The sequence below is a fragment of the Schistocerca gregaria genome, chromosome 9, assembly GCF_023897955.1.
Source record: "Schistocerca gregaria isolate iqSchGreg1 chromosome 9, iqSchGreg1.2, whole genome shotgun sequence".
NCBI classification, from domain to species: Eukaryota; Metazoa; Arthropoda; class Insecta; order Orthoptera; family Acrididae; genus Schistocerca; species Schistocerca gregaria.
The window spans coordinates 121,875,652-122,452,367 of NC_064928.1; the positions used below are offsets into that span (position 1 = coordinate 121,875,652).

The 576,716-nt window shown below is 42.8% G+C and overlaps 3 protein-coding genes across 8 annotated transcripts; 1 reads left to right on the forward strand and 2 right to left on the reverse strand.

Annotated features, from left to right (window-relative positions):
• Positions 1-32,173: 32,173 nt before the first annotated feature.
• Positions 32,174-132,596, forward strand: LOC126291460 (galactoside alpha-(1,2)-fucosyltransferase 2-like). Its single transcript, XM_049984972.1, has 5 exons — positions 32,174-32,317; positions 73,283-73,632; positions 110,528-110,681; positions 114,472-114,696; positions 132,360-132,596. The coding sequence occupies exons 1-5, from the start codon at positions 32,174-32,176 to the stop codon at positions 132,594-132,596; spliced, it is 1,110 nt and encodes a 369-aa protein (XP_049840929.1).
• A 101,249-nt stretch (positions 132,597-233,845) lies between these two features.
• On the reverse strand, positions 233,846-468,019 carry LOC126291873 (uncharacterized). Of its 6 annotated transcripts, none has more exons than XM_049985594.1 (11): positions 467,891-468,019; positions 356,256-356,367; positions 339,273-339,409; positions 326,927-327,134; positions 316,300-316,686; positions 304,888-305,051; positions 271,524-271,698; positions 263,066-263,238; positions 248,133-248,288; positions 242,638-242,814; positions 233,846-234,139 (listed from the first exon to the last, which is right to left on the reverse strand). In XM_049985594.1, exons 2-11 carry the CDS (start codon positions 356,353-356,355, stop codon positions 234,032-234,034), a joined length of 1,785 nt encoding a protein of 594 aa, XP_049841551.1. In that variant the 5' UTR covers positions 356,356-356,367; positions 467,891-468,019; the 3' UTR covers positions 233,846-234,031. The 6 variants fall into 6 exon arrangements, with proteins under 6 accessions (XP_049841551.1, XP_049841553.1, XP_049841550.1 ...); XM_049985596.1 differs by having other exon boundaries at positions 356,274-356,367; positions 467,891-468,016; XM_049985593.1 differs by lacking the exon at positions 467,891-468,019 and adding an exon at positions 398,326-398,493.
• Positions 468,020-535,887: 67,868 nt separating this feature from the next.
• LOC126292028 (NPC intracellular cholesterol transporter 2 homolog a-like) lies at positions 535,888-564,159 on the reverse strand. The gene is made up of 4 exons (XM_049985823.1): positions 563,881-564,159; positions 559,031-559,144; positions 542,178-542,353; positions 535,888-536,467 (listed from the first exon to the last, which is right to left on the reverse strand). The coding sequence occupies exons 1-4, from the start codon at positions 563,957-563,959 to the stop codon at positions 536,384-536,386; spliced, it is 453 nt and encodes a 150-aa protein (XP_049841780.1). The 5' UTR covers positions 563,960-564,159; the 3' UTR covers positions 535,888-536,383.
• Positions 564,160-576,716: the final 12,557 nt, after the last annotated feature.

Below are 576,716 nucleotides of genomic sequence, written 5' to 3' on the forward strand. Positions count from 1 at the left end.
CACCTTTCGTGTTTCTGGAGAGTACGGTAACCAGCTCTCAGTAAGTACAGAGTGTTTTTGACCTTGATACACCCGCTAGACTCGCTGGGCAGAACAGGTGATTAGGATTGGGGAAAGGGCCAAATAAGGTTGGGGCCAGTTTCACCTTAAAATTGAAATTTAGTGTAATTTAATAACACATTTACAACCAAAGCGGCACATAGCCGAACTTTTACTACCACGATTTTCAAAATGCAATTCTTTCACGGCTGAAGGCCCGCAAACAAGAACTCTTTAAAAAAGAAATCAACAAGGTAATTTCAAGTGACTAAAGACATGAAGTTACAATTACAAACAAAATAATTAATTCAAATGTTCAACTGTGTGAGAAATCTTACAGGACTTAACTGCTAAGGTCATCAGTCCCTAAGCTTACACACTACTTAACCTAAATTATCCTAATGACAAACACACACACCCATCCCAGAGGGAGGAGTCGAATCTCCGCTGGGAGCAGCCGCAAAATCCATGACTGCAGCGCCGTAGCCAACTCGGCTAGTCCCGCTCGGCCAAATTAATATATATATAAACTAATATATATATAAATTAATTTGGTCACGCGGGACTAGCCGAGTGGTCTACGGCGCTGCAATCATGGATTATATAAGATGCAATACAATCGGCTGAAGGCCCACAATTTAATTTTTAAGATATTTAAACAGATTACCATTATCTTTCAAAGGCAGAAGGCGGCAATGTTTAAGCTTGAAAGCCCACAATAATTTTACCAAAAATTTTTAATAAATACAATTAAGTCTTTAGTAGATGAAACTGGACAGCAATAATCTACAACAAATATCCACTTGCCGGAATTCAAACTTACTTACATAAAACACAGTAAAACCAAGATTTTTTCTTTTAGCATTGGCTCTGATAGATTATAAACAGACAATTAAACACCGGTGATAAAGTAGAGACAACAGCACTCAGGAGCCTCCAGGGGTCGCTCTGTCCTCGTTCACTTAGGTGAGACAGATGGTGAGCCCAACCAACAGACAGCCACGGACCAACCGACAAACGACTTGCTTGCCACCAATTGGTACATGAGAATTCAAACACAATATGTTGCGGGCGTGATTATCCGCAATCAAATATGTATATGTATTAAGCTGTCAAAATTACACACCGTGTTGGACAGCGACAACAGGTGAGGGAAGGACACTGCCGTAAATTACGTTAATGGCCAGGGCAGGCAACCGGAGCAGTAGCGGCCAGAAGGCAGGAAATTCCGCTGGTGCACTTGAATTGTAGGCAACCAATACAGTTAATTCCACAGCATACCGGCTAAATTTCAGCAATATAAACATTCGGTGTTGCTTACAGGAGAACCTTCCCAACAGTTAATCACCAAAACGAACCACACCACATGAATAGACATGGCTTGGATACTTGAAACCACTACTCAGCTTTGACGTCCTGGGTCGGTGAACCACGAAGCTCGTAGCGATCGGACAGCCCACACACGCTCCGACACTGCGCAGGGACCGCCAGCGGACGCAGCCGACAGCACCGCGTGGAGATATCCTCCCTGGTCCGCAGCAACCGACCGACTGGCTCAGAATGCTGACATCTAAAATAGTCGTCAGTGGAAATAATGGCAACTACACACACAACCTGACAAACACTTGCACGAAGACCTGAGCGATACCCAACAGTAACTAAGCACACACGATGACAAATCGGGAGTCTATGCACACACAGACACACACACAGCCGACTCATGAACGATCGGCGAGCCAAAACGCATTGTCTGGTAGGACGGCCGACCAACGATCCACCAAGACCGTGGCCCGGCTCAAGTGATGCGTGGGGGCAATGGTCGGACGAGCAATGTCGACGCAGACCTCACTGCTCCGACCCGACTGCACTAGAGCCACACTGCAACAGGCGTTCCTGCCTGCAACAGACCTGGCCACCGGTGCTTGTTCGTGACGTCACGTCATCTAGGCACAGCGAACGCCAGGTCTGTTGCAGTCATACTCATAATGGTGGTGTCTCCCTCTCTGACACAGGAAAATGTGAAACTATTGGCGGTAGTTGCCCAACACACATTGGTCTGAGAGATTTCTGCAATCAATTAATTGTGCACTTCATTACACTTCTTAACCAATAATGTACTCCTGAACTTAAATTTCCACCTGTTTTAAAGACTGACATACAAAAACAACTTCATGGTCCAGCAGCAACAGACTTTGTGCTCCTTTACTTTATTTGTAAATCTGAGGAAGTTACGCTTGTACTGGGTTGTTTTTACAAGAAACTGTTAACATATTGGAGCTCTTCTTTAGGTATCTTGGTTGACTATGGGGTGAGGAACAGTGAATGTTAATGAAATGTCTTGCCTTGGTACACGTTGGGAGAGGGGGTGGGGAAAGAAGAAGAAGCAAAAGAGAGATACTTGTTTTATCAAATAAAATTTTTTTATCTTATAAAGTTTCTCCTGTCAGTTGCAAGAGGGGATAATTTATCTTTTCTAATGTGCATGTTTAAAAAAGTTTAAGCTGAGCAGTATTTTCAATGTATGAAGCTATTTTGTTTCCTGTTTAGAGTTCCTTTCGTTGAAAAGGACTGTAATCTAATGACTGGCAACAGTTGGACATTTACACCTGTAAATTAGTTCACTTTTCCAGTGACGATGTCAAACGAAAATAAATAAATAGAAAAATAAAAGGGACAAGTTAATTGTAAGGGGATTGGGGTAAGTTTCGATCACAAAATGGATCAAGTAAATATAGTTCCTTGAATGCAAAATTTCCGATGCTTGCAATGGGGCAAAGCATCTTCTCATAATTATCTACGTTTGTTTCGATAGGATTCAGTGATACAGAACTATAATCTTCATTTGTAGCTTTACGATAGTAAGAAAATCTTTCATCTAAATAAAATTGAAGCATCCAAAACAATACCAAACAGTTTGTCCAAAAATAAGAGATTTATAGTGATAAGCACGCCCTGGCGTTTCTGCCTGCAACAGACTTGGCGACCGCCGTGCCTAGCTGACGTGACGTCACCAACAAGCGCCGAGGCCTTCCTTTGAGTCGGCGTTTCTGCAACTCCCCAACTGGAAGTTCCGGACTGCGCTCCAGACGTGTTCCAACTGACTGGCAGCCCGAACTCGTTCTCCGAACTGCCTTACGACTGTCAACGACCGGGAAGTAATAGCAGTCGAGCAAAGATATTACGAGGGAGGACATATCGATACGCGCTGCTAGCGTCGGTCACGGTCAGGCAAAGCAACAGCTCAGTGACAGTAGTAATTTAAATTAACGTAGTGAGGTGGAAGCACTTTAAAAACAGGATGTAAAATACAGGGCTATGACAAATGATTGAAGCGATTTCATAAATTCACTGTAGCTCCATTCATTGACATATGGTCACGACACACTACAGATACGCAGAAAACCTCATAAAGTTTTGTTCAGCTGAAGCCGCACTTCAGGTTTCTGCCGCCAGAGCGCTCGAGAGCGCAGTGAGACAAAATGGCGACAGGAGCCGAGAAAGCGTATGTCGTGTTTGAAATGCACTCACATCAGTCAGTCATAACAGTGCAACGACACTTCAGGACGAAGATCAACAAATATCCACCAACTGCTAACTCCATTCGGCGATGGTATGCGCAGTTTAAAGCTTCTGGATACCTCTGTAAGGGGAAATCAACGGGTCGGCCTGCAGTGAGCGAAGAAAGTTTCACGCGCAGCCCGCGGAAGTCGACGAATAAAGCGAGCAGGGACCTAAACGTACCACAGCCGACGGTTTGGAAAATCTTACGGAAAAGGCTAAAGCAGAAGCCTTACCGTTTACAATTGCTACAAGCCCTGACACCCGATGACAAAGTCAAACGCTTTGAATTTTCGGCGCGGTTGCAACAGCTCATGGAAGATGATGCGTTCAATGCGAAACTTGTTTTCAGTGATGAAGCAACATTTTTTCTTAATGGTGAAGTGAACAGACACAATGTGCGAATCTGGGCGGTAGAGAATCCTCACGCATTCATGCAGCAAATTCTCAATTCACCAAAAGTTAACGCAATCTCACGGTTTAAAATTTACGGCCCCTTTTTCTTCTGCGAAAAAAACGTTACAGGACACGTGTATCTGGAAATGATGGAAAATTGGCTCATGCCACAACTGGAGACCGACAGCGCCGACTTCATCTTTCAACAGGATGGTGCTCCACATCACTTCCATCATGATGTTGGGCATTTCTTAAACGGGAGACTGGAAAACCGATGGATCGGTCGTGGTGGAGATCATGATTAGCAATTCATATCATGGCCTCCACGCTCTCCCGACTTAACCCCATGCGATTTCTTTCTGTGGGGTTATGTGAAAGATTCAGTGTTTAAACCTCCTCTACCAAGAAACGTGCCAGAACTGCGAGCTCACATCAACGCTGCTTTCGAAGTCATTGGTGGGGACATGCAGCACCGAGTGTGGGAGGAACTTGATTATCTGCTTAATGTCTGCTGAATCACTAAAGGGGCACATATCGAACATTTGTGAATGCCTAAAAAAACTTTTTGAGTTTTTGTATGTGTGATCAAAGCATTGTGAAAATATCTCAAATAATAAAGTTATTGTAGAGCTGTGAAATCGCTTCAATCATTTGTAATAACCCTGTACATGATGGCGGGAACACGAGCCACGCACGGCTCAGACCTGCTCCGTTGCCGTTCTTGTGTGGTGCTTTGTTTCTTCAGGATAATGCTCGCCAGCACACTGTCCGTAAAGCTCAACGTGCTCTGCAAGACGTGCAGCAGCGTCCCTGGCCAGCACCACATGCAGACTAGTCTCCAGCCGAGCGCATGTAGAACATGATTGGGCAAGAAGTGACCTGTGCGACTCGTCAACCAACAGCTCTTACAGAACTACGTGCTCAGGTCGAGCAGGTGGGGAGTATTCTCCCTCTGTAGGACCGACTGGATGCCAGATGCAGTGCTCGCATTGCCACCTGTGGAGGCTACACTACACAGTAATATTGGGTTTTCAGCGTGGGTCAATACCTGGTGCATCAGAACTGCTTGTGCTATTAATCTGTAAATGTAATCATCTCACGTGGTCCATGTGCACTGTTGCAACAATACCAGGGGCGTTGGAAAAGTCTGTGCAAAAATAAAAACTACTCACGTGTTTGGAGTAAACCTTTTTCATTTGTCGACATTGTCTCGTTTTAGACTTATACACTTCGTCCAACGCTGTTCCAAGTTGTTGATCCCTTCCGAATAATAGGAAATGTCCATGTCTGTAAAATAGCTATTAGTTGCTGCAATCACCTCCTTGTTTGAATAAAATCTTTGTTCCGCCAGCCATTTCTGAAAACTGGGGAACAAATAATAGTTCGAGGGAGCCAAGTCTGGAAAATAATGTGAAACGAGTTGGAATCCTATTTCCAATAATTTTGCGACCACAATTGCTCAGATCTGTGCTGGTGCATTGTCATTATGGAAAAGTACTTTTTTGTGGTCCAATTGCTGGCGTTTTTCTTGCAGCTCGCTTTTCAGACGGTTCAATAACGGCGAATGATATTCACCTGTAATAGTTTTACACTTTTCCAGATAGTCGATGAGGATTATCCCTTGCGAATCCCAAAAGACAGTCGCCATAACCTTCCGGCCAAAGGAATGGTCTTCACCTTTTTTGGTGGAGAGAATCCATTGTTTAGATTGTTAGTTGGTCTCGGGAATATAGTAATGTATCCATGTTTCACCCACAGTGACGAAACGACGCTTAAAGGCCTGCAGATTTTTCCTGAACGGCTGCAAACGATCCTTGCAACACTTCACACGATTCCGTTTTTGGCCATCTTGCAGATAGCTTTCTCATGTCCAAAAGTTCATGCAAAATGTTATGTACCGGTTCATTCGAGGTGCCTATAGCACTAGCAATCTTCCACACCTTCACTCTTCCATCATACATCACCATATCATGGATTTTATCAATGATTCCTGGAGTCATAACCTCCACAGGGGGTCCAGAACTTTCAGCATCACTTATAAGCTGTTCTAATGGAAGGTGTGAAGTCAGCGTAATGTTTATCAAGCTTCTATTTAGTCTCCTGAGGCGTTTTGTCTTTCATAAAGTAATGTTTATTCACCACACGAAATTCTTTTCATCCATATTTTGACAATCACTCGACTTCCTTGATTCACACGAATGCCAACTCAAATAAATAGACCAATATGGCTGAAACTTAGTGTGCGTTCTTTCCAAAGACGCTACTAACTAAACATGATCTCGATACGCTCAGGTGGTGCCATCTCTCGGCCTTTGCACGGACTTTTCAAATGCCCCTCATAAATCTTGAGTAACTGGAAACATCTAAAAAGTGTAAGGAGTGCGTCGAAACTCTCCATTACATAACACAATACACCAACTTAGCGCTATTCTTTGCACTGTGTAAGCACTCAGATATCGATAGTAACAATCTGAGGGCGAAACATGGGAGCGCGGTTTTAAGCATTGTTGTGATACAAGGTCTGTCTGCGAGAGTGGAAGTAGTGTTGTCGGTCTAGAGCTCGGAGACAGAAGACGTGTCACGCTGCCCCCACGTCGTTGAAGGCAGACCTTACCACATTCAAGGCCTGATTTCATTTATACGGCCGGGAGAGATTTAAATGCCTTAACTACGCCTGAAGATGGGATTCGAGGTAAATTCGCAAACATAGCGCAAAAGCAATTGTAGGGTTAGGCTCATGATTGTTAGTCTGAGCACGCAACAATCCCATGTTTTGCTTGTCAGTTAACGAAGCATCCTTATCCTGCAAATAATAATAACTATTCTCCAAATCTAATTAATATATAATTTCTGTGGTTACTAAATGTTAATGTAACTTAGAAATTGAAATATTTTTTTAATCTGGCAGTCAGCCATTGTTGACATATATGTTATTGTCATTGTCGTTATTAATACTCATTCATGATGGTTCTGAAGAGTCTATTAACGAAATCCCTTCTCAAAAGTTATTCAGTAGTTAACAGTACCCCAGCAAACTCCTTTTTATTAAATTCATCCTTAGTGAAGATAAGCTGCTGCTGCATGCTGCCGCTAACTGCTGTAAAGCACATGGAAAAAGACACTCATCTAAAGAGGTGAGTGCAAAACTTAGGGCCAAAACGGAGACACTGACACACCACAAAATGTCATGTACTGTAGTCCAGTAAATTCTGTTGCACAAATCAGATTCTGTATCACTTGTAAATTTGTGTTCAAATACGCACTCAGATAATTTATCCAAATGTTAGTTTTAAGTTTCTCATGTAACGATCTGTTGAGGGCTTATGGTTCAAATGGCTCTGAACACTATGGGACTTAACTTCTGAGGTCATCAGTCCCCTAGAACTTAGAACTACTTATACCTAACTAACCTATGGACATCACACACATCCATGCCCGAGGCAGGATTCGAACCTGCAACCGTAGCGCTGCCGCGGTTCCAGACTGTAGCACCTAGAACCGCTCGGCCACTTCAGCCGGCTGTTGAGGGCTTAAGTGACAGTGAAACTGGCACTCATACAACACGCACACGGTGTTATACGGATTAGATTTCGATTACTAATAACTCACGTTGCTTATCGAGCCCATTTTCACTGAGGAATATAGGCAGATATTGCCTGTAGCTACGTTACACATGGTGTACTATTCTTTTCCCGGAAGTGTACTACCGGATTTAAAAATTCTTGAAGTAGCTGGTGTGACGTTGCTGACGCCCCGGATAGGAATCAGTGAGGGCGACGTGCATTTGTAAGAGGAGCTCGGACGAGTGGCGAATGTCAGTTCCATATTTATGATGTAATAAGCATAACAGGCTTTGTTTCTCCTCATATTAGGTCAACAATGGCTAATTGAGTAGAGTCTTGAAGCAAGTGAATTTTTTGAAACTTCCTGACAGATTAAAACTGTGTGCCCGACCGCGACTCGAACTCGGGACCTTTGCCTTTAGCGGGCAAGTGCTCTACCATCTGAGCTACCGAAGCACGACTCGCGCCCGGTACTCACAGCTTTACTTCTGCCAGTACCTCGTCTCCTACCTTCCAAACTTTACAGAAGCTCTCCTGCGAAACTTGCATAACTAGCACTCCTGAAAGAAAGGATATTGCGGAGACATGACTTAGCCACAGCCTGGGGTATGTTTCCAGAATGAGATTTTCACTCTGCAGCGGAGTGTGCGCTGATATGAAACTTCCTGGCAGATTAAAACTGTGTGCCCGACCGAGATCCTTTCTTTCAGAAGTGCTAGTTGTGCAAGTTTCGCAGGAGAGCTTCTGTAAAGTTTGGAAGGTAGGAGACAAATTACTGGTAGAAGTAAAGCTGTGAGTACCGGGCGCGAGTCGTGCTTCGGTAGCTCAGATGGTAGAGCACTTGCCCGCGGAAGGCAAAGGTCCCGAGTTCGAGTCTCGGTCGGGCACACAGTTTCAATCTGCCAGGAAGTTTCATATCACCGCACACTCCGCCGCAGAGTGAAAATCTCATTCTGAAGTGAATTTTTTAGTTGTTGATAAAGTATATTTTGATTCGTGACAACTTATGTAAAGTTACACGATGATTCATAAAAGCTGGCTTACGCCAGGCAAGACGTGGTCACTCCAATCCATGTCGGTAGTTAGGATGTCTCGTCTACTCCACCGTTCACTGTCTCAGGGTTGTGATTTTATCGTGGTTGATGACCACCCGGTTTCGACAGTGGCGTTACTTTATTTTTGTATGTTGGAGAATATCGGATTATTAATTTGCAGCATTTCCCAAAGTATCCTGACGTTGTAGTTCGAAGTCCCGTGTGGGAAGAGCAGAATCATATGCCGCACAGAATATCAGATCTGTGGCAGCTAAGAAGTTTAATTTCATCCTCGAGTACCTTTTCCGTTCGTATCGGTAGTGTCGTGTAGAGAGGAAGGAGTTACGGTCTCAGGAGCTCCGGGGATCCCGATAAATGAAATTCGTAAATTGGTGCAGTTGATGTAACTACTGTACAGCTATAAAACTGGAGATGCACGGCGTGTACGCCTGTAATATATCTCGGCATGCGAAGACATATGTGTATTAAAATCAATTGAAAATATAAAATTTGATGTGTATGGTATCTTAGACGATGTGTAACACCAATTTTCTACATGCGCGGTACGCGCCTGATGCTTCAAATGGCTCTGAGCACTATGGGACTTAACATCTGTCATCGCACGTTTAATGCACGTTGTAACCTCGAAGCGACCGCTGGCCACTGCAGAAGTCAGCAATGCTACGGTAGCGATAGGAAGCAGTAGGCCGCGACTAGAGTTTACCGAAGGCTCCTGGCGATAATGCACCAGCTGTCAAAAGTCGAGATGACTACGCGTTTGTTCATTTTTAATGAGCACGAGACAAGTTCAGTAGCTCGCACTTGTCTCGTGCTCGAGAATGTTGACGTGACACAAAGTATCTAATGTCTTTATGTGAATGACGCAGCAACGCCTTTGAAAATGACGGAAAGTCGAAACGCGTAAGGTTAATGAAAAAAAAGTGTGGTCAAGACATGAGTAAAGTTATTAAATGTACATCCAGATGGCCGCATCGTCTCACTGTATTTCCATGCAAAATGCAGCTGTTAGTAATTGAATTTTGTTGTAATATCGGATGTATCTGATCTTTTGACGGACTGTTAGTGGCCTACAGCTCGCTCGGGGGTATTTGAGTTGTTTGCTGATCTGTCAGTGGTGCATTAAGTTCTTTGAAGTGTATCGAGCGAGGTAACAACTCGAGTGCGTTTTGGTGCAATTTTCGGCCCTAATATGTAAGGCCAATATCATTTGGCTCGTTAGTTTGAATTGGCCCACGAACTGTTTAATAGATCGTACCCTTAGCCGATTAGAGAGCGCAGCACAGTAAAGTGAACCACTAAGGAACCGCACGTAACTAAACTGAGATTTGCAAAGTTAGAAGTCACTTCAAATAGGAAATTATAGCGCCAGTGTGCGAAGAGACAGACTTTTGCTTTGATTGTTAATTGCCAGGATGAAACAGGCGGTGTCATTCAGTATTTTTGTTTTATTTTTATTGATTCTATTGTCGCCCGTTTGGGGAGTACTACTTTGTTACTGGCACTCGATCACTTATGTCTAGAATACTGTATTGAAATACATTAAAAGCTTCCAATTAAATGATGCTACGTGATTGAAGTATAAAAGAGGGAACGTACTCTGAATTATAGTTATTGTAGATAGATGTAGTAGTTCGTAATGTACTATCATAGAACTTTCATTAAATGCGCTGGGTTGATGTAGGTAAAGTCAGCTTGAAAGGGAGGGAATATTTGCAGCATTTACCTAAATCGGGTATAGCAATCAGAATCAGTAAATGAATCTGCTTAAGGAAAATAAGAAATACTGTACTCTCGAAGCAGTAAAGAAAGAAGAGTTCCTCTTTCAACGTAAAATGGTAATTGCTAGTTGGTCGTAAATGCGCCATTTAGTGAAATTAAATACGTAACTGGGAATCTTCCTGGCAGATTAAAACTGTGTGCCCGACCGAGACTCGAACTCGGGACCTTTGCCTTTCGCGGGCAAGTGCTCTACCAACTGAGCTACCGAAGCACGACTCACGACCGGTACTCACAGCTTTACTTCTGCCAGTATCCGTCTCCTACCTTCCAAACTTTACAGAAGCTCTTCTGCGAAACTTGCAGAACTAGCACTCCTGAAAGAAAGGATACTGCGGAGACATGGCTTAGCCACAGCCTGGGGGATGTTTCCAGAATGAGATTTTCACTCTGCAGCGGAGTGTGCGCTGATATGAAACTTCCTGGCAGATTAAAACTGTGTGCCCGACCGAGACTCGAACTCAGGACCTTTGCCTTTCGCGGGCAAGTGCTCTACCAACTGAGCTACCGAAGCACGACTCACGACCGGTACTCACAGCTTTACTTCTGCCAGTATCCGTCTCCTACCTTCCAAACTTTACAGAAGCTCTTCTGCGAAACTTGCAGAACTAGCACTCCTGAAAGAAAGGATACTGCGGAGACATGGCTTAGCCACAGCCTGGGGGATGTTTCCAGAATGAGATTTTCACTCTGCAGCGGAGTGTGCGCTGATATGAAACTTCCTGGCAGATTAAAACTGTGTGCCCGACCGAGACTCGAACTCGGGACCTTTGCCTTTCGCGGGCAAGTGCTCTACCAACTGAGCTACCGAAGCACGACTCACGACCGGTACTCACAGCTTTACTTCTGCCAGTATCCGTCTCCTACCTTCCAAACTTTACAGAAGCTCTTCTGCGAAACTTGCAGAACTAGCACTCCTGAAAGAAAGGATACTGCGGAGACATGGCTTAGCCACAGCCTGGGGGATGTTTCCAGAATGAGATTTTCACTCTGCAGCGGAGTGTGCGCTGATATGAAACTTCCTGGCAGATTAAAACTGTGTGCCCGACCGAGACTCGAACTCGGGACCTTCGCCTTTCGCGGGCAAGTGCTCTACCAACTGAGCTACCGAAGCACGACTCACGACCGGTACTCACAGCTTTACTTCTGCCAGTATCCGTCTCCTACCTTCCAAACTTTACAGAAGCTCTTCTGCGAAACTTGCAGAACTAGCACTCCTGAAAGAAAGGATACTGCGGAGACATGGCTTAGCCACAGCCTGGGGGATGTTTCCAGAATGAGATTTCCACTCTGCAGCGGAGTGTGCGCTGATATGAAACTTCCTGGCAGATTAAAACTGTGTGCCCGACCGAGACTCGAACTCGGGACCTTTGCCTTTCGCGGGCAAGTGCTCTACCAACTGAGCTACCGAAGCACGACTCACGACCGGTACTCACAGCTTTACTTCTGCCAGTATCCGTCTCCTACCTTCCAAACTTTACAGAAGCTCTTCTGCGAAACTTGCAGAACTAGCACTCCTGAAAGAAAGGATACTGCGGAGACATGGCTTAGCCACAGCCTGGGGGATGTTTCCAGAATGAGATTTTCACTCTGCAGCGGAGTGTGCGCTGATATGAAACTTCCTGGCAGATTAAAACTGTGTGCCCGACCGAGACTCGAACTCGGGACCTTTGCCTTTCGCGGGCAAGTGCTCTACCAACTGAGCTACCGAAGCACGACTCACGACCGGTACTCACAGCTTTACTTCTGCCAGTATCCGTCTCCTACCTTCCAAACTTTACAGAAGCTCTTCTGCGAAACTTGCAGAACTAGCACTCCTGAAAGAAAGGATACTGCGGAGACATGGCTTAGCCACAGCCTGGGGGATGTTTCCAGAATGAGATTTTCACTCTGCAGCGGAGTGTGCGCTGATATGAAACTTCCTGGCAGATTAAAACTGTGTGCCCGACCGAGACTCGAACTCGGGACCTTTGCCTTTCGCGGGCAAGTGCTCTACCAACTGAGCTACCGAAGCACGACTCACGACCGGTACTCACAGCTTTACTTCTGCCAGTATCCGTCTCCTACCTTCCAAACTTTACAGAAGCTCTTCTGCGAAACGGATACTGGCAGAAGTAAAGCTGTGAGTACCGGTCGTGAGTCGTGCTTCGGTAGCTCAGTTGGTAGAGCACTTGCCCGCGAAAGGCAAAGGTCCCGAGTTCGAGTCTCGGTCGGGCACACAGTTTTAATCTGCCAGGAAGTTTCATATCAGCGCACACTCCGCTGCAGAGTGGAAATCTCATTCTGGAAACATCCCCCAGGCTGTGGCTAAGCCATGTCTCCGCAGTATCCTTTCTTTCAGGAGTGCTAGTTCTGCAAGTTTCGCAGAAGAGCTTCTGTAAAGTTTGGAAGGTAGGAGACGGATACTGGCAGAAGTAAAGCTGTGAGTACCGGTCGTGAGTCGTGCTTCGGTAGCTCAGTTGGTAGAGCACTTGCCCGCGAAAGGCAAAGGTCCCGAGTTCGAGTCTCGGTCGGGCACACAGTTTTAATCTGGCAGGAAGTTTCATATCAGCGCACACTCCGCTGCAGAGTGAAAATCTCATTCTGGAAACATCCCCCAGGCTGTGGCTAAGCCATGTCTCCGCAGTATCCTTTCTTTCAGGAGTGCTAGTTCTGCAAGTTTCGCAGAAGAGCTTCTGTAAAGTTTGGAAGGTAGGAGACGGATACTGGCAGAAGTAAAGCTGTGAGTACCGGTCGTGAGTCGTGCTTCGGTAGCTCAGTTGGTAGAGCACTTGCCCGCGAAAGGCAAAGGTCCCGAGTTCGAGTCTCGGTCGGGCACACAGTTTTAATCTGCCAGGAAGTTTCATATCAGCGCACACTCCGCTGCAGAGTGAAAATCTCATTCTGGAAACATCCCCCAGGCTGTGGCTAAGCCATGTCTCCGCAGTATCCTTTCTTTCAGGAGTGCTAGTTCTGCAAGTTTCGCAGAAGAGCTTCTGTAAAGTTTGGAAGGTAGGAGACGGATACTGGCAGAAGTAAAGCTGTGAGTACCGGTCGTGAGTCGTGCTTCGGTAGCTCAGTTGGTAGAGCACTTGCCCGCGAAAGGCAAAGGTCCCGAGTTCGAGTCTCGGTCGGGCACACAGTTTTAATCTGCCAGGAAGTTTCATATCAGCGCACACTCCGCTGCAGAGTGAAAATCTCATTCTGGAAACATCCCCCAGGCTGTGGCTAAGCCATGTCTCCGCAGTATCCTTTCTTTCAGGAGTGCTAGTTCTGCAAGTTTCGCAGAAGAGCTTCTGTAAAGTTTGGAAGGTAGGAGACGGATACTGGCAGAAGTAAAGCTGTGAGTACCGGTCGTGAGTCGTGCTTCGGTAGCTCAGTTGGTAGAGCACTTGCCCGCGAAAGGCAAAGGTCCCGAGTTCGAGTCTCGGTCGGGCACACAGTTTTAATCTGCCAGGAAGTTTCATATCAGCGCACACTCCGCTGCAGAGTGAAAATCTCATTCTGGAAACATCCCCCAGGCTGTGGCTAAGCCATGTCTCCGCAGTATCCTTTCTTTCAGGAGTGGTAGTTCTGCAAGTTTCGCAGAAGAGCTTCTGTAAAGTTTTGAAGGTAGGAGACGGATACTGGCAGAAGTAAAGCTGTGAGTACCGGTCGTGAGTCGTGCTTCGGTAGCTCAGTTGGTAGAGCACTTGCCCGCGAAAGGCAAAGGTCCCGAGTTCGAGTCTCGGTCGGGCACACAGTTTTAATCTGCCAGGAAGTTTCATATCAGCGCACACTCCGCTGCAGAGTGAAAATCTCATTCCGTAACTGGGAATGTTTGATATTTTCGGGTAGTTAACGTAAAAGATAGAAAAAAGGACACAGAAAGAAAACCAGATTGACATTTTGAAAGATTCTTTAGAGGAAATAACAGTTGGTAACGAAGTTTAGTAGTACTTAGGCACTGTCGTTGACATTCAAAGATCTTATTATTTTTGCTAAACATTACGACCAACTGACAACCTGTCTCAGCTCTGATTACGACATAGTGTTTAACAAGAAAAGAAGTAGAAAGCGAAAGAAATTCATATAGGCCTATATCGATTACGTTTAATAATTTTTCAGAAAAGAAAGAGAGAAGGAGAGATATTTATTGATAAGTTATAACTATTGCCATGCTTAATTAGAACGAGTAATATATCTCAGTAGCATCATTTGCATATATTGCTATTTGACGCGAAGAAGTTTATGGCAGTGAACAAACGATAGCGAGTTATTACTATACATCAAAAGAATTCTTAAAGGTATCGTTTCAGAGTTAATTACAGACTAAACTACCGAGAGGCTAAGATTTTTACGAGTTAATTAAATTTTTTTATGACTCATGTTCGCTGCGAGTGGGATTTTTATGTCAGTTGAGATTCAAATAGGAGGCAGCAAGCTGTAATATGTGTCGCTGAGTGACGTGGGATGCACAGCTGGACATCGAACATGCAGAGCTAACAGGTAGGTCTGCTATTCAATAGAGCTACACGCATCTCATAGATTTCTGCATCTTAATACAGGCAGTTTGTTTATGGCACTTTGTTTTAGTTATCTTCTCTCGCTGTTAACTGGTGTCTTTCGTTTTGATTGGCGCCACAGAGTCCCAAACCAGATTAACGTAAAAACCAGAGGAAGTAGCGGAGAATGTTTCAGCTTTTTCTTAACATAAATTCTCTTACTCATTATCGGTGTGCGGTAGAGTAATAATGTAACACATATACTGTTAGGAACTGTAGTGTCACCACCGGACACCACACTTGCTAGGTGGTAGCGTTTAAATCGGCCGCGGTCTGTTAGTATACGTCGGACCCACATGTCGACACTATCAGTGATTGCAGACCGAGCGCCGTCACACGGCAGGTCTAGTCTAGAGAGACTCCCTAGCACTCGCCCCAGTTGTACAGCTGACTTTGCTAGCGATGTTTCACTGTCTACATACGTTCTCATTTGCAGAGACGACAGTTTAGCATAGCCTTCAGCTAAGTCATTTGCTACGACCTAGCATATTCAGTTACTATGTCTTCTGAACAGATAATATTGTGAATCATGTACCGTGAAGAGCGACGTTCATCATTAATGGATTAAAGTATCAAACTAATTCCGTCCGCTTTCTGAATTCTAATTCCTTGTCATGTCCCAGACCTCACGTCAGTAGAGTCCTTCCCTCCTCAAGCCAGCCTGCATGAGCTAAAACGCGCGCATTTCGGCCTCCTCTGGTAACACGGTGTTGGCTCTTTAGCCAACAAAACAGGAACAATATTGGCAGGAACTCGCCAGTTCAAACAGTTTTAAATTTGAATACAATTTGGTCCAAGGTACATGACCATGTAGTGACTCAGAACAGTTTTTCATATATGGAAAAAACTTTCTCTCTGCGGAAATATTTGTATTTGTGGAAAAACTGCAGCATGTGTTCAGTGAATGCTATAATTGTAAAACTATAATCTGGGGAGAGCTTCTGTTTTGCAACACAAATATTTTTGTAGCCTGTCTCTGAGAATGCAAAACGGGAATGCCTTTAGACAGCATATGCCGTGTGAACTGCCTGAGCCACTGCTCCTAACACCCTTACAGTTCGTCAGAGTGCAAGCAGGGCAGCATATACTGAGGTGACGAAGCTCGTAGGATACCTCCTAATATCGTGTCGGGCTCCTTTTGTCCGACGCACAGCAGCATCTCGACGCAACCTGGACTCGGCAAGTCATTGGAAGTACCCTGCACAAATGTAGGGCAACCCTGCCTCTACAGCCGTCTATAACAGCGAAGGTGTTGCAGGATTTTGTGCTCGAACTTACTTCTCGATTAAGTCCCATAAATTTGCGATAATATTCGTGTTCGGCAATCTGGGTGGCTACATCCTTCGCTCGAACTGTCCAAAGTGTTATTCACACGAATTGTGAACAATTCTGGGCCCTGTGACATGGCACATTGTCATCCACAAAAATGCCACCGTTGTTTGGGAACATGAATTCGATGAATCGCTGCAAATGGTCTCCAGGTAGCCGAACATAACCAGAGGATCCGGTCCGTCCCATGTAAACACAGCCGATACCGTTATGGACGCACCACCAGCTCGCACAGTGCCTTGTTAACAGCTGTGGTCCATGACCACGTGACGCCTGTGCCACATTCTGCATCTACATCTATATTTATACTCCGCAAGCCGCCCAACGGTGTGTGGTGTAGGGCACTTTACGTGCCACTGTCATTACCCCCCTTTCCTGCTCCAGTCGCGTATGGTTCGCGGGAAGAGCGACTGCCGGAAAGCCGCCATGGCGCTCGAATCTCTCTAATTTTACATTCGTGATCTCCTCGGGAGGTATAAGTAGGGGGAAGCAATATATTCGATACCTCATCCAGAATCGCACCTTCTCGAAACCTGGACAGCAAGCTACACCGCGATGCAGAGCGCCTCTCTTGCAGAATCTGCCACTTGAGTTTGCTAAACATCTCCGTAACGTTTGTAAGTAGGCTGTTTAGGTTTTCTTATTGGTAACGCCACATAGCGCTCTGTATGAAAAATCACTGGCAGTGCTGTGCGCAGTCTGTGGCTAGGTTGCATTGCTGTCTGCCATTGTAGTGTCGGGCAGCGGCAGCTGGATGCTAACAGCGTGTAGCGTTGCGCATTGGAGGTGAGCCGCCAGCAGTGCTGGACGTGGGGAGAGAGATGGCGGAGTTTTGAAATTTGTAAGAATTGGTGTCATGAACTGATATATGTATTATGACTACTAAGGTAAATACATTTTTTGTTCTCTATTAAAATCTTTCATTTGTTAACTATGCCTATCGTTAGTTAGTGCCTTCAGTAGTTTGAATCATTTATTTATCTGCCAGTAGTGGCACTCGCTGTATTGCAGTAGTTCGAGTAACCAAGATTTTTGTGAGGTAAGCGATTTGTGAAACATATAGGTTAATGTTAGTCATGGCCATTCTCTTGTAGGGATTACTGAAAGTCAGATTGCGTTGCGCTAAAAAATATTGTGTCAGTTTAAGCACAGTCTTGTATAATTTTTCTAAGCCGAGGATACCTCACTGGAATCTTCTGATTTTTTCTTGTAGTTTGTGTAATTAGTGTAGATTTTCTTTATTGCTAGCGCGTAACTGTAGAAGGAATCTCCTTTGTAGTTGTAGTCTCTCATTGTTGTACAGTACAACAGTTGTGGCATGCATGTAGAGTTGCACCAAGTATTTCGCAGCTGCGCTTGCAATAAACTAGATATTATTTTCAGTGCTACGTTAATGTGTTCTCTTATTTTTGCTCTTCAAATTGTGCTTTCCTGTGTTATCGTGTGAAATATTGTGACAATAATGGCGTGTGAAAAACGTAATACTAGGCTTCAAAGTAAACTGAGAAATGACAGTGAAGACGAAAGCAGTGTGTTAGCGCCACCGAGTAATGAATTAACTAATGTTCAAAGTAGTAATTTGGTAATTGTGTATAGGGAAATGGAGCGGGCTGCAAATAATGGTGTAGACAGTGAAACAGTTAGTGAACAGGGAAGCATTATCGATCGATCGGTCGGCAACAGCTCGCGTCAGGAATCCGAAATGATAGGACACAATCTTGCAAATACTGTACATTCAGGTTTTGCGTCCTCACCGTTTTCTCAAATAAGTCAAGACACATTTTTTGCTTGTCAAAATGTGAATGTTGCCGGTGCAAATGCACTGCCGAAAAGCATAGAGGAACAGATTCCAGACACTAATTCGTTATTATTGTAATTAATGCAACAAATGAAACAAAATCAGAGACAAACACAGCAACAGTTAGACACAATGGTACAAAATCAAAGACAAACACAGCAAAATCTTCAAAAATTAGACACAATGGAACAAAATCTTCGAAAGTTAGACACAATGGAACAACACCAGAGACTAACACAGCAACAGTTGGACACAATGGAACATAATCTTCAAAAGTTAGACACAATGGAACAAAATCTTCGGAAGTTAGACACCACACTTGAACAAACACGTGAAGATTTAACTACTGAGTTACATAACATTGAATCGAAATGTCAAAAAATCTGTAATGACGTAAAAACACAAATTTGTGAGCATTTTCAACCTATTTTTTCGCGGCATGAAAACGCATTACAGAATCACGAAGCAGCCATAAAAGAAATGCAAACTATTGTTCGTGAAAATCACGACACCTTGCAAGCTAAAATGGACTCAGTTGCATCCACCGATTCGGTTACGCAACTTGCAAGAACTCAGGAAAACTTAAAGGACACAGTAGATTCGATTTCAACACAAATGGACACTCAAACTTGGTTCAGAAAAACACACTGAGGAAATGTGTTCACTATCGGAGAAAGTAGCCGAACTTTCGGATCAGTTCACTAATTTATCTGCAAAGGTAGATGATGATCTGAATGACACAAGGCCTGTAGCCATCACTGACACAGAAGAGTATGAACAAATTAAGAAATTCAAATAAAATCAGAATCAAAGTAATACGCAATACAAAAGAGAAATCCAGAAAGTACAAGATCAGTTGACGCAGGTAATACAAAAATTACATATTTCAGAGGACACTCGCGCTCCAACACGGGAAGAGGAACGTAGAAATACGGAAAAGCCACAAAATAATAACACAGGGCATTTCGAAAATCATGAAAGAAATTGGCAGGGTGCACCGAATTTTGAGACCGATATGCTACTCGCCGACACGATGATTTTGACTATAAGCTGTTCATTACTGCACGTAAATTCAAAACATTTAAGAATTCTGGCAACGACATTCATCCACAAGCGTGGCTCCATCAATTCTCTCATTGTTTTCCTCCCAACTGGTCATTAGAGCACAGATTAGAATTTATGTATGGCTACTTGGAGAATGAACCAGCGGTAAGAATGCGATCGGTCATTCACGATTGTCACAGTGAAGGAGAATTTTATCACGCCTTCCTCTCAGCATATTGGTCTCAAGCTACACAAGACCGAGTAAAACATAGCATCATGATGATGAAACACTTTAAACAATCTGAATTTTCCAGTCTCGTCAAATATTTTGAAGACATGTTGCATAAGAATCAATATTTTTCAAACCCGTATAGCCCTTCAGAACTCATCCGCATTTGCATAATAAAATTGCCTGAACATTTAAGGAATATTATTTTGGCAGGGCGTTGCAAAGACGACATTGAAGCTTTTCAGGGACTCTTACAAGAATTAGAAATTGACACAGACAGTCGCGGGATGCGAAAACAGGAAAACAATCACTACAGTTCACATCCGACACAATTCCGTAACGACAGAAACAATAACTGGACACGACAAGTCTATTCTTATAACGCAAATCGTGACCAAAACAGACACCACCCATATGACAACCACTGGTGGAGTAATAATAGTTACAGAGAAAGATCGCATTTCAGTAGTAATGAATATTAAATAGACAATCATAGAAACAGACAAAATGGCAACCAGAACTATTATTATCACGGGAGACAGAATAATTTCAGACGCAAGGGTCCAACGCGCAGTGATAATTCAGGGAGAAATTCTCCACCATTTAACCGACAAGAAAGAAACTACAGGAGCTACCGACATGACGACAGACGATATAATCATAACGACAGACCGGAATTTCATCAGAACTGGCGGGATTCAAACAGAGCTGGGCCCTCTCGGCAAGGTGAATTTGTAAAAGTTAGGTCTCCTAATCCCAATAACGACGCACGCCAACAAAGAGATAGCAGACAATTAATCGCACCGCAGGCAGCCACGTGCGCCGGCTGGCTCAGAGAAAAATAACATAGGCGCTAATCTTGAGAGAAACTCCACTATTGTTTACCGCTTGATAATTGCGTTCAAGTTGAAACTCTGAGTACTATGAAGAGTAAAGGATTGCACCATATTTCACATGTAAAACCGTTTATTGAGAGATAATCTGCTTTTTAACTTAGTCTTTGCCATAAAATTTTTCACTTCACGCTACTAGTACAATTTGTCACACTGAGAAACTGTTAACATGCAACAATGTTTTGAAGTTAACTATCCAGTCGAGAACCTAGGGAACATTTTTAAACAGAAATTACGAATGCATTGTTATAGTGAACAGACGACACGGCGTTGTAATTTGTACATTCTTGCTTGTTAGTTGCACAATTACGTAACGACTATCAGGCTTACATACTTAGAACATTTACCAGTACTGCCAATGAGATTTTAATGCAACATTTTGGTTTACTTGAAAATACATTCTTTATTTGAAGTACATTCGGTTAGATTAAAGATGACTTAGCATTTGGTTTCTCTGATAACTACACGATTATATCACGACGCTACTAATATGTGACATGATTTACATTGTTGCTTTTTCGGTGTATCTGTTTTATATCTGCACAGTTTTTCTGTACTATTCTGGAAAGTAAAACATGTTTTAGTAGTAACTTTTGTGGTATAGCTACACTGAGACAACCTTTATCTTAGCACAACAATACGTTACAGTACAGTACTTACTTCATCACGGCAATAAGCGTAGTAACTACGATATCTATACGCACAGCATTTCACTTTTGTTGATCATAAGGTAAGTACATTGACTTCTGCAGAAGTTAGCTTTCGGAGGACGATAACTACGACACTTCCACAGATATTATCTTACAACAAGATGCACAGTTTAGCGCTACAGTACACATATTTCAGTGGTTAATTTTGTACTGAAAGCATTTATTTTTAAAGATATTTGGAGTACAATGATACAAAGGTTTTCCGTGATACATTTCATTCCATTGCTGTAACCTGTAACATCTGAGGATATAATTACATTAATCCTCAGGGGGGTACACACTTACTTTGTGTACCATGTGTTTGGCAAGCACAAGGAGCCCTAGCTAATATGGTATTTACTTATACAACTTTATTTATTTTATTTTTATTTATTTAGGCATTTATTTTACCTGGCAAGATTAGGGCCTTCAGGCCCTCTCTTACACCTAACCAGGCATACTCAGATTGAACGAGTTACAGTTTCTAAATAACATTAAGGACATTTAACGTATTATGCAGTATTGATGTTAAACAAAAAATTGAGATTATAGCAGTAGTACAATGATAATTATAACAATAAAAATAATTACAACAATCAAGAATAATAATAATAATAATAATAATAATAATGATAGTGACTATGTATATGAAAGTAAACATACTTTTATTTTGTGAATGTCAGTCCCATTGTTAGTTGGGAATTTTCTCGTTATATTCTTGCAGCTTGTGAGATATTCTCATCGAGCAGAGACATAAGACGATAGAATGGGGTGAAAGAGATATATAAGAGGTAGATAGGTTAGAGGAAGAGAAAAAGAATGGTAAAATTCGAAGCTGTGATGGAGAGGAGAAAGAAAGAGATGGGAGGGGCACAACAATGGTGGCTATACCGCCACTAATATGTAAGTTTTGAGTTCCCTCTTGAATGTTGAGTAGTTCTGGATAAGGCGCAGATCAGAGGGAGTGCGTTCCATAGTCGTATGGCTGAGATGGAGAATGACACGGAGAAAGATTTTGTGTTATGTAAAGGTACAGCCAAGATGATAGACGTATCCGATCTGGTATTGCGATTGTGGAATGATGATAGGTGTTTAATGTGAGAAGATAAATATTGGGGGCACCAGTGGCTAAGAAATCGATGAAGTAAGCACATCATGTGGAGATCGCGTGCCTTATGTGGGCGTATCCAACCTAGCTGGGAGTATGAAGGACTGATATGGTCATACAACCGAATATTACACACATATCTAACGCAAGCATTCATCACTAGCTCGAGGCATCTAGAATTTTCACTATTTGTGCCGTGTTGAACTATATCACAGTAGTAAAGATTAGGCAAGACTAGGGTTTGGACTAATTTTTGTTTAACATGGGTTGGAAATATTTTTCTAAATTTTTGAATTGCATGTAGGGAGGAGAGCGATTTCCGGCAAGCTGTGACTGTTTGTTCTTCCCAGTTTAGGTGTTCATCCAAGATTATTCCAAGGTCTTTTACTGTTTTTTGGTATGGTAGTTGGGTACCATTGAGGAGTATTTTAGGGACCGTTTCGCGAAAGTACCGGCTGATTAACTTTGGATGAGATATAAGTGTGCCCTGGGATTTCTTGGGGTTTAGTTTCAGACCTAGGTTCTGTGCCCATCGGCACCATATTTCTCTAAAACATAAATTACACAGCTATCTGATCATTTAACTGAGAGAGACAAATATTTATTTTATTACGTCAGTGACAGATGTTTACGTAATTACACAGTTCGATAACTTCACACTTACGAAATTGTATTTTGTCTGTACTTTGTGAACTGTTCATATTTTTTCGGAACCATTGTGATATTATGAGAGCTTCGAATGATGTATTTGGTATGGGATCATGATTTTTAAAGTACGTTTGAGGTAGATGACACTTTTGACATGAGCAGAGAATTTTTTTAGGTTTTGAAATTAGTGGAGGAAGCTACGACGATTTTGAGAATTTTACTGAGGTGATATGATGTTGTTATTACGATGACTATGTGTATTATGCTGTTGCGGTAATTTATGATCAATAAGCTGATGCTATATGAGTTATCTGATTATACAACGTATCTTATGATGAAATATTGAAGAAGTGTCGACGAATAAGGTAAGGAATAATGAGTAGTGGTTTTTGAAAACCAAGAATCGTACTTTAAGAGTTATAAAATGTATGTAAATGCTTGAATGTATTACAATGCCGACGAAAACTTTTTGGACACTGTTATATTAATAGAATTTTGTTTCTACAGATATGTAACGCAAATTCTTTACCTGTGAAATTTTTTATATGAGACTGCCACTGTAGCGTAAACTGGTGTCGTAAATATTTCGATAAGACAGTTAAGTGACTACCAGCACGTAATGCGTCATGGGCACCCAGCTGCACGACAACCATCTGACAAAAGAAAGCCATTAGTGTGTACCTCTCAGAGGCACAGGTGGGAGGGAAAAAAAAGAGGCCATTATCCTCGCTATTGACATTCCTTTGTAGAAAGCATCATAAATACAATACCCTCAAACTTGAAAACATGATTACACTGTAGAGTTCTTAATTTATGATATTTACTGAAATGAAATGATGAGAAACATTTTATATCTATTGTCTTTCTAGCTGAGAGATTGCTCATTTTGTTTAATATCCAGTTTCTATCGGCACTGCAGCATTGGTTAAAATAAAATTTAATAGATGTACTAATATCACTATTTTCTGTCTACAGACCCAGTAAAGAATCATTTTATGATGTACTTTCTTGGAAAAGAGAGCACAAATAGACATTTCCCTTCACAGGAATCGCAAAAATAATTTTTTTACGATTTGGTAACTTATCTGCTAGCGTATGTTCTCGTGATGCATCACTCTAGTGTTAAGATGTGACATAGGTATTAAACATTTTTACTATAATATTTTTTCTGCTTCAGCTTTGTCACGTTTAGATATAAATTATTACATTTATTGCTGCTCGCTATGCTTACTTGCATTTTTTTGTCATTACTGTTTGTATTAATTGTTTTTTTGCTGCTGCATTGTCTCGTCCCTTAGTTTAGCATCTGAGCTCAGTACGTTTCAGTTAGCTTAAGAGGGGGTAGACTATATAAGAAACTAACTATGATGAATTGGAAGAAAAGCATTGAGAGCAATGGTTTGGCGAAAAAAGGAGTGTACAGTGGACGAAAACTATTTTTGAAAGAGGATGAGAACAGAATGCAGAAAGCATGCTAGGATAGGATTTTTTTTGGCTGGAGCAAATGTTGAAATAAGAGGGGCGATCTATGGAATGAAGTTTTGGGTTGGACTCCAGTACCAAATGTTACCCTGAAAACAAACCCTGTCCTTTCCTTTTGTGTTATCCCACTATGTGTTTGTGTACCCTTGTGTATTTATTTTCTTCCTGTCTGTGTGTACTGTTTCATAGAATTTTTTCTCTTCTAATACTAAGCTACATTCACTATGATGAGGAATACTGTTACCCTCAAATATAATTTCCATTAATAATATGTTATTTACTTTGTAAAGATGTTTAGCCATTATTGATTCTGTTTTGTTCTAATGCTCGTGTGTGAATTTGATGTTTCAAAAGTTATTCTGATCTTTTATGTATGTACTTATGTCGTAATTTTTGTAACACTGATGTATTTGTTATTTCGATTCTTTTGTAAAGCCTGTATTACTGCAAATGTTATCTGTACTATTATGTTCTTTAATGATATATTTTGTACCTTTGTTATTGTATTCTCATGTTATAAAATTGTAATTGATACCAGTTCATCAAATTAAGTAACTTGTAAGTTACATTTCACTGCACACATTTCTGTTGGTCATAGTATATGCACAATATGTGACAAGTAGGGACTGATAGTGTTTGCAAGTGTGTTGATAATTCAGCAAGGGACTGGTTAACAGCATTGCTGGTTCTAAGGACAATTCCAAGAGCTTTGTGAGTGGACAAGTGGTGGGTTATGGACTTGCTATATTATCCGCAAGACTCTTCAATGGTGATTCCGCGCCTGCACAGTCAAACAGATGGCTGCTGGCCATCTCTACAAGGACTATAGTGGGTCTACACCTTTGATGACCCACCAATACCATTATTTCTACAAGGACTGCAGTGGGTCTGCATCTCTGGTGGCCCACCAATAGCAATCTCTACCAGGACTACAGTGGGTCTGCTCTGTGATGACCTACCTACTGATAGTCTTCAACGTCAACTGACTCTGCTGTGGCCCATTACCTGTCTGCATGTCAAGAGTCAGCACTGTCTTTCGATGGAAGGACAACACTATTTCTTCAAGACTGCTTAGAAATCCACTACTTCCAAGTGCAATTTCTTTTATTGCTCAGACTTTGAAAAAAACACTGCAATTTTACTGTGATTAACGATCAGGACTGTCTTCATGGACTGTGAGAAAATTTTAGCTTCTGACCAACATTGTATCAATAAGTGTGTGCATTTGATATCTTTGTTATAGTAATTATGAAATTTTTTATCAAATAATTATTGGCCACTGCCCAAAACAATTTGTAAAAATTTTTTGTGGGGAGCATGGGGGTTATGTAAGTAGGCTGTTTAGGTTTTCTTATTGGTAACCCCACATAGCGCTCTGTATGAAAAATCACTGGCTGTGCTGTGTGCAGTCTGTGGCTAGTTTGCATTGTTGTTTGCCTTTGTAGTGTCGGGCAGCGGCAGCTGGATGCTAACAGCGTGTAGCGTTGCGCAGTTGGAGGTGAGCCGCCAGCAGTGGTGGACGTGGGGAGAGAGATGACAGAGTTTTGAAATTTGTAAGAATTGGTGTCATGAACTGATATTATGACTACTAAGGTAAATACATTGTTTGTTCTCTATTAAAATCTTTCATTTGATAACTATGCTTATCAGTAGTTAGTGCCTTCCGTAGTTTGAATATTTTATTTAGCTGCCAGTAGTGGCGATCGCTGTATTGTAGTAGTTCGAGTAACCAAGATTTTTGTGAGGTAAGCGATTTGTGAAACATATAGGTTAATGTTAGTCAGGGCCATTCTCTTGTAGGGATTACTGAAAGTCAGATTGCGTTGCGCTAAAAAATATTGTGTGTCAGTTTAAGCACAGTTGTGTATAAATTTTTCTAAGGGGACGTTTCACGCTGTCACGCTTACCAAATAACACTGTGATGAAACGCGCCATTCTTCTTTGGATCTTCTCTATCTCCTGCGTCAACGCGATCTGGCACGAATCCCACACTGATGAGCAATACTCAAGTATAGGTCGAACGAGTGGTTTGTAAGCCACCTCCTTTGTTGATGGACTACATTTTCTAAGGACTCTCCCAATGAATCTCAACCTGGTACTCAACTTACTAACAATTAATATTATATGATCATTCCACTTCAAATCGTTCCGCACGCATACTCCCAGATATTTTACAGAAGTAACTGCCACCAGTGTTTGTTCCGCTATCATATAATCATACAATAAAGGCTCCTTCTTTCTATGTACTTCGCAATACATTACATTTGCCTATGTTAAGGGCCCGTTGCCACTCCCTTCACCAATTGCCTATCCGCTGCAGATCTTCCAGCATTTGGCTACAATTTTCTAATGCTGCAACTTCTCTGTATACTACAGCATCATCCGCGAAAAGCCGCATGGAACTTCCAACACTCGATCCCTAACAGTAGATTTTACATCTACATCTACATCTACATCCATACTCCTCAAGCCACCTGACGGTGTGTGGCGGAGGGTACCCTGAGTACCTCTATCGGTTCTCCCTTCTATTCCAGTCTCGTATTGTAAGGTGTCAGGAATATCCAACATCTTCCATGAAAACCCTGACATGATAAGCAAATCCAGTAGTATGTCACATAGCTCCGAATAAATCGTGACATGAAATTAACCAAAGTAATACGAGTAACGAGTGAGCAAATGGAATACCACAGCCTAACACAAGAATGCCTAAATGCATATTGTACCTTCCCACCGTGAGACCGACGCAGTTCCGAGGGGAGAAACGAGAACAGAAGTCGAAAGCAGAACTGTGTTAAGCTAGAAGGCCCTACGATAAGGGACGGACTGGACACCCACGTCGGCAGCCTACCTCTAAGACTACCACCCGCACGTTTTAGCGTGAGACTTTTTCGCATTCCTGTTACGTCAAGGTCCACCACCTAGCCCATGTTAAAAGCTATAGCCCTCCAGAAGAACAGTATAGATCTTACGATAACGCTAAAAGGACCACACCAGCTCCAGGTTTTAGCGTGAGACTTTTTAGCGTCTGTTACGTTGCAAACTTTAAAAACATTTCCCCACCACGAAAAGTATAACGTTTCTCATTGGATAGACAGATTCTTTGTAGGCGGAGCTTAAGGTTAACAATGAGACCCTGATTGGTCAGATGAAAACACAGCCAGATAGTGTTTTTTTAAACCAACTTCGGTAAATTGTAGTAAGGAGAAGTTAGAGAAGAGTTGTTTCCGAGATGACGAGGTAAGCGGAGCTGTGCTGCCCGCCGCTGCCCTAACGCTGCTGAAATACCGACAAGGAAATGAACGCACGCGATGCCGTATTTTTGAGCCAATAAGGCTTCACTCAGAACTGCAAAAGTCTCATCTGTTACACCCCCTTTTTTGCGTAATACTAGTGTCAATCGTTAGTTAAAACTCATGGTGTTCACATTTGTCACTTGAAGAACAGATATGAAACGCAATGATTTTTCTTTTATATAGTTATTGAGAAGCCACATCAGCCACTGTAATTTACGACAAGTTAGATAAATAATTAAAGATAATTGAGGGTCACTGTGGAGCATTTTGATAGTTTTCTCTTTTGTGAAACTTAAAATTTAACCTAGATTAAAGATGTGATATGGCATTGGTCATCCTTCGATCGACTGTAGAACTTGGAAACCCATTCAGGGAATATTCGTTCACATTTTTGTTGAACACAGTTAGTTTTTACCATCCTGTATTAAAACATTTCCTTTTATCAATAGTGCAATTTATAAATGATGTTTTGTGAGTAGAATAAAATTCCCAATGCTAAACTTAACTTCTTTTTCGACGTTATTTTATCAGCTACCTAAAAGTTGGAAAGCCTTGAACCCTTTCCACTAAATTTAGTTAGTATTAAGATTCTTTTACAGGGAGTGCAGTGGAGCTGACGTTGAGATCATTAAGTATTTGGTTATATCATCGCTAGTCTCACTGAACTCTTCTGAATTCTACATGTCATGTGTGGTCTGGCGTCTCCTTACCAGCAACAGGTCCCAGGTTCAAACTAGTTAATTCCCTAAAAAAACACGCTCAGAGCTCGTTGCGCGAAAGTGGTAGGGAGACACGATATAGAACAAACAGACACCACCATGAATGTTTAGCGTATTGTTCGTGGATTGTCGGTATGCTTCTGTGTGGGCTCTAATCTGATTTTAACTTCTTTGAGAGATATACGTAGGAGGGAGCAATATACTGCTTGACTCCTCAGTGAAGGTGTGTTCTCGAAACTTTAACAAAAGCCCGTACCGTGCTACTGAGCGTCTCTCCTGCAGAGTCTTCCACTAGAGTTTATCTATCATCTCCGAAAAGCATTCGCGATTACTAAATGATCCTGTAACGAAGCGCGCTGCTCTCCATTGGATCTTCTCTATCTCTTCTATCAACCCTATATGGTACGGATCCCACAATGCTGAGCAGTATTCAAGCAGTGGGCGAACAAGCGTACTGTAACCTACTTCCTTTGTTTTCGGATTGCATTTCCTTAGGATTCTTTCAATGAATCTCAGTCTGGCAACTGCTTTACCGATGATCAACTTTATATGATCATTCCGTTTTAAATCACTCCTAATGCGTACTCCCAGATAATTTATGGAATTAACTGCTTCCAGTTGCTGACCTGCTATTTTGTAGCTAAATGATAAGGGAACTATCTTTCTGTGTATTCGCAGCACATTACACTTGTCTACATTGAGATTCAATTGCCATTCCCTTCACCATGAGTCAATTCGCTGCAGATCCTCCTGCATTTCAGTACAATTTTCCATTGTTACAACCTCTCAGTACACCACAGCATTATCTGCAAAAAGCCTCAGTGCACTTCCGATGTCATCCACAAGGTCATTGATGTATATTGTGAATAGCAACGGTCCTACGACAATCCCCTGCGGCACACCTGAAATCACTCTTACTTCGGAAGACTTCTCTCCACTGAGAATATGCTGCGTTCTGCTATCTAGGAACTGTTGAATCCAATCACACAATTGGTCTGATAGTCCATATGCTCTTACTTTGTTCATTAAACGACTGTGGAGAACTGTATCGAACGCCTTGCGGAAGTCAAGAAACACGGCACCCACCTGTGAACCCGTGTCTATGGAACTCTGAGTCTCGTGGACGAATAGCGCAAGCTGAGTTTCACACGACCGTCTTTTTCGAAACCCATGCTGATTCCTACAGAGTAGATTTCTAGTCTTGAGGAAAGTCACTATACTCGAACATAACACGTATTCCAAAATTCTTCAACTGATCGACGTTATAGATACAGATCTATAGTTCCGCACATCTGTTCTACGTCCCTTCTTGAAAACGGAGATGACCCGTGCCCCTTTCCAATCCTTCGGAACGTTACGCTTTTCTAGGAGCGGTTATTTTACGAACTGAAAGCGGGACTCTTCTGATGAGGCCACGTTTATACAGTGGTGTTGGGTCCGACCGATATGGTCACGACCCTCGTAGATACGCAGCAGCCGACGCCGTCCTGTTAGCAAAGGCACTTACGTCGGTAGTCTTCTGCCACACTGCATTAACGGCACATTTCACCGCACTGTTCTAACAGAGACGTTCGTCGTACTTCCCACATAGATTTCTGCGGTTATTTCACGCACAGTTGCTAGTCTCATAGCACTGACAACTGTATGCAGAAACAGCTGTTCGCAATCCACCATTGCGTTGTCCATGGCGAGAAGAATTCGTCAAATTTTGTATTCTCGGGACGCTCTTGACAATGTTGATCTCTGAATTCCCTAACGATTTTCCAAATGGAATGTCTCATAAGTCTAGCTTGTAATGGCTTAACCGACGTATTGAGTTAACATGTATCTTTGCCTCATGTAGATCGCATTAGGTACTGTCGACAGTCGAGCGGCGAGGGCGCCACAAGGTAGTCAGTGTTGAGAGTCCGAGCAAGTGAGTTGTTGGCTCATTTATAGATTCTTCGTCGCTTATTGATAGAACAATTCCACATTGGCGGTTAAATCTTAGGCTGTTTTTTGTTCTACTGATATTTATTTGTATGAACTAGTTTTCGGCTTATTAGGCCATCTTCAGATAGCTGCAGCTTATTGTTTACAAGACGCTTGTGTTCATACAAACCAAACATTCTGGACTAAGATATAACCCGCTTAGATACGATCTTTAGTTGTGGTACTGACTTTGGAATTGTAAAACGGGTCTTTTGACATTTTGTTATGTAAAACTATTTTTTAACTTAATAACTGGCCAGCAATATCTCCGGATCTGTCCCCCATTGAGCATGTTTGGGACTGGATGAAGCGTCGTCTCACGCGGTCTGCACGTCCAGAACGAACGCTGGTCCAACTGAGGCGCCAGGTGGAAATGGCATGGCAAGCCGTTCCACAGGACTACATCCAGCATCTCTACGATCGTCTCCATGGGAGAATAGCAGCCTGCATTGCTGCGAAAGGTGGATATACACTGTGCTAGTGCCAACATTGTGCATGCTCTGTTGCCTGTGTCTATGTGCCTGTGGTTCTGTCAGTGTGATCATGTGATGTATCTGACCCCAGGAATGTGTCAATAAAGTTTCCCCTTCCTGGGACAATGAATTCACGGTGTTCTTATTTCAATTTCCAGGAGTGTATCTAACACACACAGAAGGCAGAAAACTCAGCCTACTAGAAGCACTTGAAATTAACAAACATTTTGCCTAAATCCCCAGCTGATTCTAAATGACCAATTGCAATCGAGCACATCACCACTCTTAAACTTTACACAATAAAGTAAACCTGCTACTAACCACAAAGTGTCCCAATAGTAAACAAATTCGAACCCCAACGTTGTGTAATATCCCTTGTGTGTTTACATTCCGAACTGTAACTCAGCTGTAATAATGTAATATTTGGTATGTATTAATGGACAATTTTTCTAATAACAAAATGTAACCCCCAAAGAAAACATCGCTGTTGTACAACCAACTATTAGAGTCTAGTGCAACTGTTCACAACAAATACCAAAAAAATTGTAATTTTGTAATAATGTTTATTCTAAATAATTCTAATTGGGTGTCATACATGGTACTGACAAACCATAAAATGTGATTTACTAGGTTAAAGAACAGTTTTACAGAATAAAAAGTCAAAAGACCCGTTTTACAATTCCAAAGACCACAATTAAGATTGTATGTAAGTGCGTTATGTCTTAGTCCAGAATGTTTGGTTCGTATGAACACAAGCTTCTTGTAAATAATAGCCAGTGGTTATCTGAAGATGGCCTAATAAGCCGAAAACTAGATCACACAAATAAAAATCAGAAGAACAAAAAACAGCCTAAGTGTTATTCAACCCTCAATAAGTTGGGTGCTAAGCGAGCAGGGCGGATTTCGGCAGGACTTTCGGCCGTTCTTGTAATTGTTTAACTGCTGTGTGTGTCACCCAACGCCGTGGGCCTAGCCCCTAGTAAGTGCGGAAGTGGCATTAACTGAGTGATTTGTCGATGTGTTTAAGCGTTCATTTGTGCACCGTGATTACTCGACAACCGTACCGGGCACCCGCGATTTGGATTGGAGTGTGGATTGTATATTCAGAGCCCCATGAAGAATACTCGCGTGTGACGATATTAACAGGCGACATGTGATGAGCTAACTATTATTATTTTGTCAAATGAAAGGAGTAACTACCTAATCTGTGATGTTTAGACAATAGATATTGAACGGTTAGGCTAAAATCAACTAGTCAATAACGGCGGTTAACTAAGGGAGTGTTTCAAGCTCCACCTACCTGTCCACTTTTATGGTATGTTAATTCCCATCGTGCGGCCGTAATCACGTCTGAAACCTTTTACGTGAATTACCTCAGTACAAGTCACAGCTCCGCCAATGCACTGCCCTTTTATACCTTGTGTACACGATACTACCGCCATCTACAGATGTACATATCGCTTTCCCAGGACTTTTGCCACTCCAGTGTATGCTAGTCTCTTTACATGTGTGATATTGCTTTCCATACATTAACTCGTGATGTGGTTTCAGAGTTGACAATCTGTCTCGTTTTACAGTTTTCCATCCATGGTGGCCACACTGGTGACGGCACGACGCGCAGCAGTTGTCTGGGCACTGGTGACGTCAGTGTCGTTGCTGCTGGCATACAGGTGGTACCAGGAGGAGTTGTCCCTGCTCCGTACTGTCATTGTGGGCACGCAACAGGCACAGGTTAGACAAACATGCCCACACACTCACACACACACACACACACACACACACACACACACACACACACACACATACACACACACACACACACATATATATATATATATATATATATATATATATATATATATATATACTGAAGACCCACAGAAACTGGTACACCTGTCTAACATCGTGTAGGGCCGCTGCCGCTGCGAGTACGCAGAAGTGCTGCAACACGACTTGGCATGGACTCGGCTGATGTCCGAAGTAGCACTGGATGGAACTGACACCGTGGAACCTGCAGGACTGTCCATAAATCCGTAAGAATACGAGGGGTTGGAGATCTCTTCTGAGCAGCAGGTTGCAAGGCATCCCAGTTACCTTCAACAATATTCATGCCTGGCGAGTTTGATGGCGAGCGGAAGTGTTTAAACTCTGAAGAGTGTTCCTGGAGAACTGTGTAGCCATTCTGGTGTGGGATGTCGCCTTGTCCTGCTGGAATTGCCCAAGTCTGTCGGAATGCACAATGGACATGAATGGATGCTGGTGATCAGACAGGATGCTTACGTACGTTTCATCTGTCAGAGTCCTATCTAGACCTAGCAGGGATCCCATATCACTCCAACTGTACATACCCCACACCATTACTGAGCCTCCATCATCTTGAACAGTCCCCTGCTGACGTCCATGGTCCATGGATTCATGAGGATGTCTCCATACCCATTAGCTTCCATCCCCTCGATACAATTTGAAACAAGATTCGTCGGACCAGGCAACATGTTTCCAGTTATTAACAGTCCAATACCGGTATTGACAGGCCCAAGCGCGGTGTAAAGCTTTATGTCATACTGTCATCAAGGGTAGAAGAGTGGGCCTTCCGCCCCAAAAGCCCATATCGATGACGTTTCGTTGCTTCAAATGGCTCTGACCACTATGCGACTTAACTTCTGAGGTCATCAGTCGCCTAGAACTTAGAATTAATCAAACCTAACTAACCTAAGGACATCACACACATCCATTCCCAAGGCAGGATTTGAACCCGCGTCCGTAGCGGTCGCTCGGTTCCAGACTGTAGCGCCTAGAACCGCACGGCCACTCCGGCCGGCTAACGTTCCGTTCAATGCTTCGCACGCTGACACTTGTTGATGGCCCATTATTGAAATCTGTAGCAATTTATGGAACGGTTGCGCTTCAGTCACTTTGAACGATTCTCTTCAGCCGTCGTCCCGTTCCTGCAGCATCTTTTCCAGCTGCAGCGATGTCGGAGATCTGATGCTTTCCGAATTCCTGATATTCACAGTACACTCGCGAAATGGCCACTCGCGAAAATCCCCAATATATCGCTACCTCGGAAATATTGCGTCCCAATGCACTTGCGTCCACAGTAACAACGCGTTCAAACTCACTCAAATCTTGATAACCTGGCATTGTACCAGAAGTAACTGATCTAACAACTGCGCCAGACACTTGTTTGTCTTATATAGGCGTTGTCGATGGCACAGCCGTATTCTACCTGTTTACATATATCTGTATTTGAATATGCATGCCTACACCAGAGAATCGCGCCTACATCTTTTGTGGAGTTTCTGGTGGGGAAGAGTTCCCGATGTTTACTTTATTTATACGAAGCCAACAAGTTGCATAATTACACTACTGACCATTAAAATTGCTACACCAAGAAGAAATGCAGATGATAAACGGGTATTCATTGGACAAATATATTATACTACAACTGAAATCTGATTACATACTCACGCAATTTGGGTGCATAGATCCTGAGAAATCAGTACCAAGAACAACCACCTCTGGCCGTAATATCGGCCTTGATACGCCTGGGCATTAAGTCAAACAGAGCTTGGATGACGTGTACAGGTACAGCTGCCCATGCAGCTTCAACACGATACCACAATTCATCAACAGTAGTGACTGGCGTATTGTGACGAGCCAGTTGCTCGGCCACCATTGAACAGATGTTTTCAATTGGTGAGAGATCTGAAGAATGTGCTGGCCAGGGCGGCAGTCGAACATTTAATGTATCCAGAAAGGCCCGTGCAGAACCTGCAACATGCGGTCGTGTATTATCCTGCTGAAATGTAGGGTTTCGCAGGGATCGAATGAAGGGTAGAGCCACAGGTCGTAACACATCTGTCGTCAATGCGAACAAGAGGTGATCGAGACGCGTAAACAATGGCACCCCATACCATCACGCAGGGTGATACGCTAGTATGGCGACGACAGATACACGCTTCCGATGTGCGTTCAGCACGATGTCGCCAAACGCGGATGCGACCATCATGATGCTGTAAACAGAACCTGGATTCATCCGAAAAAATGACATTTTGCTATTGTGCAACCAGGTTCGTCGTAGAGTACACCATCGCAGGCGCTCCTGTCTGTGATGCAGCGTCAAGGGTAACCGCAGCCATGGCCTTCGAGCTGATAGTCCATGCTGCTGCAAACGTCGTCGAACTGTTCGTGCAGATGGTTGAGATGGTTGTTGTCTTGCGAACGTCCCCATCTGTTGACTCAGGGATCGAGACGTGGCTGCACGATCCGTTACAGCCATGCGGATAAGATGCCTGTCATCTCGATTGCTAGTGACACAAAGCCGTTGGGATCTAGCACGGCGTTCCGTATTACCCTCCTGAACCGACCGATTCCGTAATCTGCTGACCGTCATTGGATCTCGATCAACGCGAGCAGCAGTGTCGCGATACGGTAAACCGCAATCGCGATAGGCTACAATCCGACCTTTATCGAACTCGGAAACGTGATGTTACTCATTTCTCCTCCTTACACGAGGTATCACAACAACGTTTCATTAGTCAACGCCGGTCAACTGCTGTTTGTGTATGAGAAATCGGTTGGAAACTTCCCTCACGTCAGCACGTCATAGGTGTCGCCACCGGCGCCAACCTTGTGTGAGTGCTCTGAAAAGTTGATCATTTGCATATCACAGCATCTTCTTACTGTCGGTTAAATTTCGAGTCTGTAGCCCGCCATCTTCGTGGTGTAGCAAAATTTAATGGCCAGTTGTGTACAATTGTCCTAGATTTCTATTGAAGTTGTATTGTGCTTATGAGTTTCTATAGCCTCTCTGTGCATCTCAGCACACACTGTCTCTTCAGAGTTATCTGGGCACAACTGGGCACCGTGGACTAGACCACTACATGGTTTGGGTGTCGGATTCGCCAGTGTTGTGTTGTCAGTAACTTAACGGCCCGAGAGCTCAGTGACTTCCAACGTGCACTGGTCATTGGGCGTGACCCGAGCCTTTTGAGGCTGCCCAAGTCGACTGTTGGCAATTGTGAGGTGGAAAAGTGAAGGAAGAAGCACAGCTAGACTAAGACCAAGCAGACCAGATGTAAAGGACAGGGATCGTCCAGCGCTGTGGAGGATGGTTGCAAAAAAAGGCGCAAAACAAGCGGAAACAAACACTCGTGAGTGCTACCACCAGTGCGACTATCACAGTAGTGGTTTATACAGGTTTAAAAACAATGGAATATAATGGTCGGTGAACATGAGCCAAACATTATTGTAGTCAGTACTAAACGAAGGTTGAGATGGTGTAAAGAAGAACGCCACTGGGGAGTGGATGACTATAAATGATTTTGGAGTAATTTATCACGATATACCCTGAAGCAGTCTTGGTCTTGGAGAATGCCTGGAGATCGTTACCTGGCATCGTGTGTCGTGCCGACAGTACAAAGGATGTGGTGTTACGGTACGGAGGGTTTTTTCGCGGTTACTGTGTGGTCCCCTTATTGCACTTAAAAAAAAGTTATGCGAAAAGATGTGAACACATTTGGCTGCATTCAGTACAGCATACAGTAGGGGAACATTTTGGAGACAACAGTTGTTTGTACCACCATGATGGAGCACACTGTCATAAAGCCGCATCTGTTAGACGGCGATTTGCGGACAATAACAATCCCACACTGGACTGGCCCGCGCAGGGTCCCTACTTGAATCCAATGGAGCACCTGTAGGGTGAGTCACAACGTTACCTATGCTTCAGACCACAGAGCCCAACATCGCTGCCCAACATGGTTTGCATTCCCCATCCGCACGTCCATCTACACTGAAGCGCGAAAGAAACTGGTACAGGCACGTACCGGGTGATCAAAACGTCAGTATAAATTTGAAAACTGAATAAATCACGGAATAATGTAGATAGAGAGGTACAAATTGACACACATGCTTGGAATGACACAAGGTTTCATTAGAACGAAAAAAATAGAAAAGTTCAAAAAATGTCCGACAGATTGCGCTTCATCTGATCAGAATAGCAATAATTAGCATAACAAAGTAAGACAAAGTAAAGATGATGTTATTTACAGGAAATGCTCAATATGTCCACCATCATTCCTCAACAATAGCTGTAGTCGAGGAATAATGTTGTGAACAGCACTGTAAAGCATGTCCAGTGTGACGGTGAGACACCGGCGTCGGATGTTGTCTTTCAGCATCCCTAGAGATGTCAGTCGATCACGATACACTTGCGACTTCAGGTAACCCCAAAGCCAATAATCGCACGGACTGAGGTCTGGGGACATGGGAGGCCAAGAATGACGAAAGTGGCGGCTGAGTACACGATCATCACCAAACGACGCGAGCAAGACATCTTTCACGCGTCTAGCAATATGGGGTGGAGCGCCATCCTCCATAAACATTGTACGTTCCAGCAGGTGTTTATCAGGCAGGCTGGGGATGTTGCGATTCTGTAACATATCGGCGTACCTCTCACCCGTCACGGTAGCAGTTTTGCTGTCCAACACCATCTGTCTGACATTTTGTGAACTTTTTTTTGGTTCTAATAAAACCCCATGTCATTCCAAGCATGTGTGTTAATTTTTATCTGTCTAACTACATTATTCCGTGGTTTATTAAGTTTTCAAATTTATACTGACTTTTTGATCAGCCGGTATATTCAAATATCGAGATGTGTAAACAGGCAGAATACGGCGCTGCGGTCGCCAACCCTATATAAGACAAGTGTCTGGCGCAGTTAGATCGGTTACTGCAGCTACAATGTCAGGTTATCAAGATTTAAGTGAGTTTGAACGTGGCGTTATAGTCGACTCATGTGAGCCGTGCAGCGGCTCTCGTTGGTGCTGTTTGTAGGTTTCCGCCCTCAGTTGGAGGCCAGACGGTATCGTTTAATTGGCATCGTTGCAGTTGTTTGTGTTCTTCTCATGTTGACTGGCGCCAACGCTTTCTCAAGCCTTGCCTGTTCGTTAGTGGCAGCAGCGGCGGCTATCGATATACAAGGTGTTACAAAAAGGTACTGCCAAACTTTCAGGAAACATTCCTCGCTCACAAAGAAAGAAAATATGTTATGTGGACATGTGTTCAGAAACGCTTACTTTCAATGTTAGAGCTCATTTTATTGCTTCTCTTCAAATCACATTAATCATGGAATGGAAACACACAGCAACAGAACGTACACAGCGTGGCTTCAAACACTTTGTTACAGATAATGTTCAAAATTTCCGTTAGTGAGGATACATGCATCTACCCTCCGTCGCATGGAATCCCTAATGCGCTGATGCAGCTCTGAAGAATGGCGTATTGTATCACAGCCGTCCACAATACGAGCACGAAGAGTCTCTACATTTGGTACCGAGGTTGCGTAGACAAGAGCTTTCAAATGCCCCCATAAATGAAAGTCAAGAGGGTTGAGGTCAGGAGAGCGTGGAAACCAGGGAATTGTTCCGCCTCTATCAATCCATCGGTCACCGAATCTGTGGTTGAGAAGCGTACGAACACTTCGGGTGATTTGTGCAGGAGCTCCATCTTGCATGAACCACATGTTGTGTCGTACTTGTAAAAGCACATATTGTAGCAGCACAGGTAGAGTATGAAATCATGATAACTGGCGGTGAAACGGGGAAGTACAGTAAATACTGACGAAACTAAAATGAGCTCTAACATGGGAATTAAGCGTTTCCGGACACATGTCCATAGAATATCTTTCCTTTATTTGTGTGTGAGGAATGTTTCCTGAAAGTTTGGCCGTACCTTTTTGTAATACTCTGTATAGTAACAGTTGCCGTATCTTTGGGGTGACGTCGTTGTTTTCCCGTATCGTGTGAGTGGGCCAGTTCGGTCGGGGCCTCAGGAGGAGACAGGTCCGTGCAGTGCGAGAACACTCCGGGACCGTTGGCGGCGCGCTTAGACTGCCTGATGGAAGGGCTGTGGTCGCGAGGGTGCACGACCTCGTCGTAAACCGGATCCAGCAAGCTTTAAGATGAGTGCATTCCAATCCAAGTAGAGAAGCCTCCACCATTGCGATATTAGGCAATTCTCCAGTGGCTTTGGTTCGTGTTGCTGCTCGTAGTGTCGCCGAGGCGAAAAGCAGCGAGTGCTTGGGGAAGGCAGATCTGATTAGGTTTCCTCGACTTCTTATTGCTACTTACTGCGTTCAACGTGTCAGAACTTGTTAAGTTCAACCAGCAGTAATTTTTGTTGCCTGGTGGCCGCTAAAGCCCCAATTACCTGCCCTGGCGGTTGGGTTGGTTTTGAGGGAGTAGACCAGACAACGAGGTCGTCGGTCTCATCGGATTATGGAAGGAAGAGGAAGGAAGTCGGCCGTGCCCTTTCAAAAGAACGCGGGATTGAACCGTCGTCCTCCCAAGTGCCAGTCCAGTGCGCTAGCCACTGCGCCACCTCGCTCGGTACCTGCCCTGGGCGTAAGTCTATGTAACGGTAGTGTATGTTTCCTCGCCTTGCCGCTGCTGTCTGGCAAGGCGTGTAGTTTTGACAGCTTTCTTGATTGTAGGCCAGTTGGTGATTCTTCTACTGTGGAGGTGGTGATTCCTTTCTCGTTCCGGGCGCTCTAATCACAGTATTCTCGGGGCGTAGTGCAGCGTGCCGGTACCGGCTTTGGCGTGTAGTTCCATTCTTGCATTTGGTTTATTGGACGTCAGACAGCCTCAACAAGATTACCATTAGTCATTCGTTAGACTGCCACTAGTCTGAGTGACCATCTTGTGAAGTGAATGCAACTCTTGGCTGCCCATCTCGTCGCTCGCGAAAGTGTTTGTTGCCAGACCTTCTCAGAGGTCGATTCCCGGAGCGCCATCTGTGGCTTCTTGGTTCTTGTAAGACATGTGTGTTCTAAAAGGAGCTCTTATGGCCTGTAGTTCAGTGTAATGCTCATTCAGTCCGCGCCTTCTGCCTCTGTACCCTTTAAGAAACTTAGATGCTGGTACTTCTGTTTTATTATTGTATTATTTATTACAATACCTCGTAATACCTACATTGAAGGTTATATATGTCTAGTTAATAGTTCTGGTCCCTTCTGGAATAAATCTAGCAGTGTAGTGTTCAGTGGATGTTAAGAGTCGCGCTTGGAAGGACAGACAGCGTTTGTCGTATTTTTTTGTTTTATTAACCGCATAATCGATTTTCGGTCACTTAGTGATCATCCTCAGTGCAGTAATAAACAATTTAAATTGGTAGGCACAGGTGTCAACAAGCTTAGAGCGAAGTTTATGTGATTTCTCTAAGCTTGTTGACAGCAGTGCCTACCAATTTAAATTGTTTATTACGGCACTGAGGATGGTCACTAAGTGACCGAAAATCGATTTTGCGGTTAATAAAACAAAACAAAAAAAATACAACCAACGCTGTCTGTCCTTCCAAGTATATCCATTATCTGGTCATGGTGCACAGGATACTCCATGGAGTCGCCAATCAGTTAAGTGTCGTGTTACAAAGTTTACCATCATCTTATTTCACCCATTTGGTGATCAGTTGCTTATTTTTTTTAACAACCCTTTGCTATTGTGTTTGCTGTTTCACAGCAGGTTTCTATAATTTTTTGTATTACACTCCTGGAAATTGAAATAAGAACACCGTGAATTCATTGTCCCAGGAAGGGGAAACTTTATTGATACATTCCTGGGGTCAGATACATCACATGATCACACTGACAGAACCACAAGCACATAGACACAGGCAACAGAGCATGCACAATGTCGGCACTAGTACAGTGTATATCCACCTTTCGCAGCAATGCAGGCTGCTATTCTCCCATGGAGACGATCGTAGAGATGCTGGATGTAGTCCTGTGGAACGGCTTGCCATGCCATTTCCACCTGGCGCCTCAGTTGGACCAGCGTTCGTGCTGGACGTGCAGACCGCGTTAGACGACGCTTCATCCAGTCCCAAACATGCTCAATGGGGGACAGATCCGGAGATCTTGCTGGCCAGGGTAGTTGACTTACACCTTCTAGAGCACGTAGGGTGGCACGGGATACATGCGGACGTGCATTGTCCTGTTGGAACAGCAAGTTCCCTTGCCGGTCTAGGAATGGTAGAATGATGGGTTCGATGACGGTTTGGATGTACTGTGCACTATTCAGTGTCCCCTCGACGATCACCAGAGGTGTACTGCCAGTGTAGGAGATCGCTCCCCACACCATGATGCCGGGTGTTGGCCCTGTGTGCCTCGGTCGTATGCAGTCCTGATTGTGGCGCTCACCTGCACGGCGCCAAACACGCATACGACCATCATTGGCACCAAGGCAGAAGCGACTCTCATCGCTGAAGACGACACGTCTCCATTCGTCCCTCCATTCACACATGTCGCGACACCACTGGAGGCGGGCTGCACGATGTTGGGGCGTGAGCGGAAGACGGCCTAACGGTGTGCGGGACCGTAGCCCAGATTCATGGAGACGGTTGCGAGTGGTCCTCGCCGATACCCCAGGAGCACAGTGTCCCTAATTTGCTGGGAAGTGGCGGTGCGGTCCCCTACGGCACTGCACAGGATCCTACGGTCTTGGCGTGCGGTCTGGTCCCAGGTCGACGGGCACGTGCACCTTCCGCCGACCACTGGCGACAACATCGATGTACTGTGGAGACCTCACGCCCCACGTGTTGAGCAATTCGGCGGTACGTCCACCCGGCCTCCCGCATGCCCACTATACGCCCTCGCTCAAAGTCCGTCAACTGCACATACGGTTCACGTCCACGCTGTCGCGGCATGCTACCAGTGTTAAAGACTGCGATGGAGCTCCGTATGCCACGGCAAACTGGCTGACACTGACGACGGCGGTGCACAAATGCTGCGCAGCTAGCGCCATTCGACGGCCAACACCTCGGTTCCTGGTGTGTCCGCTGTGCCGTGCGTGTGATCATTGCTTGTACAGCACTCTCGCAGTGTCCGGAGCAAGTATGGTGGGTCTGACACACCGGTGTCAATGTGTTCTTTTTTCCATTTCCAGGAGTGTATTTCCGTTCCTGGAGTGTAAGGCTTTCAGCTGTGATTGTGGTCATTTGCCTTAAAATTCTAATTCGGTATTTGTATTTTAGTAGTAAGCCTTAAAATCTTATTTACTGCCATTCCTGGCATCTGATGCCTTCTGCTGTGGCGACTTACCTTTAGTATTTCAATACCTGTAAGTTGTAAATTGCAGCGAGTTCTTAAATAATTCTCAATTTATTGCCATTCTTGTCTTGTAAAGCCTTCAGCCGAGATTGTGGGCACTTGCCTTAAAATTCTAATTTGGTATTTGTATTTGTGCAGTAACCCTTTAGAACCTTATTTACTGTCATTATTGGCGTCTGATGCCTTCTGATGTTTTTGCGGCGACTTGTCTTTAATATTTCATGACCTAATTTGTAAGTTGCAGCGAGTTTTAAGCAATTTTTTATTTATTGCCATTCCTGGCGTGTAAGGCCTTCTGCCAAGATCACAGTGGCTTGCTTTTAAAACATTATCTGTATATGTATTTAATGATGATTTGCTAAATTTAAGTCACTGAAAATACTATTATTTACAATGTTTATTCCTTCATTAGTAACGTGTGGTATTTTTTATTTATTGTTGAGTCTGGAATTACTGGTTTAAAATAAATTTTGTGTAACTGTAAAAGGCAACCAATAGTAACTGATTGCGGAACCGCTCACAATCGCAACCGAATCCTGCCTTCCCTTGACTACCAGGGTCAGCACGAGTGATAGCACACTGCATTTCCAGGATAGAGATGGAGATTTTCCCTACGATCATTTCACGAGTGTACCGTAAATATCAGCAGTCCGGAAAAACATCAAATCTCCGACATCGCTGCTGCCGGAAACACATCCAACAACAACGGGACCAACGACTGAAGAGAGTCGTTCAACATGACAGAAGTGCAACCCTTCCGCAAATTGCTGCAGATTTTAATGCTGAGCCATCAAAAAATGTCAGCGTTCGAAAAATTCAACGAAACATCATCGATATGGGCTTTCGGAGCCGAAGGCCACTCGTGTACCCTTGATGACTGCATGACACAAAGCGTTACGCCTTGCCTGGGCCCGTCAACACTGACGTTGAACTGTTGATGATTGGAAATATTTTACCTGATCGGAGAAGTCTCGTTCCAAATTGTATCGAGCGGATGGACGCGAACGGATATGGAGTCAACCTCGTGAATCCATAGACACTGCATGTCAGCAGGTGACTGTTCAAGAGGGTGGAGGCTCTCTAATGGTGTGGGGTGTGTACAAAAAAATGGTTCAAATGGCTCTGAGCACTATGGGACTAAACATCTATGGTCATCAGTCCTCTAGTACTTACAACTACTTAAACCTAACTAACGTAAGGACACCACACAACACCCAGCCATCACGAGGCAGAGAAAATCCGTGACGCCGCCGGGAATCGAACCCGGGAACCCGGGCGTGGGAAGCGAGAACGCTACCGCACGACCACGAGATGCGCGCTGGGGTGTGTACAGTTGGAACTATATGGAACCCCTGATTCGGCTAGATACTACTCTGAGGGGTGACATGTACGTAAGCAACGTGTCTGGCCACCTGCATCTACTCATGTCCATTGTGCATTCCGAAGGACTTGGAAAATTACAGCAGGAGAATCCGACACCCCATACGTCCACAACTGCTACAGAGTCGTTCCAGAACACTCTTCTGAGTTTAAACACTTCCGCCGGCTACCAAACTACGCATACATGAACATTATTGAGCTTACCATGTTCAGAAGAGATCTCCACCCCCTTGTACTCTTACGGATGTATGGACAGCACTGCACAATTCATGGTGTCAGTTCCCTCCAGCACTACTTCAGACATTAGTCGAGTCCATTCCATGTCGTGTTGCGGCACTTGTGCGTGCTCCTGGTGGCCCTACACGATATTAGACACGTGTACCAGTTTCATTGGCTGCTCAGCGTATATGATTACTCTGCATTTCACAGTTATGGGTTTAGCAGAGGGTTTAGTGAACGACTTTCAAGCTATTTCGCTACCATTCCACCACTGAAAACAGGGCACTGATAAAACAGACACCCAAATCTTTCCATGCGAGCTCTGGTTTTGCTTATTTTATAATGATCATCGTTTCTTCATATGTAGGTGGTCGCCAAATAAATATTTTTTTCTCCCTTTGTAGATGGGTGCCAATAAAATATTTTCACATTCGTGGCAGAAAGATGGCGATTGAAATTTTATGGGAAGGTTCTGCCTCAATGAAAGAAGCCATTGTTTTATCGATTTACAAACCAATTCGCTTATCATATCCGTGGCACTCCCTCCCCTACTTTGTACTCGCACAAAACGAGCGGTTCTTCTGGGAACTTGATCGCTGTCCTCCGTCAGTCCTATATGATGCGGCTACCTCACCTTCAGAAGAACAAGTGTAATGTAAGCACTCTCTTTAGTAGAACTATTTGTTCTGCCAGTAAATCGCAGTCTTTGGCTTGCTTTCCAATTTAAGTTATTCGTAATTGTACTCCATAGGTATTTTGTCGCATCTAAAGCTTTTAGATTTGCGTTATTTATCGTGTAATCGAAATTTAGCACATTCTGTTTAGCAATCACGTGGATGACCTGTCACTTTTCGTTATTTAGAGTCAACTGTCACTTTTCGCACCATACATGTATCCTGTCTGAATCATTTTGCAATTGTTTTTGATCATTTTTGGACTTTACAAGACGGTAAGCCGGCCGGTGTGGGCGAGCGGTTGTAGGCGCTACAGTCGGGAATCGCGCGACAACTACGGTCGCAGGTTCGAATACTGCCTTGGGCATGGGTGTGTGTGATGTCCTTAGGTTAGTTAGGTTTAAGTAGTTCTAAGTTCTAGGGGACTGATGACATCAGAAGTTGACTCCCATAGTGCTCAGAGCCATTTGAACCATTTGAACCAAGACGGTAAATATTTGTAACGTCTCCAAGCAATCTAAGAGGGCTGCTCACAATGTCTCAGGAACAGGAACATCAGAAGACCTGTAACACTTCTTGGGGAACGCCAGATATTACTCTTGCTTTATGTGATAAAATTCGGTCAATTACTGCTAACTGTGATCTTTCTGACAGAAATCTCGTATCCAGTCGCACAACTGAATCGATGCTCCATACGCACGTAATTTGGTTAGAAGTCGCTTGTGAGGAACTGTGTCAAAGGCCCTCTGGAAATCTAAAAACATTAGAATAAGTTTGACATTTTCTGGATGGGACTCATTGCTCCGTGTAAATAAAGAGCTAGTTTTATTTCACAAGAACGATGTTTCCTGAATCCATGTGGGCTCTTTGTAATAAATTATTGTTTTCGAGGTAATTCATGACGTTGGAACACAGTGTACGTTCCGACCATGTTCTTTCTCTCAAGCATTATGTTTTGATAAGAATATGTAATGTGACACAGTATACGTGTATGTACATTGTTCCATAGTATTTATAGTGTCATACGTCAAATTTATAAAAAGGTCTTCGTAAATTTAACACATAGCCTGATACTTCTGTAGTACCATGATAAATGTGTTACATCAAGCTATGTTACTGCCTGATGTTCTGCAAGGCCTACCCAGTTTCTAACTATCCTACGCAATTTTTGTTGATGCTGTCTTCTTTACTGCTACTAATGCTATGTTAATTCAAATTCATCTACTTTTAAGTTTTTAGGCGCTGTTGCGCTGATGTCTTTATTGGCCTGTTGCCTTTTGTCTGTTGCCTGTTGCCTTTTGTCTAGGAACTGAGCTACCTAAGCACGACTCACGCAACGTCCTCACAGCTTTGCTTCTGCCAGTACCTCGTCTCCTACCTTCCAAACTTTACAGAAGCTCTCTTGCGAGCATTTGCCCGCAAAAGGCAAAGGTCCCGAGTTCGAGTCTCGGTCCGGCACACAGTTTTAATGTTCCAGGAAGTTTCAGCCACACATACGTTTATTAACTAACCAGATGAATTTTGAGCAATGTATTCAAAATTGAGAAATAATTTTGCCGAATAGTAGCTGATCTTTCTCACAGACTCTGAATCTGCTATAGGGGTATCGGTCTCCTCAGAAGTAAGTTCTTTTGCATATAACGCCATTAAAGGTTTTAATGGTTATATTAATCCAATTCCTAAAGTAAAGTTAGCTATTGTTATGTATCCATATTTCCACGAGCGCATGCGCATGACTTTCAGCAGTGCTCGGTACATACAGGGTGTTTCAAAAATGACCGGTATATTTGAAATGGCAATAAAAACTAAACGAGCAGCGGTAGAAATACACCGTTTGTTGCAATATGCTTGGGACAACAGTACATTTTCAGGCGGACAAACTTTCGAAATTACAGTAGTTACAATTTTCAACAACAGATGGCGCTGCAAGTGATGTGAAAGATATAGAAGACAACGCAGTCTGTGGGTGCGCCATTATGTACGTCGTCTTTCTGCTGTAAGCGTGTGCTGTTCACAACGTGCAAGTGTGACGGACTTGGAACGTGACGGATGAACGTGCTGGAAACGTAGGGCGACCGCGTACGGCAACCACAGAGAGCAACGCACAGCTAGTGCAGCAGGTGATCCAACAGCGGCCTCGGGTTTCCATTCGCCGTGTTGCAGCTGCGGTCCAAATGATGCCAACATCCACGTATCGTCTCATGCGCCAGAGTTAACACCTCTATCCATACAAAATTCAAATGCGGCAACCCCTCAGCGCCGCTACCATTGCTGCACGAGAGACATTCGCTAACGATATAGTGCACAGGATTGATGATGGCGATATGCATGCGGGCAGCATGTGGTTTACTGACGAAGCTTATTTTTACCTGGACGGCTTCGTCAATAAGCAGAACTGGCGTATATGGGGAACCAAAAAGCCCCATGTTGCACCCCCATCGTCCCTGCATCCTCAAAAAGTACTGGTCTGGGCCGCCATTTCTTCCAAAGGAATCATTGGCCCATTTTTCAGATCCGAAACGATTACTGCATCACGCTATCTGGACATTCTTCGTGAATTTGTGGCGGTACAAACTTCCTTAGACGACACAGCGAACACCTCGTGGTTTATGCAAGATGGTGCGCGGCCACATCGCACGGCCGACGTCTTTAATTTCCTGAATATATATTTCGATAATCGTGTGATTGCATTGGGCTATCCGAAACATACAGGAGGCGGCGTGGATTGGCCTCCCTATTCGCCAGACATGAACCCCTGTGACTTCTTTCTGTGGGGACACTTGAAAGACCAGGTGTACCGGCAGAATCCAGAAACAATTGAACAGCTGAAGCAGTACTTCTCATCTATATGTGAAGCCATTCCGCCAGACACGTTGTCAAAGGTTTCGGGTAATTTCATTCAGAGACTACGCGATATTATTGCTACGCATGGTGGATATGTGGAAAATATCGTACTATAGAGTTTCCCAGACTTCAGCTCCTTCTGTTGTTGACAATTGTAACTACTGTAATTTCGAAAGTTTGTCTGCCTGAAAATGTACTGTTGTCCCAAGCATATTGCAACAAACAGTGTATTTCTATCGCTGCTTGTTTTGTTTGTATTGCCGTTTCAAATAAACCGGTCATTTTTGAAACACCCTGTAGCTACTCGCCGCGTTCAGTTCCGGCGCAGCTCTCACAGCCTACGACAGTCTTCATCCGCGCAGTGGGGCCTGCTGTTTCTCTATAGCCCAAGTAATGCAGATTATGACTATTTACTACGGTGTTACAGTTTTATACTTAACACGGCCAAACTTTGGCATGCAGTAGCTTAGTGTCCCTCGCTTCTGAAGGCCAAATTATTTTGGCTGAAACCTGGGTAAAGTTTGGTTTTCTATTTGCAACTGAGGCTGACGTGTTACATGTTCAATTATCACAGTTGCTGACAGGGCTGCACAGTGTTAAAAATTCGTTCTGTTTAAAAATTCTTGACAGTCGTTCTGATACTACTGACTATGGAATAAGGAAACGTGTACCGGTACTGTTGTTGCTGAGATTCTAGGGTAGGCGACTTTCGGAGGGACTAATATGGACCAAAAGAAAAAACAAGAAAACAAAAAACAGCTCGTAAACGTGGTCTCTAAAATCTATACTTTATGAGCGATGAGCACTTGTTCATCTTAGATACTGTGAAACACATCTCTTCTACTTCAATCTCGTTGCTATCCCCATTTGTGGAAGTGGTGGTATGGACCAAAATGGGAATGAAAGTACAGGAATTATGGGTTCTAAAACGCATACCTTAAGTGTTATAGGCAATTGTTCAGCAGAAGAGATGTGTTTCACAATAGTGAAGATGAATAAGTGCTCGTAGCTCTTAAGGTGTGAATTTAGAGCCCAATGTCTACTACATATTTTTTTTCTTGTTTCGGTCCATACTACTATTTAGAAAAGTTGCTTGCCCTACCTTTTAGCAATAATACTAACGGCACATGTTTTCCACTGTGAGAATCATTTTTGCTTGTACCTTTCGACTAAGTCATTTGTGGACGAGAGTTCTTTACATCAGATTGATACATTTACCCTTCTCCATCATCCCTGAAAGTATGTACTATTGTCACGGAACCAACCTGCATAAGTGAACTGGTGGTAAATGTATGTGGTGTGCGTACTGTAAGACCTTTGCTACACACACCATCAGATTATTTGACTTGTTGCTCTAACGAAGTAGGCGAGTGTCAGCAGTATGTCTCGTGGTCTTATTGTGGCGTGTTTATCTTCTGCCGTTAGGTCAGACGATAAAAATGCCACTTGCACGCTTAGAGTAGCAGATTCTCGGTGACCAGCTTTAAACAGAACTTGATTAATTTTCACACACATTTATTACAATAAGAAAAAGCATAGATATTACGTAACTTGATTCTAATTGCTGTTCGCAATTGACAATCTGAAGTTCCTTTGGTCTTGGTACATTAATCTTATTCTCACATATCTCTGATACTTGACAAAGTGTCTATACATTAATCTTCATGGCTACATACAGGAATATGGTAATCTTATTAGGCGCAGACTGAAACTTAAGAACAGACTAATGCAGACTAATGCAAATTGTCAGAAGTCTGTACACTCGTTATAATGTCTCGCGCGTTCAGGTATCACTGCGTGAGTGTGATCCACGAGGAGAAAAGGTTCTACGTTAGCAGCAATCTCATTGGCTGCGTTACATATTAATACGTGGATCGGCGGAAGCAGAATTTGGTCCGTCTCTAAGATGGCGCCATCTCGTAGTGCGGAGACGTACGAACGCCGCGCCTGCACTGTTGTGCTTAGAGGGGCGCGCTCTAGTGGGAAAGTTGTGTACGCACTGACCACGTGCAAATGTACACAACAATGTAGAAAGTTCCATAGGATTGTTCGTAGATGATGCTGTGGTTTTATATTTATTTGTATGTCTTACATGGCCATTTTACATTGTTTTGTGAGGTATTTATTTATATAAACTATCTGTACCCAGCCACGCTTTGCTGTGGCTCAGTCTGCTTAAATGGAAGAGAAAGAAAAGAGGAGGTAAACCTTTCTTCATATGTATGGGAACTGAATATAAATACTAATCCCACTTTCTCCCCTGTCTCTGCCATCTTCCCCTCCCTCCTTTTTTTGTCCATCTCCTGGTCCTTGCCCTTCTCTCCATCCATCACCCCTCCCCCTCTCTCAATGTCCCCTTGTCCCTCTCTCTGCCCATGACCTCTTCTACCCTTTCTCTTTTATCTTCTCCTCTCTCTCTCTCTCTTCCTTCTACCACATCTCTCTATCCATCTCATCCTTCCATTTTCTGTGTCCATTTCGTACCGCCACTCTGTCTCTCTCACCTTGAGCCTTGTTTATTGTTATTGAAGTTCCAGATTGCATACAAGAATTCTAATCATAAACCAGTCATGTATTAAAAAGTGTACAGGGTGAGTCATCACCTAACATTAGCTCTGGAAACATCTCCAAAACCACAACAAACACTGAATCACCAGTTACACAGACCGAAAGTGAGGAGGGGGTTTGGTGTAATTGATCAACATAAAACATTGAGAAATGCACCGAAGTATGATTTTCAGCACGTACTTACTTTTCTTTAAATGAAAACCTGTTATTATTTTTAGCACAACTGAAAATAAAAAATGCTTAATCAATGCCGTTTCTTATATTGTAAAATGTTAATTACATCCAGTTTAATTTGTAACTTAAAGTCGACGCGCAAGTAACTCCTCAGCAGTTCAATCGAGTGTTTCGCAGAGAACCGAATTAATAAGGGATACAAAAAGAACAGTGATGTAACGTAGGTACAGAAGAGACTTCTGTAATTTCGAAAGTTTGTCCGCCTGAAAATGTACTGTTGTCCCAAGCATATTGCAACAAACGGTGTATTTCTATCGCTGCTCTTTTAGTTTTTATTGCCGTTTCAAATATACCGGTCATTTTTGAAACACCCTGTAGCATCCCCGTTAGGTATATATTGTCCTCCTGTGAGAACTCTGTAACTACGCAGTCGGTTCATCAAAAAATTTGTCGTTTTGGTGCTCCCACACAGTGTAGCGGAATTCGCTTTTAATTCGAACACGGGGGTTGTTATCCCTTCGCTCTGGCAAAAGCTGTCCTCTCTCTGGCTCGTCGTTCTGTCCGAAGTAGGTGCGTGTTCACTCACCCCTCTGAGGGGATGGGCCTCCCAGCGGGCTGGTTGCCTCTTTAGAACGAAAATTCCTGTGGCCGTCATGTTGTGTATGCCAGCCTCGACTTTTTCAACCTCAGTGTGCACTTGTGATTTACTTATTAGATTTGCATATCGCTTACACGAATTCATACAAAATGGACTCTACCTTATCGAGTTTGGGTTCGAATGAAGCGTCTTGATGTGCAGAATACGATTGTGAAGACGGAATATGTAAGAAATGAACGTCAGGAGACCACCCCACCTTACAAGGGAAACAGTGGTTGAGACGGGAGTGAGGTAGGTTTGTAGCCTATCCCCGATGTTATTCAATCTGTACATCGAGCAAGCAGTAAAGGAAACCAAAGAAAAGTTTGGAGTAAGAATTAAAGTTCAGGGAAAAGTAGTAAAAACTTTGAGGTTTGTCGATGAGATTATAATTCCGTCAGAGACAGCAAAGGACCTGGAAAAGCAGTAGCACGGAATGGACGTTTCCTTGAAAAGAGGATGTACGACGAACATCAACAAAATGAAAACAAGAATAATGGAATGCAGTAGAATTAAATCAGGTGATGCTGGGAGAATAGATTAGAAAACAAAGTGCTTAAAGCAAAGATTGTGTTTTGTTATTTGGACAGTACTACAACTGATGATGGCCGACGTAGAGTGGATATAAAATGTAAACTGGCAGTGGCAAGAAAAGTGTTTCTGAAGAAGATCAGTTATGTTAACATCGAATATAGGTTTAAGTGTTAGGAAGGCTTTTCTGAGGATATTTGTCTGGAGTGTAGCGATGTATGTAAGTGAAACACGGACGATAAACAGTATAGGCAAAAAGAGAACAGGAGCATTTGAAACGTACTGCTGCCAAAGAATGTTGAAGATTAGACGGGTATATCACGTAACTAATGAAGAGGTACTGAATAAAATGGAGAAGACAAGAAATTTGTGGCACAACCTAACCAGAAGGAGGTTGATAGGACACATCGGTTGATAGGACACATTCTGGGGAATCAAGGGATTACCAATTTAGTATTTAAGGGAAGTGTGGAGGGTAAAAATCGTAGAGGGAGACCAAAGGATGCATACATTGAGCAGATTCAGAAGGATGTAAGTTGCAGTAGTTATTCGGTGATGAAAAGGCTCATGCACGATAGAATAGCATAGTGTTGCATCAAAACAGTGTTTGGACTGAAGACCACAACATGTGTCTGTCCGATAGAGGAAGCCAAACAATCTTACGACTGTGCCATCGTGAACCGCCCACGCTCACCCGTCCCTTGTCCATCTCGTCATCGCTTATTCTGCAGTCGTTGCCCCATTTCCATCTGTCTGTGGCACCTGTCGACGTGGTGGTTCCATGCCCCTCATGCCAATGATTCAACCTTTCTGAAAGTCGGAAAGATAGCAACAAGCTGCACATGAATATCTTCTGAGCACGCTATGCTGCGATATCCGTCTGAAAAGACTCATCCAATAGCCGTCTTGTATTCATACCATTCTTCAACTCGAAGAATGTCTTCCTCCTGTATCGAAAATAAGCTCACAGTAGGAGAAAATTTTAATCAACATGTCCCACCAGTGCGGATGCACTGGAGTATAGGTTTTGATCGTGTGATGTTATTTCTTGCAATCCTTTTTCAATATTGTTTCCTACAGAAATTAAGTATTGCCACGACAGTGATTAAGACCTGAAGCGTGAATTCTCCGTTCCACATGGATCCATACTTGAACCATTCCCTTTCATTTTCTATACAAATCACCTCCCAAACGTTGCTAATTATGGTCACATATTTAGGTGCATCGAAGATACAACTCTACTCATCAAGGAAAATGACACAGAAAATCTTGAAATAAAAGCCAGCTTGGTAGTAAATAAATTTGCACAATAATGCTGCTACAACACTTTGGTTAAATTTAAAACTAATAACAAACATAATGAAGATATTAACATTAGCACTGATTAGTGAACAGTAGAAAAATTTGCATGTATAAAATTCAAGGAAAGCTTTTCTGAAGAAGAGAAATTTGTTAACATCGAGTATAGATTTAAGTGTCAGGAAGTCGTTTCTGAAAGTATATGTATGGAGTGTAGCCATGTATGGAAGTGAAACATGAACGATAAATAGTTTGGACAAGAAGAGAATAGAAGCTTTCGAAATGTGGTGCTACAGAAGAATGCTGAAGATTAGATGGATACATCACATAACTAATGAGGAGGTATTGAATAGGATTGGAAAGAAGAGAAGTTTGTGGCACAACTTGACTAGAAGAAACGATCGGCTGGTAGGACATGTCCTGAGGCATCAAGGGATCACAAATTTAGCATTGGAGGGCAGTGTGGAGAGTAAAAATCGTAGAGGGAGACCAAGAGATGAATACACTGCGCAGATTCAGAAGGATGTAGGTTGCAGTAGGTATTGGGAGATGAAGAAGCTGGCACAGGATAGAGTAGCATGGAGAGCGGCAACAAACCAGTCTCAGGACTGAAGACAACAACAACAACAACAACAAAATTCCTTGGTATAATAATAGCTAAAAATGTATACTGGAATAAGCACATAGAACGCATAAGAGAAAAACTCAGTTTCAAGCCAACATGCCCTATAAACACTGCTATCTAAAATATACAAACACGTAGAAATCGCTATAATTGATTCTATGTCATGATACCTCCAGGAGAGATACTGCTATACAGGGGAAAACAATAAGAATGATAGCCAAACTTAAATGGAGTGAATCATTTAGGCCAGCATTTAAAGTACTTAATATACTATCACTATCAAGCATATACCTACAGGAATTCCTGTGCTGGACAAAATTCTGACTCTCAAGATAGCGAGACACGACACACCTTTGATGCAAAGAAACAAAATCTATTTACTGGGCCCAGAGACAACACAGAGAAATTCTAATAAAATCCATCCTATGGAGAATGGAAGGCTGTAGCAAAACTCCCTCCAGACTTGGGAAATATAAACAATACAAAGATCTTCGAAAGATCTCTCAAAACATTTTTGATACAAAACTGTTCATATAGTATAAAAATAAACTCTCCCACTCTCTTCCATACAAAATAAAATACAATTAAAGCGCCATGCCATATGTTGGTCAGACTAGACCAAGCTTGCGAATTCGATTCAAAGAACACACAAACGCATTTAGATTCATAACCCAAAAAATATGCCATAGCTAAATACATGCAGAACGTGGGATATTCCTTTGATAACATAGAGGACAATTGAACAGTATTTTCTAAAAGAAACAAAAAACACAATTCAGTGTTTCTGAAGAACTGGGAATTTTCAGTCACAATAGAAAACATGGACGGAACACACTAATTGCGAAAGCTGAGTGGCAATGAGCTTCTTTCATAGTTCTGCAGATACGCTAGATGATGCAATATAACTCTTTGCACTTCCTACTTCCTGAGTGACATTAATAAAAAAAACAACTCAAAACACTGTACAGAAACACTAAGAATTAGAGTATGTGGCTACTACAGGGTGTCCAGAAAAGGACTCCCTGATTTCAAAATTAAATATCTCGAAAACAAAGAACGATAGAGGAATGCAGTAAACGGTATGTTTATTGTGAAAGCTGTAAGAAGTTTATACAGCAGTTTGAAATGATAGTTACAAAAGCTGCTAACAGATGGCGCTGTAATCGCCATACATAATGCCTAGTATAAATAGTGATCCGAAGCCCAGAGCGATGAGTTCGACTACTGAAACGTGAAAGGAGGTTAGCGTTCCGAAGGAAGAGATTAAAACCATGTACTCCATTGAACAACGCGTCTTTCTGGTGCTAGAGTACCATAGGTTAGAACAGAGTCCTACTGCAACAAGGTGTAGTTTTCAAGCACGATTTAATGTTCCAAAAGGACTCAATGCGAAAACAATTCGTACTCTCTTCGCAAAATTTCAACGAACAGGCAGCGTAACTGATGATCTAATGGGGCATGTTGGCCGTAAGCAAACCGTAGTTACGCCTGAAAATTATTCAGCGAAATCCAATGTTATCCGTCCGTAGAATTGCATCTGAGACTGGTTTGAAGCGTTCCAGCACGTAGAAAATACTGAGAAACAGACTACACATGTTTCCATTCAAAATTCAAACGCAACAGGCCATACCCGTACGAGCTGTGCAACAAAGGGTTGCCTTTGCTAATCAGATGCTCACAATGACTGATAGAGAAGGATTTGATGTTGGCTGCATCTGGTTTACAGATGAAGCACACTTCCACCTGAATGGATACGTGAATAAGCAGAAATGTCGATTTTGGGGTTCCGAAAAGCCATATTGGTGTGAAGTGAAACCTCTGCATTCTCCTAAAGTTACTGTGTGGGCTGCAGTATGCAGCAGAGGCATTATTGGCCCTTTTTTCATTCGAGAAACTGTCACTGGTGCACGTGACGTTGCAATTTCGGAACAATTTGTCGCCACACAGCAAGCGTTAGAAGATCGACCAGGTACTGAATGGTTTATGCAAGATGGATCCCGACCACATCGGACCGAGCAAGTGTTTCGCTTTCTTGAGGAATACTTCGGGAATCGAGTCATTGCTTTGGAATATCCCATATTTACTGATGCAGGCATAGATTGGCCTCCATATTCGCCGGATTTGACTCCCTGTTTTTTGTGGGGCACAGTGAAAGACATGGACTACCCGAAACGTCCCGCCACGCTGGACGAGCTTCAATCGGCGATCTCTGTGGCATGTGAATCCATTTCGGTTGAGACACTACGAAATGTGATGGCGAATTTCATTCTTCGTTCGCGCCACCTCTATAGTGACAATAGTGAACATTTTGAAAACATTGTGATGTGATTGTTTGCAAAGATTGTTTTCATATAATTATTTCACTTATGTATGCTGATATGCGCTGTACAGCGTACAGAGCCATCTGTTAGCAGCTTTTGTAACTATTATTCCAAACTGCAGTATAAACTTCTTGCACAATAAACATATCGTTTACTGCATTCCTCTATCGATCTTTATTTTCGAGATATTTAATTTTGAAATCAGGGAGCCCTTTTCTGGACCCCCTGTATGTCTGGAACTTTTATTTTCTTATTTTTATTTTTGTCTTCACTGCCATGTATTTGCAACAGAAATATCTGTAACAAGGTACTGTAAATAATGAAACAATGTTATAACTGTTGTATGTGTCTATGGTCTACAATGTAAGTAATGAATGATCAGTGAGGCAAGGTACTATATATTTACACTATTATTATCTCACTGGGGGAAAGATAGATAGAGCCTACAGGAAAATTAAAGAGACATTTGGAGAAAAGAGAGCCACTTGTATGAATATCAAGAGCTCAGATGGAAACCCAGTTCTAAGCAAAGAGGGAAAAGCAGAAAGATGGAAGGAGTATATAGAGGGTCTATAAAAGAGCGATGTACTTGAGGACAATATTATGGAAATGGAAGAGGATGTGGAGATACGATATTGCGTGAAGAATTTGACAGAGCACTGAAAGACCTGAGTCGAAACAAGGCCCCGGGAGTAGACAACATTCCATTAGAACTACTGACGGCCTTGGGAGAACGAGTCCTGACAAAACTCTTCCATGTGGTGAGCAAGATGTACGAGGCAAGCGAAATACCCTCAGACTTCAAGAAGAATGTAATAATTCCAATCCCAAAGAAAGCAGCTGTTGACAGATGTGAAAATTACCGAACTATCAGTTTAATAAGTCACAGCTGCAAAATACTAACACGAATTCTTTACAGACGAATGGAAAAACTGGTAGAAGCCGATCTCGGGGGAGATCAGTTTGGATTCCGTAGAAATGTTGGAACACGTGAGGCAATACTGACCTTACGACTTATCTTAGAAGAAAGATTAAGAAAAGGCAAACCTACGTTTCTAGCATTTGTAGACTTAGAGAAACTTTTGTCAATGTTGACTGCAATACTCTCTTTCAAATGCTAAATGTGGCAGGGGTAAAATATAGGGAGCGAAAGGATATTTACAATTTGTACAGAAATCAGATGGCAGTTATAAGAGTTGAGGGGCATGAAAGGGAAGCAGTGGTTGGCAAGGGAGTGAGACAGGGTTGTAGCCTCTCCCCGATGTTATTCAATCTGTATATTGAGCAAGCAGTAAAGGAAACGAAAGAAAAATTCGGAGTAGGTATTAAAATCCAGGGAGAAGAAATAAAAACTTTGAGGTTCGCCGATGATATTGTAATTCTGTCAGAGACAGCAAAGGACTTCGAAGAGAAGTTGAATGGAATGGACAGTGTCTTGGAAGGAGGGTATAAGATGAACATCAACAAAAGCAAAACAAGGATAATGTAATGTAGTCGAATTAAGTCGGGTGATGCTGAGGGAATTAGATTAGGAAATGAGACACTTAAAGTAGTAAAGGAGTTTTGCTATTTGGGGAGCAAAATAACTGATGATGGTCAAACTAGAGAGGATATAAAATGTAGACTGGCAATGGCAAGGAAATCGTTTCTGAAGAAGAAAAATTTGTTAACATCGAGTATAGATTTAAGTGTCAGGAAGTCGTTTCTGAAAGTATTTCTATGGAGTGTAGCCATGTATGGAAGTGAAACATGGACAATAAATAGTTTGGACAAGAGGAGAATAGAAGCTTTCAAAATGTGGTGCTACGGAAGAATGTTGAAGATTAGGTCGGTAGATCACGTAACTAATGAGGAGGTATTGAATAGGATTGGAAAGAAGAGAAGTTTGTGGCACAACTTGACTAGAAGAAGGGATCGGCTGATAGGACAAGTCCTGAGGCATCAAGGGATCACGAATTTAGCATTGGAGGGCAGCGTGGAGGGTAAAAATCGTAGAGGGAGACCAAGAGATGAATACACTAAGCAGATTCAGAAGGATGTAGGTTACAGTAGGTACTGGGAAATGAAGGAGTTTGCACAGGATAGATTAGCATGGAGAGCTGCATCGAACCAGTCTCAGGGCTGAAGACCACAGCAACAACAACAATCTTTGGTTTGTTTGTGTTACGGGGCTTGTTCTGTGAGAGAAATTAAGTTAAAAACGTATAGTTATGACGAACCGCAGGGTTCTGTGCTCTGGAAAATATTCCGAGTAACACTGTCACCATATAAAATTTATAGTCTTATTTCCATATTACGGTAATAAGTGCCTGTTACGTGTTTTTGTAGGAAAATGTAACAACAAGTAACTGGCTGCATCCAGTTAGAAAAAATGCAACATAATATCGCTGTTCCAGCTGAAGATGGTAGTGCTAACGCTATAAACGTGTCTTGGGATGAAATAAGAAAAGTGACTCACACAGATAATTGTTTTATTTGAACTTTTATTGTCATAAATAGTGTCAGGTCGATACATCAGTCCAATATAGACGACATAAGATAATAAACGATTTTATGCACAGTACAGTATGAGACAAACAGAATTATAACACTACACACAAAAGGAGATGTAGATGACAGAAACACAAAATATATTCTTAGAAGAGAGGCATCAAGTCTAGGGACCGTGGTGGCCACTCGAGTAGAGTGACATCAGAGGCCAAGGCACCGCCTGGTCAACGACGTGGCAGCGTCTCATTCAGGTAACATCGTACACAATTGTAGAAATGTGGATGGGCGCCATCACGTTGAAAGATGAAATCTTAGCTGTCAGTTTCAGCAGGTTACCTTCCATTAGGAAAGTGACTGCACACAGCGATTATGATGTGATTTATGAATTATACACTCCTGGAAATGTAAAAAAGAACACATTGACACCGGTGTGTCAGACCCACCATACTTGCTCCGGACACTGCGAGAGGGCTGTACAAGCAATGATCACACGCACGGCACAGCGGACACACCAGGAACCGCGGTGTTGGCCGTCGAATGGCGCTAGCTGCGCAGCATTTGTGCACCGCCGCCGCCAGTGTCAGCCAGTTTGCCGTGGCATACGGAGCTCCATCGCAGTCTAAAAACTGGTAGCAGGCCGCGACAGCGTGGACGTGAACCGTATGTGCAGTTGACGACTTTGAGCGAGGGCATATAGTGGGCATGCGGGAGGCCGGGTGGACGTACCGCCGAATTGCTCAACACGTGGGGCGTGAGGTCTCCACAGTACATCGATGTTGTCGCCAGTGGTCGGCGGAAGGTGCACGTGCCCGTCGACCTGGGACCGGACCGCAGCGACGCACGGATGCACGCCAAGACCGTAGGATCCTACGCAGTGCCGTAGGGGACCGCACCGCCACTTCCCAGCAAATTAGGGACACTGTTGCTCCTGGGGTATCGGCGAGGACCATTCGCAACCGTCTCCATGAAGCTGGGCTACGGTCCCCCAAACCGTCGTCGAACCCATCCTTCTACCATTCCTAGACCGGCAAGGGAACTTGCTGTTCCAACAGGACAATGCACGTCAGCATGTATCCCGTGCCACCCAACGTGCTCTAGAAGGTGTAAGTCAACTACCCTGGCCAGCAAGATCTCCGGATCTGTCCCCCATTGAGCATGTTTGGGACTGGATGAAGCGTTGTCTCATGCGGTCTGCACGTCCAGCACGAACGCTGGTCCAACTGAGGCGCCAGGTGGAAATGGCAAGGCAAGCCGTTCCACAAGACTACATCCAGCATCTCTACGATCGTCTCCATGGGAGAATAGCAGCCTGCATTGCTGCGAAAGGTGGATATACACTGTACTAGTGGCGACATTGTGCATGCTCTGTTGCCTGTGTCTATGTGCCTGTGGTTCGGTCAGTGTGATCATGTGATGTATCTGACCCGAGGAATGTGTCAATAAAGTTTCCCCTTACTGGGACAATGAATTCACGGTGTTCTTATTTCAATTTCCAGGAGTGTATTATTGGGTTGGTGCACAAGCTCGTAGCGTTTTCCCATAAGTTTAATTAACGCAGCAGATAGACATAAAACAGACCTTAATCATCAATAACATACTCTTGTCCACTACTTACAACAGTCAGCCAACGATGGGGTAACTTTTCGACTCACACATCTGTAGAAATCACGTGGCGTTGAGTAGAAGAACCCGTCGAGCCACGTTCGGAGCACATCCACTTCCTGAAAGGAATATCGTTGGAGATTGTCCGATAGAGAGCGGAAAAGGTGAAAATCACAAACAACAAAATCAGGTGAGTAAAGTGGGTGCCGAGTGACTCCCTAACCCAGCTCCTGCACAGTGTTTTTTGCCAGTCCAGCAGAATGTGGACGGGTGTTATAACGGTGTAGCATGACTTTACGCAGTCCTCCAGGTCTCTGTTGTTGGACTGGGTCTGCAAGACGTTTCAGTTGGCAATAAATATCAACAGTGATGGTTACGCCTTGGGGAGGCAATTCATAGTACACCACACCGCCACTGTTCCACCAGATGCATAACATTATCAACTGTGCATGCGCGCATGTCTTTGTACAGGGATTTGCTGCTTTGTTTCGACTCAACCATTCCTTTCTTTTCCTTACGTCAACGTAAAGACACCAGAGCCAATTGATGACGAGCAAACAGAGATGCACACATTGCCATCCACTGATTATTGTGATTTTGGCATACAGTGCACAGTAACCACACACCCGATTTTTCATCGTTCACTACTGCCTGCAAATGTCGTATGGTGATGGAATGATCACATTTGCAAGTTCTCGAATACATTGACGTGGATCATTCTGGACAAATGCGTTTGAAACATCAAACACCAAAGACCTTCCTAAACGTAGAGAGCCACTAATGTAATAGCGATTCTCCTTAACTCGAGAAAACCATTTTCTTGCCGTGCTGTACCCAATGCCATTAGCCGTCCGGAGCGGCCGTGCTGTTCTAGGCCCTGTAGTCTGGAGCCGATAGACCGCTACCGTCGCAGGTTCGAATCCTGCCTCGGGCATGGATGTATGTGATGTCCTTAGGTTAGTTAGGTTTAATTAGTTCTAAGTTCTAGGCGACTGATGACCTCAGAAGTTAAGTCACACAGTGCTCAGAGCCATTTGAACCAACCCAATGCCATTATGCCCATACACGACGCAAATGTTTCTGGCTGCCCCCGCTGGCGTCTCGTCTCTGCTTAACTCAAACAGAAGAATATGTCAGAATTGTTCCAATTTCTCCACCTGGCACTCTATTGTTTAGCATCCACAGCTGTGCTCACTATCTCTAAATGACAAAATGATAATATGTAAACTCAAATAGCAGCAGTGAACTACAAATAAAACACGACAACCGATGAATAAACCCACAGCAACTGGAATACCATCTGGCAAACCAAAAACACTACGAACATGAATGACTACATCATAAGTTTCTTATTTCAGTTCTAGCCCATATGGGCTTTCCATCTGACTTCCTCAGCGTAATTTTGCACCTCTTACATACAGCTTCATCCCATTTAGTTGTAACTGGATGCATGGTGCATCCCTTGCCACCCTAGCGTTCAGGTCTAAGAGGGTCTGAAACACAGACATTCTGGGATTAGTTGTTTGAGGCTTTCCCGACAGACATGTTGTATATATGGTTCTCGGGCGAGACGTCGCATGTCATAGTGAAAACTCCACAATATCTCGTCAGCGCAACTGGCCTACATCTTCAGGTGCGACGAACACACTGCTAAGGCAGGTTTTTTTTTTTTTCAATTCCCCCCAAAGGGGGCGGGCTGGCAGCAGCTTAGTACGCTGCTCTACAGCCTACAGACATTTTTTTAAAAAAAAAGGAAGAAGAAAGAAACAAGAAAAACAGACGATAAAACGGTGACTTAAAGTGTAAAATGGTGGAAAAATACAGAAAGTTAAAACAGAAAGCAAAAGGGGTTGGCAATGTTGATAAAATGCACAGGAATCAGACAAGTAACATAGTAGACACACAATTAAAAACCATGGCGACAGTCTGGTTTCCGTTCGCGAGAGATAAAAAACCACACCCAGCGACAGTATGATGGCTGTCCGCTACACTTACCAAAACACACAACACGGAACACTCACTGTAAAAACACCCACTGTAAAACACTACGCGAAAATGGCGGCACAAGTATGACTCCCGAGCCAAAGGAGGGAGGTGAGGAAAAAACGAAAAGGGTGGGGGAACCAAGGTGGGAGAGGACTCATAAGTGGGGAGAGGGGAAGGGTAGATGCGAGAGGGAATAAGAAGAGGCAGAGGAGAGAAATGCAAAAGGACTCGGGGGAGAGAAGAGGGCAGAGAGAGGGGAGGTGGGGAAAAAAGGAAGGAAGGGGGGAGAGGGAGCCCAGGAAAAGGGCAGAGGAAAGGAGGGGGAATGAGGATCAGAGTTGACAGGAGGGATAAATGGAGGAAGAGAGGGTATCATCTGGGAGGGGGAGTTGATGAAAGCCACCTTGGGAAAGGAGATGTAGGGTGTAGAGATGGAGAGTAAGGGGGATACAACAGTGAAGACTTGGTAGGGGGCAGGGATGGGAGAGGAGAGAAGCAACCAGGGGGTGAGGGGGTTCAAGGCGGCGGGAGGTGTAGAGGATGCAGATATGTTCGAGGAATAGGAGCAGATGGTGGAAAGGAATGAGATCATAGAGGATCCGCGTGGGGGACGGGAGGCGTATACGGAAGGCGAGGCAGAGTGCATGACGCTCAAGGATCTGGATGGACTTATAGATTTTTGGGGGGGGGGGGGGGCAGATATCCATGCAGGACTGGCATAGCAGAGGATGGGACGGATTAAGGATTTGTAGGTGTGGAGGATTGTAGAGGGGTGCAACCCCCATGTCCGGCCAGAGAGGAGTTTGAGGAGTCGGAGGCAGTGGTGGACTTTGGATTGGATGGAGCGGAGATGAGGGATCCAGGTGAGGTGACGGTCAATGGTGAGGCCGAGGTAGGTGAGGGAAGGGGTGAGGCTGACAGGACGGGCACAGACAGTAAGGGAGAAATCCAGGAGCCAGAAGGAGCGAGTGGTACGACCTACGATGATTGCCTGGGTCTTGGAAGGATTGATTTTCAGGAGCCACTGGTTACAACATGCAGCAAAAAGGTCAAAGTAATTCTGGAGCTAAGGCAGGAACAGGGCCCCCTATTTATGGCTGTCTTAAGCAGGAAGTGCGCATGCGTGGAGGCGCCAAATTCGATGGCCAATAGCGACGATATCAACTGATAATTGGAAGGACAGTAACGCCACCTACAGGATGAAGAACCAAATACTTTGGCGCACGCGCGGAGGCTGCCGCCGCTGCTCTGCGCTTCCATCGGCCGCCCCAGAGACTTTTGTCGGAAGCCGCAAGCAAAAATGCGCGTCCACGTAGTCGCCTTGATTATCCTCCCGTTGTCAACACAATATTTATGTTGGTGGCGAATCGTCGTCCGTCTTATGACCAACAGTACTCCTCTCTGCTCTAAGCGACTTCAATATGGCCAGTGCTGGATCCCAAGCTGTACTAAGCTGAAAGCCCGTGTCTCTGTTTACAAGATTCGTCGAGCTACGTACTTCCACTGCTTCCTTAATAAGACTGTCCCAGTACGAACTCGTCGATGCGAGAATTTTTGTATGTTGATAATTCATAGAATGGCCTGTACTGAGACAATGCTCGGCCACTGCAGACTTTTCTGGTTGCTCCAGACAAGTGTAGCGTCGGTGTTCAGTACATCTCTCTTCTACAGTGCGACAATTTTGTCTGATGTACGACATGCCGCAGCTACAAGGAATCTCGTAAACACCGGGTCTTCTTAGGCCAATGCTGTCCTTAGATGAGCCCGAGAGAGTTCTGAGTTTTTCCGGCGGACGAAACACACATTTAACTTTACGCCTCTTCAATAATTTCCCTATTTTGAAGAGACACCGCCGATGTATGGCAAGATGACCATTCCACTTTGTTCTTCGCCTTCTTCCACTTCCTCATGTTGGGTAACCCGCTTTGGTTGTAAGGCACGGCGAATCTCCCGTTCGGAGTATCCATTTTGTTGGAATGTGGTACGCAGATGGAGTAGCTCATTGGATAAGCTGTCTGAGTCTCATATGGATCGTGCTCTGTGGACCAACGCCCTCGGTACGCCACTTCGTTGCGATGGATGGTGACAGCTGGTGGCCTGAAAGCATAAGTCTGTGTGCGTTGGTTTACGGTACACTGTGTGACCTAATGTGCCATCTTCTTTTCTCCGTACCAAAACGTCCAGGAATGGAAGTTCGCGTTTTTCTCCATCTCCATCGTGAACTTGATGTTGGCATGAAGCGAGTTAAGATGCTCAAGAAAAGCATTCAGCGATGCAATGCCGTGAGGCCAGATAACAAAGGTGTCGTCCACATATCGCCAAAAACACCTAGGTTTCAAATCCGTCGTCTGGAGTGCTCTCTCCTCGAAGTGTTCCATGAAAAGATTAGCCGCAATGGGTGACAGGGGACTACCCGTTGCGACGCCGTCAGTCTGTTCAAAGTATTGTATATTAAATAAAAAGTATGTCGAAGTGAGCACATGTTGAAATAAGTCTAAAAGTTCCCCATCCAGCTTCACGCTAATGAGCAACAACGATTCCTGCTCACGAGTATATCTGATGGTGCGAGTCGTAAGTTCTTGAGCCGACGAATAAAGTCTTGTGAGTTACAGATGTGATGCTCAGATGGGTTGCCAGATCTTTCGATGGATTAATTTGAGGAGCCACATCTTCCCCTGCATAGCGTATGGTGGTGGTATTTTCCTATCGGACCTAACTTTAGAGGTCATCAGTCCCTAGGCTTACCCACTACTTAAGGGAGGTCTAGAACCTCCTACGGGAGGAGCCGTGCAAACCGTGACAAGGCGCCTTGGACCACGCGACTAGCCGTACCCCGCGCAACAGAGTGTACGCTGACGGCCTTCTACTTCTGGCCCGATGAAGTGCGCTACATTAAGCGATATGCATTGGAGTTGAGAAGCCACACGAACGTAGCCAAGTCGGCAGCGATGCATATTGGAAGGAGTCTCCAGGAGGGCTGCACAGCGCCCCTCCCTCAGATCGACGTCATAAGATGTCTGGGCATTACATTTACATGAAATGTGCATCATATGGCTGCCATGAAGTATGGACGCACAGAAGGCTGCCAGAACCTACATCGGCGCATGGACTTCCTACAGCGTGACCAATATCTTAACATTCACGTGGGAGCCAAGTTGATACACAGTGCTCAGGTTCTCCGACTACCGACAGCGATAGCACGCAGAATACAGGCGACGTCTGGAGATTACCTATTTGAAGTCTGCTGCGACACCTTCACCCTCCTACACGTGAAGATGGAGTGCGGGCTGCAACCTTGTATTTGAGCACCATGGCCAAAATGAGAAATTCGCTATTGGAGGAAAATGATACCGACGTCCATCCTGCCACCTGTTATGGTTCTGCATGTCGCTTCATTTCTTTTACGCATCTCAGCATTCCTACTCGAATATACACTACTGGCCATCAAAATTGCTACACCAAGAAGAAATGCAGATGAGAAACGGGTATTCATTGGACAAATATATTATACTAGAACTGACATTTTATTACATTTTCACGCAATTTGGGTGCATAGATCCTGAGAAATCAGTACCCCGAACAACCACCTCTGGCCATAATAACGGTCTTGATACGCCTGGGCATTGAGTCAGAGCTTGGATGGCGTGTGCAGGTACAGCTGCCCATGTAACTTCAACACGATACCACAGTTCATCAAGAGTAGTGACTGGCGTATTGCGAGGAGCCAGTTGCTCGGCCACTATTGACCAGACATTTTCAATTGGTGAGAGATCTGGAGAATGTGCTGGCCAGGGCAGCAGGCGAACATTTTCTGTATCCAGAAAGGCCCGTACAGGACCTGCAACATGCGGTCGTGCAATATCCTGCTGAAATGTAGGGTTTTGGAGGGATCGAATGAAGGGTAGAGCCACGGGTCATAACACATATGAAATGTAACGTCCACTGTTCAAAGTGCTGTCAATGCGAAGAAGAGGTGATCGAAACGCGTAACCAATGGCACCCCATACGATCACGCCTGGTGATACACCATTATGGCGATGACGAATACGCGCTTCCAATGTGCGTTCATCGCGATGTCGTCAAACACGCATGCGACCATCATGATGCTGTAAACAGAACCTGGATTCATCCGAAGAAATGACGTTTTGCCATTCGTGCACCCAAATTCGCCGTTGAGTACTTCATCGCAGGCGCAGGCGTCTGTGATGCAGCGTCAAGGGTAATCGCAGCCATGGTCTCCGAGCTGATAGTCCATGCTGCTGCAAACGTCGTCGAACCGTTCGTGCAAATGGTTGTTGTCTTGCAAACGTCCCCATCTGTTGACTCAGGGATCAAGACGTGGCTGCACGATCCGTTACAGCCATGCGGATAAGATGCCAGTCATCTCGACTGCTAGTGACACGAGGCCGTTGGGATCCAGCACGGCGTTCCGTATTACCCTCCTGAACCCACTGATTCCATATTCTGCTAACAGTTATTGGATCTTAACCAACCCGAGTAGCAATGTCGCGATACGATAAACCGCAGTCGCGATAGGTTACAATCCGACCTTTAACAAAGTCGGAAACGTGATAGTACGCATTTCTCCTCCTTACACGAGGCATCACAACAACGTTCCACCAGGCAACGCCAGTCAACTGTTTGTGTATGAGAAATCAGTCGGAAACTTTCCTCATGTCAGCACGTTGTAGGTGTCGCCACCGGCGCCTACCTTGTGTGAATGCTTGTGTAGATGCTCGAGAGGCATCTATCAGTTGCTGCTGAGATTCATCTTTTGCTATGTGACTGAGGGTAAAAGCCTGACCACTCTACGATCTGCGATGTGGAGAGCAGTCCAAAAGCCCTTCCTCCCTTCATGGGTATGAGCAACGTGGCACTATGTAGTTAACCAGAAATTCGTGACATCACACAGGTTGCACGCTATTCAGCTGACGGATTTTCCCCGCTGCCCACAATGCCGGACACTGACAAACACAGTTTACGTGTGGGACAGCTTTTGATGTAGGGACTCTGGAACAGAACGTCCTCTCCTGTTACCTTCGTGGCCTGCCTGATACAATTGACCCCTGGCTTCGCTTATGCTCGGTGGATGCCCCTAATGCTCCCTCTGAAACTTTCTACAACCCCTTGTCATTTCAGTTTATCCAGGTCCCATGTTCTTAAATAGCTATCTTTCTTAAGTTTCGTCAGTTCTAAACTACAGTTCATAACCAATAAATTTTGTTCAGAGTCCACATCTCCCTCTGGAAACGTCTTACAATTTAAAACCAAAATCTCTGTCTAACCATAATATAATCAATCTGAAACCTCCCAGTGTCTCCACGTCTCCTCCACGTATACAGACTTCTTTCATGAATCTTAAACCAAGTGTTAGCTACGATTAAATTATGCTCTGCTCAAAATTCTACCAGCCAGCTTCCTCTTTCTCTTTATTCTCTTCCTTTTCCTACTGTCGTATTGCATTCCCCCGTGACAATTAAATTTTCATCCTTGTAACTATCTGAATAATTTCTTTTATCTCATCATACATTTCTTCATTCACTTCATCATCTGTGGTGCTAGTTGGCATATAAACTTGTAGTACTGTGGTTGGTGTGGGTGTTGGCTACAATTATGTGGACATTATTCTGTTCACAGTAGCTTATCCACTTACCTATTTTTCAATCATTATTAGACCTACTCTGGTTTTAACCCTTACCTGATTTTCTATTTATAACCCTAAATTCCCATCACCAGCAGTCCTGTTCTTCCTGCCACCGAACTTCGGTAACTCCCCTTTAATTTTCTAAACTACTGGCCTGATTAAGGGATCTCACATTCCATGCTCCGACCCTTAGAACGACAGTCTTGTTTCTCCTGAAAACAACGTTCTCCTGAGCAGTCCCGCCAGGAGATCCAAATGGAGGACTGTTTTACCCCCGGAATATTTTACCGAAGAGGATAGCATCATCACTTAACCATTCACTAGAGCTGCAGGCCTTCGGGGAAAATTATGGCTATAGTTTCCTGTTGCTTTTAGCTGTTTACAGTACCTGCAGAGCGAAGCTGTGTTGGTTAATGTTACGATATCAGATCAGTCAATCATCCAGAAATCGAAATATGTAATATTGTCTTTCTATAACGACCAAAAAGTTTGACGAAAAGACTACACATCCCACAGCAATCACACACATTTCACACGGTGCACGAAAAAATTTGTCTTGTTCAGTGGTGAGTTATTCAGCCAGAGTAAAGTTATGTCTTCGAGTAACACATAAAAGTTCATTTTAAACGTTTTGATTGTTATTTGCTCTTAAAAGGATGCGTAATAAATAGATAGATATTAGTGTCATTGGCATTGCGAAACGGTTGAAATTGTTGAAAGTGAACAAGTCTCCAGCGCCTGCTGGAATCTCTGTCAGATTCTTTACCCAATCTGCGGCTGAGATAGCCCCACTGTTAACTGCCTCTATGGTAGACACCTCAAACAAAGAACCATGCCCAGCACTTGGAACAAACCACAGCCCACACCTGTCGACAAGAATGGTAGCAGAACTCATAACTAACGTCCAATAACCTGGACTTCCATTTGTTGTAGAATCTTAGATCACATTCCGAGCTCAAACATAATGAGGTATCTCGAACAAATCGATCTCTCCCATACCAACCTCCATGAACTTGGGTAGCATGTTGCTGTTGTTGTTGTCTGGTCTTCAAACCAGAGACTGGTTTGATGCAGCTCTCCATGCTATTCTGCCCTGTTCAAGCTTCTTCAGAAATGGTTCAAATAGTTCTAAGCACTGTGCGACATAATGGCTGATGTCACCAGTCCCCTAGACCTAGACCTACTTAAACGTAACTAACCTGAGGACATCACACACGTCCATGCCTGAGGCAGGATTCGAGCCTATGACTTTAGCAGCAGCGCGGCTCCAGACTGAAGAGCCTAAAGCTGCTCGAACACAGCGGCCGGCAAGCTTCTTCATCTCAAAGTGAGAGGTTCTATGCCCTCTTTTGCATTTATCCTCTCATTTTCATCAATTTTATTAATGTTCCATGTTATTGTACGGTAGTAACAGACCGGATAAGGTAATTGTAATGAGAGTATTTGTACTGAGAACTCAAAAACGACTTTTCACTTGATTCCCATGCATGTTGGTATAGTTCCATGAGTGGCCTGTGCGAAGCAAGCATCGGAGAACGCGGTATACAGCATTTCCGGTTGGGGGCTGCACTTCCCTGAATTCTGTGGGATTCGTACAATAGGCTGAAGCGCCTGGGGGGACGACGGACGACGTTCGAGTTTCGCCTGTTGTATGCAGGGCGAAATGACCTGTGAGACGTCTGAGTTTCGCCGCAGTTTGTATGTTAACTGTTCCGGCGCTTCCGGAACGAAGATTCCTGGCACCAACTGACTGCATTGTCCTCTTGATTCAGAGAGCCGGCCGGTGTGGCCGTGCGGTTCTAGGCGCGTCAGTCTGGAACCACGAGACCGCTAAGGTTGCAGGTTCGAATCCTGCCTCGGGCATGGATGTGTGTGATGTCCTCAGGTTAGTTAGGTTTAAGTAGTTATAAGTTCTAGGGGACTTAAGACCACAGATGTTGAGTCCCATAGTGCTCAGAGCCATTTGAACCATATGATTCAGAGAAAACTTGTGGACTGTGCCCTGCTGAGTGTGAGCGTCTGGCACCAGTTGGCCGGTGGTCTAGGCAGGTTGTTTTCGTAGCCGATCAAATGGCAAGTTCAGTGCCCTTAGCTGAATAGCAGAGGCATGACTGGTCAATTTAAACTGAGGCTACTTGACACCATGAAGCCCTACTCGAAATTGGAGGGAGCGGTCGCTATTGGCGCGAATGATGTTCTGAGACAGTGTGGGGGAATTTTTGAATCAGTACTGAATGCTGATTCGCGGTTTTCGAGAAGAGTAGGGAGTTGAGCAATGCTGGCTTCGCTGCTTGCATCGCATCACAGAGGGGGATTCGGGATCTGACCTTGGTCGGAGTCAGTCTTGTGACTTGGTCGCTCCTTTTCGGAAGAACTTAAAATTCTCAGACGGGCTTCCCGGCCAGGGGTTGACACAGAGTTGCTGCACGGCAGAAGTCGGCGCCTACATCATCCGGACGCTGCCTACCGATGACGTGCTGCAGATTTCAGTACTGGTACAGCATTTTGCGGCTCTGGCATTGTAGGACCTTATCAAGTTTATACTGAACCCCTCAGCAGCACGCGAGCTCGTTTTGCTACAAATCCACCTTGCTTGTTTCTCCATGTGATCCCATTTGAGCTCTCACTACTAATTGCGATGCTATATAGTCGGGAGATTAATATTCGATTCATTAGGACCTCCAGTCACTATCGTCAATCTATTGTATCACAGAGAGTAGAAGCCCCTTGTCAAGCCAACTCTTATTCTCATAATACACTCCTGGAAATTGAAATAAGAACACCGTGAATTCATTGTCCCAGGAAGGGGAAACTTTATTGACACATTCCTGGGGTCAGATACACCACATGATCACACTGACAGAACCACAGGCACATAGACACAGGCAACAGAGCATGCACAATGTCGGCACTAGTACAGTGTATATCCACCTTTCGCAGCAATGCAGGCTGCTATTCTCCCATGGAGACGATCGTAGAGATGCTGGATGTAGTCCTGTGGAACGGCTTGCCACGCCATTTCCACCTGGCACCTTAGTTGGACCAGCGTTCGTGCTGGACGTGCAGACCGCGTGAGACGACGCTTCATCCAGTCTCAAACATGCTCAATGGGGGACAGATCCGGAGATCTTGCTGTCCAGGGTAGTTGACTTACACCTTCTAGAGCACGTTGGGTGGCATGGGATACATGCGGACGTGCATTCTCCTGTTGGAACAGCAAGATCCCTTGCCGGTCTAGGCATGGTAGAACGATGGGTTCTATGACGGTTTGGATGTACCGTGCACTATTCAGTGTCCCCTCGACAATCACCAGAGGTGTACGGCCAGTGTAGGAGATCGCTCCCCACACCATGATGGCGGGTGTTGGCCCTGTGTGCCTCGGTCGTATGCAGTCCTGATTGTGGCGCTCACCTGCACGGCGCCAAACACGCATACGACCATCATTGGCACCAAGGCAGAAGCGACTCTCATCGCTGAAGACGACACGTCTCTATTCGTCCCTCCATTCACGCCTGTCGCGACACTACTGGAGGCGGGCTGCACGATGTTGGGGCGTGAGAGGAAGACGGCCTAACGGTGTGCGGGACCGTAGCCCAGCTTCATGCAGACGGTTGCGAATGGTCCTCGCCGACACCCCAGGAGCAACAGTGTCCCTAATTTGCTGGGAAGTGGCGGTGCGGTCCCCTACGGCACTGCGTAGGATCCTACGGTCTTGGCGTGCATCCGTGCGTCGCTGCGGTCCGGTCCCAGGTCGACGGGCACGTGCACCTTCTGCCGACCACTGGCGACAACATCGATGTACTGTGGACACCTCACGCCCCACGTGTTGAGCGATTCGGCGGTACGTCCACCCGGCCTCCCGCATGCCCACTATACGTCCTCGCTCTAAGCCCGTCAACTGCACATACGGTTCACGTCCACGCTGTCGCGGCATGATACCAGTGTTAAAGACTGCGATGGAGCTCCGTATGCCACGGCAAACTGGCTGACACTGACGGAGGCGGTGCACAAATGCTGCGCAGCTAGCGCCATTCGACGGCCAACACCGCGGTTCCTGGTGTGTCCGCTGTGCCGTGCGTGTGATCATTGCTTGTACAGCCCTCTCGCAGTGTCCGGAGCAAGTATGTTGGGTCTAACACACCGGTGTCAATGTGTTCTTTTTTGCATTTCCAGGAGTGTATTTCAGTATACCCTATCCTTTAACCTACTGTGAGTGTCGACAATCAGGTGCATTTGTGTTCTGATATATAATAAATCTCATTGTAATATTTAATCCTCGTATCATTTCGTAGATATACGCAGAATCCCATTTCCTTTTGTTTATTATGATAAAGTTCTCTTTTTTACTGAGTAGATTACGATTTTCTATAAAATTATAGTGAGTGTGCGCTCCTTATTTTACCAGCTAGCAGGATCCACCATCAATTTCTTCCGTTGCCATTGTGCGTATAGTTAAATAGGTGGTAGATAAGGAGGGAGTCGAGTGCATGTCTTGTTCTCATGCAAAATTCGTCTGAATTAAAGAAGTACAAACACTTCTGCACCCCCGGCACCTCGCAAAAGTACCTACAGCAACCTACATCCTTCAGAATCTGCATAGTGTATTCATTCCCTGGTCTCCCTCTACGATTTATATCTCCCACGTTACCCTCCAGTACTAAATTGGTGATCCCTTGATACCCCAGAACATGTCCTAGCAACCGATTCCTTCTTGTAGTCAAGTTTTGCCACAACTTTCTCTTCTCCCCAATTCTATTTAATACCTACTCATTAGTTATGTGATCTACCCATCTAACCATCAGCATTCTTCTGTAGCACCACATTGCGAAGCATAGATCAGTAAAACCCAAATCATACTTTTCTCATATGACTTCCTGAAAGTCACGTTTCAAGGAAAAAAAGTTAAAATATTTTGAAACAGAAGCTATTAGCAACTAACATGAATTCCCAATTTCCACACAAGGAAAACTGTGGAAACATTAAAGAAACTCAGGTCATTTTCAAGTGGCAGTAGATCCTGTTTCTGTTGCAAACTACAGGATGGTGGTCAACTTTCGAGGTATAGCTTAAATGCTCACACGTCATGTAACCTACTTTAAAAATATATAGAATTTTACTCACCATAAAACTCTGTAACTCAAGAATTAACAGTGTTGTCCAAATAGCTTTGACATGTATTGCGCAGTCCTTAAATATTTAGACCTTGCAATGTTTACAAACGCTGCAAAAAACACAACCTCATGTCTCAGGACAACAAAAACAGTAGAAAATGCTTGAAACTGGTTATGGTGGTCTCAAGTATGCATTCCTCTATGCGGTTATAAAATCTCTCACTAGACTAAAACACTGTCCAGGAAAGACCCTGTGCTCCTAGGTACACAGTCCTCCAGGTATTTTCCATGTTAGTAGTAGACAAACTATTTTTTATTGCTGTCTTAAACACATTCAAATACAGTAAAACAGACACAGGTCATTTATTTTGTTTTGAAAGTAGCTATGACGTCAACTATTTTTTTATTGGTAACAGTTAAAACAGAAAATAAAGCTACCATCATCTGCTTGTGCACCCCACAACATCAACATGCATGCTTAAACACATACTACACACAAGATTTATATAGAAAACAGGAAATCTAGAAAAATAAGCCAATATGCCCTCTAAAACCACTTATAGTATAACGTTTCATAATTTTAGGCGTGCAGAAAATGAACTGATCTTTGGGAATGACATGGATATGTGTGATGTCATGCAGATGAGAAGCAATGGCAAACAACTTGGGACTAGAATGATGTTATTTCTCCCAACCTCCCACCTCCACCCCCCCCCTTCCCACACACACAAACACACTTGTCATAGGAAGCCCTCTGATTTGACTATTGCCAAGAAAGAGATGTGGTTTAAGGAGCAGTTGAAAATGTAGTTGGACAATAAAATACTGAGCTGCAAGTGGAAGAGCTAAATACGTGTATTTGCTTAATACCTTTCTGACTGGCCTCTTTGCAAAACATGGCTGTGGCTTAGGAATGGGGGTGTGGCTTAGGAAGGTGGGAGGGGAGAGTATTGGATGGAGAGAAGTAAGGGGAAAGAAGAGGGAGGAGAGAAGGAATGGGGGGAGCTGCTGAGTCCTACTGGGTGCTAGTCACATCGATATGATAAAATGAGTAATTTGCTCTCCTACACATGTGTTCAATTATTGGATGTATTCTTTTCAAAGACTGTAGTTTTATGAGTAGTAATTACTTGGATGTTTTGGTAAAGCAATGAATTATCACTGATTTAAACAAATTATTATTATTATTATTTGTTATTTTTATTGTAACATATTTGATACACTTTAAGATAATGAAATAATTTATTATTGTTATATTAAAATTTTTATGTACTGTTTCATTACTGTTACTATTAGAACTGTACACATCTGTGGCATTTTAAAACTGATGGTGCCATCGAGTTATTTTTTCAAGATGTAACAAACTCTCCACCCCCACTTCCACTCGCTACAGCCTTTTGACAATCAACAGGTTGTGTACATGGAGAGAGTGGCCTGCAAACAAAGACGAGTCTTGAGAAGCTGTTGTGAATTGTGTGCAGGCAGCTGCAGAACCGGGATCAGCTGCACTCTGCCTGGAGGGCGTAGTGACAGTGCAACCTGGTGGCAGACTGGGGAACCTCGTGCTAGAGTACGCTTCTGCAGCTGCCGTGGCGCGGCGCCACCACCTTCGACTAGCTGTCCCGTTCGTCATGTGCAAGTTACTGTCCACAGTCTTCGCCAACCTCACTGCAGACCCTTTGTCTGTTCTTCTGCAGCAGCCTCTGTGCCATGGGGATAATCTTACTGAGTTGAATGTGCTGGAAGACCTTCAGAGACAGCCTCCACATCCACTCACTGTAGAGCAAACGGTGAGGTGGGCACGGAGTAGGCACATGCCTGTCATTCTCAGGTAGGTAAAGAAATGTAACATAATGAACATAAATAGCCAATAAGATCCATTTGAATTATGTAAGTACCAACAAAAAAACACTATGAAGAGTAAAAATCATGAAATTATTGAGAATAACAGCTTACAGCGAATGTTAGCAGAAGATTGATATACACTACTTGCCATTAAAACAGAAGCACCATGAAAGTGGCTCATAACAAATAAATAATTGGCTTGGATATGCAGGTGATTTAGCATTTTAGGCATCATCACAAAGTGTAACGAAGTAACACCACCATCTACAATACATTCAAGGTGTTTGGAAATTCCCACTCAAACTTCTAGAACTAGTATAGGAGAGTGAGTAGTTAATATTTTGAGCAGAAACTCTTTTTCCAAAATCGTACCATTCCTACGACGGTTTCAGTTCAGATGTGTAATGTGTCCACATCTGCTGAAAGAAAGAGGAACGTCTGAGAATTGATTGTCCTGGTGTGCAATAGGGTAGACAGTATGACATGTACTACATGAGACGATCACCTGATGTTACTTAATATATGCCTTGCTGCGGAACCTGTTCAATACCTGTCCATCTCCAATACAGTAAACACTGTTCGGTACACGTTTCTGGAGCACAGAGATGTGTTCCTTGAATATGGCAAAACTCGAGGTAACGGAAGAGCTGCTAGTTGGCTATATCAAGAACGTTTTCCACAATGTAGCGTGCCACCACAAAAACATTTAACCAAGATACCCAGTGGCTCTGATTAATAGTGATAGCTGTTTCAATCTTGATAAATCATGGAATCCAGCACTTGCTGTAAAAGACTCACAAAGACGTAGTCACAGTGCAGCTCACAATGATATATTGAAATGCCAACACAGATCGACTGCGGAGTAATACACTCCTGGAAATGGAAAAAAGAACACATTGACACCGGTGTGTCAGACCCACCATACTTGCTCCGGACACTGCGAGAGGGCTGTACAAGCAATGATCACACGCACGGCACAGCGGACACACCAGGAACCACGGTGTTGGCCGTCGAATGGCGTTAGCTGCGCAGCGTATGTGTTAACCGCAGCCGTCAGTGGCAGCCAGTTTGCCGTGGCATACGGAGCTCCATAACAGTCTTTAACACTGGTATCATGCCGCGACAGCGTGGACGTGAACCGTATGTGCAGTTGACGGGCTTAGAGCGAGGACGTATAGTGGGCATGCGGGAGGCCGGGTGGACGTACCGCCGAATCGCTCAACACGTGGGGCGTGAGGTCTCCACAGTACATCGATGTTGTCGCCAGTGGTCGGCGGAAGGTGCACGTGCCTGTCGACCTGGGACCGGACCGCAGCGACGCACGGATGCACGCCAAGACCGTAGGATCCTACGCAGTGCCGTAGGGGACCGCACCGCCACTTCCCAGCAAATTAGGGACACTGTTGATCCTGGGGTATCGGCGAGGACCATTCGCAACCGTCTCCATGAAGCTGGGCTACTGTCCCGCACACCGTTAGGCCGTCTTCCGCTCACGCCCCAACATCGTGCAGCCCGCCTCCAGTGGTGTCGCGACAGGCGTGAATGGAGGGACGAATAGAGACGTGTCGTCTTCAGCGATGAGAGTCGCTTCTGCCTTGGTGCCAATGATGGTCGTATGCGTGTTTGGCGCCGTGCAGGTGAGCGCCACAATCAGGACTGCATATGACCGAGGCACACAGGGCCAACACCCGGCATCATGGTGTGGGGAGCGATCTCCTACACTGGCTGTACATCTCTGGTGATCGTCGAGGGGACACTGAATAGTGCATGGTACATCCAAACCGTCATCGAACCCATCGTTCTACCATTCCTAGACCGGCAAGGGAACTTGCTGTTCCAATAGGAGAATGCACGTCCGCATGTATCCCGTGCCACCCAACGTGCTCTAGAAGGTGTAAGTCAACTACCCTGGCCAGCAAGATCTCCGGATCTGTCCCCCATTGAGAATGTTTGGGACTGGATGAAGCGTCGTCTAACGCGGTCTGCACGTCCAGCACGAACGCTGGTCCAACTGAGGCGCCAGGTGGAAATGGCATGGCAAGCCGTTCCACAGGACTACATCCAGCATCTCTACGATCGTCTCCATGGGAGAATAGCAGCCTGCATTGCTGCGAAAGGTGGATATTCACTGTACTAGTGCCGACATTGTGCATGCTCTGTTGCCTGTGTCTATGTGCCTGTGGTTCTGTCATTGTGATCATGTGATGTATCTGACCCCAGGAATGTGTCAATAAAGTTTCCCCTTCCTGGGACAATGAATTCACGGTGTTCTTATTTCAATTTCCAGGAGTGTAGATACAACTTATGCATTATGCACTTTACTGCCACCGACCAATGTCTCTGGTGCATTTGCATCTGTGGCCACATGCGCAGTCGCGTGGTACACGAGTATAAAGGGATGAAGCGAGGACTGGAGCGGTCATCTCTGATCCTCACTCCCCCTCCTTTAATCTGGCCTTTACCTGGGCTCCCTCTCCCCCCTACCCCCCGTTCCACCGTTCCAACCTCTTTTTTCCCCACCTCCTCTCTCTCTGCCCCCTTCTCTCGCCCGAGTCCTTTTGCATTTCCCTCCTCTGTCTTTTCTCATTCCCTCTCGCATCTGCCTTGCTCCTCTCCCCCCTTATGAGTCCTCTCCCTCCTTTGTTCCCCCCCCCCTTTTTTCGTTTTTTCCTCTCCACCCTCCTTGTTTTGCTCCCTCCTCCAGGTCCCCCTCCCTCTGTCTGCGTCATCTTTGTGCCGCCATCTTCTTGCAGTGTTTTACAGTGAGTGTTTTACAGTGAGTGTTCCGTGTTGTGTGTCTTTTGGGGCTTGTTGCGAACGGCCATCATACTGTCGCTGAGTGTGATTTTTTATCTCTTGCGAATAGAAACCAGACTGTCGCCATGGTTTGTTTTGGTAATTGGGTGTCTACTACGTTACGTCTGATTCCTGTGTATTTTATTAACATTGCCAACCCCTTTGCTTTCTTTTTTAACTTTCCGCATATTTCCGCTATTTTACACTTTAAGTCACCGTTTTATCGCTTGTTTTTCTAGTTTCTTTTCTTCTTCCATTTTAAAAAAAAGTCTGTAGGCTGTAGAGCAGCGTACTAAGCTGCTGCCAGCCCACCCTCTTCGGGGGGAATTGAAACTCAATAAAGGAAAAAAAATTTAAAACATAAGACTGGAACGGAAGTCTTGCGACTCACTCTGACGATGGCTGAACGGTATACAGCCGAAATATTAGAAGAAGAGGGAGATTTCTTGGGGCTGCACACCCGAAACTTAATGGAACAACTAATACTTGGCATGTAGCGAGTGAGGGAAGTGTGGTATTTGATGGCACCGTAAATTGCACATAACCGTTCAGCTGTGGCAGTTGAACCACACTGGATATTGTACCGGCACAGTTTAAAATAATGTTCACTGCATTTATTGTGCCAATCGCCTTGCCGCAAAGGTAACAACAGTGCCCATCAGGTAGCAGAAGTTAAGTGGTGGCGGGCTCAGCTAGCTCTCGGATGGGTGGCCGTCTGTCTGCCGAGCGCTGTTGCCAAGTGGGGTGAGCTTGGCCGTTGTGAGGCCTACTTGACTTGTTTTAGTAATTAATATGGTGTTCTAATTGATCTAACAGTTGTACTACATGTGTTATTTGCCTCCAGTCAGGAAAACTGAAATGACTGTGACAGCAGTGTGCTGACCACATATCCCTCCATATCCACATCAAGTAGCACCTACCAGCTGAGATAGATATGGCGATCAGTCAGTACCATTGGGCCTTATGAGACCTGTCTGGACAGTGTAACAAAATAAAAGACTTGTTTCAGTAATTAATATGGTGTTCTAATTGATCTAACAGTTGTACTACATGTGTTATTTGCTTTGACTTTAGCTATAGATGATGGTATAATCGTGATTTGCCTACCTCCACAAACCACTCACAGGGCGCAGACACTAGCTATTTAAATCACTTTCCAGCTCAGTACAACCGAGTAGCTGAGAAAAACCTCTGAACAAACCTGATATCAATGTTAGTCACACAAAGATTGCTCTCGTGTTAGTTGAAACATATCTACACCTACATCTACATCCATACTCCGCAAGCCACCTGATGGTGTGTGGCGGAGGGTACCTTCAGTACCTCTATCGCTTCTCCCATCTATTCCAGTCTCGTATTGTTCGTGAAAAGAAGGATTGTCGGTATGCCTCTGAGTGGGCTCTAATCTCTCTGATTTTATCCTCATGGTCTCTTCGCGAGATGTACATAGGAGGGAGCAATATACTGCTTGACTCTTCGGCGAAGGTATGTTCTCGAAGCTTCAACAAAAGTCTGTACCGAGCTACTGAGCGTCTCTCCTGCAGAGTCTCCCACTGGAGTTTATCTATCATCTCCGTAATGGTTTCGCGATTACTAAATGATCCTGTAACGAAGCGCGCTGCTCTCCGTTGGATCTTCTCTATCTCTTCTATCAACCCTATGTGGTATACGGATCCCACACTGCTGAGCAGTATTCAAGCAATGGGCGAACAAGCGTACTGTAACATACTTACTTTGTTTTCGGATTGCATTTCCTTAGGGTTGCAGAACGGAAACGCCATCTGGGGGATAGAGATGTGCTGATAATGGTTTCAACATCATTCCCAAACAGGTAGCGCAGTGGGATAGCTACCAGAGCGCCACTTGTGTTCATCCTTTTGAGAGATTTCAGGGCACTCTCTGTTGTGTTGGCAGAAGAGCCAACACCGTGTTACTAGAAGATGCCGAAATGCACGCGTTTTAGCTCACGCAGGCTGGCGTGAGGAGGGAAGAACTATACTGACGTGAGGTCTGGAACATGACAAGGAATTAGAATTCAGAAAGCGGACGTAATTAGTTTCATACTTAACTGTAATCCATTAATGATGAACGTTGCTCTTGACGGTACATGATTCACAATATTATCTGTTCAGAATACATGCGTAGTAACTGAATATGGCGCCTTGCTAGGTCGTAGCAAATGACGTTGGTGAAGGCTGTGCTAAACTGTCGTCTCTGCAACTGGAGCGTATGTAGACAGTGAACCATTGCTAGCAAAGTTGGCTGTACAACTGGGGCGAGTGCTAGGGAGTCTCTCTAGAGTAGACCTGCCGTGTGGCGGCGCTCGGTCTGCAATCACTGATAGTGGCGACACGCGGGTCCGACGTATACTAACGGACCGCGGCCGATTTAAAGGCTGGCGGTGACACCATACTCTCACTTCTGATTCGGTGTAATGCCGCTTCATGTTCTTAGGGAATATGATCTTTATTGCAGTTGACTTCATGCATCACGATGAAATGCTCTTGCTTGCGTGCTCTAGGGAAGGAGTAACCGTCAGCTTTACCTGCGTTCAAACGAATAGTGTGCCGATCTAAACGGCTGCAGTATGGCGACGGTGCGCCTAGGGAACAGCGTTTTTTCTGCGGAATCTGGGTGGAAACGTTTCCACACTGCCGAGTTCCGTGGGCTCATTGTGCAGGCACATTGGTAGGCCCCGATCGGGAGGCAGTCGCATCCAGATGGATTGACTAGCGCCGAGAAGTCGCCACTGCAATTGCCAGCGCATTGTAGACTGGCGATAAAGCAAGAGGATGGACCCTTGTTAGGCAGGAAGCCGACAGAACAACTGTGAGCAGTCTGCGAATTTCCGTGGCACAGGACACTGGCGCCCACACGTCAAGACTCTCTGACAAAACATATTTGTGAAAGCGCGAGGCTTTAGGCGAGTTTATGGCCGTTGTTTGGAGACTTTGGAATGGAATGGATGCAACAAAGGAGATAACAAGCTTTTTATGCAGGGGTGTGGTTCCATCCTGCTCATGTTGTTAGCAAAAGACACGTCGTAAACGCGTGGGAAAGAGGCCATGAAGCTGAATCTTTTTCCTTCTCTTCTACTTAACTTGAAAGTCTCCGATTGGTCAAATCGATGTATGCAGAGCAAAGGGCGCTCCCCCAGTTTCAAATGCCGCGCTCCAGCTCGTGATTGGCTTGTGCTAAAGTGGGGGAAGTCTAAGATGTAAATGGGCTTTTGCTACCGAGCTGAAGAGGAAGCGGACAGAAAGAGAAGAGATCACTCTTGTACTGACCCTTCGCCAGTACAGAACTGCAGGTCTCTACCTAAGCGGTGAGACTTGTGTACTTTGTTATAGTGCCTGTAGCAGTCACTTTCTGAACTGTCAGAGGTTCTGATTTTAGCATCACACACACAATGAGTGTAGTTATTTGTCTTGAGATGGCCATCTAAACATTTGACATATTTAGTCACACATAGTTGTGGCACATAGTCAAATTGGTTTGGCAGACCAGCAAACGGGTCCATGCGCACACTGGAATCCACCGGGGTTTCAGAAACGCATAGGAAAGTACCTACGTTCCGAATTAACGGAACGCGAGACCGCGTACTTGAAGTTTTCGGGCACGCGCTATTAATAATAGATTGTGGCCGTCCATGACTTCAGTCGCTGAACGCTTCATGGTGTGCCACCTTGACCAGCAGGAGGATAAGGTATTCGTTGCTATGGCGTAGGGCTCCAGAACACTGTTTTTTCGAACCAAATTTTTCTTTTTGGAGTGGTAGAATATAGATGCTTGATGGTGGCGTAGTTTTTGTGCCATAACCTGGATTCACATGTATGAAGTCAGATAAAGCGATTAGTGTTCCGGTTTGTGTCGTGTGTCGATCCTCAGCTGATCACTTTGTTCACCATAAACGCCATATTAGCAACAGCATTTGTCAAATAACAATGTTTGTGTGACGTTTCTTTAATCATATTTGTTGTCTTGTGATGTTGAGCATGAATAAATTTATTGTCAAATGGTTCAAATGGCTCTGAGCACTATGAGACTAAACGTCTGAGGTCATCAGTACCCTAGAACTTAGAACTACTTAAACCTAACTAACCTGAGGACTACATCCATACCCGAGGCAGGATTCGAACCTGCGACCGTAGCAGTCGTGCGGTCCCAGACTGTAGCGCCTAGAACCGCTCGGCCACTCCGGCCGGCAAATCTATTGTCATTTAGATCACAACTTCTCCCTGAGTTCTGATTAACAGTACCTTCCCATTTTATTATTAAAGTCTAGATTTGAAACGTAAGTAGAAGGCTCTCACTTTAACAGGAAATACTCACAGTCAAAAGGCTCAGTATGATGCAGGCGTGTGAAACAATCAGGCAGCCTTGCCTTGTAGGCGCATTCCTGCTTCCTGTAGCCAACTGAGCGAGTTTGGAAGAGGTCAAATTGTGGCCTTACGAGTGACAGGATGATCCTTTCGGAGAATTTCCACACAAGTTGGACGTGGCGTGTCAGTTGCGCAACGGTGCTGGTAGCAATGGTCACGTGAACATTCTCACACCCGTAAACGAGGTTCTGGACGTCCACACAGCACAGACGCCCACCAGAATCGTTCTACTTAAAGGCAGAAGGGTCACTCCATGTCAAATCTACCAATTGTACTACATGATTTGAACCATAACCCCTCAGATTTGGATGAATTTCTTATTAGGTAATGTTCCCACTAACACTAGTTTAAACTTGAGATTTCAAATTTTTCTGATCTTTGGTTTTTGAGTTTCAAGGGTTTAAAAATTAAAAAAAATTCTGTTTTTGATCAATCGATGATTGTTTTAAAATGCTGTAGCTCAAAAATTATACAATCTAGAGAGCTCAAACTTGCACCATTGCTTTCTTCTAAAAATTCCCTTCAATTTGATATGTAACATGACTATGCTACCTAAATCTGAAAACTGCAAACTATTCCAAAAAAACCTTTTTTGAAATTTCTGTTATACGTACCCTCGGATTTCTTTAAAAAAAGTTGTATGTGTTGTCCAGTCTAACTGACTACATGCATGCAAAATTTTAAGATGGGGTCTCAATGGGTTCTTGTATAAAATAATACACTCCTGGAAATGGAAAAAAGAACACATTGACACCGGTGTGTCAGACCCACCATACTTGCTCCGGACACTGCGAGAGGGCTGTACAAGCAATGATCACACGCACGGCACAGCGGACACACCAGGAACCGTATGTGCAGTTGACGGACTTTGAGCGAGGGCGTATAGTGGGCATGCGGGAGGCCGGGTGGACGTACCGCCGAATTGCTCAACACGTGGGGCGTGAAGTCTCCACAGTACATCGATATTGTCGCCAGTGGTCGGCGGAAGGTGCACGTGCCCGTCGACCTGGGACCGGACCGCAGCGACGCACGGATGCACACCAAGACCGTAGGATCCTACGCAGTGCCGTAGGGGCCGCACCGCCACTTCCCAGCAAATTAGGGACACTGTTGCTCCTGGGGTATCGGCGAGGACCATTCGCAACCGTCTCCATGAAGCTGGGCTACGGTCCCGCACACCGTTAGGCCGTCTTCCGCTCACGCCCCAACATCGTGCAGCCCACCTCCAGTGGTGTCGCGACAGGCGTGAATGGAAGGACGAATGGAGATGTGTCGTCTTCAGCGATGAGAGTCGCTTCTGCCTTGGTGCCAATGATGGTCGTATGCGTGTTTGGCGCCGTGCAGGTGAGCGCCACAATCAGGACTGCATACGACCGAGGCACACAGGGCCAACACCCGGCATCATGGTGTGGGGAGCGATCTCCTACACTGGCCATACACCTCTGGTGATCGTCGAGGGGACACTGAATAGTGCACGGTACATCCAAACCGTCATCGAACCCATCATTCTACCATTCCTAGGCCGGCAAGGGAACTTGCTGTTCCAACAGGACAATGCACGTCCGCATGTATCCCATGCCACCCAACGTGCTCTAGAAGGTGTAAGTCAACTACCCTGGCCAGCAAGATCTCCGGATCTGTCCGCCATTGAGCATGTTTGGCACTGGATGAAGCGTCGTCTCACGCGGTCTGCACGTCCAGCACGAACGCTGGTCCAACTGAGGCGCCAGGTGGAAATGGCATGGCAAGCCGTTCCACAGGACTACATCCAACATCTCTACGATCGTCTCCATGGGAGAATAGCAGCCTGCATTGCTGTGAAAGGTGGATATACACTGTACTAGTGCCGACATAGTGCATGCTCTGTTGCCTGTGTCTATGTGCCTGTGGTTCTGTCAGTGTGATCATGTGATGTATCTGACCCCAGGAATGTGTCAATAAAGTTTCCCCTTCCTGGGACAATGAATTCACGGTGTTCTTATTTCAATTTTCCAGGAGTGTATTTTACTACTGCAGTACACACTAGTGAGGTGAAAAGCAATTGCTAGGCTATGAATACTAAGGTAGGCCTCAGTAATTCCAACAAACTTAAATTATTATATTTGACTTTTTATGCAACATTGCCCTCTTATTGTTTGTTAATTCATTAAATGATATTTTAATGCTAGAAGAAAATATATAAAAAGATAATAACTTAAGAATCTTACAATTCTGTACGACATTCACTTTTTATTATAAAAAAACGTGAGATTTTCATATAGAGTCAAGGCTCTAGAATGTAAAGGATCTGAACGTGACAGAATAACAGTTCGTATTAATCGACGAGACCACTGGGGGAGAGTAAACTAAAAAAAAAAAAAAAAAAAAAAAAAAAATTGGACTATAGTAGATGCAGTGATTTGAAACAATTCGCATCCCTGCTGTGCAAAATGTTTCTTTAAAAACGATCGTATTTACATTCCTATGTTCGCAGTACGCAACTGCAATCCAATACAACGCCAGACGCCATAAAACCCAGACTACTTTCGGTAAATAAAGAAAAATAAGCCTCGACCTAGAACCGAACCCACGACCTCCTCCATGCTAACTTTTTTCCTCCTGCTTACATGACAGACACTATCCGACTGAGCTATTTTCTATGTTTTATTACTGTTTTTTTCTTTTTTTTTAGAATTAGCACACCCTCGGAAAGTGCGACATATCTGGAGACAAACAGCCAAATATTTGTGACAAACAAGCATATGAATATTTGAACTGTCCTCTTAGCATTATGCATAACCACATCCGGGAAAAATGACCAGATAACAAGCAAGAATATAAATACGATGCTGATCACAGAATCTCTTACAAACACAGAGATTAAAAAGAAAATATAACTGCATATAGCTGGATGTGAACATCCCTCCTACAACTTGACGTCTTCAAACATAAGACCACTCTTTTTTTTATTTTTTTCCGACTGAGTCCTCTTTTGTGTGCGCTGATTACTGCTCCGACATTTTTTTTTTTTTTTAAGTACACTGTCAGCACCCTGCATGCGGAGGCAAAGAGGGAAGGGGTCGAAGATCCGACGCCTGGGCACGATGCCTCCCCCACACCTGTCACTGAGTAGCTCCATTATTCCCACGTATTCCCAAACATGCCTCAAATGGTAGAACAAAATTGAAGGAGTAATAATGGTAAAATAAATAACAGATTGCCACTTTCAATTGCTTGAGCATCTTGTAGGACATAACACATAACTGGCAGAAAGGTGACGGAAAAATCCATAACTAACATTCATTCAAAAACATTTCACAATTTAAGTTATTCTGCACTGGAGACATATGATGTCTGTAAGGAAGCCATAGAATTTTCAGCAAATGAAAGTAAATTCAGAGTCGGAGTGGTTTTGCCAAATTAGAACAGTCTCATTTTAGAACCAACATAAAAAAGATTCCAGGAATAATAGAAAAGAAAGAATAAATATTCTGCTTCTGATCACTAAAACTGTCCCCCTCTTTGTAGTGCACATAAAGAAATAGATAAAATTTTTGAAACCAGTCCTTATTTTTGTTATTCTTCTTCAAATGTTCTTTTGCAATATAAAACATGTATGCTTCTAAGTTCGAAGTTCTGTTTGTTAACACACAAAACACGAACTGTCCCAGAAGCGATGAATAACTGTAATTCTTTATGGATGGGTAACATTTTCAGTCGGGTTGAAAAGCTTCAGTTATCGGTATGTGACTTTCTGTGGTTATGTTGATAAGTGTTAATTTCTTCCTAGTCCAGGTCCAAATTCTGATTTTATTTCCACATAAGAATACGTGAGCTACAGTTTCTACAAGCTGACATTTGTTGCAATATGGAGATTGTCTCAGTTTGATATACCATAATCGTTCCAATGTGGGTACCGTTTAGTTTATGACGTCATACCATATGGCACTGACTCTGGTTGGTGAAATTTTACAACACTGATATTTTTCCAAATGTTCACACAGTTTTCAGCAGGATATTGTACCTGAATTGGACTGTGAAGACGATTTCTGGTAATATAGTCATACACGGTTCTAGTGTTGGTTTGTGGCGGTGGAAGTCTTATATACCTCTGATCGACATAGGACTTTCGGACATAATCTAGGCTGGCACCTATATGTTCTACATTAAGGATACAGGGTACTTTTCTGGCTCAGTATTATTTAAAAATCAACACCTATTTCTTTCAGGCAGTGTTTATGATGTATATGTTTTAGAGATTTTTTGTTGATATCAGGTAATGCAGCACACTTTCTAAACACAACTGAAGTATTTTCAATATTTTTGAACCTGCTCAAGGTTATTTAAAAAATTACAAAGAAATTAATGCAATATTTTTTTCCAAAATGCTTCCTCAAATTGAGGTATCATTTCATCCAATTTTATAACCTTGAAGGAGACCAAATTTTTACTTGATATGCATGACATGATAGCTGAGGTACTAGACCTATTTAATTCTACCTATCATGTATATTACAAGGATAAAAAAAATATCACATCTTACATTTTAAAATTTATAATTTTTTCTAGAAAAATGACATTTTTCTATAATTTAGTTGAGTCTGCAATAAAGCGTAGGTCTCCTACACAAATATGGACTATTGCAAGTTACAGAAAAAATTAGAGCAATTCTTTAAAAACTAAAGGAAATATTTGTACCTGATTTCTGAAAAATACGTCTTGCGCGAAATTACGAGTGAAGATATGAGTCCAATTAAACTGTGCCTCAGAATATTCCAGAAGCACAGTCTTCATCCTGCAGCAATTCTTCGTCTTCAAGTTTACTCTGGGCATTCCTTTTAGCACTTCTTGCTTCTTTGGTAACTTGAAGAGCTAATCTTTAAGCGTCATGTACCCGTTGTCTGTCACACACAAGCAATTGATCTTCCATATTAGAGCCACATTTTATGCCTAAATTTCTCAGGATTTCCAATCAGTCCATCACTGAAACATATCACTGCATCTAGTTCACCAACTTTTAATGTATATAATCTTACAAAAACATTCTTGGTTTATCTTTCCCATATGGAATAGTTGAAACCTTAATTTGTATTCTGAGTGCCCCCATGAAGACATTCACTAGGCGAAACAGGATCACTAAGATGTCTAAAAATTGGTTTTATTTCATTCAGGAAGAGAATGCTTATGATTATTTATGTGACCACTTTCTTTTGCTTTATGGTAAGCACACCAAGAATCTGCTCCTTTACGCCATAGTCCGTGAGCAGGGTGGTCATCTGTGGACAACTTATGATAGTAGGTGGCCCATACAGCTTTTCTCATTGCTGTAACATCATTCGGATGTTCGTCTGATGGTCAGTCCATAATAAATCTGGAGAAGGTCTATTTCAGTTTCTGTCAGTGTGCCTCGGCCAGTCTGATATTTTCCACCAGATAGCAACTTTCCTTTCATTTCTCTTTTGTAGCTTCCTCAATCTAGCACCCGCCCTCTTTTACACATATCCGAAACACTCCAGTTTTGTTGCTAAGGTATTACCATAATCATTGAACTCATTAATTTTGTTGACTGGTCTAGAGTCCCCATCGCCTGGGTACTTCGCATATCTAACGTTATAAACGGGCACCGATCTCTGAAGTATTGGTAGAGCTCCGTCACACTCCATACCTCCACTTAAGGATATCTCTTATGAGTGTTCTTTACGTTGCTAATTCCTGCGTCTCTTCCTGACTTTGTAGTCTAGGGGTTCGTTTCGTTTGTTTAGACATTTTTTTTTGAATTGTCCTTACTTGATTCTGGGTGATCAGATCGGTCGCTGAATGTTGGGTTGTTTGGGTTTATTTACGCGTCCACTAGCAAGTCACTGCCTCCTGGTGACATTGGAACATCATCGGGATTGGAACATAGTGGTACCTCGGGATGTATAACAGGCATGGTAATTTATTTTCCAGGTGTCTTGCTACCGTCTAAGGTCCGGTTATTAGACTGTCCTAGAGAGGCCTGATTCGGACATTTTGGCAGGGTAACCGCTGAACTCTGTTAGTCAGTACGCTTCGTGCAGTTGAATCCTGATTTCCCTCATTTTCTCCCTGACGTGATATGTAAGAGTCCTGCCCATTCCCATTTTCCTGTGGTGGGGCTGGTAAGGTCTCCGAATATGACAGTTTCTGTTGATGTCGCACATCGCCCGCGGAGGTGAGAGCCTGGATTTCCCTCCGTAAGGATTTGACACGAGGACAGGCTGCCATAAGATGATCCGTGGATCCACAAACTACGCAGGTCCTTGGTTGGCCACCATAAACAACTAAGGCTTTGAAGCCTTGAACCATAATACACGACGGGATATACTTACGAAGATCAGTTCTCACATTTGGCACACCATTGTCAACAAAGAAATGTTTGCGGCCCGTCAGTTTGTCAGCAGTAGCCTGCGAAACCGTTCCATAAGGCGTTAACGCTTGTTTAATGAGTTCGAACTTAGTTCAAATGGTAGGTTGAATATGAGCGCAGATCGTAACTGATAGCAATTTAACTAGATTCACCATTGTAATGAAGAAAGTTCGGCACACCACCTGTTTTTGTCATAATCCGGGTACATGTTTCAACGTCTCGCACTTAAACATATACTGCATTACCGAGGAAATTATGTGCCAAACCGTAAACGTCATGATCTTGTAAAACTATCTTTTCGAACAACCAATGGTCGGTTTCACAAACTTTCGACCTTTCATATCCAAACGGGAACAAAAATTTCAACGTAGACTTCAGAATCAGAGCTTCCATAACAGGATTGCTATGTCGTACTCACAAGCCACGGCGACACGGCTCACGACGCACCCCCACTCGCGGCGAGGTCCGCTGCGCCGAGCGCCACCATTGATGATGTTTCCTGACGGAGATACGTACCGCACACTTGATAACACGTTATTGAGTATTGCCTATCTCTAACGCCAATTTACTGCCCGAAATATGCACAGGACGAAATTTTGTTACATACATTTTTCTATTGTTAGTATGTGAGGAATCGCGCCGCGAAGTCCGAATGTGCGAATTTTTCTTCACCATATATACGGCTATGTACCTGATGTATATAGTCCGAGTATAGTCCGAGTTGTATATGTAAGGTGAAGAAAAATTCACACACTGGGATTATATATATATATATATATATATATATATATATATATATATATATAATCCAAGTCTATGAATTTTATATATATATATATATATATATATATATATATATATAGTGTGTTTCAAAAATGACCGGCAATACAAACTAAACAAGCAGCGATAGAAATACACCGTTTGTTGCAATATGCTTGGGACAACAGTACATTTTCAGGCAGACAAACTTTCGAAATTACAGTAGTTACAATTGTCAACAACAGAAGGAGCTGCAGTCTGGGAAACTCTATAGTACGATATTTTCCACATATCCACCATGCGTAGCAATAATATGGCGTAGTCTCTGAATGGAATTACCCGAAACCTTTGACAACGTGTCTGGCGGAATGGCTTCACATGCAGATGAGATGTACTTCTTCAGCTGTTCAATTGTTTCTGGATTCTGGCGGTACACCTGGTCGTTCAAGTGTCCCCACAGAAAGAAGTCACAGGGGTTCATGTCTGGCGAATAGGGAGGCCAATCCAAGCCGCCTCCTGTATGTTTCGGATAGCCCAGAGCAATCACACGATCATCAAAATATTAATTCAGGAAATTAAAGACGTCGGCCGTGCGATGTGGCCGGGCACCATCTTGCATAAACCACGAGGTGTTCGCAGTGTCGTCTAAGGCAGTTTGTACCGCCACAAATTCACGAAGAATGTCCAGATAGCGTGATGCAGTAATCGTTTCGGATCTGAAAAATGCGCCAATGATTCCTTTGGAAGAAATGGCCGCCCAGACCAGTACTTTTTGAGGATTCAGGGACGATGGGACTGCAATATGGGGCTTTTCGGTTCCCCATATGCGCCAGTACTGTTTATTGACGAAGCCGTCCAGGTAAAAATAAGCTTCGTCAGTAAACCAAATGCTGCCCACATGCATATCGCCGTCATCAATCCTGTGCACTATATCGTTAGCGAATGTCTCTCGTTCAGCAATGGTAGCAGCGCTGAGGGGTTGCCGCGTTTGAATTTTGTATGAATAGAGGTGTAAACTCTGGCGCATGAGACGATACGTGGACGTTGGCGTCATTTGGACCGCAGCTGCAACACGGCGAACGGAACCCCGAGGCCGCTGTTGGATCACCTGCTGCACTAGCTGCACGTTGCCCTCTGTGGTTGCCGTACGCGGTCGCCCTACCTTTCCAGCACGTTCATCCGTCACGTTCCCAGTCCGTTGAAATTTTTCAAACAGATCCTTTATTGTATCGCTTTTCGATCCTTTGGTTACATTAAACCTCCGTTGAAAACTTCGTCTTGTTGCAACAACACTGTGTTCTAGGCGGTGGAATTCCAACACCAGAAAAATCCTCTGATCTAAGGAATAAATCATGTTGTCCACAGCACACTTGCACGTTGTGAACAGAACACGCTTACAGCAGAAAGACGACGTACAGAATGTTGCACCCACAGACTGCGTTGTCTTCTATATCTTTCACATCACTTGCAGCGCCATCTGTTGTTGAAAATTGTAACTACTGTAATTTCGAAAGTTTGTCCGCCTGAAAACGCACTGTTGTCCCAAGCATATTGCAACAAACGGTGTCTTTCTATCGCTGCTCGTTTAGTTTTATTGCCGTTTCAAATATACCGGTCATTTTTGAAACACCCTGCATATAGTCAGAAGGTGAAAATTTTTGTTCACGATATATGCAGGGTGAGTCACCTAACGTTACCGCTGGATATATTTCGTAAACCACATCAAATACTGGCGAATCGATTCCACAGACCGAACGTGAGGAGAGGGGCTAGTGTAATTGTTTAATACAAACCATACAAAAATGCACGGAAGTATGTTTTTTAACACAAACCTACGTTTTTTTAAATGGAACCCTGTTAGTTTTGTTAGCACATCTGAACATATAAACAAATACGTAATTAGTGCCGTTTGTTGCACTGTAAAATGTTAATTACATCCGGAGATATTGTAACCTAAAGTTGACACTTGAGTACCAGTCCTCTGCTCTCCCATCGTGTGTATCGGAGAGCACCGAATTACGTACGGATCCAAAGGGAACGGTGATGGACCTTAGGTACAGAACAGACTGGAACAGTACATTACTTCTACATGCTAACACCTTTTTATAGGTCTTTTTCACTGACGCACATGTACATTACCATGAGGGGTGAGGTACACGTACACACGTGGTTTCCGTTTTCAATTACGGAGTGGAATAGTGTGTCCCTACATGTCAGGCCAATAGATGTTCAATGTGCTGGCCATCATTTGCTGCACATAATTGCAATCTCTGGCGTAATGAATGTGCAGATTGAAAATCTCATTCTGGAAACATCCCCCAGACTGTGGCTAAGCCATGTCTCCGCAATATCCTTTCTTTCAGGAGTGCTAGTTCTGCAATGTTCGCAGGAGAGCTTCTGCAAAGTTTGGAAGGTAGAAGACGAGGTACTGGCAGAAGTAAAGCTGTGAGGACAGAGCGTGAGTCGTGCTTAGGTAGCTCTGTTGGTAGAGCACTTGCCCGCGAAAGGAAAAGATCCTGAGTTGAGTCTCGATCCGGCACACAGTTTTAATCTGCTATGAAGTTTCAAGTATGCACAAGTTTCCTGGAGAAGTATTGAGCCCCGCTGCCTCTATAGCTGTCCTTAATTGCAAAATTGTTGCCGGTGCAGGATTTTGTGCAAAAACTGACCTCTCGATTATCTCCCATTAATGATCCATGCGATTCAAGACGGGTGACGTGGGTGGCTAAATCATTCGCTCGAATTAATCACCTGAGTAAATTCACTGCAGTTTCGAAATTGCACTGCAGTTTTGTACCTTCTGTACCCGATACTACCGCCATCTGTATATGTGTATACCGCTAGCTTAAGACTTTTACCACCTCTGTATATATTACACAGTGGAAATGGTCGACTTGGTTTTAAATCGTGCTAATGACCGAAAATCAAGTGGAGGCCTAATGAGGTTATGTTACATTGCACTAACATTGCTGTGTTAGTCAGGAACCATTTGTTTAACTTGTGGGATTCTGAGATGCAACCAATTAAATTAAATTTACTGTTCAATTCAATTCTCAGGTATTGTTGAAAGGAAAGTGCGAGTATTAGTTGAGGACCAACTGGATGAAAATCAGTGTGGGTTTAGGACTCTTAGAGGTTGTCAGGACCAGATCTTTAGCTTACGGCAAATAATAGAGAAGTGTTATGAGTGGAACAGGGAATTGTATCTATGCTTTATAGATCTGGAACAGGCTTATGACCGGATTCCTAGGAGGAAGTTAGTGTCTGTTCTACGAGATTATGGAATAGGAGGCAAACTTTTGCAAGCAATTAAAGGTCTTTACATGGATAGTCAGGCAGCAGTTAGAGTTGACGGTAATTTGAGTTCATGGTTCAGAGTAGTTTCAGGGGTAAGACAAGGCTGCAACCTATCTCCACTGTTGTTCATATTATATGTGGATCATATGTTGAAAACAGTAGACTGGCTGGGCGAGATTAAGATGTGTGAACACAAAATAAGCAGTCTTGCATATGCGGATGACTTAGTTGTGATGGCAGATTCGATTGAAAGTTTGCAAAGTAAAATTTCAGAGCTAGATCAGAAATCTAAGGACTATGGTATGAAGATTAGCATCTCCAAAACGAAAGTAATGTCAGTGGGAAAGAAATATAAACGGATTGAGTGCCAAATAGGAGGAACAAAATTAGAACAGGTGGACGGTTTCAAGTATCTAGGATGCATATTCTCACAGGGTGGCAACATAGTGAAAGAACTGGAAGCAAAGCTAATGCGGTGAGCGCTCAGCTACGAACTACTATCTTCTGCAAGAAGGAAGTCAGTACCAAGATTAAGTTATCTGTGCACCGCTCAATTTTTCGACCAACTTTGTTGTATGGGAGTGAAAGCTGGGTGGTTTGAGGTTACCTTATCAACAAGGTTGAGGTTACGGATATGAAAGTAGCTAGGATGATTGCAGGTACTAGTAGATGGGAACGATGGCAGGAGGGTGTCCACAATGAGGAAATCAAAAAAAAAAAAAAAAAACTGGGAATGAACTCTATAGATGTAGCAGTCAGAGCGAACAGGCTTAGACGGTGGCGTCATGTTACACGCATGGGAGAGGCAAGGTTACCCAAAAGACTCGTGGGTTCAGCAGTAGAGGGTAGGAGGAGTCGGGGCAGACCAAGGAGAAGGTACCTGGATTCGGTTAGGAATGATTTTGAAGTAATAGGTTTAACATCAGAAGAGGCACCAATGTTAGCACTGAATAGGGGATCGTGGAGGATTTTGTAAGGAGGACTGTGCTCCAGACTGAACGATGCAAGGCATAATCAGTCTTAAATGATGATGATGATGTTCAATTTAAAATCAGTAAAGCTGCACTTATATGCTCGCTATGAACTTCTACTTGCATACCAAAAGTAACACCCCTGGCCTGAAATACAGTTCCGACGAGTACACACTTACTCGAAACACATTGATGAGCCTAACCCTCGCAACAGGCGTAATATAGTAAACAGACCAGCCCCACACACGTGCACATCAGCTGCCAATTCACAAATACCGCAAGGGCTGCGTTTCTCGACCGTTCAGGAGAAATCACATTTATGATAGGTTCACGCGCACATCGTACCAGTTAATGGCGAGTTACAAATCCGATCACTTCGGAAAATTATGTGTTTATTACGTGAGGAATCTGAATCTGCGAAACTTGATTAACATACTGAATGAATGGCAACATATACAGGGTGTTACAAAAAGGTACGGCCAAACTTTTAGGAAACATTCCTCACACACAAATAAAGAAAAGATGTTATGTGGACATGTGTCCGGACACGCTTCATTTCCATGTTAGAGCTCATTTTAGTTTCGTCAGTATGTACTGTACCTCCTCGATTCACCGCCAGTAAATTTTCACATTCAACATGTGTGGGCTTACGAGAATCCGCACGCAATTGTGCAATCACGCCATCAACACAGATTTTCTGTGAACGTTTGGGCAGCCGTTGTTCGTGATGTCTTGATTGGACCCCATGTTCATCCACCTACGCTCAATGGAGCATGTTATCATGACTTCATACGGGATACTCTACCTGTGCTGCTAGAACATGTGCCTTTACAAGTACGACACAACATGTGGTTCATGCACGATGGAGCTCCTGCACATATCAGTAGAAGAGTTCGTACGCTTCTCAACAACAGATTCGGCGACCGATGGATTGGTAAAGGCGGACCAACTCCATGGCCTCTACGCTCTCCTGACCTCAACGCTCTTGACTTTCATTTATGGGGGCATTTGAAAGCTCTTGTCTACGCAACCCCGGTAGCAAATATAGAGACTCTCCGTGCTCGTATTGTGGACGACTGTGATACAATACGCCATTCTCCAGGGCTGCATCAGCGCATCAGGGATTCCATGCGACGGAGGGTGGATGCATGTATCCTCGCTAACGGAGGACATTTTGAACATTTCCTGTAACAAAGTGTTTGAAGTCACGCTGGTACGTTCTGTTGCTTTGTGTTTCCATTCCATGATTAGTGTGATTTGAAGAGCAGTAATAAAATGAGCTCTAATATGGAAAGTAAGCGTTTCCGGACACATGTCCATGTAACATTTTTTCTTTCTTTGTGTGTGAGGAATGTTTCCTGAAAGTTTGGCCGTACCTTTTTGTAACACCCTGTATAAGTACTTTTACAAATATTAGGCCTGCTGAAAAGAAATGCCTCCAAAACGTTTGTGGGAAACTCTGAGATTTTCTAATAAAACAAACTTTATTAACGTTCTGCATCTTTATTCTTCAGGTCCACATATTTATTTATCAACATAGTTTCTCTTTCGACAAATACATTTGTCCCAACAAAAGACCAGTTTGTTGATATCGTCACTGTAGAGTGTTTGACTTTCTTGACGGAGCCAAACCTTACCTGTGCTTTCACCGCTTCATCACTGTCAAAGTGAAGCCCTCGAAGGTGTTCTTTAAGTTTTGGAGACAGATGAAAATCGGATGAGGCCAAGTCGGGACTGATCGATGACAGTGAATCGGACTGCTGCAAATGTCACAGCACTCGTGTGTGGTATGGCTTTGTCATGCTGAAGGACAGAGTGCCTCACGTATGGAGCAACTTTCTGAATTCGAAACTCGATTACAGCAAGTTGTTTCTCACGCACTGACGTAGTTACTTTACACACCACCATGTTACACAATACAATACGGAGCTCTCTAGCAGAAGAATACTGCAAATATGCAGAAATGAAGAATAAAGATGTAGAATGGCAATAATTGATTGTCTCCCCTCTTTGAACATTTTAAACCACCTTCTAGCGGTGCTGTAGGGAAGAACAGACTCTCCATAGGCCTCCTGTAACATTGTATAGGTCTCAGCTGAAAATTGTTGAGACGAAAGCAGAATTTCAAAACAGGCACATTGTTCCTCGCGCGTTACCTCCATTGCAGCGGTAGGCGACACTGAACATGTCTGACCTTGCCTGCCTCTCACCGGCGGAAACCAGGAGTCCCAACAATGAAACTACTACGGCGCGTTTGTTGCTAATTAAGCTAACAGAATATCATAAGATTAAATTTCAGCGCGATAAATTATAGTCATTAAAAATTATGATCATTCTTTATTGAACAGCCCTCGAACATTCACCTCATTTGCAGATGTTTTCATTTATTTATGTATCGTGAACATTATTTCTTTACCTACAACAGTTTACAATATCCGTCTCAAAAATGTCCTCTGCAAAATTTTGCAACGCCGTTAGTAAAGAAACAATGTTTACGACACATAAACAAATGTAAACATCTGAAGATAGGCATCTTGCATTGCCATCATGGAAAAACAGATTCCTATAAAAGTACCATGCTGCAGCTGATTCATCATAAATGAACTTCGTTTTCAACAGTTTCAATGTCCTAATACGTCCAGTATGTTAAAGGGTGCAACGGGAATTAAAGACTGTTAAACACAGAGGAGAGAACGGATAGGTGGAAAGAGTACACTGAAGGCCTCTGTCATGGCGGGGCGGGGGGGGGTGGGGAGGGGGAGGGGGGGGGACCTGTCTGATGACGTGATAGAAGAAGAAACAGGAGTCGATAGGGAAGAGTTAGGGGATCAAGTATTAGGATCAGAATTTAGAAGAGCTTTGAAAGACTTAAAATCAAAGAAGGCAAAAGGGATATATAATATTCAATTGGAATTTCTAAGATAATTGAGGGAAGTGGCAACAAACAACTATTCAAGTTGGTGGGTAGAATGTATAGCGTTATACCATCAGGCTCACAGAAAAACATCATCCACACAATTCCGAAGATAGCAAGAGCCGACGAGTGGGAGAATTATCGCACAATCAGCTTAACAGCTCATGCATCCACGTTGCTGACAATAATAACATACAGAACAGCGGAAAAGAAAATTGATGTTCTTTTACACGACGATCAGTTTGGCTTTAGAAAAGGTAAAGGCGCCAGAGACACGCAGGGAGGCAATTCTGACGTTTAGGTTGGTAATGGAAGCAAGACTGAAAAAAAATCATGACGCGTTTATAAGACTTATCGACATGGGTAAAAAGCGTTCGACAATATAAAAATCGTGCAAAATGTTCTAAAACCTGTGGAAAAATAGGACAGATCAATTGGGAAGACGAGTGACATATGTACAAGAACCAAGAGAGAGTAATAAGAATGGAAGAGCGAGAACGAAGTGGTCGGATTAAAAAAAGGGTAAGACAGGGGTATAGTCTTTCACACCCAATATTCAATCTATATGTCGAAGAAGCAATGACTGAAATAAAACAAAATGTCAAGAGTGGGATTAAAATTCAGTGTGAAAGGATATCAATATTAATATTAATGACATTGGTAACCTCAGTGAAAAACATGGTTCAAATGGCTCTGAACACTATGGGACTTCACAGCTGAGAACATCAGTCTCCTAGAACTTAGAACTACTTAAACCTAACTAACCTAAGGACATCGCACACACCCATGCCCGAGGCAGGATTCGAACCTGCGACCGTAGAGGTCGCGCGGTTCCAGACTGAAGCGCCTAGAACCGCTCGGCCACACTGGCCGGCTAACCTCAGTGAAAGCGAAGAACTACAGCATCTGCTGAATCGAATCAACAGTCTAATGAATACAGAATATGGATTGAGAGTAGTCGAAGAAAAATAAAAGTAATGAAGGGTATCAGAAATGAGAACAGCAAGAAACTTAAAATCAGAATTGGTGATCACGAAGTAGATGACGTTAAGGAATTCTGCTACTTAGGCAGCCAGAAATCCATGACAGACGGGGGAAGGAGAACATAAAAAGCAGACTGATAAAAAGGGCATTCCTGGACAAGAGGAGTCTACTTGTATCTAACACGGTCTTCGAGGAAGAGATTTCTGAGGATGTACGTCTGCAGCCAGCATTGGCCCATAATGAAAAATGAAGTGTCGGAAAACAGGAACAGAAGAGAGTAGACGCATTTGATACGTGGTGCCACAGAAGAATATTGAAAATAAGGCGGACTTACAAGATAAAGAATGAGGAGGGTCTGCGCAGAAACGGAGAGGAAAGGAATGCGTGGAAAACACTGATAAGAAGAAGTGACATGATGGCAGTACACCTGTTGAGACTTCAGGGTACTAGAGGGAATGGTAGAAGGTAAAAAGGGTAGAGAAGACAGAGATTGGGATACATCCAGTAAATAACTGCGGATGTAGGCTCCAAGAAATACACTCTTGGAAATGGAAAAAAGAACACATTGACACCGGTGTGTCAGACCCACCATACTTGCTCCGGACACTGCGAGAGGGCTGTACAAGCAATAATCACACGCACGGCACAGCGGACACACCAGGAACCGCGGTGTTGGCCGTCGAATGGCGCTAGCTGCGCAGCATTTGTGCACCGCCGCCGTCAGTGTCAGCCAGTTTGCCGTGGCGTACGGAGCTCCATCGCAGTCTTTAACACTGGTAGTATGCCGCGACAGCGTGGACGTGAACCGTATGTGCAGTTGACGGACTTTGAGCGAGGGCGTATAGTGGGCATGCGGGAGGCCGGGTGGACGCACCGCCGAATTGCTCAACACGTGGGGCGTGAGGTCTCCACAGTACATCGATGTTGTCGCCAGGGGTCGGCGGAAGGTGAACGTGCCCGTCGACCTGGCACCGGACCGCAGCGACGCACGGATGCACGCCAAGACCGTAGGATCCTACGCAGTGCCGTAGGGGACCGCACCGCCACTTCCCAGCAAATTAGGGACACTGTTGCTCCTGGGGTATCGGCGAGGACCATTCGCAACCGTCTCCATGAAGCTGGGCTACGGTCCCGCACACCGTTAGGCCGTCTTCCGCTCACGCCCCAACATCGTGCAGCCCGCCTCCAGTGGTGTCGCGACAGGCGTGAATGGAGGGACGAATGGAGACGTGTCGTCTTCAGCGATGAGAGTCGCTTCTGCCTTGGTGCCAATGTTGGTCGTATGCGTGTTTGGCGCCGTGCAGGTGAGCGCCACAATCAGGACTGCATACGACCGAGGCACACAGGGCCAACACCCGGCATCATGGTGTGGGGAGCGATCTCCTACACTGGCCGTACACCTCTGGTGATCGTCGAGGGGACACTGAATAGAGCACGGTACATCCAAACCGTCATAGAACCCATCGTTCTACCATTCCTAGACCGGCAAGGGAACTTGCTATTCCAACAGGACAATGCACGTCCGCATGTATCCCGTGCCACCCAACGTGCTCTAGAAGGTTTAAGTCAACTACCCTGGCCAGCAAGATCTCCCGATCTGTCCCCCATTGAGCATGTTTGGGACTGGATGAAGCGTCGTCTCACGCGGTCTGCACGTCCAGCACGAACGCTGGTCCAACTGAGGCGCCAGGTGGAAATGGCATGGCAAGTCGTTCCACAGGACTACATCCAGCATCTCTACGATCGTCTCCATGGGAGAATAGCAGCCTGCATTGCTGCGAAAGGTGGATATACACAGTACTAGTGCCGACATTGTGTATGCTCTGTTGCCTGTGTCTATGTGCCTGTGGTTCTGTCAGTGTGATCATGTGATGTATCTGACCCCAGGAATGTGTCAATAAAGTTTCCCCTTCCTGGGACAATGAATTCACGGTGTTCTTATTTCAATTTCCAGGAGTGTACTTCAGTTGATTGATGAAAGGAGGAAGTACTAACATGTTCCGGGAAAATCTGGAATACAGAAATACAAGTCGCTGAGGAATGAAATAAATAGGAACTGCAGGGAAGCTAAGACGAAATGGCTGCAGGAAAAATGTGAAGACATCGAAAAAGATATGGTTGTCGGAAGGACAGACTCAGCATACAGGAAAGTCAAAACAACCTTTGGTGACATTAAAAGCAACGGTGGTAACATTAAGAGTGCAACGGGAATTCCACTGTTAAATGCAGAGGAGAGAGCAGATAGGTGGAAAGAATACATTGAAAGCCTCTATGAGGGTGAAGATTTGTCTGATGTGATAGAAGAAGAAACAGGAGTCCATTTAGAAGAGATTGGGGATCCAGTATTAGAATCGGAATTTAAAAGAGCTTTGGAGGACTTAACGGTCAAATAAGGCAGAAGGGATAGATGACATTCCATCAGAATTTCTAAAATCATTAGGGGAAGTGGCAACAAAACGACTATTCACATTGGTGTGTAGAATATATGAGTCTGGCGACATACTATCTTACTTTCGGAAAAGCATCATCCACACAATTCCGAAGACGGCAAGAGCTGACAAGTGTGAGAATTATCGCACAATCAGCTTAACAGCTCATGCATCGAAGCTGCTTACAAGAATAATATACATAATAATGGAAAAGAAAATTGATAATGCGCTAGGTGACGATCAGTTTGGGTTTAGGAAAAGTAAAGGCACGAGAGAGGCAATTCTGACGTTACGGCTAATAATGGAAGCAAGGCTAAAGAAAAATCAAGACACGTTCATAGGATTTGTCGACCTGGAAAAAGCGTTCGACAATATAAAATGGTGCAACTTGTTCGAGATTCTGAAAAAAAGTAGGGGTAAGCTCTAGGGAGAGACGGGTCATATACAATATGTACAACAACCAAGAGGGAATAATAAGAGTGGACGATCAAGAACGAAGTGCTCGTATTAAAAAGGGAGTAAGACAAGGCTGTAGCCTTTCGCCCCTACTCTTCAGTCTGTACATCGAGGAAGCAATGATGGAAATAAAAGAAAGGTTCAGGAGTGGAATTAAAATACAAGATGAAAGAATATCAATGATACGATTCGCTGATGACATTGCTATCCTGAGTGAAAGTGAAGAAGAATTAAATGATCTGCTGAACGGAATGAACAGTCTAATGAGTACACAGTATGGTTTGAGAGTAAATCGGAGAAAGACGAAGGTAATGAGAAGTAGTAGAAATGAGAACAGAGAGACTTAAGATCAGGATTGATGGTCACGAAGTCAATGAAGTTAAGGAATTCTGTTACCTTGGCAGTAAAATAACCAATGACGGACGGAGCAAGGAAGACATCAAAAGCAGACTCGCTATGACAAAAAAGGCATTTCTGGCCAAGAGAAGTCTACTAATTTCAAATACCGGCCTTAATTTGAGGAAGAAATTTCTGAGGATGTACGTCTGGAGTACAGCATTGTATGGTAGTGAAACATGGACTGTGGGAAAACCGGAACAGAAGAGAATCGAAGCATTTGAGATGTGGTCCTATAGACGAATGTTGAAAATTAGGTGGACTGATAAGGTAAGGAATGAGGAGGTTCTACGCAGAATCGGAGAGGAAAGGAATATGTGGAAAACACTGATAAGGAGAAGGGACAGGATGATAGGACATCTGCTAAGACATTAGGGAATGTCTTCCATGGTACTAGAGGGAGCTGTAGAGGGCAAAATCTGTAGAGGGAGACAGAGATTGGAATACGTCAAGCAAATAATTGAGGACGTAGGTTGCAAGTGCTACTCTGAGATGAAGAGGTTAGCACAGGAAAGGAATTCGTGGCGGGCCGCATCAAACCAGTCAGTAGACTGATGACCGAAAAAAAAAAAGGCTGCAGGTGCTGTTCTGGGAGGAAAAGGTTTGCACAGGAGAGGAATTCTTGGCAGGGTGCATCAAACCTGTCAGAAGACTCATGAATTAAAAAGGAATACAGCCACAATTGACAAGAAATATTTACTGTTGTTAATACAAGATTGAATAGAAAAACTAAATACGGCTATCACAGTCGACGAGCAGTTCTGAGTAACTATGCGATTTGTGGCCAGATGACACACCATTTAAAAAAGGTTCAAATGGCTCTAAGCACTATTGGACTTAACATATGAGGCTGTCAGTCCCCTAGACTCAGAACTACTTAAACCTAACTAACCTAAGGATTCGAACCTGCGTCTGTAGCAGCAGCGCGGTTCCGGACTGAAGCGCCTAGAACCACTCGGCCACAGCAGCCGGCTACATATCATCTAGCCTAGGTTTCTGTACAACTGGCCCGCTTACTTTCATAACGCTAAGTAGATACATGACTCATTCTGGAATCACGTTCGTGTGGTATACACACTTTAAAATTCTAAAATCTGCCGGATGCTGAGATACCATCGAAACTATTTGTTCAGCAGCAACGGTTTTAGCTGCTTTGTGGTGGTTATACACAGAAAAGTCATTATAATAATGCATTTACATTAGTACTTGGTAGATCGCTTTAGCACATCTTTGAAGAAACTGCAGCCCAGAGAAATTCGCCATTTGAAAAGGACTTGATAGAAAATTTGATACGTAAATGTGTCATGCAAATAATTTAATATCTGTAATACACTGGTCTACAAAATATAAGGGCGCGATGATTAAGTGATAGAAATAACTACTCGGTGGAAGTAATCGAAAGTGCGGTAGCGTGTTGCAAGAGGCCTCCCAGTCGTGCACAGAAAGCTAGACATCACACGACTTCGCGTCAGTGCGGCTTTAGCGCCAAATGGGCCTGACCTCGCAAAGCGAAGCAGTGGAAGAAGCAGGAAAAAGACAGTGTGCGTAAATCAGCAAGTAGATACGGTGAACTGTGTTTGTGTTTGTTGTGGTTGGCAGGAGAGCCACCGTGTTCCTAATGGAGGCCATCTGATTATTTGACTTGTAGCTCTAACGAAGTAGGCGAGTGTCAGCAATATGTCTCGTGGTCTTATCGTGGCGTGTTTATCTTCTGCCGTTAGGTCAGACGATAGAAATGCCAGTTGCACGCTTAGAGTAGTAGATTGACGGTGACCAACTTTAAACAGAACTCGATTAATTTTCACACACATTTATTAAAATAATAAAAAGTGTAGACAGTACATACCTTGATTCTGGATTCTGTTTACAATTGACAATCTGAAGTTCCTTTGGTCTTGGCACATTAAACTTATTCTCACATATCTCTGATACTTGAGAAAGTGTCTATTCATTTATCTTCATAGCTATGTATAGGAATATGGTAATCGTATTAGGCGCAGACTGAAACTTGACTATAGACTGGTACAGACTAATGCAGACTGGCACAGACTAGTGCAGATAAATGCAGACTGACTAATTGGAGGTCTGTACACTCGTTATAATACCTCGAGCATTCAGGTATCACTGCACAAGTGTGATCCGCGAGGAGATAAGGTTCTACATTAGCAGCAATCTCATTGGCTGCATTACATATTAATACGCATATTGGCAGAAGCAGGATTTGGTCCGTCTCTAAGGCAGCGCCATCTCGTAGTGCGGAGACGGACGAGCGCCGCGCCTGTGCTGTTGTGCTTAGCGGGGCGTGCTCTAGTGGGAAAGTTGTGTACACGCTGACTACGCGGTACTATGTACACAACGCAACGGCTGACGGCTTGGCCGCAGTGCGTCCGACCTCTCTCGTCAGTTTTTGGCGGGGTCAAGAAGGTATGAAATGGGTTTGGTTTTCATCTCCAGGTGTGTGGGCGACACCACTACACCTCTGTGCTTGGAGACGAATGGTGCAATGCGGTTTTCGTAAAATGTAAACTTTCACGGCCGGGATTGTCACAATTAATAAAATATTCCGAGCTATTATGCCGTGATCTAAGGGATTTCAACACGTAACACGTCAGCCTCAGTTGCAAATAGAAACCAAACTTTACCCAGGTTTCAGCCAAAATAATTTGGCATTCTTCAGAAGTGAGTGACACTAAGCTACTGGATGCCAAAGTTTGGCCATGTCAAGTATAAAACTCACATGGCCAAACTTTGGCATCCAGTAGTTTAGTTTCACTCGTTTCTGAAGAATGTCAAATTATTTTTGCTGATACCTGCGTAAAGTTTGGTTTGTATTTGCAACTCAGGCTGACGTGTTACATGTTGAATTATCACAGTTGCTGACAGGGCTACACAAAAATTCTTAAGCGATTTCACTTCAAAACCCGATGTTTCGTCCCCATCTGCGGAGGACATTTTCAAGGTGGATCGTAGCTTTGTCGAATGTCTGATTCACATCCTGGCTCTCTACTCACTACAGCAGAACCCCACTTCTGCTGGCATCCGCGCACTGGCGTGACGTCACATTTATTGAATACCCGAGCGTAACTGGCCATCGTCGACTGCCTTCGTCCGCTGTCACTATCACCCGACGATGGAAGACTGGTACACATTTTCTTCAGCACCGGAATCGATATTTCATTCAGTTTCACACCCTCCTCCCTCCTACTGAAATGCCTGGGGTGTTTCACAATCTCTATGGCCTCTGTTTATCCTTTGGTGGTACCCGTTTGTGGCTGCCAGTACTTGAGACCGGTCAAAATATATGTGGTGGTCTCCTGGATGTAAAGCACGTTCCGCAACAGCTCGTATGTAACTCTCCACTCTTCTGCAATTGCCCACGTTTTTTTTTACAGTTCTTTTTGTAGTACCCACGTACAACACACCACACCTATACGGAAACCTACAAATTCCTGCTTTTTCCATCGGTTGGCGGGCATCCGAGGACGATTTTAGATGATCTTGTATCTTCCGTGTGGGTGTGTAAATTGCTGCGATGTTCCGCTTTCTCAAGACTTTTTTTCCTCGGAAGCAGAATTTTGCTGTAGTCAATAGCGAGCCAGGCTGTGACTCGGACGTTCAACATAGCTACGATCCCCCTTGAAAATGTCCTCCGCAGATGGGGACGAAGCGTCGGGTATTAAAGTGAAATCCCTTGGACCACGGCACAATACTCAGGAATATTTCATTAATCGTGATGCGGCTTTTGCTATTAAAAAGACACCGAACGCACTTGAATGAGCTGTATCTGTCTCGAAAAGAACGCTGTGGGTACTGTATGTCCTCAGTTATCGGAATTACGCATACCAGACAAGTCTTACGAATGTATGAGACGAAGGGAGAAACGTTCTGTTACTTTCTTACCAAGCTTGCAAAGCAAGATTACGGACACTGTTTTGCTCAGTTTATCTGAAGTTGTGCAGACATACGTCAGTTAATCTTCAATGACCATTATTCAAAATACGTGTGGAAGACAAAATGGTTCAAACGACTCTGGGTGCTATGGTACTTAACTTCTGAGGTCATCAGTCCCCTAAAATTTAGAACTACTTAAACCTAACTAACCTCAGGACTTCACACAAATCCATGCCAGAGGCAGGATTCGAACCTGCGACTGTAGCGGTCACTTTAGCGCCTAGAATCGCACGGCCACCCCGGCCGGTTGTGGAAGACAAACATAAGGTATAGAATAAGGTACTATGAACACCTAAAGCACTGAAAAATGTAAAAATAAAAAGACACCTTATGTGCAAACAACTTCGTGTAAGAGTCACCAACCTACTGCCATAACGAAGCCAGCACGCAGTAAAAAATATATGTACACAGCTAATGTCAGTCTAACACAACCCAAGAAAGATCCACTACAGTAGCTTTAAGCACAAAATACACCATCCTTGTCAGAGGAAAAAATTTTTTGAGGTTATAATTTACATCTAAAATTTCCGGTATATGTTTTCCCTACTTGTGGTTTGGAATAAACCTGCGATTAGAATTCATAGATTATGAACCATATCCTGATTATATTTCACCGACTGTCGTCCGAAGTCTGTACGTTTGGGCGATGAGATCTTCTATATTAACATCGTGCACGTTGTGGCATGCAGATTTGAAAAGATCGGAAGTCGTCGGCCGAGGTCGGTAGTCTGCGGAAGCCAACAAGATGGGTCCCACTGTGACCGCAGCCTAAGAGGAAGTGCATCACGCAGAATCATGCGTCTTCACTTACAGTGAAATTGTTCAGATGCCTAACTGTTGTGTACATAGTTCCGCGTAGTCATCGCGTGCACAACTTTCCCACTAGAGCGCGCCCCACTAAGCACAACAATGCAGGCGCAGCGCTCGTCCGTCCCCGCACTACGAGATGGCGCTGTCTTAGAGACGGTCCAAATTCTGCTTTCTCTGATCCGTGTATTAATATGTAACGCAGCCAATGAGATTTCTGCTAACGTAGAACCTTTTCTCCTCGCGGATCACACTCGCACAGTGATACCTAAATGCGCGAGGTATTATAATGAGTGTACAGACCTCCGATTAGTCAGTCTGCATTTATCTGCACCTGTGTGTACCACTCTGCATTAGTCGGCATCAGTCTGCATCAGTCTGCATTAGTCTATAGTCAAGTTTCAGTCTGCGCCTAATAAGATTATCATGTTCCTGTACATAGCCATGAAGAGAAATGTATAGACACTTTGTCAAGTATCAGAGATATGTGAGAATAAGATTAAAGTACCAAGTCGAAAGGAACTTCAGATTGTCAATTGTAAATAGCATCCAGAATCAAGTTAAGTAAGGTTTATGATTTTTATTATTTTAATAATTGTGTGTGAAAATTATTCAAGTTCTGTTTAAAGTTGGTCACCGTGAATCTGCTACTCTAAACGTGCAAGTGGCATTTCTATCGTCTGACCTAACGGCAGAAGATAAACATGCCACGATAAGACCACGAGACATATTGCTGACACTCGCCTACTTCCTTAGAGCAACAAGTCAAATAATCTGATGGTGTGTGTACCGAAGGTCTATAGTATGCACACCACACTAACATTTGCAGGAGAGCAGATGATACCAGTATTCTGGTATACGAAAGTTGCACCACTGATGCACTGCACTCCTAACGGTCGAACATTGAATGGTGTTAGCTACTGCGAGATGTGAACGAAAAAATCTAAATTCTAAGCAGAGAGAAGCATTGAAAAGATGTGATTTTGGTTCAGAAAAATACCTACCCTCACTCACCTGGGAAAACAAGCCAGTGCATTAGAATCTTGGTTCTGAATTGCTGGAATACCAACGGTACAGTTCTAACCCAGCTCCAAGTGATTTTCACCTTTGATGGAGCTTCGAAGGTGCACTTACGTGGGTACAAGTTTTCCTGGGATAACGTAGTTGTGAATGCACCGTAGCAGGGAGGTTAAGGGAAATTATGCGGTGAAATGATGTCACTTGCCGTGAAAATTTTCCATCAAAAACAACTGTATAGCACATTCAACATTGCTACCTTACCTTTCCATTGCGTAGGTGAACTGTCAATTTTTAATTGTTAAATTTAAAGAATAATTAGATTGTTTTCAGTTGTTAAATTTAAAGAATAATTAGACTTCTTATATACAAGGGTGGACCATTTTAATCCATAATGGGGAATAATTCGGACTAGATATGAGATACGACAAAATATTTTAGGTAAAAGTTGTAAGCGCCAAGGTGCGTCACACATTGCTACTAATGGCTGTGACTTTGAAAGTGATTTTGAAGGTGGATAGGAGGTTAAAGTGATATTTTTTTAAATGACAACCATAGTTATTTGATTTAAGATTTGAAAAGAGCGGCAAATTTTAATATAAACTGATACATCATTCAAAGTCATGGAAAGGCCAAATAAGCAAATATGATTTTAGTTATATTACGAACGAACTCGAAATAGAGGTGAGATACAGCTAACAACAATGTTAGATTCAAGTTGGAAGGGGAGGAATGAGAGGCGAGGGGACACACTCAGCGACTTATAATTCAATAATCTAAGCTCTGTTTGTAAGTAGACTGTTTAGGTTTTTATGTTGGCAACGCCGCGTAGCGCTCTATATGAAAATCACTGACTGTGCTGTGTGCAGTCTGTGGCTGGTTGGCATTGTTGGAATAGTCGCTATTGTAGTGTTGGGCAGTTGGATGTGAAGACCGCGTAGCGTTGCGCAGTTGGAGGTGAGCCGCAAGCAGTGGTGGATGTGGGAAGAGGTGACGGAATTTTGAGAGCGGATGATCTGGACGTGTGTCCATCAGAGAGAGTAAATTTGTAAGACTGGGTGTCATGAACTGATATATATAAATAATGACTTTTGAACACTATTAAGGTAACTACATTGTTCTCTGTCAAAATTGTTCATTTGCTAACTGTGCCTACCTGTAGTTAGTGCCTTAAGTAGTTAGAATCTTTTATTTAAGTGGCAGAATTGGCGCTCGCTGTATTGCAGTAGTTCGAGTAACGAAGATTTTTGTGAGGTAAGTGATTCTTGAAAGGTATAAGTATTGTCAGTCAGGGCCATTCTTTTGCAGGGATTATTGAAAGTAAGATTGCGTTGCGCTAAAAATATTGTGTGTCAGTTTAGCGTTGATCAGAATAAGTAAAGAGAGAAATGTGTGAGTACATTCAGTTCTGCTCAGCTGTTTGAAAATCAAATAGCGTAAGAGGTTTATCAGCACAGTAATTCATTAATTTTTCTAAGGGGATGTTTCATGTTTATGTTTGTTCTTGCTTGATAATGTCGAAATAACATTTATACATTACAATGTATTTATTTTTGCCAGTAAACACGTTAATTGAAACTTTAAATTTAATTCTCGTTTTACTCTTTCCAAATCCGACTTCACAAATAGGAGATTCCATGACACAAAACTCAATCTTCGAATGAGCTTCAATAATTATCTTCAAGATCATGGTTACTGGCAATGATACCTGATTCCTTATACCCCCGCGAATTTGTGTCTAACATTGTATTTTGCTGTGTCCCTTTTCTATTCCCACTTAATCTGTACCATAACCAAAAAGATATTTGCTTATTTGACCTTCAATAAGCTTTCCCATGTCCTTGAGTAATGTGCTGCTATTTTCAGATCTATAATCAAATATCCCATTTAAAAACATTTTAGCCTCCAAATCACCTTGAAAATCACATTCAAGGTCGCGGACATTAGAAGCAACACGTGACCCTCTTTGCCATCTATAACTTTTATCTAGAACATTTTATTGTATCTCGTCTCCATCCCGAGTTATTCCCATTATAGATTAAACCGGTGCATCCTATTTATGTTAGCATCGGTACTAGTGTTATCAGCGTTGCCAAAAACTTGAAAAAACTCTCCTCCGGAAGAAGTTTACATTTTCTGAGGAAGAATTCAAGTGCAAACAAAAAAACTCCGCACGTGCATTTTTATTTCATATTTTATGACAAAAATGATACATTTGGTATAGCAGTCTTCAAAATGTCGTCTTACACGAAAACCGAGATTAGAGTCTTTGGACCATCACCTGCTTTCTTACCTTACTCGCTTGCCAGTTTCTTTCTTTCCTTTGTCAGGGCAAACTTTGCAATAGCACGTGGAGTCCACTTTATTGGGAGTGGGTCGTACATTTTCTGGAAAATGGCGATAAAAATTTCTTGGTTCCAACGATCGAATGTCCCGTTCTGCACCTGTCATGTACAGGCCAACATTTTTTAAAATAAATTCGATTAGAGATTTTTTTGCTTGATGACATCACTGTACAAAATAAAACCATTCGCGTTAGCCATTAGAGAAACGTGAAAGAAAAGTTTTTTACACTACTTCATTGTTTTGCTTGTGAATGGGTAGTAGCTGTAGAGCTAATTGACATAATCTACACCAGTCATGTTCCTGTCTGACTTTACAGTTCTTGAAAAAGCACCTTTTGGACTTACAGAAACCTGTTTCGTGGTTGCCTGATGTTTTGTGGAGACGCGATACATACCACGATCCCAGTCTCGAAAAAGATGTTCCCTTACTAAAAAAAATGCATTTTGCTTTAGCTTCTTTGCTTATTGGCAGGCACCTTGTGTTCTTTAGCACACTTTCGATAGTTAGTGTCTGACGTTCCTAAAACTTGTTCAGTAAAGGCACCGTTACACCCTGACGTGACAAAAGCGATATACAAATATACAAATGGCGGTAGTTGTCGTCTGTACTCAGGTGGTCAATGTGGAAAGGTTTCCGACGTCATAATGGCCACACGATAGGAATTAAAAGACTTTGAACGCGAGTGGTAGTTGCATCTAGTCGCATGGGACATTCCATTTCGGAAATCGTTAGGGAATTCAATATTCCGAGTTCCAGTGTCAAGAGTGTGCTGAGAATACCAAATTTCACGCATTACGTCTCACGGACAACGCAATGGCCGGCTGCCTTAACGCCCGAGAGCAGCAGTGTTTGTATAGAGTTGTCAGTGCTAACAGACAAGTAGCACTGAGAGAAATAACCGCAGAAATCAATGTGGGATATAGGACCAACGTATCCGTTTGGACAGTGTGGTGAAATTTTGGTGTTGATGTGGTGTGGCAGGAGGCGACCGATGTGAGTGCCTTTGCTGTTAATATGTAGCTGCTCTCCTGGGCTCGTAATCATATCAGTCGGACGCTGGTCGACTGGAAAACCGCGGCCTGGTCAACTGAATCCCGGTTTCAGTTGGTAAGAGTTGATGGCAGGCTTTGATTGTGGCACAGACCGCACGAAACCATGGACCCAAGTTGTCAGTAAGGCTCTGTGCAAGCTGGTAATGGCTCCTTAATGGAATGGACTGGCTCCTGGTTATGTTCAGGGCTACTTGGAGACCATTTGCAGCCATTCTTGGACTTCATATTCCCAAACCACAATTGGATTTTTATGGATGACAACGCGCCGTGTCACAGGGCCACAGCTATTTGTGACAGGTTTGAAGAAAACTCTGGACAATTCGAGCAAATGATTTGGCCACCTAGATCGCCCAACATGATTCCCACCAAACGTTTGCGGAACATAATAGAGAGGTCAGTTCGTGCCTAAAATCCTGCAGCGGCAACACATTCTGCAATGATTTGGCCTGTGGAAGGCTGCAGAGGACGTAACGTTAGCGTCAGCCCCGGACGGTGCACAAGTCCCACCCAATCACCCCCCTCCACACCAATCCATAACCTAAGCTCCGCCCACTGTGTGCCGTATGTCCCAACGTCAAAGTTGTTCGTATCACAGATATGCCAGTCATAACAAGGGAGAAAATCAGTAGTTAGTACGAAATACAGTTTTTCTGGTACCATTGTGAAAAGAATTAGAAAAAGTTCATTGAATATGTGAGTTGAAAAATCATCAGTAAGAAAGAAAAATAAAAATGGTATCCACACTGTCTTTTTTATTTCATGGGCTTTCGTCTGCACTATATCAAAAAACCTGATATTTGTTAACTGCAGTGAACACAAATTTCCGTCGCCTTGCGCAGTGTAAGAAATTCTGTTGGGAAATATTAATTGGTAGTATCGCCAAGGATGCTGTCCATTATCTCGATTGTCTAAAGTCAATCTTGTGCATAAACAAGGCAAAGTCGATGTCTTGGTTTGTTTCTGAGTACCTCATTAAGACTAAAGAATATAAGAGTGGGATAATGTAGAAATGCATAATGCAAGCAGTCAGATTTTTATACAGTGACATTCTTCATTAATATTTACCTGTGTAATGGGTAAATTTTTATATGTGAACTCTTATGACTGCTTGCTTATACCTGACACGAAATTACGTTGAATGCTTCTTCAGTGTTTGAGAGCTTTAGAGCTGACTATTGTTAAACATATGTAAATAATTTCGTCAGTGTCATTCCATCACATCTTATCGTACTTTAATGTATCTTATCAGTTTTGACAGCAGTTGGCCACAACAGTCAAGATTAGGTACCTTGTGTATGATGACTTTATTGAGAGTGCATATCTACGTTTCATTTTGACAGTATTACACAAACTGCTAAGAAGTACTAACAGCACAACACTGCTAGTATGAACAACCGAGGTAAAGCAAAAAACGACGAACAAAAACACGACAGCGACGAGGAGTACCAAAGATAATATTGATGCACTCTTGGTTGGTGTGGCGGAGGATAGGTGTGGAGGGGGGTAAATGGGCGGGGCTTGTGCCAATGTCCGGGGCTGTCGCTTACGTTTCCACTGCAGAGGCAGCATGGCTCAATATTTCTGCAAGAGTCTTCCAACGACATGACAAGTCCATGGGACATCGTGTTGCTGCACTACTCTGGAAACAAAGGGGATCTGATACGACATTACAAGGCACCTCATGACTTTAGTCACCTCAGTGTAAAGCATCTCCCACTGCATCTAATGGACAAAATATAAACTACTTCGACGTGTATCAGGCGGGAAGACATTTCATTGAATGGGGAATCTGCACCCGTACTGGACATGGCCAGTGTACGAGCACCCCTACTGGCATAATGACCATAGTGCTGAAGGTGTTAAAAAATTGCCTCTACTTTTTGACTTTTCCTCGTGTACCTGAAAAAAACTTTTCATTGTTATTAAGCTGGCCTTTTGCTCTCCGTATACTTTTCAGTCGCTGGATCATTCTGATAGACTACATCGCTTCCTCCTTGGAGTTCCTCCGTCAGGAACTCCGTTTCCGGGCGAAAATACAGGACGCAGCCAACAAAAAGCTGGATAATATCACAAGTGAAACTGCCCACAAAACTGGTTTCAACAAGACTCAGGTAACAGCAGCACGTGACTTTCTGAAAATGTATATTATTTATATATGTATTAGCATTTAATGTACTGGTACGTAGTGTACAGCCAGAAACACAGCTGACAGCTGAAACAAAGTTTGGTAAGTACATACAAAACACACACCTGTCGATGACAGTATATTATAGCCCATAGCAGCACGCAAAAAAATACATTTTTCTTATATTATTGGGAAAAATAAGGTACAGAACAGCAAAAATTCATTAATTTATTCTAAAATTTTATTAACATATAACTTTTGGTTAACGGATCACTTCTATGGGCCAAAGATTAACCTATACATAGTTGTCAGAGTATCACTGTGGAATTGTCAAGAACATCTTGATGAGAATGGACAGTCATTTTCATGTGCAAGTTGCAATTTCTTATAAAATCAATGCTGTTGCTGTAAGTTGCTGTGTCTTGTGATATGAGAATAGTGATGATACTAGGGGCAAATTGGCGTTTTAGTTTAATCCGCCTCTTGCACAAAGCTAGTTTACAATCATGATACAACTCACATAAAGAATTTGTGATTTTAATCACCTCCTGATATGAGATCACCCGTTTGTCTTAATAAAAAGTGTTTTGTGAGCGAATGTCTTTCTCTGAAAGACATGCTTGTAATAATGCATTGCAATAATAACATATCACAAAACATACAATTATTGTCAAGACCAATACTTTTATTTTGCTTACAAATGTTGGCATTTATTGATTATGTTTGTATTTATTTTTATACCCATGGCGCCTTGTTCAAATATAGGACACTCGATGTATACCCCCTTGTGTTCTAAAAAGATCATCTGTCTCAAATAAAGGCTTAAAAATACGTAACAAAGTCATAAACACCTTACAGTACTGTTAGTATCGATACCTTTGTTCCACTATTATTGAGTATCGTCGACCAAGGTGTTCATCAATAATAGTTGGTAAATAAACGAATAAACAAAATTAAGCAAAAGGACAGGGTGGCTACTCAAGCTTGGAAAAAAAAATCACTGAGAATCGGAGGTGCGAGGAAGAAGGTGGTGCCAAGAAACTCTCGATAAATTAACTCACGCGAGATTTCCACAATCCTAAACATCCCTAAGCGCGCTATTTCCGATGTCATACTGAAGGGACACGTACAGCACAAAGGGTACAGGTCGACCTCGCCTGTTGACTGACAGACGCAGCTCACAGATGAAGGGGGTCGTAATGTGTAATATGCAAACATCTATCCAGACCATCACACAGGAATTCCAAACTGCATCAGGATCCACTGCAAGTACTATGACTCTGAGGTCACGCTGGTAAATGCCAAACGACGCCTCACTTGGTGTAATGAGCGTAAACGTTGGACGATTGAACAGAGGAAAAACGTTGTGTGGAGTGACGAATCACAATACGCAATGTGGCGATCCGCTGGCAGGTTGTGTGTATGGCGAATGCCCGGTGAACATCATCTGCCAGCATGTGTAGTACCAACAGTAAAATTCGGAGGCGTTGGTGTTATGGTGTGGTCGTGTTTTTCATGTAGGAGGCTCACACCCCTTGTTATTTTGCGTGGCACTATCGCAGCAGAGTCCTACATTGATGTCCTAAGCGCCTTCTTACTTCCCATTGTTGAAAAATATTTCGGAGATGGCGATTGCATGTTTCAACACGATCGAGCACCTGTTCATAATGAACGGCCTGTACTAGGGTGGTCGCACCACAATAACATCCCTGTAATGGACTGGCCTGCACAGAGTCTTGACCTCAACCCTATAGTACACCTTTGGGATGTTTTGGAACGCCGACTTCCTGCTGGGCCTCACTGATCTACATCGATACCTCTCCTCAGTGCAGCGCTCAGTGAATATTGGGCTGTCATTCCCCAAGTAACCTTCCAGCACCTTACTCATCATGTGCCTCCGAGAATGGAAGCTGTCATCAAGGCTGAGGGTGGGCCAACACTGTATTGAATTCCAGCATTAACGATGGAGGCCGCCAAGAAACTTGTAAGTTATTTTCAGCCAGATGTCCGGATACTTTTGATCACATAGTGTATATTCCATCAAGTTTGGTAACAACACTAAACACAAGCAACACTGATGCACTGTAATGGCCGTTCTACGTCTCACAGAGAATTTCATCTGATCATTTATGTACTCGCTGGTAGTATGTACTTGTACAAAGTTACATTTACATCTGGTGGTGTCTTCTGAGTGCTTCACTATTTTTGTCAGCGAATGTACACTCCTGGAAATGGAAAAAAGAACACATTGACACCGGTGTGTCAGACCCACCATACTTCTCCGGACACTGCGAGAGGGCTGTGCAAGCAATGATCACACGCACGGCACAGCGGACACACCAGGAACCGCGGTGTTGGCCGTCGAATGGCGCTAGCTGCGCAGCATTTGTGCACCGCCGCCGTCAGTGTCAGCCAGTTTGCCGTGGCATACGGAGCTCCATCGCAGTCTTTAACACTGGTAGCATGCCACGACAGCGTGGACGTGAACCGTATGTGCAGTTGACGGACTTTGAGCGAGGGCGTATAGTGGGCATGCGGGAAGCCGGGTGGACGTACCGCCGAATTGCTCAACACGTGGGGCGTGAGGTCTCCACAGTACATCGATGTTGTCGCCAGTGGTCGGCGGAAGGTGCACGTGCCCGTCGACCTGGGACCGGACCGCAGCGACGCACGGATGCACGCCAAGACCGTAGGATCCTACGCAGTGCCGTAGGGGACCGCACCGTCACTTCCCGGCAAATTAGGAACACTGTTGCTCCTGGGGTATCGGCGAGGACCATTCGCAACCGTCTCCATGAAGCTGAGCTACGGTCCCGCACACCGTTAGGCCGTCTTCCGCTCACGCCCCAACATCGTGCAGCCCGCCTCCAGTGGTGTCGCGACAGGCGTGAATGGAGGGACGAATGGAGACGTGTCGTCTTCAGCGATGAGAGTCGCTTCTGCCTTGGTGCCAATGATGGTCGTATGCGTGTTTGGCGCCGTGCAGGTGAGCGCCACAATCAGGACTGCATACGACCGAGGCACACAGGGCCAACACCTGGCATCATGGTGTGGGGAGCGATCACCTACAGAGGCCGTACACCTCTGGTGATCGTCGAAGGGACTCTGAATAGTGCACGGTACATCCAAACCGTCATCGAACCCATCGTTCTACCATTCCTAGATCGGCAAGGGAACTTGCTGTTCCAACAGGACAATGCACGTCCGCATGTATCCCGTGCCACCCAACGTGCTCTAGAAGGTGTAAGTCAACTACCCTGGCCAGCAAGATCTCCGGATCTGTCCCCCATTGAGCATGTTTGGGACTGGATGAAGCGTCGTCTCACGCGGTCTGCACGTCCAGCACGAACGCTGGTCCAGCTGAGGCGCCAGGTGGAAATGGCATGGCAAGCCGTTCCACAGGACTACATCCAGCATCTCTACGATCGTCTCCATGGGAGAATAGCAGCCTGAATTGCTGCGAAAGGTGGATATACACTGTACTATTGCCGACATTGTGCATGCTCTGTTGCCTGTGTCTATGTGCCTGTGGTTCTGTCAGTGTGATCATGTGATGTATCTGACCCCAGGAATGTGTCAATAAAGTTTCCCCTTCCTGGGACAATGAATTCACGGTGTTCTTATTTCAATTTCCAGGAGTGTATTTTGTCCACACTCAGCCTAAGCTAGTGAGCAAGTTATTTCCTCCTACAGCCTAGACTACGATACGCTTTGACGAGTGCCTGAGTGCCTTTACTTAGACCTTCTCTCTTCTGAGATGGAGTTGTTGCCCACAGGTGTGCACAGTCGGGGTTCACGTACGCAGAACGGACTACGGGCCGTACATGAGGGAGCGGTTCCACCTGCAGGAGGAGGCCGGCCCCGCCTACTACGAGGCCGCAGCAGCAGCCATGTTGGCAGACCTGCACAGCGAGTGCGCCGCTGTCGCCTTCGCCGTCACCAGCGATGACAGCCAGTGGTGCCAACAGCACCTGCTGCCTGCCCTCACCAGGAAGGCCTCAGTAAGTTACAGAGTGGTGGTGCAACAAGGAGCACCTACTGAGACCTTTATAAAATTTTATTAGTTTATTCATTGACTACGCAGTTGTTAGGACTGTAGAGAGTTAACATAAAACTTCGAGTTAAAGGAAACTGACAGAATACATTCAACATCAGTGTCCAGTGGGTAACTCAGCCAGGCAAGTACTAAAGATGTTTTAAAAGTTAAAAAAAAAACGGTTCAAATTGCTCTGAGCACTATGGGACTTAACATCTCAGGTCATTAGTCCCCTAGAACTTAGAACTACTTAAACCTAACTAACCTAAGGACATCACACACATCAATGCCCGAGGCAGGATTCGAACCTGCGACCGTAGTGGTTAAAAGTTCAAGATACTCACAAAAGTAAAGTGAAAAATACTGTTAGTATATTTCATCAAAATACTTGGAGATTTAAGAATAAAATTGATGACCTTCTGCTTTGTTTAGAAGATATAGAAACTGAGAATGTAATAGATGTACTATGCCTGTCTGAGCATCACATTGTCACTGATATGCAAAAGGTTAGCATCAATAGGTACAAATTACTGCATATGTAAGTAGAGATAATATGATGAGAGGAGGAGTTGCCATATATGTCAAAAGCTTCCACAGTTTAAAAATTTAGAAACTAAAAAAATTTCTGTAGGGCAACATATGGAAGCATGTGCCACTGAAACTAAACGATGGAACTTTCATAATTGTAACAGTGTATAGGTCCCCCTGAGGGAATTTCCAGCTACTTCTAGAAAACTTGGATGCTTTGTTGTGCTATCTGTCAGACAGGGGGAAGCAAATAATCGTTTGTGGGGATTTCAATGTTGATTCCCTGGAAGAGTGTAATAGGAAGAATGATCTTGTAGTATTACTCGTTTCTTTCAATTTGAGCTCTGTCATTGATTTTCCTACTCGGATAACAAAGAACAGCAGGACATTGATAGATAACTTTTTTATAGAGCAAGATAAGTTGTTAATAATCCAATCCAGTTTAAAAGTAATAGCAGTGTGCATAGCTATAACACCAGGAGAAAGGATGATCTTCACCATGCAGGGTTAAATCTGACTTTGGCACAGAAAGGGGTAAATTATGCTGCCACAAAACTCTTTGGTCATCTACCAAATAGCATAAAAAGCCTGACGGATAGCCAACTAACATTTAACAATAAATTAAAAGAATTTCTAGATGACAACTCCTTCTACACATTGGCTGAATTTTTAGATATAAATTAAGGGTAAAAAACTTAAACATTAGTGTCATGGCATATTTTGTGTAATGTAATATCTTGTACAGACATCTTTCATTAACCTGATACGTTCCACATCATTACGAAGTGTCGTATTCATGATCCATGGAACAAGTATTAATCTAATCTAATCTAATAATAGGGGAATAGTGAAATATATGAAAGGTTTTCTTAACGTTTGCGTGTGGAGTATCCTATTTAAGACAATGGAAACATATAGAGGAGGCCTAACTTCAGTAGGGGATGGATACACACTCAAGGGCCAAATAAACTGCTATAGGCATGCGTATTATAATACAGAGATATCTAAACAGGTAGGATACGACGCTGCGGTCGGCAACGTGTGTGTAAGACAAGTGTCTGGCGTAGTAGTTAGGTCGGTTACTGCTGCTACAATGGCAGGTTAGCGAGATTTAAGTGAGTTTGAACGTGGTGCTATAGTAGGCACACGAGTGATGGAACACAGCATCTCCGAGGTAGCGATGAAGTGGGGATTTTCCCGTACACATTTCAGGAGTGTACCGTGAATATCAGGAATCCGGCAAAACATCAAATCTCCGGCATCGCTGCGGCCGGAAAAAGATCCTGCAAGAATGGGACCAACGATGACTGAACAGAATTGTTCAACGCGACAGAACTGCAAACCTTCCGCATGTTGCTGCAAATTTCAATGCTGCCCCATCAACAAGTGTCAGCATGCGAACCATTCAACGAAACATCATCGATATGGGTTTCCAGAACCGAAGGCTCGCTCGTGTACCCTTTACGCCTCGCCTGGGCCTGTCAACGCCGACATTGGACTGTTGATGACTGGAAACATGTTGCCTGGTCGAACGAGTCTCTTTTCAAATTGTATCGTGCGGATGGACACGCACGGCACAGGAGACAACCTCATTAATCCATGCTCCCTGCATGTCAGCAGGGGACTGTTCAAGCTGTTGGAGGCCTTGTATTGGTGTGAGGCGTAAGCAGTTGGAGTGATATGGAACCCCTGATACGTCTAGATACGACTCTGACAAGTGACATGTACGTAAGCGTCCTGACTTATCACCTGGCCCATTCATGTTAATTGTGCAGTCCGACGGACTTCGCCAATTCCAGCAGAACAATGATACACCCCACACGTCCAGGATTGCTACAGAGTGGATCCAATAACACTCTTTTGAGTCCGCTAGCCACCAAACTCCCCAGACATGATCGTTATTGAGCATATCTGGAATATCTGGGACGCCTTGCAACTTGCTTTTCAGAACAGATCTCCACCCCGTCATGCTCTTTAGGATTTATGGACACGCCTGCACGATTAGTGGTATCAGTTCCTCCAGCACTACTTCAGACATTAGTCGAGTCCATGCCACGAGGTGTTGGGTCAGTTGTGCTTGCTCGCTGTGGCCCTGCACGATGTTAGGCAGGTGTACCACTTTCTTTGGCCTTTCAGTGTGTATTAGGGTGGTCCTTAAACGGGTATTACACAACAATGTAAAGTGATTTGAGAGCGCATCTCCTACCTTTTTAACTCTTGACATTTTTTGATAATAAGTCCAATTTCATTACAATTAATTAATGATACAACAGACTTAAAGATCTGAAAAAGACTTAAATACTGAAGAAAGTGTGTGTACTGTTTTGCTGGCGCAAACAATTGAAATAAAGCTATATATGTTTCACAAATATGCTTAAATATATTTAAGTTGGAGAAACTGAAGTATTAGTAAGTAACAAAAAGTACAATATGTGTGAATGCAACAGGATCAGGGTATTATCTCCGATGATTTTGCACACATCACAAAATGCATGCTTTTTGTTCTTCATCATCCTCACTCCTCTGCCTGTCATATCAAATCTAAATCAACGCTTAATTTCTTCACCATGTGAAAACTCTTAACTGAAATGAACTCATCAGTTTCCTTCTCTGTGATAATAAATGGATTCAAAGCACTACGAGTTAGTAAATATTTTGCTAGATTCTGAATAACCGTTGTAAAACTACTAGATTTGTATTTATACAATTATATTACATCAAAAAGCAAACTTGTTGAAAAGATTTGTAACTGCAATTGGTATAACAATGTGTCTCCTTTTGGTCCCCAAAGTTGCCCCAGTGCAGATTTCTAGCCGGAACGTTTTAGTGTCATTGTTAACGTTGTCATCAAAAAGTGATAACAGAGAAGTACCTTCATTTAAATACTATAAGTGCTGAGAAAAATTCTTTGGATCGCTTGAAGAAACCCTTGCTATTTACTTTTTCGTACAGTTTCATTTCTTTTACAAAGCAGAAGAAATTATAAGGTTCCCCATTTGATGGTCAACTCAGAAAATACCATTCTGCTTATAACTTTTAGCATAAAGAAAGAAGTGTTCTTCAGGCCATCCAGTTCACTTACACTGAGGGATAGCCGAGAAAGATAGAGGAACATCTTCAATTAATAAAGTCCTTTGATTGTCTACCTTGCATGATACAATGCTCCAGGCAGGATTACTTATGAATTCAAGTCCATAGTTGTTCGCAGAATTCAAGGAGTACACAGTAATCATCTTTCATATGTTCTTGTTTTAGAAGTTTTCGGGATATGTTAAGTGCTTCATCAATTTCTACATCGTTGAAATCCTCAAGTAAGTGTTCATGTCTGTTTTATAATTTGCTTTTTCCATCCTATTGCATTTTTTCCTAAGTTTGTTTTAAACATATCATACGGACTAACTGCTATTTGGAATAACTCATTTTCGAACGCACTCCTTAACACTAGCTCCTCCATATGATGGCATCAACGGAAAAACAAGTAGCTCTCTTCTTGCAAACTGTTTCAGGAAAGTTATGGCCACTCCACTGAAACAGTCTGTGTTGAATGCGATGGTGTCACAACAAAGAATCTGAACTTTCTCTGTCAGTCCTCAAACTCTTATGGCATTCCAGACTTTCCATTTCTTTTCTTACCAGTTATAATGCGATAATACAGGCATACGAATTAATTGTTCCCGATTTCCACAAATTATGATGATTGATGATCTTTCAGTTCTTGAATCCTTCATGTCTGATGCTGGCACCAGCTTTCTGTTCCAATTAACCGTGACAAAACTAGGATTCCTCTCTTTAAACGAATACTTAATGCTTTCTGCCTTCTTCTTTCTGAATTGCTTTCTATATCTTCGAACCGAACTCGTGGAGGGTTCTGAAAAAACCCATCAGCATAAGAATCACTCATTTCAACAGTTTCTTCGGACGTATCAGCAATAGTTTCCAAAAATTCTGAGCTGTTGTAACCCTTCATATTCCTTGAATAAAAAGTTCTCGGATTTACAGCTGCGTCAAGCAAGTAAATTTGCACGAGCTTTTGGCCAAGTACACTTTCGCCATTGCCATATCACTTAACAATGGCCAACAACTACTGGGACAAAAGCTCGTGCAGTTTTACTTGCTAGACGCAGCTATAAATCCGAGAACTTATTATTCAATTAACGTTGAATAAAGAGTTCTCGAGTACTGCTTTGGGACCCTGCTTTCTTGTACTTCATGTTCTTTCATTCCTCTTTCATAAACCTAATCCTCTCCCTTTCCTCTTTTGCCACCAACTTCCAGTCTTGGAATCAACATCCCCAAGATTACCTCTTTTGCCGGGCTATCCTTGATATAATGAAAAGAGTTTATCTTCTTCTGATCATGGTCAAAGCATTAGCATGCACAACGCAGAAGTGATTATTTAGATTTGCAGAAAACATAGGCTTTCGTTCTTCGTGAATTTTTGTCTTTCTATGAGCACTTTGTTGCAGATTGCGCCACTCTGAATGCAAGTATGTAAGTTTCTTTGTATAATGAGGTAGAGCCTTGTAGGGAGACTAGCCGTTTCCAAAAATATTGCACATTCACTAGAGATTAAATTAACATTTTCAGTGACAGACAGTTTCAATTCACCTATGTTATAAAACAAGACGGACAAAACTTGTCCATTAGATGATAATTTATGTCCACTGACCTGGTGCTTAACTTCACCAACTAAATAAATAACAATGTCGCTATTTTGAATCTACTCGCCATGATGTAAAAAAACATTCACAACGTCAACATAGGAAAACCGACGCTCAACTGAAGATACATAACGCAACATGATGCAAATTCTTGGCCACTGCAGTATGGGTTCCTCATCATGCATTTCAACAAAAAAAGGTCTTAAAATTCTTCTTAAAACAACGGGAAGAAATTAGAGTGTGCTCACGAAGAAATATAAAATTGGGAAAATAAGGACCACTGTAATACACAGGGTGATTCAGCTGCCTCCAGCAATGTGTTTTATGCAACCCACAACACATTCGGAAACCACACACTTGATTTTCATGTTCACTCGATTGCTACGTTCAAAACAGCAAGCGAGAGGACCCTCATCGCATTTTCCAGAAACTAGAACTTTTACTCGATGTAAATGTGCAGGGTTTTATGAACGTCCCAGGCTCTTATGAATGAAGTGCATTACATGACGTTTTCTTAACTTCACATAGCAGAAGCACAGCAGAGGAGGTATAGCCACTAAGTGTCTGGCCTTCTGTTTCTGAGATACATGCCATTCAGGATTCCATTTATGGTAAGCAGCTTTCTTGATGGTAGGTTTTAAATCATTATGAGCGAGTGCTGTTAGACGAAACTGTCATTCACTAGCTCTCCTTTTTGCTAGGAGCTCGACTACTTCATTCCATGGTGTCCTTTCATCCACAGCAAATGAAAGCCTGTGTCATTTCTCATTGCTTCTGTGATGGCCTCCAATACATCCAAAATACGCGTCTGCTTGTCGAATCTGTGATTTTACACTACTGGCCATTGAAATTGCTACACCACGAAGATGACGTGCTACAGACGCGAAATTTAACCGACAGGAAGAAGATGCTGTGATATGCAAATGATCATCTTTTCAGAGCATAGGTTGGCGCCGGTGGTGACACCTACAACGTGCTGACATGAGGGAAGTTTCCAACCGATTTCTCATACACAAACAGCAGTTGACCGGCGTTGCCTGGTGAAACGTTGTTGTGATGCCTCTTGTACGGAGGAGAAATGCGTACCATCAAGTTTCCGAGTTTGATAAAGATCGGATTGTAGCCTATCGCGATTGCGGTTTATCGTATCGCGACTTTGCAGCTCGCGCTGGTCGAGATCCAATGACTGTTAGCAGAATATGGAATCGATAGGTTCAGGAAGGTAATAGGAACGCCGTGCTGGATTCCAAGGGCCTCGTATCACTAGCAGTCGAGATGACAGGCATCTTATCTGCATGGCTGTAACGGATCGTGGAGCCACGTCTCGATCCCTGAGTCAACAGATGTGGACGTTTGCAAGACAACAACCATCTGCACGAACAGTTCGACGACGTTTGCAGCAGCATGGACTATCAGCTCGGAGACCATGACTGTGGTTACCCTTGACGCTGCATCACAAACAGGAACGCCTGCGATGGTGTACTCAACGACGAATCTGGGTGCAAGAATGGCAAAACGTCATTTTTTTCGGATGAATCCAGGTTCTGTTAACAGCATCATGATGGTCGCATCCGTGTTTGGCGACATCGCGGTGAACGCACATTGTAAGCGTGTATTCGTCAGCGCCATACTGGCGTATCATCCGACGTGATGGTATGGGGTGCCACTGGTGACGCGTCTCGGTCACCTCTTGTTCGCATTGACATCACTTTCAACAGTGGACGTTACATTTCAGATGTGTTACGACCCGTGGCCCTGCCCTTCATTCGATCCCTGCGAAACCCTACATTTCAGCAGGATAATGCACGACCGCATGTTGCAGGTGCTGTACGGGCCTTTCTGTATACAGAAAACGCCCTGACCAGCACATTCTAGAGATCTTTCACCAATTGAAAACGTCTGGTCAATGGTGGCCGAGCAACTGGCTCGTCACAATACGCCAGTCACTACTCTTGATGAACTGTACTATCGTGTTGAAGCTGCATGGGCAGCTGTACCTGTACACGCCATCCAAACTCTGTTTGACCCAAATCCAAGGCGTATCAATGCCGTTATTATGTCCACAGATGGTTGTACTGGATACTGATTTCTCAGGATCTATGCATCCAAATTGCGTGAAAATGTAATCACATGTCAGTTCTAGTACAATATATTTGTCCAATGAATACCCGTTTATCATCTGCATTTCTTCTTGGTATAGCAATTTTAATGGCCTGTAGTGTATAATTTGTGCAAAAAGTTCATTAGTATCAATATTAACTTAAATATCAGTGTTGCATAACAAACACCCTCTTTTATGGCCAGTAGTTGTGCTATATAAGCAGAGGATTCAGGTGGAAGCACAATCATACGTGTCATTAGAGGGGATGAAGAAGCCGCATTCCACTCGCTCTTCTATTTTAGAGTCGTATGTGTACATAGCTGCTACAAGCGTACTGTGGGCAATGTCGTTCAATAAAACGCTGTAGTTCATCATTGATGCTCTTCATGTTTCTTATATCACGTAACAAGTATGACACTGGGGTATATTAAGTCTGATTTATAAAAGTCTCTTTCCCAAAATTTTCGCTGCAATTTTTTCTTTGTGATTGTTATTTTCCAGTGGTCTAACCTGCTTGTATAGCTTAATATGTAGAGTGCTAGATTGTTACATGGGGAGCTGTTCCATGGCTGTTTGGGGCCATGTGTTAGGTTAAGTACTATTGATCTGGTTCAGTGGATGCTCTAATGTAGTTTTAGGCGGTTTTCCATGGTCGTTTACGTAAATGTTGGGGTGTACACCAATCTCTGCCCAAGAAAATATCATCTACTAACAGCGAAAAATACTATGACATGCAGAACATAATTTACACAATTCACGTACAGATGACGCACACTGGTTCCACCTACACCCTACAAGCTTACTCTGCAAAAGCACTGGACGTACATAGCACAGGGCGCTTCAGTCCGGAACCGCGCTACTGCTACGGTAGCAGGTTCGAATCCTGCCTCGGGCATGAATGTACACTCCTGGAAATTGAAATAAGAACACCGTGAATTCATTGTCCCAGGAAGGGGAAACTTTATTGACACATTCCTGGGGTCAGATACATCACATGATCACACTGACAAAACCACAGGCACATAGACACAGGCAACAGAGAATGCACAATGTCGGCACTAGTACAGTGTATATCCACCTTTCGCAGCAATGCAGGCTGCTATTCTCCCATGGAGACGATCGTAGAGATGCTGGATGTAGTCCTGTGGAACGACTTGCCATGCCATTTCCACCTGGCGCCTCAGTTGGACCAGCGTTCGTGCTGGACGTGCAGACCGCGTGAAACGACGCTTCATCCAGTCCCAAACATGCTCAATGGGGGACAGATCCGGAGATCTTGCTGGCCAGGGTAGTTGACTTACACCTTCTAGAGCACGTTGGGTGGCACGGGATAGATGCGGACGTGCATTGTCCTGTTGGAACAGCAAGTTCCCTTGCCGGTCTAGGAATGGTAGAACGATGGGTTCGATGACGGTTTGGATGTACCGTGCACTATTCAGTGTCCCCTCGACGATCACCAGAGGTGTACGGCCAGTGTAGGAGATCGCTCCCCACACCATGATGCCGGGTGTTGACCCTGTGTGCCTCGGTCGTATGCAGTCCTGATTGTGGCGCTCACCTGCACGGCGCCAAACACGCATACGACCATCATTGGCACCAAGGCAGAAGCGACTCTCATCGCTGAAGACGACACATCTCCATTCGTCCCTCCATTCACGCCTGTCGCGACACCACTGGAGGCGGGTTGCACGATGTTGGGGCGTGAGCGGAAGACGGCCTAACGGTGTGTGGGACCGTAGCCCAGCTTCATGGAGTCGGTTGCGAATGGTCCTCGCCGATACCCCAGGAGCAACAGTGTCCCTAATTTGCTGGGAAGTGGCGGTGCGGTCCCCTACGGCACTGCGTAGGATCCTACGGTCTTGGCGTGCATCCGTGCGTCGCTGCAGTCCGGTCCCAGGTCGACGGGCACGTGCACCTTCCGCCGACCACTGGCGACAACATCGATGTACTGTGGAGACGTCACGCCCCACGTGTTGAGCAATTCGACGGTACGTCCACCTGGCCTCCCGCATGCCCACTATACGCCCTCGCTCAAAGTCCGTCAACTGCTCATATCGTTCATGTCCATACTGTCGCGGCATGCTACCAGACTGCGATGGAGCTCCGTATGCCACGGCAAACTGGCTGACACTGACGGCGGCGGTGCACAAATGCTGCGCAGCTAGCGCCATTCGACGGCCAACACCGCGGTTCCTGGTGTGTCGGCTGTGCCGTGCGTGTGATCATTGCTTGTACAGCCCTCTCGCAGTGTCCGGAGCAAGTATGGTGGGTCTGACACACCGGTGTCAATGTGTTCATTTTTCCATTTCCAGGAGTGTATGTGATGTCCTTAGTTAGGTTTAAGTAGTTCTAAGTTCTAGGGGACTGATGACCTCAGATGTTAAATTTCCCAAAGCTCTTTTAAATTCTGATTCTAATACTGGATCTCCTATTTCTTCTATATCTTCTCCTGTTTCTTCTTTTATCACATCGGAAAAGTCTTCCCCCTCATACAGGCCTTCAATGTACTCTTTACACCCCTCCGCACTCTCCTCTGCATTTAAAAGTGGAATTCCCGTTTCACTCTTAATGTTACCACCCTTGCTTTTCTATATGCTGTCCTTCCAACATTCATCCCTTCACACATTTCATGCTTCCGCTTTGTCTTACATTCCCTGCACTTCCTATTGACTTCACTCGTAACCAAGTTGTATTTCTGCATTCCTGACTTTCGCTGAACATTTTTATATTTCATTCTGTCATCGACCAGCTGAAGTATTTCTTCCGTTACACATGGTTTCTTCACAGTTACCGTCTTTGTACTTACACGTTTCTCTTCCCAACTTCAGAGATTGCCCTTTTTAGATATGTCCATTCCTCTTCAATTGAATTGCCTGCTGAGCTGTTCTGTATCACAGTATCTATATCTGTAGACAACTTACTATTTCTGTGTCTCACTTTTTTGTATATTGATACTATCTGTCTAGTCTTTTAAACTTCAGGCAATCATTATTAAACTGTGATCTGTGTCTATATCTGTTCCTGGGAACGTCTTTCACATCTGTATCTTATTTTGGAATCTCTGCTTGATCATGATGTAACTGAAATCTTCCCGTATCTCTCAGCCTTTTCCAAGTATACCTACTCCTCTTGCGATTGCTGAACAAAGTATTTGCTGTTAGTAAATTTATTGCAGAACTCAATTAGCCTGTATCCTAGTACCAAGCCCTAATTCTTCCGTAACCCTTCCTTCTACCACTTTCTGTACAACAGCCTTCCAGTCCCCCATGCCCATTAGATTTTCGTCTCCCGTCACGTACTGAAGTAGTCTTTCAGCGTCCTCATAAACTTTCTCTATCTCTTGATCTTCAGCTTGCGACGTCAGCATGCATACCTGTACTATCGTTGTCTACGTTGATTTCCTGCCGATTCTAATGAGAACTACCCTATCACTGTAGAGAGCACATTAACTCACACTCTGCACTACATTCCTATTCATAGCGAATGTACCCCTGCCATACCATTTTCTGTTGCTGTTGATATTACCCTATACATACCTGACCATAAATCCTTGTCTTCTTTCCGTTTCACTTCACTGACCTTCACTATATCTAGATTGAGACGTAGCATTTCCCTTTTCAGGTTTTCTACCTTCCCTACCATGTTCAAACTTCTGGCTTTCTACACCCAACCCATAGAACGTTATCCCTTCGTTGGTTATTCCCCCATTCCCCTTCGCAGTCTCCTCCCGGAGATCCGAATGGGGGACTATACCAGAATCTTTTGTCAATGGGGCGATCGTCATTACACTTTGCCAGTTACAGGTTACACGTCCTGTGGATACACATTATGTATCTTTAATGCAGTGGTTTCCATTACCTTCTGAAGTTCGCAGTTCATGGTCTGGTGGCTAGCGTTGCTATCTCTGGATCACAAGGTCTCGGGTTCGATTCCCGGCCGGGTTGGGGATTTTTCCCTGCCCAGGGACTGCGTGTTTGTGTTGTCTTCATCATCATCATCATCATCATACGTGACGGTAGCTAGATTGGACGGTGCAAAAAAAAAAAAACTGGACTGTGTAAAAATTGCGACTTCGTACAGGCGCTGATGACCGCACGCTTGAGCGCCCCAAAATCAGACATCATCATCATCGCCTTTTGAAGCATCATGCCGTTAATCATTGATGATTCTTCTGTCTCTAGGGGCAGTTTCGAAACCCAAGGGCAAGAGAGTGTCCTGAACCTCTGTTCGCTCCTCTGCCCTCTTTGACAAGGCCGTTGGCAGAATGAGGGTCTCTTTTTATGCTGGAAGTCTTTGATTTTTATTCAAAATTTGAGCGGTGGTAGGGTTCTAATCTGGGACCGATGACAGTTTGATTTTACGCTGCCCCTTTTTTTATCTCATTTTGTTCGTTAATGGTCGCTGTATTCGTTTGGAGCGGACGTCCCTTGACGCTTGTTCGTTGCTCCATCAACCCAGTTTTTTTATTGCAGAGGGTAGCTAATCCTCTGACCGAACACGCTGAGCTACCGTGCCGGCACCCCTTGGCCACGCGTCATAGCTGTGGAATACCGTTTTAAAACGGTTCTCCCCGTTGACCTTTATGTCGTATGTGCTATTTTGTTCCCAAGCCCTGTCCAGTTCCCCAGTGTAGATCTTCAAAACAGTTGGAGACATATCACATACTTTCATGATTCACTGCGTTGTACTTCATTATTTACACTTGTCATCTCCATTTCCGATTAATTTTTTTTTTTAATTTGATGTGGCCTGTCTGTTTGTAAAGAGTTTTTGCGAGCCCCGTAGACACCTTAAATTACTGAGAAGTCGATTACGAAAATGCGGATGGAGCAAAAAATGAACCACTGAGTTTATGTCCCGATATTGTTGCCTCTCTTCGATGTCATTCAATATGTATATTGAGCAAACAGTGAAGGAAACAAAAGAAAAATTCGGAGTAGGTATTAAAATCCATGGAGAAGAAATAAAATCTTTGAGGTTCGCCGATGACATTGTAATTCTTTCAGAGACAGCAAACGATTTGGAAGAGCAGTTGAACGGAATGGACAGTGTCTTGAAAGGAGGATATAAGATGAACATCAACAAAAGCAAAACGAGGATAATGGAATGTAGTCGAATTAAGTCAGGTGATGCTGAGGGAGTTAGATTAGGAAATGAGACACTTAAAGTAGTAAAGGAGTTTTACTATTTGGGGAGCAAAATAACTGATGATGGTCGAAGTAGAGAGGATATAAATTGCAGACTGGCAATGGCAAGGAAAGCGTTTCTGAAGAAGAGAAAATTGGTTAACATCGAGTATAGATTTAAGTGTCAGGAAGTCGTTTCTGAAAGTATTTCTATGGAGTGTAGCCATGTATGGAAGTGAAACATGGACGATAAATATTTAGGACAAGAAGAGAATAGAAGCTTTCGACATGTGGTGCTTCAGAAGAATGCTGAAGATTAGATGGGTAGATCACATCACCAATGAGGAGGTATTGATTAGAATTGGGGAGCAGAGGAGTTTGTGGCACAACGTGAGTAGAAGAAGGGAAGGGTTAGTAGGACATATTCTGAGGCATCAAGGATCACCAATTTAGTATTGGAGGGCAGCAAGGAGGGTAAAAATCGTAGAGCGGGACCAAGAGATGAATACACTAAGCAGATTCAGAAGGATGTAGGTTGCAGTAGGTACTGGGAGATGAAGAATCTTGCACAGGATACTGTAGCATGGAGAGCTGCATCAAACCAGTCTCAGGACTGAAGACCACAACAACAACAACAACATTGTTGCCCCTGTCTGGAAAGATTAATTGATGTGACTGTGCATCATTTTGTGTGTTTCATTTTTTAAATAACCCCAAGTTATTTTTATTTTATGTAGTGGGAATACATAATCCTTATCTGGCACACTGAGCTAAAGAACAGACGCATCACCACAATTAGTAGGTGTGGATTAACTTCAATCAAACTTGGTATAGATATAAGACTTACTGGCTGACAAAAATAGTGTGCACGTAGCACACTTCTTACAAAGGCCAGATGAGTAGAGCACACAGACGAGTACTGGTACAATGCGATTAGAGACGAAATATCGTGGAAAGAAATCGACAGTGCGACAGACTCGATCTGAAAGGCCCTGCACCACCAGTAAAAAAAAAAACAGACAATCAACGTAATAGACACTTCAGAGGCTCAAACGACAGAACAGACGATGATGATGGGGAAGTCCTTGTCCAAATCACGTAGTACTTAACCAGTGATAGGTAAAACCTGGACATTGTATATAGTCAAAGAGAATAGTAACACCAACACCAGTAATCGCTGCATGGCTTGATCTCTTTCCGAGATGTCCCCCAATACTCCACTAGCCTTTGGTGGTGGTAATCTACAGCTTATCTTTGTATTTCCTGTCATCTTCACAGCAAGTTCCAGGCACTGTGAGCTTTCCTTAGAAAGGCCTTGTAGAACATCATCGCATCAACAAACATCCTCCGTTACTCTTAACAGATTGAAATTTTCTTTGTAACCTATTATTCGACTTTTTTATTTCTGAAACCAAATTTATTTGGCACAAGGAATAATTGCAAAATGTACAACCTTTTTTTAATGCTAAGCAAAAGGCACCTAAATATGGAATAAACGAAACAAATTTGAAAAGAAAATTAAATAACTTCAGAGAAACTGCTTTCCATACAATTCTACATCTACATTTACATCTACTTCTACACCCATACTCCGCAAGCCACCAGACGGTGTGTGGCGGAGGGTACCCTGAGTACCTCTATCGGTTCTTCCTTCTATTCGTGTATTGTTCGTGGAAAGAAGGATTGTCGGTATGCTTCTGTGTGGGCTCTAATCTCTCTGATTTTATCCTCATGGTCTCTTCGCGAGATATACGTAAGAGGGAGCAATATACTGCTTGACTCTTCGGTGAAGGTATGTTCTCGAAACTTTAACAAAAGCCCGTACCGAGCTACTGAGCGTCCCTCCTGCAGAGTCTTCCACTGGAGTTTATCTGTCATCTCCGTCACGCTTTCGCGATTACTAAAAGATCCTGTAACGAAGCGCGCTGCTCTCCGTTGGATCTTCTCTATCTCTTCTATCAACCCTATCTGGTACGGATCCCACACCGCTGAGCAGTATTCAAGCAGTGGGCGAACAAGGGTACTGTAACCTACTTCCTTTGTTTTCGGATTGCATTTCCTTAGGATTCTTCCAATGAATCTCAGTCTGGCACCTGCTTTACCGACGATCAACTTTATATGATCATTCCATTTTAAATCACTCCTAATGCGTACTCCCAGATAATTTATGGAATTAACTGCTTCCAGTTGCTGACCTGCTATTTTGTAGCTAAATGATAAGGGACCTATCTTTCTATGTATTCGCAACATATTACACTTGTCTACATTGAGATCCAATTGACATTCCCAGCACCATGCGTCAATTCGCTGCAGATCCTCCTGCATTTCAGCACAATTTTCCATTGTTACAACTTCTCGATAGCCCACAGCATCATATGCAAAAAGCCTCAGTGAAATTCCAGTGTCATCCACAAAGTCATTAATGTATATTGCGATTAGCAACGGCCCCATGACACTCCCCTGCGGCACACCCGTAATCACTCTTACTTCGGAAGACTTCTCTCCATTGAGAATGACATGCTGCGTTTTGTTATCTAGGAACTCCTCAATCCAATCACACAATTGGTCTGATAGTCCATATGCTCTTACTTTATTCATTAAACGACTGTGTGGAACTGTATAGAACGCCTTGCGGAATTGGTGCCATAGACTCGCTCCTTCCGCAGTTTCACCAGAAGAACTTGTCTCTGTTAAGTTTCCTGGCAAGACCGGTTTCACACGAGGCATGGGACTGATAATAACTCTTTCAACTTTTAACCTAATGGCCTAGATGTTATTTTCTCTCCCAAGAAGCCGCTATTGTACAAAATTCCTTTCCATATGGGATCATGAGTCACGTGACGCCAAATATTCGCTTGTCCTTTCCTCTGGCAACATGTTTTAACAAAGAGCTATATTAATTCTTCAACATGACGCATGCAGCTTTCTGGTGGTGAACCGAAATGTTCGAACCACTACAGGTTGCCACATACATTGAGGTGATAAAGGCCGCGGGATACCTCCTAATGTCGTGTCGGACCTCCTTTTGCACAGATTGGTGCAGTACCTCGACATGGGGTGGACTCAACAACTCGTTGGAAGTTCCTAGAAAAAATACTGAACCTTGTTGCCTCTATAACCGTCCATAGTTCCCAAAGAGTTGGCAGTACATGATTTTGTACACGAACTGACCTCTCGATTGTGTGCCATAAAACTTCGATGGGATTCATATCGAGAAATCTTGGTGGCCTAATCAATCTCTCGAACTGTCCAGAATATTCTTCAAACCAATCGCGATCAATTGTGGCCCAGTATCACGGTACAATGTACACTCATAAAAATTTCGTCGTTGAATGGTTGAAAATAGTCTCAAAATAGCCGAACATAACCATTTCCAGTCAATTATCGGTTCAGTTGCACCAGAGAACCCAGTCCATTCAAATATAAACACAGTGCACACCACTGTGGATCCAGCACAGCTTGTACAGTGCCTAGTTGACAACTCAGGTCCCTGGCTTCGTGGGGTCTGCGTCACACTCGAACTCTACCATCATCTCTAACCAACAGAAATTGAGACTCATCTGATGAGGCTACTGCTTTCCAGTCCTCTAGGGCCCAGGTGATATGGTCACAAGTTGAGGAGATGTGCTGCAGGCGATGCCATGTTTCACGCAGTTCTACTTGTCTGTTAGCAGTAACAACTCTACGCAAACACTGCTGCTCTCGGTCGTTAAGCAAAGCCCATGGTGAGATGTAATGACTGAAATTTGGTATTCTCGGCAACGTAACGTTAGCGACAGCCCCGGACGGTGCACAAGTCCGGCCCAATCACGCCCCTCCCCAACACCAATCCATATCCTAAGCTCCGCACACGGTCTGCTGCATGATCCAACATCAAAGTTTTTCGTATCACAGATTTGCCAGTCATAAGAAGGGATAAAATCAGTAGTTAGTACGAAATACAGTTTTTCCGGTGCCAGTGTGAAAAGAATTAGAAATATGTTCATTGAATATGCGAGTTGAAAAATCATCAGTAAGATTGAAAAATGAAAATGGTATCCACACTGTCTTTTTTATATCAGGAGCTTTCATCTGCACTATATCAAAGGATCTGATATTTTTTAACTGCAGTGAGCGCAAATTTCCGTCACCTCGCGTAGTGTAAGAAATTCTGTTGGGAAATATTAATTGGTAGTATCGCCAAGGATGCTGTCCATTATCTCGATTGTCTAAAGTCAATCTTGTGCATAAACAAGGCAAAGTCGATGTCTTGGTTTGTTTCTGATTACCTCATTAAGACTAAAGAATATAAGAGTGGGATAATGTAGAAGTGCGTAATGCAAGCAGTCAGATATTTATACTGTGCCATTCGTCATTAATATTTGCCTGTGTAAAGGGTGAATTTTTACTTGTGAACTCTTATGACTGCTTGCTTATAGCAGACACGAGATTACTTTGAGTTCTTCTTCAGTGTTTGAGAGCTTTAGATCTGCCTATTGTTAAACATATGTACATAATTTCGTCAGTGTCATTCCAACACATCTTATCGTACTTTAATGTCTGTTAGATATCAGTTTTGACACCAGTTGGCCACAAAAGTCAAGATTAGGTACCTTGTGTATGATAACTTTATTGAGAGTGCATATCTACGTTTCATTTTGACAGTACTACACAAACTGCTAAGAAGTACTAACAGCACAAGACTGCTAGTATGAACAACCGAGGTAAAACAAAAAACGACAAACAAAAACACGACAGCGACGAGGAGTACCAAAGATAATATTGAGGCGCTCCTGATTGGTGTGGCGGGCGATAGGTGTGGAGGGGGGTAAATGGGCGGGGCTTGAGCAAATGTCCGGGGCTGTCGCTAACGTTTCCATTCTCGACACACTCTTGACACTGTGGATCTTGGAATATTGAATTCCCTAACTGATAATGCTGGGAACTTTTTCACATGAATCACCTGTACAAACGACAGCTCCGCCAATGCACTGCCCTCTTGTACTCGATACTACCGCCATTTGTATATGTCCGTACAACTATCCCATGACGTTTGTCACCTCATTGCACAAATATCGAACAACAAACTGTAGACAGATATCAGTATGCTTCTTGTAAAGTTAGAGATGGAGTTAAATAAGTTATTAGGTTAAGGTTGGTAATCAGCAACTGAAGTTCTACTTCGTCTAAGTTGCTGTTGTGATTTATGCAGTCGGGTACTGTTCTGTCCCAGGCACATGCGGCCGCCAGTGTGGGGTTCTTGATGTCATCGAAGAGCCCTGCGGACGACTTGTGCCTCCTGTCCTCGTGCCAGCACCTCATCATGGCCTACGGCACCTTCGGGATGACCGCGGCCATCCTGTCCGGTGGCCGGACCATCATGTACGACACAGCCCACCACGGCGCTCACCCACAGCCTGCCCCTCAGATGATGACATCACTGGTCCCTCACTGGCGTCTCATTCCATAGAGTCAGCTACTCGCTCCATCCAAAAGGATGACATCACTGCTCTCACGCTGGTACGTCGTCCCATAGCAGCTCCTGTTTGTCTCATCCCAAAGGGTGACATCACTAATAGTACGAGGCGCATTCAAGTGCTAAGGCCTCCAATTTTTTTTTCTAGTTAACTACTCACCCGAAACAGATGAAACTGGCGTTACTTCTCGACGTAATCGCCCTGCAGACGTACACATTTTTCACAATGCTGACGCCATGATTCCATGGCAGTGGCGAAGGCTTCTTTACGAGTCTGTTTTGACCACTGGAAAATCGCTGAGGCAATAGCACCATGGCTGGTGAATGTGCGGCCACGGAGAGTGTCTTTCATTGTTGGAAAAAGCCAAAAGTCACTAGAATCCAGATCAGGTAAGTAGAGAGCATGAGGAATCACTTCAAAGTAGTTACCACGAAGAAACTGTTGCGTAACGTTAGCTCAATGTGCGGGTGCGTTGTCTTGGTGAAACAGCACACGCGCAGCCCTTCCCGGACGTTTTTGTTGCAGTGCAGGAATTTGTTCTTCAAAACATTTTCGTAGGATGCACCTGTTACCGTAGAGCCCTTTGGAACGCAATGGGTAAGGATTACGCCCTCGCTGTCCCAGAACATGGACACCATCATTTTTTCAGCGGTTACCCGAAATTTTTTTGGTGGCGGTGAATCTGTGTGCTTCCATTGAGCTGACTGGCGCTTTGTTTCTGGATTGAAAAATGGCATTCACGTCTCATCCATTGTCACAACTGACGAAAAGAAAGTCCCATTCGTGCTGTCTTTGCGCGTCAACATTGCTTGGCAACACGCCACACGGTCAGCCGTGTGATCACCCGTCAGCATTAGTGGCACCCACCTGGATGACACTTTTCGCATTTTCAGGTCGTCTTGCATGATTGTGTGCACACAACCTACAGAAATGCCAACTCTGGAGGCGATCTGTTCAACAGTCATTCAACGATCCCCCAAAACAATTCTCTCCACTTTCCCGATCATGTCGTCAGACCGGCTTGTGCGAGCCCGAGGTTGTTTCGGTTTGTTGTCACACGATGTTCTGCCTTCATTTAACTGTCGCACCCACGAGCGCACCTTCGACACATCCATAACTCCATCACCACATGTCTCCTTCAACTGTCGATGAATTTCAATTGGTTTCACACCACGCAAATTCAGAAAACGAATGATTGCACGCTGTTCAAGTAAGGAAAACGTCGCCATTTTAAGTATTTAAAACAGTTCTCTTTCTTGCCGCTGGCGGTAAAATTGCATCTGCCGTACGGTGCTGCCATCCCTGGGACGTACTGACAATGAATGCGGCCTCATTTTAAAACAATGCGCATGTTTCTATCTCTTTCCAGCCCAGAGGCCTTAGAAGTTGAATGCACCTCGTATACTGGTGCCTCGTCTCCCAGTGACCACTGTTCACATTATCCCAGAAGGTGACATCACTAGTGCAGCACTAATGAATTCGTCTTACGGCGCCTCCACCCACATCATCCCGGAGGATGACGTTGTTCCCACAATGGCGTGTCACCTGTTAGGGCCCCCTGTCTGTGGCATGCATAGCACTGTGAAAACTTCTATTTGTTCCCCAATTTGCTGAAGTAAGTGGACTTCTAATCTGTTATCAAACATAAAAAATCTTCAGAGTGTTAGACCGCGCTGTACTCGTCTTCCATTTCTTCTCCAGACTTTAAAAAACGATGGGAACAATAAAAGAACACAGTGAAAAACAGAAAAGCCACTCAAGTTTCAAACAGAGAGTGAAATCGTCACTAGTGGATTACAAGGAGCATTGTGGCCAGGATGTACATTTTGATAATGTAAGAGTTCTAATAAAATAATGTACTATTTGTAATTGGAGTGTCCGAAAGTTGAGATCTGCAAGAATAAGTGAATTTCAAAAGAGATGATAGCAATACATGCTTCCCACCATTAAGAAATTAACTATCCAGCCATTGTGAATGAGGAATAGAGGTGACAAAGGCACTCGTTCCCCACTATTCGATTTGCACACAGTGTGGGTCCAGAAGCTCGCTCACTAACCTTGATGCTTGTGTAAAGCTGCCAGGTGCACAAACAGAACAGTGATACTCGGCATTATATCTAGCCATAAATTTTGCTCTGCAATTCATACTACCTATTTTAATTGTTCTACATCTCCGCCTAAACCACTGAACCGATTTCAGCCGAACTTGGTACACGTATCACTTACTATCAGGCAATAGTTGCTGTGTGGTAAGAACGGTCTACCTATCAAAGATATCACTTCTTAAACAATGAGATGCCTAAAAATCTGCCACATCAAACACGATGTTTAAATTTACTATTTCTGTGCTTCTCACATTATTCGTAATAAATTTCGCTGAAGGTATCCACATATGCCGTTAAATGAACCTACAATTTATATCATGGTACCACACATAGTTCAGAAGATATGACATCACAACCGTGAAAAGCTGGAGCGTCAATCATGACGTTTAAATTTATTGCTTCTTTGCTATAAACACCATTCGGAACATATTTCACAAGAAGTATCCTTATATGCCACTGAATACATCTACACAAATTTATCACTGTACGAGATGTGTTTTAAGAGATACGGCGTCATAAACACTGAGATGTGTGAAAAAATGCCACGTCAATGCAAGACGTTTTACTGCATTTCATCTTTACTGATAAGACACATCTCGAGTCGAGTCAAGTTTAGGAAATCCCTGACTTCTTGCAAGGCTTTTGACAGCTTTCAACTGCAAAGCGCGAACGGTTGTAAGCGAAACAAGAGTCGCCTATAGAGCTATGAAGAGACAGTGCCATAGAGACTTTCACGAAATCATGTTGTAGACGCGCGAAGCAGCTGCAACCAGGTTACAGAAAATGTTTCAGAATTTTCACGAAAATACGATAATGAATTTTTTTTAATATTATGCAACAAACACAGTTCACAGTTTGTTTTCGTATCTAATAGAAAATTGGCCACATGACTACCCGGGTAGTGCCGGGCACGTCAGCTAGTAAACGAATAAATCAGTAAGCAGTCTTATGATATGGCTATTATGATAACTAAGTTCACACCCTTCTTAATTGCTCTGTCTTCTTTCTAAGGTTATTTTTGTCAAAATAAACTGGAGGTTCTTCACTAAACAATTACTTTCCTTCTGGGAGGGAAAGACGAAAGATACTCAATGACTTTGTTCATTTCCATTAGAGTTATAAAGAAATAAAAATAATATGTTGTTATAAGTATTAATATTTCTCATTATTTTTCTTGGAAATCATTTTCTGGGGCTCTTGACGGGCTAATTTTAAATTGCACAACAAAATCATCTTTGCGATCCTGTCGATTTGCGCTTTATTGTTTGTCCACTGAGCATTTACGAAAGAGAACAACCTTACAACGTTGGAATGATAGACGAAAATTGCAAAATAATATTTTGCTGGTTGCATTTACTCCTAGTAAAATTCTTCATTACGTTGTGGTATGAAATTAGGCAGGTGGCAAATGCTATTTGAAGCCAGAATCATCTTCTTTTTCTTGCATGAATTCTGTGAAATTTTGCAGCTGATGAAAGAATTCGTAGCGACGTCGGGCGTCAGCCGAAACAGATGCAAGTGAACCAGCGACCCGCTCATGTCAACAGGGTTTATGAGGGTGTTTTTGATCCGTCGTTGCAACTACAAAAATGAATGATTTTTTTCACCACACGCGTTTCGCTTTATTGAGGTAAAGCATCATCAGTGGTCTGTAATTAAGTTTATTTAAATTTTGATTTACTTTTTAGATCGAAGGGTTCGCGCTCTGACTGCCAGGAGCGCTGTGAGGAACTTTCTCCTTGCTGCAACGAGCGTTCCATGAATTTAATAATTTGCTTTGACTTTTTTTAGTATTCCTGTTACTATTACCGTTTTCCTGTCTTAGTTGCCAAAAAGTGGTATTATTTGATTCACTGGAAATGTTACATAATGTTTTCCTGCTGTTATGTAAGCTTAAAATAAACTTCTCGTCTACATAAAGTGCTGAACAGAATTACACTATGTGATCAAAAGTATCCGGACACCCCCAACAACATACGTTTTTCATATTAGGTGCATTGTGCTGCCACCCACTGCCAGCTACTCCATATCAGCGACCTCAGTGCTGACTAGACATCGTGAGAGAGCAGAATAGGGCACTCAGCAGAACTTCCGGACTTCGAATGTGGTCAGGTGATTGGGTGTCACTTGTGTCATACGTCTGTACGTCAGGTTTCCACACTCCTAAACATCCCTAGGTCCGCTGTTTCCGATGTTATAGTAAAGTGGAAACGTGACGGGACAGTTACAGCACAAAAGCGTACGGACCGACTTCGCCTGTTGACTGACAGAGACCGCCGACAGTTGAAGAGGGTCGTAATGTGTAATAGGCAGACATCTATCCAAACCATCAAACAGGAATTACAAACTGCATCAGGATCCACTGCAAGTACTATGACAGTTAGGCGAGAGGTGTGAAAACGTGGAATTCATAGTCGAGCGGCAAGTCATAAGCCACACATCACGCTCGTAAATGCCGAATGACGCCTCGCTTGGTGTAACAAGCGTAGACATTGGACGATTGAACAGTGGAAGAATGTTGTGTGGAGTGACGAAGCACGGTACACAATGTGGCCATCCGATGGCAGGGTGTGTGCATGGCGAATGCCCGGTGAACGTCTGCCAGCTTGTGTAATCCCAACAGTAAAATCCAGAGGTGGTGGTGTTGTGGTGTGGTCGTATTTTTCATGGAGGGGGCTTTTCCGCCTTGTTGTTTTGCGTGACACTATTGCAGCAGAGGCCTACATTGGCGTTTTAAGCACCTTGTTGCTTCTCACTGTTGAAGAGCAATTCTGGGATGGCGATTGCTTCTGTTCAAGCTTCACTCAGTTCTTCTTCCAATCGCAAATGGTTGCTTTACCAACACCCACTTCAGTTGCCAGTTTAGATACATTCTCAACAATGTCCATTCGCTTCAAAGCATTCAGTTTTTCTTTGAGAGTTACTCATGACGAAAATACATACACCACTACACCTGAACGAATAAAAGTCAACTGTTACGCGTGCAAGTGATCGATAATTAATGTAACGAAGTGCTTTGCGTGCCCACTGGCAGTGCACTGACCACAGACACTACGGAGGTCTCAAAAATGCACAACAACTTGGGCAGGGAGAGGCATTGTTCCCACACTTGTTACGAGGGTATACCTACTTATCTGCTTAGTATACTTCATTCTAGAAACTCGTCACCATAATTCCCGCTAATCCGAACAAATCGGCAATCCAAACAAGGTCCGGTCCCAGTTAGTTCCGATTAACAGGGCTCTACTGTATTAAAGTAGCCCAAAACCTGATCACCACTAAATATAATCCAAAGACAAAGGTAACAACTCCAATAAATGAAAGGACAATGTACCTATATCTCGTAACATCCAAAGGAGTACAATCAGCTATCAGTAAACTAAAGAGTGAAATGTCCTGCAGATTTGATGGTATCCCTCACAAAATTATTAAATATAGCACTGATAATGTTGTCTCTCAACTTGGTGGACATAATCAATGACTCCTTTGAAACTGGTGCATTTTCAAGTAAACTTAAGCAGTCAACACTAATACCAGTTTATAAAAATGGTGACAAGTTTGACATTAAAAATGTCTCTATCATTATTGTGACAAATAAATAAAAACACGTATAGCTGCCTTATGATTTTATTTTATTTTGTTTTTACAAGTTTCAATGCTTCATCATCTGTATTTTTGAAAATAATTGAAAGAATAATGTATGACAGATTGCTAGACTTCCTAAACAAAAATAAAATTCTTGTAAATGCACAGAATGTTTTCAGAAAAGGCAAGTCTCCACAGACAGCTCTCTTCTGTTTCCTAAAACTTGTTTACAAAGTTATTGAGGACAAGGAACTGATCTGTGGGTTGTTTTGGGATCTTTCCAAAGTAGTTGACCTTATAAATCATAATCTAGTGATGTTAAAACTGAATAATTACGGTGTCCATGGTATTTCCTACGAGTGGTTCAAGTTACATTTAACTGAAAGGAAAGAAAGAGGATAGAAATGTCTACAATTCTGAATGTAAAAAAGTTAATTATGGAGTGCCCCAGGGCTCGGTATTGGGACCATTGTTATTCTCGATTTTTATCAATGACCTACCTCACCAGTGTTCAACAGCTGATACCATATTATTTGCTGATGATACTAGCTTCATTATAAAAGGGAAGAAAGATTACGAGATGCAGCAAAATATCGACAAAACAGCAGAACTGGCAGAAAAATGGTTGAAAGATAACTGTCTAGTTGTCAATGACAAGCAAACTGTATGGATGGACTTCAACCATATAAGGAACAAAAATAGGAATAATGTAAAATTCACATTATTGAATAGCCAAAGCCAGCAAAAGAACCACATAATTTTTTTAGGATTATGGGTGGATGAGCATCTAAGATGGGAAAAACATGTAGAATTGCTTAACAAAAAATTAAGTGAGTACTGTTAGATATTAAGAGTGCTTAAAGATTGCTGCAACACCGAAACAGTGTTAAGTGCTTATTACACATGCATGCATAGTCTACTGAAGTATGAAATAGTGTTCTGGGGAAATACCTCTTTTGCAAAGCAGTCTTTTAAGCTCTAAAAGAAAGCTTTAAGATTAATAAGTGATTTTGCTTACAAAGCACCATGTAGAGATATCTTTAAGGAATTAAAAATCATAAATTTACCATCTATATTTATATTTGAAAGCACATGCTTCATTAAAAACCATAAAGTTTCACCTTTGAATTATGAGATCCACCATTATCAAACAGGGAACAGGGAAGACTATCATAGGGATGTGCACAGAAAATCAATACATCAGGACAGTGCTGTTTACTAACCAATAATTCTGTACAGTGCATTGCCAGGTAGCATCAGAAAAATACTAAACAGTAATACATTCAAAAAAGAACTAAATAATCTACTAATAGACAACAGCTTCTACAGCATTAATGATTACCTGGTATTTTGCTCAAATCTGTAGATCTACTCCATAACTCTCTAAACGAAAGTTCATAATTATCAACCATACCTAGATAAAACCAAACTTCTTTCATCCATATATGTATGTAATTATACACCTAGCTTTTGTGCTGTATGTTACTATGCCTAGTTAACTAAAGTAGTGGTATTAAATAGCTTTAGTAAAATCAACCAAGGAGTTTCACAAGCTTTTCTTCTACCTGTATGTACATGAGCAGAATAATGTTTTTGTTATAAAGATTTGTTGATATCAGAGATAAGATTTTGTACATGATGTATATATGCAATATTTTATACCATTTTGTACTTTGATGAGTCCAATATAATGAATGTGATAATACGGGCACTAAAGAAATAAATATTTTTGGTGAAGTTTTCTTCTATTTCAATAAACTGAGAATTTTCAAAGTTTCTTTTGATTTTCCACATCATATTTGATGTTTCTTTTCTTTGTTGTCTGAATTGTTCAAGGTCTTCCTGTTTTTTTCAAATATCTCCATTTATTCCATTTTTGAGCTCTTTGTATTAGTGCGTTTACACACTCGTCATTCCACCATGTCTTCTTTTTATTCTTGACCAATCCTAAAAGTTTTCTCTGCCGCTTTAGTTATTTGCATATGGTGTTCACACCAATCATGTTCTTTACGTGTCTAAATTCCTTCTGTAAATTTTGTTTATATTTTCTTTTGTAATATTAGCTGTAGTGGTGTTGCATCTAATAACTTTCTTAGTTGCCTTTTTTTGTTTTAGATGGTAGAAATTTTATTTTAATCTTAGAGAGAGAATGATCTGAATCACATTCCCCATTTCTGATTATTTTAACATTCATAATTTACGTTATATATGGTTCAAATAGCTCTGAGCACTATCGGATTTAACTTCTAAGACCATCAATCTCCTACATCATATACCTTTTCAATACAGCTATGTGATCCACTTGAAATTCTCCTAGGTTTGGGTTTGGATGTCTCCAAGTTTTGACATTTCTTGGTAGTTTGTGAAAATGTGTGGACATGAGTATCGACTGGAACGTTTTACACATATTGATCAGTCTTTCACCATTTCTATTTGTTCTTGAGTGTGCTGGATATTCACCTACAATAGTCCTAAATTTCTTTTCCCTCCCAATCTGTGCATTTTAGGTATGATAGAAATTTCAGATTCTAAAAGATCCCAGAATTGATTTACTTTCTCCAGATTTCTTTTGTTGTCTGCATTTATAGGTGCATGAGAGTTTATGAGGGTGTAACTTTTATTCTTGCATTTTATTGTTACCATGGACACACTTTCTGAATTTGATCTAAACTCTGTTACACTGTCTACATGTTTTTGGTTAGCATAAAATGCAGTTTGGAACATCGGTATGTTTTCCATTATACTCACTGCTGGTTTTCCTTTATAAAGTCTATAATGTTGTGTATCAACTACATTGTCAGCTAAGAGTCGTGTTTCCTGTACTGCTATAACTTGTATATCATTCTTCCGAAGAAAGCCTTCTTAGTAAATAAATGTTTGTATTCATTCAGTGAATTCTAATCTACTTGCTCTCTCTTGTAACACATAATATAATTAGAATACTAAGACAAATATATGTACCATTACTATACATAATTGCTATCTATAGTAATCTGCTCACCTGTGTATGACGTTTGCAAAAGGCATCAGCTTGATGGCCAACACGCGAAAAATGTAAATAAATAAATAAAAATCAAAAAATGAAATGCATTTGGCTGTCAAGAGAGCAATGTGTGATGCCTTCAGTGACTACTGTAGCAGAATATTGTCAAATGACATCCAAAGGAATTCTGTTCATGTGTAAAGGCTGTTCATTGCACCACAATTAGCGTCTCGTCCCTAGTGAATGAGACAGGAACTGAAATTGAGGATAGCAAAGAAAAAGCATAATTCCATTTTCAAATGTTCCTTTACAAAACAAAACCCAGGACAATTGCCCCAATATAATCTTCATACTACTGAAAAGAAAATGAAGCAATTATTTGTGTCAATTGTGTTGAGAAATTGCTGAAATTGTTAAAACTGAACAAAGCTTCAGACCCCAATGGAATCCATAAGATTCTATACTGAATTTGCAACTGACTTAGTTCCTCTTCTAATTATAATCTATCATAGATCCTCAAACTGAACCTGTGCCCATTACTCAGAAAAAGGCACAGGTCGCACTCATCTACAAGAACAGTAATAGAAGTGATCCACAAAACTACCATCCAGTATCCTTGATATCAGTTTATTGAAGAATTTTAGAACATATTTTATTCGAACATAATGCAGTATCTTGAACAGAATGACCTCCTCAAAGCTAACCAGTAGAGATTTCAAAGATAGCTCACAATTTTCTCACATGGCATACTAAAAGCTTTGGATCAATGCAACCAGACAGATGCAGTGTTCCTTAATTTCTGAAAAGTATTTGTCTCAGTACTGCCCCTACAATTATTGTCTAAAGTACAACCATATGGGGTATCAAGTGAAATTTGTGACTGGGTTGTAGTAGTAGCTTCAGGTGCGTCCCAGGGAAGTGTGTTGGGATCCTTGCTGTTCATTTTGTATATTAATGACCTTGCACCCAATATTAACGGTAAAAGTAGGAATTTTGCAGATGATGCAGTTATCTGTAATGAAGTCTTATCTTAGAGAAGCTGGTAAATATTCTTTCAGATCTTGATAAGAATTCAACATGGTTCAAAGATTGGCAACTTGCCCCAAATGTTCAAAAATTTTAAATTTCACACTTAACAAAAAAAAAACATAGTATCCTAGGACTATAATATCAATGGGCCACTGTTGGAATTGGCCATCTCATACAAATACGTGGGTGTAACACTTTGTAGAGAGATGAAACAGAATGATCACATAGGTTTAGCGATGGGTAAAGCAGGTGGTTGACTTTGGTTTATTTATTTATTTATTTATCCATCTGCTAATAATAAATATTGTATGGATGTTGTCAAGGGTACATGTAAGCCATTTCAAAGAAATGGGACACAAACAATATATACATAAAAATGTACAAAACAAAATAATACAATGCAGTTAATAATAATACGCTGAAATTAATACAGCCTATATACATCCCTGCTTGTTATTTTAAATGCATAGTCTGTTTTTCATAAGGCTTTAGTTTTGACCTCCCTAGATGGCAAGTCCTTATATACACAACACTGCTTAAGTATATATTTACATCACACAACAGCTGTCCTTTAAGTAAGTAAATGTAATAAATGATTAGGTAATGAATAATTATGTACAGATAGAGTATTTTCCATTATGCCTTTATAAGTATCATCAGAAAAAAAATTATTGACCTACATAGTCATTTACAGAATAAAAACACTGTTCTACTAGAAGTTTTTTAAATTCTGTTTTAAATTGTTATCATCTTCTAACTGCCTGATGTTGACTGGCAGTGCGTTGTACAGTTTTGCACCGATATGGCTCAGACGCCTTTGTGTATTCATTCTTTTTGTTTGCTGAGTATGGAGTGCTGCGTTATTATGGGTATTGTAGTTATGAAAGTCAGCAATTGTCTGAAAATCTGCAATGTGGATCCTGACATATAATACACATTTGTATATGTATAATGATGGTATAGTAAGTATTCTAAGCTTTTTGAATATGGGTTTGCAGTGTGTCTGTGGATGACTGTGAGTTATTATTCAGATGGCCCTCTTCTGCAACAAAAAAATTTGTTTTAGGCACCCTGTTTTGGAAACCCAAAATATTATTCCATATGTGGCAAGAGATTGAAAATAGCCAAAATATGCCATTCTGGCACCCTCTGAGGTACAAACATTTGCATTAATTCTGAGGGCAAAACAGGCTGAATTAAGATTCTGTGCAAGTTTTATTTTGTGGTCATTAAAATTTCATCCACGTGAATCCCCATCAATTTTGTGGATGTCACTCTGTCTAAGACTTTGTCACCCCACACAAGATCAAGATTTTTGACATGTTTTTCCAAATTGCATATGATTTGTTTTATTTACATTCAATGTTAACCTGTGTACATTGAACCAAGAATGGATGTAATTTAGTACTTTATCAGCAGTTGTTGGTAGCAATTGCTTTGGTGCACTTATTATCACACTAGTATCATCTGCAAATATTTTTGCTTTGGCTGCATCATCTGAGGTGTGAAAATCATTTATATAGACAAGAAACAATATGGGCCCTAGGATGCTGCCTTGTGGTACTCCTATTTCTACATTTTTTGCTTGTGATACTGAATTTATTTTGTGGTTGGAGTAAGTTGATGTCAGTCCTACAACCTGTGTTCTGTTTTCTAGGTATGTTTCAAATCATTTTTTTCCTATCCCATGTATACCTAACGCATCCAATTTTTCTAAAAGAATGTTCTGGTTCACAGTGTCAAAAATTTTTGAGAGGTCTAAATTTACTCCTACTGCACTATAATCTTTTTCTAGATTTTTGATTATTTGTTCAGTGTAGCACATTACTGCTGTTTTGGTATTTTTACGCGCTTGGAAGCCATTCTGATTTCTGTTTAGTAAATTATGGTCATTTATATATTTGTTGATTCAATGCTTCATCAGTTTTTCTAATATTTTTGAAAATGCTGGGAGGAGAGATATTGGGTGATAGTTTTTTACCTTATATTTGTCGCCACTTTTAAATAAAGGCTTCACTTTTGAAATTTTCAGCCTTTCTGGAAAAGCTCCTTTACTGAGTGATAAATTGGCTATGTGTGCAAAGGGCTTTGCGATTTTTGGTGCTGTCCTTGTTGTGATTGACACAGGCACCTCATCTATCCCAGCCGACATTTTGGGTTTCTGGCTTTGTATCACTTTCAACACTTCGCCCTCATTTGTTGGCTCTACCCTCATCCTTTAAGCTGTTTCTGGATATTCAGGTTTCTCTTCGTTTGTAAATTTTAAGCTTAATGATGTTGTTGCATTAATGAAATAATTGTTAATATAATTTGACAGATCTTGTTGATTAATATTGACATTTTTGAGGTTAATGTCCTAGTTTTCACGAACTCTTCCCCATTTCAGTCTTCACAGTACCCCATATGGCTTTTGATTTGTTTTCAGACTGTCTTATAAAACTATCATTACTCATGAATTTTGCTTTAGCAATTACTTTTCTACATACGCTCTTGTAATTCCTGACATATTTTATGAATTGTGGGTCTGTGGATGTTTTCAATTTAGAAATTAGTCTCTTTAGAGTTACACAGGAAGTTTTGATGCCAGATGTGATCCAAGAACTTGGCTTTGTATTGCCATGTGACCTGATTTTTGACAGCTTTCTTGGAAAACACATTTCAAAATATCCCATGAAAATGGAAGAAAATGTGTTGTATGCATAATTTGTATTTGTTAGGGATAGTACTTCTGCCCAAGACTCATTAGTTAGCATATTTATGAATTCTACACAGTTTTCCCTAGAAAAATTTCTTTTATACATGAGGTGTGTTTTTTTCTCTTTCTGTGGCCTTGAAGGAATTTTGAGGACAAGAGCATTTTGGTCTGATAATCCCAAATCAGTATTTGTTACTTCAGCTTCTGTGCATCCTACATTTGAAAGTATATTATCAATAAGACTGATTGTATTATTTGTTATTCTTGTGGGTGGGTGTATGCGTGGAAACAGATTGAAACTACATAACAGATTTAGGAACTGGTATTTTAGCCTACTTTCACTCATAAGATTAATATTGAAGTCACCACACACAACTATAGTGGCTCTATTAGTGAACATAGTGTTAAGCAATATTTCTAATTGATTAAAGAATATGTCTGCATGGTAGAATACTGGGGAAGTGAAATCAGTCTGCAAAGGAAATTGCTTACATATCACTGATGTATCCCATCCTATAATATTGCTCAAGTGTGTGGGAACCATACCAGATAGGACTAACAGGGATATTGGACACATACAGAGAAGGGCAGCATGAATGGTAACAGGTTTGTTTACTCCATGGGAGAGTGTCGCAGAGATACTGAAGGAACTGAACTGGCAGATTCTCTGAAGTCAGGCATAAACTTTCCTGAGAAAGTCCATTAACAAGGTTTGATGATGTTGATGATGATGATTTGGTTTGTGGGGCACTCACCTGCGCGGTTATCAGTGCCCGTACAAATTCCCAACCTTTGCTAAATCCAGTCTTACCACTTTCTTGAATGATGATGAAATGATGAGGACAACAAAAACACCCACAAACAAAGTTTGAAGAACCAGCATTAAATGATTACTCTAGGGGTATACAACAACCCCAGAACCAGCTTTAAATAATTACTACAGAGATATAGTACAACCCCCTATGTATAACTCACATAGAGATTGTGAGGATAAAATTAGAACAATTACTGCATACACAGAGGTGTTCAAACATTCATTCTCACTGCACTCCATATGTGAATGAAACAGGAAGAAATACTAATAACATGTACAATTGGATGTACCCTCTGTCGTGCACTTCACTGTGGTTTGCACAGTATAGATGTATTAATTGTTTTGGAGATGTATCATCTGTATATGATATTTCTAGATGAGTAAAGTACTCTGTAATGATATGATTTTGCAGCTATTAATAGGCTTTTTTATTGTGTGTGCTTTCAGTAATGTAATTTGCTTTGTTCTGGTTTTTATTCTATTTTGTAATGTCAGTTTCTCATTTAGATTTTATGTTGTTATATCAACTAAACATTTTATTTATCAAAAATTTTGATTTCTTCTATTGCAGTTTATTTATCAATTGGTTGATGAATTAGCATAATATCTGTTTTTTCAAACAATATTCTACAGACAATTTTTTGTGCTAATTCTTGTAGCATGTTAGCCTCTTATCTTATTTCTTGAACATTGTTGACTATGAGAGCAAGATCATCTGTAAATCCTAAGCAGTTTGAAATTAGGTCAGGGAACTCCCATTCTTCTATTGTTTGGTTTATCCTCCTTGTACATTCTCTTCTGTTACTTCTCAGAGTCCACAAATGTTATTTATTGTTCTGTTTCCTGTAAGAAGGCATGATTAATTTTAAACTAATGATGTCCTCTTCATAGCTTCTCCATGGTGTAAAACCTCCTTGAATAAAATCTTTTGTGTACAGTGCAGAAGAGACATTCTTCCATAATAGTCAGCATTGTTCTTATTCCTCTTCTTGTATAGTAGGGCAGATGATTGCCATGGTCCACTGTTTGGGGAATTGTTCAGTTACCCAAATTTTTGTTAGCACCACGAGTAAGGAGGTCTTAAGTGTGTCACATAAAAATGTCTGCTTATTTGAATAAAACCTGATCTCTACTTGTCTTACTTTGTTTTCTCTCTTTAAGGTGCTTTTTCTACTTGGTTGCAAGTTGTGGGTGAGGGTGGGGTTCTGATTTGGTCATTTTTCTTTTTAGCATTTACATTTATGTATAAGTTGGGTTCAAATTAATGATGATGTAAATAAAAGAGAAAGAAACTTCCACATGGGAAAAATATATTAAAAACAAAGATTCCAAGACTTACCAAGCGGGAAAGTGCCGGTAGATAGGCACAATAAATAAAACACACAAACACACACACAGAATTTCGAGCTGTCGCAACTGGCGGCTGCTTCGTCAGGAAAGAGGGAAGGAAAAGGAAAGATGAAAGGATGTGGGTTTTAAGGGAGAGGGTAAGGAGTCATTCCAATCCCGGGAGCGGAAAGACTTACCTTAGGGGGGAAAAAGGATAGGTTTATACTCGCGCGCGCACACACACACACACACACACACACACACACACACACACACACACACACACACACACACATATCGATCCATACATACACAGACACAAGCAGACATATTTAAAGGCCTTTAAAGTTAGTGAGGAACCTTCTGTGCAAGCACCTAGGACATGCTTCCTGCTATGACAGCATAGTGGTGATGGTGATGGTGATGATGATGATAATAAGAATATCAAACAAAACGTATCTATTTAATGTCACCAACACCAAAATGAGGGGTTAAAATGCAACTAAGTAATGTTGTCTAGGAAAAGTTACAAACAAAATATTGTTGTTGTTGTGGTCTTCAGTCCTGAGACTGGTTTGATGCAGTTCTTCATGCTACTCTATCCTGTGCAAGCTTCTTCATCTCCCAGTATTTGCTGCAACTTACATCCTTCTGAATCTGCTTAGTGTATTCATCTCTTGGTCTCTCTCTATGATTTTTACACTCGACGCTGCCCTCCAATGCTAAATTTGTGATCCCTTGATGCCTCAAAACATGTCCTACCAACCGGTCCCTTCTTTTTGTCAAGTTGTGCCACAAACTCCCCTTCTCCCCAATTCTATTCAATACCTCCTCATTAGTTATGTGATCTACCCATCTAATCTTAAGCATTCTTCTGTAGCACCCCATTTCAAAATCTTCTATTCTCTTCTTGTCCAAACTATTTATCGTCCATGTTTCACTTCCATACATGGCTACACTCCATACAAATACTTTCAGAAATGACTTCCTGACACTTAAATCTATACTCGATGTTAACAAATTTATCTTCTTCAGAAAAGCTTTCCTTGCCATTGCCAGTCTACATTTTATATCCTCTCTACTTCGACCATCATCAGTTATTTTACTCCCTAAATAGCAAAACTACTTTACTACTTTAAGTGTCTCATTTCCTAATCTAATTCCCTCAGCATCACCCGATTTAATATGACTACATTCCATTATCCTCGTTTTGCTTTTGTTGATGTTCATCTTATATCCTCCTTTTAAGACACTGTCCATTCCGTTCAACTGCTCTTCCAAGTCCTTTGCTGTCTCTGACAGAATTACAATGTCATCGGCGAACCTCAAAGTTTTTATTTCTTCTCCATGAATTTTAGTACCTACTACAAAATTTTCTTTTGTTTCCTTTACTGCTTGCTCAATATACAGATTGAATAACATTGGGGAGAGGCTACAATCCTGTCTCACTCCCTTTCCAACCACTGCTTCCCTTTCATGTCCCTCGACTCTTATAACTGCCATTTGGTTTCTGTACAAATTGTAAATAGCCTTACGCTCCCTGTATTTTACCCCTGCCACCTTTAGAATTTGAAATAGAGTATTCCAGTCAACATTGTCAAAAGCTTTCTCTAAGTCTACAAATGCTAGAAACGTAGGTTTGCCTTTTCTTAATCTTTCTTCTAAGATAAGTCGTAAGGTTAGTATTGCCTCACGTGTTCCACCATTTCTGCGGAATCCAAACTGATCTTCCGCATTCTTTCCATTCATCTGTAAAGAATTCGTGTTAGTATTTTGCTGCTGTGACTTATTAAACTGATAGTTCGGTAATTTTCACATTTGTCAATACCTGCTTTCTTTGGGATTGGAATTATTATATTCTTCTTGAAGTCTGAGGGTATTTCTCCTGTCTCATAAATCTTGCTCACCAGATGGAAGAGTTTTGTCATGACTGGCTCTCCCAAGGCCGTCAGTAGTTCTAAGGGAATGTTGTCTACTCCCGGGGCCTTGTTTCGACTCAGGTCTTTCAGTGCTCTGTCAAACTCTTCTCGCAATATTGTATCTCCCATTTCATCTTCATCTGCATCCTCTTCCATTTCCAGTACATCGCCCTTGTATAAACCTTCTATATACTCCTTCCACCTTTCCGCCTTCCCTTCTTTGCTTAGAACTGGGTTTCCATCTGAGCTCTTGACATTCATACAAGTGGCTCTCTTTTCTCCAAAGGTCTCTTTAATTTTCCTGTAGGCAGTATCTATCTTACCCCTAGTGACATAAGCCTCTACATCCTTACATTTGTCCTCTAACCATACCTGCTTAGCCATTTTGCACTTCCTGTCGATCTCATTTTTGAGACGTTTGTATTCCTTTTTGCCTGCTTCATTTACTGCATTTTTATATTTTCTCCTTTCATCAATTAAATTCAATATTTCTTCTGTTACCCACGGATTTCTATTTGCCCTTGTCTTTTTACCTACTTTATCTTCTGCTGCCTTCACTACTTGATCCCTCAGAGCTACCCATTCTTCTTCTACCATATTTCTTTCCTCCATTCCTGTCAATTGTTCCCTTATGCTCTCCCTGAAACTCTGTACAACCTCTGGTTCTTTCAGTTTATCCAGGTCCCATCTCCTTAAATTAGCACCTTTTTGTAGTTTCTTCAGTTTTAATCTACAGTTCATAACCAATAGATTGTGGTCAGAGTCCACATCTGCCCCTGGAAATGTCTTACAATTTAAAATCTGATTCCTAAATCTCTGTCTTACCATTATATAATCTATCTGATACCTTTTAGTATCTCCAGGATTCTTCCATGTATACAACCTTCTTTTATGATTCTTGAACGAAGTATTAGCTATGATCAAAAACTTCTAGCAGTTCAAGAAACTAGCCTCCCAGAAGAAAATGTAACTGATGCTTGCAACTACAGTCTTTGTAAAGGCAAAGAAGCAATCAGTATTACGAAAGGGATGTCATTATTTGGTACAATTTTTTATATTCATAAAAATATAATACAGAATGTAAGGAATGGGATGTCATTTAAATCTGCCTCTGAAAGACTATCTGTCCTATCAACAAATTGCAAAAACTAAAAACTCTCACTTGTTAATACAGACAGACTTTCCACTAGAATCAAAAAGGCTCCTATCATAGCACAAAACAGGTGAATATATCCTAGGCAGAGTAGGGATGAAAAAGAAGGGACCTTATTTTTCAACTTATCTGGTATCTGCAAAGACATTTAAATGCAATCATCATGACATAATAATCACACTTTTCATCCTATGCCAAACCAGAAATATTACCCCCCCCTCAAAAACTTGTTTAGCTATTACATGTCTGCTCTTCAGCCAAATGATATTATATATTGCTTACTATGGCCGGTGAATCTTCTGGGCCATGGGCACAGGATTAGGGACTTCAGCAAGATGCATGTGTGCCAACACCTTGCAGCTAAGACAGCTCACTGTGTTGGGGAAGTAAGATTAACTCATAAAAAAGCCTGAATACCTCAAGATGTTTTGATATAAATGTGTTTGAAGATGCTAGATAAGTTGAAATGGTAGTTCCCTTCTTTGACATCCATACCTCTGTCCAGTACATATTCACCTTTTTTGTGCTATGATGGATCATTTTTCATTCTGGTTCCTAACTCTACCATAATTTTGACTTTAGACCACCATAGCTTGGCAACTAATGTTGTTTTTTGTTGTCTCAGGTGACAACCGATCCCGGTGCAGGCTTCTTTAGTGTCTTTCGAATCGTGTTATTTATATTGTGGCAATGGATAAAGATTTCACAAAACAACTGGAAGGCAATTAATTATATGTATTTATCTACCTTCTTACAAAATTTGAACCAGTTTGAACAAGCCTGAAACACAGAAGTGGTGTGCATAGAAAAACATACAAAATGTGTTCTTTGCACATAAGATCCACATTGAGCTAGATTTTTTATAGTGAGTTTTCAATTTTATCATAAGAATGCATTTTTTTTATTTATTTGATTCACATTTAACTGTTTCCATGCACATGTGCTACATTCAGCTTGACTTTAAAACACTGTGTCTTGACTATGAAGAAACATTAAGCTGAACAACAAATTTGAAGTGAAAATGTCTAAATTCCATGATTTTGAGTTAGTTCTGTTTATTTCAGTATAAAATGATACAAAATCACTATCTTCATAAACATTTAGCTCTAGTTTTTTTTTAAAAAGAAATCTACATTTTTGTATAAATGACTCACTAACTAAATATGCTTTCATGTTCCAAGATTCAGCATAACAAATTTTAAGTGAACAATTACTTGCATTACATTGTGTTCTATGCATTGATAAAGTTCAGTGCCATTCTGGAAGTACAAAAGTAAAATAATAAGGAAATTTGAAGATAATATACATGAATGAAAATTCTTTCTAAGTCTACTTTGTACCAGAACTATGTAAAGCATGAAAGAAAATATATAAATTAACTCGTCACAAATGTATATAATGGATTACAAATGTTAAATGTCCATATGTACAGAATATGCCATTACATATTTTGTTCAGATATAAATTCATAAGATGACCGTTTTTGATTGGCTTGATGTTTATACCCATATTCGGGAGCATCCCTTATGACAGTTCAGCAGTAATCTGCTAAAATAGTACGGCTCCAGTTCCTTTCTATGTAAGAAGTGCATTTTCAATGACATGTTGCAACCAAGTTTTTCATAAAATGATAACATGTTATCTGCAATCCCTTGTAATTTATTGCTCATTTGTTCTCTAAGAACTGTAAACAGACTGTCTTAAAACATTTCCATGCATGCTTCTCATCACCTTGTATGATTCCATCACAAGTATGATCTCCAAAACATTCTCTAGTCTGCCCTTCTTTACTTTGGCATCACGTAAGTAAGGGAATTTTTGTCTTAAGTACTTAAACATGTTACCATCTTTGCTTATTCCATTAACAAAGATTTTCATGAAACCCAACTTGATGAGCAGGGATGGGAGTAGAAGCTTTTTAGGGTCTACTAGAGGTTCGCTCTTAATGTTCTTTATACCTGGTTGAAGAGAGTTTCTGGTCTGCCATTCACGTTTACTGTAATGAGATGCATGAGTTCAGCTGTCCCATTCACAGAGAAAGCAGCAATATTTAGTATACCCTAACTGCATACCTAATAGCAGTGCACCCACTTTCAAGTCATCAAAAATCTGCCATTGAGAGTCATTATACTGTATGGCTTCTAGTAAAAGTTTCATGTTTTGGTATGGCTCTTTCATATGCACATGATGCCCAACTGGAATTGAAGGAAGTTCATTACCGATATGTAAAAGCACTGCTTTTATGCTCAACTTTGATGAATCAATAGTCTCTACTCATCAGGGTTGTAATTAATTCTGAGAGCCTTCATTAGACCTTTTATGTCTATACATGCCATAAGACTATCTTGCATTTTAAAAAATTGAGTGAATTGTTGCTCTCTTCAGCAGTAGAATGAAACATTTATATTGCTTTCCAGAGAATTGCGCTGCTGCAATCTTGATGCTGAAATCCCATCCTTAGCTTTAGAGAGCTCCAAATCTCTAATGAGGCCACTTAACTCATTTTGAGACAATTTTTGTGGATCGTCAGTTGATGATATACTTGGAAGAAACTCTGGATCTTGTGAGGTACATGGTTCAGGACATTCAGAATACCCATCATAAGTAACTTCATACTCTGCTGGTGGTTCAGGTATTGTCAATCCTTCCCCATGCAGAAATGGACATATGGCAGATGGAATGTTAGGATGGATCACTATCCGCTTCTTCTTAATAGATATTCCCTTCTGGATAGGAGCAACCATACAAAAGTAGCCTTCGCTGACATGGTTGGTTGGCTCACACTACATCATGGGCACTGCAAAGGGCATTGAACGTCCTTTCCCATGCATCCAATTCTTGAGGTTGCTGGCACTAGTGTTGCAGATCACCTATTTTGCACCCAAAACAACAACTGTAAGCTTCTTTAATCAATGGAGTTATTTGCTGTTTTGTGAAGCAAATGTCACTTCTCCACACACATAGCAAAATGTGTCAGCACTGTTAACTCATAGTAGTGGTATTTTTGTCCACTTCAATAGCAGCCAACTGGTAGTTAATCTGGAAACAAATGTACAAAAATAATTACATGCATTAATAAAGTCACTGGAGTTGAAGAGGAGGGGGACAAAAAGATCACTAAATTTGGTATAAAAATATTTATATCCAAAATATTGCACTTAAGCAAGAGCAGGGGCAATAATATAACACATTTCTACCAGTTATTATGACTTTGACAAGCCATTATAATATTTTATATTAAACTTACCATAAAAATCCATATACAGTTATCTGACTGTAATAAAACAGTGTAAAATGAAAACTACAGCAAATTTTGAATCGTCTTTGTGATATTCATGATCAACACATTAGAATTGATAGGAATTGGCTATTTTCATTCAATTTACATCTTCCTTTGTTGCACAGTGTTAGTTTTTTTTTTTATTTTATTCATCTACCTACCTTTGTACAAAATTTGAATCAAATCATACAACTACAGAAATGGTGTGCTTCAGAAACATCTGCACCCTCCCCCCCACCCCCACCCCCACCCCAAAAAAAACAATATGTTTTTTGTTTTTTGCACAGTAAATACGAACAGTGCCTATACAAATGGTGTCAAAGGTGAGCATTAATTTTAGCCAAATTAAAATCTTTCCCAAAAGGAATTAATCAATTTGCATGATCTGTCTGTGTGCCAGCACTTGTTCGTCATTCAAAGTTTGCCTAATCTGTAACATAGCTACAGTAAGACAGATGTTCAAGTGGCAGTACAAATGGCTGCTGGTCCAGGCTAAACCAAAAAATTTCTCTCTATGTTCCTAGCTCAAAGAAAAACTGAACACCAAGAAGCCCCCCAAATCACGAATCTGTTTGCCGCCTTTACATACAAGTTTGTTACACTGCTTCTACACTGTCGATTTTCAATTCGATCATTACAGTTTATTGAACAAACAATCCATGGAAAATAAAACTAACTACCTAACTATAACAAAAAAAATTAATTCAAAAGTACAAATTAAAAAAGCAAGTTTTTCAAATATTTTAGATAGAACTGGGAGGATCGAGATAGGATGATAATTTCCCATGATCTCCCTTGATCCCTTCTTGAAGAGTGGTTTGATTTCAGTATATTTCAGTACCTCTGAGAAATAGCCCTCTTCAGAACATTGATTTTTTATATGAGCTAGTGGATTTGCAATTCTATTGTGTACCACTTTAATAACTTAGGTGGATATTCCATCCCAACCTGCAGATTTTTTGTTTCTTAATGTTACAATAGAATTTTCTACATCCTCCACAGAAACTTTTGAAAATTTTGTAAAGTTTTCAGAGTTTTTGCCTAGGCCAAATGGATTTACTTGGTTGTGATAATCTGTTACATCTACATCAGATTTTGCTACATTCATATGGAATTCATTAAAGTAAACTGGTATTTCAGTTGAATTTACAATAGTATTTCCGTCCATGTCAATTTTTGAACTTTCTTGGTTACAGGCTTTAACACCTAACTCAGATTTAATGACTGACCACACAGCCTTTGTCTTATTTTTATGTTTTAAAATTAGCCTGTTATTTGCTAGTTGTTTTGCTGTCTTGAAAACTCTTTTAAATATAGTTTTGTAGAGTCTAATACATTTAATGAAATAAATATCTTCATTATATTTTAGTTCTCTGTGCCTGTGCCTTTTCCTTACACTGGAAATTTTTATGCCTTGGGTAATTCACTTTACTGTAATTGTTATTTTACTGCTGCAGAGTCTAGGTGGAAATGTTTCATTAAAGTCTCCAAGAAAACTATTTAGGAATTTCTCACAGTTTTCTCACTTGAGTTACAATAATCAAAAGGCCACATTTTATCTCTTAGCTTTTCACTAAATGTTAGCAAGTTTTTTTTGTTAAAGTTCCTGCTCATATGGGTTCTCATGCGTGAAATGTTCCTGTCTGTCTGTGGCAGCTCAATGAATAATGCACAATGTCTGAAATACCTAGATCTAGACAAAATTTATAAACATCTTCATATACATAATTAGTTGGAACATTATCAGTGCATGTTGCGGATTGCCCATTATCTCTGGTAGATTGAAAAAATTTCAATTTGTTACCATATTTCTTTACTAAGTCAGTGAATCTTGAAGTGTGTCTACTATCACATGTGATATCAATATTAAAATCAGCAGCTGTTACAACTTTTTTCTTTTTTTCTCTACGAAGGTCTTGTAGCATAATTTGAACCTTAGATAAGAATAGTTGTGTTGTTGACATCCCTGGAATTCTGTATATTGAGATTATTATAACATTTGCTAGTGAGTCCACTATTTCTATACAACAGCTCTTGAACACACATTCTTCATTTAAATAATTAAAACAGTTTCTGGTCCCATAATTTTATCACCATGTAGAAGTATACATGAGCCTCCACGTGACTTGTTTCTTCTGCAAAAGCTACTTACTAATCTGAAGTTCCCTATTTTGTTCAGAATTTTAATTGTATCCTTAGTAAACCAGTGCTCATTTAAACAAACAACTTTAATATTTGCCCATTCTGACAGGACGATTTCCAATTAATATATTTTGGAGCTTTTATTGTTAGAAGCATCAATGTTTAAGCCATTTATATTCCAGTGGATAACATACCTACTTTGACTATCGCTTACAGGCTTTAGCAGATTTCTTTTTTCTTCTGTCTTTCTTAATGCTACACAAGTATTTTCACCCTCATCACTACTTATAAGTTTCCCTTATATTTTTTATTATCTGGCAAGTATCTATGAACATCTTACTGAATAATTTTGAACCCAACCTATTCAGATGTAGACCATCTTTGGCTTTGGCTGAACATCTTACTGAATATTTTAAGCCCAACCCATTCCAATGTAGACCATATTTGGCTAAAATTACTCTTCTACAAACTCTGGTAAAAAAAAAGAATTCCAGTAGGGTGGAAGATAGCTTGATACACCCACTACATAACAAACACGATTAACAAGAGCTTAGCTGGTACAGAGTAATTTCTTTGCTACCAGTTTCATACAAAATATTGAAGAGTCTACCACACAGAGTAGATATAACCCTGGACAGTAATTTAGGTGAATGTCAAGGTGGTCTTTGGAAAGGCTGACTATATTCTGAATAAATATTTATTCTAGTAAGTCATTCACTGAAGATTACTGAATTCCATGTATATTTTAGTAACGTCTGTTGGTCTCAAAAAAGGCCTTTGATTCTGTTGACAAACAAATTACAGATAAAATAATCAGAGAGTTTGATGTAAAATCTGAATTGGCAAATTTCATTTGTGAAAGACATATAGACACAGGATATGATGTGGATTTGTGTGAAAAATTCTCAGGCCTGAGAAATAAACACAGGTGTGCACACAAGTTGTGGTCTATCACCAATTCTTTTTAATTGTATTATAGAAATAATAGTGAGAGTCTGGAAGGAAAAACTGAATAAACATGCAGTTTCACCAAAAAGATTTTCAAGAGTAAACAAAAATCTTGGAATAAATTGCCCCACATTTGTAGATGATTTTGCTATACTTTCTGAAAATGTGGTATTTGCTATAATACAAATTAATATTTTAGAAGAAACAGATAGTAGAACTGGCTTAAGAGCAATATTTTTAACAAACGTTAAAAATGCACTGAAATTTTTGAAAACAGATATTGGCACAAATAGAGAAGGTTAAAAAAATAAATTACTTGAGGAGGCAATGCAAGAAAATGATTTGGAAAATGCTGCAGAAGAAGAACTGCTACATAACTTGGAAGGGAATGTAGTATCCTTAAAGACGTTTATTATAAAAATTATTCTATGAGGTTTCAGCATGGGAGCCAGATCATGTTGACTTCTTACCACAATATTTTGGCTGGCAACAGTTCAGCCATCTTCAGGTTTCTGCCACTGGAGACTACTAATTCACAGTTTTGCCTTTATAGCAAAAACTGGTGCAAAGATGCACGTGAATTGGCATCTGTCACATGAGCGTTGTCTACCAAAGACCATGCTGTCATGATTTATGTGATCTTTCCTACAACTAGCATCAGATCTTGTACATTGTGATGGTGGTTTTCTGCTGGACAAGGTTTGGAACCCACTGATCTCTCTAATTTCTTCTGAGAGGAAACATTTTATTCATAATGACACATCTGGTGACATCTGATGTTTGTTTTTAGTACCACAAATATTCATTCTGACAGAAGGCAGACATGTAGTTTCACCTTTACATATGCAACTGTGTGCCACAGATGGAACAGTACTCTCCTGATCCTTCATTGAAGTAGGCATTCCAGCAGATACTGAGATAATTCAGAGAGGCTCTGCTATGACAGTTAGGGGTTTGTATAGCCAAGTAAGACATTGTCCTTGCAAAATTTTGTTGGGTAGATTTAAAGGCCCAGTATCTGAGAAACACTGTACAACGCTCCTGTTGCCACCATTGTACATATTTTGTAAGGACAGTGAGATTCAGGTGAGAAAGATTAGGGTGCTCAGAGAGGCAATGTAAGGAACTGGTCAGGGCATGTCGGACCGCTTCTGTGCAAGTTGAGTCACGATGGTGTGGCGAGATCATGGGAACAGGCCATTGGTAGTTTATACAAACATCAGAAATTAAAATATTTTATTAACATTATTGTGTCTACATTTGCAGCATCTCACTGGAGGTGGCAACCGCACCCCATCACAGCACATGGTGACAAGCTGACTGCTACTGAGCCGTGACTTTGACATCCAAGCATGCTGCCTCCAAACCTTATGCAGCAGCATGCGACTACATTAGTTGGGACATGGTCGCTCACAGATCGAGCTAGCAGATCTGTAGACTGTCAGATGGCTTGCAGCAGATGCCAGTCTTCTGAAGTGGATCTCATCCCAACAAATGTCAGCACCTGTTAATTTTTTTTTCCTTTTAAGCATTAATCAACCATTCACCTGATTGTGATGAAGCTTTGGTGTGTTCATCAGTAAACACTTCCGGCTAAATTGCCGTGGTCGATCTGTAGAACTTCTTCTCCCTGACGTTTCGTTCTCAACTACGGAGAACATCTTCCGAGGTGAGTCGACGACTGGCTGCTAGGAGCTGGGGCCGCCGCTTATATGGAGATCGTAGAGGGCACCACTGCCCGTCATGTGTCATTGATGTGTGGCTATCTCTGGCTATCATCTGTTCTTTCGATTGCAGGCAATCGATTGTCACGTGATTGATGCAATGTCGAGGGCCATATTTTGTCCAATTTTAATCCTTCTTCTTTACGGTTAAAATTCTATTGATGATTGTGGATTTCAATTGCCTCTCTATACATACGTGTATAATAATGCGACATCCTTGCTAGCACGCTTTATTTTTTTCATGATCTGAATCCTTAAAAACATGTTCCGCTACTGCCGATTTGTCGATATGTCCCAAGTGACAGTTTCTTTTGTGCTCCGTCAAACGTGTATTGGTGCTTCTTTTTGTAGTTCCTATGTAAACCCTGCCACAACTACACAGAATTTTATATACCCCTGGGGTGGCTAGGGGGTGATGAGCATCTTTTGTTGATCTTAGGCATTCACTAATTTTCTTAGTAGGTCTGAAAATAGTCTCCACCTGAACCTTGGCTAGTACTTTCCCAATGCAATCCGTGATGTTATAGATGAAGAGAAGAAATACTTTTCCAGCTGATGGTTGTTGCTGTCTCCTATTTTTAGGCATTTTTCTACTTGAGTGAAGTGCTCTGTTAATCTCGCTTTTCGTATAACCATTTTTCACAAAAGCCATTCGTAAATGATTTAGTTCTTCCTGTAAGTAGCCTGGTTCACAAATATTATTGGCCCTATCCACTAGTGCTTTTATGATCCCCCTCTTTTGCCTAGGGTGGTGGTTTGAGTTCTTATGGAGGTAGCGATCAGTATGTGTACCTTTCCTGTAGACCTTGTGGCTTAAGGTCCCATCCGCCCGTTTGATAACTGATACATCCAAAAAGTTAAGTTGTCCATTATTCTCTTTTTCCATGGTAAATTTGATCTTTGGGTTGATGCTATGTAAGTGCACCAGGAAATCATCCATATAAGCGGCGGCCCCAGCTCCTAGCAGCCAGTCATCTACTCACCTCGGAAGATGTTCTCAGTAGTTGAGAACGGAACATCAGGGAGAAGAAGTTCTACAGATCGACCACAGCAATTTAACCCAGAAGTGTTTACTGATGAAGACTCCGGCTGTAAAAGCCTACATGGGATGATTCTTTGGTGTGTTGTTATGTGCAACCTTATGAAGGTTTCTGTGGAGTAAGATCAATCTCCTACACATAGGAATCCAGGTAAAAAGGGATGACATAGAAGGCTTTATTGGGAAATGTTTGGGGCAATTTCAATAAATTTTTTTATGTACGTGACCCATTCTTTGAAAGGAAAAAAAGAAGAGGAAGAAAAAAGAGAAAGGAAGTGGGTCATATACCCCAACAATCCTTAGAGGTGGGTACGGGGGTAAGAACACAACATGTAAAAATATTCAATAATGAACAATATTAGTATTATATCTATAGTGTTCAGGTTTTCTAGACATACTGGTGACTGTCTTAATGACGTTTCACTAATAGTGTTTGGGGTAGTGGGGGGAGAGGGTGTGCAGAGACAGTGCAGCATATGTGTGTAATACCTGAAGCAATTTTCACCAAGATTGATGCACATATCACTTGCTATCTGGAAATTCTACTATGATAGTAAGGCACCCTTATGGCTGAGGATTTGAGATGAGCAGGAATGATTAAAGCACAACTCAGAAATGTTGGAAGCAATAACAACCAAATGTAGTTTATATATGACTCAATATTTGTGCAGAAATAGTTGGGGAGTAAAATACCCCTACTACTCCTAAGTGTGTTTCAGAGCCAAACCTCATGCATCACAGCTCAAAACAACAGGTACATTTAACATCACATCTAGAGTCACACAATATAAAACAGGGGAGACTCAGACAGTTGTCAGTGACTGACCTCTTTGGGGATAAACGATGATAATATAGTGGCAGAATTACGAGTTCCCTCAGAATTCAAATGGAACAGTAGGGAGAAATTTTCTAGATGTGTGGATGAAATATTTGTGAAATTTGTGAAAAGTATATAAGGTATGTGAAATATATATATATATATATATATATATATATATATATATATATATATGTGTGTGTGTGTGTGTGTGTTAAATATATGTGAGATGCATAAGCAGATGAAGTCATGGGGAAAAAAACCTCAAGCTTTTTACACAGTTAATTATACCTTCCATGCTCAAGAGCAGTACAGCTGAAATATTTTTTTATTTTTTTTATTTTTTTTTTGCAAGAGGCAGAGAGACCAAAAATATTTAATATTCAAAAGCAATTAAATAAACCTTTTGTAGTCTAATTTAATACACAAAAAACATTGTTTTCATTTACTCTGTATATTTAATTGTGTCTGCATTGTAAATGTGTATCTACTTGGAAAGAAAAAGAGGCATTGCAACATGTGCCAGGCACAACTAGTATAGCATTACAATTTTTGACTGACATTGAATTTGAATTAATTATTTGCCTTTCAAGCTCATTTTTAACAACATTTTTAAACTTCATAAATGATGATGAAGATGACTACACAAAAGAAGTAAGATTAAAATTACAACATGTCTTTTCTGATTCAGATAGTGTTTATTTTTGGCATTAATCTTAGTGGAAAATTGTGAAATGGACACAATTATTATAAACTTGAGCCAAATCTTAACCTCTGTTGTCCACAGTTTATTTTTCTCAAAATGAATGTTTATCTGGTCTGGCTGCCTTTGGGCACTGGAGTAATACACTCTGTATGGTAGTTTTTGGAAAGCTCTTTAATACTTGTGATACGCAATTTGTGAAAGTTAAAAACAGGAGCAGAAAAAGTACTGAACCTTTACTGAAATACAGTTGATAATAAATTAATATTTATTTTTTTCCTGCAACACAGTCAGTTAATCCTGTATTGCAAAGTTGCTCTGGAGATGCACTAATTTTTGTGGTGGCATATTGCACCCCAGCTATTACAATGGGATAGCTTGCACTGTCTGTCAGATGGCACTTCTTCCCCACAGCAAGTCTAAAACCATCTGCCACTCCTCATCACCTTACATCAGCATCTTGTGATTCAGGAAAATAAATATTTTATAAAATTCCATGCACCACCTGCAGGCAGTCTTTGTGTCCACTTCACATTGCACTAATGCTTCTGGCTGCCTCATATTACTTTGGACTTGTAACTTGTAAGACCAAGAAACAACATCATGCAATTACTGATCCAGGACTGATGACTGGCCTGATTCATTACAAGTGTATAAAACACACATGCTACAGTTAACTGCTAACAACTTCACTCAGTCACCACTTGGATGTGAACTTCACTATTACTATGCTATCATGTAAGCATAATTGTGGTTTTCAATTAATTAATTCTTATGAAGATATACTTCCATAAAGTATTCTAGAAAAATCATTTTATCATCAGTTCCAAATCATGTTTTCTTGTTGTTCATCTCAGAAATGTTGCCACGAATAACATTCTACAGTACACATTGATTCTGTGTTAAAGTCAGCATTAGAAATAGCATTTTAATTAAAACATAATTAAGAATAATTGTTGTGCTACGACTTTTTGAAATTACCCACTCATTAAGTTAAAAAGATAAACCAACCAACATCAGAATTATACAGTATGACAAGTTTTCTTTGATTTTATGAAGTACTGTACTGCATCAAACTATTTTGTGAAATTAGCTTTTAACTGTAATTTCAATTATGTAACTGACCTAATAAAATCTTGTAAAATTCTGTTACACCTTACATATGTTCACACGACAGAGTGCGCATGGAGGGAGTCAGATGTAGCCAGTGGTGAAAAATCACTCTATACAGTAACAACCGTGATTATCTGGGAGTATCCACTTGGAGTGACTTGAAGTGCAACAATCACATAATATTTATTGTGTAATAAAAGTAGGCTTGATTGATGTTCACCGAAGAAACCCTGAGGAAGTGCAATCATTTGTAGAAGAGGTGACTTACACACATATATCTTTTGAAACGATAATGATAGGACAATCAAAGAAATCTGAGATTATACAGAGGCTTACCAATGGCTGTTCTTCCACAAACTTTTTGTGAAAGAATCAGGAAAAGATTGACATGACAGTGATGATCGTACAGCCCCTCACTGTTAGGTGGCTTGTGGAGTGTGATGTGTACTCAGCAACACACTGTACAATAGTTTTTAAAGAATGGTATATACAGGCTACTGGTTCTCCTGATATTATTGCCTAATGCAATTTGTTCTACAAAAAGAACTCATTTTCCGATCAACACATTGCTTTAACAATCAAAATTAAAAATAAAACTTTAAATGCTTCAATGTTATTATTTTGGTTCCAAAATATGTCCATTAGTTCAGTATTGTTCCAGTGGCTGTAAAAAGTATAGCTACTAATAAAGGTACTGTGTAAGAGGGAGCCGACAGATTTATCAGTACAGAAGCTAGCTACTTCTACCAAATCAAGAACTTTTATAATGGTGTTTTTGACATATATGTTATTAAGAGTATTACATAGTATTCTGTTCAGTGTAATATTTGTGTTACATTGAGGACCACATCAGTTAGGTTCTACAGAGTGAATTTTAAATTTAGTCTTGCCAATTGTAAAAAATATGTATTCTACATTTTGCTTTTGTAGTACAGTTCATATTATGGAAGATGTTCTCACTGCAGGTCTATGGAACAAATAATGTACATAATCTAACTTAACTCTTTCATAGCTATGGGCATATATGTATTGGGGGTGCTGAGGGGGGGGGGGGGGGCACCACACTGTGAGATCATTGGTTCCACGATCTAAGGCGACAGTAACTAGGGAGGAACAACACAAACAGCATAGTCTAGTCAATGGGAAAGGACTAAGGGCAACACAAGAAATGCTGTGGCGGCAGGAAGAGTAACGTCCTGGAAGAGAGGCTGGGAGGGCAGGGAGGGGGAGGGGAGGGGGCGGATCGAGTGCACGGAATGTCCCAAGGGCGCTATTCACAATGGGGCTGCTGCACCACCACTAATCTGTCCCGATCCACCAAACCATACCACAATTGAGACACAAAGAGGACAACAAGACAGAAAGAAGACACAAGAAGAGTGAAACCAATAATGGGCCAAAACACCAGACAAAATGTAGGGAAAGGGGCAGTGAAACCTGTCTAGTGTGGAGACAACACTGAAGGCCTCCCAAGCCAATGTCAGTGCTAAATGAGGGATTATAATTACAGAAGGAAATTCAGGTATTTAAATCTGGGAGGACAAACCACCTTTGCAAAGAAAACTGAGGACAGATAAACACATGCAAGGGTTGTCCACTAACACCAGGGACAAGAAAGGTGGGAAGTCATATTTAGTGCGAAGGGCCAAAAGCCCATGGCGGTCCAGCAAACTGTGGAATATCATCAGGGCAGCCCCACAACTACAAAAGGGAAGGGGTTGGAACCTTGGGAGATACTGTCATTGTGCAGGACTGAGATATTGAAGCAATTGATTACAGATGGGATCAGGATGGCGACTGAATCATGGGAAGAGGAGAGGACTGGAAGCAGTCCCCATTCAGTAAAATATTCATTGTAGGATTTCAATCGCAAGGAATAAAGTGCAAGTGGTTAGCTTCAGCCCATTGTCTCCAGAGGAGGAAGGTAGTTGGATAGGAGACTGACACTATTGTTGCAAAATGGTTCACAATGTGTTCCTTGAGCATTGTTGGATCCATACAAAGGCTACCCAGAAGGGAAGCCCCAGGATGGAAGGCTGCCATTGCCAATCTCAGAGTATGGACAATAGCCCACATCCATGATGAAGGGACACAAAAGCATTCCCAACACACCCAAGTGTTCTGTCTGATTCAGTAACAGGCGTTGGTGCAAAAATGTCTGATGGCAGTAAAGCCGATGGATGACAGGTGCCACTTCAGGTACCAAGACTCAATGGCGATTACAGATGGTAATGGCAATGGCTGTGGCTGTATTTCACCAAGGGACCGACCGATGGCAGAAGGGGCCTGTTGAGTGGTCAGCAATGCTGGCAGTGCAAATAATTATATTAGACATGCCCACCACGTTCCGACAGAAAGCGTGGAACCCACACCGGTGTGAGTGAGATTCAGAAAAGAGAGATTCCTAGAGAATGACACAAGCTACTGAGTAAAAGGAAATAAGAGTTTGCAACTCCACAAGGTGACAATAGTATCTGTCACAATTACTTTGAATAAGCATGGAAGGGGGATATGAATACAGGTGAATGGGCCAAAACCGATCATGATGCCAGGTCACCACCCATCACCAACAATTAAGGGGTGACATCCATAAATAAGAGGTCTGTTCCACATTGGATAGGTGGATTTGGCACCTCCGGATGCACCAGAGATGCCTTGTCCTGAGTCTTCTTCTTCTCCTTCTCCTTCATTTCCTCCTCCTCCTCCTCATTCTCGTCATCGTCCTTCATAAACTAGGTAATCTGGCAAGCATGGAGAGTGATGATCATGACAATTAACACACATGGGCAACGGAACACAGGGGTTCCTCTAATGGAGTGGGTGTCCACATTCAGTGCAGAGATGGTCTACTGTACAGCAGGAAGACATGACCTATCAAAAACACCTCATGGGTGGCAGGATGTATGGCTTCACTCTACATTTACATCTTTGTCTACGCCTATAGAGATACTCCACAAGCCACCATATGGTGCATGACAGAGGGTACCATGTACCATGACTTGTTATTTCCTTTCTTGTTCCAATTGTAAATAGAGCAAAGGAAAAACCATTGTATATATGCCTCTGTTGTTGTTGTTGTTGTTGTCTTCAGTCCAGAGACCACCTCTCTACTTCAACCATCATCAGTTATTTTGCTCCCCAAATAGCAAAACTCGTCTACTAATTTAAGTCTCTCATTTCCTAACCTACTTCCATCATCATCTGATTTAGTTTGACTACATTCCATTGCCCTCATTTTTCTTTTATTGATGTTCATCTTTTATCCTTCTTTCAAGACACTGTCAATTGAATTCAATTCAATTCTCTCACAGAAATTGCAACGTCGTCGGCTAACCTCAAAGTTCTTATTTCTTCTCCATGGATTTTAATTCCTACTTCAAATCTCTGTTTTGTTTCCTTTACTGCTTGCTCAATATAAAGATTGAATAACATTGGCGATAGGCTAAAACCCTCCCATGCCTCTCGACTCTTATAACTGCCATCTGGTTTCTGTAAAAATTGTACATAGCATCTTACTTCCTGTAATTTACTCCTGCCACCTGCAGAATTCGAAAGGGAGTATTCCAGTCAACATTGTCAAAAACTTTCTCTAAGTCTACAAATGCTAGAAAAGTAGGTTGGCCTTTCCTTAACCTATCTTCTTATATAAACCATAGGATCTGTATTGCCTCACATGTTTCAACATTTCTGCATAATCAAAACTGATCTTCCATGAGGTCAGCTTCTACCAATTTTTCCATTCGCCTGTAATGAATTCAAGTAGGTATTCTGCAGCCATGATTTATTAAACTGATAGTTCAGTAAGTATCAACCCAATCAACACCTGCTTTCTTTGGGATTGTAATTATTATATTCTTCTTGAAGTCTGAGGGTATTTAGCCTGTCTCATACATCTTGCTCACCAGATGGTAGAGTTTTGTCATGACTGGCTCTCTCAAGGCAATCAGTTGTTCTAATGGAATTTTTTTTTTTTTTTTACTTGGGTATTTCAGTGCTCTGTCAAATTCTTCATGCAGCATCATATCTCCCATTTCATCTATGTCGTCTTACATTTCCATAATATTGCCCTCAAGTACATTGCCCTTGTATAGACCCTCTATATACTCCTTCCACCTTCCTGCTTTTCCTTCTTTGCTTAGAACTGGTAGTGATACGTGTCCTTTAGCCCTTTTGACTCGCTGTCAACCTCATTTTTGGACCATTTGTATCTACTGCATTTTTATATTTTCTCCTTTCATCAATTAAATTCAATATCTCTTCTGTTACCAAAGAATTTCTACTAGCCCTCATCTTTTTACCTATTTAATCTTCTGCTGCCTTCACTATTTCATCTCTCAAAGCTACCCATTCTCCTTCAATTGTATTTCTTTCCCTTATATTTTGAGAAGGATAGTTGCTACTCACCATATAGCAGAGACAGTGAGTTGCAGATAGGCACAACAAAAAGATTTTCACACTTAAAGTCATGTGTGTGAGTAGTGTTTGCACGAGTGTGTGTGTGTGTGTGTGTGTGTGTGTGTGTGTGAGTGTGTGTGTGACAACTGTTGATAAAGGCCACTGGCCGAAAGCTGTAAGTGTGAAAATCCTTTTGTTGTGCCTATCTGCATCTCCGCTATATGGTGAGTAGCAACTTTCCTTCTCTTAATATTGTTACATTCCATCCTGGATTTTCCATTGTTTGATTTTTCCCATATATCTGTCAATCATTCCCTAATGATATCCCTGAAACACGCTAAACTTTCTCAATAGTGAAAAGAATGTCACCTTCCTCCCAGGTATTCCCCTTTGACTTCCTGAAGCATTTATGTAACACTTACATGTTGTTCGAACCTACCAGTAACACACCTAGTGGCCAGCCTCTGAACTGTTTTGATGTCTTCCTTCAATCAGGCCTGGTATGGATCCCAAACATTCAAGCAGTATTCAAGAAGTGGTTGCACCAGTGTTCTATATGTAGTCTCCTTTACAAGCGAACCACTCTTTGCTAAAATTTTCCCAATAAACTGAAGTTGCCCATTTGCTTTCCCTACCACAATTCTCACATGCTCGTTCCAACTCATATGCTTTACAATGTTATGCCCACATGTTTAAATGACTTGACACTGTCAAGCAGAACACCAATAATACTGTATCTGAACATCACAGGTTTGATATTTCTACTAATCTGCATTTTTTCCATTCAAGACTAGCTGCTATTCATCACACCAACTGGAATTTTGTCTAAGTCATCTTGCATCTTCCTAGAGTCACAAAACTTTGACAAATTACTGTACAGCGCTGTATCCATAGCAAACAACTGCAGATTGCTGTCTGCCAAATCATTTACTTATACCTCTATAGAAAACAACAGCAGGCCTAACACATTTTCCTGGGGCACTCCTGACAAAACCCTTGTCTCTCATGAACATTCAATGTCAGGACAACATACTGGGTTCTTTTACTTATAAGCCTTCGAGCCACTCACATATGCTTGCACCTTCATTAACAGCCCGTAATGGGGCACCATGAGTAATGCTTTCTGGATTTATTTATTTGTATGGCTCACGTGCAGTTTAAAATTACAGGTAGATAACATTAGTAATACTTCATATAACAGGAATACGAAAATACAAAACTACATATAAAAATAACTAAATATGAATACCTAGGATTGCTAATCCATATAAGAGCTATATCATCATTTTTCATGAGGGCACTTCAGCTTCCCTGGTAGGGGCATTCATTTATAATACGCTTGATTGTCTGTTTCAAAGCCCCACAGTCACAAACTGGAGACTCTGTAGTACCCATTTGTAAAGATAGTATGAACATCGTCCACACCTATTGCAAGCTCTGTTCGATTTGACCTACAGTTTCCTGTAGAGTTCTGTGCCAGCAGTATCACAATTATACTTTTGGAACCACTTACGCTTTTCAAGATTTTCAATAAGTTGACAGCTTTGGTTCCACAGGTCTCGCACACACGTATTACTGGCATCTAGCTCTTCTGCTTGCCATAATGGTGGGTTTCTGGAATGGAGTCTATTTTGACATAAACTTGGTATCTCTTCCTGTATGGGTAATTCCAGGTTCTCCTGTATCTTGCGGTATCCCGCAAGACGGCCTTACTTCTGCGGATTGTGGGTGGATAGATGTTACATAGCAGAGATTGGATTGCCCCAGTTATTAACCGAATAGTGTGGTTCAACTGGATGTCGATCAAGTTAGTGTGATAGCTGTTTAGCCACACTGGGGCACAAAACTCAGCTGCTGAGAAGACCAGCGCAATGGATGATGTGCACAACTGAAACTCCACATGTCATTCTGCACAATTTTTGAATAATATTGTTATGTTTTCTGTATGAAAGGGTGCAGTCAAGGGTGACACAAAAGTACTTGGTATACTTGTTATGGCAAAGAGTGTTTCCATTAAGTTTCACTCTGAGCTCCGCAATTAGCTTCTTTGTTTGTCATATGGAATGTACACACCTCACTTTCACTTGCTATTTGGGGAGCAAAATAACTGATGATGGTCAAAGTAGAGAGGATATAAAATGTAGACTGGCAATGGGGAGGAAAGTGTTTCTGAAGAAGAGAAATTTGTTGACATCGAGTATAGATTTAAGTGTGAAGAAGTCGTTTCTGAAAGTATTTGTATGGAGTGTAGCCATGTATGGAAGTGAAACGTGGACGATAAATAGTTTGGACAAGAAGAGAATAGAAGCTTTTGAAATGTTGTGCTACAGAAGAATGCTTAAGATTGGAAGGGTTGATAACATAACTAATGAGGAGGTGTTGAATAGGATTAGGGAGAAGAGAAGTTTGTGGCACAACATTACTAGAAGAAGAGATCGGTTGGTAGGACATGTTCTGAGGCATCAAGGGATCACCAATTTAGTACTGGGGGACAGCGTGGAGTGTAAAAATCGTAGAGGGAGACAAAGAGATGAATACACCAAGCAGATTCAGAAGGATGTAGGTTGCAGTAGGTACTGGGAGATGAAGAAGCTTGCACAGGATAGAGTAGCATGGAGAGCTGCATCAAACCAGTCTCAGGACTGAAGACCACAACAACATTACAGGAGCTAAGATGGAGCCCTGTGGTAAACCATTACTTAATTTCCTCTCCTTGCTCACATTTTTTTCAACGAAAACACAGAAATATCTATTGTTTATCATGGTGTTGATGAGAGTTACCGTTTTTTTTTTGCCTCAGATTGTTTTTAGCAATTTGTATATCATCCCTTCTCTCGAGCCTGTGTCATATGCTGCAACTGGGAAAGACACTGCACACTGCAAGCTCTGCTTACATCCTGTGTGCAAAGCCGTCGGTCTTCACCATCTCTGCCAGCCACCTGTATGACCTGAGGATCACCTCAGAACCCATGAGACAGGCTTCACTAGTGCTGACATGAGCCACGACATGCAGGTGACTGCATCCTGCATGCTCAATAGCCACAGGCAAGACCACCTCCACATCTCGTATTAGCCCCCCCCCCCCCTCCCCACGCCCCCGCAACAGACATACCGAGTAACAGTAGAGCTCCCAGTAACTACTAAACCCCTCCACCCGTGTGGCTGCTCATACCCTACTGAAGGGCCCTGTCCACTCACAGTCTCCACACTGGCCTTCCACTTCGAGTAATGCAAAGATATTACCATCCGGCACTCACCCTGCTGTAAAAGCAGATCCACCATGTTGGTGCACTAGGAGGTGCCTTGGAAGCAGTGCCCGTGGGGCAAAGAAACAGAGGGGGGTGGGGGGGGGGGGGAGGAGGGAGGGGACCTAGCTGCTTGGTCATTGTCCATACTGAAACAATTTCGCAAGGAAAAGAATAAAACCGGGAAAAAGGAAAAATCACAAGAATGACAGAAGGGCAACAAACACTACAATGGACAAAATAGGACAAGAAAACCAGAGAGATGCAAGAAACAGATAGAAGGGATTAAAACAAGAGCAGATGACAGCAGTTGGCTGATCATGAGAATAAAAAGAATAAGCCAGTCACTCTGCAACAAATAAAAACCTCCAGCCTAAAAGTACTAGGGAAAGAACACAGAGGGACAAGGACATGCACCACTAAAACATAGACGGAATGATAAACCCCCTCCCCCCCCCCCCCCATATAAAACATAAAACTAAATCAGGCATTGTCAGCTTAAATTAACAGTAATGAGTCTGGTCTGCCGACCAAAGATTATGTCGTGGGGCAGCCAAAGTAGGACAGCGCAACAGAATATGGGCCACTGTCAACCAGGCTCTGCACCGACACTGAGGTGGGTCTTCACAGCGCAGGAGAGATCCGTGGCTCACCCAAGCATGGCCAATGTGGAGCCGGCAGAGAACCACAGAGTTCCTGCAAGAGCCCACACGGAGCTGTGGCCTAGGTATACACCATGGAGATGTATGTGATTGGATCCAGAGGGGAGGTGGTAAAGCAAAGGACTATAGTTCACACAGAAAGGATCAGGCAGGAATCATGATCATAGGCCCTGAGCTGGGCTGTTGATTTGGGAGATGAACCGCTGTGGCTGGGAAAAGGAGATGGTAATTGGGATGCTCAGGAGAGCTATGAATGTGTGTGATGTAACTGGCAAGCAGTTGTGCCCATCTGATTTGCAACGGAGGGATTCCAGCCTTGTCCTAAAAGCTCTCGTCATTAGTCAAACTCCACAGTGATGCACTGGGCCTAGGAACTGCAGTGCTGAGGGTGCCACAGAACCATAAATTAGACTCCCATAGTCAAGATGGGATTCAACACGGCCTCTGTAGAGTTGTAGCATCATAGAGCGATCTGCACCCCAGGTGGTGTTGCTCAAGCAGTGGAGGGCATTAAGGTGCTACCAGCACTTCTGCTTAAGCTGATGAAGATGAGAAAGCCAAATCAATTGGGCATCAAAAACCAGTCCTAAGAATCCATCTGTCTCCACTACAGTGAGTGGATCATCATCAAGGTAAAGTTATGTTTCCCACGCCTGTTCTGGTTCCAACGCCGACAGAAGTGCACAACGCACGACTTTGCGGCTGGAAATCAGAAGCTGTGGGCTGCAGCCCATGACTGTGCCTTGTGGATGGCTCCCTATAGGTGCCACTCAGCAACACCAGTACTGGAGGAGCATTAGGAAATGCAAAAGTCATTTGCATACAGAGAAGGTGGGACGGATGGCCCTACAGCTGCTGCTAGACCATTAATGGCCACTAAAAATAGAGATATACTCAATACAGGGCCCTGTGGGACCTCATTCTCCTGGACATCGGGGAAACTATGGGAAACACTAACATGGAAAGTACGGAGAGAGAGGAAGTTTTGGGAAAAAATTGGGAGCGGGTCCTTGAGATCCTGCTCATAGAATGTGGCGAGCATATTATTTTGCCATGTTGTGTCATAAATCAAAAAAGATGGCAACCAGGCATGGAGCCAGTAAGCCACATGACTCCAGGAACCAACCGCCAACTCACCATACATTCTAGCGGCTTACAATGAATGTTGATGAAGCTGATGGACCAATAGCTATCCACATCAAGCGGATTTTTACCAGCCTTGAGCACTGGAACAATGGTGCTCTCCTGCCATTGCGACGGGAATATGCCACTACTTCTGACACAGTTGAAGATGACAAGGAGAATTCACTGGTAGTCTGACGAGAGATGTTTAATCATCTGAGTGTGGATCCCATCTGGCCGTGGAGCTGTGTTGGGTGTCAGGGCAATGTACAGTGCCATTGAAGAGCTCCCATTCAGTACATGGAGAGTTATATGGTTCACTGTGGCAAGCAGTGAACGAGAGGAGTTTCCCTTCCATCCAGCGTTTAAGGGTACAAAAGGCTGGGGGATAATTGTCCGATGCAGAGGCCTGAGCATAGTGCTCACGAAAGTGCTCAGCAATTGCATTTGTGTTGGTAGATACCACTCCATTTATATGAATGCCAGGCACACCTGTTGGTGTTTGGTACCCAAAGACATGTCTGTTCTTCATCCAGACTTGTGAAGGTGATGTACGGTGCCCAATGCTCTAGACATACCTCTCTCAACACTCCCATTTCCGTCTCTATATGAGCTGGTGAACAAGGGCACAGATCCGTGTAAAAGCTATTCAGGGAAGGGTGCTGCTTATGTCACTGTAGAGCCTGCCTATGCTCTTTAATGGCCTCATGACCTCAGCAGTTTTCAGGGACCACCAAGGTACTGCCTGTCACTGAGGGTACTCTAAGGAACAAGGGATCACGTTTTCCACCGCAGAAACAATTGTTCTGGTGACTCACCCAACCACCACATCTATGTTACTATGTGGGGGAGATTCGACAGTGACAGCAGAGGTGAAAGCTTCCCAGTCTACCTTCTTTAAAGCCCACCTGGGTAGGTGTCTGAGGGAATGACACTGGGGGAGTGACAGGAAGATGGGGAAGTGGTTACTACCACACAAGTTATCATGAGCTCTCCAGTGGACAAAAGGGAGAAGTCCTGGGCTACAAAGAGAAAATCAATGAGCAAGTATGTACCATGAGCCACACTGAAATGTGCAGGGGCCCCAGTATTTAAGAGGCAGAGGTCAGGTTGAGAAAGTAAATGTTCGACACCTCTACCTCAGCCAGTAAGCACGGTGCCACCCTACAAGGGGTTATGGCCTTTAAAATCTCCCAGAAGTAGGAAAGGTTTAGGGAGTTGATGAATCAGTGGATCCAATATGTTCAGGGGTCCTGCACCATCTGGAGAAAGATATACTGTGCAGACAGTTATTTCCTGCATTGTCGTTACCCTCACAGCCATGGCTTTGAGACGAGTTCGAAGGGGCACAAGTTCGCTACAGGGCGAGTTTAGGACATAGACACAAACTCTATCTGACACTCTATTATACTGCTATGGTTTTTGTAATTTCCCCTATAGCTGCAAAGGACAGAGATCCACATTATCGGTTACCAGGTTTCCTGGAGGGCAATGCAGAAAGCAGGTGTAAAGCTTAACAGTTGCTGCAGCTCAGCCAGATGGTGGAAGCAACCGCTGCAATTCCACTGGAGGATGACGTCGTCATGGGGGTGGGAAGGCAAGGAGCAATCAAGGAGGCAGTTTACGTCTCAGGATCACCTGCTGCCACTGACTGAGTACCTGAACATTCTATATCCATCGTGTCTGAGGGTCCGGCGAGATCTGGGGCCTCAGTGGATGCCAGAATCTCCATCTCATCCTCAGACTTGTAGGTAGCAGTGGTGTTGGTGCCACTGCAATTTCTTTGTTCTTGGGGGTCTTCTTCTTTTTAGATTTCTCTCTCTGCTCCTTCAGTTTCTCTGGCTGGGAGGGCTTCACTGATTCAGTCTCAGGGACTGAGGAGGAGCTTGAAACCCTACAATCAGCTGCTTGTGGCGTTTCAACCCCTGGCAGGTGTTCTCTTTCCCACTGGGAAGGGAGTGACCCAAGGTACCCATTCCTAGTGAGAAGAACTGAAGAAGATTGATGCTTCTCCAACTGAGAAATGAAGACTGATGTCCCCAATGGTTGGGGTGGCATTGCTCCTGAAGCTGGTGTAGTGGGAGCAACAGGGATAGGAACGCCCCCCCCCCCCCCCCCCCACCATTAAGGCGGCAGGTGTAGTCTTGCAACTCTGAGGGCCAACTATAAATGGCAGAACGGATGGGGCTGGAACCATTGTAGCAGCGGCATAAGATGGTGTCATGCGCACAGGACGTAGCTGTTCAAATTTCCTCTTAGCCTCAGCATAGGTCAGTCTGTCCAAACTCTTGTATTCCATGATTTTTCTTTCTTTCTGTAGAATCCCGCATTCCAGTGAGTGAGGGGATGTTGCTTACCGCAGTTGACACAGATGATTGATGTCCACAATCACAACATATGACACTGGAAGGACAGTAGGAAGACATATGCCCGAACTTCCAGCACTTAAAGCACCACATCGGAGGAGGGATATATGGCTTTACATCACAGCGGTATACTAACACTTTCAGCTTCTCAGGTAATGTATCAACCTCAAAGGCCAAGATGACGGCACTGGTGGCCACATGATTATCCTTTGGACTCCTATGGATGTGCCAGACAAAACGAATACCTCATTGCTCTAAGTCATCTGACTGCAAAAGAAGGTCCCAGTGAAATATAACACTCTGTGCCATTTTTAAGCTCTTATGGGGAGTGATGGAAACAGAAACATCCTCCCAGCTTGTCACAGGTGAGTAATGCCAATGACTGAGCAGAGGATGCTGTTTTTATCAGAACTGACTAAGATCACATTTTGGACAATCCCTCCAGCTCCCTAAACTTGTCCTCTAAATGCTCCACAAAAAACTGAGGCTTCATTGACATGAAGGATTCCCCATCTGCTCTGACACATATGAGGTACTGGGGCGAACAAGGTTCACTTCCATCTCTAGCCTGGCATTCCTCTCATGGGGTGGCCAGGGAGGGGAATGATTTGGACTCATACTTCTTTGCATTAACCCTTTGAGTACTGCAGATGTGATAAGCTGCAGCGCTCCACCTTGCCGCGGAGGCCTGCGGATGTTGTTTGGTGCTGAATTGGGTTTTCCTGTGGGCCCTGCAGACGGCACTCACTGCGCAGCCTAGCTGGTACCTGAGTCCTAATGATGGCTTATACCACAGCTGGTTCCACTGCCTGTGGGCCCTTGGACATCAATAGCTACTCAGAGCTGCATGCTGGTCCGTCGCAAGTCCTTTTGTGCCGTGCACTCCCTGGGGTGGATGTATCCTATTTATTGTTCTGTGCCACTGTCCCTGCTATCTGGGAGACACTCTGCTATGGATTTTGCAGTTGCTATTTGACATTCGTGCTAGCTGGTTCATGTGATCTTCTGCATTCTGCTTTTGTGGTATCATTTAGGCATCTGCCGTTTCATCAGGGCTTTTAGAGTTCTGTCACTTTTGAGTTCCACAGACAAATGGCACAATGGAATTGTTGCACTGACAAAGAGATGCTGGAGATACTGACAAGGAGTGACAGTGACAGTGAGTGTGTCATCTTCAATGAATGTAGTGACGATGAAGATTCATCAGAAGAATCTCGTAGTAATACATCTCCACCTACTTCACTTAGTAGAGCTCGCCAGGACAGTTCTTATTCAGATTCTGAAAGTGAAGATGAATTGATCTGTAAAAGGCCATGCCTTAGAGAGAATGAGAAATTTGATTGGCTAGAACATGATTTCAGTCCATCACTTCATGCATTTCATGACTCATCTTCAGGACATAATTGCCAGCTGATTCAAGTGTTCTATCCTTTTTCATGCAATTTCTATCAGACGATCTGTTGAAATCTATAGCACTTGAAATGGACGGATTTTTCACTTTCACCATGGCAAATACGTCGGGATCAGCCCATTCTCGACTATCCACCAGGAAAGGTACAGGATTTGAGGAAATGTATAGCCTCATTGGTGTTTGACTTCTCATGGCTCATGTTGAAAAGCTGAGAATAAAGGAATACTGGTCCAGAGTACTGAGTTGGTCTGAGTACTAAAATTTTTGGTGAAGTTTTGTCCTGTGACCATTTTATGTTACTTTTGAGAATGTTGCATTTTAGTGACAACTTGGCCAATCGTGGAGATGACAGTTTATTTACAATTAGGAAAATAATTGACACAGTTCTTGTGGCATTCCACAGTGCATTTAATCCACACAGAATACTCTGTGTCAATGAAAGCCTATTACTGCTCGAAGGTCACTTATCTTTTAAACAATACATTCCTTACAAATGAAGTAGATTTGGAAACAAAACATTCATGATGTGTGACTGTAAAACTGGATACATCCGGGATTTCATTGTATACACAAGCACAACAACAGAAACTGAAGTCCATAATTTGGGGAAATCTGATGATATTGTGGCAACACTAATGAAGCCATGCCTGGAATGTGGACATAGCCTGTATGTTGACAATTGGTATACAAGTCCAGTCTTGTTCCTCTGGCTTCACAATTAGAGAACAGCAGCATGTGGTACAGTATGCAGGAACAGGCACAACTTTCTGATGCTACAAAAGAAACTGAAACAAGGAGAAGTTGAGTTTATGTCAACTGACGCAATGCTTGCTATCAAGTGGTGTGACAACAGAGAAGCATTCATGATGACTACCCACAACACTACAGAAATGCGTGACATGGGAAAGATAAACAGTACAACTGGCGAAAAAGTAATGAAGCCGCAATGTGTTGTTGATTACAATGCAAATATGGGAGCAGTAGACCACTCCAGTATCCTGTTAAGCTCTGTTGCATCTGTTTGTGAATCAGTTAAATGGTACACAAAGTTTTTTTTCATGTTGTGGACCTTTGTGTTTTGAATGCTCACACTCTTCACAGATTGGTGACACGAAGCAAAATACCATAAGCAGATTTTCATTTATGTCTGGTATTTGAACATGTGGAAAAATTTGCTACAGAATGAAGAAGAGATAGGAAAGGATGACACTCTGATGATGAGAATCCTGGGAGGCCTTTCCACATGAATTCCAAGTGACCAGTCCTAGAAATGCAGACTATGGCACAGAAGTGCAATTTGCTTGAAACAGAATGTGCATTGAGAAATGAAATATGAATGCAAAACATGCAACGTACCTTTGCACGTTGACACGTTTTGAAACATACCACACAAAGAAGAACTTTTAGCCAAGTTGCAACAGCTGGAAGATGAAATGAAGTCCTTACTTCTGAAAAAATTACATAAAAATTAAAAAATAAATAAAAATAATTAAAAAATAAAAAATAATTACAAAAATAAAAATATTTTTAATTTTGCCATTGCCAGAACAAAGTCCAGATGAGAAAGAAGGATGGGAAATATAACTGTGTGTGTGTGGGGGGGGGAACAACCAGATTACCAGTAGCCATGCTTGAAGAGCCTCTCCAGATGAATTACTTTGTTGACAGACACCTTATGTACGAACATGTGAAACATCCAGTCTGTGCTGCATACGGTGCAAAAATAAAAACTTAGTACAAATTTATGTATTCTTCCATAACTTCTTGGTAGAAGTTAAACCTTAAACTTAGTGCAAATATCATTAATTAAACAAAAAGTTTTAGCATTATTGTTACTACAAAATTGTAGCCTGGGATGCGCTAAAAGATATTTATTTAAGCAGCGACTAGTTTCGAGTGAAGCCCATTTTCAAACCACCATGTAAAACAAAGACTATGACAACCACATTATAGCCTTCGACCATAGATACCAATATCTATGGTTGAAGATTATAACTTTTAATAAAACCATAGCAGATGGATCGCTATCAATATTCTATGGGTTTATTAACAGCTATAATGCATTTGTCACATTCCTTTTTGACATGGTTGTTTGAAAATGGGCGTTTATTTGTAATGTCGGTGATCACACTAACTGTGAGATTGTCACGATCACCCTGGTTCCATAAATACTCATGCCAGGGTGAGGACGACTGAGCGGAGACCTCAGGCACACAAAATCGTCCGCAGAAGTGGCTGCCAATGCAGGTAGATGGATTAGGTGGCCCCAAGGGCAGGCTTGACACGGCCAGCTGCACACACCGGTGCAGTACTCAAAGGGTTAAATTGAGACCTTAGAGACTGCTAGCAGCAAGAGATGACATCGTTTGCTTCATAGCATACTCTGATGCCACCCAATCTGACCAGGCCGCTTCTCATGGGCACCACCCAGCCTCAGCAACTGGCAGGTTGGCCATTGCCGGGAGTCCCGATGCCCCAGGGAGATGGGCATCTATTCCTTGGCATATGTGGGGAGTTAATGGCGCAGACATCAGCAGAGTGATCCCTGTGTAGTCTGGGGCCTACAGTCAATAGGGTACAGGATTACCCCACCACAATGGACTCACTACCGTGCTGGATATGAGGTGCAAACAAGTCCATGATCACTGTCAGCACAGAAAACACCATCACACAGTGTATGGAAGAAAATGCACCTGGGAAGGTGTTCTCACCCAAGAACTGGAGAATGAGTGCAACCACAAATCCATGACAATAAAGTATGTTGAAGATCTCAGTGTATGATGGACATGATGCACCATGTAAGGAAAATTTGGAGAATGAAGGTCAGACCCTACAGGGGACCATCACAGAAAGGCCGAAATGTTTGAGTCTGCTTTTAGTTGCCTCTTACGACAGGCAGGAATACCTCGGGCCCATTCTAATTCATGGTCTCGCGGTAGTGTTCTCGCTTCCCACGCACGGGGTCCCAGGTTCAATTCCCAGCGGGGTCGGGGATTTCCTCTGCCTCGAGATGACTGGGTGTTGTTGTGTCATCTTCATCATCATCATTCATCCCCATTATGGTCAGAGGAAGGCAATGGCAAACCAACTCCACTAGGACCTTGCCTAGTCAGGTCTCACACATCGTTCCCTACTTTCCTCAGAGTATGGGACCTCACCATCCTCATCATCATCATTCTAACCCCCAAACCCGCAGGGTGAGCTTGTGGACAAAACAACAAAACAAGCAACATCTGAGGTGTCCCAAGCGACGTCCCAGATTCTCCACCACCGCTACACCCCAAGGCAGCAGCCTAAAGGTGACTGACCATAGTCATAAGCACATTCATCTGTTTGCGAACTGTGGCAAGCTCCTCCTGCATCTGCACACAGCGTGCATGCACCCTAGCCATCCTAGCAAGGCTAACTGAAGAATTTATATAAAAAAAGCAGGCAATTTTAGATATACAACTTGCTACCCTCCTGACTTGTCACCAATGGATGCTGATGCATTAATGAACTATGTAGTTGGGTGTTCAGTGAGCAACTATTGTGCTGCAAATTGAATGAATTTACACTTACAAAAACGCAAGATTAAACATATTAAACAGAGAAACACCCACAAATTTTAATAAATGTACTACATGAAAACACAGGAAAAGATAACACTTAACTGGCCACTCTGTAGTAGCACTCGTATATCACCCGAGAGCTGGAGCCTGACTGATGGCATACTAAATGAATAGGTAATTGCTTTCAAAAAACATTGCCCTTCTCCAGGAGAGCATCACCCTCAAATGCCAGAATAAAGGCACCAGTACCAATGTGTTCATTTTTGCAACCTTCCTGAAAACACCAAATAAAATGAATGCCCCCATCATTCCAGATGGGCCCAGAGCTCCTCATCCATTTTAAGTAAGAGGTCACTTTGAAAAATGATTCCTTGAACCACATTCAAAGACTGGTGAGGAGTAACAGACATCAGGACACTGCCAAGATGGTCACAGCCACAAAGGGCCACAGACTTTGTGACAGAAGAATTTCTGGACAACACTGAACCCAACCGCATCTTGCTTGCAGTGTCCACTTTGCTGTACTTGCCTTCAATAGTTTCCACAAAAATTTCAATGGTTTCCATGAAAAATAACAGCTTGGTGGCAATGAAAGAGTCCCTGTCAGTCCTGGTGTAGGCCACACAGCAAGGAAAAGATTTCATCCCAAGCAGGTGAGCCTCGCCCTCCTCACATGGTGTTGCCGAGAAAGGGAAGGCCACAGGGTTGTAAGAAGCAGCATTAAAAGATCCATTGTCACTTGAAGATACCGCCATAGAAGAACAGCCATCTTGAAGTTTAATGCATGCAACACATGTGTTCATCCTGATACCACCCACTCCAATTCAGCCCTCTCCCCATTGGCTCACACTATGCAGAGAAAATTTAGAAGGGTGGTCAAACTCCAAAGGAGGGTCAAAACACCAAAAAGGGAAGGTGATAAAGATATGCAAGAGGAACAAAAGCTGGAAGGAGTACCACAAATTAGGAGGATAGTCAGGCCACCATAAGCAAGTATACTGAGAGAGGGGAAGAAGGGGGCAGAGGGCAAGGAGAGAGGACAGGGAGGGAGGGACACTGGCAAGGGAATGTAAACCTGGAAGGAAGACAGGGCCACTATAGCTCTGGGCCCTATGAGTGCCATGCACAAACTCAGGAAATAGCTGCAAACCCCCTAGAGGGATAGGTGGGGGGAGGGGTGGTAACAGATCTTAGAAAAGACGAACAGTGCAGGAAGAGATGTGCAGTTTCTCACATACACTCACTGCTGCACAAAATGGAAGATTTTCCGAATTTTGGGAATCTTCGCTAGGAAATGCATATCTGAAAACTATATATCTTTAAACGTATCTGCCCAATGTTAATGAGATTATGTTGGCAGTATAAATCTCAAGTTACAGAATTTTCCAATTATAGATAAAAAAGTTCTTATCATTTTTCTAAAATAACTTTTTCTCACCCCATGATAAAATTATAAAATAAAGCTTGGATTAGTTTGGAAGTTCTCTTTCATGGTTATAAGATACTGCAACCACTGTGACTGCACTGTGTGGTGCAGGCACCTTACTGAAGTTTAGTACATTATGAACAACATTCTGAACTGAACCAATACCAATATTCAAACTAGTGGCTATTTCATTCAGAGTTCTCATTCAAACAAGCACCTCTACTATCACAATGTTCTCATCCATCACCAGGTGGTGAGCCTGCCCTGGTCTTGAGGCATCCTCCACAGGAGTTACACTGCTTTTAAGCTTCCTACACTCCTCATACACTTGCAGCAACAATGAACACGAATGACAACATCGCGCTGTCATTCTGCAATGAATTTTGATTGGTTTGATATCTCCAGTACACAAAAAAAAAAAAAACACCACAGATCACTGCCCAATTGAAGTGCATATTGATAGTGGAGCAGTCATCATCATGAATACTGCTGGCTTCCTGCATTGTAGCATCCTTTTAGTTGCTTTCTGAACCTCAAGGAACATTACTGCCATCTTTCAAAATTTTATGGAAGTTTCAAGGTTTCCTTTTGAATCATCCTGATAATATGTGTTATATAAAAGTTTCATCGAAAAGGAAATTAACTTCAGGAAATAAAATTACAAGGAGGCAAAGACTGGCCAGGTGAAATCACTGTGGGTATATATAAAAGTACAGACACCATTCTAGCTTCTGGAATTGGTAAGTTTCTTTGTAATTGGAGATGTTTGTTACATGAGCATTAGGCTGTGGTCAAAAGTAAATTTCTGCACTTAATGTTTATCGCTAAGGCTGGAGAGATTTAACACTCAAACAAAAATAAAATCAGCACTCTGAATTGTATCAAACTTTATCATACAGATAAAATTTCATCTTTCTCAACTAAGTGTGCTATTTGTTTGTACCAAACTTGTTTTGCCTCTTCATCCTAGTCATCTTCAAGAGTCTATAACAGAAATAAAATTATTTAACATGAGATTCTCTGGAATGACATGTTCAACTATTAGGCCTATCCTCTCAGGCCAACAGAAGCTGCATGTGAAGGCAGAAAATGTGTTTTAAGTAGTTCACTGGTAATGAATACACAACTGTGCATGCTTTATTATTATATGTGCAAGGGTGATGAATGAAGCATGGATACAGGACATCAGCAAAGTGCGAAGTCAACAGAGTGTCTCATACTTTGACATCATGGCTTAGTGGTGTTTTGGATGGCAGAGACAAAGTGGCACTGTCCACAACATCAATGGCCAAGAAAACAATTGAAATATTAAGTGTGATAAGTAACTTGAGTCTATGTACTCTTTGAGGGATACCGTAAGATTAATTTCATAACTTCATATACATTTCCCAAGTTGATGTGAGATATGTTCATCCAACTGTGCAGCTTTTTTTTATTTTATTTTTTAACAAAAAATTATAGAAGAGTTCCTTCAAAGGCAGTTAAATCATTTTGTAGTGATTTGACATGGTTGTGAGCTCTCTTACAGCCCTTGACCCTCTGTGGTCAGCAAAGAGTCCAAATGGTATAATTAGTGAAAATGAGTGGTAGGTCCACATCTTCAAGGGTTGGTGGGAGGGGGGTGGGGGGGGGGGGAGGGTGAGGGGAACATGGCAACCATCAAGAATGAATATGATAACTTTTATTATGAATGGCATCGTGGTGACAGATCAACTGAGAAGGGAGAAGTTAGTTTATTTATTTATTTATTTAGTGTAGGGTATCCACAGAGTAAAATTGCATACATACTATTAATTAATATAATAAATGAATCTCAAATATATTATTAAATGATTAATTGCAAACAACAATATGTGAAAGATTATGGAGACAGCCACTGCAGCTATTACAAGTCCACATCTAAGCAGGTCACCCACTGAACAGCACGTGGAGTAGCATTCATGATATCCCTCCATCCTCCTTCAAACCTCCTCGTAGGACATTCAAAGATCAGGTGAGGAATTGTTTGTTCTTCTGCACCACAGTCGCATTGTAGGTCATCAGTGAGTTTCCATTTGTGGAGAATGGCCTTACACCTGTCGTGGTTAGTCGTCACACAATTAAGTTTGCACCAAGTTTTTCTGGGCATTTGCAATTCCTTCCACCTGTATCGAAGGATCAAAATCAGTGATGAGAGGATGGTGATTATTCAGTGACCAGTATTGCCTCCATTCCCTTGCTATGTCTTACCTTTCTGGGAATTTGAGGACTTTGTCTTCCCATATAGGTTTCCTGGATTTTAGGCAGGTAGTTAGTAGATGGTCCAATATTTTCAGATAGGTACATCTTCAGAGGCAGAGGGGTCATTAATTTTCTTCCATTCTTGGATAGCTGCTTGTTGTTGCCTTCTGAGGGAGAGAGGAGCTAAATTGCAAAGGGCATGAAGCCAGGGAAGTGGGGTTGATTGCAGAGTTCCTGAGACAATCCTCATGGTGGTATTAAGCTGGACAACTATTTTCTTTGTGTGTGTGGTCTTGTACCAGACTGGGGTGCAGTATTCTGCCACTGAGCAAATGAGATTGTGCTGCGGTGCGTAGGGTGTTAGCTTCAGCTCCTCAGGAGGTTCCAGTCAGCTTTCTTAATATGTTATTTCGATTTATCTATTGACTGGTTATTTCTAGGTGTTTTTTATAGGTTAGTGACCATTCCTATATATTTTGGATGGCTGTTGTGCATTAATGGCTCATTGCAGAATGTTACTTGTAACTCTCGTCTTGCTTCATGATTGTTCAGGTGGAATATGCTTACCTCAGTCCATGACAATGGAACGGCAAACAGTCTACACACTAGGCGACCAAACTGGAATGAATTTCTCTCACTGCCAGGAAAATTTACAGAGGAAAAGGAGAAGTTAGTTACACATCGTAACAAGGGAATCCCACTTCACAAGGGACACCACCTTGTCAACATTGTTATCGTGCAGGTGGAGAGTTTCGCAAGTTCACATAAAGCTGAGAGCTATGCATCTTGTAGCACAGCTAATGGTAGAGTCTTCCATGGCAGACAGGCCTCTGCAGTTGAACCGTATGAAGAGTATTCCACATAATCCCATCTCTTCCTCATCCACTCCCATTTCTTTTCCTGATTCCATAGATACCAACCCAACCTGTGACATGATCCATACTAAGGGATCTGTGGCACCTGGAAGGTGTGTCACTAACAGAGCCTCAGGGATACCTGGCAGCCTCTCTTGTAAATCAGCCTTGCACCACATGGAGGTTCTCTGTGTCATCTGAATACAGCCCCAATTCTCATGTCAATACCTACAACACTAGAGGCAAAAATGACCTTTATTACCCATTATTAAAGTTTTTAGTGACAGCCACAAAATGTTTTGATCATTTGCCAGATGACATAAAATGTCTGACAGGTAGTAAAGCAAGCTATAAATATAACTTCAGATCATTTCTGCTGGATGACTCCTGCATTTCCATTGACAAATTTCTATTTAAAACTGGTAACCAGTATATATCCCACATTAATTTTAAAGTGTGGTTGCATGAGGAGGACTAAAAAAATCATTTCACTAATGTTAAACACTGTATAAATGACTCATTCCACACAATTTTGACAAAACAGTCCAAATAATCTTCAGAAAATGAAACTAACTAACCAACCAACCAACCGAAATGGGGAACATGGAAAAGAAAAACAAACATCAGGCTGGAAACAATGGATATTGTTTCCACAGTTGCATTGGATGATACACCAGTTCAAGTAGTGGAGAAGTTGGGCCAAATCAAGTTCAAATCCTTGTTTGGGTTCCGAAGGAGGAAACTTCTGAAATGACAACAAGAAAAGAAAGGTAAATAATGGCTTCCTGAACATAAATGGTGGGAACTAAAAGATCTTAAACATAAGACCTCCGAAAGAAGACTGTCTCCGAGTGAAGGGGGTAATTAAACTCCTACTTCTAAGACAGGGAGCAAGAGAACAAGTGGAGAGTCTAATACTTCCACTTCTCAGGATAAATGGATCCAGATAAATCCAAGGCAAGAAATAAGAAAACAGATGTATAGTATCGTAGTCCTGTTTTTCAGGATGGTGATTATCCAACAGGGATATCCACAGGGCAATGTACCCTTGCAGCAGATGGAATTTATTCATATGACTCTCTTTGAGAAGACTAGGGAAGATGCCAGTGCAGGACTCAAATTCAAGACTCTCTATCTGGACAAGGGTGCTATTATCTTTGTCTGTGAGGGCATAGAAACAGTTGATTGTGTTAAGGAGATGGTGTCCAAGGTATCTCTGTGGAAGGAGGCAAAGCTGTGTGTCAAAACAGTGGCTGAGGTCTTCAAGACTGCAAAGGTATCAATCTGGGTACAGAAGCTTCTTAAGGAACTCCTCCTGAGTCTTCCCAAGAAAGGACAAATGCAGTATCAGAATGTCTTGACACAGAACTGGAGGGTACTTTACAGAAAGGGTATATTGGACTGCCAAGTCCTCATGCTGGAAGTTTGTGAAATATCCCTGATGGCAATGTAAGAACAGGGCCTGAAACTGTACTTAGCGTTCTGGCAGGTTGCTGTCAAGATAACCAAGGATATCAGAACTGACCATGGTGGCAAGTTGGAGGCAGCAAGAGTTTCAGAGAAACCTGTAAAGCAATAAGGGGGTGACTGCCACCCTGAGTCACCTTTTAGGAAGCCAGGAGGTGTACATGGCTCTGGTTCAGGAACCCTATCTATATAAATGGCCCCTCAGATGAACTGAAGGTGAGCTCACTAGTGCCAGGAATCTAATGAACTCCAGATCATGTGTTTATGTAAAGAACAGAATTAATTTCATTCATGTTAATGGCGGACTTGTGTTCCAGGGACTTATTGACCCTTAGGATGAAACAACGTGAAGGAGGAAGCATGAAGGAAATTGTATTGACCTCATCTTTCCTTCCCTACTAGGACAGTATTCTTCCTTCCCGGGAAGTGAGGAGACAGGTAAACAGTTGCTCACAACAGAATGAAATACCGCTGGTCAGTTGGGATGTCAACGCCCACAACCTGGAGTGGGGAAACAGTGACATGATCAGCAGAGGTGAGTACCTCTTGAATTTTTACTCAAAAGCAACCTGGAGGTCTCAAATAGCACCACAGAACCTATGTTCATGAACATACGAAGGAAAGAAGTAATTGACACAGCTTTTGGATTCACTCTGATGGGTAGCTATGTCAAACAATGGCACATGGTGTGGGAGACATCCTTATCTCACCACACATACAGGGTGGCAGTAATCACTGGCTGAGCTCTCATAGGTGAAAAACTATTCACCATATTGGTACCCACTTTATAGGAATGACATGAAATATACACGCAGTTGCAAATATGGACAACATCAGCTCTATAATGGAATGACAACAATGGAAATTTGTACCAGACTGGGACATGACCCCAGTTTTCCTGTGTATCATGAGCAGTTGCTTTACCATTAGGCTATCCATGCAAGACTTGTGACCCAGACCCAAAATTCCATACATCATCAACCGTGTGTCTACAGTCTGCACTTTTACACCCATTACGTATATTCCTTCACAGGGACACATTTTAATTCAAAGTCATTTGTCCAGTATCAGTGCATAAAAACAACACAAGCTCTGAAATATTATATTACAAGAATGATGCTCAAACTGTGCACTGCAGGATTTGTGTTGCTAATAGTCCAATGTCTCGCCTTGCCATTAGGTGCCAACACTGGTACAATGATATAGGGTTGAAACCCAAGCATCAGTTACACACAGTCCACCTGGGTCTGGACAAGGTGAGAAGGGCTTTACTTGTAAAGCTGTTTTATCAAAACAACAGCAACAGTGATGCTGCTCTTCACGAGTACTGATGCATTAAAAGAATATGAAGAGATCCCCTTTCCATACCAGGGTTGAAGAACACAATTCAGAAGTTCAAATTAATTGACAGTTTGACAATTGCTCCTGGGAGAGGCTGACAGCCAGTTGTGCCACAAACTGTTGAAGAAGTTATTGTTCCCATGGCTGAGAATGCTGGATGTAATGCACGATCTTCAAGCAGTGCACGAGCTCTGTCACAATAGCTGAACATTCACGGTCCATAGTTTGAAGAGCACTGCGAACAACTGTGAAATGGTAGCTGTCCAAACTTCACACTAATCACCTACTTTTGCCATGTCATGCGGATATCTGTGTACACTTTGCACTCGCATTTCCGGCAAAGGTTGAAGCTGACAACATGCAGTCTTGGAACATTTTGTGGAGTGATGAAGCACACTATACACTCACTGAGGCAGTCAACATTCACAATTGTTGCATTTGGATATTGTCACCATTAACCAACATTCGTGAAGTTCCCCTTCATAGTCACAATATGGTGTGGCTTCATGGCACAGTTTATGAGTGGTCCATTCTACTTTGAGGAACTCGGACCCCAAGGAGCAAGGACATGCAGAGAAAATCAGTACAATGCTGTGGTCTGCTTAGCCAACATGTGATCCCTGTTCTACAGGAGAGATGGACTTTGGACTCAACTCATTTGGTGTGCAATGGAATTTCCATCACATTGTGATTTCCATCACACATTGCTCGTGAGGGCACCCTGTTACTCCATAACACTTTTGGAGAACACCAAATCATTGGCCGACCATTCCAAACTGCGAAACCACTGAGATCACCAGGTTTGAACCTCTCACGTGGAAATTAAAACGTATTTCTTTCAGTGGTTTATACATTATTTCTCTGTGGCATGTCCTCAAAAATGTTTTCACAAAGTTTAATTGTCTTACAACGACACATTCCTTATGGAGGCTCTCTCGGGTAATGGAAGCTTAATTATAACCACCGTGTATTTTATTTTTGAGGTTGAATTAAGTGTTAAACACCCCACAACCTGTAGGAATCCTATGAAAACAAGACTGGAGTTCTCAAAGGAAAAACCTCAACTAATGCTTATCTGATGTCAGAACTCTGATAAGGGATCCAGAAGATGTTGAGGAAACTTCAGACACAGATATATCTGTCATTATGACCTTGCATTCAGAAAAGTTCTCTGACATTGCAATGGAAGCAGGTATGAAGACTGTAAAACCTTGCAAGTAGGAAAGAACAATGGGCAAGGTATCGGGAGACCCATGCCAAATACAACATTCTGATTTATCAAGTGAAACTATCATCCTGCAAGGTACTGCCACATGCACCAGACTTCACAAAACCTTCATCACAATACCAGCTAATCCATGAGGTATTCCAATGTGTGAGAATGGTGAGTATAGGAGGACAGACTCATTTCCCTCAGTGTACTCTGGCAGACAATGTAGACCGATATTCAGTCTTTGAAAGGCACTTGTTCACAGGTAATCAATGGGAGAACTGGGAATCTGTAAAACAAGTAAATTTAAAAAAATTAAAAATTAAAAAAAAAGAATAATAAAATAAAATCCAGTGGGTCATGGGAACTTTTCAGTTGTTCAAGTCACCAGGCTCAGACAGAATCCTTCCAGCTCTATTGTGGCAAGCAGAAAAGAGTTTACTTAGACTCATAGGTAGACCATTTAGGGTTAGCCTAACAGCAGGAATAATTGCTAATGCTTGGAGAGAAGTGAGAGTTGTTTTCATTCCAGAGCTAGAGAGAACTGATCATACCAAGGCCATAGATATGACACCAATCAGTCTGTCCTCCTTCCTTCTGAAGACATTAAAAAACCATGTTTTATGAGAAAGAAGTTAACTGAGGTTCCACAAACAGGCATATCAACCAGGCAAAGCATGTAAAACAGGGATTCACCAACTTGTTGCAATGGTGAAAAAAGCACTACACTTTCAGGAAATTGCCCTATGCTTCTAAACAAATATCAAGGGGGCTTTTGGCAATATGACCTTCAAACCCAAGGTTACAGCTGCAGAAGAACATTTCACTCAGACTACCATATGTAGGTGGATGAAGATTATACTGAGCAGAATAAAGGTAGAAGCCACCATGATGAATAAAAAAATAATGATAAACACCACCAGAAGCATTTTATCCCCACTACTATGGAGCCTAGTGGTGAATGAACCTGTCCTGGAACTAAGGACTCGAGACTACTTTTTCCAAGGATATGAAGACAACTTAGTCATAGTAACACTTGGCAAATTTGCTAGTACTGTTAGAACAATGGCTCAATGTGCACTGAACATCATGCAAAACTGGTGCAGGAAAGAGGACATAAGGGTCAGTCTCAAGAAAACCGCTGTTGTATCATTTATAATGAAGCATATCCAGCACATGTACTGTAATCTTAGCTTTTCAACAAAACTCTGCCTGCGTAGGGGGTAATTGAGTATTTAACAATAACCTTAGATGTGAAAGTATCATGGACTCTTCATATAAGAAATATATACTTCAAGGCAAAAAGTGTGAGTGTTAGAAGAACTGAGGTCTAGACCCAAGAGTACGTACTGGATACACACCACTGTAATAAGAACAATCATAACTTATGGAGCTACAGTATGGTGGCTACTAAGGAGCTTAACAGAGACTAGCCTACTTAGCCGTAACAGGTGGAATTAGCAACACACCCACTGCCAGGGTGGAGACCACACTGTACGTGCCCACATTACACCTGCACATCAGAATGGAGGCAGGGGCAGGGACACAGACCTAAAAACTGAAAATTACTGGATGAATTCAGGATTCCAGCATCCAACACCAAAATGGGAAATACAGAAATGGTCAGAGAAACGACAGCTGACTATACAACTTCCAGCTGCTGCCATAAACCTTTCAATGTAACAACTGCAATAAGGAAGCAGGGGAAGAATGAATTACTACACCATGCATGAGACAGTCTAATTTGCTAACAGATTGACAACAGATTAAGGTGCTGGAGCTGGGGTGTAAAGGTGTGGAATAGTGTGTGGAGTCAGTCTGTTTAGGGAAGCTAACCACAGTATTCCAGACAGAAATATCCACTTTCAGTGTGTGTGTGTGTGTGTGTGTGTGTGTGTGTGTGTGTGTGTGTGTGTGTGTGTGTGCGTGTGCATGTGGGGGGGGGGGGGGGCGGCGGGGGTAGGTGCTACAAAGATCCTACAACGAGATCAGAGACCACTGCAGAATGCTACAAAACTCTCGAGAGACTATGAGAAACCAGTAGGATAAAACTATTGTGGAGCCCTGGTCACTCATGGATAGGTGGCAATGAACAAGCCAGCACTTCATTTATTTGTCCAAATCTGTCCTAACTGTCACTAAGCCCAATGGTTAAATCAGAAGGCAGCATGCAGAATACTGGACTATGGCCCAAAAACAAAAACATGGCAGGCTAAATAATGCCATAAATCCATGTTTTAAGTGAAGTTCTGTTATCCTGAGCTTGAACAGATGGACTAAACTCATGGTAGGGCTAATGACAGGACATGGGAACTTCAAGAAACACCTACAGATGACACATTTAAAGGAAGAAAAATGTGGGTGTACTTTGTATGGTGAGGTTGATGAAACCCTACCACACCTAACCTCCCAAAGCGAAGAATTGGACATCAAAAGACGCAGAATAATTGGGTCAACAACTTCAGAAGAAATTGTGTCTGGTAAAGGAACTAGTAAAGGGTCTCCTACTAAACTTTATGGATAATGGTTAGCTTTACTGGAATCACATGGAGTGAGACCACACAATAAACCCTGTTTTGGCTAGGGCAGTAGTGGTCCATGGCTGCTGTTGTTTTTATGCCCCTGTTCAAATCAAATGAATACTTATTTTGATGGGAAATCTGTTGTGATTCTTGGCAGCTGATTGAACTGTATTTCTATTTACAACTACACAGCACCGATTTTTACACTTACATTTATATTATGCTTTTTCATGTGGGTTGACTGAGGGGTCATGGGACCTGTAGAGGGCAAGAGTAGAGTGAGATGTTTGGGTGGATATGTGTATGAAGAGGGACAGGGTGAGCATCCATGCACCAGTTTTTTAATTTTATCTTATGATGAACATTTGAATATTGTTTTTCAGTTATTGCTCCTTTGATCATTGATCATATTTTGTTATTTGCTTACAGTCATTTGTATGAAATATTCTTCCTGTAGAATGAACACTCCCCTTCTTTTGTTGCTGTGATGTAAGACTGCTGTCTCTTTTCAAGATCAATAACATAATACAGAATAAACTAAAAACTGCGACAAGAAGAGAAAGATAAATACAAAAGTTCAGGAATATATTGAATAATATATAATAGTTGCAGTTCTAGATGTGTTGAGATGACAGCAAGAAATTTTAATATCAGGTACAGAGTTCATATACATGCATTGAATAATGAATGCATTAACTCTACATACGCAGAGCATCTAATAAAAGAAAATCACCACCACACTGGGAAGGAAAGAAACATGGCAATCTAATGCCATAAAAACAAAACACAGGGAATGCTCACACTACAGGAAGAATATTTCACGCAGGAGGCTAAAAATGAAAGTGATAATATTTAATTCCCTCCTCCCATCAACCATGGACCTTGCCGTTGGGGGTGGGGGGGGGGGGGGGGTGGGGGGGGGAGGCTTGCGTGCCTCAGCGATACAGATAGCCGTACCGTAGGTGCAACCACAATGGAGGGGTATCTGTTCAGAGGCCAGACAAATGTGTGGTTCCTGAAGAGGAGCAGCAGCCTTTTCAGTAGTTGCAGGGGCAACAGTCTGGATGATTGACTGATCTGGCCTTGTAACAATAACCAAAACGGCCTTACTGTGCTGGTACTGTGAACGGCTGAAAGCAAGGGCATGCAGCTTTACTGTATGAGTAAATGATGATGGCGTCCTCTTGGGTAAAATATTCCGGAGGTAAAATAGTACCCCATTCGGATCTCCGTGCGGGGCTACTCAAGAGGATGTCGTTATCAGGAGAAAGAAAACTGGCATTCTATGGATCGGAGCATGGAATGTCAGATCCCTTAATCGGGCAGGTAGGTTAGAAAATTTAAAAAGGGAAATGGATAGGTTAAAGTTAGATATACTGGGAATTAGTGAAGTTTGGTGGCAGGAGGAACAAGACTTTTGGTCAGGTGAATACAGGGTTATAAATACAAAATCAAATAGGGGTAATGCAGGAGTAGGTTTAATAATGAATAGAAAAATAGGAATGCGGGTAAGCTACTACAAACAGCATAGTGAACGCATTATTGTGGCCAAGATAGATATGAAGCCCACACCTACTACAGTAGTACAAGTTTATATGCCAACTAGCTCTGCAGATGACGAAGAAATTGAAGAAATGTATGATCAAATAAAAGAAATTATTCAGATAGTAAAGGGTGATGAAAATTTAATAGTCATGGGTGACTGGAATTCGGCAGTAGGAAAAGGGAGAGAAGGAAACGTAGTAGGTTAATATGGATTGGGGCTAAGAAATGAAAGAGGAAGCCGCCTGGTAGAATTTTGCACAGAGCATAACTTAATCATAGCTAACACTTGGTTTAAGAATCATGAAAGAAGGTTGTATACATGGAGGAAGCCTGGAGATACTAAAAGGTATCAGATAGATTATATAATGGTAAGACAGAGATTTAGGAACCAGGTTTTAAATTGTAAGACATTTCCAGGGCAGATGTGGACTCTGACCACAATGTATTGGTTATGACCTGTAGATTAAAACTGAAGAAACTGCTAAAAGGTGGGAATTTAAGGAGATGGGACCTGGATAAACTAAAAGAACCAGAGGTTGTACATAGTTTCAGGGAGAGCATAAGGGAGCAATTGACAGGAATGGGGGAAATAAATACAGTAGAAGAAGAATGGGTAGCTTTGAGAGATGAAGTGGTGAAGACAGCAGAAGATCAAGTAGGTAAAAAGACGAGGGCTAGTAGAAATCCTTGGGTAACAGAAGAAATATTGAATTTAATTGATGAAAGGAGAAAATATAAAAATGCAGTAAATGAAGCAGACAAAAAGGAATACAGTCTCAGGACTGAAGACCACAACAACAACAACAATATCTAATTCAAAGTTTACCATAATAAAGCAGCTATGTGATGTCATTGACAGCTATTGGTATTTCATTAGGAGCACAATGCCATTTTTGAGGTGAAACTGCAGTGAGTAAGCACTGTGCAAGCGAGTTTAAAACCTTGGTTTACACACACACACACACACACACAAACACACACACAAAGTAAACATTAGCCCATGCAAACCAAAGATGATCGATGTCACAAATTATCAATAGTGAGATAGCATAAACTCTCTCTCTCTATTTTTTGGCAAGTGCAAGAGCAGGATTTCATGCAAATTAAAAAAAAAACTGACATTTTTATTTATAATATTATGTGCTAATTTAATTTGAACATGTAACACTATACCAGTGGCTGGATGTGCTTGTCAGAATCTTGCTGGTGTTCTATTCCATAGGACGTCAGGTGTCAAGACAATGTTCTGCAATGGCAGATCTGGTAGGCTGTTTTAAGGGTGTGTGCCCCTTATGCTCAGTACACTGGTCCTCCACAGTCCTGATAGTCTGACCAGTATATGACATGCCACAACTGTAAGGAATATGGTAGACACCCACCTTACGCAAGCCAGGATCATCCTTTATGGAATCCAAAACACTTCAGTCATAGATGGTGATCATAAAATACACATCACATAGTCAATCCTGTTCAAAATGCTGCCTGCATAAGGCAAAAAGGCTGTGCACTTTGGTGCCTCCTCTGTATTATCATCACTCACCCGGTGCAGAGTTGGCCGATAGTGAAATGCGAATTTAATCTGTTTTTTGCTATAAACGTTCTGTCTTTGAGATGGGCTTACTCAGCTAAGAAACCCTCAGGGTCGGAGATGACATACGCCATGTGAACCAAGGTATGAAGTGACCAGTGTCCAAGATGACATGAGCCCTGCGAACAAAGGTATGAAGTACCCCTTGACATTGACTCTGACGGCGACAACAGTCAGCCTACAGATAAAAGTCAGTGTGAGTAGATTTCCTATGAACAGCATGTCCCTATGTACCATCAACATTCCTCCTCGCCAACACACATCAGGGAAGGGAAGACAGCCATCCTTTCCCATCTCCATCGTGAAACAAATATTTGGGAATGCGTTTGAATGACTCTGATATTCTAATAAGTTTTGATTTGGTAGTCTCTTCACTCATGTTCATTTGTCTGATTCATTAAACTCATCGAGATCATCTTTGGTGCTGATTTAACAAACTTATTTTGACATGGCCAGAAGGACAAGCACACAGATAGAGTTACAATGAGAAGCCCATTGTCACCTATTGTTGCCAATCTGTTAATAGAAGATTTTAAGGAACTTGCCTCAGAGTTGGCAGCTTTGAAACATGGAAGTATTTTTTAGATATGTACATGATACTTTTGTTCCCAGAATGTTTGTTGTTTGGCCTACGGCCAGTGTGAATTTGAATGACTTTTTAGAACACCTGAATTCAATCCACCTGAATATTTGTTTCACAATGGAGGTGAAGAAGGATGGCTGTCTTTCTAAATAGAAATTGTGATTTTTGTTTGCATTCAGCATGGAATCCTGCTCTCACATTTGCCGAAAAACAGAGGGACAGCTCACCCTCTGATTACTAATTTCACTGTCAATAATTCCTGAAATCGGTCACATTTGATGTGTGATGGCACTATGTTTACTCTGTGTGTGTCTGTGTGTGTGTGTGTGTGTGTGTGTGCGAGAGAGAGAGAGAGAGAGAGAGAGAGAGAGAGAGAGAGAGAGAGAGAGAGAGAGAGAGAGAGAGAGAGAGAGATCTTTACAGAGTTTTTGTGGAAACCAAGGTTTTAAATTCGCTTACACAGTGCTTACTTGCTACGATTTTCCCCTGAAAATGGCAGGGTGTGCTCCTGACAAAAATTGGCAGTTGTTGATGACATCACCTGGGTGCATTCCCACAAGTTATTTTAACATTGCATACACCAGGAGAAACTAGGTTTAAACCTTCCATCTACATCGATATCTCAACATGTGATGTGTGCTACAGCATATGTTATATGCAGAGAAATGTTTGAATGTGACATACAAATGGGAAGAAACCTGTATTATATGCATCTAGTTTACATAGGACATCACATGGATGCCTGAAAATATCATAAAATGAATGTAGGTGTAAAAAACACAACCACATAGAAACAGATTTAAATAAGCTGTCAAGAATTACTAAACATTTCCTACCAAAATCTGTTTATTATTTTTTTTTATTTAACTGTCTTCATCACAAAGTTCTTTTGAACAAAATAACTGGTTTCAGCTAGCAAAATCTACGACAGAACTAAAGGAAGAAAGCATTGCTGTCTACTACATTGAAAAGGTTAAAAAACAAAACAGACATTATATTATAAAAACGATATACCTCTCCTTCTGCTGCACTGAAACAAGCCATAAAATTGTAAAAATAACATGAGTCAAAGTTGGGATTCATGCTTCTATAAAAAGAATGCAAATGCTGTTCTACAGGCTGCTGATAGATGTATGAAGTACAGATAATTGTACGGAGTAATTAAAAGGAGATTCATTTCAGCGATGACTGTTACACTTCACTATCTTGCCACTAAAAACTAATAGCTGTTTGTCAAAAACCATTTTTGAAAAGCTATTTTTAGAAATAAATTTAATTTTGACAAATTTACTCTGGCCCACAAATTAATCCAAAGTGCATATGCAAAAATAAAACTGTGTGTTGTTTTGTTTTAGGGTGCAAAAACAACTAGTCTCATACATGCCCATGTCAGGACTACAGAAACCGAATTGACAGAAGAGAAGGCAGGTAAAAACAGTGACATGGAGAAAGGTCTATAAAATATGCCATAGAGAAATGGAGGTCTTGAACTAAGGACTAAACGTCCTTTCAAAATTGCTACGATGGATAAAAAGTAAAACGTTGACGACACCCCACTCGTTGTTTGCTAAAACGGCCAATAACTCAGACAGCAAACACAAATGAGAACATAAATGGTAAAAGAAAAGGGCATTCCATCAGGAAATGGCAGATTATCAAAGATTGAGGACAATGGGCATTAAGTGATGGGGGAGCATCACTTAGCAAATGGTGATGGCTAAAAAGACAGTGTCCAATACACAACCTAGCTAAAATGATCTCCTCACAATGAGAGGGCTGAGAGGAGGTCATCCAAGCTACTGGTAGAGGCTTAATAACCCAGAGCTTGTTCCCATGAAGGGAGGATCAGTGGTGACATCAAAGTGACAACACCTGCTGACACACGGCAACACAGAGATCATCGGAGGGAATGTAAGAACTAGGGGGCTGAGCAGATTATGAAATTGTAAAGCCTGTGTCGCCAGATGTACTGCATAGCCTGATGCAGGGCAAACAGCTCTGCTGCAAATACTGAGCAGTGTTCCAGAAGCCGATACTGAAAAACATTGGTACCAATGACTAAGGCACACCCGACACTATGGTCAGCCACGAGTCTTCAGTGTATACAAAGTTACTACCACAAAGTTCTTTGCAAAGGCCATGAAACTGAAAGCAATAGAGTGAGGCATGAGTAGTGTCCTTAGGAATTGAATGAAGGCCAAGGTGAACACGGGCCCCACATGAAGCTGAGATGGCGAAAGTTTCACACCCATCGGGAAAGTGGCAGGTAGTCTGAAGTTATGCTGCTGGAGCAAGAGCCGCAAGTGACCTACAGGAAGTAACAGAGGAGAAGGATGCATCCCCATACTGGCCATCAAAGGAGGAGGCATACGATGGGTGGTCACATATGGCAGTCAAACTGCATGCATATCTGATGAGAGAAAGTCACTGTAGTAGGACAGCAGTAATTTGCAGCCTCCACATACAGACTCTTCATCAGGCTGGTGTAAAAGGCACAAATGGCCGACCATATACCACACTGGTCAATAGTATTGAGATGGAGTAAGAGGACAGACTTACAGACCCATAAAAGATACACCAATCATCTAGTTTCGAACAAACAAATGATCAGTACAAATGGAGGAGGGTGGTTCAATCTGCTCCCCAGGAAGTGCAACTGAGGACATGTAGGACATTGAGGTACTGCATACAGTGGTCTGTCAGGTATGACGTGTGGCAGGACCAAGAAAGTTTCCTATCGAGCATAAATCCCAGGAAGTTCATAGTTTCAACAAAGGGAACAGCAACAGGTCCACGATGTAAAGACAATGGAATAAACCAACTGCCCCATGGTTTTGTCAGTGGAAAAGCAAAAACCACTGTTGATGCTCCATGAGTAAATGTGTTCGAAACATTGTTGAAGATGTCACTGAATGAGACAAATCCATGGAGAACTGCAACAGATGCGAAAATCATCAATGAAAAGGGAGCCGGAGATGCACGGAGGGAGACAAGCCATTATAGAGTCAACAGCTAACACAAAGAGGATGACACTTAGGGTGGAACCCTGAGGCACACAGTTTTCCTGGATAAAAGTGTCCACCAAGGCAGAGCTCACACACACCTTGAAAACTCGGTCTTTTAAAATTTCCTTCCGGAAACAGGGCAGGTGGCCACAGAAGCCCCACGTGTAGAGAGTACAGAGGGTACCAGCACCATAAGCTTTCTCCAAATCAAAAAACACAGCCACAGTCTGGACTTTCTGCAGGAAACCATTCATGACATGGGTGGGCAAAGTGACAAGATGGTCAACTGCTGAACGGTGTGCTCGAAATCCACACTGCAGTGGTTAGTAAACTGCAAGACTCAAGCCACCATATCAGCCAGGCATGAATCATATGCTCCATCACCTCACAAACACAGCTGGTGAGAGAAATGAGGCAGCAGCTAGAAGGAATATGTTTTTCCCTACCAGGCTTAGGTATAGGTATGACAGTGGCTTCACTCTAGCAGTTGGGAAACGTGCCCTCTTCCCAGGTGTGGTTGTACATGTTAAGCAGAAAGTGCTTGCCCTCAAGAAAGACTTGCTGTAACATCTGAATGTGAACAGCGTCTGTCCCTGGGGCAGAGGATCGGGATGAAGTGAGAGCATCATCTAGCTCCCTCATAGTAAAGGCAGCATTCTAGCACTCACGATTCTGAGAAGAGAAGGGTATCGCGCAAGCGTTCTCTGCCCGTTTACATTGGAGGAAGGGAGAGCATTAGTGGGAGGAGCCCAAAATCCCCTCAAAATGGCGGTCAAAGGTATTGGAGAAAGCAACAGGGTCCACAATGACATCATCTGCTACTGTCAGATTGGAAACTAGGGAATAGATCTCAGTCCCAGAGAGCCATCAGAGGCAGGCCCACATGACAGAGGAAGGGGTGGAACTGTTAAAAGAACTAGTGGATGAAATCCAACTAGTTTTTTTGCTATTACAAAGAACGCAACAAAGCTGTGCACGTATCTGTTTATAATGAATGTGGTTTGCCATCGTAGGATGACTGTTAAAAACCCAGAGAGCACGTCTCCGAGAGGGAATAGCATCACGCCATGCCTCAGTCCATCAAGGGACCAGGTCACGGCATGGTAAAGTGGAACTGCAAGGAATGGGACACTCTGCAGTGGTAAGGATTATGTTTGTAAGATATTCCACCTTGTCATCACAACTGGGGAAATGTTCACTGAAGGTCGCCAGTGAGGAGTAAAGCCCCAGTTGGCCTTAGTAAGCTCCCAAGTGAGTGTGCACGTAGGTGGGGTAGGAGTCAGCAAATGGATAGCACACAGTAAATGGTCGCTAGAGTAAATGTCAGAGAGAAACCACCTGAGATGATGGGCAAGCTGGGCAGTGCACAACAATGGGCCTAAATGGGAACAGGTGTGTGGGGTCTGAAAGGAACGTGGGTTCACCTGTATTAGGGCAGAAGAAATTGATTAAGAAGTTCAGCCAAGAGGGCACTTTGCAGACAGGTTCTGTGAGAACCCCAAAGGGGATGGTGTTCATTAAAGTCACCAAGCAGCAGAAATGGGTGAGGTAGCTGCCCAATAACCTGGAGGAAATCTGCCCTGATGACATGGACAGGGATGTAAATGGTACAAAGGGAAAAGGTTAAGTGAGGAAGGGAAAGGTGAACTGCAACAGCTTGAAGATGGGTAGTCAAGGAGATGGGTAACACTATTCTGAGAAAGTTAAAAAAGGTGACTCAATAAAAGTTTTTCACTGGAAATTATGAACTTTTATATATAAAAATTGTCTGATTTTGCTACAGTTTTGTGCCCTTGAAAATGTTTGTAATTTGTTTCATATGTATTCACAGTATGAAGTGTTTGCAATGAATTTTCTGTGTAATATACTTGCCATGTTAGTTCTTGATATTTCTGTATGTTTATGCATTTTGTTTGATATTTGATAATTTGTGTAATTTTAGCTTGTATAACTTTCTCACACCACACTTGTTGAGACATCATTTAAAATGCAAGCCACTAATCAGCACTAAATCTATCTTGCAACAATTAAGTTTTTTTTTAATTTTTTTAATCTTAAAGGCAGAGTCTTAGTTACTACACACTTAAGTGTTTGAAATGTCCAATTCTACTAGGACAGAATTGTTTTTAGTAAACTAAATGAATTGCTGTATATTTCTTTCTCAACTACTGCAAAAGCATAGGCAGTAATATTTTTTTTTAATTTTGATATATACATACGATTCTAAAACTTTCATCCATGATTCTACCTTTGCACTTTTACTGCAAATATGAACTCTCGTAACAGACTGACTGTGACTTTACTTTTGAAAACAATTTAATTTATTGTTTCTCCTTTAAGTAAGTGTTATAGTTTGTGATAAGACATTTTACACCCAATATGTAATGCATTTGTATTACATGTTTATTGAATTTATTATTATTTAAAGGATCTTTTTTGGACCAATCCATACCTGTGTAGTATTACTCAGACAGATTCTGTGAACTTCTCCCACTAGAGAAACATTACTAGAGGGATAACTATGTATCCTAACCATCTACTTACATATAAACATTATGTAACCAAAAGGTAATCTCTGTATGTGATTTTTAGATAACATGGCATTATAGTCAATGAAGCAATACAAACAGCTAAGCTGTGGAAACAAACGCGCTGCAGGACAAGCAGAAATGAGACCTTTTGACAGAAGTAACCTATGTGCAGATGGACAATGTGGAACATTACTGTGAATAGTGTGAAAAGTGGGCAACAAAAGAAAATGAAACAAGTCTGCAGTTAAAAGTTACAGTCTTTCAATGGTTTAAAATGAAGTGCTACAACATTATGGACTCTTGTAAGTGAAAATTGTGAATCTTCTTTTGTATTTCATTTACTCTAAGGTTAAAAATTGTATGTTTTCCTTTACTTAGTATAACAATTTCAGTGTTATCATAATTCAAAGGAAACAGGCCTATTAAAAATTTTAAGTTAATTTAAAATTATATTCTTGGCAGTTCCATTATTCTGGTGTCAGAATTTAGTTGGCATTTTCATATTTACAAAATTCTTGGGGGGCTATTGTAATGGAACTGACAAATAGATGTCATTTTGTTATATTATACACTAAAGTCCTGTTAAAAAAGATTTTGCTTAAGATAATACTGAGTTAGGTGTTGCGATCAATAATTGATATTGAAATTGTATGTTCTTTGTTGCTTATGACCATGATCTTTGGTCAACAACGGGGCACTTGAGTTTTGGCCACAGTTGAGTGTAATTGTTTATCTATTTTTGGCAATAAATATGTGTTTTTGTTACAAATATACCATGGAATACTGTGTCATGATTTCGATAGTCTAGTGATAATTAAAAAAACCGCACTTTTTCTTCGACCCAGAGCAGCAAAGAATCATCGCCTAGACAACAAGAAGCCGCCTGGAGTATGCAGACTCAGCAGCACAACAAAGGAGACATTATGGTCAGCTCTACTAAAGTACTATACAGCCATTAGCCACACTGTAACAGTTTCCTTATGGAGATAACTTTTCCAGATCATTAGAGAGGGTTTATGACAATGTGATGACACGATTGAAGATGATCTTTGAGTCAATGAAGGAGGAGACTGTTTCCCTTTGTTTGACTTGGTTGGCAGAGGAAGACTCAGATGTTTGTTGGCTGGAGGGAGTATTCCTTCATCCTTCCCGGCCAGTTGTGTAACAGGTGACTTCACCTGATGAGGCAGAAGTTTGGTGGCTTGTTGCACAGCTGGAGGAGAAGACAGGGATGCTTCCATGATGCTGGGTGATTTCACAACTGTGTGCTAAATTTGAGGTTCCATTTCCACGTGGCCACATCCTCTATGGACCAAGATGTAGCAAGAACAGTACTGTAGGCACCAGATAGTAAAATGCACTGATTCTGACTAGCCAACAACTTGCAAGCGACTGGGTAAGGCACTTTTTCCTTCACCCAAATCTCCTGGAATGCCTGCATGAAAGCTGTGGTTGAACATTTATGTTTTAATGACTTAGGCTCCTAAAGCATAGAAACTAAGTAGTCTGACAAGTGAGCAAGTGGAAATAGATGGCACAGGTGGAGCTCCTCAATAAACCACTGGAAACTGAAATGAAGGACATTCACACAACCCAAATTTGGAAAACAAGATGTCCATTGTAGCAGATTATGCGCACTACAAAATTTCGAATTTTTTTTATTTGGAGCATGTTAATTGTTATCTTCTTTGCATAAAGTTATTTAAACAATATTTGTTATAAAAAATACAAACTATGTAATTAAAGGCAACTAACCTTCACATGATCACTAAGACACTCCCAAGTATTTTGTAGTTTCAGAAAAAGTCACTTAAATGCTTTGTTTCTAAATACAAAACAAATGTCTCAAACAGGTACACAAATCTCTGGTTACCATAAGAAATGTTATCATCATCCTTTTGTTGCATACATTGTTGCACATAATAGTATTTTGCCTTAAGTTACCAAAGTGACACTCTTCCAAAATTTCCAAACAAAATGCCATTGTCACTGTGTATTTGTAGTAGTTAAGTATCTGTGTTATTTAGATACGGTTTTATGCGATCACCTTTTGTTTTTTGTTTTTATGTCATCTTTCTTGACAGTAAACACAGCACAAACTCCTGAGAAAAGAAGTGGATGTGGAATAGATTGCAGCTTGTCGACATACAAGTGCACAGGCATACAGTACATTCTCTTCATTAATTTTTTTGGCATGCCAATGCATGTCCATGAGGAAAGAGGAATCATGTTGCATGAAGAAAGAGGAGTCATGTTGTCATATCTTTAGAGGAAACAAACCACACAACAAACATTTACTGAACACAACAATTAGCCCAATGTGGCCTCAAATTACACAAACATCCTGTATACATTTGGCCTCTCAGCCCTAGAACACCATCTTTCCTGCCAACCAACTGAAAGTCTTTCTAAAACATTATTTATTGTCACCCTTCCCAACTTCATCCTTACCCAAAATAAAATTAATTTTGAAGTCCAGGCCTATAAACAAATCACAGGGACTGGTATGGGAATGCCATCTCAGTGCTCATGGGTTACATGGAAGTGGCATTCCTAGACACACAGAAGCTGGGCTCTCTGGTTTGATACAAATTTACTGAAGAAATCTTTGTGGTCTGAGCAAGGGGTAAAGAACAACTCTTACGCTTCCTGAAAAACTTTTTCTCAACTTCAATTCACCTGTTCCTTTTCCAAATCCATAGATACCTTCCTCAATTATGATTTCCACTTAACTGAAGTCCACATTCAAACCTCAGTCCATATAAACCCAACAAATAATCAACAATACCTACACTCTGACAGCTGCCACCACCCCCACATCTAATTCTCTCCTTCCTACACCTTATGCATCCATAACATATGGGTTCTGACGTTCTACGGATCGGAGCGTGGAATGTCAGATACCTTAATCGGGCAGGTAGGTTAGAAAATTTAAAAATTGAAATGGACAGGTTAAAGTTAGATATAGTGGGAATTAGTGAAGTTTGGTGGCAGGAAAACAAGAATTTTGGTCAGGCGAACACAGGGTTATATATACAAAGTCAAATAGGGGTAATGCAGGAGTAGGTTTAATAATGAATAAAAAAATAGGAGTGCAGGTAAGCTCTACAAACAGCATAGTGAATGCATTATTGTGGCCAAGATAGACATGAAGCCCACACCTACTACAGTAGTACAAGTTTATATGCCAACTAGCTCTGCAGATGACGAAGAAATTGAAGAAATGTATGACGAAATAAAAGAAATTATTCAGATAGTGAAGGGAGATGAAAATTTAATAGTCATGGGTGACTGGAATTTGGTACTAGGAAAAGGGAGAGAAGGAAACATAGTTGGAGAATATGGATTGGGGCTAAGAAATGAAAGAGAAAGCCGCCTGGTAGAATTTTGCACAGACCACAACTTAATCATAGCTAACACTTGGTTGAAAAATCATAAAAGAAGGTTGTATACATGGAAGAAGCCTGGAGATACTGACAGATTTCAGATAGAGTATATAATGGTAAGACAGAGATTTAGGAACCAGGTTTTAAACTGTAAGACATTTCCAAGGACAGATGTGGACTCTGAACACAATCTATTGGTTATGAACTGTAGATTAAAACTGAAGAAACTGCAAAAAGGTGGAAATTTAAGGAGATGGGACCTGGATAAACTGACTAAACCAGAGGTTGTACAGACTTTCAGGGAGTGCATAAGGAAACAAATGGCAGGAATGGAGAAAGAAATACAGTATAAGAAGAATGGGTAGCTTTGAGGGATGAAGTAGTCAAGGCAGCAGAGGATCAAGTAGGTAGAAAGATGAGGGCTGGTAGAAATACTTGGGTAACAGAAGAAATATTGAATTTAATTGATGAAAGGAGAAAATATAAAAATGCAGTAAATGAAGCAGGCAAAAGGGAAAACAAGCATCTGAAAAATGACATCGACAGGAAATGCAAAATGGCTAAGCAGGGATGGCTAGAGGATAAATGTAAGAATGTAGAGGCTTATCTCACAAGGGGTAAGATAGATACTGCCTACAGGAAAATTAAAGAGACCTTTGGAGAAAAGAGAACCACTTGTTTGAATATCAAGAGCTCAGATGGAAACCCAGTTCTAAGCAAAGATGGGAAAGCATGGAAGGAGTATATAGAGGGTCTATACAAGGGCGATGTACTTGAGGGCAATGTTATAGAAAGGGAAGAGGAAATAGATGAAGATAAAATGGGAGACATGATACTGCGTGAAGAGTTTGACAGAGCACTGAAAGACCTGAGTCGAAACAAGGCCCTGGGAGTAGACAACATTCCATTAGAACTACTGACAACCTTGGGAGAGCCAGTCCTGATGAAACTCTACCATCTGGCGAGTAAGATGTATGAGACAGGTGAAATACCCCCAGACTTAAAGAAGAATATAATAATTCCAATCCCAAAGAAAGCAGGTGCTGACAGATGTGAAAATTACCGCAGTTTAATAAGTCACGGATGCAAAATACGACTTCAAATTCACTACAAACTAATGGAAAAACTGCTAGAAGCCGACCTCAGAGAAGATAAGTTTGGATTCCATAGAAATATTGGAATACGCGAGGCCATACTAATCTTAGGACTTATCTTAGAAGAAAGATTAAGGAAAGGCAAACCTATGTTTCTAGCATTTGTAAACTTAGAGAAAGCTTTTGACAATGTTAACTGGAATACTCTCTTTCAAATTCTGAAGGTAGCAGGGGTAAAAAACAGGCAGCGAGAGGCTATTTACAATTTGTAGAGAAACCAAATGGCAATTATAAGAGTAGAGGGGTATGAAAGGGAAGCAGTGGTTGGGAAGGGAGTAATACAGGGTTGTAGCCTCTCCTCGATGCTATTCAATCTGTATATTGAGCAAGCAGTGAAGGAAACAAAAGAAAAATTCGGAGTAGGTATTAAAATCCATGGAGAAGAAATAAAAAGTTTGAGGTTTGCTGATGACATTGTAATTCTGTCAGAGACAGCAAAGGACCTGGAAGAGCAGTTGAACAGAATGGATATAAGATGAACTTCAACAAAAGGAAAATGAGGATAATGGAATGTAGTTGAATTAAGTCAGGTGATGCTGAGTGAATTAGATTAGGAAATGAGACACTTAAAGTAGTAAAGGAGTTTTGCTATTTGGGGAGCAAAATAACTGATGATGGTTGAAGTAGAGAAGATATAAAATGTAGACTGGCAATGGCAAGGAAAGCATTTCTGAAGAAGAGAAATTTGATAACATTGAGTATAGATTTAAATGTCAGGAAGTCGTTTCTGAAAGTATTTGTATGGAGTGTAGCCATGTATGGAAGTGAAACATGGACAATAAATAGTTTAGGCAAGAAGAGAATAGAAGCTTTTGAAATGTGGTGCTACAGAAGAATGCTGAAGATTAGATGGGTAGATCACATAACTAATGAGGAGGTATTCAATAGAATCGGGGAGAAGAGGAGTTTGTGGCACAACTTGACAAGAAGAAGGGATCAGTTGGTAGGACATGTTCTGAGGCATCAAGGGATCACCAATTGGGGGGCAGCGTAGAGGATAAAAATTGTAGAGGTAGACAAAGAGATGAATACACCAAGCAGATTCAGAAGGATGTAGGTTGCAGTAGGTACTGGGAGATGAAGAAGCTTGCACAGGATAGAGTAGCATGGAGAGCTGCATCAAACCAGTCTCAGGACTGAAGACAACAACAACAACAAGAACAACAACAACATATGGGTCTGCTCCACTACCAAATTCCTCAACCTCTCAGGCTTTTAGCTTGAATAACTACCACCCACACCTTACTTACAAAGAAATTTCCCAGGCAGTAGCTTGCTTTCAGCTTCGGACTAGTAATATAGTTTCCACTGCCTACTGCACCCTCTGGTTATCCACTACCACTCAGGCCTGGAATTCATCAACACTTCACTCCACCAAGGCTTTGACTTTATGAAGTCAAGCCTCGCAATGAGATCCTCTCTCCCTGATATCCTCCTCACACCACACATTGTCACCTTTCAACAACTTTCTAACCTCCACAATATTCCAGTGAAATGTGAAATCTCATGACATTCCCAAACTACTGTATTATCCCTACCCCAAGCTGCCTGCTCACTGTAACTGCCACCACTGTGAACTTTGCCCCACACACTCAACTATTTCCACATTCTCCAGCTCTACCACTTTTGAATCCTACAATCACACGCACTGACTCCATGCGGTCTGAGGGGGCCCAAGACCCCTCAGAAATTTGTTTGAGGGGTGCGGGGAGTGGAGGGGGAAGACCCGGTGGGGGTGGGGGGGGGGGGGGGGAGGGCCTCCCTCTCCCAATAATTTAAGAAAATTATTAGTTATATTATGCTTTGTAAAATTACAAAAATATGTAAGAATTTTTTATTTTCCTTGTTTATACGATAGTTACCTTTTAAAATACATTCAGTAATGATTTAAACAAATAATTATTATGATAGTAAGCAGGTTAAGTGGAAATGAGTGGTGTGTACCTTTCTAAAGGCACTCTAGCCCTAATAATGGCATTTAGAGCAATATTAAAAATCTTTATAAAATAGAGAATTAAATACATACATAATATTAAATTTTCAGTTTTGAAATATTAGCCCTAGTTTAGTACTGTATTACTATGTTACTATCATACAGTATTAGCTATTTTCAAAAACTTAAATATTTTTAGGCTGTAAGACCCTATTTCCATACATTTTGACTGAAAGTATTAGGCACACTGTATTAACTTTATTAACTGTATTAAAGCATTAAATTTGAGATCTTGTTTTTATATAATGAACCCTGAGCCTTATTCAAAGTAAGCTTAAATTAGCTATTGCACTTATTAATCAAAGTGCTATTACTGTGTGACAGCAATGTTTTATGTTTTATTCTTTTAATGATAGTTTAGGATTTATTTATATATAATCTCAGTCATTACAGAGCTATGTATTCACTGCTCTGTAGTAGTCTATATGATTATTACTGTAAATTAAATTAGCTTTTTTACAAAAATACCATATGTATTTATGTTTTGTTTCTTTTTCCAAAGCCAAAAAATGTGTCAGGCTTGTCAAGTTTCCTAGAGTGTCGAGTTATCAAGAGTCCAGTTTTTGGGGTTCTAATATTTATCATATGGCTTTAAAATGCTTAAAAAATTTAAAACTCACTATTTTTCATCTAAAATTTAGGAAATTTCACGGGGCGAGACCCCCAGTATGCCCCCCGCCTAATATTTTTTATAAGTTGGCACCCCTGCCAACAATATCAAAGATAGAGCCATTTGTGAAACAACATGTTGTTTATCAACTACCATGTATTCGATGCACAGTATTTTACAGAGGACATCCCAGGAGGAATGGTCAGAGTTCGGGGATATCGCAGGAATGATCATTTGAAGGAAAAAATGTCCTATGGATATATCTCCTGCTCTCAATGCTTTCAGAGATAGAACACATTTAATGTACACTTGTTCTCAGGCTAGTGGCACCACCTTACTGATCATTCCACACTGAACATTGATTGAAGAACTAACTTTAAAACTGGTTTCTACTGTAGTGTGTGGATTTTCCTGCTACTATTGACAATTATTAGGTGTGTTGTCAATTTCCCTCTGTGTAAAAGTGGTTTCATCAGTGAATAGCATTAACGGAAGTTAATAACTATAGTCATTTAACAATTCACAAAATTTAAGTCATGTGACATTGTCAGCAATGTGAATATTGTGGACACGGTGCACCATTTCAACATTTTGTTGCTGTTCTTACATAGTTTATTGAAATATACATTTGGAAGAAAAATTGGGACTTGGAAGAATCCCTGTTTCACCCAATATGCTGAAAACTCTGGTAAACAGTCTACAAAACAGAATTTGACATGCCAGGAAGAACTGACAGTACTCTTTGACAGCAGCACAAGCACTTCCATGGCAGAATCATAAACATACACTATATCTGCAAACTCTTCATTAGTGTAGATGTGGCATTTTAGCCAGCACTTTTAAAAACTCAGTTGAGCAATTATTTTCTCTGAAATGCTCTATCCATCATACTACTTGACTCACAACACACTGCACATTCAATGCACCAGGTTTACGAGGTACGTTCAAGTTCTAAGGCCTCCAATTTTTTTTCAAATTAACTACTCAACCCGAAATCGATGAAACTGGCATTACTTCTCGACATAATCGCCCTGCAGATGTACACATTTTTCACAATGCTGACGCCATGATTCCATGGCAGTGGCGAAGGCTTCTTTAGGAGTCTGTTTTGACCACTGGAAAATCGCTGAGGCAATAGCAGCACGGCTGGTGAATGTGTGGCCATGGAGAGTGTCTTTCATTGTTGGAAAAAGCCTAAAGTCACTAGGAGCCAGGTCAGGTGAGTAGGGAGCATGAGGAATCACTTCAAAGTTGTTATCAGAAAGAAACTGTTGCGTAACATTAGCTCAATGTGCGGCTGCGTTGTCTTGGTGAAACAGCACATGCGCAGCCCTTCCCGGACGTTTTTGCTGCAGTGCAGGAAGGAATTTGTTCTTCAATACATTTTCGTAGGATGCACCTGTTACCATAGTGCCCTTTGGAATGCAATGGGTAAGGATTACACCGTTGCTGTCCCAGAACATGGACACCATCATTTTTTCAGCACTGGCGGTTACCTGAAATATTTTTGGTGGCGGTGCTCTGTATGCTTCCATTGAGCTGACTGGCACTTTGTTTCTGGATTGAAAAATGGCATCCACGTCTCATCCATTGTCACAACCGACAAAAAGAGAGTCCCATTCATGCTGTCATTGCACATCAACATTGCTTAGCAACATGCCACACAGGCAGCCATGCGGTTGTCCGTCAGCATTCGTGGCACCCACCTGGATGACACTTTTCGCATTTTCAGGTTGTCATGAAGGATTGTGTGCATAGAACCCACAGAAATGCCAACTCTGGAGGCGATCTGTTCAACAGTCATTCGGTGATCCCCCAAAACAATTCTCTCCACTTTATCAATCATGTCGTCAAATCGGCTTGTGAGAGCCTGAGGTTGTTTCGGTTTGTTGTCACACGATGTTCTGCCTTCATTAAACTGTCGCACCCACGAACGCACTTTCGACACATCCATAACTCTATCACCACATGTCTCCTTCAACTGTCAATGAATTTCAATTGGTTTCACACCACGCAAATTCAGAAAATGAATGATTGCACGCTGTTCAAGTAAGGAAAATGTCGCCATTTTAAGTATTTAAAACAGTTCTCATTCTCGCCGCTGGCGGTAAAATTCCATGTGCCATACGGTGCTGCCATCTCTGGGACGTATTGACAATGAACACGGCCTCATTTTAAAATAATGCGCATGTTTCTATCTCTTTCCAGTCCGTAGAAAAAAAATCGAAGGCCTTAGAACTTGAATGCACCTCGTAGTTGCAAAAAGACATCTTGAGCGAGGAGGTTGAATGCAAAGAGGTAGGATGGGCTAGGAAGGAATAAATTGTTGAAGAGACTGGGTGGGTAAGACACATGTGTGTGCACCACTACCCCAAAAACAAGATGACATTGAATGTGTTGTACCTCAGAAATCATTTGAAATAAGGGTATATGTCCATACGGACATTCCTGTCATATTCATGAGTACTGATCCTTCCTCCTGGGACATCCTGTATAGGTACAACCACCACAGAACTGGATGAGTGCTGAAACAATTATAGAAGAACTGTCCATCTTGGGGACATGGAGTACCCAGTTGCTGATCATGCTCTACACCACAACTCAAACGGGACTCAACTGCTTCCTATCCCACAAGTGTTATTTGGACTCCTCCACACAACAACTGTGTCCCTGATCTTCCTCTCTGCCACACCCTTGCATCCCAATACCTTCATAGACAGTCTCCATTAATACACAACCCTCTCTTTTTTATTATACTTTTAATTATATTATGATACTTTTTTCTCTCCTAATCCTCAACTGCACTATCATATATCTTCCTCATAATCTATCTGTACTTCTTAATCTATCCTCATCATCTCTGGACTTACAATGGCACAGTACTTGCCTCTGTACCATCTACAAACTGCAGTCTTCATCTACCCTCCTCCTCATTAAATCCTGTGGTCTGAATGACCTGCCCTGCATTTTTAAACCTTCCTCAACCTATCGCTCACACCTCCCCAATGAATGATTAATTCTGAAAGGTAGGTAACAAGGTCTCTTCTACTTCTATGTGTTTTTATCAGCAGTACTAGACATTTCATTTCCGAAACACATGTGCAAATACTGGTCAACAAATCTGTCTCGCAATTTGTTATCTCTCAACTGAATTTTCGATCGATACAAATTGACAATAAACATTAACATTTTGTCACTCCTACTGAGGAATGATTTTTTTGCCTCAGCTCGACAACAAGAACAAATGTTTCAGATTTCTGATGATCCCTGGCTACTGGCCTATATAGGTGCACCACAGATCCTCACTGTTACTGCCTAAATATGGGAACCAATTTTTTCACTTATGTGCTTTCCCATTTATGAAAACAATTTATGAGCATGTTCAATACAAAATATTGTTTCTTCAAAGTTTGCCACAGTTACACGTGTTTTTCTCTGAATCTTTACTTATCTGGGACTTAAAATTACTAGGTACAAAGCATGGCATAACATAAAAATTCACTTTAAGTATAGATTGATGAAAAAGTCTCAACTCATGATAAAAATCTGGATAAGTGCTAGTGGAACTCATGCACTGAAGGCTCCTAATTATGCATACAGATAGCTCATACAACTTGGAAATTGAGAATCTCAATGGTTTTTACCTGATGTCAATACAGGCTAGATATAAGACTACCCACTCCTGAGAAAAAAAAGGGGTCTTCACAAAGAAACAAACAGATAGACAGTTGAATGAAAATGATAATAAATGCCCCAAGTTTAAACATGGTTGGCAGCAGCAATTAAGTACCTCTTTGTTTACATAAACCGTTTTATATTATCCATATGAATTGAAAAACTTACACCAAGCGCTCCCATAGTGAGTTCCCAATTCATTTTGACAGTTAGCACAACAAATAGTATCTCTGCTATCACAGAAGCTGACACATGCGTCTAGCGGGCTCTGACTCTGGTCTCTGAGTAATCGTTTCATGACGTCATCATAGAGGCCGAAAGCATGACAGCACTGCCTGGTGACTAGACCTGTAAGTAGCTCTGTTGACATAAGTGACATAATCACCTGTTGGCTACAGCATTTATACAGACTTGCCTTCAGTTGTTTTGGAACCTCAAGTGACAAGTCCATCCAGATGGACACATACAACATTCCAGTAATACTCCATGGAGATAGAAAACAAGTCATTAATTATATGAAACAGTAAACAATATCCAAACACTGGGAGAAGAAAGAAAGCCTTCACCTGACTGCAAGAACACAGGCCAGACCAGTTTCACAAAGACTGTATTACTGCACCCAGCACCTAATGGCTGTCAATATCAGTCATTATAAAATGGTATCTACATTTACCTATCAGTGTTGGTATTCACAGTCACCAGTACCAGGAACAATAAAATGGTGTCTGCCCTGTGGTTCCACAATCAAATGAAGGCACCATTAAAGTTTAAACATGGTTGGCAGCAGCAACAGTAAACAAATTTTCAATACATGAAGTGTACAGCCAAGTGGTTGCATAAGTTTATTTTAAAAACTTTGACCAGATTTTAATACTACTATGGGTATTTTCTTCAGCAGGTAAGTTGCCTACAACGTTTTAAGCATATTATAAAATAAACATACTCTATACTTTACAACACTGAAATGGCATACACGAAATTAAATGGTACATATATAAAGTTCATGATGTTAAAAATGTAAACATACATGATGAGTTAATAGGCTCAAGCCAAAAGAGCAGAAAATATGGAATAAAGTCCTTCCTTGAAACAGTAAAAATTGAACACTGGTCCATGTTAATAGAGCAAACTCTGAATGGAACATGCGGCAGCTAGTCATCGTGCCAGGTAAACCAGGTGTAGAGCATGCCACTTGCCGGGCACTAGTGGAGTAATAAATACTCCAGCACATGACATTTGCAGCTGTTACAGTAATACATTAGTATGTTAAATATTTCACATTTTTAATAGATTAACTGTACATGGCCTAAAAGAAAGGATGTATAAAGGTTATAAAAGGATGACTTTTTTTAATAAAAATTACTACAACAATATGTAGCATAAAATCAATAAAATGGTTAATTGCAAATACTTACTGAGAATAAAGAATGTACAGTTGCAGGATCTTATGAAGATGTTACAATATGCCAATAACCTTTGAGGAACTTCCTTTCCCGATGAAAATATGCTCTGAATATGGCTCAAAGGGTTCTACACTTCAAAACAACATGATTTCTACAGTCGTGGAATTGAAAGTTACCTCAGCATTAAAAGACTGTTGTAAATAGTGAAGGAGAATATATTACTGATGACTAAAGTCTCTGTTATGTGCATCAATTATGTTTATTAAACTTTTGGAAAAAACTCTATGAACTTATGCACTGACCCAATGATGCTCCAGTAAAGTAGAACTACGAACATTGGTACCCTTCTTCCCTAGCTAGTTTTCCTAAAATCTTACATTAAAAACCCCACCAGTTTGAGTGATTTAAAACACCATGAACATACCGCAAACAATTTTGTGAACTTGTGAGCTACCTAAAGGTTCATTTGAAGTTTTTAAATTATCAGTCATTATAAAATTATCAGTCATTATAAAATGGTATCTACATTTACCTGTTAGTGTTGGCATTCACAGTCACCAGTACCAGGAACAGTAAAATGGTGTCTGTCTGCCCTGTGGTTCCACAATCAAACAAAGGCACCATTACCTTCTACCCTTGTTTCATATGCCTCCCTGTGCCCCTCTCCTCCCACAGCTTTAGTCTATTTTCTGTTTACATCTTTCTTTGACCACGCATGGTCGTTTTCCTTTTAATCACACACAATCAACTCCACCTTTTTCTTTCTCTTGCTCCCCTCCTCGCACTTGTATATACCACAAATAATCACTGTAAAAATAAACTGGTGTGGTTTGTTAACCAGGGTGAGTGATATGTGTTTAACTGATAGAATAGATGATTTCTAATTAGATATGAAAAAGAATACTGTAATTGTAATGCTATTCATGGTGTATTCAAATGCATGTCATTTTCTTATATTTAACGTTGTAGTAATTGATCTCTTTTAACACCTAGTGAACACTGTTGCTGCTCTTCATTGCAGTTTTGGTGCTTGTAAATTTTAAGATATTTTATTGTACTGTGACTTTGTTAGTGCAGTGGCATTATAGGTCAATAAAGATAAATTTGCAGAGGGCCCAATGCTCCTCCACAATACTTCTACCCAATCCGGTGCATATTCATCCATGCTTCTTGCTATCCCGACTTTCTCGTCGATTATAAATAATATTATGTGGAATACATATCTGTATACAGCTGTGATAATTTAATAATATGTTTATGCACTATGAAGAAATTTCACTTTTGCCTTGTTACGTGTTTTTGCAACACCTCATAGATTTTAAATAGGCCTCCCTTCCATATTTAAGTTTGCAATGCTAGAGATTTCTGGCTGTCATTTATATAAGGTGAGATTATTTTGTACTTCTCCCATTGTGTCTCTCTTGTTCTCCTTACCTTCCTTTCCCTTCCCAACCCATCATCCCTTGCTCATACCACGTGTATTAATGATGAACTTTTGTTTGAATGTGATCTGTTGACCCTTTTTTCATAACGAAAAAAAAAAAAACCCTTTACCACAGTTTACAGTTATTTTCCAGTTTTGTAGTTTATATGTACCTGTGGTCTAGGGACAGATGGCACGGTAACTCAGCGTGTTTGGTCAGAGGGTTAGCAGCCCTATGTAATAAAAAAACTGAGTTAATAGATCAACAACGAACTTAAAACTTGATAAATTATCAGCATTGGCAGCCGAAGACTTTCGGCATAAGAAGTCAGCCTCATTCTGCCAATGGCCTTGTCAAAGAGGGCGGGGGAGCAGATAGAGGTTCAGGGCACTCTCTTGTCCTAGGGGTGGGAAATTGCCCCTAAAGGCGGAAGAATCAGCAATGATCAACGACATGAGGATGCAGAAGGCAATGGAAACCACTGCATTAAAGACACATAACATGTATCCACAGGACATGTGGCCTGTAGTTGAAGAAGTGTCATGATGATCTCTCCATTGGCAAAATATTCCAGAATAGTCCCCCATTCGGATCTCTGGGAGGGTACTGCCAAGGGGGAGGTTACCATGACAAAAAGATTGAATAAGCAACGAACGGATAATGTTCTATGAGTAGGGGCATGGAATGTCAGAAGCTTGAACGTAGTAGGGAAACTAGAAAATCTGAAAAGGGAAATGCAAAGGCTCAATCTAGATATAGTAGGGGTCAGTGAAGTGAAGTGGAAGGAAGACAAGGATTTCTGGTCAGATGAGTATCGGGTAATATCAACAGCAGCAGAAAATGGTATAACAGGTGTAGGATTCATTATGAATAGGAAGGTAGGGCAGAGGATGTGTTACGGTGAACAGTTCAGTAACCGGGTTGTTCTAATCAGAATTGACAGCAGATCAACACTGACAACGATAATTCAGGTATACATGCCGACGTCGCAAGCTGAAGATGAACAGATAGAGAAGGTGAATGAGGATATTGAAAGGGTAATGCAGTATGTAAAGGGGGATGAAAATCTAATAGTCATGGGCGACTGGAATGCAGTTGTAGGGGAAGGAGTAGAAGAAAAGGTTACAGGAGAATATGGGCTTGGGACAAGGAATGAAAGAGGAGAAAGACTAATTGAGTTCTGTAACAAGTTTCAGCTAGTAATAGCGAATACCCTGTTCAAGAATCACAAGAGGAGGAGGTGTACTTGGAAAAGGCTGGGAGATACGGGAAAATTTCAATTAGATTACATCATGGTCAGACAGAGATTCCGAAATCAGATACTGGATTGTAAGGCGTACCCAGGAGCAGATATAGACTCAGATCACAATATATAGTAGTGATGAAGAGTAGGCTGAAGTTCAAGACATTAGTCAGGAAGAATCAATAAGCTAAGATACGGAAGTTGTAAGGAATGACAAGATACGTTTGAAGTTCTCTAACGCTATAGATACAGCAATAAGGAATAGCGCAGTAGGCAGCACAGTTGAAGAGGAATGGGCATCTCTAAAAAGGGCCATCACAGAAGTTGAAAAGGAAAACATAGGTACAAAGAAGGTAGCTGCGAAGAAACCATGGGTAACAGAAGATATACTTCAGTTGATTGATGAAAGGAGGAAGTACAAACATGTTCCGGGAAAATCAGGAATACAGAAATACAAGTCGCCGAGGAACGAAATAAATAGGGTGTGCAGGGAAATTAAGACGAAATGGCTGCAGGAATAATGTGAAGACATTGAGAAAGATATGATTGTCGGAAGGACAGACTCAGCATACAGGAAAGTCAAAACAACCTTTGGTGACATTAAAAGCAACGGTGGTAACATTAAGAGTGCAATAGGAATTCCACTGTTAAATGCAGAGGAGAGAGCAGACAGGTGGAATGAATACATTGAAAGCCTCTATGAGGGTGAAGATTTGTCTGATGTGATAGAAGAAGAAACAGGAGTTGATTTAAAAGAGATTGGAGATCCAGTATTAGAATCGGAATTTGAAAGAGCTTTGGAGGACTTACGGTCAAATAAGGCAGAAGGGATAGATAACATTCCATCAGAATTTCTAAAATCATTAAGGGAAGTGGCAGCAAAATGACTATTCATGTTGGTGTGTAGAATATATGAGTCTGGTGACATACCATCTGACTTTCGGAAAAGCATCATCCACACAATTCCGAAGACGGCAAGAGCTGACAAGTGCGAGAATTATCGCACTATCAGCTTAACAGCTCATGTATCAAAGCTGCTTACAAGAATAATATACAGAAGAATGGAAAAGAAAATTGAGAATGCGCTAGGTGACGATCAGTTTGGCTTTATGAAAAGTAAAGGCACGAGAGAGGCAATTCTGACGTTACGGCTAATAATGGAAACAAGGCTAAAGAAAAATCAAGACACGTTCATAGGATTTGTCGACCTGGAAAAAGCGTTCGACAATATAAAATGGTGCAAGCTGTTTGAGATTCTGAAAAAAGTAGGGGTAAGCTATAGGGAGAGACGGGTCATATACAATATGTACAACAACCAAGAGGGAATAATAAGAGTGGACGATCAAGAACGAAGTGCTCGTATTAAGAAGGGTGTAAGACAAGGCTGTAGCCTTTCACCCCCACTCTTCAATCTGTACATCTAAGAAGCAATTGTGGAAATAAAAGAAGGTTGAGGAGTGGAATTAAAATACAAGGTGAAAGGATATCAATGATACGATTCACTGATGACATTGTTATCCTGAGTGAAAGTGAAGAAGAATTAAATGATTTGCTGAAAGGAATGAACAGTCTAATGAGTACACAGTATGGTTTGAGAGTAAATCAGAGAAAGACAAAGGTAATGACAAGTAGCAGAAATGAGAACAGCGAGAAACTTAACATCAGGATTGATGGTCACAAAGCCAATGAAGTTAAGGAATTTTGCTACCTAGGCAGTAAAATAACCAATTACGAACGGAGCAAGGACATCAAAAGCAGACTCGCTATGGCAAAAAAGGCATTTCTGGCCAAGAGAAGTCTACTAATATCAAATACCAGCCTTAATTTGAGGAAGAAATTTCTGAGGATGTACGTCTGGATTACAGCATTGTATGGTATCGAAACATGGACTGTGGGAAAACCGGAACATAAGAGCATCGAAGCATTTGAGATGTGGTGCTATAGACGAATGTTGAAAATTAGGTGGACTGATAAGGTAAGGTTCTACGCAGAATCGGAGAGGAAAGGAATATGTGGGAAACACTGATAAGGAGAAGGGACAGGATGATAGGACATCTGCTAAGACATGAGGGTTTGACTTCCATGGTACTAGAGGGAGCTGTAGAGGGCAAAAACTGTAGAGGAAGATAGACATTGGAATACGTTGAGCAAATAATTGAGGGCGTAGGTTGCAAGTGCTACTTTGAGATGAAGAGGTTATCACAGGAAAGGAATTTGTGGCAGGCCACATCAAACCAATCAGTAGAATGATGACCAAAAAAAAAAGGTTGATTTTGTTAACAACTGTCCATCAGAATTTGACATGAGACCCCAGTGCCCCTACAATCATGCTACCTAGTGGTATGTCATGATAGCTAATTTTGTAATGGCATAGCACTGTCAATTAAGCACCAGTGTTACAGTAGATAACACTTGACATGATATTCTGAAATAAGGTTTTTCTGTGATATGTAAACTTGTTTGTTGATGAACCCATATGTTTGCTCTTAATATGTAATACATTGACATTTGTGAATATATGGCAGCTGTAATATTTCTTGATGGGAATTCTGAAGATTGCCTAAAAATTAATTAAAAAAATATATATAAATTGCAATTGGACTCTTGTTATTATTGACTTAAAATGGTAATAGGAACATGCTCAGTTACTCATGTAATTGTTGCTGGCCTCGTGCGTGACTTCAGTTTGAAAATTTAACCAAACAGGACCTAGAAACTGCAGTAACTTGACAGTATAATTAAATATTTTGCACCTTGAAAGAGTTGCTGTGTTCCAGTTACAACATTTAGCTGTCATTTACCTGTAATTGCTTGTTTAACATTTAGTCAAGTATCTACATCAATACTGGTGATCAAAATTTTACGTTCTGTATCCTTTCCTTGTGCTTTTATTTAAAAAAAAGAAATAATTAAAGATACTCACAACTCAGAAATAGCAGTATTTCATTGTTGGAAAACCCATCTTTATTTGTTCTGTTTCAGGATCCTGCCATTGTTTCAGTTTTTACCCTTTTTTTAATTGAATCATTTTACATTTGTTTGCTATCTTTAGTACATTTAGAAATATGTAGCAGATGATTCATACAGCCATTGAAATACTAAGAAGCATTTAGTCACAGCACTCCCAGAAATTCTATGGAATGAGTTAATACTGTGGTTAAGACCACTTTACAGAGATTTCTCAAAACAATCATTTAAACTATCAAGCTGCAGTTTATCACTGTATTTGGTGAGATTAAAGGACTTTTGTAAGATTCTGGCATCCAGAACCTTTTTTATTGAAAATGTATGAGGGTAAGTCAATTATTATCCACAAAGTAGTTATAAAATTTTATTGTAATCAAATAAGAAACTTACAAGGATATTATTTTTTGACATAGTCTCCTTGAATTTTAATGCACTTGGTCCATTGTTGTAGAAGCTTCCTGATGCCCTAGTAAAAAAAGGTTTTCAGTTGAGTTGCGAGCCAGGAATGCACTGCTTCTTTCACTGCTTCGTCCAAGGCAAATCGGCGACTCCTTAGTGTCTGTTTGAGTGGACCAAACAAGTGGAAGTCAGAAGGGGCAATATCAGGACTATATGGAGGATGATCCAGTACTTCAAATTTGAGTTTCTGCAGCATTTTAGCAGTGTGGACAGCAGTCTGCAGACGAGCATTGTCGTGCAACAACACAACACCTTTCGACAGCAATCCTCAGTGTTTGCTTCGAATTGCAGGCTTTAGCCTGGCAGTAAGCATCTCACTGTAATGTTCACAGTTTATTATTGTTCCCCTTACCCCATAATCTTCCAGTACTGGACCTCGTGTGTCCCAAAAAACTGTAAGCAGCAGTTTTCCTGCAGACGTTGGTTCTTGAACTTTTTCTTGCACGGAAAATTTGGATGTTTCCATTCCATACTCTGCTGTCTACTCTCCAGATCATAATGATAGACCCATGTTTCGTCACCAGTAATGATCCTTTCTAAGAAATTGTCCCCTTCCTTACCATAGAGATCCAAATGTATTTTGCAGATGTCCAGACACATTTGTTCATGCAATTGTATGAGTTTTTTGGGACTCATCATGCAGAAACTTTATAATACCCAAGTCTGCTGTGGATGATTTCGTAGGCAGAACCATGACTATTTTTCAGATGGTGTGCCACTTTGTCAATAGTTGATAGTCTGTCTGAGATAATCATTTCACATGAACGCTCAATGGTTTCTTCATTTGTGGTGGTAAACAGTCGTCTGGATCCTTCATCCTGCTTAACACTTGTGCGAACATTTCTCATAAGAAATGGCTTTGGTATTTAAGCTGCAATCATCTTAACTTTTTCCTGATCAAAAATTGTGTAGTAACTGTATTATAACTTTAGTAACACTCAAATATATGGTTCCAATAACATGTACCTGCACACATGCAAACTTTTGAATGTTCAAAATTACGTCAGTGACCAAAGTCAGAATTTTTTACAGTAAAATGGCTATGAATTGCAGTGACGCAATCCAGAGTTGTGAATGGTGTAATCTGTTTTTGTAATGGATGTTCAGAGTTTCTGAAGTGGAAATGGAAGTACAAAGAAGAGGAGACTGCGAGAAGTAGCTTTTGTCTGTTTCATGGTTTATAGGCCTACTTTAGAAACACACAATGCAAAAAACAAAAAAACAAAAAAAAGAAAAGAGTAATGGATCAAGCTTGGTACTTCTATGGTGAAGTGGAAATATGAGTGTTGTTAACATAGAGGTTAAATCAGTGTTTTTCTTTTTTCTTTTATTTTTTTTATTCCTTTATCATGTTGCTTATAGTTGGTCAAATTTAATTGAAATACCCAGCTGATAATTTCAACATAAATTGGAGTATGTGCATAGCTGTTTCTAATGGCTTTGCTGCTTCTCACAGGTAAAGTATGAATATTCACCACCCTCCAGTACACATGTTCGCAAGTCAGATATGTTGTTGTGGTCGTTGTGGTCTTCAGCCCTGAGACTGGTATGATGCATCTCTCCATGCCAATCTATCCTGTGCAAGCTCCTTCATCTCCCTGTACCTACTGCAACCTACGTCCTTCTGAATCTGTTTACTGTATTCATCTCTTGGTCTCCCTCTACGATTTTTACCCTCCACGCTGCCCTCCAATGCTAAATTTGTGATCCCTTGATGCCTCAGGACATGTCCTACCAACTGATCCCTTCTTCTAGTCAAGTTGTGCCACAAACTTCTCTTCTCCCCAATCCTATTCAACACCTCCTCATTAGTTATGTGATCTACCCATCTAATCTTCAGCATTCTTCTGTAGCACCACATTTCAAAAGCTTCTATTCTCTTCTTGCCTAAACTATTTATCGTCCATGTTTCACTTCCATACATGGCTACATTCCATACAAATACTTTCAGAAACGACTTCCTGACATTTAAATCTATACTCGATGTTAACAAATTTCTCTTCTTCAGAAACACTTTCCTTGCCATTGACAGTCTACATTTTATATCCTCTCTACTTCGACCAGCATCAGTTAATTTGCTCCCCAAATAGCAAATCTCATTTACAACTTTAAGCTTCTCATTTCCTAATCTAATTCTCTCAGCATCACCCGACTTAATTCGACTACATTCCATTATTCTTGTTTTGCTTTTGCTGATGTTCATCTTATATTCTCCATTCAAGACACTGTCCATTCCATTCAACTGCTCTTCCAGGACCTTTGCTGTCTCTGACAGAATTACAATGTCATTGGCAAACCTCAAAGTTTTTATTTCTTCTCCATGGATTTTAATACCTACTCTGAATTTTTCTTTTGTTTCCTTCACTGCTTGCTCAATATACAGATTGAATAGCATCGGGGAGAGGCTATAACCCTGTCTCACTCCCTTCCCAACCACTGCTCCCCTTTCATGCCCATCTACTCTTATAACTGCCATTTGGTTTCTGTACAAAGTGTAAATAGCCTTTCGCTCCCTGTATTTTACACCTGCCACCTTCAGAATTTGAAAGAGAGTATTCCAGTCAACATTGTCAAAAGCTTTCTCTAAGTCTACAAATGCTAGGAACGTAGGTTTCTCTTTTCTTAATCTTTCTTCTAAGATAAGTCGTAGGGTCAGTACTGCCTCACGTGTTCCCACATTTCTACGGAATCCAAACTGATCTTCCCTGAGGTCAGCTTCTACCAGTTTTTCCATTCGTCTGTAAAGAATTTGCATTAGTATTTTGCAGCTGTGACTTATTAAACTGATAGTTCGGTAATTTTCACATTTGTCAATACCTGCTTTCTTTGGGATTGGTATTATTGTATTCTTGTTAAAGTCTGATGGTAGAGCTTTGTCAGGACTGGCTCTCCCAAGGCCATCAGCAGTTCTAATGGAATGTTGTCTACTCCCGGGCTCTTGTTTCGACTTAGGTCTTTCAGTGCCCTGTCAAACTCCTCATGCAGTATCGTGTCTCCCATTTCATCTTCATCTACATTCTCTTCCATTTCTATAATATTTTCCTGGAGTACATCGCCCTTGTATAGACCCTCTATATACTCCTTCCAGCATTCTGCTTTCCCCTCTTTGCTTAGAACTGGGTTTCCATCTGAGCTCTTGATATTCATACAAGTGGTTCTCTTTTCTCCGAAGGTCTCTTTAATTTTCCTGTAGGCAGTATCTATCTTACCCCTAGTGAGATAAGCCTCCACATCCTTACATTTGTTCTCTAGCCATATCTGCTTAGCCATTTTGCACTTCCTGTCGATCTCAATTTTGAGACGTTTGTATTCCTCTTTGCCTACTTCATTTACTGCATTTTTATATTTTCTCCTTTCATTGATTAAATTCAATATTTCTTCTGTTACCCAAGGATTTCTACTAGCCCTCATCTTTTTACCTACTTGATCCTCTGCTGCCTTCACTACTTCATCTCTCAAAGCTACCCATTCGTCTTCTACTGTATTTCTTTCCCCCGTTCCTGTCAATTGTTCCCTTATGCTCTCCCTGAAACTCTGTACAACCTCTGGTTTAGTCAGTTTACCCAGGTCCCATCTCCTTAAATTTACACGTTTTTGCAATTTCTTCAGTTTTAATCTACAGTTCATAACCAATAGATAGTGGTCATAGTCCACATCTGCCCCTGGAAATGTCTTACAATTTAAAACCTGGTTCCTAAATCTCTGTCTTACCATTATATGATCTATCTGCTACCATTTATTATCTCCAGGCTTCTTCCATGTATACAACTGTCTTTTATGATTCTTGAACCAAGTGTTAGCTATGATTAAGTTATGCTCTGTGCAAAATTCTAACAGATGGCTTCCTCTTTCATTTCTTAGCCCCAATCCATATTCACCTACTATGTTTCCTTCTCTCCCTTTTCCTAGTACCAAATTCCAGTCACCCATGACTATTAAATTTTCATCTCCCTTCACTACCCGAATAATTTCTTTTATCTCAACATACATTTCTTCAATTTCTTCATCATCTGCAGAGCTAGTTGGCATATAAACTTGTACTACTGTAGTAGCCGTCTGCTTCGTGCCTATATTGGCCACAATAATGCTGTTTGTAGTAGCTTACCCAAATTCCTATTTTTTATTCATTATTAAACCTACTTCTGCATTACCCCTATTTGATTTTTTATTTATAACCCTGTATTCACCTGACCAGAAGTCTTGTTCCTCCTGCCACTGAACTTGACCAATTCCCACTATATCTAATTTTAACCTATCCATTTCCCTTTTTAAATTTTCTAACCTACCTGCACGATTAAGGGATCTGACTTTCCACGCTCCGATCCGTAGAATGCCAGTTTTCTTTCTCCTCATAACGACGTCCTCTTGAGTAGTCCCTGCCCGGAGATCCGAATGGGGGACTATTTTACCTCCGGAATATTTTACCCAAGAGGACGCCATCATCATTAACCATACAGTACAGCTGCATGCCCTCGAGAAAAATTACGGCTGTAGTTTCCCCTTGCTTTCAGCCGTTCACAGTGCCAGAACATCAAGGCCATTTTGGGTAATGTTACAAGGCCAGATCAGTGAATCATCCAGACTGTTGCCCCTGCAACTACTGAAAAGGCTGCTGCCCCTTTTCAGGATCCACATGTTTGTCTGGCCTCTCAACAGATACCCCTCCGTTGTAGTTGCACCTACGGTACAGCTATCTGTATCGTTGTGGCACGCTAGCCTCTCCACCAATGGCAAGGCCATGGTTCATGGGGGGAGGTAGTCAGATATGGCAAAAGAAATCACTGACTCAAAGCACAATTTGCTTCGTAGACATTACTGGAAATTTCCTTTTTTGTTATAATTTTACGTTTTTAGATTATAGTCTTCCCTGAGAGTTTATCTTGCTGCCTTTCTTCTCCCTGACATGATTAGTGATGAATGTTTTACCTCCAGGTCAGGCATAGACCATTAAGCGTACTGCTCTGCTGTCAATGTGTTAAGTAGGCATTGCGGAACCTTGACTGTGAAGTATATGCATCTGTACTAGTCTTGGCCAAAATGATACAGCTAGAATGCTAATTACTGTTTGAGCAATCATCCTTTACAGAGTTAAATATCTTATGTTAAATATGTATCTAAAACTGAATTCATGAATAACTACGTAGGCATTTAATAGTTTGGTTTTGTAAGACCTTTAAAAAAATACTGGAAATGGTAAGGAATAGCAAATATAAGTAAATATTATTCCTCAGTAAGATTAAAGTGTAAAAATGCTGATACCTGGTTATTATCATGAGATCACTGCTGCCCACAGCCAAGCAATCTGCTGTGACCACCAGCACCTTCATGCCATCCAACAGCTTAATACACAAAACAGGGCAGTGCAAGACTTGGTCTGTAATTCTCTTTGGTTGAAGCAACTAAAATTAAATTTCTGAGGTATGCTGGAACTGTGTTATTGGTATATTCCCCAGCATGATTTAAAATGTTTGCATTGAAATGGCAACTGAAAATAGATACTTAAAAATTTATGTGGGAATATATTTCAAGAAACCCTTTCGAACCAAACCTGACAATTGTATTGACACACAAGGTAACCCACCTGAATGGCTCTTGGGTTACACAAGCTTAGCTTAGGTATAAAATAGGTAATTCACACAGAAAACTTTTCATACAAATTTTGTTGTAAAGTACACGAAAGTTAAGGGAAAGATGCAGGCATAGATGAGATAAACTTAGATACACAAGAACTGGTTTTGCTCAGATATATGGAAAATTAACTGTAGTATTATATGACATATTTGGTACAGTTTCCTGTGATCCCTACATGTGTGAGGTGCAAATTTGTGGAGAGGAGAGATTGCATCTGTCGTGTATTATGCACATTTTGTTGCAGTGCTGGGATGATGTAATCCAGATTTCAAAATTGGGGCCTAGAAATGAACCTCTCATCAATTTTAATACTTAAAAATAAACACACCTAAAAAAGGAAGCTGAATTAGGACTTTCAATTAAATTGCAAAAATTTTCTTTTTACGCACATTCACTGCCAGAGACACTTAAAAGCACAGGGTTAGTAGCTCTTATAGCCTTTGTGTCAGCCACAGTGTACATGTTGAAGATTTTAAAGTAAAAGAGTAGTTGTTGACATTATGATATTAATGGATAACAGCAGGAAACACAGCAATGAAATAATGTGAATTACTTAAACCAGGAATTAAACGAATCTACATAGATTTGACCACAGTTTTTCCACACTTCTTAGTCATTGCCTATTTGTGTGCTATAACTAATACAGCAACCTTTTATTTTCTCGTCTTTGATCTGGGATGCATGTCACATCCTACTTGATTTGCTAGAGCAACTCTAGGTTTACAAGAGCCACATTTCAGAATTCTGATAATTGCTAGTCCTACCTCATGCTAAAAGTGTGGGTTGATAGCTATCTCTTCAGATATGATCTCAACTGCCTTTTAGAAACTTTCTGTCAGTGATGAATATATCACTAATGTATCTACCACACAAATATTCATAATGGTACAGAACAGTGCAAGGCTATGTTCTGGAACACCTGCTGGGTAGACAAAATTGCGCACTTCACATCCAGTGCATCAATTTCTTTGTAGGTAGTATCATAGTACGTTAGTATCTCAGGCTTGATTGTTGTGATGCTCAATGAAGCAGCATTTTGTCTTGAAGACACTAAACTAACAGCCTTCTTAAGTAAGCTATATAAGTAATATATCCAAAAACAAATAAGTTTTACATTTAGCTGTCAGGAACTCCTTTGGAATCTTTCCTTTTATTATTATTTTTTACATGTGTGACCTTTTTGTGTTCTCTTTCCAGTTTGATAACTACATCTGATTTGCTAATGGGGATATTTGTGGCTACAAACTAAAACAAAGAAAAAAAATGTGCTTACAATACTACAAACCAAGATTAACCTACAAAACTTTACAAGCCTATGAAATACTTTCTTAGCTAATCCCTATCAATTGATTGTAGAGAGAGATAGTAAATACTCTGGGAAAACAGCTAGGTAATTATGATGATAATTGTTCAGTCTAATAAAATCTTATCTAACACAAATCAGTTTTCACTCTTAAGAATGGCGAGTGGTACACACAAATCTAACATTACTGATATGTGATACATGGTACCCAGGGTTTTATACTGGAATGCTTTCTTTTGTTTATTTATGTAAATGACAAAAAACTGCTCTCCAAATTCAAGGATGTTTCTGTATGCTGACACTATGTCCATTGCATCCAAGTGTAAAGATCATGAGCAACCACAAATACATCCTTGGAACTTCTCTCAGCCTCATCATCTTGGGTTGCTCAGGTTCATCTAGGTAATGTATCAGCCTTCTAATTGTTTTTATGTCCCTCAAAACTCGATGACCATCTGCATTTTTAGTCACTTTTACATGATCTTGATGATCCAGTCTTGTAATATTTTCTTTTGATATTTCGTCATCATTAGAATCATTGTCAATATGTCATCTAATTTGGCAACATCACTCTTCAATGATTGCTTCAATATTTCATCCTTGAATTTTACAACTCAGCTAACAATAACTGAATGTCTACCTGGAAGGTATACATGATAGCCACAGTCATCATAACCAACTATATCTTTCAAAGATTTGGCATCAAACTTTCTCAATTTCTGTGCTGTAATTCATACAAAACATTCTGTGCCAAATGCTTGTAGATGATTAAACTGACTCTTTCTTCTCAAACTCAAACATCCCCCAGGCTGTGGCTAAGCCATGTCTCCACAATATCATTTATTTCAGGAGTGCTAGTTCTGCAAGGTTCGCAGGAGAGCTTCTGTACAGTGTGGAAGTTAGGAGACGAGATACTGGCAGAAGTAAAGCTGTGAGGACGGGGCATGAGTCGTGTTTGGGTAGCTCAGTTGGTAGAGCACTTGCCCGCGAAAGGCAAAGGTCCTAATTTCGAGTCTCGGTCCAGCACACAGTTTTAATCTGCCAGGAAGTTTCAACTTCATGAATACATGCTGGTGGTGGCTCTTTAATGGTGTGGGGCATGTGCAGTTGGCAGAGTGTAATATCAGACTCCCGATATATCTGCATATGACTGTGACAAGTGACATGTACCCAATCATTCTGTCTGATTACCTGTATCCATGTCCAATATGCATCCCTACTGACTTGGGCAATTCCAGCAGGACAATGTGACAGCCCACACATCCAGAACTGCTACAGAGTGGCTCCAGGAACACTCTTCTGAGTTTAAACATGTCCGCTGGCCACCTAACTTCCCAGACATGAATATTATTGAGGATATCTGGGATACCTTGCAACATGCTGTTCAGAAGAGATCTCCACCACCTTGTACTCTTATGGATTTATGAACAGTCTTGCAGGATTCATGGTGTCAGACATTAGTCGTGTCCATGCCACGTCATGTTGCAAAATGTTCAAATGTGTGTGAATTCTTAAGGGAGTTTACTGGCAGAAGTAAAGCTGTGAGTACCGGGTGTGAGTCGCGCTTTGGTAGCTCAGATGGTAGAGCACTTGCGAAGGTCCCGAGTTCGAGTCTCTGTCGGGCACACAGTTTTAATCTGCCAGGAAGTTTCAACAGCTGAAAGTATTTATATTTTTGTAGCACTTCACAGACAACTAGTTTACAATTGGATGGGTATTTGGGAAGGTATGTATTGAAATATTTTCTCCCATTTTCTTTCTTCAACATCAGTCTTGAGACTCTTCATCTTCTGTTCTTCCAAGCATTTTCCTTTCTTCATACTTGGACCTTGTCTCTTCTCTGGGCAGGATGTGTGAATTTATTGTTTACTAGTAGCTTTGGAGTTTCTCATTTGTTAGTGTTTTCTAGTTTATTATGACATGTCGTTCAGCACTGTCTGATTTTCCTCCAACTCTGTAGGTCAATACAATACCGCAGTCTGGTGGCGACAGTGCGATTTTACCCGTAATTTTCTTTGCTAAATTGTGCTTCAGCCAAGCCGGGGTTTCGGCGAGGTGTATTGTTTCTACTCTGCCCGCTGGCTGCTGTTCCGTTTTTTGGTGGCCGTCATCGAACCCATCGTTCTACCATTCCTAGACCGGCAAGGGAACTTGCTGTTCCAACAGGACAATGCACGTCCGCATGTATCCCGTGCCACCCAACGTGCTCTAGAAGGTGTAAGTCAACTACCCTGGCCAGCAAGATCTCCGGATCTGTCCCCCATTGAGCATGTTTGGGACTGGATGAAGCGTCGTCTCACGCGGTCTGCACGTCCAGCACGAACGCTGGTCCAACTGAGGCGCCAGGTGGAAATGGCATGGCAAGCCGTTCCACAGGACTACATCCAGCATCTCTACGATCGTCTCCATGGGAGAATAGCACCCTGCATTGCTGCGAAAGGTGGATATACACTGTACTAGTGCCGACATTGTGCTTGCTCTGTTGCCTGTGTCTATGTGCCTGTGGTTCTGTCAGTGTGATCATGTGATGTATCTGACTCCAGGAATGTGTCAATAAAGTTTCCCCTTCCTGGGACAATGAATTCACGGTGTTCTTATTTCAATTTCCAGGAGTGTACATTTTCAGTTGTCGTCCGCGGCAACGTGGTGGGCAGTTGACGATTGTTTCTTGCAGGAAGTTTGAGTACAAAAATAATTTCTTAAAATCTATCTTATACCTAATTTACGCCTCTTTAGAAATTCTTTATATGGTTCGGCGTCAAATCTCTGTGTTACAGTTCTAGTTTCTCTATCAGGTTCCAATTTGGTGCTGATATCTGAAGCTAATGAGACTCCTTATGTTCGCTATGTGTGGTGTCATGGTGTGGCATGTTAGTATGTCGTGTTGTTAGATCATGACTTATCCGTTTCACCTTTGCAAACTCTGCATATCAATGTCGGTTACTACATATGAAAATTTAAAGTACTTCTCATTTCTCCATCTCTTCATTTCCTCAGACTCCTGGTCACACCCTGTCTGAAACACACGTGACAGCTTCTTTGATATTATGCACTGATGCCTATAAGTGATTATTTATAATACCTTCAAATATGGCTTACGTGATGAAGTCCTAAATTTTTAGCTATCTAATTCTATGCTCGGTTCGTTCTGTTTATACCATTTTGTTTGAGTGGTGGAATATCGTTCCTTAGGTCTGGAAGGCACTTACTCTTCCACCTATGTTTGACACTATACAGCCCTCGCTCAAAGAGAAGTGTAGTACTCTCGAAAGTGACGCTACCTTTTCCCATGTTTACCACAGCTCGTCTTCCATTCAGAAAATCCTCACCTATTATCACGTCCACCGTTAATTTCGATATAATATCGAAAATGGCTTCGATCTTTTGACCTTGGCACGAAAAAGTTAACCTTATTTGTTTATTGACATCTGCAGCATGATTTTATAGGACCTTTCACTTTCATATTCTTCATTTTCTAGATCTGTAATTCTTCATTAGCATTGCATTGGTCAAATAAGTTTTCCAAAATCGCTGTTAGCTCGCTTCCGCTGTCTATGACTACATTAATGGGGATTTTTTCTACCATAACGTTCACGACTCGTTGAATTTCGACTGGTTTGCTCTGTTCTTCCTCATCTCCCTGCATTAAAGCATCCTCTGTTGAATCATGCGTGAGTCGTTTCAAGATTTTCACCTGTGAATTCGAAGCTTCTGTTAGATAAGCCTCGACCACTATCTCTCTCTCTTTTACAAGTTCTTCTCCACATTTAACTTCATCTTCCCTCAGAACTACACTCGCCTCTTCTTTCTTCGTGGAAACTCCCAAAAACCGCATCTAAATGCCCTTATTCTGTCTCTGTAACTTCCATCATTGTACACTTTAGGACCTGTGCCCAATTGCAGTTTATCTTCAACTTCCGTCGACTGTGCATTATCCTCTTTGAGTTCGTTTTACTTGGTCTTAAACTCAGACAACTCTGTAGTTCTACTTACTGCGTCCCCATTCCCATCTTCTGTTGTGCCTGCCTCTGGTAGTCCGTTCTCTTTGTTAGTATCCTCCCAATTAATTTCTTCCCAACAAGATGTTTTTGTTTTACTGCCTTTACCTGATCCCTGCTCTCTTGTTTCCTCATGACAAAATGTTTATTTCTCTCGACGGTACGTTATCCTCTTGGAATCGGCTCTCCCTAGTTTCTGCAATAAATAACTCTGTAATGCTAATTACTTTAGCTCTTAACTCAGCTTCCGTTATACTTGTCTCTTCTTGCTTTGGTAGTCCGTTTTCTGCAAAATTTTCCCAACTAATTCGTTTCCAACTTGATGTTCATGGTATCTTGCCTTCTTTCGGTGCCTGCGGTTCTGTTCCTTCATCTTTCATCTCTCGTGTCAAAATGTATTTCTCTCGTTACGCTGCTGGAGCTTGCCTGGGTATGTGCGCTGTTCTCCTTGGCTCGGGCGCTCTGTCGTCAATGCGAACGTTTATCAGGGTTTGGTGGCCTTATCTCCGCGTCTTCTTTAGGTCCTTTCTGTCTTTGTTTGACTTGTCGATACGTGTTTCGGTGCTGGTAATCTGTCCTCCAGTACCCATTGCGATTACCGTTATTCCCCCTGCAATAGTTATTCCCATTCCTGGGTGGATAACTGTTGCCATTTCTTGAGCCGTATCCATAACCGTTTCTGTGTTGCAATATTGTCACTTCTCGTTGTTCTGTTATCACGCGGTTCGTAATAGCTGACATTCCTTCGTGAGGTCTTCGCCGCATTTCAAAGTCTTTCAATCCAGTTTTCACGCGGGTTTCTGTTTTTTCTTGCCTCATCTTCCGGGAATATGAATTCTAGTTCTCTCAAAATTCCTTTGAAGTATTCCACGTCATTGCATCCGCGCAATAACATTTACTGTATTTTAGTGGCAGCCTCATGGTACTCAATTTAATCAATTCTCCATCGCTGTATGGCACAACCAAACGTTGGTTTTTCTTTGTCATTGCTTCGAAAAATGTTACAGGGCTCTTCTCTCCTGAATTCTCGAAGTATGGATTTTGCAGTAGTTCATACTTCACTCAAATGGTTCAAATGGCCCTGGGCACTATGGGACTTAACATCTGAGCTCATCAGTCCCCTAGACTTAGAACTCCTTAAACCTAACTAACCTAAGGACAGCACACACATCAATGCCCGAGGCAGGATTCGAACCGGCAATCGTAGCAGCAGCAGCGCGGTTCCGGACTGAAGCGCCTAGAACAGCTCGGCCACAACGGCCGGCATACTTCAATCGATTTTTCACTTGACTCGACCAAGAGCTTGAGAGAAACTTACCCCTGAAATCTTTACATGACTGACATGTAGCTGCTAGTTTTTCATCGTTTCTGCTACTATTCTAGACAATTGGGGGCATATAAAGTATGGTTTGTGTGCTAATGTCCAATGTTCTGGTAGTCCTACTCTGAATTGATCAGTGAAGGTTCGTGGATGCAATGAGTTTCCTTCACGGAAATGCTGAAACTTCCTTAGAGTGAGGAAATGATCGTTGTCGTACCTCGTCATGGTACCGTACGAAATTCGAGAGTCCTCGCCGCTTCTGTTTGCGATCAGTTCACGTGCCAGCCTTTCAGGTTGTGGTAAATCCATTGGATATTGCCCATTGTAACGTATTGGCTCGGTGTCTTGCCTGGCTAATCTTGTCGCTTCATCATATGGTCCGAATTGTTCCGAAAAGTAGGCCTGAGGTACCCGACGTCTTCGTGGTGCCGTTTCCTCTTCGTAAATTTCGAAACGTACCTGTAGCATCGCAGGTGGTCAGCTATCGTGTAACCTCTTCCCCGCCTGTGATTGTATTTGTGTGAAATCTTCCTTCATTCCTTGTGAAACTTCATGCCTTTCTGGTGTAGTTATTGAGTCGGAAGTTGTTACAGATTCAGAGCTTGTACGATCTTGATCACTTCGCTCTTGTATAGTTCGTAACAGTTCTTCTCTGAGTTTTTCGAACTGATTCTTCGTTTTTGCTTCTGTTGTCAAGATGCGACTATCGCACCTCTTGAGAATCGCTATTATGATGCGTTCTTGCAACTTTTGTGTTAGCAGAAGAGCCAACACTGTGTTACGAGTGGAGGCTGAAATGCACGCGTTTTAGCTCACGCAGGCTGGCGTGAGGACGGAAGAACTATACTGACGTGAGGTCTGGAACATGACAAGGAATGAGAATTCAGAAAGCGGACGTAATTAGTTTGATACTTAACTTTAATCTATTAACGATGAACGTCGCTCTTGGCGGTACATGATTCACAATATTATCTGTTCAGAATACATTCTTGATGATAGTCATTATAGTAACTGAATAGGGCGCCTTGCTAGGTCGTAACAAATGACGTAGCTGAAGGCTGTGCTAAACTGTCGTCTCTGCAAATGAGAGCGTCTGTAGACAGTGAACCACCGCTAGCAAAGTCGGCTGTACAACTGGGGCGAGTGCTAGGGAGTCTCTCTAGACTAGACTTGCCGGGTGGCGGCGCTCGGTATGCAATAACTGATAGTGGCGACACGCGGGTCCGACGTATACTACCGGACCGCGGCCGATTTAAAGGCTACCACCTAGCAAGTGTGGTGTCTGGCGGTGACACCACAGCAACACACTATCTTCAACTATTTGTCACGCAGTGCCTGCTGCTTGGCGTGTAATTGCATTAACCTGTTTGGTTATCTTTACAATTTCACCGTGACTATTGTCACGTAATGCTTTGTTGTCATCACGTAATGTTTTGAAGTCGTCAAATATTGTTTTAATTTCACCCTGAGTGTCGTCATGCAACGTTTTTATTTCGGTCTGGGAGCCATCCCGCAATGTCAGCTCATCTACTTGGACCTTGTCAATAGCTGTTCTTAATTGTGTGTTACCTCCTCAGTGTGACGTAATTGTTCTTTGACCTCTGTGTTTTGTTTTCCAATTCCATGCAGTAGTTTCGTTGTTTTTGCATTCTGGTCACCTATCTGTTACAATTGTTTCACTGTTCCCGCACTCTGCTCACTTTGCTCATGTATCTGTTGTTGCAGTTGTTTCGTCTGCTGTTTTACCGCTCTGTTTTGTATCGTTATGGTGCTCGTTAATTGCTGGAGAATTTCCAGCGCGCTTTGTTCTGCGTTTACATTCTTGTGTCTGTCTGCAACTGACTGGAGTGAATCATGCGTTGACAAATTTAGACGTGCATTGTCTGTACTCGGTTCTGAGGGAGGTCTTATTACATGCACTATGGGTTCTACGTATTCAAGACGTTCCCCATCTTCTTGCACCTCTGCAGTATGTTGGTCGCCGTTTACTGCACCTTCTTGCTCGATACTTACATCGTTCGGCACCCGCTGTTCTATCCCTCGCGGCGTTGTGTCGTCTGTTGTGCTGTCTTGAGGTTCCTGTACGTTATCTTACTGGGTGTCAATCTCAATTTGATCAAGCTCTCCTTCTGCAATTGCTAATCTCTCTGACTCCCGTCTTTGCAGTTTTAACTGGCGAGCCGTACTTCAGGTAATCATGCGAGCATACGAACTTACTCGCTTCATAAAATTTTTACCTTCATCTTTCTCTACTGTTCCTAGTTCGCTTGACAGAATAACAAGACTGTACGACCGTCACTTACACAGAACCAACTTATCAACACTGCGTCAGCCATTTGTGCACTTGCAAGAAAATGTAAAAAACTAACAATGCTATTACTACTATGGGGATACTGTGCACATCTCTCAGTGCATTGCACGTCTCTATCTCCCTATTGACTTGTCTGTAGCCACTGATATTTACCATTGGTTGATACAACACAAAAAAATTATTACGACATTTTTTAAAGGATATTTTTCTGTCCTACTACTTACATACGGTCAACGACCTTACCATGGTGTTTTACCATCCTGGTAGGGTCACCATTGTCTAAAATCTGTGACACTGATTCTGATCTACCTTTCTACTGCAGCTGTGCAAGGATGCTCTGTGAGTGTTTTAAAAATTTGTGTTGAACGTATGGTCTGCAAGGTAGGAAGATAAAAGCAGAGTTCAGAAGAGTGCATTAATATAGACAGTGATGCAATCAGTCAATGATCCCAATGTCAGTTCCACTACACCCCCTGTAAAGGAAACGTTATCACTAACAGAAATTTGTGTATGGGTTCTATATGCTAGCAAAAATAAAAATCTTACATTTTCGTCATTAAGGTTTATGTTTTTCTTCTAAGTCTGACTTTATGACATATCAGTCATTATTGTAACGCGTACAGGATGGTAAAATAGTGATATTGGGAGTTCACAACTGTGAAGCGAAATTCCTAACTATTTTAAGGTTCTTTAATATCAAGATGATTGATGACCGTGTCTGGGGTCGATAAAATACAGACAGATTAATTATAATTGCAGCCAGAGATATCAATTAAGCGAAAAAGAAACAATGACAATAACCAAATAATGGATGGGGGTCGATAAAGAACAATCAAAAAGAAGTAGATAATTCAAACAATTAAGTAACTTCAGAGTATAAAGTAATCTACAGTGGCTGAATAATTCTTTTCATTAAATCGGATATCTCGTGTTTCTGCTTCAATTAAGCCCAAAAGTCGTGTATCTGTTTAACTACAGGTCACGGAAAAAATAGGAGAGAGGCAACAGCGGTTCTGAATGACAATTGAATATCACTTGCTGGCGTAGCACGAGTGCACGTGTTTACCTTTCGACGACTGTTTATATCCCTCCGTATGAGCCCTAATTTCTCATAACTTATATTTCAGCTCCTTCGTGGTCAGCTTCAAATGGCGGATCTCTAAATTTTCTCAATACTGTTCCTCGGAAAGAATGTCGCCTTCCCTCCGGGGATTATCATTTGAGTTCCTAACAACTGTGTGTTGTTCGAACCTACTAGCAACAAATCTACTTCGATATCTTCCTTTACTCCTACATGGTACTGTTCCCAAACACTCGAGCACCACTCAAGCGTAGGTCGCACTACCGTCCTATATGACGTCTCCTTTACAGATGTAGAATTCTCTCAATAAACCGAAGTCGACCATTCGCCTTTCCTATCACAATCCTCACATGCTCATTCCATTTCATATCGCTATGAACGTTGAGCTCAGGTATTTAAACGACACGACTGTGTCATGCAGGGCATTACTAATGCTGTATTCGAACATGACGAGTTTGTTTTTCCTACTCATCTGCATTAATTTACGTTCTACACTTGGAGCTAACTGCTATTCATCACACCAAGTATAAATTTTGTCCGAGTCATCTTGTGTAATCCAACAGTCAATCATCTTCAACACCTTACCATACACCACAGCATCATCAACAAACAACCTCAAAATACTACCCACTCTGTCCGCCAAATAATTTATGCATATAGAGAACGTGGTCCTATTCACACTTCCCTGGGGCACTATGACAAAACAGTCCTGTATCTTAGTTGGACATTTCACGAAGAGAACTGCAGTTGGACTGCATCCTTTTTTTTTTTTTAACATCAATGCATAAAAAGCAATTGTTTCTTAAAAGCGATATTGTAACGACACTGTACCTTAGTTAGTAAAATGAGGATACTAAATAATTTCGTAGGAGAACTAGAGTTTATTATTTCATATTTACAAAAAATAGATAGGTGTACAGTCTGGAGTAGAGAAAAATATTGCAGTTTCCCTGCTGTAGCAACCAGAAATGACAGCAACAGAATGTAGGCGTCACGGCAGCTGCTTCTTCAAATACTGGTGGTGGTGCGTGTTGGGAGGGCTGGTGATCACCTCGTCTGCTGCTTGAGCACCCGCCGCAGGATCTTGCCAGATGGGTTTTTCGGTATGGCGTCGATAAAATGCACACCACCCGCTAGCTTCTTGTAGTCTGCGACCTGAAAATCAAAGACATCGCAATGAGACGCCAGCCGTTTTCAGTCCTAGGATCTGTGCTGAGAAAAAGGTGATCGGATTAGGATTTTCGTATTCCCTCTTATACCGAGCCACCATTTTACAGTTACATTTATTACTGCGTTGCTGACCAATTAAATAAAGATCATAGTTATACATATACCTGCATATAATGGATGTGTGTGTGTACGTTAGTGAGTGAGTGAAAGATAGAGAGAGCGAGAGAGAGAGAGAGAGAGAGTGAGTGAGATAGAGAGAGAGAGAGAGAGAGAGAGAGAATGAGTACGTGAAGATGCATGTGATGAGTAAATGACCAAAGATATAAGTGTGTAAGTGAGTGAGTTAAGATCTGAGTGAGTGAGAGAGGATGTGTGTGAATGAATGAGTGAGTATGGATGTCACTGAGAAACTGTGTAAGTGAGTGTGCATGTGTGAGAGTGATGATGTTAGTGAGTGAGGATGTGTGTTTGTGTGTGTGTGTGTGTGTGTGTGTGTGTGTGTGTGTGTGTGTGTGTGTGTGTGAGAGAGAGAGAGAGAGAGAGAGAGAGAGAGAGAGAGAAAGGGGGGGGGGGGAGAGAGAGAGAGAGAGAGAGAGAGAGAGAGAGTGAGACTATATACGCCGCTGACCATTAAAACTGTAAAACCATGAAGGAAGGAAGCAACAAACAGCAAAGTCTACTACAATCGTGGATATTCAAATGATCCCCATTTCAGAGCAACTGCACAGAGTAGATAGGAGTAACGTCCTCCACATTTAAAAAATGAGGAAATACACTCGACGACAAAAAAAAAATAACCTGCAGCATAAAGGAGTTACGGAAATTAGCTACAAATTGATATTCATACAGGTATCAACAGAAAACGTAAGATTGGTAGCCAGTGGACGAATGTGTAACGCCGCGTTGCAGTGTCAGCACACAGCTGTTGAGAACGGTAAACAGGGGATATGTCGATACCAGGGCGCAAAATCCTTGCGAATTTCATAGCATGTGCTCAGTTGGATAGTAACTATGCCTTGCATGCAGCCACCTGAGCTGTCACAATTTGAGAGAGGATGTGTCGTTGAGCTCAAAGAAGCCGGGGAGTAATCGGTGTATCGCTCGACATTGAATAGGAGCTACGTCACCATTCGAATATGTTGATAGGAATGGGTGAACCATGGTCGAACAGAGAGCATCGAGAAGGAGGCGGTCGACCTAATATGACGTAAGGACTGTTCAGTAGTCACAGAGCCACTCAGAGTCCCGGATTCATCAGTATCATCGATCCGACGTGCAACTGGTAAACTGAATGACCACAAGGATCATTAATAGGCGGCACACTGAAATGGGGCTAAGCTCGCGATGCCGCTCGCACTGACTACCATTGACGTCTGAACAGCTGGCCGGGGTGGCCGATCGGTTCTAGACGCTACAGTTTGGAACCTCGTGACCGCTACGGTCGCAGGTTCGAATCCTGCCTCGGGCATGGATGTGTGTGATGTCCTTAGGCAAGTTAGGCTTAAGTAGTTCTAAGTTCTAGGGGACTGATAACCTCAGAAGTTAAGTCTCATAGTACTCATAGCCATTTGAACCAACGTCTGAACATCAACAAGCGCGTTTGCAGTGCTGCCGGGAACATTCGGCCTGGAGTCTCGTTGACTGGAGTAGAACTGTGTTCAGTAATGGGTCCCACTTCGAACTGAGACCCGATAACCAACAAAAATGTGTCTGGAGATGCCCCCAGAAACATGTATGTCGCCCGCGATGCGGCCCGACAACCAGGTATGAGTGATGGCTTGGCGTGACATTTCATTTCATAGCACGACCCACTTAGTTGCCATCCGCCGCACCCTTACAGCACAGCGGCAAGCCATCCCGGGATTCATTTCAACACGATAATGTCCGTCCGTCCACACATTGCGGGAATTTCTGCTTCTTGCCTTAGTGCTTGCAAAAGACTACCTTGACCGGCAAGGTCGTCGGATCTCCCCGCAGCTGAGAATATTTGCAGCATTATGTTCAGGACTATGTGAGCACCAGTGTGACAGAATATCCAGTCAATGCCAAGCTGAACAACTGCTTATCTAAGGCCAGAGATGGACAACTCGTTATTGACTTGCTCAATTTGTGAAGCCCTTACTCATGAATAACTCATGAAATTTTTCTGAAATTGTAATCATTTGTTTGTCTGTACATGTACGTCACATCTATCGATTTGTCTGCATACCTACAGCCACGTCACATACCTTGGGTCGCAAAATGGGTTTGTTTATAGCTAGCGAACAATCTACGGCGCTACAACGCAATGTACTGTGGAGACCTCACGCCCCACGTGTTGAGCAATTCGGCGGTACGTCCACCCGGCCTCCCGCATGCCCACTATACGCCCTCGCTCAAAGTCCGTCAACTGCACATACGGTTCACGTCCACGCTGTCGCGGCATGCTACCAGTGTTAAAGACTGCGATGGAGCTCCGTATGCCACGGCAAACTGGCTGACACTGACGGCGGCGGTGCACAAATGCTGCGCAGCTAGCGCCATTCGACGGCCAACACCGCGGTTCCTGGTGTGTCCGCTGTGCCGTGCGTGTGATCATTGCTTGTACAGCCCTCTCGCAGTGTCCGGAGCAAGTATGGTGGGTCTGACACACCGGTGTCCATGTGTTCTTTTTTCCATTTCCAGGAGTGTATAATGATTGTACCACCCAGACTGGTTGAAATTTGCATATGCCACTTTGGCATAACGTAGTGAGTGAGACATCTGAGGACATGAATGTAGTGTCCGTTTACTTACTTTTTGATTACAAAGCTGTACTCTCAGCAAGCGAGGTGATGCCCACCGTCTTTTTCGAGCATCCTGGGTCCGATTCTCATCGAATTCCCTGAGCACGGAAAAATCGTTTCGAATAATGTGTACTGTGAGGCTCAGCTGCCTACACAAGTCCATCAAGAGCAAACGACCTGGGCTGCTCACAAAGGGAGTGATTGTGATCCACGAGAATGCACGTCCTCATGTCTCCGACGGCACTCAAAGAGTAATGGCCAAGTTAAATTGGGAGAAGCTTGTGTATCCGCCCTACGGCCCAAACATGTCACCCTGCAACTTGGTCAGCTAAAAAACCACTTCTCAAAGGGAAGCGCCTTAACTTGGAAGATTTGGAACACCGTGGATGATTCGCTTCTATTACATCCACTGGAATTCTGGGAACAGGGAATCCTTTGGCTCGGGTAACAGTGGCATAGTTGTGCGTAGGCTTCTGATTACTTTTGACTAAAGGCTACAATTATACCCACAATGTTTCGTACCTTTTCTTTTGAACGCCCCTCATACGTATGTAAGTTACTAAGACAATGTTTCGTACTGCAATCAGTAGGGATCGTAACCACACACTGGCATTTATCTCGCGGACGCAGCTTGTTTCCTGACCTTTGTTTACTGGAAAGCTGTTGTGTTTGTCAACGTCACACGTGTCAGGTTTTATTGTTAAACTATGACTGCAGTGGCCGCCCACTTCAGACGTCGTAGCGCCTACTGCACCGGCATCCCGCTTCACGGCCAACCAACACGGGATGCCTGCATCACAGGGCGTATATTCACCAGGGAAACCTACAGGGTGATCAAAAAGTCAACATAAATTTGAAAACTTAATTAACCACGGAATAATGTAGATAGATGGGTAAAAATTGACCACACATGCTTGCAACGACAGGGGTTTTTATTAGAACCGAAAAAAAACAAAGTTCACAAAATGTCCGACAGATGGCACAGGACAGCAAAGCTGCGACTGTGACGGGTGAGAGGTACGCCGATATGTTACAGAATCGCATCATCCCAGCCTGGCTGATAAACACCTGCTGGAACGTACGATGTTTATGCAGGATGGCGCTCCACCCCATATTGCTACAAGCATTAAAGATCTCTTGCTCGCATTGTTTGGTGATGATCGTGTGCTCAGCCGCCACTTTCGTCATGCTTCACCTCCCAGGTTCTCAGACCTCAGTCCGTGCGATTATTGGCCTTGGGATTACCTGAAGTCGCAAGTGGATCGTGATCGACTGACATCTCTAGGAATTCTGAAAGACAACATCCGACGCCAATGCCTCACCATAGCTCTGGACATGCTTTACAGTGCTGTTCACAACATTATTACTCGACTACAGCTATTGTTGAGGAATGATGGTGGACATATTGAGTATTTACTGTAAAGAACATCATCTTTGCTTTGTCTTACTTTGTTACGCTAATTATTGCTATTCTGATCAGATGAAGCGCCATCTGTCAAACATTTTTTCAATTTTATATTTTTTTGGCTCTAATAAAACCCCATGTCATACCAAGCATTTGTGTCAATTTGTACCTCTCTATTCTGTGATTTATTCAGATTTCAAATTTATACTGAGTTTTTGATCACCCGGTATGTCGTCTGTGTTGTCAACACAAATATTTATCAGCGGCCACAACACAACACCGGGGCTCCACCAACGGCCACCAGGGACCGCTACCCGTTTCAGAGCCTGCGAGGTCGCAGCTAGCCCAGGAACGCGATCGGAAATAGTTCCGGCAGATACGTCCGCCAAACGGGCGTTATAGGGTGGCGAACTGCCGGAAAAGGGCAGTTCGACGCATCGCTTGAAAGTATACAAGTGTCCACTCTGGCAGCCATGGCCGGATGCCTCTCCCAGCTGGTCGCTTTCTTGCAGGGTATAGTCAACGAACATCTTGACGTTGTAGAATTGTTTGATAGTGATCGCTCCCGTGAAGACTCGGGTCTTTTCTATTCTTGTTTGCTATTTTATATTGGTTCAAATGGCTCTGAGCACTATGGGACTCAACTGCTGTGGTCATCAGTCCCCTAGAAATTACAACTACTTAAATCTAACTAACCTAAGGACATCACACACAACCATGCCCGAGGCAGGATTCGAACCTGCGACCGTAGCAGTCGCACGGTTCTGGACTGCGCGCCTAGAACCGCGAGACCACCGCGGCCGGCTACTTTATATTGGTGAGCCGGCCGGCGTGGCCGAGCGGTTCTAGGCGCTTCAGTTTGGAACCGCGCAACCGCTACGGTCGCAGGTTCGAATCCTGCCTCGGGCATGGATGTGTGTGATGTCCTTAGGTTAGTTAGGTTTAAGTAGCTCTAAGTTCTAGGGGACTGATGACCTCAGCAGTTAAGTCCCAAAGAGCTCATAGCCATTTGAACCATTTTTATATTGGTGACAGTCCGTAGCTGGGATCGAACCTGTTGTTCTTTTGGAGATTGTGTTAGTTTTTCGTTTTTGGTGAGTCCAATAAATTGTTTTCCGACGTGTTTCCCGCATTTCTATTCTGCTAGCGGAGATACTTCAGTGATGTCTCCTGTATCTATGATAACAGAATTTATATAATTTTTGTGCATAAATAAATAACCAATCTCGTTTGGCTAACTGCTTGGTGCAAATATTTTCCTCCGACGCTGTTTCAGTGACGTTTCCGTTTCTGCTGGTGCTGTCATCAGTAACCAAATCCAGATCCTCTTTACGAAAAGCGTGAACTACCGAAGAGGGTACTTATTTTTAAGCCATCAATTAATTTATTGTGCTACTTTATTATTAGCGTCATGGCATTTAGGTGAATAAGTTGCAACTGCACTTCACAGCAACACGAAGCTTCACCAGAGCTCGCTGTTGATAAATAAACAGTGTACTGACACAGATTTCGCTCCCTAGCCTGCCGAAGCGCCTTCTTCCTTCCGCACTGCATCGTCGACAATGACATCCGAACAGTGTGGTTACATCGCCGACAACGTGGTAGAATCGCCGACAATGGCATCCGAACGATTCCAGGAAGTAGTGTTTATTCCGTCTCCTAGAGTGCTCTTGTTTACAACAGTGTGTTTTACATCTACATTTATACTCAGCACGCCACCCAACGGTGTGTGGCGGATGGCACTTAACGTGCCACTGTCATTACCTCCCTTTCCTGTTCGAGTCACTTATGGTTGCGGGAAGAACGACTGCCGGAAAGCCTCCGAGGGCGCTCGAATCTCTCTAATTTTACACTCGTGATCTCCACGGGAGGTATAAGTAGGGGGAAGCAATATATTCGATACCTCATCCAGAAACGCATCCTCTCGAAACCTGGATAGCAAGCTACACCGCGATGCAGAGCGCCTCTCTTGCAGAGTCTGTCACTTGAGTTTGCTAAACATTTCCGTAACGCTATCACGCTTACCAAATAACCCTGAGACGAAACGCGCCGCTCTTCTTTGGATCTTCTCTATCTACTGCGTCAACCCGATCTGGTACGGATCCCATACTGATGAGAAATACTCAAGTATAGGTCGAACGAGTGTTTTGTAAGCCACCTCCTTTGTCGATGGACTACATTTTCTAAGGACTCTCCCAATGGATCTCAGACTGGTACCTGCCTTACCAACAATTAATTTTATGTGATAATTCCACTTGTATTCCACGGAACTTGTGCCATATTCGTTCGTCCAGTACTTTTGTGATGTTAATGTTACTATTGTCTTGCCCTCCCGGTTGGCCGTGCGGTCTAACGCACGGCTTTCCGGGCGGGAAGGAGCGCCTGGTCCCCGGCACGAATCCGCCCGGCGAATTTGTATCGACGTCCGTTTAACCGGCCAGTCTGTGGACGGTTTTTAGACGGTTTTCCATCTGCTTCGGCGAATGGGTGCTGGTTCCCCTTATTACGCCTCAGTTACACTATGTCAGCGACTGCTGTGCAAACAAGTTCTTGGCGTACGCGTACACCACCACTACTCTACTTCGCAAACATAGGGTTTACACTCGTCTGGTGTGAGACGTTCCTTGGGCGGGGGGGAGGGGGGGGGGGAGGGGCCGAACCCAGGGTTCGGAGTGGGGCGACGGAGGGGTGAAGTGGACTGCGGTAGTCGTCGTGGGGTTGCGGACCACTGCGGCTGCGGCGGGGACGGAGCCTCTCCGTCGTTTCTAGGTCCCCGGTAAACATACAATACAGTACAATACAATTGTCTTCACAACGCCGAACGCCATGGTCCTACCAGGGGGAAAAGGAAATGCACCTAACGTCTGGGAGGGGGGTGGAGGCACCAAATGATATATCACTTCTGCGGAAAATGGTCTCGAAACGACCCTGCAGAGGGGAGGTCGTCAACACTTATTTTGGGAGGAGACACCACCTGTAACTCAAACGATACGAGGGTCGGTCAAAAAGTAATGCCTCCCATTTTTTTTCTACTTAAAAAAATTAAGTTAAGTGAAAAATTTGAATTTGGCGCCATTCCTCAAACCTTCTTCTGCAATCCACTGCAGTAGTAACTTTCTGTGTCAACAGGTGGCAGCACAGCAGAAGTTTGTAAGATGGCCGACATCGATGTTCGTTTGAGACAGCGTTGTGTGATTGAATTCTTGAATGCAGAAGGTGAAACGCCCATACGCATTCATGAAAGACTGCAGAAGGTGTATGGTGTTGTGACAGTGGATGTCAGCAGTGTTAGACGATGGGTTCGTCGTTGTAAGGAAGCTGAAGGGCAAACACCGTTGACTGACGAAAAGCGGAGCGGCAGGCCGGTGAGTGCAGTGACTCCACACAACATTCAGCAAGTTGATGACATCATTCGTGGTGACCGTCGGGTGACTGCAGATGAAGTGTGTCGCATTATTTCTCTTAGTAAAGGCAGTGTGATCACGATTATTAAACAATTGGGGTACTCAAAAGTTTGTGCACGGTGGGTTCCAAGAATGTTAACCGATCAGAATAAAGAGGCAAGGAAAACAATAGCCTCCCAAGACTTGCAGCGCTTCCGTTTGGAGGGAGATGAGTTTCTGAAAAAAATTGTGACCGGGGACGAAACATGGGTGCATTTTTTTGAACCCGAATCAAAGAGGCAGTCAATGGAGTGGCGTCACACAAGCTCGCCGAGGAAGAAAAAATTCAAAACTGTGCGATCGGCAGGGAAAGTTATGGCAACAGTTTTCTGGGATACAGAGGGTGTGATTCTGGTTGATTTTTTGGAGCAGGGATGCACAATAAATTCTGTTCAATACGTCACAACCCTCAAAAAACTTAAAGCACGTCTTCAGCGAGTTCGCCCAACAAAATCAATGGCAGAGCTGTGATTTTTACCGTGCTGGGATACATGCCCTTGTTCAAAGATGGACCAAAACTGTAGAGATGGGCGGAGATTACATTGAAAAATGACAAAATGATCCTCAATGTTGTGGTTTTCAACCTATGTAATTGCATTTAAATTTCCTGACAATTAAACGTAGAAAAAAAAGGAGGCATTACTTTTTGACTGACCCTCGTACTTTATCTGTGCCTGGTGGCAACAAGAACAACTTGTTTTGGTCTTGGCGGAGACATTACTGGGGTAAAAATTGTAGAGGCAGACCAAACCTTGACAACAGCGAGCAGTTTGAAATGGATGTAAGTGGCAGCACTCGTGCCGTGTACGGGACAGGCCAGTGGGGAGAGCTGTACAGAGCAGTCTCCAGGCTTAAGACAGCGGGGCCTACCTTGGCATCAACAAACTTGGCGACGTCCTGCGGCGTGACCACCTGCTGGGCCTTCTTCTTGAGCACCACGTAGGCCCGGGGAACCTCGCCGCTCCTCTCGTCAGGCACGCCCACCACTGCCGCCTCCTCGACGGCAGGATGGCTGCGCAGGATCTCCTCCAGTTCCGCCGGCGGCACCTGTAGCATCCATCAATACTGTACAGCACACCTCCCTCAGGTACAAATACGAGGGTTGCCCATTAACTATTGTACCGCATTTTTTTTTTCTCAGCCGAAAACAATGTTTGGAAAGCGAAAAGTTACGTCTGTATTATAATACTGGACATTAAAATTGCTACACCACGAAGAGGACGTGCTACAGATTCTAAATTTAATCGACAGGAAGAAGATGCTGTGATTGGCAAATGATTATCTTTTCAGAGCATTCACACGAGGTTGCCGCCGGTGGTGACACCTACAACGTGCTGACATGAGGAAAGTTTCCAACCGATTTCTCATACACAAACAGCAGTTAATAGATGTTGCCTAATGAAACATTGTTGTGATGCCTCTTGTAAGGAGGAGAAATGCGTACCATCACGTTTCCGACTTTGATAAAGGTCGGATTGTAGCCTATCGCGATTGCGGTTTATCGTAACGTGACATTGCTGCTCGCGTTGGTCGAGATCCAGTGACTTTTAGCAGAATATCGAATCTGTGGGTTTAAGAGGGTAGTACAGAACGCCGTGTTCGATCCCAACGGCCTCGTATCACTAGCAGTCGAGATAACAGGCATCTTATCCGCATGGCTGTAACAGATCGTGCAGCCACGTCTCGATCCCTGAGTGAACAGATGGGGACGTTTGCGAGACAACAACCATCTGAACGAATAGTTTGAAGACGTTTGCAGCAGTATGGACTATCAGCTCGGACAACATGGCTGCGGTTACTCTTGACGTTGCATCACAGACAGGAGCGCGTGCGATGGTGTACTCAACGACGAACCTGGATGCACGAATGGCAAAGCGCCATTTTTTTCGGATGAATCCAGGTTCTGTTTACAGCATCATGATGGTCGCATCCGTGTTTGGTGACATCGCGGTGAACGCACATTGGAAGCGTGTGTTCGTCATCGCCATACTGGCATATCACCCGGTGTGATGGTATGGGTTGCCATTGGTTACACGTCTCGGTCACTTCGCATTGACGGCACTTTGAACAGTGGACGTTACATTTCAGATGTGTTACCACCCCTTGGCTCTACCCTTCATTCGATCCCTGCGATACTCTAAATTTCAACAAGATAATGCACGAGCGCATGTTGCAGGTCCTGTACGGGCCTTTCTGGATGCAGAAAATGTTCGACTGCTGCCCTGGCCAGCACATTCTCCAGATCTCTCACCAACTGAAAACGTCTGGTCAATGGTGGACCAGCAACTGGCTCGTCACAATACGCCAGTGACTATTCTTGATGAACTGTGGTATCGTGTTGAAGCTGCATGGAAAGCTGTACCTGTGCATGCCATCCAAGCTCTGTTTGACTCAATGCCCAGGCGTATCAAGTCCGTTATTAAGGCCAGAGGTGGTTGTTCTGGGTACTGATTTCTCAGGATCTATGCACCCAAATTGCGTGAAAATGTAATTACATGTCAGCTCTAGTATGACATGCCTATAGGGACGCGTGGCCATACCGACTGCAGTCGCACGGCCGGCTACTTTACATTTCTTTGGCTGTGAGTCCATGGCGCGATTGAAGTGGTCCCACAGACTCTCGCTTGGTTTATATCGATGAAGTTTGGTGACCAGCGGAGTATAGTAAATTAATCCTGGGCCTCTTCAAATGACGCAGGTACGTTCCGAGCTGTGTTACATTTTCATGCTGGAAGTGTGGTAGGTCCGCGGTTGATTTCTATCTACATAAATGATTTTTTGGATAGGGTGGATAGCGATGTGCGGCTTTTTGCTGATGATGCTATGGTGTACTGGAAGGTGTCGTCGTTGAGTGACTGTAGGAGGATACAAGATGACTTGGATAGGATTTGTGATTGGTGTAAAGAATCGCAGCTAACTCTAAATATAGGTAAGTGTAAATTAATGATAAGATAGGACTCGTACAGAGGCATAGAGGTAGTCATTTTCCCCTCGTTCTGTTTGGGAGTGGAACAGGGAGAGAGGATGCTAGTTGTGGTACGAGGTACCCTCCGCCACGCACCGTATGGTGGATTGCGGAGTATGTATGTAGATGGAAATGTAGAAGAATTGCTGCCCAACTTGGTATTCCACAAACACGAGTGATACGCCCTTTCATGGGCAGAGTGTACAACATATGCATGAAGGAGATGCTGCCGCCCGGCAAGAGTTATGTCAATGGATCATTACTAATGAGCCATTAATTCCACCTATTCTGTTCACTGATGAGTTAACACTTACCCGCAACGGAATCAACAACACGCCCAACCCTCATGTATGGGCAAATGAAAATGTGCACGCTACTGTGGAAAAGAATTTTCAACGTCGTTTCTGAGTCCACGTGTGATGCGGTATTATTGATGACCAACTCATCGGTCCAGTTGTTTTACATTGTCTTACTGAGAGACGGTATCTTGAGTTTCTTCGAAATGTGTTACCAGAATATCCGGAGGACGTCCCTTTGGCAGCACAGGGTCGTAATGTAATTTCAGCATAACGGAGCTCCTACAAATTCCGCATCTCAACACGACGTATCCTGGTCAGTGGATCGGTCGCTGTGGAGTCATTGCTTGGACACCGAGGTCACCCGGTCTTACCCCAGTGGATTACTGTTCGTGGGGGTGGCTGAAGACCGACGTCTACAAACCCAGAGTGGACACGAGAGAGGACCTTCTCGCTCGTATTTTACATGCTTGTGCCCAGGTAAAGGAATCCGAAACTGAGCTCCGATCGGCGACACAATACCTGTCTGCAAGGTCAGCAACATGCATTGAAGCTGACGGCAGACTGCTGGAACTTGTTCTTTGAGGAAACGTACACAATTAAACAAACCATAACATAACAGTATCTTAATTTACCGTCGCCTGCGCCTTTCCCATTCCTAGCTGTTTTCATTGGTTTACCCGCAGACGGTTAAGAAAAGGGCGTTTGTTTATCAGAAGTTTTTTGTTCAGAATCACCAGTATTATCGCCCGTCAAAGCATGTACCTCTCCTCTTGACTCACCCTGTATGTTACGTTGCAGAAAACGTTCTTAAAAGCTGCCCGACCTTTCACAATAGAGCAAATACTCGCTACTGGGTTTAATTTCGGGTGATAAGGAGGAAGGCGTAAAGCAACGTGAATCTTATCGAAGGAATACTCGATGTTCCTTGGCTTGGTTCTTCGAACAGGCCCGTACAGAACAGGTTTCAGCATGTCATCCAAGAATGGGACACGTTCCTTTGTCATCCACTTACTGATATCATCCTTAATTCAATTAGACGTTGGAACTTTGTTTATATTAGCGTTGTGATAAGCAACATTGTCGAAGATTAATACAGAGTTAGGTTTTAAATTGGGAATTACCTTTTCTGTCGACCACTTTTCACAGTTTTGTTGGTTCAAGTGGCAGTGGTAATTTCCGATTCCTTGATTTCACTTCCACAAGACAAACGCATTAGCAATAAGGCCATTTGCACCACCTGCACGAATTATTATTAGGCGTTGTCCTTTGATACTGGTTTGAGGAGACCGTGGCTCGTATTGTCGTCCCAAGATTTCCCACTTACATGTGATGATAACATGAAAATGTCATCAACGTAAACAATGTCTGCCGCGCCGGAGTGGCCGCGCGGTTTAAGGCGCCATGTCACGGACTGCGCGGCCGGAGGTTCGAGTCCTCCCTCGGACACGGGTGTGTGTGTTGTTCTTAGCATAAGTTAACTTCAGTAGTGTGTAAGTCTAGGGATCGATGACCTAAGAAGTTTGTTCCCTTAGGAATTCACACTTTTGAACATTTTGTTGAAACAATGTTTTCCGCCCTAATTTTTTTAATTGCTTCAAATACGCACTTATTTTTTCTCGTATGTCATTTATCTCTAAAAATATGAGCCTGCTTGATTTTTTTTTTTCAGCGAAAAACCAAATTACACCAGTGCTGCTACTTTGAAAACATACAGCTTCTATCAACTTTTGTTTCATCCTTTTCACTGTAAGCACCCATTTTTCGGTCAAATAAAAATTGTAATAAGTTTTTCTAACAATGGCCTCATCAAATATATCTATATTAATAACATGAATACAACCTATTAACGTTCTACAATAATATTTATTAGTTCGTTATGAACCGGCTTCTTAGGCCATCGTCAGATAACTTAATGTTGAACAGATAGTCCCCATAACTTCAATGACAAGTCATAACTGTACAAAGAATGGTGTACAAAGATATCTGAAATTTTTACAGCTATGAATCTCACTGAAATTGTGTGGACTATCTGTTCAACATTAAGTTATTTGACGACGGCCTAAGAAGCCGAAAGCCGGTTGATAACGAACAATAAATATTATTGTGGAACATTACTACTTTGTATTTAAGTTATATACATATATCTGTGTTCCTCCAAGATCCGAAGGAATATTCCATAAATATATCAGTGTCTATGGCTGCTCTGCGTTTAGAGTCACAAATTTCCTTTCTGCACCAGATACCGGAGCCCGCTTTCCGTTTTAATTTTCTGGATAATCCTATGTGAAACACCAGTGGCCACTTGCGCTCTCTGTCAAACTCAGTGGACTCACATTCCACAAACGTTAAAACGTAATGTACAATCTCCCGTGACTGAGTATTCAGTTTCCTGCCTTTCAATTTTGGAGTACTAATAGGCGAATTAATATCAGTCTGAAGTCACTGCGCACTAGCAATACAAACTCGGAAAAACACACAACGGAACACGTGGCAAGCTGAAGGCAGCAATATGTATTAGTGCTGAACAGTACCTCTGCGCTTGCGCAGTGGCCACGCAGCAGTCACACTGCAACACTCGCGTAGCTTTCACATATCTGGCGCGGAGTGTACGTTTAACATCTGTTTCCTAAGCCATCTGACAGATTTTTGAGGGGCAAGGAGTAATTTGCTGCGAAATGGCTGTAAACACTTACAGAGTTCGATTTGAATCACAACTAGACAGAACATCACTGGTCTGAACATCTCAGTACTGTATTTCAGGAACTGTTCATGAAAAGTTTCACGAATCTTCTTCGATTAACCATTGCGAATGTAAGCTTGAGCTACACACTGCCTTTCTTTCACAGATACGGAGTGCTTTGCTTAAGCAACGTCGAAGAAACTCTCACAGCACTTTCAAGCTACAACGGATACTGTGAGAATCAAGGGTGACCGCAAGATCAGGTGATCGGGGAACGGGAGAACCTGGACGAGATGGTACGGCTTGGCCGCTTCTATCTTGGATACACCGAGGAAGGGATGTGGAGTAGATATCGATTTACGAGTAACAGGTGAGATAATTAACTGAGACAGTAGACAAGGTGTAATGGTTATTACTTTACCTGGAAACCCTTGACCTTGATCAGCTCCTTTATCCTGTCAACAATGTAAAAGTCGGAGTCTGCGTCGTAGTAACCGATGTCCCCGGTTCGTAACCAACCGTCGGCACTGAGGGTCTCTGCAGTCGCTTTTGCGTTGTTATAGTATCCCAGCATCACCTGAAACATACGTGCGACCAGCGGATAATAAATGACTGCAAGTGGGGCAGTGTAATGGAAAAGGTAAAACCCTCAGGCACAATACATTTATCACTCAAACACTATCCTACCAACTTCCTGGCAGATTAAAACTGTGTGCTGAACCGAGACTCGAACTCTGGACCTTTGCCTTTCGCGCGCAAGTGCTCTACCAACTGAGCTACCCAAGCACGACTCACGCTCCGTCTTCACAGCTTTACTTTTGCCAGTACCTCGTCTCCTACTTTCCAAACTTTACAGAAGCTCTCCTGCGAAACTTGCAGAACTAGCATTCCTGAAAGAAAGGATATTGCGGAGACATGGCTTAGCCACAGCCTAGGGGATGTTTCCAGAATGAGAGTTTCAGTCTGCAGCGGAGGGTGCGCTGATATGAAACTTCTGGCGGATTACAACTGTGTGCTGGACAGGCAAAGGTCCCGAGTTCGAGTCTAGGTCCAGCACACAGTTTTAATCTGCCAGGAAGTTTCATATCAGCGCACACTCCACTGCAGAGTGAAAATCTCGTTCTGGAAACTATCCTTGCAATTACGTGCGTGAATTAATTTACTTTTAATCGACTTATCTCTATCCATTATCCATACATGTTTAATGACTTTGCAAAAATGACTTGTGCTTGAATAAATGTAAATAATAATATTTTCCAGTTCTTTCATGGGGAACGAGGAGGGTTCATTACTATTCTTTACCTGCATGTATATCTTACTAAAGACTTTTGGCAGTTCTTCAAAAGCTGAGATGATTGACACTGAAAGGTGTCAGTCAAATCCAACACCTTCCATGAAAACCCTGACATGATAAGCAAATCCAGTAGTACGTCACATAGCTCCGACTAAATCGTGACATTAAATGAACCAAAGTAATACGAGTAACGAGTGAGCAAACGGAATACCACAGACTAACACAAGAATGCCTAAATGCATGTCGTACCTTCCCACTGTGAGACCGGCGCAGTTATAAGGGGAGAAACGAGAACAGAAGCCGAGAGCAGAACCGTGTTAAGCTAGAAGGCCCATACGATAACGGACGGACTGGACACCCACGTCGCCAGCTAACCATTATGACGACACCACCAGCACGTTTTAGCGTGAGACTGTTTCACGTCACTGTTACGTCAAGGACCACCCCCTCCCACCCTCCCCCCCCCCAGCCCATGTTAAAAGCTAGAGCCCTCCAGAAAAACAGTATAGATCTTACGATAGCACAAAAAGGGCCACTACCACCCACAAGTTTTAGCGTGAGACTTTTTCGCGTCTCTGTTACGTCAAGGACCACCCCCCAGCCCATGTTAAAAGATAGAGCCCTCCAGAAGAACAGTATAGATCTTACGATAACGCTAAAAGGACCACACCAGCTGCAGGTTTTAGCGTAAGACTTTTTCGCGTCTCTGTTACGTTGCAAACTTTAAAAACATTGCCCCACCACGAAAAGTATAACGTTTCTCATTGGATAGACAGAATTTTTGTAGGCGGAACTTAAGGTTAACATTGAGATCCTGATTGGTCAGATGAAAACACAACCAGATAGTTTTTCTTAGACCAACTTCGGTAAATTGTAGTAAGGAGAAGTTAGAGAGAGTTGCTTCCGAGATGGCGAGGTGAGCGGAGCTGTGCTACCCGTCGCTGCCTTGACGCTGCCTAAATACCGACAAGGTAATGAACGCATTTTTGAGCGCATAAGGCTTCACTCAGAACTGCAGAAGTCTCATCCGTTACTCCCCCTTTTTTGGGTTATACTAGTGTCGATCGTTAATTAAAACTCATGGTGTTCACATTTGCCACTTGAAGTAAAAATCTGAAACGTGATGATTTCTCTATTATATAATTATTGAGAAGCCACATCAGCCACTGTAATTTACGACAAGTTAGATAAGTAATTAAAGATAATTGAGGGTCACTGTAGACGCTTTTGATAGTTTTCTCTTTTGTGAAACTTAATTTAAACCTAGATTATAGATGTGATATGGCATAGGTCATCCTTCGATCCATTGTAGAACTTGGAAACCCATTCAGGGAATATTCGTTCACATTTTTGTTGAACGCAGTTGGCTTTTACCATCTTTTATTACAACACTTCCTTTTATCAATAGTGCAATTTATAAACAATGTTTTGTGAGTAGAATAAAATTTCCAATGGTAAACTTAACTGCTTTTTCGACGTTATTTTACCAGCTAATAAAAAATTGGAAAGCCTTGAACCCCTTCCACTAAATTTAGTTTAGTATTAAGATTCTTTTACAGGGAGTGTAGTGGAGCTGACGCTGAGATCATTAAGTATTTGCTTATATCATCGCTAGTCTCACTGAACTCTTCTGAATTCTACATGTCATGTGTGGTCTGGCGTCTCCTTACCAGCAACAGGTCCCAGGTTCAAACTAGTCAATTCCCTAAAAAACACGCTCAGAGCGTCGTTGCGCGAAAGTGGTAGGGAGACACGATATAGAACAAACAGACACCACCATGAATGTTTAGAACACATGTGCACTAGTAGAAGGACCGAAACACATCCAGGCTAGAGACAGTAAGGAGAAAAATGGAACAATCTTTAAAACTGATTCGCAGGAAACATTCTAATTCATAATATTAGAAAGAGAAGTAATATTATTCCATTGCAAAATAATAAAAACGACTTACAGGTACCGAATCAGAGATAATGAACACATTATTGAAACTCCGTGGCACTATACTCAGAAACTGTTACATTAACTCAGTCGAAAAGCTTCATGCCAGCTATGGAAATAGAAATCTGTTGTCACTGTGTTAATCTGCAAAAACAGTATTGCTATCCTCCTTGTCATCCTTTCATTCCTTTGCTCAGCACTGCAGCATGATAGCATATTGGTCATGCAGCTAAGGTAAAAAGGTGTTAATTCTACACACGCGTGTGGTATGAATATTGTATACAGTCGTTAATTAAATCTCTTGCAGAAACCTCTAGAGACTCATTATTATTATTAAACTCAATTGAATATGTACTTGGTAGCGGTACTTGTGGTTAAAAATAATTATGAACTTTGAATGAAGCATGATAGCATATTGGTCATGCAGCTAAGGTAAAAAGGTGTTAATTCTACACACGCGTGTGGTATGAATATTGTATACAGTCGTTAATTAAACCTCTTGCAGAAGCCTCTAGAGACTCATTATTATTATTAAACTCAACTGAATATGTACTTGGTAGCGGTACTTGTGGTTAAAAATAATTATGAACTTTGAATGAAATGGGAAGTTCATAGTTACAGTACGAGGAATAAACGTACTTCCCATGTAGAATATGCACCCCTAAGCTAAAAACTTAAGTTCTATGGTCTGCTATGAATGTATTCAACATATTTCCGGTAGACATCAGGCAGGAAGTTGGGCATCCTCAGGTGTTCAGAAAGTGGATGACCTTCTAGGACACAGCCAATTTATCAAAATTTTTCGCCTGAAGGGATGTAAATTAACGTTAATACTCATGATAAATAGATTTTAACGTTCCGAACACACATGCTGCTGATAGCACCCTCCCTAAAGCTAGATAAATAAATGATTAGTATGAAGTATTAAATGAAAACAGCATTGGGGTAGCGTATGCGGTGCTTCATTTTCTAATTACACATATCTTATAATAAGTGTGATAATTTTTCAGTTTTTTGGTAAATTCTGAAGATGAACCAATTAATATGCAAGGATGAATATTCCATAAGACATGTAAAATATTAAAAGCCAAAGAGTTCATACGAAGTTAAAAAGACATTCTCTGTGACACTTTCATTCTTCTAAAAATAAAATATTGTGAAAACAGGACTTCCTCTAGGTGTATATCACTACTGCTGTTACCGGTGACACGATAGGAGTATGTTTTCAGGTTCGGCTGTACTACACTGAAGAGCCAAATAAACTTGTTCGCCTGCCTAAGATAGTGTTGGGCCACGGCGAAGACGCAGAGGTGCCGCAACACGACGTGGCATGGACTCGACTAAAATCTGAAGTAGTGGTGGAGGGAAGTGACACCATGAATCCTGCAGGGCTGTCGATAAATCCGGAAGGGTACGAGGGGATGGAGATCTCTTCTGAACAGCATGTTGCAAGACATCCCAGATATGCTCAATAATGTTCATGTCTGGGGAGTTCAGTGGCCATCGGCAGTGTTTAAACACAGAAGAGTGTTCCTTGAGTCACTCTGTAGCAATTCTGGATGTGTGGAGTTCGCATTGTCTTGCTGGAATTGTCCAAGTCCGTCGGAATACACAATGGACATGAATGCATGCAGGTGATCAGACAGGATGTTTACGTATGTGTCACCTAGACGTATCAGGAGTCCCATATCACTCCAACTGCACACCTCCCACACCATTGCAAAGCCTCCACAGGCTCCAACAGTTCCCTGTTGACATGCAGGGCCCATGGATTCATGAGATTCTCTTCATATCCTTATACGTCCATCCGCTCAGTACAATTTCAAACGAGATTCGTCCGACCAGGTGAAATGTTTCCAATTATCAACATTCGAATGTCGGTGTTGACGGGCTCAGGCGAGGCGTTAAGCTTTGCGTCGTGCAGTTATCAAGGGTACACGAGTGGGCCTTCCGCTCCGAAAGCCCATATAGATGATGTTTCTTTTTATGGTTCGCTCTCTGAAACTTGTTGATGGCCCAGCATTGAAATTTGCAGCCATTTGCGGAAAGGTTGCATTTCTCTCACATCGAACGATTCTCTCCAGTTGCCTTTGGTCGTGTTCGAGCAGGATCTTTTCCGGCCGCAGCGATGTCGGAGATTTGATGTTTTACCGGATTCCTGATTTCCACGGTACACTCGTGAAATGGTGGCACGAGAAAACCCCCACTTCATCGCTACCTCCGCTACCTCGGAGATGCTGAGTCCCGTCGCTCGGGTACCGACTATAACACCACGTTCAAACTGACTTAAATCCTGGTAACCTGCCGTTGTAGCAGCAGGAACAGTTCTAACAACTGCGCTAGACACTTGTTGTCTGATGTAGGTGTTGTCCACCGCAGCACCGTATTCTGTCTGTTTACATAGCTCTGTATTAGAATACGCATCCCTGTACGAGCTTGTTTGGTGCTTCAGTGTATTTACTGAATAATAAGCGTACTTTCGTTCAAATGGTGTCTGCTTTGTAGACTCCTCCCATAGTTAATCATTTGTTGTGGCATAGAATCAACAAGTTGCTGGAAGTCCCTTGCACAAATATTGAGCGATGCTGCCTATACAGCCGTCCATAATTGCGAAAGTGTTGTCGGTGCAGAATTTTGTGCACGAACTGACCTCTCCATTATGTTCCATAAATCTTCAATCCCAAAGAAAGCAGTTGTCGACAGTTGTGAAAATTACCGAACTATCAGTTTAATAAGTCACAGCTGCAAAATACTAATGCGAATTCTTTACAGACGAATGGAAAAACTGGTAGAAGACGACCTCGGGGAAGATCAGTTTGGATTCCGTCGAAATGTTGGAACACGTGAGGCAATACTGACCCCACCACTTATCTTGGAAGAAAGATTAAGGAAAGGCAAACCTACGTTTCTAGCATTTGTAGACTTGGAGAAAGCTTTTAACTATGTCGACTAGAATACTCTCTTTCAAATTCTGAAGGTGGCAGGGGTAAAATACAGGGAGCGAAAGCCTATTTACAATTTCTACAGAAACCAGATGGCAGTCATAAGAGTCGAGGGGCATGAAAGGAAAGCAGTGGTTGGGAAGGGAGTAAGAGAGGGTTGTAGCCTCTCCCCGATGTTATTCAATCTGTATATTGAGCAAGCACTAAACAAAAGAAAAGTTCGGAGTAATCATTAAAATCCATGGAGAAGAAATAAAAACTTTGAGGTTCGCCGATGACATTGTAATTCTGTCAGAGTCAGCAAAGGACTTGGAAGAGCAGTTTAACGGAATGGACAGTGTCTTGAAAGGAGGGTATAAGATGAACATCAACAAAAGCAAAACAAGGATAATGGAATGTAGTCGAATTAAGTCGGGTGATACTGAGGGAATTAGATTAGGAAATGAGACACTTAAAGTAGTAAAGGAGTTTTGCTATTTGGGGAGCAAAATAACTGATTATGGTCGAAGTAGAGAGGATATAAAATGTAGACTGGCAATGGCAAAGAAAACGTTTCTCAAGAAGAGAAATTTGTTAACATCGAGTTATACACTCCTGGAAATTGAAATAAGAACACCGTGAATTCATTGTCCCAGGAAGGGGAAACTTTATTGACACATTCCTGGGGTCAGAAGCATCACATGATCACACTGACAGAACCACAGGCACATAGACACAGGCAACAGAGCACGCACAATGTCGGCACTAGTACAGTGTATATCCACCTTTCGCAGCAATGCAGGCTGGTATTCTCCCATAGAGACGATCGTAGAGATGCTGGATGTAGTCCTGTGGAACGGCTTGCCATGCCATTTCCACCTGGCGCCTCAGTTGGACCAGCGTTCGTGCTGGACGTGCAGACCGCGTGAGACGACGCTTCATCCAGTCCCAAACATGCTCAATGGGGGACAGATCCGGAGATCTTGCTGGCCAGGGTAGTTGACTTACACCTTCTAGAGCACGTTGGGTGGCACGGGATACATGCGGACGTGCATTGTCCTGTTGGAACAGCAAGTTCCCTTGCCGGTCTAAGAATGGTAGAACGATGGGTTCGATGACGGTTTGGATGTACCGTGCACTATTCAGTGTCCCCTCGACGATCACCAGAGGTGTACGGCCAGTGTAGGAAATCGCTCCCCACACCATGATGCCGGGTGTTGGCCCTGTGTGCCTCGGTCGTATGCAGTCCTGATTGTGGCGCTCACCTGCACGGCACCAAACACGCATACGACCATCATTGGTACCAAGGCAGAAGCGACTCTCATCGCTGAAGACGACACGTCTCCATTCGTCCCTCCATTCACGCCTGTCGCGACACCACTGGAGGCGGGCTGCATGATGTTGGGGCGTGAGCGGAAGACGGCCTAACGGTGTGCAGGACCGTAGCCCATCTTCATGGAGACGGTTGCGAATGGTCCTCGCCGATACCCCAGGAGCAACAGTGTCCCTAATTTGCTGGGAAGTGGCGGTGCGGTCCCCTACGGCACTGCGTAGGATCCTACGGTCTTGGCGTGCATCCGTGCGTCGCTGCGGTCCGGTCCCAGGTCGACGGGCACGTGCACCTTCCGCCGACCACTGGCGACAACATGGATGTACTGTGGAGACCTCACGCCCCACGTGTTGAGCAATTCGGCGGTACGTCCACCCGGCCTCCCGCATGCCCACTATACGCCCTCGCTCAAAGTCCGTCAACTGCACATACGGTTCACGTCCACGCTGCTCGGCATGCTACCAGTGTTAAAGACTGCGATGGAGCTCCGTATGCCACGGCAAACTGGCTGACACTGACGGCGGCGGTGCACAAATGCTGCGCAGCTAGCGCCATTTGACGGCCAACACCGCGGTTCCTGGTGTGTCCGCTGTGCCGTGCGTGTGATCATTGCTTGTACAGCCCTCTCGCAGTGTCCGGAGCAAGTATGGTGGGTCTGACACACCGGTGTCAATGTGTTCTTTTTCCCATTTCCAGGAGTGTAGATTTAAGTGTCAGGAAATCGTTTCTGAAAGTATTTGTATGGAGTGTAGCCATGAATGGAAGTGAAACATGGACGATAAATAGTTTAGGTAAGAAGAGAATAGAAGCTTTTGAAATGTGGTGCTACAGAAGAATGCTGAAGATTAGATGGGTAGATCACATAACTAATGAGAAAGTGTTGAATAGGATTGGGGAGAAGAGAAGTTTGTGGCACAACTTGACCAGAAGAAGTGATCGGTTGGTAGGACATTTTCTGAGGCATCAAGCTATCACCAATTTAGTACTGGAGGGCAGCGTGGATGGTAAAAATCGTAGAGGGACAACAAGAGATGAATACACGAAGCAGATTCAGAAGGAGGTAGTCTGCAGCAGGTACTGGAAGATGAAGTTTACACAGGATATGGTAGCATGGAGAGCTGCATCAAACCAGTCTCAGGACTGAAGACCACAACAACAACAAAATGTTCGACAGGATTCATGTCGGGCGACTGGGTGGCCGAATCATTCGCTCAAATTGTGCATCATGTTCTTCAAACCACTAGCTACCAACTGTGACCTGGTGACATGACATCGTTGTGCGGGAACATGAATGGCCGGAAATGGTCTCCAATTAACAGAATTATCGGTTCAGTTGGACCACAGGGCCCAGCCCGTTCGATGTACTCGTAAATACAGCGCACGTCATTATGGAGCCACCATCACCTTGTACAGTGCCTTTTAGACAATTTGCGTGTCTTGGTGACGTCTGTGCCACACTCGAACAGTATCGTCAGCTCTTACCAACTGAAATCGGGAATCATCTGACCAGGCACGGTTTTCCAGCTGCCAAGTGTCCGACCGATATGGTTACGAGACCAGGAGAGGCGCTGCAGGTGGCGTCGCTATCAGGAAAAGCAGCGCACTGTCCTAACGCTACGTTCGTCGTACGTCCCACGCTGAGTTATGAGGTTATTTCACGCTGTGCTGCTTGTCTGGTAGCACTGACAACATTACACAAACGCCGGTGCTTTCGGTTGTTAAGTGAAGGCCTCCGGACACTATGTTGTCCGTGGTGAGAGGCAAAGCCTGAAATTTGGCATTCTCGGCTCACTCTTGGCACGTGAATCTCGAAATATCGAACTCCCTAACGATTTCCGAAATGGAAATTCCGCACACCGAGTCTGCTCATTCCTGTCGTTCACCCATAATCACGTCGGATACCTTTTCATTATACCTTGTGTAGGCCAAAATACGAAAAGGGGGCTTAACAGACGGACGGAGAGGCAGCCAGTCAGATAAGAAATAAATTTCTTTTTTCATGTAACATTACAAATTACATTACATTACATTACAATTCAGAGATATGTAAACAGACATAATACGGCACTGCGAATGACAACGCCCATGTAAGACAACAAGTGTCTGGCGCAGTTGTTAGATTGATTACTGCTTTTATCTAGATTTAAGTGAGTTTGAACGTGGTATTATAGTCGGCGTCTGAGGGATGGGACACAACATCTCCAGGTAGCGATGAAGTGGCGACTTTCCAGTATCACGAGTGCACCGTGAATATGAGGAATACTGTAAAACATCAAATTTTCGACATCGATGCGGTCGGAAAAAGGTCCTGCAAGAACGGGACCAAAGACGGCTAAAGAGAATCGTTGAACGTGACAGAAGCACAACCCTTGAGTGAGTGTCAGCCTGCGAACCATTCAACGAAGCATCATCGATATCTGTTTTGCGAGCTGAAGGCCCACTCGTCTTTACGCGTCGCCTGTCCCCATCAACACCAACATTGGCCTATTGATAATTGGAAAGATGTTGCCTGGTCGGACGAGTCTCATTTCAAATTATATCGAGCGGATGGACATGCATGGGCATGGTGACAACCTCATGAATCCATGGACACTGCATGTCAGCAGGGGACTGTTGAAGCTGGTGGAGGCTCTGTAATGGTGTGGGGCGTGTGCAGTTGGGATCCCTGATACGTCTAGATACCTCTCTGACATATGACACGTGAGTAAGCATCCTGTCTGATCACCTGAATCGATTCATTTCCATTGTGTATTCCGACGGATTGTGCATTCCGACGGACTTCGGCAATTCCAGCAGGACAATGCGACTCCCCACACGTTATAATTGCTACAGAGTGGCTCCAGGAACACTCTTCAGAGTTTGAACACTTCCGCTGGCCGCCAACCTCCCCATACATGAACATTAATATGGTTCAAATGGCTCTGAGAACTATGGGACTTAACATCTGAGGTCATCAGTCCCCTAGAACTCAGAACTAATTAAACCTAACTAACTTAAGGAGATCACACACATCCATGCCCGAGGCAGAATTCGAACCTGCAACCGTAGCTGCCGCTCAGTTCCGAACTGAAGCGCCTAGAACCGCTCGGACACACAGGGCGGCTAGATGAACATTATTGAGCATATTTGGAATGCCTTGCAACGTGCATGTCTGAAGAGATCTCCAATCCCTCGTACTCTTACGGATTTATCGACAACCCTGCGGTATTCATGGTGTCATTTCGCTCCAGCACTTCTTCAGATAGTAGTGGAATCCATGCCACGTAAGTTGCAGCACTTCTGCGTGCTCTTGGAGGCCTTACAAGATATTAGGGGGGTGTAGTTTCTTTGGCTCTTCAGTGTGATTTTTTTCTGGATCTTTTCCTTTATATGTACAGTGTAATCTTGCTTTCCGCCAGATTTCGAGATTCTAGAACAATAGAAGCTCTCTTTGCGCTATGACTTTGCAAGTATCAAAATACGTGACATAAATGACCGCGTCTTTTGGTCTCATTCATTTGGAACGTTCACTTTTTTCACCGCCAAGGGATTATAGACCTTAACACGTGACATAAATTTCAACTCGACACTACTCGTTCCTGAGACAAAGTGTTTGGAACAGTCGAACAAGTACACAGACAGACAGATGGACAACAACGTGATTCTATCAGTGCAGTATTTACCGACTGACGTATGGAACCCGAGAAATGAAAAACTCACTACATATGAAATGTGAAAGAGAGCGGGCGGGGTGGCGCAGTGGTCAGTACACTGGCCTCGCATTCGGGAGGACGACGGTTCAATCCCACGTCCGGCCGTCCTGAGTAAGGTTTTCTGTTAATTGTGTGGACGCTAGCGTGACAGAGAGACAGTCAATTATACCATGAGGAGACATCTGTAAACTGCAGCTAGCCAGTTTATGGTACTGGCAAAACAAGACATACCTTATAATCATTCAGTTATTTAGTGGGGTGGTTGTTTTGCTATTTGTGGGTTCTATACATTTGAGACTTCCTGGCAGATTAAAACTGTCTGCCCGACCGAGACTCGAGCTCGGGACCTTTGCCTTTCGCGGGCAAGTACTCTACCAACTGAGCTACCGAAGCATGACTCACGACCGCTACTCACAGCTTTACTTCTGCCAGTATCCGTCTCCTACTTTCCAAACTTTACAGAAGCTCTCCTGAGAACCTTGCAAAACTAGCACTCCCGAAAGAAACTGTGTGCCCGACCGAGACTTGAACTCAGGACCTTTGCCATTCGCGGATAAGTGCTCTACCAACAGAGTTACCGAAGCACGACTCACGCCCCGTACTCACAGCTTTACTTCTGCCAGTATCCATCTCCTACTTTCCAAACTTTACAGAAGCTCTCCTGAGAACCTTGCAAAACTAGCACTCCCGAAAGAAACTGTGTGCCCGACCGAGACTTGAACTCAGGACCTTTGCCATTCGCGGATAAGTGCTCTATCAACAGAGCTACCGAAGCACGACTCACGCCCCGTACTCACAGCTTTACTTCTGCCAGTATCCGTCTCCTACTTTCCAAACTTTACAGAAGCCGTCCTGAGAACCTTGCAGAACTAGCACTCCCGAAAGAAAGGATACTGCGGAGACATGGCTTAGCCACAGCCTGGGGGATGTCTCCAGAATGACATTTTCACTCTGCAGCGGAGAGTGCGCTGATATGAAACTTCCTGGCAGATTAAAACTGTGTGCTCGACCGAGACTCGAACTCGGGACCTTTGCCTTTCGCGGGCAAGTGCTCTACCAACTGAACTACCGAAGCACGACTCAGGCCCGCTATTCACAGCTTTACTTCTGCCAGTATCCGTCTCATACTTTCTAAACTTTACAGAGTGGAAATGTCATTCTGGAAACATCCCTCAGGCTGTGGCTAAGCCATGTCTCCGCAATATGCAGGATCGCGCTCTGCTTGTAAAGCTGTGTTATAAGATTGATGACTGTGCACACGTCGTTCTGCAGAAGTTACGGACACTGAGGGGTTTGAAAAAAAATGCGTTGATCCTATGACTGCCGTGGATCTGGAGAAAATGACTCGAAAATTCGAAAAGACGGGTTCTTTTGGTGTGCAACCTGATAGGGGGAGGAAACGAATTGATTCGACGTCATTGACAGCAGTGACCACAGCAAATGCAGGAGTAGACGACTGCTGGTGTGCAAACGTGTAGTCCACGGAGAATTGCTCGTGAGCACATTGCATAAAATCCTACGAAACCTCATTCTTTGCTGTCCATTCAAAATTAGCTATGTGCACGAGTTGCTTCCCGTTGACCTGCGAGCAAGAGATACTTTTGCTTTAGAATTTATTGCTCGTATGGAAATGGCCGTGGAAGATTTTGTGCACAGACGATGCCCACTTCCATCTGACAGAATATGTCAGTACACAGAATTGTCGAATATGGGGAGCGGAAAATCCACACGCAAGTCAGCCAGTACCACTTCATCCTGAATAGATCACTGTTTGGTGCTGGTTTACGGCATCATTTAACATGGGACCATATTTTTTCGAAGAGACAGGTGCTTCCGTTCCTGTTACCTGTAGCGTCACTGGTACAGGTGTCTCTTGCGCAGCCACGTCATCCAGCCCTCCAACAGCGTGGATATGTGGACGGGATCATTTTTATGCAAGGTGGCGCACCTCCACATACTGCAAATCCAGCTAAGCAGCTGCTTAAGCGCCATTTCGGAAATGCCAGAATTATCAGCCGAAATTTCCCTACAGCCTGGCCGTCCCGATCACCTGATCTTAGTCCGTGTGACTTCTGGCCGTGGGGCTATCTGAAAGATGATGCGTTCAGTGTTCCGATTGCAAACTTAGCTGTATTGAAGGCACGCGTTGCACAGCACGTTCTGAACGTGACCCAGGAAACACTTCGATCAGTTGTGGAACATGCTGTTCCTCGATTTCAGCTTGTTGCAGAAAATGGTAGACAGCATATTGAACGTGTTTTGCGACAGTCACACGGAAATTTTAATCCGATTTGATTTTGATTGATGCTTCTTATGCGGTTTTTGGCCTCAGGAAAATTAAAACCGATGTCAGTGATGATTTTTATGCGGTTTTTAGCGTCAGGGCAATTAAAACCCATTTTTCCCACCTTATGTGATACGATCTTGCCGGCGTGGATAGGCTTACGTAAGTAACAGTATCACACCTGTACACCCATGCACACTGAGTAGTACAGTTTGTTTGACGTCAAACGTCAAACGTAGGCATTCTTGTACGGTTCATTTGTCATTTGTAGTCGAACACTGTTAAATTATGATGCTTACAGCGCCACCTATTGCTACATTTTGTAACTATTTATTTTTCTTCTACCATACGTTTTCCCCCTTCCCCGACAATACTTTGTAACAATTTGACGTCATTCTGACCACAGACATCAATTCTACAGCGGTTTCAAAGTTTAACTTCAATTATAATCACCCTGTATATAACGAAATATGTTGACTGACTAACTGGCCGACTGACTAAGTGACTTATCATTGCCCAGCCCAAACCGCTAAGGATAGAAACTTGAAATTTGGCAAAGATGTTGATCTTGTGCTGTAGGCAATACGTTTAAGAAAGGATTTTTCGGAATTCCACCCCAAAGGGGGTGAAATTGGGCATGAAAAGTTTTTGGGAGAACGTCACTATTAAACCACTTTTCAAGTTAGAACTACGAAGATTGGTATTTGGTTTCTCGGTCGGAAATAAAGAAATTCGTTCTTCACAGTTCTTAGAAATTTAACACCTATGGGGTGAAACAGTGGCAATTTTTTTTGAAAAATAAATCATTATTGAAGAAGTACTAAAGTATTTTTGAAGCCACATCTATGAAAATCGGTATTTCACTTCTCGGTTGGACATAAAAGAACACGGCAAAATTGTAGAAAAATTCAACCTAATGGGGATGAAATAGGAGATGAAATGTTTTATCAAAATATCTCATTACGAAAGCAATTTAAAGCTAAATCTGTGAAACTATTTATTTGGCTTCTTGGTTAGAAAAAAAATGACGTGTTTCAGTGTTTTTGGAAATTCAGCCGCTAAGGGGGTGAAACAGGGCCTGTCTGATTCACTGTCTCATCATCGCACAGCCCAAAACCGCTGAGGTTAGAAACTTGAAATTTTGAAAGACTGTTGATCTTATACTGTAGGCATTGTGTATTAAGGTATTGTTCGAAATCAAATTCCTAAGGGGGTGAAGTAGGGGCTAAAAGGTTCTCTGAAAATATGTCGCTATTAAGGCAATTTTGAAGTTAGAAATAAGACAGTTATGTTAGGTTCCCTTGTCAGAAATTTTCTTAGAAAAAACATGCTTTATCATTTCTGGAAATTCGACCACTAGAGGGATACAATAATGGGTGAAAGTTTGTCTTGAAAATAAGTTATTAAAGTACTACTATGGCTTTTTTAAAGCTACCTTCATGAAAAGTGGTATTGGACTTCTCGGTTGGAAGTAAAAACACCCATGTTTCAGTCTGTTTAGAAATTCAACCCTTAAGGGGTGAAGTACAGGATGAAAATTTTTATGAAAATATTTCTTTGTATTAAAATACTTTGAAAGTTAACTCTATGAAAATTTGTACCTGACTTGTAAACAAATATGTGTTAGGAAATGCAAGTTTCTATGGAAATATCACCAGAAGAACTCAACAGGCAGGGTTAAAAAAGAGCTGCGACCCCAGCTAAGAGAATCGTTTCTGGTCAGAAGTACATTCGGAAATGACCATGCTTCTATGGCCTTAATCAGCATGAAAAGTTTAGAACATATTGCAGTTTAGGAACAACATAAAAACTCGATTAAAAAGCAGAGAAAGATATCTGTGCAAACCATACAGTGTACAAGTCGCTGAGCTAGTGCAAAATAAATGTGACATACCTGAGGTCCCTTGGTGACTATTTCTCCAGGCTGGTTAGGTCCCAGAACGCGCGAGGTTTCCACGTCGACGACTTTGACGCTGGTGTTGGGTAAGGGCTTACCCACAGTCGTCTGCTTCTTGGTCGTCCTCTCAGAGTTGAGCACACACGGGGCCGCTTCTGTCAGTCCGTAAGCTGCCTCCGGCACACACAAAACAAACATTACAAACACACAAGCCAGGCATTGCGATGGGAGTGCAATATCCAAGCAAGGCAAAAATAGGTAATCCAGGAGAAAGGAAGGATAATGCGAAATGGAGGAAGCCCTGTGGAGGATCTATGATTGGTCCACGGACTGGCAGCTGTGAGGGAAAGTAAATAAATGCAACCCACTCCACGCAAACAGGCGAAGAGATATTTTTTACATTAGCGAGTGAAGAAAACCCATGAAGTCACGATCGCACATGAATTTTTTTTATTTGGATGCATTACTAGTTTCGGCTAACAGTCGAGCCATGTTCAGATGATAAAACGTTGCTTAGTTTGGTGTCATTATTGCTTATCACATTGTTGAAATCTTTCTTAAATGTAGGACGTTACGGCAATGTATATATGATCATCTGCGTTACGACTTGACGTAAATATTGATTGTGTCAGTTATGAAGTTTTAACGGCATAGCATCTTTGGTAAGACGATGTCTTTTACATGTAAACATTTTAGTGAATAGTTCCACATACAAATATTGTTCTTTTTTTTTCACTGTAATTTCTCGCCATTAATGTACACTTCCAGTTTTACGACCATCGTTCAGTGACACTGGTCAAGATGATGAAAAGCTGTATGGATGTTGTGGTGTGCGTACTGTAAGACCTTCGGATACACACCATCGCCGACCGGAGTGGCCTTGCGGTTCTAGGCGCTACAGTCTGGAGCCGAGCGACTGCTACGGTCGCAGGTTCGAATCGTGCCTCGGGCATGGATGTGTGTGATGTCCTTAGGTTAGTTAGGTTTAATTAGTTCTAAGTTCTAGGCGACTGATGACCTCAGAAGTTAAGTCGCTTAGTGCTCAGAGCCATTTGAACCATTTGAACACACATCATCGGATCATTTGACTTGTCGCTCTAACGAAGCAAGCGAGTGTCAGCAATATGTCTCGTGGTTTTATCGTGGCGTGTTTATCTTCTGCCATTAGGTCAGACGATAGAAATGCCACTGGCACGGTTAGAGTAGCAAATTGACGGTGACCAACTTTAAACAGAACTTGATTAATTTTCAATCACATTTATTAAAATAATAACAATCATAAAAATAACTTAACTTGGTTCTGGAGGCTATTTACAATTCACAATCTCAAGTTCCTTTGGTCTTGGTACGTTAATCTTATTCTCACATATCTCTGATACTTGACAAAGTGTCTATTCATTTATCTTGATAGCTATGTACAGGAATATGGTAATCTTATTAGGCGCAGACTGAAACTTGACCACAGACTAAGGCAGACTGACTAATTGGAGGTCTGTACACTCGTTATAATACCTCGCGCGTTCAGGTATCACTGCGCAAGTGTGATCCGCGAGGAGAAAAGGTTTTACGTTAGCAGCAATCTCATTGGCTGCGTTACACATTGATACGCGGATTGGCGGAAGCAGAATTTGGTCCGTCTCTATGGCAGCGCCATCTCGTAGTGCGGAGATGGACGAGCGCTGCGCCTGCGCTGTTGTGCTTAGCGGGGCGCGCTCTATTGGGAAAGTTGTGTACGCGCTGACTACGCGGAACTACGTACACAACAGATGTTGTCATTTCAAGGAAGAATTTAGTGATGTGTGAAGCCGTAACGGCACAAACACTAATGAAGAATATTTTATGATCTGAAGATGACTAGACTGTTAGCCGCAACTAGTAATCCATTCGAATAAAGAAAATATCATGTGTGATCTTGATTTCGTGGGTTTTCAGTCCCTCACATAAGTAAAAAATTTACAACAAATCGCAGATCCCTGCTTGACAATGTTAACATACTTGGGTTTGTTACTGTTCGATTACGCTATTGGTGAAAATTCACCAAAAACAGTAACTGTCGCAAAGTACCCAGGAGGCATCCTAGAGCGGAATGACGATATAAGACAAACTGCAGGAAAAGCAGATGACAAACTGACATTCACTGGAAGAATCTTAAGGAAATGCGATGTGCCCGAGGAGGAATGGTTTCTTCGTTCAGACATTTGTATTCAAGATAATGAAACAAAATTTATTTTATAGGTTGACTCTTACACATAGGATTACAGCAACCAGCCACTTCTTGCAATGCTATTTATTTATTTAAGCAGCGCCATTAACGGCTTCGAACCTATAGGTTCATCTTCAGACGGGTAGTTCACGTTTTACATTGGATTTCATCTTTTGTTTCTCCATTTACTTGAAATCTAATGTAAAAGGTGTACTAGCTGTCTGAAGATGAACCAATCGGTTCGAAACCGGCAACGGTGCTGTTTAAATAAATAAGCAGTGTCCGATTACTGTAATCTTCTGTGTAAGAGTCAACCTATATTTTGTACACAACCATGGGCTCAAAATGCCAGTTTTTGACAAAACAGCATAAAAATTATTTTACATTTTTTGATATCTTAGCTGTTTTTCTACATAGTCAGTGAGCAAATATAAACATTTGTTGTAGCCTACTAGAAGCTTCCCTGCGCCTTCTGCAAACTCAGTTGCTGCCAGGTTGCTGAAATGGTCACTAATTTTCTACTTAATCTCGGTAGCATCTCCACAGTGCTTTGCGACCAAACAAAAATCATTAGATTTGGAAAGAAGGTTGCTAATCACTCGGGGTCACTCTGAGACACTAAGACGGATGAAAACACAATGGTATTACAGACACTGGCTGTGAGCAGGCATTTATTGAAATCAACGGTGAATGTTGAAATTTTATGCCGGACCAGGATTAGAACCCGGGTCTCCTGCTTATTGGACACAGCGATCATTACAGCTGCATGCGTTCCATCAGATAGAAATCTTCAATTTCTAATGTAGTGCCCTTTGCCCATTATCCTCGTTACTCACAGCATTTCGCCGATTCACGTAAGAGTTTGATTCTGCTGTGCATCTGCACTGAAGAGATTATAGGCCGTTTCGCATTAATAATATATACACGGTGTCTCATTTATCTTGCTCACCCAAAAGAACTTTTTTGTTGCGTTAAATAAAAAATGGTTTCAACCAGTTCGTGGTGAGGGTTGAGAGATTGCAGGGCACTCTCACTTTTGATTCAGTGTAGGGAATACGATCTGCGGTGTGTTGACTCCATACATTGTGATGAAATGGTGGGCAGCAGTTTATGGTCTTGTTTGCGTGCTCTAGGGAAAGAAATACAGTAAGCTTTACCTGCGTTCAGAGGAACAGGGTGCCGACTTAAACGACTGCAGTAAAAGCACGGCGTTGGTGGGGCGACAAAGCGCGTTTTTTTCTGGTGAACGGAGAGGAGACATTTCCAGAAGCCCCATGCGGCCGTCGCATTATACAGAAACACATTAAGCTTTGGGGCTAGACATCCGGGTGTACAGCCTAGAGCCGAAAAGTCGCCGACAGCGCATTGTAGGCTTTGTTAGCGAGCAAGCCACCAAAAGAAATGTAAACATTCTGCAAATGTCCGTGGGACAGGGAAACTGGGGCCGAGACTTCCAGACTCTGTTTCAAAACATGTTTTATCAATGCGAGTTTATGACCGTTCTTTGCAAACTTCGAAATGGACGCAACAGGGAAGATAACAAGCTGTTTATGGAGGGATGTGCTTCCACCCTGTATTGTGTTAGCAAAAGACATGGCGAACATGTGGGAAAGAGGTCGTGAAGCTGATTTTTTTCCATTTTCTGCTAATTAAGTCTCTGATTGGTCAAATCGGTATGCAGTGCAAAGACCATTCACAGAGCTTAGAATGATGGGCTCCAGCTCATGATTCCCTTGTGTGAAAATTGAAAATGGGGGAAGTCCAAAAAGATAAATGTGCTTTTGGAACCGAGCTGACGAGGAAACGGAGAGAAAGGGAGATTGGCACTCTTGTACAAGTCTCTTGTACTGGCACAACGCTAGTAAAGAAAATGAGGGAAGTCAAAAAAGATAAATGTGCTTTTGCAACCGAGCTGACGAGGAAACGGAGAGAAAGGGAGATCGGCACTCTTGTACAAGTCTCTTGTACTGGCACAACGCTAGTAAAGAACTGCAGGTCTCTACCAAAACGGTGAGACTTTATGACCTCTGCTAGGGTGCGACTTAGAGCCCGTGCAAGTCACCTCCTGAACCGTCAGAGGTACTGCTTATATCATAACAGTCACAACGAGTGACGCGTGGTTGTACTTATTTGTCTTGAGTCGGCCGTCTAAACATTTGACGTATTCCGACATGCACAGTCGTGCCACAGAGTCAAATTGGTTTGGCAGACCAGCAAACGGGTCCACCTGCACACGGGAATCTGTCTGGGTTTCAGAGGCTCTTAAGGAAGTACCTGCGTTCTGATTTAACCAATCGCAAGACTGCATAATTGCATTTTTCGGGAACGCGCATCTAATAACAGATTGCCGCTGTCCATGGCTTCAGGAGCCGAATGCATCGTAGAGTGCCACCTTGACCAGAAGAATGGTAAAGTATTCACTGCTGCGACGTAGGGCTATAATATCTACACTCCTGGAAATTGAAATAAGAACACCGTGAATTCATTGTCCCACGAAGGGGAAACTTTATTGACACATTCCTGGGGTCAGATACATCACATGATCACACTGACAGAACCACAGGCACATAGACACAGGCAACTGAGCATCCATTATGTCGGCACTAGTACAGTGTATATCCACCTTTCGCAGCAATGCAGGCTGCTATTCTCCCATGGAGACAATCGTAGAGATGCTGGATGTAATCCTGTGGAACGGCTTTCCATGCCATTTCCACCTGGCGCCTCAGTTGGACCAGCGTTCGTGTTGGACGTGCAGACCGCGTGAGACGACGCTTCATCCAGTCCCAAACATGCTCAATGGGGGACAGATCCGGAGATCTTGCTGGCCAGGGTAGTTGACATACACCTTCTAGAGCACGTTGGGTGGCACGGGATACATGCGGACGTGCATTGTCCAGTTGGAACAGCAAGTTCCCTTGCCGGTCTAGGAATGGTAGAACGATGGGTTCGATGACGGTTTGGATGTACAGTGCACTATTCAGTGTCCCCTCGACGATCACCAGAGGTGTACGGCCAGTGTAGGAGATCGCTCCCCACACCATGATGCCGGGTGTTGGCCCTGTGTGCCTCGGTCGTATGCAGTCCTGATTGTGGCGCTCACCTGCACGGCGCCAAACACGCATACGACCATCATTGGCACCAAGGCAGAAGCGACTCTCATCGCTGAAGACGACACGTCTCCATTCGTCCCTCCATTCACGCCTGTCGCGACACCACTGGAGGCGGGCTGCACGATGTTGGGGCGTGAGCGGAAGACGGCCTAACGGTGTGCGGGACCGTAGCCCAGCTTCATGGAGACGGTTGCGAATGGTCCTCGCCGATACCCCAGGACCAACAGTGTCCCTAATTTGCTGGGAAGTGGTGGTGCGATCCCCTACGGCACTGCGTAGGATCCTACGGTCTTGGCGTGCATCCGTGCGTCGCTGCGGTCCGGTCGCAGGTCGACGGGCACGTGCACCTTCCGCCGACCACTGGCGACAACATCGATGTACTGTGGAGACCTCAAACCCCACGTGTTGAGCAATTCGGCGGTACGTCCACCCGGCCTCCCGCATGCCCACTATGCGCCCTCGCTCAAAGTCCATCAACTGCACATACGGTTCACGTCCACGCTGTCGCGGCATGCTACCGTGTTAAAGACTGCGATGGAGATCCGTATGCCACGGCAAACTGGCTGACACTGTCGGCGGCGGTGCACAAATGCTGCGCAGTTAGCGCCATTCGACGGCCAACACCGCGGTTCCTGGTGTGTCCGCTGTGCCGTGCGTGTGATCATTGCTTGTACAGCCCTCTCGCAGTGTCCGGAGCAAGTATGGTGGGTCTGACACACCGGTGTCAATGTGTTCTTTTTTCCATTTCCAGGAGTGTATATAGCGAAACAAACACTGGTAGCGGTTACTTCTGTAAAATATCTGGGAATATGCGTGTGGAACGATTTGAAGTGGAATGATCATATAGAATTAATTGTTGGTAAGGCGGGTACCAGGTTGAGATTCGTTGGGAGAGTCCTTAGAAAATGTAGTCCATCAATAAAGGAGGTGGCTTACAAAACACTCTTTCGACCTATACTTGAGTATTGCTCATCAGTGTGGGATCCGTACCAGATCGGGTTGACGGAGGAGATAGAGAAGATCCAAAGAAGAGCGGCTCGTTTCGTCACAGGGTTATTCGGTAAGGGTGACAGCGATACTGAGATGTTTAGCAAGCTCAAGTGGCCTCTCTGCAAGAGAGGTGCTCTGCATCGCGGAGTAGATAGCTGTCGAGGTTTCGAGAGGGTGCGTTTCTGGATGAGGTATCGAATATATTGCTTCCTCCTACTTATACCTCCCGAGGAGATCACGAGTGTAAAATTAGAGAGATTCGAGCGCCCTCGGAGGCTTTCCGGCAGTCGTTCTTCCCGCGAACCTTACGCGACTGGAAAAGGAAAGGGAGGTAATGACAGTGGCACGTTAAGTGCCCTCCGCCACACACCGTTTGGTGGCTTGCGGAGTATAAATGTTGATGTAGACGTAGATTATTTATGCGCCTGTCAGCGAGGCGTACTTACTGTCGAACTAAGACACGTAACGAAATTCGCAAAGACTTTGTGCCCTGGGGTTGATACGTCCCATGTCTACTACCCCTGTCAGCAGTTCGATGAAACTGCACTACAACGTCACACAGTCTCCATCGGCCACCGAAGATTCGTTTTTTCCATCGATATACGTATGAATATCAATTTGTGACCAATTTGCATAACTCCTTCATGACACATCTTTTTTTTTTTTTTTTTTTTTTTTTTTTTTTTTTTTTTTTTTTTTTTTGGGAAGATACATCATGCACAAGAACCAACAGAAGACCAAGAACGAAATGCTGTCATTCAAAAGCGTTTAATAGATCCAGTCTTTAAGTCCTACTGTTCAATGTATACATCGAAGAAGCACTGATGGCAGTAAAAGTTAGGTTCAGGAGAGGGATTATCATTCAGGGTGAAACGATGTCATCGATAAGATCTGCTGATAACATTTCCACCCCCTGTGTAAGCGAGGGAGAACTGCAGGGCCATTTGAATGGGATGAAGAATCTAGTGAGTACAGAATACAGCTTGAGAGTAAGCCAATGAAAGAGTAATATAATGAGGAGACAACGTTAACATCAAAACTGGAGAGCACAAAGCAGGTGAAGTGAAGGAATTCTGCGATCTTGAAAGCAAAGTAACTCATGACGGACAAAGGAAGGTGGAAGTAAAAAGTAGAGTAACACTGGGAATAGAGCACTCCTGGCTAAAATAAGTCTACTAGTTTAAAAAATGGGTCTTAATCCGAGGAAATATGGACTTTTGGAGTACGGTATTATATGGTAGTAATACAGGGGACTGTAAAAAAAAAAGAAAAAAAAAGAACCAGGACATAAGAGAATCGAAGATTTGGGATGCGGTGTGATAACGTGATGTTAAATTACGTGGCCTGATATGGAATAAGAAGGGTCTCCATAGAATTTTGGAAGGGAGGAACATATGGAAAATAATGACAAGAAGAAGGACTTGTAGTAAAACATCAGGGAACAACCTTCATGGTACTAAAGGGAGCTGCAGAGAGTAAAAGCTGTAGAGGAAGACATAGACATAAATCCAGGAAACAAGAGGACATAGGTTTCCAGGTGTTACTCTAAGATGAAGAGGTTCGTGCAGGAGAGGAATTAGTGGCTGGATTCTCATCTCCTGAATCCCGAAGAATTGCGCACGAATATACAGAAAAATTTAAACAGATTTTCGACGAGCGCCACCCGCTGCATGGTTCTTCATGTGGACGTAGCAGACTTAAATTCCGCAAGAGATTTCTCACTAGTGAATTGAACGAGCCTCCGAAGGAGTACCCTGCCTCACGAGAAATACCCAGCGGCAGTACATCAAGCTGGAAGATTTGGAGAACACTGAACCGCATCGGAACAGGCGAAGCACGAGTTAAAGCAAACCTAGTCAAATGGGGCTTCAAGGACGAAGGAGACAACAAATGCGACTGTGGTGAAGTTCAGGATATGGAACACCTTCTACAGTGTTCCATCTGCCCCACAAGGTATACCCTTGACGAACTATGGCTTGAGAAGAGAGAAGCATTGGACTTGGCCCGACATTGGGCTGAAAGGCTTTGAACAAATCTCTGGACACGAAAAAGGAAAGTAAAGTAAGTGGCAGGGCGCATCAAAGCAGTCACAAACTGATGACTCAAGAAAGAAAACGTTAAGTGCTGGAGAGACTTGGTCTCTGCTCACCCTGGACGAAGCTCGTGGCAGGCGACGCCCTCTCCAGGAAGCGGTCGATGTCCATCTGGCCCGCTGGAGCCGCTCCAGACACGACGAAGCGCACCGACTCGAGGTGGCGGCGCTGCACCATGGGGTGTCCCCCCAAGAACAGCACCATAGGCGGCACCAGGAACAGCAGTTGGGGCTGCAACCACAACACGGCGGCCGTCCTTCACTTACAAATCAGGCACATCTCAATATTCTCGTTTCATCACCACTCATTAGGTCTCTAGCCACTGTACGACCAGAAGAAAAGAGTTTAGTCTCTCGTCGATAGTGCGACCATTAGAGACAGGGCTCGAGGCCAGGATACGAAACTATGGGAAGGAGATAGTCCGTGACCCTTTTCAAGGGAACCATACTGTCATTTGCCTGAAGCGGTTTATGGAGATCACGGGAAACATAAATTTGGATTTCTGGATGGGGATTTGAACCGATGTTCTCCAGAATGCGAGTCCAGTTATAACGGTACCACCGACAACCGTAAATCTATGCTAACGTTATACCTCTGTGAGGAGTTTTTGAGAAAGTTGACCGTGAGATAACCTAATGGAAACAGAACAATCAAACTGGGATTCTTTTCCTAAACACTCCAGCAGAGTACAACCAACAGTAAACAGGTGGGTTTGGAACAGACGTTTTCCCAGCACAAAAGCAAGTTGTAACATTCCATATTAAATCGGTCGCCAGTGTCTATGCTTGTGCATTAAACCCACTTTAACACAGTATATAGTTCTTTCTTAAACTCAGTTTGAAGCAACTAAATAGAATGCAAATCAAACTACACTGGCTCTGAAGGAGCCTTTACATTGTTTCTTTAGCTAGCCTAGTCCATAAGGACAACCTTTCTTGGTTTTAAGAACCATGCTCATTAAGGGAAGTACACCGGTATGTATGAGAAATGGTAAGTTGGGGAAGGAGACCAGACAGCGAGGTCATCGGTCTCATCGGATTAGGGAAGGACGGGAAAGGAAGTCGGCCGTGCCCTTTGAAAGGAACCATCCCGGCATTTGCCTGGAGCGGTTTAGGGAAATCACGGAGAACCTAAATCAGGATGGCCGGACGCGGGATTGAACCGTCGTCCTCCCGAATGCCAGTCCAGTGTCTAACCACTGCACCACCTCGCTCGGTGAGAAATGGTAAGTATTCTTATCAATAATTATTAAGTAAAGCTCAACAAACTGCAACTGTTGAAGTATCAAATGTGCTTCCACAAGTAGTCTTTTGACCAACTCAAAAACATAATTGGCTGTGCGAATGACAACACAACATTAAATTCAAGTATAGTCACTTTCTCATAATAAATTAGGACACTCGGAATTAAGTTCACTAGGACAGGATTCCTGTCCACGTTTGTGATTTGGAATTATGACAGGTGTAAGACAGAGTTTTTTTAGCAACGCCACGATTGTTAATCCATTTACAGAGTGCCAATTATGAACAATTTAGTGAAAGGCTGGTGGCTCTGGTGGAGAAATTTGCAGTGGCTATTAACCTGGCGGCGATACAGTCATGGCTGTACTGTTGGTCTCGTCCTGTAACTGATCTCCTTGGCGTAGATATTATGTATAGGGCCAAAAAACATGCCATGATAATGGTACCACCAATGCAGCATCCGAGGTCCAGAAATACTGCCGTTAAGCTATTCTGGCCTCAAAACGGCAGGAATATCAGCCACAATTATCCGCTCCTGCTAACGAGATGTTACCCACAGTATTGCTCAGCCCAGACTCATCCGTCACAAAGATGAAGTTGCCACTTACGCGCCAACCACACGTTTTCCACTCCGTCAGGTTACTTCCGTAGCTGCAGGGCGCCCCTACATCTCTTACATTCAACCCTATCTTCCATAACTATGGACGAAGTCATTTACGGTATATTATATAGCATATCATTTCAGTAATTATTTAAATTCACAAGCATAATTTAAACAAAATTTCACATAACTGAAACATGTATACATAGTCAAAGAATTTCCATGACAGATACAACATTATACGTACGCAGTAGCCGGCCGCGGTGGTCTCGCAGTTAAGGTGTCTTTTTATTTTTACATTTTTCAGTGCTCTAGGTGTTCATAGTACCTTATTCTATACCTTATGTTTGTCTTCCACAGCCGGCCGGGGTGGCCATGCAGTTCTAGGCACTACAGTCCGGAACCGCGTGACTGCTACGGTCGCAAGTTCGAATCCTGCCTCGGGCATGGCTGTGTGTGCTGTCCTTAGGTTAGTTAGGTTTAAGTAGTTCTAAGTTCTAGGGGACTGATGACCACAGATGTTAAGTCCCATAGTGCTCAGAGCCATTTGAACCATTTTTGAACCATACACAGTACTACACATTGACATAGAAACATCGATGCAGGTACAAAATAGGTCGAAAATAGATGTTACTCAGTGAGCTGACTACCGAGTCACCTCGATCGGTGTTTGTTATCCTTAATAGACACTCTAACGAATTGGGGGGTGAAAGGGTGGGGTAAGGTTACTGGTAAGTAAGTTGTTTATTTCTAGTAAGGTGCCTCACCCCCCCCCCCCCCCTTTTGAACCTGGATTCGTTACATAATCGAACTTCCACATATAAAAAATGACAGCTTCAAACGTCTGATTACTTAATGCGTTAAATATTTAACGTTAATCATGTAAAATCTTTACGGTTGAAGTCACAAAATCCTAGTTACACTGGTGTTATTACTTTCGTATTATTTACCAACAGCCTAATGAACAAGTTTAGAAAAGGTCTGAAACCACCGGGTCATTCAAAAAGAAACAACAGATATCAGTTATTTACTACAGACAAACTGCAAAAGACAGAAACTAATTGCACATGTCACTGGATAGAGGAAGTTTCAATATTTTTGAAACAGCTCCGCTGTTGTTCATTTATAGCACTATGGCGACTTCACTACGAGGGAAATCATTTTGTGCGTTGGAGTTTGCGCGTCGTCAATCCATTGTTTACGTGCATTCTGCCGGCGATTCAGCAAGAAGCCGCCTCTGCAAAAGTAGATTTATGACTGGCACACAAAATTCTTCGAAGTTGATTGCATACGCAAAGGGCAGAGAACTTGGCCATGCACGTCTGACGAAAATGTAGAGTATCCAAGATGCGTCCACACAGAGCGCTCGGAAGTCCACAAGACGGCAGGCCAGGGACTTCATCTTCCCCAGACAACTTTGTGGCGTGTTCTGAAACGACGCCTGCATGTGAAATCATACAAGTTGCAGTTACTGCAGCAACTGCATCCCGGCGACCGTAACAAAAGTTACGAATTTCGCATTTCAGTTCTCCAGGATACGGCAGATGACACTTTATCCGAACGACTCATCTTTTCGGACTAATCGAAGTTTTATCTATCGGGTAAAGTAAACAGCCATAGTGTAAGAATTTGGAAGTCACAAAATCCTGGTATGGTCGCCGAACATGAAAGTGACTCATAGAGCCTCGCGAAGTGGTCGCGCAGTTGGGGACGCCACGTCACAGACTGCACGGCTCCTCCCGCCGGAGGTTCGAGTCATTCCACGAGCATCGATGTGTGTTGTGTTCTTAGCATAAGCTAGTTTTAGTTACTTTAAGTAATTTGTTAGTGGAGGGACCGAGGACCTCAGCAGTTTAGTCCCTTAGGAATTCACACAGAAAAACACTCACAGCAACTGAAGAATTTTCTCCTGCTGGAATTGCCCAAGTCCGTCGGAATGCACAATGGACATTAATGGATGCAGGTGATCAGACAGGTTGCTTACGTACGTGTCACCTGTCAGAGCCGTATCTAGATGTATTACCGGTTCCACGTCACTCCAACTCAGCACGCTACACACTATTAGAGCCTCCATCAGCTTAAACAGTCCCCTGCTGACTTGCAGTGTGCATGGATTCATGAGTTTGTCTCTATACGCGTACAAGTCCAACTGCTGGACACAATTTGAAACGAGACTCGTCCGACCAGGCAACATATTCCCAGTCATCAACAGTCCAATGTCGGTGTTGACGGGCCCAGGCGAGGAGTAAAGCTTTGTGTCGTGCAGTCATCAAGGGTACACGAGGTGGCTTTCGGCTCCGAAACCCCATTTCGATTATGATTCTTTGAACGGTTCGCACGCTGACACTTGTTGATGGCCCAGTACTGAAATCTGCAGAAATTTGTGGAAAGGTTGCACTCCTGTCACATTGAACGATTCTCTTCAGTTGCCGTTGGTCGTGTTCGTGCAGGATCTTTTTCCGGAAGCAGCGATGTCGGAGACCTGATGTTTACCGGATTCCTGATATTCACGGTACACTTGTGAAAGGGTCGTGCAGGAAAATCCCTACTTCATGGCTACCTCGGAGGTGCTGTGTCCCATCGCTCGTGCGCCGACTATAATAGCAAGTTGAAACTCATTTAAATCTTAATATTCTGCCACTGTAGCATCAGTAACCGGTCTAACAACTGTGCCAGACACTTGTTATCTTATATAGGCGTTACTGACCGCATCGCTGTATTTGAATACGCATGCATATACCAGTTTCTTTGGCGATTCAATGTATATACCAAATAATTTGACATTCGCATTTGGATTTCGTTATGAATAGATTTTACCGTAGTGTAACTGGAAGCGGGCAGGGGTGCTTCTGTGTCCTACAGATACGTGTATTCAGATGCAGAAGTTCAGCAGACGTACACACATTCCTGACAACCAACAGGACATGTTGCAGCTTTGACACTGCTCCGTTTACCTCATTGCTTTCTTAGTCTCTGGTGTCCTTTAGACTTGAAGCGCCTACATCGTGCCATAACTGTAACCAGATCTCATTTGCCCAACGTCTTTGCTGCACCTTTGCATAACAGTAAATTGTTCTCCAATTCCTCCTTCAGTTCAGCCATACCCTGGAAGGATCTTCCCTGATGCCTGCTTCTTATCCAAAACCACTGCATCCAAGAGGAGATGAAAGCTTTATCTGTTATCATCGGTGCAGATTCCCTCTCTGCACATCCCAACTGTTTTCTTCCTGTCAAATACGGAACAAGTATCTCTCTCACACTATAAACTATATGTGAGTTTCTCATTCCTTTCTATTTCTATTTTCGTCTTAACATCTCATCTGCTAATCTTACCCTACTTTTTCTTGGTTTTTCCTCTGACCAGTCAACTCCTTCTCCACATTGGTTTCTTCTGCACTGGTGTCATATTGTTATATGTCACTACTCACATATAAGGAGTACATTTCTGATTGTTTAAAGGACTAAAATTTCGTAAACTGCATATATTCATTACTATGCATATCATCATTATTATTGTCACTTTCATTACAATTATATATTGTTCATGTGCCGCACGAACTGTTGTGTTTGCTTACTGAGGAAGTCTGGTTAGATGTAACACAGTGCGTGAAGGCCCTAATCCTTACATACATTAGTAAATATATGAATGTGTAGTTAAAAGAAGTGCTTGAAGAGTGAGGCACCCATTAACGACGTGCAGCTGACGCATTTCATCTTACGTTAGGATGCATTAAGCAAAAAAAGAAACAGAAATGGTTTGTTTGATAGCGAGCGGTAATGCTCACTGTTTACACAGAGAGTAGATCTTATACAGATTTTCGATGTAGGGTAGGTTTGCCATTAATGGACAGGACGTCGCTGTATTTTTGATTGTGCGATGACTGCTACTATCCAAATGTGCTTAACCGATTTAAATCCTGATAAACAAGCCACCATCTTAATTTGAAATCTGTATGTTACAGTGAAGACATGATGTAATTGCATGAAAGAAATTGTTTTATGTGATGTAGAGTCGGGTGATAGCAGTGATTGTTCCAGGTGTACTCGTCTTATACCATTAGTAAGTGCATCTCATCTACTTGTATTTTTTGCAGTAATTTCCTATCTAATGGCGTGCATGGCAGATCTTATGGCGTAGACACCATGAACGGACCACTGGGCCCTTTCACAAAACACCGTAAAAGTACTTTAGGATATCGTCTGTGCAAACTGTGTTAGGATATACCGTATTTATTTCACTGGCAAGAAATACGTGCAAGAGGCTATTGCTGGTCCTCTGCTAAGAACGTGAATATAATTTAAAGTGCAAATACTATATTTTTCAAACAATAACTGCAACTAAATATTTAACTATTGATAATAAATTATTCTAGCATATTAAATTTATTCTAGCAAACTGAGTTAAAAACAGTGGTTATTTAGTCCTATAATATTGCTATCACGTGTACTCTTTTTTTTTTTTTCAATGTGAATCACTCTGATCCATCGAATGAAGAGTTACCAGAAGTGAGACAGACAGCACCAAAAACACCAACAGAGATAAAAGGGGTGTTAGGTTTAACAGCATGTTTGGAAACCTCAGCAGGATAGCCAACAATCTCAAAAGTCATCGGAAAAAATAGACTGGATTCAGTCGTTTGACTGTTTTTTTCCCTATCCCAAAAGCTGCCATATCACTGAATGTCAGGTCAAGAAAAATCACAAAAAAAGCTTTAATACTGACAAATTATCCCTACAGAGATCAATTAGGACGAAGAGCTAAACCACCCGGTAACCTACAGAGACACCGATATAGGCATGCATATACAAATACAGAGATATGTAAACAGGCAGAATACGGCGCTGCGGTCGGCAACGCCTATATACAACACGTGTCTGGCGCGATTGTAACATCGGTTGCTGTTGCTACAACGGCAGGTTTTCCAGAGTTAAGAGAGTTTTAACGTGGCTTTCTCCCATGGAGACGATCGTAGAGATGCTGGATGTAGTCCTGTGGAACGGCTTTCCATGCCATTTCCACCTGGCGCCTCAGTTGGACCAGCGTTCGTGCTGGACGTGCAGACCGCGTGAGACGACGCTTCATCCAGTCCCAAACATGCTCAATGCGGGACAGATCCGGAGATCTTGCTGGCCAGGGTAGTTGACTTACACCTTCTAGAGCACGTTGGGTGGCACGGGATACATGCGGACGTGCATTGTCCTGTTGGAACAGCAAGTTCCCTTGCCGGTCTAGGAATGGTAGAACGATGGGTTCGATGACGGTTTGGATGTACCGTGCACTATTCAGTGTCCCCTCGACGATCACCAGAGGTGTACGGCCAGTGTAGGAGATCGCTCCCCACACCATGATGCCGGGTGTTGGCCCTGTGTGCCTCGGTCGTATGCAGTCCTGATTGTGGCGCTCACCTGCACGGCGCCAAACACGCATACGACCATCATTGGTACCAAGGCAGAAGCGACTCTCATCGCTGAAGACGACACGTCTCCATTCGTCCCTCCATTCACGCCTGTCGCGACACCACTGGAGGCGGGCTGCACGATGTTGGGGCGTGAGCGGAAGACGGCCTAACGGTGTGCGGGACCGTAGCCCAGCTTCATCGAGACGGTTGCGAATGGTCCTCGCCCATACCCCAGGAGCAACAGTGTCCCTAATTTGCTGGGAAGTGGCGGTGCGGTCCCCTACGGCACTGCGTAGGATCCTACGGTCTTGGGGTGCATCCGTGCGTCGCTGCGGTCCGGTCCCAGGTCGACGGGCACGTGCACCTTCCGCCGACCACTGGCGACAACATCGATGTACTGTGGAGACCTCACGCCCCACGTGTTGAGCAATTCGGCGGTACGTCCACCCGGCCTCCCGCATGCCCACTATACGCCCTCGCTCAAAGTCCGTCAACTGCACATACGGTTCACGTCCACGCTGTCGCGGCATGCTACCAGTGTTAAAGACTGCGATGGAACTCCGTATGCCACGGCAAACTGGCTGACACTGACGGCGGCGGTGCACAAATGCTGCGCAGCTAGCGCCATTCGACGGCCAACACCGCGGTTCCTGGTGTGTCCGCTGTGCCGTGCGTGTGATCATTGCTTGTACAGCCCTCTCGCAGTGTCCGGAGCAAGTATGGTGGGTCTGACACACCAGTGTCAATGTGTTCTTTTTTCCATTTCCAGGAGTGTAGAACTCTGACCGGTGACACGTAAGTAAACATCCTGCCCGAGCACCTGCATCCATTCATGTCCATTGTGCATTCCGACGGACTTGGGAAATTCCGGCAGGACAATGCGACACTCCACATGTCCAGAACTGCTACAGAGCACGAGCGATGGGACACAGCATCTCCGAGGTAGCCATAAAATGAGGATTTTCTCGTATGACCATTTCACGAGTGTACCGCGAATATCAGGAATCCGGTAAACCATCAGGTCTCCGACATCACTGCGGCCGGAAAAGATCCTGCACGAACACGACCAAAGGCAACTGGAGAGAAACGTTGAACGTGACAGAAGTGCAACTCTTCCGCAAATTGCAGCAGATTTCAATGCCTGGCCATCAGCAAGTGTCAGAGAGCGAACCATAAAAAGAAAGATCATCGATATGGGCTTTCGGTGACGAAGGACCACTCGTGTACCCTTGATGACTGCACGACACAAAGCTTTACGCCTCGCCTTGGCCCGTCAACACCGATATTGGACTTTTGATGACTTTAAACATGTTGCCTTGTCAGACGAGTCTCGTTTCAAATTCTATTGAGTGTATGCACGTGTACGGCCATGGAGACAACCTCATGAATCAAGGATCCTGCATTAAAGCAGGGGACTGTTCAAGCTGGTGGAAGCTTTGTAATGGAGTGGGGCGCGTACAGTTGGACCCCTGACATGTCTAGATACAACTCTGACAGGTGACATGTAAGTAAGCATCCTGCCTGAGCATTTGCATCCATTCATGTCAACTGTGCATTCCGACTGACTTTGGCAATTAAGGCAAGACAATGCGACACCCCACATGTCCAGAATTGCTACAGAGTGGCTCCAGGAACACTCTTCTGAGTTTAAACACTCCTGCTGTCCACCAAATTCCTGGGACATGAAAATTATTGAGCATATCTGGGATGCCTTGCAACGTGCTGTTCAGAAATCATCTCCACCCCTTCGTACTGTTACGGATTTATGGGCAGCCATGCAGCATTCATGCTGTTAGTTCCCTCCAGCACTACTTCAGACATTAGTCTAGTCTATGCCACGTCGTGTTGCGGCACTTCTGCGTGCTGGCGGGGGCCATAGGCGATATCAGGCAGGTGTACCAGTCTCTTTGGCTCTTCAGTGTATATGTGCAGCCGTGCTACCTGAACGACTTCCGCCTACAGAATCGGAACAAAAATTATATACATAACTTGGAATTAATGTTTCGTATTTATAAATTTAGAACACAAATCTTCCGATAAGTCATTACATAATAATATTATGAATATTTCCTTACATTCTCCTCAATTCGTAGACTTAGTTTCGTCATGTCCTAGCAGTACAACAAACAAGTCTATTGAATTACTCATTTGCTGCTCTTACATAATAGTATTTTGGGTTAAGATGTTAACAATTAATGTGTGTGCGTGAAATATTACGGGACTTAACGACTAAGACCATCAGTCCCTAAGCTTACACACTACTTAACCTAAATCATCCGAAGGACAAACATACACACCCATTCCCGAGGGAGGACTCGAACCTCCGCCGGGACCAGCCGAACAATTAATGCATCATTCTCTTTGCAGGTGCCAGAAAAATGTCGTCTTTCTGGTTGTAAAAACAACTACTAATTGAGCATGGAAGAGGTTTATAGCCCTTTGTTTAGATTCCCAACTGAAGAGAAAATCAGAGAATGCTGGATAAAAAACATCCCCAGAAGTGACTGCAACCCATGCAACAGAAGCGTTGTTTGTATTAAACATTTTGAGGAACGTGATGTGTCGAGAGCAGAGGACTCTGATGGTAGCTGTCACGAGTTTCCTCGTCAGAGGTCACTGCTTTCATCAGGAGTTGTCCCAAAATTATTCACAGGATTACCGCCATATTTAAACAAAGCTCAGCCTCCAGCAGGGTGTGTCCCAGAGATAAGAAAATAATGTACACGTAAAGAAGAGGAGGAGAAGAATAAAGTGTCGTCAAAGCAGGTATTATAGCAAATTTTCAATGTTTGTGTGCTGAGCATCAGGACAGAATAAACAGTGTAGGTAAGTGGAGAGTAACAGTTAAAGACAATAGCATATCATTTTATGCTGTAAATTTTTCCGTAGTCATGTCCGAGATCAAAGTGAGTATAGAAATTAATGACAAACTCATTTTAAATGCATATTTGTGAACGATTTCATTCTGTCATGACATGGGCTTAGTTGCATTTTACCTTCCACGCTTAGAGTAACAAGACAGTCACAAATAGAAAAAAATATATTAGTAGGTATATGAAGTGTGATAGCTGCACACCCTCTATCAGTTGTGTTTTAAATGTAGTAAAGAATATTGCAAAGAAGCTTACTCGGCATTCACAACGTGATACGAGCTCTTGTGCCACTTTTTTGTTTCTGTTGAAACAGATGGATTTGTTGACAATGAATAAGCGGACATATTCGGTTGATAGGATATTGAATGCATTTATAATCTACAGCCAGTCTCCAGCATGCTACACAACATTCCGGTCATGTGGATTACTAAGGCTGCGGTCACAGTGGCTCCGATATCGGTGGATTCAGCCAGTCTCCAGCATGCTACACAACACTCCGGTCATGTGGATTACTAAGGCTGCGGTCACAGTGGCTCCGATATCGGTGGATTCCGACGGCGACCGACGTCGGCCGGAGACGGCCGAATTTTTCAAATCAGTACGCCTCTAGGAGCGCGGCCACACTATAGCCAATCCTATCTCCCGAACGCACAGACTTCGGACATCAATCATTTAAATTAAAATCAGTTTGGTTTCTTCGGTCAAATCGACCGACGATCACACAAAACATGGAGCATGAGAAACTGATAAGTTTAGTCCACGAAGAGTGAGTTTGTGGCAGCCTGGAGATGAAAATAGCATAATCGGGATAGTTCGAAATCTATTGACTGAAATCGCAGGTTTATTCGAAACCTCAAACAGAAAAAATCTTTATTGGAAATTTTAGACGTATATTATAACCTCAAAAATTAATTTGTTCAAATGAAGAGGGCGGCGTATCTTGTGTGCTTATAGCTACTGTACTGGATCTTCTGTGTGCTAGGTTGTCATTAGTTGTCTACAAATTATTATTACTGCCTGCCAGTAGGATAGTGATACTGTTAATATGAAGTGGTTGGCAAATGTGGTGTACGGCATTTGTTTCCACTTTTAAGTGCTTGAGGTTTTCAGAGTAGCTTACGCTACACTTTAAGCTTGTCTTTCACTCGTGTTGCTAAATGACAGTCACTGAAAATCAGTTGACGTACGTCAGCACAAGTTTAAATAGGTATAGCGAAACAGTGTGTTTGTAATTTGCATTTTGAAGGCACCGCGAATTATGTCAAGTACGTAACAGAACGCTTCTCCTCTCATACATTCGTAAAACTTGCCTGGTTATTCCATATTCGTAAAACATGTCTGGTTGTTCCATATTCGTAAAACTTGCCTGATTATTCCATATTCGTAAAACTTGTCCGGTTATTGCATATTCGTAAAACTTGTTATAGGACATAGTGTATAGTACTCACCATGTTCTTTACGAGACAAGAAAGCTTTTTTAGATGTGAGATTGCAACCTGGAAAAATAATTTTTTTCTTTTGCTTACATTTACTGTAGTGGTTCAAATGGCTCTGAACACTATGCAACTTCTGAGGTCATCAGTCGCCTAGAACTTAGAGCTAATTAAACCTAACTAACCAAAGGACATCACACACATCAACGCCCGAGGCAGGATTCGAACCTGCGACCGTAGCGGTCGCTCGGTTCCAGACTGTAGCGCCTAGAACCGCACGGCCAGTAAGGCCGGCTTACTGCAGTGGATCTTTTTGTGTTGTGGTAGGCGAACATCAGCTTTCTGTAAATTACATTATTACTCCATCCTGGCGATGTTTTTATAGCAGTAGAGCGGCGATCATGTTATGTGAAGTGATTTGAAACAGTGGTGTACGTACGGGTTTCCACGTTTTAGTCCTTTTGGTTTTGAGAGTATCTTAAACTAAACTTTTTGTTTGTTTTTCACCCGTATACTGAATGACAGTCATTGAAGTTATTTGACGTATGCCTGCACAATGTTAAATACATTCAGCAAAACAGATTTCGAGTAGGTCCCTACTTGTAGAGGCGTGATTCGAGTTCTGTTAAAAAAATCCAATTCTCGCATTAGAGATGCAGTTCTGGTTCAAGTAAAACCAGAAGTGACACTTTGATATTTGGCATCTGTCGATTACATCTTTCTAATATTTAGGCCTATACCACATTCTGGAAAGCACAGTTTCAAAGTTTTTGTATGATATGTTAGACGCTATTTACAAAGCTCTAAACACTAATTTAAAATGTAATGTTTTCACTCTTGCACATAAACACCTGTTGTAGAAATTTTAAATTTTTTTGTAAACCATATTTTGAAGTAGAACAAGTACACTAAAAGACACTGTAATGTTCATTTTCTTTATTAAAAGCAACGCTCAGTTTGAAATAATACTGCGACTAGGAATATTGTTACTTACTTTTTCAAATCCACTCGGTAAGTGTTTAGAGAGCTGTGAAGCGTATTAGAATCTGGTTATCTGACTATCCAGCCAGAATCGCATCAATTTTCACCGTTTTCAGAAAAAAGTGAGATGCTGTGTAACCACAAACCTACCTTTAATTAATTAGATAATACTTGCTTCCTTAGAAACATATTTTACCCATGCATCGTATAACAGAAACAGGCACTTTCGTCACGTAAATTAACCATTGTGTGCTCAAAACCTCATTGGCAGAAATTTTACAGACCGAAGTTGCACATGCTGCCACTGTAGCATAATAAACCACACTCTGAACAACGTGTTTTGGAGAGATCATTAGTGCAGTGTATCACTGAAACTACAGGTTTTCGTAAGATTAGAGATTAGATTAGATTAATACTTGTTCCATATGTCATGAATACGACACTTCGTAATTATGTGGAACGTGTCAGGTTGATAAAATATGTCTGTACAAGATATTACGTTACACAAAATGTTGCATGACACTAATGTTTAAGTTTTTTTTCGCCTTAATTTATATCTAAAAATTCAGGCAATGAGTAGAAGGAGTTGTCATCTAGAAATTCTTTTAATTTATTTTTAAATGGTGGCTATCTGTCAGGTTTTTGCTGCTGTTTGGTAGGTGACCAAAGACTTTTGTGGCAGCATAATTTACTTCTTTCTGTGCCAAAGTCAGATTTAACCTTGCATAGGGAAGATCCTTTCTCCTGGCGTTATAGCTATATACACTGTTATTACTTTTGAGCTGGGCTGGATTATTAACAACAAATTTCATAAGTGAATATATATACTGTGAGGTTACTGTGAGGATCCGTAGATCCTTAAATCGATGTCTACAGGATGACCGTGGGTGGGCTCCAGCAATTATTCTGATTTAACGTTTTTGAGCAATGAATACTTTTCTACTCAACGATGAATTACCCCAGAATATGATTCCATACGAAAGCAGTGAATGAAAGTAGGCATAGTAAGTTAATTTACTAAGATTCTTATCACCAAAATTTGCAATAATCCTATTAGCATACGTAGCTGAACTCAGACGTTTCAGCAAACCATCAATGTGTTGTTTCCAGTTTAACCTCTCATCAATGGACACACCTAAAAACTTTGAAAATTCTACCTTAGCTACAGACTTCTGTTCAAAGTCTATATTTATTACTGCAGTTGTGCCATTTACTGTACGGAACTGTATATACTGTGTTTTATCAAAATTTAAAGAGAGCCCGTTTGCTGAGAACCACTTAATAATTTTGTGAAAACATCATTAATACTCGCTTATGAATATGAAAACAAGATTGTGGTCCCTTCTGACACTATTCGCTGGTGAGAGAAGGAAAGTGGCGTCACAAAGCGCTTTTAACTTTTGTGGAATGGTGTTTTTCCGTTCATCTCGTATATTTGTAAAACTTGTCAGGTAATTCCAGTAATTGAGGACAGAGTGTACAATAGCCACCACGATCGTTTCGAGAGAGGTACGGCTGGTTTACAGGTACCTTACACTGGCAAAAGCCGCACTGCAGCGCTTGTCTCCAATCACAGAGGCGTCGTGGTATACGTCCCGTCCTTGGGAGGTTAAAAGGTAGCCTGCGTCATACATAAAATAGATTCTAACCTAAGCCAACCTAACCTTACGTCCTCGATCCTGTCAAAAACTGACGAATGACGTCAGACGCACTGTGACGAAGCTGAAGGCCGATGTTATCGTGTGACCTCTGGCGACGGCCTCTGACGACCGTTGTCGCAGCCACTCTGACCTCAGCCTAAATTTACCACTCGTGAAACATATTCAGTAGCTCTGATCTTCACTGAAGATATGTACAACTAATGAAACACAAAGTGTCCATTTTATTAACACTGTTGTGGATAAATGAGAGGGAAAAATTTGTAATTCTACAACTGGCTGAAATTTTCCTTAAACCCTTTATACAGTTTAAGGGTGGACAGTTCATGGATATGCAGGAAATAATACCCCGTCTGAGCCAAAAACTGTGCTTGCCTTTTTTACATCTTCTTTATATGGCAGTTTCAAAGAAATTGTTCACTTGATTCCTATCAAACAGTTGTCAGGCTCACATCTTCACAAATTAACACTTAATGTGTTGCATTTCCTTTCTCCTAGTAGTTTGACTGTTGTTATTATATCTGATAGCAACAGAATCAATAGGAATATGTTTTCACTCTTTGTAAAAAATTCCAGCAGTCTATGTTCCTTCTTGTCTTGTGGTTCCCCTGTGTTTCTTATGTTCGACACTGTTCATTTATTAAAAAGTATTTGGAACAACTGGCTGAACCAGAGAGTCAGTGACAGAACCCTTTAGTGTCCACATTTTCATTCAACATCCAATGACCTGTTAATGGCAAAATTTTCACATATTAAGAATCTATGCAGAAAGGAACTGAACAAGCTCCTTGGTTGATTTAAAAGTCAGTGTATCCCAGTAGCTTATAGAGACACAGTGTCAACCTTGTATGCCATATTTTTAATGAACATGGTGAAAATTCAGGAACTGTACATTTTGTTGAAATTTTACTCCATTGTTGGAATAATATTAATGTTAAGAACTGTACAAAGAGAATTCACAAACGAAATGAGTTGTCTCTTTCACTAATGCTTCTGATGACAGGCTTGAGTTACTTGACAAATTTTTGGTGTGGTTAGACAGAAGGACTTTGAACGCTACCAATTGTCTAACTACAGAAACACATCAAGCACTGTATCTTAGTACATCTGTTATTTCAGAAAGTGACAATGTTCTTTCAGTAGTGCAGCGTGCAGTGTCTTCTGACAGGAAAACTGCAGACTGATAACTTGGAGACATATTTTAGGGGGTATCGTGAATTATCAGGTGGGAACTACCATGTTTCTGTAACCCACGTATTTGAGTCTGAAAAGAAGATGCATATCATGGTGTATTGGGAATAAAGTCTGCAAAAAAAGGACCGGTAAAATTTTCTCCAAAAATAATGAATGGTGTGAGCATCTCAGACGTAATATTTCTGGATGTTGAATGACCCCATTTGTGAGTGTGTTGAACAATTTAAGCATACAAAATGTTGAAGTAGACCAGCCTGTATTTTGTGGTTCTGCAGAATGAAAAGCAACACAATTGCTCAGTTGTAAAACATGCAGTTATGAGCTTTTAATATCCAAAGAGGATGAAACAAAATTCTATCTTATAAAAATCAAAAGCAGCTACTACAGAATCTGGCTGACCAAGGAGTTGATTGATGCATTCCTCTTAGAATATTTGTAACAGACTACCGTCTCCCTGAGAAACACCTTACTGATGTCTACAGATAATTCGTTTCTGTTATGTGTAATATATTGCTGAACATTCCAAGCAGAAGGGAATTAATAGAAAATTAAAAACATAATTTTTGACAAATATGGTAAAACTACCTATATATTTTGACTGGAAAGGATTTTTTTTTAAATTTCAAGAACTTTATGTTCCCACTCTCTTGCACATACCTAAATTTTTTGTGTTTATCATATTTCCAATTTAGTTTTTTGCTGTGTGTTTTTCCTTGCCCGATGGAATGAAATGGGTAAAATGTTTAATAAATAATGATTGTTATTATTAATCTCTTACTGGAAATGTGAATTAATATTTGTCCTTCCTTATGTCATAAATCCCTCCTTTTAATTTTGCTCTGTAATCTAAGTTAATAAAACAGCGGCGACAGCATTATTGCTTGTACATGTTTGCATGTCCACCACACACATCATTTACCGTGTACTGTTTGAACTTGCGTATGGTCACGCCCCACACATAAAATATAGAGAATTTCTTTTATCCACTACTGTTCCAAATTGTAGACCTTTACAAGTTGTTTCAGGAAAAATGACATCACATCAAGCTGATAAATCATTTTAATTGCAGTAGTATTTCAAATAGTGCCATAGATGCCGCAAAACAAGCTTCGGTGTGCTTGCAGCATGTTCTACAGTTTCTAACAGTGTATTATAGACTAAAATTATTGGTTTCATAAAATGACCACAGGTTTTAAAAACTATTTCTGTTACCTACTGTGTTGTGGCAGAGCACAAGGCGACTACTTTTTTGTATCCATGACCTGAATCCTTTAAATCTTTGATTGGTAAGTGTTGGGACGTGACCACTATGAAATAATCTATAATACGTTGATATAATTAAGTTTAAAGAAATGACTCATACAGGTCCTATGTACAGGTACTTGACTCTCTTTAGGAAACACTGGTAAAATAATTCAAAACATTGTATATTATCTGCGATTTAAAAAGAAGAAATACATTTAAAGTATTGATGAACATTATATAAAAAATACTCTTATTGCATTATAGTCATATATCAAGCTGTAAAAGATATTGTAGTGCAGCTGCTAGAAACTGTTATGTTAGTTTGTCATTACCTAGGAACGAACATGATTATACATTTCAGATAATGTTAGATTGAAATAATGGTAAGTCAGGAAATAGTGTTAGCTGCTTGCTTGCTGAACATATCCTTAACTCTCAGATAAGAAACGTCGTAATATGATGCAGTGAAGTTTCGAGAGACTATTTTATTTATTGGAATGATATCCACCAAAAAGAAACTGATTACGAATTAGTAGACAAGCTGTCAAGTTGTCTGCTCACAGCGAAATCTAAACTGCAACTTTGGCCTAGGCGGCCTGCTGACGTCACAGGCTACAACGTCGACAGCTAGACGGCTCTGGCGTCTAACACGGTCGGCCGTGAGTCATTCCCCGTCACTCGCCATCTACACGGTCCAGTCACATTGTCATCAAAGCAGGTGTATGCTAGGTCACTGAGACCTGCTAGACAGCCTCAGCATCTAACACGGGCAGCCATGAGTCATTTCCCGTCACTTGCCGTCTAGACAGTCTGGTCACATTGTCATCAAAGCAGGTGTGTGCTAGACCACTAAGATCAACTAGATGGCACTGGCGTCTAACCTGAGAGGCCATGAGTCATTCCCCGTCACTCACCATCTACATGGTCCAGTCACATTGTCTTCAAAGCAGGCGAACGCTAGGCCACTGAGACCTGCTAGGCAGCCCATCTAACACGGGCAGCCGTGAGTCATTCCCTGTCACTCGCCGTCTAGACAGTCCAGTCACATTGTCATCAAAGCAGGCATGCGCTAGACCACTAAGATCTGCTAGATAGCCCCAGTGTCTAACACGGTTGGCCATGAGTCATTCCCCGTCACTCGCCATCTACACGGTCCAGGCACATTGTCATCGAAGCAGGTGCGCACTTAGCCACTAAGATCTGCTAGAGGGCCCCAGCATCTAACACAGGGGGCCATGAGTCATTCCCCGTCACTCGCCGTCTACACGGTCCAGTCACATTGCCATCAAAGCTGGCGGGCGCTTGGCCACTAAGATCTGCCAGCCACGTGGCCCATTACACGTCGCTAGGCACACTGGAAGGTAAACCACGTCACAACGCAGCGCGTGTGGCCAAGGACATATATAGGACACTTAGCGTGAGTGACAGCACTTGACACTACAGGTCTTACGAGCTTCAGCGACCTTCTCCGGCGGGGACAGAGTTGCTATTTCGTGCGAGTTTAATTGTGCTTAACGGCCCAATCTAAAACAGTGAAGCTCTCGATATCACATCGCAAAGTTATTTATTGGGTATCTTTTGATTGATATTTGGTTTTGGAGGACTTGGGATCAAGTAAAGCACAAGGGAAGGATAATACTCTATCGGAATTTCTAAAATCATTCGGACAGGTTGCAACGAAACGACTATTTGCGTTGGTGTGTAGAATATATGAGACTGGCAATGTACCATAAAACTTTCAGAGAAAAACATCATCCACACAATTCTGAAGATTGCAAAAGGCTAAACGTCCGAGAACTGTAGCGAAGTCAGATTAACAGCTCATGCAGCCAAGTTCCTGAGAAGAATAATATACAGAAGAATAGAAAAAATAACTCAAGATCCGTTACATGACGATCAGTTTTGCTTTAGTAAATGTAAAGACACCAGACAGGCAGGTCTAACCTTGCGGTTTATAATAGAAGCTACAATGAAGAAAAACCAAGACAGGTTCATAGGATTCGTTGATCTGGAAAAAGTGTTCGACTATGTCAAATGCAGCAACAAGTTCGGAAATGTGAGGAAAGTGGGGTATAGGAAAAGAAGGGCAATACACAATATGAGTGTTTACAAGAACCAAGAGGAAACAATAAGAGTGGAAGACTAAGAACGAAGTGTTGGCATGAAAACGGATCTCGGACAGAGACGTAGTCTGTCACTCCAACAGTTCAATCTGTACATCGAAGAAGCAGTGAGGGAAATAATAAAAAGGTTTGAGAGTGGGATTAAAATTCAAGACCAAAATATGTCAGAGATAAGATTCGCTGACGACATTGCTATCCTGGGTAAAACTGAACAGGAATTACAGGACGTGTTGTATGGAATGAACAATAAAATTAGTACAGAATATGGAATGAAAGTAATTCGAAGAAAGACGAAAGTAATGAGAAGTAGCTGAAACGAGAAGAACTAGAAACTTAACATCAGAATTGGGGATTACGAAGTAGACGAAGTTAAGCAATTCTGTTACCTAGGCAGCATTAACCCGCAATGGACAGAGCAAGGAGGACATAAGAAGTAAACTAGCACTGGGAAAAACGGCATTCTTGGTCAAAAATAGGCCTTAATTGAGCAAGACCTTTCTGAGAATGTACAGTTGGAGCACAGCATAGTATAGCAGTGAGACATGTACTGTGGAAAAATTGGGACAGAAGGGAATAGAGCATTTGAGATGTGGCGCTATGGAAGAATGTTGAAAGTTGGGTAGACTGATAGGGTAAGGTCAGTTAAGCGCGGTCGGGCGTGGCCAGCACTTGGTTGGGTGATCATCCGGCCCGCTATGCGCTTTGCCATTTTTCGGGGTGCACTCAGCCTCGTGTTTATTTATTTATTTATTTATGCATTTATTATACCTGGCAAGATTAGGGCCTTCAGGCCCTCTCTTACACCTAACCAGGCATACTCAGATTGAACGAGTTACAGTTTCTACAGAACATTAAGGACATTGTATTATGCAGTATTGATGTTTAAGAAAAAAAATTGAGATTATAACAGTAGTACAATGATAACTATAACAATAAAAAATAATTATAGCAATCAAGAATAATAATGATAATAATAATAATAATAATAATAATGACTATGTATATGAAAGTAAACATACTTTTCTTTTGTGAATGTCAGTCCTATTGTTAGCTGGGAATTTTCTCGTTATGTTCTTGCAGCTTGTGAGTTATTCTCATCGAGCAGAGACATAAGACGATAGAATGAGATAAAAGAGATATATAAGAGGTAGATAGGTTAGAGGAAGAGAAATAGAATGGAAAAATTCGAAGCTGTGATGGAGAGGAGAAAGAAAGAGATGAGAGGGGCACAACAATGGTGGCTATACCGTCCGTAATATATAAGTTTTGAGTTCCCTCTTGAATGTTGAGTAGTTCTGGATAAGACGCAGATCACAGGGGAGCGCGTTCCATAGTCGTATGGCTATGATGGAGAATGACACGGAGAAAGATTTTGTGTTATGTAAAGGTACAGCCAAGATGCTAGACGTATCCGATCTGGTATTGCGATTGTGGAATGATGATAGGTGTTTAATGTGAGAAGATAAGTATTGTGGGCACCAGTGGCTAAGAAATCGATGAAGTAAGCACATCGTGTGGAGATCGCGTGCCTTATGTGGGCGTATCCAACCTAGCTGGGAGTATGAAGGACTGATATGATCATACAACCTATTATTGCACACGTATCTAACGGAAGCATTCATCACTAGCTCGAGGCATCTAGAATTTTCACTATTTGTGCCGTGTTGAACTACATCACAGTAGTAAAGATTAGGCAAGACTAGTGTTTGGACTAATTTTTGTTTAACATGGGTTGGGAATATTTTTCTAAATTTTTGAATTGCATGTAGGGGGGAGAGCGATTTCCGGCAAGCTGTGTCTGTTTGTTTGTCCCAGTTTAGGTGTTCTGCCAATTGAGGAGCTGCTCGACTGAACAGTAGCGGCTCCGGTCAAAGAAAACCATCATAACGACTGGGAGAGCGGTGTGCTGACCACCCGCCTCTCTTATTCGCATCCTCATCTGAGGATGACGCGGCGGTCGGATGGTCCCGGTGGGTCACTTTTGTCCTGACGACGGAGTGGTTTTCGATAGGGTAAGGAATGGTTCAAATGGTTCAAATGGCTCTGAGCAGTATGGGACTCAACTGCTGTGGCCATCAGTCCCCTAGAACTTAGAACTACTTAAACCTAACTAACCTAAGGACATCACACACATCCATGCCCGAGGCAGGATTCGAACCTGCGACCGTAGCAGTCGCACGGTTCCGGACTGCGCGCCTAGAACCGCGAGACCACCGCGGGCGGCAGGTAAGGAATGATAAGGTTCTCCGCAGAATCGGCAAGCAGAATGTGCAGGACCACAGGATATCTGTTGAGACATGAGGGAATGACTTCTGTGGAACTAGGAGGAACGGTGGAGGGCAAAAACTGCACTGGAAGACACAGACTGGAATAGATTCAGCATGTACCCATGCGTTCGCCACGTATTTCACGCAAAGCAACTACTATGACGTCGCAGCTTCGTTAGTACGTTGCGAGACGTGTATTCCTCGTGGGATCCAGCAGCGTGAGGAGTATGGTAGAGCGTCAAGCCTGTACACTCTGCAGCGTCGCCCTCGTGGTTTCCTCACGGCTATGCAAGCAGTGGAAGCGGCTGTGCCATTAGCGGAAGTACTGGTGGTCACCTTGGACAATTCTCACCTACGTTGATTAGGCCAAGGTGTGCACAGTTCGTGCGTCCTCTCTCCCCAGCACACCTCAGCCGCGTTAGCGCCACCCCTGGCGAGGCACGAGCTTGTAGCGCTCTACCTGCCGACCCCTCCCAGTGCCCTCGGGGTCGGTGACGCCAGCCACTGACTTGGCTTCCGGCTGATTCAGAGACACCAAACCACCATGCTGCAACTCAGACCACGAGCCTCAGCCACAACTGGCTGTGCCTGGAAGATGAAGGGGCACCGTTGCCTTTGGCACTCTACACTGGACAACATAACCAGGGTCACTTTTTTGAAATCCCATAATAGTCTCCGATTGCGATGCAAAGGTTTGAAATTTGGCTCAAACGTGTCCCTCAAATCTATGACCTTCCTCTGCAATTTCACTTCATCCGACCATGCTACGAGGGACGATACGACGACAAAATGTATGTTTATTGACAGACTACTTGACTAGAAGATGGGATCGGTTGGTTGGACATGTTCTGAGTCATCAAGGAATCACCAGTTTGGTATTGGAGGGCAGTGTGGAGGGTAAAAATCGTAGAGGGAGACCAAGAGATGAATACACAAGATACAGAAGGATGTACGTTCCAGTAGGTACTGGGGGATGAAGATGCTTGCACAGGATAGAGTAGAATGGAGAGCTGCATCAAACCAGTCTCAGGACTAAAGACCACAAAGACAACTGACAGACTTTGAATACGGAATTGTGGTTAGCGATAAAAGTATGGGCCACTAATTCCATTTCGGAAATCGTTCGGAAATTTAATGCTGGTACTGCGAACGAGCAGGCCGCTGTGACCGAGCGGTTCTAGGCGCTTCAGTCCGGAACCTCGCTTCTGCTACGGCCGTAGGTTCGGATCTTGCCTCGAGCATGGATGTGTGTGATGTCCTAATTCCATTTCGGAAATCGTTCGGAAATTTAATGCTGGTACTGCGAACGAGCAGGCCGCTGTGACCGAGCGGTTCTAGGCGCTTCAGTCCGGAACCTCGCTTCTGCTACGGCCGTTGGTTCGGATCTTGCCTCGGGCATGGATGTGTGTGATGTCCTTAGGTTAGTTAGGTTTAACTAGTTCTAAGTCTAGGGGACAGATGACCTCAGATGTTAAGTCCCATAGTGCTCAGAGCCATTTGAACCATTTTTTACTGCGAACGACTGAAAGCAAGGGGAACTACAATCGTAATATTTCCCGAATGCATGTAGTTTTACTGTGTGGTGAAATGATGATGGCATCCTCTTGGGTAAAATGTCCTGGAGGTAAAATAGTCCCCGATTCGGATTTCGGTGCGGGGACTACTCAGGAGAAGGTAGTTATAAGGAAAAAACAAATCTGGCGTTCTACGGTTCGGAGTGGGCAATTTCAGATACCTTAATCGGGCAGGTAGGTTACAAAATTTAAAAAGAGAAATTGATAGGTTAAAGTTAGATATAGTGGGAATTTGTGAAGTTTGGTGGCGGGAGGAAAAGGTTTCTGGTTATAAATACAATATGAAATAGGGGTGATGCAAGAGTAGGTTTAATAATGAATTTTAAAAAATAGGAACGCTGATAAGCTACTATGAATAACATAATGAACGCATTATTGTAGCCAAGACAGACACGAAGCCCACACCCACCACAGTAGCGCAAGTTTATATGCGAACCGGCTCCGCAGATGAGGAGGCATTGAGGAAATATATGATGAGATAAAAGAAATTATTCAGACAGCTAAGGGAGACGAAACTTTAATAGTCATAGGAGACTGGAAAATAAGAAAGGAAAAGTAGTTGTTGCATATGGACTAGGGGAAAGGAATGAAAGAGGAAGTCCCCTGGTAGAATTTTGCACAGGGCACAATTTAATGACAACCAACACGTGAAAGAAGTTTGTATATGTGGAAGAGACATGGAGACAACAGAATGTTTCAGATTGGTTATACAATTGTAAAACATAGATTTCGGAACCACTTTTTAAATTGTAAGACATTTTCATGGGCACATGTGGACTCTAACCACAATTTATTGGTTATGACCTACAGATTAAAAATTAAGAAACTGCAAAAAGGCAGGATTTTAAGGAGATTAGACCTGGATAAACTGAAAGAAACAGAGGTTGTAGACGTTTCAGAGGGAGCATTAGGGAACGATTGACAAGAACAAGGGAGAGGAACACAGTAGAAGAAGAATGGGTAGCTTTGAGAGATAAAGTAGTGAAGGCGGCAGAGAATCAAGAGGTAAAAAGATTAATGTTAGTAGAAATCCTTGGGAAGCACAAGAAATATTGAATTTAATAGATGGAAGGAGAAAATATAGAAATGCAATAAATGAAACTGGCTAAAGGCAAATCGTCTAAAAAATGAGATCGACAGGAAGTGCAAAATGGCTAAGCCGAAATGGCTAGAGGACAAATGTAAGGATGTAGAAGCATATATCACTAGGGGTAAGATGAATGCCGTCTCAAAGAAAAATAAAGAGACGTTTGGAGAAAAGAGAACCACCTGTAAAAATATCCTCAGATGGAAACCAGTCCTGAGCTAAGAAGGGAAAGCAGAAAGGTGGAAGGAGTATGTAGAGGGCCTATACAAGGGATATATACTTCAGGGCTGTATTATGGGAATGGAGGAGGACGTAAATGAAGATGATAAGGCAGATATGATAGTGCGTGAAGAATTTGACAGAGCTCTGAAGGACTTTACGTTCCGTTAGAGCTACTGATAGCCTTGGCAGAGCCAGCCATGACAGAACTCTTCCATCTGGTGAGCAAGATGTATGAGACTGGCGAAATAACTTCAAACTTCAAGAAGAATATAATAATTCCAATTCCAAACAAAACTGGCGCTGCCAGATGTGAAAATTACCGAATTATCAGTTTAATAAGTGACGGTTGAAAAATACTAACACGAAACCTTTACAGAAGAATGGAAAAAACTGGTAGTAGCCGACCTTGGGAAGATCTGTATGGATTCAGGAGAAATGTAGGAACACGCGACGTGATGCCTTCTCATAGAACACAGGTTAAGGAAAGACAAAACTACGTTTGTAGCATTTGTAGGCTTAGAGAAAGCTTTTGACAATGTTGACTGGAATACTCTCAAATTCTTAAGGTAGGAGGGAGCAAAAGGCTATTTACAATTTGTACAGAAACTAGAGGGTAGCTACAAGAGTGGAGGGACACGAAAGGGAAGCAGAGGTTGAAAAAGGAGTGATTCAAATGGTTCAAACGGCTATAGACTTAGAACTACTTAAACCTAACCTAAGGACATCACACACATCCATGCCCGAGGCAAGATCCGAACCTACGACCGTAGCAGAAGCGCGGTTCCGGACTGAAGCGCGTAGAACCGCTCGGATACAGCTGCTGGTGAAAAAGGAGTGAGACAGGGCTGTAGCCTATCCTTGATGTTACTCAATCTGGTATTGAACAATAGGTAAAGGAAACAAAAGATAAATTTGGAGTGGGAATTAAAGTTCGGGGAGAAACAATAAAAATTTTGAGGTTTGCTGATGACATTGTAATTCTGTCAGAGACAGCAAAGGACTTGGAAGAGCAGTTCAACGGAATGAACAGTATCTTGAAAGGAGGATGTAAGATGAACATAAAAAAAAGCAAAACAGTAATAATGGAATGTAATCGAATTAAATCTGAGGGAAATAGATTAGGAAACGAGACGCTTAAAGTAGTAGATTAGTTTTGCTATTTGGGAAGCAAAATAACTGATGCTGGTCCAAGTAGAGAGGATATAAAATGTAGACTGGCAATGGCAAGAAAGCGTATCTGAAGAAGAGAAAGTCCTTTCTGAAACTATTTGTATGGAGTATAACCATGTATTGAACTGAAACATGGACAATAAACAGTTTAGACAAGGAGAGAATAGAAGCTTTTCAAGAAGATTAGGTGGATAGTTCACGTAACTAATGAGGAGGTACTCAATGGAATTGGGGAGAAGAGGAATTTGTGGCACATCTTGAAGAAGGTATCGGTTGGTACTACACCTTCTGACGCATCAAGGGTTCGCCAATTTAGTATTGGAGGGCAGCGTGGAGGGTAAAAATCGTAGAGGGAGACCAAGAGATGAACACAGTAAGCAGATTCTGAAGGATGTAGGTTACAGTAGTTACTCGGAGATGAAGTAGCTTGCACAGGATAAAGTGGTGTGGAGAGCTACATCAAACCAGTCTTTGGACTGAAGACCACAACGACAACAAAGCAGCAGTTTGGCTCAATATTTCTGCAGTGGACTTGTAATGACTTGTTGAGTCCATGCTAAGTCGTGTTGCTGCTCTACGCTGAGAAAATGTGGATCCGACACGATATTAGGCGGTATCCCACCTCAGTGTATTGCCAACAAAATATATAAACCAACAGCTGTGTTCTCACTCTGATTTATTCCAGAGGCAACCGGTTTCGACATTTCATTATGCCACCACCAGGGCCTCTATGGTAACATAGTGACTGAACTTACGTTCCCAGACAAAAATCATACAAAAGCGAACGAGTATCCCCACCATCCCATGTAACATTGCAGTACGCTCGCAAGCAACCATGGTCCCGTCCACAATGCTCCAAATCTTCTCAACTAAGAGAAATCTGGTGACCTTGCTGACCAAGTGACCAAGCTAGGATTCGACAAGCACGAGACAAGCATTAGAAACTCTCGTCGTGTGCGGGCGGGCATTATCTTGCTGAAATGAAAGCTCGAGGGGCAACAGAACATGCCGTAGAATATCGTGGACGTACCGCTGAGCTCTAAGGATGCCGCGGTTCACAACTAAAGGGGACCTGCTACGAAAAGAAATGGCATCCCAGACCATCACACCTGCTTCTCTTCGCCCCCGGTAGCTGAGTGGTCAGCGTGACAGAATGTCAATCCTAAGGGCCCGGTTTCGATTCCTGGCTGGGTCGAAGACTTTCTCCGCTCAGAGACTGAGTCTTGTGTTAGCCTAATCAGCATCATTTCATCCCCATCGACGCGCAGGTCGTCTCAGTGGCGTTAACTCGAAAGAACTGCGCCAGGCGAATGGTCTACCCGACGGGAGGCCCTAGCCACACGAAAAAAAAAAAAAAACACCTGTTTCTCAGGCTGTAATGGCGGGCGCGGGCGACATTCTGGTTGGTATCCACTGTCTGATGGGCCCTCAGACAGGTCTCGAAGTAGGATTCCAGTAAATGAGATTCCAGGCCGAAGAGGTCTGGAGAGGTCCAGGATAGAGGCGGGCCACCATACTGACTGCTGCCCGCCATACAGCTCAAGAACAAGCAGTGATGGTCTGGGGTTTCATTTCTCCTCGTATCAGGACTCCCTTTAGTTGATCCGTGTCAACAATATTCTACGGCCCACTTCTTGCCCTTCATGGCAGGCCATCATGGGTTTATATTTCAGCAAGGTAATGGCCGCCCGCACACAAGAGTTTCTACTGTTCGCCTTCATATTTGCCAAAGCCTACTGCGTCCAGCAACGTCACTGGATCTCTCCCCAGTGATGATCGTTTAGAGAATCATGGGCAGGACTGTCTAAGGCTCCAAATGAACAGAATTAGGCACGATATCCTTTAGAAGCAACTCTAACAATCAATGCCAAGCTGAATAACTGCTTACATACGGCCAGAGATGGACGGACGTATTACTGACTAGCTCAATTTGTGAAGCTCTTTCTCGGGAATAAATCATCTAAGTTTTCTGAAATTTTAATTATTTGTTTGTCCATGTACATCACATGTGCCCATTTCCGTTCCCTTCAGGTAATTCGTTCGAGGTGCTTCGTGTTTTTTTTTTATTTTATTTTTTTTTTTTTTTTTTTTTTTTTTTTTTTTTTTTTTTTTTGCCTTGGAGTATATTTATGCGGGCTGCATCACCCGACATGTCCAGCCTTCTAGTCACAAGCAGACCACAGCCCGTAAGCAATCTTCGACAGCCATCGCTCGTCCACCTGCTCAGTATTTCTTTAATGGACTTAGAAGAATTTCTTGGATTTTTCTGTCACCAAATTAGGACTTTGATTCAGAGTGATGTCACACGTTTTACTTGTCGTCACATGTCATCCGAATGAGAGTTAACCCTAGAACGCCCAAGCCTTTTATTCTAACTTGGATGCCTAAGGGGGGGGGAGGGGGGGGGGGAGGGTTCGGCGAGCTGACAGTTATTAAATAAGTTTACTGACGAAAAATTACAACTTTCAATATGGTTTATGTATTTTAACTAAGGCATCGGTTTAATAATGTTGTTAATTGATATAAATACTGGATTGAGTGAATGAAAAATTGACATATTACAATACGAAATACAGATGTGTTCATATACAATAGACTACTCTGAGTCCTCAACTTCAAGGCAAGAGATCACAATTTTTTATGAATGTGTCATACACACATGTTTATGAAACTGTCCACAATAATGTTTTGGTTTACTTAGATTGTTGTACTTCTGCTTCTTTGTTTTAGCTTTTGTTACACAAATATTGCACCAACCGTGCCCTGCAGGAGGCTGACGTGCTTCTGTTATCACTTCTTTGATTTTCTTTTGTAGAATAGTCTCCATTCATTGAACAATTTGGTTAGAACCCTCTTGCATTGACACTTCTTTCTTCTACCTGCAATTTCACTAGACGACATCGGAAGTTCACTGAGGCTTTTTGCAGATGATGCTGTGGTGTATCGAGAGGTTGTAACAATGGAAAATTGTACTGAAATGCAGGAGGATCTGCAGCGAATTGACGCATGGTGCAGGGAATGGCAATTGGATCTCAATGTAGACAAATGTAATGTGCTACGAATACATAGAAAGGTAGATCCCTTATCATTTAGCTACAAAATAGCAGGTCAGCAACTGGAAGCAGTTAATTCCATAAATTATCTGGGAGTACGCATTAGGAGTGATTTAAAATGGAATGATGATATGAAGTTGATCGTCGGTAAAGCAGATGGCAGACTGAGATTCATTGCAATCCGAAAACAAAGGAAGTAAGTTACAGTACGCTTGTTCGCCCACTGCTTAAATACTGCTCAGCGGTGTGCGATCCGTACCAGATAGGGTTGATAGAAGAGTTAGAGAAGATCCAACGGAGAGCAGCGCGCTTCGTTACAGCATCATTAGTAATCGCGATAGCCTTACGGAGATGATAGTTAAACTCCAGTGGAAGACTCTGCAGGAGAGACGCTCAGTAGCTCGGTACGGGCTTTTGTTAAAGTTTCGAGAACATACTTTCACCGAAGAGAAGCAGTATATTGCTCCCTCCTACGTATATCTTGCGAAGAGACCATAAGTATAAAATCAGAGAGATTACAGCCCACACAGAAGCTTACCGACAATCCTTCTTTCCACGAACAATACGAGACTGGAATAGAAGGGAGAACCGAAAGAGGTACTCAAGGTACCCTCCGCTACACACCGTCAGGTGGCTTGCGGAGTATGGATGTAGATGTAGATCCATCCCAGCTTGCAGAAGATAAAGTTTCCGTTTGTTGTGTTTCTCTTCATTCCATCTTGGGTGTTGCTGGATGAATATGGTGGTTGCATTGATAGTACGAGGTGCATTCAAGTTCTAAGGCCTCCGATTTTTTTTCTCCGGCTGGAAAGAGATAAAAACATGCGCATTGTTTTAAAATGAGGCCGTATTCATTGTCAATACGTTTCAGAGATGGCAGCACCTTACGGCAGACGGAATTTTACCGCCAGCGGCGAGAATGAGAGCTGTTTTAAATACTTAAAATGGCAACGTTTTCCTTACTTGAACATCGTGCAATCATTCGTTTTCTGTATTTGCATGGTGTGAAACCAACTGAAATTCATCGACAGTTGAAGGTGACATGTGGTGATGGAGTTATGGATATGTCGAAGGTGCGCTCGTGGGTGCGACTGTTTAATGAAGGCAGACCATCGTGTGACAACAAACCGAAACAACCTCGGGCTAGCACAAGCCGATCTGACGACATGATCGAGAAAGTGGAGAGAATTGTTTTGGGGGATCGCCGAATGACTGTTGAACAGATCGCCTCCAGAGTTGGCATTTCTGTGGGTTCTGTGCACACAATCGTGCATGACGACCTGAAAATGCGAAAAGTGTCATCCAGGTGGGTGCCCCGAATGTTGACGGACGACCACATGGCTGCCCGCGTGGCATGTTGCCAAGCAATATTGACGCGCAACGTCAGCATGAATGGGACTTCCTTTTCGACGGTTGTGACAATGGATGAGACGTGGATGCCATTTTTCAATCCAAAAACAAAGCGCCAGTCAGCTCAATGGAAGCACACAGATTCACCGCCGCCAGTCGACGTCCAGTTGTGGCATTGGCTTGCAGATTCCAACACAGCAGTCATTATGTCTGCATGAACTGGACGCCTGCAACTAATGCTGAACGAACATTGAAGAGACACTATCGGTAGTTCCATAGTTCATCTGCCTGGTCATTTCTCAATTGTTGAACATCTATTCGCCAATACATATCTCTGCAGCCATCATGAATGACCAGCGGTGCTCCACAGTTGCTTCAGTGCCAGTTTGGGTAGCGCAATTTGCCATACTTAAACAATAGTGGCAAACGAGCAGTTTATAACCTTAGCCATTTCGGAAGTGCCCATGTCCTTTTGTATGTCAGATTAATTTTTTCCACATTACGAAAACGACTGCACAGTTTCCACAATCCTCTGAGACCATTTATCTACCCTCTACTGCTAGTGATACACAGGTGTAAGCTGGCGCCAACACACCATGTGGCAAAGAGATTGCGATGAGATCGATTGAGGTCAAAGGCTGACTCGCAAGAAACGCACCGCCAAAGCTCTCTCAGGGGCCAGTATTTAGATCGCCACTGCGGACTGCAGCGCCCAGTCAGTTGCAGTCTATCGCACACCCACCCAGTCAGTTCGAGTCTGTCATCCAGGGAGTCATTGGGTCGTGTCATCAGTCGCAGTCCAGTGGGAGTCGCAGCCACGATTAGCTCAGCCTCTGGCTCAGAGTCAGTCAGTACCTAGCGACCAGATTAGTCTACATAGCGAACTTGTACGTAACCAGCAACGAGGCTAATGTGCGCAAACGGAAGAGCTTGTACAACAACACCTGGACTAAGTTCATGTTCTTATGAATAAAGAACCCTGTTAATTCAGTAGGCAGTTCGTGTGATAGAAAGAGGACACAGGGTATCAAGCAACATCCTCTCCTTGCTCCCCATGGTACAACCTTATAGTGACAACGAGACGACACAAAAAGTGGTCTGTGAGTGGTTACTGCACTTTGACGTAGAACAAAGGCTATGGTCACATTAATGTGACTGGACGATGTACACTGCTGAACCAAAACATTATGACTAGCTGAAACGGCAGATTAAAACTGTGTGCTGGACCGAGAGTCGAACTTGGGACCTTTGCCTTTTGCGGGCAAGTGCTCTACCAACTGAGCTACCCAAGCACGACTCACGCCCTTTCTTTCAGGAGTGCTAGTTCTGCAAAGGTTCGCAGGAGAGCTTCTGTAAAGTTTGGAAGGCAGGAGACGAGGTACTGGCAGAAGTAAATCTGTGAGGTCGGGGCGTGAGTCGTCCTTGGGTAGCTCTGTTGGTAGAGCACTTGCCCGCGAAAGGCACACAGTTTTAATCTGCCAGGAAGTTTCATATCAGCGCACACTCCGCTGCAGAGTGAAAATCTCATTCTGAATTATGACTAGCTGTTTAATAGCTTGTTGGGCCATCTTTGTGACGCAATATATCACTGATCCTGCGTCTCATCAATTTGCAGATCGTCTGTAGATTTGCGGAGCTATGTGCACCAGGTGTCTACGTAACCCTGTTAACTGGCTGGTCGCTGATTCGTATACACGGTGACGGCTCTTGACAGCGACCCAGTTGGAAAATGTCGGATTCAGATCAGATGAATTTGATGGCGAATACATTACCGTAATTTCACTACCATGCTCCTAGAACCACTGTAGCACGATCCTGGCTTCGAGACACAGACAATTGTACTGCTGAAAAATGACATCATCGTCATGGTGCACACGAAATGAATGCAGTGGTGCGCAGCTGCCAGCTTGTCTTCGATTAGATCTACAGGTCCCACGCAAGCGCAGGAGAATGTCTTTCGTAGCATAATATTCAGCCCGCTGGCCTGCGTCCGTGGCACGCTGTACGTTTAGAAGCATCCGTTCACCTAGATGATTGGATTTGCGGAAACGACCTTCGACCTGGTGCAGCAAAAACATGATTCATCCGACGAGACGACATGTTTCCAGTGATACATGGTCCAGTCTCGATGATCCCGAGCCAACTGCAATCGTAACTGACGATGTCGTTGAGACAACGTGTGAACACACAGAGATGGTCTGCTGTCGAACTCCTTGTTCAACAATGTACGCTGCATGGTGAACTTTGTAACACTTGTGCGTCCACTGGCACTGTGCTGTTTCGCCAGAGGTGCCACAGATCGCCACCTATCCTATTTTAAATAGCAGACAAACCTCCAAACCCTATGTTCTGTGAAGAGGCGTGGACGTCTAACCACTTTGCGCCTAGTTGCAGTTTCACCGTCTTTCTACTCCTTTCTGTGGATGCTCACTACATTAAAGTGCGCGTCATTTATGACGGCGGCCGAGTTTAGGTTCGTTCCGCGCATCTGACGTCACAATACACAGTCAGCCAATGAACAGAGAACGACGTTGCCACAGATCGATTGCAGTGCAGAACACGGACGAGTGTCTTCAGTTTTAGGAACGTTCAGTCATAAATAAAGTAATTGAACAAAAGAAATGTCTTGATAGCATACTTTCTTTTATAGAAACTTTGGAAAAAGCATTCTTTATACCAATTGCTTCATATTCTATTAATTAATTAAACCAAACAAGCAATAAGCCGCCTAATTCAGGCGATAGCAAGGAAAGGTGTTTGTATCATTCTCACTAACCGTTTTTTCGCAATGAAGAACAGCGGTAATTGTTTATTTCCTATTGTGCTTCGACGAAACGTGAGTAATTCATAGTTACACCAACAGTGTTTGTCGGTATTTTGCGTGATATTTTAAATTCCTCCGGGAGATGTATTAAACGACGAGCTGTGTTAGTGTAATGGTTAAAGTGTATGGCTACTAACGGAAAGGATCTGAGTTCAAACCTTGTTCGCTGCTTAATATTTTCTTTATTTAAAAACATTTTCCAAGTGTCTTAATTCATGAATTTTATTCTTTTGAATGTAATTTTTTTAAATTTCTAGTGGCAACTAAAATCGACCATACGGAAAGTATAGGCTATGGACTTTTACCTCTGTAAACTCTTAAAAATTTCGTGCACTGGTTTACTACATCTAAAGCTGCACAATAACTGCATTGAACATCGAAACAACATTAAGTCATTTATGGGGGCAAGGTATCAGTCAAAAATAAAATTTTTGGGCCAAATAGTTTTTGTGAAATCGAATGATAAAGTGTGTCAAAGCAGTCGAAACACCATGTGACTGGAAAGGCGAGCAGTCACTGATGACAAAGTCGCCCACACCGCGGAATGCGGGGAGCACGTCTCTGTAGAAGCGAAAGGGTTAATGCGGCCGTGGTGGCTTTACTTCGTAAACTGCGCGCTCCCTCCTAAACATAAGTTTGCGAACTATACTATGGCGCTGCTTCTCTTGGCGCTTACAACTGGCAACACAGCAATCTCCCACGTCTGGGCGGGCATGCGCGAACAGCCAAGGTAAAAGAATTGAACTATAGCACGTGAACATTCGATCAGCTTCGCCGTTTTCGAGATACTCGTTTACAAGGTCTGTAGAACAATAATCGGCGGTGTGCTTATCTCAGTGGATTTCTCCATCCAGAGTGCCCCGTCAGTCTCTGCTAGGTTTACAAACTTTTCTAACTGCGACAGGTGCCCGCAACACAACGAGGAGGCATCCAACATTGCAGTGAGCAGTGGTTCATAACGTTTTGGCTTATCTGTGTATAATCACTATCATGTGTTGAGTATTGTAGTATTCTCAGGCCAGCAAATCTCGTTGCTAAAGTGTACCCTACAACAGAGGCAGCACCGATCCTGGGAGTTAGCTTACCAGCATTACAAAGTGCAGCGTGTAGAATGGTTGGGCTCACCTTGTGCTTGGCCAGAACGTCCAGGTAGAGCTGTGGCTCGAATTTCGGCAGCGTGACGAGTTTGGCGCCCAGCGAGAACTTTTGGAGCATCACCACGGACAGCCCGTAGATGTGGAACATGGGCAGCACCACTGGGATGGCGTCGTCAGGACCGCACACGCCATCTGTAAGGTCACCACGGATTGTCCAGAAAACTGGCTGCCAGGCCTTACTGCAACAACACTCAGTACTCCGTGTCACAAGTATGCTGTCACAACAAAAATTAGTACAGCCTTTTGAGAGGTTTCCAATTCACTCAAGATTCGTTGTTACAAGAGTGGTTATGGAGTACATGAAGTGATTACATTTACAGGCTGAGCTAACAGTGACTGCGACTCCCACTGGGCTGCGACTGATGACTCCACTTGTTGATGCCCTGGATGACTGACTGGAACTGACTGGGTGGGTGTGTGACAATCTGGAACTGACTGGGCGCTGCAGTCCGCGGCGGCGATCTAAATATTGGCGGCCGAGAGGGCGTTGGTGGTGCGTTTCTTGAGAGTCTGTCTTTGGCCTCAATCGATCTCATCGCAATCTCTTTGCCGCATGGAATGCTGGCGCCAGCTTACACCTGTGTATCACTAGCAGTGGAAGGTAGATAAATGGTCTCAGGGGATTGTGGAAACTGTGCAGTCGTTTCGTAATGTGGAAACAATTTATCTGACATCCAAAAGGACAACAATTTGTTGTGAGGTATCAGGTATCGATCCATGCTGAAACACCCATTTTTATGTGGTGTAGCCTCCACAGGCGGCAATACAGGCCCTGACTCTGGCATCCAGATTATCCCCTGGGATATGGTATTCCACACCTGCTCGATCACTTCACATAGTTCTGGAAGAGTTGTTGGTTGACGAGTGGCACAGGTCGCTTCTCGTCCCATCATAACCAACACGTATTCGGTTGGAGACAAGTCCGGAGATTGTACTGGCCGGGGAAGTTACTGCACGTCTTTTACAGCACATTGGGTTTCACAGAAAGTGTGGATGAGCATTATTCTGTTGGAACAGCACACCACCTTCCTATTGCATGAATGATAAACAAATGGATCTAACAACACTTTTCATGTATCGAGCGCTGGTTAGCGTCCCACCCAGAAACACCAAAGATGAAAGAGTGTTTGAGATTATCGATTCCTGAGGTGGAGCCAGTGCGTGTTAGACGGATGGACTCTACGAGACAGCGCTCAACAGGTCTACGCCGTGTACCCAAACTACCATCACCTGTGTGTAGCAGAATCAATTTTAATCGCTCAAGACAACGGCGCTCCATTCCATCTCCGAAGTGAACCTCTGATGGCGCCTGTCGAACCACGCACGTCTATGTTGAGGAAGACGGGCTAGAGGTATGCGTGTAGTCCCACTGCTAATAACCAGTTCCCAACAGTCACAAACCTCGTTGGATACTCGGAAAACTCGTATTTATTTTTTCACTTCCGGTGTCAAATTCCTTACTGAAATTTAAGAATATGTCATCCATCTGAGCTCCGTTGTCTACAGCGCTATGTATAATATGGATCAAAACTATCTGGACACCTGGCTGAAAGTGACGTAGAAGTTCGTCGCACTCTCCATCGCTAATGCGGGAATTCGATATGGTGTCGGCCCACCCTTAGCCTTTACGACAATTTGCGGCTGATGCTCTTCTCTGCAAAAAGATAGCAGAACCAGAAGACTGTAGAGGATCAGTGACACGTGCAGACACTGTCAGTTCATGCCGAATGCAAGTGGGCATAACCGCACATGAATACATGAAGAAATACTTTGCTGATGGATTACATCATTTTGCGACAAATCACTAGAAATAGTAACTACTGTAATATGTCTGGCAGTAACCATCTGCATTGACCTAAAGTGGAATGACCACATAAAACAAGTTCTAGGGAAAGCAACATTTGCTTACAAAATGTAAATGACGAAATAGAAATTCGTATTTGCTGAAAAAGAGTTTTACTTTAAATACTATCCCACAAAACCATAAAACGTGAAATAAAAGCAAGTCATGATTCAGACCTACGGTTCTTCTAAACATTCATGGTGGTGTCTGTTTGTTCTATATCGTGTCTCCCTACCACTTTCGCGCAACGACGCTCTGAGCGTGTTTTTTAGGGAATTAACTAGTTTGAACCTGGGACCTGTTGCTGGTAAGGAGACGCCAGACCACACATGACATGTAGAATTCAGAAGAGTTCAGTGAGACTAGCGATGATATAACCAAATACTTAATGATTTCAGCGTCAGCTCCACTGCACTCCCTGTAAAAGAATCTTAACATTAACTAAATTTAGTGGAATGGGTTCAAGGCTTTCCTGTTTTTAGTTAGCTGGTAAAATAACGTCGAAAAATCAGTTAAGTTTACCATTGGAAATTTTATTCTACTCACAAAACATTGTTTAAAATTTGCACTATTGATAAAAGGAGATGTTTCAATACAGGATGGTAAAAACCAACTGCGTTCAACAACAATGTGAACGATTATTCCCTGAATGGGTTTCCAAGTTCTACAATCGATCGAAGGATGACCTATGCCATTTCACATCTATAATCTAGGTTTAATTTAAGTTTCACAAAAGAGAAAACTATCAAAATGGTCTACAGTGACCCACAATTATCTTTAATTACTTATCTAACTTGTCGTAAATTACAGTGGCTGATGTGGCTTCTCAATAACTATATAAAAGAAAAATCATCGCGTTTCAGATCTGTTCTTCAAGTGGCAAATGTGAACACCATGAGTTTTAATTAACGATCGACACTAGTATTACGCAAAAGGGGGTGTAACAGATGAGACTTCTGCAGTTCTGAGTGAAGCCTTATACGCTCAAAAATGCGGCATCGCGTGCGTTCATTACCTTGTCGGTGTTTAGGCAGCGGCAGGCAGCACGGCTCCGCTCACCTCGCCATCTCGGAAGCAACTCTTTTCCTCACCACAATTTACCGAAGATGACTTAAAAAAACTATCTGGCTGTGTTTTCATCTGACCAGTTAGGGTCTCAATGTTAACCTTAAGCTCCGCCTACAATAATTCTGTCTTTCCAAAGAGAAACGTTATACTTTTCGTGGTGGGGCAATGTTTTTAAAGTTTGCAACGTATCAGAGACGCGAAAAAGTCTCACGCTAAAACCTGCAGCTGGTGTGGTCCTTTTAGCGTTATCGTAAGATCTATACTGTTTTTCTGGAGGGCTCTAGCTTTTAACATGGGCTGGGGGATGGGCCTTGAAGTAACAGAGACTCGAAAAAGTCTCACGTGCGGGTGGTAGTCTTAGAGGTACGCTGGCGACGTGGGTGACCAGTCCGTCCCTTATCGTAGGGCCTTCTAGCTTAACACGGTTCTACTCTCGGCTTCTGTTCTCGTTTCTCCCCTCGTAACTGCGTCGGTCTCACAGTGGGAAGGTACGACATGCATTTAGGCATTCTTGTGTTAGTCTGTGGTATTCCATTTGCTCACTCGTTGATCGTATTACTTTGGTTAATTTAATGTCACGATTTATTCGGAGCTACGTGACATATTACTGGATTTGCTTATCATGTCAGGGTTTTCATGGAAGGTGTTGGATTTGTCTGGCACCTTACAACCACTGTAATATGTCTGGCGGTAACCATCTGCATTGAACTAAAGTGGAATGACCATATAAAACAAGTTCTAGGGAAAGCAACATTTGCTTACAAAATGTAAATGACGAAATAGAAATTCGTATTTGCTGAAAAAGAGTTTTACTTTAAATACTATCCCACAAAACCATAAAACGTGGAATAAAAGCAAGTCCTGATTCAGACCTACGGTTCCACTGTCACCAGCAGATGGCTGCACTGTAGAAAACGTGGATAGTTCGATCTTTGTACCACGAATTTCTTTGGGGTTATTACCGTTGGGGACGCATGTCTGCACTGTAGAAAACGTGATCTGCACGTTTCTTTGTAACATGAGTAGTTCTTTCACCAACAGATGGCTCCACTGTTAAAAACCCAACAGAGGCGTAAATTAATTACTTTCCACTCCTAAGATAGTGCAATACTCTAAAAGTCTAGAAAATACGTTGGCAGTGCAAACAGTACAACGTTTGTATCGAATGACTTGGACACATTTCTGGTTAAGAAGATGATCAAAGGCCGCCTGACTCAGATCAGTTACTGTAAGTCGGTATTCGCATTTTCAAGAAGAGGGGTAGGACAGGAGCAATAATTATAGCCCTATATCACTGACATAAGTCTGTTGTAAAGCTGTGGGACGTACTTTATGCCCATGTAGAACAAATATCTTCTCTATAAAAGTCTTCAGGTCCAGATTGTATACCGATTAGTTTCCTTTCAGATTACGCTGATACAATAATTCCCTACTTAGCAATCATATACAACCGCTCGCTCGCCGATAGATCTGTACCTACAGATTGGAAAATTGCGCAGGTCGCACCAGTGTTGTAAGAAGGGTAGTAGGAGTAATCCATCGAATTACAGACCTATATCATTGACGTCGGTTTGCAGTAGGGTTTTGGAGCATATACTGTATTCAAACATTATGAATCACCTCGAAGGGAACGATCTATTGATACGTAATCAGCAGGGTTTCAGAAAACATCGTTCTTGTGCAACGCAGCTAGCTCTTTATTCGCACGAAGTAATGGCCGCTATCGACAGGGGATCTCAAGTTGATACCGTATTTCTAGATTTCCGGAAAGCTTTTGAGACCGTTCCTCACAAGCGACTTCTAATCAAGTTGCGGGCCTACGGGGTATCGTCTCAGGTGTGCGAATGGATTCGTGATTTCCTGTCAGGAAGGTGGCAGTTTGTAGTAATTGACGGCAAATCATCGAGTAAAACTGAAGTGATATCGGGTGTTCCCCAGTGAAGCGTTCTGGGACCTATGCTGTTCCTGATTTATATAAATGACCTGGCTGACAATCTGAGCAGTTCTCTTAGGTTGTTCGCAGATGATGCTGTAATTTACCGTCTAGTAAGGTCATCCGAAGACCAGTATCAGTTGCAAAGCGATTTAGAAAAGATTGCTGTATGGTGTGGTAGGTGGCAGTTGACGCTAAATAACGAAATGTGTAAGGTGATGCACATGAGTTCCAAAAGAGACCCGTTGGAATTCGATTACTCGATAAATAGTACAGTTCTCAAGGCTGTCAATTCAATTAAGTAAGTAAATTACGAACAACTTCAGTCGGAAAGACCACATAGACAATATTGTGGGGAAGGCGACCCAAAGTTTGCGTTTCATTGGCAGGACACTTTGAAGATGCAACAAGTCCACTAAAGAGACAGCTTACACTACACTCGTTAGAATATTGCTGCGCGGTGTGGGATCCTTACCAGGTGGGATTAACAGAGGACATAGAAAGGGTGCAAAAAAAGGGCAGCTTGTTTTGTATTATCACGTAATAGGGGAGAGAGTGTGGCAGATATGATACGCGAGTTGGGATGGAAGTCACAAAAGCAAAGACGTTATTCGTCGCGGCCGGATCTATTTACGAAATTTCAGTCACCAACTTTCTCTTCCGAATGCGAAAATATTTTGTTAAGCCCTACATAGGTTGGAATGATCATCAAAATAAAATAAGAGAAATCAGAGCTCGAACAGAAAGGTCTAGGTGTTCGTTTTTCCCGCGCGCTGTTCGGGAGTGAAATGGTAGAGAGATAGGGTGTGCCAAGCAGTTAAATGTGAATTCAGAGTAATCATGTAGATGTAGATGTAGAAAAACCAACATGGACAGAGATTTTGAGAAACTTACGAGGTCCGACTGATACTTGCGCGTTTCGTCACAGGAAGGTTTTAGTCAGTGCGAGAGCTTTACGGAGACCTAAAAACTCCAGTGGCAGACAATACAAGAGAGGCATTGTGCATCCCCACGCTGTCTTGGCAAGCAGAAACACAGCCTCAGCTATGGTGCCCCCTGCTGGTGGGTATTTAACTGTCACGTGGAACCACGTCGCAAAAGTGCAAGTAAGGAAAGGATTGCTTATGCGAAGGATAACGTCATTTCATCCAAGCAGTAGGACAAAATACACGTAATCTCGTCCGATGTGAGCTGGCTTCAGTTGCACAAAAATACTACCAGAAGCTGTCCCATATTTCTCTTCGCTGCACCATCATATCTCATCGCCCCTAGGACGTGAAAATCGAATGTCCGTTCTTGATTTTGCAGCAATGGAATGACTAACAAGCAATCTGATCCGATACAGGACATCTTGAAACGAATGGTAAAACCGATGACATGAGAAAAGATGCAACGAGTCTCCAGAAGTCAGGAGAAAAGAGCCATGTGGTACTCACAGGTGTTGAGATCAGAGAGCAAGGAGGGGCGTTCAATGCATAACACGTTCTCGGCCAATTTCGCTTGAACTTTCTTCTGGGACGTGACTTCAGCGCCTATAGTTTCATGAACTTCCCGATAGGTGGCAGCACCATATCTAGGCTTTAAAAAGGCTTCTGTAACGAATGAGCATTCCAAGCAAAGAGCTGTCATTGAGTTCCTTTTGGAGGAACGCCAGCCCATCGTAGATATCCATAGGCACTTGCAGATATGTAGGGAGAGCTGTCAGTGAACAAAAGCACGGCGAGTCGTTGGACCCTCACGTCTGTCATTATCGCAACAAGGTCGTGCAGAACCTTGCACTGTCTCTCTAGCTGGCCATCCGCATACACCTGCGACTTCTGCAATGCTGGAACGTGGAGACACTCTCACTCGAGGCGAACGACAGATTAAAATTAACCACCTCGCTGCTCAACTAGACATCGCTGTCGGTAGTGCTGACACACTCGTCCAGCGGTTGACCTACTCAAAGGTGTGTGCCCGCTTAACAGGAGACCATAGAGAACAACAAAAGACATCTGCGCGGATCTGGTTGCGGGCTATGATTCTGATCGTGACAGTTTTTGTCGAACGTCATTGCAAGCGATGAAACATGTGTTCATCACTTCGAACCGGAAACAAAACGGCAACATTTGGTGTGGCGTCACACCACCTCTCCACCGAGGAAAAAGATCAAAACCACACATTCAGCCAGCATAGTCATGGCGACCGTCTACTGGGACTCGGAAGCTGTTATTCTGTTTGATGTCCTCCCTCACTGTGCAACGATCAAGTGTGAAGTGTATTGTGCTACCACCAGGAAAATCATTAAACGACTTTAGCATGTTCGTCGCCACAAAAATGCAAGCGAACTTCTTATTCTCCATGAAAACGCATGGCCTTACACAAGCTTCATCATTCCTTATCTCATCAGTTCAACTAATTTTCAACATTCGTCTGTAGCACCACATCTCAAATGCTTCGATTCTCTTCTGCTCTGGTTTTTCTAGTCTATGTTTCACATAAGTACAATGCTGTGCTCCAAACGAACACTCTCAGAAATTTTTTCCTCAAATTACGGCCTATGTTTGATACAAGTAGACTTCTCTCGGGAAGGAATTCCCCTTTTGTCAGCGCTAGTCTGCTTTTGATGTCCTCCTTGCCCCGTCCGTCAATGGTTATTTTTCTGCGTAGGCAGTAGAATTCCTTAACTTCATCTACTTCGTGACCCCTCAATTCAGACGGTAAGTTTCTTGCTTTTCTCATTTCTGCTACTTCTATCTGTCTTCGATTTACTCTCAATCGATACCCATAACTCATTAGATTGTTCGTTCCATTCAGCATATCATATAATTCTTCAATTTCACTCAGGACAGCAATGTCACCAGTGAATCGTATCACTGATATCTTTTCACCTTGATTTTTAATCTTTTATTTGCTTCTTCGATGTACAAATTGAACAGTAGGGGCGAAAGACTACATTCCTGTGTCATACCCTTTTCAGAAGAACCTTCGTTTTTGGTCCCTCACTTTTATCATTCCCTCTCGGCTGTTGTACATATTGTATATTACTTGTCTCTTCCTATAGTTTACTCCTATTTGTGTCAGAATTCCGAATATCTTGCACCATTTTACATTGTCGAGCGCTTTTTCCAGGTCGACAAATCCTCTGATCGTGTCTTCATTTTTCTATAGTCTTGCTTCCATTATCAATCGAAGCGTCAGAATTGTTTCTCTGGTGCCATTACCTTTTCTAAGGCCAAACCGATCGTCATGTAACACATCCTCAGTTTTCTTTCCCATTCTTCTGTATATCATTCTTGTCAGCAACTTGGATACATGACCTGTTACACTGGCTGTGCGATAATTCTCGCACTTGTCAGCTTTTGCAATCTTCGGAATTGTGTAGATGATATTTTTCCGAAAGTCAGATGGTATGTCGCCAGACACATACATTCTACATACTAACGTGAATAGGTTTCGTTGCCACTTCCCCCAACGACCTTACAAATTCTGGTGAAATCTTATCTATCCCTTCAGACTTATTTGATCTTAAGGCCTACAAAGCTCTTTTAAATTTTGAATCTAATACTGGATCCCCTATCTCTTCTAAATCGACTCATGTTTCTTCTTCTATCACATCAGACAAATCTTCCCCCTCATAGAGGCCTTCAATGTACTCTTTTCACCTATCCACTCTCTCCCTCGCATTTACAGTGGAACTTACGTTGCAGTCTTAATGTTACTACTCTTGCTTTTAAGTTCACCAAAGGTTATTTTGACTTCTCTATATCCTCAGTCAGTCCTTCTGAAATCATTTCTTTTTCCATTTCCTCACATTTTTCACGCAGCCATTTCATCTTAGCTTCCCTGCACTTCCTATTTATTTGATTCCTCAGCGACTTCGCCGGCCGGTGTGGCCATGCGGTTCTAGGCGCTACAGTCTGGAACCGCGCGGCCGCTACGGTCGCAGATTCGATTCTTGCCTCGGGCATTGATGTGTGTGATGTCCTTAGGTTAGTTAGGTTTAAGTAGTTGTAAGTTCTAGGGGACTGATGACCTAAGATGTTGAGTCCCATAGTGCTCAGAACCATTTGAACCTCAGTGACTTCCATTTCTGTATTCCTTAATTTCACTGAACATTTTTGTACTACCTTTTTTCATCGATCAACTGAAGTATTTCTTCTGTTATCCATGTTTCCTTCGCAGTTACTTTCTTTTCACCTATGTTTTTCTTTCCAACTTTTGCGATTGCAACTGTACTGGCTACTGAGCTACTCCTTATTGGTGTATCTATAGCCTTAGAGAACTTTAAACATATCTCGTCATTCCTGAGCAGTTCTGACACCATTTCATTGCTTATATATTCTTCCTGACTGGTCTCTTAAACTTCAGCTTACTCTTCATCACTACTACATTCTGATCTATATTTGCACCTGGGTACGTCTTGCAATCCATTTCTGACTTTGGAAATTCTGCCTGACGACGATGTAATCCAACTGAAATCTTCCCGTATCACCCGGCCTCTTCCAAGTATACCTCCTCCTCTTGTGATTCTTGACCAATGTATTCGCTGTTACTAGCTGACATTTATTACTGAACTCAATTAGTCTTTCTCGTCTCTCATTCCTCTTCCCAAGCCCATATTTTACTGTAACCTTTTCTTCGTCCCCTACAACAGCATTCCAACCCCCAATGACTATTAGATTTTCATCACCCTTTACGTATTGTATCACTATTTCAGTATTCTCACATGCATTTCTTCATCATCACCTTGCGACGTCAACTATCGTTGTCGGTGTTGTTTCACTGTCGATTCTGATAAGAACAATTATATCGATGAACTTAGGCAACGTAGTCTATGGAGAACAGCGACCTGACGCTATATTTAAGTTAGACTGAACAGTCAAACAAATATTATTGCGATCTTGACTGTTCATTCTAACTTAACTATCACTGAACTGTTCACAGTAACATACTCTCTGCCCCACCTTCCTATTCATAACGAATCCTACATCTGTTACACCATTTTTCACTGTCGTTGATTTTACCCTATGCTCATCTGACCAGATATCCTTTTCTTCTTTCCATTTCACTTCACTGACCAATATTACATCTAGGTTCAACCTTACATTTCCCTTTCCAGATTATCTAGCTTCCCTACCAAGCTGAAGCTTTTGACATTCCACAACCCGACTTATAGAACGTAATCCTTTCATTGGTTATTTAATTTTTTCTCGCATTGCCACCTCTCCTTCGGCAGCCCACTCCCAGAGATCCGAATAGGGGACTATTCTGGAATCATTTGCCAATGGGGAGATCATCATGTCACTTCTTCAATTACAGGCTACATGTCTTGTGGATACGCATTTTGTGTCTTTAATGCAGTGTTTTCATTGCCTTCTCCATACTCATGTCATTGAACATTATTGATCCTTCCGCCTTTAGGGGCAGTTTCCCAACCCAAGGACAACAGAGTGCCTTGAACTTCTGTCTTCTCCTCAGTCTTCTTTAACAAGGCCATTGGTAGAATTAGGGTGACATCTTACGACAGATATCTTCGGCTGCCAATGCTGGTTATTAACCAAAATTTAAGCAGTGATGGGCTTGGAACCTGGGACCCAGAGCGTTTTAATTACTGATAAAGACGCTACCCCTAGGCCATGGGCACTACTGGAGTAGGGCACGAGTGACATCTCAGGAGTGTGGGACTCACTCGTGCCGAGGTCAGAGAGTTGGCTGGCACGTTTTCTGACCTGCTGGAGGTTGTTCACAATGTTGCAGCTAGACAGGGCAAGCACATATTTTTATTGAAGCGGGGCACGGTGAAAACCTCACGAGGTAGGGACAGTGTGGTAGTCACCAGTGTTGAGGTCAGAGTACTGGATGGCAGGTTCTCTGGCCTGCTGGAGGTTGGCCAAAATGTTACGACTGGACAGCATGACGTCCACGGGCAGAGTAGGAAAAAAAAAAAACACCTCGGAAGATAGGGGAAGTCTGGTATTCACTGGAGTCGAGTTCAGAGTAGTGGATGGCAAGTTCTCTTGCCGGCTGGAGGTTGGCCAAAATGTTACGACTGGACAGCGTGACGACCATGGGCAGGGTAGGGAATAAAAACATCTCGGGAGATAGGGGAAGTGTGGTACTCACCGAAGTAGATTTCAGAGTACTGGATGGCAAGTTCTCTGGCCTGCTGGAGGTTGTTCACAATGTTGCAGCTGGACAGGGCAAGCACATATTTTCATTGGAGCAGGGCACAGTGGAAACCTCATGAGGTAGGAACAGTGTGGTAGTAAGCAGTGTTGAGGTCAGAGAGCTGGATTGCTGGTTCCCTGGTCTGCTGGAGGTTGGCCAAAATGTTACGACTGGACAGCATGACGACCATGGGCAGGGTAGGGAATAAAAACATCTAGGGAGATAGGGGAAGTGTGGTACTCACCGGAGTCGAGTTCAGAGTACTGGATGGCACGTTCCCTGGCCTGCTGGAGGTTGGCCAAAATGTTACGACTGGACAGCATGACGTCCACGGGCAGAGTAGGGAATAAAGACATCTCGGGAGATAGGGGAAATGTGGTACTCACCGGAGCCAAGTTCAGAGTACTGGATGGCAGGTTCTCTGGCCTGCTGGAGGTTGGCCACGATGTTGCGGTTGGAGAGCATGACGCCCTTCGGCAGCCCTGTCGTGCCGCTGGAGTAGGGCATGATGAACACCTGGTCTGGGGAGGTGAGGGCCCCCGGCAGCTCGCCCTCGGGTGCGGCCCGCTGCACCAGCTGCTGGAAGTCCGCCGCGCCCTCGGGGGTGGCGCCGGGGTCTAGGGCAGTGCTGGAGGCGGCCGCCGACACGGTCACCAGCAGGCGTGGTGGGGGCAGGCCCGCCTCCTGGAAGGCGCGCACCACCGTGCCGTGGAGAGCTGGAGTCGTCACTGCTGCCGAGGGCCGGCAGTCGCGCAGCTGTTTGGACAGCTCATCTGTGGGCAGGTTAGGTCACTCGTCGAGACAGATTGACAAAAGCTGTTAAGCACCTGGAAAATACTGAGTTTACTGCAGGTTAGTAGATACGTATATTATGAAATGGTGTAGTGATCTTTCAAGGCTAGAAAGCCTACCACAATTCGGATTAAGTACTTTACCAGAGCTGAGTGATTATGTGACGAGAGGGTGTTGTGTTTGATGCTTATTCTGCACTGGCTTTTACACCCGTTGCTGATGTTACAGAGCTGTTTCTGGGAACTGGCCAAGTCTGAGTCATTACCTGGATTTGTTGGCCAAGTATAATGTGGGCCTGCCATTCTCCACAACGGTTTATGCTGCCAAAACTGTAGTGTGGGCTGTGTTCAAATACGAGGAGTCTTCAATAAGAAATGCAACACAATCTTTCCGTTCAATTTCTGTTGAAAAAAATGCTGAATTTGTTATAGGACATCGTCAAACAGTGCCACTCTATCCCCTATAGTTACTTGACGTTCCGATAGGTGGTGGCGTTGTATGTCGGTTTCAAATTAGGCTGCAACGGAGGTGCGTTCCAAGCACCCAAAATCAGAGCATTGCAGGTATTCCTAGGCGCTTGCAGATATCTGGTAGTGAACAAAAGCACGGTGAGTCGTTGAGCGAGGCGACCCGTCCCATCTACCACTAGCGGGCCGGCCACAGACAACTGTGACTCAGTAAATTGAAGAAACGAATTCAGCGCATTCGTCGGCGCAAAATTACAAACGAAATTTTCGTTCTCCATGACAAAATGAGGCCTCACGAAAGTCTGCGCACCCGGGTGGAGCTCACGAAACTTCACTGGACTGTTCTTCCTCATCCACACTACAGCCCGGGTCTCGCACCTTCCGTCATCCATATGTTTGGAGCAATGCAGGATGCATACCGCGGAAAACAGTATGTCGATGAGGGTGATGTTATTGATGCAGCAAGACGCTGGCTCCGAGATCTACCATTGCAGTGGTACCGTGCGGGCGTACAGGCCGTCCCAGTAAGGTGGCGTAAGGCAGTCGCGTTTAACGGAGACTATGTTGAATAATAGGGTTTTTTAAGTAAAAGAGAGGGGAATAATATGGTCCACTGGAATCCTACGTAAGACCAACCTTCTTTCAGAAAAAAATACGTCGCATGAATTTTGGACCCCCTTCGTAATATTGTTACAATGTACACTAGCAAAAACAGTAGAAGTATTATCGGATTAGAAGCAACGTTGTACATACTCATAATGTATGTAAATAAGCAAGACTGCTATGATCTGGTTCGAAATGGTTCTAATGGGTCAGATAACTATGGGAGTTAACATCTGAGGTCATGAGTCCCCTAGAACTTAGAACTACTTAAACCTAACCAACCTGCTGTGATCTGCATTGGCTCGAATGGTCACCTCTACATCTACATCTACATACATTTCCATTTCCATAATATTGTCCTCAAGTACATCGCCCATCTGAGCTCTTGATATTCATACAACTGGCTCTCTTTTCTCCAAAGGTCTCTTTAATTTTCCTGTCGGCAGTATCTATCTTACCCCTAGTGAGATAAGCCTCTACATCCTTACATGTGTTCTCTTTCCATCCCTGCTTATCCATTTTGCACTTCCTGTCGATCTCATTTTTGAGACGTTTGTATTCCTTTTTGCCTGCTTCATTTACTCCGTTTTTATAGTTTCTCCTTTCACCAATTAAATTCAATATTTCTTCTGTTACCCAAGGATTTATACTAGCCCTCGTCTTTTTACCTACTTTATCCTCTGCTGCCTCTACTACATCACCCCTCAGAGCTACCCATTCTTCTTCTATTGTATTTCTATCTCACATTCCTGTCAGTTGTTCCCTTATGCTCGCCCTGAAACTCTGTACAACCAAGTGTTAGCTATGATTAAATTATTCTCTGTGCAGAATTCTACCAGGCGGCTTCCTCTTTCATTTCTTCCCCCCAATCCATGTTCACCTACTATGTTTCCTTCCCTCCCTTTCCCTACTCTCGAATTCCAGTCACCCATGACCATTAAATTTTCGTCTCCCTTCACAACCTGCATAATTTCTTTTTCATTGTACAACGTACAACCTTATATCATGGACATCCTGCGTCCCTACGTGTTCCCTCTTACGTATCCCGGTGTCATTTTTCAACATGGTAACCCCTGCTCGCACATGAACGATGTCTCTAAGAGCTGGATGCATGAAACTGAGTTACACCCGTGGCCAGGAAAGGTCCCAGATTTTTCCCCGATAGAGCATACTGTATGTGACAAGAGCTCGGACGTCAGTTCCGTCCCACTTCCACTAAACACAAATACCAAGGACTAGTTACAGCAGTTGTCTGCGTCCAGAGAGAGCACAACGATTTCATGTCGACCTTCCCAACCGAATGAGTGTTTGCATACAGTCTAGATGGGTTGCAACGTCGTACTGATAAGTGGGAAAATACTGTCCTTGCTAAATCTCACTGGAGTTTTTAATTGCTACAATAACATCACGTACCCTCTCAAAGTTTCTTTTCGTTTCCTCTTCCCCATATCGACACTTCACTTTTCTTTCAAGAAAGAGATACCTGGAGATAACGTTAGAAAATTTCTATGTTGCACTGTCACTGGAACGAGAGACAAACATTAAAATTCTACAAGAATCCATTCAGAGCGTTTAAAGATCCGATGGTCAAACAATCCTAGCTGTGAGGAAACCTGTTGCCGGACTGATTATCGTGAAAGGATTCCGATGAAAGTGTAATTATTTCATGAAACAGATTCTTTACCAGTTTGTAACTATTGTTAACATCAATTTATTCACACTGAGCTCTCTGTGGACTGAATTGCACGAAGAAATACAGTAACCGGCCACTTTTCCCGGCTGCTGTATTTATCAAAGTAATTAACTATTGCTGATTGGTGTCTGATTCTTTAGAAGGTGACCACATCTTCGAAAACCTTCGCTGTCTCCTCACATTTTTCATTACTTTAAAAGTTATTAAAAAATTTGTATTCGTAAATGAGTATTTAAATTTACCTTGAAATTAGCCCCAATTTTATACGAACGTTGCTGAGAATAATCACCGCTCAGAAAAGGAAATTGTTTGGAAGAATTTTCGTATCATCGGAAAATCATGTGAAGCCAAGTGACGCAATCAGTGAAACGGATAGCGTGCGACACAGGCAGGCCGAACTGCGGGAAAGGACTCGAAGGTCATGTAGCAAAACAATCACACCGGCAGCGGCTCGGAAGTCGCGAGCAGATGATGTAAGTTTGTACGTTGGCGAACGATACGGGAGTGCTGTAGACGTACTGAAATAGTGAAAAGGTTTCAGACACAATACGGAGGGTATTTGACAGGAATACTCTCTTTCAAATTCTGAACGCGTCAGGGGTAAAATATAGGGAGCAAAGGGCTATTTACAATTTGTATAGAAACGAAATGGTAGTTATAAGAGTTGAGGGGCATGAAAAGGAAGCAGTGGTTGGGAAGGGAGTGAGACAGGGTTGTAGCCTCTCCCCGATGTTTTTCAATCTGTATATTGAGCAAGCAGTGAAGGAAACATAAATTCGGAGTAGGTATTAAAATCCATGGAGAAGAAATTAAAGCTTTGAGATTCGCCGATGACATTGTAATTCTGCCAGAGGCAGCAAAGGACTTGGAAGAGCAGTTGAACGGAATGGATAGTGTCTTGAAGGGAGGATATAAGATAAACATCAAAAAAAGCAAAACGAGGATAATGGAATGAAGTCGAATTAAGTTAGGTGATGCTGAGGGAATTAGATTAGGAAATGAGGTACTTAAAGTGGTAAAGGAGTTTTGCTATTTGAGGAGTAAAATAACTGATGATGATCGAAGTAGAGAGGATATAAAATGTAGACTGGCAATGGCAAGGAAAGCTTTCCTGAATAAGAGAAATTTGTGAACATCAAGTATAGATTTAAGTGTCAGGAAGTCGTTTCTGAAAGTATTTGTATGGAGTGTAGCCATGTATGGAAGTGAAACATGGACGATAAATAGTTTGGACAAGAAGAGCTCTCGAAACGTGGTGTTACAGAAGAATGCTGAAGATTAGATGGGTAGAACACATAACTAATGAGGAGGTATTGAATAGAATTGGGGAGAAGAGACGTTTATGGCACAACTTGACTAGAAGAAGGGATCGGTTGGTAGGACATGTTCTGAGGCATCAAGGGATAACCAATTTAGTACTGGAGGGCAGCGTGGAGGGTAAAAATCGTAGAGGGAGACCAAGAGACGAATAAACTAAGCAGATCCAGAAGGATGTAGGTTGCAGTAGGTACTCGGAGATGAAGACGCTTGCACAGGATAGAGTAGCATGGAGATTTGCATCAAACCAGTCTCAGAACTGAAGACCACAACAACAACAACAACAAACAACGGAGGGTATACGATTGGCGTGACTATCGAGTAATAAAATTATCAAACAAGTTTTATTTTAACAAAGTACCAAATACAGTGTAATAATGTGGTGCAATCAATGGTACTATGGTAACAGTTGGTGGCTAATAATAAACAGAAAATAGTAAGTGATAACTGAGATGGAATAACTATAGGTCTCTTATTTCATTTGATCATTTACATACGAATCAACGGCAAGAAAAGGTGGATCAGTCAAGCAGAGCTCTGCATGCATTCAGGCAGTGTAATTTGCGTTGTGGGTAGTACACTTATAGAAGTAGTTAGTGAGAGTGTCAACTGCTTCATTTGATGGCTCTGACAGTATGGACTATGGTAGTACCGTTCATATCGGCACAGTACTTCGTACTTGTGATGTTAAAGGTACACATGTACTTGGTGACAATCATAGCAGAACAAAAAATGGTTCAAATGGCTCTGAGCACTATGGGACTCAACTGCTGTGGTCATCAGTCCCGTAGAACTTAGAACTACTTAAACCTAACTAACCTAAGGATATCACACACATCCATGCCCGAGGCAGGATTCGTACCTGCGACCGTCGCGGTCGAGCGGTTTCAGACTGAAGCGCGTAGAACCGCTCGGCCACTAACCAGCTTTCAGGACAGGCTCACATAGTCTGGATACATAGTGACAGTCCGTTGGGGGTTGGTAGTCACACAGATACAGAAACATTTGCTGATAGTGGTAGCATTCTTCAGTTTATTTTTTGGTGTTATATGATGTGTACATACTTGTGGAGAATGTGCAGTTGGTAATGGTTGAGATAGAAATGCACTGGGTGACAGTGTTGTTGATGTTCACTTAATTTGCTGTAACATCTAGACAGAATGGTTTAGTCTTAGTGCATTCCACTGGTGTACATAGGGGTATTGGTAGTATACTTAAAGCACTTCGCGACAGTGCTTAGGATACCCACTAAATTTGGGAAATGTGATGGGATTGAGAGGTAAAGTCTGGGTACTTCAGATTGATGGTGACAAATACACAGATCAATTTGGTGATAGTGAAAAGGATACTCACTTCATTTGGGTACCTTGACAGGGCAGAGTGTTAGACTCTTGGTATATATGTCATTGTACTTGGAGTTGGTGCTAATATGGATGTAGATGTATTATAAACTGAAGAGCCAAAGAAACTGGTACACCTGCCTAATATCGTGTAGGACCCTCACGACCACGGAGAAGTGCCGCAACACGACGTGGCATGCACTCGACTAATGTCTAAAACAGTGATGGAAGGAACTGATACAATGAATCGTCCAGGGTTGTCCATAAATCCGTGGAGATCTCTGCTGAATGGCATGTTACAAGGCATTCCAGATATGCTCAACAATGCTCGTGTCCGCGAAGCTTTCTGGCCAGTGGAGGTGTTTAAACTCAGAAGAGTGTAGCAAATATGAACGTATGTGGTGCCGCATTGTCCTGCTGGAAATGCCCAAGTCTGTCAGAATGCACAATGGACATGAATGGATGCAGGTGATCAGACATGTCGCTTGTACCAGTCAGAGTCTTATCTAGATGTATCAGGGGTCCCACATCACTCCAACTGCACATGCCCCACACTTTTGCAGAGACTCCAACAGCTTGAACAGTCCCCACTGGCATGCAGGATCCATGGATTCATGAGGTTGTCTCTGTACCCGTACACATCCATCCGCTCCATACAGTTAGAAATGAGACTCTTCCGGCCAGGCAACATGCTTACAGTCGTCAACAGTCCACTGTCGGTGTTGATGGCTCCAGACATGGCGTAAAGCTTTATGTCGTGCAGTCATGCACCGTACCCGAGTGAGCCTTCAGATCCGAAAGCCCATGTCGATGATGTTTCGTTGAATGGTTTGCACGCTGACACTTGCTGATGGCCCAGCATGGAAATCTGCAGCACTTTGCGGAAGGGTTCCACTTCTGTCAAGTTGAACAATTCTCTTCAGTCATCGTTGGTCTCGTACTTGCAGGATCTTTTTCTGGTCGCAGCGATGTCGTAGATTTGATGTTTTACCTGACTCCTGATGTCACTGTACACTCGCGAAATGGTCGTACGGGAAAATCCCTTCATCTGCACCTCGGAGATGCTGTGTCCCATCGCACCACGTTGAAACTCTCTTAAATCTTGATAATCTGCTATTGTCGCAGCAGTAACCTATCTAAGAGCTGTGCCAGACCCTTGTCTTACACAGGCGTTTATCTACATCTACATCTACATTTATACTCTGCATGCCACCCAACAGTGTGTGGCGGAGGGCACTTTACGTGCCACTGTCATTACCTCCCTTTCCTGTACCAGTCGCGTATGGTTCGCGCGATGAACGACTGCCGGAAAGCCTCCGTGCACGCTCGAATCTCTTTGATTTTACATTCGTGATCTCCTCGGGAGATAGAAGGAAAATAGCATCTACCTGGGAGCCTGTATCTGCTATTTTCTAGGTCTCATGAACAAATAAAGAGAGTTGGGTATCTCGCGATCGCTGTTTCCAGAATCCATGTTGATTCCTACAGAATAGATTCTGGGTTTCCAGAAACGACCTGATGCGCGAGCGAAGAACATGTTCTAAAATTCTACAACAGATCGACGTCAGAGATAAAGGTCTATAGTTTTGCGCATCTGCTCGACGACCCGTCTTGAAGACTGGGAACCTTCCGTTCTTCTAGAGACTTGCGGTACACGGCTGTTAGAAGGTGGGCACGTTCTTCGCGTACTCTGTGTAGAATCGAACTGGTATCCCGTCAGGTCCAGTGAACTTTCTTCTGCTGAGGACCGCAGCCGACCGCAGCACCGCGCCGTATTATGTGTGTTTAGATATTTCTGTGTTTGAATACACCAGTTCCTATGGCGCTTCAGTGTACGATAATGGTGGAGACACATACATAATGAGACAACCATGACAGAACAAGTTCGTGGAGGTATATACTGAAGATGCAATTGTAGTCGGTGATGGTAGAGGTGTAGATGTACTCTAATATAGTGATGGAAACACTAGATTAATTTGGTGACCATGTTGTTGTTGTTGTTGTTGTTGTGGTCTTCAGTCCTGAGACTTGTTTGATGCAGCTCTCCATGCTACTCTATCCTGTGCAAGCTACTTCATCTCCGAGTACCTACTGCAGCCTACATCCTTCTGAATCTGTTTAGTGTATTCATCTCTTGGTCTCCCTCTACGATTTTTACCTTCCACTCTGCCCTTCAATACTATATTGGTGATCTCTTGATGCCTCAGAACATGTCCTACCAAACGATCCCTTCATGTTGTCAAGTTGGGCCACAAGCTCCTCTTCTCCCCAATCCTATTCAATACATTCTCATTAGTTATGTGTTCTACCCATCTAATCTTCAGCATTCTTCTGTAGCACCACATTTCGAAAGCTTCTATTCTCTTCTTGTCCAAACTATTTATTGTCCATGTTTCACTTCCATACGAGGCAACACTCCGTACAAATACTTTCAGAAACGACTTCCTGACACTTCAATCTATACTCGATGTTAACAAATTTCTCTTCTTCAGAAACGCTTTCCTTGCCATTGCCAGTATACATTTTATATCCTCTCTACTTCGATCATTATTAGTTATTTTGCTCCCCAAATAGGAAAACTCCTTTATTATTTTAAGTGTCTCATTTCCTAATCTAATTCCCTCAGCATCACCTGATTTAATTTGACTACATTCCATTATTCTCGTTTTGCTTTTGTTGGTGTTCATCTTATATCCTCCTTTCAAGACACTGTCCATTCCGTTCAACTGCTCTTCCAAGTACTTTGCTGTCTCTGACAGAATTACAATGTCATCGGCGAACCTCAAAGTTTTTATTTTTTCTCCATGGATTTTAATACCTACTCCCAATTTTTCTTCTGTTTCCTTTACTGCTTGCTCAATATACAGATTGAACAACATCAGGGAGAGGCTATACAACCCTGTCTCACTCCCTTCCCAACCACTGCTTCCCTTTCATGTCGCTTGACCCTTACAACTGCCATCTGCTTTCTGTACAAATTGTAAATAGCCACCCGCTCTCTGTATTTTATCCCTGCCACCTTCAGAATTTGAAAGAGAGTATTCCAGTCAACATTGTAAAAAGCTTTCTCTGCGTCTACAGATGCTAGAAACGTAGGTTTGCCTTTTCTTAATCTAGCTTCTAAAGTGAGTCGTAGAGTCAGTATCGCCTCACGTGTTCCTATATTTCTACGGAATCCAAACTGATCTTCCCCGAGGTCACCTTCTACCAGTTTTTCAATTCGTCTGTAAAGAATTCGCGTTAGTATTTTGCATGATGGGACATAATGGTGTACTCGTCGACGGTGGTCGTACAGCGTTACCTGTAATACACTCCTGGAAATTGAAATAAGAACACCGTGAATTCATTGTCCCAGGAAGGGGAAACTTTATTGACACATTCCTGGGGTCAGATACATCACATGATCACACTGACAGAAAAACAGACAGATAGACACAGGCAACAGAGCATGCACAATGTCGGCACTAGTGCAGTGTATATCCACCTTTCGCAGCAATGCAGGTTGCTATTCTCCCATGGAGACGATCGTAGAGATGCTGGATGTAGTCCTGTGGAACGGCTTGCCATGCCATTTCCACCTGGCGCCTCAGTTAGACCAGCGTTCGTGCTGGACGTGCAGACCGCGTGAGACGACGCTTCATCCAGTCCCAAACATGCTCAATGGAGGACAGATCCGGAGATCTTGCTGGCCAGGGTAGTTACACCTTCTAGAGCACATTGGGTGGCACGGGATACATGCGGACGTGCATTGTCCTGTTGGAACAGCAAGTTCCCTTGCCGGTCTAGGAATGGTAGAACGATGGGTTCGATGACGGTTTGGATGTACCGTGCACTATTCAGTGTCCCCTCCACGATCACCAGAGGTGTACGGCCAGTGTAGGAGATCGCTCCCCACACCATGATGCCGGGTGTTGGCCCTGTGTGCCTCGGTCGTATGCAGTCCTGATTGTGGCGCTCACCTGCACGGCGCCAAACACGCAGACGACCATCATTGGCACCAAGGCAGAAGCGACTCTCATCGCTGAAGACGACACGTCTCCATTCGTCCCTCCATTCACGCCTGTCGCGACACCACTGGAGGCGGGCTGCACGATGTTGGGGCGTGAGCGAAAGACGGCCTAACGGTGTGCGGGACCGTAGCCCAGCTTCATGGAGACGGTTGCGAATGGTCCTCGCCGATACCCCAGGAGCAACAGTGTCCCTAATTTGCTGGGAAGTGGCGGTGCGGTCCCCTACGGCACTGCGTAGGATCCTACAGTCTTGGCGTGCATCCGTGCGTCCCTGCGGTCCGATCCCAGGTCGACGGCCACGTGCACCTTCCGCCGACCACTGGCGACAACATCGATGTACTGTGGAGACCTCACGCCCCACGTGTTGAGCAATTCGGCGGTACGTCCACCCGGCCTCCCGCATGCCCACTATACGCCCTCACTCAAAGTCCGTCAACTGCACATACGGTTCACGTCCACGCTGTCACGGCATGCTACCAGTGTTAAAGACTGCGATGGAGCTCCTTATGCCACGGCAAACTGGCCGACACTGACGGCGGCGGTGCACAAATGCTGCGCAGCTAGCGCCATTCGACGGCCAACACCGCGGTTCCTGGTGTGTCCGCTGTGCCGTGCGTGTGATCATTGCTTGTACAGCCCTCTCGCAGTGTCCGGAGCAAGTATGGTGGGTCTGACACACCGGTGTCAGTGCGTTCTTTTTTCCATTTCCAGGAGTGTATTTGACAGTGGTGGTGGCAAACGCTTAAATTAGCAGTGGTGACAGGGCGCAGTTGCGCAGCTTGGGTACGTACCGGCAGTATACTTGGGGTTGGTGGTGGTGACGACGACGCCCGCCTCGTTGGCGCCGAGGACGACGATGGGGAACTCCGGGCAGTTGGGCAGGAAGACGGAGAGCACGTGTCCGGGGCCCAGCCCTGCCCCTACCAGCGCGCCGGCGAAGTTCCTGGCCGCGGCGCGCGCCTCCGCGTACGTGTAGCAGCGACCCGTCAGCCCGCACTCCTGCACAGCGACGGGACTACGAGGTGGCAGGTTGATCTTAAATCATGAAGGTCAAAAGCTCGGTCTTTACGGATCATTCTAGTGCGTGAATTGTGTACTGAACTGGGGACCTAGAAACAACGGGAGGTTTCATCCCACCGTAGTCCTCAGTGGTTCACGACCTCACAACAGGCCACAGCAGTGCACTCGTCCCACTGCCGCCCCACACCGAACCCAGGGTTATTGCGCGGTTCGGCCCCCAGTGGACCCTTCGCCCACGCCCATCCCCCCTGGGAACATCTCGTACCAGACGAGTGTAACCCCAAATGTTAGTGTGTGTTGTGTAGATAGTTCCGCGTAGTCAGCGGATACACAACTTTCCCAATAGAGGGCGCCCCGCAGAGCACAACAGCGCAGGCGCAGCACTCGTCCATCTCCGCTCTACGAGATGGCGATGCCTTAGAGACGGACCAAATTCTGCTCCGCCAATCCGCGTATTAACATGTAACGCAGCCAATGAGATTGCTGCTAATGTAGAAGCTTTTCTCCTTGCGGGTCACACTCATGCAGTGATACCTGAACGCGCGAGGTATTATAACGAGTGTACAGACCTCCCATTAGTTAGTCTGCATCAGTCTGCATTATTCTGCATTTGTCTGTACAAGTGTATAGTCAAGTTTCAGTCTGCGCCTAATAAGATTACCATATTGCTGCACATAGCCATGAAGATAAATGTTTAGACACTTTGTCAAGTATCAGAGATATGTGAGAATAAGATTAACGTACCAAGACCAAAGGAACTTCAGATTGTCAATTGTAAATAGTATCCAGAATCAAGTTATGTAAGGCTTATGCTTTTTATTATTTTAATAAATGTGTGTGAAAATTAATCAAGTTCTGTTTAAAGTTGGTCACTGTCAATCTGCGATTCTAAGCGTGCAAGTGGCATTTTCTATCATCTGACCTAACGGCAGAAGATAAACACACCACGATAAGACCACGAGACATATTGCTGACACTAGCCTACTTCACTAGAGCGACAAGTCAAATAATCTGGTGGTGTGTGTACCGAAGGTCTTACAGTACACACACCACAGTGTGATAGAGTAACTATGGTGTACGCTTATATGGAGACAGTGTTTGCGCTGCTATCGCCGACATGGTGTTAACTGAGGCAGAATAAGGGGAACCAGCTCGCATTCGCCGAAGCATATGGAAAACCGCCTAAAAACCGTCCACAGGCTGGGCTGCACACCAGACCTCGACACTAATCCACTGGGCTGATTCGTGCTGGGGACTGCCACGCCTTCTCGTCACGGAAGCAGCGGGTTAGACCGCGCGGCTAGCCGGGTGGGCAAACATTTTAGTAATACGTTGATGCCGTGTTCCTTGCCTTCCGGAAAGCATGGTTCACATATCGACGCCGTTTAGTGACTAAAATACCACGGGGCGCAGTAAACACTTCGCAGAAGCAAACGCGTTCCTGCCACTGTGGACATGACGTCAGAGAGGAATACTTCACGTCCACATTTATACACTTTTTTTCGTCACTGGATCGCTTAGTTGTCGCGAGCGCGATGAGAGATGCTCGACAGAATCTAGTGGCAGAATTGAAATTTCGAGAGAGCAATTTCCAAGAAGAGTCAGATAACAAACATATTACTTCCTCTCACATATACATTTCGAGAAACAACCGCGACCAGAAAATTTGAAAAATCCGAGATCATACAGAGGGCTCCCGACAATTATTCTTCCCACGTGCCACCCGCGATTGGAACAGAAAAGGGGGTCAGTTACAGCTGTCACAAGTTTCCTTCGCCGTTTCTAGAGTATGATGCAGATGTACTAGGTGATCAAAAAGTCAGTATAAATTTGAAAACTTAATAAACCACGGAAGAATGTAGATAGAGAGGTAAAATTTGACACACATGCTTCGAATGACATGCGGTTTTATTAGAACCAAAACAAGTATTGCTAGACTAGTGAAAGATCTCTTGCGCGCGTCGTTTGGTGATGATTGTGTACTCAGCCGCCACTTTCGTCATGCTTGGCCTCCCAGGTCCCCAGACCTCAGTCCGTGCGATTGTTGGCTTTGGGGTTATCTGAAGTCGCAAGTGTAGCGTGATCGACCGACATCTCTAGGGATGCTGAAAGACAGCATCCGACGCCAATGTCTCACCATAACTCCGGACATGCTTTACAGTTCTGTTCACAACATTATTTCTCGACTACAGCTATTGTTGAGGAATGATGGTGGACGTATTGAGAATTTACTGTAAACAACGTCATCTTTGCTTTGTCTTACTTTGTTATGCTAATTATTGCTATTCTGAAGAGGTGAAGCGCCATCTGTCGAACATTTTTTGAACTTATCTATTTTTTGGTTCTAATAAAACCCCTTGTCATTCCAAGCATGTGCGCCAATTTTTACCTCTCTATCTACATTATTCCGTGGTTTATTCAGTTTTCAAATTTATACTGACTTTTGGTCACCCAGTAGAACAATGACGTGTCGCAAAGTCTTATGGTTATTAGCTTGTGCTCTGTCGCTGAACATGTCATCATCGAGGGACTTAAAAGCCAGTTTTGTCTTCCTCTTTGTTCGTTAACCAGCGGCTTGGGCGTCCATAAGTGCGCCACGAGGGGGCATTGCCTACTTTTGGAATCGGAAAGCGATGTACACTCTAAGGGAGACAAAAAAAAAAAGGAATCGCAGCATTCGCACCATGGTGGAATTATCCGAATTTAATGGAAATCGGTAGATACGAAGTAAATGTACAGCAAACAAATTGTTTAGATTTCAAAAAAATTCGATCTCTTATCCAAGAGAAAGAGCTTCACAAAGTGAGCATGTCAGTAACACACTGGTTCACATCTGGCCCTTATGCAAGCAGTTACTCGGCTTGCCATTTTTTGACAGAGTTGCTGGACGTCCTCTTGAGGGAGATCGTACCAAATTCTGTCCAATTGGCGCGGTAAAGCGCAAAATCCGGAGCTGAATGAAGGGCCGTGCTCACACGGCTCTAAACGTTTTCAACTGGGGAGAGATCCGGCGGCCATGCCTGCCACGGAAGGATTTGTTGGGAAGCATGCAGACAAGCAGAAGAAAGTCTCACCGTCTGCGGACGGACATTATCTTGCTGAAATGTGAGCCCAGGATGGCTTAGTACGAACTCTTATGCGAATCGGCGAAGTGCTGCGAGTAGCGAACAGTACATCAGTAGTGTGTCGATAAGTTGAGAGTTTGGGTCTGACGTGAGGCTAACAGCCGTGTACCGCAAGTCTCTAGAGGAACGGAAGGTTCCAAATGATTGGAAAAGAGCACAGGTAGTCCCAGTCTTCAAGAAGGGTCGTCGAGCAGATGCGCAAAACTATAGACCTCTATCTCTGACGTAGATCTGTTGTAGAATTTTAGAACATGTTTTTTGCTCGCGTATCATGTCGTTTCTGGAAACCCAGAATCTACTCTGTAGGAATCAACATGGATTCCGGAAACAGCGATCGTGTGAGACCCAACTCGCTTTATTTGTTCATGAGAACCAGAAAATATTAGATACAGGCTCCCAGGTAGATGCTATTTTCATTGACTTCCGGAAGGCGTTCGATACAGTTCCGCAGTGTCGCCTGATAAACAAAGTAAGAGCCTACGGAATATCAGATCAGCTGTGTGGCTGGGTTGAAGAGTTTTTAGCAAACAGAACACAGCATGTGGTTCTCAATGGAGAGACGTCTACAGACGTTAAAGTAACCTCTGGCGTGCCACAGGGGAGTGTTATGGGACCATTGCTTTTCACAATATATATAAATGACCTATTAGGTAGTGTCGGAAGTTCCATGCGGCTTTTCGCGGATGATGCTGTAGTATACAGAGAAGTTGCACCATTAGAAAATTGTAGCGAAATGCAGGTAGATGTGCAGCGGATAGGCACTTGGTGCAGGGAGTGGCAACTGACCCTTAACATATACAAATGTAATGTATTGCGAATACATAGAAAGAAGGATCCTTTATTGTATGACTCTATGATAGCCGAACAAACGCTGGTAGCGGTTACATCCGTAAAATATATGGGAGTATGCGTGCGGAACGATTTGAAGTGTAATGATGATATAAAATTAATTGTTGGTAAGACGGGTACCAGGTTGAGATTCATTGAGAGAGTCCTTAGAAAATGTAGTCCATCAACAAAGGAGGTGGCTTACAAAACACTCGTTCGACCTGTACTTGAATATTGCTTATCAGTGTGGGATCCGTACCAGATCGGGTTGACGGAGGAGATAGAGAAGATCCAAAGAATAGCGGCGCCTTTCGTCACAGGGTTATTTGGTAAGCGTGATAGCGTTACGGAGATGTTTAACAAACTCAAGTGGCAGACTCTGCAAGAGAGGCGCTCTGCATCGCGATGTAGCTTGCTCGCCAGGTTTCGAGAGGGTGCATTTCTGGATGAGGTATCGAATATATTGCTTCCCCCTACTTATACCTCCCGAGGAGATCACGAATGTAAAATTAGAGAGATTCTAACGCGCATGAGGCTTTCAGACAGTCGTTCTTCCCTCGAGCCATACGCGACTGAAACAGAAAAGGGAGGTAATGACAGATGACAGTGGCAAGTGAAGTGCCCTCCGCCACACACCGTTGGGTGGCTTGCGGAGTATGGATGTAGATGTAGGTGTAGGGCAGTCGAATCAGCTGCAATGGCCACTTTATCTGGGTGGCTCAGAGGTCTGAGCATCTGGCTAGCAAGCAGCATGCTAGAGTTCCAATCACTGCCTGGCACAAAATTTCCCTTTGACTTAAGTCAATGCCCGCTTGGAGCTCATGTCTGTAATTCCGTTATGTCTTACTTCTAGAGATCTTTGTGAGTCTAGTAAACTGCAGACCTAGCACTGCTGAGCGACGCGCGGATTGTGGCTTTAACAATAAGTATATAACACTGGTTTGCTTGATAGTCTGGATTCTCGTGAGAAATTATACCGTTTCCTTGGCACGAGTTTGGTTTTGGCTCAGCCCTGCGGTCAAAGTGGATGCAACTCTTTCCATAATTTTGTTTAAGTAGAGTCTACAAGCTCTCCTCCAGCGCTTCCTCGTGTAGTGATTGATGACCTTTAGAAAGAGGCTTTTCCAGTCCTCAGTCCATCGCATTCTAGTGCCAATTCCCTGCATGAAAATGGCAACCCTAAATCCCTGCACAGCTTAAGCACGGTAATATTTCACCATTTCTTTGGGAGAGAGGGAGCAAAATTCGAATTTCTGATACGAAACGACGTTCTCTACATGAATTTAAGCATTCTCAAACTCTTCACTTTATGGGATGGAACACAACACAACATGCACGCGTAGAGTTACGATTTCTGCGGTCCTGTCGTCATGGGTGGACACTAACAGTCACACTGGGGAGACGGATACCATCTTCGTTCAGTGTAGGCTGTTACCGTCGCATCTGCCGGTTACTTCGAGACTGAGGTGGTTCGAATGCTGGACATTGTGTACCCCTACCGCAACAAACCACAAAAGTAGTGTTCGAAAAACATTTTGTTTAACATTAATTATGCCAGTCAATATTAGGGAATACATTGTATACAAATAATGCAGTAAATCCATTAACATGATCAGTAACGAGGTTTTGTAAGCAAGTAATGTCATAGATGGTACCAAATCCTGATTAACGTTTTTAAAAGTATATTGAAACACCCCACTTATCTGGTTTTGGTGTGTTTTCACCCCAGGTAATTGACTAACAGATCAATAGAGAGTGCAAAACTGTCACAATATCGGATAACGCAAAGAAAGTAATAACGCCCTGTGACTCATGATTGAACTGCAGTGGCAGTGTTGACATTAATTGGTTCAGAATTGATCCCTTTTAATTAAAAAGGGGTGCACATTGATGTTATATTCAGCTATTGAACACCAGATGCAAATGTTGAACATAAAATTAATTAAGAAAGTGACTTGGGATTTCAAGTACTTGATTGAAAACAGATGCAGTCGATTGCCACAAATTTCTTGTAACTCCCGACTTTCAATCATCACATTACATGGCTCTCCTAAAGGCAGTGGTCATCAGTTGCGTTTGCATGGAATAAAGCGTGATAAATCAAAAGTAATTCTTATCGACTGACCCAGGCATAATGCGAATTGCGAGAAGATTTCTACAATACACAGCCCATGAAACCTTCATGGAAACTTTACCGACATGATCCAGCAAATTAAACAGTGGCTGGAGCGGGCGCAATATCACCAAATTTAGCGTGGCAGAGCGGTGTTGTTGTGCAGACGTCGACTGACCTCATGGAGCTGCAAGGCTGCACTCGCCTATTCACTTCTAGCTATCTTGCTCAGTACATAGCTGAACCAAAACTTCCTATCTCCAAGCTCAATCATTCCATTTTCTAAGTCCTAAACTACAGAGATACTCACTCTTTCTCAGGCAAGCTGAGCAAAGAACGCCACGTCCGCACTCTAGGGAAGCTGGGAATGGAAGACCTCTATGGGGACTTCTCACGGTCTGTTCTTCTCCTCGGTTTCCCCTCCAGCAAAATCTCTCACTCCAATTGCAGTGCAAGTCGCGTTAATTATGCGTCGCTTCCAGCACTGATCAATGCCTGCTCTGGGAAGTGAACAAATTCCCACAAAATTTCCCTTCCTCTCAACTTCTGCTATATAGCTCCTCCCAGGCCACACATCAAGGTTAGCGTCTGCACAAACACCAAGTTTTCCGGAACTCTGACTCCCAGGAGAGTACTTCAAATTCCTTGGTCGTACGTTTCCATCAAAGGATTTCATTCTGTCGCTCTTCCCCTGATTTGCTTCAGACACTGTGGACCGTGAATTGAGCGTGATGTTGCTATAGTCACAAACACGCATATTTTGACCTCTGTTGACCGCCCCATCTTAGCTTTGCTAGGCTTTCTTGCATGTTTTACAGAAAATGGGACGACGGACATTTAACAACAGGCTTACAAGTTCTCCTTCTGTTTCCCAGTACAGCAGCATCGAGTTGGGGTCAACCACCCACTCACTGTCACTCATCTTAAGGTGGATGGAGGCCATGCCGTGTTACTCAGAGCTTGAGCCGCCCTAAGCTGCCTATTGCCACTTCCCTTAGCCGATCCCCCAGCGGCCACGGTCAATTCTGAGTACTTCCCTGGGGTAAACTAGCCTCCAGTAAATCGACGCATTTCCACAAAGTGTTCATGTCGTGCGAATTACTTTAAAATCATCACCCGACATTAATTATTCCAATACGTTCATACTATACCCTCTACAAGATGCATTGTGCCTTGTCAGTCATTTATGTTCAGCCCTACTGTTCGCTCAACGTGAGTTAGGTGATCTTTAATGACTTCATGTAAGGGGCATAGTTCTTGCCATCTTACAATATTTTCCATTTCCAGGAGTTCTCATCTATGGCATTTTTGTTATTGTTTTTGTTGACATCCATCAGAATTTTTCTGTCTCTCTGATTTTTTTTCTCTTGGAGATTTTTGAAGTTGATTGTGAAACCAACGTTATTGGTATATGAATAAAAGTATCTTTAGTGAATATTTTCTCTTTTTGTTTCGCTGCTCAGTGCATATCCTGGATGTAGTCATATCAAGATGTCAGTTCAGTTCATTAAAGCAAAAAAGTAATCTAGGACTACATAATTATATTAATGGTATAAGATGTAATTTGTATATGCTAATGAAACCTGTAGTTATCAAGATAGTATACTCTTCAGAAACTCTAGTTATCAAGATAGTATACTCTTCAGAAACTCTAGTTATCAAGATAGTATACTCTTCAGAAACTCTATTCAATTGATAAGTACGAGGTACTTTCAATAAGTAATGGAACACTTTTTTTTCTTTTTGTGAAAGCAAATTTGTTTTTATCTCGATTCCAATACACCTTATTATTCCCCACTCTTTTTTCTACAAAAAGCTGGGTTTCAACACAATATTCGTTCAAAGCGACAGCCTTACGCCACCTTACTGGGATGACCCTTACGTCTGCATGATGTTACTCCAATGGTCGATGTGGGAGCCATTGCCTTGCTTCATTGACAACCTCCCCATCATCCGTGTACTGCTTGCCACAGAGTACATCCTTCATTGGGCCGCACTGATGGAAGTCGCAAGGTGTGGGATTCTGGCTGTGGGGTGGATGACAAAGAGCAGTCCGATGAAGTTATGTGAGCTCCTCTAAGGTGCTTAGGCATGTATGAGGCCTTGCCTTGTCATGGAGAAGGAAAAGTCCGCGTGCATTTCTGTGGAGACGAATACGCTGAAGTTGCTTCTTCAATTTCCAGAGGGTAGCACAGCACACTTCAGAGTTGATGGTTGCATCGTAAAGGAGGACGTCACAGTCCCAGAAGACCATCCCATGACGTTACCGGCGAGGATGCGGCTTTGAACATTTTCTTTGAAGGAGAGGTGACGTGGCACCACTCTGTGGATTACAATTTTGTTTCCGGTTCGGAGTGGTGAACACGTGTTTCGACTCCTGTTCGACGAAAAATTGTTATGATCAGCCTCATAACGTCATAACGCGCAGCCACTTCCGCACATATGGTCTTTCGTTGCTCTCTATGGTTTTCTGTGCGGCGCGCACAAGCTTTTGACTACCTCGTATGGTGACCGAGTGTGGCAGCGCTTCCAACATAGACGTCCAGATAATCAGAGAGGTGTTTGATTGTGATTCGTCGATCACCTCGAAGGAGAGTGTCCGCACGTTCCCGCAATGCAGCAGTCACAGATGTGTGCGGCCAGCCGGAAACGGGTTATCGGGAAGGTTTGCGCGACCTTGTTGCGATGATAACAGACGCCTCGCCCAACTACTCCCCGTGGTTTTGTTCACTGCCAGGTCTCCATAGGCATTCTTCAATCGCCTGTGAATATCTGTGATGTTTTAGTTTTCCTCCTATAGAAACTCAATGAAAGCTCTCGGCTTGGAACACACGTCTGTTATGGGTGCCATTTTGAAGGCTATGAATAGCGCCGCCACCCTTCGGAACTTCATGAACTTAGGGGCTGATACGGGACTATTCCATGATGTCCCATAACAAATTCCGGAATTTTTTTTACCGAAGTCGGTTGAGAAAGGAAGTGTTGCATTATTTATTAAACGACCGTCACACACATTCATTGAGACACAATAAATTTCTGTATACGCTGCATTAAGTGATGTAAAACACACTGGACAAGTTGCATCAAGAATGCTAATTTTATGGTTTCGCCCCTTCGTGAATAAATTTCTATACCCAAACCACCTCTTCCCATGCACATCCTTCAATATGCTGATGACACCACTTACCTCGCTCTCTATCCCATGCTCCAGAAATCCAACGATCCCTCCAAACCCACCTCAGTGTGTTTACCTCCTGGTGTAACCAATGGCTCCTTAAGATTAATCCTTCCAAAATCCAGGCAGTGTTTACCTGCTGGTGTAACCAAAGGCTCCTTAAGATTAATCCTTCCAACATACAGGCAGTCATTATAGGACGCATCATCTGCATCTTTCATCTTCACGACTTCTACCATTTATGACCGTCCTATACAGCTAACTCACTAAAATAACTTTGGACTAACTTTCGACTAACAAGTAATCTGAATACCTCATTTACTAACCATCCAAGCCCACACGAGACTAAAACTACTAACCAACGAACATGGGGACTACACCCCTCCATTATCCTTCATGTGTACGAATCCCTGATCTGTCCCATCCTTTACCATGCAAATGTTGAATGAATCTCCACCCCTCCTAAGTTCTGTAAGTCTCTCCAGATCCTTGCCATGCTCTGCGCCTCGCTTTCTGCATCCGCTTACCCTATCGCAACAGGATCTTTTACCAACTCATCAAATTCCCACCTCTCCTCACTCTCAATGAACACCTCTGAATAACCTACACCATAGGTAAAATCTACTCTGACAATCCTATGGTGTCCACTCTCCATTCCAATCCTATTGTGCTGCCAGGCCTCCACCTACACATCCCACCGACCCTTCACTTGCACACCGTTCACGTCCTCTCCCAAAGAAATATCAACTGTCTATCCTGGACCACGAACTTCACCCCGACATATGCCTGTCCTACCAACTCTGAATCCACCCTACCTTATCCACCACCCATAGAGCTCCCCCTCTCTATCGTTCCCCATCCCTTTTCCGATCTATAGCTCCCAATATCAGTTGAGCCTCTCTCCTTGCACCCACAGCCACACCTGTCTTGTCACCACCTCTTACCAGTCCTCTGTCCTCATCACGACCACTCCCCTGTCTCTATCCCCTCTCTTCTTTCCATCTACAATCCATCGTCACAGCGCAGGTCCTTTTCCAGTTTTAGTGAAAGTGCACAGTGCTCCGTTGTTAACGGTCAACGTATCTTCCGTCGTGTTCAGTGTTTTACAAGTGTTTAGTGTTCTTCAGGTGTTTATCAAGTTTTTATAACTGTGCTGTTTGTCCACATTTTTACCACTGTTTTCAAACGATTCATGAAACCACATTATTTTATTTGTACAGACAGTTGGTTAAAAGAAACAAAAGGAACAGAAAGACGTAGGGAGAAGGAAGTTTCAACCAGTTAGCTTGTTATTACCAAATGATGATAATTACGCCTTTACAAGATGGTATGCAATGCAACAACAAACAAAACAAACACAATAATCGAACTATTGAATTGTTGACAGCGTGATATGCGTGACATGTTTACAGCTGTAGTTTCACGAATTATCACGCTGTTAACAAAATAATACAGGGTTTTCACGTTAAAAACATTTTATAAAATTGATGCTGTTGCAGTTGTTAATGATTGGGGAAGACGCTTTAGATCAAAGCCACCGTCTAGATGAACAGTATGCGACATACGAGATAGATTTGAAGAACATCGATTTGTTATGGATGCATCAAGATCTGGCCGCCCAACAACAGTCACAAACGAGGAAAATGAACTGCAGATATGTTTAGCTATGATTCAAAGTCCACGAAAATCAACCTTACGATTAGCAACTGAGCTTGATTTATCATGAAGGTCAGTGCAAAGAATATCACACAAATAGAAGTTTAAAGTTTACATTCCACGTTTACGACATGCGTTGCTTAAAGATGATCCAGTTGGACGTCTTCAGTTTTGTGAATTGATATTTGACCAACAAAAACATGATCCTAACCTATTCAACAAAATTGTGTGATCTAACGAGACCCGTTTTTATCCAAGCGGGCAAGTTAACAGACATATCTGTACTTTTGTTAGAACAAACACTAAGTCAACCTAGTGTATGTTTTTGGAGGGCATTATCATCATTTGGCGTACTTGGATCATATTTTTTTGAAGGGATAGTGACAAGAGATAACTGTTTGGATATGCTTTAGAAGTAGGTGGTATCAGGACTTGTAACGTGTGCTGAAAACTTTCAAGAAATTTACTTTCATCGTGATGGTGCTCCACCACATTATGTCACTGCCGTCTGCGATTATTTAAACGAAACTTGTCAAAGAAAAGTGATTGGTCGAAAGACAGATATCACGTCCATGGAGTGTGGCCACACACTCTGTTTATTCTCAAAACCCTCAGACCATTGGTGAACCAAAAGACTGTATACACAATGCATTTCACGATTTGTAAAATGATACCATACTATACCATAGAGTGTTAGAAAAACACCTCAAAGATGTATTAATGATGACAGAATACAGTTTGAACATAAAAAAATCTTTTGTTTAATCAGCACGTAGAGTCCAGCGACTTTCGCGCCACCCTATATTTCTCTGACTCATTCCACCTTTTCAAATTATTTTAAATGCATAGTGCTTGTATCTCCTTGTTTTTTGTTTTAGCATCTAAGGAGCGTTAAGTTCCACTGGCCAAAGAGTGGGTCATTTGTACCACTGACTTCCCTACAGCCCCCTCACTACCTGAGGCATGGGGGAATGAAATAACAACAAAGGAAAATGAATTTAGTGGGCAGCCATGCTCAGTAGTAAAAATTATACCCCTGTAGAACGTGAGACCATAGCTTCTGGCCACAACCGACTTTCTTTTCCATTCCTCCCCAATCCAATGGGACTGATGATCTCACTGGTTGGCCCCATCCCCAAATCAACCAACCAAGCAACGATAGCTTCTAGAGAGGACGCTTCCAAGAGCATAATATTAAGAGGCAGTCGGTTGAGACTTACTGTGGCGACCCTGTCAGGATAGCGGTCCAGGTTCTGCCACATGTACTGGAAGACTGGCACGGCAGGCACCTCCACATCCGGGAACGGAGACCTCACCACACTGGGCTCTGCGCCGGCTGCATAGCTCCTGCTGGTCGCTGCACACACACAGACACACAGTGTAGCGTGAAACAATGCAGCCAAATCGACCAGCGTGCATGTTTTTTACAGTGTCAACACAACACTGAAAACATATGGATGCAACTGGGACAGACTTTGCACCAATGACAACAACTGACTCAGCTTATCTAAGAAACCTATTGTGGTATTTTAGCCACTGTTGGACGCTAATTACGTAGTTGACTTTCCCTCCCATCTTCTAATTTCATTATTACCTGCAACAGTTGAGGACTTGAAACTTGTGTATAATTAAATTCCCCCAATAACCCGCAATCAAAGTATATGGTAATCTATTAGACTTGTTAAAAATTAATTATAATATCATAATTAAAATTTCTGAACTAATATTTGTAATAAATTCTGTTTATTCGGCGTATTATGTGCAATACAGTACTTACAAAGAATAGCGTGGAAACCAATTTCACATTACACTACATTACTTTGAAATAAAACAGTCTTGAATTGATCTCTGTCTCAGTGAGGCAGCTTGTCTTTTACGTGTCGCACTACTAATTTTACGCAACACCAACCTGTCAGAATGGCGAGCGTCTTTTTGGTGTTCCAGGTAGTCCAGTAACTCGTCGGCCCACTGAAGTGCTGATGCATGACTGATAACTGCTTTGGAGTTAGAGGAATGTTGTCGTCTTCGTCACTGTCATTCAACTCCTTGAACTTCCCTTGTATTCAATGTATAATAGCACTGTCACTCAACATCTCATGACCTGGCTGCGTATGGTCCATATCAAATCATTCGGAAATATTTTCTTTGGCAATAATTTCACACCCTGGAGTACTTTTCAGAACAACAGCTAACGTTGCTAATGAACAGCGCTCCCCGTCATTGGAGTCACCGATTTCATCAATTTTAGGATTGTTTTTTTATGTCTTCCCGTATGATTGATTGTTTTACTTTAAGCCACGCCTTCGGCGCTTCATAAATTGCGTCTGGTGCTATCTGTTGTTTCCAAAATGTTTGAAGATTGCTGTCCTAAGCAACAGGTTTTTTTTAGCAGATTTCATCTACAAGGTGAAAAATATTTAAACCGACAAACTCTGGGAGGTTGTAGGGGACATCAAAACAAATATTTTCCCCTAATGTCGTTTTTTCCTATGAGGAGTATTTAAACCGGTAGAGGAAGAATTCTCTGGCGACAAATTAATTAAACCAACAACCACTTTTCTTCATTTTTTTTATGACCAGGAGACAACACATTAACACAACCGTATTTCAATTACAGTAGATTTTCAAAAATGCCTCCATTGACAGGTAAACAAATGTTATACCGTTGTGCCATGTTCTGTCTGACACGGGCAAAAACCCCGGGAGTATCCTGAATTGTTCCTGCTGCTGCTACTATCCGGGCAACCAGATCCTCTTCTGATGCAACAGGAGTTGCGTAAACAAGGTTGTGCATCTGTCCCCACACAAAATAATCCAAGGGGACATATATTGGAATCGAGCAGGCCATGGTACAGGACCACCTCTGCCAATCCGTTTCTGGGAACCGTCGGTCCAGGAATCGACGCACACAACGACTGAAATGTGCCGGCGCCCCGTCATGTTGGAACCACATGCGTTGTCTTGTAGGGAGAGGGACGTCTTCCAGCAATTCTGGCAATGCTCCGGCGAGAAAATGGTAATAGTGCCTGCCATTTAATGGCCTAGGTGGCAGATACGGCCCAATTAAACAGTCCTCAACAACACCGACCAACACTTTAACGAAGAATCGCACTTGATGAGCGCTAGTAACTGTGGCATGTGGATTATCCTCACTCCAAACATGCGAATTGTACATGTTGAAGACTTCATCATGCTCGATCGTTGCTTCATCGGTAAACAACACAGAGGAAATGTAGCATGCATTTCACACTGTTCCCGATACCACTGCGAAAACTGTGCTCTGGGCGGATAATCAACTGGTTCCAGGTTGTGGACACGCTGTAAGTGAAATGGACATAACAACTGCTCGTGAAGGACAGTTCTTACATCCGTCTGATTCGTCCCCATGTTACGTGCAATTGCACGAGTGCTGATTGAAGAATGCCGCTCCACATGCTGCAAGACAGCTTCCTCAAATTGCTGCGTTCTTACCGTGCGACGGCGTCCCTGTCCAAGTAATCTGCTAAATGACCCGGTGTCACACAGACGTTGGTACACAGCAGCAAAGGTCGTATGATGCGGGATGCGGCGATTAGGATATTGTTGTTGATAAACCCGCTCTGCAGCTCGTCCGTTGTGGTGCCACATCAGTGTACTCACTCCCGGTGTATCGCTCCATTAGTAAATGGAGACAATGCACTACTACACTGGTGGACAGTAGTTGCCTACAACTGAAGAGCGTAACACGCCCTCTAACAACTGAAGAGCGTAATACGGCCTCCATCAGTTTAAATAATCCTCTTAGGAAAAAATTACGTTAGGGAAACGTACACTTCTGGAAATGGAAAAAAGAACACATTGACACCGGTGTGTCAGACCCACCATACTTGCTCCGGACACTGCGAGAGGGCTGTACAAGCAATGATCACACGCACGGCACAGCGGATACACCAGGAACCGCGGTGTTGGCCGTCGAATGGCGCTAGCTGCGCAGCATTTGTGCACCGCCGCCTTCAGTGTCAGCCAGTTTGCCGTGGCATACGGAGCTCCATCGCAGTCTTTAACACTGGTAGCATGCCGCGACAGCGTGGACGTGAACCGTATGTGCAGTTGACGGACTTTGAGCGAGGGCGTATAGTGGGGATGCGGAAGGCCGGGTGGACGTACCGCCGAATTGCTCAACACGTGGGGCGTGAGGTCTCCACAGTACATCGATGTTGTCACCAGTGGTCGGCGGAAGGTGCACGTGCCCGTCGACCTGGGACCGGACCGTAGCGACGCACAGATGCACGCCATGACCGTAGGATCCTACGCAGTGCCGTAGGGGACCGCACCGCCACTTCCCAGCAAATTAGGGACACTGTTGCTCCTGGGGTATCGGCGAGGACCGTTCGCAACCGTCTCCATGAAGCTGGGCTACGGTCCCGCACACCGTTAGGCCGTCTTCCGCTCACGCCCCAACATCGTGCAGCCCGCCTCCAGTGGTGCCGCGACAGGCGTGAATGGAGGGACGAATGGAGACGTGTCGTCTTCAGCGATGAGAGTCGCTTCTACCTTGGTGCCAATGATGGTCGTATGCGTGTTTGGCGCCGTGCAGGTGAGCGCCACAATCAGGACTGCATACGACCGAGGCACACAGGGCCAACACCCGGTATTATGGTGTGGGGAGCGATCTCCTACACTGGCTGTACACCTCTGGTGATCGTCGAGGGGACACTGAATAGTGCACGGTACATCCAAACCGTCATCGAACCCATCGTTCTATCATTCCTAGACCGGCAAGGGAACTTGCTGTTCCAACAGGACAATGCACGTCCGCATGTATCCCGGTCCACCCAACGTGCACTAGAAGGTGTAAGTCAACTACCCTAGCCAGCAAGATCTTCGGATCTGTCCCCCATTGAGCATCTTTGGGACTGGATGAAGCGTCGTCTCATGCGGTCTGCACGTCCAGCACGAACGCTGGTCCAACTGAGGCGCCAGGTGGAAATGGCATGGCAAGCCGTTCCACAGGACTACACCCAGCATCTCTACGATCGTCTCCATGGGAGAATAGCAGCCTGCATTGCTGCGAAAGGTGGATATACACTGTACTAGTGCCGACATTGTGCATGCTCTGTTGCCTGTGTCTATGTGCCTGAGGTTCTGTCAGTGTGATCATGTGATGTATCTGACCCCAGGAATGTGTCAATAAAGTTTCCCCTTCCTGGGACAATGAATTCACGGTGTTCTTATTTCAATTTCCAGGAGTGTATTTGTTTTGATGTCCTATACAACCTCCAAGAATTTGTCGGTTTAAATACTTTTTATCCTGTATAAATTTTCTTCACAGTATCAATGACACCCTGATCCATTGTCTGACTTAATGCTGTCACATTAGAGGCTAAACAGTTTACAAACATCATCCTGTGATCTGAGGGTGCTTGTCCAGTAACACAGTACAACCCTTGTAGACAGACCCTTCAGCATTAGATCTTCTCGCACCTGTGGCACAAAGCAGTTATAGAGTGACGTTTGAAATACTATGTGGCCCATCCAATCCCCTTTCTGGTGAAAATAATGAATAGGTAAATTGTCGATTTCTTTTCCTTTGAACCAACACGGTTTTTAGCGTTATCTGTTACACCAAGCTAAATATTATGTGATCCCGTACCATTAGCGCCATACAACACCAGAATCCTTTCCTTGCTTGATTCATAACCAGGTGCACTGCAATTTCTCTCTAAACCTAAACTCTTTGTTGGTAGACACTTCCAAAATACCTCGGTTTCGTCCTTTATGTACATTTGCTCCAGCTCTAAATTTTCTCGTGCAATAAACTCCCTGACATAATTACAAAATTCATTCAAAAGCAGCCGTATTATATGCACTTAACTTTTCTTCTTGGACAGCAGTCTCCCGGATATCACGACTCTTTTTAAATTTTGTTAGCCAGCACGAAGACGAATTAAAATCTCCTTTAATCCCCAAGGTTCTGAAGAAAAATTGGGCCCGTTTGACACATATTGGTCCAGATACTTGGGTGCTCTCTGCCCTGTTTCTGCTGAAACCATTCCAACACGGCTTCATCCACTTCTGCCTAAGAAGACATTTCATAGCCTTCCGCTTTGGCAAACTTTTAGATGATTCAGAACTGCTTTGATTTTACGAATATCACGGATCATAGTTAAATGATGGCTTATCCCCATGTGGCATATCAGAAAACTATTCGGTATGTTCGTGGACATGGCAGGGTCTCACCTGTTGCTTGTAGTTGGAAGACCTGGGCATTTTAAGTGGGTACTTTATTTTAATTGCTGCTGAACGATAGAGTTTATTCTTGTAAAGCAATGTATATTCAAACGATGCGTAGAATTACTCAGGGTCCATAAACGTCGAGATTATGCAACAATTTGAGAATGAATTTACGTAGTTAAAATAGAACAATGATAAGGAAGGAATTCGTGACTGGCCACATCAAACCAGTCAAAAAACTGATGACTCAAAAAAAAAAAAAAAATTAAGTGTTGTTACGGTACCCACCAGCACATAAAGGACATAGATTACGTTTCGTGGAGATATGTTGGGACAAGTGAACAAAATTGACAGTGCGATTTATCTTAAAACATAGATTGTAGACAAACCTAGGTTTATAGTATTTCTACTGTGAGAGAAAGGTTTTGACAACGTTGACTGGAATAATCTGAAAGGTGATTTTATTTAACACACGATCAGTTTTGGGCTTCTGCCGGTCTTCAGTTGGTTTAAATACGTGTACATGTTTACATACTCAGTTCTGGAGATCACTGTTTAAATCAAACACAAATAATGTGATGATGACTAAATACACACAAATTAAACATTTTGAAGTGCCTAAGCCACATGTGCTATAATATATTATACTACCTCGACATAACTGATGTTTCCATATCATTTTCACATTACATTTATCACAATGTTTTACAAAACTATTTCGTTCTTCACAAGTTCATGTTAGCCCCCATGCTTCCATATTATGTCTTTGATAAAGTAGCGGCACTTAGGATGTTAGTAATTTCAGGAGCACATGTACTTACAACATCCAACGTGTTTACATTGGAAAACAGAGATTAATGCCAAAGAGGTTAGGACAAAGAGGTAAACAGACGCTAGTTTCACAGATACGTAACAGATATTACAAGCTATGAAAATGAAATTGTTACGTGATTCTAGAACCACACTGTCATTTATAATATACAATACGGTTGCTGGCAAAGTATGTGAGATTAATAGACACTGACATTTTTTTTTTTTAAATTGCTAGTTGTGCGGGGGCTATAAGGTACAGTTCTTGTGTTTTAAATATACACATCAAAAAAAGGTTTGCGTCACCCGGTTTCCAGAACTACTGAAGATAGACGTTGACTGTGGATATTGTATCACAGACAGTCCCTTCGACTGTTTAGAGATGTCTCTAAACCCGCCCAAAGATGTAAACAACCATGCATGAGTAGCGCCTGTTAGACGAATGGGGTCCGACAGCCAATCAGTTCCAGTCATTCCACCAGGAAGGAGGTACACGACTCGTTTTGTCTGTAGACTAGACGGTCAATATCGCGGTTCGATCGCGTCCGCATTGTCATTTTGTGCCAGGAAGGGCTCCTAACAAGGGAAGTGTCCAGGCGTCTCGCAGTGAATCAAAGCGATGTTTTTCGGACATGGATGAGATACAAAGAGACAGAGACTGTCGATGACATACCTCGCTCAGGCCGCCCAAGGGCAACTACTGCAGTGGATGACCACTACCTGCGGATTATGGTTCAGAGGAACCCTGACAGCAACGCACCATGTTGAGGAACGCTTTTCGTGCAGCCACAGGACGTCGTGTTACGACTCAAACTGTGCGCAATAGGCTGCATGATGCGCAACTTCACTCCCGACGTCCATGACGAGGTCCATCTTCGCAACCACGACACGATGCAGCGCGGTACAGATGGGCCCAACAACATGCCAAATGGACCGCTCAGGATTGGCATTACGTTCTCTTCACCGATGAGTGTCGCATATGTCTTCAACCAGACAATCGTCGGAGGCGTGTTTGGAGGAAACCCTGTGAGGCTGAACGCCTTAGACACATTGTCCAGCGAGTGCAGCAAGGTGGAGGTTCCCAGCTGTTTTGGAGTCTCATTATGTGGGGCCGACGTACGCCGCTGGTGGTCGCGGGTCGCGGAAGTCGCCGAATCGGCTGTGCGACACGTGAATGCCATCCTCCGACCGATAGTGCACCCGTATCGGCAGCATATTGGAGAGGCATTCGTCTTCATGGAGGACAATTAGCGTCCCCATAGTGCACATCTTGTGAATGACTTCCTTCAGGATAACGACATCGCTCGACTAGAGTGGCCAGCACGTTCTCCAGACATAAAACCTATCGAACGTGCCTGGGATAGAGTGAAAAGAGCTGTTTACACACGAAGTGACCCACCAACCAATGAGGGATCTACGCCGAATCGTCGTTGAGGAGTGGGACAATCTGGACCAAGAGTCCCTTGATGAACTTGTGGATAGAACGTAACGACGAGTACAGGCATACATCAATGCAAGAGGACGTGCTACTGGGTATTAGAGGTACCGGTATGTACAGCAATCTGGACCATCACTTCTGAAGGTACGCAGTATGGCGGTACAACATGCAATATGCGGTTTTCATTAGCAATAAAAAATGGTGGGAATGTTGTTTATGTTGATCTCTCTTCCAATTTTCTGTGCGGGTTCCGGAACTCTCGGAAGCGATGTGATGCAAAACTTTTTTTATGTGTGTATTTCATTAAAGATGTGTAGAAAAGACTTGTTTGCAGGGTCTAATTGTTCACTGAGGATTAGTCATGGTGATCTGGAGCTATAGATGTAAATTTAGAGATCTCTTTCAGAAGATTCATTTTCTTTCCTGTGCTGACAGTGTGTAAAATCTGTAGGTTGACTTTGGTTAAGCGTTTATATTGTTCCAGATGTATTGCAGAAGCGAATCTATCAAAATTATTTAGCGAAGGCATCTATGGGTTTCCGGTTGCTTATAGTGGAACTTCTTCCTGTCTTGCCTATGTAGAATTTTGGAAGATGTCACATACAAGTTTTTTAATACCTGATCTGCTGTGATACTGGTTATTCTTGTTGCAGCGAGAGATGCGCTGTTGTAGCCTATCGTTTTTGCTGAAGGAGATTTGAATACCAGTTACAAATTAGCTACTTGGTATGAAATCTTTCCTTTAAACGTGATGAGAGCAAATGAGTGTACTTGATAAATTTTGTTGTTAAAAGTGAAAAATTATGTGACAGGATTAGTTCTATCTATACGTCATGTAATTAACTCAAGAAATAGCCCGGCATACTTCATCAGCTGACATTCTCAGTACTTTTTAAAGTTCTGAAAAGAATTTTTCAATTAAGAAAAGCTGTGACCTTATAGAAGATATCGGAGATGTAGCAATAAACCTTTACACCAACATACCTATTCATGACATAGTCCAGATAATTAAAAACAACCTATTAAATTAAAAATGTCATCCGAGGCTGAGACATATGAGTACGACGCATTTATTAACATCTAATACAAATTTAAGTGTTAGGAAGTTTATTCTGAAGGTATTTGTCTGGAGTATACCCTTCTATGACGTGAAACGTGTTCCATAAGGAATTCATTCTATAAGAAGTTGGAAAGTTTTGAAACGTGGTTGAGCCGTGGCTGGCTCATGCTATGCGCTGGATTAAACCTTCGCTGCGATTCTGTGTTTAGTCTCCCGCGGTTATCGCGATTATGCCGTTATCCTCTCCTTCCGTGGGTGGCAGCAGCGGTGTGTATCGATATTCGCACCTTGGACTATCTTCGACCTGGCGGTTATAGTTTCCGGCTGGACGGTGTGCGACCAGTCGGTTGGTTGGCGTAGAGCAACGAGGAATTCGCGAGATGTAGGTCGGCCGGGGCCACTGGCGGTCTCTACGCAGTGTCTGACTGTGTGGGGCTGTTCCATTGCTACGAGGTCCATAGCACACCGACCCTCGACACGAAAGTTGAGTTTTGATTTAATTTACCAGCAAGTCAAGACTGTTCACATTGTCTCGTTTGAAGTTCGTTGTCGGCTGTTGGCATATTCCCGCGAGCAACAACGCGGTTTTCAAGTTGGAAAATTCTAGCCACCCTTCAGTGGAGTTTCACTGTATTCGGTTATTTGAATTGAAGTGTACCAGCGGAATATTCTGCCTTGTGGCCGTTAACATTCCGGTTACCTTCCCTAGCCGTTGACGTAAATTTCAGGCAGTGTAGTTTCTTTATCGTGTTGTTGCTGTTCAGCACGGTGTGTAGTTTGACAGTATGATCGGTTGTGGTGGCCAATATCTTCTACGTTGTTCCATTGAACTCCCTTTGTGCCCTGGACGAGTGAAGTGGAAGTTATCTTGTCGGTGGGTCCGTTGGCTGTCGATCGGTTGGGTTGTCGTCATGTCGTGAATGGTTGGTCCGACTGCCTGTGTCACTTAAGCGAGCATTAGTGTTTGAATTCAGGCCGAATCTCGAACATCTGAAGGTCTTTGTGTGTACTGCCTTTTTTATATTTGTACTTGTTGTTTGTACTTATATGGCTTCTAGCAGATTTTTTTTTTTAAGTTAAGGTTGTTTTTCCCTTAAAGCGTAAGGTCCTTTAGGCCTTCAGCCTAATTTAGAGAACTTTTCCACTTAAGACCTTTGGCGTTTTAAAAGTTTTAATGTTGTTGAATTCTAAGCATTGGGCCTTCAGCTGATTTTCAGTAGGTTTGCTCTTAAGGCCTTCAGCCAAAATTAAAAAACTGTTTCACGTAAGGATTTTGCTATTAAAAAAATTAGTGTTGTGGAGTTTTATGTGTTAGGCCTTCAGCAGATTTGAATTTAACTTGTTCGCTCTTGAAGTGTCTGATTCTTTGGGGCTTCAGCCTAACTAAATAACTGTTTTAAGATAAGGCTTTGTCTTTTAAATTTCATTTTTGGTTGAGTTTTGCCTAATTAAGCTGTTTTAATTAAGGCCTTTGTTTTTTCTTTAATTAATGTTGTTTGGCCTTAAGTGTTGGGCCTTCAGCCGATTTTGAATTCAAATTGTTTGCTCTGAAAATCTCAGATTCTTTGGGCCTTCAGCATAAATAAAGAACTGCTGGAAGATAAGGCTTGCCTTTTAAATTTCTCATTATGCTTGCGTTTTAAGTTATTGGCGTTGAGCCATTTTTAAATTAAAGTGGCTTTCAGCCGGTAATTAAGTGCCAAAGATGAAAGCTGTGTGTTTAAAAAACAAATTTTTTTGAGCTCTTGTAATATTTGATCAAATAATGAAGCTGTATGTTCGAGTGTAACTCACAGCCCCTTATTTTGGCCCCTTTCCACAATTTACCTGTCCTGTCCTGCGGGTTAAGGTGGGTGTCTCAGTGGTGTAAAAAAAGGAATCTGAACATTAGATGGGATGGGTAGATCAAGTAAATAATGAGGAGGTACTGAGTAGCATTAGGAAAAAAAGAAATTTATGGCACAACTTGACTAAAAGAAAACATCGATTGACAGGACGTATCAGGGGGCATCAAACAATAGTCTATCGTGCAATGGAGGGAAGTGCGCAGAGTAAAATTGTAGAGGCGGAACAGGCCATGAACTTTCAACTAGATGAAGACTGCAATAGTTATCCAGAGATGAAAGCTGCATGAAACCATCCCTCCGAATGAAGACCGGAACAACAACAACAAAAGAAGTCAGGCTGATTTGTGAATAAATTATGTCGAAACGTAGTATACTATATGGTAAAACCCAACCTTACTTGCATTATAATACGCTCTTAGACACAAAAAATGCCCCACCACGGAGGAACCATCCGAAAGGGACTGAAATCGGTAGATCTCATGTACATGTACAGACAAACAACTGATTATAATCTCAGGAAAAGTGGATGATTTATTCAAAGGAAAGAGCTTCACAGATTGAGCAAATCAGTAATGCGTTGGTCCATCTTTTGTCCTCAAGCAAGCATTTATTCGACTTAGCATTGATTGACAGAGTTGTTGAATGTCCTCGTGAGGTACATCGTGCCTAATTCTGTCCAGTTGGCGCGTTAGATATCTAAATAGCGAGGTGGTTGGAGAGCTCTGCCCATAATGCTCCAAATATTCTTAGCTGGGGAGACGTTGAAAACGAACTAAAAAAATTTGTAATTTAATCTCAAAGATACAAGAAGAAAATTTGTTCTACTGTCATACCAGAGAAATACTCTAAAAAACTTTTTTATCATTGAGACACAAAAGACTAATTTCGAGATTCTTTTATTACTTCTAGTATTAACTACCTTTTTGTTCTGATGTGCTGGCGTAAAGACGTACTGTATAGTTTCATGTCTATGCGTGTGTTAAATGAAGGTGTTAAATGATGAAAAATGTGTTTTATAATTTCTGTCAAGCCTAAATCCAGTACTAATGGAGTACAAATTATTCTGTTAACTCGAGAAGGCGAATTTTAGATGGACGCGACGATCTTTACGAGGGCGCTGTTCAACAATAGAGGTACGTGATTGTGCTCACTACTTTCCTTTGGTGGCCGCTAAGATTAATTTCGATGTGTTTTAGCCGAGACATTCAGAACCTGCAATCTTCCTTTCCGTATAAAAATAGGAGTCCGATTGAAAAAGAAATATTCTTAAATTTAAATAATTGTAATTCTTTTACCTAGGCCACGGGGAATGATAGAAAGAACGTGCCTCTACCCTGATTGTCCGTTGCAATCTCCGAGTGTGTTACGACGTAATTATTTATACACAAAAAAAAAATTAAGATAGATCTCTCTCATCATATCGCAACCACTCGTACGCGAATGTACGGACCCTCTGAATGTGTCTAGTCTGTGGTGAGCATTGTTCTGAAGTTTTTCTGTTAATATTCTGTGGATTGCATCTCCGCAGTTAATTTTTGTTTATGCCGCAAATCGCACTTCACGCGAAGAATTTATTACGCAAGTTTCAGGCTCCATTTAATGTCAAAAAAATTCCGAAGTACGGCTGACTAAGCAAACCGCTACAATAATTTCATATCGCTACAAGCACAATCAGAAATAACAAAAAAAAAAAAAAACCAATAACAGAGAGGGTACGTTACAAGGTCCAGTGACTTCCTGGCCAAAGTAGGGTTCCGCAACCACGAAGACAAGCAGTAGAAACTCTCGCCATGTGCAGGCAGGCATTATCTTGCTGAAATGCACTCCCAAGATGGCTTCCCATCAAGAGAAACAAAGTGGGCCGTAGAATATCGTCGACAAATCGCAGTGCTGCAAGGTGGCCATGGATGACGACCAAAGGGGTCCTGCTATAAAAAGAAATAGCACCGCAGGCCATCAGCCCTGGCTGTCCGCTATACGGCGGGCAACAGACAGGTAGGTATCCCGTCACTGTGCGGGGGGTCTCAGACCCGTCTCCATAGTCCGGAGCGGGATCTACATCTGCATCTACAAACAAACTGGCGGATGGTACGTAGTACCACAACCAGCATCTTCTCTCAGTGTTCCACTCCCAAACAGGACGAGGGAAAAATGACTGCCTATATGCCTCTGTACGAGCCTAATCCCTATTAGCTTTGTGGTCTTTCCGCGAAATGTAAGTCGGCAGCAGTAAAATTGTACTGCAGTCAGCCTCAAATGCTGGTTCTCTAAATTTCCTCTGTAGCGATTCACGAAAAGAACGCCTCCTTTCCTCTAGAGACACACACCCGAGTTCCTGAAGCATTTCCGTAACACTCGCGTGATGATCAAACCTACCAGTAACAAATCTAGCAGCCCGCCTCTGAATTGCTTCTATGTCCTCCCTCAAGCCGACCTGATAGGGATCCCAAACGCTCGAGCTGTACTCAATAATAGGTCGTATTCGTGTTTTACAAGCGGTCTCCTTTACAGATGAACCACACCTTCCCAAAATTCTACCAATGAACCGAAGACGACTATCCGCCTTCCCCACAACTGCCATTACATGCTTGTCCCACTTCATATCGCTCTGCAATGTTACGCCCAAATATTTAATCGACGTGACTGTGTCAAGCGCTACACTACTAATGGAGTATTCAAACATTACAGGATTCTATTTCCTATTCATCTGCATTAATTTACATTTATCTATATTAATAGTTAGCTGCCATTCTTTATACCAATCACAAATCCTGTCCAAGTCATGTTGTATCCTCCTAAAGTCACTCAACGACGACACCTTGCCGTACACCACAGCATCATCAGCAAACACCCGCACATTGCTATCCACCCTATCCAAAAGATCATTTGTGTATGTATTCATCAGTGAAGACAATTCTATTCCAGTCAATGAGATTCCAGGCCGAAGACGTGTCGCTCCAGACACCGGTTGCTGACCAGCTTGGCTGTCGCCCGCGATATGGCCTGACAACCAGTAATGATGGGCTCGGGTTCCGTTTGGTTGTTCTCCGGGGCACTCTCACAGCACAGCGGTACGTCGACAATATTGTATTCACCGTTTTCTTGCCCGTCGTGGGAAGCCATCCTGGAGCTACATTTCAGCAAAATAGCACCCACAGCAAGAGTTTGTATTGTTTGTCTTCGTGCTTGTCAAAGCCTAGCTTGGCCAGCAATGTCGCCATATCTCTCCGCAGATGAAAACGTTTGGAACATTATGGGCAAGGCCTTCCAACCAGCTCTGAATTCTGACAATCTAATGCGCTAACTGGACGGAATGTGGCACAGTATACCTCAGGATAACATCCAACTCAATCAACGCTAAACCGAATAACTGCTTGCATAAGGATCAGAAGCTGCGACATCGTCGTGAAAGAATACAGTGACCCGTATGTGTAACAAGTTTGTTTTAATTTACGTCTATCGTCACAAGCTTTTTTGTTTAACACATTACCGGTTTCGGTCTTTAATGACCATCATCAGCTGTGCAGCAAAAATGGTAAAAATATAAATACACTCGCATACAGCTTAAGAACAATACACAGAGCATATTGAAAAGTAGTACTGATAAAAATTTACATTTGTGCTCTTTAGATATGAAGAGGCATACCTGTTTCATAAAAACAAAATCCTAATGTACTGCAGCCATAGTGGCATCGTGAAATGTTAAATGCGGAATCAGCACCAGCATCGTCAAATACATACAAATCACACCACTTGCATGAGTCATGCTGTCAGTAAAACTACTTCGCTAATGTGATTCTTGAGTTTCTCCCGGCGTATTTGATAATCAAAATAACATTTCCTTGACGTCTTGGTCAAGAAAAGAGCTGACGATACCTTAGGTCATGGTGTGTATCGGACGACAACGCACACTGATCTGTATTTGCACGCAGACAGCTGTCACCACCCTTCACAGAGGAATGGGGTACTTAAAACTCTAGTACATAGGGCGCGCACTGTCTCTGACGCAGAGAGTCTACCCCAGGAATTGGAACATCTGAGAACCGTATTTCGAAAAAGAGGGTACTAAGAGTTGCAGGTTCAACGTGCTCTCCACCCAACCACTACAGCACAACCTGTGGAGATGGATGAAATCACGAGGGAGGAGGTAGGCACAGCGTTTATTCCATATACAGGCGCACTCTCGGGGGAAATCGCACGCATTTTGAAGAAACACCGGGTCGGAAACGTGTTTTGTCCTCCGAATAAAACCGTGCACTGGTGGGGAGCGCCAAAGATGACCTCGGTTTAAGGAAGGCTGGCGTGTACCAGATTCCGTGTCAATGTGGCAAGTCGTATATTGGTCAGTCGATGCGTACCGTCGAGGATCGATGCCGTGAACACCAGAGGCGCACTCGACTGATGTATCCGAGCAAGTCGGCGGTCGCTGAACATTGTTTGTCGGAAAATCACGCTATGGAGTATGAACGCACGAGGATTCTGGTACAGACGTCGAGATACTGGGACAGCGTTGTTAGAGAGGCCGTCGAAATTCGCACCAATGACTACCTCATAAACCGTGACTGTGGCTATAATCTTAGCAAGGCTTGGGAACCAGCGATTGGGCTAATCAAGAGTAAATCGAGCAAACGCATAGTTGTGATGACCACGGCGGACAGAGCCATCACACCAACGTCATTTCAGACGCCGTCGCAATCTGTTCCACCGCGCGACCGCGGCGCGGGGCGCGGACGGCGGAGGCAGCGCTCCGCGTGCGGAGGGTGTTTAAATCGGCCGCCGCCGCGACCGAACCCAGTTCCCTCTGAGCAGCCATAGCGTACGGATCTCCGTGCCGGCACATTCACAGGAGCTCAGTCCGTCAGTTCACCTGATGATGACGACATGTATGATCGCCGAAATATTGTGCCCGTTGAACACTGTAGACCGGCAGTACACCCGTGGATATTTTGATTACTTCGCTTATGTCGGCATACACTAGTTTTCAATAATTAATTGAATCAGCGAGCCGGCCGCGGTGGTCTCGCGGTTCTAAGCGCGCAGTCCGGAACCGTGGGACTGCTACGGTCGCAGGTTCGACTCCTGCCTCGGGCATGGATGTGTGTGATGTCCTTAGGTTAGTTAGGTTTAAGTAGTTCTAAGTTCTAGGGGACTGATGACCACAGCAGTTTAGTCCCATAGTGCTCAGAGCCATTTGAACCATTTTTTTTGAATCAGCGAAAATAAAAAGGGGGATACAATAGTTAAAGTACGTAATAAACTTATAATGTATAAGATGTATTACAGTAATAAGAAGCAATAAAAATAAGAACACGACAAAAGTAATATTGATAAAAAGAAGAAGAGTTAAAAAAACCGTGGTTGACAGATGCTGTAGTGCCAATATTCTAGACAATTACATAACTATTAAACACCGTTGATATTGCACCGGGTAATATTAAACAGTATAAAACAAATCGCTAAAGAGCCACAAACAAAAGAAAATATAGTTCTGTACATAATCAGACATAGCAACATCTGGTCAACTTACTACACAAACATCTTGTGGCTACTGTACGGCAGCTAGTTTTAGACAGTAGTTTTACTGACAACAAGACTCGTGCGTGTGATGTGATTTATATGTATTTGACGATGCTGGTGCTGATTCCGCATTTAACAGTTGACTATGCCACGATGGCTGCAGTACATTAGGACTTTGTTTTTATGAAACATGTATGCCTCTTCATATTTAAAGCGCACAAATGTAAATTTTGTCAGTACTACTTTTCAATACGCTCTATGTATTGTTCTTAAGCTGTATACAGTTTGCGAGTGTATTTATATTTTTCCCAATTTGGCTGCAGATCTGATGATGGTCTTTAAAAACTGAAAACGGTAATCTGTTAAACAAAAAATATTGTGACCATAAACGTAAATTAAAGGAAACTTATAAGGATCAGAGGTGGACCAACACGTTATTGAGTTTTTAAGGTCTTTCTCTTGAATAAATCACCCAAATTTTCTAAAACTGTAGTCATTTATTTGTTTATACACGTACATCACATCTACTGATTTTGGTCCCATTCGGACAATACGTGGGTTGTGTGTAGTTCTTTGTCTAACAGTGTATTTATCATGTTCACATCGACTGATGAGTACTACTAATATTAATGATGAATGAAAACCATCACACTTGCATTAATACACATGTATTGCGTCACGAGCGGTTTCGATCTTTCAGGAAATCATCAACTCTGCAACCTGTTGATGTTCCAAAGTAATCGAACCTGAATGAGATTTTCACTCCGCAGCGGAGTGTGCGCTGATATGAAACTTCCTGGCATTTTAAAACTGTGTGCCGGACCGAGACTCGAACTCGGGACCTTTGACTTTCGCGGGCAAGTGCTCTACCAACTGAGCTACTCAAGCACGACTCACGCCCCGTCCTCACAGCTTTACTTTCGCCAGTACCGCGTCTCCAACCTTCCGAATTTTACTAAAGCTATCCTGCGCACCTAATCCATGTCTCCGCAATATCCTTTCTTTCAGGAGTGCTAGTTCTGCAAGGTTCGCAGGAGATCTTCTGTAAAGTTTGGAAGGTTGGAGACGAGGTACTGGCGGAAGTAAAGCTGTGAGGACGGGGCGTGAGTCGTGCTTGGGTAGCTCAATTGGTAGAGCACTTGCCCGCGAAAGGCAAAGGTCCCGAGTTCGAGTCTCGGTCCGGCACACAGTTTTAAACTGCCAGGAAGTTTCTAATCAAATATGTCTTGTCGCAATAAATGTGTATTAATACATGTGTGGTGGTTTTAACCAGTCGTTAACATTACTCGACTTACTGTAGGCAGCACGGTTGGCTCACCTGTCAGTGGGTGCCTACCATTCTCCGGAGTGGCAGCCCTGTAGGCGCAGGCTGCCGCCGGCCTCACAGCAACACACCGGGACAGGCTCCGACACAGCATGGCCGCTACGTCCTGTGGAAACACGAGGCAGCTACAGAAATACAAAAATCGCTAAATAGGTGTAGGGTAGGTCCTGGGGACTCATGCAGTCGTCCACACCCAACGCAAAAACCCATTCCACTCTCTACCACTACATCTCCAAGGATCCCTCAGTCATTGCAACAGCGAGCAAGCCTTTGTGCTGTGCACAGTAGAAACTGCTGTTTGTAGTGAAATGTACAAATGCGATCTACAACCAAATGGGAACCTGTACTGTGTACATCCGTGACCTATGGAAAACTGCTTTCGATTAAAGCACCTATGTGTTTCAGGCGGGATCCCCCGTTTCGTTCGATGCTGAGGGGCTATCCCAATACAGTTGTACCAAGCGGGTTGACTGGGACTTTGAATTTAGGAGGGAGGTCAGTTGTGCAGATCCACTGTGCCAGGGCGGCGTAGTGGTCAGCGAAACTTTATAGCGAGCAAGTTCCGTTTCGAGCGCCGTGCCGGAAGATTATTGTTTATTCCACATGCCTCAGCGTCGCTTGTATGAAGTTTTCCTCGTTAGTGTTGCTCTGTCTGCCAAGCGAGTTGTAGCGCCTTGTAGTGTTTCCTTTCCTCGGCGTTCTGCCGTGAAAATACAAAATAAAAAAATCTGATTGGGTTTTGAATTTTGATGGAATAACTTACGGATAAGGCGGACTTCGTATTACTGATTGAGATAGTGCTGTAAATTGACCGTGAATGGGAGACGGCAACACTACAAAAAACGACTGTAAGGAAATAGCATCAGAAATAAGTTGAAATTTACCTGATAATTCTGTCAGAAACGTAGTATTTATTATAATATAGTCTTCGTGGCTGCTTCTGGAATACTTCTTAATTTTCTTGCAGGATGACCTGTTTTCATTGTTCGCTGGTCCTCTTGTTCTCCTTCTGATGGAAAATTTCTTGAAGTTGGCACTGTCAGGATTAATTTATAAATTTAGCGAATCACTACTGAAATAACTTAATTTCGTAATATAGTTTTAATTTCCACTTAAAGGCGTATTTAACACAGCGCCGAAAAATACACGTCTTGTACGTATGAAGACAAGAGAGTAATAAACTAGTTGTTAAAATAACACCTACGCAAAAGTAAAAAAAAGATCAAAATTATTTATAAAAATCCGTCGCTGGCGCAGCGCTCTTCTGCATGCGCGATTGTAAATCGTATCTTTGTACTGGCGGAGGCGCGATAGTCAAAGTACCGTTACAGCCTCCGCTCCGCAATGGCTACCACGTTTTCCACGTGAATTTCACGAAAAGGTACTGTGAGCTTTACTTTCGGTAAAACAACGCGACACGTGCAGCCCGGGTCTCTAAAAATCAATTGGATTATTGATACATTTCATGTGAACTCTGATCAGGTCCACACTGCTTATTTTGATGCAGAGAAGTACGTGTTTTACGTGAAATTTATGGATCCCCTTCACGTTGAAAGATTACTGTCGCGACATGGTTCTCAAGCACCATTCAAGCATCGCGATAATTCTGTTGATATGGTTGTCACTCGCAGATGCTGGAATTGGACGTGCGGGGTAGCCGGGCGGCTCCCCCTGTTGGAGGTTTGAGTCCTCCCTCAGACATGGGTGAGTCGTGGGACAAGGGGGGTGACACCTCACTGCACTTTATTCAAGATGGCGGCGATGACGTCATCCAAAATGGTGGCATGTAGACTTGGCATCAGCGCATGACGCCATCCAAGATGGCGGATATTGGCGGGAAAACAGGCCAATTGTGCTACATCCACTAACTTAACCTCCATAAAAAATGGCGGCAATTTTGAATTTTGGGGGGGGGGGGGGGGAGGTAGCCCAATTGTGCAATGTCCATTAATCTAAGCCTCCAGAAGAAAAGATGGCTTGAAGTTTGAATTCCAACACGATAATGTGTGCAAAAACTGTACTTGTCTTTATTATTATTGATATCATTTATTATTATTTATTATCATGTATTGTTATTTATTATCATTTATTATTATTTGTTATTATTTATCTGCCTCCACTAGAAAATTCCCTCCAAATTCAAATGCCGACACGATAATGGCTGCAAAACCTTACTTTTGTTTATTATTATAAGTAGTGTGTAGGCTGAGGGACCGTTGACCTCAGCATTTTGGTCATATAAGACCTTACCTCAAATTTTCAAATTTTGCTGAAATTCACAATACCAATGTTCGAGTGTCCAGCCTCCTGATAACTTTCTAAAGGACGTATTGATTCCTTGTGGTAATGTTAAAAACGTCCGCCGTGAACGTTGGTCTACTTGACGCAAATTACAGTGTATAGTGGAACTGGTTCCGTGGAAATGCGTTTCAAACGCAATATTCCATCACATTTGCAAGTGTGTGATTATCGCGTTCGTGTCATGTATACTGGTCAAGAGGGAACCTGCTTCCTATGTAATGAAAGTGGACAAGTTCAGTGTAATTGCCCTCCAAGGGATTTTGTATTAAAGCCGTAATTAGTGCACCGTCGCAAACTGACGGTTGCTGATCTTGTTCCTTCCACTCCCGCCGTCCAACCTACTTCTTGCTTTGGATCATAATGAACAAAAAGTTAATTCTGATCATCGTGTAGCCGAGCGGTTCTAGGCACTTCAGTCTGGAACCTCGCGACCGCTTCGGTCGCAAGTTGGAATCCTGCCTCGGGCATGGATGTGTGTGAAGTCCTTAGGTTAGTTAGGTTTAAGTGGCTCTAAGTTCTAGGGGACTGATGATCTCAGATGTTAAGTCTCATAGTGCTCAGAGCCATTTGAACAATTTTTACAACCGTCAATCTAGAACGGCAGTCAGTCAAATTGTTTCGCACTCCGCGGATGTTAAACGCCGCTCACCTAGCTGACCCCTCTCTCGATGACCTGATGCGAGTTAGAGAGCCTGTATACAGAGAGTGGCCATAGGTGAAGTTGCCCGTGATTGGTTGATTAGCTTTGGCAGAAAAATGGCGCCAAACGTCTCTCGCGCTTCCTATGTTCGCCGTGCTTTTGAGTTGAATTGCAGTTCAGAGGACTTTTGGAAACAATTAAAGGGTATTTGAATTATTGAGAGACGTGTTATACGTTGTGCATGCATTTTCGATTTAGTTGCATATCGCTTTTAGTACGTAATTAGCATTTGCGATCTTAAATACGAGTTGAAATAATGAAGCGTTTTGTGATGAAGTCGGTAGGCCTACATGTTTGAAGTAAACTCGTTAGTAATTGTACAGCATTGTTTTTGACATCTGTAATTCGTTCTGCAGACGTTCGTAAACGTATTGCCTGACTGTTGACGCAGGCAATTTGTAAGCACGTTTTCCGCAGTTGTCGTGGTTGAGGAAACATTATTCGTAGTAAATAATTGTAGGTATTCTTGAATACAGTTTTTAATAGGCCTACTTACTGTGGGGCAGAAGGGATACGGTAGTTTTCTTGTTATATTTGGTCGTTATTACAGTACCCTACATTTAACATTACCTGATTTTTGTAATTTTTTCGTTTGTTATCTACGAGAGGTATTCAGTATATATATATATATATATAAAAGAAAGTCGTAAAAAGTTGTTTACTTGTGACATGCAAAAGGTTTGAAGACGTGACAAGAAGTACTAATACGTCTCACACTTTTTGCATGTCACAAGTAAACAACTGCTTACCACTATCATTCATCTGACGTAATACATGTACGTTAAATCTTTAGCGTTATGCCCTTCCGATACAAAACAAATGCTATACACTATATCTTTTTATTTACATTTACATTACTTTCATTGCAATATGTCTAGTAAACGAACTTTAAAGGAGATAAATGCAAGTAGCGAATAATTTTTACAGCCACTGTATCAGATTTTCCTGTGCTGTACGTAGTAGGCTAATATGAGTATATTATAGCTGTAAAGAAAGGCATTTAACGAATGATTTCGCCATATTGTCTTTTGCTTTTGATTCGGTGAGTGTGTAGTCCACTACTGGCCATTCAAGAGTCCCGCCCGCAGTTTGTCAGAAAAATGGCCGCCGTATCGTTCGGTTAGCCACTCTCTCTCTATACAGGCTCTCTAAGGCGAGTCGTATGGGAGCGAACTCTACAGTCCACTGGGAAGTACTCTTCCATCCGTGACTGGTGGACACTGCTGGCAAAACCAAGGCTCAGGCAAACCTTGATACATTCCTGTGCTGCCAAAGCGCGAGACTTTCGGTGAACTTACGAATATTACTATTCCATCCTGCGTGAACTTTATGATGCTGCGGATCACGCCCCTCTGCGAATTGCGGATGTTGGGAGTGTAAAGGCGAAATTGATGACCTTGAAAAGAATACAAGCCACGATCATTTGTGGTGGAATACTTGACTTCCTTATATCATTTGCTTCTGCATCAGACCCGTCGCCCGCGCGCTTGTATTCATTCTCCCACGACAAATATAAATAGACGTACCGTATGGGAGCGGGTTGATATAGCGCGTGTCTTACACCAGTTCTATGCCGACATCTACGACTTCGATGAGCCTAGTGCAACCTTGTATGACCCACTAGTCAGCATCTTGGATACGGCACTTACACCGGAAGATAATGAAACGCTCTTAGCTGCATTTCAGCCTGAGGAAGTTTACAAACTTATTGTGAGATCGCCTTCGCAAAGGTCTCCGGGTCTGGATGGACTTCCCGAGGAATTTTACGTGCGCTTTCGGCCGTCGTTGTGTGCTACCTTTACGTCTCTTTTGAATGACCTCGTTCAAAGAGGGAAAAATTGGTTTAATCACGAGCGCCCTGGACCAGCTTCCCCTGATAGCTTTCGCCCAATTACTTTGTTAATCTTTGATTATAAGACTGTGAATAGGGTAGTTAATAGTAGGATGTCGGCTCTGATGGAGATGATTGATGCGAAACATCAAGGCTGTGTACGTGGCCGTATCATTCTTACCTTTATACACTCCTGGAAATTGAAATAAGAACACCGTGAATTCATTGTCCCAGGAAGGGGAAACTTTATTGACACATTCCTGGGGTCAGATACATCACATGATCACACTGACAGAACCACAGGCACATAGACACAGGCAACAGAGCATGCACAATGTCGGCACTAGTACAGTGTATATCCACCTTTCGCAGCAATGCAGGCTGCTATTCTCCCATGGAGACGATCGTAGAGATGCTGGATGTAGTCCTGTGGACCGGCTTGCCATGCCATTTCCACCTGGCGCCTCAGTTGGACCAGGGTTCGTGCTGGACGTGCAGACCGCGTGAGACGACGCTTCATCCAGTCCCAAACATGCTCAATGGGGGACAGATCCGGAGATCTTGCTGGCCAGGGTAGTTGACTTACACCTTCTAGAGCACGTTGGGTGGCGCGGGATACATGCGGACGTGCATTGTCCTGTTGGAACAGCAAGTTCCCTTGCCGGTCTACGAATGGTAGAACAATGGGTTCGATGACGGTTTGGATGTACCGTGCACTATTCAGTGTCCCCTCGACAATCACCAGAGGTGTACAGCCAGTGTAGGAGATCACTCCCCACACCATGATGCCGGGTGTTGGCCCCGTGTGCCTTGGTCGTATGCAATCCTGATTGTGGCGCTCACTTGCACGGTGCCAAACACGCATATGACCATCATTGGCACCAAGGCAGAAGCGACTCTCATTGCTGAAGACGACACGTCTCCATTCGTCCCTCCATTCACGCCTGTCGCGACACCATTGAAGGCGGGCTGCACGATGTTGGGGCGTGAACGGAAGATAGCCTAACGGTGTGCGGGACCGTAGCCCAGCTTCATGGAGACGGTTGCAAATGGTCCTCGCCGATACCCCAGGAGAAACAGTGTCCCTAATTTGCTGGGAAGTGGCGGTGCGGTCCCCTACGGCACTGCGTAGGATCCTACGGTCTTGGCGTGCACCCGTGCGTCGCTGCGGTCCGGTCCCAGGTCGACGGGCACGTGCACCTTCCGCTGACCACTGGCGACAACATCGATGTACTGTGGAGACCTCACACCCCACGTGTTGAGCAATTCGGCGGTACAACCACCCGGCCTCCCGCATGCCCACTATACGCCCTCGTTCAAAGTCTGTCAACTGCACATACGGTTCACGCCCACGCTGTCGCGGCATGCTACCAGTGTTAAAGACTGCGATGGAGCTCCGTATGCCACGACAAACTGGCTGACACTGACGTCGGCGGTGCACAAATGCTGCGCAGCTAGCGCCATTCGACGGCCAACACCGCGGTTCCTGGTGTGTCCGCTGTGCCGTGCGTGTGATCATTGCTTGTACAGCCCTCTCACAGTGTCCGGAGCAAGTATGGTGGGTCTGACACACCGGTGTCAATGTGTTCTTTTTTCCATTTCCAGGAGTGTAGTTGAGTGTCGTGATTTCGGTTGCTCCTGTAACGTCCTTGTGTCCTTGCTTTCCTTGACTTTGACAAGGTATTTGATCGTCTTATTCATGACGTTTTGCTTTGGATTCTGGTGGCAGATGTTTCCACTGTTGACACATGGCAAGTGCTCTCAAATCTATTTACAGCAACTGACGCCCCCGATAAACATATGTTGGGGAGTGCCTCAATGAAGCCCGCTGTCAATTTTGTGTTGTCTCTGGAGCCCCTACTTCAGATGCTAGCATTCCAGCTAAAAGGCTAAACGTTTTCCTGAGAGACTATAGCTGTTTGTGCATACACGGATGACGTGATAGCTCTTCTCCGCAAGTATGTGGAGATACCTCCACTGAAGGGTGCAATCGATGATTATTGTCGGATTTCAGGCGCCCTACTTAATGAACATAAATGCAAGCTTCTTATTTTGCGAGGTTTTGATGACGCCGTTGTTCCATGGGTTACTGCGGTGGATCGGCCTACGTCTCTCGGTATCATACTGATCGTTGTCCACTCATAATGGCGACGCTCAACTGGAAGTCTGTTACGGAAAAAAAAAAAAATCAGGGAGCGACTCTAGAAGATGAAAGGCGCTCTCACTCTGCTCCAGTATGTCTGAACACTGGATACATATGTCTTATGCAAAGTTTATTACACGGCCCAAGTTTATCCGCTTCCCTCAATGATTGCAAAGAAACTACAGCAATTGTCTGGTCGTTTCTTATGGAAAAGACATATCTGTCGCTTACGTTTTGTTCTGTTAAAAGCGACGTGATGAGTTCTGTCTGCAAAGAAGTCTTGAATCCAGTCGCAGATCTGCTGCGATAAGCCTCGTATTTTTTTCACTATAAGGCAGTGAGGGTCGGTGTCAAATGCCTTTCTGAAGTCAAGGAACACGGCATCAACCTGAGCGCCATTGTCTACGGCGCTATGGATCTTATGGAGGAGTAGAGTGACCTGAATTTCGCAGGATCTCTGTTTGCAGAATCCATTTTGATTCTTACAGAAGAGATTTTCCTTCTCCAAGAACATAATAATTCATGCGCCCTAAACATTTTCCATAATTCTACAACAGATTGGCGTCAACCACACATGTATATGATTGCGTGCATCTGGTCCTACGGCGCTTTTTGACAATCGGAAATGACATACGCTTTCTTCCAGTCGCTAGCTACCCTTCGTTGCTCAAGCGATCTACGATAAGTTGCTGCTGTTTCCCATTTTATTTGTAGAATCTCATAGGTATATCATCTGGTCTTGACGCCTTTGTACCACTAAGCGATTGTAGTTGTTTTTCTATTCCGCGATCGGTTATTTCAATACCTGCTTTTTGACGTTCGTACGACGATTGAAATGAGGGCCCGTTTTACTATTTTCCGTGATGAAACAGTTTCGGAAAACCGAATTCAGTATTTCGGTCTTCTCTCCGTCATCTTCCGCTGGTCAGTATAGTCACTGAGTGAATGAATAAATGATTTCGACCCACTTTCTGATTTTATACACGACCAAAGCCGCATGGGATTTTTACTCAGATCGGTTGACCAAGTTTTACTTTTCAAAATCATTGAACGCTTCTCTCATTGTTCTCCTTAGGCTCATTTTCGCTCTGATCACTCCATGTGACCTCTAACTTTCTGTGGGAGATTTCGGCAACAAGCAACAGAACTTTCATTAAGTTACACCGAGAAGTTAACATGTTATGGTACTTTATCCATCTCGTCCTTAAGTTTTGCGGAGCATGTGGATGTAGGAATACGAATGGACACAAAAAGTTGAACCCTGTGGGACTCGATGTCCGAAGCTGTTTTCTATTTGCTCACCAAATTTTCTCCCCTTTGAGCACAGGAGTCAGAGAAGATCCAAAGAAGAGCGGCGAGTTTCGTCACGCTCTCGATCTGTAAACTGGAGACCGTTACGAACGTGCTCGTCAAATTCTATTGCCAGACGTTAAATGCAATGTGCACCAGGTATAGAATTAGTTTTTTTTTTTTCAATTTGCCGAGAACGTGCGTTCTGTACACTCATTTTCCGGATTATAAATTTAGATATAGAGATATTGAAAAGAGAGCACCAATTATGAAAAGAATACGGTGGAAATGCTAAAGAAACGTCCCTTGGATTCGTCTCAAACGATTTTTGAGAACCATCACCAGTGAGGAGAGGTTTACTGAGACATTCTCACGTCCATATCAAGTTGTGTAATATCGTCTGTGGATGTGCCATATTGTGATGTTACCTACGTTATCAAAACGTGGATGTTTAACGCCTTCGTCAACAGATCAAAATTTTCAGTGAACTACAAATTAGAAAAATATGGAAAAGTAAGAAGACCCGAGAAATATAGGCTCTGTCAGATGACTACCAAAATGCTTCCAGAATGAGATTTTCACTCTGCAGCGGAGTGCGCTGATATGAAACTTCCTGTCAGATTAAAACTGTGTGCCCGACCGAGACTCGAACTCGGGACCTTTGCCTTTCGCGGGCAAGTGCTCTACGAACTGAGCTACCGAAGCACGACTCACGCCCGGTACTCACAGCTTTACTTCTGTCAGTACCTCGTCTCCTACCTTCCAAACTTTACAGAAGCTCTCCTGCGAGACATGCAGAACTAGCACTCCTGAAAGAAAGGATATTGCGGAGACATGGCTTAGCCACAGCCTGGGGGATGTTTCCAGAATGAGATTTTCACTCTGCAGCGGAGTGTGCGCTGATATGAAACTTCTTGGCAGATTAAAACTGTGTGCCCGACCGAGACTCGAACTCGGGACCTTTGCCTTTCGCGGGCAAGTGCTCTACCAACTGAGCTACCGAAGCACGACTCACGCCCGGTACTCACAGCTTTACTTCTGCCAGTACCTCGTCTCCTACCTTCCAAACTTTACAGAAGCTCTCCTGCGAGACATGCAGAACTAGCACTCCTGAAAGAAAGGATATTGCGGAGACATGGCTTTGCCACAGCCTGGGGGATGTTTCCAGAATGAGATTTTCACTCTGCAGCGGAGTGTGCGCTGATATGAAACTTCTTGGCAGATTAAAACTGTGTGCCCGACCGAGACTCGAACTCAGGACCTTTGCCTTTCGCGGGCAAGTGCTCTACCAACTGAGCTACCGAAGCACGACTCACGCCCGGTACTCACAGCTTTACTTCTGCCAGTACCTCGTCTCCTACCTTCCAAACTTTACAGAAGCTCTCCTGCGAAACTTGCAGAACTAGCATTCCTGAAAGAAAGGATATTGCGGAGACATGGCTTAGCCACAGCCTGGGGGATGTTTCCAGAATGAGATTTTCACTCTGCAGTGGAGTGTGCGCTGATATGAAACTTCCTGGCAAGGGTCCCGAGTTCGAGTCTCGGTCGGGCACACAGTTTTAATCTGCCAGGAAGTTTCATATCAGCGCACACTCCGCTGCAGAGTGAAAATCTCATTCTGGAAACATCCCCCAGGCTGTGGCTAAGCCATGTCTCCGCAACATCCTTTCTTTCAGGAGTGCTAGTTCTGCATGTCTCGCAGGAGAGCTTCTGTAAAGTTTGGAAGGTAGGAGACGAGGTACTGGCAGAAGTAAAGCTGTGAGTACCGGGCGTGAGTCGTGCTTCGGTAGCTCAGTTGGTAGAGCACTTGCCCGCGAAAGGCAAAGGTCCCGAGTTCGAGTCTCGGTCGGGCACACAGTTTTAATCTGCCAGGAAGTGACTACCAAAATGGTTCAAATGGATCTGAGCACTATGGGACAACTGCTGAGGTCATCAGTCCCCTACTTAAACCTAACTAACCTAAGGACATCACACATATCCATCCCCGAGGAAGGATTCGAACCTGCGACCGTAGCGGTTGCGCGGTTCCAGACTGAAGCACCTAGAACCGCTCGGCCACTCCGGCCGGCCAGATAACTATGAGTTTGGCTTTAGCAAAGGTAAAGGCACCAGAAAAACTGTTCAAACGATATGCTTGATAATGAAAGTAGGAGTTAAGGAAAGGGACAACACATTCGTAGGCCCTGTCGACGTAGAAGAAGCGTCTGAAAACGGTGCAGGAGGTACGAAATTCTCGTGGAAATACGTGTAAGTTAAAGGGAAAAACTAATATAGAAGTACAACATGTACAAAAAGAACAGTGAAAAATAAGACTTGTAGGCCAGGAAAGAAGTACTCCTATTAGGAAGAGTGTAAGAGAGACTGTTAATGTTTGGCTCCTACTGTAAAGTCTATACATCGAAGAAGCAATGAGGCGAATAAAGGAAAGATTGGGATTCAAATTTAGGGCGAGAGAATATCAGTGATAAGGTTAGCTGCATCATTGCTATCGTCAGTGAAACTGAAGAAGAATTACAGGGTCTGCTGAATGGAACAAATAGTCTGATAGTACTCACCATGGATGTAGAGTTAACCGGAAAAAAAAATAAAAGTAATGAGGGGTAACAGAAATGAGATCAGCGATGAACTTAACATCAAATTTGGCAACTATGAAGTAGGTGAAGTTAAGGAATTCTGCTACCTTAGAAGCAAAACAGAGCATAACAGACAAAACAACGAGGACATAAAAGCAGCAAAGAGAAGTCTGCTAGTGTCAAACACAGATCTTAATTTGTGGAAGAAATATCTGATAATGTATGTTTGGAGCACAGCATTGTATGGTGCGAATCATGGAATGTAAATAAGCCACAAAAGATGACAACTGAAGCGTTTGAGGTGTGATGGTATGGAAGGGCGTTAAAAATTAGATGGACTGAAGTGAGGAGGTTCTGCGCAGAATCGACGAGGAGACACGAGGAAAACACTGACAAGAAGAAAGGAAATGATGAGAGGACATGAGTTGAGATATCAAAAAATAACTTCCATGGTGCTAAAGGAGCTGTAGAGGGTAAAACATGTAGAGGAATCCAGAGAATGGCATACATCCAAGTAGTGGTGAAGATGTAGCAAGTGCTACATTGAAATGAAGGGGTCGACATAGGAGAGAAATTCGTCGTGGACCGCATCAAACGAGTCACAAGTGACCTATATAAGTGCTCAGTCTCGATGATTCGTTTCAACTAACGTGAGTATGAAAATTAAACTACTGCTGCTGAACACTACATTACTAAATTCAAACGACACACAACAAAATACTGTATTTACAGTGAAGAAAAATCATTATTATAATAATCATTCCAGCTGTGGCTATATTTTACAGTACCTGTTTAGTTCGATGTACCAAAATGGTACTGAAACAGAGGATGACAGACTAAAGGCCGAAATACTAAATGTCTTTTTCCAAAGGTGTTTCACAGAGGAAGACTGCACTGTAGTTCCTTCTCTAGATTGTAGCACAGATGAGAAAATGGTAGATATCGAAATAGACGACAGAGGGACAGAGAAACAATTAAAATCGCTCAAAAGAGGAAAGGCCGCTGGACCTGATGGGATACCAGATCGATTTTACACAGAGTACGCGAAGAAACTTGCCCCCCCTCCCCCCTTCTTCCAGCGGTGTACCGTAGATCTCTAGGAGAGAGTTGCGTTCCATAGGATTGGAAAAGGGCACAGGTCATCTACATTTTCAAGAAAGGACGTCGAACAGATGTGCAGAACTATAGACCTACATCTCTAACGTTGATTTTGGAACACGTATTATGATCGAGTATAATGACTTTTCTGGAGACTAGAAATCTACTCTGTAGCAATCAGCATGGGTTTCGAAAAAGACGATCGTGTGAAACCCAGCTCGCGCTATTCGTCCACGAGACTCAGAGGGCCATAGACTCAGGTAGATGCCGTGTTTCTTGACTTGCGCAAGGCGTTCGATACAGTTCCCCACAGTCGTTTAATGAACAAAGTAAGAGCATACAGACTATCAGACCAATTGTGTGATTAGATTGAAGAGTTCCTAGATAACAGAAGGCAGAATGTCATTCTCAATGGAGAGATGTCTTCCAAAGTAAGAGTGATTTCAGGTGTGCAGCAGGGGAGTGTCGTAGGACCGTTGCTATTCACAATATACATAAATGACCTTGTGGATGACTTCGGAAGTTCACTGAGGCCTTTTGCGGATGATGCTGTAGTATATCCAGAGGTTGTAACAATGGAAAATTGTACTGAAATTCAGGAGGGTCTGTAGCGAATTGACGCATGGTGCAGGGAATGGCAATTGAATCTCAATGTAGACAAGTGTAATCTGCTGCGAATACATAGAAAGAAAGATCGTTTATCATTTAGGTACAATATACCAGGTCAGCAACTGGAAGCAGTTAATTCCATGAATTATCTGGGAGTACGCATTAGGAGCGATTTAAAATGGAATGATCATATAAAATTGATCGTCAGTAAAGCAGATGCCAGACTGAGGTTCATTGGAAAAATCCTAAGGAAATGCAATCCGAAAACAAAGGAAGTAGGTTACAGTACGCTTGTTCGCCCACTGCTCGAATACTGCTCAGCAGTGTGGGATACGTACCAGATAGGATTGATAGAAGAGATAGAGAAGATCCAACGGAGAGCAGTGCGCTTCGTTACAGCACCATTTAGTAATCGCGATAGCCTTACGGAGATGATAGATAAACTCCAGTGAAAGACTGCAGGAGAGACGCTCAGTAGCTCGGTACGGGGTTTTGTTAAAGTTTCGAGAACATACCTTCACCGAAGAGTAAAGCACTATATTGCTCCCTCCTACGTATAGAAGAGACCATGTGGATAAAATCAGAGAGATTAGAGCCCACACAGAGGTATACCGACAATCCTTCTTTCCACGAACAATACGAGACTGGAACAGACGCTGCTGACCATTGAAAGCCAGATGAAATGATGAGCTGCCTTCCAAAATTGTGAGTACGATTGTACAACGGTTATATAATTTACTAGCAAAATATGAAAATGTGCACGGGACTGCCACGCGAAGTCAGATTTACTGCTTTTCGGAGGCGGTCGCCTTAACATGCATATATCTTCAAACGCATGCTGAATCGAACCATATAGACACTGTAAAATACAGTCCTCCTGTATTTTATGTCAAAGAAAGGCAGACTGACGAGCGAAACAATGTCACTCCGTGTGCGGGAATGGCATGTTTTGTATGCGAGCGCTATGTGACGTAGACCCTTGGACATAGGGAAGTTTGAGTCGATCCTGGAGGCGTGCTGCTCGGATGTTCGAGGTGGTTAACGCCGCCCGCATAAAGCATTAAACCGGGGTTAGAGTCCCGGTCTAGCACAAATGTTCGTATGTTAGTAGTAACTCGAACAGCCATTGTATAACTAAATAATGGCTCTGAGCACTATGGGACTCAACTGCTGTGGTCATCAGTCCCCTAGAACTTAGAACTACGTACACCTAACTAACCTAAGGACATCACACACACCCATGCCCGAGGCAGGATTCGAACCTGCGACAGCAGCAGTCGCACGGTTCCGGACTGCACGCCTAGAACCGCGAGCCCACCGCGGCCGGCGTTGTATAACTGTATTCACAGTTTGCGAATGTATTTCATAATAATCATTCCTACTGAACATGCCTAAAACTTTACTTTAATTATGTTTGAATAAAACAAAAATAAAGCACTTACATACTAGGAGCTAGGAGTAACAATGATTCTTACCTTCACGTTAGCTAGCGTTGACCTAGCGACGGAGGAGGCAGTGCTACAAATGCTGTATTGACAACACAGAGATCAACGTCTGTTTCTCAACCGCTTGTCTTTACATAACATTTAATTGACTGAAAGATTACTTTCGCTTGCTTATCACAGGACGCGGAATGCCATTCGTCAGCTGATCGCCACATTGATAACTTCTCAAGTACTTGCTGATAAGTAAGCGCGGGTCTGTCTTTAAAAATAGCATCTTTTCTCACCGGGTGTACCGAAGGAAGGATTCTTATTCGTCTCGCGAGATCCTAATGGCGGAAGGTGACTTAATCCGCGAACTAAATGCGCTGTCATTCGGAAATGCACCATAATCGAATATATTTGTAAGGCAAACGCGACTGCTAGTTGCGATTATTTGGGAACTGAAACTGTAACACATACACACATGATGACGGGTGATAAGGGGACCACAGAGATGACATGTTGGAAGAAAACACTTACGTGTAAGCTGTTTTCTTTCTTTGGTAACGATTAGCAAGTTACAGTAGCAATATGCATGTAATTCTCCATAATAGATGCAGATATCTCCTCAGTACACGAAAGAAAATATAATTTAAACCAAATGTTTTATTTCTCAAGCTGGGTATGAACTAAAGACACAGGGAACTTATAAATGGTGGAAAAATCGATTTTTTTATGACTTTATTAAATTACATAGTCTTTCCTAATTACATTGGAATATACATTATCCACATCTACATCTACATCCATACTCCGCAAGCCATCTGAAAAATTACCTATATATACCAAATTTTAAAGTTATGGTTATGTATGCGGCCACGCTCCCTTTATTTCTGTTACAGAAACGACTATTATTTAGAAAAGAACTGTGAACTTTCTGTTTCCAGCGATTATACGTATGATACATTGTATGTGTTGGTAACACTGCAGGTTTCTAGTATCTGTACATGATTATCTTTGCTAGTATTTACTTTTGTTTCGCTGAAGCAGTTTGTTCACGTGTTACTGTATGTTTGTTGCCCACGTGCTACATATATTTGTGGAGGTACATACCCTTTAGTGTGCAATAAATACGAACTATATCAGGCATCAAGAAATTCAACAAAAGGAAATTCCGTGGTAACCAGATCACAAACAAAGCAAGCTACCCTGTTTCAAGTAACCTATGTACCTGATCTTCCGGGAAAAACTCCCACATGGCCTGCCTCCTGGTGATTCAAATTTTTGTGTTAACAATGACGCTGTTTGTAGTGCCACGGTAACGCTGAATGACATATTGAACATCAGTGTTCTAAGAATTATGGTGGTTACAGTGGAGGTGAAGGAGCTCTAAAAACATTTCAGAGGTCGGTGCCCGTTTATAACATCAGATATACGAAATACCTAGGCGAAGGCGTCTCTAAGGCTTTCAATAAAATTAGTGAGTTCAATGTTTATGGTGATACCTTGGTAGCAAAAGTGGTGTTATGGACACGTGCAAAAGAGGATGGGTGCTAGATTGAGGAAGCTACAAAGAGAAATGAAAAGAAAGTTGCTATCTGATGGAAAATCTCTGTCTCGCCGAGGCGGGTTGCCAGAAACTAAAATAGACCTTCTTCAGAGTTATTATGCACTGGTCATTAGACAAACTGCACCTCTCAATGATGTTGCAGCGATGAGAAAAGCTTTATGGGCCACCTACTTTCATAATTTGTGCACAGATGACCACCATGTTCACGGACTTTGCCCTAAAGGAGCAGATTCTTGGTGTTGTTACCAAAAAGCAAAAGAAAGTGGTCAAATTTACCATCTTAATCATTCTCTTCCGGAGCCTGTTATGAAAGTAATAAAACCAATTTTTAGAGACCTGAGTGACCGTGTTTTCCTTAATAAATGTCTTCATGGTGGCACTCAGATTACAAATGAAAGTTTCAACCATTGTATACGGAAAGATTACCCAAGTATGTTTTTGTAGAACTACATACATTAAAAGTTGGTGTAATAGATACAGTGATACGTTTAAATGATGGAGTGAGGAGAAATTTAGGCATAAAATGTGGCTCTAATTTGGAAGATCAGTTGTTTGCGTGTGACAGACAACGGGTGCATGAAGCTCAAAGATTCGCTCTTCAAGTTACCAAAGAAGCAAGAAGTACTAACAGGAATGCCAAGAGGAAGCTTGAAGATGATGAAATGCTGCAGGATGAAGACTATGCTTCAGGAATGTTCTAGAGCACAGTTTAATTGGAGTCTTATCTTCATTTGCAATTTCCCACAAGTTGTACTTTTCAGAATTCAGGTACAAATATTTCCTAAAGTTTATAAAGCATTGCTCTAATTTTCTTCTGTATCTTTCATACTTATGTAGTAGACCTAAGCTTTATTGAAGAATCAACTAAGTTATAGAAAAAATAAAATTTTTACTAGGAAAAAGACTATAAAAATTAAAATGTAAGATGTGATATATTTTTCTCCTTGTAATATACACAATAGATGGAATTAAATAGGTCTAGTACCTCAGCCATCATGTCATGGGTATATCGCAAAAATTTGGTCTACTTTAAATGTATAACATTGGGTTAAATGGTACCTCAATTTGAGGAAGAAAAAATGCATCATTTTCTTTGTAATTTTTTAATTACCCTAAGCAGGTTCATAAATATTCGAAATACTTCTAATTTGTTTAGGTAGTGCGTTACATTACTTGATATCAACAAAAAAATCTGTAAAACATATATATTATAAACAGTGCCTGAAAGAAAGAGGTGTTGATTTTTACATAATATTGAGTCGGAAAAGTACCCTGTATCCTTAAGGGGTTGAATGTTACCTATAGTTATTTTAGGGTTCACTACCTCAGTTGGTAAAAATTGAAGCCGTATATTTCGTTGTCTGTCTATCTGTCCGCCCCTCAGCGCCCATTTTTCTCAGGAACGACTAGATGTGTCAAGTTGAAATTTATATTAAATGCTAAGGTTTAGGGTCTCTTGACGGTGTAACAAAATTTAGCTTCTAAGTCAGGGCAATCGACAGCTACTGCCATTTATTTCAGACATTTTGATAGTCGCAAACTCACTCATCAAAAGCTACAGGGTACTTACCGTTGATCTCGAATCATGACATTTGGTAAGGAGCAAGGTTTCACAACACGTGGAAAGCAAAAAATTCGAAAACTGTTAATTTGTAATTTGTAATTATCCTGTCTGTCACTTCTTAGGAGCTATTTTTCTCAGGATAAGATGTCGGTATCAAGTTGAAATTTATGTGAAATACTAGGACCTTCAGTCCTTGGCTATGTAAAAAATTTAAGCTTCTAAGACTATGCGTTCAAAAAATACGGCCATTTGTGTCACATACTTCGATACTCGCAAATTCACTCGCCAAAACCTATAAACGAACAGTCCATGTACAGGGTGATATAGCTGGCCGAACCCATAGGCTTAATGCAACCCGCAACACCTTCAAATATGGCAAACAATGTTCATATTCTCTCGCTCGCCACTTGCGCTGAGGTATGTTTCCACTAGAGGCTGTAGGTCTGAAATTATTCGAGAAAAGCGTGCAAAAAGACCCGCTTTTCTTCAGTGATTCGAAAGCTTTGACCTTCTTTGAAAACCTACCTGAATACAAAATTTAACCACTTTAAATTTTCTACCAACAGATGCGGCATCGGCGACGTTTTAAACACTTAACAATGTTCATCAGTTTACTCCTACTGAGTATGAAGGAACGAACTGTTTACTTTCTTGGGATTGTCATTCAGTGTCACGTTTTGTTTCTTGTTTGGCGACAGACGTCCATGTGCTCAATCTAACAAGCAGGCTGTAACCATTTTGGACCGCTTTCTGTTGGCATGCCGAGTAGTAATTGTGGCCTTGATATAGGCAATTACATCGCCCAATCTTTCCGTGCTCTAAGCACGGTGTGTTGCACTATAATAGTATAATTTTAAGATCAGTTAGCTCCAGACTTTGGGTTGAACGTCATTGTATTTTAATCATTTCCTAAAAGATTTCTTGGCATTCAGTCTAACTTCTTTTTTTTAATGTTTAAAATTTTTTAACTTTATTTAGTATTTCCGTTGGCGCTTACTTAGCTATGCTGTCATAAAGGTACTTGCAGTTTTGGGATGACGTAATGCATTTAACGTAATATCATATATAGGATGTCTTAACTATGTTTTGTCTGGCAGAAATCAAGAAATTTTTTAGCAGTTTAAAACTTTTATATTTGGAATCATGGTTGGTTTTAAATTACGTATTTGACTTAATGGTAGAAATTATGCACTGCAGCTATGCCTGTCGTATTTGTTGACAGTCAGTCTTGTGGCATGGCACGTGACCATATGGATGCAGTGTTGTGGCGGTTAGTGTACATAGTAATTTTAACTTTTACTTTTGACGAGCCAGCACGTCATTCATGTCATACGTTGCGCATCTGGAGATTTAATGTAAAGATTTTGTGTGCACCTGGCACAAGATTTTCATAATAACCTGTACGAAGGTATGGTATCATTGATTCCTCTACGGGTTAATCTGGCATTACTTGTTAAACAGTGTGTAGAACCTTTTGTAACGTTATTGCAGATCTGATAATGGTAACTTAGTTTACCGGAACCAGTCATACACAAAACAGTGTTTTATTGAGATCTTGGCCAAGAAATTTTTGTTCTCCTAAGAAATTTAAAACATTATTTGACTTCAGAGGTAAAAAATAAAGTCGTGTGCCATGATCAGCTTGGAGACCCCGAGGGGAAGATTCAGCCGTCTAATTGAAAAGGCTTTTCCTACCCTTCGCGAGCCCGCAGCTCGTGGTCTAGTGTATAGTGTTGCTGGCTCTGGATCATGGGGTCTCAGGTTTGATTTCCGTCCGGGTTGCGGATTTTCTGTGTCCCAGGGACTGGGCGTCCTTGTTGTCCTCATCATTTCATCCTATCGTCAACATTCATGACAATGGCTAGATTGGAAAGTTTAAAAAAATTGGACTGTATAAAAATTGGGACATTGTTCGGCGCTGATGACAGCGCAGTTGAGCGCCCCATAAACCAAACATCATCATCAATAGTGTCGCATGACTTCATGAGACATTGCGGAAGGATTTAGCGTCTAATCCAGGAGACTGGTGCAAATTCTAGTTATCAGGAACTTTTTGCCATCATCCCTCGTGGCATCACCGGAAGGGAAAATTATCAATAGCGCGTGACACAACAATGAGGTTACCCATCCGAGTCACATCTATGCCCGGTGTTGATTAATTTCAGTGATTTGGCGGTAACGTTCTATTGAACGAGGCAAAGCCGTCGGCACTTACAGGTATGACAACCGTATACAAGTTCTATGGTTGTAAAACAAAAATGGAAGATGTCTATTGAAAAATTGATTGAGGTAGTAAATAAAGAGGGACATTGTATTTTGTTAGAGACTATCATATAGTGTGTCTTACTGAAAGAACCACGTCTATTTACTTTCCAAATTGCGATCTGGTACTTTAGAGAAAAAAAATTGTTTGCAGAGAAAGGAGTATAGGATTTTGGGACTGCTGAGGAGCTAGATGTAATTATTTCGAGTCGGAACAGAACAATGCACTGGCGTGGGGCCAAATTCGACTTTGTTTTCCAGATAGCGACGTAGCATGTCATTTTTTAGGTAAGTAATAAAAAAAAACCAACTTCACAAGGTTTGACTGGAAACATAACCTACGTTATGCTAGCGCTAGGTATGTTATGCAGTGTCATACTTGGGTGCTTCATGTTTAATCAGACATCTGTTGCCTCTCTGAATAATTGTGAAAGCAGTTGCACTTAGTTCAATACAGTTTAATTAAAACAGTACTTCGTTCGCTTCGCTACTATTGTACAACTGTTATTTAGTATCAATGCCTCGAACGTGATATTGGTATGAATAGAAATTAGGTAACAGTGCCGTTACTTCCGTTCCGTGTATTAGGAAAGATTGCGCAGGGGGCTCCTCATTTAGAAATCGCATTCCATTGTCGGCTGTCTCAAGAAAGAGCTCGGGTACTTGTTATTTCCAAGCGTGGTACGACATGCCAAACGTCTACCCCAGCAGTTAGGCCATGCCTCCCTTATGCCTTGCCACCTGAAAGGTACTCGTTTCGGCAATACTGGTCTCATCGCATGACGGGTTACGGCTCGAGGGCGCTAGTGCGTACCTCTGACACACATCTAATACATACCAGCGCCCCCCCCCCCCTTCCCCCCCCCCCTCCCCCCCGTCACCCACTCTTTTGGGCACGGTAGCTCCCGATAGTTTTGTGGGTAAAAGCCGTGTGATCAGCCAAAGGACATAGGCGGTATCACTCAGGGTTCGGATTTCAGTTCACAACACCTCGTTAAACGGTGCCCCTAATGGCTGCCCCAGTTCTTACGAGAGTGAGCTGATAAGTCTGGTAAAATGCAAGAAAATCATACGTGTTATCAGTGACGCTGATAACATTCTCATTGATTGATTTACTTTTATTGTCAGCATTGTCACTCACCATTTCGTCCCCTCGCTCTTCGGCTATGGTTTCTGTGTCTCAAGACACAATTTTCTCCTCATCTTTTTAATGGAATTGCATATGAAGCATGTGCAAGGTTGGCTGCCATACACAACATACGCCATAACACCGCATACAATGAACAAAGTAAGAGCATATGGATTATCAGACCAATTGTGTGATTGGATTGAGGAGTTCCTAGATAACAGAACGCAGCATGTCATTCTCAATGGAGAGAAGTCTTCCGAAGTATGAGTGATTTCAGGTGTGCAGCAGGGGAGTGTCGTAGGACCGTTGCTTTTCACAATATACATAAATGACCTTGTGGATGACATCGGAAGTTCACTGAGGCTTTTTTCGGATGATGCTCTGGTGTATCGAGAGGTTGTAACAATGGAAAATTGTACTGAAATGCACGAGGATCTGCATAGAATTGACGCATGGTGCAGGGAATGGCAATTGAATCTCAAAGTAGACAAGTGTAATGTGCTGCGAATACATAGAAAGATAGATCCCTTATCATTTAGCTACAAAATAGCAGGTCAGCAACTGGAAGCAGTTAATTCCATAAATTATCTGGGAGTACGAATTAGGACTGATTTAAAATGGAATGATCATATAAAGTTGATCGTCGGTAAAGCAGATGCCAGACTGAGATTCATTGGAAGAATCCTAAGGAAATGAAATCCGAAAACGAAGGAAGTAGGTTACAGTACGCTAGTTCTCCCACTGCTTGAATACTGCTCAGCATTGTGGAATCCGTACCAGATAGGGTTCATAGAAGAGATAGAGAAGATCCAACGGAGAGCAGAGCGCTTCGTTACAGGATCATTTAGTAATCGCGAAAGCGTTACGGAGATGATAGATAAACTCCAGTGGAAGACTCTGCAGGAGAGACGCTCAGTAGCTCGGTACGGGCTTTTGTTAAAGTTTCAAGAACATACCTTCACCGAAGAGTCAAGCAGTATATTTCTCCCTCCTACGTATATCTCGCGAAGAGACCATGAGGGTAAAACCAGAGAGATTAGAGCCCATACAGAGGTATACAGACAATCCTTCTTTCCACGAACAATACGAGACTGGAATAGAAGGGAGAACCGATAGAGGTACTCATGGTACCCTCCGCCACACATCGTCAGGTGACTTACGGAGTATGGATGTAGCTGTAGATGTAGACAATCACGTACAAGGGTATGTACTTTCGTAATTGTACTTTACATATTCGACTGCGGTACCAAAAGTTTTCAGACTGCACTTCTCTGATACCGTGAACTGTCCCGTACAAGCTAAACATTTTCATATTTTATCGAGCGGCACTTCGGAAGATAAAGTCTTTCACAGATCATAAGACGAGATCATCAAATATTTATAAATTACTGTATATGTCGCTTATATTTATATCTCAGTTGTACAATTTCTTACAGCATCCCTAGTTCTTATCTGCCTGGGTCATCTCCACATCTAAAAACAAATTAAAAATTTATACTGTCTACTATTACATATGCTGAAGATTAGATGGGTACATCACATAACTAATGAGGAGGCATTGAATAGAATTGGAGAGAAATGGAGTTTGTGGCACAACTTGACTAGAAGAAGGGATCGGTTGGTAGGACATGTCCTGAGGCATCAAGGGATCACCAATTTAGTGTTGGAGGGCAGCGTGGAAGGTAAAAATCGTAGAGGGAGCCCAAGAGATGAATACACTAAGCAGGTTCAGAAGGATGTAGGCTGCAGTACGTAATGGGAGAGGAAGCAGCTCGCACAGGACAGAGTAGCTTGGAGAGCTGCATCAAACCAGTCTCAGGACTGAAGACCACAACAACAACAACAACTATTACAAGGGAAAAGTATTGTACATAGGTGTTGCATTTACCTTTGTAGTTGTATCAGCAACCGATATTCTATGTATGGGAACTACACCTCTAAATACTGTGATATGCAGCTGTGGTCTATGCTTTAAACAGGTAGCCGATAGAGCAAGGGAAGAGGTGGGAGGAGTTGGGAAAAAGGGGGGAAAGATGGGAGAAGGGAGAGGTTGATGGGGAGAAGGGAAAGAAAAGGGAGGGGGAGACTGTTTAAGAATCACAAGAGCCGGAGTTATACTTGGGAAAGACCAGAAGATACAGGAAGATTTCAATTAGATTACACCATGGTCAGGCAGAGATACCGAAATCAGATACTAAACTGTAAGGCGTATCCAGGTGCAGATATGGACTCAGAACACAATTTAGTAGTGATGGAGAATAGGCTGAAGTTTAATAGAGACTAGTCGGGACAATCAATGTGCGAAGAAGCGGGATACGGAAGTACTAAGGAATGAAGAGATACGTTGAGGTTTTCAAAGGCTATAGATACAGCTATAAGGAATAGCTGTTCAGTTGAAGAGGCAATCATAAAAGTGGGAAAGAAAAACATAGGTACAGCTATAAGGAATAGCTCAGTAGGCAGTTCAGTTGAAGAGGCAATCATAAAAGTGGGAAAGAAAAACATAGGTACAAAGAGGGTAGCTGCGAAGAAACCATGGGTAACATGAGAAATGCTTCACTTGATCGATGAAAGAAGGAAGTGCAAAAATTTTCAGGAAAATTCAGGAGTGCAGAAATACAAGTCACGTAGGAACGAAATACAAAGGAAGTGCAGGAAAGCTAAAGCGAAATGGCTGAATGAAAAACGTGAAGAGAATGATTGTCGAAAGGACTGCCTCACCACACAGAAAAGTCAAAACAGCCCTCAGTTACATTAAGACCAAGTGGTAAAATTAAGACTGCAAAGGGGAGAAATCCATAATTAGAGGAAAGCGGAATCCTGGGAAAGAGCATACTGAAAGCATCGATGAGGGGGATGACTTGTCTGATGAAGTGATAGAAGAAGACACAGGAATTGACGTAGAAGATGTAGGGGATCCAGTATTAGAATCAGAATTTAAAAGTTTTGGAAGACTTCAAATCAAATAGAGCAGCAAGCAAAGATAACATTCCATAACAATTTCTAAAATCAACAAAACGACTATTCACGTTGGTGTATGCGTCTGGCAATATACCATCTGACTTTCAGAGTAACATCAACCACACAATTCCGAAGACAGCAAGAGCCGTCAAGTGCGAGAATTATCGCGCACACATCTTCACAGCTGATGCATCCAGGTTGCTGGCAATAATAATATGCAGAAGAACGCAAAAGATATTGAGGATGTGTTAGATGATTAATTTGGGTTTAGGAAAGGTGAAGACACCAGAACGGCAGTTCTAACGTTGTGGTTGATAATGGGAGCAAGACTAAAGAAAATCAAGACACGTTCATAGGATTTGTCGATCTGGAAAAAGCGTTCGACAATGTCAAGCAGTGCAAGATGTTAGAAATTCTAAGAAATATCGGGGTAAGCTATACGCAGAGAGGTGTACTATACAACATATACAAGAACCAAGGAGGAAAAATAAAAGCCCATGAATGAAGTCTAAGACAGAGATGTAGTCTTTCGTCCATACTCGTCAATCTATACATCGAGGATACAATGAGGGAATTAAAAGAAAGGTTGAAGGGTGGAATTAAATTTCAACGTGAAAGGATATCGATGATAAGATTCGCTGATGACATTCGTATCCTCAGTGAAAGTGAAGAGGAATTACAGGATGTGTCGAATAGCATGAACAGTCTAATGGTACAGAATATGGATTGAGAGTAAATGGAAGAAAGACGAAAATAATGAGAAGTATCAGAAAAGGGAACACCGAGATACTTAACGACAAAATGGTGATCAGGAAGAAGACGAAGTTAAAGAATTCTTCAGCATAAGCACCAAGCAAGGAGGACATCAGAAGGAGCCTTGGACTGGCAAAAAGGGCAATACTGGGCAAGAGAAGTCTACCACTATCAAATACAGACCTTTTTTTTTTTTAGGACGAAATATCTGAGAATGTGCGTTTGGAGCACAGCATTGCACGGTAGTTAAACATGGACGGTGGGAAAACCGGAACAGCAAGCAGCATTTGAAATGGTTCAAACGGCTCTGAGCACTATGGGACTTAACTTCTGAGGTCATCAGTCCCCTAGGACTTAAAGCTACTTAAACCTAACTAACCTAACGACATCACACACATCGATGCCCGAGGCAGGATTCGAACCTGCGACAGTAGCGGTCGCGCGGTTCCAGACTGTAGCGCCTAGAACCACTCGGCCACTACGCCCGGCGCAGCATTTGAGATATGTTGCTACAGAAGGATGTTAAAAATTATGTGGTCTGATAAGGTAAGGAATGAGGAAATTCTCGGACAAGATAATAGGATATCTGTTAAGACATAAGGTAATAACTTCCATGGTTCTAGAGGGAGCTGTAGAGGGTAAAAACTGTAGAGAAAGACAGAGATTGGATTACATTCTGGAAGTAAATGAGAAGGTAGGTTGGAAGTGCTACTCCGATATGAAGAGGTTGGAACAGGAGAAGAATTCGTGCGAAATATGAACAAAATAGGTGAAACTTTGGATGAATGCTCCCGTGTTAGACTGTATCCGCATTGTCGGTACAGAGAAAGAATGGTTGACAGCACGGGAAAAACGCCGAAGTCATCCAAATACTCGACCTCTACCGTGAGGCACGAAACGTCGAAGAACTGTCTCGCAAGGTGGCCTGCGTTCAACAATAACAGCTAATGATCGATAGCCACATGCTATGGCTCATAGGTGTGAATGTTAGCTGACTAGGACTGTTTAGAAAATATCGATGTTGGGAGTTAAAACATCGATGTTTCAGTGTCAGTACTGAATTCTTTTAAACATAGTAACAGTTTTAACTTATGAACATCTTAAAGTACACGGTCCAGTTACATTAATTTGACCACCGTCTATGTTCGACGTCATGGTGCAATAACCTTTCACTGACAACAGTTGGCAACACTGGCAGTGGAGGCTATATAAAGTGTGTCGGGAGGCAGCAGAAAACAATTCAGTCATTATCGAAATGCGGAAAGGGAGTGGTATAACTGTCATCCACAAGGGCACAATCATTGGCTTCCGCCGGCCGGTGTGCCAAGTGGTTCGAGGTGCTTCAGCCTGGAACCGCGCGACCGCTACGGTTGCAGGTTCGAATCCTGCCTCGGGCATGGATGTGCGTGATGTCCTTAGGTTAGTTAGGTTTAAGTATTTCTTAGTTCTAGGGGAATGATGACCTCAGAAGTTAAGCCCCATAGTGCTCAGAGCCATTTAGACCATTTGAACCACATGTTTCCTCCCTTCTCCGATAATATTCCGTTGCAGTTTGACGTCATTCTGACCAGTTTTTACAGCGTTTTGAAAGCTTAACTTTAATTATAATCACCCTGTATAGAGGGTGTTACAAAAAGGTACGGCAAAACTTTCAGGAAACATTCTTGACACACAAAGAAAGAAAATATGTTATGTGGACATGAGCCCGGAAACGCTTACTTTCCATGTTAGAGCTCATTTTATTACTTCTCTTCAAATCACACAGCAACAGAACGTACCAGCGTGACTTCAAACACTTTGTTACAGGAAATGTTCAAAATGTCCTCCGTTAGCGAGGATACATGCATCCACCCTCCTTCGCATGGAATCCCTGATGCAGCCCTGGAGAATTGTATCACAGCCGTCCACAATACGAGCACGAAGAGTCTCTACATTTGGTACCGGGGTTGAGTAGACAAGAGCTTTCAAATGCCCCCATAAATGAAAGTCAAGAGGGTTGAGGTCAGGAGGGCGTGGACGTCATGGAATTGGTCCGCCTGTACCAATCCATCGGTCACCGAATCTGTTGTTGAGAAGGCTACGAACACTTCGACTGAAATGTGCAGGTGCTCCATCGTGCATGAACCGCATGCTGTGTCGTACTTGTAAAGGCACATGTTCTAGCAGCGCAGGTAGAGTATCCTGTATGAAATCATGATAACGTGCTCCAATCAGCTCCTGATAGTGCCTGCACACGCTGTACATGGTACGGAAACAACAGGTTCTCCCGTAGCACTCCCCATACAGTCACGTGGTCAACATTACCTTGTGCAGCAGCAACTTCTCTGACGCTGACATTAGGGTTATCGTCAACTGCACGAACAATTGCCTCGTCCATTGCAGGTGTCCTCGTCGTTCTAGGTCTTCCCCAGTTGTGAGTCATAGGCTGGAATGTTCCGTGCTCCCTAAGACGCCGATTAGTTTCTTCGAACGTCTTCCTGTCGGGACACCTTCGTTCTGGAAATCTGTCTCGATACAGACGTACCGCGCCATGGCTATTGCCCCGTGCTAATCCATACATCAAATGGGCATCTTCCAACTCTGCATTTGTAAACATTGCACTGACTGCAAAACCACGTTCGTGATAAACACTAACCTGTTGATGCTACGTACTGATGTGCTTGATGCTAGTACTGTAGAGCAATGAGTCGCATGTCAACACAAGCACTGAAGTCAACATTACCTTCCTTCAATTGGGCCAACTGGCGGTGAATTGAGGGAGTACAGTACATACCGACGAAACTAAAATGAGCTCTAACATGGAAAATAAGCGTTTCCGGACACATGTCCACATAATATCTTTTATTTATTTGTGTGTGAGGAATGTTTCCTGAAAGTTTGACCGTACCTTTTTGTAACACCCTGTATATCTGGGGCTCTTTCGTTGTCAGAAATTATGCTGATTCCTGGGTACGGCGGAGGTTTTTACGCTGTTCTGTAATCAAGGTGGCTGCAAACCTCAGCACAACAGGGCCACAGTTCAATCTTTTCTCTCTCTTGGTCGTACAGTCCTTTCCGCGTTGAAGGATGGGATTGGTCTAAGACCCTGACGCCCAGATAACTGGACAGGAGTATACACGTGCCCATATTCCGTCAGCAGTTCCTTTAAGAACGCCTCCTCATCTTGCTGCCCGACGGAATCACAACAGTAGTTCACTATTTTTCTGTGAACAAAACAAACTGCTGTTGGCTTGCTGGTTCTACGTTCAGTTTTACGGCGCAAATCTATTATTGTAGACTCTGCCAAATACATTGTGTGGGTGTATTTTTTTTTTACTTAATCTGTGGACATAAACATCAGATGAAAAAAGAAAATGCCATTTTTTAGCACTTGAAGAATGGGGCAAGAGCGTCATATTTCAATATCGAAGAGGCGTCTGACCCAGGAATTGAGGCATTCCCAACACAGTAGTTCCAGTTCTATACCGGCCCTAGGCACCACTTCATTTAACCAGCTGCAAAAATTTAGAGTGAAAAATATATTGTCTTCGACCTGAGTCTTAAGAGTTAACACTAAAAAATAGAAAGCATGAGTTTAATCCCATAAATCCATTATGACATGAAGTGTAAGCGGCGAAAGTTTTGTAGATGACTTTAAGATTTAGTAAGATTTTCTTCTTCGTTATCTTTATGGATCTCCAACAGGATTTTTTCCAGCTTTTTGATTTTTCTTTTCTGTTCCTTATTTCTAATTTTCAGTTTCCACCTAACGTTACTTGAATACGAATGTTTTTTGTGAATATTTTTAAGATTCATATTGCACATCTTACTATTTGTCTTGCAGTTAATCTTATGGGGACGTACAGGAGATCTATAAACATAAATACAGACACTAACCACGCCTGCAGGTTGCGTCGTTGTATTTGGCCACAAACGGTAGCTGGACAACGTCTTCAGTGCGTTGCAAGCGTCACTCGTGGTTAGAAAAGTGTTCTTCCTAGTTGTGAGTGCATTATGTCGGAGCTAAGTGAATTCGACCGTGGTGAATCCAAACGTGGGCATATTGTTGGTGCTTGCGTGGAGGCAGCGGGGTGGGAGAGGGGGGTGGGGGAAGATGCTTCCGTAACCGAGTGAACCGAAGTGTTTCGTCTTTCAAGGAAAACCGTATCCAAGAATTATACCGCATAGAGGGAAACGGGAAAAACATCATCCGCTACGCCACAACGCTCACGGATGTGTGTGTTGAGTGGTAGTAACGGAAGGTCGCTGAAGCGGATTGTGACGAAAAACGAGATGCCGGCAGCTGCAAGAGTCGCTGCAGAACTGAACTTGACGCTAGCGAAATTTCACAGTAGCAAAACTACACGAAGTGAGCTCCATAAGCTGAGAATTGCAGAGCAGCTGGAATTCCAAAACGACTCATCAGTGATACAAACACACGTAAAAGGGAAACATGCTCCCGAAACCACACGACCTGGACTGTGGAGCGACTGTGGAGGAAGGCATTTGGTCGGATGAGTCTTGCTTTGTACTGTTTCCAACTTCTGTCAGTTTTCGTCCCAAGAGTGAAACATGACGAGGGTACTGCATGGACCCCCTGGGTACTCCGCAATATCACATTACTGCCAAGTATTAGGTGTCCAGTTTGGCTAATCAGATCGATCCTATGATCAAATTTTGTTCCCCAGAGAGGAAGACACCAGCTCCCCTGCATAGTATCAAGGGCTGGTTTTGCGAACACAAGGATGAACTATCGCTTCTCCCCTGGCCACCACAGTCCGTGTGTCCCGATATTATTGAGCCTTTGGGGACAAGGGTGCGTGAACACTATCCAACTCCGTCATCATCATGTAAAGCTGCAGCTATTTTGTAGGAAGAATGGTGTGGGATTCCCCTGAAAGCCATGCAAGACCTGTAGGATTCCCCTGAAAACCAAGTGAAAACCAAGAAAGCCTAGTATTTATTCATTCCGAGAACACGCAGTTTTTTCGAATGCCAACGCGTTTCCAGCATCGTATTTGGCATGCTAATGTGTTCTGTTTCATATACGTTTGTGTAATTTAACATGACTAAGCACTTGAAATCAGCTGAGAGTGTGGAATTATACACTACTGGCCATTAAAATTGCTACACCACGAAGATGACGTGCTACAGACGCAAAAGTTAACCGGCAGGAAGAAGATGTTGTGATATGCAAATGATTAGCTTTTCAGTGCAATCACACAAGGTTGGAGCCGGTGGCGACACCTACAACGTGCTGTCATGAGGAATGTGCCTCGTGTAAGGAGGACAAATACGTACCATCACGTTTCCGACTTTGATAAAGGTCGGATTGTAGCCTATCGCGACTGCGGCTTATCGTATCGCGACATTGCTACTCGCGTAGGTCGAGATCCAATAACTGTTAGCAGAATATGGAATCGGTGGGTTCAGGAGGTTAATACGGAACGCCGTGCTGGATCCCAACGGCCTCGTATCACTAGCAGTCGAGATGACAGGCATATTATCCGCATGGCTGTAACGGATCGTGCAGCCACGTCTCGATTCCTGAGTCAACATATGGGGACGTTTCCAAAACAACAACCGTCTGCACCAACAGTTCGACGACGTTTGCAGCAGCACGGACTATCAGCCCGGAGACCGTTGGCTGCGGTTACCCTTGACGCTGCATCACAGACAGGAGCGCCTGCGATGGTGTACTCAACGACGAACCTAGGTGCACGAACGGCAAAACGTTAGTTTTTCAGATGGATGCAGGCTTTGTTTAGAGCATCATGATGGTCCCATTCGTGTTTGGTGACATCGCGGTGAACGCACATTGGAAGCGTGTATTGGTCATCGCCATACTGGCTTATCACCCGGCGTGATGGTATGGGGTGCCACTGGTTACACGTCTCGGTCACCTCTTGTTCGCATGGACGGCACTTTGAACAGTGGACGTTACGTTTCAGTCGTGTTACGACCCGTGGCTCTACCCTTCATTCGATCTCTGCGAAACCCTACATTTCAGCAGGATAATGCACGACCGCATGTTGCAGGTCCTGTACCGTCGTTTCTGGATACATAAAATGTTCGACTGCTGCCCTGGCCAGCACATTCTCCAGATCTCTCACCAATTGAAAACGTCTGGTCGATGGTGGCCCAGCAACTGGCTCGTCGCAATACACCAGTCACTACTCTTGATGCACTGTGGTACCGTGTTGAAGATGCATGGGCAGATGTACCTGTACACGCCATCCAAGCTCTGTTTGAATCAATGCACAGGCGTATCAAGGCCAGAGTGATTGTTTTAGGTACTGGTTTCTCAGGATCTATGCACCCAAATTGCGTGAAAATGTAATCACATGTCAGTTCTAGTATAATATATTTGTCCAGTGAATACCCTTTCATCATCTGCATTTCTTCTTGGTGTAGCAATTTTAATGGCCAGTAGTGTATAAATGAGATCATTATAGTCCCAAGGTGCAAGTTGTTCAATACAGGATAAATTAAACACCTTTCAACCGTCAAGTTTTCAGTCGACTGATGAAGGTTGAAGTTATCGCTATAGCAAGCAGAAATCTACTAATACCACCTCTTACTGCTCCCTGTTTTGATCAGAACTGAGGAGGAATCTTCCTACATGTCAGTCAGAGGCATGAAGATGGCGTAGTAAATCTCTTTTAACTGGTAGCCAAATAAAACAAGTTTGGAAAGTAGACGGCTGTGTTTAATTTGACGGTCTTTAATTTTTTCTATTTGCTGTCTCTCTTTTCAGATTACATATAACACTTTTGTGAGCACCAACTCTGGTTAATGCATGTTAAGTGTAGGGACATCCAAAGATATTAGTAGTGGGCACAAAATTGCATCCTGTGGGACACCATTATCTTTCAATGCTTTCCGACATAACTATTCCACCACTTGCGTACTTGACGGTACCTTTGTTGGTGGTGTAGATTCACGAACTGGGTTGTGTCCTATAAAATCCCTTTGGAAGTGATTCTGCCTGAACGTCTCATTTTACATCGTTGTGCAGAAAACTGAATTCCCCTTGAGGTCTGAGTTGATACGTGAGCCTGAACAACCAGCTCATCCATGTTATCGCGTTATCAGGGCGCCGCTGGTGTTCTTATCAATAAACCACAGTGCCAAACACACTGCGATACGTTGTCAGGTGGCGTGTGTCATGTTAGCAGATGCACTGCCGACTGCCATTATCGCTTTGATGTATTACCTGCCGCCGACCGTGGTGGCCGAGCGGTTCTAGGCGCTTCAGTCTGGAACTTGGCGACCGCTACGGCCGCAGATTCGAATCCTGCCTCGGGCTTGGATGTGTGTTCTGTCCTTAGCTTAGTTAGGTTTAAGTAGTTCTAAGTTCTAGAGGACTGATGACCTCAGATGTTAAAGTCCCATAGTGCTCAGAGCCATTTGAACCATTTTATTACCTGCCGCAAGAAGTTAGTTGCCTGTTTGTAACTTGGACTCACAGCCAAGATGTTACTGCCGGTTTGAATCAATCTTTTCCAGTGTCTGATAAGATTCGCGAGAGCATTATCTAGTCTTTGAGGTCAGGACCTATTGCAAGGCCGGCCGGAGTAGCCGAGCGGTTCTAGGCGCTACAACCTGGAACCGGGTGACCGCTACGGTCGCTGAGTGAAATCCTGCTTCGGGCATGGATGTGTGTGATGTCCTTAGGTTAGTTAGGTTTAAGTAGGTCTAAGGTCTAGGGGACTGATGACCTTAGAAGTTAAGTCCCATAGTTCTCAGAGCCATTTGAACCTATTGCAAGAACTGCTCCATTCTACATACCGATCAGGAAACACTGAGCAATACATACATCCGTGTCCATATAGACAAGTGCACTTGTGTCTTTAAGTATCCACCTATGAAAATAAAATGTCTGACAGCATAAGTGTTAGCAAACGTAGGTTAATGGTTTCTCTCCTGAACAACTTTCCGTAGCACAGGGAAATTGTTGAATAAAAATCGTTAGTCATTGACATAGGAAAAAACCAGTTTTTCACCGTTATCCATGCGATTTTGAAAAGCATCCCTGTTAGTGTTTGAACATTTTTGAACACATTCTAAGTTGATTTCTGAACGAATTATAAGTTGATTTTGAATGCGTGCATAGTGTGCAGGATGTTTAATCCAGGAGAATCCATGTCGCAACAAGAAATAAAACACTTTCCTGCAGACAAAAGGGTACAGGACTATACGAGATGAGCCGAATAAACCCGAACGGGTGAATACTAATCGCTGTTTGTTTACGTTGACTGGGTGTGCGACTGATAAGCGTTGCTATAAATAGTAGCGAAATTCATAGCTACAGACTACCAGAGAGGAAATAAACGACTAACGGTTACATCAGATAAGAAAGATTACATAGTATCTCCTCGGTGTATCCAAGAAAAAAAAATTTTGACCGAAAATGTTTGCCAGATCGCTACACTACTAACGACCAGTTGTACAGTCTCCGGTCAGCAACCGTTTAAGTTCTATTCGGAATACGCTTTGGACCAACACGTAATAGCGCCTAACCGGAGAATAAACGCGGATAACTAAACCGATGATTGTGGCAGGGTTAGCGAAGTTGATCGGAGTGTAAGTTTTGACAATGGCAGGAATAATTATAGAATTATAGAATAATTATAGAATTAGTGCTGACAAGACTATTCGTTAGAACGAGAAACGAGAAGAAAAGAGGACATTACACAAATTATATGGAAGAATATAACGATTCCAAATGTATATAAAAATTTCGGACTACTACTACTACTACTACTACTACTACTACTTTTCGATCTCATGCTTGAAAAACTTTTTTCTTGTAGCAGGGATGAATAGGGATTTTATATTGGTACTTCATGAATTACGTTCTGTAGTTTTATTTATGTAAATGAGGCAGAGAAAAACATTCGTGCCAAAACAGTCCCGCTTATTTGGCGTGTGTTACAATTGCTGCAATATTAGAAAGCCCTATTTCGTTTTATCTAGCAGACAGTGACCAAATAGACGTAATGAAATCGAGAAACCACACCACTTTTGGATACTATACGTAGTAACAGCTTTATTAGACAATGACATTTTGATTTTTCATGCAGCAGGAAGTTTGACGAACTCCGATGAGGTAATACGTTCTTAAACACTGTAGCTGTAGCTGTAGCTGTAGCAACATTAGAGAGGAAATAATGCTGGGACCTAAGGATTGAAGAAATGGATACTGTTTTGTTTGTCTGTTGCCTTTATTGGATTTAAGTTTTCTGTATTCAATTTTACGTCAAAAGAGAAAGTTATTACTAAGACGCAATAAAGAGTGCTAATTTTCTGAAGAGTTCTTATTCTTACGCTCACAAATTATCCCATTTTATGTTTCACGAAAGAGAAAGTTACTGCTAATAGGCAATAAAGAGTGCTAATGTTTCTGAAGAGTTCTTATTCTCCCAAATAATCACACCCAGTATTATTTGTGACGTTTCTTTAAGGAGGGGGGGGGGGGGGGGGGGAAGGAAAGGGGTAAGGATGTCAAACCGGTCCACTGGGAGCAAGAGAGGCACCACAAGACATTTTATTTCCACTGCCCAGAACATAGGCTTGATGGGTTCCATTACAAAAAGACACGTTTGAATTCCACAGAGCGAAATATAATGACGCGCGGTAAAAGAATGCTGTGTGAAAAGGTGTGACACTGTACTTTGGCACACTTAACGCCAAATAACATATCTTATATTTCCTGGAACATATATGTTCGATATATCAAACTCTTCAGAATTATGTGCGCTACAAGATGAAATTATTTTTGAAAAATTGATCTTTTTAAATTTTTGACTTCCTATTTCAAACGCTAGAGTAGGACGGGAGCGGGGGCGGTGGGGAGGGGGGGGGGGGGGGAGACACCAGTATTTTCGCTCCAGTTGGGAAACATCGTAGATCTGTGGCTGCCCAGAGTCAACCTCTGGCTGACATCACACAGAAAAGAATCATCTCGAAACTGGACTAAGGATGAAGTGAGACGTGTGCAGTCACAGCAGTTTGGTACTGCTCACAGCATTGTTTTATGTGCACGGGGAGCTGCAGCTCTCCTTGCTACTCTATCCTGTGCAAGCGTCTTCATCTCCGAGTACCTACTGCAACCTACATCCTTCTGGATCTGCTTAGTGTATTCATCTCTTGGTCTCCCTCTACGATTTTTACCCTCCACGCTGCCCTCCAGTACTAAATTGGTTATCCCTTGATGCCTCAGAACATGTCCTACCAACCGATCCCTTCTTCTAGTCAAGTTGTGCCATAAACGTCTCTTCTTCCCAATTCTATTCAATACCTCCTCATTAGTTATGTGTTGTACTCATCTAATCTTCAGCATTCTTCTGTAACACCACGTTTCGAGAGCTCTTCTTGTCCAAACTATTTATCGTCCATGTTTCACTTCCATACATGGCTACACTCCATACAAATACTTTCAGAAATGTCTTCCTGACATTTAAATCTATACTCGATGTTAACAAATTTCTCTTCTTCAGAAACGCTTTCCTTCCCATTGCCAGTCTACATTTTATATCCTCTCTACTTCGACCATCAACAGTTATTTTGCTCCCCAAATAGCAAAACTCCTTTACTACTTTAAGTGTCTCATTTCCTAATCTAATACCCTCAACATCACCCGACTTAATTCGACTACATTCCATTATCCTAGTTTTGCTTTTGTTGATGTTCATCTTATATCCTCTTTTCAAGACACTACAATTCCATTCAACTGCTCTTCCAAGTCCTTTGCTGTCACTGACAGAATTACGATGTCATCGGCGAACCTCAAAGTTTTTATTTCTTCTCCATGGATTTTAATACTTACTCCGAAATTTTCTTTTGTTTCCTTTACTGCTTGCTCAATATACAGATTGAATAACATCGGGGAGAGATTACAACCCTGTCTCACTCCCTTCCCAACCACTGCTTCCCTTTCATGTCCCTCGACCCTTATTACCGCCATCTGGTTTCTGTACAAATTGTAAATAGCCTTTCGCTCCCTGTATTTTACCCCTGCCAGCTTCAGAATTTGAAAGAGAGTATTCCAGTCAACATTGTCAACAGCTTTCTCTATGTCTACAAATGCTAGAAACGTAGGTTTGCCCTGCCTTAATCTAGCTTCTAAGATAAGTCGTAGGGTCAGTATTGCCTCACGTGTTCCAACATTTCTACGGAATCCAAACTGATCTTCCCCGAGGTCGGATTCTACTAGCTTTTCCATTCGTCTGTAAAGAATAGAGGACTACAAGGTTTTTTTTCTGTGGCGTTGGAAAGAGTCTTGGAAGAGGCCTTCAACGACATAACATGTGTGACTTTGATCAGATACACAACATGCCATTAAAATTGCTATACACCTACAACGTGGTGACATGAGGAAAGGTTCCAACCGATTTCTCATACACAAACAGCAGTTGACCGGCGTTGCCTGGTGAAACATTGTTGTGATGCCTCGTGTAAGGAGGAGAAATGCGTACCACCACGTTTCCGACTTTGATAAAGGTCGGATTGTAGCCTATCGCGATTGCGATTTATCGTATCGCGACATTGCTGCTCGCGTTGGTCGAGATCCAATGACTGTTAGCAGAATATGGAATCGGTGGGTTCAGAAGGGTAATGCGGAACGCCGTGCTGGATCCCAACGGCCTCGTGTCACTAGCAATCGAGATGACAGGCATCTTATCCGCATGGCTGTAACGGAGCGTGCAGCCACGTCTCGGATCCTGAGTCAACAGATGGAGACGTTTAAAAGACAACAACCATCTGCACGAACAGTTCGACGACGTTTGGAGCAGCATGGACTATCAGCTCGGAGACCGTGGCTGCGTTCACCCTTGACGCTGCATCACAGACAGGAGCACCTGCGATGGTTTACTCAACGACGAACCTGGGTCTGCGAATGGCAAAACTTCATTTTTTCGGGTGAATGCAGGTTCTGTTTACAGCATAATGATGGTCGCATCCGTGATTGGCGACATCGCGGTGAACGCACATTGGAAGCTTGTATTCGACATCGCCATACTGGCGTATCACCCGGCGTGATATTGAGGGGTGCCATTGGTTACACGTCTCGGTCACCTCTTGTTCTCATTGACGTTGCATTTCAGATGTGTTACGACCCGTGGCTCTACCCTTAATTCGATCCCTGCGAAACCCTACATTTCAGCAGGATAGTGCACGACCGCATGTCGCAGGTCCTGTACGGGCCTTTCTGGATACAGAAAATATTCGACTGCTGCCCTGGCCATCACATTCTCCAGATCTCTCACCAATTGAAAACGTCTGGTCAATGGTGGCCGAGCAACTGGGTCGTCACAATACGCCAGTCACTACTCTTGATGAATTGCATGGGCAGCTGTATCTGTACACGCCATCCAAGCCCCCGTTTGACTCAATGCCCAGGCGTATCAAGGCCTTTATTACGGCCAGAGGTGGTTGTTCTGGGTACTGATTTCTCAGGATCTATGCACCCACATTTCGTGAAAATGTAATCACATGTCAGTTCTAGTATAATATATTTGTCCAATGAATACCCGTTTATCATCTTCATTTCTTCTTGGTGTAGCAATTTTAATGGTCAGTAGTGTAGTAATGAGGTAACAGCGCCTTGAGGAAGGAAGGAAGATTAGAGTTTAACGTTTCTTCGACGTGGAGGTTGTTAGAAACGGAGCAGAATCACGGGGAAGAAATCTGCTGTTCCCCTTCAAGGAACCATCCCGGCATTTGCCTGGGGAGAAATCGCGTAAAACTTACTTCAGTCTGGGTAGCCGGACGCAGGTTAAAGCCGCAGCCCTCCCTAATGCTAACCACTGCGCCACCTCGCTCTGTCCCGCCGTTAGGAGAAGAGGAAAGATCGCCCAAACGTGTGCCCTGCTGTAGCAATTGTAAACCAACACGTGACTCAGATACAGTTCGTGTGTTTACTATCGTGGTTTCAAAAATGGTTCAAATGGCTCTGAGACTATGGGACTTAACATCTGTTCTCATCAGTCCCCTAGAACTTAGAACTACTTAAACCTAACTAGCCTAAGGACATCCTGCCCGAGGCAGGATTCGAACCTGCGACCGTAGCGGTCACACGGTTCCAGACTGAAGCGCCTAGAACCGCACGGCCACACCGGCCGGCTACTGTCATGAGTGCCATATCAAAAGCTTTCAGTGCTGACCTTGAGTATCGACGTACACTATACTGCGATTCTGGACAGACAATATTACACAGTGAATTTCATCTGGAGTTATCACAATACAGGTATGTCATATAAGGCATTTCATGTTTTCGGCTCCCATATGTGCTCCCTTGTACATCTCTAGTTTCTGCAGAATAGGATTAACTGTCGTACTTCGGTCATCTTGAAATGAAATATCTACTATTTGACGTCAGTGAAGTGGAAGGTCATCAGTATATAGCGTGACGAACAAAATAAGCTGATAATGACGCCAAAACACGCTAGCGGACGTCGTATTCAGCAACTCGTCCTGCGTGACCGTAGGTCAGCAATGCAGCTTTCCGAAACACAGCCAATCAGCGATGAGTATACGTCGTTGTGTGTTTGAGTCCACCTTCTTCCAGCTAATACCTGTTGTCCAAAAAAGGCAGGCTCCAGCTTCAGTTAGCCCAAGATTGTTACTCAAGCTGAACAGTCGCCTTTGTTTCTTATCTGAAACAAGAAGCTAAAATGACACTGTTTGCTGATTTTACAATCCAGTAAAAGAAACTCCTACAGAAAATGATACAAATAATATATTTGGAAAAGTTATTGATCTGGTTTCTGCGAATGGGCTTTCTCTGAACTTTAAAAAACACATTACATCCAATTTTCTACTGCAAGGAGTAAAATTCCTTCAATAAATATAACACAATAACAGAAGTCAGTAGCCAGGGTAGAGCATACTACGTTTTTTGGTGTGCATGTAGACGAGAATCTTAATTGGGAAATTCATATTTTGGATCTCCTTAAGTGACTAGGTTCAGCAACTTTGCAATCACAATAATTTTAAGGATACAGAAATTAGCAAGCTAACATACTTTGCATACTTTCACTCTATGCTGTCATGCGGAATTTTGAGGTAACTCAACACTTAGGCAAAAAGTATTCACTGCTCCAAAGAAAATGGACGCAAAACGGAAATATCATCTTCCGTTTCATAGTTATTTAGCACAGTTTCTAGAATTCTCATTGTTAAGAAATTGTTGTGTTGTTAACGTGCTTACTCTGAGCAGATAAAAATTATTTTGAGTTCTTTCAGAAAAACAGCAGTTCCTCATGCTGCAGTCTGTCTAACCGGGTTGGTTGTAAGGCTAGTGCCATATATGAAGAACATTAAGTTTGCTTGATGTAAGATAAATGTAAGGTCATTCACGTATATAAAATAGACGTAAAGTCCATTATTGTATTGCACAATTACGGAAAGGCAGTAATCTGAGAAGGCGATCATGAAACGTTTTAAGGTCGAACGATCACGTAAGACTTAATTATAGGAAAAGCTTATGTTGGACTGAGATTTATTGTAAGAGTCCTCAGGAAGTGTAGTCCACTAATGAAGGGGATAGCTTACAAAACCCTCGTTCGAGCGTTACCTGAGTATTGTTCGTCTGTCTGGGACACTTAACAAATAGGGTAGACAGAGGAAATATAGAAGACCCAAAGAAAGGGTGAATGGCCTTCCAGACCATGATGCAGAAATTTTCACACTAAATGGCTTTTGTTCTCAAACAAATCTCACATATAATTAAAAACTATGTAGGAAAGTTAATCCAACAGCAATAGAGAGTTTTTTAAACCTTGTCAAGGAACAAGAGTGACAAGATGTTTATAGGGCCGATAACATAGGTGATAAATATAATGCTTTCCTTAACACATTTCACACGCTCTTTGAGAGTTGATTTCCATTGGAACGTTCTAAACGGGGGTACTAGCAGTAATCGGCAGCCTGGGTGGCTAACGAGGTAATCACAATCAAGCTGCAGTAGCCCATTACAAACAGTACTGTAAGGTGCTTAAAAATGTCATTAGGAAGGCAAAATGTATTTGGTATGCAAATAGTATAGTTAATTCACAGGATAAAAATAAAACCATACGGTCAGTTGTGAAGGATGTGTCTGGTCAGCAGCACAAGGTCGACGATATAAGGTCAGTTCGTAGTAAAAATATTTCTGTTATTGATAAGTCAGGTATATGTACAGTATTTAACAATCATTTTCTGAGCATTGCTGGTGAATGTAATAAAAATTTAGTTTCTACAGGGAATAATTTAACTTTCTTAGCAAATGCCTTTCCGAGATTGATGTCTGAAATACACTACTGAGGTACAGACAAGAGGGAGACTCAGTCAGTAATTAAGTCACTGAAGACTAAGTAAGGACTCTCGTGGATATGATGGAGTGCCTAGCAGAATATTAAAGTACTGTGCTGCACATGTTAGCCCTGTATTTAGAAATATTTGTAATTTTTGCTTTAGGAATGGTCAGTTTACTGAACGATTAAAATACTCAGTAGTAAAGCTGCTTTATAAAAAGGGAGAAAAGGACAATGTAGACAGTTTCAGACCTATTTCTATGGTATCAGTTTTTGCTAAAGTTATTGAGAAGGCTGTGTCTGTAAGGATAATTGATCATTTTATATCAAACGATTTGCTATCAAATGTTTTGCTTTAGAAGCCGTTTGACAACCGAAAATGCTATATTGTCTTTTCTCTGTGATGTATTGTATGGGTTAAACAAAAGGTTCGAACGCTAAGCATATTTTTTTATTTAACTACGGCGTTTGATTGTGTTGATCACAAAATATTACTGCAGAAGTTTGACCATTATGGAATACATGGAGAAGCTCACAATTGGTTCACCTCTTACTTTAGCAACAGGCAGCAAAAGGTCATTATTCAAAATTTTGAGAATCACTGTGATGTGGGGTCTGAGTGGGGTACAGTCAAGTGGGGCGGGGGGGGGGGGGGGGGCGGAGGGGGGTGCCCCAGGGATCAGTGTTGGGACCACTCCTGTTCCTTATTTATATAAATGATATGCCCTCTAGTATTATGGGTAAGTGCTAAAATATTTCTGTTTGCTGATGTAGTAGTGAATGATATTGTGAGCAACATTGGCCCTGTTTCACATAGTGCAGTTCATCACATAAGTTCATGGCTTGCAGAAAGTAAACTATCACTAAATCACAGTAAGACTCAGTTTTTACAGTATCTAACACACAATTCAACAAAACCTGACTTTTTAATTTCACAGAATGGGCATATGATTAGTGAAACTGAACCTTTCAAATTTCTACGTGTTCAGATAGTTAGTAAGCTGTCGTGGAAAGCCCACGTTCAGGATCTTGTTCAAAGACATAATGCTCCCATTTTTACTATTCGAATGGTATCTGAAATGAGTGATCGTTCGACACGAAAATTAGTCTACTTTTCATTCGCTTATGTCATATGGTATTGTATTTTGGGGTAACTCTCCCCATTCTAAATGGATATATTTGACTCAGAAACGGGCGGTTCAGACAATAAGTGGTGTGAGTTCACGAACATCTTGTCGATCCTGTTCACGAGTCTGGGTCTTTTGACATTGGCCTCTCAGTATATATATATTCCTTACTGTCATTTCTTGTTATCAATATTAGCTTATTCCCAACAATAAGCAGCTTTCATTCAGTTAATACTCTGCAGAAATCAAACCTGTATTTGGATCGGACTTCCTTAAGTCTTGTGCAGAGAGGTTAGCAGTATCCTGCTGCATGTCAATAAGCTACCACTCTAATTCAAAAATCTTTGCAGTAGTACACGCGCTTTCAAATCGAAACTGAAGAGTTTCCTCATGGGTCACTCCTATTCTCTGAAAAATTAAACTGAATCTTGTTGTCGTGTTGATTGCATTTACTTAAACTTATGGATTGATTTTTTTGGGGTTCATAAACATTTTATTTTTATTTGTTATTACTCTTATGTTGTAATTTCATGTACTGACGAGTTCCATAACCTTGGAGATTTTCTCCTCCATTCGGTCCTGAGGAACTTGACGTGTAAATAAATAAATGGCAGTACGTTTCGTCACAGATTAGTTTAGTAGGCGCGAATGCGTCTCGGAGTTGCTCAGCCACGTCCACTCAAGATGCTACACGAGGAGGCTCGTGCAGCACTTTTGGTTTAGAGTTACAATTCCGAGAACGTACATTTCTAGAAGAGTCAAGTGATATATTACTTTCTGCCACGTATATACCGCGGAAAGACCACGAAGTTTACATCAGAGAGATTCCAGAGTGCAGGAATATATACGAAGCTCGGTTTTGCGACATATCTTTCACAACTGGAACAGGAAAGGAAGAAGACATAGTATAGAACGTAGACGTAGATATAGGAAATAATAGCGCGCCCAAAACTGAATCCTGTGGAAACCAACATGTGAATTTATTTTCTCCATAGCTAAACTTTATTCAATTTTCGACTAATTTAGGATGAGGTTTTGCATTCTTCTGTTAAGAGGATGCTTTTGTCGATTTGACTGACTCTGAGTAGACCAAATGTTTTTTAAAATGTTTTAAAAAAGTATTAACAGTTCCTTATGTTGCTGTATATCTAAGCACATCAATTATAGCACTAGTGTTGTCTGCAAGGAGTACCAACTCTGATGTAAATCAAGTGGAAGGTCGTCCACATAACTTACGTAATACATAATAGTGCTACCAAAACTGAAATTTGAGGGACTCTGTTCGTGATTTTTTCCCCTCCCTGGTCACCAAACACTTCTCTCATATCAGAGTTGTTCAACGTCACTTTTTACACTCTTTCTTTTTTTTAAGAATTTGGTTTTTCCGGTTTCATCTGCTCTGAGCAGACAAGAAAGAAAAAGAAGACAAACATTGAAGACTGAATACTTACAAACAGTATCGTCTAGACAGCGCAGGAGGGTTGCCAGCAAGAAGTACGGCGGTATACGGACGACACGGCCAAAGGCGTTTCGCTTCACGGTGCACGAGGAACAGAGCGATCCGCAGCCTGGACGTCGAAGACACCAACTGCGCACGAGGGCCAAGACGAACTGTGTGTGGGACATCGCGTGTCATGACCGGCAATTACAGTAATCGCTTCCGCAGGAATTTGCTTTGAACGCACGGAGGTCAGCCGCAGCCTACGAAAACACGAATTGCCGGGGGCAGTTGTTACGTATCCGCTACTCAGCTACTGTCCACAAAGGACGGAGCAGTGCGTGAGGCCAGGGGTCTTACGGACAGAGCACAGCAGGCTATCGAAATAGTTAATGAGGTATCGACGGTTAGAGCAGCATGAAACACGTCTCATTGGTAGAGGTAATTCTCTGGCAACAAAGGCAATGCTCAAACATGGTACGCCACATGTAGATTATCGTCATCACCCATACTCAGCACTTACCCTGTCCTCTAGAGGACGCGATAGTCAACATTAGGAAGACATGAAGTTTCCATTATCAACTCCATAAAGGAATTATGTAAGTGTTCACCGACAATGCGACACACTTTTTCTCATAGGCGGAGGACTTGGCGGGAGACCTCGGTTGTAGAATTTTGTATTTTGGCTGTTCGGTAACACCTCTAGGTCGAAAATCACCTTGTCTTCAAGCCACAAATACTTGTGTAAGTAGGCTGTTTAGGTTTTCTTATTGGTAACGCCACATAGCACTCTGTATGAAAAATCACTGGCTGTGCTGTGCGCAGTCTGTGGCTAGTTTGCATTGTTATCTGCCATTGTAGTGTTGAGCAGCGGCAGCTGGATGCTAACAGCACGTAGCGTTGCGCAGTTGGAGGTGAGCCGCCAGCAGTGGTGGACGTGGGGAGAGAGATGGCGGAGTTTTGAAATTTGTAAGACTGGATGTCATGAACTGATATATATATTATGACTATAAAGGTAAATACATTGTTTGTTCTCTATTAAAATCTTTCATTTGCTAACTGTGCCTATCAGTAGTTAGTGACTTCCGTAGTTTGAATCTTTTAGTTAGCTGGCAGTAGTGGCGCTCGCTGTATTGCAGTAGTTCGAGTAACGAAGATTTTTGTGAGGTAAGTGATTTGTGAAACATATAGGTTAATGTTAGTCAGGGCCATTCCCTTGCAGGGATTATTGAAAGTCAGATTGCGTTGCGCTAAAAACTATTGTGTGTCAGTTTAAGCATAGTCGTGTATAATTTTTCTAAGGGGACGAGTGTTGTTATTTGTACATTCTTGCTTGTTAGTTTGCACGATTACGTAACGACTACAAGGCTTACATACTTAGAACATATATCAGTACTGTTAATGAGACTTTAATGCAACATTTTGGTTTAGTTTAAAAGACATTCTTTATTTGATGTACTTTCTGTGAGATTAAAGATGACTTAGCATTTGGTTTCTTTGATAGCTACACGATTATATCACGACGCTACTAATGTGTGACACAATTTACATTGTGCTTTTGCGGTGTATCTGTTTTATATCTGCACAGTTTTTCTGAATTCTTCTGGAAAGGAAAACATGTTTTAGTAGTAACTTTGTGGTATAGCTACAGTGAGACAGCCTTTTCTGTAGCACAACAATACGTTACAGCACAGTACTTACTTCATCACGGCAATAAGAGTAGTAACTACGATATCTATACGCAATGCATTTCACTTTTGTTTATCATGAGTAAGTACATTGACTTCTGCAGAACTTAGCTTTTGGAGGACGATAACTACGACACTTCCACAGATATTATCTTACAACAAGACGCACGGTGTAGCGCTACAGTACACGTATTTGAGTGATTAATTTTGTACTTAAAACATTTATTGTTAAAGATATTTGAAGTACAATGATACAAAGGTTTTCCGTGATACATTTCATTCCATTGTTGTAATCTGCAACACCTGAGGATATAATTACATTAATCCTCAGGGGGGTACACGCCTACTTTCTGTACCATGTGTTTGGCAAGCACAAGGAGCCCTAGCTAATATGGTATTTGCTTATACAACTTTACACATCGGTACCATATTTCTCTAACACATAAATTACACAGCTATCTGGTCATTTAACAGAGGAACGAACATTTTATTTTACTACATCAGTGACAGATGTTTACGTAATTGCACCATTGGAAAACTTCACACTTATGAAATTGTATTTTGTCTGTACTTTGTGAACAGTTCATATTTTTTCGGAACCATTGTGATATTATGAGAGCTTTCAATGATGTATTTGGTATGGGATCATGATTTTTAAAGTACGTTTGAGGTAGATGACACTTTTGACATGAGCAGAGAATTTTTTTAGGTTTTGAAATTAGTGGAGGAAGCTACGACGATTTTGAGAATTTGACTGAGGTGTTATGATGTTGTTATTACGATGACTATGTGTATTATGCTGTTGCGGTATGTTTATGATCAATAAGCTGATGCTATATGAGGAATTTGATTATGCTACGTATTTATTATGATGAAATATTGAAAAAGTGTCTACGAATATGTATATGTGTAATAAAGTAAAGAATAATGAGTAGTGGTTAGGGACTCTGGTTTGTGAAAAAGGTTGTTGAAAACCATGAATCGTACTTTAAGAGTTATGAAATGTATTTAAATGCTTGAATGTATTACAATGTCGACGAAAACTTTTTGGACACTGTTATATTAATAGAATTTTGTTTATACATATGTGTAACGCAAGTTCTTGACCAGTGAAATTATTTATATGAGACTGCCACTGTAGCGGAAACTGGTGTCGTAAATATTTCGGTAAGACCACCTGCACGTAATGCGTCGCGTCGTGGGTACCCAGCTGGGCGACAGCCACCTGGAAACAAGCCATTAGTGTGTGACTTTCAGAGGCACAAGAAAAAAAAAAAGGGAGGCCATTATCCTCGCTATTGACATTCCTGTGTAGAAAGCATCGCAAAAACGACACGCTCATTACTTGGAGAAGATACTTATTTACTTCTGCACACCTGATAATGACAAGCGTCTTTCTACGAGAGTTGAGAAAATTTGTTCTAACATATGAAATGTCACATGACTATTGAATGATATTTTTATGCTTTGCCTTTCATAGTTGCTTATTTCATTTGATATCTGGTTTCCAGCTGTGTTGCAGCATTGGTTTTATAAAATAAAATTAAATGCATTTGGTAATGAACACTTTCTGTCAACAGATCTATTAAATAATTATTTTATGATCCACATTCTTCGAAAAAGAAGCTCTTGGAATGGAAAGAGCAATAAGAAGCGACTAATAACAGTAACTGTATATATAATTTTCTCTTCAAGTACTTGGTAATTTGTTGTAGCATTAGTTTTTGTGGTGCACCACTTTAATAACATAGACATTAAGATGTGATCATAACTTTCCCTTATCTGCATTGTTGTCTTTAGTATACTATTTTTTCTGCTTGTGGGTTTGTCAAGTTTAGATATAAGTTATTACATTTATTACTGCTTGCTTTGCAAATCTGCATTTTTTGGGTCATTGCTGTTTGTGTCAATTTGTTTTGTGCTGCTGCATTGCGTCGCCCCTTAGTTTAGCATCTGAGCTCAGTAGGTTTAAGTTAGCTTAAGAGGGGGTAGACTACATAAGAAACTATGATGAATTGAAAGAAAAGCATTGAGAAGCTATAAGAAAATGGTTTGGCCAAAAAAAAAGTAGTGTACAGTGGAGAAAAACTATTTTTGAAATAGGATGTGAACAAAATACAGAAAGCATGCTTGGATAAGATATTTTTGGTGGAAACAAATGTTGAGATATGACGAAAGATCTACAGAATGAAGTTTTGGGTTGGACTGCAGTACCAAATGTTACACTGAAAACAAACCCTGCCCTTTCCTCTTGTGTTATCCACTATGCGTTTGTGTACCCTTGTGTATTTGTTTTCTTCCTGTCTCTGTGTACTGTTCATAGAATTTTTTCTCTTCTAATACTAAGCTACATTCACTATGATGAGGAATACTGTTATCTTCAAATATAATTTGCATTAATAACATGTTATTTACTTAGTAAAGATGTTTACAATTTATTTATTCTGTTTTGTTCTAATGCTCATGTGTGAAGTTGATGTTTCAAAAGTTATTCTGATCTTTTATGTATGTACTTAGCTCGTAATTTTTGTAACACTGATGTATTTGCTATTTCGATTCTTTTGTAAAGCCTGTACTACTGCAAATGTTATCTGTATTGTTATGTTCTTTAAAGATGTATTTTGTACCTTTGTTATTGTATTTTTATGTTATAAAATTGTAATTGACACCAGTTCATTCAATTAAGTAACTTGTAAATTACATTTCACTGCACACGTTTCTGTTGGTCATAATATATGGACAATATGTGAGAAGTAGGGACTGATAGTGTTTGCACGTGTGTTAATAATTCAGCAAGGGACTGGACAACAGCATTGCTGGTTCTAAGGACAATTCCAAAAACTTTGTGAGTGGACAAGTGGTGGGTTATGGACTTGCTATATTATCCACAAGACTCTTCAATGGTGATTGTGCGCCTGCACAGTCAAACAGATGGCTGCTGGCTATCTCTACAAGGACTACAGTGGGTCTACACCTTTGATGACCCACCAATACCATTATTTCTACAAGGACTGCAGTGGGTCTGCACCTCTGGTGGCCACCAATAGTAATCTCTACCAGGACTACAGTGGGTCTGCTCTGTGATGACCTACCTACCAATAGTCTTCAACGTCGACTGACTCTGCTGTGGCCCATTACCTGTCTGCATGTCAAGAGTCAGCACTGTCTTTCATTGGAAGGACAACACTACTTCTTCAAGACTGCTTAGAAATCCACTACTTCCAAGTGCACTTTCTTTTATTGCTCAGACTTTGAAAAAAACACTGCAATTTTACTGTGATGACGATCAAGACTGTCTTTATGGACTGTGAGAAAATTTTAGCTTCTGACCAACATTGTATCAATAAGTGTGTGCATTTGATATCTTTGTTATAGTAATTATGAAAAATTTTATCAAATCATTATTGGCCACTGCCCAAAACAATTTGTAAAAGTTTTTTTGTGGGGAGCATGGGGGCTACGTAAGTAGGCTGTTTAGGTTTTCTTATTGGTAACGCCACATAGCGCTCTGTATGAAAAATCACTGGCTGTGCTGTGCGCAGTCTGTGGCTAGTTTGCATTGTTGTCTGCCATTGTAGTGTTGGGCAGTGGCAGCTGGATGCTAACAGCACGTAGCGTTGCGCAGTTGGAGGTGAGCCGCCAGCAGTGGTGGACGTGGGGAGAGAAATGGCGGAGTTTTGAAATTTGTAAGACCGGATGTCATGAACTGATATATATATATATATTATGACTATAAAGGTAAATACATTGTTTGTTCTCTATTAAAATCTTTCATTTGCTAACTGTGCCTATCAGTAGTTAGTGACTTCCGTAGTTTGAATCTTTTAGTTAGCTGGCAGTAGTGGCGCTCGCTGTATTGCAGTAGTTCGAGTAACGAAGATTTTTGTGAGGTAAGCGATTTGTGAAACATATAGGTTAATGTTAGTCAGAGCCATTCTCTTGCAGGGATTACTGAAAGTCAGATTGCGTTGCGCTAAAATCTATTGTGTGTCAGTTTAAGCACAGTCGTGTATAATTTTTCTAAGGGGACGTTTCACTTGCCACGCAATAATTTCTTCATTCGAGCAAAAACACCCCTTGGGACAGATACCTTCAACCCTTCGTCTTGGCTGCCTCCTGGTTGCCTCTTGGAATGCAAAGTTTATAACGTGATTAACATTAGGTGAATAAACGAACATTTAGTTAATGAAGTATATGATGAACTTTAAACAATATTCAGTTTTGTGTTAGCAGAAGAGCCAAAACCATGTTACGAGTGGAGGCCGAAATGCAAGAGTTTTAGCTCACGCAGACTGGCGTGAGGAGGGAAGAATTATACTGACGTGAGGTCTGGAACATGACAAGGAATGAGAATTCAGCAAGCGGACGTAATTAGTTTGATACCTAACTTTAATCCATTAATGATGAACGTCGATCTTGATGGTACATGATTCACATTATTATCTGTTCAAGATACATAGTAACTGAATATGGCGCCTTGCTAGGTCGTAGCAAATGACGTAGCTGAATGTTATGCTAAACTGTCGTCTCTGCAAATGATAGCGTATGTAGACAGTGAACCTTCGCTAGCAAAGTCTGCTGTACAACTGGGGCGAGTGCTAGGGAGTCTCTCTAGACTATACCTGCCGTATGGCGGGGCTCGGTCTGCAATCACTGATAGTGGCGACATGCGGGTCCGACGTATACTAACGGACCGTGGCCGATTTAAAGGCTACCACCTATCAAGTGTGGTGTCTGGCGGTGACACCACATTCAGTATGAGGCATGTAACGCGACTTCCTTCGACATCGCACTGTTGCAGAAATGATCCTAGGGAAATATCATAAAATTCGTTTAATTATGACAGAATGTTTAGCTTATGAAACCTATCACGAATTTAACAGACTATTTTGTGTTACAATTTGGTCATGATCTGCCGCTACGTTCTTAGTCTATGCAATGTGAATTACGAGGTCCGACTTCACCTGGCAAAAACGACGAAAACAATGGCCACGGGCAACAGTATCGAGATAGCAAAAGGATTAAATTGGTAGCAAGAGGGTTAAATTGGTTTTACAAAACTGTAATATCCGTGGATGCGACATACAACAGCACTACTTTAAAAATCCGTGTAATTTAAATTATTACACACATAATAATGTCGTGTGACTAGGGCCTCCCATCGGGTAGACCGTTCGCTGGGTGCAAGTCTGTCGATTTGACGCCACTTCGGCGACTTGCGCGTCGATGGGGATGAAATGATGATGATTAGAACTCCACAACACCCAGTTCCTAAGTGGAGAAAATGTCGGACCCAGCCAGGAATCGAACCCGGGCCCTTAGGATTGACAGTCTGGCGCGCTCACCGCTCAGCTACCGGGGGCGGACATTTCACACATGAACTCGATACTTGGCTTATTACACACTATACAGAGCATACCATAAACGTTGCGACAAACTTCGAGGAGTTGTAGACTGTGTCTTAAGGAACAAATCGAGAATACGAACCCCAGTCTGGAAACGTCATCCAACGACGCTACAGAGTCTCGAAGTTATAGGCACTGGAAAACACTGGTGGTTTTAGAGAGAAAAATAAATTGCAGATGGAAACCCGTGTCCGAAAGCGTCATCCACCAACAGAGCATCATAGAAGACTGGGTGGGCCTTTCTATGCAGCAGGTAGCTCCATCTTCTCCGTTGGCGATCGTTGTTATGAGTCGCCTACAGTCCGTCAGCGAAGGGGCGGCCTAATGTAGGGGGGGCTCCACAGTGGCAGGCGCCGGTGAACTTCGACGCTCTGTAGCGCCATTAAATGAAGTTTCTGGACACGGGTTCCTATCCTCAATTTGTTCGTCAAGACATCCTCTACAACCCCTTGAAGTTCGTTGTAACATTTCTCGGACACCCTGTACAGCACTGAAAGGCCTAAATGGGAACAAGAGCCCTACAGCACGCTATTGAGATACTTGGGAGAGGTCGCCATGACAAAATTATTCAATCTGGTATGCAAGATACTTGTGACAGGCAAAATATCCTTAGATTTAACCCGGCGTGAATGAGGTGAGAAACTGTTACACCAGCTATGAGTTGGGTATGAGATACCTGAAACTCTGATGACAATTTTTTTATACTGTAATCGTTTATCAGGTATTTAACTTGGGGTAGTAATAATGGTGTCTATTAAACAAGATGAGTAACTAAAATACTACGTTTAAGATATAGTACCTTTCTCTTATGGTGAAATAATGAAGTTTCTATAGTTTATCTGAAAAAGTACAAGTTTAAGAAGTTTAACATTTTTTCATACAAAATTCGAACAAAATTACAGTCTCTTTGATTAATTAACATAATGATATTATCTTCTAATTATGAAACAGAAAATGAAAATAAAATGTCTCATGAGCTCAATTAGCGCAGCACCGACATAACCCCTACAAACCAGAGCATTCCCCGCACATAAAAATCGCGTGCTCCATACATATTGACTTGTCACACTCTGAACAACAGTGTTTTGTTTTCCTGTCTTTTTTTTTAGCACAGTCGTCACATCTGACGTATCTACCGGTTTTTTTTTTTTTTTTTTTTTTTTTTTTTTTTTTTTTTTTTTTTTTTTTACCTGGCGATGATGAAGTTTCTTCCAGTTTATCAGCAATCCTATTTCTGGAAGACGTAGGTTTTCTTGTCCAATGAGGAGACTGTCATTCATCAGATTCAAACCTAAATTACGAAAGAAATCTCGGGGCTTCATACGTGTTTTGTCACCTTTGTTATTTTCTCCGTACACTCTGAAGGCATTTATGGCAGACATACTGAGTATACCATAAAAAATTGTCATAGGCCAACGTTTGCTGTTGCGGGCAACATCATAATTGGCACTCAGTTCATCTGCGACAACGACTATATTTGCACTGTAATAAGTAATCATTTCCGGCTGTCTTTTATCACCTGTCGGTTGGTCTACGTTCCCATCATGGTGTAAACTTGACATAGCCAGCACAATTTTTTTTTAGGTACATAGGACACGAGTATAACGTCATTCTGAAACCCAGCTCGAGAACTATATACTTTTCTTCCTTTTCTGAAAATTTCAGGTAAACATGTCTTGTTTTTACGAACTGTGCCGGCAGAAGTGAATGAATGTTCTTTCAACAGATGGATTATAAGGGGGTAACTAGTAAACTAATTATCGAACGTCAAGTTCCTATTTGTTTTCGTTATTGGCTCCACTAAACGGTTTGTATCATACGCTTCATTATTTAGCTGGTAAGAAAAAACTGTTCAAATGTATGTGAAAACTTATGGGACTTAACTGCTAAGGTCATCAGTCCCTAAGCTTACACACTACTTAACCTAAATTATCCTAAGGACTAACACCCACACCCCTGTCCGAGGGAGGACTCGAGCCTCCGCCGGGGCCAGCCGCACAGTCCAAGACTGCAGCGCCTCAGACCACTCGGCTAATCCCGCGCGGCCAAGCTGGTAAGATCCTGGTGGTTGTTTTCCCGAATATACTTCCAGTTTGAGGATATAGAATGTCTTCGCATCTACAAGAGCATATATTTTTACGCCGTATTTGGCTGGTTTGTTTGGCATTTGTACACGGAAAGGACATCTCCCTCGGAAAGATAACAGCATCGCATCAATAGTAAGGTTCTCAGACGGCATATAGTGTTGTTGAATAATTTCAACGAAATTATCAATAGTATCTCTTACAGCAGCCAGGCTGTCAGTCTTTTTTCTTTCGTCCCAGATGTTTTTATCATCGAATCTCAATTTTGGAGAAAGTAAAACCTCTCCAGTGGCATTGTAGTCCGAAAGATTGCAACTCCAGTGCAATATGTACGCCACAAATCGTTCAAGTTTTTCTATTTGAGCGGATTACGCCCGCTATTTACAAAAGTCCCATAAATGCCTTCAAATCCTCCAAAGCTGCATTGTTCATGTGGTACTGCTCTTTATTTTATAGATATCTTCCCCTGATATTCCTTATTTGATTATTTGTATAAGTATAGTATTCAACGTACTGTTTGTTATAAAAGGACTCCAGCACTCAGTCTCTGTTTTGGCATGTTTTGCAGCACCTTATACGCCTGGAGAATTGGTAATAATATTCTCTGAACGAATACGAACACTTTTCCTAGGACAATTCTTCATATATTTTGTACCATCTTTGGACGTATAAAAAATTCGACGTACCTCAGGTGACTGACTATAAGCCGCTAACGTAGATTTTGGCTCTTCCGAATCGTACAAAATACTCTCTTGCTCCGAATCACTTTCTTCACTTCTTTGAGAAACTTTGTCAATCTCTTCTTCGCTGCCGGCAGGAGTGGCCGAGCGGTTCTAGGCGCTTCAGCCTGGAACCGCGCGACCGCTACGGTCCTGCCTCGGGCATGGATGTGTGTGATGTCCTTAGGTTAGTTAGGTTTAAGTAGTTCTAAGTTCTAGGGGACTGATGACCTCAGATGTTACGTCCCATAGTGCTCAAGCCCTTTGAACCATTTTGAATCTTCTTCGATCTCCGAGTCACAGGATCTAGCATTTGAACAGTTTTCTAAAGCCTTTTGTAGTAGTTCTTGTAGCCGACGTTCATTTTCTTCATAAGACATCTTGAGAAATATAAAATCTAAAAATAAATCAGACAATGCTATAAATAACTATACAGGGTGAGTCACCTAACGTTACCGCTGGATATATTTCGTAAACCACATCAAATACTGACTAACCGATTCCACAAACCGAACGTGAGGAGAGGTGCTGGTGTAATTGTTTAACACAAACCATACAAAAATGGACGGAAGTCTGTTTTTTAACACAATCCTACGTTTTTTTTAAATGGAACCACGTTAGTTTTGTTAGCACATCTGAACATATAAACAAATACGTAATCAGTGCCGTTTGTTGCATTGTAAAATGTTAATTAAATCCGGAGATATTGTAACCTAAAGTTGACGCTTTAAACATTATCCTCACTTCATTTCTACAGAACGATCTACCAATGTTGCTCGAAAATGTCCCACTGGAAACGCGTCGACGTATGTGGTATCAGCAAGATGGTGCACCTGCACAATTCCTCAATTAACACTAGGCTGACGCTTGACAGGATGTTCGACGGGTGTTTCATAGGGCGTGGAGGACGCATAAATTGACCAGCCCGTTCTCCTGATCTTACACCTCTGGACTTCTGTGGGGTACGTTAAAGGAGATTGTGTACCGTGATGTGCCTACAACCCCAGAGGATATGAAACATCGTATTGTGGCAGACTGCGGCGACATTACACCAGATGTCTGCGGCGTGTACGACATTCATTACGCCAGAGACTGCAATTGTGTGCAGCAAATGATGGCCACCACATTGAACATCTATTGGCCTGACATGTCGGGACACACTCTATTCCACTGCGTAATTGAAAACGGAAACCACGTGTGCACGTGTACCTCACCCCTCATGGTAATGTACATGTGCGTCAGTGGAAAAGACCAATAAAAAGGTGTTAGCATGTAGACGTAATGTGCTGTTCCAGTCTCTTCGGTACCTAAGGACCATCACCGTTCCCTTTGGATCCCTACGTAATTCGGTGCTCTCTGATACACACGATCGAACAGCGGAGATGTGGTACTCAAGCGTCAACTTTAGTTTCCAATATCTCCGGATGTAATTAACATTTTACAATGCAACAAACGGCACTGATTACGTATTTATTTATATGTTCAGATGTGCTAACAAAACTAACGGGGTTCCATTCAAAAAAAGGTCGTTTGTGTTAAAAAACATACTTCCGTGCGTTTTTTATGGTTTTTAGTAACCAATTACACTAGATCCTCTCCTCACGTTCGGTCTGTGGAATCGATTGGTCAGTATTTGATGTGGTTTACGAAATATATCCAGCGGTAATGTTAGATGACTCACCCTGTATATCTCAGAAACTTGCTGACAGCTCAAAAATGTAACACTGACTACGGGGTCTGGTGTGACGTACCCTAACCACCTTTGCACACGTGTATCTCCCTCTAACGATGGCACAGCAATAAACTCAACACTGCATCTTGTCCCCCTCTCCCTCCCAGCTACTGCGACAGCAATATTTGTGTGGCAACAATGACGTTCAATAATCAGCGCCTCAACACACTTTGGGTATGAAATACCCGATCTCACTCACGCCGAGTTAAGGAAGAACGTAACAATTCCAGTTCCAGACAAGACGCGTACTGATATGTGTGGAAACTACCGTACCATGAGTTTCATACGTCACGGTTGCAAAATACTGAACGAATTATTTACAAAGGGATGGAAAAATTGGCAGCGGCCGGCCTTCAGGAAGATCAGTTTGTGTTTTGGAGAAAAGTAGGAACACATGAGACAACACTGACACTACGAATTATTTCAGAAGACAGCTTAAAGAAAGGCAAAACTGCGTTTCTAAAATTTGTAGACGCACAGAAAGCTTTTGAAAAAGATGATTGGTTTACTCTCTTGGAAATTCTGAAGGTAGCAGGGATAAAAATACAAGACCCGAAACATTATTTACAACTTGTGCAGAAACCAGATTGCATCAGTAACAGATGAAGGACATGAAACGGGAGGCATGGTTGAGAAGGGATGAGACACGGTTGTAGCCCATCACAGTGCTATCTAATCTGTACACCGAGCGAGCAGTGAAGCAAACCAAGAAGAAATTTGGAACGGGAACAGTGCAGGGAGAAGAAACAAAAACTTTGCAGTTTTCCGATGTCATTCTGTCAGAGGCGATAAGGAGACGGAAGAGCAGCTCAACGGAACTGATAGTGTCTTGAAGACAGGTTATGAAACGAATATCAATTAAAGTAAAACGAGGATCATTGAATGTAATCGAATTTAATTAAGTGATGCTGAAGGAGTTACATTACGAAATGAGGCACCAGTACTGAGTAATTTTCATTATTTCACCACGGAAAGAACTCTTGATGAATGAAGGAGAGAAGACTGTCAAAGGCAGTAAAAGCACTTCGGAAGGAATTTATTGTGGGACATTGTGGAATATTCCTACTTCAACAGCTATACATGGCGCTACAAAAAGGTACGGCCAAAGTTTCAGGAAACATTCCTCACACACAAATAAAGAAAAGATGTTATGTGGACATGTGTCCGGAAACGCTTAATTTCCATGTTAGAGCTCATTTTAGTTTCGCCATTATTTACTGTACTTACTTGATTCACCGCCAGTTGGCCCATTTAAAGGAAGGTAATGTTGACTTCGGTGCTTGTGTTGACATGCGACTCATAGCTCTACAGTACTAGCATCAAGCACATCAGTACGTAGCATCAACAGGTTAGTGTTCATCACGAACGTGGTTTTGCAGTCAGTGCAATGTTTACAAATGCGGAGTTGACAGGTGCCCATTTGATGTATGGATTAGCACAGGGCAATAGCCGTGATTTCCAGATTTACAGAACGAAGGTGTACCGACAGGAAGACGTTCGAAGCTATTGATCGGCGTCTTAGGGAGCACGGAACATTCCAGCCTATGACTCGCGACTGGGGAAGACCTAGAACGACGAGGACACCTGCAACAATGGACGAGGTAGTTCTTCGTGCAGTTGACGATAACACTAATGTCAGCGTCAGAGAAGTTGCTGCCGTACAAGGAAACGTTGACCACGTCACTGTATGGAGAGTGCTACGGGAGAACCAGTTGTTTCCGTACCATGTACAGTGTGTGCAGGCACTATCAGCAGCTGATTGGCCTCCACGGGTACACTTCTGCGAATGGTTCATCCAACAATGTGTCAATCCTCATTTCAGTGCAAATGTTCTCTCTACAGATGAGGCTTCATTCCAACGTGATCAAATTGTAAATTTTCACAATCAACATGTGTGAGCTGACGAGAATCCGCACGCAATTGTGCAACCACGTCATCAACATAGATTTTCTGTGAACGTTTGGGTAGGCATTGTTGGTGATGTCTTGATTGGGCCCCTTGTTCTTCCACCTACGCTCAATGGAGCACGTTATCATGATTTCATACGGGATACCCTACCTCTGCTGCTAGAACATGTGCCTTTACAAGTACGACACAACATGTGGTTCATGCACGATGGAGCTCCTGCGCATTTTAGTCGAAGTGTTCGTACGCTTCTCAACAACAGATTCGGTGACCGATGGATTGGTAGAGGCGGACCAATTCCATGGCCTCCACGCTCTCCTGACCTCTACCCTCTTGACTTTCATATATGGGGGCATTTGAAAGCGCTTGTCTACGCAACCCCGGTATCAAATATAGAGATTCTTCGTGCTCGTATTGTGGAAGGCTGTGATACAATACGCCATTCTCCAGGGCTGCATCAGCGTATTAGGGATTCCATGCGACGGAGGGTGGATGCATGTATCCTCGCTAACGGAGGACATTTTGAACATTTCCTGTAACGAAGTGTTTGAAGTCACGCTTGTACATTCTGTTTCCATTCCATGATTAATGTGATTTGAAGAGAAGTAATAAAATGGAAAGTAAGCGTTTCCGGACACATGTCCGCATAACATATTTTATTTCTTTGTGTGTGAGGAATTTTTCCTGAAAGTTTGGCCGTACCTTTTTGTAACACCCTGTAGTTTCATGGAGTTCCGCTACACGTAACCTTCTAAATGCCGTCTGTAACGGAGATGCGTTCCACGCAGTGAGCTATCATTTATTTTCTTTTGCTTGAAAACCAGAGCAACGCAGATTTTCACAGGCGCTTGCAGAAAGTCTACGGAGACCTGGCTATGAACAAATGCACGCTGAGTCGTTGGGCGAGGCGTCTGCCATCATCGCAACAAGGTCGCTCAAACCTCTCAGATATCACGCCTGCCGACCAGCCCCAAGCAGCTGTGACTCTTGCAATGTTGGGACTTGTGGATATTCTTATTCGAGGTGATCGACGGATCGCAATCAACCTTGGTATTCAACTATACGTCTTTGTTGGCAGTGCTGACACATTCGTCCACCAATTGGGGCACTCAATGGTGTGTGCCGCTTGGTGTTTCGCCACCTAACCGGAAACCATAAAGACCATGGAAGTGCTATGTGTGCGGAATTGCTTGCGCGTTACGAGCCGTTCTTTGTCGAACATAGTCATACGCCATGAAACACGAGTTCATCATTCGGACCGGAAACAAAACAGCAGCCCATGGAGTGGTGCGACACACCTCTGCTCCGAAAAAAAAAATTCAAAGCCGCTCCTTCAGCCGGTAAAGTTATGGCGACCGTCTTCTGTGACTCTGAAGGGGTTATTTTGTCTGGTGTCCTCCCTCATGAGGTAATCATCAACTGTGATGTGTACTGCGCTGTCCTGAGGAAAGTGAAGAAACGTCTTCAAGCGTGTCTGTCGCCACAAAAATGGAAACGAACTTCTCCTTCCCCATGACAATGCAAGGCCTCACACAAGTCTGCACAACGGAAAGCAGTTCAGAGACTTCATTGGACTGTTCTTCATCATCCAGCCTACAGCTCGGATTTCGCACCTTCTGTCTTCCATCAGTTTGGCTCAGTGGAGGATGTACTCCACGGCAAGCAGTACGTGGATGATCAGAGGTTATTGATGCAAGACATTAGCTTCGACGTCGACCAATAAAGTGGTACCTTGTGGCATACAAGGCCTCCTAGTAAGGTGCTGTAAGGCTGTCGCACTAATAGAGATTATGTTGAAAAATGAGGTTTTGTAGCCAAAAGAGTGGGGAATAATATGCTGCACTGGAATCCTGAACAAAACCAACCTGCTTTCAGAAAAAAAGTGTTGCATCACTTATTGAACGTCCCATGAAGTTTTTTTTTATGTTGTCCAGAGTGTAGCCTCATACGGAAGTGAAATGTAGACGATAAACAGTTCAGGAACAGAAACTTTTGAAATGTTGTGCTACAGAAGAATGCTGAAGATTAGATGGGTAGTTGGAATAACAAATGAATGGGATCGAGGGAAAGAAAATATGACAGAACTTGCCAGAAAGTCAGGGTCGCTTGATAGGAAATCAAGAAATTATCAGTTTGGTAATGGAAGCTAGCGTCAGGGATAAAAACTCTAGGAGGAATACGCAGCTCGAATGCAGTAACCGGACAGTCGCAGGTTCGAATCCTGCCTCGAGCATGGATGTTTGTGAAGTCCTTAGATTAGTTAGGTTTAAGTAGTGCTGAGTTCTAGGGGACTGATGACCTCAGAAGCTAAGTCCCATAGTGCCATTTGATTTTGCAGTAAGCGGGTTTGTAGGAACGTAGATTGCGGTAGTTGCACACAGATGAAGACGCTTGCAGAGGTCAGATTAGGATGGACTACTCTATCAAACCCATCTTTGGGCTGAATACCACAACAACAGCAAATCAAAAATAAAAAAAAATCTTATCGATTCTGTATCCGTGCTCAGCCGTATAATTAGCTTCTTGCTCCTATTTGCCTTGTTACTGGCAGAGAGCAGTAACTGGTACAGTAATATGAGAGGCGACAGTCGGGTGCAGCTGGATGGCGTGCAGCTTGCGAGGTGTTAGCGTGTGGGGACGTTGTCTGACCAGCAGGCGACACAGAAACCCCTGCTGCTCACTCCTGTCAACGAAAGAAAATTAGGAGGAAAAATTGTCGAGTCGCATATTTTTAATACAGCAGCAGGATTACGTGTCATGAACAACATACTCAAAATCCCCACAAGTGGGCCGGCCGCTGGTGGCCGAGCGATTCTGGCGCTACAGTCTGGAGCCACGCGACCGCTACGGTCGCAGGTTCGAATCCTGCCTCGGGCATGGATTTGTGTGTTGTCCTTACGTTAGTCAGGTTTAAGTAGTTCTAGGGGACTTATGACCTCAGCAATTGAGTCCCATAGTGCTCAGAGCCATTTGAACCATTTGAAACCCACAAGTGGGGCGTGGACGTCGGGTTGGCGGGCATCTACACTATGTGATCAAAAGTATCCGGACACCTCCAAAAACATATTTTTTCATATTACGTCATTGTGCTGCCACCTACTGCCAAGTACTCCATTTCAGCGACCTCAGTAGTCATTAAATGTCGTGAGAGAGCAGAATGGGGCGCTCCGCAGAACTCACGGACTTTGAACACGGTCAGGTGATACGGTGTCACTTGCGTCATACGTCTGTATGCGAGATTTTCACGCTCCTAAACATCCCTAGATCCACTGTTTTCAATGTGATAGTGAAGTGGAAACGTGAAGGGACACGTACAGCACAAAAGCGTACAGGCCGACCTCGTCTGTTGACTGACAGAGACCGTCGACAGTCAAAGAGTGTCGTAACGTGTAATAGGCAGACATCTATCCAGACCATCACACAGAAATTCCACACTGCATCAGGATCCACTGCAAGTACTATGACAGTTAGGTGGGAGGTGAGAAAACTTGGATTTCGTGGTCGAGCGGATGCTCGTAAGCCACACATCACGCCGGTAAATGCTAAACGACGCCTCGCTTGGTGTGAGGAGCGAAAGCATTGGACGATTGAAGGGTGGAAAAACGTTGTGTGGAGTGGCGAATCACGATACACAATGTGGCAATCCGATGGTAGGGTGTGGGTATTGCGAATGCTCAGTGAACATCTGCCAGCGTGTGTAGTGCCAAAATTCGGAGGCGGTGCTGTTTTGGTGTGGTCGCGTTTTTCATGGAGGACTCTTGCACCCCTTGTTGTTTTGCGTGGAGCTATTGCAGCACAGGCCTACATTGATGTTTTAAGCACCTTCTTGCTTCCCACTGTTGAAGAGTAATTCGGGGATGGCGATTGGATGTTCACAACACGATCGAGCACCTGTTCATAATGCACGGCCTGTGGTGCAGTGGTTACACGACAATAACATCCCTGTGATGGACTGGCCTGAACAGAGTCCTGACCTGAATCCTAGAGAATACCTTTGGTACGTTTTGGAACGCCGACTTCGTGCCAGGCCTCACCGACCGACATCGATACCTCTCCTCAGTGCAGCACTCCGTGAAAAATGGGCTGCCATTCCCCAAGAAACCTTCCAGGACCTGATGGAAAGTATGCCTGCGAGAGTGAAAGCTGTCACCAAAGCTAAGTGTGGGCCAACGCTGTATTGAATTCCAACATTACCGATGGGGGGCGCCACGAACTTGTAAGTCTTTTTCAGCCAAGTGTCCGGATACTTTTGATAATATAGTGTGTTACTTTTTTCTGATTTACTTGTATAACTCAACCTGCGGCTTCTAGCGAAAATGTGAAGAACAGATACTTGATTCCTAGCTCGACCTAGGCCTGTATATCACAAGAAGCAACTACAGGGTGTTTCACAAAGTTATACCTACACTACAGTGCGCCTTATGAACCCTAACTATGCACCGCAAAGACATGCCCGGGTATGTTTATTTCCCACAAGTGTGTGAACACTACATTGGATTTTGATATTAGTTACTAACATTACTAACCCAAGAAATGTATGTGTAAATCTCTGCAGACTGGTTTTAGTCATCGCCGGCCCCGCTGGCCATGCGGTTCTAGGCGCTGTTGTCCGGAAGCGCGCGACTGCTACGGTCGCAGGTTCGAATCCTGCCTCGGGAATGGATGTGTGTGATGTCCTTAGGTTAGTTAGGTTTACGTATTTCTAAGTTCTAGGGGACTAATTACCTCAGATGTTAAGTCCCATAGTGCCCAGAGCCATTTGAACCATGTTTTTCTTAGTCATCACTGTAGCGTTCTTCCAGGAGAGACAGTTTTCCGTACAATGGGCGCTGTACGCTTCCCAGTTGACAGACAGACAACACCTCACTAGCATTTCATGTCCAGTACTGTTATACGAGTAGACAAAATAACTTCACTGAGCACGTTTTTATACAGGGTGTAAAACGCATAAGTATTGATATTTCAATGGTGGCTGAGAATGGTGTACTAAACAACATTACATCGCTGTAAATGCATACAGAGTGTGTAAAAGTGTGTAAGTGATGTGGCAACTGGCTATCAAAATGGAATCAGACAAATGCACACTAACACAAAATATCTCCCCGTACTGTTGCAAGGCAGCACCCAACATTATACTAGAAATAGTGATGTAACTTCCAGAAACCCATTTGAAGATGAACCTGAAAAGGTTCGAAAACCAGTTTGTGGAATAATAAATAACTATTCAAAAAATGAGTGAGTGCAGTTTTATGTATCTACATTCAATTAACAGTGATGGGTTGTAAAATATCCATAATGGATAAGCTTAACATTACATCAGTTTTTAAGGTATTATAGCTATTATAAGTTGTACGTTTTTCAGTTGGATAGTAACTCCAAGTGCATGTTTTAAAACCAAGCCATTAATGTTTATTTTCTGTTGGACAGCAGTACAGGTGTTGAAGTATGGACGCGTGGGAACAAAACGGTTAATCTGTACTAACAGGCATTGTCGACTTAGCGATGTGCAGTGTGTTAACTGGAAGACGGCAGAGCTGTGAGAGAAGTGCAGGGAGAGGAGGCGAGGCGAGGCTGGCGAGGGTAGAGGATCCGATGGGGGGGAGGACAAGGCACTCCTACCAGTTGCAGGTCTGGCACTACAAATTGGGCCTCATGCTTACACGAAAGCAGATGAAAGGCTTGGAAGTAAAACGCTTTAAATGTTGTTCGTAAACGAAACTGAAATCGTCATGTACATTTATATATATATATATATATATATATATATATATATATACTCCTGGAAATGGAAAAAAGAACACATTGACACCGGTGTGTCAGACCCACCATACTTGCTCCGGACACTGCGAGAGGGCTGTACAAGCAATGATCACACGCACGGCACAGCGGACACACCAGGAACCGCGGTGTTGGCCGTCGAATGGCGCTAGCTGCGCAGCATTTGTGCACCGCCTCTGTCAGTGTCAGCCAGTTTGCCGTGGCATACGGAGCTCCATCGCAGTCTTTAACACTGGTAGCATGCCGCGACAGCGTGGCCGTGAACCGTATGTGCAGTTGACGGACTTTGAACGAGGGCGTATAGTGGGCATGCGGGAGGCCCGGGGGACGTACCGCCGACTTGCTCAACACGTGGGGCGTGAGGTCTCCACAGTACATCGATGTTGTCGCCAGTGGTCGGCGGAAGGTGCACGTGCCCGTCGACCTGGGACCGGACCACAGCGACGCACGGATGCACGCCAAGACCGTGGGATACTATGCAGTGCCGTAGGGGACCGCACGGCCACTTCCCAGCAAATAAGGGACACTGTTGCTCCTGGGGTATCGGCGAGGACCATTCGCAACCGTCTCCATGAAGCTGGGGTACGGTCCCGCACACCGTTAGGCCGTCTTCCTCTCACGCCCCAACATCGTGCAGCCCGCCTCCAGTGTTGTCGCGACAGGCGTGAATGGAGGGACGAATGGAGACGTGTCGTCTTCAGCGATGAGAGTCGCTTCTGCCTTGGTGCCAATGATGGTCGTATGCGTGTTTGGCGCCGTGCAGGTGAGCGCCACATTCAGGACTGCATACGACCGAGGCACACAGGGCCAACACCCGGCATCATGGTGTGGGGAGCGATCTCCTACACTGGCCGTACACCTCTGGTGATCGTCGAGGGGACACTGAATAGTGCACGGTACATCCAAACCGTCATCGAACCCATCGTTCTACCATTCCTAGACCGGCAAGGGACCTTGCTGTTCCAACAGGACAATGCACGTCCGCATGTATCCCGTGCCACCCAACGTGCTCTAGAAGGTGTAAGTCAACTACCCTGGCCAGCAAGATCTCCGGATCTGTCCCCCATTGAGCATGTTTGGGACTGGATGAAGCGCCGTCTCACGCGGTCTGCATGTCCAGCACGAACGCTGGTCCAACTGAGGCGCCAGGTGGAAATGGCATGGCAAGCCGTTCCACAGGACTACATCCAGCATCTCTACGATCGTCTCCATGGGAGAATAGCAGGCTGCATTGCTGCGAAAGGTGGATATACACTGTACTAGTGCCGACATTGTGCATGCTCTGTTGCCTGTGTCTATGTGCCTGTGGTTCTGTCAGTGTGATCATGTGATGTATCTGACCCCAGGAATGTGTCAATAAAGTTTCCCCTTCCTGGGACAATGAATTCACGGTGTTCTTATTTCAATTTCCAGGAGTATATATATATATATATATATATATATATATATATGCACGTCCGCATTTTTATATATAAAAATGAATGTATATATATATATATAATCTTCTATGCGCTCACAAACCATTCATACGATTGCAATGAAACTTTGGTGACGTTCTCCAAACGCCCAAAAAGCGTAATGGACAATGTTTCAGCAGTTGGGTCACTGTAAGACTTGTCATGCAGCAGGCCGCTGTTCGATTCCCACGGCTCGCAATTACTTTTTTTTCATTTTATATCATTCCCCGCAATGTTTAACTATTAATTATAAAATTTAAATATACTTTAACACGTCATATAGTATAACGTAACTGTCAATCTCTCTATATAAAAATGAATGTATGTATGTCTGCCCTCGGTGCGTTCCCAGACCATTCATCCGATTGCGATGAAATTTTGGTGATTTGTTCTCCGTACGCCCACGAAGATCCGTAGCCGGAAAAAAAAGAAATAAGACACATTCTTGAGGATATATGACGTCATAAACAATGAGCTGCCACCGCGGGAAAATATCCAGCTCCCTTTCCCTTTGGCAACATTCAATCACACCCAATATAATTTTGCGAGCATCATTACGTAATATACTGGTTTCCTTCTAAACGTAGGCCTACCGGCAGGGGTTGTTGGCGAGTCTCGAGATGGGCCACCAACTGCCTCTTCACTCGTTTTGATAATGTTTAGCACAACTGCACAATAAAAACACGCAGAACAGTACAGCGCAAAACAATAACGAGGCAGACGACAATGGCTACCTTGTACAACACAGTCAGCTACGTAATGTTGGCAGCAGTCGAAACTGCGTGCCTACCGAAGCCTCCCGACGTTTACCGAGTTCTACCGATTCAGGACTGGGGAGATGTCTGCCATCTAAAAGTTTACACACTGTAGCTACGACCGTGCAGAAAATATTATTGACGTGTCACAGAGGAAAAACAGCTAACAAATCGATGTGTATACATAGTAAGGTACACATGTAAATAAATCTGCACTCGCACCCATTACATCCTGATTAGTGGAGTTACATTCACTTTAATGAGTACTTATTTGCAGTTGTTAAATGAGCTATCAAGTAAAAAAGCTCAAACGTTCAAAACTGTCAACTGTCTAACACACTGAAGAGCCTGTTCCAAGTGTAACATGCTGTCAATATTTATTCGAAAATGTCCATTTCCTTGTCTTCACTGTACTGACTGCAATACTTTTCTCTGTGTGAGGTTTATCACATGCATTACCATAGTGTGAGCTTTTTCAACATCTGAAGAGTCCCAGGGGCAAATAAACTGTCTACCTCTTTACAGAAGTAGGTCACCTGTGTGTTATGAAACTTTAGATGTTTTAACACAAGTCAACCAACGTGATGTCCCACCAGACATATTCACACAAATCTTTCAAGATATACAGTGGATGTGTGGTAAGTGGCTCAGCTCAGTGCAGCCCACTCTGTGAGTGCCAGTAATTTCTGAATAGTAGAGATTTACGCTGTCTACCAGTAATGCAGTTAATGGTGAGAGAAGTGCGCTACCTTTCTGGCCATTCACTAATTCACCACCAAGTGAGTACAACACAGTTATAGCATTTGCAGTACGCTGTCAACAATAGGCAGTAACAGGGTGCCACATTTACCAGTCCAGTACCTGTTCCACCTACACTACAAAGGTCACTGAAAACACCACACTTACAAATGATACACTACCCAGCCATTGTTTAGGAGATGCATTTTTCATAAAAGCTCTGTTAACAACCGCAAATAAGAACTCGTTTAATAAACGGAAAATAACTACACTACATAAACATGAGCTCATTGATTTTGTCTGCTCACACAAAAGAACTGGACAGGAAATTCTGGTCAGGCACAGCCTGTAAAATGAAAAGCGAGCAGCGCTCGTGATTGTGGTGTGGTGTGTGTGTGGGGGGTGGGGGGAGGAGGAGGGGGGAGCTACAGCTGCTGTACAATATGACTAAGAATCAGTTTCCCCTCTAGCAGTGTGGAGCAGTGCACAGAGGTTTATGGAGGTACCGCCCATGTGCGTTTCTTGAGTTAGTATTATAAGTAGTCCATGTCTGTACTCTGTGCAGTGTTAATGCACTTTGTGTGAACATCCCCCCCCCCTCCTCTGGACATTTTTGCGCACTGCATCACCAGTGATTAGTAAAGCGCACTGCAGAGGGTCGGTACCTATATCCCTGTGGAATATCCTATATTTGCTCCCAGCGACATACTAGGATGTTTCTTGAGTTAGTATTATAAGTAGTCCATGTCTGTACTCTGTGCAGTGTTAATGCACTTTATGTAAACATCCCTCCCTCTCCTCTGGACATTTTTGCGCATTGCATCACCAGTGATTAGTAAAGCGCACTGCAGAGGGTCGGTATATCCCTGTGGAATATCCTGTAGTCGCTCCCTGCGACATACTGGAATCGGTACAGTAGTGAATCGCATTCTTGCTCTTCAGCTTGCAGACCCATGGAAGAGAGAGTACACAACTGCAGTCTGGCGACCAACCTTTCCCTCACGTTTCTAACCTCCACCTAAGCCCCGTCCAACTTGTTATACCCCCAGAACAATTTATCCCTTAATACGGGTCTACTGCACTTACACGTGGCACACACGTAGAATATTTGTCCATAGCCACTTCATTTAGGGCTAAACTTGCAACTTGCAAACTACCAATCCTAGATAAATGTGAATGGGATCTTTTTGTAGGAAATGTAATGTAGTTCAATTTCTGTAGTGGGAAACATATACGCTAGAAGCCACAGATTTGTTCATAAACCACTTCATTTAAATATTTTCAACATTTCGTAGAGCTTTCATCAATTGTATAAATATTAATTTTAATTTTAAAAACAAACAGCATCAGTTGCAAAGTTTACCTAGATTTATCTAGGTTTCTGTCAGGATAACCCAACCTTCTTCAGAATAAAAGTAACTACCGTTCATCCATAGTGGAATGGTAAATCTAGGTAAGCTTTTCAACTGAGGCTGTTGGTTTTTAAAATTAAAATCACTTCATTTAACACTAAACTGTATTTTTATACCATTAAAACACCACTATTAACAATCAGTGATTCTTCCTCCCCTTGCAACTTGCTAACTACCAATCCTAGATAAATGTGAATGTGATCTTTTTGTAGGAAATGTAATGTAGTTTAATACTGTACTGGTAAACATTATCGCTAGAGGCCACAGATTCGAGTTATTCAAGAAAAACACAAAGGTGACCCATAAATTCCCCTTCCCCACACACCATCCCTAAGCTCACACTCCACTGATGGGGATTTTTAGTATGTTCTGCATAACACTGCTTCCTATCACTCTACAAAAATTTTCGACTACACAATATTTTATCCTGATCGACTTTTTTTAGGCCTTCGTTGCCCAGACTAACTAGCGGAATATAATTGCCACGAAGTTGGCCAGCTGTCTTAAGGCAACGGGTAACATGAAGGCCTACTGCGAGTGGTTCTTCCTGGGCGAGAGGCCGTTTTGGCCCGCGTTTGGTGTGATATTGCCGCCACACTCAGAGGCCACAAATAATATTAATAACAATATTTATTTGCCTGTAAAAACTTTATAATCTTGTACATAGCCAGTTTTTGTACATTTATAGAGGTATCATGCAATACATATAATGAATATATACAGCAAGTAGCACTTTACATACGGTTACATAAACATTTACGACCATTACTGTGGTATACAAAACTAGAATTGTAGATAATGATGATGCGAAAACTATGAGTGATTATAAGCATCTCTCAGTTCACAACTGTTTCAAGTTTCCTTCAAAAAGCTTTCCATCAAGCTGTTTTATATTACTTGCCAATATTTTATAGAACTGTGTTTCAGCTTCAAGTGGACTGTGATCTGTAAATCTTTTATTAGTTGATGCCCTATGATAATCATATCCAGTTAATGTATAGTAATTATGAATGTCTCCTTTCCTTACGCTCAGTATATCATTCTCTTTTACTGTTATAATAGTCTCAAGGCCATACAATGAATAAACATTCAGTAAATTATAATTTTTGAAGTAGTCACTACAGGACTGGCGTTTGCTTACATTGGCAAGTATCCCAACTGCTCTCTTTTGAAACATGAATATTCTGTCCGTGTATACTGTGGGTGCCCCAATCCAACTTTCAATCCCATGTTGAAAACTCGAGTTACTTAATCCATAATACTCTTCTTTAAGGACAGGAGGATTTATTATATTTAAAAGACGTTTCAGTAAGTAAATATTGCAGCTAATGTTTTTACAGATGTAGTTGATGTGTTCTTCCCATGTAAGATGTTTGTCAATCACAATGCCTAAAGTGTTATGTCCATCGAATGTTTCAACTGTGGACAGTGATTCAGTACGAGACTGGTTACAATTTGACAAGAACTTCATTACCACCGTCTTGTAATTATTCCCTGTAGCTTTATTCAGTGTTAGATACGAGTATTCTATGATCAGTTTAGTCTTATTTCATTGATCACTACATCCCCAGATAATAAGTGATGTATCATAACTATAATTGACTAGCTTTGCGGTTTTTGGCTGTGTCATGTCATTAACGCATTCGACAAACGACATGAAACTACTTCCCTTGGTAAATCCACAGTTGGGAGTTTTATATGCTGATTTTACTGTTAGAATTTTACTTTCATTTTTATAGCACAGTTTAGTACAATGCCTTCTATTATTATTTCGCAACAGCAGCATAAGTAAAATATCTAATATTAATACCAAAGAGACAATGGCATTGCAGGGAAGAGTGGAACGAGGCAGGAAAGCACATTTGAACACCCATAGTGTACATATAACTGTGCTTTAAGATACTCACCGTGGAAGACAAGAATGTAATTAATTGATTTAAGCCGGCCGATGTGGCCGAGCGGTTCTAGGCGCTTCAGTCTGGAACCGCGCGTCCGCCACGGTCGCAAGTTCGAATCCTGCCTAGGGCATGGATGTGTGTGATGTTCTTAGGTTAGTTAGGTTTAAGTAGTTCTGAGTTCTAGGGGACTGATGACCTCAGATATTAAGCCCCATAGTGGTCACAGCCAATTAATTTAAAAGTTAATAACTTGTAAACTCTTTAAGTGACTTTAAAGAACAAAATTTCACCGGATAATCGACGATCAATAAAAAGCTTCAGAATACCTATTAAAGTAATACAATTTGAATTACAAGCTGGAACATTGATTAAGACTTTAAAAAGGTATTTCGGTGCAAAATGAACTGCATAACGCCAAGCACATGGGCAGTATTAGATAATAGACTTCAGTAACAATCTTTAAACGTTTAGGTCTCAGTATTTTTAATATAGATTATATAAATACTATTGACTACTCGCCGAAAAAGATGTAAATAACTCAAAATCCGAGGTCCCCCAGCAACAAACTATGCCACCAATGAAAATATGGTGAAATTCTTGTCTCAGTTAATATGTAATACTTGTAGTAGCGATTAGTTAAACGTAACATTCATTTGTCTATAAATTTCTTGTGCAACAAGCAAAAGTCATCATTCCTGATTTTGTGAAAATCAGACAATGAAACAGATATTTTTAATAGCTTAAAGCGGTAAAGCACTAGTCATGTATTTATATATGTAGCTTGTATAATAATATGCACAGTATGTACTGTTTTCTGAGTTTTTCAAAAGATAGGTCGAGTCTTCCTGTATATGAGAATAGCCGCCGTGATGGCCTAGAGGCAGTTTACATAGAGAGGCAAGCGAATACGGACGTGTCCTGATGAGCGGCAAGTCAGTGCTAACTGAAATGTTTAAAGATTTCTGAGTGACAAGTGTAAAATTTCTACAATAATTCAGTAACTTAGAGACGGTTTTGGCAGTGGAGCTCGTGCATTTAGTTTCAAACAGCAGAGCAGTTAAGGACTTGTGAATGTTTCGCATAGCTTCATTGACTTCGAGAAGTTAAAGTTAATTTGAACAGGAACGTGGTGTGCAGATTAAGTGCATTCTTGATTGAGCTAATTATTCGATCTGTCATTGTTCTTTAATGGTATTAAGCTAGAGGTGAATGAGCATTTTCGTTACTAAATGATACCCAGCGTCTGGTAAAGGTATATACTCATTTCAGCAACCATAATTGACCGAAATTAGGTTAACACAAACAATAATAGAGTAATGTGACAGGTGTGTGTGGTTATCCCCTAGACACGTACGAAGCCAGCGAACTTAAGAAATTGGTCATACACTTAATTAATTGTTTTGGCACATAGGGATAGTGTGTGTCGAAACATTACAATGACGCAATTTTTAACAACAATGTTTATTTCACTCAAATGCTCATCTAAAGTCTTTAATTACTTAACAGTTGGTAACTGATAAGTCACTTTCCATGGGCAACAGACATTTCTTGGTAGATACTTGTATCAAAAAATGCGGGGCATCAGAATTTACTCCAGATTTCTACCAGAACTATCTGTGGGCTATGAAGAATGACTCATCAGTTGAAACCAGTCTACATCTACATCTACATCTACATGATTACTCGGCAATTCACATTTAAGTGCTTCGCAGAAGGTTCATCGAACCACAATTATACTATCTCTCTACCATTCCACTCCCGAATAGCGCGCGGGAAAAACGAACACCTAAACCTTTCTGTCCGATCTCTGATTTCTCTTATTTTATTTTGATGATCATTCCTACCTATGTAGCTTGGGCTCAACAAAATACTTTCTCATTCGGAAGAGAAAGTTGGTGACTGAAATTTCGTAAATAGATCTCGCCACGACGAAAAACGTCTTTGCTTTAATGACTTCCATTCCAACTCGCGTATCATATCTTCCACACTCTCCCCCCTATTATGTGATAATACAAAACGAGCTGCCCTTTTTGGCACCATTTCGATGTCCTCCGTCAATTCCACCTGGTAAGGATCCCACACCGCGCAGCAATATTCTAACAGAGTACGAACGAGTGTAGTGTAAGCTGTCTCTTTAGTGGACTTGTTGCATCTTCTAAGTTTCCTGCCAATGAAACGCAATACTATCTATGTGGTCTTTCCAACTGAAGTTGTTCGTATTTTTACACCCAGGTACTTAGTTGAATTGACAGCCTTGAGAATTGTACTATTTATCGAGTAATCGAATTCCAACGGATTTCTTTTGGAACTCATGTGGATCACCTCACACTTTTCGTTATTTTGCGTCAACTACCACCTGCCACGCCATACAGCAATCTTTTCTAAATCGCTTTGCAACTGATACTGATCTTTGGATGAAATTACTAGACGGTAAATTACAGCATCATCTGCGAACAACCTAAGAGAACTGCTCAGATTGTCACCGAGGTCATTTATAAAGATCAGGAACAGCAGAGCTCCCAGGACGCTTTCCTGGGGAACACCAGATATCACTTCAGTTTTACTCGATGATTTTCCGTCTGTTACTACGAATTGCGACCTTCCTGGCAGGAAATCAAGTATCCAGTCGCACAACTGAGACGATACCCCATAGTCCCGCAGCTTGATTAGAAGTCGCTTGTGAGGAACGGTGTCAAAAGCTTTCCGGAAATCTAGAAATACGGGAATCAACTTGAGATCCCCTGTCGATAGCGGCCATTACTTCGTGTGTAACGAAAAGCGCCGGCATGAAGATGAAGAACGCAAGAGCAGAGAAGACGTCAGTCAATTGTACAGTGACTAGGAGTCACCTCATCACAGCGGCCTCTACAAGAATAGAAACAAGCGCCATTCCTGCCAGATTAAGCCGCACAGTACCAGACCGGCATTAGCAGACCAGGACAGTCAGAAGACGGACACTAGGAGAGCACTACGACTGCAGGTATTAGCGATCCATATCCATTGCTTGTATGGACATTGTATTCAGCGACTGACACTGATTGCATGTCACCCATCGCTTGCGACACGTTCTTGTAATACAAAGTTACGTATTGTAACTCTTGCTTGAAAAAAGCAAGAAAGCAGCATGCTTCAGGCACCCTATAAGAAACGAGTGGACTGGGCCCCACAACCAGTATAGCTGTTAGAGAAAGTATATGGGCATTTGTCTACAATAAACTTTACTGTTGCCTAGCCTTTTCTCCGTATTTTCAGCTGTATGTACGTTCGGTGGTTACACTGAACACACCTCTTCCTCCTCTTCTTCTCTGTATCCACCTCTTGCTCCCTCTGTCTGTCCACCTCAGCCTCCCACCTTTATCTTCTTCTCCCCTCTCCCTCTCTCTTCATCTTCACCCTATCTTTCTCCATTTCCTCTGCCCTCCTACTTTGACTATATCTCCATCCCCTCTCTCTCGGACCATACCCTCCTCCTCCTCTTTCTTTCCATCCCCATCTCCCCCCTTCCTTTTCCACCTGCCCACTACCCCTCTACACCTTCCACTTGTTTCATGCATTTCCCACTCCTCTCCTCTATCTGTCCATTTCCTCTGCCCTCTCTCTCTCTGTCCAATCCCTCCTCTATCCACATCAACCTGTCCCCACCCATACTCATCATAGTGTGCAGTCCTTGCAATACAGTTCATTAAAGCATCTCAATACAACTCCCACAACACACCTGTCATGCAGGGCAGGCCACACATCAGACCCTCGAAAATCATTTATTTTCCCTGATATACAGGCTGCTATGAAAATCAGGTCGGCAAAGCATAATCATACTACAACACAATATGCCTGTCATGCAGGGCAGCTAACATATCAGGGTCTGGGAAAACATTTCTTGTCCCTGACATGTAGGCTGTTCTGCAAAGCAGCTTGATTCTGCAGGCCAATACTGTCCCCACACAATGTGCCTCTCATGAAGGGTAGCCTATATGTCAGAAGGTGGAAAAAACACGTTATTGCCTGAATTTCCACGTTTATTAGAGAGAGGAGGCAATAAATCCCGTAGTACTGGAACTCATAAGGTCTGCTGTTTCCGTGCCAAATCATGTTGAAATCGATTCCAGGGTATGGGAGAAGATCTCTCTCTCTCTCTCTCTCTCTCTCTCTCTCTCTCTCTCTCTCTCTCTCTCTCTCACACACACACACACACACACACACACACACACACACACACACACTGCTCAACATGTACAACAGATGTTTTACCCTTATCCCAATGCCACTGCCAAGCACTCTGAAACGCCAAACACATGAGTGACACATCATAGTGATCTGTTGCATGAGCATGTGATCGCTTCATAGGTTGCAAGTGTGTGAGAAAATTGCAGCGATCAAGTGTTGATAGTTGACAGCATGGAATCCCAGGCAATCTGACGAACTGCATGCGATTTGCATATGCAGTATGGCTGCTTGGTTGGTTAGCAACAATGTGTGGCTATATGGCTGGGCCTCATTTGTCTGGTTATTATGCTGGATTGTATACTTTTATTACTTTTTTCTTTTCCCACATTCACTAAGACCGTTTCATTATAATTTATAATTATTCGCTCTGAGCAAAGTGAAATTGAGGTAAGAGTTGCAATTTATATTAAGAAGTAACGCAAAATACGCCCTCTGGTATTTGCAGTGAGTTGTATCTTGAAGTTTTTTGTAGAAGTAGAACTGATGGGAGGTTCACAGTAACGATATACTGGGCTCCAGCTAATGATTTTCATTTACTTACGAAACAAGTGCCTGCAATATTAAATTTATTAACTTCGAAAAAGGATGGGATATTGATTTGATTATTTAGGGAAAATATATCGTACAGCAATACTCAAGTCCATTGTAAATTCATATAACTCTCCAACATACAATTAATACAAGAGATTACTCAGCAGTGCTGTTACTGACAACATCTGTATAAATACACTCCTGGAAATGGAAAAAAGAACACATTGACACCGGTGTGTCAGACCCACCATACTTGCTCCGGACACTGCGAGAGGGCTGTACAAGCAATGATCACACGCACGGCACAGCGGACACACCAGGAACCGCGTAGTTGGCCGTCGAATGGCGCTAGCTGCGCAGCATTTGTGCACCGCCGCCGTCAGTGTCAGCCAGTTTGCCGTGGCATACGGAGCTCCATCGCAGTCTTTAACACTGGTAGCATGCCGCGACAGCGTGGATGTGAACCTTATGTGCAGTTGACGGACTTTGAGCGAGGGCGTATAGTGGGCATGCGGGAGGCCGGGTGGACGTGCCGCCGAATTGCTCAACACGTGGGGCGTGAGGTCTCCACAGTACATCGATGTTGTCGCCAGTGGTCGGCGGAAGGTGCACGTGCCCGTCAACCTGGGACCGGACCGCAGCGACGCATGGATGCACGCCAAGACCGTAGGATCCTAAGCAGTGCCGTAGGGGACCGCACCGCCACTTCCCAGCAAATTAGGGACACTGTTGCTCCTGGGGTATCGGCGAGGACCATTCGCAACCGTCTCCATGAAGCTGGGCTACGGTCCCGCACACCGTTAGGCCGTCTTCCGCTCACGCCCCAACATCGTGCAGCCCGCCTCCAGTGGTGTCGCGACAGGCGTGAATGGAGGGACGAATGGAGACGTGTCGCCTTCAGCGATGAGAGTCGCTTCTGCCTTGGTGCCAATGATGGTCGTATGCGTGGGGAGCGATCTCCTACACTGGCTGTACACCCCTGGTGATCGTCGAGGGGACACTGAATAGTGCACGGTACATCCAAATCGTCATCGAACCCATCGTTCTACCATTCCTAGACCGGCAAGGGAACTTGCTGTTCCAACAGGACAATGCACGTCCGCATGTATCCCGTGCCACCCAACGTGCTCTAGAAGGTGTAAGTCAACTACCCTGGCCAGCAAGATCTCCGGATCTGTCCCCCATTGAGCATGTTTGGGACTGGATGAAGCGTCGTCTCACGCGGTCTGCACGTCCAGCACGAACGCTGGTCCAACTGAGGCGCCAGGTGGAAATGGCATGGCAAGCCGTTCCATAAGACTACATCCAGCATCTCTACGATCGTCTCCGTGGGAGAATAGCAGCCTGCATTGCTGCGAAGGTGGATATACACTGTACTAGTGCCGACATTGTGCATGCTCTGTTGCCTGTGTCTATGTGCCTGTGGTTCTGTCAGTGTGATCATGTGATGTATCTGACCCCAGGAATGTGTCAATAAAGTTTCCCCTTCCGGGGACAATGAATTCACGGTGTTCTTATTTCAATTTCCAGGAGTGTACATTGCTGTTAAGCCAAAAGACAATGGATGAAAAAGACATTACATTAGCACACTGGAAAGACCTAAACGACCCACTTTCAGCGTCAGTAAAAAATGTAATATTTTCTGTAAAGGTTTACTTTCCATAGGAGAACTCGATACAGTAGCTACTAGTTGAAATTGCTTTCGAAATCGTAAGGTTGACTCAAGCGACCAGTTGCTGCTATATCGTTTGCAATGGATTGCTATGATCCAACACTCATATGTGGGGGCCCTTAATGCCTTGAATTCATAAAGCGAAGATGGGCTGCACTATTTCGTTTTGGCTACTATAGCGGTGTGCTATGGCACTATGATGCAGAGGTTTCAATATATACCAGAAATGCAAATTGTATCTCCATACAGACAAAAAATTAATTAAGTAACTTATTATTTGCGGTCATAATTAAAATGTTATGTATTCCCCTTGCATATGTAATGGCCAACAGATGAGAGACTTTAGTAGTACTGGTACGAGAGCCCTGACCAAAATTTTTGACTTACAGCAATACGACCAAAAATCGCATAAAATCCAAAACCGTTCAAAATCGATTGATTCGATCACCCCAAAGCAAAAGAATAGTGATTTCAGGAATTTTTCACATCACCTTTGATCTGACTGCGTTTTAAAAAATGCCAAAAAAATTTAACGAACTGTATCCCAGCGATACGTCTCATTTTTCGAACGTAGTTGAACGATAGATCTAAGATGCCGAAAACACATTTTTCAGACGCCTGCACCATAGCGCAAATCCAGGGAAATATTTGAAAAAATAAGAAATAAGACCAAAAGAAAAAATCATAGCACCCCATCTAAAAATCTATTTTACTATTAGTTTTGGATCAGTTAACGTGAAAAAAAATCATTTTTCAGAAGCAAATCTGAACTCGTTTTTGAGAACGTTTTGAAAATATTAAAAAAGGTTACCAATCGGTGACAAAGCGTTACGTCTGAAAACTGTTGTATATAATAAAATAAGTGTCCCAGATGTAGAGGAAATTGATATCAGATAAATTTTGTGCGGCACCTTACTAACTACACAAGTTTTCGATATTAAAAAGTGATTAAAAGCGTATCGAAGCAAATGAAAGCTTATCTTATAAGCCAGTGAATAAGTTGCAATCCTTAACATCTGAGATTATTAATAAAGAGCTTGCTCTAAAGGTTTGTACTGAAGTGCAGGGATTTTTTTAAAAAAATAACCTGCTCAAAAGGAAGCTGGAATAAAGTTTGAAAAACACAGTTTATTTAATGCGAAAAACTGTAAACGTTTTTAATCTCTGTTGGTTTCATAATCATTATCGTCATCAATATCACTCCCCAGGTCAATACCAAGACCTGTTGAGATGAGTCGAGGGACAAGAGCGTAAAAAGTGAATAGCAGCCCTCAACATGGGAGCATAATAAGCGCCAGAAAGTTCTTTGTGTTTATGGAAGTGTAGATGACATCGAAGGTGGCTGAAAAACATTTTCGTAATAACATGACAAACTGTACGTACACTTTTAGTATCAGATATATTGTAATAATAGTATATGGTCTTTTTGATGTGGGATGCCGGCGAAGGTGTGACGTTTTTCACAGTTATTGTCTGCCTAGCCGTGTTGAAGATCATCCAGTCTAGCGATTTATAAGGTTTTGGCCGTAAATCTAAGAGACATGGTTTTGATCGTGGGATCTTGTACTACAGCAGACTGCCGCTGGAGAAGAAAGTGGCCTTTGATAAAATAGCTCGTTAAAACTGCACTTACGGTGTCCATGGCCTTTCCGTTATGTGCTGATACTGGTAATGTTTTCCACGATGAATGATGAGAAGTGTACTCGACGAATCATTAACAGCATGTGGGTAGCCATTCACACTCTTCGTTAGCAATTTCCTTTGTTTCGTAAATTTTGTTAGCTGGTATTTTTTGTTATCTGTAGCAATTTAATGAGAGCTATGAGGTCTCGACGTAATCACAACTCATAAATCGCGACATATTACGGAAAAATAACCGAATACTCTATTTGTGACTCTCAAAATTATTAATTTAATTGTTGCTCATTTCACCCGGAGAGATGTAAACTATTCTGTTAGGTACCAAACTCAGCACAAAGTCGGAAATCGTGACGTATTCGGATAAAAGAACACGATCTGATTGAGCGATTCTCATGGCTACCGTATACTATCATTCGATTGGCTACGAGCAGCAACAACGAATTGCCAACAGCAGTATGCAACGGATGAGTCGTGGACACTGTAACTCCACTTTAGCAAAGTGCTATCAGGTACTGATGTGGAACTGAGAATATAAAAAGAGTTACAACTGAAGTCAATACCTTCGCTGCGCAGTGCCGTTGGTACTGTTACCGACGACTGTGCTTCAAAGCGGAGTTATTGATGGCAGTTTTCCGAAATTCCTTCACCAGGGAAGACGAATGGAATATTCCAGAATTTGAAACACGAACATCTGCTAGCATGAGTTTCTTAGAAGTAGATACCTTAGGGGTTGCGAAGCAACTCAAATCGCTTGGTACGGACAAGTCTTCAGGTCCAGATTGTATACCGATTAGGTTCCTTTCAGATTACGCTGATACAATAGCTCCCTACTTAGCAATCGTATACACCCGCTAGCTCACCGATAGATCTGTACCTACAGATTGGAAAATTGCGCAGGTCACACCAGTGTTTAAGAAGGGTAGTAGGAGTAATCCATCGAATTACAGACCTATATCATTGACGTCGGTTTGCAGTAGGGTTTTGGAGTATATACTGTATTCAAAGATTATGAATCACCTAGAAGGGAATGATCTATTGATACGTAATCAGCGTGGTTTCAGAAAACATCTTTCTTGTGTAACGCAGCTAGCTCTTTATTCGCACGAAGTAATGACCGCTATCGACAGGGGATCTCAAGTTGATTCCATATTTCTGGATTTCCGGAAAGCTTTTGACACCGTTCCTCACAAGCGACTTCTAATCAAGCTGCGGGACTATGGGATATCGTCTCAGTTGTGCGACTGGATTCGTGATTTCCTGTCAGGAAGGTCGCAGTTCGTAGTAGTAGACGGCAAATCATCGAGTAAAGCTGAAGTGATATCGGGTGTTCCCCAGGGAAACGTCCTGGGACCTCTGCTGTTCCTGATCTATATAAATGACCTGGGTGACAATCTGAGCAGTTCTCTTAGGTTGTTCGCAGATGATGCTGTAACTTACCATCAAGTAAGGTCATCCGAAGACCAGTATCAGTTGCAAAGCGATTTAGAAAAGATTGCTGTATGGTGTGGCAGGTGGCAGTTGACGCTAAATAACGAAAAGTGTGAGGTGATCCACATGAGTTCCAAAAGAAATCCGTTGGAATTCGATTATTCGATAAATAGTACAATTCTCAAGGCTGTTCATTCAACTAAGTACCTGGGTGTTAAAATTATGAACAACTTCAGTTGCAAAGACCACATAGATAATATCGTGGGGAAGGCGAGCTAAAGGTTGCGTTTCATTGGCAGGACACTTAGAAGATGCAACAAGTCCACTAAAGAGACAGCTTACACTACACTCGTTCGTCCTCTGTTAGAATATTGCTGCGCGGTGTGGGATCCTTAACCAGGTGGGAATGACGGAGGACATCGAAAGGGTGCAAAAAAGGGCAGCTCGTTTTGTATTATCACGTAATAGGGAAGAGAGTGTGGCAGATATGATACGCGAGTTGGGATGGAAGTCATCATAGCAAAGACGTTTTTCGTCGCGGCGAGATCTATTTACGAAATTTCAGTCACCAACTTTCTCTTCCGAATGCGAATATATTTTGTTGAGCCCAACCAACATAAGTAGGAATGATCATCAAAATAAGATAAGAGAAATCAGAGCTCGGACAGAAAAGTTTAGGTGTTCGTTTTTCCCGCGCGTTGTCGGGAGTGGAATAGCAGAGAGATAGTATGATTGTGGTTCGATTAACCCTCTGCCAAGCACTTAAATGTGAATTGCAGAGTAATCATGTAGATGTAGATGTAGATGTAGAAGTCTGGAGAGGGAAGTAAAAAAAATAATAGGTGAGCGTCCACACCGGCATAATGGTTGGCATCTGCTATCGTGTCCAGAAATAGCCAAAAGTAATTAGCGCTGAAGGCCTCCGTAGCCGATTTTGCCGCCACAGTAACTCCATCGAAGCTATGACGCTTCGAACACCGGTAGTGGATGGAATTCTCGTCACCAGTGTTTGCCAAGCAAGAGGAGACTCGAGGGAGAAGAGTTACTAATCATGAAACTTAGCGCTAATACCCTTGATTTAATTGCAAACCTCTCCATAGTGTCTCAAGAAGTGAGGGCGTATTATACTGTTGATTGTGATCCGTCCATCCGACGGGGAGGTTAAATTCGGCGACCGCCATAGTGCTCTTCGAGACGAGTAGGTAGCATTTGAGGTGTGGTGCTACAGAAGAGTGTTGAAAGTAAGGTCGGCAGAGTAGGCGACAGGCAGGGCATCTGTTAAGACATTACGGAATAATTTTAAAATTTTCCCTTCGTATTGAATGTCCAAACAAATGTAGGTCTTGCAGTCAATCACTGTTTAATTCACTGCACGATATTCGTACTGGGCACCTGCCAATCATCTTCAGATGAGCCATCGGAGACTTATCGATGGGTACCCTGAAGGTGAAGAAATACAGCAAAGGATCCATTTCACCGTCATGCACTTATTTTACAACCCATTCGAACACCATAATCCGGCGTGCAGGATCGCCAGGTCGAAGTTCGTGTACTACCGATACTTTATAGGGCCTTTAGCACACTGGACTCGCATTCGGGAGGAAGATGGTTCAATCCCGCGTCTGGCCATCCTGATTTAGGTTTTCCGTGATTTCCCTAGATCACTTCAGGCAAATGCCGGGATGGTTCCTTTGAAAGGGCACGGCCGATTTCCTTCCTCATCCTTCCCTAATCCACCACATGACCGACAAAAAAGAGACTATGTAAACCACCGACAAAACGACAGACCTGAATTTCATCAGAACTGGCGGGATTCAAACAGGGCAGGGCCCTCTCGACAAGGTGAATTTGTAGAAGTTAGATCTCCAAATCCCAATAACGACGCGCGCCAACAAAGAGACAATAGGCAATGACTCACACAGCTGGCAGCCACAAAACGTACTTAGGAAGCTGACGACGTAGCTGCCGTCTGGCGGCTCACCTCCAACTGCCCAACGCTACGCGCTGTTCACGTCCAACTGCCCAACACTACAATATCATATACTTCAACAATGCAAGCCAACCACAGCCTTCACACAGCACAGTCAGTGATTTTCATTTAGAGCGCTACGTGGTGTTACCAACATGAAAACCTAAACAGCCTACTTGCAAGCTTACCACGTCTTTTTGGTGAGTAGCACCATGTTTATGTTTGCTGCGAAAGACGGTATACAACGTCATCGAGACGAGCTTCTGTGAGCACTGTACGTCATCGTTTACGCTTCTTCTCTCGAACACTTCCCATTTCACGACATTTATTCACTAATTTGTTAACTGCATCACGACTCGGAATTCGAACACCTGGAATTTACAACCGAATATGCTTTAAAAAATACAAATCGTCTTCTTTAAAATACCGAAGTTAATAATTTCTTCTAATGAAAGACGTGTTTTATACTAGGCACAGTTGAAAGAATTGGGACAAGAGTAGTGTTGTAAGATATTGTACCTGCAGAAGTACTTCAAAACAACCAGAAATCTTTCTGCTTTAAAATGTCTCCTCACGTAAGGTTCACATAAACTGTGTAAATTAGAATGTATTTTTATTTGATGACAAGACAAGCAGAAACATTCCTGATCCTTTTGGAAGACCGCTGCTGGTACGATTACTTCTAACACCACGCCCGTCTGTTTCTTCAATTGCGCCTTCCGAAACCTCTACTGAAAATTGGAATAGAGATCAATATTTAAAAAATTCCACCCTTTTTATTGCTCATGAAAACCACACATTGCATGTTGCACCTCCATACAGCGAGACCTTCAGGGGTGGTGTTCCAGATTGCTGTACACACCCGTACCTCAAATACCCAGTAGCACGTCCTCTTGCACTGATGCATGCCTGTATTCGCCCTGGCACACTATCCACAAGTTCGTCAAGGCACTGCTGTTCCAGATTGTCTCACTCCTCAACGGCGATACGGCGTAGATCCCTCAGAGTGGTTGGTGGGTCACGCCGTCCATAAACAGTCCTTTTCAATCTATCTCAGCCATGTGCGATAGGGTTCTTGTCTGGAGAACATGCTGGCCACTCTAGTCCAGCGATGTCTTTATCCTGAAGGAAGTCATTCACAAGATGTGCACGATGGATGTGCGAATTGTTGTCCATGAGGACGAATGTCTCGCCAATATGCTGCCTATATGGTTGCACTATCGGTCCAAGGATGGCATTCACGTATCGTACAGCCGTTACGGCGCCTTCCATGACCACCAGCGGTGTATGTCGCAGGGAACCTCCACCTTGCTGCACTCGCTGGGCTCCGTGTCTAAGGCGTTCAGCCTTACCAGGTTAACTCCAAACACGTCTCCGACGATTGTCTGGTTGAAGGCACATGCGACACTCATCGGTAAAGAGAACGTGATGCCAATAGTGAGCGTTCCATTCGACGTGTTGTTGTGCCCATCTGTACCGCGCTACATGGTGTCGTGGTTGCAAAGATGGACCTCACAAAGGACGTTGGGAGTGAATTTTCCCATCATGCAGCCTATCGAGCACAGTTTGAGTCATAACACTACGTCCTGTGGCTGCACGAAAAGCATTATTCAATATGGTGCCGTTGCTGTCAGGTTTCCTCCGAGCCATAATCCGTTGGTAGCGCTCACCAACTGCAGTAGTAGTCCTTGGGCGGCCTGAGCGAGGCATGTCATCGACAGTTCCTGTCTCTCTGTATTTGCTTCATGTCTGAACAACATCGCTTTGGTTTACTCCGAGACACCTGGACACTTCCCTTATTGAGAGCCCTTCCTGGCACAAAGTAACAATGTGGACGAGATCGAACCGCAGTATTGACCGTCTAGGCATGGTTGAACTACAGACAACACGAGCCGTGTACCTCCTTCCTGGTGGAATGACTGGAACTGATCGGCTATGGGACCCCCTCCGTCTAATAGGCACTGCTCATGTGTGGTTGTTTACATCTTTGGCCGGGTTTAGTGACAACTCTAAACAGTCGCAGGGACTGTGTCTGTGATACAATATCCACAGTCAACGTCTCTATCTTCAAGAGTTCTGTGAACCGGGGTGGTGCAAAACCAGTGGCCGAGCAGTTTTAGGGGCTTCAGTCTGGAACAGATCGACCGCTACGGTCGTAGATTCGAATCCTGCCTCGGGCATGGATGTGTGTGATGTCCTTAGGTTAGTTAGGTTTAAGTAGTTCTAAGTTCTAGGGGACTGATGACCTCAGATGTTAAGTCCCATAGTGCTCAGAGCCATTTGAACCATTTGATGCAAAAGATTTTTTGATGTGTGTACATTTCATGGTATAAAACGTAAGTCACTGCTTTTAGTTACAACCATCTTACGCGCTTAAATGACGTAAGCTTTTTTAAAAGTTCATAAAATTATAAATAAAATGATAACACACACGAATTGTAAAATAAAGTTAATGCAGGATAGCGACGCATCGCATACGTAAAGAGGGCGCTGTAGATTGGTATGACATACGTTAAAGACAGCGGTGTTGTAACTGTAAACCGCATCCTCAGTGCCAACTCAACCCGTGACATGAATAGTCCACTTGGGATTATGTACGGTTTTAATGTTTCTGATTACTTTTGCTGGTATGTATTTTATGTCTGAGTCACATTTAAACCTCGCTGGTCTGTGTACTTAATAAGGCGGCCACGTTGCCTTGTAAATGGTTCCTTATATTGTAATTATGTAATAGGCGTATTTAAACTGTTTTAGCATGTAATTATCTGAACTGTTTCTTATTTAAATTGTTTTGTTAATTAAATTGCATTGTGTATTATTGAGAAAGAGCGGGAAACCGCGCATAGATACATTTTGAGAAAGAGCGGGAAACAGCGCGCAGTAATACATCTGTAATGGTAGCAGGGATTGTCTGCACCAAAAACCATTGTTGGCGGCGAGACCACACTTTTGTAGCATTGAGCGTTGGAAGCGAGCAGTTGCGAGTAAGATGTGAGACGAGGCAGTCGTAGCTAGCGAGACATGAGAGGAGGTCGCTGTAAGCGAGGTATGAATTAACACTTTGAAAGAAGCGGTGTGCTCGCCAGCCACTCGCTATATGTAGCGCAATGCTAGTTTTTAAGAATTTTTGTAAAGAACTGTGCCCCTTGTAATTATTTGTCAAGATCGTTCTCAGAATATAGTTATGTAATTTTGATGGAAAATTAGGTATGTAGCGCAACGCTACTTTTTAAGAATTTTTGTAAAGAACTATACCCCTTGTAATTGTTTGTCAAGATCGTTCTCAGAATATAGTTAACTTCTACCAGATTAAATGCATTAAGAATTTTCTATCCCAAAATCATTCACGTAAATGCTTTACGGAATTTATTGTTATCTTAAAAGAAAAGTCTAAACTGAGCTTCAGCTTTTATCAAATCTAAATTAACTTCAACTTAAAGAATTCCAGTCACAAAGTATTATGAAACTCCACCAGCAGCTTATAATTATGTTAAAGAGAAGTAAGTATATTCATTCCACAGTTTGCTGTAGCAGTCAGATGGCGATCCAGTATAAATAATTAAAGGTAAGAATCAGTCTTAATAATTTCAGGTAACGACTGAGGGCCACGGCGACAACACATTTTATGTTTCGTCGTAATAATCAGCAGGTAGTCTTGACAGAGCAGCAGTTCAAAGATTTTAAGAGACGCAGCGTTCAGTCAGCAAGCAAACGTTCATCCAATATTAGACGGGAAGGTTTCAATATGTCTTTTGGTACTGAAGATGGCCACAAAAATCTGGATATGAAATAAAAATTACTTGTGAATGAGTGCTGTATCCTTTGCTACTCGAAGAAAATACGGTCGCTGAGCAGAACTGCTTCTTCATAGAATCAAACCTGACCATAAGACTCTACCTTACTTGGCGCTGGAGGGAGCTAACGAGGAGGAAAAACTATAGGGGGAGACAAAGATCATAATTTGCAAAACACATTATGGTCAACGTTGGGCGATGTAGTCAGCAGAGTTTAAAAAATTGGCGCACAACAACAGTAGATGGAAAAAGGCATCATAAAACCAGTCTAAAGATTGATAACACAAAAAAGAGGAACAGTGTCCCCGTCCCCTGCAGCCAGTCAACTATTATTGAGAACATCTCGCATTAATGTGTTTTATATCACACAAACGACTTTGTTTTCAGACATTGTTCTCAGTAGATATCTTATCTGACCTTCTGCCGACACACCCCACTCCACAACCACATCTGAGATTACGCATTGTGTAACACGTATCAAGACACCCGCACGATGATGTGATACAATACAGTTGGAGCAAAAAGACCTACGGGTCAACTTCCAGGCGTCCATCACACGTTGTCGCTACCGTCTTCTTCCCTCCAAAGACTTTCAGGGGGAGTGAACACGTCGGTGCGGTTCTGATTGTTGGTACGAGGGACCCATTGTCTTCGGTGCCTCGTTACAGCGTTAATAATAATGTAATTGTGATTTATTCTGTTTTTTACACCAATCGACTTTGTTTCTGCAGACAGCAATGGTTTTATACTAGTTCCTAGTGAGGACACACTTTGATTACGGACACAGTTACTACGTATCAGCGTTAGGCAGTACGCTCCAAAGGTTCGAGACTATGCACTACAAAGCCTTGTATATAATTACTGGGGAGTTCATGTTAGCCCCAATCTATGCATTACTGATTGAAGTGGATCAATCACTGTTAAAACTGCGACGAATATTCCTCTGCATGAAATCCTTCTTCTAGTTCGGCCCTTGACGAAGAAATCATTTAACATCCTGCTATGTGTGCGGAAGATATTGGCTAAATTGGCAGCTTCCACCCGTCGCGGGTGCACAAGGTTTGGAAAAGTCCTCTTCTACCGCACTACAACAGGACATGCGGAACATAGACTCTGAAGATTTATGCCAGGACCAGTTTAACGCTTCAAAACCAGGACCCAACTAACGCAGCGGCGCTGGAATTCCTCTCTCACTTGCTCACACGACAAGAACTACACAACCTGGACCCACACTTCACTATTAAGACAGCCGAGCTGATTGCATTTTGGAAGCCCTACTGTTCGCACAGACGACCACAGAATACAATAGTCATAATCTCTGATGATATGTCGGCCCTACAGCTGATTAGACACCATCATTACAGTTGTACCAACCCCATAGTTGCAGCGTTGTGTTTCGAGTGCAGAGGAACAGTCGCAAATCGTGATCGTATGAATGAAAGGCCACTCTGGGTTACCTGAAAATGAACAAGTAGATGCCCCAGAAAAGCAGGCATCTCTACATGGAGCTGTAAAATTTGATAAACTGCCTCTCTCAGACATGATACCCGTACTCAGAAAGCGGTTGTCCTTTGAGTGGCAAGAGGAATGGTGGCAGACACCTGAGATTAAGGGCAGTAACTGGTACAAGTTCATCCCATGATTCCAAGAATAAGGACAAACATCGAGGAGCTTCACAACAGTTATGGCACGGCTGAAATTTAATCATTGGAAGTTCAAGAAACATTTATCGGATCAATTTAAGCGCCAACCGTCTTTGTGTTTGCGGGGAGGAAGATGGCCCAAACCATATATTCCTACAGTGTCCTCGGAACACGTTTCACATAAACGTACTTGTAAGTAATCTTCGAACTCTTGGTCACAAGTTCCCAAGTAACCTCCAAATCTTGTTAGAATCGAACGATATAGCGACTTAACAAACTATTGTACGAGTTGAAACTTCCTGGCAGATTAAAACTGTGTGCCCGACCGAGACTCAAACTCGGGACCTTTGCCTTTCGCGGGCAAGTTCTCTACCATCTGAGCCGCCGAAGCACGACTCACGCTCGGTACTCACAGAATTACTTCTGCCAGTATTTCGTCTCCTACCTTCCAAACTTTACAGAAGTTCTCCTGCGTACCTAGCAGAACTAGCACTCCTGAAAGAAAGGATACTGCGGAGACATGGGGGAGGTTTCCAGAATGAGATTTTCACTCTGCAGCGGAGTGTGCGCTGAAATGAAACTTCCTGGCAGATTAAAACTGTGTGCCCGATCGAGACTCCTGGTTCGCTGGAGAGCTTCTGTAAAGTTTGGAAGGTAGGAGACGAGATACTGGCAGAAGTAAAGCTGTGAGTACCGGGCGTGGGTCGTGCTTCGGTAGCTCAGACGGCAGTTCGGCGCTAGCGGCCGTGCGAAGCGGAGGTCCGATACTTCCGCCTGTGCGGCGTGCGCGAGTGTTTGTTTACTTGTGGACTTAGTCTGCGCGCGGGCTAGTAACAACGATCATGGCGAACAAGTACAGGAAAACTACTTTACGATTCAATTTCTGCAAAGACTACGAACGACCAAAGGCTTTAGCAGTGGAACGATTCATTTGAGAGTACGTCAAGATACCGCCAAACGATATTGTCAGAATTCACCTGTCCATCGTTAGACCCACGGTGTATGTTAAGATGGTAAATGACGCGGCGCGTCAGAGAATTCTACAGGCGACAAAAGCAGGTCTCCGATTTTGACATAGTGACGGGAATGTCGGCACGGTAACTGTAGAACATGCTGGTCTGGGTGTACGGACAATACGTGTTTTTGAGCTGACATTTGAGCTCCCGGCTGACGAAGTTATCGAGGCTTTTAAGCCATACGGCACGGTACATGGTCACACGGCAGAACGCTGGACACAATTCGCCACGTACCCCGTTCTTAACGGAGTGCGACAGATCACTATTGATTTTCAGAAGCATATACCGTCCTATCTGACAATTGGTGGTTGTAGGCCGGTGGTGATTTACGATGGTCAACCACGTACATGTTGTGGCTGTGGCCAGGAGGGCCACCTCAGGTCGAACTGTATGCAACGGCGGACTACGTAACTGCCTTCAGATGTGCGGGAGCCGTCGCCGGCGATGACAGTACTTCCGATCACCTATGCCAAAGCCCTCACTGCGTCAGCTGATGACCGAAAGGACACAGCCCCGGTGGAAGATCAAGATGGCACTCTCCGAAACCTTGTAGCAGACGTCGGGATGACGGAGGATGCTGCTCCATCAAGCATACAATCTACGGCGACAACATCAGATGAGACCGAACTCCCACCAAGCACACTGATAGTACACGAAGCAGTTCCAGCCACTACGGATGCTGTGCCGTCTGGAACGCACTCTGTGACGACAACATCAGTTTCGACCGAACTCCCGCCAAGTACAACGATAGGACTCGAAACACTTCCAGTTCCTACGGATGCTTTTCTGTCGGGCAGCCGTGATTCCCTACAATCTGAGGACACGGAAGGAAGATCACGCAAACAACGTTCCCCGAAAAGGAGGGAAAGGCGGCGTCGCACGACATCTCCTCGGGATGACTCCCCTTGCCCCGACGACGATGTGCCTTGGACCAAGACGACACAACAGCCTCTACGAAACAGGATGAGGCAATGTAAACTGTTCGATCAGATCCGCAGCAGTCTGTCACATTGACGGTAGCGGGACGTGGTGATGCTGAAGAGGAATCACAACAAGTTGGTTCTCCAGACGCAGATGCTGTGGCTATGGACACGAATATATCACTGCCTGCAAAGATGTGGTATGACGATATTGAGGAGCCGGCACTCACGAAGACGGCCTAATAATTGCTGAAGGTGAATGGAGAGGGGCGAGAGAAAGTCTTCTCTCAGCCCCCAGCGCCGATGCAGGGAGATGTTGTTGCGTCTGGACAGAGTGGGATTCAACGCCATGCGAACCGTATTGCGACATTAAATATAAATGACGTGCGTTCACCGGCCAAAATACACCTACTAAAGGAAACGATTTGGGCATCTGATGTGGATATTGCTTTGCTGCAGGAAGTCCACATAGCTCAATACATCGCAGGCTACCAGTCCTATTCGTCACATGGAGATAACAATGGGAGTGGGGTGGCAGTTTACGTGCGAGATGGCTTCCCAGTGGAAAACGTGTGTTACCTTCCGTCGTCCAGGGGAATGGCTTTTACGACATTTGGGACACGCATCATCAATCTTTATGCACCGTCGGGAAACAATCGGCGGCGGGAAAGGGCGCGATTTTATGCAGAAGACATTGCCCCACTTTTCCATGGACGTTATGAATGTATAATAATTGGTGGAGATTTCAACTGTGTTCTCAGCCAGAAAGACCAATGGCCGCAAGCAAACATCAGCCAGGAGTTGCGAATCGTTGTCAACGACCTTATACTTAGTGACACGTGGGAATTACGACATGGAGATGCACCGGGATACACCTATGTGACAAGTCATTCGGCGAGCAGGTTAGATCGCATTTATATCTCCCGGGGTCATGCAAATGATGTGCAGGACGCGGAACGCTGGCAATTGACATTTTCCGATCACAGCGCTTACATCTGTACGGTGCGTCTTCCCCGTAGAGAGGTGTGGAACAGTAAGGCCCCGTGGAAATTAAACATTCAACATCTACATAATTCTTAATGCCGTCGATGGATCCTTGAGACATGGACGATGTGCGAGCGAAGGGTTGGAAGGTATGCGACGAAGCTTGATTGGTGGCTGACTTGTGCTAAACCGGCGCTTCACCGTACGTTCATCTCATATAGCAGGGAGATGGCAGAATGGCGCCGCCGTACGACCGACTTTTATTTTGCAGCGCTGCGCGACCTGGACGATGGTCCGCCGGGACAGGACGTCTGGATCGAACGCAAAAGGATAAAAGCTAAACTAGTGGATTTAGCTCGGAAACATCTTCAGGGAACCATGGTGCGGGCCAGATGTCACGATACGATAAGGTACGAGATTCCTTCCATGCACCACGTCGTGAATGAACGAAAGCACCGACGACACGTTTTGGTACGGGAACTAATTACCCGCGAAGACCGAAGAGTGACGCGTCAAGCGGACATTGTCTCTGCATTCGTCGACCATTACCAACACATCTATCGGGAAGAAGCAGCCCCTGTCGACAACCTCGACCGTATAGCCACGCATGTCTCCCGTACACTGACGGTGGAAGCCACAGAAACCTTACTGGAAGCCATTAGCTATGAGGAAGTACATGATGCGATCGCACAAGGTGCGTAGAATCGGTCCCCAGATATTGATGTTCTTCCTGCTGAATTTTATCGAGAATTTCGCAACAAAATGGCACCGCGATGGACGGAAATGTACAACGAGATGTTAAATTCCGATGCGCCTATTCCAGCGGCTTTTATGGAAGGCCTCCTAGTGCCAGTGCATAAACCGAAGCCAGGAATTACGGTCAGACATTATCGCCCCATCACCCTGCTTAATGCCGACTATAAGATCTTTGCACGGTCGCTAGCGTCCCGATGTCGTATGTTAATTCGTAGCGTTTTCTCACCAGAACAGACGACACCGGGAGGATCGGTGAATGTGCAAACAGCTACTGGCGAATGCCGTGATGTGATAGCGCTGGCGGAGGAGTGCCGGCTTAAAGCAGCGATGGTGGCAGATATTTTGACAGTGCTTTTGGTAAGGTGCGCCACAACTATCAGTACGCTGTACTGGAACAAATGGGATTTTCAGATCGTTTTACTGGTCTGATTAGGTTTTATGGGGGCGCACAATCTTTGGTACAGGTTAATGGGCGTATAGCAGGGCCCATTCAAATTCGACGATCCATTCGCCAGGGCTGCCCTCTTTCGATGCTGCTGTTCGCGATAGCGTTGGAACCATTAATTGGGAGGCTAACCAATTCTCTTTTTGGTATAGAACTACGGGGCTATACCTTCAAATGTCGTGCCTATGCGGACGACCTCCTGCTGCTCTTTCGTTCTGATGAAGAGGTGAAGACGGTTCTTGAACTGTAGTTGGGCCACAGTGTGACGGCGGGTAGTGCAGTGAACATGAACAAATCGGCAGCAATGCCGGTTGGAAGGGGCCTTACGCCGGAAGAAATCAGTCCGTTTCCTTATGTGCAACGATTCCGCTATCTCGGAATAGACTTTACCTCAACTACACTCCTGGAAATTCAAATAAGAACACCGTGAACTCATTGTCCCAGGAAGGGGAAACTTTATTGACACATTCCTGGGGTCAGATACATCACATGATCACACTGACAGAACCACAGGCACATAGACACAGGCAACAGAGCATGCACAATGTCGGCACTAGTACAGTGTATATACACCTTTCGCAGCAATGCAGGCTGCTATTCTCCCATGGAGACGATCGTAGAGATGCTGGATGTAGTCCTGTGGAACGGCTTGCCATGCCATTTCCACCTGGCCCCTCAGTTGGACCAGCGTTCGTGCTGGACATGCAGACCGCGTGAGACGACGCTTCATCCAGTCCCAAACATGCTCAATCCGGAGATCTTGCTGGCCAGGGTAGTTGACTTACACCTTCTAGAGCACGTTGGGTGGCACGGGATACATGAGGACGTGCATTGTCCTGTTGGAACAGCAAGTTCCCTTGCCGGTCTAGGAATGGTAGAACGATGGGTTCGATGACGGTTTGGATGTACCGTGCACTATTCAGTGTCCCCTCGACGATCACCAGAGGTGTACGGCCAGTGTATGATGCCGGGTGTTGGCCCTGTGTGCCTCGGTCGTATGCAGTCCTGATTGTGGCGCTCACTTGCACGGCGCCAAACACGCATACGACCATCATTGGCACCAAGGCAGAAGCGACTCTCATCGCTGAAGACGACACGTCTCCATTCGTCCCTCCATTCACGCCTGTCGCGACACCACTGGAGGCGGGCTGCACGATGTTGTGGCGTGAGCGGAAAACGGCCTAACGGTGTGCGGGACCGTAGCCCAACTTCATGGAGACGGTTGCGAATGGTCCTCGCCGATACCCCAGGAGCAACAGTGTCCCTAATTTGCTGGGAAGTGGCGGTGCGGTCCCCTACGGCACTGCGTAGGATCCTACAGTCTTAGCGTGCATGCGTGCGTCGCTGCGGTCCGGTCCCAGGTCGACCGGCACGTGCACCTTCCGCCGACCACTGGCGACAACATCGATGTACTGTGGAGACCTCACGCCCCACGTGTTGAGCAATTCGGCGGTACGTCCACCCGGCCTCCCGCATGCCCACTATACGCCCTCGCTCAAAGTCCGTCAACTGCACATACGGTTCACGTCCACGCTGTCGCGGCATGCTACCAGTGTTAAAGACTGCGATGGAGCTCCGTATGCCACGGCAAAGTGGCTGACACTGACGGCGGCGGTGCACAAATGCTGCGCAGCTAGCGCCATTCGACAGCCAACACCGCGGTTCCTGGTGTGTCCGCTGTGCCGTGCGTGTGATCATTGCTTGTACAGCCCTCTCGCAGTGTCCGGAGCTAGTATGGTGGGTCTGACACACCGGTGTCAATGTGTTCTTTTTTCCATTTCCAGGAGTGTATAAAACATACTGCGGCAGTTAACTACCGACGTATTTTACAGACAACACGTACCATGGTTTGACAACATCTCCTACGGCGCCTTGATCCTTTGCAGTGAGTCGAGTATCTGAACACTTATGTGGTTTCTCGAATGGTGCATATTTCGCAGATCCTGCCCCTACCACTCACGCTCGGACGTCGACTTCAATCAGCACTAGGCTATTTTGTGATGATTGGATCGCCCCTCAAGGGGCGATACGAAACGCTCCCACTCCCTACGGACAAGGGGGGACTCGGACTTACGAATGTTTACTGCCGAGCGACGGCGCTCCTTCTAGCCACGATGTACAAGCAATGGCGTAGCGGACGTGATTCCCTTACACCCCGCCTACTGGATCTCCTGGTTCCAGCGTCCCTCAAACCTCCGGTAGCGGTGGGCAACATTACGCCACATTTTGCGCATGTCTCGACATTTATCGTGGAACTTAGTTATATCAGAGACAAGCTTCCGCGCACGAGACCACCATTCGCGAAGGATTTTTATGTTTGACTGCTACGACGGATAAGTCGTAATGTCACTGAACTCTAACACCGCAGGTTGCATTGCCCGAAGATTTGGAGACATGTGCACCAAAAATTCCTTCCTACCTTCGTTCGGGCACTGTGGTTCTCTGTCGCCTGTGGCAAGTTCAACACCAACCAACGGCTCCATGCAATTGGACTAGTGGGCACTCACTCCACTATGCCCGAAATGTCGCCAAGTGGATGAAGACCATCACCGCTTAACTTGTATCGCGGTGGAGGACGTCTGGCTCCTGACCCCGCCACATATTACCCCTGCTTCCTTCTTACATCCGGAGAGTGACTACCTTCCGGCGACTAAACCACAGTCGATCATCTGGGTCAAAGGTTGGACGATCGCGTACCTCTATGGGGATGCTTCCAAGTCGCGACTTGACTTTTGGTATTTCTTGCAGCAAGCCCACAATGAGGTTCATAGATGGTCACACTATAGGAAAACCTTTGCCAACTATCTTCAGGCAGTCTTCCCTGACCCCCCACGCAGTTGGGATGTGCCGGGTGCAGTCGGTGTGGACATTTGACAGCTGATAATGAACCTCACGCTTCTCTCACCACTCAATATGTAATGCACATACCATAGATGATCTACATGTTCCTTTTAACAGAAGGATCTTTATTGAAAATAAATAAATTAATTAAAAAAACAACATCTCTGTTCCTTTTTAATTTGTGATTTGTTTTAAAATGATTTTTTTCTTTTTTTGTGCAGAAGATGCATTTCATTTAGTGTTTGTGAACTGCCTAATTTTGTATCCAGATAGAATACCAATTAAAAAAAGATGGTAGAGCACGTGCCCGCGAAAGGCAAAGGTCCCGAGTTCGAGTCTTGGTCGGGCACACAGTTTTAATCTGCCAGGAAGTTTCATATCAGTGCACACTCCGCTGCAGAGTGAAAGTCTCATTCTGGTTTTGTACGAGTTCGTCAACAGTGCCAGTATCAAGATATAGTCTCTTGAGCTACTAATCTAATGCTCTTGGTAATTAGAATGTCGGAGGAATACCAAATCTCAATTAACTGACTACATTCCCAGGTGCTCTTCAGTAGAATACAAACTAGAAGGCTCTAAAATTGTGGTGCAAATGGCTCTGAGCACTGTAGAACTTAACTTCTGAGGTCATCAGTCCCCTAGAACTTAGAACTGCTCAAACCTAATTAACCTAAGGACATCACACACACCCATGCCCGAGGCAGGATACGAACCTGCGAACGTGGTGTCGCGCGGTTCCAGACTGCAGCGCCTAGAACCGCTCGGCCACCCCGGCCGGCTCTAAAAGTATGCCACAATGTACTACTTAAATGTATGCGTCTGAATACTGGTGTATCTATACATATGGCTGTGCTTTTGAAGCAATTCTTAGAGGACATACAAAAGAACATATTGCACTAATTTTTATACATAGTCATTAATATGGACTGAATTAGTAAAATTCTAAACGTGTATCAACAGCAATTTTTACACCATACAACCTCTGTGTATCCTGTGTTACATTTCGATTACTCGTTTCAGTATTTATGGATGTAAAATTTGTTTTATGTCGGAATCTATCCTTTCTTAAGACTGTGTAACTTCATACCAGGGCACGACTTACATTACAAACAAAACAAACCATAATATAACGTTTCCAATGTTGAGGTGCCTGTATGGGCAAAATTGTTTCTGTGAAAATACTTCCACAACAGTGAAGGAGTCTGTATTACGCAATCACCAAAACATACAACCCAGAGTACTGAAACACTCCTCAGATTTTCAAAACAGTCGTTTACTTTGTGTTCGGATCCTGTACAGTGTGCCGACAATAATGGCACAACTGTCACCAATCGCGTGTTAAAACATTCTCTTCCAGATCGGGTATAGTGGTATATCGCGCACGGTCACACAGAATGATGTGCTTTCTCATAGGCACCTACACTTAAGTGAAAAAAAAAAAGATGTCATGAGGTAGCGATGTGCATATATACAAATGGCGAACGTATCATGTGCACAAGGTATAGAAGGCAATTCACTGGGGGAGCTGTCGTTTGTACTCAGGTGGTGCATGTGAAAAGGTTTCCGAAGTGATTAAAAAAATGGTTCAAATGGCTCTGAGCACTTTGGGACTTAACATCTATGGTCATCAGTCCCCTAGAACTTGGAACTACTTAAACCTAACTAACCTAAGGACAACACACAACACCCAGCCATCACGATGCAGAGAAAATCACTGACCCCGCCGGGAATCGAACCCGGGAACCCGGGCGCGGGAAGCGAGAACGCTACCGCACGACCAGGAGATGCGGACTCGATATGATTAAGGTCGCACTAAGGGAATTAACAGACTTTGAACGCGGAACGGTAGCTGGAGCTAGACGCATCGGCCATTCCGTGTCTAAAATCCTTAGGGAATTCAGTATTCCGAGATCCATAGTGTCAATAGTGTGCCGCAAACACGTAATTTCAGACATTACCTCTTACCACAGACAAGCGGCGTTTGCGTAGAAATGTCACTGCTAATAGAGAAGCAACACAACCGGAGCTAACCGCAGAAATCAATGTGAGACATGCAACGAATGTATTCGTTAGAACAGACCGACGCGATTGCCTTTGTTAACAGCGCGACACCGCCTGCGGCACCGCTTCTGGCTTGCAACTGTACCAGTTGGACCCTAGTCGACTGGAAAATCGTGGCCTGGTCAGGTGAGTCGCCACTTCAGTGGATAAGACGTGATGGTGGGGTTCGAATGTGACGCAGACCCCATGTAGCCATGGACCCAAGTTGTCAACAAAAATTGGTTCAAATGCCTCTGAGCACTATGGGACTTAACTTCTGAGGTCATCAGTCCCCTAGAACTTAGATCTACTTCAACCTAACTAACCTAAGGACATCACACACATCCATGCCCGAGGCAGGATTCGAACCTGCGGCCGTTGCGGTCGCGCGGTTCTAGACTGAAGCGCCTAGAACCACACGGCCGGCCGGCCAGAAGTTAAGTGATTGGTGATATGTTGTATCATTTAATTGTTAAATTCTACTTGTTATCTTGGTGAGGTCACCAGCCGCTTTGTTTTGGGGTCGTTCCACCATTCTTCTCCGTTTGCCCACCCGCGGGTAGGTGGTTATTTATGAATTGGGTGGTCCGTTTTTTCCCTTGTGGAGTAGAGGCAGGTTAGATCAACCTGCGGTTCGGGTTGTTCAGTAATCTCCCTATCAATCTGCCGTACGTTAATAGCTGCCTCTGTCATGTTTGTCGAATTCCGTGTGTTAAAGATTTTATTGCTTGAAGTGTAACGGCTTAATTCCTGAAATATGTTTTTATCTTGCCTATCATCTTGAGAGGCGGTATATGTGTACTGTAGAGGATGTTTGGCCAACCTTGTAAAATTTCATGTAAGATTGCATTTTGTGAGCTTTTATTTAAATGGTCATTTTAGTATATAAAGTTTCGACCCTTCCACCGTAAGACTTTTCTTAGAAGTTAAAATCAAGTTGCACCTTCGGTGGCAATCTTTTAATTTTAGTCTTTTGTACCATTTACATCCCTCCTATGGGATGCATATTTTGTGTGCTTGTGTGAATTGTTAAAACTTTTGCTTTAAGGTAATCTGGTGTGTTGCCGATTTGCACCTATGTAGTGTTTCAGAGGTGGTTGTGAGCGGTCGTGACTACTGCCGTGTCAAAAGGGAGCGACAAGGTTCTCAGCCCGAAAGCTCATACACTCAAAAATTTGTTTCTTTCTGCCTCTGAATAAATTTAACTTGATATTCAGAGGATGTTTCTGTTTATAATTTTAAATCTGTTTCTTTAAAAAAAAAGTCTTTTAGGAATAAAATTCCCGGGATTCGAACCCGGAACCATTCGGACTAATGATGAGAAGACAAGCGCTTAGACCAATATGCCACCGGGGCCGTTAATAAAAGTAGTAGAACTTTCGATAGAAATTCCAAAGAAAACGTCTTTTATAGCACATTTGTAGTCCTGAACCAATTTTAAAGGAATAGAAGACAAAGCACGAATACTGATGGCCGTCCACAGAAAATGAGGACGTATGGCTACCTATTATAGCAAATTTGCATTGATGTGCAGTTCGTTGTTGGTGGTGGCAGGGAGGGGTGGATGTCGAGGGGACCGATGCTAGTAAAAATGAGGGAGCGTCATTTTTCAGTTCTCGCCTATGGCGGAAAAAAGCCTAGCATCAGCCCTGCACATACACTCCTGGAAATTGAAATAAGAACACCGTGAATTCATTGTCCCAGGAAGGGGAAACTTTATTGACACATTCCTGGGGTCAGATACATCATATGATCACACTGACAGAACCACAGGCACATAGACACAGGCAACAGAGCATGCACAATGTCGGCACTAGTACAGTGTATATCCACCTTTCGCAACAATGCAAGCTGCTATTCTCCCATGGAGACGATCGTAGAGATGCTGGATGTAGTCCTGTGGAACGGCTTGCCATGCCATTTCCACCTGGCGCCTCAGTTGGACCAGCGTTCGTGCTGGACGTGCAGACCGCGTGAGACGACGCTTCATCCAGTCCCAAACATGCTCAATGGGGGACAGATCCGGAGATCTTGCTGGCCAGGGTAGTTGACTTACACCTTCTAGAGCACGTTGGGTGGCACGGGATACATGCGGACGTGCATTGCCCTGTTGGAACAGCAAGTTCCCTTGACGGTCTAGGAATGGTAGAACGATGGCTTCGATGACGGTTTGGATGTACCGTGCACTATTCAGTGTCCCCTCGAGGATCACCAAAGGTGCACGGCCAGTATAGTAGATCGCTCCCCACACCATGATGCCGGGTGTTGGCCCTGTGTCTCGGTCGTATGCAGTCCTGATTGTGGCACTCACCTGCACGGCGCCAAACACGCATACGACTATCATTGGCACCAAGGCAGAAGCGACTCTCATCGCTGAAGACGACACGTCTCCATTCGTCCCTCCATTCACGCCTGTCGCGACACCACTGGAGCCGGGCTGCACGATGTTGGGGCGTGAGCGGAAGACGGCCTAACGGTGTGCGGGACCGTAGCCCAGCTTCATGGAGACGGTTGCGAATGGTCCTCGCCGATACCCCAGGAGCAACAGTGTCCCTAATTTGCTGGGAAGTGGCGGTGCGGTCCCCTACGGCACTGCGTAGGATCCTACGGTCTTGGCGTGCATGCATGCGTCGCTGCGGTCCGGTCCCAGGTCGACGGGCACGTGCACCTCCCGCCGACCACTGGCGACAACATCGATGTACTGTGGAGACCTCACGCCCCACGTGTTGAGCAATTCGGCGGTACGTCCATCCGGCCTCCTGCATGCCCCCTACGCCCTCGCTCAATGTCCCTCAACTGCACATACGGTTCACGTCAACGCTGTCGCGGCATGCTACCAGTATTAAAGACTGCGATGGAGCTCCGTATGCCACGGCAAACTGGCTGACACTGACGGCGGCGGTGCACAAATGCTGCGCAGCTAGCGCCATTCGACGGCCAACACCGCGGTTCCTGGTGTGTCCGCTGTGCCGTGCGTGTGATCATTGCTTGTACAGCCCTCTCGGAGTGTCCGGAGCAAGTATGGTGGGTCTGACACACCGGTGTCAATGTGTTCTTTTTTCCATTTCCAGGAGTGTAGAATAAATTTTTCGGTTCTGCGACATCCACAGACATCTAGGCTCTCAATAAATGATGCTCATTATGGTTGTGCTCATTTCGACTATTGTCAGTCACTGTTGGGTAGTCACTTTGTCGACCGATCTGTTGTCGGGGGAGCCGGCCAAAGTGGCCGAGTGGTTCTAGGCGCTACAGTCTGGAACCGTCGGGCATGGATGTGTCTGATGTCCTTAGGTTAGTTAGGTTTAAGTAGTTCTACGTTCTAGGGGACTGATGACCTTAGCCGTTAAGTCCCATAGTGCTCAGGGCCATTTTTTGTTGTCGGGGGATTTGCTTCACATAGTCGATCAATGCGAAGGAAAGAAGGAAGATTGGATTTCATGTCCCATCGACATGGAGGTCATTAGAGACGGAACACAAACTCAGATTGCGTCAAGGACGGGGAATGAAAGAGGCCGTGCGATTTCAAACAAAGCATCCCGATATCTGCCTGCAGCGATTTAGGGAAGTCACGGAAATCTGGATCTGGATGGCTGGACGCGGGTTTGAACCATCGTCCTCCTTAATGCGAGTCCAGAGTGGTAATCATTCCACTCGCTCGGTGGCCTTCTATCCGAATCCGCGGTCTGCGCACTTTTATTCTGGCCCCATTCTTTGTTAGTTAAATGAGCATGAACGATTAGAGGTTCGGCCACCAAACCTCGTAGCGAATGTCGACGGTACGTCTTCCTGGGTGTTTCGCTACAGTTTTCTGGCGCTGCGACTTCTCTTTTTAGAACAGAATCACCCGCGACCAGCCTCACAGGTGAGACGCGTGGCCGACATCTTCCAGTCGGCGCCATATCAGTGGGTAAACAGACTCGGGTCGGTACACGGAGTACGTTCAACGTCTCAATCCCGACCTTGGCGTTGGGCCTCGGCCAAGCGATAACGAGATGTGCTGCGCTGTTTCAGATAGGAATACCGCTAAGGCATGCAGCCACGGAGACCTGCGCTAACACTGAAGCTTCTATACGTAGCCGCTGTAGCAATGACAAAGAAACTGGTACAGCAATGCGTATTCAAATATAGATATATGTAAGCAGGTAGAATACGGCGCTGCAATCGACAACACCTATATAAGATAATAAGTGTCTGCCGCAGTTCTTAGATCGGTTACTGCTGCTACAATGGAAGGTTATCAAGGTTTAAGTGACTTCGAATGTGGTGTTATACTCGGCGCATGAGCGATGGGACACAGCACCTCTCAGGTACCGATGAAGGGGGGATTTTCCCGTACGACCATTTCACAAGTGTACCGTGAATATCAGGGATCTGGCGGAACATCTAATCTCCCACATTGCTGCGGCCGGAAAAAGATACTGCAAGAACGGGACCAACGATGACTGAAGAGAATCATTTACCGTGACAGAAGTGGAACCCTTCCGCAAATTGCTGCAGGTTTCACTGCTGGGCCATCAGTAAGTGTCAGCGTGTGAACCATTCAACGAAACATCATCGATATGGGCTTTCGAGTCTGAAGGCCCAATCGAGTACCCTGCATGACTGCACGACACAAAGCTTTACGCCTTGCTGGAGCTGTCAACACCGACACTGGATTGTTGATGACTGTAAGCATGTTGCCTGGCCAGAAGAGTCTCATTTCTAATTGTATCGAGGGGATGGATGTGCACGGGTACGGAGACAACCTCATGAATCCATGGACCCTGCACTGCTCAAGCTGGAGGAGGGTCTGTAATGGTGTGCAGCGTGTGCAGTTGAAGCGATATGGGACCCCTGATATGTATACATACGACTGAGAGGTGACACGTATGTAAGCATCCTGTCTGATCACCTGCACCCATTCATGTCTATTGTGCATTCCGACGGACTTGCACAATTCCAGCAGGACAATGCAACACCGCACACTCCCAGAATTGCTACACTTCCGCTGGGCACCAAAATTCCCAAACATGAACATTATTGAGCATATCTGGGATGCCTTGCAACGTGCTTTTCAGAAGAGATCTCCACCCCCTCGTACTGTTACGGGTTTATAGACTGCCCTGCAGGATTCACGGTGTCAATTCCCCCCAGCACTACTTCAGACATTTTTTGAGTCCCTACCATTTGGTGTGGCGGCACCAATGCGTCGTCACGGGGGCCCTACACGATGTTAGGCAGGTGTACCAGATTCTTGGGCTCTTCAGTCTATAAGGGTACTTCGTCTCATTACAATTAACTGCTGTTTAACGTTATCCTGTTGTGGTACACTTCCCACCGAAATGATGTGCCACGATCAACAAAAGCGTAATGCCCGCGCTGACTTTCCCTATCACAACTGGAGGTAAACTGCTTATCTCTTCAACTTTTTTAGTCCTGTCTTCCTCAGTTGCGTGTAATATTACGGTATATTGATAATTTTTACTTATGGACCGTCTGACAGCAACTGAATAAAACACAATTTTAGTGCCATACGCGTTTCGCCTTTATTTTCTGCAAGGCATCATCAGTGGCAGGTTGCGTGGACAATTTCTTACATATTACGCTCCCGTTGCATTTTTGGTGTTGTTCTTCTTCTTATGAATGCCAATTTGCGGTCTTTTCCCCCACATTCCACAACACAATGAACAGAACGCTTGTTTTAATGCAATGTTTTGGTTTCTACTGCATTGAAACAAGCGTTCAGTCCATAGTGCTGTGAAATGTGGGGAAAAAGACCGCAAATTGGCATTCACAAGAAGAAGAACAACACCAAAAATGCAACGGGAGCGTAATATGTAAGAAATTGTCCACGCAACCTGACACTGATGATGCCTTGCAGAAAATAAAGGCGTATGGCACTAAATTTGTGTTTTATTCAGTTGCTGTCAGACGGTCCATAAGTAAAAATTATCAATATACAGCAATGCTTATCTCTTGTCTTGTGAACTTGTCTCGCAGCCATCGTCCCAAGCTGGTTTCTTGTTTGCTGGCGGCAGTCTCTGATATGCATGCAACAAATAGTAAATAACTAAGTGGCAAATGAGAAAGAATTCAGTGCATTTACAAAAGGAAATTGCGAGATATTGGGATGGCACTACATTTATATTTCTATTTACACAACCATAAAACCAAGAAAATGGTTCTGGAAGCCAGTCTACTACCAGTTTACACGGCAAAGATTCTAGATTCTAATTATTTCTACATCACCGCAAAAAATTGCAACAAAATGGTCTGCACGATTTTAGAATTCACGCAGAATTAACATACGTTCGCACGAGCACGGCATCCGTGGCAGTTTTAATACACTATTCCGTCTCTACGCTACGTCATATTTTACACACATATTCACGCACTGCCTTCTCAGATACCGATCACATACTTGTCAGCCGTCTTACCAGTTTGGCGTCTTACCTGGACCTGACGGTATATCAATTCGATTACACATAGAGCACGCGAAAGAACTTGCCCCCCTTCTAACAGCCTTGTACCGCAAGTCTCTAGAGGAACAGAAGGTTGCAAATGATTGGAAAAGAGCAAAGGTAGTCCAGGTCTTCAAGAAGGGTCGTCGAGCAGATGCGCAAAACTATAGACCTTTATCTCTGACGTCGGTCTGTTGTAGAATTTTAGAACATGTTTTTTGTTCGCGTATCATGTCGTTTCTGGAAACCCAGAATCTACTCTGTAGGAATCAACATGGATTCCGGGAAAAGCGATCGTGTGAGACCCATCTCGCTTTATTTGTTCATGAGACCCAGAAAATATTAGATACAGGCTCCCAGGTAGATACTATTTTTCTTGACTTCCGGAAGGCGTTCGATACAGTTCCGCACTGTCGCCTGATAAACAAAGTAAGAGCCTACGGAATATGGGACGAGCTGTTTGGCTGGATTGAAGAGTTTTTAGCAAATAGAACACAGCATGTTGTTGTCAATGGAGAGACGTCTATAGACGTTAAAGTAACCTCTGGCGTGCCACAGGGGAGTGTTATGGGACCATTGCTTTTCACAATATATATAAATGACCTAGTAGATAGTGTCGGAAGTTCCATGCGGCTTTTCGCGGATGATGCTGTAGTATACAGAGAAGTTGCAACATTAGAAAATTATAGCGAAACGCAGAAATATCTGCAGCGGATAGGCACTTGGTGCAGGGAGTGGCAACTCACCCCTAACATAGACCAATGTAATGTATTGCGAATACATAGAAAGAAGGATCCTTTATTGTATGATTATATGATAGCGGAACAGACACTGGTGGCAGTTACTTCTGCAAAATATCTGGGAGTATGCGTGCGGAACGACTTGAAGTGGAATTATCATATAAAATTAATTGTTGGTAAGGCGGGTACCAGATTGAGATTCATTGGGAGAGTCCTTAGAAATTGGTTCAAATGGCTCTGATCACTATGGGACTTAACTTCTGAGGTCATCAGTCCCCTACTTAAACCTAACTAACCTAAGGACATCACACACATCCATGCCCGAGGCAGGATTCGAACCTGCGACAGCAGTTGTCACGCGGTTCCAGACTGTAATGCCTAGAACCGCTCGGCTACCACGGCCGGAGGAGAGTCATTAGAAAATGTAGCCCATCAACAAAGGAGGTGGCTTACAAAACACTCGTTCGATCTATACTTGAGTATTGCTCATCAGTGTGGGATCCATACCAGATCGGGTTGACGGAGGAGATAGAGAAGATCCAAAGAAGAGCGGGGCGTTTCGGCACAGGGTTATTTGGTAAGCGTGATAGCGTTACGGAGATGTTTAGCAAACTCAAGTGGCAGACTCTGCAAGACAGGCGCTCTGCATCGCGGTGTAGCTTGCTGTCCAGATTTCAAGAGGGTGCGTTTCTGGGCGAGGTATCGAATATATTGCTTCCCCCTACTTATACCTCCCAAGGGAATCATGAATGTAAAATTAGAGAGATTCGAGCGTGCACGGAGGCTTTCTGACAGTCGTTATTCCCGCGAACCATACGCGACTGGAACAGTAAAGGGAGGTAATGACCGTAGCACGTAAAGTGCCCTCCACCACACACCGTTGGGTGGCTTGCGGAGTACAAATGTAGATGTAGATGTACATGTAGGGTGATTCTATGATTGGTCCTTTGTTTTCACCAATCACTATTAATATTAACTGAAATTTCTATTTAGTTTTTAAGTGTGGACTGAAAGTTACTCAAGTTATCAGTAACAAGATATCATTGTAAATAATGTCAGAATCACGGTTGGATGTGTATATTAACATTTAAACAGTAAATACTGTATAAATGATGAAAGTTGCCTCGCAGGTGAGTCCCTGCTGTCTCTGCGGTTTCCAGCACAATAAGGCTCTTAACCATCTCACCGTTCTCACTCTCTGACACCACCCGTCGTGTTACGTGACGTATATGCTTCTCGCTACCTTACAGAGACGTGAATCTTGCTACGATAATGATGAGATCCCATACTCCGAGGAGCGTAGGGGACGAGGCAAAGTCCTAGCGTAGGTGGTTTGCCACTGCCCTCCTCCGATCGTAATGGGGATGAACGGTGACGATGAAAACGACACAACATCTCGAGGCAGGGAAAATTCCTGAACCCGCAGGGAGTCGAACCCGGGACCCCGTGCGCGGGAAGCGAGAACGCTACCGAAAGACCACGAGCTGCGTACGGATTTTCCTATACTGAATGTTTAAACGAAACAACAAAAACCTAATGAAACGTAGGCGGAGACGTGGCATAAACGCCATACCACCTAAACGAAAAGATACCCGCATTCTAAACAGTGCCTCTTGAGACGGGTGGTGCTTTTCTCGCGTCGGTTTACCTGTGTTGGGGTGAGCAGGGGTGGGGGTGGGGGTACTAGTGCGGTAATACGACTTATTATTCCCGGGTTTCGCCGTAATTCCCTACAGGGGAAACACTAGTAGCCCTCCCTGGGTTTCTAGCGGTTCCCTGCATTACCAAATTGACTACGCCTTCACGATTCCGGATGAGGCCTGTCAGCCGCTTCCTTTTTTTGGTCGTGCCACGCGTTTCTGACAGAATACTACGACGCTGTGCTAGCAAGGTCTTAGTGGAGCTGTTTTCTGGTTATCAAGAAGAGACTGGTTATCGTCACGTATCTGTCTGTATCGCGGGATATGTATTACTTATTTGATCTTTGAGTACGCCTGTTAGTTATTTCAAAGTGAACTGAGCCGTTATTCCTATTCCTGACATAATATTGTTGTTGTTTTTGTTGTGGCCTTAAGTCCGACGACCAATTTCATACACTACTGGCCTTTAAATTGCTACACCACAAAGATGACGTGCTAGAGATACGAAATTTAACCGACAGGAAGAAGATGCTGTGATATGTAAATGATTAGCTTTTCAGAGCATTCACCCAAGGTTGGCGCCGGTGGCGACACCTGCAACGAGCTGACATGGGGAAAGTTTCCAACCGATTTCTCATACTCAAACAGCAGTTGACCGGCGTTGCCTGGTTAAACGCTGTTGTGATGCCTCGTGTGAGGAGGAGAAATACGTACCATCACGTTGCCGACTTTGATAAAGGTCGGATTGTAGCCTATTGCAATTGAAGTTTATCCTATCACCACATTGCTGCTCGCGTTGGTCGAGATCCAATGACTGTTAACAGAATATGGAATCTGTGGGTTCGGAAGGGCAATACGGAACGCCGTGCTGGATCCCAACGGCCTCGTATCACTAGTAGTCGAGATGACAGGCATCTTATCCGCATGGCTGTAACGGATCGTGAAGCCGCGTCTCGATCCCTGAGTCAACAAATGTGGACGTTTGCAAGAGAACAACCACCTGCACAAACAATTAGACGACGTTTGCAGCAGCATGGACTATCAGCTCGGAGACCATGGCTGCGGTTACTCTTGACGTTGCATCATAGACTGGAGCGCCTGCGATTGTGTGCTCAACGACGAACCTGGGTGCACGAATGGCAAAACGTCATTTTTTCGAATGAATCCAGGTTCTGTTTACAGCATCATGATTGTCGCATACGTGTTTGGTGACATCGCGGTGAACGCACATTGGAAGCGTGTATTCGTCATCACCATACCTAACTAACCTAAGGACATCACACACATCCATGCCCGAGGCACGATTCGAACCTGCGACCGTAGCGGACGCACGGTTCCAGACTGAAGCGCCTAGAACCGCTCGGCTACTTCGGCCGGCCATCCTACAATCAGAACGCTGTAAAAAGATGATGTCGATTGCTACAGAAAATAAAACACAGCAACTTCGTGGAAGTCACACTTAGAATTTCAGCAAGGATGCAGATTTTATTTTGAGCAAACAAAAAATCGACGATAAGCCAGCCCAGTCTGATGTCACAGCCCGTAGGAATGATGGTCACAACAGTTCGAATTTATTTCAACAACCCACATCTAATGCTAACGAACAGCATATTCGCTCTGTTTACGTTAGAAAACTATAACTGGCAGCAGCTTTCATAAAAAAATTATCTTCTGGCACAGATGACCTTAAACTGTCAAGTAACATTTGTGAAACCGCTTAGAATAATGCTTTCAGCACCAGTACAGAAAAGCCTAGGCCACGGAAGTGGCGTTTTGGGAGGCATATTCGGAACACCAGTATATATACAGATGTCATTTGGTGTGAAGAAGATTTTATTAACTAAGACCAGTTCTATCTAACAAGACAGCCCGTCAGGATAAAGCCAAAAACAGTTCCAAATTATTTTCGCAACAGACTACGCAAGGGGAAGAATATATTTTATATTCAGTTCACCGTTTATTTAATACAATCAAACACACAGATTCCGTTATACCAACCCCGCACAGTCATCCTACACAAGCTAAAAACATCTCTGATATCCCTGAGACTCCTCCAATGTTACAAATTATTCAAGATCAAGTTCAACCGGTAGTACAGGCTATTGAAAGCATAGAGGCAACGTGCAGACGAAGTATGATATCTGCAATAGGCAAGGCAGTCCTTGAAACCAGCAGCAGCCGCCACAGCTTACTTCAAAGCAATGTAGCGCTACGCCGACCAAAACAAAACTCTGCTCCGCATATATCAAGCCCACCGATATCAAAGGTGTTTCCTTTTCCTCGCTGTGCCCCTCTGATGTAACAGCACTGCCTAGACCCTATGAGATTAATCGCCAAATCATCAACAGCAAATCAGTCCACAATAAAGTCACCAGAGCTGATTAACGTCAGCACCAAACTGAGCAGATTTATTTGAAAAACTAGATTTCCGAAACTAAGCACATCTACATTCATCTCAAAAATATTATGCCAAGCCAAACACAGAGCTGGATCAATTATATTGCGCAACGTAAATACAACATAGCATATTCTGTTATCACAGAAGTTACTTTTTACACCTTTTTGATTTCCTGGACTACAACGTTACACACGATTTTGACACTGATACACCGAATTTGTCTATTTATTACGTCTTTTGTAGCTATGTAACACCTGAATCTTGGCGCCAAGGATACGACAGCGATTATGAACGAAATTATACGCACGCTTATTTGAGTAGAAGAATTTGAAAAGGAAATTTTACGGCATTTATTCTACGAAACTGCAACGGCCTTGCCGCAATGGATATACCGGTTCCTATGAGATCACCGAAGCTAAGCGCTGTCGAGCGTCGTCGGCACTTGGATGGGTGACCATCTAGGCCGCCATGCGCTGTTGCCGTTTTTCGGGGTGCACTCAGCCTCGTGATGCCAATTGAGGAGCTACTCGACCGAATAGTAGCGGCTTCGGTCAAGAATACCATCATAACGACCGGGAGAGCGGTGTGCTGACCCCACGCCCCTCTTATCCGCATCCTCTACTGAGGATAACACGGCGGTCGGATGGTCCCGATGGGCCACTCGTCGCCTGAAGACGGAGTGAGTGATTCTGCGAAATTTCTGTGCAACCAGCTAGTTTACTTATGGTACGGAAATGCACCAATTTTGACGACATAAATTATTTCTTCACTTCGACGTCTTACATTCTGAAGACATCATAGTACTGCAATATCTATATTTTTAACACTTTTCAGCTTTGTATAATATTTTTGCTACTTTTCAGGAAATATGATACTTGTCATTTGTCTTGCAGAAGCAGTTATTTGTATAACTAGTAAATCACAATTTATGCTTATTTTAGTTCTACATGTGAGTCCACATACCTATAAAACACCCCAGACTTTTACTTGACACACTTCCTATGCTTATACAAATTCTATTGGTACCTTGTTTCCACAATTCCTTGAATATTCAGCATTTTATTAGATGGCAATGTGCCCGGCGGGGAAAATCTTGCAGGTCAGTTCTTTTACCATAAGCTTAGGGCTTGCACATTGTTCTGTTTTCATACGTATGTGCATGAAAACAACAGCTGAATGTGACACCATTTATTTTGACATGTGTCCAGCCGATCACACCTCTTGGGTGCTCTGACCGCTGCAAACTGCAACTCATACGTTTATTTTATATAATAAGAATTTGTGTCCTTTTTGTATATAGCATCTATATATCTTGTGTTCATTTATTTCTGATGCTATTTTGTCTTTACCTAAACCATGAAATGTGCCATTTTTTATGACGCTATGCTACTCCACTTTGACGTTATTGCACACCGTATGCTATATATTATTCCTACTGACATTTATGCTATTCTCTGACGAATTATCATTAAATTTTATGTTAGGTTTCTCACTCTTTCTAATTTATGATGTTGCCATGCTTCTTTTATGCCCAGTCTTGTGCTCTAATTTGCTGTATATCTCTTGTACTTGATGATGTCACTAGTTTACTTGCTTTCACCTATGAATATTTAAGAAATCAATTTACCCTGTAACTCATATCCATTGCATATACTCATCCATTTTGTATATTTGTAGAACCGATGTACCAAAGTCTCATTGTATCCAAACGAGACATTATGCCCATAAATAGAAGCACATGAAAGTGCATAAAGTGCAGTACATAGAATGCACGACATAAGCAACTTATGTGGAATATTAAACACTATTGACACTTCTCACCTGGCAGGCTTTTATAAGTATTTTCTTATTGGTGTACTACTTAAATTAGGCAGATTGTCTATAAAGATTTAGGATTAAGGATATTTTGTCTGCATTTTGTGTTAGTTATAAGAGTATTGTTAGATCATTTACTGAGTGTTCATACCATGTGCTGCACCAAATTTTTGGAGTAATGAGGGAATATTGATGTTTAATGAGAGTTCATGCCCTGAGCTACACTCCAATAATGAGGATAATGTTGATATATATTTATGATTTTTCTATAATGATATTATATGATGCTAGTATGTATTTTGTGTGTGTTGTGTCCTTTCTACGAAAAGCTGTCTTACTTTGTGCCAAATAATTGTCGGAGACTGCCACAGAAGCTTTACACCTAAAACATTTTTTCACCATTCCTTATGAGATTGTATATGATACTGCCTCCTTACGTTAGCATGCATGCCCGACTTTTTTTGTTTTCAGGCCAATAATCACATTTCCAGGTTAATAATTACATTTCCAGGTTCCACTATTTGCGCAATTCATTCGCATCTGTATATTTATCTCAAGATTTACTGTGATATGTTAAATTTCCCTAGTCGGTAAGCTGTATTACCCTTAGTACTCCTGTATTTATGCTTGCATGTACTATAATCACATTTTTCCTTTGGTTTGGCCATAGCAGATCTTGACTCAAGGGAATGGCAATTGACTGACTCTTAATCACTTTCTTTGCAGACGAAGTGCACTGCCCTTATCAATAATTCCCATACCATTCCCTGTAGATATTCGCATTATTAGAGATATAGATCATTTAATAGATAGTTTTATGGAGCCCCGAGGGTGCTACACAACCTATAAATATTATGTCTTTACTCACCTGATACCATATTTTGATTCTATGATTCTATTTGTCTAGTATGTATTCATACAGGCCATACAGAGCCATACTTTCATATAATACTGCTGTTTATGCGCTTTGTTCTTGCAAAAACCATGTCGAGTTACATATTCTCATTATGAATTATGCATAGGCCTCTGAGTGCCATTTAAAGTTATAGTTAATTATTTTTGATGATAGTTTCTCAGCTTTGATGTTTACGCTATCTAAAGCTAGGCCACGTTGAGCCAGAAAGACTTTTTCTGTAACATTTTGCTATTAAGGTCAGCATTTATGTATGTAAAAAGGCCACTTGCAGCCTCTGATTGATCTAGTCAAATGTTTTAGATATTAAGATTTGCATGTATTTCATTCATTAGGCCACTCGGAGCCCCAATCATTTTATAGTTACTAAGATCAGCATTTATGTATGTAAGAAAGCCACTTGGTGCCTCTGATTGATATTTTCTATAACATTGTTTTAGTTATTAAGATTTTCATGTATTCCTAGTGCAAGGCAAGCTGGAGCCATTCAGGTCTTGATTTTATTGTTAGGTTTTCTTAAGTAATTGATTACGTCTCAATATTGCATAAACAAGGCCACTGAGAACCACAGCATAATTTCATGAACCAGTGATGTTCTGTGTAACGTTTGGTTATTCTATGTCAGATTGGCAGCCTGATGCCACATTTACTGATGTCTTATTCAGAGTTCACTTTTAATTTTGTCTATTCATGCTGACGTAAAGCATTGTTGCTTCATCCAGTCTGTAATTTCATTAGGATACTGAACTTTTTCTGATCACATAGAATATTCAATGTTGATGTAGGACCGGCCGGAGTGGCCGTGCGGTTCTAGGCGCTACAGTCTGGAGCCGAGCGACCGCTACGGTCGCAGGTTCGAATCCTGCCTCGTGCATGGATGTGTGTGATGTACTTAGGTTAGTTCTAAGTTCTAGGCGACTGATGACCGCAGAAGTTAAGTCGCATAGTGGTCAGAGCCATTTGAACCATTTTTTTTTTTGTTGACGTAGGTAGAAATGGTCATGTTCCACTACCTAACCTTTGCTACCTTCTCATGCACTCAATCATCCAGTCTCCTACCCCTTTTCATGGTATTGGAGAAATTTACTACTGGTATTCATACTTAAGTGACTGTATTTGTCGTTTGGTTCTCAGACGTATCTCTACTATGAAGAGCAGTGATGATGCTGGTCATCACATTACTCACGTTATGTTAATCGCCAACTATGGTTGTTGGTCATTTGTTGCCGAGTACCTCTTGTATCTCGGCACATTACTGAGGAAAATAACATGGAGTTCAGATGTCTTGGTACACTGAATGCAATCCCTATTGATTGTTGAACCTGCACAAAACAAAAAGAAATGGACTTTATGATGCAGTCCTTCAACATGCTCATAGGCTTCAGCCATGACTCTTCCTTTCCCTTGCTTAATCCTATGCCATTATCTTTATGTATAGGACTATATACTCATTCTGCTTTATATGATTTATTTTTCAATAACCTTGTTCACAAGACAATTTACTCATATTATAACCAGATCATGATTCATTCAAATTTGTTGAACACCGCTGGAGAGTTGTGAAAGGAGTCTATTGGGTCACACTTGGGTGTGGCACCAGAATAATATAAGGATATTAATAAATTAAAATGGAACTAGTATGCTGTAAACAATGAATGTACCAATAATGCGTATCGCTGATTGTGCATGACCACAGAGCCAAAGATACTGCTCCTGGTCTGAGATAGTATTGGAGTAAGAGTAGGTAGCTGCCTGTGAGGGAAACACGATGGAGTAGGTAGTTTTTGTGGTGCGCTCTGTGAAACCACCACGTGCTAGATTAGTTTAGGTATGTCATTATCGTTTAGCTTGGAAGCAGTGGTCTTCATGCAAGCAAGGTAAAGATGTTAAATAATTATGATTTCTGTTTCTGCCAGCACATTAGTATAGATGAGTTAGCTAATAATTTTAATTGTCGAGTATCTCCAGAATGTATGTAAACCGTTTTGATAAAACAGAGCTATATGTAATTTGATGGTTTGCATTATGTTGCATTAGTGAAACTAGATAATACTTGCTGTTTAAATCTCATTGTTTGTTAATCAATTGTGAGTAATGAAACTTAAACTGTCAGATGTTTTTGAAAAGCCAAACTTAACTTGCAATATAATTTTGCTAAAAATTCACCACAGGCAGTACCGCCTCCCTGTCCGGGTCATATATTTTTTACAGAAGTTGGATTTTCTTATTTTCTCGTTTATCAGCCAAAAGAATTTCATGTGCATTTCAAAGTGTTACGGTCAGCATTGCACACTGCTCAGTCTGTGGCTAGCATATATATTAAGAGAGGCCATAATACATCACAATCCACCGTGCTGCTTTGCTCTAGAGGTAACACAGTTTAATTTATTTGTTAGGTGCACAGGTACCAAAGTTATCAGCTTTGAACAGGGCGAGATGACTCAGTGCCTAAGAGGCTGAGTGTATTTTGCATTGACTGCATTTCTTTATTGGTATTGGGAGTTGCACTGCCTGACGTTTTGCTAACACTGACACAGAGCAAACACACCACTTGCACTTACAACACGCAACACGACAATTCGAGTTCAGTACTTATTCCACAGATCACACATTCATTCAACGTGATCGTAAAGTTATTTTCATTTTTTTTAAAGAGCTTTACTCTGTTAGCACTGGCAAGTCCACGCAAACTCTGCTGCACTCGGTCGTTAAGTGAAGGCTGTCGGCCACTGCATTGTCCATGGGGAGAGACAATGCGTTAAATGTGGTATTCTCGGCACACTCTTGAAACCGTGGATCTCGGAATATTCCACTACGAATCCCGAAATGGAATGTCCCAAGCGTCTAGCTCCAACTAGCACTCGGGTTTCAAAATCTGTTAATTCCAGTCGTGTGGTGCGGTCATAATCACATCGGAAACCTTTTCTCTTGAATCAGCTGAATACAGTTGACAGCTGTGACAATGCACTGCCCTTTTACACCATGTCTACGCGATACTACAGCCGTCTGTATACATAAATAACGCTATATCACTTCTTTTATCACCTCAGTGTAATTCCGGAGATAAGACGCTTTCTACATGGCAGTTCGATTGTGTAAATAATCAGGATAGCGGCGATCACTGGTAGTTATTATCGATGAAAATTTTTAGCAAATTACTGTAGTTTGTTTGTGTTGTGTACATAGTTACGCGTAGTCAGCGCGTACACAACTTTCCGACTAGAGCGTGCCCCGCTAAGCACAACAGTGCAGGCGCAGCACTCGTCTGTCTCCGCACAACGAGATGGCGCTGCCTTAGAGACAGACCAAATTCTGCTTCCGCCGATCCGCGTATTAATATCTAACACAGCGATGAGATTGCTGCTAACGTAGAACCTTTTCTCCTCGCAGATCACACTTGCACAGTGATACATGAATGTGCGAGGTATTATAACGAGTGTACAGACCTTCGATTAGTCAGTCTGCATTAGTCTGCATTTGTCTGCATCAGTCTGTACCAGTCTGCATTAGTCTGTACCAGTCCATAGTTAAGTTTCAGTCTGCGCCTAATAAGATTACCATATTCCTGTACATAGCCATGAAGATAAATGAATAGACACTTTGTCCAGTATCAGAGATATGTGAGAATAAGATTAACGTACCAAGACCAAAGAAACTTCTGACTGTCAATTGTAAACAGCATCCAGAATCAAGTTACGTAATGGCTACGATTTTTATTCTTTTAATAAATGTGTGTGAAAATTAATCGTATTCTGTTTAAAGTTGGTCACCGTCAATCTGCTACTATAGGCGTGGAAGTGGCATTTCTATCGTCTGACCTAATGGCAGAAGATAAACACGCTACGATAAGACCACGAGGCATATTGCTGACGCTCGGCTACCTCGTTAGAGCGACAAGTCAAATAATCTGATTGTGTGTGTACCGAAGGTCTTACAGTACGCACACCACAATTTGTCGTTATGTTCAATTTACTTACCGACTGTCGGACACACACTGCCCTAAAACCTGCTTCCAGGTAGCTGAGCTGCCAGTTGTTTGCTCTCCAGCAGTGCCAGCCGTCCGGACAGACAACAGCATTTCGCTCATCTAGCAGTCATCATTTACCAGCTATTGTTGGTCTCACTGTAGTCGGCCGTAACTTTAGGGTGAGACTGACCTTTCGCTGAAAGGAACTCGTCCGAGAGCTGTTGGCGCCTGCTAGGTGAAGAGGTGCTGTCCCGCGCTGCCCTGTGGGAGGAACAGGTGTGTGTGTCAGCTCTGCGCGCTCGCCCACTGCCGACTCCGGACTGCCAACAGCTAGAGAGCCTCCACATCGCGTCGGATCAGCTGCCGCGCGTCAGAAGTGCAAGGTCCGGGCATCCGCAACCACTGCGGTTCTTCCTGTGTACCGACACGGCGTGTGCTCACAACTTCTAGTAATCTAACCAGGGGAGAGCGTGTGGCGGTCCTGCACACTCGTCTCATATAGGGTGCCTAAGGGATGCTGCGGTCTCGGAATGCTATACAACAACTGAAGCAAGTCACATTAAAAGTTTGTATTATACTTAAGAAGACCGAACTATCAGTTTAATAAGTCACAGCTACAAAATACTAACGCGAATTCTTTACAGACGAATGGAAAACTGGTAGAAGCCGACCTCGGCGAAGATTAGTTTGGATTCCGTAGAAATGTTGGAACACTTGTTGCAATACTGACCCTACGACTTATCTTACAAGGGAACCTCCCCATCGCACCCCCCTCAGATTTAGTTATAAGTTGACACAATGGATAGGCCTTGAAAAACTGAACACAGATTAATCGAGAAAACAGGAAGAAGTTCCGTGCAACTATGAAAAAAAAAGCAAAATACACAAACTGAGTAGATATGCAACATCAAGGAGAGTCTGAGCTCAGGAGCGCCGTGGTTCTATGGTTAGCGTGAGCAACTACGGAACCAGCGATCCTTGGTTCAATTCTTCCTTCCAGGGTAAAGTTTAATTTTTTATACAGCCTATACAGGACAGACGGATCAGGCATTGTACAATTTTAGTGTGGGAGTAGACGTGATTACCATTCCTCCAGGTTGTACCCCTCTTGTGCAACCGTTAGATGTGTTTGGTTTTCGGCAAGTGAAATACATTGTGAAAACATTCTATGATTCTGCGAAGCTGCACAGAGCACTATTGTTTAAGTGATGGCGTGTCAATTATCAGAGTTCAGGCACTCACACATAATCAGCTTCGCTCTCCAAAATTCCAGGACATGTTCAGATTTGCTTGGACATATGCAGGATTTGACGGTCTACACACGGAAAAATTTGAAAACGTTAAAAACATATGTTTTGACAGAGCACATGGAAAACCGTGTGCGCCGGCCGCGGTGGTCTAGCGGTTCTAGGCGCTCTGTCCGGAACCGCGTGACTGCTACGGTCGCAGGTTCGAATCCTGCCTCAGGCTTGGATGTGTGTGATGTCCTCAGGTTAGTTAGGTTTAAGTAGTTCTAAGTTCTAGGGGACTGATGACCACAGATGTTAAGTCGCATAGTGCTCAGAGCCATTTGAGCCATTTTGAAAACTGTGCGACTGTGAAACTGTTGCATTCATTTGTTGCAGTGTATGTGACAAACTCTTATATTTTCATCACTTTTTTGGGAGTGATTATCATATCCACAAGAAAACCTAAATCAGGCAAGGTAGAAGAATCTTAGTACGCATTCGCCAAGTGGGCAAGTTAAGTGGGTCGACAACATATCCCTGTCATGTGACGCACATGTCGACACCAGTGTCATATAGAACATATCAGACGTGTTTTCCTGTGGAGGAATCGGTTGACCTATGACCTTGCGATCAAATTTTTCGGTTCCCATTGGAGAGGCTCGTCCTTTCGCCTACTAATCGCATGGTTTTGCGGTGCGGTCGCAAAACACAGACACTAAACTTATTACAGTGAACGGAGACGTCAATGAACGAACGGACAGATCATAACTTTGCGAAAATAAAGTAATTAAACTTTTCACTGGAAAGAAGACTTGAACGAAGGACCTCTCGCTCTGGAGCTGCTCACGCTAACCACGCGACCACAGAGCTCCTGGGCCCATACTCTCCTTGATGTTGCGTATCTTGCACATGGACTACTCGGTCTGTATATTTTGCTTATTTTTTTCATAGTTCCACTCAACTTCTTCCTGTTTTTTCGATTGATCTGTGTTCAGTTTTTCAAGGCTTATCCACTGTGCCAACTTATAACTAAATCTGATGGGTGTGAGACGGGGAGGTTCCCTTGTTAGAAGAAAGATTAAGGAAAGGCAAACCTACGTTTCTAGCATTTGTAGACTTAGAGAAAGCTTTTGACAATGTTGATTGGAATACTCTCTTTCAAATTCTGAAGGTGTCAGGGGTAAAAAACAGGGAGCGAAAAGCTATTTACAATTTGCACAGACAGCAGATGGCAGTTATGTTGAGGGGAATGAAAGGGAAGCAGTGGTTGGGAAGGGAGTGAGACAGGGTTGTAGCCTATCCCCGATGTTATTCAATCTGTATATTGAGCAAGCAATAAAGGAAACAAAACGAAAGTTTGGAGTAGGTATTAAAATCCATAGAGAAGAAATAAAAACTTTGAGGTTCGCCGATGACATTGTAATTCTGTCAGAGACAGCAAGGGACTTGGAAGAGCAGTTGAACGGAATGGACAGTGTCTTGAGAGGAGGATATAAAACGAGGATGATGGAATGCAGTCGAATTAAATCGGATGATTCTGAGGGAATTAGATTAGGAAATGAGACACTTAAAGTAGTAAAGGGGTTTTGCTATTTGGGAAGAAAAATAACTGATGATGGTCGAAGTAGAGAGGATATAAAATGTAGACTGGCAATGGCAAGGAAAGCGTTTCTGAAGAAGAAAAATTTGTTAACATCGCGTATAGATTTAAACGTCAGTAAGTCGTTTCTTTTAGTATTTGCATGGAGTGCAGCCATGTATGAAAGTGAAACGTGGACGATAAATAGTTTAGACAAGAAGAGAATAGAAGCTTTCGAAATGTGGTGCTACAGAAGAATGCTGAAGATTAGATGGGTAGATCACATAACTAATGGGGAGGTATTGAATAAATTGGGGAGAAGAGAAGTTTGTGGCACAACTTGACAAGAAGAAGGGATCGGTTGGTAGCACACGTTCTGAGGCATGGATCACCGATTTGGTATTGGAGGGCAGCGTGGAGGGTAAAAATCGTAGAGGGAGGCCAAGAGATGAATACACTAAGCAGATTCAGAAGAATGTAGGGTGCAGTAGGTACTGGAAGATGAAGAAGCTTGCACAGGATAGAGTAGCGTGGAGAGCTGCATCAAACCAGTCTCAGGACTCAAGACCACAACAACAACAAGATTGACAATAGTTAATTTTGAATTTACAACGGTGTCGCAAGCGATGGGGGACATGCAAACAGTCAATGTCTTTTGTTTATGCAAGGTCCATGTAAGCAATGAATATGGGTGGCTTGTAACTGTTATCGAAGTGTCGGTGTGCAACAGTGCCGGTCTTATACTGTGCTTGTCTGCAGTCTCGATCTGGTACTGGCAGAAGCGGCGCTGTATTCTCTTCGGCTAGAGGGCTACCCTCTCATGGTGCGATCCTCGTCAGCGGATTATTGGCTGAAGTCGTCTCACAGCCTTCTAACTCTTGCGTTCGTGCCGGCGCTTGTGGTTACTCCGGAACAGACCTGACTCAGTGTACCGCCGATCTGCATGAACTTCCGCATAAACAAACACAAACGCGATGATTGGTCAGGAGCCGTAGCACAGGCGCACTGGTGTTGTTTCGCTCTTGGATGTAGGTCTTATGTATGTATTAGAGGTCTTATTACGAAGTTACATTAAATGAAACTTTAAGATATTCGAATATATTAAGAGCCGTCAAAGTTTCCCTTAATCACACTTTAGCTACGTAGTTTTTATTTCAAAAACCTTTTATAGACACAGTCTCTGGGCTGTTGTGCTCTGATTGTCGCGCTGTTAATATGCAGCATGAAAATGGCAGAGACTGCTTCCTGTTCCGTATTGAAACACAGTTAAAAAGTGCCCAGAAATAGGTTGGTTATTCTTAATGTTTTTCATTCATTTACAGAAAAAATCAGCTTTGATGCTGTCTGAGGGACTGCATGTCGTACAGTTGATGTATAAATGCAGATTGGTTGTATACTCACTCGGTAGCGTAGTAGATTGATAATCACTTGCAGTTCACGAATCGCTAATTCCAGTCTCGCCTTGTTTATCCTTTTTTTCGTTCAATTTCAAATAACTACATCTCGTAACTTTAATCATAATTTTTGTGAATAATGCGCGTCTTCTTGTTTCAGATTACATATTGCACGCGAAATTCCTGTTTTCATTACGCAGTTCCTGTAGTTCAAATGAGTCTTGTATTTCCATATTCTTCTTCACTTAGACCTATTCTTACTCGTTACACTGCTTCTCGAATTAAAGTAAATAACTTTTCTCTTTGCTCTTTCGTTTTCTTTACCCGCGCCGTATTTTCTCTTTGTAAGTTTAACGAGATTGTGTGAACGTTTTGGAATATTAGCTACTATCGAATTGTTTTTATTTGTTGTTGGATTAACACTGGCACATGCACACAAACGTTTGGCGTTGTAGAACATAGAATCTACAGTTTCCGGTCCCAGAACATAAGTAGAAAATTCTTCAATTTTCTTGAATATTCTATCTTAAGTTAATCGCAGACCCTCTGTCTCTTTCGCACATCTTCTGTCTCGTTCACTCATCTCCGATACATACTCTCACACTCTGTCGTTCAAAGCGTTTTGAAGCATTCTTGGCTTTCTCGTGAGAAAACAACGTGTTGAAAATAGATTTCATCTCGTGACACATTTGCACCACTCACAATGTTAACATGCACAGCCACACAGAAACAGAACATGCTAACATTATAGGAAACGTTTGCTTACATGAAGTGTTCAAGATACTCTCTTGGTTACTTTTGGTTTGTACAGTGGTTTTCAACTTGAGTGTAATTACACCGTGCAGCCAGACATGTGCGTATGCAGACGATATTGCAGTTGTGGCAAGAGATGTAAACATCCTTAAAGAAATGTATGAAATAATAGAAGCACAAGGAGAAAGAACTTGATTTACGATAAACCAAAAAAAGACAAAATACAAGATAAAGTTCAGATCTAAGGCAAGAAGAGACTCCCTACACTAGGCTTGTCCGCCCTCTTTTAGAATACTGCTGTGCGGTGTGGGATCCTTACCAGATACGGCTGATGGAGTACATCGAGAAAGTTCAGAGAAGGGCAGCACGTTTTGTATTATTTTCGAAATAGAGGAGAGAGTGTCACTCAAATGGTACAGAATTGGGGATGGACATCATTACAACAAAGGCGTTTTTCGTTGCGGCAGAATCTACTCACGAAATTTGCATCACCAACTTTCTCCTCCGAATGCGAAAATATTTTGTTGATGTCGCTCTACATAGGGAGAAATGATCATCATCATAAAACAAGGGAAATAAGAGCTGGCACGGAATGATATACACTCCTGGAAATTGAAATAAGAACACCGTGAATTCATTGTCCCAGGAAGGGGAAACTTTATTGACACATTCCTGGGGTCAGATACATCACATGAACACACTGACAGAACCACAGGCACATAGACACAGGCAACAGAGCATGCACAATGTCGGCACTAGTACAGTGTATAACCACCTTTCGCAGCAATGCAGGCTGCTATTCTCCCATGGAGACGATCGTAGAGATGCTGGATGTAGTCCTGTGGAACGGCTTGCCATGCCATTTCCACCTGGCGCCTCAGTTGGACCAGCGTTCGTGCTGGACGTGCAGACCGCGTGAGACGACGCTTCATCCAGTCCCAAACATGCTCAATGGGGGACAGATCCGGAGATCTTGCTGGCCAGGGTAGTTGACTTAAACCTTCTAGAGCACGTTGGGTGGCACGGGATACATGCGGACGTGCATTGTCCTGTTGGAATAGCAAGTTCCCTTGCCGGTCTAGGAATGGTAGAACGATGGGTTCGATGACGGTTTGGATGTACCGTGCACTATTCAGTGTCCCCTCGACGATCACCAGAGGTGTACGGCCAGTGTAGGAGGTCGCTCCCCACAACATGATGCCGGGTGTTGGCCGTGTGTGCCTCGGTCGTATGCAGTCCTGATTGTGGCGCTCACCTGCACGGCGCCAAACACGCATACGACCATCATTGGCACCAAGGCAGAAGCGACTCTCATCGCTGAAGACGACACGTCTCCATTCGTCCCTCCATTCACGCCTGTCGCGACACCACTGGAGGCGGGCTGCACGATGTTGGGGCGTGAGCGGAAGGCGGCCTAACGGTGTGCCGGACCGTAGCCCAGCTTCATGGAGACGGTTGCGAATGGTCCTCGACGACACCCCAGGAGCAACAGTGTCCCTAATTTGCTGGGAAGTGGCGGTGCGATCCCCTACGGCACTGCGTAGGATCCTACGGTCTTGGCGTGCATCCGTGCGTCGCTGCGGTCCGGTCACAGGTCGACGGGCACGTGCACCTCCCGCCGACCACTGGTGACAACATCGATGTACTGTGGAGACCTCACGCCCCACGTGTTGAGCAATTCGGCGGTACGTACACCCGGCCTCCCGCATGCCCACTATACGCCCTCGCTCAAAGTCCGTCAACTGCACATACGGTTCACGTCCACGCTGTCGCGGCATGCTACCAGTGTTAAAGACTGCGATGGAGCTCCGTATGCCACGGCAAACTGGCTGACACTGACGGCGGCGGTGCACAAATGCTGCGCAGCTAGCACCATTCGACGGCCAACACCGCGGTTCCTGGTGTGTCCGCTGTGCCGTGCGTGTGATCATTGCTTGTACAGCCCTCTCGCAGTGTCCGGAGCAAGTATGGTGGGTCTGTACACCGGTGTCAATGTGTTCTTTTTTCCATTCCCAGGAGTGTAGATGTTCGTTTTTTCGGCACACTGTACGAGATTGGAATAGTAAGAGAATTATTGTGAAGGTGGTTAAGTGAACCCACCGCCAGGCACTTAAATGTGATTTGTAGAGTATCCATCTAGACGTCCATGTAGAAGTACACCTCATGAATTGGTTTCGTCTAATAACTGTTTTAAAGGTGTCAGCTACTTCTATTATTTAGGTATCCTCTCAACCAGAGACAATAAGATAATGTGTTAGAGAAAGGATAGAAGCAGGAGACAGAGTCTATTATGCAAACTTACATGTATTCAAGAATACCGTAATTACAAGTGCAACCAACTTAAGAGCATACTATTCCCTTGTATGACCATTCTTACATACGGTTCAGAAATGTAGAAGATGACAGAAACGGATATGAACAATCTAAGGGCATTTGAAATGAATATCCTGAGTAAAATTTGTGACCCATGTGAGAGGCAGAGGATTGTGAAGTTTTTTAAATCTCAACGAATATGCTGGTTAGAACATACGGAGAGGATGACTGCAAACATGATGCCAAAACGAACAATGAAAGGCAGATTTTGGTCCACAAGAAGGTAGAGCCGACCAAGAGCTAGATGGCTGGACGATGTGTTGGCTGATTCTACCAAGATGGAGATTCGAGAATGGAAGAGAAAAGCAGAGATGTGTGGAAGAAGACTGTTGAGGAAGTCAAGGCACATCAAGAGCTGTGATGTCAAAGAAAAAGTCGAAGGAGGAGGAGGAGACGAAGGAGACCGACGAAATATATTTTCTCATGGACAAAAGCGGAAAGGTTTGGCTATTTTTAAAAGATCATTGCTATTACCTCTATTTCATAACACTGTAATATTGACTGCATAAGTTACCATTCATTTCCTTAAGGTACTAACGTAACGTGGCCGCGCGGGATTAGCCGAGCAGTTTGAAGGCGCTGCAGTCATGGACTGTGCGGCTGGTCCCGGCGGAGGTTCGAGTCCTCCCTCGGGCATGGATGTGTGTGTTTGTCCTTAGGATAATTTAGGTTAAGTAGTGTGTAAGCTTAGGGACTGTTGACCTTAGCAGTTAAGTCCCATAAGATTTCACACGAATTTGAACATTTTTTTTGAACGTAACGTGCGGTGGGGGTCACAGATCGTTAAACGAAAGTACGAACAACATCTCCTTCACATAGTCCACCACGACACACATACTTTGCATTTTGTACCACGCATCTACGACAGTAAAACTGTGAAATGCAAAGCACATATGCTTAAATACTTTATGGAAATGACTTCTCCGAGTTGTCGGTAGTTCCCACAACATGCTAGAAATTCTTCACTGTGCACTTCGCAGCAGCGAACAAACTAAGCGACACGACAACGTACTAGTAACTACATAATGGCCACTACACTATTGTATGGCTTGCGCTGTTTTATCACAGGGTAGGGCAAATAGAAGTCGTCCAGACGAGTGGATGGCAAGGCAACAACATCGCTTCCTCCCCAGTCTGTCTACAACGGATGTTGGGGATGGCTTTAGGCCCCAAAACATTTTATCATAGACGCTCGCAAATTCGTGAGTCGTAAGTTTTAAATACCCGGATATAAATGTCAGGAATGGCTTTATCCGGCTTAAACATAACCTTAATCTTTTGACTTGATGCACCTGAAGATGCAAATTTAATTTGCGAAAGCGGTCCTTTTTGTATAAACGGAATGGGTAGGCCGAATGTAGGAAGTGAGCAGGAGGAGGTGAGGTAAGATTCTCGGTACAGTTTTTTTACGTGAATGTACATTTAATTATTAGTCAATGACATACGTAACTTTACAACTGAAGGGCCCGTAGGTGCAAAACCTTATTCCCGTCGTAAGTAGTACATAGCGTCAATAGCAAACTGAGGTTGAAGCGATGTTCCCAGGCCGTCTGCTCTTGATGAAATGGGCAGAATCTGGAGCGGAGCTCGTAGAGCTCTCCCGCTCCGGCTAGAGTGCGCTGTCGTCGGTGTCTGTCGTAGTGCCAACTTTAAAACTTGTATTTACGCCTTGGCATCGTAGCTATCGATACCACAGTCCTGTCTAAAAGTCGCAGCGGTCTTATTTATTCAGACCTACCAAAGCAACCCGACACCTACCGCAAGAGACCGGCATATCACGTCGATCACGCAGACGGATAATCCAGCAGGACCTGCACGAGCATCCCTACCGAGTGTCTGTTGTTCCTGCATTAAAACCAGCAGATGCTCCTCAGCGCCTCCAGTTTTGTGAGTGGCCGTTCACTGAGACAACAATGACTGACGTTGACAGGGATCTGTTCTTTATGTCTGATGAAGCCTGGCTTCACCTGAGTGGTTATGTCAACTCACAGAATCACAGCTTTCGGGAAGCGGAGAATCCTCAAAACTTCCACTAAACGCCATTAGGTGACCAGAAGGTTGGGCTGTGGTGTGCAGTGTCTGCACGCCGCACTATTGGTCCCATCTTCTTTCATCAGACGCTGACTTCCTGACGTTATTTTCTTTATTTTTTTTTTAGTGTTTGTTCCATAGATCGTGAATACGACACTTCGTAATGATGTGGAACGTGTCAGGCTAATAAAAGGTGTCTATACAAGATATTACATTACACAAAATATTACATGACACTTCACATTTTTAATGTTTTTTTTTTTTTTTTTTTTTTTGGTGGGGGTTGGTGAAATTGCCCACTTACTGTATCCAAAAACTCATCTAATGAGCAGAAGGAGTTGCCATTCAGAAATTCTTTTAATTTTTCTTTTAAATTCTATAGGGCTATCTGTCAGACTTTTGATGTATTAGGTAAGTGACCAAAGACTTTTGTGGCAGCATGATTCACCCCCTTCTGAGCCAAAGTTAGATTTAACCTTGAGTAGTGAAGATTATCCTTTCTCGTAGTGTTGTAGCCAGGTACACTGCTATTACTTTTGAATTCGTTCCGATTGTTAATAACAAATTTCATAAGTGAATATATATAGTCTACTGTGAGGCTTCAGTGAAGATCCCTAGCTCTTTAACTAAGTGTCTGCAGGATGATCTTGGGTGAGCTCCAGCAATTATTCTGATTACACGCTTTTGAGCAAAGAACACTCTTTTACTCAGTGATGAGTTACCCCAGAATATGATGCCATACGAAAGCAGAGAATGAAAATATGTGTGGTAAGCTAATTTACTCAGATGCATATCGCCAAAATTTGCAATGACCCTTACAGAATAAGTAGCTGAATTCAAACGTTTCAGCAGATCTTCAGTGTGTTTTTTTTTTCCAGTTCAACCCCTCATCAATACATACACCTAGAAATTTTAAATATTCTACCTTAGCTACCGATTTCTGATCGAAGTCTATATTTATTAATGTTGTCATTCCATTTACTGTGTGGAACTGTATATACTGTGTTTTGTCAAAGTTTAATGAGAGCCCATTTGAAGAGAACCACTTATTGATTTTCTGAAAAACATCGTTTACAGTGTCATCAGTTGATTCTTGCCTGTTGTTTGTGATTGCTCTACTTGTATCATCGGCAAAAAATAGCAGCTTTGCATCTTCGTGAATATAGAATATCAAGTCATTAATATATATTAAGAACAGAAGAGGACCCAAGACCGAACCTTGCAGCACCCCATTCTTGATTGTTCCCCAGTTTGAGTATCACCGGTTTTGCATATTATGTGAACTGCTTATTTCAACTTTCTGCACTTTTGCAGTTAAGTATAATTTAAACCATTTGAGCGCTGTCCCATTCATACCACAGTACTTGAGCTTATCTAGAAGTATTCCATGATTTACACAATCAAAAGACTTTGAGAGGTCACAAAAAATCCCAACAGGTGACTTCCGGTTACTTAGAGCATTTAATATTTCATCAGTGAAAGTATATATAGCGTTTTCCGTTGAAAAACCTTTCTGGAAACCAAATTGACATTTTGTTAAAAATGTTATACAAAGTTGTGAAGCTACTGTACAATACATTACTTTTTCAAGAATTTTGGATAAGGCAGTCAGAAGAGAGATTTGGTGGTATCTGCTGACATCAGACGTATCCCCTTTTATATGCAGTGGTTTAACAATGGCGTACTTCAGTCTAACTGTGAAAATACCCTGCTTCAGGGAGCTATTACATATATGGCTAAGAATGCCATTTATCTCTTGGCAACAAGCTTTTATTATCCTGCTGGAAATGCCATCAATTCCATGTGAGCTTTTATTCTTGAGAGAGTTTATTATCTTTACTTTATTACTCTGCAAACATTTTGAAACCGTTTGTGGCAGCATTAACGTAGGAGGGAAGGACCTGCAGTTACTTCCCACAGACTGAAACAACTGCTCAAACACCCGGCCGAACCCTGGAGCACATTTACACAGTCTTCATGCCTGAGGGAGTTGTTAGCAGAGATCAGTCTGGTCGCGGCCATAGCTGGCCCTCCAGGTCACCTGATCTGTCACTGTGCAATTACTTTGTGTGGGGAACCGTCAAGTGTAAGGTGTATCGCGACAACCCTCATCGTCTTTAAGAATTGTAGCAGAAGATTTCGGATGGGACTTCAGCAACTCCAGCAGTCCAACTTCGATCCGCCTTCTGTAACTTGCTGACCAGGGACCAGGGAGATGAACAGTGGTCAGTTTCAACATGTTCTATAGTGAGGTTAGTACTGTATTTCCTTTCCTCTGCTGTGTTTCTTTGTGCCCTGAAATGCTGTTCACCAGGTCACTTTTCTTTGCCCAATCCTGAATTATTATTATTATTATTATTATTATTATTATTATTATTATTATTATTATTATTATTATTGGTTCAAATGGCTCTCATCACTATGGGGCTTAACATCAGAGGTCGTCAGTCCCCTAGACCTTAGAACTACTTAAACGTAACTAACCTAAGGACATCACACACGTCCACGCCAGAGGCACGATTCGAACCTGCGACCGTAGTGGTCAACGGTTCCAGAATGAAGCGCCTAGAACCACTCGGCCATACCGGCCGGCTTATTATGAGACGCTGTTGTCAGAGAGAAGGCATTTTCTGTCAGTTTAGGAGACCACAAATCAAGCGATTTACAAACATAAATTGTATAGTGTACATATTTCAACTTAATAATAAATCCGTTCGAATAGGCCTTGAAAGGCCCAACGGAACCGACCGACCGCCGTGTCATCCTCAGCCCACAGGCGTCACTGGCTGCGGATGCGGAGGGGCATGTGGTCAGCACACCGCTTTCCCGACCGTATGTCAGTTTGCGAGACGGGAGCCGCTTCTTCTCAGTCAAGTAGCTCCTCAGTTTCTCAAAACGGCTGAGTGCAGTCCGCTTGCCAACAGCGCTGGGCAGATGGGATGGTCAACCATCCAAGTGCTAGCCCAGCCCGACAGCACTTAGGTGATCTGACGGGAACCGGTGTTACCACTGCGTCAAAGCCATTGGCATATTTCAACTTGGTTGACTGTAAATGGGGTGTAGAGTGTGATGAAGCAAGTGTCACTACAAAGAGATGTGGTCCAAAGGAAGCTTGTACTGTGACCAGTGACTGGTGAAACGTTAGCTTTCTTTTCTGAGTTGCACGTTGAGCTAAGATGCTATGAAAATAGCTTCACCATTCTATAAAAAAAACGGTCTTGGAAATTATCAGTAGCAGTTGCATCATTGATTCCATAGTCTATGTTTTTATAAAAAACCTACAAAAACTAAATATCATTTATCTTTCATCGTTTAAAAACTGTAAGCGTTCAAAGAAAAAAAGGTTTGTTAGGCGCTAATGTCGATGATGTTGTTAGCCAGTAGCTAACACCTAATTGTGCTCAAGGGCAATGGTATCAAGAAGGCTGTGAACCACTGAGTTATAATGTACAGTAAGTTCTAATTCTTAGGTTCACTGCCAATGTTTGTTGTTCCAGATGAACGAAGGTAATGTTAACATGTGACTAACCCCATTCCTCTACTAGCATCAAGCACGTGGCCTCAACTGTTTAGTGTTCGTCACGGGCTATGGATGCACGTTCGATTAAGTGTTTAGTGTTCATTTCTGCAAGCGTGTAGCATCAGTAGTTTAGTGTTCATCACGGACTTATTTTCCGGTACAGTGCAACGGAGTTGGTTCAAATGGCTCTGAGCACTATGGGACTTAACATATGCGGTCATCAGTCCCCTAGAACTTAGAACTACTTAAACCTAACCAACCTAACGATACCACACACATCCTTGCCCGATGCAGGATTCACACCTACGACCGTAGCAGTCGCGCCTAGAACCGCTCGGCCACACCGGCTGGCCAAAGGAGTTGGCAGATGCCCATTTGCTGTACGGATTAGCAGATGGCAATAGTCAATGTCTGTATCGGTAGGAATTTCCAGTACGACAAGACCCCGACAGGAGGAGTTTGAAGCAGTTGATCGTTGTTTTCTACATCTTAGCACCACTGGACGTTTAGTCGTGACTGGAACATGCCTAGAGGGACAAGGACACCTAGCTGTCGGAGAAAATTCTGCTTGAAACGGACGACAATCTTAGCGTCGGCGTAAGACGATTATCTGCAGCAAGTAATGGTGACCACATGACCGTCTGGAGAGCGCTACTTGAGGAACTGGAGAAGGGCTCTGAACTCAGGCGCCAGAAGCCATTCCTTCCGACATTATCCACGATTTGTAGCCAGGCGCAGTCAGTATAAAAGAAAGGATATTAATGATAAATTAAAACAACACAAATATGTCTTCCTCACGTCACGAGCATCGGACCAAGGCGCAAATGAAGAAGAAGGATGGAAATTTGTACTGTATTTTGCCGCGTCTTATCTTGCGTCGTACATTCGCTAGCTCTCTTTGATTAGTCTTCATGGAATACCATCTTCCAAACTCTGAAGGTAGCAGGGGTAAAATACAGGGAGCGAAAGGCTATTTATAATTTGTACAGAAACCAGATGGCAGTTATAAGAGTCTAGGGACATGAAAGGGAAGCAGTGGTTGGGAAGGGAGTGAGACAGGGTTGTAGCCTCTCCCCAATGTTATTCAGTCTGTATATTGAGCAAGGAGAAAAGGAAACAAAAGAAAAATTTGGAGTACGTATTAAAATCCATGGAGAAGAAGTAAAAACTTTGAGGTTCGCCGATGACATTGTAATTCTGCCAGAGACAGCAAGGGACTTGGAAGAGCAGTTGAATGGAATGGACAGTGTCTTGAGAGGAGGATATGAGATGAACATCAACAAAAGCAAAACGAGGATAATGGAATGTAGTCGAATTAAGTCGGGTGATGCTGAGGGAATTAGATTAGGAAATGAGACACTTAAAGTAGTAAAGAAGTTTTGTTATTTGGGGAGCAAAATAGCTGATGATGGTCGAAGTAGGGAGGATATAAAATGAAAACTGACAATGGCAAAGGTAAGCGTTTCTGAATAAGAGAAATTTGTTAACATCAAGTATAGATTTAAGTGTCAGGAAGTCGTTTCTGAAAGTATTTGTTTGGAGTGTAGCCATGTATGGAAGTGAAACATGGACGATAAATAGTTTGGACAAGAAGAGAATAGAAGCTTTCGAAATGTGGTGCTACAGAAGAATGCTGAAGAATAGATGGGTAGGTCATATAACTAATGAGAAGGTATTGAATAGAACGGGAGAAGAGGAGTTTGTGGCACAATTTGACAAGAAGAAGGGATCGGTTGGTAGTACACGTTCTGAGGCATCAACGAAGCATCAATTTCGTATTGGGGAGAAGCGTGGAGCGTAAAAATGGTCGAGGGAGACCAAGATATGAATACACTAAGCTGCATCAAACCAGTCTCGGGACTTAAGACCACAACAACATCATGAGTATATTTCGGAAGAATATCATTAGATCTTCAGATGCTGTTAAGCTTCATATGACGGACAGCAATAAAGGATGTTTCAAAAAAATGCATCACTCATACCTACAGGAGACAGTATTTGCAAGAGGCGACTATTGGGAGGGCGTAAGTGGAGTTGTTTCTGTGTCAGGAGGCACTCTCTAACTTCGCACCTTGTCTGTTTTCCTCGGAAGTATGGTAGGGACCCGTGGTCACCGGTGAAAGAAGAATCAGAATTAGTTATTTATATCCCAAAAAAATACAGGTAGCGTCCTGACTTGTAATTTGCATCGTCTGTCAACGCCCGCTAAGGCATCGTGTCGTAAGCGGCTTTCAACCCGCTCAAGACAGCTAGCTGACACCGCACGCTTCGTTCCAGCCGGATGCTCCACTGCCCCGGCTCCTACTGTGCCGCGACGCCGCAGCAGTGAGTGTGGATTTCGCGTGTATTGGACTTTCACACGCCGGCCTGGGAGGTGCTCTGTCCCCTGCGGCTCACCACCCTTCTTCGTCATCCGTTGTACGGCATTGATGGTTGCCGTGTAGCCGTGAAGTTCGACGATATTGGCCTGCTGTCCAGATAGCCACTATTCAGCCCGCCAGCATGTCTGGAACGCTGCTGTCCTGGTAAGTCCTCCCATCTGCGACAGAGGCAGACTGTGGCGTTGAACTCTGCGACTGATGATTATGGTGAGGTAGCCCTCTCTCCCCCTAGCGGCTGTTGTTGTCCGAAGCGTGCACGAAATCTACAACAGACTTGTGTCACACGTCACTTCGCTACGATCAGTAAATCGAGTGCGAACGTCAAGTACGCAAAGAAATGGTGCAAATGGCTCTGAGCACTATGGGACTTAACATCTATGGTCATCAGTCCCCTAGAACTTAGAACTACTTAAATCTAACTAACCTAAGGACATCACACTACAGCCAGTCATCACGAGGCAGAGAAAATCCCCGACCCCGCCTGGAATCGAAACCGAGAACCCGGGCGCGGGAGGCGAGAACGCTACCCCACGTCATGTACGCCATCGATCCGTCTGGCCAGCTGCCTCACGAGCTAAACTGCTGGGGTATTTGTGAACCGAAGTAATGGCTAATTTTTACCCGATATCATTCGTCATAACGCATAGGGATCGCTGTAACGAAGGTTTTTTTTTTTTAGTTATGGTTTCTTAGGGCGCAAAACTGCTACGGTCATTAGCGCCCAGTCCGTGACTTAGGAAAAGCTACAAAAAACGAAACTGGAAACCAGCAGCAATGGGAGCAAAACTCAAAAAGTGGGGAAACCAAAAACAGAAGGATAGCTTAAAAAAAACACTATAGAAGGGGGGTTGTTTGTCCCCAAAAAGAGCTTCAAATGACTGACGTCATCTCACTGGCACGCGCTTAGCCGATCGCGTGTCATCTGTTAAAATGGAAGATATATCAGGCGACAGCTGTAGGCGGGCGCGTAACGGAGTAAAATAGGGGCACTCAAGTAAAAGGTGTCTCACCGTCCACAGTTGAGAGCAGTGGGGACAGAGTGGGGGAGGATCGCAGCTTAAAAGATGTAGATGGCTAAAAAGACAGTGCCCTATCCGGAGTCTAGTTAATATTACCTCACCCCGACGACGATTTCGGGAGGAAGAGGTCCAAGCACAGGGAAGAGATTTCACGTCCCGCAATTTATTATTGGAAAGTGTCGACCAATGTGCGTGCCATAAAACACGACATAAAACACTCCGTAGATCGGTGAAGGGAATCATGCGAATAGCTGGCCGAAGAGAGAGACTGCAGCCTTGGCCGCTATATCGGCCGCCTCATTTCCATAGATACCAACGTGTCCTGGGATCCAGAGGAACGCCACAGAGACGCACCCCAAGTGGAGCAAGTGGAGGCAGTCCTGAATCCGGTGGACCAGAGGGTGGACAGGGTAGAGAACTTGGAGACTGAGAAGAGAGCAGAGAGAGTCTGAGCAGATAACATACTGCAGCCGCTGATGGCGACGGATGTATTGGACAGCCTGGAGAACAGCGTAAAGCTCCGCAGTAAAAACCGAACACTGGTCGGGAAGCCGAAATCGATTTGGGGTGTCGCCAACAATATAGGCACTCCCAACACCAAACGATGTTTTTGAGCCATCAGTGTAAATAAATGTGGCATCCTTCATTTGTGCGCATAGAGCAGCAAATGCCCGACAAGAGGAGGGGTACCATCCTTGGGGAACTGACAAAGGTCACGGAGCAGGCAGGTCCGGGGCTGGCGCCAAGGCGGTGCTGTACCCCAAGTTGTCAAGAAAGTCTTAGCAAAGAGAATGGAGCAGTTGACGGAAGTGGACTCCCGGTGATAGTAGGGAGGAAGGGCGGCCTGCATACTCTAAATCCAAGAAGGCGTCGAAAAAAATGTCATGGGCCGGATTTGCAGGCATGGAAGACAGATGGCTAGCGTAACGACTTAGAAGGACAGCTCGCCGATTGGACAGCGAATGTTCAGCAGTGTCAGCATAAAGGCTTTCCACAGGGCTGGTGTAAAAAGCTCCAGACACTAAACGTAATCCACAGTGGTGGATAGAGTCGAGACACCGAAGAATAGACGGCCGAGCAAAGGAGTAAACTATGCTTCCATAGCCCAATTTCGAGCGGTTTTGCTTCTGCTGTGCTTATTTAATGAGTTCGTTATAGCATAGACCTGGTTCGTAAAATCAGTTGCATTTGCCTTACCCTTTCTTTCGTCACATAACGAAGGTGACGCTACTCTCTCTGGGTGCTCTGACCCATTACATTCTGCCGATGTCTGCCGCCTGACCCAATCTCGGTGGTAAAATGTTTGCATTTACGGGTGCCTCGTGTCAGCATTGCCGTAGTGTAGCGAGGTTGCTTCGCTCTGGGAATTTGAAAAATGTTACCCATTTTGCTGTGCTATGCAAGGTTGGCATGCAACATATTGTTTAAAACTAGAAGAAAAGTTACTATAACAGAATGAGATTTTCACTCTGCAGCTGAGTGTGCGCCGATATGAAATTTCCTGGCAGATTAAAACTATGTACCGGACCGAGGCTCGAACTCGGCACCTTTGCCTTTCGCGGACAAGTGCTCTACCATTTTTTTTATCGTTGTGTTTGGTCGTAGCGGACTTCGCAAGACATCCTGTTCAAGTTCGGTGGTTGATTCATCCACTCAGTTTTTTATTACAGAGGCCAACTGGCTCTCTGACCGAACACGCTGAGCTATCGTGCCGGCAATTTCGCGAGCAAGTGCTCTACCAACTGAGCTACCCAAGCCGACTCACGCCCCGTCCTCACAGCCTTACTTCTGCCAGTACCTCGTCTCCTACCTTCCAAACTTTACAGAAGCTCTTTTGCGAACCTGCTTGGGTAGCTCAGTTGGTAGAGCACTTGCCCGCGAAAGGCAAAGGTCCCGAGTTCGAGTCTCGGTCCGGCACACAGTTTTAATCTGCCATGAAGTTTCATATCAGCGCACACTCCGCTGCAGAGTGAAAATCTCATTCTGGAAACATCCCCCAGGCTGTGGCTAAGCCATGTCTCCACAATATCCTTTCTTTCAGGAGTGCTAGTTCTGCAAGGTTCGCAGGAGAGCTTCCGTAAAGTTTGAAAGGTAGGAGACACTGTACTGGCAGAAGGAAAGCTGTGAGGACGGGGCATGAGTCGTGCTTGGGTAGCTCAGTTGGTAGAGCACTTGCCCGCGAAAGGCAGGCAAAGGTCCCGAGTTCGAGTCTCGGTCCGGCACACAGTTTTAATCTGCCAGGAAGTTTCAAGTTACTATAACGTCTGAAAGTCAGTATCTGTTGAGATATGAGGCATTTTACTTTCGGCGAGAAATGTGTGACGTCTGGCGCTGTAGGCGGTCTCATTGTCGAAGTAAGCTGTGCGATGATCTATCAGCAAAACTGGAGAACGCAACCCTTACAGTAAAACAATGAGTGCGGCTTTTACACGACGGGCACCAGCCCATTTTCTGCAGATTATGCGACAGTATGTGGTATCGTCTAGATATTGCGTTGCCACATCGAAGTCAATGCATATCGGTATCACAGACCTCAACGACGGCTCGCTGCAATTCGCAGTGGTGCATGGGTGGCGCTCTTGCAGACCACGCCTCCACTGCCAGCGTACCAGCACCCTCACGCTGAGATCAATGTAGTGTCGAGCTTGCAAGAGTCAGGTCGAGTACGTGGTATCATCTCAAGGAGGCAGCATCATAGAGCAGGACCAATGATTTGTTATAGTTTCAGATGAACTTGTACTGTTGTAATTGCCGAACATTACACCTCAAGAGAACAGATTGTTGTGCATAAAGTGATGCTTTCATAGTCAGTCGCAGTTGTAAATTATCCAGTACTGGTTCAAATGGCTCTGAGCACCATGCGACTTGACATCTAAGGTCATAAGTCGCCTAGAACTTAGAACTAATTAAACCTAACTAACGTAAGGATATCACACACATCCATGCCCGAGGCAGGATTCGAACCTCCGACCGTAGCGGTCAAATTATCCAGTACGTCCGTTAAAGTTAAGTACATTTTTTATTCATTTATACACTACTGGCCATTAAAATTGCTACACCACGAAGATGACGTGCTACAGACGCGAAATTCAACCGACAGGAAGTAGATGCTGTGAAATGCAAATGATTAGCTTTTCAGAGCATTCGCACAAGGTTGGCGCCGCTGGCGACACCTACAACGTGCTGACATGAAGAAAGTTTCCAACCGATTTCTCATACACAAACAGCAGTTGACCGGCGTTGCCTGGTGAAACGTTGTTGTGATGCCTCGTGTAACGAGGAGAAATGCGTACCATCACGTTTCCGACTTCGATAAAGGTCGGATTGTAGCCTATCGCGATTGCGGTTTATCGTATCGCGACGCTTCTGCTCGCGTTAGTCGAGATCCGATGACTGGTAGCAGAATATGGAATCGGTGGGTTCAGGAGGGTAATACGGAACGCCGTGCTGGATCCCAAGGGCCTCGTATCACTAGCAGTCGAGATGACAGGTATCTGATCCGCATGGCTGTAACGGATCGTGCAGCCACGTCTCGATCCCTGAGTCAACAGACGGGTACGTTTGCAAGAGAACATCCATCTGCACGAACAGTTCGACGATGTTTGTAGCAGCATGGACTATCAGTTCGGAGACCATGGCTGCGGTTACCCTTGACGCTACATCACAGCGCCTGCGATGGTGTACTCGACGACAAACCAGGGTTCTCGAATGGCAAAACATCGTTTTTTCGGATGAATCCAGGTTCTGTTTACAGCATCACGATGGTCGCATCCGTGTTTGGCGACATTGGAAGCGTGTATTCGTCATCGCCATACTGGCGTATCACCCGGCGTGATGGTATGGGGTGCCATTGGTTACACGTCTCGGTCACCTCTCGTTCGCACTGTCGGCACTTTGAACAGTGGACGTTACGTTTCAGTTGTGTTACGATCCGTGGCTCTACCCTTCATTGGATCCCTGCAAAACCCTATATTTCAGCAGGATAATGCACGACCGCATGTTGCAGGTCCTGTACGGGCCTTTCTGTATACAGATCTCTCACCAACTGAAAACGTCTGGTCAATGGTGGCCGAGCAACTGGCTCGTCACAATACGCCAGTCACTCCTTCTGATGAACTGTGGTATCGTGTTGAAGCTGCATGGGCTGCTGTACCTGTAAACGCCATCCAAGCTCTGTTTGACTCAATGCCCAGGAGTATCAAGTGTGTTATTACGACCAGTGGTGGTTGTTCTGGGTACTGATTTCTCAGGATCTATGCACTTAAATTGCGTGAAAATGTAATCACATGTCAGTAATATATTTGTCCAATGAATACCCGTTTATCATCTGCATTTCTTCTTGGTGTAGCAATTTTAATAGCCAGTAGTGTATAATAAATTGTTGTAGTTTGATGAGCCTTCTGCCACAGCAATCAAAGAACCCACAGTCATGGTTGGGCGAAAGCAGTTTCCTGAGGTCACAAAACAGCACGTATAGCATAGCTTTTCATGGGTGATGGCTTGGTCAAGAAGGCTCAATAGCGTGGCGTCCCCTTTCAACGGACCTTATTTCATTGATTTCTGGCTATGAGGCCTAACCTGTCGTCACTGTACAGACAGTACAGGAGCATGTGAGCAATGCATGTGACACAATCCGGATGGAAGCAGGTGTATTTGAAAGAGTGCATGATTCACTGCGAGAAAAGACTGAAGGTGTGTCAGAATGTGTGCTCGTCACTTGCAGAACTCGTTACAGTTCCTGCTTCCACGCAGCACACAGCTGGAAATGAAAGGACAGATTGTTCCATATCTCAACAGGTATTGGTTTCTGGACATATCATTATAAAACCTTTTGTTCTACTTATCCCAGTACTTCATCCTGTTGAAATATGTGGTACTTCTTTTAAACAACATGAATATAGGTTGAGATGTAATCATCCAAACTTCCTGTGTAGTTTACTTGGAAAAGTCACACAGCCACGCAGCATTGACTTAGGTGCTTAATGCCTCAACTTACTTCCTGACTTACTGCCTTGGCCGGCCTCGGTGGCCGAGCGGTTCTAGGCGCTTCAGTCTGGAATCGCGCGACCTCTACGGTCGCAGGTTCGAATCCTGCTTCGGGCATGGATGTGTGTGATGTCCTTACGTTAATTAGGTTTAAGTAGTTCTAAGTTCTAGGGGACTGATGACCTCAGATGTTATGTCCCATAGTGCTCAGAGGCAATTTCTTACTGCCTTACGATTCACCAATTCCTTCAATAACGTGTTTCCCGACGCTTCTTCAGAGAATGTCATAATTTGGAGACAATTCCTCGCAGGGACTAAACTCAAGATGTGACTACACACAAGACATACATCCACACGTACATACATATACGTAATTTTAAGTTCTGTCTGGGACAATAGACAACCCAATGCAATATTCTGACCAAGGTTCTTGGGAGGTTTCCTTTGGTCACACAGGTAATTCTGGAACTGAAGATTCCTTCCCAAACACTCCCAATTTCGATTTCCTTTGCTACACTTCCAGCCTGTTGGGGTACTTGGCTGGAAAGATGAAGTCCTACTCTCTCTAGTTGGGAATGAACATTAAAAAGAATTAATTTTTTGATGTTACCGCGGGCATCAGTTAAATATTGAGACCTATTAGGAACTGTACAGAAGCCGGCCTCTGTCGTTCTTTTCTTGCCCCGTTACGTCAGCCTCTCCACATAACCTGGTGTTGAGAATGGAGGCTGTTTATGGGTGCTAAGTGCGGTGCCAGCCACTAACACTCTGTTATCTGACAGATCTTATCACTGCCGGCAGCCAAGGCTACGTGGCTAACAGCTGCAGGCTGGCAGTATCCCGCCTCTTCACTCGTCCTGTGGTTTACATGACAATTCGCCGAATACAACTGACCACTGCGACTGATTGTTACACCTGGTGTTCTACTCTTCAAGTTGCCCTTCTGATAAGTTAACGCCGTGTATTTCGGAAATAGATATGAACACAGACTGGTATTGTTACTGCTCGAACTATGCTTCAGGGCTAATCGCTTGCTGTGTATTCACTGCCGTGTTCTTATAGTGTCGTAGCAGACCAGAACGAAAAGCAAATTGAATAGATCGTTACCACAACCCTTAGTTCACTGAGGGTTGGCCACATCCCACACTCCAATTCTGTTATAACAATGAAATGGATGTATTTTGTGTATTTTGAGCGATGTGTGGGTGCTATTCTGTCATTCTGCGCAATGGATTAATCTGAGATGTACCCTTTACCCTGTGGCTCCTGCAAGATGCAATTTCCACCCCCACACTACTACAGAAGTCAGACAGACGCTCCTAACGTTCGAAAGAGAAATGCCTGAAAAACTTTCAGCAATAAATATCTTCTAGAGTCGTCTGCTGTAAGGAAATGACACAAAAATTCACAAAGTTTCTTACGTAACTAGTGGGATACTTGGGTACTGGATTAGTGCTAGTTAGTGTAAGAAAAACATGAAACTAACGAAAAAAAAAAAATTTTGCAAAAATTCTGGGAAATCACAATGGCACTTTTAGTTATGAACTGAACAAGGTATTTCCGGGTTCTTTTCGGAAAGTGAAGTTATCTCTTAAGGATAGGATACGCTAATGAAATTTCTATACAAAGTTTAAGATTGTTATTGACTTGGCAGAATGGCTGAGAGCCGCGCCTGCTCAACTTGAATAATTATCCGTTAGAATGTTGCTAGGTACGGTTGAGGCTGTCACGTGTGTAATGCAGTGAATTGTACTGTTGTAGAGGAAATATGGGGCTCGCAAGAGCTGTAGTGCACAATACCATAAGCTGCAATGACTGCTGTCTGCGCAGCTCACTGCTGACAAATAAGATAACTCCCGTTCTATCTGGATTGACCTTCGCCATTCAAACTCTCCCTAAGCCTTGATGAATTCAAGGACTCCTATTCGCCCCTAGTCTAACTATTGGAGTGGTACACAGGTCAGATAACCAGCCCACCACGATGCCACTCAAAATTTCGCTTGCAGGTGTTTAACTATAACTCTGTCCGTTCAGACCGCACAATAAGTGTGGTGGTCAACACAGTGAACAATGCTTAATGACAAGGACTTAAGAGTCACACTCCGATTTGCTCTCGACAGAGGTGCTCTCCCAGTGAAGTACTGAGGAGAGACTTGTTCCTTGCTGTTTGAGTACACATGTGAGCGCACACGCTCTCGTTATGTGTTCTCTCTCCAAGAGAAACGTGAAAGGGTATATCATTCAGTCTCTTCCTTTACTCCTTCAGCTCAAGGTGTCAGGAAGATCATCTGCCAATCAGCATTGCTCTTCTAAAACAAGAGAATGACGTTTCGTCTAAGGCGACCAATCCAGAAATCTGTAGCATCGGCGTTTGGCGTTTGCTGTCTCCCTGTGAAAACCTCTGAAACTGTGTGCTATGTTTGTAAAGAATGCGTAGGTTGGGTGCTCCCACACAATGTAGCGGAATTTGCTTTTAAGCCGAACACGGGGTTGTTCTCCCTTTCACTCACTCAGGCAAACACTGTCTGCTCTACAGGCGGTCGCTGGCCGACGTAGATAGGTTGACTCGTCCTCTGATGGGACCGGCCTCCTGGTGTGTGGTTTGCCTCTCCCGACCTAAAAGCTTTTGTGACTGTCGTGTCTTGAATGTGTGTGTGTACACCAGCCTCGAGTATTTCAACCTCGGTGCGCACTTGCAATTTACTTGTTATTTGCATATCGTTTACACGAATTCATACAACATTCACTTTATCTTATCGAGTTTGGGTTCGAATGAAGCGTCTTTAAGTGCGGAATATTACTGTGAGGGCAGTGTATGTAAGCAACGAAGGTCGGGAGACGACGACGTCTTATGGTATTAGCTTAGTACACTAACTATGTCACATGCGACCATTCCAAATTAGACGAAGAACAAGATAATCAAAGTGCCAGAAACGTAAAGAAGTGATAATCACCCCTACTGGACAATGTAATATGTACATCATTGAGAAGTACTAACATATCAAAACCATGAAACTCGGTCAAATGCTAGGAACATCTTAAAATTTCGTATTCTGTTTTAATGAACATATAGTGAAAACTTGTTATACCAAGTAGCTCATTTTGGTTTCTCGTCCAAAATACAGAAAGAAATGTTCAGAATAATATAAGAAATGCTATTATCCATCTTTGTAGGCCACATATGTCTCAAAGTTTGCTGATAAACGAAGTAATTATGTGTGTTTTACGAAATGATGAACCCCAACACACGGAAACAAAATCATCATTCTCTATAAATCCAACTTTATACAGATGATTGCGGGACCTCGGCTATACAGTTTAAAATGTCGAATCAAAACATCTTCATCCGAATAAACTTCTAGTTGTTATTTTATATGACCAACGTGTTTCGGCGCTACATTACGCCATCTTCAGGCTCCCTGGACGACATGTAGGAAGAATCTCACCTCTTGTCCATACAGAATAGGGGCCAGCATTCAGTGACATCAGAGATGCCTTCGATCGTCACATGTCGAAGATATCACTGGATGTTTTGACTGGACCAGAGATGGGATTCATTCTACGTGCCAGTCAGGGGGCCTGAAGATGGCGTAATGGAGCACCGAAACTGGTTGTCAAACGAAATAACAACTGGAGATTTAGACGGCTGAAAGCGTTTTCAAAAAAGTGTTCAGACGTGTGTGAAATCTTATGGGACTTAACTGCTAAGGTCATCAGTCCCTAAGCTTACACACTACTTAACCTAAATTATCCTAAGGTCAAACACACACACCCATGCCTGAGGGAGCACTCGAACCTCCGCCGGCACCAGCCGCAAAAAGTGTTTTCATACGACATTATAAAGATACATGCTGTAAAAAAAAATAACTGTCAACGTTAACTGACAGTTCTGTTAAAGTGTATGTCGAAAACAAGGTATGAAAACAGTGCTTTCTCCATATCGGATGTAAATTCAAATCTTATTACGGTATCCTGGCTGAAGTGTATGTGTAAAGCAAATAGTGGTGTTCATACCGTTCCTGTAAGTAAGTCAATCTGACTTGACAAAACACTTTTCAACTGTAATTAATGAAAACTGTAAACTCAACAATGACGTAATTGTATGAAAGGATATATAAGAGCGTGAGATGGGGAGATTCACTATTGAGTTGTTATTTGCAAAGGACCACTTGTGTCACACTGCGTAATAAAGTGGCAAAAAAGCATATAACGGTGTATGAGACATGGTACATAGGGAAAAGCAGGATTCGGTGCGGACGGAGCTGTAATCAGTTACCGTTGTTTGCTCAGTTTTTTTATTTTCTTTTAAATCACATACACTTTATTTGGAAACAATTGCAAATAAAGCTGACAATAAGGAACAATTATCAAATGTGACTGTTAAGACACAATGTCTAATTAAAAAAATTCTTAGGCAAGTTGCACTCACGCCTGAAGGCCTTATTGACCAGAAATTTAAATTATTTGTCGGCTGAAGCCCCCAATAGTAATAACTCAAAAAACAATTTGACGGCTGAAGGACTGGATTGCAAATTCTTAAGTACCAATTAAACTTCTCCAAGAGATATTAAATACTTTTAAAAAAGGCAGTCATCAAATTTTCACTATCAAGGGACAAATTCTAATCAAAAATTCTTAAGATCAATTGCTTTCACGGCTGAAGGCCATATTGACAAGAAAATCAAATTATTTGACGGCTGAAGGCCCCAACAGTAATAACTCAAAAAACAGTTGGACGGCTGAAGGCCTGGATAGCAAATTTTTGAGAAGCAATTAAACTTCTTCGAGAGATATTTAAAGAATAATCATCAAAATTTCAGTGTTAAGATATTTTGTCTAATTAAAATTTCTTAACACAAGTTACACCCACGGTTGAATGCCTTATTAACAAGAAATTCAAACTGTTTGTCGAGTGAAGGCCCAAACAGAAATAATTCAAAATTAAAATATTGTTTTTCAAAAAACAATCATCACAATGTGACCAAATCAAGAGAGAAGAGGGCCTCAGACAGTGCTCCAAGAATCGACCTGGGAAAAACGCACAACTTCGTAAACGATGAGACAAGCAGTCAAGAGTTGTATTCACTTAACCGGATGGCAACTCAAACTAGTGACAGTTTAAACGCAGATTCTTGCAAAATCTACCTAACATCTAATAACCAGTACAATCATGGAATAGCCCAGGCAAGGCGGAACCCGTGGACAGCACTGGGTCTTCAGAATCCGGTGTTTAGAACATCCAGAAGCAGAAGGAACCACTACGACCAAACTTGTCCAAAAGAAGCAAAATACCCAAACCACAATCAAGGAGTCTGACGAACTACACGCCTTATCGGAAAGCAGTGGCAAGGCGAGGAAAGGTACACTGCTGCGAAAGTACGCTAACCCCCATGGCAGGTAAATAGGGCGTTTACGGCCACTAGGCAGAAAAATACCGCTGGTTGAACTTCACCACTAATAACACAAGGAATTCAATGTTTAATAATAATAAGAAGTGGAGGACGGCTAATTAACTTCGGCAACTCCAAACACTGCACTCGTTGCTCTTCGTCTCAGCGACCCTGCAAGCAGCAACACGTGAACAAAGGCGTGATCTCAAAATAGTGGAGGTTTCACTGCTGGGTTAATGTTCACTCAACTGAAACGTCCTGGGTCTGGTGGACAACGAAGCTGCAGCCCTTGCAACTACAGCCCCTCGATCCGGCAGTACCTGCGTGCCACCAGCAGTCCTGGCATGTCCTCCCACTACCGGACCTCACTGCTGCTCCGCCCCAACCGAACTCCACAACATACTCCGACCCGGAAAACACTTGACGTCCCTCCAAAGACAGTACCACTGTACTAGATATCGATAACCGCTGCTGCTGCCACTCACGAACCTACAACACTAGCAAACGTAGTGGCGCCAGTAAACACAAGAAGAGAACGAGACGCCACTATCCCTAGTACATGATGCCAACCTACCAACGGCACCAACGCGAGCCGCAACACGGCTCAGCGTACCTGTTATTTCAAATCGCATTGCACGCTAATGGTAATCCTAACAAACTTGTTCTTGTTGACATCACGAGAACATCGAATATGAAATTTTTAGTGTCTGATGTGTTAAAGTACGTACCAGTTGAAGCCGCTCATGTGAACTGAATAATTTAGACGAGACTAATTTCGAGCAAGTTCAGCAAGTTTTCGAAGTACACTATGTGACCAAAAGTATCCTGACACCTGGCCGAAAATGAGTTAGAAGTTTGTGGCGCCCTCCATCGGGCGTATGTGTTGGCCCACCCCTTAGTCTTGATGACAGCTTCCACATTTCGCAGGCACACGTTCAATCAAGATGCTGGAAGGTTTCTTAGGAAGTGGTAGCCCAAAAAATGGCTCTGAGCACTATGCGACTTAACTTCTGAGGTCATCAGTCGCCTAGAACTTAGAACTAATTAAACCTAACTAACCTAAGAACATCACATACATCCATGCCCGAGGCAGGATTCGGACCTGCGACCTTAGCGGTCGCGCGGTTGCAGACTGAAGCGCCTAGAACCGCTCGGCCACTCCGGCCGGCAATGGTAGCCCATTCTTCACGGAGTGATGCACTTGTAATGTTATATGTGCCTCACTGTTTTTTTAAAACTAATTTGTGCCTGATTTTATTCTGAGAAGCTCAGTAATGTATGTAAATACCGTAAATGTAAATGTGATTCTAAAAGTACTTGAAGTGAAGTGAAGCGCAGCTGGACAGCAACAAACTCTTTAGCGCGCAATCCCTGCAACGATAGTAGGTATGAATATTTGAATATGGACTGTAAAAAAAAGACAATTTATTTATTTAAAAAAGAGGATTGTTAATCTGTACGTTGTGGATAGAGGGGAGAGGTATCGATGTCAGTGAATGAGGCCTGGCACGAAGTCGGCGTTTCAAAACGACCCAGAGGTGTTCCGTAGGATTCAGGTCAGCACTCTGTGTAGGCCAGTACATTACAGGGATTTTATTGTCGTGTAACCACTCAGGGACAGGCCGTGCATTATGAACAGGTTCAAATGGCTCTGAGCACTATGCGACTTAACTTTTGAGGTCATCAGTCGCCTAGAACTTAGAACTAATTAAACCTAACTAACCTAAGGACATCACACACATCCATGCCAGAGGCAGGATTCGAACCTGCGACCGTAGAAGTCGCGCGGTTGCTGACTGAAGCGCCTAGAACCGCTCGGGCATTGTGGCCGGCTCGCTCTGACAGTCCTGCCTTTCTGAGATGCTCGTGGTTCGTAATTTCAATGTTTCGAATGTTTCTACAGTCGGTGTCATCCAAGGAAATGCACCAAATCTTCCTGAAAAATAAACATAACAAAAATATAAGAACTAAGAACTAATATAAGAATGTAATATGATAAATGTTTGACATTTATTGTGAGATCCAGTTGTAATTTTACAATTAATATAACGTAGTTTCATCCCCTAACAATGATAATAAACATTCGTTTAGTTACTTCCTACAGATTTGGGTAGATAAATAAAAAAAAGTAATAATCGGGTGTCGAATGCGGGACGCATTAGTGACAAGCCATGACTAAGGCACTATGCCACGAGTTGGTCTCAGCCCGAAAAGGCATCTAAATAACGTGGAAAAATTTGACAGTCGTCTTATCAGAAAAGGTCAATTATCTACGGATAAACCAAGACACTCGTTTGTTTATTTTGACCCCTCTTCCACTGAGCGAAGTTTCTGTGAAATCAGGTTATGGCACTTGCTGTATTCTCCACGTCAGTGGTACGCGTAAACGAGCTCTCAACGCCAAGAAGAAACAGAGAAGTTCGCAGCATTATTTGCGTTGCTACGGGAGCGGTGGCGCTGACAGCGCAGACGCTGCCGCCATCTACGGCAGTACGACATAAGCCTCGCATGGCGTATGAAAGGCTAACACAGCAGCAACCACGACAGTCAGCTGCTCCTGACAAAGGCGATGGTGGTGACTGTCGAAAGCTCGAGGTTCTACCTAGCATCGTTGAGGCCGTAAGTCCGAGAATATTTTATACCATGTTTAAAATCTTATTGATACAATACTTTTATTTCTTGGTCTGTCCACAACGTCCTGCCACGCACTATGAACCTATAAGTGTGATCATTTGTCCTACACTAACACATAATCAAGAACACTGGTGTCCAAAATTAAAGTAACAAACGGAAATTTTGCAAGGTTGCGTTTGTTTTGTCACAAAACAGTACAAAAAAAAATGGCTCTGAGCACTATGAGACTTAACTTCTGAGGTCATCAGTCCCCTAGAACTTAGAACTACTTAAACCTCACTAAGGACATCACACACATCCATGCCAGAGGCAGGTTTCGAGCCTGCGACCGTAGCAGTCGCTCGGTTCCAGACTGTAGCGCCTAGAACCGCACGGCCACTCCGGCCGCCTATGAACAGGTGCTCGTTCGTGTTGAAAGATGCAATCGCCATCCCAGAATTGCTGTTCAACAGTGGGAAACAAGAAGGTGCTTAAAATATCAATGTAGGCCTGTGCTGTGACAGTGCCACGCAAAACTACAAGTGGTGCAAGCCCCCTCCATGAAGAACACGACCACACCACAACACTACCGCTACTAGACACGCTGGCAGACGACGTTCACCGGACATTCGCCATACCCACACCCTGTCATCGGATCGCCACATTGTGTACCGTGATTTACGCTCCACACAACGTTTTTCCACTAGTCAATAGTCTAATGTTTACGCTCCTTTCACCAAGCGAGGGGTCTTTTGGCATTTACCGGCATGATGTGCGGCTTATGAGCAGCCGCTCGACCATGAAATCCAAGTTTTCTCAACTCCCACCTAACTGTCTTAGTACTTGCAGTGGATCCTGATGCAGTTTGGAATTCCTGTGTGATGGTCTGGATACATGTCTGCCTATTACACATTACGACCCTCTTCAACTGTCGGCGGTCTCTGTCAGTCAACAGACGAGGTCGGCCTGTACGCTTTTGCGCTGTACGTGTCCCTTCACTTTTCCACATCACTGTCATATCGGAAACATGTTTAGGAGTGTGGAAATCTCGCGTACAGACGTAAGACGCAAGTGACACCCAATCACGTGACCATGTTCGAGTTCTATGGAGCGCCCGATTCTGCTCGCTCACGATGTCTAATGACTACTGAGGTCGCTGATATGGAGTACAGTAGGTGACAGCACAATGCCCCTAATATGAAAAACGTATGTTTCTGGGGGTGTCCGGCTACTTTTGATCACAGTTCTATTTTTTTTTTTTTTTAACAATATTGTCCCCTCCAAAACAGTTTCCTTTTGCAGTTACGCACCGGCGGAGTCGTTATTACCAGTCTTCGTGAGAGTGCTGAGAGGCTTCGACTGCTAGGTGATATTGTTTTGAGTGTTCTCCGGAGTCCCAAAATGGCGTACTTTTAAGACTTTTTCAATTTCAGAAAACGAAAAAGGTCACAACGACTGAGATGAATAGTGAGGGATTGTGGAACAACAGGAATGCCTTGAGGTCAAAAATTCCGTGACAGAGGTTGCCATGTGACACTGGGCGTTGTCAGAACCGGGAAGAATGGAGTTGCCACGGCCTGTGAAATCGCCACAGAACATAGAAGCAGTAAGGCAGTCATTCCTTCGATCTCCTCGGCTTTCTAATGGTTCTTGGAGTGAACTGTTCACGGCCAGTTCCATTTCTGCCCGTACAAGTTTGCTGTGGTGCAAGAACTCGTAGGGCGCGATTTTGTTTGTGTTCAGCCACATTACTATGATCACCTGTCAAAAGCCTGAAGAACCACATTTTGTAGCGCGACACGTGCAGAAAAACTCAGAGACGTTCACGGCAGTACCGACAGGCATGTGGAGGCATGCCGACTGAAGTACCGTAGTCGAATGCACTTTACAGGAAGTTTGGTGGCCAGGGCTGCACGGTAAACTCATCCTGGTGCACTTCAAACCACACACATTCGCTGCAACCACTGTTCCAACTTTACTTTATTATTGTGGAGTCTGGGGTATGGCTGCAAAAAATGGCTCTGAGCACTATGGGACTTAACATCTATGGTCATCAGTCCCCTAGAACTTAGAACTACTTAAACCTAACTAACCTAAGGACATCACATAACACCTAGCCATCACGAGGCAGAGAAAATCCCTGACCCCGCCGGGAATCGAACCCGGGCGTGGGAAGCGAGAACGCTACTGCACGACCACGAGATGCGGGCGTATGGCTGCAGATGCTCCATAAAACAACAAATAGTTCAAAACAAGACTCACAGGATAATAACTGATGCACCCTGGTTCGTCCCATTTTACACAAAGACACAAACATGGCCACCATCTCATTAGTCATTCAAAAGAAAACCCAACCATTCTATACAAACACAGAAAATTTACCTCATCAACTCATCTCAACTTAAGGCACTGGTCCTTTACAGATCAACTACAACCATCCGAGAAACTCTATCACCTGTTATTTCACTCAGTCACACACACACACACACACACAAAGACAAATAAACATTAAACAAAACAAAAACACATGTGATCATCAACCCCCATGTTTCTAAATCTGAACCCGGACAGAAGGCCGGCTGGAGTGGCCGAGCGGTTCTAGGCACACGACCGCTATGGTCGCAGGTTCGAATCGTGCCTCGGGCATGGATGTGTGTGATGTCCTTAGGTTAGTTAGGTTTAAGTAGTTTTTGTGGACCTCATAAGTTAAGTCCCATAGTGCTCAAAGCCATTTGAACCTCAGACAGAAGGTTGGGTTGGGTTGGGTTGGGTTGTTTGGGGGAAGAGACCAGACTGCAAGGTCATCGGTCTCATCGGATTAGGGAAGAATAGGGAAGGAAGTCGGCCGTGCCCTTTCAAAGGAACCATCCGGGCATTTGCCTGGAGTGATTTAGGGATATCACGTAAAACCTAAGTCAGGATGGCTGGACGCGGGATTGAACCGTCGTCCTCCCAGGTCGTCATCTACTGAACCGTGGCATGAAGATTACTTCAACTTGATGCTTCCGTAGGATCCTGCCTATTTTAGACGAAAGGTTCCCAACTTATAGAAGGAACGCTCTCGATTTGAACCGTTCCATATCTTCTTGAGGTTGTGGGTGGTCACGTTTCAGCGCTGTGCTAACCCGGTGTGGGGAGTAACCATTACACAGGTGTGCAGAAAAATAGTTTTTGAAAGTTGCTTGAAATTTGATAACTGACTGTTACGTACGGTTCAGCGCTGATCTCAAAAATGCAATCTTTTTTCTATCACGTCAGGTTTTCAAAAAAAAAAAAAAAAAATGGGTATAATAACAAAATTTAAGCAATTTATCACCTTTTTTCCAACGTTATAAAATTTTATTTTGTTTGTAAATAATGTTCTAAACTACATTTCCAGTTCACTTCCATTTCTCTTTAAGCTCGTAAGTCATAATAACGCATTGCTTTTCCGGCTGTGGACTCCTTGAGGATCATCTCTTTTTATCATACAGCAGTAGTCCGCTATCATGTCAACAATTCAAGAACAGTCTTAATCGCATTTATTACTGTTATAATACCGCCAACCGGTTTCAACCCGACGTAGCGGTCATGTTCTGGGCGTTTACACCATTGGTCGACTGCTGGTTATGTAGACAGGAGTGACACCACCAGCAGGCGACCAATGGTGTAAACGACCAGAAGATGACCTCTACGTCGGGTTGAAACCGGTTGGCGGTATTATAACAGTAACAAATGCGATTAAGACTGTTCTTGTATTGTTGATTAATCATACTAATCGCTGCTTCTCTCCACAACCATTTTGTCCAAAAACGCTATCATGTTGGCGTTCCATCTTCCTTGATATCTTCTATCAGTTTCTTTGATGTCCTGGTGGAATCTTTCACCCTGCTCTTCACTTACATCACCAAGGTTTGCAGGGAAGTAGTCAAGATGTGAGTGGAGAAAATGAACTTTAATGCCCATGTTACATACAGCCCAGCTTCTTAAAGTTGTCGAGCATATCTGCGACAATTGTCTTGTAGTTTGGATCTCTTTTGTTTCCTAGGAAAGTGTTGCTTTCTGCCTTTACTGTCCCATTCACAGAGAAAGCAACGGAACTTTGTATAGCCACTTTGTTGACCAAGCAGCAGTGAAATAACTTTTAAATCACCACTTAGTTTCTATTTGTGGTCTGGATAGCAGAGTTTGCTCAAAACCAGTTCAAGCTTTTCGTAACATTCTTTTAAGTGAACCGAGTGTCCAACTGGTATCGAAACATACTTATTGCCATTGCGTAGAAGTACTGCCTTAAGGCTTCTTTTTGAAGAATCAATAAAAAGTCTCCGCTCATCAGAAGGATATTCTATTTTGAAACGTGCCATAAATCCAGGAAAATCACTACAAAACACCAGGTCACCTTGTTGAGAGAAGAAAGATACATTTTCCCTCGATCTATACCAAGAAAAGGATGAACCCAGAGCCAACATATGTTTATCTTTTAATCTAGATCCTAAAACCTCTGCCGATTCTTTAGAAAGGCCTAGGTCTCTAACTAAATCGTTCAAATTGTGAGAATGGAATGGGATTGGTTGTGCCAGGATCGTAGCAATCTCCGTCTTCTTCACTGTCGCCTTGCTGAGCCAGTGGCTCCTGATCATCATCCAAAGAATCTGGAGGAGAGGGTATTGGTACTTCAGGTCCATGAGGAACAGGGCGAACGGCTGATTGAATGTTAGGGTAAGAAATATCCTATTTGTTTTTCAAATTGAAACCTCGTACGTTGCAAGAACAAAAATAGCAGTCATCACTATGATTTTTGGGGTCCCTCGAAACCATTGGTATTCCAAAACGTAAGGACTGCTTTTTACATTGAAACCATTGCCTCAATTCTTCAACGCACACTGAACAAACTTTGTGTGGGGCCCAATGCTTATCTTGATCACCTAACTTTATACCAAAATATACTTTTTCAACAAAATCGGAAACGTCTCTTTGTGGCTTTTTAACGCTATAGTTACCACAAATGTAGCAGAAGCAGTCTGGCGAGCTTATACATCCTCTGGTAGCCATTGTCCATAAAACAACTTCACAATACAAGATAACAATCACTACTTTAAATCACTAGTAACAACAACATGTGAACAGCACAGAGTGAAGAGGTACTGTGAACTGAAGGACAACAGCAGAAGCTCACTGCTTGGTGATGGCGGGGGAAGGGGAAGCGCGACAGACAGACACTGACATGAAAATAATGCTGGTTTCTCCAAATTACTCTTTATTTTACGTATATCTAGTATAAAAACGGCTAAATAACAGTTTATGGAGATCGTAAAAACCAAAATTCCAACTCAGTAGAGTGCTAAATTATCGAAATTAGGTAAAACTAGACACGCAGTTTATGCAATAACTGTGCGTGTTGGAATTTTTTCGCTATTTTTCCCGAAATCAGCGTTGAAAACACTACAACAATCACTTAATAAATTTGAAACAGTTTTTATGTCGCAGACCTGTGTTATCTTTGTAGATGTTGTACCTCCTTTGTAAGACCGTCTCCATCACCAGACACAAAATGCTTCCGTTGCAGTAACGTTCTAAGGACGCCGGTAGTTTCTGAAGGGTGATGGCAGCTCAAAGCCTGCAAATAGAGATCTGTGTGTGGGCTTACGGTAGACGGAATGCCCTAACAACCCATCCACTTTCCTACGAACCAAGATGATGTTCGTGAGGACTGAATTCAGATGTTGCAAGAAATGTGACAGTTCTTCATCACCATGGGGCCACACTACGAATGTGTTATCTACATCGCCAGAAGACTCTCGGCTTACGTTCTGCCGAATCAAGAGCCCTTTCTTCACAGTCTTCCATAAAAAAAAGTTTACTACCAGAGAAGAGACCGCACTGCCCATGGCAACACCGTCAGTTTGCTCAAACCATTCGTTGTTAAAGAAAAAGTAGGTTGAGAAAAGCACATGATTAAAAAATGTTTCTTGCTGATGAGTGACAAAGAGTCCGTAAGAGGAACCTTAGTGAAAAGTGAGATGACATCGAAGCTCACTAATAAGTTGATATGGCTTCAGTGTATTGATAATGCCAGCAGAGTTGCGAACATGATGATAGTGATGATCGCACTTCCCCTAAAAAGGTCTCAGTAGAGAGGGAAGATGTGTAGCCAAATCATATGTGGGGGCGCCGTAACGGAATCTCTTTCCCACGAATGGTCGGAAGACCATATAACCTGCGTAATATAGAACTATGGTGCGTAATCTTTTGGCCACTTTTCGTGCAATAGATGAAGAATCCAGCAGCTCTGACGTTTTACTCGTTGTTCGGTGGCTTCCCGATTATACGGCCTTCCGAAGGTTCGTAAAAGGGATGGAGACAGCCTTACAGAGGAACTACAACGTCTACAGCCCGTGATCGAAGATAATGTTTCTCTCCACGCCAGATTAGCACAGCGCTAAGCAGGAAGGATCGTGACCACCCACGACATCAGGAAGGTAAGGAACTGTTCAAAGCGAAGAGTTCCTTCTATAAGTTGGCAACCTTTGGTCTAAAATAGGCAGGTTTCTAAGGAAGCATCAAGTTGCAGTAATGTCCCGGCCACCGGCGAAGATTGGTGTTCTTCTCGGTTCGGTAAAGGACGATCTGTCCTTGTCAGTGTGGCAAAGCTTAGATTGGTCAAGCGATACGCACAGTACATGAAAGGTGCGTCGAACATGAGCGCCACACTCGCCGATCGCAGACCAGTACGTTAGCTGTAGCTGAGCACTGTGTTACCACATGACACTGTGGATTAGTCTACCAAAAGAATCTTAGCCCCTGCGAGATCGATTCGAGATTCAGCAAGTAAAGAATCTGAGGAAATATATATAGCACAAGCTCTTAAAAATCGTGACGGCGGCTTTCAGTTGGACAAGGCTTGGGACCTGCTGATCTCTTTAATTTCTTCTAAGAGAAAACATTTTATTCATAATCACACGTCTGGCGACATCTAGCCCCCCCTTTTTTTCCCCCCACCGGGATCGCGTTTCGACAGAGGGCGGACGTGTAGATCCATAGGTCCATCTTTACGCTTGCTCTGTGCGCCACAGATGAAACAGTATTTGCAGAGGACGCACCCGCATCTCGTGGTCGTGCGGTAGCGTTCTCGCTTCCCACGCCCGGATTCCCGGGTTCGATTCCCGGCGGGGTCAGGGATTTTCTCTGCCTCGTGATGGCTGGGTGTTCTGTGCTGTCCTTAGGTTAGTTAGGTTTAAGTAGTTCTAAGTTCTAGAGGACTGATGACCATAGATGTTAAGTCCCATAGTGCACAGAGCCATTTGAACACCGTGAACTAGCCTTTCCACATGCCGAAGGTTAGAATCCCTCATGCCACACGGAAGAGTTTGTCGACTGCGCTACTCTCAGTACACATTCTCTGGCTGGAAGCTCAGTGGCCCCACTCTGCGCTGTTTTGCTCCCCCTCTGCCGTCGCCACCACCCCCGTCGCGCTCATTCCCAATGAGTCATAGACACACCAACTACAAGCTTTGCCTACAATTTCCCTTCTCCTGTCCCCACCATCACTGTACGGAGCACCTCCTCCGGCCTTTTTATGCTCAGCCTCCCCTCGTTACTGATTCCTCCCACTCCATCTCCTCCCCCACATTGTATCCCTACCTTTATAATCCTGCTCAACTTCGGCTTCCACTCCCGTCCCTGTCACCCATTCTCATTAGTTTTCCCCCTCCTCAGTCGCCCTACAACTCCAGCACCTCCTTCACCCAGCCCAGTCATACCCCGCCAGGACTGCCCCATACGATCCACTGACACTCCCTAATGTTTGTACTTCTGCACCCCAAGCAGGGCCTGCCTCCCATCACCTCCTACTCTAACCCTCACCCTTCCTCCCAGGCTACCCTCACCAAAGAACCTCGCTAAACAACCTAGCGTCGACCCCACTCCACCTCCACCAAAATAACACCGCCCATCCACACCCCATCTGACCCCACCACGGATTCAATCCTATTCCCACATCCCAAAGCCACACCATGCTCACCTTCATCCTCTCCTGTCCCAATCCCAAGTTCCTTCATGCCCATACCCTAACCTTAGAAATCAGCAAATACTTCCCCAATGCCCCCATTTCCCAACACTCCCCACAAGGACTCCCTTCTTATCAAGTCCTCCACTCCTCTCCACACTGACCTCCTCAAAAATGTTTCCCACGTCACCTATCCCTCTGAGCCACCCTTACACCCTTCCTTACCCCCCTCCTCTCCCTGCCAACCCCAACCCCTCACCATCCTCCAATCATGCTCGTGATCACAAAGCTCAGTCCACAGTCACGGAGGCAGAGGTGTTCACAGAACTGAATGGTCAATCTTCTTTGCAAATTTTTTTATTCATATGATCGGTTTCGGTTCATTCAGAACCCTCTTCAGATCTGTAAAAATAATGATACTAATTTAGTATTTCACGGAAGCAAATCTTTTTCATCCTATCTAATCAACATCAAATGTACCAGAACGTACCAGATATTTCAGTTACAGGAGTAACCCGTCCAAATCCAGCAATTTTCACATGCTACGTCACATAAAATTGGTTGGCAGAGTGCACGTCATTTATATTAACTATAACACTATTACCGACAGGTGTCGTCTCTTACATTTGTTACATTCCATTTGCATATACTGTATTCAGTAGATCTTTTTTATGTTAAAAATAATTAATTAAAATATGTAGATGTCAAGGTTAAAATCTGTACTTGACAGAATTAAAAAACAGTAAAATTATCATTTTTATACGATCTAAAAAAACATCGGGCAATTTATGTATCTATGGTGCTGGTGTGAACTTGTTTTCCTCTATGGTCTGCTTCCGTGGTTCCCGCCATTTCGGTGTTTGTGCCACGGTCCGCTCAGTCGTCTGATGTCCATCGGCGCGGGCAAGAGGGCCGCACAGGAGGGCCCCGTCAATGACGCCAGTATACTTGTGACCTGGAGAACAGAATTTCAGGGTACAAAGAAACACAGCAGAGGAAAGGAAATACGCTGATGAACAGCATTCAGCTTAGGTGCATTATTAAGGAGACACTGTCGTTAGCCCTACTGTCGTCTACAACGTGTGGTGCTCTCAGTTACCTCAGCACCGCTTTTGGATACCGCCATTTTTTTTCCATGGTATACATTAACCACGGCAACGGCCTTGCCGCAGTGGATAGACCGGTTCCTGTGAGATCACCGAAGTTAAGCACTGTCAGGTGTGGCCGGCACTTGGATGGGTGACCATCCAGGCCACCATGCGCTGTTGGCATTTTTCGGGGTGCACTCAGCCTCGCGATGCCAATTAAGGAGCTACTCGACCGAATAGTAGCGGCTCCCGTCAAAGAAAACGACCAGGAGAGCGGTGTGCTGACCACACGTCCCTCCTATCCGCATCCTCAACTGAGGATGACACGGCGGTAGGATGGTCCCGATGGGCCACTTGTGGCCTGATGACGGAGTGCATACATTAACCACAGCAGAATTCAAACAGTTAACATACTTAGTCATTCCAGAAACGTTTCCACCCTTGACCCGAAAGCCAATGATAATGCCCTTTTTGAAGTCAGATCATTCGCGCTGTTTCCATAAACTCAAGACAATTACTACACTATTGTCTGAGTCCCCCTAACACACTTTATATCCCTCCCCTACTAGTGCTGCCACGTGCTGTCTGTGCGTGGTTATTTGCTGTTGATGTCGAACTTAGACGGTGATCATATTAATGTGACTCGGCTGGGTACACCAAGCAAGGTGCCGCAGTGGTTAGCACACTGGACTTACATTCGGTAGAATGACGGTTCAATCCCGCATCCGGCTATCCTGATTTAGGTTTTCCGTGATTTCTCTAAATCGCTCCAGGCAAATACTGGGATGGTTCATTTGAAAGGGCACGGCCGACTTCCTTCCCCATCCTTCCGTAACCCAGTGAGACACATGACATTGCTGTTTGGTCACTTCCCCCAAACAACCCAATCCTCGGCTGGGTACATGTGAAGGGTTTTGTGTTAGCAGAAGAGCCAACACCGTGTTACGAGTGGAGGCCGAAATGCACGCGTTTTGGCTCAAGCAGCCTAGTGTGAGGAGGTAAGAACTATACTGACGTGAGGTCTGGAACATGACAAGGAATGAGAATTCAGAAAGCAGACGTAATTAGTTTGATACTTAACTTTCATCCATTAATGATGAACGTCGCTCTTGACGGTACATGATTCACAATATTATCTGTTCAGAATACATTCTTGAAGTAATTATAGTAACTGAATATGGCGCCTTGCTAGGCCGTAGCAAAATGACGTAGCTGAAGGCTGTGCTAAACTGTCATCTCTGCAAATGAGAGCGTATATATACAGTGAATCATCGCTAGCAAAGTCGGTTGTTCAACTAGGGCGAGTGCTAGGGAGTCCCTCTAGACTAGACCTGCCGTGTGGCGGCGCTCGGTCTGCAATCACTGATAGTGGCGACACGCGGGTCCGACGTATACTAACGGACCGCTGCCGATTTATAGGCTACCACCTAGCAAGTGTGGTGTCTGGCGGTGACACCACAAAGAGTTGTCTCACGATGTCCACGTTTCCTTTTCTGACGAGACACGCTTTCAAGCAACAGTGGTATTTAAGCTCTCTAAAGAGATGCAAAGAATGTGGATTATTTCTATGTGTGTGGCTGGTGAATACTTTCACCAGCAGCAGTTCACGCATCTAAGTACGTACCTCCACAGTCTCTCGCTACAATTACCAACGTAACAATCTAAATCGGTTGATACATTAACTATCCTTTGAACAGAGTGACATTTACTTCTTCTTTCTCGAGCAAAAAGACGCACCATCCATCTCCATGATAAAAAATGCAGCATATTGCAATCACCTTTTTATCCAAAGATTGCAGGCTACAGTTCTTTTTCAACATGATCAATTTAGAACTGAAAGGAACTGCCTTCCTTTCCAGGAGATATATTGTAAAAACCTTTACACATATATATACAGGGTGACAATTATTGAACTATATGAAATAAAATCGTCATAACTTCTGGACAGTTTGCATTGGACATTCAAACTGCACGGTTGGCCACGGAGCACGATAGGGATTAGTGTGCGCATGAAGGTGCGCCTTGTCGTCTTTGGCTATATGCGTAGCAAATGTCACAGTACAGCGTCCCGGAGCGTATAGAGTTTGTGAAGGCCTACTGTGCGAGCAATAACAGCCTGACTGCAGCTCCAAGAAAGTTTTCCACTGAGTTAATGCTGCAGACAACCAGTGTGTTAACAATCAAGAATTTAATTCACAAGTTTGAGAGAATGGATAGTGTTTGTAGTGTTTGTGATGACAGTGTTGTTGAAGACCTGCATCTCTTTCCATACAAAATTCAGACCTATCAGCCATTAAGCCCCAAGGCCATGGAACAGCGGTTGTATTCCACCAGCACTGTTGTCCATAGAATTGACAAACAGGATTTTGATGTGAATGCGGTTTGGTTTAACGATGAAGCTTACTGTCATTTGGGTAGGTTCACCCATTAGCAAAATTGACACATTTGGGATACTGAGAAACAGCATTTTGCGATCGACAAGATTCTTCACCCTCAACAGGTGACTGTTGTGTGCAATGTCCTATCAGGGAATAATCAGTGTGTTTTTCTTAAAAGCACGGTGATTAATGGACAGTACATGATGTTTTTGGAAGATGACCCTCATTTTAAAAAGTTGTTGTTCACGCAAGACAGAGCTCAACCCCACCAAAGCAGGAGAGTGTTTGATGTCCAGGAGGAGTACTTTGGGGACCGCATTCTGGCTCTGGGGTACCCAAATGCCACTGGCATGGGCCTTGATTGGCTACCATATTTTCCAGATATGAACACACAAGACTCCTTTTTGAGGGTAATATTAAAGACAATAACTCTAAAACCATTGCTGAACTGAAAGCAGCCATTCATATGGTGACTGACTGCATTGGTGTTCTGACACTTCTGCAGTGCATGCATAATATTGCTATTCGTCTTCACCACATCATCGCCAATGATCACAGGCACATTGAACATGTCATAACCTAAATCTGAGTGTCTATATTCATGTTTATATGTTGAATAAAGTGTCTGCACGCCATAGTTTATAGCTAATTTACGTTTTTTTCATATAGTTCATATAATTGTCACCCTGTATATTGTTGTCTGACATACTTGCAATATGTCCAACCAGAATCACAGACAGAGACATATAGTTGAAGAGTGAAAAATCTGATGTCAGCTTAAAGGAGTACTTATAGTATTTGAGGGTTGTAGCATCGCGCCTTAGTACCTGAATAGTGTAAATTCGCGTAGTCGTCTGTCTTCTGTTTTTGTTTTGAACAGCCAGTGTCGGTTGGTCACAGCCATTGTGCTCCCTGCCGCCGTTGGATAAGCAGCTGCAGCAGCAAGTCGTATAACCCTAGCTTACTTATTTGTTAGCTAGTTTAATTAATTTCTTTGCGTGTTTTTGGGTACTTGCATTGTTTAATTCATATATTTCGGGCGTATTATAGTATTTGACAGTTGTAGCATCGCGCTTTAGTGTTTACTTGGTAGATTCTTATTTAAATTGCGTGTGAGTTTCGTATAGGAGGTGCAATTTCGAGTTTTAGTTGCTGTAATCGTAAATTAAGGCAGATTGTAGCGCAGTCGTTAGGCATTTGTACAGGTTAGTTGATACATTCTTTGCGTGTTTCACTTGCGTTATCTAGGCACGGACTCGTGTTTCAGTAACTGTTGTTCAACATCGATTAGAATGGACAGGAACTGCGATTGCTGTGTTCGAATGAGGGCTGACTTGGCATCCCTTCGCTCACAGCTGCAATCGGCGCTGACTTCGGTCGCGCAGCTTGAGGCTGTTGCCAATGGGCACCACTGTGGGGAGCCGGACTTGGGTATCACGGGGATGTCAACCTCGTCCCGCCTGTCCCCAGATCGGTCTGCCGCTGTGGTTGCCCCGGTTGCTGCCCGCAGTGGGGCTGAGCCCTCGCCTGTGGTTGATTGGGAGGTCGTTCCAAGGCGTGCCAGGCAGCGAAAGGCGTCCCCGGAGGCTGATCAGAAAGCCTCCCCAGTGCGCCTGACAAACCGGTTCCAGGCACTGTCTCTGGCTGAGCCAGATGCAGCTACCTGCCCTGTTTCAGAGGATCATTCTCAGCCTTCAAGGTCCGGGCAATCGCAAAGGCTGGGTTTACTGGTAGTTGGGAGCTCCAATGTTAGGCGTGTAATGGGGCCCCTTAGGGATACGGCGGCTAAGGAGGGGAAGAAATCCAGTGTGCATTCCGTGTGCATTCCGGGAGGAGTCATTCCTGATGTGGAAAGGGTCCTTCCGGATGCCATGAAGAGCACAGGGTGCAGGCAGCTGCGGGTGGTGGCACATATCGGCACTAATGGTTTGTGTCGCTTTGGATCTGAGGAAATTCTCTCTGGATTCCGCTCAGTCGTCTGATGTCCATCGCCGCGGGCAAGAGGGCCGCACAGGAGGGCCCCGTCAATGACGTCAGTATACTTGTGACCTGGAGAACAGAATTTCAGGGTACAAAGAAACACAGCAGAGGAAAGGAAATACGCTGATGAACAGCATTCAGCTTAGGTGCATTATTAATGAGACACTGTCGTTAGCCCTACTGTCGTCTACAACGTGTGGTGCTCTCAGTTACCTCAGCACCGCTTTTGGATACCGCCATTTTTTATCCATGGTATACATTAACTACGGCAACTGCCTTGCCGCAGTGGATAGACCGGTTCCTGTGAGATCACCGAAGTTAAGCACTGTCAGGTGTGGCCGGCACTTGGATGGGTGACCATCGAAGCCACCATGCGCTGTTGGCATTTTTCGGGGTGCACTCAGCCTCGCGATGCCAATTAAGGAGCTACTCGACCGAATAGTAGCGGCTCCGGTCAAAGAAAACGACCAGGAGAGCGGTGTGCTGACCACACGTCCCTCCTATCCGCATCCTCAACTGAGGATGACACGGCGGTAGGATGGTCCCGATGGGCCACTTGTGGCCTGATGACGGAGTGCATACATTAACCACAGCAGAATTCAAACAGTTAACATACTTAGTCATTCCAGAAACGTTTCCACCCTTGACCCGAAAGCCAATGATAATGCCCTTTTTGAAGTCAGATCATTCGCGCTGTTTCCATAAACTCAAGACAATTACTACACTATTGTCTGAGTCCCCCTAACACACTTTATATCCCTCCCCTACTAGTGCTGCCACGTGCTGTCTGTGCGTGGTTATTTGCTGTTGATGTCGAAATTAGACGGTGATCATATTAATGTGACTCGGCTGGGTACACCAAGCAAGGTGCCGCAGTGGTTAACACACTGGACTTACATTCGGTAGAATGACGGTTCAATCCCGCATCCGGCTATCCTGATTTAGGTTTTCCGTGATTTCTCTAAATCGCTCCAGGCAAATACTGGGATGGTTCATTTGAAAGGGCACGGCCGACTTCCTTCCCCATCCTTCCGTAACCCAGTGAGACACATGACATTGCTGTTTGGTCACTTCCCCCAAACAACCCAATCCTCGGCTGGGTACATGTGAAGGGTTTTGTGTTAGCAGAAGAGCCAACACCGTGTTACGAGTGGAGGCCGAAATGCACGCGTTTTGGCTCAAGCAGCCTAGTGTGAGGAGGTAAGAACTATACTGACGTGAGGTCTGGAACATGACAAGGAATGAGAATTCAGAAAGCAGACGTAATTAGTTTGATACTTAACTTTCATCCATTAATGATGAACGTCGCTCTTGACGGTACATGATTCACAATATTATCTGTTCAGAATACATTCTTGAAGTAATTATAGTAACTGAATATGGCGCCTTGCTAGGCCGTAGCAAAATGACGTAGCTGAAGGCTGTGCTAAACTGTCATCTCTGCAAATGAGAGCGTATATATACAGTGAATCATCGCTAGCAAAGTCGGTTGTTCAACTAGGGCGAGTGCTAGGGAGTCTCTCTAGACTAGACCTGCCGTGTGGCGGCGCTCGGTCTGCAATCACTGATAGTGGCGACACGCGGGTCCGACGTATACTAACGGACCGCTGCCGATTTATAGGCTACCACCTAGCAAGTGTGGTGTCTGGCGGTGACACCACAAAGAGTTGTCTCACGATGTCCACGTTTCCTTTTCTGACGAGACACGCTTTCAAGCAACAGTGGTATTTAAGCTCTCTAAAGAGATGCAAAGAATGTGGATTATTTCTATGTGTGTGGCTGGTGAATACTTTCACCAGCAGCAGTTCACGCATCTAAGTACGTACCTCCACAGTCTCTCGCTACAATTACCAACGTAACAATCTAAATCGGTTGATACATTAACTATCCTTTGAACAGAGTGACATTTACTTCTTCTTTCTCGAGCAAAAAGACGCACCATCCATCTCCATGATAAAAAATGCAGCATATTGCAATCACCTTTTTATCCAAAGATTGCAGGCTACAGTTCTTTTTCAACATGATCAATTTAGAACTGAAAGGAACTGCCTTCCTTTCCAGGAGATATATTGTAAAAACCTTTACACATATATATACAGGGTGACAATTATTGAACTATATGAAATAAAATCGTCATAACTTCTGGACAGTTTGCATTGGACATTCAAACTGCACGGTTGGCCACGGAGCACGATAGGGATTAGTGTGCGCATGAAGGTGCGCCTTGTCGTCTTTGGCTATATGCGTAGCAAATGTCACAGTACAGCGTCCCGGAGCGTATAGAGTTTGTGAAGGCCTACTGTGCGAGCAATAACAGCCTGACTGCAGCTCCAAGAAAGTTTTCCACTGAGTTAATGCTGCAGACAACCAGTGTGTTAACAATCAAGAATTTAATTCACAAGTTTGAGAGAATGGATAGTGTTTGTAGTGTTTGTGATGACAGTGTTGTTGAAGACCTGCATCTCTTTCCATACAAAATTCAGACCTATCAGCCATTAAGCCCCAAGGCCATGGAACAGCGGTTGTATTCCACCAGCACTGTTGTCCATAGAATTGACAAACAGGATTTTGATGTGAATGCGGTTTGGTTTAACGATGAAGCTTACTGTCATTTGGGTAGGTTCACCCATTAGCAAAATTGACACATTTGGGATACTGAGAAACAGCATTTTGCGATCGACAAGATTCTTCACCCTCAACAGGTGACTGTTGTGTGCAATGTCCTATCAGGGAATAATCAGTGTGTTTTTCTTAAAAGCACGGTGATTAATGGACAGTACATGATGTTTTTGGAAGATGACCCTCATTTTAAAAAGTTGTTGTTCACGCAAGACAGAGCTCAACCCCACCAAAGCAGGAGAGTGTTTGATGTCCAGGAGGAGTACTTTGGGGACCGCATTCTGGCTCTGGGGTACCCAAATGCCACTGGCATGGGCCTTGATTGGCTACCATATTTTCCAGATATGAACACACAAGACTCCTTTTTGAGGGTAATATTAAAGACAATAACTCTAAAACCATTGCTGAACTGAAAGCAGCCATTCATATGGTGACTGACTGCATTGGTGTTCTGACACTTCTGCAGTGCATGCATAATATTGCTATTCGTCTTCACCACATCATCGCCAATGATCACAGGCACATTGAACATGTCATAACCTAAATCTGAGTGTCTATATTCATGTTTATATGTTGAATAAAGTGTCTGCACGCCATAGTTTATAGCTAATTTACGTTTTTTTCATATAGTTCATATAATTGTCACCCTGTATATTGTTGTCTGACATACTTGCAATATGTCCAACCAGAATCACAGACAGAGACATATAGTTGAAGAGTGAAAAATCTGATGTCAGCTTAAAGGAGTACTTATAGTATTTGAGGGTTGTAGCATCGCGCCTTAGTACCTGAATAGTGTAAATTCGCGTAGTCGTCTGTCTTCTGTTTTTGTTTTGAACAGCCAGTGTCGGTTGGTCACAGCCATTGTGCTCCCTGCCGCCGTTGGATAAGCAGCTGCAGCAGCAAGTCGTATAACCCTAGCTTACTTATTTGTTAGCTAGTTTAATTAATTTCTTTGCGTGTTTTTGGGTACTTGCATTGTTTAATTCATATATTTCGGGCGTATTATAGTATTTGACAGTTGTAGCATCGCGCTTTAGTGTTTACTTGGTAGATTCTTATTTAAATTGCGTGTGAGTTTCGTATAGGAGGTGCAATTTCGAGTTTTAGTTGCTGTAATCGTAAATTAAGGCAGATTGTAGCGCAGTCGTTAGGCATTTGTACAGGTTAGTTGATACATTCTTTGCGTGTTTCACTTGCGTTATCTAGGCACGGACTCGTGTTTCAGTAACTGTTGTTCAACATCGATTAGAATGGACAGGAACTGCGATTGCTGTGTTCGGATGAGGGCTGACTTGGCATCCCTTCGCTCACAGCTGCAATCGGCGCTGACTTCGGTCGCGCAGCTTGAGGCTGTTGCCAATGGGCACCACTGTGGGGAGCCGGACTTGGGTATCACGGGGATGTCAACCTCGTCCCGCCTGTCCCCAGATCGGTCTGCCGCTGTGGTTGCCCCGGTTGCTGCCCGCAGTGGGGCTGAGCCCTCGCCTGTGGTTGATTGGGAGGTCGTTCCAAGGCGTGCCAGGCAGCGAAAGGCGTCCCCGGAGGCTGATCAGAAAGCCTCCCCAGTGCGCCTGACAAACCGGTTCCAGGCACTGTCTCTGGCTGAGCCAGATGCAGCTACCTGCCCTGTTTCAGAGGATCATTCTCAGCCTTCAAGGTCCGGGCAATCGCAAAGGCTGGGTTTACTGGTAGTTGGGAGCTCCAATGTTAGGCGTGTAATGGGGCCCCTTAGGGATACGGCGGCTAAGGAGGGGAAGAAATCCAGTGTGCATTCCGTGTGCATTCCGGGAGGAGTCATTCCTGATGTGGAAAGGGTCCTTCCGGATGCCATGAAGAGCACAGGGTGCAGGCAGCTGCGGGTGGTGGCACATATCGGCACTAATGACGTGTGTCGCTTTGGATCTGAGGAAATTCTCTCTGGATTCCAGCGGCTACCTGATTTGGTGAAGGCTGCCGGTCTTGCTTACGAGATGAAGGCAGAGCTCACCATCTGCAGCATCGTTGACAGAACCGACTGCGGACCTTTGGTGCAGAGCCGGGTGGAGGGTCTGAATCAGAGGCTCAGACGGTTTTGCGACCGTGTTGGCTGCAGATTCCTTGACTTGCGCCATAGGGTGGTGGGGTTTCGGGTTCCGCTGAATAGGTCAGGAGTTCACTACACTCAGCTGGCGGCTACACGGGTAGCGGAGGCTGTGTGGCGTGGACTGGGCGGTTTTTTTTAGGTTAGAAGGCCTCGGGAAAGTACAGGGTGGGCTGCAATATCAAAGGGTGCATGGCAATTACAGGATGTGCTTGGATCAAGGATCAGTCGGAATTATAGTTGTAAATTGTTGTAGTTGCGCTGGAAAAGTCCCTGAGCTTCAAGCGCTAATAGAAAGCACAGAAGCTAATATCGTTATAGGTACAGAAAGCTGGCTAAAGCCTGAAATAAATTCTGCAGAAATTTTTACGAAGTCTCAGACGGTGTTCAGGAAAGATAGATTAGGCAGAATTGGTGGTGGAGTGTTTGTGTCTGTCAGTAGTGGTTTATCTTGTAGTGAAGTCGAAGTAGATACTCTGTGCGAATTGGTATAGGTGGAGGTTATACTTAACAGCCGAATTAAGTTAATAATTGGCTCCTTCTACCGACCCCCAGACTCCGATGATACAGTTGCGGAACAGTTCAGAGAAAGTTTGAGTCTCGTAACAAATAAATACCCCACTCATACGGTTATAGTTGGTGGGGACTTCAACCTACCCTCGGTATGTTGGCAAAAATACTTGTTCAAAACCGGTGGTAGGCAGAAAATGTCTTCCGAGATTGTCCTAAATGCTTTCTCCGAAAATTATTTCGAGCAGTTAGTCCACAAACCCACGCGAATTGTAAATGGCTGCGAAAACACACTTGACCTCTTATCCACAAACAATCCAGAGCTGATAGAGAGCACCATGACTGATACAGGGATTAGTGATCACAAGGTCGTTGTAGCTACGCTCAATACCATTTCTTCCAAATCCATCAGAAACAAACGCAAAATAATTTTATTTAAAAAAGCGGATAAAGTGTCACTAGAAGCCTTCCTAAAAGACAATTTCCATTCCTTCCGAACTGACTATGCGAATGTAGACGAGATGTGGCTCAAATTCAAAGATATAGTAGCAACAGCAATTGAGATATTCATACCTCATAAATTGGTATGAGATGGAACGGATCCCCCGTGGTACACAAAAAAGGTCCGAACGCTGTTGCAGAGGCAACGGAAAAAGCATACGAAGTTCAGAAGAACGCGAAATCCCGAAGATGGGCTAAAATTTACAGACGCGCGAAATTTGGCACGTACTTCGATGCGAGATGCCTTTAATAGGTTCCACAACGAAACATTGTCTCGAAATTTGGTAGAAAATCCGAAGAAATTCTGGTCGTATGTAAAGTACAGAAGCAGCAAGACGAAGTCAATACCTTCGCTGCGCAGTGCCGATGGTACTGTTATCGACGACTGTGCCGCTAAAGCGGAGTTATTGAACGCAGTTTTCCGAAATTCCTTCACTAGGGAAGACGAATGGAATATTCCAGAATTTGAAACACGAACATCTGCGAGCACGAGTTTCTTAGAAGTAGATACCTTAGGGGTTGCGAAGCAACTCAAATCGCTTGATACGGGCAAGTCTTCAGGTCCAGATTGTTTACCGATTAGGTTCCTTTCAGATTACGCTGATACTATAACTCCCTACTTAGCACTCATATACAACCGCTCGCTCACCGATAGATCTGTACCTACAGATTGGAAAATTGCGCAGGTCGCACCAGTGTTCAAGAAGGGTAGTAGGAGTAATCCATTTAACTACAGACCTATATCATTGACGTCGGTTTGCAGTAGGGTTTTGGAGCATATACTGTATTCAAACATTATGAATCACCTCGAAGGGAACGATCTATTGACACGTAATCAGCATGGCTTCAGAAAACATCGCTCTTGTGCAACGCAGCTAGCTCTTTATTCGCACGAAGTAATGGCCGCTATCGACAGGGGATCTCAAGTTGATTCCGTATTTCTGGATTTCCGGAAAGCTTTTGACACCGTTCCTCACAAGCGACTTCTAATCAAGCTGCGGAGCTATGGGGTATCGTCTCAGTTGTGCGACTGGATTCGTGATTTCCTGCCAGGAAGGTCGCAGTTCGTAGTAATAGACCGCAAATCGTCGAGTAAAACTGAAGTGACATCAGGTGTTCCCCAGGGAAGCGTCCTGGGACCTCTGCTGTTCCTGATCTATATAAATGACCTGGGTGACAATCTGAGCAGTTCTCTTAGATTGTTCGCAGATGATGCTGTAATTTACCGTCTAGTAAGGTCATCTGAAGACCAGTATCAGTTGCAAAGCGATTTAGAAAAGATTGCTGTATGGTGTGTCAGGTGGCAGTTGACGCTAAATAACGAAAAGTGTGAGATGATCCACATGAGTTCCAAAAGAAATCCGTTGGAATTCGATTACTCGATAAATAGTACAATTCTCAAGGCTGTCAATTCAACTAAGTACCTGGGTGTTAAAATTACGAACAACTTCACTTGGAAGGACCACATAGATAATATTGTCAGGAAGGCGAGCCAAAGGTTGCGTTTCATTGGCAGGAGACTTAGAAGATGCAACAAGTCCACTAAAGAGACAGCTTACACTACACTCGTTCGTCCTCTGTTAGAATATTGCTGCGCGTTGTGGGATCCTTACCAGGTGGGATTGACGGAGGACATCGAAAGAGTGCAAAAAAGGGCAGCTCGTTTTGTATTATCACGTTATAGGGGAGAGAGTGTGGCAGATATGATACACGAGTTGGGATGGAAGTCATTACAGCATAGACGTTTTTCGTCGCGGCGAGACCTTTTTACGAAATTTCAGTCACCAACTTTCTCTTCCGAATGCGAAAATATTTTGTTGAGCCCAACCTACATAGGTAGGAATGATCATCAAAATAAAATAAGAGAAATCAGAGCTCGAACAGAAAGGTTTAGGTGTTTGTTTTTCGGGAGTGGAATATTAGACAGATAGTATGATTGTGGTTCGATGAACCCTCTGCTAAGCACTTAAATGTGAATTGCAGAGTAGTCATGTAGATGTAGATGTAAAGAAACATTAAAATACAGACATATGTTCATTGTTCTTTTTGTACATATCTCATTTTGGTGCGGGCGTGTTTATACTGTATAATTGCCCTGTGCAGTCTTCTGATATTTACTAAATGACAAATACTTTGTGGTTCAACCAAAATAAGGTCTATCACCACACTATTACCATTGCCTATATTGTCATCAGCTCCCAATATTTCCAATTCCTCCTTACAACAAGTAAAATATTTCTCCTCTTCCTCATCTACCACTGAATCACTATAGCCATCATTCTTCCTAATATTGGAAACATCATCAGCATTCCCTCTCCCTACTCTTTCAACAGTGCTTTTACACCCAATTACATTTAAATCATTTTCAAATAAAAATTGCTTACATGGTTACTTCATCAGCTCTTCAGTTCCTGAATCATTACACAAATCAGTTATCTGTTCATTTTCTGATAAGTTTCTATCCAGTCATAAAATGCTGATAAGCTAATTATTTCTCCACATTCCTCCCTAATGTATGTGTGTTCATTTTCCTTACCTGTATTTTGTGGTGGTATTGACACAGTAGTTTCATTTCCAACTGACATTATGTTAATGGGCTACTATACATTTTTAATGAAATTTGTTACCATTATAATCATTGTGATGCCTACAGTCTTGGTTAGTACCTACCCATTTATGATTTCCTCTCTTCTGTAAATGACTATGGTTGTTGTGATTTTGTTGTGATTTTTTTTCCATATTTCAGTCAAATTTGACCACATATTTTAAGAACTGATCTGTTGCACCATCTGGCTCACACTCTAAGTTCTTTCTGTATTTCAGCTGGACACCTCCTTTTGTAGCACAGTTGCCTGCATAAATTCATGTGGTTTGTTTAAATGCACAACTTCTTTATCTGATTTTTGCAAAACTGTTCCACACTACCACATTCTTCCTGTAATTTGGTCCATGCAAAAATTCATTTTTTATCCTGGCCTGTTCAGTTTCTATTTGAACTTATTTAAGAGACCCCTTTCCAAATTCTGAATAAGACATATACACAAAAAAAATTTTAGCCTATGACACTGCTTACTTTCTAAATCTATTTTAACAAACTTGTTTTTCATACTAACAATATTATGAAAAGGATTGACTACTACTCATCGTAAAGCTGACAGTATTAGTTGAAGACAGGCACAACAAAAAGACTGTTACACATTTAGCTTTCAGCCAAAGCCTTCTTCAGAAAAGGAAAAAAAAAAAACACACACACTTTCATGCAAGCAAACACACCTCATTCACACGACCGCCATCTCTGTGAGCTCGGACTGGAATGCATAATTTTGTTGAATGAAAGTAATAGTATGGAGTGGGGTATAAAAGGGGGAGATATAGTAGGGTTACGGGTGTGGGAAGAGAAGAGCGCCTTTGGTGAAGTGTGCAGGGATTAGATGGAGGCATGCCAAGACTGCCAGGCACTCTAGTAAGAGGCTATGGGGCAGTGAGTTGATAGTGGGAAGGGGGCGAGGGGAGGGACAGGTAAAAGTGTGACAATATTTTCATTGTGCCTGCCTGCAACTCAACATGCCATCTTTATAGTAGTGAGTACTAAACTATCCTTTTCTTATTATTTCTGATATGCCAATTTGGAGTTTCAACTGTTTGATTTTGTCTTACAGGTTTCTTCCATCCCACAACCCTGTGATGGTTTTCCTTGTTACTGTTCTCTAAAGTACTACTCCTCTCAGTGTCCATGCTCTCTCTTTGATTCTGTGTTTTTTCACTGCCTTTCAAACTGCACCCCACTTTGGTGAAAAGCTAAAGGTATTATAGTATTTCCATTTGGACTGTCTGCAACTCAAACTGACATCCTTACTGTGAGCAGCAATATTGTTGATACTCCAACCTGTTTAACTTTTTTTTTTATTTCCGTACTGTCGTTCACATTAAGTACAAAATTGTCTTTACAATGTCGTGGAAAATAAACTGTGTGCAAACTATCTTCATCTGACAAGTTTTTCACTCGAATGTTAGACAACACACTGTATGAAAGTTTAAAAATATTTTTCACTACATCACTGCCTAAAATTACAACTTTTCTGTGACTACAGCAGTGGTGTTTCCTAAATATGTTATTCTGTTGTTGTTTATTAGTTCATTTGGTTTTATAGTTTCACTGGTTGTTTTAGCCCTTTCATCTACTCTACTTTCAACACCTGCCAATTTTGGATCAACATTGGTTTCCACATTTGATATACAAGACTTAAAAAATTTGTATCAATATTTTTAATCTCAAAACAAACATTTCCACAGGAATTTTTATTCTTTCTCTATTGGAATTTACTTTCTTTTTTATTTGCCTGATTTCACTATTCAGTTTTGATTTTATGTCTTTCATTTTTGTTTCGACACTCCCTGTTCTTTACTAACCTTGCTGTGTGCTGTTTTTACATATTGAATCAAATTTGAGACATTTGTTTTAAGATGTCATTTAGACTGTTCAACAGGTTGTTCAATAACCATAAATGATTGTTTCATTACTTCTGAATGTTCATCATTTATTTTTTCCATTACTTTTAAACCATTTTTTGTTTCTTTATTTTTGACATGAATATCTTTCAGGAACTGGTTCACTGATTCACCCAGTAAACATCATTCTTTTTCTGTCTTAATCTGTTCTGCTTGATCAAATCATTCATCCTCCTTCTTGATTGCTATGTCCAAATATCCTTTGTTTGACACTTCCTCACTACCCCCATTAGCACTGATACATCTTTCCAATAACTGTTCTTCACAGACAAATAGAAAAATAAAAAAAATAAAGTAAAATAATCAATTTTTAGTGTATTCAACTTTGATGTGTCCAATAACTGCCACTGACATTGCCAGCCCCTCTTGTTGTCCAATTCATGTCCTGTGTTTGCAAACACGTTTTTCAAGTTTCCAAAATATTGTTAATTTTATTCCTAACATGCTTCCTTGGTCTGTTTACTACAGTAATTGTAGTGTTAAAATTTTACAAACTTTTCAAAGCTTCACTTTGCATATGCCTAAGTGCACTTTAGAATGAGCAGGTGCAGGTATAAATACAAAGTTCATGGTTTGTACTTAAATTATAGTACATATTTGTAGATCAAAGCATTGTTGTTTGGCTCACAGCTCTACTACGATGGTTCATCTATTTGCGAGAGAAAGTCAGCTTTTAATTTCATATACAACAAAATAATAGAGATATTGCAGCAACTTTGTCTCCACATCAGTTTTAATAAACATTACATATGTTACAAGTTCAAAGCAGACAACTTCACAACTTAATTCTTCATACCACATGACAACTCACATTATTGGTCAAAAATATTGTAATTACATATGGAATTTTTACATCCAGAGAAACTTACATATGATTAATTATTGATGTAAAAATTTATTTTAAGTTAGTTTTCAAAACAGTTATGGAAAAATTAAATGCAATCATAATAATTATAAATGTCAGTAGTTTCAAATGCAATTACAACTTTAAAATACAATTGAACTTTCTTATAATGACGTCAGTTACAACAACAACTCACCTATAACATGGTGTTTTTTGTGGTACAGCTATATTCCTCATAAGGAACATACTCCTCATCCTTGCTTAATATGACAAATGTATATACATGTATACCTAGTATATAATGTCATTTTCAGCCCCAGTCAGCAACTAGATTTTCCAAAAGTCAATGTATTGTAGAATGAAATATGTTGTTACAATGTAGCAACCCGGCATATTCTTCTCTCTGCCCTTTTTTCAACAATAGATAATTGCCCTTTCATAAACAATAAATATAGTATGGATTCTTCATCTCATTATTATCCAAGCGCAGTGGTCACAATCACAGAATTCGTGATTTCAGTTTCCATAATAATAGTGTGCTTATTTCAGAACAACATGGCCAGTGAAAGAAAACTTTTAACAGTGTAAGAAAAAGTGAAAGTCACTAATAAAAATGAGAATGAAGCTAAAAAGGTTGATGTGTGTCATCAGTTTGACCTCGTAAATTCCACAGTCCAAATAATATGGAAGAAGAAAGATAAAATTGTTACTGTATTTGAACAAAATTGATCTGAAATTAAATGGTTATGAAAAGCTAAATGGAGCAATACGGATGAAACACTGCTTAAGGTATTTATGGGACATAGACCATTAGTGGACCTATCCTTATGGTGAAAGTAGAAGAATTTGCCATGAAATTAACCAGTGAGGAATTTGTGCACAGTGGTGGCTGGATTGACAGATCAATGGTTATGTGATCCATCAACAGTTTCATGTCATCTCCTTCTTTCAATTTATTTCAGATTCAAGTGCATATAATGCATACTTTTAGCATGCATTATATGCCAACTGCATGCTAGTTTCATGGTTTCCATGTGAGTTGCAGGGACTAGTGGAAGAAGGAAGTTGGTCACAATTTACCTGGTGGCTGCCCTGAAGGGAAGATTCCTATTGCAGTGAGGGTTCACTGGCATGATGTCAGCTACATTAGTTGAGCGGTGTCAGGGTGGCACTGGTAATGGGGCACCTCGCTGGTACTAGGGAATAGTGCCTGTGGATATGAGGTTCTCTCAGGAAACATAGCAATGGACAATGTTGATGTTGCAACAAGGTCGTACAATGTTTCTCAGAGGATGTTTTCTATGCTGCAAGAGAAGTAGTTGCCACTTTGGATTATGTTTGCTTTCAGCTTCGTGAGGTTTGAAGGCATCAGTCTGGCACTGAGCCTTGGACTTTTATTTTTTCTGCCCATTGATGCAGTCAGAAAATCCTCTAGGTAGGAGATGTAACTATGTTATTAAGCTTTCCATTGGCCAGAAGCTTCAGAGACAGGTCTCCGACCGGCAGAGGGAGATGCGCAAAATTAAAATACTAAACTCTGAAGCAGAGAAGGAGACTCTCAGGTGATTATGTGGTAGGCACTACAGGAGTGATGTCTCACATCTCAGTGTTCATTAAGCACTCTTCCCACTCACATTAGACTTTGAAAAATTTTGCACTGAACAGTCGTGGAGACAGAAGGATTTCGGGGACGAGGGGCATCTGGCTGTCCCACAACTGACGTCTGGGGTTCATCCAGCAGCAGAGACACACATCTTTCAGTTGCACGCAATCAGTAAGATGAATCTGGAGCATTGGGTTTAGGGACCGAGACTCTGATGAAGTTTAAGAACGACTGGACCAGCTATTGTATTCAATCTGAAATTCTCACTCCGTACATGTAAATGCTTGTGTAGCTCACCAGTGATTTATTGGGCAAAGTATGGTGTCTGAGACTGTGTTCACACTGAGGTCAGATTCATTTAACCACTCAATTAACTATCAAAACATGATAAATTATATGTTTGTCTTTCAATTCCAGAATAGGATAGTATTATCCATTTGCTCTCCTGTTAGCAAACTTTCGTATGCCACCCTTCTGTTCTAATAATTAACTTGTATCAGCATTTATATGTGGTATAATCTCTTTAGTCCATTAGATTTCACGATTTAAAATTTATTGCAGCTTGTTGATCTTATGTGAATACCAGTTAAGAAAATAAATGGTGAAATTTCATGGTATCTTGAATTTCATTTTGGTATTCAGAAATTCTATCTAATTTCACATTAGGTATTCCAAATGTAGAGGTACTGACACCTAACCCAAATACTGGGATCCATTTTGATATAATTTAAATAAATTTCATTAAAATAATTAGTATTTCTATTGTGTAACAAATTTTAATAGGTAGTTGGGTTCTGGGGAGCTTTCTGTTTCATGTAGATCGAAAGATAGCAGACACGTTTTATTGAATTTTAGAGTTTAGTTGGTATCTTGCAACAGGGCATGTGCTCGTTACTGAAGTCTGGTCCATGTTAAGTGGATTCACAGCAGTTTAAACATCACACTCGTGAGCAACAGATCGGAGTGATTTGTCGCAAGAGATATCACTGCAGTTGGTCATTAACCTTGCCCCTTCCACACACGAGTGATTTGTCCAGCAATTTCAACTGGTACTATGAACACCAATATGTAGAGAAGTTCAACTATGGAAAATGAACTCCATGTTTAGCAGCAATGGAAATTGTTCTCTGTATCCCCACAAATATCTGCAAAGCACATATCTTATTTTTTCAGGGACACAAATTGTAGGAATTTTAATTTATTAAACTTGTTTTTTGATTTGATTACATAATAAGACAGAGATTTCTTAACGACATTTTAAACTGTAAGACATATCCTGGGGCAGATATGGACCCTGATCATCACCTGTGTGTTATGAACTGCAGATTAAAACTGAAGGCATTGCTTTTAGAGATGAAGCTGAGGATCAAAAAGGTGAAAAACAACGTGTAGTAGAAATCCTTCAACAACACTGAAGATATTGACTTTAATTGAGGGAAGCAGAAAATATAACTATGCAGCAGACGAATCAGGCAAAACGCAATACAGATGTATAAAAAATAAAATTGACATCAAATGCAAAACTGCTAAGCACAGACTGCTAAAGAGCAAATGCACAATTAGGGAAAAGGCAGATACTGTCCAATTAAAGAGACTTTTGGAGAATATCAAGAGCTCAGGAAGACATCCATTACTAAGTATAGAAGGGGAAGATGGAAGGAGTATACTGAATGGCTACACAAGAAAAACAAAATTGAAGACAGTATTACAAAAAGGGGAGAAGAAATAGATGATCAGATGGGTGATGTGACAGTGGTAGAAAAATTTCACAGAGCACTGAAAAACCTAAATTGAAACAAAGAAGAACTACTGACATGCTTAGGTGACCAATCCATCACAAAACTATTCTACCTGATGTGCAAGATGTATGAGACAGACAGGAGTACCTTCAGACTTCAAGGAGATAGTAATACTTAGCAATCCACAGAAAGCAAGTGCTGGCATGTATGAATTTTACCAAACTATCAGTTCAGTAGTTCATGGCTTCAAAATATTAATGGGAATTACTTACAGAAGAATGGGAAAACTGGTGCAAGCAGATCTCTAGAAAAGTCTGTTTGGGTTCCAGAGAAATGTAAAAGGCAATATCAACTCTATAACTTCTATTAGAACATAGGTTAGGGGAAGGCAACCCTACATTTATAACATTTTTAAACATAGAGAAGGGGTTGATATTGTTGTGTGGAAAATACTCTTTGAAATTTTGATGGCAGCAGGGGTAAAATGCAGGGTTCAAAAGATTGTTTACAACTGGTGCAGAAACCATATGGCACTTTTAAAAGTCAAAGTGCATGAAAAGAAAATAGTGGTCAAAAAGGGAGTGAGACAATGTTGTGGCCTATCCCCAATGCTATTCAATCTGTACTTTCAATAAGTAGTAAAGGAAACCAAACAAAACACTGGACAAAGAATTAAAGTTCAAGGAGAAAAAATAAACATTTTGAGGTTTGACGATGACATTGTAATTCTGACAGAGACAGCAGAGGACTTGGAAGAACAGTTGAGAGGAATGGACAGTCTCTTGAAAGAAGGATAAAAGATTAACATAAACAAAAGCAAAAGAAAGATAACAGAATGTAGTTGAGTTTAATCTGGTAATGCTGATGGAGCAAACAAGACACTAAGAGCAGTAGACAAATTTTGCTATTAGGGCAGTAAAGCAACTGATGATGGCCCAAGAAAAGTGGATATGAAATGCAGGATGGCAATGGCAAGAAAAGCTTTTCTAAAGAAGAGAAATTTGTTAACCCTGAATATAGATTTAATTGTCAGAAGGTCTTTTCTTAATGTATTTGTCTGGATTGTAGCCTTGTATGTAAGTGGAACATGGACAATAAACAATTCAGAAAAGAAGAGAATACAAGATTTAGATATGTGGTGCTTCAGAAGAATGCTGAATATTAGATGCGTTGTTGTTGTTGTTGTCTTCAGTCCTGAGACTGGTTTGGTGCAGCTCTCCATGCTACTCTATCCTGAGCAAGCTTCTTTATCTCCCAGTACCTACTGCAACCTACATCCTACTGAATCTGCTTAGTGTATTCATCTCTTGGTCTCCCACTACGATTTTTACCCTCCACACTGCCCTCCAATACTAAATTGGTGATCCCTTGATGCCTCAGAACATGTCCTACCAACCGATCCCTTCTTCTGGTCAAGTTGTGCCACAAACTTCTCTTCTCCCCAATCCTATTCAATACTTCCTCATTAGTTATGTGATCTACCCATTTAATCTTCAGCATTCTTCTGTAGCACCACATTTCGAAAGCTGCTATTCTCTTCTTGTCCAAACTATTTATCGTCCATGTTTCACTTCCATACATGGCTACACTCCATACAAATACTTTCAGAAATAACTTCCTGACACTTAAATCTATACTCGATGTTAACAAATTTCTCTTCTTCAGAAACGCTTTCCTTCCCATTGCCAGTCTACATTTTATATCGTCTCTATTTTGACCATCATCAGTTATTTTGCTCCCCAAATAGCAAAACTCCTTTACTACTTTGAGTGTCTCATTTCCTAATCTAATTCCCTCAGCAGCACCCGACTTAATTCGACTATATTCCATTATCCTTGTTTTGCTTTTGTTGATGTTCATCTTATATCCTCCTTTCAAGACACTATCAATTCCATTCAACTGCTCTTCCAAGTCCTTTGCTGTCTCTGACAGAATTACGATGTCATCAGCAAACCTCAAAGTTTTTATTTATATTAATACCTACCCCGAATTTTTCTTTTGTTTCCTTTACTGCTTGCTCAATATACAGATTGAATAACATCGGGGAGAGGCTACAACCCTGTCTTACTCCCTTCCCAACAACTGCTACCCCTTCATGTCCCTCGACTCTTATAACTGCCATCTGGTTTCTGTACAAATTGTAAATAGCCTTTCGCTCCCTTGTATTTTACCCCTGCCACCTTTAGAATTTGAAAGAGAGTATTCCAGTCAACATTGTCAAAAGCTTTCTCTAAGTCTACGAATGCTAGAAACATAGGTTTGCCTTTCCTTAATCTTTCTTCTAAGATAAATCGTAAGGTCAGTATTGCCTCACGTGTTCCAACATTTCTACGGAATCCAAACTGATCTTCCCCGAGGTCGGCTTCTACTAGTTTTTCCATCCGTCTGTAAAGAATTCGTGTTAGTATTTTGCAGCTGTGGCTTATTAAACTGATTGTTCGGTAATTTTCACATTTGTCAAGACCTGCTTTCTTTGGGATTGGAATTATTATATTCTTCTTGAAGTCTGCGGGTATTTCGCCTGTTTCATACATCTTGTTCATCAGATGGTAGAGTTTTGTCTGGACTTGCTCTCCCAAGGCCGTCAGTAGTTCCAATGGAATGTTGTCTACTCCGGGGGCCTTGTTTCGACTCAGGTCTTTCAGTGCTCTGTCAAACTCTTCACGCAGTATCGTATCTCCCATCTCATCTTCATCTGCATCCTCTTCCATTTCCATAATATTGTCCTCAAGCACATCGCCCTTGTATAGACCCTCTATACACTCCTTCCACCTTTCTGCTTTCCCTTCTTTCCTTAGATCTGGGTTTTATCTCTAAATATTAGATGGGTAGATTGCATAAAAAATGAGCTGGTATTGAATAGGATTTGGGAGACAATAAATTTGAGTTATAAACTAACTGAAAGAAGGTATCGGACATGTACCGAGACATCAAGGATCATGAGTATAGTGTTGGAGGTAAGTGTGGGGTGTAAAAATAGTAGAGGGAAACCAAGAGACAATACAGTAAACAGGTGCAAATGCATGTAGGATGCAGTAATTATTTGAAGAGGGAGAGGTTTATACAGGATAGAGTACCATGTAGAGCTGCATCAACCAGTCTTTGGACAGCACACAACATGTGACAACAGCACTTAACATTTTAAGAATATATAAATCTATGACACACATCAAAAATTTACGAAATACGCAAGTACTATGTTTGTCACTTACATTCCACAGATTTTTTTGGCATTGTCCTAGCATATTGGTTTTCTGCAGTTGTGGCATGGGTATTTTGTCCTACTCCTCAGTTTAATATTTTAACAGTAGCATGTTTTAGAAATTAAAAAAAAAACACACACACACACACACACACATACATACTGTTCAGGTCTCTCTGGTTAATCGCCAATTTTTGGGCTTCTTCTCAATCAGAACAATAGTTTGTATGAAAGACCCTTCACCTCGGTGATGTATTTCAGGATACACCAGCAGCTTTGCAAGAGTTCTCAAAGTAAAGACTTGTCATTTTCTGGATGTGAGAGTAGTTTTAATGAAGAATGAAAGCATTGCACTTTATCAACATATACAATGCAGCCTTGAGAGTAACACTGCTGACAGTTACCAATAAATATGTTAAAATATTTGACCCTGCTCCCATTTGCGTCTCCCATTTTATTTTCTTCACAGTCACCTGGATTATCAAATCAAAGAGCTGTCAACAGAAACAAACATCTTCCCGAAGTCATAGTACTGCTAAAAGATATTACACTGCAGAGCCAAAGAAACTGGTCCACCTGCCTAATATTGTGTAGGGCCCCACAAGCATGCAGAAGTGCCGCAACACAACGTGGCATGAACTTAACTACTGTCTGAAGTAGTACTGGAGGGAATTGACACCATGAATCCTACAGGGCTGTCCATAAATCCGTAAGAGTACGAGGGAGTAGAGATCTCTTCTGAACAGCACATTGCAAGGTATGCCAGATATGCTCAATAATGTTCATGTCTGGGGAGTTTGGTGGCCAGCGGATGTTTTAAACTCAGAAGAGTGTTCCTGGAGCCCCTCTGTAGCAATTCTGGATGTGTCAGTTGTCGCATTGTCCTGCTGGAACTGCCCATGTCTGTTGGCGTGCACAATGGATGCAGGTGAACATACAGGATTATTAAGTACATGTAACCTGTCAGATTCATATCTAGCCATATCAGGAGTCCCATATCACTCCAACTGCACATGCCCCAAGCCTCCACCAGCTTCAACAGTCCCCAGCTGACATGCAGGGTCCATGGCTTCATGATGTTGTCTCCATGCCCATACACAGCCATCCGCTTTACAATGTGAAATGAGACTTGTCTGACCAGGCAAAGTGTTTCCAGTCATTAACAGTCCACTGTTGGTGTTGATGGGCCCAGGCGAGGTGAAGAGCTTTGTGCCATGCAGTCATCAAGGGTACACGAGTGGTCCTTCGCTTTGAAAGCCCATATCAATGACGTTTCATTGAATAGTTTGCAATTTGACAATTGTTGATGGCCTAGCATTGAAATCTGCAGCAATTTACGGAAGGGTTGAGCTTCTGTCATGCTGATCAATTCTCTTCAGTTGTCGTCGGTCCCGTTCTTGCAGGATTTTTTTTCCGGTTGCAGCAATGTCGGGGATTTGCTGTTTTACCAGATTCCTGATATTCATAGTACACTCATCAAATGGTCGTACAGGAAAATTCCCACTTCATCGCTGCCTCAGAGATCCTGTGTCCCATTCCTATGTGCATCATCTATAATACCATGTTCAAACTCACTTAAATCATGATAACCTGCTATTGTGGCAGCACTAACCGATCTAACAACTGCACCAGACACTTTTCATCTTACATAGGCTTTGCTGATCACAGCTTGGTATTCTGCCTGTTTACATATCTCTGTATTTGAATATGCAGGCCTATACCAGTTTCCTTGGCACCTCAGTGTGTGTCCTTTCCTGCATTGAGAAAAAATTATCTACAGATTCATTGTCAAATTTGAAGACTGCTGTGAATACAAGCAAGCCCATGAAATCTTTTAGTTCTAGAACATCAATAACATGTATGAAAGATAGAGTTCATACCACAATTCATCAAGAGTAGTGAGTGGCATATTGTGATGAGCCAGTTGCTCAGCCACCATTGACCACACATTTTCAATTCGTGAGAGATCTGGAGAATGTGCTGGTCAGGGCAGCAGTCGAACATTTTCTGTATCCAGAAAGGCCCGAACAGGACCTGCAATATGTGGTTGTGCATTATCCTGCTGAGATGTGAAACCATCATGATGCTGTAAACAGAACCTGGATTCATCCGAAAAAATGACGTTTTGCCATTCATGCACCCAAGTTCATCGTTAAGTACACCATTGCAGGCACTCCTGTCGGTGATGCAGCATCAAGGGTAACTGCAGCCATGGTCTCCGAGCTGATAGTCCATGCTGCTGCAAACCTCATCGAACTGTTCGTAAAGATGGTTGTTGTCTTGCAATCGTCCCCATCTCTTGACTCAGGGATCGAGATGTGGCTGCACGATCCGTTACAGCCATGTGGATAAGATCCCTGTCATCTCGACTGCTAGTGATACGAAGCCGTTGGGACCCAGTACGACATTCCGTATTGCCCTCCTGAACCCACCGATTCCATATTCTGCTAACGGTCATTGGATCTCGACCAACGCGAGCACCAATGTCATGATTCAATAAACCGTAACCGCAATAGGCTACAATCCGACCTTTATCAAAGTCAAAATAGCGATGGTACACATTTCTCCTCCTTACACGAGGCATCACAACAATATTTCACCAGGGAACGCCGGTCAACTGCTGTTTCTGTATGAGAAATCTGTTTGAAACTTTCCTTATGTCAGCACGTTGCAGGTGTCTCCACCGGCACCAACCTTGTGTGAATGCTCTGAAAAGCTAATTATTTGCATATCACAACATCTTCTTCCTGTCGGTTAAATTTCGCGTCTGTAGCACCTCATCTTCATGGTGTAGCAATTTTAATGGCCAGTAGTGTAATTTATTAAAGAAAAATTCTATTTGGGTTTGAAAGCTGAATTTTATGCAAACCAGATTTGTCAGTTTCTTTTTGCATTATGATGGATGGCAATGACACCCAGGTGGGAGCTAATTTACTTCAGGAAAAATAGTTGATAGTTACCTCGAACAAAGATACAGAGCTTTCGTTGGCAGAACTTCACAGTAACAAGAAAAAAGTTATATTATTCCAGAAAAGAATTCTTAGCTCTGTAGTGGACTTTCAACAGCTTTAAGAACTATTTATTTGGCAACAAAGTCATAGTTTATTCAGGTCACAAAGCACCGATTCACCCACAAGTGTGTACTGGTGGTGGTGGTGGTGGTGGTGGTGGTGGTGGTGGTGGTGGTGGTGGTGGTGGTGGTGGTGGTGGTCTTCAGTCCTGAGACTGGTTTGATGCAGCTCTCCATGCTACTCTACCCCTTGCAAGCTTCATCATCTCCCAGTACCTACTGCAACCTACATCCTTCTGAATCTGCTTAGTATATTCATCTCTTGGTCTCCCTCTACGATTTTTACCCTCCAATACTAAATTGGTGATCCCTTGATGCCTCAGAACATGTCCTACCAACCGATCCCTTCCTCTGGTCAAGTAGTGCCACAAACTTCTCTTCTCCCCAATCCTATTCAATACTTCCTCATTAGTTATGTGATCTACCCATCTAATCTTCAACATTCTTCTGTAGCACCCCATTTCGAAAGCTTCTATTCTCTTCTTGTCCAAACTATTTATTGTCCAAACTATTTATTGTCCAAACTATTTATTGTCCATGTTTCACTTCCATACATGGCTACACTCCATACAAATACTTTAAGAAACGACTTACTGACACTTAAATCTATACTCGATGCAAACAAATTTTTCTTCTTCAGAAATGCTTTCCTTGCCATTGCCAGTCTACATTTTATATCCTCTCTACTTCGACCTGTGGTGGTGAATTAGAAAATAGTAGTGTGGACTGTGAAAAGGAATTCAAAATGGTGTACTTGAAAGGCTTTACAGAAATGACATAAGGAGAAATCAGAGCTATTACCATTGTTGGAAATTAGTAAAAACAACACAGGAACAAAGGGAGAGGAAAAGGTCGGTCAGTACAACAAAGTGTAGACATGAATTCTTTTTGGAAGAACTAGTGTCGATAGTGACAATCTGATATGTTGATCTCATCAATATCTGGAAGTTTTTACTATGTACATGAAAGACCCAGTGATTGTGGGGCTTTAAAATGTATTCAAAGGAGTCAGGAATATGTGTATTTTCATAATTTGCGAGAAGGGCAAGAAAATATTTGCAACTGGTGATAGATGCCAGAGTGTTAAAATTGATAATGCAACATGCACAGTGCTCGTGCAGAACATTGTACCAAAGAAACTAATGGATCTTGTAGCAGTGGATATCCAAGGACTATGAGCAAAAACTAGGGATCAGCTTCTGTTACATTTATGTATGTTGTACATTTATTTTCAAAGTTTGTAAAGCTGTTCTCAATCAAGAAGGCATCAAGTAAGATCACCATTTCAAAAATTAAGGGAGACTATTTTCCAAATGTTGGTGTACCTAAGACAATCCTGTCCGACAGTGGAACACAATTCACCTAAAAACCTGGAAATTTTTTTCTCTTTTTTTCTTCAAGATAGAAGAAATCAGTCACGCACTAATTTCTGTCTACCACCCTCCGTCTGAGAGAAATTGACACATTGTGTAGAACTTCTGGTAGTAAATAAAATAGAGAGAAACATTCCCCATGGGAAAAATATATTAAAAACAAAGATTCCACGACTTACCAAGGGGGAAAATGCTGGTAGATAGGCACAACATAAAAAACAAATAAAAGAAAAAGAACAAAAAAAGCGCAAACACACACACAAAATTTCGAGCTTTCGCAACCCACGGTTGCTTCATCAGGAAAGAGGGAAGGAGAGGGAAAGATGAAAGGATGTGGGTTTTAAGGGAGAGGGTAAGGAGTAATTCGTTTAAATTTGTCTGATTGTGTGTGTATATGTGTGCATGGATGTGTGTTTGTGTGGGTTTTTTAATTGTGCCTATCTACCAGCGTTTTCCCACTTGGTAAGTAATGGAATCATTGTTTTTAATATACTTATTGTAGTAAACGTCATTTGAACAACCTTTGTGTGTTTTGGCAAGCACTCATTTGTGGTGGGTGAGAATTTGGAGTGGTTGGCAGCCTCCAGTATAAGTTGAACTGGATACCAAGTCAGCCACACTGGGGTTATAATTTAAGAGCAGCATATGTAGACTTAAAATTTCACACTACTTTCAAGGGCTGTAAATTTGTTTAAGTGGCAGTTGTTGTTCTTGATGATGTACTGCATGCAGTGAAGCAGCATCACTAATGAACTTTATTGTATAGCCAAGACTTTGTTGTCATTGGTTATGCTTTCATAGTGGCATATTTAGTTGGGGACTCTGTCAAGTCTTATTCACTATTCACACTATCTTAACTGCACCCAGCCACAATTCTATTGCCTTCACTTCACTTTTTAGTTACTTGATGCATGGCCATTGTATCTTTTGCATTTTAATGTAACTTTCCCATTGTGTAGACATTTATTTACTTATTTGTTTCCACCAATTTACCATTTACTTTATAATATTTATTTTTGTAATGTATGTTTAGCCTTGTATGTGTTGTTGGTTATTACCTGCTACAACCTATTTTAGCAAGCTGGTGCTGTTATTAGGACATATGCATAGCTGTGTACAACCCTCTCCTAAGAATGTAGAGCCATACTATGTCTTCTTGATCATTGACTAGCCTGAACTGCAGTTAAGTTTTATATTTCTAAAGGGGGTGGAAGCTACGATCTTCTCATGTAAAGAATGGCAAAGCTTCTTTTTTTTAAAAAAAAAATAATACAAATAATGTAAACACACAGATAATTTGCAATTTATGTATCACATAAAACAAATAGTACGAGGCAAATTTACAGATGTCCCTCCAGAATCCCATTTCCTACATTTTGGCACAATCCCTTACTTTCCAATGATCTTTAACACACTGAGTGAATTCACACATAGGGTTACTAGACGTACATAGAATTCCTACACTTTAACTTTGTCTTTGACAAATGAAAGAATATTTATATTCTGTGGAAAATATAAGCCAAATGTGATTAAAATACACAAGCTGAGGCAGTAGAAACCTTAACCCTTTAAGCATGACACATACCATTTGATGGACCAATGAACCTGTGCCCTCACTACGAGTTCAGTCATACAACAGCCGCCGATAAGCTGTTCATAGACGAAAGTGATAGTCTGACAGCCTGCACATCCTACTCCACATTTTTCCTGGTTGATTGTTCTGTAGGAAGGACATGGATTTGTAATAAGCCATTTTGCTGTCCATGTTACTCAGTGTGCTGTGTGCAGTGGTTTCTTTACAAAGTTATGTTTGCAATTGTTTGGCCAAATGATTTCGTACGTGTGACCAGGAGCTATGTAACGAACTTAGTAAACATGATAGTGAGGATTTGACTGATCTTTGTTTGGCAGTTGAAGAGTGTCAGCCCAAAGAAGGAAACCGCTTCACCTAATGCTCATTCTCTACAGGTATTACACATAAAAACCACAAGCTGTCCTATTACACTGATATTTTGTTTCTTCACGTTCATTCTAATGTCTCTCATGGCAAAATGTGCAGTTTTGTTCATGACCATTTTTAGAATAATAAATTTATAATATAAGCACATTTTTGTGTGGTTCTGGAAATTTGAGGTCAAGCACTCCCCTTGTAATAGAAGAGGAATGGAAACTGTCAGAAACAGTAAGAATGAAGAAAATGTCTCGGCTGGGACATACTGCCCAGAAATTGTGCACAATGAAGACACATCAAAGGAATGATTGCAAGTGGGGGGAGGGGTGGAGAGAGGGGGAGGGGGAAGGGGGGAAGGGGGGGGAGGGAGGGAGGGGAAGGGGGAGGGGGGAGAGGGAGGGGGAGAGAGAGAGAGAGGCAGAGAGGGAGAGAGAGAGAGAGGGGGGGGGGGGGGGGGGGAAGGAAGAGCTGGAACAGATTACCGGAACAGGCACAGAACAAAGGAAAGCATACAGCACCCAGTTGATACTTCTTGTTAAGACAGATATACCAAAGAAGAAAGAAATTCAACAGAAGCTCAGTTCACAAATTCAATATTAAGAATAAGAACACTTTAAAGGATCTCACACTGTCCCAAAAGAGTGTTCACTCTTCAGAAACATACAATTTCAAGAACTTGCTTGTAACTGTAAAACATTTGATGAGGTGTGGGTAACAATTCTTTATGTAACTTTTGAACACTGTTTATCTGACATTTGTTAGCAATCATAAGTAGAAATGTTAATCTTCAAACTTTTACAAAGTTTTCTAACAATGATAAAACTGTTTAATAGTAGTTTGTGGGTCCTAATAGTTATCAAAAGCTTCCATTCCACTGTGGAGTTTCCTAGCAGAACTAGTTACCATGCAGATCAACAATGAGGAGCCAGATAGCTAAATGTCAAGCGACTGATTCTGAGGACTGCGGTTCAGTCACCACTCAGTCATAAGATTTTTCTGTCCCTGAACTACTTTTTCACTTCCACCAATGATTTGTTAATACGAAAATGCCGAGACACACACAGTGGTTTTGAGTCCACATAAAACTGTAGCTCCCTCTAAAAGCTGAAGGGTAACTCAGTTCAAGGGCCAGAGGAAGCAAAGGGCACACTACTTACCCTTACAAGCGTATGGCTACTGTTATCAGCTAAGTAAAAACTTTTTATTTTATTTATACAACACTCTAGAGGGCTGCTTCACTAATGTGTAGAATAAATGATAAACCTCCACACATTAAATCTCATGTACGGCATGTGTGCTGTATTGTGCTTATGTGGCAACTTCTGCATTTAGAGCCCACTAAAATGAGAGCTGGTAAACCTAGAGAGTGTCATCCAAGTACAGAAATGTAGCCCTTATCACGGAGAGCAGTTATGACACTAGATCGCGTGTTTTGTGTCAAAGGTTAGTGTAGAGGAAATTTTCTACATTTCAAATGCTATACAATTTTGAGAAACATTACATTTATTCTCATTTACAAGAAAAATAGTTCTCTAAAATGTACACTTGAACATGTGGAATATCAATATTATAAAGTTTGTTTATACGTGTACAGACAACAAGAAGCATCATCACTGACACAATAAGAAATTTGATAAATCGCAGACTTTCAGGCTAAAACATTTTATTTCCAAACTATATTAAGAGGAATTATACAAAAAATATATTAATCTGAATAAAATCATTGTATGCCTGATAAAATTCCAGTTTACTCCTCCTCACAGGGCAATTGTGGCATTAACTACAGCATGTTCATATGAAAGATATTACAGGGGAAAAACAGGTTACCATCATAGTTGTCATCGTCGTCTTAACACATACGTCTGCTTAATGAAGGAGGGTAACTGGAACAATGATGACAGGTGTCCTAAGGAATTTATCTTCCCCGTGAGCTTGGACGAACATCACAGCCAAATTTTAGCCACTGTAACCACCCGTAGCCTCACTTAATCCTACTGGGGATCAGGGCACAGCAGATTACTTTGCCATTACTGTCCTCAAGCTGCCATTTCACCTCAACAGATACCTGCAAAAATGATTTCACAAAGTGAACAAACCAGTAATAAGAACATGGTGTTGATGAAGTGGGGCAGCAAAACACAACACATTTATCTGTTTTGCCACTCCCCCCCCCCCCCCCAAAAAAAGTAAATAAAAATAAAATAAAAAAACTCTGGGTTTCAAAAATTATGTAAATGATGATAGTGTTAAATAGTGTTAGCATGGACATACTATAACAAGATTTGTAATACCCTTTCTCAGATCTTACATGTGTGCTTAAAAACAACAAAGAATAAAATATCTCTTAAAATCATTTCTTAAAATCATTTCTTAAAATCAATCAATCCATCCATCCATCCATCCCTCCCCCCAGTTTTAGATAATGTAAACTGTCAGCATTGGCGGCCGAAAGACTTCCGGCATAAGAAGTCAGCCTCATTCTGCCAACGGCCTTGTCAAAGAGGGCGGAGGTGTGGATAGAGGTTCAGGGCACTCTCTTGTCCTAGGGGTGGGAAATTGCCCCTAAAGGCGGAAGAATCAGCAATGATCAACGACATGAGGATGCAGAAGGCAATGGAAACCACTGCATTAAAGACACGTAACATGTATCCACAGGACATGTGGCCTGTAGTTGAAGAAGTGTCATGATGATCTCTCCATTGGCAAAAGATTCCGGAATAGTCCCCCATTCGGATCTCCAGGAGGGGACTGCCAAGGGGGAGGTTACTGTGAGAAAAAGATTGAATAATCAACGAAAGGATAATGTTCTACGAGTCACGGTGTGGAATGTCAGAAGCTTGAACTTGGTAGGGAAAGGGAAATGCAAAGGCTCTATCTAGATATAGTAGGGGTCAATGAAGTGAAGTGGAAGGAAGACAAGGATTTCTGGTCAGATGAGTATCGGGTAATATCAACAGCAGCAGAAAATGGTATAACAGGTGTATGATTCGTTATGAATAGGAAGGTAGGGCAGAGGGTGTGTTCTGTGAACAGTTCAGTGACCGGACTGTTCTAATCAGAATCGACAGCAGCCCAACGCCGACAACGATAATTCAGGTATACATGCCGACGTCGCAAGCTGAAGACGGACAGATAGAGAAAGTGTATGAGGATATTGAAAAGGTAATGAAGTATGTAAAGGGGGACGAAAATCTAATAGTCATGGGCGACTGGAATGCTGTTGTAGGGGAAGGAGTAGAAGAAAAGGTTACAGGAGAATATGGGCTTGGGACAAGGAATGAAAGAGGAGAAAGATTAATTGAGTTCTGTAACAAGTTTCAGCTAGTAATAGCAAATACCCTGTTCAAGAATCACAAGAGGAGGAGGTATACTTGGGAAAGGCCGGTAGATACGGGAGGATTTCAATTAGATTACATCATGGTCAGACAGAGATTCCGAAATCAGATACTGGATCGTAAGGCGTACCCAGGAGCAGATATAGACTCAGATCACAATATAGTAGTGATGAAGAGTAGGCTGAAGTTCAAGACATTAGTCAGGAAGAATCAATACGCTAAGAAGTGGGATACGGAAGTTCTAAGGAATGACGAGATACGTTTGATGTTCTTCAACGCTATAGATACAGCAATAAGGAATAGTGCAGTAGGCAACACAGTTGAAGAGGAATGGACATCTCTAAAACGGGTCATCACAGAAGTTGGGAAGGAAAACATAGGTACAAAGAAGGTAGCCATGGGTAACAGAAGAAATACTTCAGTTGATTGATGAAAGGAGGAAGTACAAACATGTTCCAGGAAAATGAGGAATACAGAAATACAAGTCGCTGAGGAAATGAAATAAATAGGAAGTGCAGGGAAGCTAAGACGAAATGGCTGCAGGAAAAATATGAAGACGTCAAAAAATATATGATTGTCGGAAAGACAGACTCAGCATACAGGAAAGTCAAAACAACCTTTGGTGACATTAAAAGCAACAGTGGTAACATTAAGAGTGCAACCGGAATTCCACTGTTAATTGCAGAGGAGAGAGCAGATAGGTGGAAAGAATACATTGAAAGCCTCTATGAGGGTGAAGATTTGTCTGACGTGAAAGAAGAAGAAACAGGAGTAGAGTTAGAAGAGATAGGGGATCCAGCATTAGAATCGGAATTTAAAACACCTTTGGAGGACTTACGGTCAAATAAGGCAGAAGGGATAGATAACATTCCATCAGAATTTCTAAAATCATTAGGGGAAGTGGCAACAAAACAACTATTCACGTTGGTGTGTAGAATATGTGAGTCTGGCAACATACCATCTGACTTTCGGAAAAGCATCATCCACACAATTCCAAAGACGGCAAGAGCTGACAAGTGCGAGAATTATCGCACAATCAGCTTAACAGCTGCTCAACAGCTTTACAGAATAATATACAGAAGAATGGAAAAGAAAATTGAGAATGCGCTAGGTGACGATCAGTTTGGCTTTAGGAAAAGTAAAGGCACGAGAGAGGCAATTCTGACGTTACGGCTAATAATGGAAGCAAGGCTAAAGAAAAATCAAGACACGTTCATAGGATATGTTCGACAATATAAAAGCTGTTCGAGATTCTGAAAAAAGTAGGGGTAAGCTATAGGGAGAGACGGGTCTTATACAATATGTACAACAACCAAGAAGGAATAATAAGAGTGGACGATCAAGAACGAAGTGCTCGTATTAAGAAGGGTGTAAGACAAGGCTGTAGCCTTTCGCCCCTACTCTTCCATCTGTACATCGAGGAAGCAATTATGGAAATAAAAGAAAGGTTCAGGAGTGGAATTAAAATACAAGGTGAAAGGATATCAATGATACGACTCGCTGATGACATTGCTATCCTGAGTGAAAGTGAAGAAGAATTAAATGATCTGCTGAGCGGAATGAACAGTCTAATGAGTACACAGTATGGTTTGAGAGTAAATCGGAGAAAGACGAAGGTAATGAGAAGTAGTAGAAATGAGAACAGCTAGAAACTTGACATCAGGATTGATGGTCACGAAGTCAATGAAGTTAAGGAATTCTGCTACCTAGGCAGTAAAATAACCAATGACGGACGGAGCAAGGAGGACATCAAAAGCAGACTCGCTATGGCAAAAAAGGCATTTCTGGCCAAGAGAAGTCTCCTAATATCAAATACCGGCATTAATTTGAGGAAGAAATTTCTGAGGATGTACAGCATTGTATGGTAGTGAAACATGGACTGTGGGAAAACCGGAACAGAAGAGAATTGCATCAAACCCGTCAGTAGACTGATGCCTGGGAGGGGAAAAAAAGAAACGTCAGGCCCAAAACTTCATCATACTCAGTACAAAGGACTTAATGTACAGTAGACAAACATCGGTGGGTGAGGTCATAAAGATGTGCCAGTCCCTCTCAAACACACTAGAAACAGCATAGATTAAAAATCAGCAAAATATTTTGAAGTTTTTCCACACTAGTCGCATCAGTTAAAATAGAGGGCAGATGTCCACTTAAACTTTCTTTTTCCCCATCTTACAGATTATAAAATACTGTCTATTAATTATTTTTGAGAACATTTCTCGTGGAGAATATTGGTAGTATTGATGAAACATGTGACCACATTCAAATCACATTACACCATGAAGGCAGGCAGTGAATGGAGCAGATACTATGGATCAACGAAAGTCAGTTGATGTTCATGGATCCACAATATCTGCTCCATTCCTTGCCACCACCTGCCATCATGGTGTAATATGCCTGAACAGGGGACACATTTTGATCAAAACCAGTTACCATTGCCTATAAACATTTTACTGGAGCCAAGACTGATTTTAATTCACTTTTAAAACACTCCATTACATTGTAATATACAGAGCAAATAAGCAAAGTGAAGGGTTCTACTGCTGGAGTACGTAAACCTTTGTTAAATGGTAATGCTCTATTCTGAATGATTGTGTTGCTGGTACAAGATTTGACACAGCCGAACAGTTTCTTTTACTGACTTCATATGGTCCCCCACCACCAGCCACTCCCAGAGTTGCACAACATTGACCTGACAGCAAGGTAACTAGCCATAGGGGGATTGTTACATAGCAACTTCTGCACTCCCTTTTGTTGATATATCTGCTCTCAGGTTTCTGCATCTACACGAAAACTCTACAATTCACCCTGAAGTGCCTGGCAGAGTGGCTGGTCATAAAAGCCCTGTGACCAGCCTAATTCCATTATGGCAGACAACATTTTTGATCATCATCATCATCATCATCATCATCTGGCTGACTCATACATGTCATTATTTCAGTAAGGAATGTACAAATGTTTGGCAGAACTGGAGCACAGAACCCCAATTGCCAAGTCCTGGAAGTAACGTATTTTGAAATGCCAAGAGGTACAAGAAATTGAAATCCAGTCAATATATCCAACATTTGTGGGAATTAACACAGCCTTTGAAAATGACAATTCAGTAAATTTCACTAAACAATACAAGCACATGGGGCAATATATCAGCCATCTCCTTGAAAGAGTATATTCATCAATTTGAAGCACTGTAGAGATTGCAGACCTGGTACAATGTAATAATGTGACTCTGCACTGCTGACACAAATCACAGCAGTGAAGCAGTATGTATGTATGTATGCACCAGCAAGCTGCATGGCACGAGTGCAGTAAGACAGGTCCGCAACAGAGTGAACGTGCACACCACACCATGAAGGAAGTTGCCCAAATAGTTTGTGTATACCTGCAGACTGTTCAAGGAATGGTACACCATTCTCACCCGGGTGAGAACAGTGGCCGAGAAAAGATCCTAACTAACAGGGGCTGCAAACGACTTCACGCAGCCTCTATGACAATTAGTTTCAAATTCAACAAAAACGGCTGTTGACAGTAAATGCAAGTCCATCTCAACCAGTTTCCGAGCAAAAATTGTGCAGGGAACTGCATGCAATAGACGTCTCGAGTCTGGTACCTTGGGATTATTCAATGCATTGCACGCATGGTGACCCAGTGAGGTTTTTAACCTGTAGTATGTGGGGTGAGAGTTTTTCAGGCCAGAGATGGTTCTGTGTAGCTTTGAGGGTGTTTTTGGTACTATCAGCTGGCACCACTCAATCAGGTTACCATGAACAGCTACCAGGATGTTTATTTGAACATTCTGTGACCACAAGTTGTCATTCCTTATATAAATTCATGTTGGGCATGCAGTGGACATTCCCATTTTCTGTACAAGGCAGCCACGTTCACAGGGCTGTATGCACACGTTCCTGACGAACACCCTGGCACCCTTTTACACCTCAACTGACCCACTAAATAACCTGATATTATTTCCTTAGAAAATGCCCGAGAAATTTGAAAGAGAAGGTGAAACCTAGTACTCAATGTTCCTGCAAATCAGTAGTTCTACAGAATCTGATCCTCAATGAGTGGTTTCAGCTGAATATGGCTCACCTAAAGAAACTTCTGGACACACTTTGTTGTCGATATAAGCCCATTATCGAGGTTAGAGATGGTGTTATACAAAACTAGTGCGATTCGTTCTGTCCCCCCCCCCCCCCCCCCCCCCTGTGTGGGAGAGTTACAAATGTTGTCACAACATTTTTGCAGCTATATTTACAAATTAAATTAGCACTAAGAGATAAAGGTAGTCATATAAAAAGGTCATACTAGTAAAAATTTCGAAGGATTGTAAATGTTCAACACGAAAACATTTGTGTTAACTTGCTCGAATGTATTCCCTCAAGTAACATATGATGCTACTTACAGACAAAGTACCACTAATATACATACTATATTGTCACTGACCTGGGGGTATGTCCGCTTAATGGGCAGTTTCTCGAAATAGGTGTAAGTACCTCCCTTATGTAGAGGACATGTTAAACCACAGTTCTGGCAAGCATCAGGATTTGGTATGTGGAATGGAATAGGGATTCCACCCAGTATTCCATGCACAATAGCCTTTACATCACTTGTGTCTTCAGCTGTGGAAAAAAATCAGTTACATATCAAGAAACAGTTTATTAAAGTACATGTAATGATGCTCTGAACTTTGATGACAACTATAGTTCAGAAGCTTGACAGTTTTAACTTTTAAGCATTGCTGTGAATTCACATACATACAGAAATTCTAATATCTTATTTTTACAGCTTCATTTTTAAGACTAGTCCATAATGAGGAACAAACAGGACCCTGTTAAAAGCTCTATCACTTCTGCAGAGGCTGACAGAAGCAATTAAATTATTTACATACTAGGGCAAACAGTTTTTGATGGAACTACAGAAACAGTATGGAGATGTGATTTACTAAGTCGAGTGACACACATGGAATGATTTTTCAAGTTAAGACTTATAAAGGAAAAAGGAAAGCACGAATCAGCGCTAGAAGATCTGAGATGAAATGCAGATCTTGCATTTTTAATTGACTTGATTACACACTTGAACTGAATCAGTAAGATGCTGAATGGTGACAAGCTATTACCATATGATTTAATGGGAAAGGTGGATGCAGTTGGGTGGCCGTTTCCAACCTGGGTAGATGATTAGTTGGAGATCGTCCACCCCAGAAGCCACTCTGATACAGGGACAAAAAGTCCCGAAATTCAAGTATCCAACATATTCTGAACCATCCTCCCTAGCAGTATACTATGTACATTTGTCAGATTAATCGAGCAGTAGCTGTCAAGAGACATTTGGTTCTTCCCGGGCTTAAGGACGAGGATAACTATACTGTCTTGCCATTGTGGCGGAAAAGCATCCGTGAGCCAAATGCACCTGAAGACCCTGAGGAGATATCGCCTCTGGGGAATGTCTAAGTGTTCCATCATTGGTTGCGGATGGAATCCGGGCCTGGGTCTACGTCTCATGAAGAGGTAAGAGCCTGCAAGAATTCCCATTCAGTGAAGGGTTCATTATAGGGCTCAGCATGGTGCTGGCTGAAACGGAGGGGGAAGGGTCTGTTAACTCGGCATTTCTGCCAGAGAAAGGTAGCAGGACAGGAGGAGGATGCTGATGCTGATGCTGTCACAAAGTGTGTCACGAGGTGTTCTGCAAGGACCAATAGATCAGTGCAGAGAGCACCTTGGAGGTTAAGACCGTAGACAGTTGACTGTTGTTCGCAACCCAGAAGGCTACGGAGCTCGAACCAAACCTGCAATGAAGAGGCATACGTCACCAGGGAGGAAATACAATGTTCCTTTCTACTCTACTAAATATGGTACGGAGCCTTAGCATGGAGACGTTTAAGTGAAGAGGTCTGAAGGGTGTTGTTTAAATCACTGCAGTGTCTGTCAGTGGTCCAGGACGTCAACTGGTATATTCTTGGGCAAGAGGGAGACCTGTAGATAGGGGGACAGCAGTGGCAGCAGCATGAAGGATAGCAAAAGAAGACCACCCATTTCCCTAATCTCTCTAGTGTTAAAAAAGTGTGTAGAATTTGTTTTGGTGTTGGAAGAAATACAGGAACAGTTTTCCGAATCTTTTTCAGGACATTGTCAACCTTGCATCTATTTTTCAGATGTTTTCAAACCCGTTTGTGATGTTAGTTGAATGTGCACTTGTCCATCTGCAGCCACAGGTATGTCCTTTTTTAATCAAGTTGTGCGTGTGACATTTGCACCAATATCAATTTTATTCTGGCTTCAGCAAAGCAAAAGCAATTAAATGATGATGAAAATTTTGTTTTGTTTTTGATTCGTTTTGTTAAAAATTGTAGCCAAAGCACAATCAGTAGAGAATTTTTTCTTTCACATGTAATTGTGATAATATTAGTCCATCCCCAAGAGCATGCTATAGAAGCTATTTGTTTTTGCCTCTTTCTGTATCTCAGTTGAAACACTAAGAATTTTACAAGGAACAATGTGGCTTGCACAATATTACAGGTGCAATACAGTTGCAAACTCTCTCTCTCTCTCTCTCTCTCTCTCTATCTCTCTCTCTCTCTCTCTCTCTCTCTCTCTCTCTCTCTCCCCTCCTTTTCTCTCCAGGCATATGCTCTTGTGCCAACAGTCAGTAACAGTATAACACCTCTTTCTTTACTAAGTCTCACAAAGGCCTTCACAGTCAGGTATAATCCTCAAGACCTAATCCACAAACAGATTTCCCTTGCCATACCCCCTCCCCCCCAACCAACCACACACACACACACACACACACACACACACACACACACGTCCTCCCTCCACCCAGAACCAGCTACAAAGGAGCACCCCTTTTGCTACACAGTACAGAGTGGAACAACTGAACCAGATCCTTTGTCAGGGCTTTCATTAACTATCCTCATGCCCTGAAATCATTCTACCCATGATCCTTCCCATACCTACTGAAGTAGTGTTCCGTCACACAACTAACCTCCACAACATGCTAGTCAATCCCTATACCACTCCCAATCCAATCTCTTGCCACAGGGATCATATCCCCACAGAAGACCCAGCTGCAAGATGTGCCCAATGTATCCGCCCACTACTTCTGCCACCCTCTGAATTGCTGCTTTTATTCAATGTGACAGTTGCATTCTGCTTATAGCAGCTGCAGATAGTGTGTGTGTGTGTGTGTGTGTGTGTGTGTGTGTGTGTGGCCGCGCGCGCGCGCCCCCACGCACGCACGCATGCGTTTTTCTGAAGAAGGCTTTGGCCAGCTCAATGTGTAACAGTCTTTTCCTTGTCACTGTCTGCACCTCAACCAGTCAAATTCACACATTTATGGTCCAATTTACTACCCCTGGTACCACCAGATGTTGTCACTACTAATTATTTTCATATTAATTAATACACTGAAGTGACTTTTATTAAAAAGTACATTCATCCCAATATAAATCTGTAAATGGAAAAAATGACTGCCTCAGTGACAAATATGACAAGAGCACTTTCAATGAAGTATTAGATGCAAATAGAAATAAATGTATCAACAGCTCATACAATAAAAGAAATATCAAGATGCACTATGCTTTGATACAGAGTCAAAAAGATTCAGAGTCCACATATTGGTTTTACCAGAAGCAGAAGAACAATAGTAACAACAATGCTATTTACCATCCTACTTAAAGCAGACGGCAGTTCCCAGTGTGCGGGCTGGACTGCTCCCATCAGAAATACACAAATGGCAACTGAACTTTCATTGTCAGCTCCTACTGTGTTGTCACTTCCACTGTGCAAAGCATTGTGCCTGCCAATCCTCTAATAGGAAACTTTTTCCAAATGCAAAAAAATTTAGCTACGCCTGACAAAAGAAAGAATGAAGCACTCGGAAGGGAAGGATAAAATGAAACTAAACTTCATGGGTTGACGGGATATGTGATGTTATTTTAGTGACTAGGAAATCGATTCAAATTTTTTAATAACTCAGCAGTAAGAGCTCACTTATCAATATGGCATTGCACTACCACCCTAGATGCATGCACCAGTTAAGTTGATAAGGCTGTCAAAGCAGATGCCTCCTCTCCAAAGGCAAGTTGGCCTGAAACTGCTGGCACAGGGACGAGTATAAGTCCGAGCTGGTAACACACATGTTATGTCTAGGACAGGTATTGGGACCTCGCTGGCTTGAGTGTACCTTACCATCAAACAGACAGTTCATACGCATGCATGGCATGTGTGGATGAGCTCCGACCTGCTGGAAAATAGCACCATGGCATTGTTATTTTTTTAACAGGTAGAAACAAGCAGGGTCACATGTGCCCACTTCAGAAACATAGAACATGAAGACAAAAAAAGGAGTTAAAAATGACTACATGTTAAGCCCAATCGACAGAAGGGATGATAACTAAAAACAGGGACTTGGAGCAAGATAAATAAAATGCGCCATAGAGAAACGGAGGTCCTAACCTAAAGATTAAATGTCATCCGCCATATTGCTACGACATAAAAAAAGTAAAACATGATCGACTGCCCCCGCATTGTTCTCTAAAACTGCCGATAACTCAGATGGCAAACATAAGTGAGAATGTAAGGATTTTTAAAAAAGGGCAGGAAATGGCCAACCACGTTGAGTGCAATGAGCACAAAGTAGTGGGGGAGCACCACATAACATGTGGCGATAGCTAAAAGAGAGTGCCCAATACACAAACTAGTTAAAATGATCTCCTCACTGAGAGCGCCATGAGGAGGTGGTCCAAGCTGCTGTGAGAGGCTTAATAACCCCGAGATTTTTCCCATGAAGGGAGGACTAGTGGTGATGCCAAAGTGACACCACCTGCTGACAGATAGCAACAGATATCATCGGAGGGAATGTAAAAATTAGCAGGCTGAGGTACGAGAACTGCAGCCTTGGCAGCAGCATTAGCAGCCTCTTTTTCCTGTTAGATTGACGTGGTCAGGCACTCACAAACATCACAATGGCTCCATCAGGAGTGAGTAAGTGACAGCTTTCCTGGACATGTTGCACTAAGGGATGCACAGTGTACGGCACACAGAAGCACTGAAGGGCACAGAAACACAGAAGCACTGAAGGGCACAGAGTCGGAGCAGGTGACAACTGAAAAGCCTGTCTCTCCCAATGTAGTGAGTGGCCTGATAGAGGGCGAAGAGCTCCGCTGTAAATACTGAACAGTGTTCCGGAAGGCAATATGGAGAAACGTCAGTGCCAATGACCAAGGTCAGTCCGAGAACCATCAGCGTACTCAAAAGCACTTGCGAAGTTTTGTGTGAAGGTCGAGAGACTTACGTGACAGAGCGAGGCTGCAGTACTGCCCTTAGGAAACTAATGAAGGCAAAGGCGAACACAGACCACCACATGATGCCAAGGTGCTGAAGGGTTCACACCCACTGGCAAAGCGGCACGTAGCATGAAGTTACGCTGCTGCAGAAAAAGCCAAAATCAAACTCCAGGAGGTAACAGAAGAGAGATACACCTGATACTGGCAGTAAACGAGTCACTGAAGGAGGAGGCATAGGATGGGTGCCCAGGCATGGCAGACAAACAGCATGCTGAGGAGAAACTCACAGCTGTACGACAGAAGTAGTTCGCAGCTTCTGCATACAGACTCTCAACCTGGCTAGTGTAAAAGGCACCAGTGGCCAAACGGATGCCACGATGGTGGATAGTATTGAGATGGCATAAGAGGGATGGACGTGCAGATGCATAAACTAAACAGCCATAACATAGTTTCGAACAGACAAGGGACAAGTAGAAACAGAGGAGGGTGGTCCAGTCTGCTCCCCAGGAAGTATTGCAGAGGAAAGGTAGGGCATTGAGGGACTAAGTACAGCAGATGGCCAGGTAAGACAAGTACAACATGTGGAAGGATCAAGTAAGTTTCCTATTGAGCACGAGCCCTAGGAATTTCGTAGTTTCAACAAATGAAAGAGAGACAGGCCCAAAATGTAAAGATTGTGGAAGGAAACAACTGTGCTACCACAAATTCATACAACCTGTTATGTTAGTGGAAAAGAGTAAACTACTGTTGATACTCTCCTACTAAAGATGATCGAGAATGCTGAAAATGGCACTCCAGGAGACAAGTGCGGGGAGAACAGCAATAGATGGCAAAATCGTCAACGAAAAGGGAGCCAGAGATGCCCAGCAGGAGACAGGCCGTAACACAGTTGATGGCGACAGCAAAGAGCATGATGCTCAGGAGGGAGCCCTGAGGCACACTGTTTTCCTGGTTAGAGGTAGCCAAGAAGGCAGAACCCACACATATTTTTGATAACTTCGTCTTTTAAAAATTCCTGAAGAAATTGGGGTATGTGCTCATGGAAGCCCCACATGTAGAGAGTACAGAGGATAGCAGTCCTCCAGCAGGTGGGTAGGCTTTCTCCAAATCAAAATACACGGCCAGAGTCTGGTATTTCTGCAGATAATCATTCATGCATGGGTTGACAAAGTCACAAGTTGGTCAACTGCGAAATCCACATTGTCCAGTGCTTAGTACATTGAGAGACTCGAGCCACCATACCAGCCGGGCATGAATTATACGATCCATCACCTTGCAAACACAGCTGGTGAGAGAAATGGGGTGATAACTAAAAGGAATGTGTTTGTCCATATTGAGCTTAGGTACGGATGTGGCAGTGGCTTCACATCAGCGTCTGAGAAATGTGCCCTCTGAACAGATGCAAATTGTACGTATGAAGGAGAAAGTGTTTGCCCTCAAGAGAAAGGTTCTGCAACATCTGAGTGTGAACATCGTCCAGCCTTGAGGCGGAGTATGGGGATGAAGTGAGAGCACATTCTAGCTCCCTCATAGTAAAGACGCCACTGTAGCACTCTAAATTCTGAGAAGAGAAGGGTATCGCCCCAGCACTCATTTCCAATTGAGGAAGCCCTAGTAATATTGGGAGGAGCTTGAATCTCCGCAAAATAGTGGCCCAATTGGAAATAGCATAAGGATCCACTATGACATTATGTGCTACAGCCATGCCAGAAATCTGGCAGATGGACCTTGGTCCCAGAGAGCTGTCACATAACAGAAAAGGGAGTGCAATTGTTAAAAGAACTACTAAATGAAATACAGCTAGCTTTTTTGCTATCTCATAGAACGTGACGGCACTGTGCATGAAAATGCTTATGACGAATGGAGCTTGCCATCATAGAATGTTGGTTAAAATTGCAGAGAGAACATCTCTGCACAGGAACTGCACCACGACATGTCTCAGTCCACCAAGGGTCAGAATACAGAGCAGTAAAGAGGAAGTGAGAGGAATGGAAGGTTCTGTGGCAGTAAGGATAATGTTTGTAAGATATTCTACCTGATCATCATGAGTGGATGTTGTTCGTCAAAGGTCACCAGAGATGAATGAAGCTTCCAGATGGCCTTAGAAAGCTGCAATCTGGGTGTGCATGAAGGTGGAGTATGACTCAGCAAATGGATAGCACATGGGAAACTGTCACTAGAATATGTGTCGGAGAGAATGGACAAATCTAGACGATGAGAAAGCTGGGTATGGGAATATGTGAGCATGGCGTCTGAAAGGAATGTGGGTGCTTCCATGTTAAGGCAGATTAAATTAAATGCACTGAGAAGGTCAGCCAAGAGGAGAGCCCCGAAGGGGATGGTGTGCACTAAAGCCACCGAGCAGCAGAAATGGGTGAGGGAGTTGCCCAATAAGCTGGATGAAGTCTGCCCTGGTGACACCGAATGACAGAGGGGTGTAAAAGGTACAAAGGGAAAAGGTGAAGTAAGGAAGGGAAATGTGGACTGCAACAGCTTGAAGCTGTGTAGTCAGGGAGATGGGTTTGACTATGAACATCATCTCATAAGAGCAGCACGACTCCCCCACAAGATGGAGTGCCATCCGCGAGCGAAAAGGTTAAAGAGGATCAGAAAGAATTGCAAGAGCTCAAAGCAGTTGTGAGGACGCAATTTTGTTTCCTGGAGGCAGAGGCCAAGTGGATGTGAGGCATCACAATTATCCCTTTGTCAGTCGGCAGAGTCCAGGGTAGGAATTGATTGATTTCCTGGAGACTTTCCGGTTGGCAGAGGAAGACTCAGATGTTTGTTGGGCAATTTGACAACCACAGTGCTGCATTTGAAGCTGCATGTCTGTGTGGCCTTTCCTTCATAGAGCAGGATGTAGCAAGAACAGTAATGCAAGTGCCGGATGGCAGAACACAGAGTTTTCAACTTGAGAGCGATCGGGTATGGCACTTTTCCTTCACCCGGATCTCTCAGATGGTCTGCTCATCGAGATACATGGACAATATCAGGCGGAGGCTGCATGGTCGCCTTTGCAATTGATACTGCGGCGAGAAGGAGGCAGATGATCGCCCTCGTGAGCATCCTTAACACAGGTTACATGTTTGGTCAGGTGTCAACAGGATATTCGAGTGTAGCTGTAACGATAACACTGGCAGCACATGGGAGTCAGAATGTAGAGACGGACTGCGATAGCTTTATAGCCTTCTTTGATGGAAGCATCACTCTCTCAAAAGTGAGAAATAGAGTTTCATCACCCGATGGATGGCAGTGACACCCTGAAAAGGAAGGTACATTTGGACTTTGCCTTGGTCAAACCATCGAGCTGTCTAGTGTAAATAACACCACACAAAGAATTCAGTGTTTGATGGGCCTCAACATGAACAGGACAGCCATGGAAGAGCAAAGCTGCAGGCAGTAGTTGTGCTTGAAATTCAGTAGCAGTCTCCAAAAATAAAGTGCCATTGCGTAAACGAAAGCAAGATTTCATGGGGTCAGCATTTGTATCAACACCTTTATGAATAATATACAGATTTACCGTAGCAAAGAACTGTGTCTTCCGTATGGAAAACCACGAAGAACCATGTTGCAGCTGGGAGGGTCTTTGAATCATGAGCTTCATTCCGTTATTTAGTAGATGTTGGCTGTAAAGGTGATAATTTGCTCATTGTGAGGAAATCTCCCACGATTGCCCACATCTCCGATGGCGTGCTCCTTCCAACTGGGGTACCCTCTCAGAGGGGTGCGCACCCACCTTAGGTGACAGTTCAAGCCTCAGGTCATACCTCCCGAACACCTGACAGAGGGTCAAATTGGCAATTTGGGAAGGTAGAGCTAAGGCAAGCATCCCTCCTTGGGCCTGGCCCGTACCAGGGGATACGTGCGAACCCTATCTGTCGACCCAGGGCTAGGGATTACAGGTTAGCCAGTCACCTGTTATGGACTGTTGTGGATCAAATGGGTGGGCTGGCCTTCAGGAGTGCACAGGGAGGAAAGGGGAATGAGGAAAGAAAAAAAGGAATGAAAAACAGTGGAGAGACTGTTCTGATGTCGACTACCGAAAATACAGAAATACACGACATTCCCAAAAACATCCCAGGCATGTTCCTGGGTGGGGAAAAAAGAATTGCAAGAGGATAGACACGCAGCAAGGAAGGGGAAAGGTGCTGCAAAGCCTGAGGCTTCAAGGTAGCCAAGCACGAACCTGCCAGACTGGCGAGCCCCCTAGGGGGACCACAGTGCTGTGGCACGAGAGTTTACAAATGAAGATACAGAATGCCCGTGACACACAGTTGTGCCATCAGTCTTCCCTCAATCACTACCAGCTGTGATCTGAAGTTGAATCCGAAGGCTCCCCACACCATGTCAGCAGGAATAACACCACGGCACCTCTCAAAAACACTGGAAGAATGTGACCTCTCCCCATGTCGCCACCATACTCACCAAAGACAGTCATCCCAGGTAGAGCTGTGATTCGTTGCTGAACACAATGTAACACCATTCACTGGCAATCCGATCATGGCATGGCTCCAAACGTAGCAATTTGTCTCGTGATGTTAATAGCAGTCTACATGTGGGACGGTAATTACCTCATCTGCAGTTGACCAACTGTGTGGGATGACAATGAATGTTGAAGGGTTTCCATTACTTGTTCCCAGATGACGGGCAAGGATGTGAAGGGGTTACAATTTGTTTGGTGCACAATAATAAGGTGATCCTCCCTTGTAGTGGTCAGAAGTGGTCAGCTGGAAGCTTGATGAGAAGTATGTATGTCCTCACATTCCCCACACAGTCCACCATCGGTCCACTGTCACCTCCAAGTGCCACACAAATCTCTATATTGCATAACTACCAGCTGGTCAAATGGATACTCGCAATGAGACCTACATCTACATCTACATCTACATCTACATCTACATCCGTACTCCGCAAGCCACCTGACGGTGTGTGGCGGAGGGTACCCTGAGTACCTCTATCGGTTCTCCCTTCTATTCCAGTCTCGTATTGTACGTGGAAAGAAGGATTGTCGGTATGCTTCTGTGTGGGCTCTAATCTCTCTGATTTTATCCTCATGGTCTCTTCGCGAGATATACGTAGGAGGGAGCAATATACTGCTTGACTCTTCGGTGAAGGTATGTTCTCGAAACTTCACCAAAAGCCCGTACCGAGCTACTGAGCTTCTCTCCTGCAGAGTCTTCCCTTTATATTACATCAGATGCTGATAATGCTGTTGCACATGAATATGCATAATGTCTTTGGGCTTCGCAGGGAGCAATCAACATCAGATTCTGTTTATGAGTTTATATACCCCACCAGGCCTGGAAGTAACACTTAGCATGAATACATTAATGGCATAATCTATATCTCTTCAGGCAGGGGGGTTACCTTCATAGTCGCTGATGTTATTGAATTTAGCATATGTTAAAATTCAAGAGTAAGTAAGAAACATGTTTTTTTTTTTTTTCTCTCTCCAAAAAAATTCCTGCCCAGAAATACAGGCTTCCAAAGATGACACTATGGACACCATTTTACAGATGTGAATTTCGGAAACAGTTCCAGATATTTAGCTAGTTTTTTTTCTTTTTTTTAATTTGAAAGATAGTAAATTGCTTTGCGATTACAATTGACATATTTGTAAAAGTTCTTTTACTATCGCCTTTTGCATTTTTTTGTAATTTACAGAAAAACTTTTTTTCCAAAAATGTCAATCCAGAAAACATTTTTCTGTTGATTAGTACCATATATTACTACCTTCTCTGTAAAGGAAACCTTCCACTTTTAAGCTGGACAGGTTTTTAATTTAAATTTTTTTTACTGTCAAGGGTAATGTATGTCTCCAATGAAGTTGTTCCTAACTAATTTCTTTGTTACAATGTTTCTCAGTTATTTCTTTTCACTTTCATTGTTGCAGTTATTTCTTAAACTTCGTTATAATTTCCTTCTTGTGGTTGTTAATTGCAGGTTTCTGTATAGTAGTCGTTCAGTGCTAATTTGTTTACTGAAGAGGCTTCTAAGAAATCTGAGACCATCCAGTGAGTTCTGTGTTTTCATGAAGTGTGATATATAAGACAAACAAAAAAGACTTTGTTCAGGTTGGGAATAAGTGTTCTCTTTTGAAGACTGTTTCGAAGGGAAGATGTTTCTATTGACGACTTTGTGTGTTCTAAATGTTTTGACAGAATAACGACAATGATAGTATCTGAACAAGGAGAAGCCTCACACGGTGCAGATGCTGCAGATTTTGCATTAATAGAGGAAGAATGAAATACCCCGAATCAAATAAAGAGGTACGTGTTAGTCCTGTTAAGAAACCGTGGTCAGTGAAGTCAAGTCACAAGCTCTAGGCATCAAAAAGCGAAGAAAAATTACTAAAGTTATGGATGAATACATTACAGCAAATCCAACCACACTCTTCAAAGTAGAAAGTCCATCTTCAGAAGTAAATGAACCAAAGCACTTTTACACATCTTGCCAGGAATTTTTCACAAATATCATTTCCACTGTTGAATATTGTGCACCCCACAGTGCAAAGGTGCAAGTATTAACTATTATTCCAGAGAAAACAATTTTGAACCACATTCCATCAGTATCAAAGTACATGATAGACAAATCAAGAAATGTGAGGTCTGTGAAAGAAGTCTTTGAAAGACCAGATCCCTATTATGGTCATCCTGTAGAAGCAGCTCAAGTTCAAATAGTGCAGTCATTTTATCTGGAAGATAAATGGGACTATTCTCGCCAGAGTGCCAACAAAAATGACACTGTAATTGCAACAGTTGAAGGTCAAAAAGTTGTGAAAGTGAAGAGGTACATGACTCGCAGTATTAAATAAACTTTTGCAATTTATAAGAGCAACTATACAACTTCACATATTGGAAAATCAAAATTTTACACACTACAAACTAAGAGGGTAGTTCCACACCCACCTAGATATGTCTGTTTATGTGTGTACTGCACGAATTTTGAACTTTGTGTGGTAACTTTGAAGAACTTGCTGGAGTATGTGACATATGACACCTTGGTTTGGTGTGTGACGTCACTAGTAGTCTGTAACGTAAAGCGAGAGACTTGTTTGTTTGAAGAATGTGGTGACTGACCTGGAAAGAGAGGACTGTCTTTATGGACACTTGGCATGGTAGACATAGCAGATAACTCTGCAGAAATTACACATGTGTCATGGAAGGAAAATAAAGTAATTATGAAAACTGATGCTTTTGACAATTTCATTGGTGAACTTGGTAAATGGTCATCGAAAGCAGTAACACACCAGCATCTAAAGAAATTGCAACAACAACACATTGCAGAAGTGAAAGGTTGTGTACAGGCTGAAGAACTATGTTCAGTGCTTCACTGTGATTTCGCTGAGAACTGGTCTGCAATTCTCCCACAAGAAGTACAAGGGTAGAGCAATGACCATGTTTCAATTTTTACGCGAGCGACATATTTTCAAAACAAGAGCAGAAGTGTTGCAGTCATAAGTGATGACACAGGACATGACTCAGCACATCCTTTGCTAGCAATGCGCAAAATTCTTCAACTGAAAACAGAGGCAGAGAAGTTCATTATTTCTGATGGCGCTCCTAGTCATTTTAAAAATCGTTACTAACTGTTCGAATTTAGTAAGTTGCTTGTGCCAACTGACTGGGTATACAGTGCTACTGGTCACAGGAATTGGCCTTGTGATGTTGCAGGAGGCCTGCTGAAGCACCATGCTACAAAACAATCTTTCCAGGCCAAATACAGCTGCGATTTAGAATACCGAGGATTTTATGAGAGTCATGAAATCTTGTACATTCACAGCACCTTATTCTTTGGTCCAGAGAGGAAATTGAAGAATTCCATGAGCAGAATGGTCCAAACAAACTACCCCTGAAAGGAATTCAGAAGACACATTTCTGGACTCAAAGTGATGGGCGAACTAATATTGCACGCACTTTAATGATACAGGGTACTTGTAAATGATGGAAAATTCGAAATTTTTTAATGACTTTATTAAATTCTATTGTCTTCCTGATTACATTGATATATAAATTATATTGTTTGAAACGAAAAATTACTTATATGTACCAAATTTTAAAGTTATGGTCACACATGCTACCATGCCCCCTTTATTTCTGTTACAGAAACGAGTATTATTTCGAAAAGAACTGTGTTTCCAGTGATTACACGTGTGATACATTGAATATGTTGGTAACAGTGCAGGTTTCTAGTGTCTGTAAATGACTGTCTTTGCTAGTATTTACGTTTCTTTCACTGAAGCAGTTTGTTCACATGTTACTGAATGTTTGCTGCCCAAAAGCTACATATATTTGTAGAACTACATATCCTATAATGTGCATAAATACAAACTGTGCCACGCAACAAGAAATTCAATAAAAGGAAATTCTGTGGTAATCAGTTCACAAGCAATGCACACCACACTGTTTAAAGAAACCTATGTATCAGTTCTTCAGGGAAGAAACTCCTACATGGCACACCTCTTGGTAATTCAAATTTTTGTGTTAACAATGATGGTGTTTGTAGTGGATTTGTTGTTGATGGTGGGGGCATCTTATCTTCTTTGATAAAGGAAGTGGCGAAATGTAACAAATGTGATGGTGTACGCTGCATGGAAATAACTGAACAACAAAGTAGCAGGAAGGGTCTAGCACCAAAATTAGTTGTTCTGTGTAGATCCTGCAATAAATTTACCTCAAAAATGACTTCGAACATTGTGCACAATTCATATGATATGAATTGTGCACAATTCATATGATATGAATTTGAAGTCGGTGTATGAAATGCTGTGCAACAGCAAAAGGAAAAAAGGCTGCTCAAATTTTTTGTGGTTTGATGGACCTTTCTCCTCCTCCCAGTAGTTTCAGGAAGTACATAAAAATACTTTTAGGTGCCTTGACAGTTATGTCTAAAGTGTCTATGAAACATGCAGTAGTAGAAACTGTAAATATTAGTGGAACCAGGCACATTGCTGTTGCAGTTGATGGGACATGGCAATGTCGTGGATATTGTTCCCTGAATTGTGTTTTAAGTGCTACTTCTCTGGAGAATGGAAAAGCTGTTGATGTTGAGTGCTTGTCTAAGTACTGCCACATCTGCCATGGTAACAGTGAAGGATATATTTAACATCAGTGTTCTAAGAATTATGATGGCTACAGTGGAGGTATGGAGTGTGATGGAACTCTAGAAATATTTCAGAGGTTGGTGCCTGTTTATAACTTAGATATACGAAGTATCTAGGCGATGGGGACTCTAAAGCTTTCAACAAAATTAATGAGTTCAGTGTTTATGGTGATACCTTGGTAACAAAACTGGAGTGTTGTGGACATGTGAAAAAAGAGGATGGATGCTAGATTGAGGAAGCTACAAACATAAATTAAAGGAAATTTGTTATCCGATGGAAAACCTCTGTCTGGCCGAGGCATACTGAAAGAAACTGAAATAGATCTTCTTCAGATTTATTATGGACTGGCTATTAGATGAACTGCACCTCTGATGTTACAGCAATGAGAAAAGCTGTATGGGCCACCTACTTTCATAAGCTGTCCACAGATGACCACCCTGTTCACAGACTTTGCCCTAAAGGAGCAGATTCTTGGTGTGGTTACCAAAAATCAAAAGAAAGTGGTCAAATATACCATCATAAGCATTCTCTTACTGAGACTGCTATGAATGAAATAAAACCCATTTTCAGAGACCTGAGTGACCTTTTTTTGCTTAGTAAATGTCTTCATGCGGGCACACGGAAATGAAAGTTTCAACCATTGCATGTAGGAAAGATTACTCAAGAATGTTTTTGTAGGACTAAAGACATTAAAAGTTGGTGTACTAGATGCAGTGATATGTTTCAATGATCGAGTGATAGGAAGGTTGGAAGTCCTGAGAAATTTACACATAGAATGTGGCTCTAATATGGAAGTTCAATTGCTTGCATGTGACACAACGGGTGCATGAAGCTCAAAGAGTCGCTCTTCAAGTTACCAAAGAAGCAAGAAGTGTTAACAGGGAAGCCAAGAGGAAGCTTGAAGATGATGAAATGCTGCAGGATGAAGACTATGCTTCAGGAATGTTCTGAGGCACAATTTAATTGGCCTCATATCTTCATATTTTCCCACAAGTTGCATTTTTCTGAATTCAGGTACAAATATTTCCTGAAGTTTATAAAGCATTGTTCTAATTTTTTTCTGTGACTTGCAATAGTCCATACTTATGTAGTAGACCTAAGCTTCATTGCAGAATCAACTAAATTATAGAAAAAGTAACATTTTTATTAGGAAAAAAATTATAAAAATTAAAATGTAAGATGTTTGGTGCTGCATAACCTGATACCAACAAAAAAATCTGTAAAAAATATACATTGTAAACAGTGCCTGAAAGAAATAGATGTTGATTTTTACATAATATTGAGCCACAAAATTACCTTGTATCCTTACGAGAAAGAAAGAAGAAATTTCATTCATTCGGTCAACACCTCAGAAACAACAGGATAATATTCAGATTCACTGCCTCAGGAGGATGTATGTGGCGTGTGTGTATGACTGTGACTGGTGGATTGCGGAGATTATAGACAGTAGTTATGAGTTAAACAAAACTGTAGTGAACATGATGCTATGACATGGACCAGCTGCTGGATATAGGTTTCCAGCTGAAGGACAGCAAGAACACCATCAGTGCTCACTTCCTGTTCACAATGTTTTGTAGATTGTAAGTGCTCCAGTTCCTATTGGTTCAACAGGAAGGCAGCACTCTATATCAAAGTAAGATACTGAAGCAGTGGAACACATTTTTAGTTTGTTGACTGGCTAATTTCAATTCAAAACAGTGCACAGAAGTTGTAAAAATCGAAACCTTTAAGCCTTTCGACCTTTCATATACATTTTGGAACCATTTAAAATGCTTGAAAAATGAGTCTCTTTCTCATCTTTCAAAACTAAAATTATGTTAAACAAGGCTAGTGTTTGATTTTTATGAGTCTGTAATGGGATAATGTGGTAATTAAACAGGTTTTATGTATGGCAAAAACATTTTTTTTTTTTTTATAAAACATGTTCAACCCAAAAGTGGCAGCTCTCCTTTTCAGGGAATGTAGAACTATATGGCACTAATCAACAGAAAAAAAATCAAAATTTTATGGATCAGCACTCTTGGAGAAAAAAAAAATCCCATAAAATATAAAAAGTTGAGAACGCTATAGTACAAGAACTTTGAGATAAGTCCAAATGGAGGATTTCTTTGTAATCATAAAGCAATTATCTTTCAAATAAAAAAGCCAACAAAATATCTAGAACTGTTCCGGAGATAAAGCATTTTAATTTTTTTTTCCAAATTTCACCCCTTCAAAATGGTATGTGCAGTGTCATCTTTGGAGGGCTGTATCTTGCAGCAGAAATTTTTTGGAGAAAAAAAAAAGTTCCTTACTTAGTCCTCGATTTTAACATGCGCTAAATTAAATAACACTGGATACTATGAAGGTAAGATTCTTTTCCTAGCCTGCCTGAATTGATATGGACTGCCTAGTGAACTCTGGTGGCTATTACACCTATCACAGAGAATTGCGACTCTCATAATTTACGTACCAGCCAATGGAGCTTATGTATATGAAACATCTAACCATGTCTTCTGGGTGCTTACTTTTTTTTTCTTGTCAGGCAGTTTATTTCAAGAACAATCATACATTCCACCTTTATAAAAATTGAGAACAGATTTTTGACATGCTTAGAGAACTGTAAGGATTTTTAACATTATATTTGTAGGAGACAGAGACTTTAATGTGGTTTTCTACTGCAGCAGAGAGCAAAGTGCTATGATGGCCCCCTGCAGATAGTACTTGTTGCTGACCTTAAAGTCGAGACACCAAAAATTTAGTTCATACTATAGGAGAAAGACTCGTGAAAAAATACTAACAGCCCCCTTGCATGCTCTGTGTCACACACACACACACACACACACACACACACACACACACACACACACACACACACACACACACCTCTCCATAATTTCACATCACAGAATTGAAGGCCCTACTTACAAACAGAAAATGATATTGTGATGCCAACATTAGTTCCACGTTTCAGGTCACATTCAGCGGCAGAAGCTGCACACCCAGACACTGTCACATTGACACAGCTTCCCACGTCCGAATCTGTAACAGTAACAAACATGGCAATCCTACTACGTAAAATGTGGCAAAACACACACATATGTAACTTATTTTAGGATGTTAAGCTACAAGGATAATTTTATGAATTGCACAGGTGAAATTTTAAAATGTTTATTGTACTGCAGCTAGAATTCAGTGTGTCATAATCCAGTAGACTTCTTATTGTTGTGGTCCTGAGTCCAAAGACTAGTTTGATGCAGCTCTCCATGCTACTCTATCCTGTACAAGCTGCTCCATCTCCAAATAACTTCTCCAACCTACGTCCCTCTGAATCTGCCTATTGTATTCACACCTTGGTCTCCCTCTGATTTTTTTATCCCCCACCCCCACCCTATCCCTAAACAATTCCATCCAATATTAAATTGGTGATACCTTGATGTCTCAGAATGTGTCCTATCCCACATTGCCTTGTGAGAGAGACTGGTCTGTATCTTAGCCTGATGTCTAGGCTAGGTTGGAGGGTGACAGTTTGGTTCTGAATTGGCAAAATCAACAAATGTGAAAGCAAAAAATCTTCTTGCATTGATGGGCCGACCTGTAGATATGCCATTTGAAATAATTGCCACTCATGTGATGATATAAGAGGGTCATGCCATAAGTCATGGTATCTATAGTACATCCTGTTATAATGAAACTACATGTGAATTCCATGATGTGCACGGTGAAGCAGGGTGTATCTGACAATAAAACAGGGTTCCATTGCAGGAGGTAACAACAAAGGGTGAAATGAAACAAACATATTGGAACTTCGTGTACATTTATCAAGAAAAAGTAAAAAAGGAATGAAAATAAATTAAAATCAGCCACTGCCCTTCAAAATAGTTCCTCAGTGCATCCCACTGCCAACAATGAGGAAAGCGTTGAATGGTACTGGTATTGTCATCAATGTGTGCCACTTGTCGCAATGTCGTGAGGATATCTGCCCAGTTTACTAAGTGCCTCCCACACAATTGTTTCTTCAGTTGTGCACTGACGGCAAAGTCGCATGGACTGAGGTCTGGTGATTAGGGTCGATGGGGCAGAACTTCCCACTCCCATCACTGCACACAATTATTGATGACACCTGTAGTGTGGGTTGTAAGATTATCATGGAGTACAATTCCATTATCCAACAGTGGAGGACATTTTCACCAAAGTGTAAATCGCAGATGGTGCAGGCAGAATGTCATGGTAGTATTGGGCACTGACAGTGTGGCTATCCCTTCGAGGATGGCACTCCAGAATACCATGTCTGTGATATACCAGAATGAGCACGACGTTCTTGAGTGTTACTCAATTCCCTGCAGCTGCTTATAGTTCCGCACAACACTGAGTAGCATATCTGACAGTGAGAAAGGCAATTTTTGCTTATGCTTGCTGCTCCACTCTGCTTACATTCACCTTTTAGCACACCCACACTCACTTGTGGTTGCAATGTGTCAGGTGATTTCGGTACTGTTTGCCGCTGTCTTTCGAATGCATTTACCGTGATTATGGCAACGCTATGTATTCACACAATACATCATAGTTTCCATAACTTATGGAATGACTTTCCTAGTTGCTGTGCTGTTAACAGCTATCTCTCATGTTTCCTATATCACTTTCAAACCCAACAACTTTAGTTGAATATTCCTCTTTATCTAGTGAAATTCCTAGGATTGGTGACTGGAACACTTAAAAGTAGAAAGTACTGTTCCTGGCATTCAGAACTTGTGCTTACTTCCATTCTGTTTTATTCTCTGACAATCTTCTGGGCCACTATGGATAACGTGTTTACAGACGTGTGCAATAAAAATACAGTGTAAAGTTAATACCTGAACTTCTTTCAGAAGCCTCTTTTGGGACTGAATTATTTTACACTTACATGCCAGTACACACAGAGTGAGCCGAAAGTCACTAACCATCACAGCTCAATTGAATACAAAACTAGCTACTGGAATTCAGAAATAACTGATAATTCATTTAAGCTACAGGACTATTTACAACATTCTCTCTGAAACCACTTTCCATTTTTCTTGACACACTTCATTGGATAGCTTTGGGCAGCCATCTGTAAAATTTAAAGCTTAGTTTCATCACTTATTGATGGCCAACCTCACATGCACCAAACTGCTGCAAATCCACTTTTCTCAAAACATTTCCATAAATCATAGAGCATTCCTTGAGATGGAACACTGTTGAAATTTTCAGTCCACTCATTTATTATTAAATTATAACAACCTTTATACCACGTTTCTAAAGCAAAAACTTTTTCTCCATTAGAAAAGATCTTGCAACAAGTTAGAGTCAACCATGAACAATGTCAGATATTTAACAGCAGTGCACTCTGGTGTTTGTATCAATAATTAGCTGGGGAAAAAAAAAAAAAAAGAGGGGTGAGGAGGAGGAGGAGGAGGAGGAGGAGGAGGAGGAGAAGAAGAAATAATAGAATGAACACAGCAAAAGCCTATAACAAGTTGGAAGACCCAACACTGTCAGGTGAGGGACTCACAGCAATCTGTATTATTTATTATACATTTTAATGGTCTTGACTGCAATATACTGAAATCACAAGCAGATGATAACTGGTTTTGGTTGACTACCAACCATCTTCAGATCAGCTTACACTATAATTGGTACCAGAGCATAGTGTTAACCACAACAATATTGTTACTAAGCATAACTTGTCAATATTCAAAGGCTGGTCAAAGTGCAGTTGTGGGCACACAAAACCAATGAGAGACTATGCCCAGTGCCAGAGAATTGGCACAGCTGACAACAAATTTCTTTCTATGGTATGTGAAAGAACTGTGTTACCCAAAGAGGTTTACTTAGGTGTTAGTCCAGACAAAGTTTGCAACTATCTATATAAGGGCAGATGTAGTGCCTTTTTTGATAAACACGAACTACAGAATAGCTGCCCAGTTTGCAATATTCTTTTGTGTCACTGCAAGAGGGTAAACGACAGTGGGCAGCACAATGCCTACGTTTATTATGGTTAAATATTTTTTTTTCCAATTTCTTTCTGAACTAAAGATGTGTTGATTGATTGGTCTGTAGCAAAGCTTGAGGAAAAGGCTTGATTCACAAGTAGTTCTTCAGTGTGACGTCACGAAAGAAAGCTATTTCACAGTTTCTGAATAGCTCAGGTAGAGAGCGAGTAGTCAGTATCAAAAGTTGTGTGTACCTCGCATCTCTCTAAATAAGCTACAAAATTATATTCTGAACTTTTGGGATTACATTTCTTTTTTTATTTCATATTATCGCAATTCTGTGATTGGCTTCACAATACTTAGTCTCCTGACAACTTCACCTATCGTTCACTACTACTGGAATCTTTTATTTTGTACAACTGTCTTCGAAAATTCTTGGCATATTATATGGTAAACAATATGCTTTCAAGGAATACATACATTTCTTTCCTACATTTGTAACTGTATCACTGACTTGAATATGCTAATGGACTGAAAACTTCTATTATGCATCTGCTACTGCACTTGTATTACCAAATGAAACTGCATATGCACTATTTTATTACGGAAAGCAGTGGATTGACATTTCTGAAACGTATTTAGCTGAGGGTAATGCATGATGATACCACTGATTGCTTACCATTTTCTCATGATGGGTTTCAGAACATGTTTGATGGTAAATGCTATTAAAAAGTAAGCAAACAAACATATCTAGAGTAAACAAATGTTTCTTATTTAGTAGATCTATTAACGATTTTTAATTCCTACTTTAACGGAGACAACTCATGAATATTAAATGTTACCTGAATGAGCCTTCTTATCTTTAAAATTATAAACTCGATTTAATTGCTACAATTAACTGCATGCAAGCAAAAAGCATATACTTATATGAGTTTACATCATAAGCTAAACAAAGTTGTATGAATCAATGTGAAATCTGCTTCCTTACAATCTCTGACAACTATACATTAGCATCACTAAAAAAAGAAGGCTGTCACAATGTTCTGTATTTGTGCTCAACATGTTTATGTCCTACACAAAAGGATGTGGTAAAGTAAATACCAGCTCATTCCTCATTATTTCCAACTGGTCTTAAGTTTCATTACACGAAAAAATTCTTAGTAGAAAAAGATAACCGTGACCTAAAGTAAATTTAATTTTATCATCTTAGTCAGCTTTAAGATACACCCACAGAGATACACATATTTGTTACACCCTAAAATGCACTCCCACTATGGGTTTATTTGAAGTAAGCTTTTCGGGATGATTGACCACAGCATCATGGTTACCTGCAACTTTCCATAATTAAAAATGGATGAAATACATTAAAAGTTAACTAATTCGATTTTTAGGATAAGTAAACTTGTACAGTACATTTCTTTCCATAACTTACGATTATAACAAACATCAAAAAACAAACAAAGCGTCTACTGCGAAAGAGAAGAACAAGTTTAAAATTCTACAAGTAACATTCTTAAGATTTTCAAACTGGTATATTTAGTCAGTATAGCAAACAATTTAGTCACACACTGCTGTTGTGTGTCAAAACCAGCAAAAAAGTGAAAGCTAATCAAACACTATACTTTGGCTGAACGACATGTCACCAATGATACACTGAAGCACCAAGCTTTGAATAATAAGATATTCGAAAAAGAATATTAGTTTAAACAGTATTACAGATACTTCAAATTCAGTAGGGATGAGAATCTTTATAGCGAACTTCAGAGCTTCTACAGGTAAAAAGCCACACACCTTACGCTGTACGATTTTAATTTGAAGAGCACTCACCACAAAACTGGACGTCTGCTGTAACAGATGATAAACAAAAAGCTAAAAAGAACAGCAAACAACAAGTTAGAGTTTTCATGTTCGAATTAGTTTTCCACTCTTCTGAGAGCCTGGGTGACTACTAAATGCTATCGGCAAGTGACTGTGAGTGGCTTCAGTCACTTGGGTAGGAATGACACATTCGTAGATAACGAAAATTTGCTGTACTCTACACACTTGTTGGACTCATAATTTAAATATATGCGTCACGTGCTGATCTATCACATTGTGTACTGTCCATGCAGGGCAGGAAACCTTGGCGTTACAAAACTTTTTTTGTGCATCGTCGGAAGACCAATAAATGTGATTAGAAACCAAAAGGAGGGTTTCTAATGACACAAAAATTTTATTTATTTCGGTAAAGCACTGTAAACTCTTCGCTTATTAAGTAACAGATAACTGGAACTTAAGCTTTTCGTCGTCGTAAGTTCGTTCGTTTTATTTGTGATTAGCGCGCTGTTCAAAAGTTCGAACTATGAGTTACGAAAGCTGAGTTTTAAGTTTTGGGGATCTCTTAACAAAAATATAGTAAATTGTCTCAGTAAGCATCTAAATTGTTATCGAATGTACATTTAATAACCCTTCTGAACATCATTACGCAAAGTTTATCTTTCGAGTTGATTATTGGTAGTCTACACAATTAACTCAAATCTATAACGCTATCACGGTAACACTAAACTGTACAGTTCTGTCACTTGAATAACTTTTGAAAAACATTTTCTGTACCGTCATTCTTTGGTGTAGTTTGAGTGAAGATTGCTGGTAGTACATTTAATTTCCATTCTATTATGTCATATGACATAATATTTTGTGGTAACCAGCCTTTAGCCAAAAAATATTTCCTGCACAGAATAGAGCTCTGAGAAATATAAGCGGTTTTCATCCAAGATATTATTGCAGAAATCTGTTCCGTAAGTTGCAAATATTAACAGACACCTCTCAATACATAGTTTCTTTGATGATTTTTGTCACTAACAACCAGTCTCTTTTTAAAACTAACATTTAATGTTATGATCATGATACTACGTCAAAAAATGATTTACCTAGGGACCTGAAACATTTAAGTCTTTGGCAAAAAGGTGTTCATTATTCTGACACATTTTTTTAACTTTCTTCCTTCAGATATTAAGGTTCACATTAATTTTAGATTAGATTAGATTAGATTAATACTTGTTCCATAGATCATGAATACGACACTTCGTAATGATGTGGAACGTGTCAGGTTAATAAAAGATGTCTGTACAAGAAATTACATTACACAAAATATTGCATGACACTAATGATTAAGTTTTTTTTTTTTTTTTTTTTACTTACTTTATATCTAAAAATTCAGCCAATGAGTAGAAGGAGTTGTCATCTAGAAATTCTTTTAATTTATTTTTAAATGTTAGTTGGCTATCTGTCAGGCTTTTGATGCTGTTTGGTAGGTGCCCAAAGACTTTTGTGGCAGCATAATTTACCCCTTTCTGTGCCAAAGTCAGATTTAACCCTGCATAGTGAAGATCATCCTTTCTCCTGGTGTTATAGGTATGCACACTGCTATTACTTTTGAATTGGGTTGGATTATTATCAACAAATTTCATAAGGGAATATATATACTGTGAGGTTACTGTGAGGATCCCTAGATCCTTAAATAGATGTCTGCAGGATGACCGTGGGTGGGCTCCAGCAATTATTCTGATTACACGTTTTTGTGCAATGAATACTTTTCTACTCAACGATGAATTACCCCAGAATATGATGCCATACGAAAGCAGTGAATGAAAGTAGGCAGAGTAAGCTAATTTACTGAGATTCTTATCACCAAAATTTGCAATAACCCTAATAGCATACGTAGCTGAACTCAGACGTTTCAGCAGACCATCAATGTGTTGCTTCCAGTTTAACCTCTCATCAATGGACACACCTAAAAATTTTGAAAATTCTACCTTAGCTACAGACTTCTGTTCAAATTCTATATTTATTACTGGAGTTTTGCCATTTACTGTACGGAACTGTATATACTGTGTTTTATCAAAATTTAAAGAGAGTCCGTTTGCTGAGAACCACTTAATAATTTTGTGAAAAACATCATTTACAATTACATCACTTAGTTCTTGGTTTTTGGATGTTATTACTATACTTGTATCATCAGCAAAAAGAACTAACTTTGCATCTTCATCAATGTGGAATGGTAAGTCATTAATGTATATCAAGAACAGTAAAGGACCTAAGACCGAACCCTGTGGGACCCCGTGCTTGATAGCACCCCAGTTTGAGGAATCAGCTGTTTTAACATTACACGAACCACTTATTTCAACTTTCTGCATTCTTCCAGTTAAGTATGAATTAAACCATTTGTGCACTGCCCCACTCAAACCATAATGATTTAGCTTATCTAAAAGAATTCCATGATTTACACAATCAAAGGCCTCTGAGAGATCACAAAAAATACCAATGGGTGATGTCCGGTTATTCAGAGCATTTAATATTTGATCAGTGAAAGCATATATAGCATTTTCTGTTGAAAAGCCTTTCTGAAAACCAAACTGACATTTTGTTAGTACTTTATTTTTACAAATATGGGAGGCTACTCTTGAATACATTACTTTCTCAAAAATTTTTGATAGAGCTGTCAGAAGAGAGATTGGGCGGTAGTTGTTGACATCCGACATATCCCCCTTTTTATGCAATGGTTTTACAATGGCATATTTCAGTCTATCAGGGAAAACACCCTGCTCCAAAGAGCTATTACATACGTGGCTGAGAATTCTACTTATCTGTGGGGAACAAGCTTTAAGTACTTTGCTGGAAATGCCATCAATTCCGTAAGAGCTTTTACTTTTCAGTGAGTTTATTATTTTACTGATTTCAGAGGGAGAGGTTGGTGGAATTACAGCTGTTTCAAACTGTGCAGGTATGGCCTCTTCTATTAATAGCCTTGCCTCTTCTAGTGAAGATCTAGATCCTATTTTCTCCACAACATTTAAAAAATGATTATTCAAAATATTTTCAATTTCTGATTGTTTGTTAGTGCACTTGTCATTCAATTTTATTGCACTAAAGTCTTCCTGTGCTCTTGGTTGCCCTGTTTCCCTTTCAATAATATTCCAAATTGCTTTAATTTTATTATCAGAGTTACTGATCTCAGACATGATACACATGCTTCTGGACTTTTTAATAACTTTTCTTAGTACCGCACAATAGTTTTTATAATATTGAACAATTTCGGGGTCAGTACTCCATCTTGCTGTTAGATACAGTTCTCTTTTGCGGTTGCAAGATATTCTTATTCCTTTAGTTAGCCAAGGTTTTTTATATGTTTTCTTGGAATTATGTTTAACTATTTTCTTGGGAAAACAATTTTCAAATACCCTTAAAAATGTATTGTGAAATAAGTTATATTTCAAGTTTGCATCGGGTTCCTTATACACTTCATCCCAGTCTAGCTGCTGTAGGCTTTCCCTAAAGTTTGCAATATTTATATTGTTAATTGAACGCACTGCTTTGAAAGTCTGATTTATTATACTGCATGGAGCTATGTCATGTACTGTAACAAGCTGTGCACTATGATCTGAAAGACCATTCTCAACAGGATAAGCATTTATGTCCTTAAACTTATCTTGGTCTATAAAAAAGTTATCTATCAATGTACTGCTGTTCTTTGTTATCCGAGTAGGAAAATCAATGACGGAGCTCAAATTGAAAGAACTGAGTAATACTAAAAGGTCATTCTTCCTATTACACTCTTTCAGGGAATCAACATTGAAATCCCCACAAATGATAATTTGCTTCCCCCTGTCTGACAGATAGCACAACAAAGCATCCAAGTTTTCCAGAAATAGCTGGAAATTCCCTGAGGGGGACCTATACACTGTTACAATTATGAAAGTGCCATCCTTTAGTTTAAGTTCAGTGGCACATGCTTCCATATGTTGCTCTACACAAAATTTTTTAGTTTCTAAATTTTTTGCACTGTGGAAGCTTTTGACATATATGGCAACTCCTCCTCTCATCATATTATCTCTACTTACATGTGCAGCTAATTTGTACCCATTGATGTCTTACCTAATTTTAAAAGTAAATTAAGAGAATACCTAATGGAAAATTCCTTCTACTCTTATGATGAGTACCTGCAGATAAAACAATGATTTTTTTTGTAAATTGTAATGTCAATGGTATTTATATTCTCAAAACTTTGTTTTAGTGTGTTTTGCTATAACTTATTTTTAACTGTTTAAGTTGGACCATGTACAATATTTTCTTGTTTCTTTGATTTGATTTTAACTGTCAAGCTTACTCGTCTTTCTATGGTGCATTTTATATACAAGTATTATATTCATGTTACATAACTTTGAGTCGACCCACATTCATGTGATTTATCGCAATGCGGATTAATGGATTATGAAATAAATAAATAACGTAAAGAACGCAGCTAAAAATCGCTTAAAATCAGTGCTTAGTACGCCTAATATGGCTTTTGATTTCGTAGCCATTCAAGGACTAGCGCATTATTTTGAAAAGAGAAAGGAGCACCTTTAACGAGTGAGCATACGAATTACGTATCACAAATCTGTCATTGTAAGGCATGATTTAATTTGACATGGTCGGTAATGTTTAAGTTACGTGAGTAGGCCTACTGTTTTTACGCAAATCAGGAATTATATTACATTTTCAAAATCATCAATATTCCCTGTTTCACTGTCTTCTTCTCGTATGTGATATCCTTTGAACTAATAAAAATTAATATTTCTTTGGGAACAAAACTCTAGGAGTAACATGTGGCAAGTACTATAAGTATTATGTCTCACTCAGTAATAACTAGCAAGGTATCTTTGATAGAAATAGTATTCTTTACAATTAAATGTGCAACAGTCCGCAGTTTTCTTTAAAAAAAGTTCGTTTCAGGATAATTACCACAGCTTAAATTACACTCTGAAGGTTAATAATAAACAATTTGTACATATCACACATACCACTTAAACTGGATGCGGTCTCAAACGTAACGTTATTTTGGTAGAAGCCAGGCTGGCCAGTCGTCCCGGTTTTGACAGGACAGCCCTGGTTTTCACACACATGACCTGGTGTCCTGAGATAATCGTTCAGGACATATAATTGTCCCGGTTTTTAATCGATAAACGAAATACTTAACAAAATTTCTCATTTAATTAAATATTTGTGAAACACAAGTTTCCTAGAAGTAGAACGTTTAAAAATATATTTTTCTCAATAATCCTACTAGGCCTGCCACATTTGGTTTAAATCGTCTTTTCCCCAAAGAAAGAGTAAGAGATATGTTGAAAAGAAAAGCGGGTATCACCTACTCCCGTCTCTTAATTTGCCGACCTCCACGTTACCAGAGGAGGTATAAAGAACATGACTTAAACCATTTTTCTTACTGGGACTGCAGCCATGTGGAACTTAATTTTGTGAAGAATGTAAGCGATGCGTCGTGTGTTAACAGTGCTTATTGAACATTGTTTGACATTTTTGCAAGCTTGCCCGTAACAGTCTCCAGTCAAACGAAATCTTAAATTTTAGTATGAAATGTTTAATTTGTATCTCAGTATCTCATGATTGATTAGTAACATTGCACAGTTTTTAGGATTAACAAATTATACCTAACTAGCCAGTCAGTGACTAAATATAGCAGAAAATACATCCAGGCTGTTACTATAAAACAGGAAGTATCAGTCTTTCATTTTTGAAGAAATAGATTTTATTTATGTGTAACGTATCTACATGTTCCTTTCCAATTCAGAAAAATGAAGACACATTCTTCTATGGGTTTTTCAACTGATGTACAGCCATAGGCCTGTCATCGATTTCAAAATCTGCTGACAAGAAAGGTACGCGTAAGTGTACAAAATAAATACATAAGTTCCCCGGTTTTTTCTCCTTGAAATCTGGTGTGTCTATCGAAGTATGAAATTGTCTCCCAGTTCATTAAATAAAAAAATAAAAAAAAACCTTGTCAAAGTTTGAATTTGAGAGATTGGTGATCAAGCGGACAGCAGTAAGGCAGTCGTCGCCAGACACGTATTGTGTTAGCGGAAACGGCTTTCCGTAATTTGATTGACGCGCTTCGCTCGATGGGTTGCGCAACTTCAGCAGTTGCTGAACGGAAAAAGCCAGCACTCATTCATCGTCATCTGACTACATGGACACTCACTCTGACTCACAGCTAGGAATACACTGGTTTTGGGTTATGTCGTGCTTTTTTTTCCAACGTCAATTTAACTTGAGTGTTAAAACCGATCAAAATAACTAGTTTTGAAATAACTGAATTTCGGTTTTTTAATCCTATTATTTCCTTAAGTAATGTAGAAATAGAACGAAGATTGAAAAAGATACATACAATCATAATATTCTCGAAACGTGACGTTGAATACTATAAAATTTCACCAGTATTCTCCTCTTGATTCAGTTTTTTTGAAACTCAGCTGAAAAATGATGTTGTCATCGGGGAACCTACAACTAATTGTGAATTACGAACAGTTAATGCGAAAGGATGGAAACTGAGGCTAGAGAACTCTAGTTTTCGTGTTATATTGTCTTTTTCAAGGCCTATAATCAGGTAAAGGTATATTATGTAGACACACGAAACAAATCAGCTGGTTTCTATTTTTGTTGTCAACTACAAATCACTTTCTAAGTTTCCCCCTTTTGTGATATCGCAACTTTCTTGTGGCGCCTTCCGTTTTTAATCTTTTCAAGCAAATGGTGAATTGTACTTCATTGATACCGCCCTTCGTAAAATACTTCATTTTGTAATACTGCTAATGTCCAGTGACAACAGACAGAAAGTACTATGTAGACCAGAGTGAGCAACTCTCGCACGCTCCTTGTGTACCACCCAATAGGTCACGCAACATGGTAATAGGCAACGAGTTAAAATTTTAACTCGTTGGTAATAGGTACATCGTTGTATCAGCAATGTTGTACCAATTCTTATGCCATGTCGTTAGTTTGCTCGTTGCTGTCGGCAGTGTTATTAAAAGAGTGAAGATAGTTTTTCTCATTTTCTGTAATAACACAATATTTCAAAGCGATGGAAATTGTATGAATAAAAATTACTCTTTTTTTAAACAGGTTTATCTAGAGACCAAAAATTTTAGGACGGATGTGATGACTAATAGATATATCTGTTTTTTACCCAGTTATTAGTGAAAGATAAGAAACGCGTGTTATAACCGAAACCAAATAAATATACCGAAAAACACCAGTTATTCGGAACTAAAATAACGGCATTGGCTTTTCCTGTCTCTAGTTACCCACAACTGGATCTTATTTCGTTTCCCAATCATGTCACAACCGGGCGGTACATGATTATGAGAAACTGAGAGTATCTTATTGGGATTTATTCAGGGTAATTGATCGATGAGTGGGTACTGAACAAAAGCCGTCTAATGAACTTAAGGCCAGAAACGCATGGTTTCCATGCTAGAGACCATTTAGGGATCCCTGCATAAAATTGTATGCGTGTACTTAGGACAATCATTCCGGCAGTAAACAGTAATAGAACACTTAATAAAGAAATACACGACCAAAACACTATAGGTAGCGGGAGACCCCACAACGTCTCTCTTAGAACAACACTTTATGAGAATAGCTCTCGCTATGCAGGTATAAAACTACTGAATTGCTTCTTCCTAATATCTCCAAATTGCTCAATGCAGAACTAAAAAAGAAATTAAAATTACAGCTCCTAAACAATCCTGTGTATTCAATAGATGAGTTTCCAGATTTATTACACTCATATGACAGAAGACCATCTATTTACAAATGTATGAATCTCAGACCTAAGACTGTGTCACAAATTGTAAATATTTGAATCTCAGTTCTGAAGACTGTGTCACAAACTGTAAATTCCTTAATCTATGAATTGCAACGTCCTGTCAACTAAATTTAGAAAAAGTTGTGTAGATAGTAAAGCCAGGCAATAATATGTATCTCTAGTAAGTAAGGCTCTAACTTACTGGAACAAAAAAAAATTTTTTGTAATCAGTTCATGTTGGATCAAAATAAATACACAATGTTACAGAGACTGCAATCTAATATGCACTGTATCATGTGGCAACATTTACAGTATCTGTTGAAAAGAGTTTCCACGTGTCTCAATGCATGTGTGTGCACGCTGTAGTGTGTTCTGTCCAGTGTGCGATTTGCAGGGGGGGATGGGGGGGGGGATTCCCCCTCTGCATCAGATCATCCCCTCCTCTGGTTTTAGTTTATGCGTCCCGACCTGGGATGTTTATTTCCCACGCACTGGAGTAAAACTTTACATTTAATTTAAATTTGTGGAGCCTAACACTGAAAGTTTTTAATAAGTCTTACTATTGATATGTTTCAGTTTTCTATCATCAGAATAAGTACAGCTTTTCACAAATGTGCCTCTACTTTTTGAATTCCCTTCGTATACCTGTATGTAGAGGATTTTGTAAATAAGCTTTACCTACAATGTACTTTTAAAGATATAACGTAGGATGGCTTTTCTGATAGTGCATACGCGTGAATAGTGAGTTTCGGCATTAACATCTATTTATAAATAGCTGTTTAACCATGCATAACACCACAGTCCAAGTTAGTAACCTATATAATTCTAATAACCTCCGAAGACATCCCCCCACTGGTAAAAGCACAAATCGCAACCTGTTTCTGTCTTACACATTCACATCACCCAGGCTGCATCTGAACAGTGTCAAAGGAAGCATGAATTTTTTGCTCCAGTGTCTCTTCATCTGGAATGGGCTCTGCATACATGATACTCTTGAGATGGCTGTATAACGAGAAATCCCACGAGTTGAGATCCAGTGAATGAGCAGGCCATTTAACTGGACCCCCTCGTGCAACCCATCGAGCGGGGAAGTCATAACTGAGGTGTGTCTGGATGATGACAATGAAGTGGGCTGGAGGACCATAGTAGCCACATAACCCTTCGAATCATCAGTGGAACATCTTTCGGCAGGGGAGGCAAAGTCACCCGCAAGAAATGACAATTGTTCTGGCCTGTTAGGCAACGTGGAAGGAAGACTGGTTCCAAAATACAGTCGCCTACTATCTCGACCCACCTTCCAGCTACACCACTGCTGATGATTCACTGCCACCATAAACAGGGATTCTGCATACTATCCCACAGATGATGGATACGAAAGTTGAAGATACCACTCCACGTAAAGGTGGCCTAATCTGTGGATAGGATGGATGATACAAATACTGCAATCATTATTGTCTGGTGAACAAAACATTGACAAAACTGTTCTCGATCTTGAAAGTCTATCGCTAGCAAGCCCTGCATGTTCTGTAAATGATAAGAATAGTAACAATCATCATGAGAATGTTCCACACGATTGTCTGGCTTATCCTGTACTGACAGGCCAACTGGCTGGTACAGACACAGCTGTTGCCTTCCACAGTATCAATTACATTTTCCTCCAAGACTGGTGTCTGAGCATTTCAGACACCAGTCCTGAAATGACCCTGTCTCAGACAAATGGTGAAACACTGTTGTAAATATTGAATGCTGTGGTTGTTGTCAGTGGGGATAGTTCTGTAAGAGCTGTTGGTTGACAAGTCACATGAGTCACTTCTTGTCCCATCATATCCCACATGTGCTTGATTGGAGAAAAGTGTGGAGATTGTGTTGGCCAGGTAAGTAGGTGCATGTCTTGCAGAGTGTATTACATTTCACGGGCAGTGTGTGGGTGACCATTATCCTGTTGTACCAGTGCATCACCTCTCTGTTGCAAGAATGGCAAAAGAACTGGCCTAACAACATTCTGCATGTACTAGGTGATTATTACCATCACCTTCAGAACCACTAAAGATGAATGTGGATTGTAGGTCATTGCACTTCTTTCAAAAGACAACAAACAAGGTGACAGTAAAATTCCTGATGATGGGAAGCAACAAGTTTTACATTTCTTCTAACTGCTTTAGAAGAGTATAGTGTAAGAGATACTTGGTTACAGTGACCACCATTATTACAGTTCCACAAAATGAGTGCAACTTCTTGGCTTTGCAACACAGTAGCATCAGCACACCGACAACATGCTGTTACAGCACACATTATCCCTGGGAGAATAGAAAATTATGCACAGAAACACATACAATTGGTCGCAGGTTTGTCTGGCTAATGAGGAAGTGTCATAGACGTGCTTGAGAAACTTAAAGGGCAGCTGCCTGAAAATATACACAGACTATTTCAAGAAGCCTTATTTACATAGTTTTAAGAACCATCTTTAAACAGTGAATCTATGAATGCACTACAACCTCCTACATAATCCTCCCATAGGGATCATTAGAACAGTCTTAGGGGAATTACGATATGCACAGAGCTGTTTAAACAATTGTTCTTGGCACAGTCCATATATAAATAGAACAATAAGAAACATATATAGCTGCTAGAATCTGAAGTACCCTCTATGATGCTTGAAAGTGGTCTGCAGAATATTGATGTAGAAGAGAATTACTCTACACATGTTAGTTGTAAGGGAAAACCATCTGATCACTGAAAATTGTGTCAAAACATATACAGGGTGTCCCAGGAGGTATGGTCAGTATTTAGGTACATGATACAAACGGTCATACAAAGCAAAATAGTCTAGTAAACATGAGCTCTAAAATGCTTAGCTTAAGAGGTATGGGCGCTTGTTCAGCAGAAGAGACATGTTTCACAGTATTGAAGATGAAGAAGTGCTTGTAGGTCTTAAGGTATGCAGTTTAGAGCCTATGTTTACTAGAATTTTTTGTTTTGAATTATTTTTTTGTTATATTCTCTGAATATTGACCATATTTAAAATTGTATTACAAATGGAGTGCTTGTCTGGTAGCAGTTTATGTTGACATGTCTGGGCTCACAAGACCTCTTATCTGTGCTCTGATAGTGATACGATCTGCTACTGCTGCCGCCCTTATAATACGATGATCCTGGTGGGTGTCTGTTCTTTGTGGACGTCCAGAACTTCATCTACAGGTGTTAGAATATTCACATCACCATTGATACCAGAACCTTTGCACAACTAATGCAGCAAGTGGCAATTCTCTGAGAGGACCATCCTGCTACTCAGAAGGTCACAGTTTGATCCCTTCTGAACTCACTCAGTTGGCTATAGGAAGCACGAGCTCATCTCAGTGGCCCAGTTGCCTGTTTGATTCACACATCTGCACCACACTGAGGCTTCTGGTTTTGGGTATTCCCTATTAAATGGTAGACACAGATGGCACTCTTGTGGCTATGCAATTGTACTATATGTTGGTGAATCTGTTGGTGAACAATGTTGAAACCATTATAAATACCTCTACTATCTTCCATACAGCATATGCTGTCATCGAATCAAAATCAACATTTTCCAGTTGAACCATTTTTTTCCTGGTAGTTTATTTCAAAGAAAGGCTGGACATGTAATGACACTTTTTTTCAAATACTACATGTGCTCTTTCCTAAAGTACCCTCTATGATGCTTGAAAGTGGTCTGCAGACTACTGATGTAGAAGAGAATTACTCTACACATGTTAGTTGTAAGGGAAACCATCTGATCACTGAAAATTATGTCAAAACATATACAGGGTGTCCCAGGAGGTATGGTCAATATTTAGATACATGATACGAACGATCATACAAAGCAAAATAGTCTAGTAAACATGAGTTCTAAAATGCTTAGCTTAAGAGACATGTTTCACAGTATTGAAGATGAAGAAGTGCTTGTAGGTCTTAAGGTATGCAGTTTAGAGCCTATGTTTACTAGAATTTTTTGTTTTGAATTATTTTTCTGTCATATTCTCTGAATATTAACCATATTTAAAATTGTAGTACAAATCAAAGTCATTGATATGGTTTGTAATTTTATATAAGTTCTAGATTTGCATATTTTACTGTTTGCATCACTTTGTCTGTGTAACCTTTCATTGCTGTATCAATACCCATTTGTTTTGTGATATATTGTGAAATTTCGAACATTTGTGAGTGCCGCAATAAACTAGCACTGGCATCATGAATAGTAGGCTTAAACTAAATTGTGCTCTTTTAAAATTTTTGAGGTCAGCAGGCCCATCCTCATCCAAAACAGTCTCTTTCTAACTTCATTGTGCAGTTACATCAGAAATATGTTAGTTTCAGAATTTTCGGATGCTTACAAAACTATATTTTCTTAAGTTAGTGGTATGAGTGTTTTGGATAGTGCATAATTGCAGCAAATCAGTGTTTGTGCTTCTCAGTTCAGTGATGTATACATCATCCCTGAATTTCATTGCATATCAATACAAATAAACATGCATTTTTGAGAATTTTTGGAAACTAGGCACCATTGTCCTTTGCAAAGTCTACGAGCAATTTGTAACAAATCAGCATTTGTGATTTAGTTACTGTAGCAGATTTCCTAACTAATATATTGCATTAAATCTAGTTTTCCCTTAAAGAGGAGTAGCCCTCTGTATTATCTGCAATTATCATAATTTAATTCTGTTTTCAAGTTTGCTAACAACTATTATTAACATCAAAATGTTTTAGTAAACTAGTAATTTTTACCACAGGTTTTTATATTGCCTTAACAGAAATCTTGTGTTGTGTATCTGCTTCAATTCTTGTAGGGAATTACCAACTTTTTAACTCAACAGAATAAGAGAAAATAAGCAGGTTTAATTTAAAGTTATTTGTTCCCTGCTTTGTAAATCATTGCACTAGCCAAAATGCAGCCCCACCGTGAATGGTGTTCTCAAACATAGGATGAGTTGCTTAATGTAGATAAGCAGCTGGAAATTGTTCTGACTACCATGAAACAATTGGCAGCTGCTGCAAGTCAGTATGTTGGGAAGAGTTT

Coding starts and splice junctions, on each gene's coding strand:
- LOC126291460 (XM_049984972.1), top strand. CDS start 32,174: ATGGTGGCCACACTGGTGACGGCACGACGCGCAGCAGTTGTCTGGGCA. Junction 32,318..73,282: donor TGGGCACGCAACAGGCACAG/GTTAGACAAACA, acceptor AATTGTGTGCAG/GCAGCTGCAGAACCGGGATC. Junction 110,682..114,471: donor CTGGTTTCAACAAGACTCAG/GTAACAGCAGCA, acceptor TGTTGCCCACAG/GTGTGCACAGTCGGGGTTCA.
- LOC126291873 (XM_049985594.1), bottom strand. CDS start 356,355: ATGCTGTGTCGGAGCCTGTCCCGGTGTGTTGCTGTGAGGCCGGCGGCA. Junction 327,135..339,272: donor ATCCTGACAGGGTCGCCACA/GTAAGTCTCAAC, acceptor GTCGCTGTGCAG/GAGTGCGGGCTGACGGGTCG. Junction 305,052..316,299: donor GTACTCTGAACTTGGCTCCG/GTGAGTACCACA, acceptor GTGACCTTACAG/ATGGCGTGTGCGGTCCTGAC.
- LOC126292028 (XM_049985823.1), bottom strand. CDS start 563,959: ATGAAAACTCTAACTTGTTGTTTGCTGTTCTTTTTAGCTTTTTGTTTA. Junction 542,354..559,030: donor CACAATATCATTTTCTGTTT/GTAAGTAGGGCC, acceptor TTTTTTCCACAG/CTGAAGACACAAGTGATGTA. Junction 536,468..542,177: donor TTAAGCGGACATACCCCCAG/GTCAGTGACAAT, acceptor TCATTTTTGCAG/GTATCTGTTGAGGTGAAATG.